This window comes from Corythoichthys intestinalis, chromosome 3 (genome assembly GCF_030265065.1).
Source record: "Corythoichthys intestinalis isolate RoL2023-P3 chromosome 3, ASM3026506v1, whole genome shotgun sequence".
Taxonomy (NCBI): Eukaryota; Metazoa; Chordata; class Actinopteri; order Syngnathiformes; family Syngnathidae; genus Corythoichthys; species Corythoichthys intestinalis.
In genome coordinates this window covers 56621429-57198144 of record NC_080397.1, presented here as the reverse complement: position 1 = coordinate 57198144, position 576716 = coordinate 56621429, and the positions used below count along the sequence as shown (strand labels likewise).

The 576716-nt window shown below is 39.3% G+C and overlaps 12 protein-coding genes across 20 annotated transcripts in view; 6 read left to right on the top strand and 6 right to left on the bottom strand.

Annotated features, from left to right (window-relative positions):
* Positions 1-52615: 52615 nt before the first annotated feature.
* mvk (mevalonate kinase) lies at positions 52616-81338 on the bottom strand. Of its 2 annotated transcripts, none has more exons than XM_057832818.1 (10): positions 81013-81338; positions 77642-77789; positions 77279-77423; positions 73462-73617; positions 69379-69482; positions 69181-69226; positions 68960-69014; positions 66360-66479; positions 62272-62425; positions 52616-59489 (listed from the first exon to the last, which is right to left on the bottom strand). In XM_057832818.1, exons 1-10 carry the CDS (start codon positions 81088-81090, stop codon positions 59338-59340), a joined length of 1158 nt encoding a protein of 385 aa, XP_057688801.1. In that variant the 5' UTR covers positions 81091-81338; the 3' UTR covers positions 52616-59337. The 2 variants fall into 2 exon arrangements, with proteins under 2 accessions (XP_057688801.1, XP_057688800.1); XM_057832817.1 differs by having other exon boundaries at positions 54196-59489; positions 68924-69014.
* A 588-nt stretch (positions 81339-81926) lies between these two features.
* Positions 81927-99164, top strand: mmab (metabolism of cobalamin associated B). The gene is made up of 9 exons (XM_057832283.1): positions 81927-82037; positions 82218-82276; positions 83091-83184; positions 85846-85903; positions 85990-86062; positions 86129-86226; positions 91481-91545; positions 91623-91682; positions 91773-99164. The coding sequence occupies exons 1-9, from the start codon at positions 81946-81948 to the stop codon at positions 91855-91857; spliced, it is 684 nt and encodes a 227-aa protein (XP_057688266.1). The 5' UTR covers positions 81927-81945; the 3' UTR covers positions 91858-99164.
* aldh3b4 (aldehyde dehydrogenase 3 family, member B4) lies at positions 91680-110773 on the bottom strand. Of its 3 annotated transcripts, XM_057832282.1 has the most exons (11): positions 110674-110773; positions 110478-110590; positions 109960-110155; positions 108212-108322; positions 107865-107985; positions 107715-107800; positions 105323-105404; positions 100117-100506; positions 99870-100036; positions 92425-92524; positions 91702-92328 (listed from the first exon to the last, which is right to left on the bottom strand). In XM_057832282.1, the coding sequence occupies exons 2-11, from the start codon at positions 110528-110530 to the stop codon at positions 92129-92131; spliced, it is 1506 nt and encodes a 501-aa protein (XP_057688265.1). In that variant the 5' UTR covers positions 110531-110590; positions 110674-110773; the 3' UTR covers positions 91702-92128. The 3 variants fall into 3 exon arrangements, with proteins under 3 accessions (XP_057688263.1, XP_057688265.1, XP_057688264.1); XM_057832280.1 differs by lacking the exons at positions 110478-110590; positions 110674-110773 and adding an exon at positions 110217-110338 and having other exon boundaries at positions 91680-92328; XM_057832281.1 differs by lacking the exon at positions 110674-110773 and having other exon boundaries at positions 91831-92328; positions 110478-110667.
* A 10328-nt stretch (positions 110774-121101) lies between these two features.
* On the bottom strand, positions 121102-157757 carry ube3b (ubiquitin protein ligase E3B). Of its 2 annotated transcripts, none has more exons than XM_057832331.1 (27): positions 157337-157757; positions 157081-157249; positions 156872-156986; positions 151532-151591; positions 151335-151439; positions 151160-151256; positions 150995-151080; positions 144092-144174; positions 143908-144013; positions 143717-143837; positions 143449-143626; positions 141302-141468; positions 141038-141205; positions 140791-140962; positions 140596-140714; positions 139457-139586; positions 139275-139374; positions 137414-137533; positions 137165-137341; positions 136979-137089; positions 136757-136894; positions 129132-129197; positions 128999-129057; positions 128742-128924; positions 125685-125796; positions 125524-125616; positions 121102-121419 (listed from the first exon to the last, which is right to left on the bottom strand). In XM_057832331.1, exons 2-27 carry the CDS (start codon positions 157239-157241, stop codon positions 121228-121230), a joined length of 3219 nt encoding a protein of 1072 aa, XP_057688314.1. In that variant the 5' UTR covers positions 157242-157249; positions 157337-157757; the 3' UTR covers positions 121102-121227. The 2 variants fall into 2 exon arrangements, with proteins under 2 accessions (XP_057688314.1, XP_057688315.1); XM_057832332.1 differs by having other exon boundaries at positions 139457-139571.
* Positions 157758-160554: 2797 nt separating this feature from the next.
* On the top strand, positions 160555-182235 carry kctd10 (potassium channel tetramerization domain containing 10). The gene is made up of 7 exons (XM_057832931.1): positions 160555-160675; positions 166321-166534; positions 166607-166776; positions 172909-172995; positions 176094-176146; positions 176229-176424; positions 181220-182235. The coding sequence occupies exons 1-7, from the start codon at positions 160673-160675 to the stop codon at positions 181436-181438; spliced, it is 942 nt and encodes a 313-aa protein (XP_057688914.1). The 5' UTR covers positions 160555-160672; the 3' UTR covers positions 181439-182235.
* Positions 182236-186244: 4009 nt separating this feature from the next.
* On the bottom strand, positions 186245-247202 carry myo1ha (myosin IHa). Its single transcript, XM_057832459.1, has 32 exons — positions 247057-247202; positions 226933-227067; positions 226737-226852; positions 226474-226672; positions 226301-226381; positions 216539-216718; positions 216363-216461; positions 216175-216291; positions 216026-216097; positions 215813-215932; positions 212364-212431; positions 203600-203705; positions 203439-203519; positions 203271-203362; positions 203030-203124; positions 199395-199441; positions 199193-199273; positions 198973-199078; positions 198751-198868; positions 196397-196510; positions 193844-193920; positions 191195-191263; positions 191025-191109; positions 190787-190949; positions 190612-190695; positions 190446-190539; positions 190032-190087; positions 189816-189951; positions 189653-189723; positions 186867-186964; positions 186685-186784; positions 186245-186598 (listed from the first exon to the last, which is right to left on the bottom strand). Exons 1-32 carry the CDS (start codon positions 247060-247062, stop codon positions 186572-186574), a joined length of 3093 nt encoding a protein of 1030 aa, XP_057688442.1. The 5' UTR covers positions 247063-247202; the 3' UTR covers positions 186245-186571.
* Positions 247203-262568: 15366 nt separating this feature from the next.
* On the top strand, positions 262569-316085 carry foxn4 (forkhead box N4). Its single transcript, XM_057831257.1, has 10 exons — positions 262569-263165; positions 264190-264288; positions 282058-282224; positions 286675-286787; positions 286861-286971; positions 299895-300022; positions 300089-300185; positions 300250-300457; positions 308042-308431; positions 315770-316085. The coding sequence occupies exons 2-10, from the start codon at positions 264209-264211 to the stop codon at positions 316015-316017; spliced, it is 1542 nt and encodes a 513-aa protein (XP_057687240.1). The 5' UTR covers positions 262569-263165; positions 264190-264208; the 3' UTR covers positions 316018-316085.
* On the bottom strand, positions 313423-415301 carry acacb (acetyl-CoA carboxylase beta). 3 transcript variants are annotated; one of them, XM_057831254.1, is made up of 54 exons: positions 415190-415301; positions 410091-410583; positions 402414-402546; positions 401992-402130; positions 400112-400221; positions 399944-400025; positions 399778-399876; positions 396496-396605; positions 396293-396403; positions 396009-396218; positions 394188-394358; positions 388597-388758; positions 388358-388521; positions 382450-382600; positions 382266-382369; positions 380555-380636; positions 380335-380480; positions 380105-380255; positions 378191-378325; positions 374322-374468; positions 374043-374231; positions 373827-373927; positions 369021-369109; positions 368805-368929; positions 368622-368735; positions 366832-366945; positions 366680-366769; positions 366475-366593; positions 359959-359982; positions 355583-355723; positions 353519-353618; positions 353342-353449; positions 353200-353256; positions 352990-353031; positions 352680-352895; positions 347919-348074; positions 347434-347637; positions 343770-343925; positions 343563-343685; positions 338994-339263; positions 335635-335732; positions 335431-335551; positions 333725-333835; positions 332123-332266; positions 331922-332042; positions 331739-331835; positions 331573-331669; positions 326767-326902; positions 326497-326674; positions 326317-326429; positions 326083-326237; positions 325703-325873; positions 325410-325546; positions 313423-317457 (listed from the first exon to the last, which is right to left on the bottom strand). In XM_057831254.1, the coding sequence occupies exons 2-54, from the start codon at positions 410561-410563 to the stop codon at positions 317331-317333; spliced, it is 7224 nt and encodes a 2407-aa protein (XP_057687237.1). In that variant the 5' UTR covers positions 410564-410583; positions 415190-415301; the 3' UTR covers positions 313423-317330. The 3 variants fall into 3 exon arrangements, with proteins under 3 accessions (XP_057687237.1, XP_057687238.1, XP_057687239.1); XM_057831255.1 differs by lacking the exon at positions 359959-359982; XM_057831256.1 differs by lacking the exons at positions 313423-317457; positions 325410-325546; positions 325703-325873; ... (19 more) ...; positions 353342-353449; positions 353519-353618 and having other exon boundaries at positions 355661-355723; positions 359922-359982.
* A 4090-nt stretch (positions 415302-419391) lies between these two features.
* LOC130913985 (DNA polymerase epsilon catalytic subunit A-like) lies at positions 419392-497194 on the top strand. Its single transcript, XM_057832996.1, has 48 exons — positions 419392-419637; positions 419714-419849; positions 423043-423123; positions 423238-423282; positions 423349-423441; positions 423515-423669; positions 426460-426604; positions 426698-426778; positions 426855-426962; positions 427038-427148; positions 427255-427340; positions 427435-427554; positions 430824-430956; positions 435731-435844; positions 435927-436139; positions 439065-439172; positions 439262-439390; positions 439476-439578; positions 439772-439918; positions 439993-440138; positions 441747-441895; positions 444910-445002; positions 445098-445400; positions 451389-451584; positions 454421-454635; positions 457929-458031; positions 458120-458200; positions 462374-462496; positions 464654-464863; positions 465982-466194; positions 467920-468063; positions 468131-468271; positions 471311-471464; positions 471551-471657; positions 471838-472014; positions 478111-478334; positions 479586-479806; positions 480017-480221; positions 484234-484407; positions 485804-485929; positions 487242-487374; positions 487453-487654; positions 489869-490000; positions 491753-491946; positions 492019-492219; positions 492296-492421; positions 496191-496280; positions 496356-497194. Exons 1-48 carry the CDS (start codon positions 419573-419575, stop codon positions 496476-496478), a joined length of 6879 nt encoding a protein of 2292 aa, XP_057688979.1. The 5' UTR covers positions 419392-419572; the 3' UTR covers positions 496479-497194.
* Positions 497195-507136: 9942 nt separating this feature from the next.
* On the bottom strand, positions 507137-525495 carry LOC130913642 (P2X purinoceptor 2-like). The gene is made up of 12 exons (XM_057832415.1): positions 525356-525495; positions 524933-525068; positions 524787-524858; positions 521058-521133; positions 520885-520981; positions 518512-518592; positions 518286-518439; positions 512240-512370; positions 512078-512168; positions 511102-511167; positions 510946-511023; positions 507137-507263 (listed from the first exon to the last, which is right to left on the bottom strand). Exons 1-12 carry the CDS (start codon positions 525493-525495, stop codon positions 507165-507167), a joined length of 1221 nt encoding a protein of 406 aa, XP_057688398.1. The 3' UTR covers positions 507137-507164.
* A 4365-nt stretch (positions 525496-529860) lies between these two features.
* LOC130913831 (pescadillo homolog) lies at positions 529861-559584 on the top strand. Its single transcript, XM_057832718.1, has 15 exons — positions 529861-530005; positions 530208-530287; positions 530372-530525; positions 530625-530734; positions 533552-533723; positions 533808-533897; positions 535943-536059; positions 536219-536296; positions 536382-536471; positions 548454-548584; positions 548688-548813; positions 553635-553819; positions 558734-558855; positions 558931-559089; positions 559314-559584. Exons 1-15 carry the CDS (start codon positions 529982-529984, stop codon positions 559386-559388), a joined length of 1713 nt encoding a protein of 570 aa, XP_057688701.1. The 5' UTR covers positions 529861-529981; the 3' UTR covers positions 559389-559584.
* Positions 559585-573879: 14295 nt separating this feature from the next.
* LOC130913567 (galactosylceramide sulfotransferase-like) overlaps positions 573880-576716 on the top strand; it is a 15670-nt gene continuing 12833 nt past the window's right edge. The window contains exon 1 of one of the 3 annotated variants that reach the window (XM_057832260.1): positions 573880-574306. The gene's annotated coding sequence lies outside the window, so the exon portion shown is untranslated. The remainder of the gene's footprint in view (positions 574307-576716) is intronic. The other 2 variants (XM_057832259.1, XM_057832258.1) reach the window with 2 other exon arrangements.

Here is a 576716-nt window from a genome sequence, read left to right as displayed (position 1 = left end):
ATTGGCAATTGTTTCTACAAAATGGATAAGCGACATGACTTTTGTCAGGGACTGTACAAGTATACAATGAAAGGAGAATTAGATTTTTATTTTAGGAAGCAAAAGTGGAGCTGCCAAGTGCCCTTGAACTGACTTCCTCCCCAGCCTCCATTTCTGATATCCACTCTAATACAGAAGTTGGCTGTCGCATCATCACCCGCCATTAAGTCATCGCATGTGCCTGACACTGGGGCGATGTGTGCGCTCTGGCCCACTCCCAGCCCTGAGCCTTTATCACCATACAACCTCTCAGTGACAGACAGGACTGATCTCCCCTGCAGCCACCCTCCACCGTGCCAGTAAAAGGACAGCAGTGGAAAAGGCCCCCCAGGGGCCACTGAGGATGGACTCATGAATCAAACATACGCCTAAAGCTTGCTTCTTATCACCCAGGTCAGGCCAAGCATTAATATGCCATGGCTCCAGGGAGCTACCTACTGTGACCTCCCCCAGTTTCCCTGAACAGTAGGGCACTGTCCTCGGGTGCCAAAGAGGGCCTGCCTCCAACATGATCACGTCACATTATGTCCACACAGTGAGAGACGGTGCTGCCAATAACGAATTAGAAGCGACGCAAACAACAACTTTAAAATAAAATTACATTTACATTAGGGCTGTCAAAATTATCGCGTTAACGGGCGTTAATTAATTTTTTAAATTAATCACGTTAAAATATTTGACGCAATTAACGCAGATGCCCCGCTCAGACAGATTTAAATGACAGTACAGTGAAAAGCTCACTTGTTGTGTTTTATGGAGTTTTGCCACCCTCTGCTGGCGCTTGAGTGCGACTGATTTTATAGGCTTCAGCACCCATGAGCATTGTGTAAGTAATTATTGACATCAACAATGGCGGGCTACTAGTTTATTTTTTGATTGAAAATTTTACAAATTTTATTAAAACGAAAACATTAAGAGGGGTTTTAATATAAAATTTCTATAACTTGTACTAACATTTTTATTTTAAGAACTACAAGTCCCTCTATCCATGGATCGCTTTAACAGAATGTTAATAATGTTAATGCCATCTTGTTGATTTATTGTTATAATAAGCAAATACAGTCCTTATGTACCATATGTTGAATGTATATATTCGTCTTGTGTCTTATCTTTCCATTCCAACAATAATTTACAGAAAAATATGGCATATTTTATAGATGGTTTGAATTGCGATTAATTATGATTAATTACGATTAATTAATTTTTAAGCTGTAATTAACTCCATTAAAAATTTTAATCGTTTGACAGCCCTAATTTATATTAGGGCTGTCAAATTTATCGCGTTAACAGGTGGTAGTTAATTTTTAAAATTAATCACGTTAAAATATTTGACGCAATTAACACATGCATGAATGACCCGTTCATGCACTGCCTCAAACAGTTTACAATGACGCCGTTTTAGCACATTGAGAGCGAAAAGGCAGAGAAATGCGAGTGGACACAGGTGTTCATTGGACCGCGCCTTTTATTGGGTAAAGCTTTGGCAACTCTTTCACAACAAATACCTATAAGTATTGTGGCGAACGTCGTGGGGAAGAATGACAGGATACGATCTTTTTCTTAACACGCTTAGTTGAACGCACCGCAGATCATACTGTATACCACTTGCAGCCATCATTGACAGTCATGGTTGCCCAACTTCCCATCATGCAATTGGACGTAAAAGTTAAGCTGCTACAGTGTTATCTAGTAATAGCACAACAAAAATAATATACCTATCTCTCGTGGGAGATGATCTTTTTCTAAACATGCTGAATTGAACACAACTCAGAACATACTGTATACCATTTGCAGCCACCACTGACAGTCATGATTGCCCAACTTCCCATCATGCATTTGGGCGGAACAGTTAAGTCGCTACAGTATCATTTAGTGAAAGCACAACAAAAATAATACTCCTATCTCTCAAAAAAATAATGTTCACAAAAAGAAAAGCGCTCAATGCAAAGAGAACTGGCATTCCCAATCAAAAAAGCTATGCGAAATACACATAAAACTTACCCAGACTTTGCCTTGGCTAGATCTCTAATTAATTACCAAACTCACCATTGACACCTTGTGGTGTATTTCAATCACTACCTTACGTAGTTGAAAACACTGTGGAAGAAGGGCAGGGAGCCCATGTGACGTCCCGCTTGGTGACATCACATGGCGGCTATTGGTTTATTTTTTGACTGAAAATTTTGCAAATTTTATTAAAGCAAAAACATTAAGAGGGGTTTTAGTATAAAATTACTATAACTTGTACTCAAATTTATCTTTCAAGACCTGCAAGTCTTTCTATCCGTGGATCCCTTTAACAGAAAGAATGTTAATCATGTTAATGCCATCTTGTGGCTTTATTGTTAAAATAAACAAATACAGTACTTATGTTCAGTATGTTGAATGTTTATGTCCATCTTGTGTCTTATCTTTCCATTCCAACAATAATTTACAGAAAAATATGACATATTTTAGAGATGGTTTGAATTGCGATTAATTACGATTAATTCATTTTTAAGCTGTGATTAACTCAATTGAAATTTTTAATCGTTTGACAGCCCTAGGAAAAATACTTAGATAAAAGGAATATCCTTTAAAAATATTGGAGAAGAGAGACAAAAACAATGATGACATTTTGCTGCTCTCTGTCGCATTTTCCTCGCTCTGAATCTTTCCAATTGGGCTAAATTCTAAATCAGCTGAAATCGTTACTCTGCCGATGTCATCACGCAGATGGAGGCGCTAGGCACTTTAATGACAGGCGGATTAAAATACTAATTTCTTGTCATATGTGCTTTGCCAAATTGTTGTACAGTGAGGCATATAAGTATTTAGTCAACCATTAATTGTGCAAGTTCTCCCACTGGAAAATATTAGAAAGGCCGGTAATCGTCAACATGGGTAAACCCCAACCATGAGAGACAGAATGTGGGGAAAAAAACAGATAATCACATTGTTTGATTTTTAAAGAATTTATTTGCAAATCATGGTGGAAAATAAGTATTTGGTCTATACCAAAAGTTTATCTCAATACTTTATTATGTACCCTTTGTTGGCAATAACGGAGGCCAAACGTTTTCTGTAACTCTTCACAAGCTTTTCCACATACTCTTGCTGGTATTTTGGCCCATTCCTCCATGCAGCTCTCCTCTAGAGCAGTGATGTTGTGGGGCTGTCGTTGGGCAACACGGACTTTCAACTCCTTCCTCACCCCGTGGGGTCAAAATGACAACAAGAACGGGGAGCAAAAATCCCAGAACCACACGGGGGGACCTAGTGAATGACCTACAGAGTGCTGGGACCACAGTAACATATTGCGCCGCCAGGGACTCAAATCCTGCACTGCCAGACATGTCCCCCTGCTGAAGAAAGTACACGTCCAGGCCCGTCTGCGGTTGGCTAGAGAGCATTTGGATGATCCAGAAAAGGAATGGAAGAATGTGTTATGGTCAGATGAAACCAAAATAGAACTTTTTGGAAGAAACACAGGTTCTCTTGTTTGGAGGAAAAAGAATACCGAATTGCACCATACCCACTGTGAAGCATGGGGGTGGAAACATCATGCTTTGGGGCTGTTTTTCTGCAAAGGGACCAGGACGACTGATCTGTGTAAAGGAAAGAATGAATGGGGCCATGTATCGAGAGATTTTGAGTGAAAATCTCCTTCCATCAGCAAGGGCATTGAAGATGAGACGTGGCTGGGTCTTTCAGCATGACAATGATTCAAAACACACAGCCAGGGCAACAAAGGAGTGGCTTCGTAAGAAGCATTTCAAGGTCCTGGAGTGGCCTAGCCAGTCTCCGGATCTTAACCTCATAAAAAATCTGTGGAGGGAGTTGAAAGTCCGTGTTGAACAACGACAGCCCCAAAACATCACCGCTCTAGAGGAGATCTGCATGGAGGAATGGGCCAAAATACCCGCAACAGTGTGTGAAAAGCTTGTGAAGAGTTACAGAAAATGTTTGGCCTCCGTTATTGCCAACAAAGGGTAGATAACAAAGTATTGAGATGAACTTTTGGAACAGACCAAATACTTATTTTCCACCATGATTTGCAAATAAATTATTTAAAAATCAAACAATGTGATTTTCTGTTGTTTTTTTTTTAACCATGTTGACAATTACAGGCCTCGCTAATATTCTCAAGTGGGAGCACTTGCACAATTAATGGTTGACTAAATACTTATTTGCCCCACTGACTATAGTCGAATTGTCTCAAAATATGATTTTTATTCACATGATGCCATTTAATATTTTTTTATGCTGTCACAGGCACTTTAAGAACTGCGGTCTGAACCTAGCCATAGTCTCTCTAGCGTGTCCTGGGTCGTACCCGGGGGCTCCCGCCAGTGGGACATGTCCGGAACACCTCTCCAGTTTTTGATTTTTGATAAACTGTAATATTCATAAGACACATAAAAATAGCATTGAAAAAAATCGGAAAAGTAATCATGTTAATTCAATATTATAGTACTTGGATTACATTACTAACTACTTTTTTTTATTTTTATAAGAGGTATAAATAGCTGTGTCGGAATACCATATTTTTAATGAGACCCCTGCTGAGCCTGCTTGTCTTTCTCATCAACGTTGAATGCCATCTTCTTAAAGAAACTCCTAGATCTCCTATCAAACAGTGACGGGGTGACACACAAACAAACAACGGCACGAAGATAAAACATAACCACTTTGAAGAGGGGGTACAAGTTGCAGCAATGGAGCATGAAGAATCAAATAGACTACAAAAAAGGAGGAGGGATGGAAAAACTAGATTCTTTGATGCAATGCTGGACCGCGTGAGTAAAATCGACTGTGTACAGGCTCTTCCCAAAACACCACCAATCTTCATTGGCCAGACGGGGTGTGATATATGTGACTGTCTTCTAGCGTAAATTAGGCAGTCCAGAACGCTGCGTGCTAAAGCATGACGGCTGCCGGACAGTGCACTAACTCAGCCGGCCCGGTGCCACGCACAGCAGCTTCTCTGTGCTGTGCCGTGCCATAAATCACCAGCTGGGGGAAATGAATCGCTGTCCGTCTGAGCTGGACGCACCAGCTGGCACCGCCATCACCTGGCCAGCAGGAGCCCACGTCCACGCCGGAGCAGAGTGAAATCAAGAAAAATGAGCCATGGAGGCAGACGGAGCCATTGCCCCGCACTCTCTCATTAGTCTCCTCTGGGCTTCTTCCTCACTGAGCTCGTCTGAAGTGAAAGGGCACACAAAATATATTTCAGAGTGTCACCTAGGGGGAGAAAAAAAGGGGAAAAATGATCACCCCCGGTTTCCTCACAAATCTATGTAGCACCATGCTGGCAGACAGCATTAGCGTTTCTATAGCCAGAACTCCGGGAGGCAACTGGATGGACTGCAGCTCAGGGAAAAGGCCGAGTTACTACGTTGTGTTATTTAATGGAGTTACAGTACAACTGTGATGTGAACAAAGGTATCCAGATACACACATTTTAATTGGTTAATTAATCATAGCTCATGTAATCAAGGGCGTAGGTTTGGTCTCAATATTGGTAGGGATGATATAACAGCATACAGTGGTATGAAAAAGTATCTGAGCCTTTTGGAATTTCTCACATTTCTGCATAAAATCACCATCAAATGGAATCTGATCTTTGTCAAAATCACACAGATGGAAAAACAGTGTCTGCTCATAGACATCAAGATACTTGACTGGTGAGCTGAACATTCTCTGCGCCACGCCTGCCTGTAGTGTGACTCAGCGTCATTTATTAGATATTGGTGGATGTGAAACTCTCACACATGCTTTTGAGCACAATGTCGGATCTACAGTGGGGCAAATAAGTATTTAGTCAACCACCAATTGTGCAATTTCTCCTACTTGAAAGGATTGAAAGAGAGGCCTGTAATTGTCAACATGGGTAAACCTCAACCATGACAGACAGAATGTGGAAAAAATAAAAACAGAAAATCACATTGTTTAATTTTTAAAGAATTTATTTCCAAATTAGAGTGGAAAATAAGTATTTGGTCACCTACAAACAAGCAAGATTTCTGGCTGTCAAAGAAGTCTAACTTCTTCTAACGAGGTCTAACGAGGCTCCACTCATTATCTGTATTATTGGCACCTGTTTTAACTCATTATTGGTATAAAAGACACCTGTCCACAAGCTCAGTCAGTCACACTCCGAACTCCACTATGGCCAAGACCAAAGAGCTGTCGAAGGACACCAGAGACAAAATTGTAGACCTGCACCAGACTGGGAAGACTGAGTCTGCAATAGGTAAAACACTTGGTGTAAAGAAATCGACTGTGGGAGCAAATATTAGAAAACGGAAGACATACAAGACCACTGGTAATCTCCCTCGATCTGGGGCTCCATGCAAGATCTCGCCACGTGGCGTCAAAATGATAACAAGAACAGTGAGAAAAATCCCAGAACCACACGGGGGCACCTAGTGAATGACCTACAGAGAACTGGGACCACAGTAACAAAGGCAGATCAGTAACACAATGCCAGGGACTCAAATCCTGCACCGCCAGACGTGTCCCCCTGCTGAAGAAAGTGCACGTCCAGGCCCGTCTGCAGTTCGCTAGAGAGCATTTGGATGATCCAGAAGAGGACTGGGAGAATGTGTTATGGTCAGATGAAACCAAAATAGAACTTTTTGGTAGTAACACAGATTCACGTGTTTGGAGGAGAAAGAATACTGAATTGCATCCGAAGAACACCATGCCCACTGTGAAGCATGGGGGTGGAAACATCATGCTTTGGGGCTGTTTTTCTGCAAAGGGACCAGGACGACTGATCCATGTAAAGGAAAGAATGAATGGGGCCATGTAGCGAGAAATTTTGAGTGAAAATCTCCTTCCGTCAGCAAGGGCATTGAAGATGAGACGTGGCTGGGTCTTTCAGCATGACAATGATCCCAAACACACAGCTTCGTAGGAAGCATTTCAAGGTCCTGGAGTGGCCTAGCCAGTCTCCAGATCTCAACCTCATAGAAAATCTGTGGAGGGAGTTGAAAATCCGTGTTGCCCAACGATAGCCCCAAAACATCACTGCTCTAGAGGAGATCTACATGGAGGAATGGGCCAAAATACCAGCAACTGTGTGTAAAAAGCTTGTGAAGAGTTACAGAAAATGTTTGGCCTCCGTTATTGCCAACAAAGGGTACATAACAAAGTATTGAGATTAACTTTTGGTATTGACCAACTACTTATTTTCCACCATGATTTGCAAATAAATTCTTTAAAAATCAAACAATGTGATAATGTTATAAATTGGTGGGGACAATTTGAGCATCCTTGAAAATTTGGTAGTGTTATGTCCCTACCGTCCCTATGCAAACCTGCACCATTGTCCGAATGGCCTTTTCTGCATTCCACTACACAAAACAATGCCCGAAAAGGCTCTTTCATTTCCATTGGTGTGACACTTTTTGTCCAACCATTTTATTTTTACTAAAAAGTAATAACCTAAACCAATTGAGGATTCTCCTCTACATCCTGAAGCCGTATTCAAAAAAGGTGTTGTTGAAAAGATTTATGATTTTCAATAATGCAGAGTTGCTGGTGGAGAGGCCACTTATATGCTGACCGCCGCGATTATGAGTAGATGCGTGGGTGTCCGAACTGAGGCACTCATCAAGAAAATGGCTTGAAATTACATCAATACAGCAATATGAAAAATCACAGAACTCTGAAATACTATGTGTTTTATCTGCTATTGTGGACAAAGGACTGCTATTTACACCCATTAGTCTGAACTGTGCATCAAAAACATTTTTGGGTTTAATCTTCCCTGGCCCATTAGAGAGCTACTTTCAGAAGAAAGCTATACATTATGCAGTGCCACACTGCATAAGCAAGTAACGCTCTGTGCATTGGGTCCCTAAAGGGCACCACAACAAACGATCTAATTTGCTTTAAAGGGAACCTCTGACTTAAAGACTCGTAGACTTTAATAAGCCACAATTGTTCTCTTTTATTAAAATATGGTATTAGAAACACATACATATTGCCATTGATTTAAAAATCTATAATATTTAGTACATGTTTTGACCTACGGAGGGCACCATGTTTTATGCTCGCAATGGATGCTTGGGGTGATAATGTAGTTGGCCTGGAGTGGGAGAATAGCTGTGCGAGCTAGCAAGCGAAGCTAGTATGACGACTGGCATGATTTTGTCACATTCTGCTGCTGGTCAGATCGTTTTGTTACAGAGCTGTGGGATGGGGTCCGAATGTCGTACCTGCATTCAATTCCAGCTCATCAGCAGTGTCTTTAAAACGATCCTAGGCAGGTTGCCGAGATACTGACTTGCTGCCATTGGACAGTTTGTATTCTCGATCCCTTCGTTGCTTGACTTGTTTTTTTTACGCGGCGAGACGTCCAATACATGCGCACATTGGATGAAAGCAGCGAGTATTTACGATTTGTGTTTTTATTGAGTCTTTTATTACCTTTTCATTGCCTCAAAATGCTTTTTGCATGTGTTTCCCTCTCATAATTTGAAGCATTATGTTCTCTTGTGGTAGCTTTAAAGCAGATTGTTGACCTGTTGACCAATTTCGTCACGTAGCATATTTAGACCACCCTTATTTGATATTACTACGTTTAAGAATTTTCATAAGGCATCTTTAATATGTTGTGCCTGTATCCATCTAGACAAAACAAGCTGAAAGCGCACGGTACTACCTTGGATGTCAAATTCGCCTCTTGTAGGACATTTTGCTGGTATAGCACATTTTGGCAGAACACTGGTTTTGTCCTACTCTCGTCTCGTCTGATCCCGTCTTTCCTTTTCATTTTGCTTTTGCTGCTCGTTTTGCGAAATATCGACAGTTCTGTCCTGCTCCTTAATGTTCCTCTGGGGTTCAAATTGAAAGGGCTGAACAGATGACATGTTTATGTCGCTAGTCATACTGTGGAAGCCCGATGGCATAGTCCAGTGATGTCAACGCCCTGCTACATCAACAACAATGGCGACCTACTAGTTAAACTTTACAAATTTTATATGAACAAAAACATCAGGAGGGGCTTCAATATCAAAATTATTTGAACTCATACTAATGTTTATCTTTTAAGACAACTTTCTATCCATGGTTTCGTTTAAAGAAGCTTATGTATCATGTACACAGTTTCTCAAATAGCCGGCTTTATCATTTTTGGATTATGAAGATGAGTCTATTTCCTTTAGTACTCATAGCACCCCTGGCGATTGCTCAGTGATGGCCACATTTGTATCATATATTGTTGCCAAAGACAATAATTAAAGAACTGTAATATTTGTAATACTTAAAATGTCGTTACATGTAAAAGGTATACAGTCCCTGAAAGTCTTGTCGCTTATCCATTTTGTAGAAACAATTGCTAATAACCTGACTTATAGTTGTTCAATTAGTTTCAGAAATGGCTCATATGAAAGCTAAGAGCCTCCCAAATGATGTTAAATGTACAAAAATATATTTGTTTCACTGAAAAAAGATTTATCATTTAATGAAGACATAAACGTCAAGTTTTGGCAAGACAAAAGTTTTGTCGTAGTGTGAAAATTGAACAAAAAATGTACTTCAAATACAAAAATATGTTACATAACATAAGCGAATTAAGTAGTGGTGCTGTGAGATTCAAATTTAATATTTTGTATGACTTCCATGGGCTTGAAGGACTGCATGCATGCGGTTTGGCAAGGATTCATAGAAATCATCAGGAACATCAAAGAAAGCAGTCTTGCATACCTCCCAGAGTTCATCAACATTCTTGGGTTTCGTCTTCCATGCTTCCTCTTTCATCCTACCCAGACATGCTCAATGATGTTCATGTCTAGTGACTGGGCTGGCCAGTCCTGGAGGATCTTGATCTTCTTTGCCTTGAGGAACTTTGAGGTAGACATTGAAGTACAGTCCCTGACAAAAGTCTTTACGCTTATCCATTTTGTAGAAACAATTGCTAATAACCTGACTTTTAATTATTCAATTGGTTTCAGAAATGGCTCATATGAAAGCTAAGACCCTCCCAAATGATGTTGAATGTACAAAAATATATTTGTTTCACTGAAAAAAGATTTATTACTTAATGAAGACATAATGGTCAAATTTTGGCAAGACAAAAGTTTTGTTGCCTACAGAAAGTAGTGTGAAAATTTAACAAAAAATAGACTTCAAATACAAAAATATGTTACATAACATAAACGAATTAAGTAGTGGTGCTGTGAGATCCAAATGTAATATTTTGTATGACTTCCATGGGCTTGAAGGACTGCATCCATGCACTTCGGCAAGGATTCATACATTTTATTGATGAAGTCGTCAGGAACATCAAAAAAAAGCAGCCTTGCATGCCTCCCAGAGTTCAGGGTTTCGTCTTCATCCTGTTCATGTCGGGTGACTGGGCTGCCCAGTCCTGGAGGATCTTGATCTTCTTTGCCTTGAGGAACTTTGAGGTAGAGACTGAAGTATGCGATGGAGCACCATCCTGCTACTGAATTTGTCCCTTTTTATGGTTAGGAATACTCGCGGCAGCTAAGATTTGTTGATATTTCAGACTATTTATGTTGCCTTCCACCCTGCAAATCTCTCGCACGCCCCTATACTGGATGTCACCCCAGATCATGATTTTCCCACTACCAATCTTCACTGTTTTCTGAGTGAATCTCGGATCCATGCAGGCTCCAGTAGGTCTCCTGCAATATGGTGGCGACTGTTGTGTAATTCAATGGAAGATTCATCTGAAAAATCCATCTTTTGCCACAAAACAGTGAAGTTTTGGTGGTGGCAAAATCATGGTCTGGGGTTACATCCAGTATGGGGGTGTGCGAGAGTTTTGCAGAGTGGAAGGTAACATAAATAGTCTAAAATATAAACAAATTTTAGCTGCCTCTTACATTCCTAAACATAAAAAGGGACAAATTCTGCAGCAGGATGGTGCTCCATCACATACTTCAATCTCTACCTCATAATTCCTCAAGGCAAAGATGATCAAGATCCTCCAGGACTGGCCAGCCCAGTCACCAGACATGGACAGGATGAAAGAGGAAGCATGGAAGACGAAACCCAAGAATGTTGATGTACTCTGGGAGGCACGCAAAACTGCTTTCTTTGATGTTCCTGACGACTTCATCAATAAATTGTATGAATCCTTGCCGAACCGCATGGATGCAGTCCTTCAAGCCCATGAAAGTCATACAAAATATCAAATTTGTATCTCACAGCACCACTACGTAATTCGCTTATGTTGTGTAACATATTTTTTAGGGCTGTCAAAATTATCGCGTTAACGGGCGGTAATTAATTTTTTTGAATTGATCACGTTAAAATATTTGACGCAATTAACGCACAAATGCTCCGCTCAGACAGATTTAAATGACAGTACAGTGAAATGCTTGTTAATTGTGTTTATGGAGTTTTGCCGCCCTCTTCCGGCGCTTGGGTGCGACTGATTTTATAGGCTTCAGCACCCATGAGCATTGTGTAAGTAATTATTGACATCAACAATGGCGGGCTACTAGTTTATTTTTTGATTGAAAATTTTACAAATTTCATTAAAACGAAAACATTAAGAGGGGTTTTAATATAAAGTTTCTATAACTTGTACTAACATTTTTCTTTTAAGAACTACAAGTCTTTCTATCCATGGATCGCTTTAACAGAATGTTATTAATGTTAATGCCATCTTGTTGATTTATTGTTATAATAAATAAATACATTCCTTATGTACCGTATGTTGAATGTATATATCCATCTTGTGTCTTATCTTTCCATTCCAACAATAATTTACAGAAAAATATGGCATATTTTATAGATGGTTTGAATTGCGATTAATTGCGATTAATTACGATTAATTAATTTTTAAGCTGTAATTAACTCGATTAAAAATTTTAATCGTTTGAAAGCCCTAATATTTTTGTATTTGAAGTACATTTTTTATTGAATTTTCACACTACTTTCTGTAGGCGACAAAACTTTTGTCTTGCCAAAATTTGACCTTTATGTCTTCATTAAATGATAAATCTTTTTTTCAGTGAAACAAATATATTTTTGTACATTCAACAACATTTGTGGGGGTCTTAGCTTTCATAAGAGCCATTTCTGAGACCAATTGAATAATTAAAAGTCAGGTTGTTAGCAATTGTTTCTACCAAATGGATAAGCGACAAGACTTTTGTCAGGGATTGTATTACGGTAGTGTGTTTCATGCAGTGATTAACAAAAAAAGTTAAAATGTTCTTTGAGACTTAGTGTGTAACATTTGGGTGGGGGGTACCATTTGACTTTTCAGCTGAAGGCACTCAACGTGGTTGCAGCGGCCCTGACAGTATGCATGCTAAAACTGGGGCGTTATAAATGAACAGATGTAGGCGAGATTGACGGGAAATTTGAAGCTTGGGGATCCTCCATTTGATTGGCAAAGGCAATTTCCTGCCAACCCTCACAGCGGGTCTCACCTAATTTTATTGGTCCTGCGGCAGTGCCGCACAGGTCCATCACTGCCTCTGATGTGGAGGATTAGCTCGTCTCTCCTGTTCATGCGAACCCGCCTGCCACGGAGCTGTGATGAATAGCAGGAAGGAAGAGAAAATGCACTGCCGACCCATTAGATCGGGGGGATGGGGGGTGGCAAGGTGAGGTCCAGCCTGGCAGTTGGCCTCAGGCTCATATCTCACCTCGCTGTCCTTTCTCCTCCCCGTGGCTGTGACCCCCCGCAGATGTCCAGGTGTACGTTCACATATCAGCAGCACACCAATCAGTTGTCTGGTCATTCAGTAATAGACTACAGTATCACTTTGACATCTGCTTTGACAGGGAATCCAATTCCATCAGTGTGTCTCAAGGTCCCTGGATGAAGCAGATAGTGTCCACTGAATCCCCTCCATTTATATGAAAAGGGCATGTATAAAGGTCAGGTATTTTAAAAGAGATGCAGGTGATGTGGAGGTGGATAACAATCTACAGCTTATTGAAACCAGCCAACTGCCTATATTTCAGGGGAAAATGGCAAACGGCTCGTTTTAATCATACCTCCCAATGTTTACACACCTCATTCGCTTGTAATTTGTATCGATATTCGTACATCTTGGCCTCAGTTCTAATTACATGTTGGTGTTTTATTCCTGCCTTTAAATTAATGCAGTAATGTGAAGTAATTTCATAACATGCCAAATAGGGTCCAACAAATAAAGCATGAAAAAAATAATTTATATGTTGTATATTTGACAAAATAATCGCGACTCCGAAGTTCGAGCCTGAAAGGGGACGAACCCGGAAGTGATACGTCACACCGGGAACGCGATGGCACCTCCATACATGCGGCCGCCATACAAAGCCCTTCAAACAATGATTCAAACAGCGATATAATCGATAGATCGAGCGCAAGGGAGGAGATCCAAGTTTTTGAAGAGCTGGAGGAAGAAGAGGAGGTTGGAATTTTATGTTGGACCTAACATGTATTAGCCAGACGTTAATCAGGATGCAAACAATGTGCCTAGACTACCTGACATGGAATGGAGATAAGACCCGTCGAGATTACAAGATTGGTAAAATATAGGCTGTTATTATTTTCATGATTTGAAGATGCAGGCATTTGCACATAATTTTATGTTTTTGTCTATCTGATGACATTGTTAAAAAAAAGTAATAATCAATGTTCATTTTGGCAGATCCGGCAACTCTCATGCATATAAAATAATAATATAAAAACGTTGGGGGGAAAGAAGGAGATGAGTCGTTGATGGCTTTCTCCACTTTATTGTGGGAACAATAAGAAAACAAAATAATAGCGGACTGCCGCCACATTCTACCGCTAAGTTTTGCTTCTCGCTGATCTCCTCCTCGCCTCCTACTACTCCAGCGTCTCTTAAACGGATCGTGCATAGTGTCTTGTTAAGAGCTTTTTGTTTAAAAATGTATCGAACACACGACGTGCTGACAACTTTGTTTCTTTATTAACACATGGAGCTAACAGTAAGAACACAGCTCGGCACAGCTCTCAGCAGGAAGTGGCGTCTAATGGCGTGAGGAAATGTAGTTTTTTCACACAAGCAAACAGATTACAAAGCACCACTTCAGTGTTGTCCCGAGACTACATTTCCCATGATTCACTGCGTGACTTGAGCCGCTCGCTGATTCCCTGCGAGATTGACTCAATGCCAACACGCTCAATTGTCACCTGTCAGCGGCTCTCGCGAAACACAAACTAGAAGGCTGTCAAGCGATCACCGTGAAAGAACTCCGAACCGTACAAATGCAATGCAATGCTTGAAGCATGAAGGTGGAAATACATAATACAAATACAAAAAAATGCACCGAGAAGCAATGCAACAAACAATACTGTTCTATGGTGGACTTCCCTCGCACTTCCCGGTGTGACGTAATTTCCGAAGATTGCCGAAGAAAAGCATTTTCGTTGTCAAGGGCGTTGCTATGGGTTAAACAAAGAATCTGGAAGGGTTGCGTGAAAAAAAAATAACGAAAATATGCTTACAACTGTTTAGCCATTCATATTATTCAAAAACATGGTTGGCCAACCTTACTTCACATTACTGCTTTAAATTTGAATGTTAATACAGTATCAGCATTTGAATGAACAGTATTGTGCAGAAAAATGTGAATTCATATTCATTTTTAACTCATTCACTCCCAGCCATTTTCACCGGAGCAACCCCCTTCGCTCCCGGCCGTTTTACTGGATTTTGACTGATTTTGCAAGGCTCACAGAAAATTATGTTCTATTGCTATATAAACATGGAACCAAAAGAAAGATTAGACTCTCTTCTTTCAGCAGGAAAAAAAGTTAGCTCATATCTTTTTCCGTTCTTTAGAAATCTGTTAGGTTTTGTGTTGGTTTTCTCCTAGTGTGACTTGTCCCTGTGATTGCCCATTGATTTCACCTGTTGTGACTCCTAGTGTATCCTCCAATCTGCATCCTCCTGTGCTCACCTGTTCCTCGTTGTGTCGTTACCCCTTGTGTGTGTGTGTGTGTGTGTGTGTGTGTGTGTATATATAAGCTCCCAGTTTCTTTTCACTCCTTGTTGCGTTGTCATTGTCTATGTCTGTGTCAAAGTCAAGATCCTGTCCAAGCCCTCGTGTTCTAAACCCTCCGGTAAAGTAAGTTTTGTTTGAACCTTGCCTTTTTGATCCCCAGTCCTTTTGGTTGTACTTTGTACTTTTTGTTAGTTATAATTAAAACCTTTTTTGAGTTCTCTGCCACCTGCCTTGCATTATTGATTCCCTGCATTTGGGTCCACACAACTTGCCTGCCCACGCATTTCCTGACAAAATCAGCATTAGAAAATAGCTTAGTATGAGCAATTTTCTAATTTCTGATGAAAAAACAGAGAAATTGAGCTTTTTGTAAAAGCATACATTTCAAACATAACTTTGAATTTAACACCACTATTTTTTGCTTTTGTGACATCCCAAACATCTGAATAATGTTTTCCTTCTACAAAATAACATAAACAGGATGACGAATTATGAATATTATCTTATGAACACCATCCCAACTGTGAAGCATGGGGTTGGTAGCATCATGTTTTGAGGGTGTTTTTCTGCTCATTGGACAGGATGAATGCATTGTTTTAAAGAGAGGATGACTGGGGCCCTGTATTGTGAGATTATGGGAAACAACCGCCTTCCTTCAGTCAGGAATGAGCCCAGAACTACACGACAGGAGTTGGTCAATGACCTAAAAAGAGCTGGGACCATCGTTTCCAAGGTTACTGTTGGTAACACACTAATACGTCATGGTTTGAAATCATGCGTGGCATGGAAGATTCCCCTGCTTAAACCAGCACATGTCAAGGCCCGTCTTAAATTTGCCTGTGACCATTTGGATGATGCTGAGGAGTCACGGGAGCAAGTTTTGTGGTCAAATGAGAGTAAAATAGAACTTTTTGATCATAGTTCCACTAACCATGTTTGGAAGAAGAAGAATGATGAGTTCTATCTCAACAACACCAGCCCTACTGCGAAGCATGGGGGTGGTAGCATCATTTTTTTCGGGTATTTTTCTGCGCATGGGACAGGACGAGTGCACTTTTTTTCTCAGGTGTTCAAATCCTTATTTGCCTCTGTATCACACCAATAAATCGTTAAAAAAAAATCATACATTGTGATTTCTGGATTTTTCTTTCTAGATTATCTCTCTCTAAGTGGACATGCACTTACGGTGAAAATTTCAGACCCCTCCATGATTTCTAAGTGGGAGAACATAGCAGGATGTTCAAATTAGAGATGTCCCGATCCGATATTTGGATCGGATCGGACGCCCATACGGGCAAAAAAAGGCGCATCGGTATCGGATCGGCCAACACGGAAAAATTCCGATCCTGTTTTTTTTAGAAGTCCGGTCCGCGTTTTCCAGCGCATCGACTTTTGCTTTTGCTCCAGTTTTTGCTTCGGTTTCCCTAAAATCCGGTCCACATTTTACAACACACCTTCAACACACTACATTACCGTCTCCCAATTTACCGAGAGACTTTATCAGTAAAAATGTCAGCTGTGTGGGAATTTTTTCACCTTAAAGGACGACAAAGACGAAGAGGCAGAGTGCAACATATGCTACAATTAAGTCAAGCGTAGTGATAAAGCTGTAAGAAGTTTTAATACAACCAACCTAATCAAGCATTTAGCAAAATACCACCACAAACGATATAAGGAGTATGTTAAAAAAAACCGAAGGCAAAAAGAAAGGTCCTACGCAACTAACACTGGCAGAAACTTTTGCTATGCGTGACAAACTGGCACTCGACAGTCCCAAAGCCCAGGGAATAGCAAGAGTCATTGCCGAAGACCTCATTCTGGATGACGAGCCATTATCTCTCGTGAGTAAAGACGCACCATCCAACACTTAGAACCATGGTACAACATGCCCAGCCGTCATTACATCCTTGAGCGATTCGGACGTGGAAGATTTGAGAACGATTCACAAACACCCAAATTCCGATTATTGAAATATGTCGAGTAAAGCGGAACTAATAAACAGCGCGGTCTTCGGGACGCAATGAGAAACGGACCGCATTGCGTCCCGAGAGTAAACCTCATGCTTGTCATAGACCCGGGTAATGCCAATGCTCAACTCACGGCTTTAGCCCAACTCATGCCGGTGGATAAAAAAAACACAAGAATACCTGACTGCTGCTGACAGCCGCTACAAACTACGTCAACGTCATTTTACTGTAGATAATAGATATCATATGTATATAGAACTAGATGCAAGATGACAGACTCGACTGCGTTAGCAACATTGAAGTATGGAAAACTAGATGCATTAGTAAACGTCCGCCATCTTAAAGCAGGAGACTTCCCTAGTAGGCTGTTGTGAACCTTCCAAGCGAACCTAATTAACTTTTTATCTAAAATACTCCTAAATCGGCAAAATCTTGACTTGAATCTATCTTCAAAACAGTTTTAAAACTTTCACGTCGAAAGTAGACAGAAGGGAAATTATGGAATAACGGGAGCAATTTTAACAACTTTAACAGTTGATTCGCAAAATTAAATGAATTGAATGTAGTTTAAAGCTGCTGATACAGAATGGGGACGAGTATTTTATTTACTGTTTTAAAATGTTAACTTGATACTGAAATAGTCGTTTATTTAAACCTGAGAGGCTTTTTATACAATTATTGTAACTAATGCACGAAACATTAAAAGCATCTAATAGCTTGGGGGGGGGGGGTTTGTGGGATTTTCCACTGAGGTTGTTTGTGTATTTTTCTTTTTTAAGACAGTTTACAATATTATTTGCACGTTTTGCTGACTGACTATGCCATTTCTGTTTGTTATGTATAATGTTTTGTGTTTGTCACTGAATAAACAGGTCAGTTTCTTGTTACCAACCGTCGTGTGTTATTCAAACTCCAGGAGTTTTTGGAGTTTAACCTTGCCAGCATGGAGGGTCTTAAGGATAGGGGATACCCAGGACTTGAACTGTAACTAGCAATTGTATCATATTGCCTCTGTAAAGCCCTTTGAGACTTCTGTTGTGATTGAGGGCTATACAAATAAAATTGAATTGAAGTGAATTCAAACTCACCTAATTCAGCTGGCTAGTTGTTTTCAAGAGTACTAAAACTCTTTTCAACATGAGTCTGACAACTAAGTAAGGAGGCTAAATAACGTCAACCCTTTAACACCTAAGCCTATTTTGGCCGAATTTGCATGCATTTAATGTTGCCTTTATGTTTCAAAGAAAAAATTGTTCACAATGGCCAAGTTGGGTCCCTTTTTTAAGGACACCTTGAACTTCATGTCCAAACTATTGTTTTCTTCACTGACCAATTATAATCCACATTTTGGACCCGAAAAGAAAGGCAAGGCAAGGCAAGGCAAATTTATTTATATAGCACAATTCAACACAAGGCAATTCAAAGTGCTTTACATCACATGAAAACCATAAAAATCACATTTAAATCAACACAACGTAAAAACCAAGACAAAAGATCGCATTTAATCACAAATAGAATAAAAATAAATATATAAAAATAAAACAAAAATATAACAAAAACTACTAATAATAATAATAATTGAAATCAGCAATGGAGATAAGCAAAAGAGGAATAGAAAGCAGGTTGATTGAAATATATAGCCAGTTATGGATATGCAGTGCTAAACAAAAGCGTGTTTAGCCCTGATTTAAAGGAGCTAACAGTTTGAGCATACTTCAGACGTTCGGGTAACTTGTTCCAGAGGTGAGGAGCATAATAACTAAATGCTGCCTCACCCTGCTTGGTTCTTGTTCTTGGAACATGCAGAAGACCCGTTCCAGACGACCTTAGGGGTCTAGATGTCTCATAGGAATCTAACAAGTCAAGCATGTATTTTGGTCCAAGGCCATTAAGTGTTTTGTAGACGAGCAGTAGTATTTTATAGTCTATCCTTTGACTCACTGGAAGCCAGTGTAGCGATTTCAAAACCGGTGTAATGTGGTCCAGCTTCCTTGTATTTGTGAGGACTCTGGCTGCAGCATTCTGTACTAGCTGCAGCTTCCTGACTGATTTTTTATCAAGACCTGTAAATATACCGTTGCAGTAGTCCAATCTGCTGAAAACGAATGCATGCATAAGTTTTTCCATGTCTTGTTGAGTCAGAAGCCCTTTAATTCTGGTTATTGTTAGGTTTTGTGTTTGTTTTCTCCTAGTGTGACTTGTCCCTGTGATTGCCCATTGATTTCACCTGATGTGCCTTCTCCTAGACTATCCTCCTGGGCTCACCTGTTCCTTGTTGTCTCGTTACCCCTTGTCTGCTTGTGTGTATATAAGCTCCCATTTTCTGTTCACTCCTTTGTTGCGTCATTGTCAATGTCTGTCTGTCTCAAAGTCAAGACCTCTCCAAGCCTTCGTGTACCAGTCCCTCCGTTTAAGTAAGTTTTGTTTAGAACCTTGCCTTTTGATCCCCAGTCCTTTTGTTTGTACTTTGTGCTTTTGTTAGTTATAATTAAAACCATTTTTTGAGTTCTCTGCCACCTGCCTTGCGTTGTTGTTTCCTTGCATTTGGGTCCACACAACCTGCCTGCCCGTGCGCTCCCTGACAGGTTATATTTTTTAGGTGGTAATAAGCGGATTTAGTGACGGACTTTAGATGGCTATCAAATTTTAGGTCTTAGTCAATAATTACGCCAAGGTTTCTGACTTGATTTGTAGCTGTAAGTGACATTGTGCTAAGTTGGCTGCTTATCTTTGACCTTTTCTTTTTTGGCCCAAAAATGATCACCTCGGTTTTCTCCACATTTAACTGGAGAAAATTCTGGCACATCCATTCATTGATTTGATGAATGCATTTACTCAGGGAGACTAAGGGACTATAATCATGTGGGGACACAGAAATGTACAGTTGTGTGTCATCTGCATAGGCGTGATAGGAGATGTCATACTGTTCCATTATCTGAGCTAACGGAAGCATATAGATGTTAAATAAGAGTGGTCCAAGAATTGACCCTTGAGGGACTCCACAAGTGAATTTGGTTCGTTCTGACTGATAATTTCCGATTGACACAAAGAAATCCCTATCATGTAAATAGGATGTGAACCACTGAAGAATAGTGTCAGTAAGCCCTACCCACTGTTCCAATCTGCTGAGTAGTATGTTGTGAATAAAATCCCAAAATACTTTTTCAAAATTTGTAATGTTGATGTCCCATTGACAACCAAACATGCTCGACCAACAGTTTTGAAGCTTAATATAATAATATTTATACAACTTGTTAGGATAAACATTCAATAGAAAAAAAAGATTGCATAGTTTTATGTTTGACAATTCAACACAAACAGCAAGTATGGTCATAGGCGTTTTTGGCCTTTACACATACTAGGGTCAAAACAGGTTATATATAGTGCAAAATAGTGAGAAAAAAATATATATATACCAAATACCATCGAACACAAAAAGGATATCTCTTTGTGGAGTTAGGTATTATACCCATCACCTTATCTAAAGTATATACACGTACATGCAATCAAGCTTCTCGAACACTCATCTTTATGAAAATTGAAAAGATTATAGTGAAGAAAAAATATATATAACATTGAAAAAAAGTATTTTCAAAAATATTGACAAGTAGTTCAGTTCAGTTCAAATTTTTCTGGCATACGACCCAATAAAGTTTTTTTTTTTTTTTTTTTTTTGCACACTCAATAAAGCTTCTGCATGAACAGGTCACGGAGCTGCGTCACACACAACGTCACACAGCCTACTCTTTCGCCGTTTGCACACTTCTACTCGCCGAGGCGCCGACTCATCCCAGGAAAACAACGACAAATATAGCTCATTCTTCCTTGAGTTAATGAAATAATGCATTAGCTTGCGCTAAATTGTTTTAGATTCATTCAGCACGTTTCAAAGTCGCTCGCTCAATCCAACCGGCCGTTGCTTGCTTCGAATGCCTCCTTTTCCTTAGTTGGCGCCTCGCTCGGAAATTTATTAAAAATGTCCACATTCGGTTCGCCCTTCTTGACATCACAACGGCTCTTGGGATATGTAGTCTTTTGTGCTGCTTTCGGTTTTGAAAAAGGACATGAAATGATGGAAATATGGAGATAGATACATGGTCCATGCAGGGTTTTAATGCATATTTATGAGTGCAATAAAACTATAAAACACAAATGGCATTATCTCCTGTTTTTCTTGGTCTATTGACTTCAAATAAAAACTGGTGTGGACATCAACTTCCGCACTTTCAAATGAGACCAACCAGCGTAATTCCAGCGTGACGAAGCTTCAAAGACGACATGCGTAAACGCGTCGCTGCCGACACGTTCTGTGTTAAAGGGTTAAACTTTAACACATGCTCAGAAAGGCCAGTATCGGTATCGGCCGGTATCAGATCGGAAGTGCAAAACAATATCGGTATCGGATCGGAAGTGCAAAAACCTGGATCAGGACATCCCTAGTTCAAATACTTATTTTCTTCCCTGTAAGCTCTGTTTTGGCTGCCACTCCCACCTCTTTTTATCACCCCCAAATCTAGAAATAGCCTTCCCTCAACTCCTCCATTTTATCTGCAATCATGCAGCTATGCAAATGCTGAGTTCTGAGAGGTTCTTGTAGCATCCGTCAGGACATCAAGCCCAGCTGCCTGAGCCCTAAAAGTTGACCACCCAAGGGAGGCACACAAGGAAGTCATTTCTGCAGGCACAGCTCTCATACGGCCAAAGAGCCCCCGCCAACTCAGCGAGTCCTTGAGGACTATACTAAAACGTCCATTTTCAGTTGGAGGACATTTATAATGGCGAATAGAAATCAATCACACTAAGCCCTGCACACCCCTCCTGATTACGTCTGCTTATTTGGCTGCCTCAAACTGCACAGGAGGGTAAAAAGAAAGCCACCTCCTCAATCTGATGGAATATTCATAATTCATCATCTTCGATTCCTGACATCTGCCAGTGATTGTGCCATCGGGTCGGCTGGAATTAGCCACTCTTGGGAGCTGCGTTAATGTGCCGGTGGGCCGACACATGAACCCCAGCCGGGGGGGCTGGGGAAGAGGATGGAGGCCAGAGCGGCAGGAGCCTTTCACACTCCTAATGTGTAATTAGGAGCCAATTTGGAGTGTTGCCTTCCTCCGCTGAAATTAGCTGCCTTTTATTAATCGGGGCGACTAGTTCAATGGCACGATGGGTCTCGTGCTAATGTAACACAAAATGATCTTAATTACGGCCGAGAGAGAGGCTGCGGCTCGAAAAGTGGAACACGGGCACGGAGCCTTGACGGCAATGTTCTCTAGCCAATATCTAATCAACGTTTTGTTCTTTCAGCTCGATCACACCTTCTAAATGCGTTTTATATACTGTAGCTCTGACATCATATGGAGCATAGAGAGAGAGAAAAAAATTCTCGGCGCTACACATTTGCAATGGCTGAATGTCAGCACCACTTGAATAAAAGATCGTCCATATTATGTGATTACAAGCGCTGGTTGTGCTTTGGAGAGTTAAGTGGTGTGACCCACACTACGCTCGTGACTACATATGAGAATAAATACCGAAGTGTTCATCCTCATCCTGCTTGTTCTTTTTCCGTCCCTACCAACCAAGTGAAAACCATAACAATGATGAAAAGCCATACAAAGCTGGAACAAAAATACAAGTGATTTCTGGAAGTGGAATGATTAATCATTGAAGAAAGATTAAATGGAAAGCAGTGTTTTTACATGTTACTGACGATAAAACAAAAGGTAAGCAAAGAGAAGACCATGTTATAGACGTCCTGCTTGACATACAGTTGTGGTCAAAAGTTTACATACACTTGTGAAGAACATAATGTCATGGCTCTCTTGAGTTTCCAGTTATTTCTACAACTCTGATTTTTCTCCGATAGAGTGATTGGAACACATACTTCTTTGTCACAAAAAATATTCATGAAGTTTGGTTCTTTTATGACTTTATTATGGGTGAACAGAAAAAGTGATCAAATCTGCTGGGTCAAAAATATACATACCGTAATTTTCGGACTATAAGCTGCTACTTTTTTCTTTCATTTCGATACCTGTGGCTTATAGTCCAGTGCGGCTTATTTGTTGATTTTTTTTTAGGTAACACTTTATTTAACAGCAGTGTCATAAGACTGTCGTAAGATCATCAAAATTATGACATGACACTATCATGGACATAACTGAATGCTTATGTCATTAAGTGTCATTTGGCAAATTATGTCACTAACTCAATTTTTGTCCATCGTGGATCTTTTGTATCCATTCAAAAGTGACATCATTTGCCGGATAACACTTTATGACATCTGTTATAAGCATTCATGAATGCTCAGGACAGAGACATGTCATAATTATGATTGTGTAATGACAGTCTTACGGCACCACTGTCAAATAAAGTGTTCGCAAATACCATAACTAGCAATTGATGAAACAATTGGAACAGTAACTGAAGAAAGTTTAGCACAGAACATGATTTTAGATTGTTATTTACATCTGTAGCGCTGCAATGCATACTAAGAGGCATGTTAGATGACAACAGTCAACAGCAGGAGGCAGCAGAGGTTGACTGTCTCCCCCAAGTGAGCAGTGATGGCCAAATGAAGCTTCTTGACGCAATAAAGCTTTGCACTAATTAGTTCAAAGTTTAATGATGGTTCATTTGGTCTTATGACAGTCGGTCGTATGATGCCACTGTCAAATAAGGTTGTACCGGTTAATATCTTTTGGTGTAAATATCCCATGATACAGTGAGGACAGCTGCGGCTGATAGTCCAGTGCGGCATATCTATGAACAAATGCCGTTTTCGTGCCAAATTTGGTGGGCTGCGGCTTATAGTCAGGTGCGCCTTATAGTGCGAAAATTTGGGTACTTGGATCTGAAAAAGCGAATCATTGACTTGAACAAGTCAGGAAAGTCACTTATAGCCATTTCAAAGCAGCTGCAGGTCCCAAGAGCAGCAGTGCAAACAATTGTAAGTATAAAGTGCATAGCACTGTTTTGTCACTGCCACGATCAGGAAGAAAACGCAAGCTATCACCTGCTGCTGAGAGAAAATTGGTCAGGAGGGTGAAGATTCAACCGAGAATCACCAAAAAGCAGATCTGCCAAGAATTAGAAGCTGCTGGAACACAGGTGTCAGTGTCCACAGTCAAGCGTGTTTTGCATCTCCATGGACTGAGAGGCTGCCGTGCAAGAAGGAAGCCCTTGCTCCAAAAGCGGCACCTTAAGGCTCGACTAAAGTTTGCCGCTGATCACATGGACAAAGATAAGACCTTCTGGAGGTAAGTTCTGTGGTCAGACGAAACAAAAATCGAGCTGTTTGGCCACAATGCCCAGCAATATGTTTGGAGGGGAAAAGGTGAGGCCTTTAACCCCAAGTACACCATGCCTACAGTCAAGCACGGTGGTGGTAGTATTATGCTGTGGGGCTGTTTTGCTGCCAATGGAAGTGGTGCTTTACAGAGAGTAAATGGGATAATGAAGAAGGAGGATTACCTTCAAATTCTTCAAGATAACCTAACGTCCTCAGTCCGAAGATTGGGTCTTGGGCGCAGTTGGGTGTTCCAACAGGACAATGACCCCAAACACACATCAAAAGTGGTAATGGAATGGCTAAATCAGGCTAGAATTAAGGTTATCGAATGGCCTTCCCAAAGTCCTTACTTAAACCCCATTGAGAACTTGTGGACAATGCTGAAGAAACAAGTCCATGTCAGAAAGCCATCAAATTTAACTGAACCGCACCAATTCTGTCAAGAGGAGTGGTTCAAGATTCAACCAGAAGCTTGCCAGAAGCTTGTGGATGGCTACCAAAAGCGCCTAATTGAAGTGAAAATGGCCAAGGGACATGTTACCAAATATTAGCGCTGCTGTCTGTATATTTTGACCCAGCAGATTTGATCACTTTTTTCTGTTCACCCATAATAAAGTCATAAAAGAACCAATCACTCTATCAGAGAAAAATCAGAGTTGTAGAAATAATTGGAAACTCAAGAGAGCCGTGACATTATGTTCTTCACAAGTGTATGTAAACTTTTGACCACAACTGTACTAAACTAGCAGCACAATCGACATATTTACGTAAAAAAACTGCAAACTGCCCGTTTTTTTTTTTTTTTTGCTTTTGACCAAGAATCGAGACTGTTTTACATCCATATCTACAAAGAATTCAGGGATTTAAGCATATTTTCACAAGAATTTTCAACCCAAAAAGCTCTTTGATGTACTGAGGGGGCGACCACAGTGATTTAACTAGTAGCATATTCGACATATTTATGTAAAAAACCTGCTGCCTTTTTTTTTTTTTTTTTTTAATTCAGGGATTTAACTCATTTGCTCCCAAAAACTTATAAATACGCTCAATTTTTAATTGTTTCAGTGTCCCAAAGATGTATCTTTTACGTTTATTTTCACAAGAGACATCTCTAGGTTCTGATGCAACTCCGTTCCAAAGCACAATGCCGAAAATCCATTTTAAAGCAATAAACCTGCCACTGGAGGGAGTAGTGCATTTGGTAAGACCCGCAACCCGATTCAACGGAACGAACGGCCGGGCCACACAGCCGGCGGAAGACGACCAAATGGACGACCAGGACGCCTTGCGCGGAAAGTCCGAGCAGGACGACCAGGAGGCCGTCCAGGATGCCAGGCGGCGGACAACCGAGCAGAACAACCGGGAGGGCACCTAGGATGCCAGGTGCTGGATGACCGAGCAGAACAACCGGGATCACCGGTGCAGCGGATGATGCCGTTGAGTCCGTGCTGCTCGCCGAGCAGAGCCCGCGCTGCTGTGGTCGGCCGCTCGCATGCCCCGCACCCTCTAGTGTCCCACGACTCAGCCGGAAACGCGCACGGCCAAACCAGTTCCCCCCCAGGAACACAACATCCCTCACACAAGTTCCCCAGGCGAACTCCGCCACGAGGCAGTGGTCACCACAAAAGAAAAATTTTTAAAAAAAATCCATCTTGATGAGACAGGCGGCGATGAGGGAAAAGTTTACCCCGGCTTTCGCCGCCACAACAGCGTCATGTCTCAGTTCAATAGTTTAGTTATGTGTAAATAAATTGTTACTTTTCTATCAAAAGCTCTATTTGTCTTATTGTTTACGTTATTTTGTAGAAGGAAAACATTATTCAGATGTTTGGGATGTCACAAAAGCAAAAAATAGCTGTGTTAAAGTCAAGGTTATGTTTGAAATGTATGCTTTTACAAAAAGCTCAATTTCTGTTTCCTCATCAGAAATTGGAAAATTGTTCAAACTAAGCTATTTTCTAATGCTGATTTATAAAGACTGGAAAAAGATATGAACCAACTTTTTTTTTCTTGCTGAAAGAAGAGAGTCTAATCTTTCTTTTGGTGGGTTTCATGCTTACATAGCAATAGAACAGAATTTTCTGTGGGCCTCACAAAATCAGTCAAAATCCAGTAAAATGGCTGGGAGCGGAGGGGGTTGCACCGGGGAAAATGGCTGGGAGTGAATGAGTTAAGCATTTATTCACAAGAATTTTCCGCGGAAAAAGCTCTTTGTGTTTCCACTCGGTCAGCTATGACAACCACGCCAACAATGTGCTCCCCGCGGGCACCTGGTCCTACACTAACCCCTACACCAACAGCAACAAGCAGATCTTTGTCTACTTCAACCCCGTGCACCTTTGGAAGAATAGCAACAGCAGCTTCCACAACTACGGCTGTATGGTGCTGCCCAGGTGTCCTGGGGCTGAAGTAAGTGGCCAGCATTATTCACTTTATAATAAAGATAAATCAAAACACCTATCTTTCTAAAACAACATGTTTTTTAGCTTGAGAGGCCGGCTACAAGTTGACAAATGAAGGGAATAGTTGCCTTTCTCGCACACACCATTTAACTGCTTGCATTACTCCAACACACTTAATACAATCGATCAGGGAATAGTATCGTTTCTCAGATTTACTGGAGGATTGTTTGCATTACTCTAACACACTTAATATAAAATAAATAGCACTTATCGTATACAATAGTTTAATGAAAAGAAGCAGAATAGAGGGCATAAAAGATACACAACGCCATCTTATCACAAAAGCCCAATGTGTGCGTCACGAGCAAGACTGACACACCAACTCTCCCAATTAGTTCTCCCGGGCACTCCAGGACAAAGAGCATGGCGCTCTGTCCTAAAGCAAGTAGCATCGCCCAACCAGGATAACAAGTTGATAGCGGGCGCCTGGAACGTCAAGACCGCCGTCGGTCACCGTTGCAACCACGTCCCAGCCACAAAGGATGACGCACGAACTTCACCGCCCCAAACCTGCCACAGAGAGATGATCCCAGGACGACACCCAGCCACGCCTTCGGCCCAGTTCACTCCACTGCAGCTTTCAGAAGGAATGGACACTTAGATAACAAACTGTCGCTTCTCGGGGACATTCCCATGTGTCTGTTGTTTTGCGGACCTTGGATCTAACATTGCCTTTCCATTGTCTGTTTTGCCTTGTTTTTTGACCACTGTCAACGAATAAATTTGTCAACCAGTTTTTGGTGAGCCTTCTTCAGACTTTTGGAATATGGAGTCAGTACAAAGGGTTAACACAGGAGTGAACGCGTGGAATTTTGGCTCCTCCCGGTTGACTAACGGGAGTGATGCTAAGTGGAGCACCATTTCCATTCGGCTGTCGCTGTTTCCGCGGATTGGCCGGGGGATGGGGGCGAATTAAGGTGCTGGCGCGCTGTTCAATCGAGAAGCAGAGCATCGGGCTCATCATGGTGGTCGTCAACCCCAATACGGACGCCGAGCTGAGGCTCCTCGACATGACCACGGGCAAGCAGCAACACAGGCTGGAGATGTTCCAGAGAACAAGGGAGAGCTGGAGAAGAGCTGGGCGGTCCTCAAGCGGCCATCTCTCCCCGTGGCCCACATTGCGTCCTTTGGAATGTCACTCTGGGACGACCTGATGTGTAGGAAGCACAAGAGCACCTACTAGAGTTCCTGGCGGTCCCTCTTCAACTGTTTTGGTACGGACTTCTCCAAGGATGTGACTTCAGAAGCGAGGAAGAACAAGGCCTTGGAGTGGCCGACCGGCACGAAACGGAGCAGAGTCGACGAAGGCAGAAAGGAGACGGCGAAGAACAGGGACAAGTCGAGGAAAAAAACGCAAGGCATAGAAAAAACGCTATGTGATTGTTGAAAGACGAGGCTCATATCCTGGTAATACCAACTAGGGCTGCAGCTATGGAATATTTTAGTAATCGAGTAATCGACTGAAAATTCTATCGATTAATCGAGTAATCGGATAAAACAAATATATTTTTAGGTGAAGAGCAATTATAAATATACATGAGAAAAGACATTTCATCTAATTTTGAACCATTTTCAGTCAATCAATGTCTTTATTTTCGATGTATATTGTTGAAAACAGCCAACAATTGCATCTCAGATGTAACTAGAATTTTTTAAAAAAGTAATTCACTGCTTTCACTCAAAAAACCTTTAGATCTTATTTTTAAAAAATATATATATATACCGTATTGGCCCGAATATAAGACGACCCCGATTATAAGACGACCCCCTCTTTTTCAAGACTCAAGTTTGAAAAAAGACTTTTTGAACACCAAATTAATTTTTATACAGAAAATAATTACAATACATCTGAAACAAATGATTATAACAATATATTTGAGAGAAAAGGCATTTAATTTCGCATTCAAAACTTAATATCTGAACATTTAAACATTTAAATATGTAAACTAAAGTGCAATCAAATTCATAAATGAATGGCTGAAGTTTGCATCATAACTTCTCCTCAGCTGCCGGTTAACCTGGCCAATCTTCGACCCACTTTTCTCCAAATTGTCGCGAAGTTTCTCCATTTTCGGTTATCTCTTCTATTACCGGTATTTTCTTCTCTTTTCCTTCTTACCACTTTCTTCTTCGTGTCAGGGGTTCGCTTTGGCCGCCGGAGTCGCGTTCAGCATTCGATTCATTGATGACTGGCGCCATCCAGCGTCGTGAATGGGTATATGTCTAGGCCGCAGTTTTTTTTTTTTTTTTTAGGCCGCAGTTATAAGACGTCCCCCAGGTTTTCATTCTTACTTTAATGCAAAAAACACCGTCTTATATTCGGCCCAATACGGTATATCGACATATATATATACCTAAAAATGCCGTTACGCTTGATAACACACATCACTTAAAAGTTAGGATTTTTTCCCACGTGTTTCAATTGAATTTCTATTTGTGACAAGTCATTTTTAAGTTCTAGTTAAGTTTTAAGTTAGTCTAAACTGTAAGTCCTGATAGGATTTTGAGTTTTTGCAGTGTTCAAAATAAATGTATGATACAGGCTGTATTGGAGCACAATCAGGGACCAGTGCTACTTGGTGTTTTATCCAGCAATGACTACTGAGCTAAAATTGATAGTTAGCATTATTGAGTTTTTATTTTACACCCTCATCACTCCACATCGCTATGATATGTTAAGACACGTTAGCCACGCATCGACAGTGGTCATAATTAATAGAAACCTAGCCCTCCGCAGGGCTAACGTTACGTGATCTAGTAACAGTAACATTAATCTTATTTATTAGCGCTTAGTGCTCTTTATTAGCGCTTAGCGCTCTACTGCTTTAAGATGGCGGCTGTTTACTCACGCTACCCAGACGCGACCGAGGCTGTCATTTCGCATCTAGTTCAACATACATGCGATCTCTATAAGACTCATCAGACGCTACCTGCTACAAACGTAGCATCGTGCGGGCTATTATTTAGCAACATCGGCGTCGTTTTTAGCGGCTGTCGGCTGCAGTAAGTTGTTTTTTTTTTTTTTTGCTTCTTCCTCTACGCACGTGACATCAGCGCGTTGTCCCGCATTAAAAGTACTCTGAGCAAAACATGTTGCTTAGAGCTGTCAAAATAAACGATCACTCGAGGTGAATAAAATTACTCGGATCCGTCTTTAAACTCGAGTTACTCGAGTTGCTCGAGTATTCGTTTCAGCTCTAAATACCACATTGATTATTTGCACTGACTGAATTATAGGACTATCTTATACACATTGTACTCGTATATTTGTTTATTTAGATTTCATACTTTATAGTTGAAAGTCACTTTTGGGATTTTAACTTATCCTGCACTGTAAAAGGAGATGCTCCACATTTTCATTGTATCTACTTTTACTTACTGTAAGTATAAAAAAAAATTTTTTAAAGTGAGTACTTTATCCACCCATGGTGATATGAAACTCAAAAAATTGTTCTCCACTGTGGGAAACAATGTTTTGGCCTTATTGTTAACTTCATGTGCTTCCAAAGCAAAGATCTTTAAATACAATCATGGGCACGTTTGTGGTTCTGGTGTTTAACAAAGCTCGATTGCATATTTATGAATTTAGCTGAAGAGACAGATTTTCCTATAAATATCCTCTCAACAGGCCTTAATCTTCAAAATAGCCCCTTGAAAAAAAAAACCCTGCAGAACAAGCACCCCACCATCTGATTTAGAAATAGTCAACACGCTGTGAAAGTGCACATGAGCACTAATGACCGCCTCTCATCTCTGCGGCATGATGAGCTCACACTGAAGTCATCACGCTGTAAGGCCGGCTACACATTTAGTTTTCTAAATAAATACAAGCAGTGCATTCTGCTCAAGCATTATTGATGGACTAGTACAGGAAAAAAACTCTTATATACTTACTGTATGTGTGTTGGGGGGCTGTCAATGAGTGACCTATTGACCATTACTGTTCAATTTCAAAACGGTGTCCTTCTGTCACTAAGTTCACACATACTTTAGCCTGGACACAAGCTGTAGCTCTAAACTCAATTACAAATGCATACAGAAACATATATTAGCTGAAACAACTTACAGCCTTCTGTGGGCCAAATCAGAACGCAGCTGTCCTTTATCCATGTCAGACGAGTCTGCTCCTCAGTCAGAAAAGGCGATAGTCCAGCCAGAGCCAATGCTACAGTGCGGCTTATTTAATGATTTTTTTGGGGTTAATAGGTAACACTTTATTTGACAGCATTGTCATAAGACTGTCATAATTATGACATGACACTAGCATGGACAATTCTGAATGCTTTTAACAAATGTCACGAACTCAATTTCTGTCCATTTTGGATGTTTTAAATCCATTCAAAAGTGGGATAATTTGCCGGATAACACAAAATGACATCTGTTATGTCATAAATGCTCATGAGAGTGTCATATCACAATTATGATTGTCTAAGGACAGTCTTATGATGCCACTGTCAAATCAAGTGTTATCAAATACCACCAATTAATGAAACAACTCGAATAGTATCTAAAGAAATAGCACAGAACACGAATTTTGATTGTTATTTACAGTGCCTTGCAAAAGTATTCGGCCCCCTTGAACCTTGCAACCTTTCGCCACATTTCAGGCTTCAAACATAAAGCTATAAAATTTCAATTTTTTTGTCAAGAATCAACAACAAGTGGGACACAATCGTGAAGTGGAACAAAATTTATTGGATAATTTAAACTTTTTTAACAAATAAAAAACTGAAAAGTGGGGCGTGCAATATTATTCGGCCCCCTTGCGTTAATACTTTGTAGCGCAACCTTTTGCTCCAATTACAGCTGCAAGTCGCTTGGGGTATGTTTCTATCAGTTTTGCACATCGGGAGACTGACATTCTTGCCCATTCTTCCTTGCAAAACAGCTCGAGCTCAGTGAGGTTGGATGGAGAGTGTTTGTGAACAGCAGTCTTTAGCTCTTTCCACAGATTCTCGATTGGATTCAGGTCTGGACTTTGACTTGGCCATTCTAACACCTGGATACGTTTATTTTTTAACCATTCCATTGTAGATTTGGCTTTATGTTTTGGATCATTGTCCTGTTGGAAGATAAATCTCCGTCCCAGTCTCAGGTCTTGTGCAGATACCAACAGGTTTTCTTCCAGAATGTTCCTGTATTTGGCTGCAGCCATCTTCCCGTCAATTTTAACCATCTTCCCTGTCCCTGCTGAAGAAAAGCAGGCCCAAACCATGATGCTGCCACCACCATGTTTGACAGTGGGGATGGTGTGTTCAGGGTTATGAGCTGTGTTGCTTTTACGCCAAACATATCGTTTTGCATTTTGGCCAAAAAGTTCAATTTTGGTTTCATCTGACCAGAGCACCTTCTTCCACATGTTTGGTGTGTCTCCCAGGTGGCTTGTGGCAAACTTTAAACGAGACTTTTTATGGATCTTTGAGAAATGGCTTTCTTCTTGCCACTCTTCCATAAAGGCCAGATTTGTGCAGTGTATGACTGATTGTTGTCCTATGGACAGACTCTCCCACCTCAGCTGTAGATCTCTGCAGTTCATCCAGAGTGATCATGGGCCTCTTGGCTGCATCTCTGATCAGTCTTCTCCTTGTTTGAGAAGAAAGTTTGGAAGGACGGCCGGGTCTTGGTAGATTTGCAGCGGTCTGATGCTCCTTCCATTTCAATATGATGGCTTGCACAGTGCTCCTTGAGATGTTTAAAGCTTGGGAAATCTTTTTGTAACCAAATCCGGCTTTAAACCTCTCCACAACAGTATCTCGGACCTGCCTGGTGTGTTCCTTGGTTTTCATAATGCTCTCTGCACTTTAAACAGAACCCTGAGACTATCACAGAGCAGGTGCATTTATACGGAGACTTGATTACACACAGGTGGATTCTATTTATCATCATCGGTCATTTAGGACAACATTGGATCATTCAGAGATCCTCACTGAACTTCTGGAGTGAGTTTGCTGCACTGAAAGTAAAGGGGCCGAATAATATTGCACGCCCCACTTTTCAGTTTTTTGTTTGTTAAAAAAGTTTAAATTATACAATAATTGTTGTTCCACTTCATGATTGTGTCCCAGTTGTTGTTGATTCTTGACAAAAAAATTAAATTTCATATCTTTATGTTTGAAGCCTGAAATGTGGCGAAAGGTTGCAAGATTCAAGGGGGCCGAATACTTTTGCAAGGCACTGTACATCCGTAGCAATGCAATACATGCTAGGAGGCATGTTGGATGACAACAGTGATGACAGCAGGAGGCAGCAGAGGTTGACTGTCTCCCCTAAGAGAGCAGTGATGGCTAAATGAAGCCTCTTGAAGGTATGAAGCTTTGCAGCAAATCGGTTCAAAGCTTTACGGTAGTTCATTTGGTCTTCTGACAGTCTTATGGCGCCACTGTCAACTAAAGTGTTACCAAATACCATAACTAGCAATTAATGAAACAACTGGAACAGTAACTGAAGAAATAATTAGCACAGATCATGAATTTTGATTGTGATTTTCATCTGTAGCGCTGCCAATTGGTTGAATGATTCATCGTGGTTCATTTGGTCTTCTGACAGTCATATGGTGCAGCTGTCAAATAAAATGTTACCGGTTAATATCATTTGGTGTAGGTATCCCATAATACAGTGAGGACAGCTGCGGCTTATAGTCTAGTGTAGCTTATCTATGAATAAATGGCGTTTCTGTGCCAAATTTGGTGGGTGGCGGCTTATAGTCAGGTGCGCCTTATAGTGTGAAAATTAGGGTAATTTGTTTAAAAGTTTAAAATATCTTCGTGAATAATTTTTCAAAGTCGTTTTTTTTTTTTTTTTTTTTTTTAAGCAACATTCGACATCAATTAATGATTCTAAGCTAAAAATTAGATATTTTGAATAATAAATATCATTACTTACCTTCTTTTTATGGCTGGTTTGAAACAAAAGCGGTTGCGTGCCGTCTGTAAACGGGAGTTTTCAGGATAAAACGGACAAATTAAAAATAGTTCGGGGACTTAATGCGCGGTGAATCTGCTATGGCAGCATATAGACATATTGTTCTACCAAACACAACAGTTCTTTTGACTTAAAATACAGCAGTTTCTTTTTAAGAGGAGTGCAAGAGCAGAAACTGCTTTTTCAGTGTTGTCTGTGTTTTCCGCCATATATAAATATATATATATATATTTTTTTAAATTTAGAGAGAGAGAAGTCCGGCCCGACCTGACCCGAACGTAAATAATTGACATTTTGGGCCCAACCCAGTTGCGTTCGGCTTAAGATCTTACCTCTAGCATGAAGTAGCAAGGGATCAGTGTACTGCTATAATCAAATATTATTTGAACATTTTTTATTGACCCCCTTTTGGACACTGCGACTCCCCAAACATTTCCCTGGCTCGCCGAATGGACCGCACAGGTCTGAGTGTATCCTCCATCATTAAACAAAATACTTTTGGACTTTTTGGATAGTTATTTTGAGATTTAGGGGTACTTAAAGGGTTAATTCAGACTTGAGCGAAAATTCAGGTTATGTCAACAGCGTAGGAACTGAACTCATTCGTAAACCGGGGACTATCTGTAAACTATGATAGCCATTTTCAAAACATTAACCGTGCCTGTTTTATTTTGGTGAAGGTTTGAATTCTTTCAAATATTTTATACAGTACTGTGTAGGGTTGTTCCGATCATGTTTTTTGCTCCCGATCCGATCCCGATCGTTTTAGTTCGAGTATCTGCCGATCCCGATATTTCCCGATCCGATTGCTTTTTTTTTTTTGCTCCCGATTCAATTCCAATCATTCCCGATAATTTTTCCCGATCATATACATTTTGGCAATGCATTAAGAAAAAAAAAAAGAATAAAACTCGGACGAATATTTACATTCAACATACAGTACATAAGTACTGTATTTGTTTATTATGACAATAAATCCTCAAGATGGTATTTACATTATTAACATTCTTTCTGTGAGAGGGATCCACGGATAGAAAGACTTGTGACTTTGTATATTGTGACTAAATATTGCCATCTAGTGTATTTGTTGAGCTTTCAGTAAATGATACTGAAGGCCTAGCCCAAATGCATGATGGGAAGTGGAACCATGACTGTGCGTAGTGCTACCAATTGGTATATCTTCTCTGCGTTGGGAAATAACATAAGGTGTTAAGAAAAAGATCAATTGCTACCTTGCTTCCCATGATATTTCTAATTGTAGGGAGAGGGATTGTAAGGCTTTAGCCAATTAAAATAAGGCTCCAAAGGCTGCCAAAATTTACTCTACTCATTTTACGCTGCCTTTTAGCTCTCTATATAGGCAAAACGGCGCCATTACAGATGGAGCGTGACAATGCGTGAGTGGGTCGTGCAGCGCATGCATTAATTGCGTTAAATATTTTAACGTGATACTTTTTTTTTTTTATTAATTACCGCCGTTATTGGGATAAATTTGATAACCCTACCTTAAGCCTAAACTAAAGACTCTGGATAAGTGTAACATATTATGTCTGTAACGTTAAATACAATTAGAAAACGATTTAATTTAAAAATTAGGGCTGTCAAATGATTAAAATTTTTAATCGAGTCAATTACAGCTGAAAAATTAATTAATCGTAATTAATCGCAATTCAAACCATCTATAAAATATGCCATACTTTTCTGTAAATTATTGTTGGAATGGAAAGATAAGACACAAGATGGATATATACATTCAACATACGGTACATAAGGACTATTTGTTTATAATAACAATAAATCAACAAGATGGCGTTAACATTATTAACATTCTGTTAAAGCGATCCATGGATAGAAAGACTTGTAGTTCTTAAAAGAAAAATGTTAGTACAAGTTAGAGAAATTTTATATTAAAACCCCGTTTAATGTTTTTTTAATAAAATTTGTAAAATTTGCAATCAAAAAATAAACTAGTAGCCCGCCATTGTTGATGTCAATAATTACACCATCACCATGCTCATGGATGCTGAAGTCTATAAAATCAGTCTCACCCAAGCGCCAGCAGAGGGCGGCAAAACTCCATAAAACACAACAAGTGAGCGTTTCACTGTGTACTGTCATTTAAATCTCTCTGAACAGGGCATCTGCGTTAATTGCGTCAAATATTTTAACGTGATTAATTAAAAAAAATAATTAACGCCCGTCAACGCGATAATTTTGACAGCCCTATAAAAAATACATATATATTAAAAATAGGCATGGCCGATATTTTTTTGCCGATTCCGATACTTTGAAAATGACGTGATCGGGACATCTCTAGTACTGTGAATTATCTCTTTTTGGAAGTCAGCAAGCGTTGCTGAACAGAATTGGTTCAACTTTGGAGGTTTCACTGTATCTGAAATGCAGGGAGACAAAGTTCTGGCCCAATAGACATGGAATGAACTCCACAGGAGGAGTCCCAAGGGATCAAGATACGCTGAGCTTGAGAAGGGGGTATTGGACTGTAAGCCTACGGGGAGTAGAGCGGAGGTGACTGATGGTGCACTGAAGCCTGAGTGTGACACCTGGACTGCCTGTCACAGCCCCAAGTAGACAAAGTGACATTTGACACGATGGGAGTTGAGACTGCCACACCACAAGTCAGGCGTTTGGCTGACAGGAAGGATGAGAGGTGTGCAGTTAAACTCGATGATTCCCCCAACGCCTTTTCAATCTTGTCAGCCTCCTCTTTCCTCTCCTTTTCTTTGTCAGTGTCAGCATGACCCTTTAAATAAACCACGGTCCGGAGGAGGCTGAAGCTATCAATTAGAGTCATCTTGATGAGCCTGTGCGGATTAATCAGTAGGCATGTGACAGACCGGGAAGAGAGAACTCAGACCAGCGGGCTCTTGAATTTCCTGGTCTACATCACTAAACTAATCTGATATCCAATTACGCCCACTTCGTCGACAAGCTAACAGAGCAGCTGCGCGCTGAAGAGTCTTGCCGCCTCAGAACTGGCCAGGCGCGAGCTAGAGAAAGCCAAAACCTTGAAGGAGATGTCACAAGGAGGCTGGAGTCAGCCGCTTGAGTGAACGATGGTCCCCACGCTTGCCTGAAAGCATGACATTGCCAAAGGGGAAAAAACACCATTTTATCATTCAGTGCAATTCGTGCCCTCTCTCCCTGTCAAACATGCCATATGTCCCCGTCACAGGTCGTCTTGCTGGCTTATCGGGTGTGACAGGGCTATTCACACACTGCTCCCAATCAGACACCATCTCCTGCAGGAAAAAAAACACCATGGCTTGGTGACAAGCTGTCAGGCAGAGGGCAGCAACCTCCACAGGGCCTTGGCTGAGAGGCCGCCTATCTGGGGAAAGGGCATAGGCCAGGGGTTACTATGGGAGACGTGACGTAGACATCTACTTAAGTACAGGGGGAGGAAAAAGTATGTGAACACTTGGGTGTTTCTTAATTTTCTGAATAAATTGTTCAAAAAAATGAAGTCTAATCAGCTAAATCAAAGAGTGAACTAGTCTGCTTAAAGTAATACAGCACAACTATACACTATACTAGTCCGCGGTTTACGAACGAGTCCGCTAGCTTAAATGCTATGCAATGCTAATGTTTACATTAGTGCTGTCAAATTTATCGCATTAACAGGCAGTAATTGATTTTTGTAATTAATCACGTTAAAATACAGTGGGGCAAATAAGTATTTAGTCAACCACTAATTGTGCAAGTTCTCCCACTTGAAAATATTAGAGAGGCCTGTAATTGTCAACATGGGTAAAACTCACCCATGAGAGACAGAATGTGGAAAAAAAAAAAAGAAAGTCACATTGTTTGATTTTTAAAGAATTTATTTGCGAATCATGGTGGAAAATAACTATTTGGTCAATGCCAAAAGTTCATCTCAATATTTTGTTATGTACCCTTTGTTGGCAATAATGGAGGCCAAACGTTACTCTTCACAAGCTTTTCACATGCTGTTGCTGGCCCATTCCTCTATGCAGATCTCCTCTAGAGCAGTGATGTTTTGGGGCTGTCGTTGGGCAGCAAGACTTTCAACTCCCTCCACAGATTTTCTATGGGGTTGAGATCTGGAGACTGGCTAGGCCACTCCAGGACCTTGAAATGCTTCTTACGAAGCCACTCCTTTGTTGCCCTGGCTGTGTGTTTGGGATCAGTGTCATGCTGAAAGACCCAGCCACGTCTCATCTTCAATGCCCTTGCTGATGAAAGGATATTTTCACTCAAAATCTCTTGATACATGGCCTCATTCATTCCTTCCTTTAAACAGATCAGTCGTCCTGGTCCCTTTGCGGAAAAACAGCCCCAAAGCATGATGTTTCCACCCCCATGCTTCACAGTGGGTATGGTGTTCTTCGGACACAATTCAGTATTCTTTCTCCTCCAAACACAAGAACCTGTGTTTCTACCAAAGAATTCTATTTTGGTTTCATCTGACCATACCACATTCTCCCAGTCCTCTTCTGGATCATCCGAATGCTCTCTAGCGAACCGCAGACGGGCCTGGACGTGTACTTTCTTCAGCAGGGGGGACACGTCTGGCAGTGCAGGATTTGAATCCCTGGCGGGGTAGCCTTTGTTACTGTGGTCCCAGCTCTCTGTCGGTCATTCACTAGGTCCCCCCGTGTGGTTCTGGGATTTTTGCTCACCGCTCTTGTTATCATTTTGACGCCACGGGGTGAGATCTTGCATGGAGCCCCAGATCAAGGGAGATTATAAGTGGTCTTGTATGTCTTACATTTTGTAATAATTGCTCCCATAGTTGATTTCTTTACACCAAGTGTTTTACCTATTGCAGATTCAGTCTTCCCAGTCTGGTGCAGGTCTACAATTTTGTCTCTGGTGTCCTTCGACAGCTCTTTAGTCTTGGCCATAGTGGAGTTTGGAGTGTGACTGACTGAGATTGTGGATAGGTGTCTTTTATACCGATAATGAGTTAAAACAGGTGCCATTAATACAGGTAACGAGTGCAGCCTCGTTGGACCTCGTTAGAAGAAGTTATACCTCTTTGACAGCCAGAAATCTTGCTTGTTTGTAGGTGACCAAATACTTATTTTCCACTCTAATTTGGAAATAAATTGTTAAAAAATCAAACAATGTGACTTTCAGTTTTTTTTCCACATTCTGTCTCTCATGGTTGAAATTTACCCATGTTGACAATTACAGGCCTCTCTAATCTTTTCAAGTAGGAGAACTTGCACAATTGGTGGTTGACTAAATACTTATTTGCCCCATTGTATTTGACGCATTTAACGCATGCATGGAATTATTCACTCATGCATTGCCTCAAACAGATTATAATGACGCCATTTTTGCATATTGAGAGCTAAACGGCAGTGAAATGCGAGTGGATACAGACATTCATTGGACCGCAACTTTTATTGGCATAAGTTCTGGCAACTCGTTTACAACAAACATATCTTTTGTGGCGAGCGACGTGGGGAAGAAAGACAGGAGATGATCTATTTCTTAACACCCTTATTGAACAAAACGCAGAGAAGATATGCCATTTTCAGCCACCACTGACAGTCATGGTTTCCCAACTTCCCATCATGCACTTGGGCGGAACTGTTAGTCGCTAGTGACTCGCTACATTATCATTTAGTGAAAGCACAACATAAATAATGTTCCTCTCTCTCAAAAAAATAATGTTCACACAAAGAAAAGCGCTCAATGCACAAAGAGAACTGGCATTCCCAATCAAAATAGCTATGCAAAATACACATAAAACTTACTCAGACTTTGGCTTGGCTAGATCTCTAATTCATTTAAAACTCACCATTGACACCTTATGGTGTATTTCAATCACTTCCTTACGAAGTTAAAGACACTGTGGATGAACGGCAATGAGCCCATGTGACGTCCCGCTCGGCGACGTCAACAATGGTGAGCTATTAGTTTATTTTTTGATCGAAAATTTTACAAATTTTATTAAAATGAAAACATTAAGAGGTGTTTTGATATAACATTACCATAACTTGTACTCACATTTATCTTTTAAGAACTACAAGTCTTTCTATCAATGGATCGCTTTAACAGAATGTTAATAATATTAATGCCATCTTGTGGATTTATTGTTATATTAAACAAATACAGTACAAATGTACAGTATGTTGAATGTATATGTCCGTCTTGTGTCTTATCTTTCCATTCCAACAATAATTTACAGAAAAATATGGCATATTTTAGAGATTGTTTGAATTGCGATTAATTCCAATTAATTAATTTTCTAAGCTGTGATTAGCTCGATTAAAATTTTTAATCGTTTGACAGCCCTAGTTTAACTTAATTGGCTAACTTGCACAGCAAAATTCTGCTAGCTTAAATGCTACACAAGGCTAATGTTTACCAGATTGTTTCTGGTGCGCATCAGATTGTTTTATTAGCACACCAGATAGCCTCAATTTATTTTATTTCTGCCCGGACATGTCCACTTTTTACATCCTATCCAGGGCGTCCGGCGTGGTTTTATAAATTAATGAAAATGTCCAGTTTTCATTATTTTTCACGGGACCAATTAGCCTGAGTTGAAATTGACTGACACTTGTAACGGTCACCTCTGTAAATTGTGTTCCTCACGACATCGGCCACACGGTGGCACCTCTTTTTTATTATTAAATAGTTATGTTCTTGTGTTACTACTCACTTTTTGTTTGAGTTCATTGTGACCGCGTGTGCGCAGACCATTAAAATATTTTTAAAAATTCTCCCGGGGGGGGCATGCCCTCCGGACCCCACAAGAAGGTCTGTGCACAGCGATTCTTGTGGGCTGGGCTGAGTCAAACTCCAGGGCTGCTTTTGAGTCCCAGTCTGCCCCTGGGCGTTAGTAAACGGCCGCCATCTTAAAGCAGTACACTTCCCGGCAAGGCTGTTGTAGCGAACCTTCAAAGCGAACTTTTTATCTAAAATACTATAAAATATTGACTTGAATCTATCTTTAAAATAGTTTTAAAACTTTCACATGATACTCTTTCCCAGAGACACAGCTGGCGGCATTGGCGAATGAGAGGTAGCCTGTTGCGGGGTATCGAATTTCAAACTACGGAATGCCAGAAGGGCCACAATTTATCGCGCAACGCGGGTTGCGTGATGCCGTTAGTAAATAGTTTAACTGAAAACTTTGTTAAATATAGTTCCCGGTTCTCCCGATTAGTCACTCCGGGCCTGGTACTGTGCGATTGCCTGCTGTTGTGATGTTGATGCTAATGATGCTAACAGCGCACACGCACGAGGTGCAGTGCATCGTAAAAATTCTACGCGTCATCTTCGTTATGGATTTTAAAAAATAAATAACTTCGTCACGGATATAATTTAGGTTGCACTGAGCTGTTCTTGAAAATTAAAACCATGGTGAAAAAATTCCAGACTTACGACAGTTCATTTAATACTTTTAATACCTTTAATAATGGAAAACTAAATTCAATGCCTTTTTAATACTTTTAATAACCCGCAGGTACCCTGCTCTGGGTATTGCACACATTTCTTTTGGTGCCACGGCGCACCCTTTGACTCCGAAGCTCCTTGGCTCAACAGACAATAACACTGCAGCTGCTGAATGCATTTGCTAAGTGAGCAATCAGTCGCAAAGTGAGCTAAAAATCACACTTATCGCCCCATGATGATATGCAAAGGGAAATAAACGGGCTGAGAAATAGGAGCAGTGGGGTAAGGGGGAGAAGTGCTATTACCTGATCTGAGTTATCTTGCACAAAGAAGTGGGATGTGTCACCTCGACTCCTCTGAAAAGAGACACAATCCTCCGAGCACACATTTTACGAAACATTTTCTGTGAAATGATTGCTAATCTATGCAAAAAAGCAATCAGCGGCTCATTCATAATGCATGAGCGACGAGATACCAGTTTTGCAACGCTTTTGGATTATTAGATGTTATCTTGCATGCAGAAGCTGAAATATGAACACTCCTACCTGTCCTATTGTAATTACACCACTGCAGAGGTCTACTGACAAAGTGGAGGTGAGGGAAGAAAGATGCCGAAAGTGAGACGGACAAGCGAGAACCTCCGTATAATGTGACTGCAAATAACTCGAAATGGGAATATTTGTTTCTAACGGCTTTATAAATCCATTTGTGCCGTGATTTATCAGCGGATTTAAGTACATCTGCCTGTCTTTTTAATGGTCCATCAATCACACGCTGACATGTGATAACATTTTGAGATCCTCCTCCTCTTTCCCGAGCCCCTGATGGTGAAGGGAAAAGGAAGGAAAAAAAATCAATTGAATTGGCTGCAATCCCCGTGAAATGATGAGAACATATTTCCAAGTGAAAGCAAGTTCAAAGTATTAACGTTATGAAATGTTGATGCGGCTTCTCAAATTAATGCAAACCAATTTAAATTCAGGAGGTTTTTTGTTCAGTGGAGCTCCAATATATTTGGTGCCAATTTCTAAAAGCCATTTTCAAACCTGCATTAAAAAAAACGACAATGTGAGGATTATTGGATTCATATTATTAATGCAATCTCAGTAAAAAATGAGCACGAGAGCTTGAAATGTATGAGTTACAGAAATACGGAAAATTGTACAGTCCCTGACAAAAGTCTTGTCGCTTATCCATGTTGTAGAAACAATTGCTAATAACCTGACTTTTAACTATTTAATTGGTTTCAGAAATGGCTCATATAAAAGCTAAGACCCTCCCAAATGATGTTGAATGTACAAAAATATGTTTCACTGAATAAAGATTTATCATTTAATGAAGACATAAAAGTGAAATTTTGGCAAGACAAAAGTTTTGTCGCCTACATAAAGTAGTGTGAAAATTGAACAAAAAATGTTCTTCAAATACAAAAATATGTTAAATGACATAAGCGAATTAAGTAGTGGTGCTGTGAGATCCAAATTTAATATTTTATATGACTTCCATGGGCTTCGGCAAGGATTCATACAGTTTATTGATTAAGTCATCAGGAACATCAAAGAAAGCAGTCCTGCATGCCTCCCAGAGTTCATCAACATTCTTGGGTTTCGTCTTCCATGCTGCCTCTTTCATCCTACCCAAGTCTGGTGACTGGGCAGGCCAATCCCGGAGGATCTTGATCTTCTTTGCCTTGAGGAACTTTGAGGTAGAGATTGAAGTATGCGATGGAGCACCATCCTGCGAAAGAATTTGTCCCTTTTTATGTTTAGGAATGTAAGAGGTAGCTAAGATTTACTGATATTTCAAACTACAGTGATACCTCAGCTCACGAACAAAATTGGTTCCCAGAAAGTGTGTGTAAGGCGAAAAGTTCGTCTTCCGAACATTTATTTCCCATAAGAATCCATTAAAATGAGAATAATCCTTTCCCAGGTCGCCATAAAACATAATTTTCTACTAAGTAAGCCTTAAAACTACACAAAAATATACCTTATTTTCTTTAATGTCTTCTTAGGCTTAACACTAGCCTGTGGTGGGGTTTTTTTCGGTCTCATAATAGCAAAAGTACACTCAATATGGTCCAAAATGCCTATCAAACACAAACCACGTCCGCACTCAACGAAAGGGAGGGGACGAACTGGGACGCCGTGAGCGTGCGTCAGCTTCTCGTGGCGCTGTTCGACCACGTGGTTTGGTTCGTCCGCCGAAAACTAGTTCGTCAGCAGAGACTATATGCTCGCAAATTTAATGTTCTTGAGGCGAAAAGTTCGTAAGCTTAAGCGTTCGTGAGCTGAGGTATCACTGTATTTATGTTGCCTTCCACCCTGCAGATCTCTCGAACACCCCCATACTGTATGTAACCCCAGACCATGATTTTGCCACCACCAAACTTCACTTTTTTCTGAGTGAATCTCGGATCCATGTGGGCTCCAGTAGGTCTCCTGCAATATTTGCGGCGACTGTGGTGTAACTCAATGGAAGATTCATCTGAAAAATCCACCTTTTGCCACTTTTCCAGCGTCCATCCTTTTGACAGGCTGTGGGCCTTGGCAAATGCCGCACGTTTTTTTAATTGTCTGCACCCTGAGAGATAAATAGTCTGAAATATCAACAAATCTTAGCTGCCTCTTACATTCCTAACCATAAAAAGGGACAAATTCTGCAGCAGGATGGCGCTCCATCGCATACTTCAATCTCTACCTCAAAGTTCCTCAAGGCAAAGAAGATCAAGATCCTCCAGGACTGGCCAGCCCAGTCAAGCCCAGTCACCAGACATGAACATCTTTGAGCATGTCTGGGGTAGGATGAAAGAGGAAGCATGGAAGACGAAACCCAAGAATGTTGATGAACTCTGGGAGGCATGCAAGACTGCTTTCTTTGATGTTCCCGATGACTTCATCAATAAATTGTATGAATCCTTGCCAAAGCCCATTGAAGTCATACAAAATATTACATTTGGATCTCACAGCACCACTACTTAATTCGCTTATGTTATGTAACATATTTTTGAAGTAAATTTTTTGTTCAATTTTCACACTACTTTCTGTAGGCGACAAATCTTTTGTCTTGCCAAAATTTGACCTTTATGTCTTCATTAAGTAATAAATCTTTTTTCAGTGAAACAAATATATTTTTGTACGTTCAACATCATTTGGGAGGGTCATCGCTTTCATATGAGCCATTTGTGAAACCAATTGAATAATTAAAAGTCAGGTTATTAGTAGGGCTGTCAAAATTATGTTAACAAGCGGTAATTAATTTTTTAAAATTAATCACGTTTAAATATTTGACGCAATTAACGCACATGCCCGGCTCAAACATTAAAATGACAGCAAAGGGTCATGTGCACTTATTACTTGTGTTTTTTGGAGTTTTGTCGCCCTCTGCTAGCGCTTGGGTGCGACTGATTTTATGACCATGAAAATTGTGTAATTATTGACATCAACAATGGCGACCTACTAGTTTATTTTTTGATTGAAAATTGTACAAATTTTATTAAAACGAAAACATTAAGAGGGGTTTTAATATAAAATTTTTATAACTTGTACTAACATTTATCTTTTAAGAACTACAAGTCTTTCTATCCATGGATCGCTTTAACAGAATGTTAATGCCATCATGTTGATTTATTGTTATAATAAACAAATACAGTACTTATGTACAGTATGTTGAATGTATATATCCGTCTTGTGTCTTATCTTTCCATTCCAACAATAATTTACAGAAAAATATGGCAATTTTATAGATGGTTTGAATTGCGATTAATTACGATTAATTAATTTTTAAGCTGTGATTAACTCGATTAAACATTTTAATCGTTTGACAGCCCTAGTTATAAGCAATTGTTTCTACAAAATGGATAAACTTTGTCAGGGAATGTAGAATCCACCATGAATTCTGTCGTGTATCAGAGGGTGCTTGAGGAACATGTGAGATCATCCGTGAAAAAGTTCAAGCTGAAGCGAAACTGGACCCTGCAACATGACAATGACCCAAAACATCCCAGTAAATCCACCTAGAAATGAGGAAATGGAGAGTCCTGGAATGGCCGAGTCAAAGCCCAGATTTGAATCCCATTAAGATGCTGTGGGGTGACTTGAAACGGGCTGTACATGCAAGAAACCCCTCAAACATCTCACAGCTGAAAGCAAACGATCTTCAGACTGATGTCAAAGACTAACAGATGGATACAAAAAGTGTCTCACTGAAGTTATTTCAGCCAAAGGGGCTAACACTAGCTATTAGGTAGTAGAGTATCCTAACTTTTTCCTCAGTTAAAATATGCATTTCTTGTCGATATATTTGGTTTAATGGGTAAAACAATGTTAATTTTTGTTGTTTACCTGCAATTAAATCACTTTCTTTTCTAGAGGTAAAGAAAAAACAAGATCAGACATTGACATGTGAACATTTCTTAAAGTGATCCTCTAACTTAAATACATGTGGGCTCTAATAAACCATAATTGTTCTCTTGTACTAAAATATGTTGTTAGAAACACATAAAATGTTAAATCAATGGCAATATTTTATAATATTTAGTCCATATTTTGACCGTTAGTTGGCGCCATGGTTTGCGGGCTCGCCGTGATGACGTCATTGGTATCTTTCGTGTTCAACAATTGCTTATTGCTGCTTATACTCGCGAAGTAAAATGCCACAATTTGCTTTGGGATGCAATTTCCAGTCAAATGGAAACAAGGGGAGTGAAGTGAGTGGTCAAGGTGGAATTATTATTTTTATTGAATAAATGTGCATAAGTGGAAGCTTCTCCCCCTTTTTTGGTCCCTGTATGCACGCATCCTACCCACCACGCGTTACAACTAGCGCCCGAACATTTTTCCTGGATCCTCGGTCAAGTAAGTGATCCGTCTATTTTCTGGATCCGACGGTCCCACCGCGTCTGCAATATTGGTTTCGGATCTGTCCATTTTTTTGATTCTTCGGTCCCACAGCGGCTTTTCGGATCAGTCTATTTTGTGGAATCGACGGCCTAATCGCGGCTGCGACATTGCCATGGTATCAGTCTAATTCCTGGATCTTCAAGTGAGTAAAAAAACGTAGATTTGGATTACTATTGCTATCTTTTTTTGTTGACTATTCTTCGTGGGAGTTTTCCCCCAAATCATACTTAATAATTAAAGCACTATGGCACGCTACAGTCACGACAGTGACTCTGACGTGGAGCTTACAACAATGTTGGGAGTTCGTCAGGGAACGCGTGTTTGCGTACTGCTGAGCTCCCGAGTGAAGAATGGTAAAGTTGGAAATATTATTTTTTGTGAATAAATGTGCATAAGTGGAAGCTTCTCCCCTTTTTGTTACTTTTATACACGTAACCTAGCTACCACGCATTACAATGTACAAGACATGGATTACACAAGGTGTGCTCTTTGGCCTGTACTGTAAGCTAACAACAGCTCTGGATGCTAACAATCTACATAATTATATTGGGATAAGTTTGAAAACGCAATATGCTTACCTTGAATATCTGCTAATAAAACCGGACAGCATACACTCTCGCTCCCAACCGGCCTTCCCAACAGGACTCTCGCATCACCAGTTTTGCCCAACTTTTGTCTTATCAGGTATTTGCTGCACGCATTTTTCCCTGAAGCTCGTCTTGTGAACGACCGAAATTGCTGTCCTGCTCTTCACTTTTCAGATCTGGTTCAAATAGGAAGGGTAGAACTGACGATATGTTGGGAAAGCTAACGAGTGACACGCTGGAATTTCCGCAACGGGACCAGTGACGTCACGCACTGCGACGTAACAAGAATGGCGACCTATCACTTAAAATAATTTTACAAACTTTATTAAAACAATAACATTAAGAGGGGTTTTTATATCAAATTATTATTAACTCATACTAACATGTATCTTTTATGAATGACTTGTCTTAAAAACAGAGGATCCCTTTAATAAAGAACTGAATATTTAATGGGGCGTCCTATATTTTTTCCACATGACTGTAGTATACACTACATTCAAGAAAAATAAATTGTCATGTCCACGATTGAGGTTAAGGTTCAGTTAAGGTGCAGACATGTTCTGTACTCCACATCTACCCAGCTACAAGACAAAAAGATTTTCCCATACAAGCCACAGCAAGGATGAAGGGTGCCTTAAAAAATCAATGAGTCTTTTCAAAGGCAACAAAGAAAGAAAGGTGCTTTTGTCTTCAATTAAACAAGTGTGCCAGTAGCGTTGAAGAATGACCGTGTGTTGCAGGTACCTGCATCAGAGAATCAATTTCTAGATCAATACAATGACATGATACAATTCTGTGATGGAGGATGGGGAAAGGGAACAGGGGCTGGAGGTCCAAGTTAAGGGTTGCAGATGTTTACAACATAAACAGTCAAGAGGGACGATCCACAGAAGGCCCAGATGGGGAAAGCAATGTGTCGGACATCCAACCAATTAAATGGTTGCAACCTTGGAAGAAAAATGTGCATTGGAAGGGGTCAGACATCCTGAGATGATTAACAGGTCAGGAGGAAGAGAGTAAGTCTCTTGTGCATTAATATTTGATAAACCTTGTCAGAAGCATTTTTTTAAAGAGGTCTGATTTGGACTTGAAGAAAATCTGTCTTTACCATTACTTGACAAACCAAGTACCAGTTACTGTAGTGGTCCACATTAGTGATGTCCCCGATTATACACTGCTAGCCAAAAGTATTGGCACCCCTGCAATTCTGTCAGATAATGCTCAATTTCTCAAAGAAAATGATTGCAATTACAAATGCTTCAAAGCATCAAAACAAATTACACATGCTAGCTTAGCTGCATGTCATTCCAGAGTGATCATATTTTGATTTCCAAAAGAAGGTCACAAAAAACATTAATAATCCCCGTTTAGTCTTATACTCCAAGTTTATATGGACTGATAGAACACATACACACACATACGAGCCTTGACGTGTGTGCGTGGGTGTGTCAGTTTGCCCCGATTCGGCCATGTGCGCAATAATGAAATATTGCTCATTCGGCGCACAGAATGAAAATCGAAAATTGTATGGCTTATTCTTTTCTTTATTTTATTTTTTTATGACTGCGGTCAAGCCCGCTTTGTGCTTAAAAGCAGAGTTCAAGCTAGGCGCTAATGCCTACATGGCTGCCGTCCTCCGTGCCTCTTGTTCTTTGTTTGCTGACGTCACTGCTGCATGAATTCCGATTTGGGAGTCTTCACAGTTCAGACAGCCAGTCACGTTTGGAAAAAATGTGGCCCAGATCGGATTTGAACCACATATGAAAGTGACTCAGATCACATTTCAAATGGTCCACTTCTCTTCAACTTGTCCCGTTCAGACCGTCAAGTTAATGCTTCACTTGAGTCTGAAAATCACGAAAAATTCGGATTCGTGCATTAAGACCTGTAGTATGAACCTAGCCTTAAAGTGCATGTGACACGAAAAAGCATGTTTATTTCATAATACACGCGGTATTTTATGCTCCTGAATGATATGGACCGCTTGGATGTGTGTGGAAGCGATCGCCATATTTATTTAGTTTTTTGAATCCCGCGCCATGAAAATGAGTGACTTCCTGCTTCGGTCTTGCATTGAGGAGGAGGGCGCTGTGACGTGTACGGTAGAAGGCGTCCTCTTCACTATACAGCGTACTGTTGTGTATGAGGACGAAGGATTCAGCTGATTTTGCAGATTAATACGTTTATTTTTCGCATCACGCCACCCAAACGGCTGCAAAAAAATCATTCTGTATGAGGGAGAGGCGTATGCGCCTTTTTGGAGTTTCAAAAGGTTCCCATTCACCGTGGATATTGGCTAAACAAGCCCGACTACTGTGGGACCATTGGACTTATGAGGAAGTGAGTAAACATCTTGTTTAGTATTATGTCAAATATTAATACAGCTATTACAAAGTAAACACTACAAACTTTCTTTAAATAAAGGACTACTTACGTTTGATCATTGATAGGCATGTAAAAAGCTCTCCTCGTGCACATTAGCAGCATGTTAGCTGCACAACAACTGCAGCCGCCCTCCTTTGGGGAACGAACTGTAAATTGCTCTCCACCGCGCGGTTTGCCGATCCGCGAAGACAATCGACAACCCATTCGTCATGTCAATAAATCCAGGCTAGTTATGTGTGATTTTCCGCTTCGAAGACTTTGAAACATTACTCGGTTCGGGTTAGCATGTCGGCTAGCTGTCACGCCTTTTGGTTTGTTTACATTCTCCGAAGCCAGGGAAGGGAAATGACATATGTCCGATTTAGGTGTCATAAAATATCATTCGGGAGGTGCGACAGTAAAGGTGAAATCGACAGTTTTGACCATTATGGAGTAATTTTTCCATGTCGTCCTGAATAAATGCATTTTTATTATTTCATATTCCATTTAGCACAACACTGTTATTTTTCATGACCATGCCATTTATTTAGCAATTGGGGAAAATACTTGGAGAGACTGAAACAATGACATTTTGCGGCTCTCTTCGTCGCGTTTTCCTCGTTCTGAATAATTCCCCCACAATGGGCTGAAAAGGAAAACCGATGAGCCCAGGCTACCGCTGACGTCATCCACCTGTTGGGGACGGTAAAGCCCTATAATGGTAGGCGTGGTTAACCGGCAGATTAAAAGACTAATTTCTCGTCATCTGCGCTTTGCTAAATTGCTGTATATAGTCGAATCGTCTCAAAATATGATTCTAATTCACATAATAATGCCATTTAAGACTTTTTTTCTCCTGTCGTATGCTCTTTAAGGTCTGCTGCTGGTTTCGATTTAAGGTGTATGGCAGGGTACATCCACAATTGCGCTTTGTAACTGGTCGGTGATCTAAAACATTCCACTTCCACCCATATATACAGTGGGGCAAATAAGTATTTAGTCAACCACCAATTGTGCAAGTTCTACTTGAAAAGATTAGCGAGGCCTGTAATTGTAAACATGGGTAAACCTCAACCATGAGAGACAGAATGTGGAAAAAAAAACAGAAAATCACATTGTTTGATTTTTAAAGAATTTATTTTCAAATTAGAGTGGAAAATAAGTATTTGGTCACCTACAAACAAGATTTCTGGCTGTCAAAGAGGTCTAACTTCTTCTAACGAGGTCTAACAAGGCTCCACTCGTTACCTGTATTAATGGCACCTGTTTTAACTCATTATCGGTATAAAAGACCTGTCTACAACCTCAATCAGTCACACTCCAAACTCCACAATGGCCACGACCAAAGAGCTGTCGAAGGACACCAGAGACAAAAAAATTGTAGACCTGCACCAGGCTGGGAAGACTGAATCTGCAATAGGTAAAACGCTTGGTGTAAAGAAATCAACTGTGGGAGGAATTATTAGAAAATGCAAGACATACAAGACCACTGATAATCTCCCTCGATCTGGGGCTCCATGCAAGATCTCACCCCGTAGCGTCAAAATGATAACAAGAACGGTGAGCAAAAATCCCAGAACCAGACTAGGGGGACCTAGTGAATGACCTACAGAGAGCTGGGACCACAGTAACAAAGGCTAACATCACCAACACAATGCAGCGTCAGGTACTCAAATCCTGCACTGCCAGATGTGTCCCCCTGCTGAACACGTCCAGGCCCGCCGGCGGTACCCTAGAGAGCATTTGGGTGATCCAGAAGAAGACTGGGAGTATGTGTTATGGTCAGATGAAACCAAAATAGAACTTTTTGGCAGAAACACAGGTTCTCGTGTTTGGAGGAGAAAGAATACTGAATTATCCGAAGAACAACATACCAATGTGAAGCATGGGGGTGGAAACATCATGCTTTGGGGCTGTTTTTCTGCAAAGAGACCAGGAGGACTGATCTGTGTATAGGAAAGAATGAATGGGGCCATGTATCTAGAGATTTTGAGTGAAAATCTCCTTCCATCAGCAAGAGTATTGGAGATGAGACGTGGCTGGGTCTTTCAGCATGACAATGATCCCAAACACACAGCCAGTGCAACAAAGGAGTGGCTTCGTATGAAGCATTTCAGGGTCCTGGAGTGGCGTAGCCACGCTCCAGATCTCAACCCCATAGAAAATCTGTGGCGGGAGTTGAAAGTCTGTGTTGCCCAACGACAGCCCCAAAACATCACTGCTCTAGAGGAGATCTGCATGGAGGAATGGTCCAAAATACCAGAAACAGTGTTTGAAAAGCTTGTCAAGAGTTACAGAAAACATTTGGCCTCCGTTATTGCCAATAAAAGGTACATAACAAAGTATTGAAATGAACTTTTGGTTTTGACCAAATACTTATTTTCCATCATGATTTGCAAATAAATTCTTAAAAATTAAACAATGTGATTTTCTGTTTTTTTTTTTCTACATTCTGTCTCTCATGGTTGAGATTTACCCATGTTGACAATTACAGGCCTCTAATATTTTCAAGTGGGAGAACTTGCACTATTAGTGGTTGACTAAATACTTATTTGCCCCACTGTATATGCGCTTCCAGGAGTTGACAGAACCGTGCACAGCACAGAAAGTCCCGGAGTCTCATCTACGTTGTGCTGAATCCATTTTTGGAGATTGTGTGGGTTCTTCTGGATTGATTTTGAGTTTAACTTTGTCTACACAGTGCTTACTTCAGCCGCACTTCATGTTGTTCTGTCTAAACCCGAAGTCCATAGCAGAAAATGTCAAAGATGGCGCCGTCCAATTTTCGCTCAGGAAACTTTTTTGTCTTAAGTTTAGTGAGGTAGCTGCGGTACCACTTCAAAACTTTTGTCGAGAATTCCTGTTTTCATGGTCAACCTGCTCTTGTAACAAGACTACCATTGTTCACAGCTGCTAGACAGGCTAAAGTGTCAGGGAGGAAATTGCTTTGTTTTAAAAGGTCACACATTCCAAATGTATGTTTATGCATGTAATATATGTACGCAATCCCAGATAGTGGGTGCAAACAGAAAAAGAAAGCCGATTACGTAGCCTGCAAATGAATTATTTTTTACGAGGGGGAGGGCAATCAAGACCATACATAATTTACCCCTTCAACTAAATGGACTCAGTTCCTTTACACTGCACTAAACCTCCCGGCCCGCTCACCCAAAGACTAAACACCCCTGGGAAGATCATGCACAACATCATGATGTTGATGTTTCTTGTCTCTATACGCAGTGGGGAAAGTGGACCCCGCCGAGCTCATTTCTATGGCCCGCTCTGGCACAACTACTGTAAATGTGTAACATTAAATTCTTGTCTCGGATAATATGAGCTGACAATACAATGTGAAGCCAGTGAGTCCACAGTCGCACATGTAAACAGTCTCTGCAGGAAGTCATTGAAGACCCTGTTAGTAAAACCGGCGGTCATCAGCAACATGACATGTTGTCAGTCAGCTCCAGTTGTGTATTCAAACTTAATGGCTCCTGACAAGCTCTCCAGCCGCACACTGGGGGTCCAAAGAGAGAGAGCGCCCCTGGGGAGTATGACCACTCAGCAAATTCACATTTAACATTTCAGTGTCCTATTCAGCTTGGATAAAATGATTGAAAAATCTTTAAAGTGCCTGTGACACGAAAAAGCACGTTTATTTCATAATACACGTGGTATTTTATGCTCCTGAATGAAATGGACCGCTAAAGATGTCCCGATCGATCCGGTCCGATCACGTCATTTTCAAAGTATCGGAATCGGCAAAAAAATATCGGACATGCCTTTTTTTTTAATATATATATATATATATATAGTTTTTATTTAAATCGTTTTCTAATTGTATTTACCGTTACAGACAAAATGTCTTACACTCATCCAGAGTAGTTTTGGCTTAAAGTAGGGCTATCAAGTTTATTGGGTTAACGGCGGTAATTAATTTTTTTTAATTGTTCACGTTAAATAATTAACGCATGCGCTGCACGACCCACTCACGCATTGTCGCGTTCGATCTATAAAGACGCCGTTTTACCTATAGATAGCGCTAAAAGGCAGCGTATAATGAGTAGAGAGAATTTTGACAGCCTTTGGAGCCATTTTTTATGTGGCTAAAGCCTTACAATACCTCTCTCAGCAATTAAAAATAACGTGGGAGGCAATGTGGGGAAGAAAGGTAGTAGTTGATCTTTTTCTTAACACCCTATGTTCTTTCCCAACGCAGAGAAGATATATCAATTGGTGCCTCTACGCACAGTCATGGTTGCACTTCCCATCATGCATTTGGGCAGAAGTTAAATGGCTGCAGTATCATTTACTGAAAGCTCAACAAATACACTAGATGGCAATATTTAGTCACAATGTACAAAGTCACATTTATCCTTTAAGAATTACAAGTCTTTCTATCCGTGGATCCATCTCACAGAAAGAATGTTAATAATGAAAATGCCATCTTGAGGATTTATTGTCATGATAAACAAATACAGTACTTACGTATGTACTGTTTGTTGAATGTATATATTCGTTTTATTCCTTTTTTTCTTAAGGCATTGCCAAAATGTATATGATCGGGAAAAATTATCGGGAATGATTGGAATTGAATCGGGAGCAAAAAAAAAAAAAAGCAATCGGATCGGGAAATATCGGGATCGGCAGATACTCAAACTAAAACGATCGGGATCGGATCGGGAGCAAAAAAACATGATCGGAACAACCCTATGGACCACTTGAATGTGTGTGGAAGCGATCGCTATATTTATTTAGTTTTTTTAATCCCGCACCATGAAAATGAGCGATTTCCGGCAACTGTCTTGAGTTGAGAAAGAGGGCGCTGTGACATAAACAGAAGAAGGAGTCCTCTTCACTATACAGCCGTACCGTTGTATGACAAGCAGTGTTGACACAGATTACTTGAAAAAGTAATTTAAATACTGATTACTGATTACGCCTCAAAAAAGTAATCTAGTTACTTTACTGATTACTTCTTTATCAAAGTAACTAAGTTACTTTAAAAGTAATCCATCGTTACTTTTTACCCATTTTTCTCCCTTTGCCGCCTCAAAATAAGAATGACAACAGAAAAATGTCATCACATGTAATTGACTTTCCGATGATTGAATTTAAAGGGGAATATCAGAATTTCGCGCGAGCTTAGCCACTCCGGAGCCCTGAAACTAACAAATATCAGACAAACTGCTTGGAATTTTTTAAAATCAACTCCACCGACCAATTAAACCCCGCTGACTCTAAGATTAAGCCTAAAGTCAAAACATCTGAATTTCGGGTTATGATTAACAGCATATCAGTGCCAATGTAAAACAATGCAAACCGACGGCACAATAATCAACAACACACAAGTGGATTGTACAGTGCAATAAACACAAAGGTGGTGGCGGGCGCGGATGCGCGTGCAGCCGTGCACATTAACAACCCGGAAGTACTCCTCTCAACACACGCGGTCAATTTGGCCACAAATCGTGGCGGCAACTAAGCATTTTACACTCAGTCGGACTTACAAAACATCCCACAGATGCTAAACGAACACATCACCTCACGGCATGAATGTGCAACACGCATATGATGTAAACAAAGCTTGCTAACTTGGAGCGATGACTGCCTGTCGTTGCTACGGCAAAGCTACGAAACGGCCGCGCATGTAAGGGGTCCAACCTTTTGCTGATACCCTCCAGAATGAAGGAAAAATACTCACCTTCATTCATGGATATCCACAGATCAACATTCCCTCACAACGTCTCAATACTCGGCGCGAATGTCCACCCACCTCAGTCCCACAACACGTGACGCGAGACCAAAACAGGAAATGGCTAAGAGGTTGTCATGGAAACACGTACCGGGAACCTTTTATTTTAGCATTTTCTATTCAAAATGCTCTTCGTACATGACTACAATATTCTTCATTCTACATAAGTTATGAGGCAATGAAAAATAGTAACGCAGAGACACTAAGGAAATTAACTTTAATCAGATTACTGGTGTAGAAAAATGAACGCATTAGATTACTCGTTACTGAAAAAAGTAATCAGATTACAGTAACGCGTTACTGACAACACTGACGACAAGGACTAAGGATTCAGCAGATTTTGCGGATTAATACGTTTATTTTTCGCATCACGCCAGCCCAATGGCTGCAGAAAAATCTTGCTGTAGGAGGGAGAGGCATGTGCGCCTTTTTGGGGTTTCAAAAGGTTCCCATTCACCGGTGGATATTGGCCAAAACAAGCCCTGCTACTGTGGGACCATGGGACTTATGAGGAAGTGAGTAAACATCGTGTTTTGTATTATGGCAAGTACTGGGATCATTTTAATATGTAGGTGGCTTGCATTTTGTGACATGCTCCTTGTCCCTTCGGCCGACGAACGGCGGCTTGTCGCACATCCCCCCTGCCGGGAGAGCACTGCAAGTATACTCGGCTTATTCCCATCTTCAAGTGCCCGGTGTTCTGTCAAATTTTACGACCGATAAGAAATTGCAACTTTGGGTTAAAAAATAGTCGCGAATACAGTGATTACAAAGTAAACTTTCTTTAAATAAAGGACTACTTACGTTTGATCATGGATTGGCATGTAAATGTTCAGCGGTCATTGTCCAGCTGCTTCCTTGGCGAGCTCTCCTGTCCGTATTAGCAGGGGAACGAGCTGTAAATTGCTCTCCGCCGGGCGGTTTGCCGATCAGCGTAGAAAATCGACAACAACAATAACAATAGTTCCTATTGTTACTGACGTGTTGACAGCGATGAGCTCTCACGGATTTCCGACTTACGTTCTAACTTTCATTTTACCGTATCAATCCATGGAAGAAACATTTATTCATCATGATGAAACGAGCAAGTTATACAATAGCCTTTAAAAGAAAAGTCACATCTGTTTTGTTTTCTCCTAGATTCTGGTAAGTTGGAGAAGTTGTCATAATATTACCGTAAATATTGTCCGTTTATGGTAATGTTTTGAACTACCAATGTGCCATGCTTGTGCTGTGTTTCACCAGTCAGTAAAATGACATTTCTGTATCTGTACATGAGCACTGTTTTCTTATATTCTTCTATTTATTGGTGCTAAAATTAGGGTGCGCGTTATAAACAGGTACAATAATTTCCCCTCAATTTTACAAGTAAATTTGGGGTGTGTGTGTGTGGCTAGGGACTCGGGTGAAAAGCTATTTATCAAAATGGATACAATATGTTAAGATGGACGAGAACATATCTGGCACACTTCACATTAGCTGTGGTGTCCCTCAAGGGTCTGTGTTGGGACCAAAACTTTTCATTGTGTATATGAACGATATCTTCCACGTATCCAGTGCATTTAAAACTTATTTTATTTGCTGACGACACCAACATATTCTATAGTAGTGATAATTATAGCGAGCTAGTAACTACCGTGAATAAGGAACTAAAAGCCATAAAGAAGTGGATGGATATAAATAAATAATCCCTCAATATTAAGAAAACAAAGGCAATATTATTTGGTAATCAAATAGCTAATTCAGAGTTGAAAATAATAATTGAAGGTCTACCAATTGAAAATGTAAATGAAACTAAATTTCTTGGTGTTACAACTGATAATAAGCTGTCATGGAGACCCCACATCAGATTAAACGAAAAACAAAATCTCCAAATGTCTGTCAATCATAAATAAAGAAAAACAATACCTTGATGTAAATGCACTTTGGATTTTATACTGCACTTTGGTACTCCCATACTTTTCATATTGTGTCGAAGTATGGGGGAACACTTAACAAAGTGCATTATATCCATTAGTTACAGAAGTAGCAATTCGGATTATACACAAAGTGGGTTTTTTAGATCACGCTCATGATTTACTCAATCAAAACTGTTAAAATGTAATGATCTTGTAAAATACAACACATCAATATTTTTATTTAAAGCATTTCATAAGTTATTACCCCTCAATTTACAATGTCTTTTTACAGTGCAAGAGCAATCTCATAATTTGAGAAGATTTGCCAACTTTTCACGACCAAAATTTCGTACTACTCTTAAAGGATTCTGGGTGTCTGTATGTGGGGTAAAACTCTGGAACAGTTTGGGATTACATTATAAGCAGTGTCAAATTGCTGTATAAACATCAGGTCTGGTCACGATATACAGAAAGAGGTCTTTAAATGTCTTGGGTATATGTAGAAATATTACATGTTTTATGTATAATATTTAGTACATATGTAATAGTTACTCATATGTATTATTAGTGATGTGTGTGTGCGTGTGTGTATATATATATATATACACCAGAGGTTGCGCTAGACATTTTCGTTGTCTGTCATTTTGACTGACAGGGTCATAAAAATCCGGTCATAGTCTATTTTTACCCGTCACTTAAATTTTTTAAATGATAATGATGACATATTCAATAGTATTTAGTTTTCATTCATTTTTAATTAATATTGTAACACTTGCTTGGCGGCGAAAAATTAGACACGGAAGTCGTGGTATTTTTCTCCCTTTTTACTCTGCTTACCAACAACTCCGCCCCCAAAGAAAAAGAGGCAACGATATAGACCCCAATCACCAACGTCACACAATGATCTTAATTGTGGTTGTCAGCCCAAAATCTTCTAAATATATATTAAATGCATCTTACCAGATATAAAAAGACTACTACATAGTCTGTGGTGATCGTTTGGTGCCCAGACTTCTTGTCGAATTACAGCAGTCCATCTCGCTCTCATCTTCACCATTTTGATTATTAATATTAACGAGCAGAAAAACACGCCGTAATAGGAGGCATGTACGTAGCGGTAATGTGTAAATATCACGAGCTGACACACAATATGGCGGCTCCGGTCAGGGGGGCGGAGTTGTGACGTCATGTGATTGGGTGATTGGATGACGCGCTGGCACACCGCGCGTTGATGTGTCAATCACGGTGCCGCCGCCGGACCCCGGTGACGCTACAATATTCTGACAGAAGAGCCAACGACGTCATGCATTAAGAGAGACAATAGCTAATATGCTGACTCGCCACCCTGTGGTCTGGGGTGTGAATTGCAACCTGTCAAAATGACGGACGGATTTCAGTTTTTTCCGTCACCGTTTTAAAAAAACGGTCAACGACGGAAAATATCCGGTTAACGCGACCCCTGATATATACATATACATATATACACTGCAACTATTGTTATTATTATTGATGTAATCATTATGATTAGTACAGTTGTTGTAGGGAAGTGACTGCATTTCCATGGAATTTTTGAAGTGAAATGGGGGTGGGACACAAAAAAGCTCGGCTTCTTCCCACTCCTTTTCGAGCTACACGTGTATGTATTGTTATTATTTTTGTTACAATCATCATTACTGTTTTATTTTTATTTTATTTTTTATTCCATACTTGTTTTTTGTTGTTGTTATTGCTCGAAATAAAAATCAATCAATCAAAAGACTTTTTTTCTCGTGTCGTATGCACTTTAATTCGGATCTGTCCGCACAAAACTGCATTTTTCTCCTCTCTTCTTGGCTCATTTTGCTCAATTTCCTGTTAACTGAAATAATGTTCTAGCTTTCTTAGATTCTATTGATCAAAGCAAAAATAAGCAAGCGCTGACATTGATTAAAAAAAAAAAAAAAATCGGTGGCTCATTGAAGAAAAAAAAAAATGATTGAGAATTAAAGCGTAAAGAGAGAGGCGCTTCAAATGAAACAGTCTCTGTTGTCTCGTTCTTGCCCCCTCTCTCTTGTCAATGCCGCTTCAATTGAAAAGCGCAGTGGTAATTAAATTCCAGCAGGGGTTAGGGGCAACTGTGCAGTGTGCTGCCAAGGGGAGGCGGGGCGTAAGATTAGGGGCGGTGATGCTCGCTGAACATAAAGATGACACAATCCAAGGGGACAGAAGGGGCGCCAGGCGCAAAGAGAGGGAGGGTGACAAATGTCGTTTATTCACGTGTGCCGCGCTACTTAATCTTCATGACATTTAAGGGGGGTGGAAAATCAAAAACTCGTAAATCCCGGCACGACCTTTTTTCCCCAAATCTGGAATACTGCAAACAGATCCATCTTCCCAATGTGCAGCTTTTGCATTATAATTGTAATGTTTTTGATACTAAGAGATGTTAGGAAAACAGGTGTTTGCACACAAGGTTCACAATAAGTACTATTAAAATTTTGGGTTTTGGCTAACTCTGAAAATGTTTAACTCATCTAGTCGTCACATACATGATCAGTTGAGTAGTGTAAAATCAAAGAGTGCAATACTGTACTTCAGCAAACATTAGTCAAGAACTCTCCATTATAAAGAATGTGTAGAACTCTATCGCCATCTGGCGGACAAAGTTTACTACACGTGTTTATCATTGAACGAGATGCACGATTAACACTGGTCCAGTTACTTGATGTGAAAATGTCCCTTGGCTTATTTCCCCAGATGAGCACATACTGCATACCTGAAATCATGATGAATGTAAAAAGTCTTCATTTGCATATCCATGGCCTCAGGGGCGTCTCAAAAACGGTTTAAAGTCCCTAAAATGTCCTCCTTTAGAGAGCGGGGAGAATGTATTTGGACACCAGGACCACCAATACTTGTTTCCCAGCAATCAAAGTTGCAGTCATTCAAGTCCTGAATTGTACTCTGGATTACTGCGGTGTCCGTTTCTACAAAGAAAGGCAAGTCGTGATTGAAGGTACTGTTAGAGGGAACATAAAAATTAAATGAGAACTTGCTGAAGAGTACAGTGAAACCCCATTTATCACATTGAATATATTTTTCATGTAGTTTTTCCCGGTTCTGCCCTATAGAACCCACAAGGGTCCAAATTAAATAAAAACAACATTTTGACATAAATACCCTTTGATAAATAACAGACAAAGTTGTGTAAAATAGGTTTTAAATTGTAAAATAAGGTAATATTATTATGAAAAAGATTTGACAAGAGGCGTTTTTCACAAAGTGTATTTTTCTAAATTTCATTAAACTTTTTAACCACAATTGGCTTTTTATTTCATAATGTTGTTTTTCAGCGCAGCGATTTTACAAGATTAAAAGCGTTTTTCACTAAGTCATTTTTTTCATGTCTTTTCCCACAACGGCCTTTTTATTTCATAATGTCCTTTTTCTGCACAATGAAGCGTGTGTTGTAGTGCTGCAACGATTAATCGATTAACTCGAGTAAATCGATTAGAAAAAGGAGTCGAGTTAAATTTAGCTGCTTCGAGTATTCGTTCAGTAAAGTGGCGTTGTGATGGTTTGTTTTGAAAGTGTTTGCATTTAGTTTTATTGATTTGGGTGGATACACTGCCCTCTAGTGGGAACAGTGAATTTAAATTTAGCTGCTTAGAGTATTCGTTTCGTTAAAGTGGCGTTGTAATGGTTTGTTTTGAAAGTGTTTGCATTTAGTTTTATTGATTTGTGTGGATGCACTCCCCTCTAGTGGCAATATTGAATATGACATAACTCATTTCACATGGCTGAACCCAACTGTTGAGACCAACATAAGCTAAGTTTTTGTTTGAGCTAATGTTTTTTAATGCATTTGTAATTTAGTTTATAGGGACAGTATATTTAGCTGATTTTTGTGAGAATATTTGTTTGAACCATTAGTTAGGAGAATTTTAAATAGAAAAAAAAGTTAGCATTTTATAGCCTTTAAGCTAGTGGACTTTTGCTACGTAATTTAGCCAATTGTTCTTTTGTTGTACTTAGATCCTCATTTTTAGCTCATTTTTAGCGTGTACGCAGTATTTTTGAACCAAACAAGAGCACACAGCAAAGAGCACTAGGGATATGAAGAGCTAAGACGAGGAAATATGACGAAACATATGTAGCGTATGGCTTTGACTTTTAGAGGGAGACATGGAAAGACCAGTCTGTTTACTGTGTCTAATAATGTTTGCAGGGGACAGCAGGAAGCCAAAACGTCACTTAAAGGCGTTAGACCCCAATCACGTTGATAAATCGCCTGATTTTTTTTTTTTCAGCGAAAAACATGCCGAATATTGCCAACAATTGTCCTGCTTTATCAGTAAACCGGCAAGCACTGTTAGCATCATATAAGGCGGCATACCAAGTTGCTCAGTACAAAATAACCCCACACAATAGCAAAGGAGCTGATACTGCTTGCAGCAAAAATTAAAAACTGTTCAATAACAGTCATTTGTGTTTTATTAATTTTTGTTTATTCTGTCAAATTGTTAAGCAATTTGTCCTCACAAGTTAATGTTGCTAATCAATTTGAAGTTGTTATTATTTATTGATTTTATTACATTTTATTTTTCAGTATTAAATGATCAAAAAATGTTCTCTGAGTGTATTTTTAGTTTGGATGTGATTTTTTTTTTTTTTTTTTTTTTTATTCAGCCGAATTGATGAGTCTTTTCTGTTACAAACAAAACTATGTCAAAGTTATACTTTATTATTAGGGCTGTCAAACGATTAAAATTTTTAATCGAGTTAATTACAGCTTAAAAATTAATTAATCGTAATTAATCGCAATTCAAACCATCTATAAAATATGCCATATTTTTCTGTAAATTATTTTGGGAATGGAAAGACAAGATGGATATATACATTCAACATACGGTACATAGGGACTGTATTTGTTTATTATAACAGTAAATCAACAAGATGGCATTAACATTATTAACATTCTGTTAAAGCGATCCATGGATAGAAACACTTGTAGTTCTTAAAAGAAAAATTTTAGTACAATTTATAGAAATTTTATATTAAAACCCCTCTTAATGTTTTCGTTTTAATGAAATTTGTAAAATTTTCAATCAGTCAAAAAATAAACTAGTAGCCCGCCATTGTTGATGTCAATAATTACTTACACAATGCTCATGGGTGGCTGAAGCCTATAAAATCAATCGCCCCCAAGCGCCAGCAGAGGGCGGCAAAACTCCATAAAACACAATTAACAAGTGGTGTTTCACTGTACCGTCATTTATATCTGTCTGAGTGGGTAATCTGCGTTAATTGCGTCAAATATTTTAACGTGATTAATTTAAAAAATTAATTAACGCCCGTTAACGCGATAATTTTGACAGCCCTATTTATTATACATCGATTTATATTACTTTTTTTCTTTAATGTTTAAAAGGACAGTGTCATGCAGAAGTGGACTGATGGGTGTAACAGAAAATAATTGAGAAGCACTGCTTGTATTAGTGAAGTACTGTGCCATTAGCTAATCTGTGTGCGAGTGTTTGAGTGTGAGCTGTGTTTGACAGCTGACAACTTTGGTGTGGGTGACTTATTCACATTTATGTGCTTTATTATTTATCAGTTAATAAACTGCGGAAAATTACATTGGTGACTGTGGCGCTCCTTTCTTACATGGAAGGACATTATAGTAAGTTGTGGGGGAACACTGTACATCCTTTAGCAAATGATACAAAATGTCTGGAAATTTCCAGACAACTACTACTAACAACCTACCTGGTCTCAGAAGAGTGATGCCACAGCCCCCTCCACCTGCGCCTGTTAGCTTGCTGTGTAGACCCCTCGCGAGCGTGACCCGACACAGAGTATCCAGGGCAGGATGTCCCACCCCCATTACATTCAGATGATGTTGGTTGATATCAATGAGCTCCTTTAAGTCCAATAAAAAAAAGAAAAGATGACACTTCTGATCTGGTGTTACTGATAAAGTTATGAGATGCTTCAGTTCATATAAATATACTGTTAATCAGTGTTGTTTTATGCAGCTTTTGGACGGTAATGCTTATTAATTAGTCTTAGTCATATGTCGGTCATCTCAAAATGTGTTTGTCTCGGTAAAGTTTTCGTCGACGTTTACTAAAAATGTTTTCGTCTGTAAAATTTAAAAAAAGGTACTCCAAATATAAAGGTTTCCAACTATTTTGAATGAGCATTGACAGACAAGCACATATTGTAGCTTCTATCTACAAGGACAACGCCAACTTGGTGATAATACACACTCAGCAGGAAAACAGAACATGATTATTAATTAATTATAACCACCTGGAAGCCACAAATTGTAAGTAAAAAAAAAAGCTGTCTGAGGGTTTAAGAGGACGCTTGCCGTTAGCATTAGCCTAATGTAGGGCTGCAGCTATCGAATATTTTAGTAATCGAGTATTCGACTGAAAAATCCATCGATTAATCGAGTAATCAGATAATAACATTTTTTTAAGGTAAAGAGCATTTATAAATATACATGAGAAAACAAAACATTTCACCTAATATTGAACCATTTTCAATCAATCATTGTCTTTATTTTCGATGTACATTGTTGAAAACAGCCAACAATTGCATCTCAGATGTGACTAAGAAACACAAAAAGAAAACAAATTCACTTCTCTCACTCAAAAAAAACTTCTAGATTTTATATTAAAAAAAAAAAATCTTATTTCTTACCTAAAAATGTCATTACGCTTGATGACTAGAGGCGTGCAAAATTTCCGATTCTTAGATTATTCGCGATTCGGCCGTGGAAGATTCAAGAACGATTCACAAACATCCAAATTCCGATTATTGAACTATACCAGCGCGGTCTTCGGGACGCAATGAGGAATGGACCGAGAGTAAATATCATGTGCAGCTAATGCCGCTAGGTAAAAAAAAAACAATAATACCTGACTGCGGCCGTCAGCCGCTACAAACAGCACCCAGTTGCTAGTTGCTACAAACATACGGCAACATACGGCTATGGTAGATATCACATATATCTAGACTAGATGTTAAATGACAGACTTTCCCGCGCTAGTAAACAGGCGCCATCTTAAAGCAGTAGACTTCTCTAGAAGGCTCTGTTGTAGAGAACCTAATTACTTTTTATCTAAAATACCCCTAAATCGGGGAATTTTGACTTGAATCTATCTTTAAATGATGAAACAGTTTTAAAACTCATGTCACATGTCGAAAGTAGACATGAGGAAAATTATGGAATAACGGGCACAATTTTAACAACTTTAACGTTTGATTCACAACATTAAATTAATTGAATGTAGTTTAAAGCTGCTGATACAGAATGGGGACTTGAGTATTTTATTTACTGTTTTTAACCAGTAACTTGATACTAAAATAGTAGTTTGGTTTATTTAGCCTGAGAGGATTTTTGGACAATTTTGTAACAAATATACAAAACATTAAAAAAAAAAAAAAAAAAAAAATGGGGGTAGGGGGGCATCAATAATCGATTCATAATCGAATCGGAGTCTCTGAATCGTAATCGAATCGTTAGGTGCCCAAAGATTCCCACCTCTATTGATGACACACATCACGTAAAAGTTAGGTGTTTTTCCCCACGTGTTTCCATTGAATTTCCATTTGTGTCAAGCTATTTTTAAGTTCCAGGGAAGTTTTAAGTTTTAAGTCCTGTTAGGATTTTGAGTTTTTTTTTTGCAGTGTTCAAAATAAATTTATGATACCTTTTGTACAGTCCCTGACAAAAGTTTTATTTTTTAAAAACAATTGCTAATAACCTGACTTTTAATTATTCAATTGGTTTCAGAAATGGCTCATATGAAAGCTAAGACCCTCCCAAATGATGTTGAATGTACAAAAATATATTTGTTTCACTGAAAAAAGATTTATCATTTAATGAAGACATAAAGGTCAAATTTTGGCAAAACAAAAGTTTTGTCGCTTACAGAAAGTGGTGTGAAAATTGAACAAAAAATGTACTTCAAATACAAAAATATGTTACATAACATAAGCAAATTAAGTAGTGGTGTTGTGAGATCCAAATTTAATATTTTGCATGACTTCCATGGGCTTCGGCAAGGATTCATACAATTTGGTGAAGAAGTCATCAAGAACATCATAGAAAGCAATCTTGCACGCCTTCCAGAGTTCATCAACATTCTTGGGTTTCGTCTTCCATGCTTCATCTTTCATCCTGTTCATGTCTGGTGACTGGGCAGGTTTTGATCTTCTTTGCCTTGACGAACTTTGAGGTAGAGATTGAAGTATGCGATAGAGCACCATCCTGCTGCAGAATTTGTCCCTTTTTATGGTTAGGAATGTAAGAGGCAGCTAAGTTTTGTTGATATTTCAGACTATTTATCTCTCAGGGTGCTGACAATTGAAAACCATGTGGCATTTTCCAAGGCCCACAGCCTGTCAAAAAGATGGACGCTGGAAAAGTGGCAAAAGGGGGATTTTCCAGATGAATCTTCAATTGAATTACACCACAGTCACCACAAATATTGCAGGAGACCTACTGGAGCCCGCATGGATCCGAGATTCACTCAGAAAACTGAAGTTTGGTGGTTACATCATTACCAAAATCATGGTCTGGGGTTACATCCAGTATGGGGGTGTGCGAGAGATCTGCAGGGTGGAAAGCAACATAAATAGTCTGAAATATCAACAAATCTTAGCTGCCTCTTACATTCTTAACCATAAAAAGGGACAAATTCTGCAGCAGGATGGTGCTCCATCCCACACTTCAATCTCTACCTCAAAGTTCCTCAAGGCAAAGAAGATCAAGATCCTCCAAGACTGGCCAGCCCAGTCACCAGACATGAACATCATTGGGCATGAGCCCGGAAGACGAAACCCAAGAATGTTGATGAACTGATGAGGTATGCAATCCACCACTATTTTTTTTAACCTCCAGGTGTTCAAAAAGTCAGGTTATACATTTAAAAAAATATGCATTTATTATCGGTTATCGATATCGGTATCGGCTTTGAGGATCAGGAAGTTATCGACATCGGTTTCAAAAAATGGGTATCATGCACCCCTACCATTTATCACAGTGAATATATATTTTACATGTAGTTTTTCCGGTTCTGCAATATAGAACCCCAAAAGGGTCAAAATTAAATAAAAACAACATTTTGAAATAAGCACCCTTTCATAAATAACAGACAAATTGTGTAAAACAGGTCTTAAATTGTGAAATAAGTAATATTACAGTATGGGCCCTAATATAAGCCTGTGTTTTTTTGCAGTGAAATAATACAGAAAAAGTGGGGGTCGTCTTATATTCGCGGTCTAGACATTATACCCATTCACGACGCTAGATGGCGCCAGATATCATTGAAGCAAATGTTGAACTTGAGGAGTAATGTTCTGTCATGACAGATCTCAGCTACTCTCAAGTTTAATCAGTTTGCATTATTTTATTGCAATGTTTTTCCTTATTCAGATTTGTTTCAAGACTACAGTTACAGTTAGACCTCACTTTAATGGTTAATGCAGTTATTGCAATTTTGTTGTTTTATCACAATAGATTGGTTTATTGACATTTCAAAAGCCAGAAGCCATTCATTTACGAATGTGATTGCACTTTAGTTTACATATTTAAAGGTTCAGATATTAAGATTTGAAAGAGGCTAAATAACATTTTTTTCTCTCAAATATATTGTTATAATGTTTTTTCAGATGTACTGTAATTATTTTCTGTATAAAAATTAATTTGGTGTTCAAAAACAAACGAGTCTTGAAAAAGAGGGGGTCGTCTTATAATCAAGGCCATGTTATATTCGGGCCAATACGGTAGTTTGTATGGAGGGGAAACTTTCAAAAAAATACAAAGATGTTGAAGAGCGTACCTCTAAAACATTGTAGTGCTCTCCTGTGATTGGCTCACATGTCATCTCTAGGAGTATTTTCTCACAAGTGCAGGAAATGGCATCAACAGAGTCGAGCACAGAGGTCATAATTGTGGGAAACTAATGGGAGGGATAAACGCTTTTGAACATTCACTTTAACAAAACTCTTGCACATTGTTTTTTTTTTTTTAAAGTGATCCTCTACCTTAAATACATGTAGGCTCTAATAAACCACAATTGTTCTCTTGTACTAAAATATGTTGTTAGAAACACATAAAATGTTAAATCAATGGCAATATTTTATAATATTTACTACATATTTTGACCGTTAGTTGGCGCCATGGTTTGCGGGCTCGCAGTGATGACGTCATTGGGATCTTTCCAAATGTGTAGCGTGTTCAACAATTGCTTATTGCTGCCTAAACTCGCGAAGTAAAATGCCACGATGTGCCGCTTTTGGATGCAATTTCCAGTCAAATAGAAACAAGGGGAGTGAAGTGAGTGGTCAAGGCGGAATTGTTATTTTTAGTGATTAAATGTGCATGAGTGGAAGCTTCTCCCCCTTTTTGGTCCCTGTATGCACGTATCCTATCAACCACGTTTTACAACTGGCGCCCGAACATTTTTCCTGGATCCTCAGTCAAGTAAGGGATCAGTCTATTTTCTGGATCTGACGGTCCCACCACGTCTGCAATATTGGTTTCGGATCTGTCCATTTTTTTGATTCGTCGGTCCCACAGCGGCTTTTCGGATCAGTCTATTTTGTGGAATCGACGGCCTGGTCACGGCTGCAACATTGCCATGGGATCAGTCTAATTCCTGGATCTTCGAGTGATTAAAAAAACGCAGATTTGGATTACTATTGCTATCTTTTTGTTGACTATTCTTCGTGGGAGTTTTCCCCAAATAATCAAAGCACTACGGCACACTACAGTGACGACAGTGACTCTGACATGGACCTTACAACAATGTTGGAGCTCGTCAGGGAACACGTGTTTGCGTACTGCTGAGCTCCCGAGTGAAGAGTGGTCAAGGTGGAAATACTATTTTTTGTGTATAAAATTTGCATAGGTGGAAGCTTCTCCCCTTTTTTTTGGTACTTTTATACACGTATCCTAACTACCACGCGTTACAATGTACAAGACATGGATTACACAAGGTGTGCTCTTTGGCCTGTACTGTATGTAAAGCACACGACAGCTCTGGATGCTAACAATCTATATATTTATATTGGGATAAGTTTGAAAACGCAATATGCTTACCTTGAATATCTGCTAATAAAACCGGAGTTGCCAACAGCATACGCTCTCTCGCTCTGTTGTCATTAGCCACGTTTACATGCTGACTTTTATTCATACCGATTCAAATCATTCCGAATGGAAATTTCACATCAGCTGTTTACATGTCACTTCATCTATTCCGATCCAGCGTTTACATGTGTCTGCCTTTAATCCGAAAGGACGTTTGACAACTGCCGTCTGACATGCGCAGATTAATCAAAACAAAGCGTCACGTTGCAAAACATGGAGATCGATCGTCAGATCAGCTGCTGTTTTAACTTTTCGAGTGGAAACAAAACTTCAGAATGACACGCCGTTCATTTAAAAAGTTGTGTGGGTGCGCTGTGCGTGTGCTTGGAAGCCATGTTGCAAGTGACGTTACTTACGTCACAAAGTCACGTCACCACGTCAGTACAGAGCATGCGCAGAAAGAACGCAACCAGACACCATTCCGCTTCCCTGTTTACATGATATAATTTTACTTCTAATCGGTTTGGGAAAAGGAATATTCCACCCCTGTGAATCGGAATGAAATTCCATTCGGTTTGAGCCTGTTCATTCCGAATGAGGTGTTTATATGGAAGACATTTATTCGGTTTGAACAAATATTCCGATTGTAATTGGAATATTTGGCTCCATGTAAACGTGGCAATTGAGACTTTTGCCCAACTTTTGCCTTATCAGGTATTTGCTGGACGCATTTTTCCCTGAAGCTCGTCTTGTGAACGACTGACAGTGCTGTCCTGCTCCTCACTTTTCAGATGTGGTTCAAATAGGAGGGGTAGAACCGATGACATGTTGGGAAAGCTAATGAGTGACACGCTAGAATTTCGGCAACGGGCCCGGTGACGTCACGCACTGCGACGTAACAAGACTTATCACTTAAAATAATTTTACAAACTTAATTAAAACAAAAACATTAAGAAGGGTTTTAATATCAAATTATTATAACTCATACTAACATTTATATTTTAAGAACTACTTGTCTTAAAAATAGAGGATCCCTTTAAATATAGTATAATATATTATGCATTATTTGACAAAACAAAACAGCTGGGTCAAATGCACTCGCCTGATCAACAATAACATGTAGGTTAAAGTCTGCACACCTGCTGCTGTCGCCAAGGCAACAGCACACAAGGGTACTGGCTATGAGTTAATTTCAATATTTTATAACAGCACTCAACATCAGACGCTGGAGTATGTGCCATACAAAGGAAATGTCTGTGATATTAATTATAACACCAGCAGGTAACAGACAGGGAAGGAGAAAACATTTAGTACCTTGTTAATTTTGTCCTTCACCCTGGCGACAAGTACCTTTGTGCTACGTGGCACTTTAGTGTTAGTGAGGAGGATTCTTAATAATGGCACCCTGGAAAGGAAAGAAAAAAAGAAAACAAAAAGCACGTTGAACCAAATTTGTTCGGCGTGTATCCTGCTTAAGCGACAATTTATACCCATTGACATTAATTCTGTGAAGAAAAATATGTGCTGTGATTTTATGAACCCACTCTGCGGAGTTTAATCAGTGGCGCTACCTGCTCAGTGGTATTATCCTCCCGGCCAAGAACCTCAGCATGCCTCCTGCACAGAAACAAATCAGTCATTAAAAAGATAATCATCTGATGATAATGAACACTGGTGCTGCACATAGTACCCCAGTGATTCTATTAAAAGAGTCCATGAAGACACAAAGGTGTCACGCAATAAGCACTATACCATATGCCAGGCCTCACCCCATGTCCCTACAGCGTTGTCTACTCCGGAAGGATTACCATGGATGATCATCTCGCCTTGGAAGGCCCAGCTGTTGATCAGCTCTAGGTCCTCCTGACACCACCTGCAAGATTATTCTCCTTATTTTCTAAGATAATTTGCCTCGGGAATGACAGGGAGATACTGAATAAATGGTTGATTTGTGAAGAATAATTAGATAATACTGTATTATAATTGCATGTCACTGAAAATCTGTATATACGGAGCCCCTACAGCCAGATTGTTTCTACTGCGCACCAGAAACTACAGTGTATCACAAAAGTGAGTACACCCCTCGCATTTCTGCAGATATTTAAGTATATCTTTTCATTGGACAACACTGACAAAATGACACTTTGACACAATGAAAAGTAGTCTGTGTGCAGCTTATATGATAAAGTTAACTCATTTTCCCCTCAAAATAACTCAAAATAAAGCCATTAATATCTAAACCCCTGGCAACAAAAGTGAGTACACCGCATAGAAACTACGTACATCCCTAAATGTCCAAATTGAGTACTGCTTGTCATTTTCCCTCCAAAATGTCATGTGACTCGTTACAGGAGTGCTGTCAGCATTGCTGCAGATTGAAAAGGTGGGGGGTCAGCCTGTTAGACTCAGACCATACGCCGCACTCTACATCAAATTGGTGTGCATGGCTGTCACACCAGGAGGAAGCCTCTTCTGAAGACGGTACACAAGACAGCCTGTCCGTCTGATCAGACCATAGGACATGGTTCCAGTATTCCATGTGCTTTGTTGACATGTCTCCAGCAAACTGTTTGCGGGCTTTCTTTCGCTGCGATTTATTGCCTCGTGTGCACGTGCGTGCGCGCGTGCGGCAGACGTGCTGTTAAAAGTTCGGATTCCTTGTTACCAACTCCGCAAAATGCATCTTCGTTCCAGGTCCGGCAAAAAATAGCTCCAGAGCCAATCGTTCCCATTATATCCTATTGTTCAACGTATACCGGCCTCGTCAGTGCTCTGGATTGACTGCGGACCATCTCCGGCGTGCCGGTGTTGTTGACGTGTGGGTGCTCCCGTCAGGGATGACATTTCACGCGGGGCAGCTATTTTTCAGCACAACACCGGATATTTGGGTGGCAAATTAAGAGCGCTGTGCTTCAAACTCGTCCAGTTTATGAAAGTCGATTGTCATAAGCTGGTGTTGTGTACTATTGAGCAGACGTGACATCAGCGGCATTTGCTAACTTTTGCGCGCACACAGTAGATATCATGAAACAGCAAACTAGATGTGCTACGTCCCATGCCATTGGCTACGTGAGCCCAGAGTGATTATGGGAAACGTAATCCATATACTACATCGATGAATTCTAAACTGTCATGACTGAATAGAAGTTAAGAAGGCCAAATCAATCCATACCAGTGACTATAGATAATGTTGCAAATATTGTTAATTCAGTACGTGACACAGATGGATTCGGACCACAAATAGGACGTCTTGCTCATGTAGTAAACCTCGCTGCTAAGAGAGCTGTAGCAATCAACAGTGTCCCCCACCTCACTTTACAAACAGTAAAGATTGTTCTCAGCACTTTTATACATTTTTTTTTAGATCAGTAAGAAACAAGCACATAAATATTATGCACTAAAATGCATGTTTATACGATGGCAATTTAATTTTTGCTCGTTAGCAAAAAAAACAAAAAACAAAAAACAAACCAAAAACATATATATATTTTTTTCAGAGCATTAAATGTATTGAATCGGATCGGAAATCGTGTCCCCCGTATCAAAAATCGTACCAAACCGTGGCTTAACTGTATCGTTGCATCCTTATGGAACACCATTGCAGAAGCTATGACGGGAAAAGTTTTCATTTGCCTAAATGCTTAAGTTATTAAGTGCATTTTTTTTTTTCCTTGAAAAACACATTTTATTTATGCTGTGTTTCGGTGCTGTATTAATATTGTTGTCTTTTACTTAAGAGGCATGGCCTATTGTTCTTAGTTGTGATTTCTTAAAAAGTATTTTTGAATTTAAGAGTAAATATTTATCGGGTTTATATGGGTGTACTTGTTCTATTGATATACAGTGGTACCTCTACATACGAAGTTAATCCGTTCCAGGACCTTGTTTGTAAGTTGAAATGGTCGTATGTCGAGCAGGATTTTTCAATAGGGATACATTATAATTCCATTAATTCGTTCCACAGCTCAAAAACCTACATTAAATCCCTAATAAATACTGCTAGTACTATTACAAATTGCAATTACACATAGCAAAACAAATAAATTCCTGTATTAATGTAATGAATCGGGTTATAATGTGGCGGACGTTTTATGTGCTACCTGAACGCACCGCGGGGCTGACGTGCCAGAGACAGAGAGCGGTGAGCTTGAGAGTTTCACTTTCACTTTTAATGTTTTCTTGAGAACACCATCAATTGCAGCACACAGTAGGTGTTTTGTCTTGAATAAGTTTTGAAATAAATGATAAAAACGTGGCGAATCTGGCAATTTATATGGAGATGTTACCACAATAAGAATTGTCAGCTTAATTTATAAAGACTGGCGAACGATGGTCGGAGGAGGACTGTGGAGATTTATTGTTTAGCCATTTCACGGATGCCCAGCCCACGCTCATATTTTTCAATCATTTGCATTTTCATTTAGAAGGTAAGCGTCAACTTTTTCCTTGTTTCACCACCTGTACCAACCTTTTTTTGAAACCTGTGTCGATTTGTCACACAAGAAAATCCGTCGTGCATTCGTCTGCGGTGCTGCCATGTCGTCGTATTTCGAGCTTTTCGTCGGATGTAGAAACAAATGGCGAGTCAAATTTTACGTCGGATGTCGAAAAGATCGTGTGTCGAAGCGATCGTATGTCGAGGTACCACTGTATACTGTATTCTCACTATGTTATTGTAAATTGGTTTTTTTAAAAATTGGGGTGGCGCAATAATATCGTATATCGCAATAATTTATGAGATAAATTATCGCACACTAAAATTTGTGATCGCGACAGGCCTAGGGTCAGCCTGTTAGACTCAGACCATACACCGCACTCTACATCAAATTGGTGTGCATGGATGTCACACCAGGACAAAGCCTCTTCTGAAGACGGTACACAAGAAAGCAAGAAAGCCCGCCCGTCTGATCAGACCATAGAACATGGAATTATGTGCCTGTTAAGACCAACAAAAGCTATGTTTTTGTTTGAGGTAATGTTTTTTAATGCATTCGTAACTTAGTTTATAGGTGTATTGCCAGACCTATTTGTTAATAGCATTGTAAAAAAAAAAAAAAAAAAAAAAAAAAAAAAAAACCTTAGCATTTTATAGCATTTAAGCTAGCTGACTTTTGCTATGTAAGTTAGCCAACTGTTCTTTTGTTGTACTTAGATCCTTATTTATTAATTTTTTATACCGTTTAAGTCTCAGCTCAGGTATTTAAATGTTTTATGTTCCTTATCCAATTACTCGATTATGCGAACGAACTAGTTCATCGATTAATCGACTACTAAAATAATCGATAGCTGCAGCCCTAGTGCAATGTTTTGAATTTTGTTCATTTTTAATTTTGTGCAATGTTCCTCATATTTGTGAAATGCTGTGTAGTAGTTTGTCACAATTCATGCATCTTTGCTCTGGCACTAAAGATTAGTTAAAGCAGCATCTGGTTTTCACTCAGGGCCAAAAATCAAGACTTCAAATTTGAAAGAAAAAAATTATCGTGGTGATAATTCATTTCGACTGATAAGAAAACTTTTATCGCGATAGCAATTTTTGTCATATCGCTCAGGCTTCATATTGGCATTTAGATGGAAAACGTGTCTCTACTTACAGAATTTTCAAGTTAAGAAACTACTTCTAGAACCAATTAATTACGTAAGTAGATGTACCAGTGTACCAATGCCCTTCATTGTTTTTCTTTGATTTGCAGTATATTTTAAAATATGTATAGCATTATGTTACTTTGTCTCATCACTGCCCCATACTGTAGTAATAATAATAAAGAACGATATTGTCATGTATTCACTATTTCAGTTCAAAGCATATCAAGTATTTCATCCAAAGGTGGTATGTGGTATAATGTCAATACCTGGCAGTGTGGTCCCACTCTTTGAGAGGACTGGAAATGGCTCCACTAGCACAAAGCAGAGCTGCAGCTAAACACACCGAGTAGGCGGCACTCGAGCCCAGTCCCGCACCCGTCGGCAGCTCTGACCACACTGAAATTGTCAAGCTTGGCAGCTCCCTGAAAGCAGAAAAAAAGAGAATTGCTGCTGTGAATAAATGACATTAGCTGAAATGCCGCATACAGCTCTGCCAGCACATCAATTTATTCTGCTTGACATTGATGTCTTCTACCCAAAAAGAAAAGAGAAATTAAAGAACTTTTGACTCAAGGAAAAGAATCAACAAATAAAAATAGCACATTGAACGTCTCATGGCCTCATGCCAGACATTCAATTTCATTGTATCTGAAGCCATCACGTTTGGCAAACACGCCAACGCCAATTAAAGCTCCTAATTATACGAAACACAAAAGATCCAGAGCATCTACATTTCTATCTTCTTGGCATTTCTAATGTAGCAGACAGACATTTTTCAAGTGCAGTAAAAGTTGAAAAAACAAAACTGCCTCCAGGAAATAGGACACTTGTTATTTTGTCGACCTCTACAGGCGCCCACAATGTTAACAGCTTTTAGAGAGCGCAAACAAGAACTATTCAATTTTCCTATAGGCTGTTTTACGGTGCCTGTAAAATACAGGATTATTACCCACTTTATTTCTAAGTCACTTGTACATAACTATCAATGACAAAAATTCAGGGGTCAGTAACTGCCAAAATTCAGGATTAGGTATCAGAACTGTATTAGTGAGTATCGCTGTTAAAAATACAGTGGGGAAAATAAGTATTTAGTCAACCACTAATTCTGCAAGTTCTCTCACTTGAAAATATTAGAGGCCTGTAATTGTCAACATGGGTAAACCTCAAACATGAGAGACAGAATGTGGGGGAAAAAACTAGAAAAACACATTGTTTGATTTTTAAAGAATTTATTTGCAAATCATGGTGGAAAGTAAGTAATTGGTCAATACCAAAAGTTCTTCTCAATACTTTGTTATGTACCCTTTGTTGGCAATAACGGAGGCCAAACGTTTTCTGTAACTCTTCACAAGCTTTTCACACACTGTTGCTGGTATTTTGGCCCATTCCTCCATGCAGATCTGCTCTAGAGCAGTGATGTTTTCGGGCTGTCGTTGGGCAACACGGACTTTCAACTCCCTCCACTGATTTTCTATGGGGTTGAGATCTGGAGACTGGCTAGTACACTCCAGGACGTTGAAATGCTACTTACGAAGCCACTCCTTTGCTGCCCTGGCTGTATGTTTGGGATCATTGTCATGCTGAAAGACCCAGCCACGTCTCATCTTCAATGCCCTTGCTGATGGAAGGATATTTTCACTCAAAATCTCTCGAAACATGGCCTCATTCATTCTTTCCTTTACACCACAGGTGTCAAACCAATTCCAGAAAGGGCCAAGTGGGTGCAGGTTTTCTTTCCAACCAATGAAGAGGACACCTTTTCACCAATTAGATCTTTTACATGTGTAATCAGTTAAACTTTGTCAGGTGCTGCTTGTTTCAGCAGGAAGTTCATTGGTTAAACTCTCTGCGTTGTATCGGCTGGAACAAAATCCAGCACCCACTCGGCCCTTTCTGGAATCAGTTTGACACCTGTGCTTTACACGGATAAGTCATCCTGGTGCCTTTGCAGAAAAACAGCCCCAAAGCAGGATGTTTCCACCCCCATACTTCACAGTGGGTGTGGTGTTCTTCGGATGCAATTCAGTGTTTCTCCTCCAAACAGGGGAACCTGTGTTTCTACCAGAAAGTTCTATTTTGATTTCATCTACCATAACACATTCCTCCAGTCCTCTTCTGGATCATCCAAATGCTCTCTAGCAAACCGCAGGCGGGCCTGGACGCGTACTTTCTTCAGAAGGGGGACACCTCTGGCAGTGCAGGATTTGAGTCCCTGGCGGCGCATTGTGTTACTGATAGTAGCCTTTGTTACTGTGGTCCCAGCTCTCTGTAGGTCATTCACTAGGTCCCCCCGTGTGGTTGCGGGATTTTTGCTCACAGTTCTTGTTATCATTTTGACGCCACGGGGTGAGATCTTGCATGGAGCCCCAGATCGAGGGAGCTTATCAGTGGTCTTGTATGTCTTCCATTTTCCAATAATTGCTCCCACAGTTGATTTCTTTCTGAAGCTTTTGAAAGCCTTGGTTTGAAAAAAATTCTAAATATCCATCCTTAGCTGTCGTTTTTGCTAAGCAAGGCAAAGGACCGTCTCTAAGGTGCTTGTTACACGATCTGTTCGAAAAATAATTTTGACCCATTATGAAATACTTACTACGGTAGGATTCTTGTTCATTACATTCATTTTTATTGTTTGTTTTATTGCTTTAAAACTTTTCTAGACAATATTTTAAAGGCTAGGTCTTTATATTAAAGGGGAAGTTGACATTAGGCTTAATGTTTGAGTTGGCAGGGGTATAATTAGTTGTTGGAGTTGATTTGAACAAATTCCGTGCAGTTTTTCCAGTTATTTCTTAGTTTAAGGGCTCCAGAGTGGCTAAGCTAGCGCTAGTCAATGACGGTTAAAATCAACTCTATCGACTAATTAAACCCCAGCTAACTCGAGGATTAGGCCTTATGTGAAAAATTCTGATCTTCTCCTTTAAAAAGTTAATTAGGTTCGCTTGGAAGGTTCACAACAGCCTACTAGGGAAGTCTTCTGCTTTAAGATGGCGGCTGTTTACTAACGCATCTGGTTTTCAATACTTCAATGTTGCTAACGCAGTCAAGTCTGTCGTGTAGCATCTGGTTCTATATACATATGATATCTATTATCTCCAGTAAAACGACGTTGACGTAGTTTGTTGCGGCTGTCAGCAGAAGTCAGGTATTCTTGCGTTTTTTTATCCAGCGGCATGAGTTGAGCTAAAGCCGTGAGTTGAGCATTGGCATTACCCGGGTCTAAGACAAGTTATGTTTACTTTCGGGACGCAATGCGGTCAGTTTCTCATTGCGTCCCAAAGACCGCGCTGTGTATTAGTTCCGCTTTACTTGACATATTTCAATAATCGGAATTTGGATGTTTGTGAATCGTTCTCGAATCTTCAGCGGCCGAATCGCGTGTTGGATGGTGCGTCTTTACTCACGTGAGATAATGGCTCGTCATCCAGAATGAATTCTTCGGCAATGACTCTTGTTATTCCCTGGGCTTTGGGACTGTCGAGTGCCAGTTTGTCACGCATAGCAAAGGTTTCTGCCAGTGTTAGTTGCGTAGGACCTTTGTTTTTGTCTTCGGTTTTCTTAACATATTCCTCATATTGTTTGTGGTGGTATTTCACTAAATGTTTGATTAGGTTGGTTGCATTAAAACTTCTTACAGCTTTACCACTACGCTTGACTTTATTGTGGCATATGTTGCTCTCTGCCTCTTCGTCTTTGTCGTCCTTTAAGGTGAAATGATCCCACACAGCTGACATTTTTACCGATAAAGTCTCTCGGTAAATTGGGAGACGGTAATGTAAATGTAGTGTGCTGAAGGTGTGCCGTAAAATGCGGACCGGATTTTAGGGAAACCGCAGCAAAAACTGGAATGGATTATGTAAATCGTTGCGCTGAAAAACCCGGACCGGACTTTTAAAAAAAAACTGGATCGGAAGTCTGGATCGGAATTTTTCCCGTGTTCCGATCCGATACCGATGCGCATTTTTTTGCCCATAACGGCGTCCGATCCGAGACATCTCTAGTACAGAAACTCAGTTAGTCCTAGTCAGAGCAAAAGAGATCTAGTTCTGGTACATAAAAAGTCGGATAAACACAAACGTTTCTCACCCTTTTCCAAACAGACAAAGGTAGCTGTAGAGGAACGCCAAGGTGGCCATATTGCTTGTATCCAAGTTTCCATCTGCAACACCGACAAATTCACGAAGTCTCTTCACAAGTTCGGCATCAAGACGTTTTACGTCCTCCTGCTTCCCTGTTAAAAAAAAGAAAGAAATCCAAAATCAATAGTAAAATACCATAGTGTTTATTAAGTGATTATAATAAGACATACAGTCAATAGCTTGCCCTATAAGAAATGTTTACCAGTGGACGGCATGTTGATATGAAATGTTAGTAGTTTCATAAAATTTACCTGGCAACAGGTAAATAAAGCAAAAATAGATATTTAGTCTACTTGTGAGCATTCCTTACCACATGAATGTTGTATAAGCTGCTTCAATTCAGAAGCATCCCAGCAGAGAAAGGTGTCAATGTTTGGGAGGTTAATGCTAACTTTACCAGTGTTGGTGGCTCTCAACTTCAAATATGTTCTCAGATTCAGACTAACAGCAAGTGCAACCTGTAATATATGAAAAAAGAAAGCAAATTGTTGATTCACACACAATTTCTAAGAATTATTCTAGAGAACGGCGTATTTAAAGCAACAGTTGGTAACTTTTCAGTTTTGGTCGATTTTAGCAAGGCCGGTGGACAAAAGCGGTAGTGTTTTGCCTTAACCCTTTAACACCGAACGTGTCGGCAGCGACGCGTTTACCCATGTCGTCTTTGAAGCTTCGTCACGCTGTAATTACGTCACCCATGTGCCGCTGGTTGGTCTCATTTGAAAGTACGGAAGTTGATGTCCACACCAGTTTTTATTTGAAGTCAATCGACGAAGAAAAACGGGAGATATTGTCATTTGAGTTTTATAGTTTTATTGCACTCATAAATATGCATTAAAACGCTGCATGGACCATGTATCTATCTCCATATTTCCATCATTTCTTGTCCTTTTTCAAAACCAAAAGAAGCACAAAAGACTACATATCCCAAGAGTCGTTGTAATGTCAAGAAGGACGAACCGAATGTGGACATTTGTTGAAAAAAAAAATTAAATGCATTTCCGAGCGAGGCGCCAACTAAGGAAAAGGAGGCATGCTGAAGCATACAACGGCCAGTTTGAGCGAGCGACTTTGAAACGTGCAGAATGAATCTAAAACTAAATTTAGCGCAAGCTAATGCATTATTTCATTAACTCAAGGAAGAAGATGAGCCGTATTTGCCGTTGTTTTCCTGGGATGAGTCGGCGTTTCTATGCGTAGAAGTGACAGGCTGACAGCAGCGCGCAAACGGGACGGAGTAGGCTGTGTGACGTTGTGTGTGACGCAGCTCCGTGACCTGTTCATGCAGAAGCTTTATTGAGCTCGCAAAAAAAAAAAAAAAAAAAAAAAAAAAAAAACTTTATTGGGTCGTATGCCAGAAAAATATGAATTGAACTGAACTACTTGTCAATATTTTTTTAAATACTTTTTTTCAATGTTATATACATTTTTCTTCAAGAAAATTTTATAAAGATGAGTGTTCGAGAAGCTTGGTTGCATGTACGTAAATACTTTAGATAAGGTGATGGGTATAATACCTAACTTCACAAAGAGATATCCTCCAAACCCTTTTTGTGTTAGATGATATATATATATTTTTTTTTTTCTCACTATTTTGCACTGTATATAACCCGTTTTGACCATAGTATGTGTAAAGGCCAAAAGCGCCTATGACCATACTTGCTGTTTGTGTTGAATTGTCAGACATAAAACTATTCAATCTTATTTTTTTCTATTGAATGTTTATCCTAACAAGTAGAATAAATATTATCAAGCTTCAAAATGTTTGGTCGAGCATGTTTGGTTGTCAATGGGCCATCAACATTACAAATTTTGAAAAAATATTTTGGGATTTTTTTGTTTTTTTGGGTCCAAAATGTGGATTATAATTGGTCAGTGAAGAAAACAACAGTTTGGACATGAAGTTCAAGGTGTCCTTAAAAAAGGGACCCAACTTGGCCATTGTGAACAATTTTTTCTTTGAAATATAAAGGCAACATCAAATGCATGCAAATTCGGCCAAAATAGGCTTAGGTGTCAAAGGGTTAAGCAGGACTGCGTTTCCCATGAGGAGCAGCGCACACCCGTACAGTGTTGTAAAATCATCAATCAATCAAAAATTAATCTCCCGTTCGCCTGCAGATGGATTGAACAACATTTCTGTTTCCAGCGACTGTGTGAAGAATGAATTGTAATAAGGAAATGAATAGAGGTGGGAATCTTTGCGCACCTGAAGATTCGATTACGATTCAGAGGCTCAGATTCGATTATAAATCAATTATTGATGCAACCCCCCCCCACACCACCCCGCTTTTAATGTTTTGCACATTAGTTCCAAAATTGTTTAAAAATCCTCTCAGGCTAAACCAAACTAGTATTTCAGTATCAAGTTAACAGTTAATAACAGTAAATAAAATACTCAAGTCCCCATTCTGTATCAGCAGCTTTAAACTACATTCAATTAATTTAATGTTGCGAATCAACCGCTAAAGTTGTTAAAATTGCTCTTATTATTCCATAATTTCCCTTCTCTCTACTTTCGACATGTGAAAGTTTTAAAACTGTTTCGTCATTTAAAGATAGATTCAAGTCAAGATTTTGCCGATTTAGGAGTATTTTAGATAAAAACTTATTTAGGTTCGCTACAACAGAGCCTTCCATAGAAGTCTACTGCTTTAAGATGGTGGTTGTTTACTAATGCCGGCAAGTCTGTCATTTCGCCTCTAGTTGTCTAATACATGTTCTAAAGCCGCCGTCGTCTGTCATTTCCCATGTAGTTCTACATATATGTGGTATCTACCGAAGCCGAATGTGGCTGTATGTTTGTAGCAATTAGCAACTGGGCGTTGTTTGTAGCGGTTGTCAGCCGCAGTCAGGTATGATTGTTTTTTTTATCTAACGGCATGAGTTGAACATGATTTTTACTCTCAGTCCATTACTCATTGCGTCCCGAAGACCGCGCAGACTGTTTTATTTCCACTTTACCTGGTATAATTCAATAATCGGAATTTGGATGTTTGTGAATCGTTCTCGAATCTTCCACGGCCAAATCACGAATAATCTAAGAATCGGAAATTTTGCACGCCTCTAGTAATGAATCCAGTTGAGGCTAAACAATAGCATATGACAGTTAGCAACTGAGTGGCTTAGTGTAGATAAACCTCCCACCCCACCCCGAACTCGTTGGGGGATCACTCCAGCGAGTGAAAGCCAAGGCAATGTTTACTCTGTATGTCCTTGTAAGCTGCCTTTTTTTCCTCCTCTGACAAAACTTTTTGTCTCTTTTGTTGCTCTGCCATCTTTGCAGAATTCGCGCGAAAGCGTTCGCATCGACTTCCGTCTTTATAATGAATGGGGAAAGGGGGAAGTAACGAATGCCGCACATTTGTCGTGTTTTGTGTGTGTGGGGGGCAGGATTCTTGCTACCCTCTCCAAAGTTAATTAGTTCCGGTGGAAGCATTACAGATCCCCTCAAGATATAAAAGAGGTGTCATTCAACTAGTTATCACAAATTTTATTTATTTATTTATTTTTTAATTGTAAAGGTTGAAAAGTTACCTAGTGTTGCTTTAAAACTATGGAATGAATGAGAAATTCAGTTTCAATTTTGTTTTTCCAAATGAATTGAACACAATCTAATTTGAAGAAAACCACCAAATAGTTTAATTTTGCCTTGAATGGCCCGATTCGTTGAAAACTTACCTTTCCGTGTACAACTGCGTGCTCTCCGTGAAGAATAGCCTTTCCAGGAGCAGACACGATACATTCCTTCACATACATATTTCCACTAATACTGTCTAAAAACACAGAGGAAAAACAGTAAAACTAAGCACTAGCTATCATAGCCATTTACAGCTAATTCCAACCCCCTTGGAATCGAAGGGGCTAGCAATCTGAGTCCAAACAAAGACTCATAGAAGTATGGTTAATCCACCCATGTGAATTAAAAGGCAAAGATTAGCCAAATTGGACTTCAGTGGTCCGAAATGACGCAGCCCGCTTACATCTTGTTTAGTCAGCTGACATGACGGAGGGCAGCCCAAGACATGCTCGGCAAATTTTAACCAATCATAATACACCAGTTCTTGGTTTCTTATATTTTTAACCAATCACCATTCGTGTTTCCTCCGCTTTTCTGGTGAGTTGTCCAATCGTACGATCGAATGAAACGCCCACGTACAGCTACGGAAAGTGTGAAAAGACATATTACCATACGCATCAATATATCTATTGCTAGATGCGTAGCTCGTGCTGTGAGCCATTATCAATTGTCGGCCATTTTGTCTCAGTACCATTCAGAGGGAAGCACGTTACAGTCAACGGTGCGTGTACTTTGAAATAGCTATAAATTGCTCGATTTTCAAACTGCTTGGAGTATTCCTCAACACCAGAGGTACAGTAAATTAACTGCATACATGAAAATATAAATCATTTAAATCATAGCGGCGTTAGTACGGTTTGTTATTAACCTAACTGTTGGAAAATCTGACAAGAGTATTTTAGGGGAGAAAATAACACAATTTGGGTCCACTGTAGAGCGCCTTACTGTTCTAAAATGGCCACCCGTTACTACCTCCGCCGACCTACATATGTGATATCTATGCATCTTATTCCAACGTTGTTCTCTCAACAAATATGGCTGCCTTTGTTGTCAAACCTTCAATTCTGTGCTGTATTTTAAAGACTGCCAGAAAGTCGAGCGAGCGGCAGGCGTTCTTTTGGCGAAGGTTGTAGAGCTTACACTTGTGACTTAATCGTGTACTTTTGAATGCCATTCACATAACCTTCATTTTCATAATCAGGTATAAATGTAGTAGATGTATAAGCTACCTTCATTAAGATGCATTATTATTTACTGAAAGCTATTTGAAGAACACGGTGCCTTAAAACTCTGGTTTTCATTACAGTTACGCCACTGATAGAGACGACAGAGTGCCCAAAATCTACACCAAAACAGGCGACAAAGGTTATTGTTTTTTGTTTGTTTGTTTGTTTTTTTAATTTTATTTCTACTTGACAAAAATGATGCTCGACTGATTTTAAAGGGGAAGTTCAGAATTTTTGACAGTAGGCTCAATCTTCGAGTTAGCGGGGGTTTAATTAGTCGGAGTTGATTTCAACAAATTCCGTACAGTTTGTCATTTGTTATTTTCATAGCTCCAAGTGGCTAAGCTAGCACGAGTCAATGGCGCATGCTAATAATAATAATTTAAAAAAAAAACGATAATAACAGATCTAAATAAATTCAAAATGAAAATCATTGTTTGAAACACCCATGCGGCCAAGATAACGTCACACCAAACTGCCGTAATTCAGATTTATTCTGCGGGACTATTTTTTTAGATTGGTAAAAAAAAAAAAAAAAAAGTCTGCCGGGGAGTGTCTTTCGTTCACACAAAATAAAAATCAGCGGTGAAAAAAAACGTGATATCATTCCGACCTGCTCGGCCTGTTCCCTGCAGAGCTGCTGTATTACAAATGTTGTGATTCATATTACAATTATTGACATGCAATGGTAAGTTTAAAACTTTATACTGAAAATATAGCCAACACTTTATTGCATGGGTCATCGGTGATTCTCATGTGTGCATATGTTGTTTTTTATTTGTAATGCTAAGCAGGCACCTTGACTTGTGCTAGCTTAGCCACTGTGGAGCCCTGAAACTAACAAATAACTCACAAACTGGATGGAATTTGTTGAAATTAACTCCACCGGCTAATTAAACCCTCGCTAACCTGAACATTCCCCTTTAAGACTGACACCATATGGTTTAACCTAGGCTTCTCAAGCACATTTACTGGAGAAAGAAGACCGAAGGAAGATCATATATTTGAAGCCCTGGGAAACACAGATGAACTCTCATCATCTATTGGGTAAGAATCGGAATACAGTACAGGTAGTCCCATGTTACAGAGTACTCGCCTTTAGCGATTCCGACTTTATGAAGGCGTTTTGTCCACCATTTTGTCTCCAGTCTTTTTTTTTTGTCGCACAAACCGTACCTTATTGTACCTCATAGTATCTTACTTTTACTTTCCATTAATAATGTCTTATGTCCTCACTAAAAGTGAAGTTGTTCATCTTTGCAGACATCAAACAATTGTGCTTTTTGAAGCTTTTTACTTCCTTCACTTTTGACAATTTGTAAAGCTGTAACACACATATGTACACGTCTGTTCAAAACGACACACGTTTTAATAAAACACTCGTCACAAAACGATTTGTGTTCAAATGTCCATCTAGTCTGGTCACTATGTAAATTTACATAGGACGAGCACTCACTCAGACATTTTATCATGTAGCACAAACTCAGATAAAAAGCTTGAAAAATAATGAATTAGATCAATGCAATTCATGCAGCCCCATATAATCAAGGACTGGGGGAATTTTGATGTATTCTTTGGGTAGTCATCTTTGTAAATCTCACTGGAACAGCACCAAACAAAAGTTCCAGCATCATCAACTTGTCCAATGCCGATTCTTGACTCTTGACACCTTGTCCAATGCAGATTCTTGACTCTTGACAAGGTGATGATGCTGGAACTTTGGTTTGGTGCTGTTCCATTGAGATTTACAAAGATGATTGCCTGAAGAAAATATCAAAATTCCGTCAGTCCTTGATGATATGGGGCTGCATGTCAGGCAAAGGCACTGGGGAGATGGCTGTGGTTAAATCTTCAATAAAAGCACAAGTTAACATTGAAATTTTAGACCGCTTTCTTATCCCTTCAATTGAAAATATCTTGTTTTCCAAGATGACAAAGCATCACGCCACAGAGCTAAAACTGTTAAAGCATTCCTTGGCAAGACTCATCCAGTCAATGGCATGCCCTGCAAATAGCCCAGATCTCAACCCTATTGAATACCTGTGGTGGAAATTGAAAAAAATGGTCCACAGCAAGGCTCTGACCTGCAAGGATGATCCGGCAACTGCAGTCAAAGAGAGTTGGCACCAAATTGATGAAGAATACTCATCAAGTTTATGCCTCAGAGACTGCAAGCTGTCATAAAAGCCAGGGGTGGTGCTACTAAATACTAGAGATGTGTTTTGTTATTTCTTTGTTTGTTTCTAATGATTCCATATTTTTTTCCTCAGAATGGAGTGATTCCATATATATTTCCCTGCACTGGCTCTATAAAAGTAACATTTAATGACCAGTAGGGCTGCACCTATTGATTATTTCAGTAGTCGATTAATCGATGAACTAGTTAGTTCGATTAATTGAGTAATCGAATAAGGAACATGAAAAGTTAAAATACCTGGGATGAGCCTCAAACGGTATAAAACAAATAAATAAGGAACTAAGTACAACAAAAGAACAATTGGCTAACTTACATAGTAAAAGTCTGCTAGCTTAAATGCTACAAAATGCTAACGTGTTTTTTTTTTTTTTTTTAACAATTCTCTTAAATGGTTCGGAGTAGACTCAAATTCCCGCAAAAAAAAAAAAAAAAAAAACGGCTAAATATACAGTACCTATAAACTAAATTACGGATGCATTAAAAAACATTAGCCCTTTTTTAACAATGCTCTTAACAAATGGTTCAGACTCATATTCCCACAAAAAAAAAAAAAAAAAAAACGGCTAAATATACAGTACCGATAAACTAAATTACGGATGCATTAAAAAACATTAGCCCAAACAAAAACTTAGCTTATGTTGGTCTTAACAGGGAGCAGTTGGATTCAGCCATGTGAAATGAGGCAGACCATAGGGCGGTGTATCCACCCTACTCAATCAAACTAAATGTAAACACTTTCAAAATAAACCATTAAAACGCCACGTTAATGAAATGCCTACTCGAAGCAACAAAATTTAATTCGAATATTTTTTTTCCTAATCGAATACTCGAGTTAATCGATTAATCGTTGCAGCACTAATGACCAGTGACCACCACAATGTTTTTTATTCATTTCTTAGTGTTTCTGAATGCTTAAGATTTGCACTTTTGAACTAATTAGTTATGTTTTTCAAGCTTTTTGCGTGAGTGCTCGTCCGAGACTGGTGATTCCATACTTTTTGCTAGGGCTTGTAGTAGATTAAATTAGCCTACTTTGTGTCACAATAGTCCACTATCTTAAATGCGACGAATGCTAATGTGTTTACAATTCTCATAGCAAATCGCTCTCACGTAACTCCACAAACTGTAGCTCCAAACTTAATTTCAAATGCATACACAAACATATTAGCTGAAACTACTTACAGCCTTATGAGGGCCAAAGCAGAGCGGAGCTATCCTTTATTCATGTGAGACGTCTGAGTGCTCCTGTATGGAAGCATTATTGAACGCCAGTCCAACCAGACCCAATGCTGCCACCAGAGGGCAGTGTATCCTCCAAGATTAAACAATACATTTGGACTTTTTGAATAGTTATTTTATGTTTTTAAAGGCTTAATTCGGATTTACGCGGAAATTCGGGTTACGTTGCCAGTGTAGGAACGGAACTCGTTCGTAACCCATGGACTACCTGTATTCTATTCAAACGTTACTGTGCAAATTTGCCTACTAAACTAGTGATACTAACTTTTCAGCTTGGCTAGAGAATATTGCCTTGAAAAAGGACACACATTCACATACCAGCTAGAAAAGGTATGTCTTTTTTCTTTTCTTTTTTTTTTTTTTTTTTTAAATTCAGATGAGACCAATAATTCTCTCCCCCTGCTTCAACCCACCAGATACAATGTATTTTGCAAGATGTTGGCTCCAATATCGCCACGCCTCAATCATCTGCAAGAGAAAGTCATATAAGTAAGTGTAAGTGTTTGCCGTTCATTTAAAGCTGCATTCCATTCTAAAAATATTTTCTGTTTTTAGATCGGACTCAATTTACTGGAGCACCAATAACAGACTTGGAAAGTTGGATCGATACGTTCACAGATGAACTCCCACCTCTAACCAACTTCATTTTACCTGTAAGACCAATTATGGACTTTTAAAGGGCAGGTGAAGAGCTTTTCGGATTTACGTGTAATTTTACGAATATAAAGTTTGTACGATTTCGGCGAAACCACCATGTCATTTCTAACGCGTAACTGCGAGGATAATTTAATACGTTTTGCATAGCAGCAGCAACGATATCAGTGTCATTTCCACCGAAAGTAACCATTCAGGATCGCTCTTTTGTGACGCTAACGATGGCAAAGGCTCCCAAAAAGATTATCAACAATAAATCCCGACACGTTTGAACCAGAGGCATCAGATGATTTACTCGGCACAGCAGACGTTGGTGATGATCCCGGTTGGCAGCTAAACAATTCATGAAAGGAAGAGTTGTAGGCCTATGCTTAGCATCGTGATTTCTCTCTGAACCTTTCTTTCACCAGTCATTCTGTGATATAATTATTCGGGTTGTTCCGATCATGTTTTTTTGCTCTCGATCCGATCCCAATCGTTTTAGTTTGAGTATCGGCCGATCCCGATATTTCCCGATCCGATTGCTTTTTTTTTTGCTCCCGATTCAATTCCAATCATTCCCGATAATTTTTCCCGATCATATACATTTTGGCGACGCATTAAGAAAAAAATGAATAAAACTCGGACGAATATATACATTCAACATACAGTACATAAGTACTGTATTTGTTTATTATGACAATAAATCCTCAAGATGACATTTACATTATTAACATTCTTTCTGTGAGAGGGATCCACGGATAGAAAGACTTGTAGTTCTTAAAGGATAAATGACTTTGTATATTGTGACTAAATATTCCCATTTAGTGTATTTGTTGAGCTTTCAGTAAATGATACTGTAGCCATTTAACTGTTCTGCCAAATGCATGATGGGAAGTGCAACCATGACTGTGCGTAGTGACACCAATTGATATATCTTCTCTGCGTTGGGAAGTAACATAGGGTGTTAAGAAAAAGATCAACGACTACCTTTCTTCCCCACGTTGCTTCCCACGGTATTCTAATTGTTGAGAGAGGGATTGTAAGGCTTTAGCCAATTAAAAGAAGGCTCCAAAGACTGCCAAAATTCACTCTACTCATTTTACGCTGCCTTTTAGCTCGATATATAGGTAAAACGGCTCCATTATAGATTGAACGCGACAATACGTGAGTGGGTCGTGCAGCGCATGCGTGAATTGCGTTAAATATTTTAATGTGATTAATTTTTTAAAAAATTAATTACCGCCGTTAATGCGATAAATTTGATAGCCCTTCCTTAAGCCAAAACTAAAGACTCTGGATGAGTGTAAGACATTTTGTCTGTAACGTTAAATACAATTAGAAAACGATTTAATTAAAAAATATATATATATTTAAAAAAGGCATGTCCGATATTCTTTTGCCAATTCCGATACTTTGAAAATGACTTGATCGGACCCGATCGATCGGCATCCTGATTGATCGGCACATCTTTAATAATTATCAGTAATTGCAAAAACAGACGAGTAGTTATATAGATCTAGTATTAAATATATTAAATTGACATTAGTAGACAAAGTCTTATGACAGGCAAGCAATAATGACATAAAAACAGGTTTCGATCAAGTAATAAACGTATCAAATTGACATGAATAGACAACCTGTCACCTGTCTTATGACAGGCAAGCAACAAAACAAAAAAACTGGTCACACTTCAACGAACAGGTAGTTTGTTTTGCCCTCCCATATCAACAAAATTGCATCAAATTTTAGAATTAGAAAAGCCAGTAAGGGTCTACTTACGTTTTTTGAAAAACCAAGGTTGTATCCTCCTAGACTTTCAAAGCTGTCGTCGCTGAAATGTTGAAAACAAAGATGCGATCGAGGAGCCAGGGGAGAAGTTCTTTAGCTTGACTCTCACAAAATATGTCCAAATCCTTGCAGAAGGTTTTTTTTTTGGGCCACTCAGGCCACGTCTATTTTCTACACGTAGTAGGGTATTTGGCAACAAGAACTTTTTCTACAGTTTGGCCTATCATCCACATGCTCAGTTAAACGGGGGTTATTAAAACCTCCGTCCAGAGTGAAGATGTGCGAATTCTGCGTTTGTGGCGCGATCGTGTGGACACAGATGACCAAAGATTTAACTGTGGAAACATCTCTGACTGCGACAATGACTTATGACAAAATTATTTTTCGCGCATTGTGAATGACTACTAAAATGAATAAATGCGGTTGGCTGCGGAAGCTTTTACTTGAGAAAATCATGCAGAATCAATTATATAGATTACTAATAAATTCTATATACAATCACAACTTTTACAGAATAGAATAGCGCTTTGTCATTATACAGTTGCAATGAAATTGTGGAGCATTTCCCTTTGCATTGCATGATAAGTTAAAATCTCAAAAGTGACTTGCAAGTATAAAATCTAAATAAATATAAAATGCGTATATGAGATAGCCCCATGTTCAGGCAGTGCAAATAATCGGAGTGAAGTAGCAGCATTTTGAAAGTTAAGGTTTTGAATTTTGCAGGTGAGTAAGTATTGCACATAGAATATTGCATTTAAATGAAGATATGGATGTATTTATGTTACATAAATATGGCGAATTTGCGGCTCGTCTTTAAGTTCACTGTGGCGCCGCCTTACATCTTCACAGCAAAGAGCGTTTTACGTTGAAATTCTTGTGAATAAATGCTTAAATCCCTGAACTCTTTATAGATATGGACTTAAACGGTCTCGATTTTTGGTTAAAAGCAAAAAAAAAAAAAAAAAAAAAAGGGCAGTTTGAATTGACTTAAATGTGTGGAAGAATTATGCTAGTCTGTTAGCTCTTCGTTATGATAAGGGGGCTACCACAATGGTTTTATTCCATTCAAAATTCTTGTGAATGCTTAAATCACTGAATTCTTTATAGACATGCACATAAAACCGTCTCGATTCTTTGTTAAAAGAGCACAAAACCAGGCCTTTAGGCATCTATTTTATGTATATATGCCGAAGAATAATGCCAATGCCGTAGCGGTTCCCATTCTCCCATTGATTTTTTTTCAAGTTTCAAAATGTATGCATGGTACGAAAAATAAAATATTTACCTTGAATCCTCGAACAAATCACTCCTGAGACAATCGTTCCTGTTTGTATCCGGTACAGCTTTCGTAGTTCTTCCAAAAATCCAAGCTTAAATTTGGCTTGGAAAGAGCGTGTGCAGTCTTCGGTTGACTATTACTAAATGAAGCTTCAAGCTCGGCCCCCCCAATGGTAAGGCGTGACGTAAAGAACGACGAAGTGTCATGTCAATAGGTAACGAAGTCTGTGGCTACACATCAAGATGGCATGATGAATCTTATGCATAAAACCCAGAAAATGCTTGCTACAGTGCCTTGCAAAAGTATTCGGCCCCCTTGAACCTTGCAACCTTTCGCCACATTTCAGGCTTCAAACAAAGATATAAAATTTTAATTTTTTGTCAGGAATCAACAACAAGTGGGACACAATCGTGAAGTGGAACAAAATTTATTGGATAATTTAAACTTTTAACAAATAAAAAACAAAAGTGGAGCGTGCAATATTATTCGGCCCCCTTGCGTTAATACTTTGTAGCGCCACCTTTTGCTCCAATTACAGCTGCAAGTCGCTTGGGGTATGTTTCTATCAGTTTTGCACATCGAGAGACTGACATTCTTGCCCATTTTTCCTTGCAAAACAGCTCGAGCTCAGTGAGGTTGGATGGAGAGTGTTTGTGAACAGCAGTCTTCAGCTCTTTCCACAGATTCTCGATTGGATTCAGGTCTGGACTTTGACTTGGCCATTCTAACACCTGGATACGTTTATTTTTGAACCATTCCATTGTAGATTTGGCTTTATGTTTTGGATCATTGTCTTGTTGGAAGACAAATCTCCGTCCCAGTCTCAGGTCTTGTGCAGATACCAACAGGGTTTCTTCCAGAATGTTCCTGTATTTGGCTGCATCCATCTTCCCGTCAATTTTAACCATCTTCCCTGTCCCTGCTGAAGAAAAGCAGGCCCAAACCATGATGCTGCCACCACCATGTTTGACAGTCGGGATGGTGTGTTCAGGGTGATGAGCTGTGTTGCTTTTACGCCAAACATATCGTTTTGCATTGTGGCCAAAAAGTTCAATTTTGGTTTCATCTGACCAGAGCACCTTCTTCCACATGTTTGGTGTGTCTCCCAGGTGGCTTGTGGCAAACTTTAAACGAGACCTTTTATGGATATCTTTGAGAAATGGCTTTCTTCTTGCCACTCTTCCATAAAGGCCAGATTTGTGCAGTGTACGACTGATTGTTGTCCTATGGACAGACTCTCCCACCTCAGCTGTAGATCTCTGCAGTTCATCCAGAGTGATCATGGGCCTCTTGGCTGCATCTCTGATCAGTTTTCTCCTTGTTTGAGAAGAAAGTTTGGAAGGACGGCCGGGTCTTAGTAGATTTGCAGTGGTCTGATGCTCCTTCCATTTCAATATGATGGCTTGCACAGTGCTCCTTGAGATGTTTAAAGCTTGGGAAATCTTTTTGTATCCAAATCTGGCTTTAAACCTCTCCACAACAGTATCTCGGACCTGCCTGGTGTGTTCCTTGGTTTTCATAATGGTCTCTGCACTTTAAACAGAACCCTGAGACTATCACAGAGCAGGTGCATTTATACGGAGACTTGATTACACACAGGTGGATTCTATTTATCATCATCGGTCATTTAGGACAACATTGGATCATTCAGAGATCCTCACTGAACTTCTGGAGTGAGTTTGCTGCACTGAAAGTAAAGGGGCCGAATAATATTGCATGCCCCACTTTTCAGTTTTTTATTTGTTAAAAAAAGTTTAAATTATCCAATAAATGTTGTTCCACTTCTCGATTGTGTCCCACTTGTTGTTGATTCTTGACAAAAAAAATCAATTTCATATCTTTATGTTTGAAGCCTGAAATGTGGCGAAAGGTTGCAAGATTCAAGGGGGCCGAATACTTTTGCAAGGCACTATATATATGGCGAGGATAGCGTGGTGTTACACCTTTGTATTGGAGTGCTGGCGAAGTCTTCGGGTAATTACGTCATCAGGTAGCGGCCTGCAGCAAGGCGCATCCCTTGTTGCTAAGGTGTTGCCATGGCAGTAACTCAAAAACTACATGGTCACTTGAAAAACATTTTTGGTAATGTGAGTTTTGAGACAGCGAATGATGCATTCAATACAATTTAAAAGAGTAAAAAGCTCATGAATTGAAGTGTTCACCTGCCCTTTAACACTCTTTTGACTTGTGCATTACAACAGTCTGGGGGAAAGAGCAGCGCGGCCTTACACGTAGCTCGAACTATCTGTCGCAGAGCCGAACGCAGGTCAGTTAAAGCATGACTTTGTCACAGACATAAACCAAAAAAATTCTGTCTGTCATTGTTATGTGTTCTTATTACAGTGTTGCTCCAATAGTGCGCTCCGGAGAGGCTGATCCAGAGATTGGCAGGTTTTTGAATAGGTAATTATCATAGTTATCTATTCTCGAAAACAATACAGCATGCATTATTCGAGCATAAACCTGATTATCGCGTCAATGTATTCCACACAGACTAAGCGACTACCTTTTCACAGTGGCCAGATACGCTGCCCTCAAAGAAAACAACAAGGAAATCATCTACAAAAGACCTGAGTAATACCTGATTCATCCATATATTTTGTAATTAAACATGCTCAAAACATTTATGTGGGCGACTCTTTATATGAACCTTTCAGTGAAAATATACGATTTCTCAAAATCAACATCCACTTACATTGTTATAAGACAATTATGTAATGAAATACATCACATTTGAGCTGTCTTCTTGGCATTCAAGGTCAGATAATCAATGTTCCTCCACATTTCAAAGGATGTGTGCTTAATTTTGGGGCATTGTTACATTAAACTGAATAGAAATTCAGCTCAAGTCATAGGATTTGACACCAGCCTTGGCTCTTCCAGGAAAGACTGCTGGCCCACGTCATGAGAGACAGATTGCGGTCATCGTAGGGGGGATAGCGCAGGGAGGTGATACACTCCAAGTGTGTGGTTCTTAGCAGGCATGACTTTCTATGAGAGAACGTATCAAAGCTGTATCGCCCATGATAGGAACCAAATCCACTAGCACCTGTGCCGACCAAAAACAAGCAAACAAATTAGTTCTGATATATTGTTACATCATCATGATAAACATGTTTAAAGTATACTCTGTGTAGTAACTTACCAACTCCTCCAAAAGGCAGAGTCACTATCAGACTCTGCAGGACGCTGTCGTTGGAACAGAAGCTTCCACTTGATGTTTCAGTCATGATTCTTGAAATCACCTGGGTTATCAGCAGTGTTGTTAATCTTACTTTTAAAAAAATATCCCGTAATTTTCGCACTATAAGGCGTACCTGACTATAAGTCGCCACTAGGGTTGTTCCGACCATGTTTTTTTGCTCCCGATCCGATCCCGATCGTTTCAGTTTGAGTACCAATCCCGATATTTCCCGATACGATTTTTTTTTTTTTTTTTTTTTTGCTCCCGATTCAATTCCAATCATTCCCGATAATTTTTCCCGATCATATACATTTTGGCAATGCATTAAGAAAAAAATGAATAAAACTCTGACGAATATATACATCAGTGTTGTTAATCTTACTGAAAAAAAGTAATTAATTATAGTTACAAATTACTTCTCCCAAAAAGTAATTGCGTTAGTAACTCAATTACCTGAATGTAAGAGTAATTAGTTACTTGGCAAAGTAATTGGTGATAATTACTTCTTTTTTTTTTTTTCCTCAAAAAAAAAAAAAAAACATTGGCCACACTATGTGAAGTTTTTTGTGAAGGTTTTTGGTACAATTGGCCAGAGCCCAATTCTTTACCCTAATTTACCCTTTACCCTGAATCAGCTGTTAAAAGTTGTTAAAATTGCTCCCATTATTGCATTACTTCCCTTCTCTCTACTTTCGACATATGAAAGTTTTAAAACTGTTTCATCATTTAAAAATAGATTCAAGTCAAGATTTTGCCGATTTAGAAGTATTTTAGATAAAAAGTTACTTAGGTTCGCTAGGAAGGTTCTCTACAACAGAGCCGTCCTAAAAAGTACTGCTTTAAGATGGCGGCTGTCTACTAACTCATTTAGTGCCATGTCTGTCATTTTGCATCTAGTTATATCTATGTACAGTACATGTGATATCTATCATGTCTACCATATCTACCATAACATGCGCGCGTAGTTTGTACTAGCTATCGGCTACAACATGTATTATTGGAGCTACCTAGTATCGCGTTTGCTCGGCGTCACAACTTTCTTGCCTCCTCCATACTCCTGCTCTGTCGTCTCGGTGAGTCCGTCTCCCTCAGACTTTTCGACCAATATAGTAACGCATAGTAACGCATGCCTTTCCGTCTTCAGTAACGGTAACGGCGTTGCCAAGATGAGAAAAGTAATTAATTAGATTACCCACTACTGAAAAAAATAACGCCGTTAGTAACGCCGTTATATTGTAACGCCGTTATTAACAACACTGATATACATTCAACATACAGTACTGTATTTGTTTATTATGACAATAAATCCTCAAGATGGCATTATTAACATTCTTTCTGTGAGAGGGATCCACGGATAGAAAGACTTGTGACTTTGTATATTGACAAAATATTGCCATCTAGTGTATTTGTTGAGCTTTCAGTAAATGATACTGCAGCCATGCCCCAATGCATGATGGGAAGTGGAACCATGATGGGAAGTAAAACCATGACTGTGCGTTGTGCTACCAATGGATATATATTCTCTGCTTTGGGAAATAACTTAAGGTGTTAAGACAAAGATCAATTGCCACCTTGCTTCCCTACATTACTTCCCATTATATTTCTAATCATAGGACGAGGGATTGCAAGATTTTAGCTAATTGAAGAAATGCTCCAAAGGCTGCCAAAATTCACTCAGTTTGAGCTGCCTTTTATCTCTCTACATAGGTAAAACAGCGTCATTACAGATTGAGCGTGACAATGAGTGAGAGGGTCACGTAGCGCATAAATTAATAGTGTTAAATATTTTAATGTGACACATTTTTAAATAAATTAATTGCCGCTGTTATCGGGATATTTTTGATAACCCTACCTTAAGCCCAATCTAAAGACTCTGGATGAGTGTAACATATTACGTCTGTAATGTTAAATACAATTAGAAAACGATTTAATTAAAATATAATATATATATAAAAAAGGCATGGCCGATATTTTTTTGCCGATTCCGATACTTTGAAAATTACGTGATCGGACCAAATCGATCAGGACATCTCTAGCCGCCACCCACCAAATTTGGCATGAAAACTGCATTTTTTTCATAGATAGCCGCACCGGACTATAAACCGCAGCTGTCTTCACTGTATTATGGGATATTTACACCAAAAGATATTAACCGATAACACTTTATTCGACAGTGGCATCATAAGACTGTCATAAGACCAAATGAACCACCATGAAGCTTTAATACAATTGGCTGCAAAGCTTTATTGCTTCAAGAAGCTTCATTTGGCCATCACTGCTCCCATGGTGGAGACAGTCAACTTCTGCTGCCACCTGCTGTCAACACTGTTGTTGTCCAACATGCCTCCTGGCATTCATTGCAGCGCTACGGATGTAAATAACAATCAAAATTCATGATCTGTGGTACCGCATTGGCCCAAATATAAGACTGTGTTTTTTGCATTGAATAAGACTGAAAAAGTGGGGGTCGACTTATATTCGCGGTCTAGACATTATACCCATTCACAACGCTAGATGGCGCCAGATTATCATTGAAGCGATGTTCTGTCATGACCGATCTCAGCTACTCAAGTTTAACCAGTTTGCATTATTTTATTGCAATGTTTTTCCTTATTCAGATTTGTTTCAAGACTACAGTTAGACTTCACTTTGATGGTTAATGCAGTTATTGCAATTTTGTTGTTTTATCACAATAGATTGGTTTACTTACATTTCAAAACCAGAAGCCATTCATTTACGAATGTGATTGCACTTTAGTTTACATATTTAAATGTTCAGATATTAAGATTTGAATGGGGCAAAATAACATGCTTTTTCTCTCAAATATATTGTTACAATCATTTGTTTAGAGCTGAAACGAATACTCGAGCAACTCGAGTTTAAAAACTAATCCGAGTAATTTTATTCACCTCGAGGAATCGTTTAATTTTGCCAGCTCTAAGCATCACAATTTGCCCGGACTACTTTTAATGCGGGACAACGCGCTGATGTCACGTGCGTAGAGGAAGAAGCAATAAAAAAATATAGAAAACCTTTCTGCACCCGACAGCCGCTACAAACTACGTTGTCGTTGCTAAAAACTAGCCCGCATGATGCAGCGGTAGCAGGTAGCATCTGATGAGTCTCATAGATATCACATGTATGTTGAACTAGATGCGAAATGACAGAGTCAGCAGTGTTAGTAAACAGCCGCCATCTTAAAGCAGTACACTTGTCAGCGCTAATAAATAAGATTAACGTTACTGTCACTCACTCACATACGCAACGTTAGCCCTGCGGAGGTTTCTATTAAGACCACTGTTGATGCGTGGCTAACGTGTCTTACATAAGGCTTTATTTAATCTGTGAAAACATAGCGCTGTAGAGTGATGAGGGTGTAAAATAAAAACTTATTCATGCTAACTGTCAATTTTAGCTCAGTAGTCATTGCTGGATAAAACAGGTAGCACTGGCCCCCAATCTGCTCCAATACAGCAGGTATCATACTGTAACATTGAAAGAGAGTCACCTGCTTCGTTACGTTGCAATTAGTTCTTTTTTGGGAACTTGTGGAACGACAGCAACGACAAGAAGGCACGTCTCTCGCTCTCCCCACCTCCCTCACCCCTGCACGTCACGCGGTGCATTCAGGAACGCATGCAAATATCCCCGCCATATTATAACCTGATATGTTACAATACATTTATTTTGAACACTGCAAAAACTCAAAATCCTATCAGGACTTACAGTTTAGACTAACTTAAATAGAACTTAAAAACGGTTTGACACAAATGGAAATTCAATTCAAACACGTGGGGAAAAACACCTAACTTTTAAGTGATGTGTGTTATCAAGCGTAATGGCATTTTTAGGTAAGAAATATATATATATATATTTTTTTTTTATAAGATCTAAAAAATTTTGAAGTGAAAGCAGTTAATTGCTGTTTTTTTATTCTAGTCACATCTGAGTGGCAATTGTTGGCTGTTTTCAACAATGTACATCGAAAACAAAGACATTGATTGACTGAAAATGGTTCAATATTAGATGAAATGTCTTTTTTTCCTCATGTATATTTATAATTGCTTTTTACCTAAAAAATATGTTTTATCCGATTACTCGATTACTAAAATATTCGATAGCTGCAGCCCTACATTTGTTTCAAATGTACTGTAATTATTTTCTGTATAAAAATTAATTTGGTGTTCAAAAAGTATTTTTTCCCCAAACTTGAGTCTTGAAAAAGAGGGGGTCGTCTTATAATTAGGGCCGTCTTATATTCGGGCCAGTACGGTAATTATTTCTTCAGTTTCTCTTCCGGTTGATTCATTAATTACTACTTATGATATTTGGTAACACTTTATTGAGGCTGCTGTCAGTAACACTACGGTGCAATGGTTTAAAATCATGCATTGCTCAAAAGGTTCCCCTGTTAAAGCTAGTACACGTGAAGGCCCGTCTGAAGTTTGCCAGGGACCATCTCAATGATTCAGAGGGGTCATGTGGTCAGATGAGCCCAAAATAGAACTTTTTGGTGCAAACTTTACTTGCCGTGTGCGGAGGAAAAAGAAGGATGACTACCAATGCCAAGAACACCATCCCCACTGTGAAGTATGGAGGTGGAAACCTCATTCTATGGGGCTGATTTTCAGCAAAGGGGACAGGATAACTGGTGGAATGTATCGTCAGATTTTGAGCCACAACCTCCTTCCCTCAGTCAAAGACTTGAAGATGAGTTGTGGCTGGAGCTTCCAACATGACAATGATCCGAAGCAGACAGCCAAGCTGACCAAGAAGTGGCTGTGTAAAAAGCATATCAAGGATCTGGAGTGGCCTAGCCATTCTCTAGGCCTCAATCCAATAGAATTTTTTTGGGATGGAGCTGAAACTTTCTCAAGGACGGCCCCAAAACCTGACAGATGTAGAGAAGATTTGTGTGGAGGAATGGGCCAAAATTCCCGTTTACCTATGTGAAAACCTAGTGAAGAACTACAGAAAGCATTTGACCTCTGTAATTGCAAACAAAGGCTTCTGCACTAATAATTAGCGCTGATTTTCTCAGGGGTACAAATAGTTATGAACCCCACCAAATTAAAAATAAATTATTGAAAAAAAAAAAAAAAAAAAAAAACACACAATGCGAATTCCGGATATTTTAGTCAGATATGTCTGTATAAGTGGAAATTCATCTATGATTAAAATTATCGAAACTGTTGTGTTCGAACAGATCCAGGTTTTTATGATGCAAAACAATCTTTTTAACTCATTTCAGTCTGGATTTCGGCCACAACACAGCACCAAGACCGTGCTTATCAAAGTCCTAAATGATATTCGTCGGAATACCGATGCAGGCAAATCATCTGTTTTGCTACTATTGGATCTCAGCGCCCCATTCGACACGGTTGATCACAATATACTACTCAGCAGATTGGAACAGTGGGTAGGGCTTACTGACACTGTTCTTCAGTGGTTCACATCCTATTTACATGATTGGGATTTCTTTGTGTCAATAGGAAACCATCAGAACAAAACAAATTCATGTGTGGAGTCCCTCAAGGGTCAATTCTTGGACCACTCTTATTTAACATCTATATGCTTCCGTTAGCTCAGATAATGGAACAGTATGACATCTCCTATCACGCCTATGCAGATGACACACAACTGTACATTTCTGTGTCCCCACATGATTATAGTCCCTTTGTCTCCCTCAGTAAACGCATTCATCAAATCAGTGAATGGATGTGCCAGAATTTTCTCCTGTTAAATGTGGTATGAAAAGGTTGTCTGAAACCGGGCTCCTGCATGTTCCAAGAATAAGAACCAAGCAGGGTGAGGCAGCATTTAGTTATTATGCTCCTCACCTCTGGAAGAAGTTACCTGAAGGTCTGAAGTATGCTCAAACCGTTAGCTCCTTTAAATCAGGGCTAAAACGCTTTTGTTTAGCACTGCATATCCATAACTGTCTATATATTTCAATCTTCTTGCTTTCTATTCCTCTTGTGCCTCCCTCCATTGCTGATTTTAATTATTATTAGTAGTTGTAGCTTTTCTTTTATTTATTTTTATTCTATTCGTGATTAAATGCGATTTTTATGTATAATTTTATTTCCTATTTTGATCGTCTTTGTTTTTATGTTCTATTGATTTAAATATGATTTTTATGGTCTTCATGTAATGTAAAGCACTTTGAATTGCCTTGTGTTGAATTGGGATATATAAATAAATTTGCCTTGCCTATGATTGTAATTTCAGAATTCTATCTATTTTCTAAGTGGGTGACCTTGCAAAATCAGGGGTGCAGATAATTCTGCTCCTCACTTATGGCAATGTCAAAAGTCACAAAAAAGTCTGTACTGCCAGCATAGAGCATTAAAACAGTTTTCAAATGCACTAAAGATGTCCCGATCGATCGGGGTGCCGATTGCCGATCTCGTCATTTTCAAAGTATCGGAATCGCCAAAAAAATATCGCACATGCCTTTTTTATATATATATATATAATTTTTTTTTAATCGTTTTCTAATTGTATACAACATTACAGACAAAATGTCTTACACTCACCCAGAGTAGTTTTGGCTTAAAGTACGGCTATCAAATTTATTGCGTTAACGGCGGTAATTATTTTTTCTTAATTAATCACGTTAAATAATTAACTCATGCGCTGCACGACCCACTCACGCATTGTCGCGTTCAATCTTTAAAGGCGCCGTTTTACCAATATGTAGAGCTAAACGCAGCATATAATTAGTAGAGAGAATTTTGACAGCCTTTGGAGCCTTTTTTTATTAGGCTAAAGCCTTACATTTCCTCTCTCAGCAATTTAAATTAACGTGGGAGGCAATGTGGGGAAGAAGGTAGTAGTTGATCATTTTCTTAACACAATGTTCTTTCCCAACGCAGAGAAGATAGCTCAATTGGTGCCCCTACGCACAGTCATGGTTGCACTTCCCATCATGCATTTGGGCAGAACAGTTAAATGGCTACAGTATCATTTACTGAAAGCTCAACAAATACACTAGATGGCAATATTTAGTCACAATATACAAAGTCATATTTATCCTTTAAGAATTACAAGTCTTTCTATCCGTGGATCCCTTTCACAGAAAGAATAATGTAAATGCCATCTTGAGGATTTATTGTCATAATAAACAAATACAGTACTGTATGTTGAATGTATATATTCGTCCGAGTTTTATTCATTTTTTTCTGAATGCATTGCCAAAATGTATATGATCGGGAAAAATTATCGGGAATGATAGGAATTGAATCGGGAGCACACACAAAAAAAAAAAAAGCAATCGGATCGGGAAATATCAGTATCGGCAGATACTCAAACTAAAACGATCAGGATCAGATCGGGAGCAAAAAAACATGATCAGAACAACCCTAAAATGCACAGTGTTATTATACTCTACTTCTGTCTCATACCTTGCTGTTGTTGGAATAAACGTACACGCACAGGGGTTTCTCTTGTTTGTTGATGAAGGCAATCGTCTCGTCCACGTCGTTTACAGAGAGAACCGGAAGAACCGGGCCAAAAATATCTTGTTGCATGATGGGGTCCGATGCGTCCACCTCTGTCAGTATGGTTGGAGCTTTGGACAGAAAAAAAAAGACAGTTTTCTCAAATATTTTTTTGAATATAATTCAATTTTATTTTTGCGTTGTCTCTTACCAATATACCTCTCTGCCTCTGTCACCTGTCCACCCAAGGCCACTTTGCCAGATCTCCACAACAAGTCTTTTGCACGGTTAAAGATATCCACGTTAACCATGCGGCCGAAACTGGTGGATTCTCTGGGATCAGAACCGTAGAAGCGCATCAAGCAGCATTTCAGCGCCTGGACCAGACGGGTTTTTACTTCCGAATGGCACAGGATGTAATCAGGGGCTACCATGCTCTGCCCGGAATTATGGAAGCGGGCCCAGGCAATTCGCTGTGCAGTGATGGTAACATCACAATATTGATCTACGTAGCACGGGTTCTTCCCACTCAGAATAAGGGTGATGGGTGTCAGACACTGAGCTGCGGCTTGTGAAATTCGAATTCCTTCCTCTCGGGTTCCTGGATAATAACATAAGCCATCAAGTAAATATTCCATTGATAAGTTTATGTTAGGATGTGTCAGACTTCACCATCAGTTGACTAGACAGCTCCTACAGACATTGCGCCACGCCTTCAATTAAGGGGCAGCGTGTTGTGCAGCTTTCACTGCTATAAACTCAAACACGCTGCGTTCAAATGCCGGATTTAGGTGGAAAAGGATGAAAGTTTTACTACATTCAAGCGGCAAGTGTCTCAAGAGTCATTTGTTCGAGGATTCAAAGGTAATTATAAAATAGCACCATGCATTCACTTTGAAATGTTGATGAATAGGGAAAACATTTGTGTTACTTTAGCTTGAAATATTTACGCAAAATGAATGATAACTGCGCGTTTTTCTTTTTTTTTTGCTTTTAACCAATAATTTGGACTGTTTTACGTTCATATTAGGGCTGTCCCTAACGACTAATTTCCTCCCGATTAGTCAGCCGACTATTTTTACGATTAGTCGACTAATCTAATAATTTTTTTTTTTTTTTTTTTACTAATTTAATAATGACATTTTTGTTAAAGCTTATTAATTCACAAAAAACATTTTGGAGCACCTAAATTCTTTATTAACGTATAAATAAATAACATAAATATCAATAATAAATCACAAGCAATGATGTCAAATGCTGCTGGCATTAACTGGTGCAAAAAAATGTAAGCGGAAACACTGTGACTTCACCTTTTTAACAGGAGTTAAAACAATTCTTACTCTTTTTGCGGTATGTCATTGTCTATATTGTTCTAAAGGTTAAAATGAATTGCAATGTCCCGGACAATAATTTCCAGAACACTTTGTGTGAGTTCAGATGCTCTTTCCTGTGTGCAGCCCGCATTTTTTGGGGAGGGGAAAAACCTTTGTTTGTTTTAACCTAAAGATAATGCAGAGGGCACACTGAAATATTACCACAATTATTTTGAATGAAAGGCACACATACCCACAGTAACAAAAATCAAGTATATAGTATTAGTTTTATAGTATACTACTATATGTAAAACTTTATAATATTAAATAACTAACATTAGTGCAGTCATGGATTACAGTAAGCAGGCCAGTGGTGTTTCCATATATATTTTTTATTATGTATGTACAGGATATATGTATATATTTTCCCTAAGTGGGCGCTTCCATGATCCTAATAAATTTAATAATAATTTAAAAAAATATACAGTGTTGGGCACGTTACTTTAAAAAAGTAATTAGTTACATTACTCACTACTTCTTCCAAAAAGTAACTGAGTTAGTAACTGAATTACTCTATAGTAAAAGTAACTAGTTACCAGGGAAAGTAACTATTTCCGTTACTTTAAAAAGAACTTGTTGTATGTCAAAGAATTTGAAATTTTCTGAGCAGTATTCGAGTCAGTGGAATAGAGAAGAACAGACAGGTAGTTAACTTGTTAGGTGCTTCAGCAGATTTGAATTGCTTACCATAGATGTCGACAAAAGCTTTGCCCCGGGACATAAATTACACATTACATGCAGGTTCTTTCCTTTAATTTTGACAAACTTAAAGGACAATTTTTCTTTTGAATGCTCTGTTATCCCGACCCTGTGCATCTGTTTTGCTTGTGTGTTTGCCGCACGCGTTGTTCCGGTTTGCTTGTGAAATCACCGGCTCTGATTGGCTTACAACGACACATGACTAACCCTCAGCCAATCACAAGCACTTCCATCGCATCTCTCGAGGGGCTGCATTTAGGGAGGCTCGTTTCCTGACAATTCACGTCACCTTCAAAGCGTCTGCTGTCCTCAAGATGGAAGCAGAATTATTGCTGGCTGACAGTGGGAGATGGGAACGAGGCTAGCATTAGGTGTAGCAAATAGAGAAACGTTACCAAACTTTGGAAAGCATTGTCTAATTGAATGAGCAGGGACAAACAGCTTGGTGTCAGAAGTACGTGCGCTATTCTCGAACCTGAACGCACCCCAAGTCTTGGATTATAAATCAACAGAGTAGAGAGCCGACTCGACACGGCTTGTAGTTTCTTCAATTTATTCAGAGTAAGTAACGCACCGCTTTTGACCGTCAGTAACGGTAACGGCGTTGTAACGGCGGAAAAAGTAATTAGATTACCCCGTTACTGAAAAAATAATGCCGTTACGTAACGGCGTTACTCCCAACACTGCTATATAATTCAATAAAAATGCGCTTTGATACGACGCACATAAAGGCAACTTCCATTTAAAAAATCGTTAGAGAGTTGTATGGACTTACAATCCGCGAGCTTGTTGTTTCTTGTTGTCTTCGAAAATTACTGTATACTTGGGTGACGACGCTTCAAGTGTTCGTTTATAGCCGACGTGCTACTGTGGTATGCGAGCTCAGTTTAGCAAAGAGTACACACAGTGGCACCCTCCATATTTTCCTTGATATAATTCCAGGCTCTGGCTATTCTGGTCCGCTTTTTTGGCTTTATGCCGCTTTCACGTGTTACAATCTCTGCCCTTTTTTGGAAATTGGCGGTGTTTTCAACCCCTCGCCGGTGATTCACTTGGCTCGTTGTCGTCGGTTCGTCTGGGTTCGTCCGATTTCTTCCTCGGGAAGGCGGCGGCGTGCATAAAAACACCGAGAGGCGTCGGATGGCTCTTTAAGGATACTTTTATTGACCAAAACAAAAACGTGGGGGATGAAGCCACTCAACTCGGCGCTACCTGCGCACTTTTCCAACTCGCAGATCTCGCTCCCTCTCTCTCGCTCGCTCACTTTCTTCCTCTTTGCTCAATCTCACAACGCCGGTCACATTGAAATAACAGCGGCCCCCTTGGGGGTGCCAGTAACAACCGCTTGTATCGCGAGCACCAGCCATTCTAAACTTTATCCTCTATTTTTTTTAACCCGTCATTACCCGTCGACGGTATGTTTTGCCCGTCGACGCATTTACGTCATCGATGACGTCGACTAGTCGGGACAGCTCTAGTTCATATCTAACTTTACATTCAAATGATCAGGTAATTTTTGGCCCACTGCCCGTTTTTTGCCCAAAAATTATTTACACATTTCTGTGTCCATACAAAGAAAAAAACGCATTTTACGCATTTTATTTTATCTAACATTTTAATCGAAAAACGACGGCCAGATAACCTGCGAGACATGCTGAGGCAATAGTAACATCAGAATTAAATAGGGCTGTCAAAATTATCGCGTTAACGGGCGTTAATTCATTTTTTAAATTAATCACGTTAAAATATTTGACGCAATTAACGCAGATGCCCCGCTCAGACAGATTTAAATGACAGTATAGTGAAACGCTCACTTGTTGTGTTTTATGGAGTTTTGCTGCCCTCTGCTGGCGCTTGGATGCGACTGATTTTATAGGCTTCAGCACCCATGAGCATTGTGTAAGTAATTATTGACATCAATCATGGCGGGCTACTAGTTTATTTTTTGATTGAAAATTTTACAAATTTTAGTAAAACGAAAACATTAAGAGGGGTTTTAATAAAAATTTTCTATAACTTGTACAAACATTTTTCTTTTCAGAACTACAAGTCTTTCTATCCATGGATCCCTTTAACAGAATGTTAATAATGTTAATGCCATCTTGTTGATTTATTGTTATTATAAACAAATACAGTACTTATGTACCGTATGTTGAATGTATATATCCATCTTGTGTCTTATCTTTCCATTCCAACAATAATTTACAGAAAAATATGGCATATTTTATAGATGGTTTGAATTGCGATTAATTAATTTTTAAGCTGTAATTAACTCGATTAAAAATTTTAATCGTTTGACAGCCCTAGAATTAAACCTAAATAATTTGTGATCGCATATAGAAAAATGCAAAGTTTGCTACTGTTGAGTAAAATTAAGATGATTCTGCATGCTTTCCTCAAGTTTCTGATGTGAAAATTGAGTGATTTATTAACTGTTGAAAACTTACAAAATTAGAACAAAACAAAAAAAACTAAGTCGGGCAAAAAAATTCTATGACATGTTAAATATAATAATATATACAGTGGTATAAAAAAGTATCTGAACCTTTTGAAATTCCTCACATTTCTGCATAAAATCACCATGAAATGTGATCTGATCTTTGTCAAAATCACACTGATGAAAAAAACTGCTTTAACTAAAACCACCCAAACATTTATAGGTTTCCATATTTCAATGAGGATAGCATGCAAGCAATGACAGAAAGGGGGGAAATAAGTGAACCCTCTGCATAAGGAGACTTAAAGAGCAGGACATTTTAAATCAAAATCTGTTGCCCTTTGCCTGAAAGCTGAAGATGGGTCGTCACTGGGTCTTTCAGCAAGACAATGACCCTAAACATATGGCCAAATCTACACAGAAATGGTTCACCAGACACAAAATCAAGCTTCTCCCATGGCCATCTCAGTCCCCAGACCTTGTTTTGTTGGCAAAAGGGGGTTGTACAAAGTATTAACACCAGGGGTGCTAATAATTAATGGATTTTTCTCTTTTTTCCATTAAGGTCCCATATTATTTGAATTAAAAAAAAATTATTAGAAGCTAAAAAACATCTTAACCAGGGGTGCCAATAATTATGGAGGGCACTGTATATCATAATTAATCGGGATTTTATTAGGGAACGACTTTGATTGTTTTTTTTTTTTTTATGTTGCTTCTCATGGAGACTCATATATGCCTAAAGGAGGTGCCCGTTTTTGTTTTAGGTCGCTAGTGGCTTTGGTTTTGAAAATATTTGAATTTTAAGTTTTTGAAAATAGGCCCCCTATGGATCGGCCTCGAGCCCTGTACCCCATCAACTGATAGTGGAGTCTGTGAATGTGTTGTACGGCTGTACTTGGTATTACCAGAAAAGAATACATGATCAAATTTAAGTTCCACAATATCTGCTAGGTCATTGATGCCTGCAAGAATTACATGGAAGCATTCCTAGAGGAAACCAAGAATTGCAGATCATTACATTTTCATCATGATCTCGGAATCATTTCAATCCTGAAAAAAAAAAAAAAAATGGAGAACAAGTGTTTGATACACTGCCGATTTTGCTGGTTTTCCCACTTACAAGCCATGTAGAGGTCTGTAATTTGTATCATAAGTTCTCTTCAACTAGTAAATATTTCGGCTCTTAGTTCTTTTTTAAGAACCCCTCCTGTTCTCCACTCATTACCGGAAGTAACTGCACCTGTTTGAACTTGTTACCTGTATAAAAGACACCTGTTCACATGCTCAAACAAACAAACTCCAACCACTCCACAATGGCCAAGACCAAAGAGCTGTGTAAGGACATCAGGGATAAAATAATAGACCTACACAAGGCTGGGATGGGCTACAGGAAAATAAGCAAGTAGCTTGGTGAGAAGGTAACAACTGTTGGAGCGATTATTAGAAAATGGAAGAAGTTCAAGTTGACGGTCAATCTGCCTCGTTCTGGGGTTCCATGCAAGATCTCACCTCGTGGAGCATCACTGATCATGAGGAAGGTGAGGGATCAGCCCAGAACTACACGGCAGGACCTGGTCAATGACCTGAAGAGAGCTGGAACCACAGTCTCTAAGAAAACCATCGGAAACACATTATGCCGTCATGGATTAAAATCCTACAGCGCACGCAAGGTCCCGCTGCTGAAGCCAGTGCATGTCCAGACACGTCTGAAGTTTGCCACTGACCATCTGGATCATTCAGAGGAGCAATGGGAGAAGGTCATGTGGTCGGATAAGCCCGAAATTGAACTTTTTGGTCTAAACTCAGCTCGTCGTGTTTGGAGGAAAATGAAGGATTAGTACAACCCCAAGAACACCATCCCAAACGTGAAACATGGATGAGGAAACATTTTTTGGGGCTGCTTCTCTGCTAATGGTACAGGACGACTGCACCGTATTGAGGGGAGGATGGATGGGGCTATGTGTCGCCAGATCTTGGCTGACAACCTCCTTCCTTCAATGAGAGCCCTGAAGAGGGGCCATGGCTGGGTCTTCCAGCATGACAACGACCCAAAGCACACAGCCAAGGCAACTAAAGAGTGGCTCCGTAAGAAGCATCTTAAGGTCCTGGAGTGGCCTAGCCAGTCACCAGATCTGAACCCGATAGAAAATCTATGGAGGGAGCTGAGAGTCCGTGTTGCCCGGCAGCAGCCCCGAAACCTGAAGGCTCTGGAGAAGATCTGCATAGAGGAGTGGGCCAAAATCCCTGCTGCAGTGTGTGCAAACCTTGTCAAGGACTACAGGAAACATTTGGTATCTGTAATAGCAAATGTCAAGTTCAAAAATAGACCCTTAGGTAGACATTTGTAAAATTACCCAAAAATAAGGAGAGAAGACACTCAGTTATCTTGGCCAAGGAGAGCAAAAGAGTGACTAGACAGAGGAATGCTAGATTACGCTGTATAGTCACCAAAATTGATCTAAGGAAAAACCCTCCTTGGTATTTTTATTTAGGGGTTTGTCCTAACACAGAAGGGTGCCGCCCTGAGGGAGGGGGGAGCAAGCTGGAGACACCCATGTGATTTTGGTTGGCTATGTGTGAGCATGTAGGTGGAACTAACTAAGTACACGTGTGTAAGCAAAGGCACATGAAAACAACGGTCAAAATGACCCAGACACTTCAGTTATGCAACGCTGCGGCCATGGAAGATGTCATCGAATGGAAAATTGTCCTCGAAGGTCTAGACGAAAGTCCAGACGCCAGGTGCTGAAGATGTCTCGGAAAGTCTAGTTACGCAATAATGCGGCCATGAAGCAAGGCAGTTGTCATCCCGACCCTCTTTACTCTTTGTAACACTTAAACATTATACTACAACCTAGTATAGCAAGCAGAAATCATTTACTGGTTATATCAATAAGAGAAAAATATGGCAATATGTATTATTTATGGTATCTATGAGCAGAAGCAAATATTCAATCAATCAAGCAAATATTTAATCAATCAACCCTCGATAATTACCTCAACAGCAAACAAAGGTTTCTGTACCAAATATTAAGTTCGATTTTTGTGATGTATCAAATACTTATTTCATGCAATTAAATGCAAATTTATTATTTTAAACTCATACAACGTGATTTTCTGGATTTTTGTATTAGATTCCGTCCCTCACAGTTGAAGAGAACTTATGATACGAGTTACAGACCTCTACATACTTTGCAAGTGGGAAAACCAGTAAAATCGGCAGTGTATCAAATACTTGTTCTCCCCACTGTAATTTTCTTGAAATTGCTGGCTATTAAAATAAATACTAGTACACACATTGTCCAAATAGGAGGGGATGAGTCGATGAAGAAGCGCTGCCGTGTAAGCAGTGCTCACAGAAGGACTGATGATGGCACAGTTTCCTATCAAACAAATAAATCATGAGTGTCTGTAAAATACACTTGAATATGTGTAGGATGGCTGTACCTGCTGCAATGGCCCCTACCAGTGCCACCAGGCACATTTGGACAGGACTGCACCAGGTCCCCACAATCAACACAACACCCAGGGGCTCGTTTACTACCAGACACTCATCCAAAGTGGCGGACTGAGCAAAGTAGACACGCTTAAAGTCAACTCACTGAAACTCATGAGGCAACGAGTTGATCACTTGACACAAGGGCGAAAACACTGTTTACGATTTCAACTCTGCTAATCTTCTTTAACAAAAGAATGCACTTCTTTGTAGCAAAGGAATGTTCCCTACTGTAAGACTGTGCGTGTAAATCATGAGTAATCTCAATCATGTTTTTTCTTTTACAAAACAGTCTCACCAGGTTTCTTTCCACATGCTGCGGCTGCATCCACTTCTTGAAGTTGCCTATCGCATGCAGAGCCTCGTTTTTAACCGGAATCAACTCTGACACGATAGTCTCAAATCGTGGCTGTTTCAAGACAGGAAATATTTGAAATTATCATTTTCAAAAAATCAGAATTTGTACTGCAACGATTAATCGATTAACTTGAGTATTCGATTAGAAATAAAACATTCGAATTTTGTTTCTTCGAGTATTCGTTCAAAGTGGCATTTTAATGGTTTATTATGAAAGTACATTTTGTTTTATTGGTTAGGGTGGATACACTGCCCAAAGGTCTGCCTCATTTCATGAATCCAGCTGCTCCCTGTTAAGACCAACGTAAGCTAAGTTTTTGTTTGAGTGTTTGAATGTTTTTTAATGCATTCGTAATTTAGTTTATACAGTGCCCTCCATAATTATTGGCACCCCTGGTTAAGATGTGTTTTTTAGCTTCAAATACTCTTTTTTTTTTTTTTTTATTCAAATAATATGGGACCTTAATGGAAAAAAAGAAAAATCCAACCTTCAATACAAGTGCATTTATTCAGTGGGGGAAAAAAATCCCACATAAAGAAATAATTATTTAACATCAAATCATGTGTGTCACAATTATTAGCACCCCTGTGTTAATACTTTGTACAACCCCCTTTTGCCAACAAAACAAGGTCTGGGCACTGAGATGGCCATAGGAGGAGCTTGATTTTGTGTCTGGTGAACCATTTCTGTGTAGATTTGGCCATTTGGCCACAGTCCCAGTTGAAGCCTCGGTCCCAGGCTTCAACTGGGACCGTGTGCTTTGGTCAGATGAGACCAAGATTGAGCTTTTTGGACATAAACACTCTAAGTGGGTCTGGCGTGCCACGAAAGATGCGCATGCTGAAAAGCACCTCATACCCACTGTGAAGTATGGGGGTGGGTCAGTGATGTTGTGGGGCTGTTTCGCTTCCAAAGGCCCTGGGAACCTTGTTAGGGTGCATGGCATCATGAATGCTTTCAAATACCAGGACATTTTAAATCAAAATCTGTTGCCCTCCGCCCGAAAGCTGAAGATGGGTCGTCACTGGGACTTTCAGCAAGACAATGACCCTAAACATATGGCCAAAACTACACAGAAATGGTTCACCAGACACAAAATCAAGCTCCTCCCATGGCCATCTCAGTCCCCAGACCTTGTTTTGTTGGCAAAAGGGGGTTGTACAAAGTATTAACACCAGGGGTGCTAATAATTGTGACACACATTACTTGATGTCAAATAATTATTTCTTTATGTGGGATTTTTGCCCCACTGAATAAATGCACTTGTATTGAAGGTTGGATTTTTCTCTTTATTTCCCATTAAGGTCCCATTGTATTTGAATTAAAAAAAAAAAAAAAAAATCAAAAGCTAAAAACACATCTTTTTCAGGGGTGCCAATAATTATGGAGGGCACTGAAGGTATATTGCCTGAACCATTTGTTAAGAGCATTGTTTAAGAAAAAAAAAAAAAAAGTATTAGCATTTTATAGCATTTAATCTAGCAGACTTGTGTAATGCAAGTTAGCCAATTGTTCTTTTGTTGTACGAAGATCCTTATTTATTAATTTTTTTTTTACCGTTTGAGGCTCAGCTCAGGTATTTAAAATTTTTATGTTCCTTATCCGATTACTCGATTATTCGAACTAGTTCATCGATTAATCGACTACTAGAATAATCGATAGCTGCAGCCCTAATCAGAATATCTCACCTTGTGAAGATCCCTCCCGAGAGCGTCTACAAAGTCACACTCATGTTCCTCCAACATTCGCACCACGGCCTCTAGCTGGGCTAGCCTGAAGTTCTCCTTGATGCTCCGCTTGGCTTGGAATGACACCCGAGCTCTCTTGAGCAGATCCTCGTACTGTAGAGGGTATGTCTTCAAGCACGGCTCACCTAGCCTGGTCCTACAACATCCAAAATTCAGTTAACATCTAACACTACCTTAAAAGACACTACCTTCACTACCTTCTGCATGTTAAACGGCCATTCCTTTGACATACAGAGCAAGCCTTTCCCTTTGTAGTCATTTCTGTTCTAGCAAGCTCTCCAGCGCTGGATTTCCTCATTGTAACCGTTAAGCTTGTGAAGTAAAAGCCCCGCTAGCATTAGGCATAGTGAAAATCCCAAGAAAGCTCCCCCGCTAGCTAGTCAGGTGATGGTCTGCATCAGCCACAGTCATCTTACTCACCAACCACCAAATCCGCAGAGGAATTCAATGAAACTCACCTACGTAGTGATTTGAACCATCTGCCAGGAGAAGGGCTTGGCGGGCTGTTCATGGCTTTACTGCAGTTCAGAGCTCTTTGGGCCTCTTGTGAAAGGTGCCACACTGTAAGGGACTGAGGAGGATGTGTGCTTTTACGGCATAATCCACATTATACAGGAAAAGCACCCAATGTGGTCGCTCAGGAGTCATTCTCACCTAAACAGCTTCCTGTATTAGATGCTGTGTTGCCTTCTCACACAGCAGGTGCTTGTAATCAGACACAATTGACTTTAGAAAGTGAGGGAAAAAAACACTGACATTGGCGCAAAATGTGTATGTAACACCAATGTGTAAGAGTTTACATGACACGAAATGTATTTACACAAGAATCTCTTCGTACACTTAGTCCAGTCAGCTGAAAAGACTGACAATTAGAAGAACAGGGGACAATGAGTTTAGATGTACTTGCATTGTTTATATTCTTCTGTTGACATTTTAAATCAATGACCAGATGTGGGTAGAGTAGCAAATTTTTTACTCAAGAGTAGCGTTACATCAAAATATTTTTTTTCAAATAAAAAAGTATTTGGTGAAAAGAATACTCAAACTAGAAATTGCAATTTCTGGAGAAATTACTATTGGGGCTTCTTAGCCCCGCCCAGGTTGATACGGGGACATTTCGGGGGACAATATTTGGGGACACGGGTTTTTTTTGCCATTAGAAATGAATGGAAAATTTGGACATCCATGGCAGTCAATGACATCGACTTACATATGCGTCAATGGAATCCAAGTACATTGGCATCAATAGAATCGACATACATGGCATTAATGCAATTTAAATGCCATTGGAAATGAATGGGAAATTTGGACATCCATGGCCGTCAATAGCATTGCCTTACATATGTGTCAATGGAATCCAAGTACATTGGCATCAATAGAATTGACATACATGGCCGTCAATGGCATCAATGCAATGTATATGCCATTGGAAATGAATGGGAAATTTGGACGTCCTTGGCCGTCAATGGTATCGACTTACATATGCGTCAATGAAGTCGAAGTATATTGGCGTCAATAGAATCGACATACATGGCCGTCAATGGCATTGACGTACATGGCCCTCATTGGCACTTGTGTGATTGTGCGTCAATGCAATGTAAATGACATTGGAAATGAATGGGAAATTTGGACGTCCATGGCCGTCAATGGCATCGACTTACATATGCGTCAATGGAATCCAAGTACATTGGCATCAATAGAATCGACATACATGGCATTAATGCAATTTAAATGCCATTGGAAATGAATGGGAAATTTGGACATCCGTGGCCGTCAATAGCATTGCCTTACATATGCATCAATGGAATCCAAGTACATTGGCATCAATAGAATTGACATACATGGCCGTCAATGACATCAATGCAATGTATATGCCATTGGAAATGAATGGGAAATTTGGACGTCCTTGGCCGTCAATGGTATCGACTTACTTATGCGTCAATGAAGTCGAAGTATATTGGCGTCAATAGAATCGACATACATGGCCGTCAATGGCATTGACGTACATGGCCCTCATTGGCACTTGTGTGATTGTGCGTCAATGCAATGTGAATGACATTGGAAATGAATGGGAAATTTGGACGTCCATGGCCGTCAATGGCATCGACTTACATATGCGTCAATGGAATCCAAGTACATTGGCATCAATAGAATCGACATACATGGCATTAATGCAATTTAAATGCCATTGGAAATGAATGGGAAATTTGGACATCCGTGGCCGTCAATGGCATCGACTTACATGTGCGTCAATGGAGTCCGAGTATATTGGCATCAATAGAATCGACATACAGTTGGGAGAACAAGTATTTGATACACTGCCAATGGGTTTTCCCATTGGCAGTGTATCAAATACTTGTTCTCTCCCCACTCTACATGGCAGTCAATGGCATCAATGCAATGTACCGCCCTTTTTAGCAGTATAAGTGTCCATCTTCTATTGTACAGCTTCGTACTTTCTGGCTGATCTCATCTCCTAGCTGTGTCATCATTTTGTACCAGTGATATATCATGTTATATAAAAGTCTTCGAAGTAGGCAATCCTTGGCTGTCTGATTCATTATTCTCATTTTGTTATCTGTTGATACTTGTCTCGGAGTTCAAATTTGAGCTTCTCTGACAGAGCCAACTGAGGTGGCTCGCGCATCCGGTTCGGATGCCTCCTGGACACCTCCCCGGAGAGGTGTTTCGGGCATGTCCCACCGACGGGAGGCCCCAGGGACGACCCAGGACACGCTGGAGAGACTATGTCTCTTGGCTGGCCTGGGAACGCCTTGGGATCCCGCCGGAGGAGCTGGTTGAAGTGGCTGGGGAGAGGAAAGTCTGGGCTTCCCTGTTAAAGCTGCTGGCCCCGCGACCCGACCAAGCGGAAGATGATGGATGGATTATAATGACTTGTCTTTGACTACTTTATATCATGTCCAAAAATGTTTTTACAGGGGTGTGTAGACATTCATACCAACTGCAAATTATCATGAAAATGTTAAGGAGCATAAACGAGTTCTGTGAACCAACTTTTTCTTTATAGAATTGTAGCCTTTTAATCCTGTGTTGTTTTCACACACGCGATTGAACTGTTCATGTGTTTTGTGGTAGGTCATGACAATTTATTTTAGAAGGGAATATTGACAGATTTGGTTGAAATTTTATGCTTGCTGTTACATTTCTCTGAAAGCTGCCATTCTATTTCTGGTCAATTCTGGACTAATGACACTTTTAGCCCAAAATGTTACCCATCAGCAGAAACGCTTCCATGACTTTACGAAGGAACGTGAAGCAGAAGTTCAATTAGGCTGGTGATCCAGTCTGTGACATCATGTATGGAGGCTTGATAAAACGTATAATTCTACACAACATGGCTTCGAAAGTCCTTAGAGAGCACTGTCACAGCCTCTAGACTCCGTTATAGTTTTATACAGGTAGCCCCGGGTTACGAACGAGTTCCGTTCCAACGCTGGCGACGTAACTCGAATTTCAGCGCAAGTTGGAATTAACTCTTTAAAAATCAAACTACCCAAAAAGTCCAAAAGTATTGTATTTTGTTTAATAATGGAGGATACTCTGCCCTCTGGTGGCAGCGTTGGGTCTGGCTGGAATTTGAATGACTCAGGAGCAGACTCAGATATCTGACATGGATAAAGGATAGCTGCACTCTGGTTTGGCCCACATAAGGCTGGAAGTTGTTTCAGCTAATATGTGTTTGTGTAATATGTATGGATTTGTAATTAAGTTTACAGTTACAATTTTAGAGTTATGTGTGAGCAATTTGCTATGAGAATTGTAAATTCGTTAGCATTTGTAGCATTTATGCTAGCTGACTTTTGTTTGGCAAATTAGGCTACCGTAATTTTCGCACTATAAGACGCTACCCACCAAATTTGGCACGAAAACAGCATTTGCTCATAGATAAGCCGCACTGGACTATTAGCCGCAGCTGTCCTCACTGTGTAATGGGATATTTACACCAAAAGATAATAACCGGTAACACATTATTTGACAGCAGCATCATACGACTGTCATAAGATCAAATGAACCAGCATGAAGCTTTGCAGCTAATTGGTTCAAAGCTTCATTTCTTCAAGAAGGTTCATTTGGCCATCACTGCTCCCTTGGGGGAGACAGTCAACCTCTGCTGCTACCTGCTGTCAACACTGTTGTCGTCCAACATGCCTCCTAGCATGCATTGCAGCACTACAAATGTAAATAGCAATCAAAATTCATGCTCTGTGCTAATTATTTCTTCAGTTACTGTTCCACTTGTTTCATTAATTGCTAGTTATGGTATTTGGTCACACTTGTTTGACAGTGGCACCTTATGACTGTCATTATACAATCATTATTATGACATAACATTGTCATGAGCATTTATGAATGATTATAACAAATGTCAGTTAGTGTTATGTGGCAAATTATCTCACTTTTGAATGGATGTAAAAGATCCTAGCTTGACATAAATGCCGGATAATTTGCCGGATGACACTTAATGACATAAGCATTCAGTAACGCCCATGATAGTGTCATTCAGAGGTCGCGTTAACCGGAAATTTTCCGTCGTTGACCGGTTTTTTAAAACGGTGACGGAAAAAACTGAAGTCCGTCAGTCATTTTGACAGGTTGCAATTCACACCCCAGACCACAGGGTGGCGAGTTAGCATATTAATTAGCTATTGTCTCTCTTAATCCATGACGTCGTTAGCTATTCTGTCAGAATATTGTAGCGTAACCGGGGTCTGGCGGCGGCACCGTGATTGACACATCAACGCGAGGTTCTTATTGGTGCACCCGGTGTGCCAGCGCGTCATCCAATTGATGGACAAGATTGCCGCCTGTGTATAGACCCCAATCACATGACGTCACAACTCCGCCCCCCTGACCGGAGCCGCCATATTGTGTGTCAGCCCGTCATTTTTATACATTACCGCTACGTACATGCCTCCTATTACGGCGTGTTTTTCTGCTCGTCAATATTAATAATCAAAATGGTGAAGGCGTGTGTGGCGGTTGGTTGCTGTAACAGAGAAGATAGACGGAGAGACTTGAAGTTCTACCGTATTCTGAGAGACGCGAAGATGAGAGCGAGATGGACTGCTGTAATTCGACAAGAAATCTGGGCACCAAACAATCACCACAGACTATGTAGTAGTCTTTTTATATCTGGTAAGATGCATTTAATATATATTTAGAAGATTTTGGGCTGACAACCACAATTAAGATCATTGTGTGACGTTGGTGATTGGGGTCTATATCGTTGCCTCCTTTTCTTTGGGGGCGGAGTTGTTGGCGGTAAGCAGAGTAAAAAGGGAGAAAAATACCACGACTTCCGTGTCTAATTTTTCGCCGCCAAGCAAGCGTTACAATATTAAAAATGAATGAAAACTAAATACTATTGAATATGTCATCATTATCATTTTAAAAATTTAAGTGACGGGTAAAAATAGACTATGACCGGATTTTTATGACCCTGTCAGTCAAAATGACAGACAACGAAAATGTCTAGCGCAACCTCTGGTGTCATTTCATAATTATCACAGTCTTATGATGCCGCTGTCCAATAAAGTGTTACCTATTAACCCCCCCCCAAAAAAATCAACAAATAAGCCGCACTTGACTATAAGCCGCAGGATTCAAAATGAAGGAAAAAAGTAGCGGCTTATAGTCCAAAAATTACGGTAATTTGATCGACTAAATTTACATATTGATCAGACTAGATGGACTTTTGAACAATTGTTTTGTGTCAAATGTTAAAATGCGTGTCGTTTTGAACATATGTGTGCATATTTGTGTTACAGCTTTACAAATTGTCAAAAATGAAGTAAAAAGCTTTGAATAGCACAGTTGCTTTGTTTGCTGCCTGTAAAGCTGAACAACTTAAAGTAAAAAATAAGATGATGTGAGGTAAAATAAGGTACTGTTTATGCGACTTAAAAAAAAAAAAAAAAAAAAAACGACTGGAGGCAAAACGGTGGACGAGACTCTGGCGTCGTAAAGTCAAAATTGCATGAGTCGAGCACGTCGTCACTCGGGGACTACCTGTAGTAGTATTACGGTGGTTAGGTTTCAAAGAATAAGCCCAGCCGCCGGTTGTATGGCTTTTTTTCCCCCAACAGACATTATTGATTTTACATGTAATAGGATAGTAAGGGGAGGATAGCAATACAGTGATCCCTCGTTTTTCGTGGTTAATAAGGACCAATACACGCCGCGATAAGTGCAAAACCACAAAGTAGCCCCCCCCCCCCGAAAAAAAGATTGTTTTTGTGTGTGTGTGTGCTTCATGTATCTATTCAGATTTAGCATTAGAAAACAATACATACAAGACATTTTTTCACTTTTTCACAAAGTATAATTAAAAATATATACAGTGCCCTCCATAATTATTGGATTTATAATAATTTTGTGTTTTTTAGCTTCTAATAATTTTTTTAAATTAAAATAATACGGGACCTTAATGGAAAAAAAGAGAAAAATCCAACCTTCAATACAAGTGCATTCATTCAGTGGGGAAAAAAATCTTAAAGAAAAAATTATTTGACAGCAAATAATGTGCGTCACAATTATTAGCACCCCTGGTGTTAATACTTTGTACAACCCCCTTTTGCCAACAAAACAAGGTCTGGGGACTGAGATGTACATGGGAGGAGCTTGATTTTGTGTCTGGTGAACCATTTTCTGTGTAGATTTGGCCATATGTTTAGGGTCATTGTCTTGCTGAAAGACCCAGTGACGACCCATCTTCAGCTTGCGGGCAGAGGGCAACAGATTTTGATTTAAAATGTCCTGGTATTTCAAAGAATTCATACGGAGCCCCCCCGGTGCCAGGATAGAAAAAATAAAAAAATCATAGTTGTTGTTTGGCGGGGACTCTATAGTTACCTTTTAAAACCCCTTCGTTCGCCAAGGGCAAAAGGTGCAGGTGCTTGCTCGGTCGGTCCCTTGGCGTTTGGAGTCCCCACCAAACATTGGTGACTACAGTTTCCGGGTCATTGCTAAACTGTGGGTACAGATTAGTAATCTATGGGTACAGTTTACTAATCTGTGGGTACAGATTAGTAAACTGTGGGTACAGTTTAGTAATCTGTGGGAACAGATTAGTAAACTGTGGGTACAGTTTAGTAACAGGTGGGTACAGATTAGTAAACTGTGGGTTCAGATTGCTAAACTGTGGGTACAGTTTAGTAATCTGTGGGTACAGATTAGCTATGATTTTTTAATTTTTTTCTACCCTGGCACCCGGGGGGCTCCGTACATTCATGATGCCATGCACCCTAACAAGGTTCCCAGGGCCTTTGGAAGCGAAAAAGCCCCACAGCATCACTGACCCACCCCCATACTTCACAGTGGGTATGAGGTGCTTTTCAGCATGCGCATTTTTCATGGCACGTCAGACCCACTTAGAGTGTTTGTTGCCAAAAAGCTCAATCTGGGTCTCATCTGACCAAAGCACACGGTCCCAGTTGAAGCCCCAATACCGCTTGGCGAACTCCAGACGTTTGCGTTTATGATTGTGAGTGAGGAAAGGTTTTTTCCGTGCATGCCTCCCAAACAGCTTGTTGGTGTGTAGACAGCACCTCATACCCACTGTGAAGTATGGGGGTGGGTCAGTGATGCTGTGGGGCTGTTTCGCTTCCAAAGGCCCTGGGAACCTTGTTAGGGTGCATGGCATCATGAATGCTTTGAAATACCAGGACATTTTAAATCAAAATCTATTGCCCTCTGCCCGAAAGCTGAAGATGGGTCGTCACTAGAGGCGTGCAAAATTTCCAATTCTTAGATTATTCGCGATTCGGCCGTGGGAGATTCGAGAACGATTCACTAACATCCAAATTCCGATTATTGAATTATACCAGGTAAAGCGGAAATAAAACAGTCTTCGGGATGCAATGAGGAACGGACCGAGAGTAAATATGTGCAGCTAATGCCGCTAGGTAAAAAAAACACAATAATACCTGTCAGCCGCTACAAACAGCGCCCAGTTGCTAGTTGCTACAAACATACGGCAACATACGGCTATGGTAGATATCACATATGTCTAGACTAGATATGAAATGAGAGACTTTCCCGCACTAGTAAACAGGCGCCATCTTAAAGCAGTAGACTTCTCTAGAAGTCTCTGTTGTAAAGAACCTAATTACTTTTTATCTAAAATACCCCTAAATCGACAAAATCTTGACTTGAATCTATCTTTAAATGATAAAACAGTTTTAAAACTTTCACATGTCGAAAGTAGACATGAGGGAAATTATGGAATAACGGGCGCAATTTTAACAACTTTAACGGTTGATTCACAACATTAAATTAATTAAATGTAGTTTAAAGCTGCTGATACAGAATGGGACTTGAGTATTTTATTTACTGTTTTTAACCGGTAATTTGATACTAAAATAGTAGTTTGGTTTATTTAGGCTGAGAGGATATTTGAACAATTTTGGAACAAATATACAAAACATTAAAAAAAAAAAAAAAAAAGGGGGGGGGCATCAATAATCGATTTATAATCGAATTGGAGTCTCTGAATCGTAATCGTAATCAAATCGTTAGGTGCCCAAAGATTCCCACCTCTAGTCGTCACTGGGTCTTTCATCAAGACAATGACCCTAAACATATGGCCAAATCTACACAGAAATGGTTCACCAGACACAAAATCAAGCTCCTCCCATGGCCATCTCAGTCCCCAGACCTTGTTTTGTTGGCAAAAGGGGTTGTACAAAGTATTAACACCAGGGGTGCTAATAATTGTGACACACATTATTTAATGTCAAATATTTTTTTCTTTATGTGGGATTTTTTCCCCACTGAATTAATGCACTTGTATTGAAGGTTGGATTTTTCCTCTTTTTTTCCCATTAAGGTCCCATATTATTTGAATTAAAAAATATATATATATATATATATATATATATATATATTAGAAGCTAAAAACACATCTTTTTCAGGGGTGCCAATAATTATGGAGGGCACTGTACATACTTATATGGAGGAAAACACAGACAAGACTGAAAAAGCAGTTTCTGCCAGTGCACTCCTCTTTAAAATAAACTGCTTTATTTGAAGCCATAAGAACTGTTGTTTTTGAACAGTTCAAAACAAGGTGATGATGGTGGAACTTTTGTTTGGTGCTGTTCCAGTGAGATTTACAAAGATGACTTCCTGAAGAAGACATCAAAATTCCCTCAGTCCTTGATGATATGGGGCTGCATGTCAGGCAAAGGCACCGGGGAGATGGCTGTGGTTAAATCTTCAATAAATGCACAAGTTTACGTTGAAATTTTAGACCGCTTTCTTATTCCTTCAATTGAAAATATGTTTGTTATTTTCCAAGATGACAATGCATCATGCCACAGAGCTAAAACTGTTAAAGCATTCCTTGGAGAAAGACTCATCCAGTCAATGTCATGGCCTGCAAATAGCCCAGATCTCAACCCTATTGAAAACCTGTGGTGGAAATGGAAAAAAATGGTCCACAGTAAGGCTCTGACCTGCAAGAATGATCTGGCAACTGCAATCAGAGAGTTGGCACCAAATTGATGAAGAATACTCATCAAGTCCATGCCTCAGAGACTGCAAGCTGTCATAAAAGCCAGAGGTGGTGCTACTAAATACTAGAGATGTTTTGTTATTTCTTTGTTTCTAATGATTCCATACTTTTTTCCTCAGAATGGAGTGATTCTATATGCACTTGCTCTATAAAATTAACATTTACCGACCATTTACCAATGTTTTTATTCATTTCTTTTAGTGTTTCTGAATGCTAATGCTGTTGCACTTTTGAACTAATTCATTATTTTTTTTCAAGCTTTTTATCGGAGTTTGTCCTACATGATAAAATGTCTGAGTGAGTGCTCGTCCTGGCGATTCCATACTTTTTGCTAGGGGTTGTACATTAATAAACGGTTATTAAGCACTTAAAATGTAATAATTATGATTACTTATAACATGTGGCGTTTATTGCCACGAACACAACATGTCCGGCTGCCTCGAACGTGGCCACACACACACACACACACACACACAAACACATTCAATTCCAGCGCGCGCTTCCTTGTTTCCCCATCCGCTCACTGCGCACAGAGCACTTCATTGAGTGAGTCTACTCAAATCGTCTCACTTAGAGACAATGAGCTGCCACAGCGAGTGTTTAACAAGTTAAACGATGATTGACACATGCGGGACTTTTGAAGCCTGTGACTCTGGCAAGGTCAAACACAAACTTCTGGGGAGCGAGAGTGAGACAAAGCAATTGGCTCGAGGGAGACCTCATCTGTATTATTATTATTATTTTTTTTTTTTTAATTGCAGAAAAAAATCTGCGATTGACTGAATGTTTGAAACGCAAAGTAGCGAGGGATCACTGTACATGAGGCACTCAGCATTGTTTAAAAGGAGTAGTGAGCAGATTTCTGGTTTTCTAGCATGAAATACAAAAAAATCCATTTGAGATGCGACATTTCCAAGCATATTTGTCAAAAGATGCAAAAGCAGACATCAGTTTTGAATATAAAAAACAAAAAAAATCAATCACCTTTCACCTGGAGAAATGTTGGTGCCCCACCACAATTGAAGCATACTTTAGATCTTTTAATACATAACATTTTGGTTAAACAATTAAAAACTCGAGAGTCTATGTCTTTGATGGGGAGAAATTGAATGAGATCATAAGATGGGGAGAAGTCCTCTCCACTGGAGCCTGAAGACACAGATTTGTCTTCTGGTTGGACAAATGTACATCTACGCATCAGAAGCAATCTTCTGACGCTCCCTTCACGATGCTTGAATACTAACGTTCAAAATTGTAAGTCTATCGCCAATGCATCGTCATTCCCACGCCTCCAATGGCTTGCATTGCATCTGTATTGCTTTCCAGTTCTCGCATGGTGGGAGTGTTCAATCCAAGAAAAATAATGTTAAGCCTGAGAAACTGAGATTGAGCAACTATAAATGTGGGTTTAATAGAGTTAAATACTATATCATGAGCTTGGATTTCATGTGTGGCAAGGGAAGATGCCTATTGGATTGTGCTGCAAAAACAGCCACCCTCTGTCGCTGAAGGGAGTTTTAAAGTAATCCTGCAGGTGTTTCTTGTCCTTCATAACTCCTCTATTTTGTAAAAAAAAAAAAAAATGTCCTCAGACCTGACTGCTTCCCATCCACTTAAAACCTTTTAGCCTTGATCAGGCTGCTTCGTCCTGTGTTGACGGTCCTTCTGCGACATTATGAAAGCTCAAAGCCGGTGTTCATACTGATGGCGTAGCGTAGCTTGTCACGCAAAATGCTCTTCTTGCTGTAATTGGGCAGCTTAAGCAGGTTGAAGCATGTGGATGAAGTAGGCAGTCTACCACCAGGCTCCTTTTTACGGATGGTGAAAAAACCTCTGAGGACGCTGCCAAGGGTGTCGCCAGTGTCCTAAGTTACAGGAAAGAAACATAGGATTTACTCTCCAAAGACAGAAAGAAATACAGTGTATCACAAAAAGTGAGTACACCCCTCGCATTTCTGCAGATATTTAACTCATTCACTCACAGCCATTTTCACCGGCGCAACCCCCGTTTTACTGGATTTTGACTGATTCTGCAAGGCCCACAGAAAATTCTGTTCTATTGCTATATAAACATGGAACCTATAAGATAAGCTTGTTTTTGTATGCCAAATATATTATGCCAGTTTGCTCTCCCACAGCTATTATACGCGCACTCCCAAGCTATTATGAAGAATACAGTTTTAGCCCATAATCATGTGCTTACATTTTTATTTCGGGCAATTGCTCATATTCTGCTGATTGATACACACACATATGTTGATTCATCACACAACGTCTCAGTACTTTTCCACCAAGCTACAGTACTTTGAGTGCAAATGTGTGTTCAAAACAAAGATATTTTGCCCGCTCAACAGTGTGACTGTTAATTCAATCAAGAGTGTGACTGTTAAAACAATGACTAGAACAAGGAACTTGCCCGATCGAAACTACCACGTTGGACAACAGTGTTGTAACTATATTCTGCCCACCAACAAGCCCCCAATAAAAGTTAGCAGCGCGGGGGAGCTCGAAGAGAGACTTCAATGAGACAGCATTGATCGCGGAACTCTGTCTCCTGGCTCTCCCAACCTGCAGATTGAGAAACGTCAACTCTCTGACTCTGCCTGACTTCGTGCCCTGCCTTTTGTCAGCTTGCCTTGGGTAAATAACTAAGTTAAAGAACAAGCAAATGCTTCATCCTACTCCTTTTTGGACACAATGAATAAATTCTAATATTTATTATTATTATTGTCTTAAATATTATTGCTGTTATCTCAAGCATTATAATTGGTTTGTCTATTTTTTTTTGTTTTGTTTTGTTTGTTTATTATTTTCTCATGTCCAAAATAAAGCATTCTCATTCTCATTTATTCTCATTCTCAACAAGTTTTAGACCCAACAGAACCCAAACAAGGAGCAGACTCTCTTCTTTCAGCAGGAAAAACAAGTTAGCTCATATCTTTTTCCATTCTTTAGAAATCAGCATTAGAAAATAGCTTAGTTTGAACAATTTTCCAATTTCTGATTAAAAAAACAGAGAAATGGAGCTTTTTGTAAAAGCATACATTTCAAAAATAACTGACTTTAACACAGCTGTTTTTTTGCTTTTGTGACATCCCAAACATCTGAATAATTTTTTCCTTCAACAAAATAACAAACAACAAGACAAGTAGAGCTTTTGACAGCAAAGTAACAATTTATTTACACATAACTAAACTAGTGAACCGAGAGATGACGCTGTTGTGCCCGCGGCTGTCTCGGCAGACGGGGTAAATTTTTCCCTCATCACCGTCTGTCTCATCAAGATATATATTTTTTTATCTTTCTTTGATGATTGCATCATTTTCTTTCCAAAACAATCCTCAAGTGTTGTTTGCCTTTTGTTTTCCATCGTCCTCCACATTTTTCTCACGCTTCTTACTTCTTCCAACTTCCGTTTCCTAACTATTTTTCTTCATTTCACTTCCTTTCATGGTCCTATATGAGTTCTTACCAAATGCGCAACTGCCCTCCAGTGGCCGGTTTTATTGCTTTAAAATGGGTTTTGAGGATTGTGCATTGTAGCGAAGTTGCATCAGAACCTAGAGATGCCTCTTGTAAAAAAAAAAAATTTAAAAAAAACCGTAAAAGATGTATAAATACGTTTTTTGGGACACTGAAACAATTAAAAATAGAACGTATTCACACGTTTTTGGGAGCAAATGAGTTAAGTATATCTCTTAATGGGACAACACTGACAAAATAACACTTTGACAAGACTGCTGTTGTGCTAGAGCGCCATAATGACAGGCGGATCTAAACGGCAGATTAAAAGACAAATTTCTTGTCATCTACGCTTTGCCAAATTGTTGTATATAGTCGAATCGTCTCAAAATATGATTGTAATTCACATAATAATGCTGTTTAAGATGTTTTTATGCTGTCACAGGCAATTTAAGACACGCCTCAATGGGAAACTATTGCCTCTTGCTAAGCAAAAAATGTCAGAATACTTGTAGTAAACTTGTAGCTATTCTGCCAAGATGCTATTACCTAGCATTCCTAGCATCCAATTGGCTAAGAGGGACCGCTAACACAACTCTGATTTTATGTTTATTGTGCAACAATCTAAATGTAACTAAAAATTGTTACATTTTTTTATGCATTTTTATGCATTATAAAAGATTTAAGTCTGAATTTTGGGGGGCGTGGAACAGATCAGGGCATTAACATGGAAAATGCATGAGTTTTCAAGTTAAGAAACTAACCCTAACCCTAACCAATTAATTTCATAAGCAGAGGTACCACTATACAGTTGTGGTCAAACGTTTACATACACTTGTGAAGAACATAATGTCATGGCTCTCTTGAGTTACCAGTTATTTCTACAACTCTGATTTTTCTCTGATAGAGTGATCGGAACAGATACTTCTTTGTCGCAAAAAACATTCATGAAGTTTGGTTCTTTTATGACTTTATTATGGGTGAACAGAAAAAAGTGATCAAATCTGCTGGGTCAAAAATATATATACAGCAGCGCTAATATTTGGTAACATGTCTCTTGGCCATTTTCACTTCAATTAGGCGCTTTTGGTAGCCATCCACAAGCTTCTGGTTGAATGTTTGACCACTCCTCTTGACAGAATTGGTGCAGTTTAGTTAAATTTGATGGCTTTCTGACATGGACTTGTTTCTTCAACATTGTCCACAAGTTTAAGTCAGGACTTTGGGAAGGCCATTCAAAAATCTTAATTCTAGCCTGATTTAGCCATTCCATTACCACTTTTGATGTGTGTTTGGGGTCATTGTCCTGTTGGAACACCCAACTGCGCCCAAGACCCAATCTTCGGGCTGATGACTTTCGGTTATCTTGAAGAATTTGAAGGTAATCCTCCTTCTTCATTATCCCATTTACTCTCAGTAAAGCACCAGTTCCATTGGCAGCAAAACAGCCCCACAGCATAATACTACCACCACCGTGCTTGACGGTAGGCATAGTGTACTTGGGGTTAAAGGCCTCACCTTTTCTCCTCCAAACATATTGCTGGGCATCGTGGCCAAACAGCTCGATTTTTGTTTCGTCTGACCACAGAACTTTCCTCCAGAAGGTCTTATCTTTGTCCATGTGATCAGCAGCAAACTTCAGTCGAGCCTTAAGGTGCCGCTTTTGGAGCAAGGGCTTCCTTCTTGCACGGCAGCCTCTCAGTCCATGGAGATGCAAAACACGCTTGACTGTGGACACTGACACCTGTGTTCCAGCAGCTTCTAATTCTTGGCAGATCTGCTTTTTGGTGATTCTCGGTTGAATCTTCACCCTCCTGACCAATTTTCTCTCAGCAGCAGGTGATGGCTTGCGTTTTCTTCCTGATCGTGGCAGTGACAAAACAGTGCCATGCACTTTATACTTACAAACAATTGTTTGCACTGTTGCTCTTGGGCCCTGCAGCTGCTTTGAAATTGCTCCAAGTGACTTTCCTGACTTGTTCAAGTCAATGATTGTTCAAGTCAATAATAGCTCACAAGAAATTGCTAATTCATGTTGCTGTATGTATATTTTTGACCCAGCAGATTTGATCACTTTTTCTGTTAACCCATAATAAAGAATGTTTTTTGTGACAAAGAAGTATCTGTTCCAATCACTCTATCGGAGAAAAATCTGAGTTGTGGAAATAACTGGAAACTCAAGAGAGCCATGACATTATGTTCTTCACAAGTGTATGTAAACTTTTGACCACAACTGTATATTTATTTTTAAACCTTACATGGCACTCATTTAACTCAAAGGCTGCCATTGAAAAATACTAATATGCCAAAATTACTGTATTTTTCGCACGATAAGGCACACCTTCAATGAATGGCCTACTTTAAAACTCTAGGGCAATCCGCATTATAAGGTGCAGCAGCAGTAGTTGTATAGTAGTAGTAGTAGTAGTGGGGTTTGCGTTATACATCCATTAGATCAGTGCCCCCCCCCCCGCCCCCCCGAAAGACTTAAACATTTTGCAGTTCACCTGATCATCTGACACCTCCACACAACGGATTGAAAAGGGTGGCTTGAGGTAGGCAAAACCTAGGAGAGGTGGTCTTGAGCAGCTGGTAACAAACTAAATAAGAACAAATGAGTTTAAGAAAACAGGGTGATACAAATAAAAAAGACGAGAAATGAGCATACTTTGAGGAACATTGCCCTTTCCTCCGCTGTGAAGTCGCTGGACAAGATGTCCCACAGCCATATGATGACACGATGGCTGCTATGAAAACCTCCATAATAGACTGTGTGCTTCCTATATCATATAAAGAGTGTAGCATCAATTTTGATAAGGTTTTTTTTTACAATGATGACCGAACATTTGAGAACAGGGGTGTCCAAAGTGTAGCCCGCTCCCCAATTCCCCGCTCCACACCAGGACTAGCTAGAGAGTAGTGGTGCAACGATTAATTGATTAACTCGAGTAATGGTTTGTTTTGAAACTGTTTGCATTTAGTTTTATTGATTTAGCCGGATACACTGCCCTCTAGTAGCAACAGTGAATATGACATAACATGACATTTCACTTGGCTGAATCCAGCTGCTCCCTGTTAAGACCAACATAAGTTTTTGTTTGAGCAAATACGTTTTTTATGCATTTGTAATTTTGTTTATGGGTCCATTTAACCGTTTTTTGTGGGAATATGTGTTTGAACAATTTGTTCAGAGCATTATAAAAAAAAAAAAAATGTTAGCATTTTGGCTAGCGGACCTTTGCTACGCAAGTTAGCCAATTGTTCTTTTGTTGTACTTAGATCATTTTTTATACTGTTTGAGGCTAAGCACAGCTATTTTAATTTATTTTTAAATGAAACACTCGAGTTTTATTTTGTTTTCGCATTTAATGCTCTTTTGAAACTGCAATCTTTGCAAGCCATTGTTTTACATCTCCTAAAATGTATTCTGCAACACATTAAATATTCCTAATCTGATTACTCAATTATTCATTCACTCATTATTCAAATATTCACCCTACTGGAGAGAATCACTTAAACAGTGCTTCCCCGTAAGCTCAGTGGTCAAACTTGACAAGATCAGGAAATTAATGTAGGGTTAGGTTTTAGGCTGTAAAAATTCAGTGTTTGACATAAATAAATTCATATATATTTAAAAACAATCCACTGTGATTTTCTTGACCTTTCCAATCTATTGTGATAAAACAAAAAAATTTAAATAACTGCATTAACCGTCAAAGTGAAGTCTAACTGTAACTGTAGTATTGAAACAAATCTGAATAAGGAAAACATTGCAATAAAATAATGCAAACTGGTTAAACTTGAGAGTAGCTGAGCTCTATTGTGACAGAACATCACTTCAATGATAATCTGGCGCCATCTAGCGTCGTGAATAGGTATAATGTCTAGACTGCGATTATAAGACGACCCCCACTTTTTCAGTCTTATTTCAATGCAAAAAACGCTGTCTGATATTTGGGCCAATACTATATAATCCGATATAAATTTATATACAGGTAGTCCCCGGGTTACAAACGAGTTCCGTTGCTACGCTGGCAACGTAACCTGAATTTCCGTGAAAGTCGTAATCAACCCTTAAATTCCCCAAAATAACTATTCAAAAAGTCCAAAAGTATTCAATTTTGTTTAATGACGGAGGATACAATGCCCTGTGGTGGCAGTATTGGGTGTGGCTGGACTGTCGCCTTGGCTTCTATGACTGAGTAGCAGACTTATCTGACATGGATCTAGAACAGCTGCCCTCTTGTTTAGCCCACATAAGGCTGTACGTTTCTGCAGCTAATATATGTTTGTGTATGCATTTGTAATTAAGTTTAGAGCTACAGTTTGTTGAGTAATGTGTGAGGAATTTGCTCTGAAAATTGTAAAGATTTTAGCATTCGTAGCATTTAAGCTAACAGAGTTTTGCTAGGCAAATTAGGCTAGTTTAATCTACCAAATTCACATTTTGATCAGACGAGATGGATGTTTGAACACCAGTTGTTTTGTGTCAGGTGTTTTATTGTTAAAATGTGTGTCGTTTTGAACATAAGTGTACATGTGTGCTACAGCTTTAAAAATTGTCAAAAGTGAAGGAAGGAAAAAGCTTCAAAAACCGTAATTGCCTTGTTTGCTGTCTGTTAAGATGAACAATTTAACATTTAGTGAGGACAGAACACGTCAAGTTAATAAAGTTAAACATAATGTGTGGTACAATACGGTACTGTCTACGCTGCGGGCGCCTAATGATTCGATTACGATTCAGAGGTGCCGATTAGATTATAAATCGATTATTGATGTTACCAGAAATTCCACAATTGTTCAAAAATCCTCTCAGGCTAAACCAAACTAATATTTCAGTATTAAGGTAACAGTTGAAAACTGTCAATAAAATACTCAAGTCCCCATTCTGTATCAGCAGCTTTAAATTACATTCAATCAGTTTAATGATGTGAATCAACCGTTTAAGTTGTTAAAATTGCTCCCATTATTCCAGAATTTGCCTTCTGTCTACTTTTGACACGTCAAAGTTTTAAAATTGTTCAATCATTTAAAGATCGATTCAAGTCAAGATTTTGCCGATTTAGAAGTATTTTAGATGAAAAGTTAATTAGGTTTCTCTATAAAAGACCCTTCTAAAGAAGTCTACTGCTTCAAGATGGCGGCAGTTTACAACGCGGCAACTACTAAACAGCAAGTCTGTCATTTCGCATCTAGTTTTCTTTACATGTTATAACTCCTCCGTCCTCTGTCATTTCGCATGTAGTTCTACATATATGTGATATCTATCTACCATAGCCATATGTGGCCGTATGTTTGTAGCAACTTGGAAATGGGCGTTGTTTGAAGCAGCTGTCGGCCGCAGTCAGGTATTACTGTTTTTTTCTCGTGGCATGAGTTTAACATCATAATCACTCTCTGTCCGTTCCTCATTGCATCCTGAAGACCGCGCTGTGTTTTAGTTCTGCTTTACCTGGTATAATTCAATAATCGGAATTTGGATGTCAGTGAATCATTCTAGAATCTTCCACGGCCGAATTGCGAATAATCTAAGAATCGGAAATTTCGCACGCCTCGTGCTGCCAAGCAATTAAATTTCTTAATTGTGATTAATCGCATAAGCTCTGTAATTAACTTGCAGTTGTTGCATTAGATTTTTCTGAAAGCAGCCCTCAGAGAAAAGAGTTAGAACACCCCTGTTGAAACACTCCAGAATGAAAGAGGGTAAAAGATGGTAAGCACATACTTGAGGTCATCCAAGTCAATCTCGGCATTGTCTCCCGAGACTAGACGCTGAACCTCGGGTGTCGAAAACATGTGCAACCATTCCGGGTGGATAATGCTGCGAAAGCCTCGGATGAAAGCTGCGGTTTGCTCCTTGATCTGAGTGTGCATCCGGAAGTGAGCCATGAGGTGGATGTAGCTGAACCTGCGCAGTTAAGCAGTCAAATGAGAATCACATCAAGACATTACATTTGAAAACCTGAATAATGACTGACATACTTATTTTCATTGGTGACTGGCATTGTCTTCCCTCCAGGTATCAATTCATGACAAACTAGCTGTATGAAAATATGCAGTCAATCAACATCAGAATTATATGTATTTATATTTCTTTCTGTCCCCCAATTCTTACCTGTCCCATTACATCTTCATCATAGGATAATGAAAGTCCAAGGTCCCCTACATCTCCATCATAACGCTGTAAAACATGCACACAGAAGTAGGGGTGTGACAAAATATCGAAATGGTGAAATATTGTGATACTTTGTATCCCAAAAGGTTATCGATATGCGCCTGCCAAGAATCGAGATATCGTTTTAAAAAGGTGTCAATGTCTAAAAAAATAAAAAGAAACCAACAAGTTGCTACCAAAATTTTCCACCGTAATAGTGTCTCAGTTAACTCTAAGGATGCATTGCCGGTGCTCAACGCCCAATCCATTTAGACTGGGAACATTCGTTCATTTGAAACCAGAGCATTCACAGTCATTCTGTCCGATTTTCGGGGCATTTACAGGTCACTTGATGTTCATTTAAGGGCATTTTCATGTCATTTCCTGTTGAGTTTGAGTCACTTCCTATTTATTTGGGTGATTCCCAGGTCACTTCCTGTTCTGTAACTCAAAATAAACAGGAAGTGACCCATAAAATACCCCAAAATCAACAGGAAGTAACTGAAAATCAACAGGTAAATGACCTTAAATGGCCCAAAATTACCTCATTGCCTGGTAAAGTGTGGATTTGACGTCTACTAGTGATGAACTCATTCCAATTCACAGCAGAAGCTTGTTTTTCTGTTTATTAGTTGTTTGTAAAATATCCAAGAATGATTTCCTGACCAATGTATTGATAATCGTTGTATCGCCATATCGTCAGATTATCGTTATCGTGAGTTTTGTATTGCAAATCGTATCGTATCGTGAGGTACCAAGAGGTTCCCACTCCTACACAGAAGATATCCTGCTCAAACTAATCTACAGCATCTGAGGGGATAATAATGTGGCGAACTGCAATCAACCCCTAGTCAGTGGTCTCAAACCGGTCCTCAAAGGGCCGCAGGGGGTACTGGATTTCATTCCAACCAAACGAGACAAATACCTTTTCACCAATCTGGTTTCTTACAAGTGTAATCAGTTGATTGCAATCAGGTGCTGCTTATGTTAGTAGAAACCTCATTGGTTGAACTGTTTGTGCTGGATCTGTTGGAACAAAAACCAGGACCCACTGCGGCCCTTTGTGGAGTCGGTTTGAGACCGCTGCCCTAGATGCTGAATTTACATTTAACTAATTCACTTGACGGCGACAGACGTCCATTCCAATTTGACTAGGGGTGTGGGGTTGGATTAACTACTTTGAAATATATGTGCAACAAAATATTGGAAAATCAAAAACAAAACAAAAAAAATAAAATTGAATGAAATTAAAAAAAAAAAAAAATCAAATTTAAAACAACAAATTTAAAAAATATATTTTTTTAAAAATATGAAATAAAAATGACTGAATTTATTTTTCCGATTATCATTTAAAAAATATTAATTGTATATCTTTAATACATTTTCTATATTTTTATTTATTATTATGTATTTATATTTTTTAAAGATTTTTTAAAATTTTATTTTAGGATGTTCTTATTTTCAGCTGTATTTTCAAATGTAATTTTCTGTATTTCACATTTTTTCTTTACTAGTGTAAATAGACTTAAAGCAACACTTGGTAACTTTTCAGTTTTAATCGATTTTAGCGACGCCGGTGGACAAAAGCGGTAGTGTTTTGCCTTAAGGAAGACTGCGTTTCCCATGAGGACCAGCACGAACCCGCTTAGTGTTGTAAAATCATGACTGTCGCCTGCAGATGGATTAAAAAATATTTGTGTTTCCAGTGGCTGTGTGAGGGATGAAAAGTAATAAGGTAATGAACCCAGCTGTGGCTAAACAATAGCATACAGAAGTATAAAAAAGTAGGTGAACCTTTTGGAATTTCTCACATTTCTGTATAAAATCAACATCAAATGTGATCTATCTTTGTCAAAATCACACAGACGAAAAAACAGTGTCTGCTTTAACTAAAACCACCCAAACATTTATAGGTTTTCATATTTTAATGAGGATCGTATGCAAACAATGATAGAAGGGGGGGAAATAAGTAAGTGAACCATCACATTGAATATTTTGTGCCCCCCCGTTTGGCAGCAATAACTTCAACCAGACGTTTACTGTAGCTGCAGATCGTTCTGGCAAATCGATCTGGACTAATCTTGGCCCATTCTTTTCTACAAAACTGCTGTAGTTCAGTCAGATTCCTAGGTTGACTGGCATGAATCGCTGTCTTCAGGTCATGCCACAGCACTCAATGGGGTTCAAGTCTGGACTTTGACTTAGCCATTCCACAACGTGTACAGTGGTACCTCTACATACGAATTTAATTCGTTCCAGGACCTTGTTTGTAAGTCGAAATGGTCGTATGTCGAGCAGGATTTTCCCATAGGAATACATTATAATTCCATTAATTCGTTCCAAAGCCTAAAAACATACACTAAATTCTTAATAAATACTGCTGGCACTGTTACAAATGGCAATTAAACATAGAAAAACAAATAAGTTATAAATAAATAAGTCAGAATAATATAATAATAAGAAGAAGAATTAATAATTATTCCTGTAAATAATGTAACGAATTGGATTCTAATATGGCGGACACTTTTTACTGTCCCTGAACGCACCGCGAAGCTGACGTCACGGTGAGATAGGTCAGTGCGGTAGAGATAATACTTTCGTTTTCTTGAGAGCAGTCAACTGCTTAAGACAATGGGCGTTTTGTGTTGGATAAGTTCTTAAATAAATGATAAAAACGTGACGAAGCTGGCGATTTCCTTGGCAATGTTACCACAATAATAATTGTCACCTTAACTTATAAATAGTGGCGAACGGTGGTCGGAAGAGGACCATGGAGCTGTATTGTTGAGCCAGTTCAGGGACGCGCACACCAAGCTCATATTTTTCTATAACTTGCATCTTCATTTCAAAGGTAAGCATCACTTTTTTCCTTGTTTCTCCAACTGTATCAACTTTTTTTGAAAACTGTGTTGATTTCTCACACAAGAAAATCCACCGTGCGTTCGTTTGCAGTGCTGTCATGTCGTCGTATTTCGAGCAACTCGTCGGATGTAGAAACAAATGGCGGCTCAAATTTTACGTCGGATGTCGAAAAGATCGTGTGTCGAAGTGATCGTATGTAGAGGTACCACTGTATTTTGTTCTTCTGAAACCATTCTGAAGTTGATTTACTTCTGTATTTTGGATTATTGTCTTGTTGCAGCATCCATCCTCTTTTTAGCTTCAACTGTCCGACAGATGGCTTCAGGTTTTCCTGCAAAACATCCTGATAAACCTTTGAATTCATTCTTCCATTAATGATTGCAAGTTGTCCAGTCCCTGAGTCAGCGAAACAGCCCCAAATCATGTTGCTCCCTCCACCATGCTTCAAGGTGAGATGAGGTGTTGATGTTGGTGAGCTATTCCATTATTCCTCCACACGTGATGTTGTGTGTTACTCCCAAACAATTCAACTTTGGTTTCATTAGTCGACAAAATATTTTGCCAAAACTTCTGTGGAGTGTCCATGTGCCTTTTTGCTAACATTAAACGAGCAAGAATGTTTTTTCTTAGACAGCCGTGGCTTTTTCCATGGAGTCCTCCCATGAACACCGTTTTACATATAGTTGATGTGTGCACAGAGATATTGGACTGTGCCAGTGATTTCTGTAAGTCTTTGGCAGACATTCTAGGCTTCTTTTTTAACTCTCCAAGTATTCTGCACTGAACTCTTGGCATCTTTGGTGGACGGCCACTCCTTTAGAAAGAAGAAACAGTGCCAAACTCTCTCCATTTGTATACAACTTCTCTGACTGTCGATGAACATCCAGACTTTATTAGATGGTTTTGTATCCATTCCCAGCTTTATACAGATCAACAATCCTTGATCGCAGATCTTCAGACAGCTCTTTTGACTGAGCCATGATGCACATCAGACAATGCTTCTCATCAAGACATTTCTTACCAGGTGTGTGTTTTATAGTGGGCAGGGTAGCTTTAAACCACTCATCAGTGATTGGACATACACCTGACTTAACTTTTTAGGTAAAAATTGGTTTCAATTGCTCTTTAGGCAGAGGGTTCACTTACTTATTTTCCCCCCTTCTGTCATTGTCTGCATGCTATCCTCATAAAAATATGAAAACATATTAATGTTTAGGTGGTTTTAGTTAAAGCAGACACTGTATTTTCATCTGTGTGATTTTGACAAAGATCAGATCACATTTGATGGTGATTTTATGCTGAAATGTGAGAAATTCCAAAAGCTTCACACACCTTTTCATACCACTGTAAAAGAGTTGTCATTCAACTAGTTGTCAGTCGACATATCATCACAAAACTTATGAAAGGTTGAAAAGTTAGCTAGTGTTGCTTTAAATCTTTTAAATGGCTAGCCCTTATGTCTGAAAGCAATTTCCTAGGTCGACAGACACGCAGATGACACGTTTTTTTTACCAAGTCCGGGACGCTGCAAGTTTTAAAGCAGGCATTTATTTTCAGGGTCACAGCACGAAGGCTGATGACGTAAATATCATGGCGGGCCGATCGAAATTTCCTCTTTCTTCGCGGTAAGACGAAAAGCGGTAAACAAACATTGCAATTATCAACATGGCAAACTGGAAATAACAAAATTAAACAGGAAACATAACGAAATTAAACTGCTACTGGAGCGTAGAGCCGAGGAAGAGACAGTCCATCGTCCATCTTTAAAGGGTATTATAATACTAAGGGGCTGTGAGATATCAATAGAACCGTTATGTGGCAAGATAACAAATATTAATAAAGTTAACAAAAAAATACATCACATTCATGAGCAATTATTGAAAATAGATAGAAAATTACCAACATTTCCGAAAGTATTCCGGAAACAGCCGAATGGGGCGGAGACGTCACAACAAAGAAACAAAAGATCGAGGCAAGTGCCATCGTTGTTTATCGACAAGAGTGAGTTGCGTTCGTGTTTTATCAAAAAAAAAATCGCTAAAATGGTTCAAACCCGTCATGCTATGTGACGGCCCCTGGCCGTTTAATAGTTAATTTTCTGAGACTCTTCCAGTCAGCTGATCGTCGCCTCCACCAGCTGGCTGCTTCCCTTCCCACTATGACGAAAGCTGATCGACGTAGCACGGACTGACGACTTCGCCGCCGCTGATTGGCCAAGAAAAAGGCGCCAAGCTTCATAAACCTGCCGCTGTCAACGCTCTATGAGGTCGCATTTGACAGCATTCTGCCGCGGTCCTCCTCGCCAGCTGTTTGCTCGCCATTCACTCTCGTTTGCATTTGATCGCTACTTTGATACACTCCCGCTTTTTCGGTGAGGTCGTTTGTGTTTATTCGTTATTGGATCCTTTTTCTTTCACCACTGTATATAAGAGCACTGAAGCAAATAGGGGTAAGTCGCCATTTTTGTTCAACCCGTTTTCTCCTGTTTTGTATAGCGTAGGAAGCTAGGTTAGTGGCTGTCTTTTCTTTGTTCTTTTTCATGATCAGGGTTTAGTTAGCGGGTGGGGTCTAAGTGTAGATTCCTTTTGTTTGTTGTTTTGGCCTGGGCTTACCCTGAAGCCGCGCTTCATCCACATTTTGTACATATTCATTGCGTGTTTGATTGTTGTGTAAATAAATTTGTGTCCACTTGTGAATTTGTGTGGCTCGTTTTATGTTACGCCCTTCGCGAGCCGTACTTGGGACGTAACATGCTATGTGGTGTACAAATAGCAAATTTTGTCACACTGTAGTACTCACGAGTTCCCGAACGCGAGAAAAAGAGCTAGACTACGCACACAATGAGTAAAGTTTGTCCGTGCTAAGAGGGCTAATTTTGCAGACCCAGCCTCCGGCACGGTTTTGTATGGTGCGCATTTTACACCTGAAAGCTATTCGAACTAAATGAAATCAGGTTTTGCTAAGAAATTGCTGCTGAAAGTAGATGCGGTGCCCACCATACATGTGTAGCTACCTAAATGTCCCGAGATATCAAGAAAAAGGACGATGACTGGCTCTGATGAGACCACCCCACCACCCCAGGCAAAGCAAAGGAGGGAAATGGCCAGAGTGAGTTCTCTTTTATAATTAAAAAATATATAACGCATTGGCTATAGGACTGGACACATGTATAAATTATCGTTCGTAAAATATATAGAACAAATCCTCTAATCCCATTCATATTTGTGTCTGTTGGCAGAGCAAAAACATATGATAGCACAATAAATGATAATTATTCTATACATTACTTTATTTTGCGGTCACGGTGTATCAGCTTCACAAAAAGAAATGCAAAACAAACCATTCGGTGTTTCCCACACGATCTGTTGCCGGAGTTTCATCAGTGTGATTGCTCCCCTCAATGATTCTTTCATTAGGCTGCATTGGCTTTCGTTTGGTCTCAAATTGATAAGCCAAAACACCAAAGAAAGGTTCATAACTCTCCTCGTCACCATTAGAAGAACTTTCGTTATGTCGGATTCGTCGGTGCAACTAGAAACAAAATTGTCCGCCATCATCACCGCCATTCAGTACTAAGCACTGAGCCGGTTGTTTCCTTGTTGTGTCGTCACGCACACAATATGGCTACGTTCATACTACAGGTCTAAATGCACGAATCCGATTTTTTGTCATATCTGTTTTTTTGGCGTGCCCGTTCAGACTGCCTTTGTCCATTGAGACCATTCAAGTATTAAGCATGCGCAATAATTCGCAGTCCGACAAGCGCTGAGCAAGACGACCCGCATGCGCAAAAGCATCAAAACAAATGACCGCACATGCTGGCTGTCATCCGTCATTCCAGGGATATCATATTTTCCTTTTTAAAAAGAGGACACAAATAACAGACATAAATAATCCGAGTTTAGGCTTATATTCAAAGTATATGGATCAATAACATGCACGCACCGTCCGTGCATGTCACACACACATATGCGCAGTTTGCCCCGACTCTCGGCCGTGTAATGTTGAAATACTGCTTATATGGAGCTGACAGAAAACCGATCATTCTCAGGCTTATCCTCAACCCATTTTTTTTTTTTTTTAATGACTGTTGTCAAGTCCGACTCTTCCTAAAAAGCCGTGTTCAAGGCAAGCTTGGCGCTAATAACGCACAGCTGCGACGCTACCGTGGCGTATCTCTCGCTTTTTGATGACGTAATTGCTGCTTGAATTCTGATTTGAGAGACTGGACAGTTCAGAGCGCTGCGAAAGTCTGGAAAGATGTGGCCCAGATCGGTTTTGAACCACATACGAAAGAGACGCAGATCGGATTTGAAATGGTCCAGTTCTATGCGACTTGTCACGTTCAGACCATCAAGTTAATGCCTCACTCGAGTCGGAAAAACACGAAAAAATCGGATTCGTGCAGTAAGACCTGTAGTATGAACGTAGCCTATGCTAGATTTCCGGGATTTCGGGCACCGGTCGTTTTAGCTTGACAATCGATCCAAATTTCTATCATTTTCTTGGTGTTGCGATGTAATTACACGAAGTGGCATGATATGAATCCGAAAGGCATGCGTTTATGGATTAATGATGGAATATTAGCATTCCCCAGGTGTTGTAATACCCTTTAAATATGTGGGGGGGGTTTTGTCGTCGTTGTCGACTAAAAATGACGTTATCTCCGCGTCACCTTACACGGTAATTCACCGGAATATAAATCTGAAAGAGCTTTAGTAAACCTTGATGGATGTGAGGTTCTTGTAAAACTCAGAATCCAGCGATGGCAGCTCATCAATGGAGCTATAGAAAGTGCTGTGATGATGACCCAAAACTTGACTTAGGAAAAAGGAGGCAAAAGGGACATCCACCACAATGCCCTATAAAAACAAGCACAAAAATATTCCTGATGTTCCAGCATGAGCACAAATTCTTGGGATAATTTCTCCAAAGGCTTCAAATACCTCATATATGGCTTTCCCCAACATCTTCCCCACAAACTCAAAAAGCTGCAAATGGTTCTCATGGATGTAGGAAGTAGGTGAAGGATAAAGCCTCTCATCTCCACTTGTGGTCTAAGAATACAAAACAAACACAGAATCAGCTTGACAACAAGAATGGATTATTTTCTTCACTCACGAATATGTTACCTTGAATAGGTTGAGAGCAGGGTTGAACACTTTTTTAATGATCTCTTCTAGAAACTCTTTAAAAACACCGTCTTGGTCGATACCGGCTTCATCCACTCCCAGGTCGTTCACAAACTTCACACGAATGACACCTTTTATGGAATTGACAGGTAGCCGGCGGAGCTGATCATAACCATCCTGACAGTGGAGACGGTCATTATTACGAAAAGCAATGTCATTTCCCATCATCCATCTGATTTGTGTTCGTACTTCTAACATGCGTGAACGGCGAATGGTTATATGGGTGACGTGTGGCGAGGCAGAGCTGGTTTCTATCAAGCCGAGACTCTCTTTTTCCTTGGTGACAATGTTCCGAAACAGCAGCACTCGCTGAAATGACAAGTCAGAAAAAACATTGTACAACTTCATAGAAACAAGGCTCCTGCATATGAAGGGGTGCCGAAACCGGTCTTCAAGGGCCGCTGTGGGTCCTGATTTTTGTTCATTCCGATCGAGCACATGCAGTGGGGCAAATAAATATTTAGTCGACCACCAATTGTGCAAGTTCTCCTACTTGAAAAGATTAGACAGGCCTGTAATTGTCAACATGGGTAAACCTCAACCATGAGAGACAGAATGTGGAAAAAAATTGTAAAATCACATTGCTTGATTTTTAAAGAATTTATTTCGAAATTAGAGTGGAAAATAAGTATTTGGTCACCTACAAACAAGCAAGATTTCTGGCCGTCAAAGAGGTTAACTTCTTCTAACGAGGTCTAACGAGGTTCCACTCGTTACCTGTATTAAGGGCACCTGTTTTAACTCATTATCGGTATAAAAGACACCTGTCCACAACCTCAGTCAGTCACACTCCAAACTCCACTATGGCCAAGACCAAAGAGCTGTCCAAGGACACCAGAGACAAAATTTTAGACCTGCACCAGGCTGGGAAGACTGAATCTGCAATAGGTAAAAAGCTTGGTGTAAAGAAATCAACTGTGGGAGCAATTATTAGAAAATGGAAGACATACAAAACCACTGATAATCTTCCTCCATCTGGGGCTCCATGCAAGATCTCATCCAGTGGCGTCAAAATGATAATAAGAACGGTGAGCAAAAATTCCAGAACCACAACGGGGGGAACGAGTGAATGACCTACAGGGAGCTGGGACCACAGTAACACAGGCTACTATCAGTAACACAATGCGCCGCCAGGGACTCAAATCCTGCACTGCCAGACGTGTCCAGGCCCCCCTGCGGTTCGCTAGACAGCATTTGGATGATCCAGAAGAGGACTGGGAGATGGTCAGATTAAACCAAAATAGAAGTTTTTGGTAGAAACACAGGTTCTCGTGTATGGAGGAGAAAGACTGCTGAATTGCATCCAAAGAACACCATACCCACTATGAAGCATGTGGGTGGAAACATCATGCTTTGGGGCTGTTTTTCTGCAAAGGGACCAGGATGACTGATCTGTGTAAAGGAAAGAATGAATGGGGCCATGTATCAAGATATTTTGAGTGAAAATCTCCTTCCATCAGCAAGGGCATTGAAGATGAGACGTGGCTGGGTCTTTCAGCATGACAATGATCCCAAACACACAGCCAGGGCAACAAAGGACTGGCTTCGTAAGAAGCATTTCAAGGTCCTGTAGTGGCCTAGCCAGTCTCCAGATCTCAACCCCATAGAAAATCTGTGTAGGGAGTTGAAAGTCCGTGTTGCCCAACGACAGCCCCAAAACATCACTGCTTTAGAGCAGATCTGCATGGACGAATGGGCCAAAATACCAGCAACAGTGTGTGAAAAGCTTGTGAAGAGTTACAGAAAACGTTTGGCCTCCGTTATTGCCAACAAAGGGTACATAAAAAAGTAATGAGATGAACATTTGGTATTGACCAAATACTTATTTTCCACCATGATTTGCAAATAAATTCTTTAAAAATCAAACAATGTGATTTTCTGTTTTTTTTCCACATTCTGTCTCTCATGGTTGAGGTTTACCCATGTTGACAATTACAGGCCTCTGTAATATTTTCAAGTGGGAGAACTTGCACAAATAGTGGTTGACTAAATACTTATTTGCCCCACTGTAAATGTATACAATAGCCATAAAAATGACATAGTAACTCACATTTTTATGAGGAATAACATGCGGGATGTATTGCAGTAACAGCTGGGCCCTTTTCTTGCCTTTCTCAAGCTCTTGGAACAACAAGCTTGGTTTTAAGTCCCTGAATGCAACAGGTGAAAGATTAGTTACAGTATTTCCTTATAGGTTTTTGACATTGAGACACATTTAGAGTTTGTATTCACTTGCGTAACCAGTGGTCATCAAGGGTAAATCTTCTCCTGCAGTCTCGTTCATAAAGCACCATCAACCAGCCATGAACACTGTGGAACAACTCCAGTTTCTCCCCCTTGGCATTCTCTGTTAGGCACACAACTTTTTGATACATTATCGCAACAGCGGTTTAATATAACACTGAACGACAACTAGGCATGTGCTGGTTCCCGGCTTCAAGGTTTACCGTGGTATGAAAACGTCACGGTTTCAAACCCACAAAAATTTTCGTCATACCGTAGTACGCAGCTATTTTTGATGTCCCAAAAAATGAAGCGAGAAATCCGTGGCTTAGAACGGCCATGCTCACCCCTCCAGTTGTTGCTTTGTCTTGCGTCACTACGCTGTAGAATAGACACAATGGCTGAAGGTGTTGAAACTACACCTGAGATTTTCCCCCCTCAAAAATAGACAAAGTCGCTAGTATGGGAGTACTTCGGCTACTGAAAAGAAACAGATGGCCGCGGCTTAGAAGAGGAAGGACAGCAGGACCTCCAACATGATTTCACATTTACGTGACCATCATCCGTCACTTTACACAAAATTTAAGGTAAGTAAACACCGTCATGATCGTTTCCCACCAGCTACGAGAATTCACTCCAGCTGGTTTAGTGTGTCTACCGATGGTAAAACTAATACTATAACGTAAGCTTGTTAACAAGGCAGATAACGTGGCTAGTTAGCACGCCAAGACATCTGTTCATGATAAAATTTTCATTATACAGCCTTTGGTGTTTTTTCTCGCTGGCAATTTTCTGTGGTGAGGGTGTGTGTGTGTGTGTGTGTGTGTGTGTAAATAATGATACGAATCATACACACGCGCTCTGTCTCTTGCTGTCGCTCTCCATTAATATTAAACTAATTACTATTAGTAGTAGTACATGTTTTACATGAAATCAATTTGATCACATTTGCAAATATGTTGTGAAATTTTTTTTTAAATCTGTTCAATGGGGGGAACAAAATTTGAACCCAAAAATAAGCATTTTAGAGCTGTAATTGTGATACTGTGAAACAGAGGTATTTTTGCTTAAAGTTATCATACCATCAAAATCTCCAGCACATGCCTAACGACAACATTCTTATATCACTGCTAAGCCCAAAAACTGACCTAGAATACCATCCCATATCATTTTGTACACAAATGTGTTAAGAAATGAAGAGATAGTGATGAGCTCCTCTATCTTGAAGGAGGTTTGTTCTTCATAGACTTCAATGTCATCCAGGATTCTAAAACACATCAAAAACAATTTATGAACATCTCCAATTCAAAGCCACCCATATTCAAGAAAGCAACCAAAATTACGTGATGAGGTGACGCGAACAATCGCAGAAGAGCATGAGCATGGCGAGAAGCTGTTTGGACTCCTCTGTATCATTGTTGAGACACTCCATGAAAAGTTTGAGGCCTCCCTGTGGACCAAGCTCGCAAATAAAAGCCCACAATTTGGGCAAAAGGTCATCGAGGTGCGTCAGTCCTGCAAACAGGTTACACAATACGATAACTGTGCCTCAACACATTTTAAACTAATAGTTCCTGGCTGTGTACTAACCAGTGAGAATCTGAAGGCGTATTTGCGTCAATGTGGACAGAGCAGTCTGGTAAAGCACGCAAATGCTGCACACCTTCTGAACTTCAGCAGAGTCCACTCTCTTCCCTCCAACCGGCTTCAAAATGTTTCGTACCGAGGCAGACTTTTGAAACGCTCGCTTAAAGAGGCCTATCAGAAGACGACAGCAATTGATTCTTGCGTGCATTATCTTTACTGGCAAAACAGCCATTAAACAACACACACAGATTTGGATTCACAACCCACTTTTAACTGGCAGGTTATTTTGCGACGTGCTAGGTTGTGCAGGTAAAGGAGTGGGCTCTTGACTTTCTAGCTTCTTCGAGAGGACGTCATTGAAGAGAGTCCGGATGACAGGCACACCCCACAGATACTGCAGCTGCTTGATGACCAGCGGCATTGATTCGTTAAGACTAAAAAATTAAATATAATTTATGACATTTAGAGGAAAGTCAGACACATACACTCAATGGGTACAACGATTGGTATAACTGCTAATCGAATAGAATACTTTACATGTAGAGAAAATGCCATTACTGGTAGTTCCCGGATTACGACATATCAAGACTTACGTGATTTCGACTTTACGACGCTGGAGTCTCGTCGGCCTTTTTTTTTTTTTTTTTTTTCTTTTTTGCGTAAGCAGTACCTCATTGTACTTCACTGTTTATTTTTTTTTTTACTTTACTTTATGAATATGACGTGTTCTGTCCTCACTAAACGTGAAGTTGATCAGCTTTACAGACAGCAAACAAGACAGTTGTACTTTTTGAAGCTTTTACTTCCCTCACTTTTAAAAATTTGTAAAGCTGTACCACACATATGTACACTTATGTTCAAGACGACACACATTTTAACAATAAAACGCTTGACACATAACAATTGGTGTTCAAAGGTCCATCTCGTCTGATCAATATGCAAATTTAGAAGATTAAATTAGCCTAATTTGCCTAACAAAAGTCCGCTATCTTTGATTGATTGAACACGTTTATTTTGAATACTTAATACATAGGTACCAATAATCGGTGACAATAATGAAAAAAAAGAAAAACAAAATTTGAGTATTCGAAAAGGAGTGAGAAGAAGTAAAAACCTATTTACTCCCACCCCTTGTCCTTAAGTCCAGACATATCAGTTCCATTCCTTACATTTAAATATATACATTCTTGTTTAACACATATACAATCTCACCATATAACCCTGCATATTATCCATACACAAATGTTGCAAAAGCCTAGTCCATTAATCAGCCCAGAAAACATAAATAAATGAATAAATGACCGCAATGTCCCATATCCCCATAACCACAACACCCTAGTTGTTATCCATATCTCCCTCATCCTTATATTTTTTGAAAATCATATCTTTATACAGTTTCTTAAATTGTCCAATATTTATACATTGTTTTTAAATCCACACGAAATTTCTTCAGTTGTCTCACCCCACATACTGATATGCAAAAACTTTTCCTTGTCGTCCGAAATCTGGGTTTTTTGAAGTCCCAATATCCCCGTAAATTGTAACTTTTTTCGTAGTTTGTAAACAACTGCTGAATATTCTGAGGTAATAAATTTCTTATAACTTTGAACATTATTTGTGCTATTTGGTATTGTACGATATCCGAAAGCTTGAGCAATTTTGACTTATGAAAGAGTGTGTTTGTATGATTTTGATATCCAGCTTTTTGTATGATCCGTAATGCCCTTTTCTGCAGTACATTTACTGAATATAGCGAGGTTTTGTAATTATTGCCCCATACTTCGGCACTGTATTGCCGAAGTATGGGGCAATAATTACAAAACCTCGCTATATTCATAAATGCTACAAATGCTAACGTATTTACAATTCTAATAGCAAATCCCTCACACGTAACTCCACAGACTGTAGCTCTAAACTTAATTACAAAATCATACACAAATATACAGTATTAGCTGAAACAACTTGCAGGCTTACATTTGCCAAATCAGAGCGCAGCTATCCTTTATCCATATGAGACGTCTGAGTGCTCCTCTGTGGAAGCATTATTGAACGACAGTCCAGTCAGAACCAACGCTGTCACTAGAGGGCAGTGTATCCTCCACCATTAAACAACATGCCATCCTTTCGGACTTTTAGGATAGTTATTTCGAAATTTTAAAGGCTTAACTCCGCGTAAATTGAGTCGTAACACGGGGACTATCTGTAAATCTAAATGAATGATTTTTTTTTTTTTTTTAACTTGGCTCAAAATTCCTAGTCAATGTGTAAAGTTTGGAACACTAAAATGAAAAGTGTTGCAGTTTATTCTGTTTCCTTTTGATTTTTAAAAATGTGTAAAAATAAATAAATAAATAAAATCCAAATAAAGGGGAAAAAAAGACAAATGACCTACCTAGAACGTCTCTATTACTCACCCATAATCTACAGTTTGGGAGAACCAGCCCAAAACTGGATGCCAGTGAGTAAGGTTAGACTTCTTTTGAGACACATATCTCTGACAATAGGCTAACATGTCAGTCAGGTCCTTCACAAAGCGATTGGTCTCCTCTTCTATGATCCGCTCATTGAGGAAACCCAGGTGAATCAGGTTGCCTGAATTAACACAGGGTAAATGAATATAATCATTTTCTTCCCAGTAAAGCATGAGGTATATATCGAAGCACAATGTTTCAAATACTGTACCAAGCAAGCAGAGTGTGTGGCTTCCCTCAAGACACACACAGATATCGGAACACTGCTCCTCACGGCTGAGAAACACGATAAACTTCTTTAAAAGGCCATGTGTCTGAATTGAAGTAACACACTGCAGCAAGAGAGGCAACATTAGAAGCAGCAACTTTAAGCATGTTAATTATTCATTGCTGGCTTCGTACCTCTGGAGTGAGCGTACATAGGTGGGACGTAACAGCTGGAACTGACATGATGTGAATGAGGAATGATCTGAGCAGGTTTTCTGAGTAGTGAGCAGCGACGACTGGTCTGATGCATTTAACAAAAGTAGAATGGAATAATCTATCAATCTGTCACTCCTTCAAACAGTAATTTGAACCTCCCCACCTTAGTGACAATGTAAAGATAGCTGTTAAAGTGCCTTTAGAGAGAGCTGGTTTCGAACGAGCCAGGCCACTGGTCAGCAAGATCTGAGAACGAGAGGAAAACCAGCACATGCTAAAGTGAAAACCTATGTGTGACATATGTTGATTTGCTGACACTTAATAATTATAAAACTACATTGGTTGATTTGCAGTATTTGTCTACATTTTGTATAGGGCGGAAAACACTCAGGTGACTTGAAGTTCCGATCTGAGACCCCCAATTTGGCTAAATTTCTAAATTGTCCTATATGCATGTGTGATACAGGGCATTTAAAAAAATGTAAACAGCAAAACCCTATCTGGAGTTGAGAGCACGCGAGAGCGTAATTAAAGACGCCATGATTTTAATGAGATATCGCGTACTTACCTCTTTTCGATCCAAAAATGTATCACCGAGTGTCAAGACACAGCTGTGAATGGCCACAGCTGGATTTTTGGTGAATTTTATGGGTGAAACATGGTAATATAGTAAGGGTCGCGATGCAGAAATCGCAGACATAAAGGAGTAATTGAGATTTCATTTTCATGTATTTACCCTTTTAAACGTTTTTTTTTTTCAATTTTTCTTTGTTTGGATCGATTATTTATCATCTAAAATATTGGGGAAAATGCGACGGTAATGAAAAAAATACAATTAAGCGATAGTTATGAGGTAGATATCTGACTTTTTTCCAGACGCCAATTTTTTCATTGTGATATAATTTGTTTAAGTTTAAAATATGCGCGCGAATAATTTTTTAAAGTCGTTTTTTAACTGAATATTACACATCAATTAATGATGCTAAGCTAAAAATGACAGACATTTCGAATAATAAATATGATTACTTGCCTTCTTTTTATGGCTAGGTTAAAACAAAAGCGGTTGCGCGACGTCTGTAAATGGGGGTTTCCAGGGTAAAACGGACAAATTAAAAATAGTTTGGGGGCTTATTGCGCCATGAATCTGCTATGGCAGCATATGTACAGTGGGGCAAATAAGTATTTAGTCAACCACTAATTGTGCAAGTTCTCCCACTTGAAAATATTACAGAGGCCTGTAATTGTCATCATGGGTAAACCTCAACCATGTGAGACAGAATATGTAAAAGAAAAACAGAAAATCACATTGTTTGATTTTTAAAGAATTTATTTACAAATCATGGTGGAAAATAAGTATTTGGTCAATACCAAAAGTTCATCTCAATACTTTGTTATGTACCCTTTGTTGGCAATAACGGAGGCCAAACGTTTTTTTGTAACTCTTCACAAGCTTTTCACACACTGTTGCTGGTATTTTGGCCCATTCCTCCATGCAGATCTCCTCTAGAGCAGTTTTGGGGCTGTCGTTGGGCAACACGGACTTTCAACTCCCTCCTCACCCGGTGGCATCAATATGATTACAAGAACAGTGAGCAAAAATCCCAGAACCACACGGGGGGAACGAGTGAATGACCTACAGAGAGCTGGGACCACAGTAACAAAGGCTACTATCAGTAACACAATGCGCCACCAGGGACTCAAATCCTGCACTGCCAGACATGTCCCCCTGCTGAAGAAAGTACACGTCCAGGCCCGTCTGCGGTTCGATAGAGAGCATTTGGATGACCCAAAAGAGGACTGGGAGAATATGTTATGGTCAGATGAAAACAAAATACAACTTTTTGGTAGAAACACAGGTTCTCGTGTTTGGAGGAGAAAGAATACTGAATTGCACCATGCCCACTGGGAAGCATGGGGGTGGAAACATCATGCTTTGGGGCTGTTTTTCTGCAAAGGGACCAGGACGACTGATCTGTGTAAAGGAAAGAATTAATTGGGCCATGTATCGAGAGATTTTAAGTGAAAATCTCCTTCCATCAGCAAGGGCATTGAAGATGAGACGTGGCTGGGTATTTCAGCATGACAATGATCCCAAACACACAGCGAGGGCAACAAAGAAGTGGCTTCGTACGAAGCATTTCAAGGTCCTGGAGTGGCCTAGCCAGTCTCCAGATCTCAACCCCATAGAAAATCTGTGGAGGGAGTTGAAAGTCTGTGTTGCCCAACGACAGCCCCAAAACATAACTGCTCTGGAGGAGATCTGCATGGAGGAATGGGCCAAAATACCAGCAACAGTGTGTGAAAAGTTTGTGAAGGGTTACAGAAAACGTTTGGCCTCCGTTATTGCCAACAAAGGGTACATAACAAAGTATTGAGATGAACTTTTGGTATAGACCAAATACTTATTTTCCACCATGATTTGCAAATAAATTCTTTAAAAATCAAACAATGTGATTTTCTGTTTTTTCCCCCCACATTCTGTCTCTCATGGTTGAGGTTTACCCATGTTGACAATTACAGGCCTCTCTAATATTTTCAAGTGGGAGAACTTGCACAATTAGTGGCTGACTAAAGACTTATTTGCCCCACTGTCCATATTGTTCTATCAAACACAATAGTTCGTTTGGCTTAAAATACAGCAGTTTATTTTAAAGGGGTGCAGAAACTGTTTTCAGCCTTGTTTGTGTTTTCCGCCATAGACAAAAGCAGGGGTGCTGGAAGTCACACACAGCACGGGGTGCTGAGGGGTGTTTTTCCCATCCAAAAACAGCCGTTTCGGTCCAAATTTGTCAAATTTGTGCTTTAAGATGGGGCTGTTTACTAACGCCGGCGAGTCTATCATTTAGCATATAGGTGTTTATACATGAGCTAATACTGCTGTGTCTGTCATTTCGCATCTAGTTCTATATACATGTGATATCAAGCATCATACCATAGCATCATGTGGGCGTAGTTTGTAGGCTATCGGCTACAGTCAGGTATTATTGGAGCCACCTAGAATCGCGTTTGCAACCGCGACACAACTTCCTTCCCTCCTCCCCACTCCTGCTCTGCTCTCTCATCTCCGTGAGTCCGTGTCTCTGACTTTTCTCGCGTCATTCAACCAACGTAGTAACGCACAACGTCAGTAACGGTAACGGTGTTGCCAACATGAGAAAAGTAATTAATTAGATTACTCACTACTGAAAAAAATAACGTCAGTAACACCGTTATTCTCTAACGCCGTTATTAACAACACTGGGTGTGTGCGTATGTGTAAATAATGATACGAGTCATACACACGCGCTATCTCTTGCTCTCGCTCTCCATTAATATTCAAATAATTAATAGTTGTAGTGGTATGTGTTCCACATAAACTTTTGATCATATGTGTTATGTCTAATTCTATATTACTAATGGTTCTTGTTCTAATGTTGAGCAACTTGAGCTGTGGCTGTGGGTTTAGTCAATACTTTCTATTTATTTCAATTCTATTCAAAATATTTCAGTTTTTTTTTTGGTGTTATTTTAACGTGTTCATGTTGATGTTCCAATTTAAATAAACAAAAAAAAATCCTGTTTTTTTTTAACCCATACATGCCAAAATAACACATTGTAGAGCTATAACTGCAATACCACGAAACCACGGTATTTCTGCTTAAGGTTATCATGCCGTCAAAATCTCATATCAGCATATGCCTATTCTCTAATTTCTTTACGGCCTAAATCTGTAGTAGAGCATGGCGGTAAACCGAAAATTTACTGTTTCTGAAATTCTTCATGATGACCGACGTAATTTTGACCATGTCGGTAAATTCGGTAATTTAATAAAACAAGAAAATATAGTCTTTTCATCCCGCTTTGACTCTGTGTTGTTCGGCTATGTTCATTCCCCTTTAAGAAAGCAGTCAGTGTGCTTACGTATGGAGTCACCTGGTTATCAGGAAGCCAAACAAACAGAAGCCCGGTAAGCTAAAGCTAGCGGCTAACGCTACAAGCAAACGTGATGGAGTGTGGCTTAAGGGAGGTTCGCCAAACTTTCACCCGACATTAAGTAGACTCTTGGCGGCATCCAGACGGGCTTTCACCCGCCTTCCTCCTTTATTTTCAAAATTTCCAGAGAGGGTGCTTTCAGTGCTTTCTACTGGTAGCCAGGCCACAGGCTAACACTAGCGGTTAACGCTACAAATGAACGTGATGGGAGTCGGATAACGGCTCTAACCTTGTCGAAACGGCTGAACTTAATGAGTGGATTGGGCACAAACTGCATCTAGCAATTAGTATGTCGCGTTATTTTGTATCTCTGTCTGTGTCTGATTTCTCTGATAGCTTTTGTGATGGTAAAGCATTCAGCATAAAGTACAATCCAACAGTGAACATTGTGATATGACCGTTTAATGGCCCCAGCTATTTTTCTGTATGTGCTTAATTCTGTGTCATTACTGCCATCGTAAAATCTTAAATGTTTCATTTGCAGAAGATCAATATAGCTATAGTGTGTGTGTGTGTGGGGGGGGGTCGCGTGTGCTTGCATGTATTAAAAAAATGCACTGGGGGGAAAAAAAAACCCATAAAACCTTGAAGTAAACACTTGTGTTGAGTAATTATGTCACAGCAGCCATTAACAATAAGTTGTCTTTTTGAAATGTACTGTTCAAGCTCTAAGTCATTTGTGTTACAATGACATGTTTGCAAAGGCATATTGATTTTGAAGCCATACAAGCTGTTATAAATGTTCATACTTGAATTCTTATTGTTTACAAAAAAATATATATATATACTTAATGTTCAGACTGTGTGTACAATTGTTAAATATATTAAATAGAAAGCTGGTAAATAAATCGACAAGAAACGGTTAATGTGTATTTCATGCATTGACTCAGATTTTCTAATTATATAACAGTCCGCTTGGGCGAATTTATCGTCATTTATCGTTATCCAGGTAAAGCTGCTCAATTTACCGTAATGCGTGCTTAAGGCCATATCGCCCAGCCCTAATCTGTAGCTAAATTTTCCTCGCTGGGCACTCATCATTTTCAACCTCAAATTGAATTTTAGAAAATTTTGCTATTTTTGTAAAAAAAATAATCATTGGTTTTTGCACTATGTTAAATGCCTCCTCTGTCGACAGTTGACTTTTCTGTTCCAAAAGTGCTTTATCCAACGTGACCTGGTGGCAAGCAAAGTGTGAAGTGGTGAAAAGGTTATTAACAGAAAAACATTTTTCACCATATATATGTAATCCTCAAAGATAAATACGCTATTGTTTCAATTTTTTTTATATACAGAATTATTTTTAACCCCGAAAAAGGAAAGTATCCAAAACTTTTTTTCTTTCCAACACCAGGGGGTGCTGCAACACCCCACTTCCCGCGCCACTGGACGAAAGACGCAGTCGACAGTTTTCATATAAGAACAGCAGACGAAATAGTGATGCGACTAGGCCTGTGGCGATAACAAATTTTGGTGTGCGATAATTATTCTCATAAATTATTGCGATATACGATATTATTGTGCCCCCCCCCCCAATTTTTTTAAACCAATTTACAATAACACAGTGAGAATACAGTACATCAAGTACACCCATTTAAACGCGATATTTACTCTTAAATTCAAAAATACTTTTAAGAAATCACAACTAAAAACAATAGACCATACCTCTTAACAATAGACCATGCCTCTTAAGTAATAGACAACAATATTGATACCGCACAGAAACACAGAATAAATAAAATGTGTTAAAAAAAAAAAAAAAATTGCACTTGATAACTTAAGCATTTAGGCAAATGAAAACTTTCCCGTCATAGCTTCTGCAATGGTGTTCTATAGGGATGCAACGATGCAGTTAAGTCACGGTTCGGTACGATTTTTGATACGGGGGACACGATTTTTGATCCGATTCAATACATTTAATGCTCTGTAAAAAAATATATTTTTTGTTTTGTTTTGTTTTGTTGTTGTTTTTTTGCTAACGAGCAAAAATTACATTGTCATCATATAAACATGCATTTTAGTGCATAATATTGATGTGCTTACTTCTTACTGACCTGAAAAATGTTTGTATGAAGTGTTGAGAACAATTTTTACTGTTTATAAAGTGAGGCAGGGCACACTGTTGATTGCTACAGCTCTCTTAGCAGCTAGGTTTACGGCATGAGCAAGACATCCTATTTGTGGTCCGAATCCATCTGTGTCACGTACTGAATTAACAATATTTGCAACATTATCTATAGTCACTGGTATGGATTGATTTGGCCTTCTTAACTTCCATTCAGTCATGACAGTTTAGAATTTATCGATGTAGTATCTGGACTACGTGTCCCATAATCATTCTGGTCTCACGTAGCCAATGGCATGGAACGTACATCTAGTTTGCTATTTCATCATATCTAGTGTGTGCGCGCATTAAAAAAGTTAGCAAGCGCCGCTGAAGTCACGTCTGCTCATTACTACACGACACCAGCATATGACAATCGACTTTCATAAACAGGACGAGTTTGAAGCACAGCGCTCTTAATTTCATTCTGCTCTTCGTTGTCAAAGCGAGGTTGTTCGTAGCAGCCAAGTCGGTAACAATGTTTTGGCAGACTTCGTTGTAAATATCCAGTGTTGTGCCGAAAAATAGCCGCCCCTCGTGAAATGTCACTCCTGACGGGAGCGCCCACACCTCAACAACACCGGCGCGCCGTAGATGGTCCGCAGTCAGTCCGGAACACTGACGCGGCTGGTATACGTTGAACAATAGGATATAATGGGATCGATTGCCTCCGGCGCTAGTTTTTGCCGGACCTGGAACGATTGCCTCCGGCGCTAGTTTTTGCCGGACCTGGAACGAAGATGCATTTTGCGCAGTTGGTAACGAGGAATCCTAACTTTTAATGGCACGTCTGCCGCACGCGCACGTGAGGCAATAAATCGCAGCGGAAAAATTACCACCTTCTTTTTTATTTATCGTGCGATAAATGGAATTATTGCATATTGCGACAGGCTTAGATACGACTTTTAGTATTTTGGTAATTTTGCAACTTTTAGCATACAAAAAAATTATTTCAAGTTTTGTGCAGCTGTCCAAAATGATCTTGCCAACCTGTAGTGTTGAATAGAATCCCTTTTGATTGAGATAACCCATGATATTCTCACAGATTCTTGTCAAAGCAGGTCGGAGCGCTTCTCCTAAAACAAAGAAGGGGAACAATATATGTTATGCGCAACAATATCAAATGAATTAACACACTTGTGGTTTTAAACCTACCCTTCCCCCTGACAATCCGCCATGTTGATGTGTCTGTAAATGTGACCAGCATGGTAAGGTACAACGTGACCAATTTATTATCCTGCAGTATATCAGGCTGGAAATCAAAAACAAATTCATCATGTGACCAAACACCTTGAATATTGTGCTTACTGATCTTCGAGCCTTAACTAACCTTGAGGTTTTTCAATAGTTGACAGCAGGTCCATAGCACATCTTTAATCTGTTTCAACCAAGGGATTGTGAGATCTTTGGACAGTGCCAAAGATACATACCAGACCTGAGAGCCAAGTGTGAAGGTAAAAAAAAAAATCAATATGACATAACTCACACATGAAGTAGTTTTAAAGAAATGAACATAGAAACACTCACTTTAGGCTCATTTTCAACTTCCATGCTGGCAAGAATAGCCCTACACAGCTGTTCAAACCTCTGCCAAAAAATAGTAAAGATTAAAAAATCTCCCAAAACAATTATGCAACCAGTAAAGGTGCAACAATTAATCATTTAATCGACAACTAATCTATTCGCAAATTCATAATCAACTGTTTTGATAACCATTTAATTGTTTGGAACCTTCTTCACCTTAAACTTGTCTAAATTATTGAAATTATATATGGTGGAAAACACAGACAAGACTGAAAAAGCAGTTTCTGCTCTTGCACTCCTCTTTAAAAGAAACTGCAGTATTTTAAGCCAAAACAACTGTTGTGTTTGATAGAACAATATGTCTATATGCTGCCATAGCAGATTCATGGCGCATTAAGCCCCCAAACTATTTTTAATTTGTCCGTTTTACCCTGAAAACCCCCGTTTACAGACGTTGCACAACCGCTTTTGTTTCAACCTTGCCATAAAAAGAAGGTAAGTATTTGTATTTATTATTCAAAATGTCATTTTTAGCTTAGAATCATTCATTGATGTGTAATATTTAGTTTAAAAAAAGAAAACGACTTTTAAAAATTATTCACTCGCATATTTTAAACTTTTGAACAAATTACGTCACAATGAAAAATTTGGCGTCTGTAAAAAAGTCACGGATATCTACCTCATTACTATCGCTAAATTGTATTTCTTTTGTTACTGTCGCATTTTCCCTAATATTTTAGATAAATAATCGATCCAAACAAAGAAAATTTGAAAATTAACGTTTAAAAGGGTAACTATATGAAAAAGAAAATCTCAACCACTCCTTGTTGTCTGCGATTTCGGCATCACGACCCTTGTTATATCACCATGTTTCACCCATAAAATCACCCAAAAATCCGGTTGTGGCCATTCACACCTGTGTCTTGACACTCGGTAAAAGGTAAGTAGGCGATAATATCTCGTTAAAATCGTGGCGTCTTTAATTCTGCTCTCGCGTGCTCTCGCCTCCAGTTAGAGTTTTGGTGTTTACATTTATTTATTTATTTATTTTTAAATGCCCTCCTGTTCAAAAATTTTCTTCCCCCCCAAAAAATTGAGATTTTAAGCTTTCCAATGATGTATCACAAGTGCAAATCAGACAATTTTAAAATTTGGACAAATTGGGGGTCTCTGAGCGGAACTTCAAGTCACCTAAGCGTTTTCCGCCATATACAACTTCTCAGATGTATATATCAGATTTCTTCATTATATTTTTGTTATGTCCAGTGTTGTTAATAACGGCGTTACAATATAACGGCGTTACTAACGGCGTTATTTTTTTCAGTAATGAGTAATCTAATTAATTACTTTTCTCATCTTGGCAACGCCGTTACCGTTACTGAGGCGGGAAAGGCGTGCGTTACTATGCGTTACTAAGTTGGTTGAATAAAAAAAAAGTCTGAGAGAAAAGGACTCACGGGGACGAGAGCAGAGCAGGAGTGGGGAAGACGCCGTTGCAACCGCGATGCTAGGTGGCTTCAATAATACCTGACTGCAGCCATAGCCGACAAACTACGCCCACATGACACGGTAGATATCATATTATAGAACTAGATGCAAATGACAGACACTGCTGCATTGCCAACATGTTTTAAGGACTACATGCGTTTGTAAACAGCCGCCATCTTAAAGCAGTAGACCTCTCAGGAACTTAGGAAGGCCCTGATGTAGAGATCCTTCCTAGCGAACCTAAGTAATTTTTAAAAATCTAGAATGCTCCTAAATCGGCAAAATCTTAACTTAAATCTATCTTTAAATGATGAAACAGTTTTAAAACTTACACATGTTTAAAGTAGACAGAAGGGAACTAATGCAATAACGGGAGAAATTTTAACAACTTTAACGATTGATTCACAACTTTAAATGACTTCCACACATAGCAAAGGTTACTAGCTAGTTATCGCAATACCCTTGTGTCTAGTTAAGTGGAGGGTAAAGAATTGGGCTAGGGCCAATTGTCCCCCAAACCCTTTAAGCTTCACATTGTGTGACCTGTGTTTTTTTTTTTTTTTTTTTTTTTTTTTTTGAGAAAAAAAAATAAAAAATCACTAGTTACTTTGCCAAGTAACTAATTACTCTTACATTCAGGTAACTGAGTTACTAACGCAATTACTTTTTGGGAGAAGTAATTTGTAACTGTAATTACTTTTTAAAAGTAAAATTAACAACACTGCATGGCACTAAATGCGTTAGTAGACAGCCGCCATCTTAAAGCAGTAGACTTTTTAGGACGGCTCTGTTGTAGAGAACCTTCCTAGCGAACCTAAGTAACTTTTTATCTAAACTACTTCTAAATCGGCAAAATCTTGACTTGAATCTATCTTTAAATGATGAAACAGTTTTAAAACTTTCATATGTCGAAAGTAGAGAGAAGGGAACAAATGCAATAATGGCAGCAATTTTAACAACTTTTAACAGTTGATTCAGGGTAAAGGGTAAATTTGGGTCAAGAATTGGGCTCGGGCCAATTGTACCAAAAACCTTCACAAAAAACTTCACATAGTGTGGCCAATTTTTTTTTTTTTTTTTTTTTGAGGGGAAAAAAAAAAGAAGTAATTATCACCAATTACTTTGCCAAGTAACTAATTACTCTTACATTCAGGTAATTGAGTTACTAACGCAATTACTTTTTGGGAGAAGTAATTTGTAACTATAATTAATTACTTTTTTTCAGGAAGATTAACAACACTGGTTATGTCAAAGTAAGACATGAACAAAAATCTGCTTTTACTTTGGAAAACAACAATTCCTATTTTTATCAATTTTCGGACTCTTAACAATCTAAACTAGCTTCTTAATAAGGCTGCAACAAGTAAATCGATTAGTACATTATTTGCCAACAAATTTGATAATCGAAATTGCCGGCAGCTATGAGCAGTCCCATTTGGGTCCTTGTTTGTGTGAAAGGTGCGCGCTAAGGATGCAACAATACTCGGTTTTATATTGAACCGTTCGATGCGCCCTCTTTGATTCAATACGCAAAAACATTTGATCCAAAATAATTATAAGCTCCCAAAATGTATTTTCCGAATTTATTTCTGTCGTCTTGCTCGCTAAAATGTCCAGCTCACCTTTGCATTGAAAAAACAAACTCTGTCGCTAGCCCCCCCCCCCTTCCCCTCACTGCATGGAAGGTGTGGCGCATGAGGATCATTTCTTGTGAGGAAAGACAGAAACTTAAGGAGGCGGCTTGCCGGCTTCAAAATTGTACAGATCCGTTGTTTGGCAGCATTTTGGGTGAGCTGATATGCATTTCCCACTCTTATATATCAAACAAAGACTGTCTTTACGGATACGTACAACAAAGTCCGCCAATATATTGTTGCCGACTTGGCTGCTATGAATAACCTTGCTTTGACAAGGAGTCTTGATCTTCCCACCTCCATTGTTTACAATGCCGATATTTGGATCTGATCGGACGGCGATATGGGCAAAAAAATTCGCATCGATATCGGATCGGAATACGGAAAAATTTCGATCTAGACTTCCGATCCAGTTTTTCAAGTCCGGTCCGGGTTTTCCAGCACACAGATTTCCATAATCCATTCCAGTGTTTGCTTCGGTTTCCCTAAGAACCCGTCCGCATTTTACGGCACACCTTCAACACACTACATTTACATTACCGTCTCCCAATTTACCGAGACTTTATCGGTAAAAATGTCAGCTGTGTGGGATCATTTCACCTTAAAGGACGACAAAGACGAAGAGGGAGAGTGCAACATATGCCACAATATAGTCAAGCGTAGTGGTAAAACTGTAAGACGTTTTAATACAACCAACCTAATCAAGCACTTAGCGAAATACCACCACAAACAATATGAGGAGTATGTTAAGAAAACCGAAGACAAAAAGAAAGGTCCTACACAACTAACACTGCCAGAAACTTTTGCTATGCTTGCTAAACTGGCACTCGACAGTCCCAAAGCCCAGGGAAAAACAAGAGTCATTGCCGAAGAATTCATTCTGGATGACGAGCCATTATCTCTCGTGAGTAAAGACGCACCATCCAACACTTAGAACCACGCCCAACATGCCCAGCCGTCATTACATACTTGAGCGATTTGGTCGTGGAAGATTCGAGAAACACAAACACAAACATCCAAATTCCGATTATTGAAATATGTCAAGTAAAGCGGGACTAATACACAGCGCGGTCTTCGGGACGCAATGAGAAATTGACCGCATTGCGTCCCGAAAGTAAACATAATGCTTGTCATAGACCCGGGTAATGCCAATGCTCAACTCACAGCTTTAGCTCAACTGATGCCGCTGGATAAAAAACACAAGAATACCTGACTGCTGCTGACAGCCGCTACAAACTACGTCAACATCGTTTTGCTGAAGCTAATAGATATCATATGCATATAGAACTTGATGCTACACGACAGACTCGACTGCGTTAGCAACATTGAAGTATTGAAAACCAGATGCGTTAGTAAACAGCCGCCATCTTAAAGCAGAAAACTTCCCTAGTAGGCTGTTGTGAACCTTCCAAGCGAACCTAATTAACTTTTTATCGAAAATACTCCTAAATCGGCAAAATCTTGACTTGAATCTATATTCAAAACAGTTTTAAAACTTTCACATGTCGAAAGTAGACAGAAGGGAAATTATGGAATAACGGGAGCAATTTTAACAACTTTAACAGTTGATTCGCAAAATTAAATGAATTGAATGTAGTTTAAAGCTGCTGATACAGAATGGGACTTGAGAATTTTATTTACCGTTTTAAAATGTTAACTTGATACTGAAATAGTCCTTTATTTTAACCTGAGAGGCTTTTTACACAATTTTTGTAACTAATGCACGAAACATAAAAAGTATCTAATAGCTTGGGGGATTTGTGGGATTTTCCACTGAGGTTGTTGGTGTGTTTTGCTTTTTTAAGACAGTTTACAATATTATTTGCACGTTTTACTGACTGACTATGCCATTTCTGTTTGTTATTTATAATGTTTTGTGTTTGTCACTGAATAAACAGCTCAATTTCTTGTTACCAACCGTTGTCTGTTATTCAAACTCACCTAATTCAGCTGGCTAGTTGTTATCAAGAGTACTAAAACCTTTTTCAACATGAGTCTGACAACTAAGTAAGGAGGCTAAATAACTTTAAACTTTAACACATGCTCAGATAGGTCGCTATCGGCCAGTATCGGTAACGGATCGGAAGTGCAAAAACCTCGATCGGGACATCCCTATTCTAGAATGCAAAGTAACACGATATAACACCATTTCGTTATTTTGCCACACCCCTAACCCAACTGTTCTAAACCTGACTGGTCAATGTTTGTTGGTTTAACTCACCGCTTTATCCTCTGAATGGAAAATGAATAGTAATTTACGAGCAATTTTAAAAATTGAAAGTGCATTTCTTTTTGATGTTGCAGCAGAAGACTGAAAATAGTCATCAACATCTTTCCTGTAGAAACAAACAAAAAATACAAATATGATTTAATTGTAAGATATATCCTGGAGAAGTGTTTGTTTTACAATTAAGACAAAATAAGTATAACCTTATTTGCTTCTGGAGTCTGCAGCGACATAGAAATCGTCTGACCAGGGCTTGGATGAGGATTGCTGCTCTCTCCTTCTCCTTCTGACCTTTCCTCTCCTCTCTAGCCTGCCTGGCTTTATCCAGGAATTCAGACTTGGAGCTTTGAGGAGCACTAAACATCGTGCACCCTGAGAAATAGGACGTTCATCTCTTGACAAAATTGTTTATCACATCACAATGAAACGTTGTCTATGTTATCTTCTCACAGTACTTACCTGCGCTGCTCAAGTTCTCTTGTTAAGATGTTATCTGGGCCTGAAGGCTCATCTGGTGCTATAACACCACAGTCATGTCGCCGTTTTGGGGTCTCAGAGCAGCAGTAAAAGCTGTTAATAGTGTTGACTAACTCGTCATCTCTGGATAAACGAGCGACACATTGATAACCGAGCTGATACAGTTAGCATCCACGGCTACTTCGAGGCAAATCTGCATGAATATCGTCTCGCAGTCGAGTCTCTCACATGGTTTTGTTCATATTTTCCATCAATTCAAGATTAAGGATAATCCTTTTCGGTTGACAGTGTCAGAAACAAGAAGTGAATATCATTTTAAGATGTAAACAATGAGAGGCAAATTGAAGCCGACCTGAAACATTAATCTGAAGGTGTCGCATTGAAATGCTTCCGGGTAGCATTACTTCTCCACAGTGTAAACGACACTGACTATATAATTTTACTTGCATCATAAATATGGAGGTATATTTGTACGGAAGCGTATTGCATTCACTTGGAAAAAAAAAATGGGGGGCAGGTTTTTGTATAAAATTTTTTTCAAACGTCCGTTTTTCTGAGTGATTTATTTTGGAGGTCGTTTTTTAATTATTTTTTTCCCCTAACATCGTTTTTCTAAATAATTTATTTTTAGGGCCCGAGCACTAGGCGTTCGAAGGCACTATTGTAATGCAAAGGATTATTATTATTATTATTTATTTTTCATTTATTTTTCTCGTCAAATGAAACTGGCCAATTTGGAGGCCTGAACATGCTTAAAAACTCACCAAAATTTTCACATACGTGCGGCAAAATTTAAATTTCGATAATTTTGCAACGTTGCAAAAAAAAAAAAATGCAACAAAATGGCTCAGTGGCGCCCCCTTGAAATTTTAAAATTGGCCTACAACATTAGGGTTTTTCAGCATAGAGTGATGAAATTTGGGGAGTCTATACCTTGTCCAAAACTGCTCCAAAAAAGCATTGGCACCCATATTCCAAACCCAATAGGAAATCGGTAATTTTGGATCGAATGTGAATTTTTTATCGATTTACAGGGTGCACATTTTAGACCGTTTCGCTGAGGGAGTTAGCTGGATCATCTTCAAAATTGGTGAGACTGTTCAGAAGACATATGAGATCTCAAGTTTTCAAAATGGTGCGTTTTAATTCATGTGTCTGACCTGGGCGCAGTGCGCCAAAGTCGCCATTTTTTAGGGCGAAACGACAAATTCAGTAAATGACTAATAACTCCATGATACAAGGTTCAATCATTTTCATATCTGGCATGTATGTGAAGTATCTCAGCCTGAACACGACTGCATTGAAATATTCCCCATTAGGTCTGGCGCCCCACGCTGGGAACAGGAAATGCCCTTTTTTACTAGACAGGCTCATCCTCCAAGGGTAAAAAAATCAATTGACCTTAAACCTACATCAGGGGAGTCATAAGACATGTGTTCAGGTGCCTGATGAAAAAAATTGAGGTTTCGTTGAAGCGGAGGGTTTCAAACAGGACACTAGCCATTTGTCTCACCAAAAGTTTTAACCATTCATAACTTGGCAGATATACAACATACAGTGCCCTCCATAATTATTGGCACCCCTGAAAAAGATGTGTTTTTTAGCTTATAATATATATATTTTTTAATTCAAATAATATGGGACCTTAATGGAAAAAAAGAGACAAATCCAACCTTCAATACAAGTGCATTCATTCAGTGGGGAAAAAAATCCCACATAAAGAAAAAAATATTTGACATCAAATAATGTGTGTCACAATTATGAGCACCCCTGGTGTTAATACTTTGTACAACCCCCTTTTGCCAACAAAACAAGATCTGGGGACTGAGATGGCCATGGGAGGAGCTTGATTTTGTGTCTGGTGAACCATTTCTGTGTAGATTTGGCCATATGTTTAGGGTCATTGTCTTGCTGAAAGACCCAGTGACGACCTATCTTCAGCTTTCGGGCAGAGGGCAACAGATTTTGATTTAAAATGTCCTGGTATTTCAAAGCATTCATGATGCCATACACCCTAACAAGGTTCCCAGGGCCTTTGGAAGCGAAACAGCCCCACACCATCACTGACCCACCCCCATACTTCACAGTGGGTATGAGGTGCTTTTCAGCATGCTCATCTTTCGTGGCACGCCAGTCCCACTTAGAGTGTTTTTTGCCAAAAAGCTCAATCTTGGTCTCACACAAAAATACACACAGTCCCAGGCTTCAACTGGGACCGTGAGCTTTGGTCAGATGAGACCAAGATTGAGCTTTAAGCTTCAAACAAAAAAAAAACATATATTTTCGAAAGAAAAATCACTTCAATCAAAAATAAAAATAAAAATTCAATTGTAGAAAAAAAGTTTTTGGTGGCTTAGTGGTTAGCACATCTGCCTCACAGTTCTGAGGTCAAGAGTTCAATCCCGGGCTTCGGCCTTCCTGTGTGGATTTTGCATGTTCTCCCCGTGCCTGCGTGGGTTTCCTCCGGGAACTCCGGTTTCCTCCCACATCCCAAAAACATGCATGGTAGGCTGATTGAACACTCTAAATTGTCCGTAGGTATGAGTGTGTGCGTGAATGGTTGTTTGTCTACTTGTGCCCTGCGACTGGCTGGCAACCAGTTCAGGGTGTCCCCTGCCTAGTGCCCGTAGTTGGCTGGGATAGGCTCCAGCACCTCCGCGACCCTCGTGAGGAAAAGCGGCATGGAAAATGAAAGAATATATATATATATATATATATATATATATATATATATATATATATATATATATTTCAAACAAATTTGATTGAATAATAAAGACACAAATGTCCTAGCCAAAATGTGGTCCAAACGCAAAACTACATTACTTCAAAAAAAGTTGTTTCAATCAAAAAAAAACTTGACTTAAATAAAAAAATAAAATAAATAAATAAATTTTTTAAAAAATTGTTTTCAATTTCTTTTTTTTTTTAGTTTCAATTTTATTTATACATTCAAACACATTTTTTTGATTGAAGTGACTTTTTTTTCGATTGAAAATGTATATTTTTATTGAAGCAACTTTTTTTGATTGAAACAAAAAAATTTTTGATTTAATAATAAAGACACAAATCTACCTCCATACATAAATAGTAAGAATTCAATGCAACTGGTAAAATATGTCGTAATTACGGTATTCAATTTTTTTACAAAATTAAAATCTTACCGACATTCCGACCGAAAATAATGCAGCTGTGCCTTTAAGGAGTAAAAAGGAATGTGTGACGTCATTCCCAACTGCGTAGCCATGAACCGGAAGGAAGTGGCTAATCGCTGACGTACGTTAGCAAGCTACCATTTCCGAGTCTGTTGTGGCTTCTATGGTAAATATAACTCGAATTTCATTCACAAGCTTCTAAAAGCGCCAACAATACGTTAATTTAGGGGACGTTGTATCTATTCTTTTGTTGTGAAGGATTTTTGGTGCTTGTTTTAGCTAACAAATAGCATTTAAATAGCTCGTAGGTTGCGCCTTCGTCTTCCCTTCTGGAATCAAATTAATTTGTTCATTATTCAATTGCTGGTCAAAGAAAGATGACCATCCCAGTGAACGTTTCGGTTCTCTAAAAACAATATGGGATGATGTCCCTATCACATATTTTTGCATGTGAGTCCCCTGATTTTGCGGATCTGCCGATAATGAATACTGATCTTAATACCTCGGAAATGTATAAAGGGAGGAGCACTCACTCAGACATTTTATTATGTAGAATAAACTCAGATAAAAAGCTTGTAAAAATAATGAATTAGTTCAAAAGTGCAACTCCTTGGCATTCAGAAACACTAAAAGAAATAATAAAAAACATTGTGGTGGTCAGTAAATGTTACATTTATAGAGTAAGTGCAGGGAAATAAATATAGAATCACCCAAACGAGTAAAGATTAAAAATCCCTCAAAGCAATTATTCAACCAGTAAATGTGCAACAATTAATCAATTAATTGACAACGAATCTATTCGCAAATTAATCAAAACTATTTTGATCACTATTTAATTGTTTAGGACCTTCTTCACCTTAAACTTGTCTAAATTATTGAAATTATAACATATATACAACTTCTCAGATTTAAATATCAGATTTCTTCATTATATTTTTGTGATGTCCAAGTAGGACATGAACAAAAATCCGCTTTTACTTTGGAAAACAACAATTCACATGTTTATCAATTTTTGGACTCTTAACAATTTAAACTAGCTTCTTAATAAGGCTGCAACAACTAAATCGATTAGTAAATTGTTTGCCAACAAATTTAATAATCGATTTTTGCCGGCAGCTATGAGCAGTCCCATTTGGGTCCTTGTTTGTGGGAAAGGGTGCGCGCGCACCAGTGATTAGAGCAAGAGAGAGAGTTCCCTGCTACACTTGGGTTGGACTGCCGAATCAATAGTATAACGAAGTATCGAAAATTAGATTGTCTTGTGTGATGTTCGATCCAGTGTGCCTCTGTCAGAGGTGAGTAAATGAAGCCAATTGTATTGTTTGTGTTCTTCGTTGATGAGACGTTACTACAACCCCTAGCAAAAAGTATGATATCACCAGTCTCGGACAAACACTCACTTAGACATTTTATTATGTAGAACAAACTCCGATAAAAAGCTTGAAAAAATTTAGAGCTGTCCCGACTAGTCGACATCTTCGACGTCATCGATGACGTAAATCCGTCGACGAGCACAACATCCCGTCGACGGTTAATGAAGGGTTAAAAAAATATATGCGTGGAAAGTTAGAATGTCGGATGCTCTGTTTGCAAGCGGGGAAAGCGGCACAAAGCCAAAAAAAAGCGCACCAGAGTGTCCAAAACATTGTCTTATTTCAAAGAAACAAAGGAGAGTACACTCTTCTGTCCTGTCTCTTCAATGCCAAGCTTGGCTGCACGTCGGCTGTGAATAAACACCTCAAGCGCACTTCACGCAGTTTGTAATTTTTTTTTCTTTTCATTTTTTGTACACCAGAGGGTGCTGTCGCCTTACTAAATGATAATGTTTAATTAACAATGGGCCTATAAGTGCTATTAGTATTGTTCTTAATGCTAATTGAAAGGTTTATTTCATGTTATGGTTTATTTTATGGTATAAAAAATTATATAAGGTTAAAAGGTCATAAATATACTCAGTATATACAGTGATTGCACTCAAGGGAGAGATTGTCAATGATAAGATAATAAATTAAGGTAAAGGCAATTCATTGATATATAAATAAGGTTTAAAAGGAAAAAGGTGAAAAGTTTTTGTTAATTTCTAGTTGTGTTGCTTTATTTGTGTGCACCGTAGCTCTTACAGTGTGTTTACATCAAGGATGGAATAAAAGTTGTAAACCATCAGTTTAAGAGACCATCTTTTCAATCGGGATGCTACACTAGTTAATTCTATCAGCATTTGAACTCATTGTTTATTTGTGATTTATTATTGTTATTTACGTATTTATTTGTACTTTAATAAATAATTTGACTGTTCCAATATGTTTTTTGTGAATTGATAAGCGTCAACAAACATTTCATTGCTAAATTAGTAAAAAAAAAAAAAAAAAAAATTTTTAAATTATTAGATTAGTCGACTAATCGTAAAAATAGTCGGCTGACTAATCGGGAGAAAATTAGTCGTTTGGGACAGCCCTAAAAAAATTATGAATTAGTTCAAAAGTTCAACCCCTTGGCATTCAGAAAACACTAAAAGAAATGAATGAAAAACATTGTGGTAGTCAGTATATGTTGCTTTTATAGAGCAGGGAAATAAATATAGAATCACTCCATTCTGAAGGAAAAAATATGGAATCACTCCATTTTGAGGAGAAAATACAGACACACCCAGTCAATTTCCTTTCCCTAATTGGGCCCCTGCCTCAGATTAGATCTGCTCGTTAGTCAGCAGTTAAAAACAGTGCAGTTATCACACCTTCGATGGCTGATGGACCAAGTGGATTCACAAGAATCATAGCCAATGTCTGCCAATGTCGGTCCTTGAGGGCCCCTGTCCAGCTTGTTTTTGTGAGGAGCAGCATTTAGTGTGTACGCTACTTCATATGCTGGTAGCAGAAACTGCTGACCAATTTATTAAGTCTGTGTGTGTAAGTCTTATTTATTTTATGACAGAGGCTGGGGGCCGGATGAAATTTGACCATGGGCCGCATCTGGCCCCCGGGCCGGACTTTGGGCATGTCTGGCCTAAAGGAAATGGGATTTTCATACAGGAAAGCTAAAAGGAAACCATCATTGACACTTAAACAGAAAAGAACAAGACTGCAATGGGCTAGGGTGAGGCAGTCATGGACTGTGAATGACTGGATGAAGGTTATTTTCACTGATGAGTCAAGAATCTGCATTTGACAAGGTGATGATGCTGGAACTTTTGTTTGGTGCCGTTCCAGCGAGATTTACAAAGATGACTGCTTGAAGAAAACATCCAAGATTTCCTCAGTCCTTGATGATATGGGGCTGCATGTCAGGCAAAGTCACTGGGGAGATGGCTGTGGTTAAACCCTCAATAAATGCACAAGTTTACATTGAAATTTGACTGCTTTCTTATCCCTTCAATTGAAAATATTTTTGGAGATAATGAAATCATTTTCCAAGATGACAATGAATCATGCCACAGAGCTTAAACTGTTAAAGCATTCTTTGGAGAAAGACTCATCCAGTCAATGTCATGGCCTGCAAATAGCTCTGATCTCAACCCTATTGAAAACCTGTGGTGGAAATTGAATAAAATGGTCCACAGCAACGCTCCGACCTGCAAGGATGATCTGACAGCTGCAATCAAAGAAAGTTGGCATCAAATTGATGAAGAATACTGTTTGTCACTCATCAAGTCAATGTCTCAGAGACTGCAAGCTGTCATAAAAGCCAGAGGTGCAACAAAATACTAGAGATGTGTTTTGATTGGTATTTCTTTGTTTGTTTCTCATGATTCCATATATTTTTCTTCAGAATGGAGTGATTCTATATTTCCCTGTACTTGCTTTATAAAAGTAATATTTACTTACCACCACAAAGTTTTTGATTCATTTCTTTTAGTGTTTCTGAATTCCAAGGAGTTGCACTTTTGAACTAATTCATTATTTTTTCAAGGTTTTTATCTGAGTTTTTTCTACATATTGAAATGTCTGCGCGAGTGCTCGGTGCAACAGGTGATTCCAAACTTATTGCTAGGGGTTGTATATACGCATGTTGACACTGTTCGTATTCAATCCTCAGTTCAACCTCAGTTGTTGTTGGTAGCTTTTGAAGGCTTAGGTTTAAAGAAATTCTAAATATCCATATTGCCTCCTCAAGTGTATTTTTAGCTAAGCAAAGCAAAGGTTTCTAAGGTGCTAGTCACATCATCTGTTCGAAAAGTAATTTGAACCCATTTTGAAATACTTGAAACCCCGTTTTATTGCTTTTATAGACAGCATTTTAACGGCGGAGTCTTTATTTTAAAGGGGAAGTTCAGACTTTTTGACATTAGGTTTAATCTTTGAGTTAGCAGGGGTTTAATTCGTCGGAGTTGATTTGAACAAATTTCGCGTAGTTTGTGAGTTATTTGTTAGTTTTAGGGATTTGGAGTGGCTAAGCTAGCGTGAGACAATGGTGGTTAAAATAAACTCCATCGACTAATTAAATCCCAACTAACTCGAAGACTAATGTGAAAAATTCAATTACTTACGACGACATTTTTCTTATGTCATTCTTATGTTGAGGCAGCTAAGGGAGAAAAATTGGTAAAACGTAACTGATAAATTACTTTTAAAGTAACATACCGTATTTGCCCGAATATATGACAGTGCTTTTTGCATTGAAATAAGACTGAAAAAGTGGGGCTCGTCTTACAGTGGGGCAAATAAGTATTTAGTCAACCACTAATTGTGCAAGTTCTCCCACTTTAAAATATTAGAGAGGCCTGTAATTGTCAACATGGGTAAACCTCAACCATGAGCGACAGAATGTGGGAAAAAAAAAACCAACAGAAAATCGCATTGTTTGATTTTTAAAGAATTTATTTGCAAATCATGGTGGAAAATAAGTATTTGGTCAATACAAAAGTTCATCTCAATACTTTGTAATGTACCCTTTGTTGGCAATAACGGAGGCCAAACGTTTTCTGTAACTCTTCACAAGCTTTTCACACACTGTTGCTGGTATTTTGGCCCATTCCTCCATGCAGATCTCCTCTAGCGCAGTGATGTTTTGGGGCTGTCGTTGGGCAACACAGTCTTTCTGCATGCAAATTTGCAAATGAATTATTTAAAAATCAAACAATGTGATTTTCTGTTTTTTTTTCCACATTCTGTCTCTCATGGTTGAGGTTTAACCATGTTGACAATTACAGGCCTCTCTAATATTTTCAAGTGGGAGAACTTGCACAATTAGTGGTTGACTGAATATTTATTTGCCCCACTGTATTTTTGCGGTCTAGACAGTATACCCATTCACGACGCTAGATGGCGCCATATATCATTGAAACGATGTTCTGTCTTGACAGATCTCAGCTACTCTCAAGTTTAACCAGTTTGCATTATTTTATTGCAATGTTTTTCCTTATTCAGATTTGTTTCAAGACTACAGTTACAGTTAGACTTCACTTTGATGGTTAATGCAGTAATTGCAATTTTGTTGTTTTATCACAATAGATTGGATTATTTACATTTCAAAAACCAGAAGCCATTCATTTACGAATGTGATTGCACTTTAGTTTACATATTTAAATGTTCAGACATTAAGATTTGAATGAGGCAAAATAACATGCTTTTTCCCTCAAATATATTGTTAAAATAATTTGTTTCAGATGTACTGTGATTATTTTCTGTATAAAAAATAATTTGGTGTTCAAAAAGTCTTTTTTCAAACTTGAGTCTTGAAAAAGAGGGGGTCATCTTATAATCAGGGCCGTCTTATATTCAGGCCAATACGGTATTTTGTCATCATTGAGGATAAAAAAGACAACCACCCACACAAGTTGCCGTGTCATGATTTTTCTGTCCGGTTGCTTTCCAGGAAGAGATGTCAGGAGAGAGTGCCGTGAGTTCGGCGGTGCCGGCAGCTACGACTCGGACCACATCCTTTAAAGGATCCAGCCCCAGCTCAAAATATGTCAAGTTAAATGTGGGTGGGGCCCTGTACTACACAACAATGCAGACTCTGACAAAGCAGGACACCATGCTCAAAGCTATGTTCAGTGGCAGGATGGAGGTCCTCACTGACAGTGAAGGTAGGTTCCTACAGGTGCATCGCAGTAAATTTGAATGCCAACTTTTCATGTGGGTTTTATTGCTCTTTAAAGGTTGGATTTTGATTGATCGCTGTGGCAAACATTTTGGAACCATCCTGAACTACCTGAGAGACGGAGCGGTGCCGTTGCCGGACAGCCGGCGGGAAACAGAAGAGCTGCTTGCAGAAGCCAAGTATTATCTTGTCCAAGGCCTTGCTGATGAATGCACAGCTGCTCTCCAGGTACTTTCTTTTATGGTGAATTTGACAGTAGACGGTACATGTTGTTTACTTAGTCAGATTATTTTTTGTTGGTGCCTATAAAGTAGCAGTGCAACGGTTTGCGGTTCAAAGCCGAACCGTACGGTTCGCCCTGTATGGTTCAATACGCCTTAATTCACCGCGCCTTTTCGGTTTTGCAATTAATTTATTCCGAACGCTTGTGGAATGAATTGGTCGAGCTCTGCGTGCCTGTGTGTAACGTGAAGCACAGCTGTGGAGAAATTCCCGCCGCACCGCAAGTAAATGTCCGATCGCTGTCAAGCACCTGTGTAATAGAAGCAGAGAAACGCCCTCTCTCGCTTACGAGCGAAGTGAAAGTGAAACAAGAACGAAAACAAAATGCTATGGCGAGCAGAGGAGTGGAGAGACCGAATTTTGAGGAAGCACCGGCCTCTTTCAAATCTGCGGTGTGGCAACATTTCGGGTTCCCCGTGAACTACAATGCGGAGGGAGAGAAAATATTGAAGAAAAAAAAATTAAACCATTTTCAAGCATTGCTCAGCGCTTGTTCTCTATGCTAATGGCAACACTTATTACAGCCGGCCAGCATCACAACAGATACAGTGGGGAGAACAAGTATTTGATACACTGCCGATTTTGGTGGTTTTCCCACTTGCAAAGCATGTAGAGGTCTGTAATTTGTATCATAAGTTCTCTTCAACTGTGAGGGATGGAATCTAATACAAAAATCCAGAAAATCAAATTGTATAATTTTTACATAATAAATTTGTATTTAACTGCATGAAATAAGTATTTGATACATTACCAACTAGTAAATATTTGGGCTCTTAGTTCTTTTTTAAGAACCCCTCCTGTTCTCCACTCATTACTGGAAGTAACTGCACCTGTTTGAACTTGTTACCTGTATAAAAGACACCTGTTCACATGCTCAAACAAACGAACTCCAACCTCTCCACAATGGCCAAGACCAAAGAGCTGTGTAAGGACATCAGGGATAAAATAATAGACCTGCAAAAGGCTGGGATGGGCTACAGGAAAATAAGCAGGCAGCTTGGTGAGAAGACAACAATTGTTGGAGCGATTATTAGAAAATGGAAGAAGTTCAAGTTGACGGTCAATCTGCCTCGTTCTGGGGCTCCATGCAAGATCTCACTTCGTGGGGCATCACTGATCATGAGGAAGGTGAGGGATCAGCCCAGAACTACACAGCAGGACCGGGTCAATGACCTGAAGGGAGCTGGAACCACAGTCTCGAAGAAAACCATCGGAAACCCATTACGCCGTCATGGATTAAAGTCCTACAGCGCACGCAAGGTCCCGCTGCTGAAGCCAGTGCATGTCCAGACATGTCTGAAGTTTGCCACTGACCATCTGGATGATCCAGAGGAGCAATGGGAGAAGGTCATGTGGTCGGATGAGACCGAACTTGAACTTTTTGGTCTAAACTCGCCTCGTCGTGTTTGGAGGAAAAAGAAGGATGACTACAACCCCAAGAACACCATCCCAACCGTGAAACATGGAGGAGGAAACCTCATTTTTTGGGGGCTGCTTCTCTGCCAAGGGTATAGGACGACTGCACCGTATTGAGGGGAGGTTGGATGGGGCTATTTATCACCAGATCTTGGCTAACAACCTCCTTCCTTCAGTGAGAGCCCTGAAGATGGGTCGTGGCTGGGTCTTCCAGCATGACAACGACCCAAAGCACACAGCCAAGGCAACCAAAGAGTGACTCCGTAAGAAGCATCTTAAGGTCCTGGAGTGGCCTAGCCAATCACCAGATCTGAACCCGATAGAAAATCTATGGAGGGAGCTGAAAGTCCGTGTTGCCCGGCAGCAGCCCCGAAACCTGAAGGCTCTGGAGAAGATCTGCATGGAGGATTGGGCCAAAATCCCTGCTGCAGTGTGTGCAAACCTTGTCAAGGACTACAGGAAACGTTTGGTATCTGTAATAGCAGACAAAGGTTTCTGTACCAAATATTAAGTTCGATTTTTGTGATGTATCAAATACTATTTCATGCAATTAAATGCAAATCTATTATTTAAAAATCGTACAACGTGATTATCTGGATTTTCGTATTAGATTCTGTCCCTCACAGTTGAAGAGAACTTATGATACAAATTACAGACTTCTACATGCTTTGCAAGTGGGAAAACCAGCAAAATCGGCAGTGTATCAAATACTTGTTCTCCCCACTGTATCACTTTCTCAGAGCAGGACTACTCCTGAAGAGGACACCAGTGAAAACACACGGCGGGCTTCGTTAATTTATTTGCAACGCTTGACCCGCGTTACATTGTTCCCTTGCGGACATATTTCTCCAACAACGTAATCCCCGACATTTATGAAATGGCACGCAGAGACATCGAAGATGATTTCGCTAAAGCACATAGTTTCGCCCTGACCACTGATAGTTGGACGTCCTGTGCTACAGAGTGCTACTACCTAACTGTGACGGTCCACTATAATTCATACCTGTCAAGTTGTACGGTCTTGGCGTAATTTGTACAAGTGAACACTGATTTTTAAATGTGTACTTTGTTCGTGCATTACGTTTTTTTTTCCCCTCCGTTCGGATTTTGTCACCCTTTTCGGCAACGAGACAATGTGCGTTAATAGGTTGGTTGAATGACGCCAGAAAAGTCAGAGACATGGAGAGGGAAGAGTGTTTGTTGTGACGCTGTACCAAACGCGATGCTAGGCTCGGTGGCTCCAATAATTCCTGACTGTAGCCGACAGCCTACAATCTACGCCTAGATATCTCATGCATATAGAACTACATACGAAATGACAGACTCGGTAGCGTTAGTAAACAGCCACCATTTTAGAGCAGTAAACTTCTCAGAAAGGCTCTGTTGTAGTGAACATTCCTAGCAAACCTAAGTAACTTTTTATCTAAAACCTCTAAATTGCCAAAACTTTACCTAAATCTATCTCTAAGTGATGAAAAAGTTTTTAAACTTACACATGTCGAAAGTAGACAGAAGGGAACTAATGCAAAAACGGGAGCAATTTTATCTACTTTAACGGTTGATTCTAGAGCTGAAACGAATACTCGAGCAACTCGAGTAACTCGAGTTTAAAAACGGATCCGAGTAATTTTATTCACCTCGAGTAATCGTTTATTGTGACAGCTCTAAGCATCACGTTTTGCTCGGACTACTTTTAATGCGGGACAACGCGCTGATGTCACGTGCGTAGAGGAAGAAGGAAAAAAAAAAAAAAACTTACTGCAGCCGACAACCGCTACAAACGACGCGGACGTTGCTAAATACTAGCCCGTACATGCTACGTTAGTTGCAGGTAGCATCTGAAGAGTCTTATAGAGATCACATGTATGTTGAACTAGATGCACACGACAGACTAGGCTGCGTCTGGGCAGCGTTAGCAAACAGCCGCCATCTTAAAGCAGTAGAGCGCTAAGCGCTAATAAAGAGCGCTAAACGCTAATCTCTAAGATTAACGTTACTGTCACTACTTGCTCACCTTACGTTAGCCCTGCGGAGGGCTAGGTTTCAATTAATTAAGACCACTTTCGATGCGTGGCTAACGTGTCTTACATACAGGCTTTAATAGCGTTGTGGAGTGATGAAGGTGTCAAATAAAAACTCAATAATGCTATCAATTTTAGCTTAGTAGTCATTGCTGGATAAAACACCAAGTAGCACTAGTCCCTAATGTGCTCCAATACAGCCTGTATCATACATTTATTTTGAACAGTGCAAAAACTCAAAATCCTATCAGGACTTACAGTTTAGACTAACTTAAAACTTAACTAGAACTTAAAAATGGCTTGACACAAATAGAAATTCAATTGAAACACGTGGGAAAAAATCCTAACTTTTAATATATATATATATATATATATATATATATATATATATATATATATATATATATTAGAGCTGAAACGAATACTCGAGCAACTCGAGTAACTCGAGTTTAAAAACTGATCCGAGTAATTTTATTCACCTTGAGTAATCGTTTATTTTGACAGCTCTACGCATCACGTTTCGCTCGGACTACTTTTAATGCGGGACAACGCGCTGACGTCACGTGCGTAGAGGAAGAAGCAATAAAAAAATATAAAAAACATTTCCGCAGCCGACAGCCGCTCCAAACTACGCTGACGTTGCTAAAAACTAGCCCGCATGATGTTAAGTTGGTAGCTAGCAGGTAGCATCTGATGAGTATGTTGAACTAGATGCGAAATGACAGACTCGGCCGCGTCTGGGTAGCGTTAATAAACAGCCGCCATCTTAAAGCAGTAGAGCGCTAAGCGCTAATAAAGAGCGCTAAGTGCTAATAAATAAGATTAAAGTTACTGTCTGAGTCACGAGGTCATGTAACGTTAGCCCTGCGGAGGGCTAGGTTTCTATTATTTATGACCACTTTCAATGCGTGGCTAACGTGTCTTACATACATGCTTTAACATAACATAGCTTTGTGGAGTGATGAGGGTGTAAAATAAAAACTCAATAATGCTAACTATCAATTTTAGCTTAGTAGTCATTGCTGGATAAAACACCAAGTAGCACTGGTCACTAATGTGCTCCAATACAGCCTGTATCATACATTTATTTTGAACACTGCAAAAACTCAAAATCCTATCAGGACTTACAGTTTAGAGTAGCATAAAACTTAACTAGAACTTAAAAATGGCTTGACACAAATAGAAATTCAATTGAAACACGTGGGAAAAACACCTACCGGTAACTTTTAAGTAATGTGTGTTATCAAGCGTAATGGCATTTTTAGGTATATATATACAGTGGGGAGAACAAGTATTTGATACACTGCCTATGGGTTTTCCCATTGGCAGTGTATCAAATACTTGTTCTCCCCACTGTATATATATATATATATATATATGTATATATATTTTTTTTTTTAATAAGATCTAAAGGTTTTTTGAGTGAAAGCAGTGAATTTGTCTTTTTTTAAAATTCTAGTTACATCTGAGATGCAATTGTTGGCTGTTTTCAACAATATACATCGAAAATAAAGACATTGATTGACTTAAAATGGTTCAAGATTAGATGAAATGTCTTGTTTTCTCATGTATATTTATAATTGCTCTTCACCCTAAAAATATATTTGTTTTATCCGATTACTCGATTAATCGATAGAATTTTCAGTCGATTACTCGATTACTAAAATATTCGATAGCCGCAGCCCTAATATATATATATATATATATATATATATTATACTTTTTTAAAATAAGATCTAAAGGTTTTTTGAGTGAAAGCAGTGAATTAGTCTTTTTTTTTTTTAAATTCTAGTTACATCTGAGATGCAATTGTTGGCTGTTTTCAACAATATACATCAAAAATAAAGACATTGATTGACTGAAAATGATAAAATGTCTTGTTTTCTCATGTATATCTATAATTGCTCTTCACCTAAAAATATATTTGTTTTATCCGATTACTCGATTAATCGATAGAATTTTCAGTCGATTACTCGATTACTAAAATATTCGATAGCTGCAGCCCTAGTTGATTCACAACATTAAGTGACCTCCAAACATAGCAAAGTTTACTTTTGTTTAGTTTTTTTTTTTGTGTGTGTGAAAAAAACATGAAAGGTAACACCAGTTACTTTGCCAAGTAACGTTTTTACTACTGTGTGTGTATTTCAGTAGTTAGTCACTACACTAGCCAAAGAGCTAAGAGGCATTTTAACAGTCGAAAATGTTTACATTTTAAGTGTTTATTTCACTTTCTTAAAAGCAAAATAAAGGCAGTTTTTTATTTAAAAAAAAACAAAAAAACAAAAAAAAACCGAAACCGTGATCCCAAAACCGAGGTTCAAACCGAACCGTGGGCTAACTGAACCGTTGCACCCCTTCTATAAAGTGACACCAACATGGGCCTGGGTAATTTTATGGTGTCGATCGTAGATCAGGAAAAATCATACTAGAGAAAACCTGTTTTTAAAAAATCATGAAAATAATCAAGATCAGTTGATATGGAAACTGAAATTTAAAAAACTGACTTTTAGGGGTGGGCTTACATTGATTGCCCTGCTTTGCATATTGGCTCTTCAGGTCCACCAGGTGGCACTCTTACCTTGTGCTGCTCGATGTCTTTGTTTATAATGAAAACTTTTTACAATTTCTTTTCCTACAGAACAAAGAAACATATGAACCTCTGTGTAAAGTGCCTCTGATGACCTCATCCAAGGAGGAGCAGAAGCTTATTGCAACTTCAAATAAGGTATTTAAGTCTAATTTTGTGTTTCAAAGAAAGAGCATTTTGCCATTTGCAAGGAAAGGCAAGGCAAATTTATAGCACAATTGAACACAAGGCATTTCAAAGAAGAGGTCGACCGATATGGGACTTATAAATGCTGATACTGGTATCGAAATTTTTTTTCAGACAATTGCCGATATCCAAAGCCAATTTTTTACGATATACTTTTTTTTTTTGTAAAGCATGTACATTATGAAAGGCAATTTGTAAAAAAATTGCTTCAACAGCTTCAGCTTTACCTGATGACCTGAGATTTAAAGGATTAATTCGGTCTCGTGAGACCAAACCAACAAACTCAGCACTTCTTTTTATGATTATACACACTCAGCAAGAACAGTACATTAGTTTCAAATAATTAAACCCACCAGGATGTCACAAGAAGATGGAAACAAGTGAGAGTTTGAGGATGATTGCCATTCTAAAGCTAACGCGAATGCTACGATTTACATTTAGAGTGTAAAGATTACTTGGTGAACACCTTAAAAGGCTAAAGCAACATTGCATATCATCATCATCATCACACAAGATAAAGAAAAATTGTGCAAAACAGGCAAGCCTGATGCTTCCCGTAGCAGCCTGCCTTCAAGCTGCTGCAGGGTCCTACCGGGTTCCTACCGTTAGTCAGCGGCGGCCACAGTTGCCCACACAGATGCCTGATCAAAATATTATTTTCTTTGTTATCTGTCAACGGCAGATGTTGGAAAAAAGTCCATGTATCGGCCCAATATGTCGTCCGGCCGATACATAGGTCGACGTTTAATTCAAAGTGCTTTACATCACATGAAGATCCACAGAGATAAAATGTTACATCAAATAGAAAGTTAAAAACAAAGACAATTGAAACAGGAAATTGTAGTACATAGAAATCACCAAGAGAATTAGAAAATAATTGGAAATCGGAAATAGAAATAAAACCAAAAAATGAATTTAGCATGAAATTTTAAATATATAGACAGTTATGAATATGCTGTGGTAAACAATAGCGTTTTTTTAGCCCTGTTTTATAGGAGCTCACAGTTTGAGCACACTTCAGACCTTCAGATAGTGATGGCCAATGAAGCTTTTGGGAAGCTTCAAACCACTTGGGTAAATTGCTTTGAAAATAGGCTAAATACATGAAGCTTCATTAATGTCTGATCTTGTTTTTCTTTATCTCTGGAAAAGAAAGTGATTTAAATGCAGGTAAACAACATAAATTAACATGGTTTTACTCATGAAACCAAATATGTCAACAAAAATGCATATTCTAAGTGAGGAAAAAGTTTGGACACCCTACCACCTAAAAGCTAGTGTTAACCCCTTTGGCTGAAATAACTTCAGAGAGACACATTTTGTAGTCAACTACCAGTCTTTGACATCGTCTGAAGAAGGTTTGCCCCACTCCTCAACGCAGAATACTCTCAGCTGTGAGATGTTTGAGTGGTTTCTTGCATGTACAGCCCGTTTCAAGTCACTCCACTTTGACTTGGCCATTCCAGGACTCGCCATTTTTTCCTTTTCAGCCAGTCCTTTGTGGATTTACTGGTTTGTTTTGGGTCATTGTCATGTTCCAGGGTCCATTTTCGCTTCAGCTTTAATTTTTTCACAGATGATCTCACATGTTCCTCAAGCACCCTCTGATACACAATAGGGTGGATTCTATGATGGTGAGCTGGCCAGGTCTTGCTGTAGCAAAGCATCACCAAACCATGACACTTCCACCTCCATACTTCACAGTTGGTATGAGGTTCTTTTCCTGTAATGCTGTATTGTGTTTACACTAGAGGTGCACGATAATTCCCGGTCAGATAATAGGGATTATGAATAAATCCGATAACATAATATATTATCGGCACTATTAATAATATTTTTGGCATGGTGTCGGATTGGGATGTGTGCGTTTGTTTCCACTCCTGTTTTTCCAGTATGCAAAGCTTTGTTACTTCTTTGTTTTGTTCATTATAATAATGTTCATGTCATCATGAAAATTCTGGTATGCTGAATCAACCACTAGTATTTTTGTCCTACAGTTGTTCAAAAACTCAGGTGAATATACATTGAAAAATTATATATATATTATCGATTATGGTATCGGTATCGGCCTTGAGGAGCAGGAAGTTATCAATATCGGTTTGAAAAAATGGATATCGTGCACCCCTAGTTTACACCAAACATGCGCTCTGTTCTGGTGTCCAAATAATTCAATTTTAGATTAGTCTGTCTAAAGAACATTGTTCCAGAAGTCCTGGTCTTTGTCTACATTCACTCTGGCAAACTTCAGTCCGGCCTTCATGTTCCTCTTGGAGATGAAAGTTTTCCTCCTTGCCCATCTCCCATGAAGGGTAAACTTGTGAAGTCTCTTTCTGATTGTAGAGGCATGCAGTTACACATCAACAGTAGCAACAGCCTGCTGTAGGTCGCATCGTGACATTTTAGGGTTTTTGGAGACTTCTTTTAGCATCTTGCGGTCTGCTCTCTGGGTGCTTGGACGGCCCAACGTGGGCATGTCAGCAATTATTGCCCTCCCCTGCCCTCCACTTGTAAACTATTTTGCCGATAGTGGGATGGCTGATTATATTCTTTTGAAATCCCTTACCAGACTCGTAAGCATCTACAATCTTCTTTCTGAAGGCCTTAGACAGCTCCTTTGATCTCACCACGGTGTTTTCTCTCATTTCAACAGTCAGGGGCACACCAAACTAAATGTGAGGTTTAAATAAAGCAAGCCTCTTTCTAAATACTGGGTAATGATGTTCTAATCATGTGCACCTGATGTGATACCCCTGTGTGTGATTTTAGCTATTTTAAGTGGGATTGAAATTCCAATTATTTAAAATGACATTTTACTGAGTTATTAAAAAAAATGTTTTTATTGTTTAGTTCTATTAGATGAATCTCTCAAGATTGTTAAATTTGATATTAAATATCCATATGACCAAATATGTTAGAAAACACACAGGCTCCCATAGGGTGTCCTAATTTTTTCACATGACTGTAAGCATTTTCATCCAAAAGACTAAGACAAAAATAAAAAGGGCTGCCAAAAGCAACACTGTTCTAAAGACATGTTTTTGTCTTCGCAGCCTACAGTCAAACTGCTCTACAATAGAAGCAATAACAAATATTCCTACACCAGGTATGTCCTCCTACGATGTAAAGTTCTGATGCGGACAAAGGCGCATGTTCAAGTTTGCTATGCCGTTTTATTTCTCAATAAGCAATTCCGATGACAACATGCTGAAAAATATCGAGCTTTTCGACAAGCTGTCGTTGCGGTTCAACGGCCGCGTACTCTTCATTAAAGACGTGATCGGGGATGAGATCTGCTGCTGGTCCTTCTACGGGCAGGGTCGCAAGATAGCTGAAGTATGCTGCACCTCCATTGTCTATGCCACCGAAAAGAAGCAGACAAAGGTGGGTAGATCTTTTTTCCACGATGTCCCACATTCTTTCTTACGAAAAGTATATTCTCACATATAATCGTACTCGGGCTGCAGCTAGGCCTGTCGCGATAACAAATTTTAGTGTGCAATAATTATTCCCATAAATTATTGCGATATGCGATATTATTGCCCCCCCCCCCCCCATTTTTTAAAACCTATTTACAATAACAAAGTGAGAATAGATCAAGTACACCCATTTAAACGCGATAAATATTTACTCTTTAAAATTTAAAATAGTTTTTAAGAAAGCACAACTAAAAAACCATTGACCATGCCTCTTAAGTAAAAAAAAAAAAAATGCCATCATATAAAAATGCATTTTAGTGCATAATATTTATGTGCTTACTTCTTACTGATCTAAAAAAAAAAATTGGATAAAAGTGCTGAGAACAATCTTTACTGTTTGTAAAGTGAGGCGGGGCACACTGTTGATTGCTATTACTCTCTAAGCAGCTAGGTTTACTACATGAGCAAGACATCCTATTTGTGGTCCGAATCCATCTGTGTCACGTACTGAATTTACAATATTCGCAACATTATAGTCACTGGTATGGATTGATTGGCCTTCCATTCAGTCATGACCAGTGTTGTTAATAACGGCGTTACAATATAACGGCGTTACTAACGGCGTTATTTTTTTCAGTAGTGGGTAATCTAATTAATTACTTTTCTCATCTTGGCAACGCCGTTACCGTTACTGAGGACGGAAAGGCATGCGTTACTATGCGTTACTATATTGGTCGAAAAGTCTGAGGGAGACGGACTCACCAAGACGACAGAGCAGGAGTATGGAGGAGGCAAGAAAGTTGTGACGCCGAGCAAACGCGATGCTAGGTAGCTCCAATAATACATGTTGTAGCCGATAGCTAGTACAAACTACGCGCGCATGTTATGGTAGATATGGTAGACATGATAGATATCACATGTACTGTACATAGATATAACTAGATGCAAAATGACAGACATGGGGCTAAATGAGATAGTAGACAGCCGCCATCTTAAAGCAGTACTTTTTAGGACGGCTCTGTTGTAGAGAACCTTCCTAGCGAACCTAAGTAACTTTTTATCTAAAATACTTCTAAATCGGCAAAATCTTGACTTGAATCTATCTTTAAATGATGAAACAGTTTTAAAACTTTCATATGTCGAAAGTAGAGAGAAGGGAACTAATGCAATAATGGGAGCAATTTTAACAACTTTTAACAGCTGATTCAGGGTAAAGGGTAAATTAGGGTAAAGAATTGGGCTCGGGCCAATTGTACCAAAAACCTTCACAAAAAACTTCACATAGTGTGGCCAATGTTTTTTTTTTTTTTTTTGGAGGAAAAAAAAAAAGTAATTATCACCAATTACTTTGCCAAGTAACTAATTACTCTTACATTCAGGTAATTGAGTTACTAACGCAATTACTTTTTGGGAGAAGTAATTTGTAACTATAATTAATTACTTTTTTTCAGTAAGATTAACAACACTGGTCATGACAGTTTAGAATTCATCGATGTAGTATATGGACTACGTGTCCCATAATCACCTTGGGCTCACGTAGCCAATGGCATGGAACGTAGCACATCTAGTTTGCCATTTCATGATATCTAGTGTGTACGCGCATTAAAAAAGTTAGCAAAGTTAGCCGCTGAAGTCACGTCTGCTCATTACTACACAACACCAGCATATGACAATCGACTTTCATAAACAGGACGAGTTTGAAGCACAGCGCTCTTAATTTCATTTAATATTATATCATTATAATTAAGCGCAATTATAAATATACATGAAAAAACAAGACATTTCACCTAATATTGAACCATTTTTAGACAATGTCTTTATTTTTTTTGATTGACTGATTGAATTTATTTTGAAAACATGCATCACATTGTGGGTATACAAGAATACAAACAAAACATAAGACTCGAAAAGGAGTAGGAAGAAGTAAAAAACCTATATGAATCCTACCCCTTTGTCCGCTACATAATCATCAGCATGAATCAGACAAAACAAGTACAATTTTCAATGTACATTGTTGAAAACCGCCAACAATTGCATCTCAGATGTGACTAGGAAAGAAAAATCAAGCAAATTCACTGCTTTCACTCAAAAAAAACTTGATCTTTTGAAAAAAATTCTTATTTCTCACCTAAAAATCTATTACGCTTGATAGCACACATCACTTGAAAGGTGTTTTTCCCCACGTGTTTCAATTGAATTTCCATTTGTGTCAAGGTATTTTTAAGTTCTAGTTACAGTGCCTTGCAAAAGTATTCGGCCTCCTTGAACCTTGCAACCTTTCACCACATTTCAGGCTTCAAACATAAAGATATTAAATTTTAATTTTTTGTCAAGAATCAACAACAAGCGGGACACAATCGTGAAGTGGAACAAAATTTATTGGATAATTTAAACTTTTTTAACAAATAAAAAACTGAAAAGTGGAGCGTGCAATATTATTCGGCCCCCTTGCGTTAATACTTTGTAGCGCCACCTTTTTCTCCAATTACAGCTGCAAGTCGCTTGGGGTATGTTTCTATCAGTTTTGCACATTGAGAGACTGACATTCTTGCCCATTCTTCCTTGCAAAACAGCTCGAGCTCAGTGAGGTTGGATGGAGAGTGTTTGTGAACAGCAGTCTTCAGCTCTTTCCACAGATTCTCTATTGGATTCAGGTCTGGACTTTAACTTGGCCATTCTAACACCTGGATACGTTTATTTTTGAACCATTCCATTGTAGATTTGGCTTTATGTTTTGGATCATTGTCCTGTTGGAAGATAAATCTCCCACCCAGTCTCAGGTCTTGTGCAGATACCAACAGGTTTTCTTCCAGAATGTTTCTGTATTTGGCTGCATCCATCTTCCCGTCAATTTTAACCATCTTCCTTGTCCCTGCTGAAGAAAAGCAGGCCCAAACCATGATGCTGCCACCACCATGTTTGACAGTGGGGATGGTGTGTTCAGGGTGATGAGCTGTGTTGCTTTTACGCCAAACATATCGTTTTGCATTGTGGCCAAAAAGTTCAATTTTGGTTTCATCTGACCAGAGCACCTTCTTCCACATGTTTGGTGTGTCTCCCAGGTGGCTTGTGGCAAACTTTAAACGAGACTTTTTATGGATATCTTTGAGAAATGGCTTTCTTCTTGCCACTCTTCAATAAAGGCCAGATTTGTGCAGTGTACGACTGATTGTTGTCCTATGGACAGACTCTCCCAACTCAGCGGTAGATCTCTGCAGTTCATCCAGAGTGATCATGGGCCTCTTGGCTGCATCTCTGATCAGTTTTCGCCTTGTTTGAGAAGAAAGCTTGGAAGGACGGCCGGGTCTTGGTAGATTTGCAGTGGTCTGATGCTCCTTCCATTTCAATATGATGGCTTGCACAGTGCTCCTTGAGATTTTTAAAGCTTGGGAAATCTTTTTGTATCCAAATCCGGCTTTAAACTTCTCCACAATAGTATCTCGGACCTGCCTGGTGTGTTCCTTGGTTTTCATAATGCTCTCTGCACTTTAAACAGAACCCTGAGACTATCACAGAGCAGGTGCATTTATACGGAGACTTGATTACACACAGGTGGATTCTGTTTATCATCATCGGTCATTTAGGACAACATTGGATCATTCAGAGATCCTCACTGAACTTCTGGAGTGAGTTTGCTGCGCTGAAAGTAAAGGGGCCGAATAATACTGCACGCCCCACTTTTCAGTTTTTTATTTGTTAAAAAAGTTGAAATTATCCAATAAATGTTGTTCCACTTCACGATTGTGTCCCACTTGTTGTTGATTCTTGACAAAAAAATTAAATTTCATATCTTTATGTTTGAAGCCTGAAATGTGGCGAAAGGTTGCAAGATTCAAGGGGGCCGAATACTTTTGCAAGGCACTGTAAGTTTTAACTCTAAATTGTAAGTCCTGATAGCATTTTGAGTTTTTGCAGTGTTTAAAATAAATGTATGATACCTGCTGTATTGGTGCACATTAGGCACCAGTGCGTTATCCATCAGTGACTACCGAGCAAAAATTGACAGTTAGCTTTATCATGTTTTTATTTTACACCCTCATCACTCTAAAGAGTTGTGTTTTTACAGATTAAATAAAGCCTGTATGAAAGACATGTTAGCCATGCATCGACAGTAGTCATACTTAATAAAAAACCTAACCCTCCGCAGGGACTCACGTTACGTTAGAGAGGTACAATAACGGTAATCTTATTAATTAACGCTACGTTAACTTAATTTTACCTTCTCCCGAGTATTGCTCCTCTGCTCTCGGAGTGAACAGGGTGCCTTTGGTGGACCGGGGGCTAGGTGGGCGGTGGCTCCCGTTCCAGGTTTCGGGGCAGTCATCGGTCACGGGGTCCAGCCGTGGGTGCGGAAGCGTCGCGGGGCTGCGGGTAGCCAGGGCCTGGTGGGAGTAGTGTTATGCAAGCACTGTCTTACAGTGAATACATGAAACAGTATTTGCCTTGGTCTCCAGCTTGAAATGCTCCCACACTTTTGACATTTTCTGCTTTTTCTTGGTATCTTTCTTTTCGCTCTCCTAAGCTTCTTTGTTTTTACCTCAATATTCATGCATGGTTGAAATCAAATGTATTTGCCACCTCTCTCTTCTTCCTGTACGCACGTGACGTCAGCGCGTTCTGCCGCATTAAAAGTAGTCCGGGCAAAATGTAATGCTTAGAACTGGCAAAATTAGACAATTCCTCGATCAATTTTTAAAATCGAGTTACTCAAATTATTCGAGTAATCAGCTCTATTTCGTACCTCTTCTTGTGTAAACTAGGTGGAGTTCCCCGAAGCTCGCATCTATGAAGAAACTCTCAATATCCTCCTGTACGAATCCCACGATGGGAGGGGACCGGATAACGCTCTGCTGGAGGCAACAGGGGGCGCTGCCGGGCGATCCCATCATCTGGACGAAGACGACGAGCGAGAACGAATAGAGAGAGTTCGTCGGATCCACATTAAACGACCCGATGATCGCACGCACCACCACCAGTAACCTCACACTTGTCTTAGCCGAGGCCTTGCACCGCACCCGTGCCTTATGCCTTTCCTCAACAGCGCCTCTCTTACATCAATTACCAGAAGACTGTATTAGTGGTTAGCTGTGCAGTTATAGTGTCCACCGTGTCTTTTTTTTTTGTCGTGTTCTGACTGACTGCGATGTTTGTTCACTTGTATCAATCTTCTCCACTGGAGTGCAGAAGCTAATAATCATAGATTGTTGTTCACTATAGTTTCAGTTAAATTTATTATCATTTTATTATGTTATTGTCACAAGTGGTCCTAACATTACATCCAGGAGATGAAGAAATAGACAATGTATGCTCGAGAACTTTGAGTTAAGCATTCAGTGAATGACTCAAGTGTGAACAGCCTGCGAGATGGCACTGTTTGTTTGTTTTTATGTACTGTAATTGTAATACACAGTTGGATATCATATTTCAAAGTAAAACCCTATACTTTGGTTCACACCTTTTCGGTTTATACTTGCGACACTTTTTTTGTTTTTTTGGTGGGGACAGGAAGCTGAGGTGTTACATGTACTTCATGATGGCTATATGCTGAGGTTGGAGTGAATGAGTAACCAGAGAACTCCCTGGCAGGAACACAGTCCTGTCAACATGCATTTTAACAAGAAGAGAAATTACAGCTGGCCTTCAGCAGTGCATTTATTGTGGAATGTTCAGTTTTGCACACAATTACAAATTGATAATCACTCGTAGCTCTATTGTACAAAAGTGAACAAATATGTATGTTTTATATTTATACACCAAATAAATTTCTATAAATGTATTTATTGGTTGTTTTGTCTGTGATTGCAAGAAATCTGCAAATCTACTGTAAGTGTACTCCAATTGAAATTTAATCGTTGCAGCACTACTTTTTTTCTTTAATTGATTAAGTCGAGTAATTTGATTAGAAAGGTGTTTAATTAAAGTACCGTTGTAATGGTTTGTTTTGAAAATTTGCATTTGTATTGATTTGGGTGGATACACTCTAGTAGCAACAGTCAATATGACATAACTCATTTAACATGGCTTAATCCAGCAGCTCCATGTTAAGACCAACATAAGTGAAGTTTTTGTTTGAGCTAAAATGTTTTATTGATGCATTCATAGTTTATAGACCCTACTCAACAACGTCACAGAATGACGTGTTGCTGTATCCGGCCGTCATTGTTTATCCGTATTCTCAATGGTTTCAATTTATAGTGCAATTCATGGAAGCCCCGGTGCTTTCAGACGCTGTAAACTCATTGGATGCGTTGCATAAAAGGCGTTATGTGGAAAAGCTTCAGTCTATCCATTCGCCAGATCCATATTTGATGCCTAAATCGATATTTTTCGACCCGCTGTCTTCGTCTTCTCTGCCTGACATCTGCTACCCTGATATCTACAACTATCTTGTCCACAGAAACTCAGCCTATTCTCGCGAAAATTTGAAAAACTTTAAGAGCAGCACTCTAAGCAACATTACCCCGTGTGACCCTTCCAATTTTCTAAAATGGCGACAATAAAAAAAAAGTTGACTGCAATGGCCGACGCTTCAAGGATAGGTGGATATTGGACTATTTCTTCAATAAAACACGCAACAACTGTGTCTGCCTCATTTGCAAAGAGACAGTCGCTGTTTTCAAAGAGTTCGATGTGACGCGATAATGATATTACCGAACAAGACACGCTGACATGTACGACAACATTACAGGGAAGATACGCAGCGAGAAATTATAGCAACTTGAAGCTAGTTTAATTTCACAGAAGCAGTATTTCGCAAGAGCCCGAGTGTCGAAAGACAACGCCACAAAGACGAGATTGTTGAAATTATGAATTAAAAAAAAAAAAAATGAAGCAAATGGGACACACAGAAGGGCTTGCTAAAATTTGTTTAAATATATTGTTCTACGTAAATCAGCCAAGGTAGCCCCCCGCATTTTTACCACACCAAATCTGGCCCCCTTTGCAAAAGGTTTGGACACACCTGTTTAACTGATGATCCGTAGACGAGGCCAGCTTCTTTCACTTGTTACCAGCTAAATATTATTCAAAATATAATGATGGTGGAAGAAATAAGCATCTTGAATTTCAAACTATGTTGTCGGCGAATAGCCTCGCAATGATCTTAATTGTGGTTGTCAGGCCAAAACCCTCTATATATTAAATGCATCTTACCAGATATAAAATGACTACTACATAATCTGTGGTAGTCGTTCCGAGCCCAGTTTTCTCGTCGAATTGCAGCAGTCCATCTCGCTCTCCTCTCCGGGTCTCTCGGAATACGGTAGAACTTCAAGTCTCTCCGTCTATCTTCTCTGTTACTGCAACCATCCGCCACTCACGCCTTCACCATTTTGATTATTAATTTTATCGAGCAGAAAAACACGCCATAATAGGAGGAATTTACGTAGCGGTAATGCGTAAACACGACGAGCTGACAGACAATATGGCGCGGAGGCGTGGTTGTGACGTCATGTGAGTGGGGTCTGTAGGAACTTTTAGTTTTCAAATGTGTTTGTGTATCATTGTGCTGTCTAGCTGCGGTGATTTGCATTATGATATACGGGCACTTGTATTTCCAATACAGAAACTACACAGTAGGTGAAATAGAACGCTGTCTTGTAGTAGCCTAGCAGTAAGACGTAAACTATCCAGCACCCGTGGATTGTGCACACTTTGTATGGAGAAAAGGCGCGAGCATGACAAAGCGGTAATGCGTAAACACGACGACCTGACGGACAATATGGCGCGGAGGCGTGGTTGTGACGTCATGTGAGTAGGGTCAATAGGTATATGTAGCCGTTTTTTATGGGAATATGTCTTTGTCCATTTGATTTGTTAAGAGCATTGGGAAAAAAAAAAAGCATTTAAGCTAGCGAACTTCTGCTACGCAAGTTAGCTAATTGTTCTGTTGTACGTAGATCTTTTTTTTTTATACCATTTGAGGCTAAGCTCAGGTATTTTAATTTCTAAATGAAAGTGCAATTCTTCATAGTTTGAAGAAGCACTCTGGAATTGTATTTTTTTATTCACATCTAATGCTCTTTTGAAAGTGCAATCTTAGCAAGCCTTTGTTTTACATCTCCTAAAATTTATTCTGCAACGCATTAAATGTTCTGATTCCGATTACTCGATTATTCGAACTAACTCATTGATTAATCGACTACTAAAATAATCGATAGCTGCAGCCGTAGTTGTTACACGTTACATTTACTTGAGTAACTTTTTGAAAAAAATACTTCTTAGAGTAGTTTTACCATGCAATACTTTTTACCTTTACATGATTAGATTTGTGAAAATGAAACTACTCTGACTCCGCTACTTAGGGCTGCACTACAGTCATTATATTTTTCATCTTTATTCTACATATTGAGTTTATTTTTGCCAGAGAGGAGTTGTTGTTTGAGCTAATATGTTTTTTTAATTCATTTGTAATTTAGTTTGTAGGAATATTTAGCCTTATTTTTGTGGGAACGTGTTTGAGCGATTTGTTAAGAGCATTGTAAAACATTAGCATTTTATAGCATTTAAGCTAGCGGACTTTTGCTGTACAAGTTAGCCACTTGTTCTTTTGTTGTACTTAGATCCTCATTTATTTTTTTACGCCGTTTGAAGGTAAGCTCAAGTATTTCGATTTATTTTTAAATTAAGGTGCAGTTCTGGATAGTTTGACGAAATACCTGGGGAATTTTATTTTGTATTTGCATTTAATGTCCTTTTGAAAGTGCAATCTTAGCAAGCCTTTTTTTTTAACATCTCTTAAAATTTATTCTGCAACTCGATTATTCAAAATAACTACCATAATTTCCCCTCTATAAGCCGCTACTTTTTTCCTTCATTTTGAATTCTGCAGTTTATAGTCCAGTGCGGATTATTTGTTGATTTATTTTGGTTAATATGTAACACTTTATTTGACGGCGGCATCATAAGACCGTCATAATTATGACATGACACTATCATGGGCATTACTGAATGCTTATGACAGATGTCATTAAGTTTCATCCGGCAAATTATGTCACTCACCCTATTTATGTCCAGCTCGGACATCCATTCAAAAGTGTGATCATTTACCGAATAACACTAAATGATATATGTTATAAGCATTCATTGATGCTCATGACAGTGTCATATCATAATTATGATTGTCTAATGATAGTCTTATGGAGCCAAAGTGTTACCAAATACCATAACTAGCAATTAATGAAACAACTGGAACAGTAACTGAATAATTAGCACAGAACATGAATTTTTATTGTTATTTACATTTGTAGCGCTGCAATTCATGCTAGGAGGCATGTTGGACAACAACAATGTTAGCCGGTGAGGTTGACTGTCTCCCCAAAGGGAGCAGTGATGGCCAAATGAAGCTTTTTGAAGCAATGAAATTTTGCAGCCAATTGATTGAAAGCTTCATGGTTGTTCATTTGGTCTTATGACAGCTGGATGATGCCGCTGTCAAATAAAGTGTTACCGGTTAATATCTTTTTTTGTAAATATCCAATAATACAGTAAGGACAGGCTTATACTCCAGTGCGGCTTATACATTAACAAGTGTCGTTTTTGTGTCAAATTTGGTGTGTGGTGGCTTATAGTTAGGTGTGCCCTATAGTGTGAAAATTACAGTAGTTCATAGATTATTCGACTACTAAAATAGTCAATAGCTGCAGCCCTAAAAAAAAACAATAAGTCTAATGCTAATGAAAACGCGAATACTATGCTAACGCTCCGAGCCACCTAGCTAATCATCATCACGTTTGCAACGGCGTCACCACCCCATTCCTTCCTCCCGCTATGACATCTCACAGGCAGCTGTGATTAAAAACCAGACAACTCTCGCTTCAGTCAGCCAAATTGTAGTAATGCGCCCCTTCACATCCTCAGTAACGGTAACAGCATTGCAAAGATGGGAAAAGTAATAAATTAGATTACTCACTACTGGAAAAAATTAACATCGTTAGAAATGCAGTTATACTCTTACGCCGTAATTAACAACACTGATCTCTCGTGTGAATATAAATTTATTAAGTGCATCAGACAGGCCCATCTTAAAGTGCATATGTCAGTGTTGGTGTATCCTGAGGCTATGTTGATCCAGCTTGGGGTCATTCTGATGAAAAATGGAGAGGTCTCTTGTGTTACCTCGGCCTAGCCCGAGTGGCAACCTGAAATCAAGTATTTCGCTTGGCTTAATCTATTAAGCATGGTCACATTATGCGTCAATTAAATTGCTATATCACAGTGAACGTACCACCATGAGGTGTCCATTCTTGGCCTTGTACACCATCGGCTCCGGCCCTATGCTGAATTCGACGACGCTCTCTTTCCCAGGTTGAAATTCTATCTTGATGCTGCACATCATTACAAACATAAATGTTTTGTTTAATGCACACTTATAGTATCAATCTGAATCCACGCTATCTTCTGATTTACCTCCCCTGAACCACCCTGACCACATTCTGTTTGTCAGCAATGATACCAAGTTTGGTCACCAGCTCATACAAGTGGCTGCACTGCAGTACAAGATCTCCCTGAAACAATGACAATCATTCATCATGGACATAGGTGGAGTTTGACTTTTGGGGCAGGGGGGCCACAACATGTTGATGACCCCGAAACATAGTGTCAGCAATAAAATTAACTTACAAGGATACAGTGGGGCAAATAAGTATTTCGTCAACCACCAATTGTGCAAGTTCTCCTACTTGAAAAGATTAGAGAGGCCTGTAATTGTCAACATGGGTAAACCTCAACCATAAGAGGCAGAATGTGGGGAAAAAAACAGAAAATCACATTGTTTGATTTTTAAAGAATTTATTTCCAAATTAGAGTGGAAAATAAGTATTTGGTCACCTACAAACAAGCAAGATTTCTGGCTGTCAAAGAGGTCTAACTTCTTCTAACGAGGTCTAACGAGGCTCCACTCGTTACCTGTATTAATGGCACCTGTTTTAACTCCTTATCGGTATAAAAGACACCTGTCCACAACCTCAGTCAGTCACACTCCAAACTCCACTATGGCCAAGACCAAAGAAATGTCGAAGGACACCAGAGACAAAATTGTAGACCTGCACCAGGCTGGGAAGACTGAATCTGCAATAGGTAAAACGCTTGGTGTAAAGAAATCAACTGATGGAGCAGTTATTAGAAAATGGAAGACATACAAGACCACTGATAATCTCCCTCGATCTGGGGCTCCATGCAAGATCTCACTCCGTGGCGTCAAAATGATAACAAAAACGGTGCTTCACAGTGGGTATGGTGTTCTTCGGATGCAATTCAGTATTCTTTTTCCTCCAAATAAGAGAACCTGTGTTTCTACCAAAAAGTTTTATTTTGGTTTCATCTGACCGTAACACATTCTCCCAGCCCTCTTCTGGATCATCCAAATGCTCTCTAGCAAACCGCAGGCGGGCCTGGACGTGTACTGGCTTCAGCAGGGGGACACGTCTGGCAGTGCAGGATTTGAGTCCCTGGCCGCGCATTGTGTTACTGATAGTAACCTTTGTTACTGTGGTCCCAGCTCTCTGTAGGTCATTCATTAGGTCCCCCTGTGTGGTTCTGGGATTTTTGCTCATCTTTCTTGTTATCATTTTGACGCCACGGGGTAAGATCTTGCATGGAGCCCCAGATCGAGGGAGATTATCAGTGGTCTTGTATGTCTTCCATTTTCTAATAATTGCTCCCACAGTTGATTTCTTTACACCAAGCGTTTTACCTATTGCAGAGTCAGTCTTCCCAGCCTGGTGCAGGTCTACAATTTTGTCTCTGGTGTCCTTCGACATTTCTTTGGTCTTGGCCATAGTGGAGTTTGGAGTGTGACTGACTGAAGTTGTGGACAGGTGTCTTTTGTACCGATAATGAGTTAAAACAGGTGCCATTAACACAGGTAACGAGTGGAGCCTCGTTAGACCTCTTTGACAGCCAGAAATCTTGCTTGTTTTTAGGTGACCAAATACTTATTTTCCACCATGATTTGCAAATATATTCTTTAAAAATCAAACAATGTGATTTTCTGGGTTTTTTCCCCACATTCTGTAGCTCATGGTTGAGGTTAACCCATGTTGACAATTACAGGCCTCTCTAATATTTTCAAGTGGGAGAACTTGCACAATTAGTGGTTGACAAAATACTTATTTGCCCCACTGTATTTAAAATAATAAGTTAAGTGTTTTTTGTTTCCCATCATTCTTGAGGGGAATTCTAAATCAGGCTGCTTAGGCAATACTTTTTGCCAAGATCGTCATCCATTGAATATGGTATGCCCGCCGGTGTCATGCCAATGTAGTTACCCCAGTCAAAAATTGTACCCCCTGGACAGAGCCATATGGAGGTAGATGTGTGTCTTTAGTATTCAATTAAAAAAAAGCTGCTTCAATAAATAAAAAAAAAAGTTGCTTTAATCAAAATATATATTTTCAATCAAAAAAATCACTTCAATCAAAAAAAAAAAAAAAAAAAAAGTGTTTGGATGCAAAAATAAATTTGAAACTCAAAAAAGTCCAAAAAAATGCACGTGAAAGCTATTTTTCTTTGATTTTTTAAGTTTTTTATTTATTTATTTATTTTGATTGAACTAATGTTGATTTTTGTTTGGGCCACATTTCGGCTAGGACATTTTTGTCTTTATTATTCAATCAAAAAATCAGTTGCTTCAAAAATATATATAATCAAAAAGAAAAATCACTTCAATACAAAAAAGAAAAATTTCAATCATGGAAAAAGTTTTTCAATGCGAAAAAATATTTGAGATGAAAAATTTGCATTTGAACACTTAATTTTTAACCGAAAAAGTTTATTGTGTTTGGGCAGTATTATGGGAAAGACATTTGTGTCTAAATCATTCAATCCCCAAAAAAGTTGCTTCAATCCAAAAAAATATTTTCAATCCAAGAAACAAAAAATCATTTGAAAAATAAAATTGCCCTCCCCTACTTTTTTTTTTTTTTTGGAAAGTTATATGCAAAGCAAATGGCCGTCTAAGGTGCTAGTCACATGATCTACTCGAAAAATAATTTTGACCCATTATAAAAATATATTTTTTGTTCATTTCATTCATTGTGGTAGCAGTTTTTAATTGTCAATTACATGTAATGACACTTTTCGGCCACCAGGGTGCCTGGCCCCCCTGCCCCACCTTAAAATCCGCTTATGATCTTGGATTGTTTTTTATTGTAAATATGAAGCTTTTGTGAAATTAACAATGTAGTTGTGTGTACCTTCTCTTTGGGGTCTTCACAAGTGACGTGTAACACAATGATGCTGTCTGTCAAATTACTGACAGAAATCCCTGCATTGGGAAATAGTGCATAAACCTAAGAATTAAACAGAGGATCTTAATTCGTGTTGGTTTCAAGAATTTAAATAGCGCTACATGTTGACCTTTGAGGGCGATGTAAGCAATCCTTTGTTTGATCCTTGTGTCCTCAACCATATAGGCTGCCGTCCGCGTGAGAATGAGCTGTCTGGGCCTGGTTTTGAAACCATTCCTGTCGTATTTAATCATCGGAACGCTGTACTGCAAAAAGGCAAGTCACGGCAAAAGTGGGATTGAATGATTCATTTGGGGATTTAAAGAAAAAAAACACCTTTGTTTACCTTGATTTGCTCATTACGAATCATTTGCAGGACCCTCACATTAATGTCTTCATCGCCTAAAAGGATAAAAAGGTCTTGTTCAAAAGAGTCTGGAATTGTGTTTTCATTTTCTAAATCACTTGTTCTAGAACATTTTACAGCAAGTACCACTTGTGGATATGGATAAAATCGAAAGGATGTTTTTGTATTGTTTTGTCTAAACGAATGATGTACAGTAGACTTATTTGCAGGGGCCCACATTGTCGCGGACAGCAAGATGGCTGCTGGCTATAATTCTGAGCAGTTCTTGAATGAGAGTGAATTGTGCAAAAGTGAATGTTGATTAATAAGTGCACTGTGACTGATAGGGTGGTGCAAGAATTTTCCTCAAGGTACATTATGTTAGCAGGACATATCTACAAGTATTTCACTCACTGATTCTTGTGTCCGCAAAAGGTTGGGCGACACTTTGAGGATAACTTTCCTTTTTCCCTTTGAAAATCGAGCTGGCAATATACTTCATTTGAAGCTAAAAGAAGAGGGAAATGCAAAATGTAAAGATTTTTTTTAATCAGGGAAATTGTTTGACTGGCGTTGTTACCTGTGTTTTTCTCTGGGGTGTGATTCCTCTTACGTATTTCCGCACCATGAGACGGTAGTGCAGTTTACGAAGTATTTCTGATGTCTGTGTAACGGGACCAACATGCAAAGATGTTAAATAAATGTGCATATTCAGAAAGCGTGCATTCAATTAGTTCAACAATGTTTTTGCCTACCTCAGCTAACACGTGTGGTGGAGATAGCCACGTGGTTTTATCCAAAACGTTCTTTGGCAAGTTTTCTTTGAGCCTGTTGAGGTAATTCTGTCTCACGAAGGCCAAATATTCCGAGTTATCCGTGACTTTTGCTTGCCCCCTGGTCATGTAACCTTTGATAAATCTGAAAATAAAATGGTTTACAGATACAAGTTTAACATTTGTTTGAAGTGAGGTGGTTCTCAGTGATTTTTCTTACTGCTTAATGACTTTGACTGCCCATGCTCTCTTGTCTCGCTCCTTTCTTGCCTGCACTCCTCTCCAGCAGGTCTCAATCTTTGTTGCTGCCGGCATCAAACATAAAATTGGAAACAATTACCTTAGCTCTAAATGTGAATAACTCATTACTTCGATGAGCTTTTTATATACCAGCCTCCTTCTGTTTTCTGAACTCGCCCTTTGCCCGGTAGCCTTTGTATTTGGCCTGGAGTCTTGATGCTGAAATGTCAAGAAACAATTTAAAGAGGTCTGGTGTTAGCATCATATCAAAATAATGAATGTGAACAGTGAATGTAGTGGTTTGAAGGGAGATAGTGTGCGATTTTTTCTTATAGATGGTTTATAGTTAAAACAATGCGGTTTAATAAACTACAAAAACACATTAAGAGGTGAAGGGAATAGTATGTTTTCGCGTATTTACTGTTTGACTGTTTGTATTACTCAAACACACTTAATAAAATCAATCATGGAATAGTATCTTTTGTTATATTTACTGTTTGACTGTTTGTATTACTCCAACCCACCAAAAAACATTTATATCATATTTTAAGAAAAATAAGCAGAATATATTTGATATTCTGAACAGTTGGGCTTGGAATGATTAGAACTGGCAGCGCCAAGACAACAGGCAGATAAGGACAGAAAGATACAGGACGCCTTTTGACCACGAAGCCCAGCGCTAGCATCATGAAGCTGACTAAGCAAGACTGATGCTGACAACCAGGTGATAGGCAAGACATCTACAGGCCTGCATCTGCACCACCAAATCCCGCGATCAGCTCTTCCGGACAGTCCAGAACAAATGGCGGGACATCTTGTCTTGCCACAAGGAACATCTGATACAGAGGAACCCGCGACCGAGAAGTGAACACTCAGCACTCACGTGACACTAAGGATGGCAAAATCCTCAACTGTCGTTGCCCCGACAACAGTAACACCCGAAACTTTCCCGCCCAACCCACAACAGTGTTAGGTTTTGTGTTGATTCCCTCCTAGTGTGTCCTTGTAATTGCCATTGATTTCACCTGGTGTACCGCTCCTTGTGTATCCTCCAATCTGCGTCCACCTGTGTCACCCATCTGTTCCTCATTGTCTCGTCTTTGTCTTTGTCTGCATGTGTATATAAGCTCCCAGTTTCTTTTCAGTCCTTGTTGCGTCATTGTCAATGTCAGTGTCTTGTCAATGTAGATGTCGAAGTCCTGTCCAAGCCCTCGTGTATTAGTCCCTCCGGTAAAGTAAGTTTTGTTTGAACCTTGCCTTTGTGATCCCCAGTCCTTTTGTTTGTACTTTGTGCTTTTGTTAGTTATAATTAAAACCTTTTTTTGAGTTCTCTGCCACCTGCCTTGCATTATTGTTTCTCTGCATTTGGGTCCACACAACCTGCCTGCCCGCGCACTCCCTGACAAAAAGAGAATAATCCTAAACAACACCCAAACACACACTTCTTCCAGATCACAGCCAGCACAACCAGAGCCTTCAAAAGACTGAATGTGTAAGTAATCGTTGTCATTTTTCTCGGGAACCTTTGGTTGACTTGTGATATGGTGACCCTGGATCCAGTTTGCCTCCTCGCCTGGGTCTCTTTGCCGTTTTGCCTTGCCGTTTGATCGCTGTCGACCTGAATAAATTGTCAACTTGTGTTCGGAAGCCGTTTTCCAGCTTTCAAAATGTAGTCAGTACAAGGGGTAAGACAAAGGAGAAAGTGCAGAGTTTTTCCTTTTGGCCGGGTTGTTGGAATTGCACTACCGCAGCTCCAGCGGTTTGGCTGGCGTAATTCCGGCAATCTGGCTAAAAGGTCAGATTCCTTCAGAGATTTGTAAATGTTGACTATATATCTGTATGTTATTCAGCCACGCTCATTCTACTGGAGATTCTCTTTTGTCCCCCCCCCCCCCCCCCCCAAAAAAAAAAAAAATCAGCGGTGGGAAAAAAATGATGTGATATCACGCGATCCAGCTTGCCTAGAAAGCCTGTTCCCTGCAGAGCTGCTGGATTACAAATGTTGCTGTTCATACTACAATTATTGACATACAATGGTAACTTTGAATAACTTTATCCTGAAAACATAGCCAACACTATTGTTTGCATGGGTAATAAGTGATTCTCATGCGTGCATGTTTTTTTTTTTTTTTTATTGGTATCCTAAGCAGGTACAATTGCCTTGCGCTAGCTTAGCCACTTCAGAGTCCTGAAACTAACAAAGAACTAACAAACTCCACGGAATTTGTTGAAATCAACTCCACCTCTAACTCGAAGATGAAGCTTTATGTCAAAAATTCTCAACTTCCCCTTTAAGTTAATTTATAGGAAAGTCAATTAAATGCAATCACATTTTTAGGCCACCGGGGGAAGAAACAGAAACAAACTATGCTGCCCAAAAAAGTATTTGATTTGATCTTCTAACAGGAGACCTTGTAGTAGTCAACACATCTGAAACAAGTAGTCACAAGTAGAGTTTTCCACACTTTCTTTATTATTTCTGCAATATTTTATTAATGTTTGTGATGCTAAATTAATATTCCCTTGGACATATTTATTGTTGTGCACCTTCAACTGGTTTGATAGTGTTAATAAATGTTAACATAAATAATATAAGTAAATGTAAATAAATGTTTTGGTTATTGGGTTGTGCTAAGTATGCTTCATGCGCTATATTTTGTGGGTCAACTGTTGTTTTTTTTTTTTTTGTTGTTTTTTTACGGTAAGGGGGCAAAGCGTCTTGTCGCCCAGGGCACTACAGGTATGTAGGGAAGGAACGCCACTGGGTCTAAGTGTCAATAATTGTGGCTTTGCACTCACCTAGTTGATGTTTACACTTTTCAAAAGCATCCTCAGTAGCATATAGGGTTCTCGGATGGCGGATGAATATTTTGGTCCTTTTAAAAAAAGAGAGAGATACAGAGAAACAGACAGAGAGACAGAGTGTTAAACATATTCCCCAGTTTAGTTTAAACTCTTAAGGTGGTTCATTACGCATGATAACATAAAAATGATACAGTGCAGTGGGGCAAAATAATACAGTGGGGTAAATAAGTATTTAGTCAACCTCTAATTGTGCAATTTCTCCCACTTGAAAATATTAGAGAGGCCTGTAATTGTCAACATGGGTAAACCTCAACCATGAGAGACAGAATGTGAGAAAAAAAAACAGAAACTCACATTGTTTGATTTTTAAATAATTTATTTGCAAATCATGGTGGAAAAAATAAGTATTTGGTCAATAACAAAAGTTCATCTCAATACTTTGTTATGTACCCTTTATTGGCAAAAACGGAGGCCAAACGTTTTCTGTAACTCTTGACAAGCTTTTCACACACTGTTGTTGGTATTTTGGCCCATTCCTCCATGCAGATCTCCTCTAGAGCAGTGATGTTTTGGGGCTGCTCTTTGGGCAACACGGACTTTCAACTTCCTCCACAGATTTTCTATAGGGTTGAGATCTGGAGACTGGCTAGGCCACTCCAGGACCTTGAAATGTTTCTTACAAAGCAACTCCTTTGTTGCCCTGGCTGTGTGTTTGGGATCATTGTCAGACTGAAAGACCCAGCCACGTCTCATCTTCAATGCCCTTGCTGATGGAAGGAGATTTTCACTCAAAATCTCTCGATACATGGCCCCATTCATTCTTTCCTTTACACAGATCAGTCGTCCTGGTCCCTTTGCAGAAAAAAAGCCCCAAAGCATGATGTTTCCACCCCCATGCTTCACAGTGGGTATGGTGTTCTTCGGATGCAATTCAGTATTCTTTTTCCTCCAAATAAGAGAACCTGTGTTTCTACCAAAAAGTTTTATTTTGGTTTCATCTGACCGTAACACATTCTCCCAGCCCTCTTCTGGATCATCCAAATGCTCTCTAGCAAACCGCAGGCGGGCCTGGACGTGTACTGGCTTCAGCAGGGGGACACGTCTGGCAGTGCAGGATTTGAGTCCCTGGCCGCGCATTGTGTTACTGATAGTAACCTTTGTTACTGTGGTCCCAGCTCTCTGTAGGTCATTCACTAGGTCCCCCTGTGTGGTTCTGGGATTTTTGCTCATCTTTCTTGTTTTCATTTTGACGCCACGGGGTAAGATCTTGCATGGAGCCCCAGATCGAGGGAGATTATCAGTGGTCTTGTATGTCTTCCATTTTCTAATAATTGCTCCCACAGTTGATTTCTTTACACCAAGCGTTTTACCTATTGCAGAGTCAGTCTTCCCAGCCTGGTGCAGGTCTACAATTTTGTCTCTGGTGTCCTTCGACATTTCTTTGGTCTTGGCCATAGTGGAGTTTGGAGTGTGACTGACTGAAGTTGTGGACAGGTGTCTTTTGTACCGATAATGAGTTAAAACAGGTGCCATTAACACAGGTAACGAGTGGAGCCTCGTTAGACCTCTTTGACAGCCAGAAACCTTGCTTGTTTTTAGGTGACCAAATACTTGTTTTCCACTCTAATTTGGAAATAAATTTAAAAATCAAACAAATCAAAACTGTTTTTTTTCCCACATTCTGTCTCTCATGGTTGAGGTTTACCCATGTTGACAATTACAGGCCTCTCTAATCTTTTCAAGTAGGAGAACTTGCAGAATTGGTGGTTGACGAAATACTTATTTGCCCCACTGTATATAGTCAGCCACCAATTGTGCAAGTTCTCCCACTTAAAAAGATGAGAGAGGCCTGTAATTGTCATCATAAGTATACCTCAACTATCGGAGACAGAATGAGAAAAAAAAAATCCAAAAAAGCACTGTCCCATTTTTAAAAGAATATATTTGCAGATTATAGTGGAAAATAGGTATTTGGTCAGCTACAAACAAGCAAGATTTCTGGCTTTCACGGAGCTGTAGATTTTTAAGAGGCTCCTCTGCCCTCTCCACTCGTTACCTGTATTAATGGCATGTGTTATTCTCTGTATAAAAGACATCTGTCCACAATCTCAAACAGTCACACTCGAAACTCAACTATGGCCAAGACCAAAAAGCTGTCAAAGGACAGCTTTTTGGTCTTGGCCATAGAGACCAAGAGACCAAGAGCAAGGGCATTGAAGATGAAATGTGGCTGGGTCTTTCAGCATGACAATGATCCCAAACACACAGCCTGGGAAACAAATACGTGGCTTCGTAAGAAGCATATCAAGGTCCTGGAGTGGCCTCGTCATCTCCAGATCTCAACCCCATAGAAAATCTTTGGAGTGAGTTGAAAGTCCGTGCTGCCCAACAACAGTCCTAAAACATCACTGCTCTCGAGGAGATACGCATGGAGGAATGGACCAAAATACCAGCAACAGTGTGTGAAAAACTTGTGAAGACTTACAGAAAAGGTTTTGGTCATAAAAGTCTTTGGCATTTGTCAAGATAATTTGCCATTTTTCTCACCTTCCCATTTTGTACTCATTTGGAAAATAGCCCAGATGTTGAACCAGCACCAACACTCCGTCAGCAGGTTCTCCTCTCCAATGCGGCCAAGTGGCTGGGCACAGAGCTTTATATCTGAGTAACAAATAATGTTTGTCAGCATACTGCATGCTATACAAGGAACTATAGATTTGTTATACAGTCCCTGACAAAAGTCTTGTCGCTTATCCATTTTGTAGAAACAATTGCTAATAACCTGACTTTTAGTTATTCAATTGGTTTCAGAAATGGCTCATGAAAGCTAAGACCCTCCCAAATGATGTTGAATGTACAAAAATATATGTTACACTGAAAAAAGATTTATCATTTAATGAAGGCATAAAGGTCAAATTTTAGCAAGACGTGCGGATCCATGCGAGCTCCAGTAGGTCTCCTGCAATTTTTGCGGCGACTGTGGTGTAATTCAATGGAAGATTCATCTGAAATCACTCAGAAAACAGTGAAGTTTGGTGTTGGCAAGATCATGGTCTGGGGTTATATCCAGTATGGGGGTGTGCGAGAGATCTGCAGGGTGGAAGGCAACATAAATAGTCTGAAAAATCAACAAATGTTAGCTGCCTCTTACATTCCTAACCATAAAAAGGGACAAATTCTGCAGCAGGATGGTGCTCCATCGCATACTTCAATCTCTACCTCAAAGTTCCTCAAGGCAAAGAAGATCAAGATCCTCCAGGACTGGCCAGCTCCGTCACCAGACATGAACATCATTGAGCATGTCTGGGCTAGGATGAAAGCGGAAGCATGGAAGACGAAACCCAAGAATGTTGATGAACTCTGGGAGGCAGGCAAGACTGTTTTCTTTGGTGCTCCTGATGATTTCATCAATAAATTGTGTGAATCCTTGCCGAACCGCATGGATGCAGTTCTTCAAGCCCATGGAAGTCGTACAAAATATTAAATTTGGATCTCACATAACCACTACTTAATTCGCTTATGTTATGTAACATATTTTTGTATTTGAAGTACATTTTTTGTTCAATTTTCACACTACTTTTTGTAGGCGACAAAACTTTTTTCTTGCCAAAATTTGGCCTTTATGTCTTCATGAAATGATAAATCTTTTTTCAGTGAAACAAATATATTTTTGTTAGGGCTGTCAAACGATTAAAATTTTTAATCGAGTTAATTACAGCTTAGAAATTAATTAATCGTAATTAATCGCAATTAATCGCAATTCAAACCATCTCTAAAATATGCCATATTTTTCTGTAAATTATTGTTGGAATGGAAAGATAAGACACACGACGGATATATACATACAACATACTGTACATAAGTACTGTATTTGTTTATTGTAACAATAAATCCACAAATGGCATTATTAACATTCTTTCTGTTAAAGTGATCCACGGATAGAAAGACTTGTAGTTCTTGAACGATAAATGTTATAATTACAAGTTATAATAATTTTATATTAAAACCCCTCTTCATGTTTTCGTTTTATAAAATTTGTAAAATTTTCAATCAAAAGTAGAGTTAATATAATAAGAAGAATAAAAATAACAATAATAAAAATAGAGTGACCAAAGTCTAAGTTTTACGTGTATTTTGCATAGCTATTTTGATATGGAATGCCAGTTCATTTTGCATTGTTGTTTAACTGTGTGTCAGAATAGGGCCTCATTACTATAGACTGAAGTGCTTTTCTTTTTGTGAACATTATTTTTTTTGGAGAGATAGGAATATTATTTTTGTTGTGCTTTCACTAAACGATACTTAGGTTTGTTGTGAAGGAGTTGCCAAAGTTTATGCCAGTGTCCACTCGTTACTGTATAACATATATCTGTACATATCTTACCCAAAATACAACAAGAGACACATAATTGCCACTAAAAGAAAGAAAACTTACCGAAATATGTGTGGAACACAAATAGCAATTTGCATTGCATTGTGAATACAGCATAAACGTCTCACAACTAATAATTCTCCAACGTTTAGAAGAAACAACATGAGTATGGAACGGCGCTGCCCTCAAGCGGCCGGTGGCATTCTCTTCACTCTTAATGTCCATAAACGGCCTCATTGTAATCTGTTTGAGGCAATATGCGAGCAGGTCATTCAGTGCATGCGTTAATTGCGTCAAATATTTTAACGTAATTAATTTTAAAAAATAATTAACGCCCGTTAACGCAATAATTTTGACAGCCCTAATTTTTGTACATTCATCATTTGGGAGGGTCTTAGCTTTCATATGAGCCATTTCTGAAACCAATTGAATAATTAAAAGTCAGGTTATTCGCAATTGTTTCCACAAAATGGCTAAGCGACAAAACTTTTGTCAGGGACTGTATTCATGCTTGTCCAAGTCTTCATACCGCTGTAAAAAGACATCGTACTTCCGTCTATAAGCAAAACCAGCACGTCTGACTCGCAAATGCTGCATCAGGCCCAAATATTTAATCTGGTGTTTGATCAGAGCTTCATCAAACTGTCCTGGTTCAGAGCAGTAGGTTAAGCATAAACAATAAAAAACAACATTTTCTGTTGAATAGCTTTTAAACATCAGATAATAAAACAAAGTTTTTTACTAAAAGTACCTGGTTTCCTGGACTCATTGGATTTAAGGCAACGAATGTACCATGCTTCTTTGGCTACGAGGATCTCTGTCAGCTTCAGCAGGCTGCTCTTAAATTGGGTGGCCACCTACACACAGAATGTGGCTCACAATTCAACGGTTCATCTGTCAGGTGCACGTGGCTTGAAGATGACACACTGCCAATGCCAGTAGTTACTGTTGGGGAATATGGAGGAACTCACTGTTTCTGGTCTCCGCCTGCTGTCTGGGTCTGTGCACGAGAAGCACTGTCTGACAATGGTGTTTTTTGATTGACTTATCAGCTGGGAGATGGTAGGAGAACACAATTTGTTGCGTTATCAAAAAATGCTTGTTCAAATTCTAAACGATAGTTTAGCTTCATGAGTTTCAAATTATTTGAGAAATGAAGTTTCTTATACTTACATCTTTAATATTTTTATATAGGAGGTCGTTATTTTTGTCCAAAAATCCTTTAAAATTAATGACAGGTTATACATGTTAGGCAGTTTGTGGAAAATGCAATTAACCCTTTATAGAGCATTCAGTTAAATACTAGGAAACAAAAAAAATCAACAACCTTTGTTACCGTATTGGCCCGAATATAAGACGGTGGTTTTTTCCATTGAAATTAGACTGAAAAAGAGGGGGTCGTCTTATATTCGCGGTCTAGACATTATACCTATTCACGACGCTAGATGGCGCCAGATACAGTGCCTTGCAAAAGTATTCGGCCCCCTTGAACCTTGCAACCTTTCGCCACATTTCAGGCTTCAAACATAAAGATATAAAATTTTAATTTTTTGTCAAGAGTCAACAAAAAGTGGGACACGAAGTGGAACAAAATTTATTGGATAATTTAAACTTTTTTAACAAATAAAAAACTGAAAAGTGGGGCGTGCAATATTATTTGGCCCCCTTGCGTTAATACTTTGTAGCGCCACCTTTTGCTCCAATTACAGCTGCAAGTCGCTTGGGGTATGTTTCTATCAGTTTTGCACATCGAGAGACTGACATTCTTGCCCATTCTTCTTTGCAAAACAGCTCGAGCTCAGTGAGGTTGGATGGAGAGTGTTTGTGAACAGCAGTCTTCAGCTCTTTCCACAGATTCTCGATTGGATTCAGGTCTGGACTTTGACTTGGCCATTCTAACACCTGGATACGTTTATTTTTGAACCATTCCATTGTAGATTTGGCTTTATGTTTTGGATCATTGTCCTGTTGGAAGATAAATCTCCGTCCCAGTCTCAGGTCTTGTGCAGATACCAACAGGTTTTCTTCCAGAGTGTTCCTGTATTTGGCTGCATCCATCTTCCCGTCAATTTTAACCATCTTCCCTGTCTCTGCTGAAGAAAAGCAGGCCCAAACCATGATGCTGCCACCACCATGTTTGACAGTGGGGATGGTGTGTTCAGGGTGATGAGCTGTATTGCTTTTACGCCAAACATATCGTTTTGCATTGTGGCCAAAAAGTTCAATTTTGGTTTCATCTGACCAGAACACCTTCTTCCACATGTTTGGTGTGTCTCCCAGGTGGCTTGTGGCAAACTTTAAACGAGACTTTTTATGGATATCTTTGAGAAATGGCTTTCTTCTTGCCACTCTTCCATAAAGGCCAGATTTGTGCAGTGTACGACTGATTGTTGTCCTATGGACAGACTCTCCCACCTCAGCTGTAGATCTCTGCAGTTCATCCAGAGTGATCATGGGCCTCTTGGCTGCATCTCTGATCAGTTTTCTCCTTGTTTGAGAAGAAAGTTTGGAAGGACGGCCGGGTCTTGGTAGATTTGCAGTGGTCTGATGCTCCTTCCATTTCAATATGATGGCTTGCACAGTGCTCCTTGAGATGTTTAAAGCTTGGGAAATCTTTTTGTATCCAAATCCGGCTTTAAACTTCTCCACAACAGTATCTCGGACCTGCCTGGTGTGTTCCTTGGTTTTCATAATGCTTTCTGCACTTTAAACAGAACCCTGAGACTATCACAGAGCAGGTGCATTTATACGGAGACTTGATTACACACAGGTGGATTCTATTTATCATCATTGGTCATTTAGGACAACATTGGATCATTCAGAGATCCTCACTGAACTTCTGGAGTGAGTTTGCTGCACTGAAAGTAAAGGGGCCAAATAATATTGCACGCCCCACTTTTCAGTTTTTTATTTGTTAAAAAAGTTTAAATTATCCAATAAATGTTGTTCCATTTCACGATTGTGTCCCAGTTGTTGTTGATTCTTGACAAAAAAATTAAATTTCATATCTTTATGTTTGAAGCCTGAAATGTGGTGAAAGGTTGCAAGATTCAAGGGGGCCGAATACTTTTGCAAGGCACTGTATCATTGAAGCGATGTTCTGTCATGACAGATCTCAGCTACTCTTAGGTTTAACCAGTTTGCATTATTTTATTATAATGTTTTTCCTTATTCAGATTTGTTTCAAGACTACAGTTTCAGTTAGACTTCACTTTGATGGTTAATGCAGTTATTGCAATTTTGTTGTTTTATCACAATAGATTGGTTTATTTATATTTCAAAAACCACAAGCCATTCATTTACGAATGTGATTGCACTTTAGTTTACATATTTAAAGGTTCAGATATTAACATTTGAATGGGGCAAAATAACATGCTTTTCCTCTGAAATATATTGTTATAATCATTTGTTTCGGATGTACTGTAATTATTTTCTGTATAAAAATTAATTTGGTGTTCAAAAAGTCTTTTGTCAAACTTGAGTCTTGAAAAAGAGGGGGCCGTCTTATAATCAGGGCCGTCTTATATTCGGGCCAATACGGTATTTATTGGGGGTCATAACCAGAGTACCGTAATTTTCGGACTATTAGGCGCACCTGACTATAAGCTGCCAACCACCAAATTTGATATAAACACATCATTTGTTCTTAGGTAAGCCGCACTGGACTATAAGCCGTAGCTGTCCATACTGTATTATGGGATATTTACAAGAAAATATATTAACCGGTAGCACTTCATTTGACAGCGGCATCATAAGACTGTCATAAGACCAAATGGACCATTATGAAACTTTGAATTAATTGGCTGCAAAGGTTTATTTGGCCATCATTGCTCAATGTAATCTCTCCCTTCCCTTTGGAGAGACAGACAACCTCTGCTGCCACCTGCTGTCAACAATGTTGTCTAACATGCCTCCTGGCATGCATTGCAGCGCTACAGATGTAAATAACAATCAAAATTCATGTTCTGTGCTAATTATTTCTTCAGTTACTGTTCCAGTTGTTTCATCAATTGCTAGTTATGGTATTTAGTAACACTATTTGACAGTGAGCATAAATGAATGACAGATGTCATTTTGTATCATGCGGAAAATTAGCTCACGTTTGAATGGATGTAAAACATCTGAGCTGGACATAAATGGAGTTAGTGACATAATTTGCCAGATGACGCTTAATGACATCTGTCATAAGCATTCATTAATGCCCATGATCGTGTCATGTCATATTTATGGCGGCCTTCTGGCAGTGTTATGACGCCACTGTCAAATAAAGTGTTGCCTATTAACCCAAATAAATTAACAATTAATCCGCAGTAGACTATAGGCCGCATGATTCAAATTGAGGGGAAAAAAGTAGCGGCTTATAGTCCGAAAATTACGGTTTATTTCTGTATTTATATATATATATATATTTTTTTTGTAACTAACATTTTAATAATAATTTTCATAAAGTATTATATATAAGAATAGTATAACAGAATATATGACGAAAAATGTGATATTCACGTATGTAGATACCGGGTCTTTATCTACAGACAATTATCTACACATTATTTACTTCATATATATATTTTTTTGTAACTAACATTTTAATAATAATTTTCATAAAGTATTATATATAAGAATAGTATAACAGAATATATGACGAAAAATGTGATATTCACGTATGTAGATACCGGGTCTTTATCTACAGACAATTATCTACACATTATTTACTTCACATGATTTATATTTAATGTGATGTTATTTGTAAATTACTTGCCCTTTAAAGGGTTAAAATGGTTTGAGAGGTAGGTTGTGCTTTAATTTACCCACAACACAATAGGTGACCTCTCCAGCATAATGCAGTAGACGAAAATCTCCTCTCTCCAGCGTCCTTCGTGTTTTTTTGTCTGCCAGCTTGTGACTGCACACAAAGAGAAAGTCAACAAAAACAAAGAGTTTCAGTCATCTCAATCGATAAAGTTTGAATTGTAAATTTGAAACGATGAAACTACACATCCATCAAGACAGATTAATGAAACACTGATCAGATAATAAGTGTAAACTCACGAGACAAAATGAGGGTGATTCCCCATTTTGTCCTCCAGTCTCTCCAAGAAGGTGAGGTCTGTAGCTTCTCCTGGCCTGAGGCACTCCTCATCCTGCCGAGTCAGAATCACTAGTCAGGTAATTATCCCCTATAAAATTTAGGATTTTATCTTTATTCAAGCAAAGTACCAGGATTGATATAATTCCCCTGTGTCTCTCCTCCACGAGGTCACAGATAATCTTGTTATTGAAGAACTGCACCGGTTCCCACTGAGCAAAACAATGTGAAAATGAAATTCCATTCAACAGCAAATCAAAGTAAACGCACGTTACACTTCCAGTCTTATTACTTCAATATCCTCCGCCTCGTATTCTTCCTGCTCTGCCTTGAGTGTGAGCTGGATGAAAAGTTGTTGCAGCTTCTCATTGCAGTAGTTTATGCAGAATTGCTCAAAACTGAGAAGAAAAAAGAAGCAAAACCCAACATTACATGGTCATACTTGAAATTATCAACATGTGTGAAGAGAGTTCACCAGTTTCAACAATAATACAGTGATCCCTGGCTATATTGCGCTTCAGACTTTGCGCCCTTAGTCCGTCGTGGATTTTCTTTCAATTGAAAGAAATAAATTTCTCACATTTCTGCATAAAATCACCATCAAATGTGAAATCAAATCATGATGTCAAATCTTTGTCAAAATCACACAGATGAAAAAAGTGTTTACTTTAACTCAAACCAATCAAACGTTTATAGCAGGAGTCCCCAAACATTTTCCTGTGAGGGCCAGATAACTTTTCCCTTCTCTGATGAGGGGCCGGGGTCAGTTTGTAACAGGAAAAAGTGTGACGATTGCAGCAATGCCTAAATGTAAAAATGTATTGTTTTTCAGAAAGCCACAATCAAATAACCCTTTCTGGATTCTTCACGGAACAAAAGTAAATAAAACAAAAATAATAATTAGGGCTGTCAAACGATTAAAATTTTTAATCGAGTTAATTACAGCTTAAAAATTAATTAATCGTAATTAATCGCAATTCAAACCATCTATAAAATATGCCATATTTTTCTGTGAATTATATATATGTTCTGTAAAATAAATTGTTGGAATGGAAAGATAAGACACAGGATGGATATATACAATCAACATACGGTACATAAGGACTGTAGTGGGCATTTCACTATACTGTCATTTAAATCTGTCTATGCTGTCCTCACTCCGAAGCATCTACTTTTTCCAAAGCTAGACAGCTAGTGAACGACGCCTTAATAATCAGACTTCTTCCTTTTTCATCTGATTTATTAATAAAATGGCCTCAAACCATTGTCCTCTTTAGACCGTTTACGTAAAACTACAAAAAAAAAAGTAAACAAGCATTGCATTAGCAACAACGTTAGCTTAGCACGCTATACAGGTTGACTAAACATAAACAAAAAACGTCTCATACAAAAAATATAACATTTCGCTTATTAACATAATATGTACATTCTTTACAACAACCATACTTACGGACAAATCTTTTCCAAGGATCATATAAGCACAACAGAGACGTCATGCAGCCATATTGAACTGGCAAGAAAAAAATAAACCATGTCGCAAAGCGACCACAAGAGTTCACTGTTAGACAGCACAAAACGCCTTCCTGTAAAACTTACCAAAAGGCAGAACACTGTCTGAGAGGGACATGTGCGTTAATTGCATCAAATATTTTAACGTGATTAATTTAAAAAATTAATTACCGCGCGTTAACGCGTTAATTTTGACAGCCCTAATAATAATATGATATAATGATAATAACTAGGCCTGCAAGCAGGACTGAACGGGCCCTCGCAATCTAGCGCAACTCGGACAGTGTGCAGGTCAGGGTGGTGGCAGATCGCCCTCTCTAATCATCTCATTAGAACCTAACATGCTCGAAAGTCGCTTCTTTACATTCACACACCTAAGAGATAAAAACCCCTATTGGACAGAGTACTACAAAAAAGGAGCGAATAAAGGGTCGTCACGGCAACAGACAGAGACATGTGGACATGGGCCGTAAAATAAGTATTTCAAAAGGTCTTGAAACTACAATGACCAACCTGAAAAGAACTGGACATATATTAGAAAAATGAGTGACTTTCTATTGCCACTAGTTGGCGCTATAGGGTTGATGCAAATGACCCCTACAGGACCCTTCAGAGTATGACTCAACAAGCACGAGATGTTTGGCGCAGATATGTTGTAGAAGTTAAGACTGTTCAAAACTTGTGGTGAGACGAAATGGCTTCAGTCATTTTCACTTCTCCTGTTGGACTCTTCTGCTTCAACCAAACCTCAGTATTTTTCATCAGGCACCTGAACTTATGGCTCCCCTGATGCAGGTTTCAGGTTAATATTTTTTTTTTCCTTGGAGGAGGAGCCTGTTTAATAAAAAAAAGGCATCTCCTGTTCCCAACAGGGTGCGCTCGGCCTAATGGGTAATGTTTCAATGCACTCGTGTTAAGGGTGGGATCCCGCACGTACATGCCAGATATGAAAAAGATTGAACGTTGTGTCAAGGAGCTATTAGTCTTTTACTGAATTCAGTCATTTTGCCGAAAAAATGGCCGACTTAGGTCCACGCCCAGGTCAGACCCGTGAATGAAAACGCACCATTTTGAAAATTTTAGATCTCCTATGTCTCCTGAATAGTCTCACCAATTTTGAAGATGATCCAACTAACTCCCTCTGTGACAAGGTCTCAAATGTGCACCCTTTTAATAGATAAAAATTTCACATTCGATAAAAATACCCAATTTCCTGTTGGGTTTGGAATATGGGTTCAAGAGACTTTTTGGAGCAGTTTTGCACAAGGTATCGACTCCCCAAATTTCGTTTCTCTATGTTAAAAAAACCTAATAGGAAACGCCTTTTTGAAAAATTCAAGGGGGCGCCACTGAGCCCTTTTGTTACATTTTTTGGTAACGTCGCAAGATTATCGAAATCCACGCAAAGCCGCATGTATGTGCATAATTTGGTGAGTTTTCGTGCATGTTCAGGCCTCCAAATGTAAACTTTACTACAAATGGATAAAAATTTCACATTCGATCCATAATACCCGATTTTCTGTTGGATTTGGAAAATGGGTGCAAGAGACTATTTGGAGCAGTTTTGCATAAGGTATGGACTCCCCAAATTTCATTGCTCTACGTTGAAAAAACCCAATAGACCCTACTCACGTGACGTCACAGCCACGCCCCCGCGCCATGATGTCCGGATACTCGTCATAGAAATGCATTAGCGCTTCGTAAATTCCTCCTATTATTGCACGTTTTACTGCTCGTCAACATTAATACTCAAAATGGTGAAGTCGTGTGTGGCGGTCGGTTGCAAAAACAGAGAAGATAGACGGAGAGACTTGAATTTTTACCGTATTCCGAGAGACCCGAAGAGGAGGCCGCGATTGACTGCTGCAATTCGACGAGAAAACTGGGCTCCAAACGACTACCACAGATGATGTAGTAGTCATTTTATATCTGGTAAGATGCATTTAATATATATTTAGAGGGTTTTGGGCTGACAACCACAATTAAGATCATTGCTAGGCTAATCGCCGACAACATACACGTATGTATGTAGTGAGTGCTATCGCTAAACCATATAAACATTAAAAGCCCTAGCTCCATTGACAAATGACATGAAATACATTAGACTTGACAGTGGATGTTACCAAGAACAAAAGATTTTGAATTGAAAATTTCGTAACTCACCTTCCGAGCACAAGATTCCTGCCGAATTTTCGTGTACGAGGACGTGTTTCACCCAACCAGCAACGTAGCATTTATAAGCCTCCAAGCTCTTAAAGTTTTTCAAACTTTCGTGAGAATAGGCTGATTTTGTGTGGACAAGATAGTTGTAAATATCAGGATATCAGATGTCAGGCGAAGCCAGCGGGTTGAAAAACATCGATTTAGGCATCAAATACGGATCTGGCGAATGGATAAACTGAAGCTTTTCCACGTAACGCCTTTTATGCAACGGATCCAATGAGTTTACAGCGTCAGATAACACCGGGGCTTCCATGAATTGCTCTATAACTTGCTCGACTAATTGAAAACAATGAGAATAGGTCTGAAAAAGAGGTACAGTATGGCGGCCGGAAACAGCGACACGCCCATTTTGTGACGTAGGTGAGTAGGGTCTATAGGAAAGGCCTTTTTTAAAACTTTCTGTCGCCACTAGTTGGCACTGTAGAGTTGATGCAAATGACCCCTACAAGACCCTTCAGGGTATGATTATCAACAAGCACGGGAAGTTTGGCGCAGATATGTTGTATATCTGCTGAGTTATGACTGTCCAAAGTTTTTTGCGAGACAAATTGTTGACGGTAGTTTTCACCTTCCTGTTTGGACCCCTCCGCTTCAACAAAACCTCAATATTTTTCATCAGGCACCTGAACACAGGTCTTAAGGCTTCCCTGATGCAGGTTTGATGTCAACAGATTTTTTTCCCTTGGAGGAGGACCCTGTCTCGTAAAAAAAGGCATTTCCTGTTCTCACTAGGGGGCGCTAGGCCTAATGGGTAATATTTCAATACACTCGTGTTAAGGGTGGGATACCGCACATACATGCCAGATATGAAAAAGATTGAACGTTGTGTCAAGGAACTATTAGTCATTTACTGAATTTGTCATTTTGCCGAAAAAATGGCCGATTTTGGCACCACGCCCAGGTCAGACCGGTGAATGAAAATGCACCATTTTAAAAACTTAAGATCTCATATGTCTCCTGAACAGTCTCACCAATTTTGAAGATCCAACTTACTCCCTCGGCGAAAAGGTCTCAAATGTGCACCCTGTAAATCAATAAAAATTTCATATTCGATCCAAAATAACCGATTTCCTGTTGGGTTTGGAATATGGGTGTAAACGCTTTTTTTGGAGCAGTTTTGGACAAGGTATAGACTTCCAAAATTTCATCGCTCTATGCTGACAGATCCTAATGTTATAGGCCAATTTTAAAATTTCAAGGGGGTACCACTGAGCCATTTTGTTACATTTTTTTGCAACATTGCAAAATTATCAAAATTTACAATTTTCCGCACATATGTGCAAATTTTGTTGACTTTTCGTGCATGTTCAGGCCTCCAAAATAGCAGTTTTCATTTGCCCTGAGAAAAAAAATAAAATAATAATAATAATAATAATCCTTTGCAAAACAATAGGGCCTTTGCACGCTTAGTGCTCGGGCCCTAATAATTAGGGTTGTTCCCATCATGTTTTTTTGCTCCCAATCCGATCCCGATCGTTTTGGTTTGAGTATCTGCCGATCCCGATATTTCCCGATCCGATTGCTTTTTTTTGCTCCCGATTCAATTCCAATCATTGCCGATAATTTTTCCCAATCATATACATTTTGGCAAAGCATTAAGAAAAAAATGAATAAAACTCGGACGGATATATGCATTCAACATACAGTACATAAGTACTGTATTTGTTTATTATGACAATAAATCCTCAAGATGGCATTTACATTATTAACATTCTTTCTGTGAGGGATCCACGAAAAGAAAGACTTGTGACTTTGTATATTGTGACTAAATATTGCCATCTAGTGTATTTGTTGAGCTTTCAGTAAATGATACTGTAGCCATGCCCCAATGCATGATGGGAAGTGGAACCATGACTGTGCGTAGTGCTACCAATTGATATATCTTCTCTGTGTTGGGAAATAACTTAGGGTGTTAAGACAAAGATAAATTGCCACTTTGCTTCCCATGATATTTCTAATCATAGGGAGAGGGATTGCATGGCTTTAGCCAATTAAGAAAAGGCTGCAAGAATTCACTTTACTCATTGAGCGCTACCTTTTTATCTCTCTATATAGACCCTACCCACTGACGTCACAAAATCACGTGCTCGCTGTATGGTTCCGCCCACTTGTCCGTCATTTTGTGTCTGTATTATCAATGGTCTCAATTGATCGAGCAATTTATACTGCATTTCATGGAAGACCCGGTGCTTTCGGATGCCCTAAACTCACTTGATGCGTTGCATAAAAGGCGTTATGTGGAAAAGCTTCAGTTTATCCATTCGCCAGATCCATATTTGATGCCTAAATCGATGTTTTTCGACCCGCTGTCTCCGCCGTATTTGCCTGACACCTGCTAGCTACCCTGAACTGTACAACTATCTTGTCCACACAATATATATATATATATATATATATATATATATATATATATCAGAGGTTGCGCTAGACTTTTTCGCTGTCTGTCATTTTGACTGACAGTGTCATAAAAATGATGTCATAATCTATTTTTACCAGTCACTTACATTTTTAAAATGATAATAATGACATATTCTATAGTATTTAGTTTTCATTCATTTTTAATTAATATTCTGTCCGAATAACCTTAATGTAGTGGAGAAAACTGGATTCTCGCTGATTCAGGTTGATTTTAGCTGTGTTCACGTCAGTGTGTTGGCCAAACACCACTTAAGGCCCACTCAAAGTAGAGGCAATCACGGCACTTGGACAGGTGGCTGGATTTCTCCTTTTTCTTTAATGCAAATCCTCTTAAATCAACTTTATACAGTCCATTCATCCCAACTGTCCATGTAGATGTTGGTTATATAAATGGTTATATTCTTGAGTAGGTGTTTGTGGGTAAATATGTGTGTATCTGTGTGTGTGGTTTATCTGTACAAAAGACATGAAAAGAAACAATAAATAAATATACATTGCTTAAATTCAACTTAATTACATTTAAACATGTAGATGGAATATTCGAAGTTAAGCTTGAACTATTTTCTACGCTCCAGCTAAGCACCTCCGGTATCGGGCACTTATTGTGAAGGCGGATTCACTCCACTTCCGGTGCGCTATGCCGCAACTTGTCGCTATTTCAGAATCGCAGCATAGCAACACGCTAACGGACTACCACGCAAAACAATCGGACGAACTATCATAACAACAGCAAAAGGTAATCATAACAAATTGTCTACGTAAATATGAATGCTGCTTGTGATACTCACTTTGCATTTACGCACAGCAATGAACAAACACACAATTAGACGCACGCTCATGTCGTGCATCCACCCGTGACTTTCTTACTATTGACATCCGCATTCTGGTACGGTGCATGCGCAATCCAACTTTTCACCTATTTACGTCAGCCAAATGTGGGAATCAAATGATGCTGAAGGCATTGAACGAGCAACTGTGAACATCTTAAGCAAACAATCACATAACTTTGTAGCCTTTTCTACACTTAACAAGAGGCAAACAGACAGCGGAGTTCACCAATCAGCGACGGGCAGAGGTGCCGCTAGCAAAGCGACAAGGGCAGGACGAGGGACTTGCGCGCGGAAGTAAACATACGAGGAGAACGGAGTTTATTCAACATGGCTAGCGAGAGACAGACTTGTCAATGACTCTTTGTGTTTTAGCTTATTTAAAACTGAATTACCGCGGATTGGAACATATTCTCGGCCCTCCCGTTCGCCATCCGTGTTGTTCTAGAGACGACTTTCGGCGCGCAAGAGTGACGTTGCTCGTGAAGAACACGTCACGCAAATAAACAAATCTGATTTGTCGATTGATTTTGTACCTTCTCGAGAGGCTGTGTCCCAGACTTTTCTCTCAGTGTTTGAAAAATACAGGGAAAACAGTCTGGCCGTGCCAGGCAAACACTCAGTTGCCTTAACATTTTTCCGAGTAAGGCCAACGACGTCATGCATCAAGAGAGACAATAGCTAATTAATATGCTCACTTGCCACCCTGTGGGTGTGAATTGCAACCTGTCAAAATGACGGATGGACTTCAGTTTTTTCCGTCACCGTTTTAAAAAACCGGTCAACGACGGAAAATATTCGGTTAACGCGACCCCTGATATATGAACTTCCGGTATCGATATTGGATCGGGATCGCAATATTTGGCCTTGGTATTACTTGGTATCGGATCGAATCCAAAATCGCTGGTATCGGCCATCACTAGCCCCCAGAGGGCCACCAGATTTAGCACACGCAGCTTTACTGCACTGTCGCAGCGACAAGTGTAGAGTGTTTCAATACCATCGAATCATTTGGCAGATTATCTAACGATTCTAATATCAAAGTCCAATCAGCTATTAATACCACATGATTGTTTGAAGAGTGACTCCCCAAGTACTCTCTGGAAAGTCCTTGCTGAGTTGTTTTACGTTGATCTTCACAGGCCACCTCATTATTCATGTGACTACTTAAATAAATGGTGATTTTTTTCCCAAAAAGTCTATTAATGGGTCTATCATATTCGTTGTCGAATACTCTATAAGAAAAATATAACATCTATGCATCTAAAATAATCTTAAACAATTTTATCAGCAAATTTAATACTCATTTCGGTCAGTAGTCCACCAATCAGTGGTTTTTACGGAATAATTTGAATTTGGTGGGTCGTAGGGCCAATCTGACTACTGATTTCACACAAAGGTATATACCGCCGCATCCGATGGTGGTATTTTTCTGTTGCTACTCTTTCTTCTATTGCTCCAAGTCCAACTGTCCCCCTTACTTGCACATGCTCGAAGGGCGCCAGGTTGCTTGTTGCCTGGGGCCCCTTGTCTCTGATTGGGCACACACCTGACTTAAAATTTTTGGTAAAAATTGGTTTCAATTGCTCTTTAAAGTCTCCTTAGGCAGAGGGTTCACCTACCCATTTCCCCCCCTTCTCTCATTGTTTGCATGCTATCCTCATTAAAATATGAAAACCTATATATGTTTGGGTTGTTTTAGTTAAAGCAGACACTGTTTGTACATCTGTGTGATTTTGACAGAACTCAAATCACATTTGATGGTGATTTTACGTAGAAATGTGAGAAATTCCAAAAGGTTCAGATACTTTTTCATACCACTGAATTTAAAAATGTTAAGATACATGCATGTATATATTTGTCATAAGCCTGGCCCTTTCCCAATAATGGGGTAATATTCCACACCTAAGCTCATCTTCCAATCACACCTAATTACCACCACCTGCGACCAGTTAACAGCTGTGCATTTAAAGCACAGCCTCCAAACATTCAGTGTCAGATCGTCAACGATTCAGCACACGCCTGCTCGTTGGGTCTGTGTACTATCTACAATGCATAAGAAAGGCAAAAGTCGTATACCTGTTGATATTGAAAACCTCAAAACCATAGATGTCTAAAAGTCCAATGACTGTTTTCCTGGAAGGATCCTGGAATTAAACAACAATAAAAATAAACTGTTGAATGTTGTTCTACTGTTTGCTAAAGGGAACCTCGGACTTGAAGACTTGTAAGTTCTAATCAGTCACAACTGTTCTCTTTTACTAAAATATGTCATTAGAATCACATAAATTATTGCCATTGATTTAAAAATCTATATTATTTAGTCCATGTTTTGACCTACGGAAGGGCGCCATGTTTTACACGTGCAATGCACTCTGTGGGGGATGACGTGGTTTGGCTGGACTGGGACAATGGCTGTGCTAGCAAGCAAGCGAAGCTAGTATGACGATTTGCCGACGATTTGTCACATTCTGCTGCTGGTCAGTTCTGTTACAGACTTGTCAGTAACACGTGAGTTAGTAACGCGTTACTGTAATCTGATTAGTTTTTTCAGTAACGAGTAATCTAACGCGTTCATTTTTCTACACCAGTAATCTGATTAAAGTTACCTGAATCACCTGAATCAGCAACCTGAATCATAAAGGTTGCTGAGGACATAATCATTTGATTCAGGTGTGTTAGAGGAGAGAGACGTGGAAAACACGACAGGAAAAGTGGCACCGAGGTCCGGATTTAGTGAACCCTGTTTATTAGTTTTAGTCATACTTTAGTCATCTCAAAATGTGTTTGTCTTCGTTTATTTTTTGTTGACGAAAACTCAAGACTAATTTCCTCTAGTTTTAGTCGACGTTTAATAAAAATGTTCTCGTCTGTAAAATGAAAAAAAAATTAAATATACCCACAAGGACGCCCCGAACTGTATGTAAAAAAAGAAGCTGTCTGAGAGATTAAGAGGATGCTCGCCATTAGCAATAGCCTGATGATAACGTGAATGCTATGCTAACCCCATAGCAAAAATTTGCTACTCATCTGTTGCTTAATCTCGTCTCGTGAGACGAATTTGATCATCTCAAACTTATCTCATTCTCTGCTTATTTGTTTCTGAGTTTGTGCTCCTAAGGGTACCGTTAGGAGCAAGTGATGAGTCAAATTGAGCAAAGACATCATTGAGACAAAGGAGGTTGATTTGAGAAAGCCAGGTTTGAGCAATATTTGAGAAGAGAAATTCTCTTAATTAAAAAAGGAGTTAGACTTGTACAGCACCGTTCGGGCACTCAAAGCACTTTGACACTATAATCCTTATCTACCTGCATGTGACACAACAACGTGGGTTCAGTGTCTTCCTCAAGGAGTTGAACTCACAACCTCTGGGTTGGGGAACGGCTTCTCCACCACTGAGCCACGCACGGGCTCAGATGCACTGTGCTCGATGTGACGTGGCACATAAATGGAAAGCAACTTTAGAAACAGCGTGTAGCAGCGATGAAGAAAATTTATTATATTTTGGTTCATTTAATAATTTATATTTCTTTCATATTCCAAAAAAACCCTTCCAAATCGCAGACATGTTGCCTGTGAGCCAGTAGTTTTAGCGAGACTTTGTCAGCCAGCGTGTTGCCTGTTTTGATGATGTCATCAAAAAGAGGACTAAGGTTCTTCACACTATTTTGTGCTAAACTTTCAGTCTTCGAAATAAAAAACCGATAACGCATTTGTAGCAGCTGATCGTTTTCGGCGCCGAATTTTTAGTCACATCTCTAATTTTTACATTGAACAAGATGAACCAGATGTTATTTAATTATTTGACCAATTATAATATTTTCTCAGATTTTGGCATGAGATGAATTAAGATGTGATTGGACATGTGAGAGCAGACACTACTCTTTCTTACAATGAAAGAATCTTGAAAACCCAAAATGAGCAATTGCTGACTAAAAGATCAAATTGAGAAATATTTGTGACTGGCACAATATAAGGTTGATCCGCGAGATCAGTAAAAGAGGCAGCTTTGAGCTAAGTTGAAGAAATATAATATTTTGCTTATCCATATCTTTTACTGAGACATTACTGAGATCGTGACTCCAATTAAGAGATAAAATTGAGACGCATTTGAGATCGACAAAAGTACTCATAGTTGTCTCTTGGTGAGATCTTGAAAGGAGACAACTGTGAGACTTCATTGAAAGGAGACAACTGTGAGACTTCATTGAAAAATCGTGCCAGTAGAACTATTCTCAAGACCTTCTCATGTAATGCTCATATGAGACTTATTTCTCGTGAGACAAAGTTGCAAAACTGAGAAAACCACACTGTCTCGATTATTGCTGATTCATTTCCCAGAGATGTAAATGAGACATGATCAAGATCTCATCTTCAATTTTGCTTTGCCATGGGATATTTTTATATTTTCTCGGAATTTTGCACAAGATGAATTCAGGTGTGATTGCACATGTTAGAGCAGATATTACGCTTTTACAATGAAAGAATCTCAAGAAATTGAAATCAGCAATTACAGTCTGGAAGGAGTTCAAATTGAGAAATATTTGTAACTGGCATATGTCTATTAAGGGCCGCTTGGCATGATCAGGAAAGGAGGCAGCTTTGAGACAAGTTTAAGAAATAAAATACTTTGCTCATCCATATCTTTCACTGAGAGATGACTGAGATCCTGAGTACAAGTAAGGGAGATCAAATTGAGACGCGTTTGTGATCAACACAAAAGCTCATAGTTGTCTCTTGGTGAGATCTTGAAAGGAGACAGCTGTAAGAAATTATTGAGAAATCGTGCCACTGGAATTATTTCTCAAAACCTTCTCACGCAATGCTCACTGTGAGACTTATTTCTCATGAGACAAATTTGAGAAAACTGAGAAAACCACTCTGGTCTCAATCGTTGCTCGATTGATACTGATTCACTTCTCGGAGATGTAATGAGACATGAACGAGATCTCATCGTCAATTTTGGTTTGCTATGGGAACGCTACGAGTTAGATTTAGTGTGTGATGATCACTCAGCACAGAGAGTTTAAGAGGACGCTTGCCGTTAGCAATGGCTTGATGTTAACACGAACGTGAATGCTATGCTAACGCTACGAGTTACAGTTAATGTGTGATGATCACTTGGCACAGACCTTTAAAGGATAAAGCAACATTGCATATTCTCTCTTCTTGCCAAATAAAAAAGACTCATCTTAACTGGAGAGGACACTAGCAGGTGAACTGGGGGGGGGGGGTGTAGCACGTCACATGAGTGACACAACCAGACACACATTGTGAACATGTGACAAAAACTGGGGCATTTACGTCTCATTCTGGACGAAAACTTGCATTCGTGTCGTTATGTTTTAGTCTCCTAATAAACGTTTTTAGTTCGTTTCGTCATCGTCATAAAAAAATTGTTCATTGATGAAATATTTTCGTTATCGTTGACGAAAGCAACACCGCAACTCATACAAATATTTATCTTTTAAGAACTACAAGTCTTTCTGTCAGTGGTTCCCTTTAATGTTCCGTTTTTACTAGCTCACAGTGTTCTCCATGGACTCATTTATCCTGTTAACCAGCCAGGTGAAGGTATGTCCATATATAGCCTTGGCCAAGGCATCCCTCACATAGATGGCGTGATCCAAGGTAAATGGACTGAGCACCTTAAGGGGAAGGCACATGTTAATGAGCCAATGCCATGTTTGCGTTATGCAACAATTTGTTGAGGAATTGATTTGAAAAGTCCTGGTACACACCTGGTCTGTTTTAGCTTCAATCTTCCTGTATGTTAGACCTTCTTGTAGACTGTGAGCATCAACTGCAAGAAGCTGTAATAATAGGAAGTTAGATTTTCTGTTTTTGTCACCAGGCTTGAAATCGTGATCATTTTCTATTTATTTCTTACATTTGAGACCCAGCGCAACTCTGCATTTTTGTTGTTAAGTGTGGCATGACCTTTACTGTCAGGCTCAAACTTAATATTGCCCAGGTGAAGAACGCTCGCAACAATCCCAAACAAGTGCTGCACACAATTTACAAGACTGTGAAAGCGATTACTTGAAATCAAAGCATCAGTGAGATTGCTTAACTTACACTAGTGTTGATCGCATCGATGTCAATTATTTGAAGTGCATTTTTGACTGTCTTCCAGTCATTTTTGTCATTGATGGAAGGCACAACAGCACACTCTCCCTGTTGGAGAACAGGCAACGACAATTTGCAAAGGTGCGGTTACAGGACGCCAATGTAGACGATTTTATTGCACATACCTGTGTCAGGTAGCTGTAATGCTGGCAGTCTCTCTCCAGGCCCAGCTGCTGCAGCAGGTCCTCTTCTCCCCCCTCCAGAAGCTGGTAGAAAATGTGAAAGTTTCTCTCTCCATGGTTCTGATGCACCACCCTTGACTTCTCAAGCAGGTAGTTCAGGATGTGGCCACCCACTGCATCACCCTATTGTACATGAAAAATAGCATTTCCACTTCTTTCGCAAGTAACAAACTACATCATAGGTGAACAATTCTGTAACCCTCTCAGTTGTCTCATTTAAGGATAATAATGATGGCACTGACAAGTTTTGTATTATTATTTGTATTATTAGTTTCAGTTCCAGCTTGATGACTGTAATTGACACTATTGCCCCGATTAAGACAAAAACTTTGTCAAGAAAGAAGAGATCACCCTGGAGAAATGCCACACTAGCTTTAAAACAAAAGCAAGATTGTAGACGAGCAGAACGCAGATGGCGAAAAAACAAACTCCTAGTTTTTTATATCTACAAAGAGAGTCTTCGCAAATACAACCAGGAACTGAAAAATGCTAGGCAGTCATATTTTTCAGAGATCATTAGTAGAAACACCAACAACACTCGCACACTATTTTCTGTTGTTGACAAACTGACAAACCCACAAGCATCAATACCTCAGGAATTGGCATCTGAGGTGTCCTGTAATGATTTTACAGCATTCTTTACACACAAAGTACTAAAGATTAGACAGACAGTGTGCAACTCCAGATTACCAATTGTTACACTAAATGCCTCCCAAAATGTCCCCCACGTCAATCTTAGACAGTTTAGCCTCTTGGACTATGCCACTTTAACAGAAATTGTGTCAAAATTAAAGCCCACAACATGCTGCCTTGACATCCTTCCTTCAAACTTTTTCAAAACTGTTTTTCATTGCATAGCCCCAGACATACGTACTTCAGATTATAAATACTTCTCTCCAAACAGGAGAGTTTCCACAGACTTTAAAAACTGCAGTAATAAAACCTCTCCTAAAAAAACCTAATCTGGATGCCTCAACCATTAGTAATTACAGGCCAATATCAAATCTGACATTCCTGGGGGAAATTATCGAAAGGGTTGTGTTCGAACAGATCCAGACTTTTATGATGCAAAACAATCTTTTTAACTCATTTCAGTCTGGATTTCAGCCACAACACAGCACCGAGACAGTGCTTATCAAAGTCCTAAATGATATTCGTCGGAATACCGATGCAGGCAAATCATCTGTTCTGCTACTATTGGATCTCAGCGCCGCATTCGACACTGTTGATCACAACATACTACTCAGCAGATTGGAACAGTGGGTAGGGCTAACTGACACTATTCTTCAGTGGTTCACATCCTATTTACATGATTGGGATTTCTTTGTATCAATCGGAAACCATCAGTCAGAACGAACCAAATTCACGTGTGGAGTCCCTCAAGGGTCAATTCTTGGACCGCTCTTATTTAACATCTATATGCTTCCCTTAGCTCAGATTATGGAACAGTATGACATCTCCTATCACACCAATGCAGATGACACACAACTGTACATTTCTGTGTCCCCACATGATTATAGTCCCTTAGTCTCCCTGAGTAAATGCATTCATCAAATCAATGAATGGATGTGCCAGAATTTTCTCCAGTTAAATGTGGAGAAGACAGAAGTGATCATTTTTGGGCCGAAAAAGGAAAGGTCAAGGATAACCAGGCACCTTAGCACAATGTCACTTACAGCTAAAAATCAAGTCAGAAACCTTGGCGTAATTATTGACTCAGACCTCAAATCTGATAGCCATCTAAAGTCCGTCACTAAATCTGCTTATTACAACCTAAAAAAATATAGCCAGAATTAAGGAGCTTCCGACTCAACAAGACATGGAAAAACTTATGCATGCATTCATTTTCAGCAGATTGGACTATTGCAATGGTATATTTACGGGTCTTGATAAAAAAAATCATTCAGGAAGCTGCAGCTAGTACAGAATGCTGCAGCCAGAGTCCTCACAAATACAAGGAAGTTGGACCACATTACACCGGTTTTGAAATCGCTACACTGGCTTCCAGTGAGTCAAAGGATAGACTATAAAATACTACTGGTCGTCTACAAAACACTTAATGGCCTTGGACCAAAATACATGCTTAATTTGTTAGATTCCTATGAGACATCTAGACCCCTAAGGTTGTCTGGAACCAGTCTCCTGCATGTTCCAAGAACAAGAACCAAAGATAAGACCTTCTGGAGGAAAGTTCTGTGGTCAGACGAAACAAAAATCGAGCTGTTTGGCCACAATGCCCAGCAATTGGAGGAGAAAAGGTGAGGCCTTTAACCCCAAGTACACCATGCCTACCGTCACGCACGGTGGTGGTAGTATTATGCTGTGGGGCTGTTTTGCTGCCATTGGAACTGGTGCTTTACAGAGAGTAAATGGGATAATGAAGAAGGAGGTTTACCTTCAAATTCTTCAAGATAACCTAACGTCATCAGCCCGAAGATTGGGTCTTGGGCACAGTTGGGTGTTCCAACAGGACAATGACCCCAAACACACATCAAAAGTGGTAATGGAATGGCTAAATCTTTTTCTTTTTCTTACTTTTCTTGCTGCTTCGCTACTGTGCAGACGTCTCTCTGCTTTGCTCCTGCTTCTCAAGCTTCAATCATCTTTTTAATCATTTTTAAACACCTCTAAATTACTCAGGAGGTCTTGGAATTATCTTTTAATCATGTTTATATTCAAACAAAGGCTTTTTGAGCATTTTTGAGCCTTTTAAAGTGCTTTTTTGTCGTTACTGGAACACAAGTCTGCCTTATCGGAGCTGAGGAATTCGGCTAACGAAAGCTAAGTAGCTGCAACATGCCTCCCCTGTCAATGGATGATTACCACAAACTGCTCCAGAAGATAGCAGTACTGGAAACAAAAATCTACCGGCTTGAAGTGAATATGGAGGTAAACGGACAGCTCGGGAATGAAACCACTCTGCCGATCTCCCAAAACAGCGAGTGGGAGCGGACCCATAGAATGCAAACAAACACCATCGAGACTCAACGGGACCCTGGCAGAACCCAGCACTGGCAGATTTACGATGAAAAGGAATGGCCACCTCTGCAGAAGAATGCGTCATCTACTCCGGCACCAGAAGGAAAATTATCACAGATCAAGGCAACAACAAAGGCTCAAAGCAAAGTGCCTCAAGCTGCTGGAATTCTACTGGAAAATAGATTTACGCCACTCTCCGAGACTCCTGACCCAGGGAAAGTTGGAACACCCAGCTCGAAAGAGAGGTACGATGCTAATGCATGTGCTAGCAGGCGACAGAGAAAGCGACCCAATGGGCCCCGCACTCTGATAGTGGGCGACTTTGCTGTGAATGGGATGAAACACTTTTGTAGCAACAATACCAGAGTATGTTGTTTAAACAAAGCTACGGTGTCTGTTATCTCTGAACGTATCCTGAGCATTGCTGCTCAGCATCCAACAGCCACTAGTCTGATAATACACACAGGAGCCCTCGATATTGCGAAGCAAAAATCAGAGCTTTTAAAGCAAGACTTCACTGAACTGATAAACAAAGTCGGAACTTTAAATACTGAGGTGTTTTTCAGTGGACCCATACCCGCGCCCAGGCTGGGGGATGAAAGTTTCAGCAGAGTGATGATGCTTAACAAATGGCTCAAAGCAACATGCGCTGGACAATCGATGTACTTCATTGACAATTTCAACATATTTTCAGGGCGCAGGCACCTCTTTAAGAATGATGGCCTTCACCTAAATAAGTCAGGAGTGCGGTTACTAAGCAGCAGCATGTTTTATCTCTTGAGGCACAGACAGTCTGCTTATCTCGAGGAAAGGAGGCAAGCTGTCCCAAAACATCGGATAAACATGATGGCTGGGATGAGTGCTGAATCAGACAGTGTGCACGCAGGATCAATCTCTCCTCCAAAAATGGAGCCGATAGTCGCTGAAGGGGAAGTGACTAAGCTAGCCCCGCCAGGCTGTGACCAACCCTCCTCTGCTGAGGCTCCACTGCCTCAACGGAAGGAGACCCTGGTAGCAGGTGATCGACCCCCTTCAGACGAGACTCAAGAAGTGGCTCCATCAGCTCAACAGGAGGAGAACGACCCGACCGTGCAATCCTCTGCTGTCGAGGCCCCATCCAGCACCAAATCCTCGCACTCCAAGACGCCACCATGCCGCCGACTCCAGGCTAAGGCCCCATCCAGCCCCAAATCCTCACACTCCAAGACGCCACCACGCCGCAGACTCCAGGATAAGGCCCCATCCAGCACCAAATCCTCACACTCCAAGACGCCACCACTCCTCCGACTCAGTCAGGCTAAGGCCTCATCAAGGCCTAAATCCCCACAGTCCCGGAAGCCACCCCGCCGACGACTTAGTTTGGATGGAATAATGAGTCAACCTGATTGGGACTCCATGGGTCTAGATAGCAAGGTTAACCAGTCTCTTGATCTCCTCAAGTTCATGTCTTCGTTTCCACCCTGTACCTGCCACACCCGACAGGTGCCAGGGGAAGATGGCAACAAACCAACCAGCCTCCACTGGAATTCTCTCGGGGCAAAGCCAAAGCACTACAACTCTGGAACTACACGGTATTATCCTTCTATGGAGGGAGCCATGTTTGCGACACCAATATGATGTGCACCGGGTCCAGGCTGTGAAAACATTACAAAGACTTTTCTGTCCCAGCAAAAGCCGGGGCCTTATGGAGTACAGTATGTATGCTCAACAATCCCAGTGGTGATAAACAACAAAAAAAGGGCTAGACTGGTGAGAAATAAAAAACGTTCAATAAATTCTGCCAACCTGTTAAACATAGTGTGTCATTCCCAAAGCTCACCAGTGAATCCAGTCTGGCATCTCCAATTGGCTCTGCTAAATATTAGATCTTTAGCTGACAAATCTTTCTTAATTAATGATTTTATCTGCAAACATAACCTTGACATGTTGTTCCTAACAGAAACTTGGTTAGATCAAGATAAGAGTTCGACAGTTCTGATCGAGGCAACCCCCGCAAACTTCAATTTCTTTAGTGCGCCAAGAACCCATAAGAAAGGAGGTGGGGTTGCCAGTCTGATCAGGGACAGTTTTCAATGCACGAATATTTCATGTGGTCAGTTTGATTCCTTTGAGTATATTGTCATTCAGCTAAAAAGCCCTTGCAGAGCTGCCTTGGTAACAATTTACAGACCACCGAAGTATAACACAATGTTTTTTGATGACTTTACCAAAATACTGTCTTCCGTGTGCATGGACTTTGATTGTGTTGTTTTAGTGGGTGACTTTAACATTCATGTTGATAATCCTGAAGAAGGATGTGCTAGAGAGCTTTTAAATATTTTGGATACATTTGGTTTATCTCAGCATGTCACAGTTCCAACACATAACAGAGGGCACATACTGGACTTAATAATATCCAAAGGTCTTAACATCTCTGAGGTCACAGTGAATGATGTTGCTCTGTCTGATCACTACTGCATTATGTTTAAAATGACCACCCCTGTCCATCCTCTGAAAAGGGAAACAGAGTTTATTAGGAAGCGTTACATAAGTGATAACACATGTGCGTTATTCACACAGGCCTATGCCTCATTATTAACCCCTACAATAGCTCCAGTGGAAGAACTTGTAAATAGTTTCAGTTCCGGTGTGATGACTGTAATGGACACTATTGCCCCGATTAAGACAAAAACCTTGTCAAGAAAGAAGAGGTCACCCTGGAGAAATGCCATACTAGCTATAAAACAAAAGCAAGTTTGTAGACGAGCAGAACGCAGATGGCGAAAAAACAAACTCCTAGTTTTTTATGATATCTACAAAGAGAGTCTTCGCAAATACAACCAGGAACTGAAAAATGCTAGACAATCATATTTTTCAGAGATCATTAGTAGAAACACCCACAATACTCGCACACTATTTTCTGTTGTTGACAAACTGACAAACCCACAAGCATCAATACCTCAGGAATTGGCATCTGAGGTGTCCTGTAATAATTTCGCAGCATTTTTTACACACAAAGTACTAATGATTAGACAGACTGTGTGCAACTCCGGATTAACAAATGTTACACTAAATCAGTACTTCTCAAATAGTGGGGCGCGCCCCCCCAGGGGGGCGCAGAGCGATGCCAGGGGGGGCGCATGTGACCTCGGGGAACATGCTTTTTTTTTTTTTTACTACTGGTACTGGAATAAAGTGTACTTGCACATCCACTCAGTGGGTGGCAGTGGCGCTCTCATTTTCAGAGTGCGCGCAGTATTTTTGAACTAAGGAAGAGCACTCAGAACGCACAGAAAACAGATATGAAGAGCAGTGCGCCGCCGCCGTTCTCGAAAGCCGTTTTCCGACCGGACTCACGCAGCGACCCACTGTCTTGTCCGGCCGGTTCTCACGTCGCCGCCCGAGAAGTGCCATTTTTGGCTTGGGATCGTCACGACGACCGCCCTCACCTACGGTTCTACCTCGGCCGCCGGGAATGCCCTTTTTTCGTGCCGTTTGACTTTTAGCTTTGACTTTTAATACAGTGGGTAATGAGGAAAGACCACTGTTTACTGTGTCTAAAAATAATTATAGCGGACAGCCAGACGCCAAAACAATTAAGACGCCACTTAAAGACATTAGACCCCAATCTCATTGATAAGCTTGATTGTTTTTCAGCGAAAACGCCCGAATATTTCCAACAATCGTCCTGTTTTGTCAGTGTAATATCAGTAAACCAATTAGCATTGTTAGCATGCTCATTGCAAGATAACTCCACACCATTGCAAAGGAGGTACAAAAATAAAAACTGTCCTTCTGTCCAAGGACACTTTTTTTTTCTTTTTCTTTTATTCAGTTTTGTTTTTCCGATCAAATTTTTTGGCATATTGTCCTCATGAGTGAATGTTTCTAATCAATTTTAATTTGTTATTATTTGCTGATTTTATTACATTTTATTTTTCTTTATCAAATGGTCAAAAATGTAACTTGAGTGTATTTTTTAGTTTGGATGGGACTTTTTTTTTTTTTTTAATTCAGGCAAATTGATGCGTCTTCTGTTACAAACAAAACAATGTTAATAAAGTTCTACTTTATTATAAGTTGATCTGTTACTTTTTTTCGTTATTAGGAAAAAAAAGGACACAATGTTAGGCAGATGCGTATTTATAATAGTAATTTTATAGACAAATGATACTATTTACAGTGGTGGCAGAGAGTTTGGGGGGGCGCGAAACATTTACGTCTTCCTTGGGGGGGCGTAACAGAAAATAATTGAGAAGCACTGCACTAAATGCCTCCCAACATGTCCCCCACGTCAATCTTAGACAGTTTAGCCTCTTGGACTATGCCACTTTAACAGAAATTGTGTCGAAACTAAAGCCCACAACATGCTGCCTTGACATCCTTCCTTCAAACTTTTTCAAAACTGTTTTTCATTGCATAGCCCCAGACATACTTCAGATTATAAATACTTCCCTCCAAACAGGAGAGTTTCCTCAGACTTTAAAAACTGCAGTAATAAAACCTCTCCTAAAAAAACCTAATCTGGATGCCTCAACCATTAGTAATTACAGGCCAATATCAAATCTGACATTCCTGGGGAAAATTATCGAAAGGGTTGTGTTTGAACAGATCCAGACTTTTATGATCCAAAACAATCTTTTTGACTCATTTCAGTCTGGATTTCGGCCACAACACAGCACCGAGACCGTGCTTATCAAAGTCCTAAATGATATTCGTCGGAATACCGATGCAGGCAAATCATCTGTTCTGCTACTATTGGATCTCAGCGCCGCATTTGACACGGTTGATCACAACATACTACTCAGCAGATTGGAACAGTGGGTAGGGCTTACTGACACTATTCTTCAGTGGTTCACATCCTATTTACATGATAGGGATTTCTTTGTGTCAATCGGAAATTATCAGTCAGAACGAACCAAATTCACGTGTGGAGTCCCTCAAGGGTCAATTCTTGGACCACTCTTATTTAACATCTATATGCTTCCGTTAGCTCAGATAATGGAACAGTATGACATCTCCTATCACGCCTATGCAGATGACACACAACTGTACATTTCTGTGTCCCCACATGATTATAGTCCCTTAGTCTCCCTGAGTAAATGCATTCATCAAATCAATGAATGGATGTGCCAGAATTTTCTCCAGTTAAATGTGGAGAAAACAGAGGTGATCATTTTTGGGCCAAAAAAGGAAAGGTCAAAGATAAGCAGCCAACTTAGCACAATGTCACTTACAGCTACAAATCAAGTCAGAAACCTTGGCGTAATTATTGACTCAGACCTAAAATTTGATAGCCATCTAAAGTCCGTCACTAAATCCGCTTATTACCACCTAAAAAATATAACCAGAATTAAGGGGCTTCTGACTCAACAAGACATGGAAAAACTTATGCATGCATTCGTTTTCAGCAGATTGGACTACTGCAACGGTATATTTACAGGTCTTGATAAAAAATCAGTCAGGAAGCTGCAGCTAGTACAGAATGCTGCAGCCAGAGTCCTCACAAATACAAGGAAGCTGGACCACATTACACCGGTTTTGAAATCGCTACACTGGCTTCCAGTGAGTCAAAGGATAGACTATAAAATACTACTGCTCGTCTACAAAACACTTAATGGCCTTGGACCAAAATACATGCTTGACTTGTTAGATTCCTATGAGACATCTAGACCCTTAAGGTCGTCTGGAACGGGTCTTCTGCATGTTCCAAGAACAAGAACCAAGCAGGGTGAGGCAGCATTTAGTTATTATGCTCCTCACCTCTGGAACAAGTTACCCGAAGGTCTGAAGTATGCTCAAACCGTTAGCTCATTTAAATCAGGGCTAAAAACGCTTTTGTTTAGCACTACATATCCATAACTGTCTATATATTTCAATCTACCTGCCTTCTATTCCTCTTGTGCTTATCTCCATTGCTGATTTCAATGATTGTTATTAGTAGTAGTTTTTGCTTTATTTCTATTTTTGTTTTATTTTTATTTATTTATTTTTATTCTGTGATTAAATGCAATCTTTTGTCTTGGTTTTTACGTTGTGTTGATTTAAATGTGATTTTTATGGTTTTCATGTGATGTAAAGCACTTTGAATTGCCTTGTGTTGAATTGTGCTATATAAATAAATTTGCCTTGCCTTGCCTTGCCTAAATCAGGCTAGAATTAAGGTTTTCGAATGGCCTTCCCAAAGTCCTGACTTAAACCCCATTGAGAACTTGTGGACAATGCTGAAGAAACAAGTCCATGTCAGAAAGCCATCAAATTTAACTGAACTGCACCAATTTCTTCAAGATGAGTGGTTAAAGATTCAACCGGAAGCTTGCCAGAAGCTTGTGGATGGCTACCAAAAGCGCCTAATTGAAGTGAAAATGGCCAAGGGACATGTTACCAAATATTAGCGCAGCTGTATGTATATTTCTGACCCAGCAGATTTGATCACTTTTTTCTGTTCACCCATAATAAAGTCATAAAAGAACCAAACTTCATGAATGTTTTTTGTGACAAAGAAGTATCTGTTCCAATCACTCTATCGGAGAAAAATCTGAGTTGTAATAACTGGAAACGCAAGAGAGCCATGACATTATGTTAAACTTTTGACCACAACTGTATGTGTTTGGTCTTATTAGTGTCCCGTCCCCAGCAAAAAGTGTACATGCAGGTTACTCTGTTACAGCTTATCATCCCTACCAGTGTTGAGACCAAACCTACACCCTTGCTTTGTAATATCTTTAATCTTTGAACTCCTCTCACCTCACTATCAAACTGAATGTCCATATACTTCCCAAAGCGACTTGAGTTGTCATTTTTCAGTGTTTTGGCATTTCCAAAAGCCTGCAGAGAGAGACAATTACATCAGATATGCAAGCCTGACCTGTTTTGTGGAATTTCATCACAGCATAACACAGTATCAAGTTAAATAAGACCTCCAGGACAGGGTTGGACATGAGCATCTTGTCCCTGACAGTGTTTAGTAGAGCAGTACTTGGACAGCTGACTGCATAATATTGTAGAATCTTTTTGGAGGCTTCCGTCTTCCCCGCACCGCTCTCTCCTGAGATGAGGATGAAGTGATTGCTGAACTCAGTCAGCATGGTGTGGTAGGCGTTGTCGGCAAGAGCGTAGCTGCAGTAGTTACAATGTTAGGTGAAGCATAAACTGCATTTATTATACTGTCGTTCACACTCACATGTGAGGTGGAAGCTCAAAAAAGTTCACTCCCATGTATACATCCATCTGTTTCTTAGTGTAGATATCCAACTCCTTATAGGGGTTTACAGATACCAGTAAAGTACCAATGTAGGTCTAAAAGAGGCAGTCAAAGTTGCAGAACAGTAAGTTGAATTAAAAAAAAAAAAAAAACTTGCAGTCAATATCCCACTCACATAAATGAGATCCTTGCTGAAGCGTTTCTTAAGATTGTTGAGGAATGCCAATTCCGAGGTCTCATCCAGGAGAACAAAGTCTTGAATACCTACCTGCTCCCTAGCATTAAGGGCGCCCTCCATGTCCATCTCCACCTGTGCAACACAGAAAACTTTATTGCCAAGAGTGATAGTGTCTCTAATCCACCTTGTACAGTTAATGTCACACAATCTTGTACCAAATGAACAATAATACAAGCACTCCAGCAAGTACTGGAAATATAACTACCGTAATTTCTGGACTATAAGGCGCACCTGACTATAAGCCGCCACCCACCAAATTTGACATGAAAACGGCATTTGTTCATAGATAAGCTGCACTGGACTATAAGCCGCAGCTGTCCTCAATTGTATTATGGGATATTTACACCAAAAAATATTAACTGGTACAGTGCCTTGCAAAAGTATTCGGCCCCCTTGAATCTTGCAACCTTTCGCCACATTTCAGGCTTCAAACATAAAGAGATGAAACTTAATTTTTTTGTCAAGAATCAACAACAAGTGGGACACAATAGTGAAGTGGAACAACATTTATTGGATAATTTAAACTTTTTTAACAAATAAAAAACTGAAAAGTGGGGCGTGCAATATTATTCGGCCCCTTTACTTTCAGTGCAGCAAACTCACTCCAGAAGTTCAGTGAGGATCTCTGAATGATCCAATGTTGTCCTAAATGACCGATGATGATAAATAGAATCCACCTGTGTGTAATCAAGTCCCCGTATAAACGCACCTGCTCTGTGATAGTCTCAGGGTTCTGTTTAAAGTGCAGAGAGCATTATGAAAACCAAGGAACACACCAGGCAGGTCCGAGATACTGTTGTGGAGAAGTTTAAAGCCGGATTTGGATACAAAAAGATTTCCCAAGCTTTAAACATCTCAAGGAGCACTGTGCAAGCCATCATATTGAAATGGAAGGAGCATCAGACCACTGCAAATCTACCAAGACCCGGCCGTCCTTCCAAACTTTCTTCTCAAACAAGGAGAAAACTGATCAGAGATGCAGCCAAGAGGCCCATGATCACTCTGGATGAACTGCAGAGATCTACAGCTGAGGTGGGAGAGTCTGTCCATAGGACAACAATCAGTCGTACACTGCACAAATCTGGCCTTTATGGAAGAGTGGCAAGAAGAAAGCCATTTCTCAAAGATATCCATAAAAAGTCTTGTTTAAAGTTTGCCACATGCTACCTGGGAGACACACCAAACATGTGGAAGAAGGTGCTCTGGTCAGATGAAACCAAAATTGAACTTTTTGGCCAAAATGCAAAACGATATGTTTGGCGTAAAAGCAACACAGCTCATCACCCTGAACACACCATCCCCACTGTCAAACATGGTGGTGGCAGCATCATGGTTTGGGCCTGCTTTTCTTCAGCGGGGACAGGGAAGATGGTTAAAATTGACGGAAAGATGGATGCAGCCAAATACAGGAACATTCTGGAAGAAAACCTGTTGGTATCTGCACAAGACCTGAGACTGGGACGGAGATTTATCTTCCAACAGGACAATGATCCAAAACATAAAGCCAAATCTACAATGGAATGGTTAAAAAATAAACGTATCCAGGTGTTAGAATGGCCAAGTCGAAGTCCAGACCTGAATCCAATCGAGAATCTGTGGAAAGAGCTGAAGACTGCTGTTCACAAACACTCTCCATCCAACCTCACTGAGCTCGAGCTGTTTTGCAAGGAAGAATGGGCAAGAATGTCAGTCTCTCGATGTGCAAAACTGATAGAAACATACCCCAAGCGACTTGCAGCTGTCATTGGAGCAAAAGGTGGCGCTACAAAGTAATAACGCAAGGGGGCCAAATAATATTGCACGCCCCACTTTTCAGTTTTTTATTTGTTAAAAAAGTTTAAATTATCCAATAAATTTTGTTCCACTTCACAATTGTGTCCCACTTGTTGTTGATTCTTGACAAAAAAATTAAATTTTATATCTTTATGTTTGAAGCCTGAAATGTGGCGAAAGGTTGCAAGGTTCAAGGGGGCCGAATACGTTTGCAAGGCACTGTAACACTTCATTTGACAATGACATCATAAGACTGTCCTGAGACCAAATGAACCACCATTAAGCTTTGAACCAATTGGGTGCAAAGCATTATTGTTTGTAAAAGCTTCATTTGGCCATCACTGCTCCCTTGGGGGAGACAGTCAACCTCTGCTGCCACCTGCTTTCAACACTGTTGTCATCCAACATTCCTCCTAGCATGCATTGAGGCGCTACAGTTTCATTAATTGCTAGTTATGGTATTTGGTAACATTTTCTTGGATAGTGGTGCCATAATACTGTCATATGACAGTCATAATTATTACATGAGAATGTCATAAGCATTAATGAGTTCTTATAATAGAGGTCTGTTAGTGTCATCCAGCAAATTATCTCACTTTTGAATGGCCGTAAAAGATCTGAGCTGGACATAAATGGAGCTAGTGAAATAATATGCCACATGACACATATTGACATATCTGTCATAAGCATTCAGTAACGCCCATGACAGTGTCATGTCATAATTATGATGTTCTTATGACAGTCTTATGATGCCGCTGTCAAATAAAGTGTTACCTATTAACCCAAATAAATCAACAAATAAGCCGCACTGGACTATAAGCCGCAGGATTCAAAACGAGGGGAAAAAGTAGCGGCTTATAGTCCGAAAATTAGGGTAGTTTTAAAAAGTGGTAATGTGTCTGTCTGTCTGTCAAGCCATCCATCCATCTCAAGTGCAAACTGAGACAGACTAGGAAAAATTAAAGGGGTAAAGTGAACCAATGAGAGAAACAGATTCAGTTACTTTTTCCATCCCAATATGAAAAATCAGTATAGCAAGTGTTGTGAAACAGGTGGCTTGACAATGAGGCAGTTTACAACGAATGTCAGAATAGTAACAGTATCCTCGGGTTTCATCGATTAAACACATTTTTTAAACACTTCACCACAACTAAAAAATCTACTACACTATAATAGAATATCATATCAATGGCACCATCAATCATTAGTTAACTGAAATATTACACAATAAACCAAAGTATATCAGTAGGCGTGTCCTGAAGTCTTTCTGACAGTTTTCTACTGGCTTGTTTACTACAACAGCATAATAAAAACCTGAAATTGTGGCAATTTGTTTTGGTGTTCCACCGCAAGATTTTAAGTGACCCCATTTGCCCCCACTGTGAAAATGTGCGTTTCGGAGGGGAAAAAATGGACCTGCACATTCAGCAAGTGAAAAGATGTATATGTAAATCCAAATAGAATGAAAATAATTCACTTAATAACGGTGGGGTCAATTACAACAATTAAAACATATGAGAAGACAATATAAATGACCTATATAACTGAAGTCATTACATAACGCAAATAAGGTTAATTTGTTAAAAGTTGGTGGGGATAATTTAAGCATCCTGAACAGTTAGTAGTGTTTTGTCCCAACCGTCCCTATGCAAACCTACGCCCTTGTTTCCACCATATATAATAATACAGTATTTACTTATATTACATTTTTTCATCGGGAGAAAATACTTTTTACTTGTAAATTTTAAAGCAAGTACTTTGTACTTTTAATGAAGTTTTTCTTGATCCTTTAAAATTACTAAAGTAATTTTTTGCGCCTGTATCTACTTTTACTGAAGTAAATAAAAAGGGAGTACTTTATTCTCTATTCTAAATCAATGAATTTAAAGGGCAACTGAAGAGCTTTTCGGATTTCGCTCGAGTGTTTAACTCAGTTGAATTGTATTAAACGCATCATTCGCTGTCTCAAAAAGTCACATAAAAAAAAAAGATAATAATTGACCGCGTAGTTTTTGAGTTATGGCCATAGCAACACCATAGCAACGAGGGACGCGCCGTCCTGCCGACCGCTACCTCATGACGTAACTTCCAGGAAGCCTCGCCACCACTCTGAACACGGAAATATAGCACCACGCTATTCTCGCCATATATTGCAAACATTTTCTGGGTTTCACTCTCGGGATTCGTCATGCCATCTCGATGTGTAGCGATGAATTGCTCACAGGAAGACTCGAGACTCTAGGAGTGGTCCAAAAAAACTTCTCCTGCAAAGGTTTGGACCGTTTTTGTTTAGCATGCATGCAGGTCCCCAATCGGCTCATTGTTTTCATTATTTCAGCGACAACAGCTTTGAAAACCTACAACAATGCAACCTTGGTTTTACAAATACGTAAGTAGAGATCCTTCATGGCTTTTATGATTCTAAAATGTAATGCACTTCTGTTGATAAAAGAGGGGGACTCCTACTGCCTGTTTGTTGAAGGGCGACCTTTTTTCATTTTTATTTTTTGTGGCTGTTGCCCTGTCATAAGTAGATAGGTTTGCTGACAGGTCTACTCATGTGATTTTATGACTATATCAATAGGTATTATGTAAATTCAAATGTTCCCAGCACCAAATAGGTCCTTGGCTCATTGTTTTTTGGCCTGTCACAGGGTAAATATAAAGCCTTTATATTAAACAATCCTCTGCCAGGCCCTAATGTATCAAATACATCTCAATAAAACAATAACTATTATACTTCAACATCAAGGTCTTCCTATTTGAAGAGGGAACAATAGCATCAAATAGATGCTGCTTTGACTGGGGCATTATTATTTGATCACCAAGAAATTATTATTTAATTAAAATTAGGATTCATCCAATATTTTCATGCTGCTGTGATTTTTTTTTTTTTTTCTCCAGGAAGCCAAACATAAAAAATTAAGCGGCAGAAACCCTCAACACGATGAAAAAAGCGTTGCAAGTCAGTCGCCACCCAGTTTCCCAAAATCAAGAGAGAGTGGGTCGAGTCATATGATGACCCAAGTGATGCGGTGTCCAGGGATGACGACTGAAGAGATCCTATGAAGCCTGCCAGATGCTGAATTTCTTCCGTCTGCGACATCAGATGATGATGACTTAGAAATAAATGTAGCAAATTTTGATGAGATGAAATCATAAAATAGTCATATATACAGTACACATTTTTAAAAGAAAAATCTACCTTCACATTTTAATGATAATGCATTATCTTTGTATAGAGAACACTTAATGCTACAGAAAAGAGTAAATACATATTTCCCACTGCCACTTTCATTTTTCAATGTTGCGCTAGTCCGTTGCTATCCTAACTTTGTGTTGCCTACTAAATTTATGTTCTTTGATGTGTGCCATTGTGTGTTTGGTAGAACTTATGTGTTGTGTCACAATCTGACAGCAAAAGCTGACGCTGATTCAACATAAATCTGGTATCATTTATTATTGTGGCCTATTGAATTTTTTTCAAAATGTAATATAATGACAATATATTATATACCAATAGAATACATTAAACAGTCAACAAAATGTGTCAATGTTGTTTACAATTTATGGTTTTATTTTTTTAAATGTAATTCATGCCCCTGTCAGTGCTTTAGCCTCCTCAAGTTTGGCTCTCACGTCTGGGATCTCCTGACGACACAGGTATACTCTTGGAAGGGTAATTACTTGACGGTTTACAGCAACACCTGGAAAATAAAATCGTTTTGTCATTTATTTTGAAAAATCAATAACATATCATTCATTTAGCCACATTTGGGCTAGCTTTACCATATTTAGATCAGTAGGAGCTGTCCCATTACCTAATATCCAATTTTAGCTATGTGGAGAGGGTGGAAAAATATACAACCATGTAATCGCATTCTCTCTAATAAAAAAATTACGATGCTGGATTTAGGCTTACCACTCTCTCCCGTTCGTGAAGTGTCGAGCTGTCAATTGGCGTCATGACGCCATCTGCTGTGTTAAGTAAATCGCCGTCATCTGACGCCTCAGGTTAAAACATGTAGGGATTAATTGTTGTTCATCTTTCCTGGGAGCCTTTGCCATCGGTAGCGTCACGAAAGAGCGATCCTGAATGGTTACCTTTGGTGGAAATATCACTGACATCGTTGTTGCTGCTATGCTAGCTATGGGTAGTCTTCTGTTGCCTACGTCACACTTCCGGGTTTGCGAAGGGACCATTAACGGAGTGCAAAAAAACAAAACAAAAAACGCAAATTATCCTTGCAATTACGTGTTGATAATGTCATGGTTGTTTTGACGAACTCGTCCAAAGTTTATATTCGTAAAATTACACCAAAACCCGGAAAGGTCTTCAGTTGCCTTTTAAAGCTGTAGTGTGAACTAATTTCTTCACATGCCAAATAGGGTCACAACTAAAGTAATTAAACATTGTCCACCAAATAAAGCATGAAAAAATAATTTATATGTTGTATATTTGTCAAAATAATCGCGTTTCCGAAGTTCGAGCCTGAAAGGGGACGAACCCGGAAGTGATACGTCACACCGGGAACAGCGTTGGCAGCTCCATACATACGACCGCCAAACAAAGTCCTTCAAACAATGATTCAAACAGCGATATAAGCGATAGACCAAGCGCAAGGGAGGAGATCCAAGTTTTTGAAGAGTTGGAGGAAGAAGAGGAGCTTGGAATTTTATGTTGGATCTAACATGTATTAGCCAGACGCTAATCAGAATGCAAACAATGTACCTAGACTACCTGACATGGAATGGATACAAGACCCATCGAGATTACAACATTGGTAAGATATAGGCTGTTATTATTTTTATGATTTGAAGATGCAGGCATTTGCACATAATGTTATGTTTTTGTCTATCTGATGACATTGTTAAAAAAAAAAATCAGATTTCATGTTCATTTTGGCAGATCCGGCAGCTCTCGTGCATATAAAATAATAATATAAAAACGTTGGGGGGAAAGAAGGAGATGAGTCTTCGATGGCTTTCTCCACTTTATTGTGGCAACAATAAGAAAACAAAATAATAGCGGACTGCCGCCACATTCGACCGCGAAGTTTTGCTTCTCGCCGATCTCCTCCTCGCCTCCCACTCCAGCGTCTCTTAAACAGATTGTGCATAGTGTCTTGTTAGGAGCTTTTTGTTTACAAATGTATCGAACACACGACGCGCTGACAACCTTGTCTCTTTATTAACGCATGGAGCAGTTCTTATGGAAAAGTTAGAACAGAGCTCGGCACAGCTCTCGGCAGGAATTGGCATCTAATGGCGTGAGGAAATGTATTTTTTTCACACAAGCGAACAGATTACAAAGCACCACTTCAGTGTTGTCCCGAGACTACATTTCCCATGATTCACTGCGTGACCTGTGCGCTCGCTGATTCGCTGTGAGATTGACTCAATGGCTACGCTAAACCAACACGCTATTTTTCAGCTGTCACCTGTCAGCGGCTCTCATAGCTTATACTGTTCAATTCCACAACAGTAGGCAGCTATGCTTTGACAAAGTCATCAGTCATCTATCCAAAAATCACACTTACTTTTTGGCAAATCCTTGATCATAAGCAGACCGGTTAAGGAAGCAGGCATCTTCGAAGTGTTTGCAGCAGAGAACACTACTCGATGATGGCGTGAAATTCATTCGCTTCGTGCGAACGAAAGATGTCCATTTACGTGCCCTGCTATCCTTTGGCCACTCATAGAACTTTTCGTTTGAGCGAGAACAAAACATCGCCACACACCGCTATGGCATCTTACCGAGAAGCAATGCAACAAACAATACTGTTCTATGGTGGACTTCCCTCGCACGTCTAGGTGTGACGTGATTTCCGAAGATTGCCGAAGAAAAGCATTTTCGTTGTCAAGGGCGTTGCTATGGGTTAACCCTTGAGAGTCAAAGGACGCGCCGGCGCGTCCTCAGCGCACGTCGTCTTTGAAGCGCCCTCACGTTTTAATTACATCACCCACATGCCGTTGGTTGGTCTCGTTTTAAAGTGCGGAAGTTGCGGTTTACTCTCGTTATTATTTGAAGTCAATCGACCAACTAGAACGTGAGATATTGTCATTTAAGTTTTATAGTTTTATTGTCCTCTCAAAAAAACATTAAAACGCTGCATGGATCATTTGTTTATGTCTATATTTCCATCATTTCTAGTCCTTTTTCAAAACGGAAGCTCCATGAAAAAAACACAAATCAAACGAACCCTTTCGAAGTCACAGTGGAAGCACAAAATGTGTTTGTTTTTTTTTTTTTTAATAAATATAACTGCGGTGCGAGGTTCAACCGAACGAGAGGGAGGAGTGTTCTGAAGCAGCGAGGTGGCGAGCGACAGCCAGTTGGATACTCCTGGATCGAGCAGCGACTTTGTGTGACTTTGACAATGAACGGAAAACTAAATTTAGCGCAAGCAATTGTGCTTCTGATCAACTTGAGGAAGAGGATGGTCCAAATTCGTCATCATCGTCTTCTTCGGAAGAGTCCTCGAGTGAAGATAGTGACGGATTTGAACACGTGGGTGACGCCATCGACGAGCAGAGGTAAACCAACTCACTCTTTTTTTTCATGCTGAAAACGTTTCTTTTGAAAGTTTCTTTTGATATTGCAAGACAAAGTTAATTTTGATGCAATATAAGTGTGTGTTTGTGTATATAATAATAAAATGTGCATATCAGATCAAAGTCGTACGTGCACTGTGGATACCCCAGGCAGGAATTTATCATTTTTGGTGTTCTTCTTTCTATATGAAGATTAGGGATGTAGCACATATTCAGCTATGGTATTCTTTCTATTGTCATACATATAGATTTCCATTATTATTTATTGCTGTATATATTTTTATTTTATACTTTATTATTTTCATAAATACTGACTTATTTTCATGTACATTTATAGTGACAATGAAAGTAAATTGAAATGAAAATGGAAGGGTGGAAAGAGGACCGACACCCCATGGAAGTGTGAGCTGTGTGATGTAGCCGTGTCTAATTCCAGGACGAAACTGCTTTTCGGAGTGGCATGACTGAAAAAAATTTAACTTGTTTATTGTAAATATTTTTGAAAATGCTTTTTTTCCCCCAATGTTATATATATATTTTTTTCCCACATCAATCTTCTCAATTTGTGTATATAAATGTGTGTTCAAGAAGCTTGATTGTGTGTACATAGTTTTCATCAGGCGATGGGCCGCAATACCTAAACTCATAAAGAGATGGCCTCTAAACACTTTTTGTGTTAGATGGTATATATTTTTTCACTGTTCTTCACTGTTAGGTCTGCTGTATATAACCTGTTTTGACTGGAGCATGTATAAAGGCAAAAAACGCCTATGGCTATACCTGTTGTTTATGTTGAATTGTCAACTATAAGACTATTTATTCTAAATTTTTTTGGTTGAATGTTCATCCTAACATGTTGAATAAATATTACAAAGTTTCAAAACGGTTCGTTACGCATGTTTGGTTGTCAATTGGACATCAATATTAAAATTTTTGACAAAACGATTTTGGAATTTTTGGTCTTTTTGGGCCCAAAATGATGATTTATAATTGATCAGTGAAGGAAACAACAATTTGGACATGAAGTTCAAGGTGTCACAAAAAAAGGGACCAAACCAGGCCATCGTAAACAATTCTTTCTTTGAAATATAAAGGCAACTTCAAAGGCATGCAAAATCAGACAAAATAGGCCCAGACCTTAAAGGGTTAAACAAAGAATCTGGAAGGGTTGCGTTAAAAAAAACAATGAAAATATGCTTATAATTGTTTAGCCATTGATATTATTCAAAAACATGGTTGGCCAACCTTACTTCAAAGTTCCCCTTTAAACTCGAGTTGCTCGAGTATTCGTTTCAGCTCTACTTTATTCTCTATTCTAAATCAATGAATTTAAGATTTTCATTTCAACAGCAAGCGTCACAAACTTCAGCAAGCCAACAATGCAAACTTCTCTCTATATTTGTAACTCGTATGTTTGAATGGCTTCGTAGGGCAGAACGGAGCTATGCAAGAAAGCTGAAAAAGAACAAACATGTCAGTTCTATTGAGTTCACAAGTCCAGAGGTCTGATGTGGCTTTAAGTCAGAAAGAAGCTATCACTATATAGTGATTGGTCACCTCACATTTCCGCAGGGCTGAAGCACCGAGCAAACACATCGAACTGTGGAAACGGGACTAAAGGGACCCCCCCTAACAAAAAAAAAAAAGAAAACAGAGGCACTTTCAATACGCATAGTGGGAAGAATTCCACCAATCTGTTTTGCATTCTCAACGCCAACACGCCGACCAAAGGTTTTCACAGCTTTTGTTGGTTTTGTATTTTCTCCTTCTCTCTTTTGGAAGCAGAAGTCCTTTGATTCTCAATTCTCCCTGTAAAAACATTTTAAAAAAAGATAATCCATTGGATCTAATTGACACAAAGCCCTTCACCCCCTCCCATCCTTCGCCTATGGCCCTCATTTCTTCTGAGAAAGGCCGAGTGTTTTTGTCCTGTAAATACCACGAAGCAGAGACAAAAAAGATGTCTTTAAAATGCAGTCTACAATCCATTACACATATTCCCCCTGCATATCCATTCAGTAATTATTCATTAGAAAACATTTAACGTCACAATGAATTTCACACTAGGCAGTCGAAACACAATGAAGGAGATTTGGCCTATTTTGGGCTAAGGACTTGGGGAGGGGGACTGGCTGTACAGAGGAAGGGTGAAGGCGAAGGCTGGGGAAAATAGTGTGGGGGGGGGGTGCAGTATTTGTCTGATGTGAGAAGCTCTGAAACAGGGCCGTGTTGAGACAACGGGGCAGACTAAATAGTGCAGTAACGGTCTGTGCCCTGCTGCTTGCTGTGACACTCATTTAGTGCGCCCTGAGGGGGAACAATGGAGGCTTGTTCTTAGTTATCCTGTGCTGTAATTTGGACTTCATTACGTTGCTTGGGGGCCCCACTAGTAGGAGAGAGGAGGCTAGTCAGATGTTTTTTTTTTCTTCTCCACGTCACCCTCTGCACCCTTATATGCTCTTGCCCATTCCCCTGGACAATACCGCTGAAACGCCCCCCCTGTGTCCCCGCCATTAACCCTTACCCGCCCCACCCCACCCACTTTAAGCCAATGAGACAGGTGAACAATATCATTGAAGGAAGCCTTTTTGGGACGTCAGAATCAATCTGCTGATGTGATGGGTGGCAATGCCGGTGTCTGGTATCTTTGACACCCCCCTTTCTTCGTGGGAAGAAACTTCTCTCGGGGCTGTACGAACGGACAATGCGGTGGGACAGCGTGACTTAGGGGTCTGCCATACAGTATTACAAGTTATAACATGGACAGATAAGCTCCTGTCAAGAGGGCGATTCATGAATTCAATGGTCATAATCATGCTAATGTTCGGGGTTTTCATTTAGGGTTTAAGAGAGATCCGTGTTTTCTTGGCCTTCGCGATGCCGTCTTCTGAGGGAATTTCAATGCATCTTGAAGAAAGACAGACCAGATTTGATTTGTCATTAGCTCGTAAATACAGTGGAGCTTCAAAAGTCAAATGAAATCTGTTGTGTGGTGGACTTCCAACCTCTTCTAAACTAGAATGCGAAAACCCGTCTAAAGCAGGGGTCCCCATCTGCCGGGCCGCGGACGCATTTGCTACCGGGCCGCACAGAAATAATAATTTAATAACGACCGCATTCTGGCCGGATTAACCCTGTGCCCCTGCTTAACACACCAATATCTCTGTCTACTCTAGATATAATGCTATGGGATAGATTACAATGATGTCATAGAAGTCAATTGATTGGACTGCTAGCAGTACATCTTGTTTGTGTATACAGTGCCTTGCAAAAGTATTCGGCCCCCTTAAATCTTGCAACCTTTCGCCACATTTCAGGCTTCAAACATAAAGATATGAAATTTAATTTTTTTGTCAAGAATCAACAACAAGTGGGACACAATCGTGAAGTGGAACAACATTTATTGGATAATTTAAACTTTTTTAGCAAACAAAAAACTGAAAAGTGGGGCGTGCAATATTATTCGGCCCCTTTACTTTCAGTGCAGCAAACTCACTCCAGAAGTTCAGTGAGGATCTCTGAATGATCCAATGTTGTCCTAAATGACCGATGATGATAAATAGAATCCACCTGTGTGTAATCAAGTCTCCGTATAAATGCATCTGCTCTGTGATAGTCTCAGCGTTCTGTTTAAAGTGCAGAGAGCATTATGAAAACCAAGGAACACACCAGGCAGGTCCGAGATACTGTTGTGGAGAAGTTTAAAGCTGGATTTGGATACAAAAAGATTTCCCAAGCTTTAAACATCTCAAGGAGCACTGTGCAAGCCATCATATTGAAATGGAAGGAGCATCAGACCACTGCAAATCTACCAAGACCCAGCCGTCCTTCCAAACTTTCTTCTCAAACAAGGAGAAAACTTATCAGAGATGCAGCCAAGAGGCCCATGATCACTCTGGATGAACTGCAGAGATCTACAGCTGAGGTGGGAGAGTCTGTCCATAGGACAACAATCAGTCGTACATTGCACAAATCTGGCCGTTATGGAAGAGTGGCAAGAAGAAAGCCATTTCTCAAAAGTATCCATAAAAAGTCTTGTTTAAAGTTTGCCACAAGCCACCTGGGAGACACACCAAACATGTGGAAGAAGGTGCTCTGGTCAGATGAAACCAAAATTGAACTTTTTGGCCACAATGCAAAACGATATGTTTGGCGTAAAAGCAACACAGCTCATCACCCTGAACACACCATCCCCACTGTCAAATATGGTGGTGGCAGCATCATGGTTTGGGCCTGCTTTTCTTCAGCAGGGACAGGGAAGATGGTTAAAATTGACGGTAAGATAGATGCAGCCAAATACAGGAACATTCTGGAAGAAAACCTGTTGGTATCTGCACAAGACCTGAGACTGGGACGGAGATTTATCTTCCAACAGGACAATGATCCAAAACATAAAGCCAAATCTACAATGGAATGGTTAAAAAATAAACGTATCCAGGTGTTAAAATGGCCAAGTCAAAATCCAGACCTGAATCCAATCGAGAATCTGTGGAAAGAGCTGAAGACTGCTGTTCACAAACACTCTCCATCCAACCTCACTGAGCTCGAGCTGTTTTGCAAGGAAGAATGGGCAAGAATGTCAGTCTCTCGATGTGCCAAACTGATAGAAACATACCCCAAGCGACTTGCAGCTGTAATTGGAGCAAAAGGTGGCGCTACAAAGTATTAACGCAAGGGGGCCGAATAATATTGCACGCCCCACTTTTCAATTTTTTATTTGTTAAAAAAGTTTAAATTATCCAATAAATGTTGTTCCACTTCACGATTGTGTCACACTGGTTGTTGATTCTTGACAAAAAATTAAAATTTTATATCTTTATGTTTGAAGCCTGAAATGTGGCGAAAGGTTCAAGGGGGCCAAATACTTTTGCAAGGCACTGTATAGTATTTCTATGTGCGCTTGTCCTCGATAATAACGTATATAATAATATCTAGGCCGCGGGCGCAGCACATTTGTTCCCGGAAATAATTAGCCCCCACACGAGCGAAGATAACTGGAAAACAGACGTCTTTGGAGATATTTTACGGCGAAAAGGATATTTTTACGGCGAAAAGGGCACCTGACGAGCCTACAATCTCGAAGACCCACGAACTGCGAAGGAGTGGATTCGTGACCCGTTTGTGAATAAACAGAGAGATCGCAAATGACGGCGACCTTATTAAACGTACATTTGAGACAACAACTCTACAGAGGTTCTGGATTAAAGTCATTCTGGAATATCCTGACATCGCGACAAGAGCATTGAAAATCTTGCTACAATTTCCAACATCTTATCTTTGCGAAGCGGGCTCCTTAAATAATGTTTAACGACAAGGCGAAGTTGTTAATTGTGAGCGCGGTGTGCATTTTTTGTGTGCAGCTTACATGGCAGGATGAATCTGAGGAGAACTTTTCTACAAGTCCTTCCATGATCAAAAGTAAGTTAATATTCCTTTCTTTCAAGAAAGTTTGTAGTGTTTACTTTGGAATCGCTGCATTTGCGCATTTTGCGGCTATGTTTAACGTTACATGCATGCGCAGAACCGCATCGTTTCAATTTTTGATGGGTTGCAAAATTTGTCAGAACACCGGTCCGTGGAAAAAAAAGACCTAAATAACACCGGTCCGTGGTGCAAAAAAAGTTGGGGACCCCTGCTCTAAAGGCTGAGTTATGCTTGTCCTGCAGACCTACGCCGTCAAGGCAGACCTGATTTACGACCCTCCGCCGTAGCCTGACGTGCAGCTCCACAAAATTCTGACTGCAAATGGACTACGATTGGTCCGCTCAGAATGTTGTTTCCGGTTCAGCGTGAAATCACCGCCATTTACAAACATTCTTGTGGTAGACTCAAAAATGGATCAAGCCGACAAGAGGATCGTCAAAGAGGTCCGCAAGTAGGACCACCTGTACAATGTTCAGTCAAGGTATTAAGATTGCCAAATGGCAAGCAATTCGTGGAAGGAGATAGCTGAAAATATGGGGCTGAAAAATGGAAGAATCTCCAAGACAAATACAGTGGGGCAAATAAGTATTTAGTCAACCACCAATTGTGCAAGTTCTCCTACAACTTGTCAACATGGGTAAACCTCAACCATGAGAGACAGAATGTGGAAAAAAACCCAGAAAATCACATTATTTGATTTTTAAAGAATTTATTTGCAAATTACAGTGGAATATAAGTATTTAGTCACCTACAAACAAGCAAGATTTCTGGCTGTCAAAGAGGTCTAACTTTTTCTAACAAGGTCTAATGAGCCTCGTTACCTGTATTAATGGCACCTGTTTTAACTCATTATCGGTATAAAAGACACCTGTCCACAATCTCAGTCAGCCACACTCCAAACTCCACTATGGCCAAGACCAAAGAGCTGCCGCAGGACAGCAGAGACAACATTGTAGACCTGCACCAGGCTGGGAAGAAATAAACTGTGGGAGCAATTATTAGAAAATGGAAGACATACAGGAACACTGATAATCTCCCTCGATCTGGGGCTCCATGCAAGATCTCACCCCGTGGTGTCAAAATGATAACAAGAACGGTGAGCAAAAATCCCAGAACTAGTGATGGGCGATACCAGTGATTTTGGATTCGATCCGATACCAAGTAATACCAAGGCCAAATATTGTGATCCCGATCCGATATCGATACCGGAAGTTCATATTTTATATACAACACATATATATTTATATACACAACCCTGCAGAGTTCTCAGCCATTCTGATGATATCTAATGTACAACTACAGCAAGCACTCAAAAACTGTTAAAAGTCTCTTTGTGTCAAATATGCATTGCAATGGAAAAACTGCTGCTTTTAATAACTAGCAAAGCAGTTTCCCTACAAACTCACAAACCAATCCATCAACAACAAAATCTGATTAGTCAGTCTCACTCTTTAAACATGACCCTTAAATTCATATGCACGGAAAATTTCCCTGCTACACGTTGTATTTGATCAAATTTTAATCTACCTAAGTTAAATATTTTGAATCTAATTAAAGAAAGAATTAATAGTAGCATGTTACCGCCCTCCAGTGATAGATCATTACAAACAAATCCAATAAACAATAATCACTTGCAATTAAAAAAAAAAAAAAAAAAGGAATAATAGCTAATGTTAGAAATACAGTAAGGGGAGATGTGTGTATTTAAAATGTTAAGTAATAATTCATATATTTTTTTATACCCAACTTGCTTGCTTGTAGTTCACTTGACTATTCTATGGAATGTGATGTGGGCTGATTTGTCCTCATTGTATATCAAAAACTAATAAAATGGAGACTCACATTTAGGTTACAGTAATACTTCACTGTTGAATATGTCACAATGGTCATTTTACTTTTTTTATATAATGCGGTATGAACTTTGCTTTTCACAAACAAGATGTAGCTATAACTTTCCATTACAAAGCATATTCAATAGTGCTGCAAAGTTCTTTTGATGTGAGATGACAAAAACGCCATATTTATCGTTTCATATTGCACTTCAGCCACTAATGCTTATATTGTCTCTGATTATCTATGAGCACCTGCGTTACCTGGATAAGTCCTGCCTTTCGCAATCGCCCCTTCTAAAGTACTTTGCTTTGCTTCGGCGGCGTGCTCTTGTCTTTTCTCATGTCCTCCTCGGCTTGAGCGGCATGTTTTTCATTTAATTTGTCGTGTGCTTCGGGATGCATGTTTCTTAAGTGTTTCGTGAGGCTTTTGGTATAACCAGAATACCTGACAGTTTCGGCACAAACTGTGCACTTAGCCTCGTTGCTATTTATTGAAATGAAATATGTCCAAACCAGACTTCTTTTACGTTCCGTCGTCAATGCCGCAGACATATGCTACCAGCCTACCAGCTTCCAAATGTTTGTTGTGGCTGTGTTGGTGCCTCGTGAGAGGGGCAGAGGAAAAGCATGCTGATCGATACACACGATAGGGACGTAAATGGGGGCGGGAGCAGAAGCCGGTGCACTGCTTATGTGCGTGTAGAACGCGAAAGGGAAAAGTAGTACATAAAGTGTGCACAAAAATATAGCCAAAAAATAAACAAAGAAAATAATAATAATGTATATTAATTCCAAATATCGATACTTTTGCTTGGGGATCGCTACCCAAAACTTAACGCGCTGGATCGAAATATCGATATTTTGGTATCGATCCGCCCATCATTACCCAGAACCACATGGGGGGGACCTAGTGAATGACCTACAGAGAGCTGGGACCACAGTAACAAAGGCTACTATCAGTAACACAATGCGCCGCCAGGGACTCAAATCCTGCACTGCTAGACGTTTCCCCCTGCTGAAGAAAGTACACGTCCAGGCCCGTCTGCGGTTCGCTAGAGAGCATTTGGATGATCCAGAAGAGGACTGGAGAATGTGTTATGGTCAGATGAAACCAAAATAGAACTTTTTGGTAGAAATGCAGATTCTCGTGTTTGGAGGAGAAAGAATACTGAATTGCATCCAAAGAACACCATACCCACTGTGAAGCTTGGGAGTGGAAACATCATGCTTTGGGGCTGTTTTTCTGCAAAGGGACCAGGACGACTGATCTGTGTAAAGGAAAGAATGAATGGGGCCAAGGATCGAGAGATTTTAAGTGAAAATCTTCCATCAGCAAGGGCATTGAAGATGAGATGTGGCTGGGTCTTTCAGCATGACAATGATCCCAAACACACAGCCAGGACAACAAAGGAGTGGCTTTGTAAGAAACATTTCAAGGTCCTGGAGTGGCCTTGCCAGTCTCCAGATCTCAACCCCATAGAAAATCTGCGGAGGGAGTTGAAAGAAACATCACTGCTCTAGAGGAGATCTGCATGGAGGAATGGGCCAAAATACCAGCAACAGTGTGTGAAAAGCTTGTGAAGAGTTACAGAAAAGGTTTGGCCTACAAAGGGTACATAACAAAGTATTGAGATGAACTTTTGGTAATGACCAAAGATTTATTTTCCACCATGACTGCAAATAAATTCTTTAAAAATCAAACAATATGATTTTCTGGGTTTTTTCCCCACATTCTGTCTCTCATGGTTGAGGTTTACCCATGTTGACAATTACAGGCCTCTCTAATATTTTCAAGTGGGAGAACTTGCACAATTAGTGGTTGACTAAATACTTATTTGCCCCACTGTATGTGTGTGTTCGGAAGCGAATGGCAACACGAAGCGTTGACCCAGCCGGCCAAAAACTACCAATGTAACCGGTCTGCATGGAGTCGCGCCACATGGTTTGACCTCCTCGTCCAGGTCAGGACTTGTACCCGCGCCGCACGACATGTCCAGCACGGAAGGCGAGCGCACTGACAACTCAGCCAAAAGCTGTTAGCTGCTTTTGGCTAACAGCTTTAGCTGCCAGGATGCCCTCTTGAAGGCATCGGGAGGGAGGTTTCGATGCACTGCACACAACAGTCCTGTGTGCACCCGTTACTCCCCAAAACCCTCCCTGCCAAACCGGGTCATGACACCAATGTAAACGGTCTGCATGGAGACATGCCACACAACGCGATTCATCTTAGTTACAGGTCAGGACTCGTACTCATGCCACAAGACGCATCCAGCACGGCAGGCAACCACGCCCAGGCTAGCATCTTTAGCTTCCAGTGCGCCCTCTTGAAGCCATCAGTGGGGAAGGTACTATGCACCGTACACAATGGTCCGCACGCACCCATCACACTCACTCCCCGAAACCTTCACTGTCAATCCGGGTCATGGCACCAATGGAACCGGTCTGCATGGAGCCACGCCACACAATGCGTCCTCCTCATCCAGGTCAGGACTCGTACCTGTGCCGCACGATGCGTCCAGCATGGCTGGCAAGCGTGCTAACCACTAAGCCAAAAGCCCAGGCTAGAAGGCTATAGACCCTACCCACCGACATCACAAAATCACGTGATCGCTGTATTGTTCCGCCCCCTTGTCCGTCATTTTGTGTCTGTATTATCAATGGTCTCAATTGATCAAGCAATTTATAATGCATTTCATGGAAGACCCGGTGCTTTCGGATGCCGTAAACTCACTTGATGCGTTGCATAAAAGGCGTTATGTGGAAAAGCTTCAGTTTATCCATTCGCCAGATCCATATTTGATGCCTAAATCGATGTTTTTCGACCCGCTGTCTCCGCCGTATTTGCCTGACATCTGCTAGCTACCCTGATATGTACAACTATCTTGTCCACACAAAATCAGCCTATTCTCACGAAAGTTTGAAAAACTTTAAGAGCTTGGAGGCTTATAAATACTTCGTTGCTGGTTGGGTGAAACAGGTCCTCGTCCACGAAAATTCGGCAGGAATCTATCTTGTGCTTGGAAAGGTGAGTTACGAAATTTTCAATTCAAAATCTTTTGTTCTTGCTAACATCCACTGTCAAGTCTAATGTATTTCATGTCATTTGTCAATGGAGCTAGGGCTTTTAATGTTTATATGGTTTAGCGATAGCACTCTCACTACATACATATGTGTATGTTGTCGGCGATTAGCCTAGCAATGATCTTAACTGTGGTTGTCAGCCCAAAACCCTCTAAATATATATTAAATGCATCTTACCAGATATAAAATGACTACTACATAATCTGTGGTAATCGTTTGGAGCCCAGTTTTCTCGTCGAATTGCAGCAGCCCATCTCGCTCTCTCCTCTCCGGGTCTCTCGGAATCCGGTAGAACTTCAAGTCTCTCCGTCTATCTTCTCTGTTATTGCAACCGACCGCCACACACGCCTTCACCATTTTGATTATTAATGTTAACGAGCAGAAAAACACGCCGTAAATAGGAGGAATGTACGTAGCCGTAACAGGTAAACACGATGTGTTGACGGACAATTGGGCGGCACCAGTCTGGAGGGCGGAGTTGTGACGTCACGTGGGTAGGGTCTATAGCTGCCACCGCGCCCTATTGTAGGCATTAAGAGGGAAGTGTCTATGCATCGCACACAACGGTCCCTGTGCACCTGTTACACTCACTCCCCCGAAACCTTCACTGCCAATCCAGGTCACGGCACCAATGTAAGGGGTTTGCATCTAGCCACGCCGCACGACGCGATTCATCCTCCTTGTCCAGGTCAGGACTGGTACCCACGCCGCACGACGCGTCCAGCAAGCCTGGGAAGCGTGCTAACCACTAAGCCAAAAGCCCATGCTAGGAGCTGTAGCTGCCAGCGCGTCCTCTTTAAGGCATCGGGAGCGAAGTTTCCATGCACCGCACACAACGGACCTGCGTGAACGCGTTAAATCTGCACCGCTTATCCTCAGGAGCGACACGGGGATGCTGGAGACACTGGAGCCCATAGACATCCAATTCATTTTAACTGGGAAGATTGGGAGTGACTGAAAAGTTAATTACATTTGCTCGCTACATAATCAAGAATGTGCGTATAGACAAAAAAATCAATCACCTTGAAAATGTCAAAGTCAAGGCACTCGTATCTAAGACACAACTGTAATCTATAGTGATAATCAAATATTTGCGAGCCCAATCTGGTGAGCAGTGGAATGAACGATCATCCGGTGGGCCTTCTTTCAGCTCATGTCCTTTCTCCATCAGTGCAGCACAGCCCGTTGTATTGTAATTAAGATATTATCCCTCGTCTCGTGTGTCACTGTTTTTCTGAGACTGTGTGACCTCATCCATCCAAAGGGGAGGAAGCTGCTAGCAAGTATGCAAATATCCAGATAGTAATGTCATCCACTTGAATAAAATAAATCAGCAGTTCCATAGAATCTGTACAGCATAATAAGCACATCTGTGAATGTCAATAAAACATCAAACCTGCATCTCCAAAGTTGTACTTTTTGCGTTGTCAATCAGGATCCAAACTTGCAAACACGCCCTTTTACAGAATAGGATATCCTCCTGGGGCCAGTTGCATAGAGCCAACCTGTCAAACGGTTAACTCCAAATGCTTATGAATCGCCGTACGCCATACACTGTAGCGGTTCAGGTGTTGCTGTGTGGAGGCCTATGCACACATCCGCCCTATCCTGACCCACACTTAGGCCACAGTGCACCGGGTGCTTAATCATTCATGTCATGGGAGGTGGAGAGACCAAGATATCTTATTCAGTTCTTACCTGAGTGTCTACTTCTAGGCTGAGTGTAGCGTAACCAACCAGAAACAAGATCCAAACCACTCAGTTTCAACCCCCCAACTTTTCTTCATCTTGTTCCTCACATTTTCTTTGAGTGAGGTATGCTCCATTCCAAATATTCCTCTCCCTGTTCCAAGACCCAGGTATGGTTACTGATCTTTGATTAGGTGGATACATAACAGGATATACTTGGATTTTCTTATAAGACAAACACCGTTGGAGTCAAAAGTGATCAGATTTAACTATCTTTAAATCGTATTCATACAAAATGCTAGACAGGGTTGTGACATTGATACTTATCAATCTGAGAGGTTGACAAAATGTTGTCATTCAGTTAAGCTGTTACAAGGAAGCAAGCCAGGAAGAATTAACCCTCGACTACTGTTACCTGGTAACGACCATTAAGTACACACATACACACACACCCAAGGAAACAGGTGTCCACTTACTTTGTTCTAATGACTCACATACAGTAGAAGGAACTCTATTTCACCTGTTAATTGATTGATGAACTATTGGAAAGCTTTCAAGATGATTGAGCAGTCGGGTTTTATTTGAAGGGTCCGGTCTAGAGAAGTTGTCAAGGTTACCTCGGTTTGCCCCACCTCTCCCCCGACTGAGCGGTCCAGCAATGCTTGTCCAATCTTAACAAGCTTTGCGCTACCCACTGGGCTCTGATTCAGCACGAGACCCGGCAAATCCAATTACACAGGAGTCAGAGAGGTTGATTTTCCCATTATAGATTCCATGCTGGGAATGAGAGCTGATGATAACACTCACATGGCACCGCGGCTGCCCCTGCACTCTTCTCTCACTTTGTCCCCTCGTTTTTGTTCTCCGGCTCTTCCTATCTCATTCTTCTCTCAAATGCCTCCTTTCTTCTCTTGTCTTCCTTTTCACCGCTGCTACTTTCATAGTCTATTATTCAAATTTTTAAGAGGTCCGTAACAAATGTTTGGCCCTGTCATTATCTCAGTTCTAAAGTGTTGGGTCAAAGGGGTTATTTGATGAAGTTGAACCAGCAAAGAGAAGAATGGTAATGTATCATTTATCAATTTTTATGTTTAAAATCAAAGTTTCAAATCCAAAGTATCTGACAAAGCAACCACTGGGTGCCACCTTAAGAGACACCATGTGCCAGCTGTTTCTCAGAAGTTAACACGAGCCCTTTTAGAGATGCGGCTATTTTCCACTAAGCCAGTACTAAGACTAAGACTTTTGCTCCAGCAGCAGTGAACCAGATTGACCCTGCCTGAGGTCAAAGGTCAGCCAAAGGTTCACAATTAACTGGCCCAAGAACACTGGACAGAAAAGAAGCCTTTCTGTGATCTTTTAGGCCAAGAAGATCAATGATTGGCTGACTGACCCTGCTCATCGATTAGCTAAGTGGCTGTAAACATCTTTCACCTTGGCACCTACATACTCATTCATGCCTCCGGGGAGAGTCGGGGCCGGCTTCCCCATGAATTTAATGCATGACACACCAAGGTTGTGGGATGGATTGGACTTGTTGTGGGGGGGTGACATCAAAGTTGCCTCCTCACGGCACTTCCCGCACCTCTTTTAATGCACCACATACATCATACATCACGGGGGGGCTTCGGCGATGGGCGGTGGGACGGGCGGCTGGGAAGAACTTACATGCAGCGGTCCCACTGCCCTAAACTGGGCTCTCCTATTTTAATGATGCACTGCACTACCCTCCCCACACAATCTGATCGCGGTGCTGGCTGCCAGCCGGGGACTTGGCAGCCACAGTAATAGGGCGATAGGTGGATCCCACACTTTTTTTCCCCCTATGGCATGGCTCTCAGGACGTGGCCTCCTCTCTGCCTGGACTGCCGACCGCGGGCGGCTTCTCAACCAACGCTCTCCTGCTTCCGCCTTCCCCTCTCTTTTCTGCATGGGTATCCTCCCTGTGCTCCGGCGCGGGTCGCTGGCTGGGTGCCGGTGGGTCAGCTGGGTATAGCCACTTTCGCACTGTAGTATCTATTCGCTGTTCCTACAACCTTTTGGGGCACGATGACAACATTTTGCACGTTTGCACATTTAGGAACTAGGGACAAGGAATTCGAGTTCAGAGAACCATTTTAGTTCCTACTCTGACCTAGGGACCTTCAGTGGGGTCGTAAGAACTCTATTACGTTGGTGTCCGGTGATTCGCTGATATCAGCAGCTACACCCCTTCCATACTCACACATCTCGAGCAGCCGCCATATTTTATAAAACTGCCCTGTATGCTGGCCTGCTCACTGATGGAAACTATTTCCTTCAAACATGCAAGAAATGCTGCTGTGTCCTAGACGTTCTCCATTACATTGTTTTCCGTTCAGCTTAGTTTTTGCAGTTTTACTTTGCCATAGGTGGGTGTAGCGAGTAAATGATGCATCACTGGCACAGACTACAACGTCACAGCAGTTCGTATCAGGACCACTACTCATGTGCGAACACGACTGCCTGGCGGAGGATAGTTCCTATAACTACTGGAGAGGCTTATAGTGCTAGGAACTAAGTACTGTAGTCAGGTTCCGACAGTCCGAAAGCAGCTATAAGCTAGGCTTGGTGGGCTGTCGGGTTCCCGCGGTGGGCCCTGTTGGTTGGGGGGCTGTGGCGGTGGCTACTGGGCTACTGGCGGGGGTGAGCGTAGGGGGTGGCGGTGCGTCCCTGAAGGCCGGTTGAGCGGGGCGCGAGTGGCCCAAGGAACCACCCTGGATCCCAGGGGGATGACGGCAACTCCCTTGCTGGGCTGCCCTAGGCCGGCTCCCGCGCGGCATTTTCACTCGTCTGCAAGACTATCACATGTCTGATAGGATTCACACATAAGTGCAATTGGACACACTCAAGTAGAAAAACTCGATGTCAAGATTAGTGATAAGGCAGCATAGAATATGATGCCAACATACACTCACAAGGGGTACACACAAATACAGGGTTCTACACACACATGGCTGATTTGTGTACACACCACGCCTCCCAATCACTTATCTTCCTGACCCCCACCCCTCCTCTTTCTCCTGGGTCATCAAGCCCCCTACATGGTGTCAACTTGAACTCCTCCTGTCTCTCTCTCCTCTCTTTTCTTCTGTCCCCCAATAACTCCTTCCTATTCGCTGCTTCCTCCTAATAAACAAGGCACCTTGAATGATCACAAAGGGAGAATGTCATACTCCCATGTGATTTTAAAAAAAATTCCTTAACAAAAGTAGTTATCCACAACATGGAAGCATTTGCATGGTTGAGCACCAACGTGTTATTCCACAACGGCTTGACGGTTCCTGAGATCGAGGATGTGGAAGATCTTGCGGCGGAGGTGGGCCTCCATGACTCCCTTGGCTATTCCTTCCTACACAAATCTGACAACCACCCTAATCGATGAACTCACACTGATCGACAACATTACCTAAGTGCTATGGCAAATTAACAACTTTTGGGAAGAAAATTCATGTGGAAGAAAAAAAAAAAAAAAACAACAAGCTCATGTAATGTAATGTATGCAACTCTACCATGTTTGATTGTGCGTCCTTGGCTGCAGGGGGACGGGTCTTGATAAGCATATGCTTCTCCCGTCAGCCCTTGTCTTTCTTCGGGTTAATCACATCACTTCTTGCAAATGTCAATGATAATGGCAATAAATGAATAAATAAAATAATAATACATTAAAACTGTTCAGACCAATCGGACACTCAGATGTCCATTTTCCGTGTCAATCACCTGAACAGGACAGGTGAAAAAAAAAGACGCTAAGTAGCTGCTTGTATGATCGATCAACTTTAGTCTGTTTCGTATGTCAGTTGCATCTCGCATTATTTATTGTTCATCTGATCACCGACTCATGACTTATTTCCTCATGTCCCAGGTCCTGCTTTTGAGCGCCTCGTCGGATTGTACGGCTGCCACCGAGCTGCATCACTTCACACCGGCTCAACTACCCAGAGTGGAAAGCCCCTCTATCCTGGCCTTGTTACAAATAGTTTTGTTCTTTATTACATTGTGCTTGAGTCTGTTCAGGGATCGTTTCTATTCTGCGAATCTTAACAGTACAATTAGGGTCGTTCCGATCATGTTTTTTTGCTCCCGATCCCATCCCGATCGTTTTAGTATCTGCCGATCCCGATATGATTGCTTTTTTTTTTGGTCCCGATTCAATTCCAATCATTCCCAATAATATACATTTTGGCATTGCATTAAGAAAAAAAATGAATAAAACTCGGACGAATATATACATTCAACATACAGTACATAAGTACTGTATTTGTTTATTATGACAATAAATCCTCAAGATGGCATTTACATTATTAACATTCTTTCTGTGAGAGGGATCCACGGATAGAAAGACTTGTAATTCTTAAAGGATAAATGTGACTTTGTATATTGTGACTAAATAGTGCCATCTAGTGTATTTGTTGAGCTTTCAGTAAATGATACTGTAGCCATTTAACTGTTCTGCCCAAATGCATGATGGGAAGTGCAACCATGACTGTGCGTAGTGGCACCAATTGATATACTGTATCTTCTCCACGTTGGGAAATAACATAGGGTGTTAAGAAAAAGATCAACTAATACCTTTCTTCCCCACATTGCTTCCCACGATATTTCTAATTGTTGAGAGAGGGATTGTAAGGCTTTAGCCAATTGAAAAAAGGCTCCGAAGGCTGCCAAAATTCTCTACTCATACTACGTTGCCTTTTAGCTCTCTCTAATATATACATACATATATACATATATATATACATATATATATACATACATACATATATACATACATACATATATATATACATATATACATATATATACATACATACATATATACATACATACATACATATATACATACATACATATATATATACATATATACATACATACATATATATACACATATACATACATACATACATATACATACATACATATATACATACATACATATATATACACATACATACACATATATACACATACATACACATATATATATACACATACATACACACATATATACATATATATATACATATATACACATATATATATATATGCACACATATATATTTATACACACATATATATACACACACATATATATATATACACACATATATATATACACACATATATATATACATATATATATATATATATATACACATACATATATACATACATACATACATACATACATACATACATACATATATATATATACACATATATATATATATTAGGGCTGTCAAACAATTAACATTTTTAAAGTTTGAAAAAAAAAATAATGACTTTAAAAAAAAAAAAATATATATATATATATATATATATATATATATATATATATATATATATATATATATATATATATATATATATATAATGCAGACCCACAGAAATGTAGTCCAGTCAATACACATACACACAGTAGGCTATGTGCCAACTAAACATTTTTATAAATTACTATCACGACAATTGTCCTTCACAAATTGTTATTCCCATTCAATTGATGTTCTCATTCAATGTTCTAGATTGCACACAAACAAAAACCGAAATAAACTGACAAACTATTCAATCAGCATGTTTCCAAACGTAGCAGTTCAAAACTACGTTTCCCATAATGCCTTGCGCGGTTTAGCTTACTGATAGCTAGCTGAGGCAAAAATCAAACTTTTCTATAAAAGTTTACAATCATCGGCAGCGCGCCGATGCGACACCAAACGGGATTTTACAGTCAAAGCTCTGACAGAAGTCAACAGTTGCCATTATATACGTATTTTATCATTAAAAAAAAAAAAAAAAAAACTTCAGGCATTGTGGCCAAATCGTCAACCCAGTAGATGGCGGTAATGCCTCATGATAGGGGTAAACTCCCAACAAAAACAAGAAGAACTACCATTTCCCTCCATTCTCGTAGGAGCCATGTCAACTGCTGCCACCCAGTGGTCGGAGAGATTGTCTTCAAATTGGTCCTGTGAAAAATCATAAAAACCGGACATTTTTATGAATTTATAAAACCCGCCCGGACCACGAGGACACTACGTGAAAGTAGGACTTGTCCGGGCAAAAGAGGACGTTTGGTCACCCTGGTCTAGGCTGTCCTCACTCCAAAGCGTCTACTTTTTCCCAAAGCTAGACAGCTAGTGAATGACGCCTTAATAATCAGACTTCTTCCTTTTTCATCGGATTTATTAATAAAATAGCCTCAAACCATTGTCCTCTTTAGACCGTCATAAAACTACAAAAAAAAGTACACAAGCATTGCATTAGCAACAACGTTAGCTTAGCACGCTATACAGGTTCACTAAACAAACAAAAAGCGTCTCATACAAAAAAATATAACAATTCGCTTACTAACATAATATGTACATTCTTTACAACAACCATACTTACGGACAAATCTTGTCCAAGGATCATATAAGCACAACATTACAACATAGGCGTCAGCCCGAGATGTCGTGCAGCCATATTGAACTGGCAAGAAAACAATAAACCATGTCGCAAAGCAACCACAAGAGTTCGCTGTTAGACAGCACAAAAAGCCTTGCTGTAACTTACCAAAAGGCAGAATACTGTCTGAGCGGGACATGTGCGTTAATTGCGTCAAATATTTTAACGTGATTAATTCTAAAAATTACTGCGCGTTGACGCGATAATTTTGACAGCCCTAATATATATATGTAAAACTGCGCCATTATAGATTGAACGCAACAATGCGTGAGTGGGTCGTGCAGCGCCTGCGTTAAATATTTTAACGTTATTACCGCGGTTAACGCGATAAATTTGATAGCCCTACTTTAAGCCAAAACTAAACACTCTGGATGAGTGTAAGACATTTTGTCTGTAACATTAAATACAATTAGAAAATATTTAATTAAAAAAAAATATATATATATATATCAAAAAAAGGCATGTCCGATTTTTTGCCAATTCTGATACTTTGAAAGTGACGCGATCGGGACGCCAATCGATCGGGACATGTTTAAGTACAATGCATACTGACTAACTCAATGCCTAACTGACTGACCAATTAAATATAGTCACACACTGACCAACTGACTGAGTGAATGACCGACTAACCAACGAACTCACCGACTGATTAGAAGACAAACCTTTGCTTGAATGTCTGAAAGAATTGATTGATCAAGCCTGACTCAGTGACCAACTGACCCACCAACTCAGCGGTTGGATGACCAGCTTTCGTGTTGAAAGACTGTTCACTGGCCGATTGGCGCAAAAGATATTTGTGGCATTTCAGAAACCTTTAGCTGAACACTTACACTGAGTTCCAGCTAAGCATGGTTGACAGCAGCTTATCCCGGGTGGCCAGAGGGTCACACTGGGTGATGTGCTGCTTTTTGGAGGCGGAGGGGTCTCTGCCCAGAGAAGAGATTAGAGTGGTGGGTTGACCTCATTCTCAGAGGTGCTGGTGTGTTTTGAATAAACACTCGGTGCAAGACAAAAACATAGGCTACAAACACGAGCCAGCCCTCAGGCGGTGATCCCATTGTTTCCCCATTAGTCCTAAACAGGCATGAGAAGGGAAAGCTGTCACTCTTGTCACTGAGCTGCAGGAAGTCCTCATGCTCTCATGCACTAGTGGCCCTCACTGTATCATAGTCAGATCAGAGGTGCTCTAAACGTTACTGATGAAGTCACATCGACAGTGCAGTGTTGTTTTCGTCAACGATGACGATAACAAAAATAGTTTGTGAACGAACACTTTTTATGTTGAGACTGTTTTCCTGCTGAGTGTATACAGTGGTCTGTCACTACTTTGCACTTCAAACTTCGTGCTCTCGGTCCATCGCGGATTGTTTTTCAATTAAAAGAAAAAAAAAAAGACTACAGATGAGCTGTCCCGAGCCGATCACGTAGTCCCACTCTCCCTGCTCTTTGTTGGTCAGGTAGTGAGTTCACTGGATTTGCTTATTAAAGTGAAGATGACTGACAGATGTAGACGATTGAACTTGCCAGAGAAGCGAACATCAAAGTGCCGCATGCGTCAATCATCGTATTACTTGTTAAACAGGTGCTGTGGTAACTCATTGTGTGTAAGTGAGCAGCTTGAGTGGATTTGAGTGGACTCACTCAATGAAGCATTTAGTAAAGACAAGCATTTTTCTACGTTACTGTTTTTAAAAAATTCGTTGGGACAATAACATGTTTAAAACTTATCATAACCTTTGGAGTGCTTAAAAACCATTAATGATATATTTATTAGGGCTGTCAAAATTATCGCGTTAACGGGCGGTAATTAATTTTTTAAATTAATCACGTTAAAATATTTGACGCAATTAACGCACATGCCCCGCACAAACAGATTAAAATGACAGCACAGTGCAATGCCAACTTGTTATTTGTGTTTTTTGGAGTTTGGTCGCCCTCTTCTGGTGCTTGGGTGCGACTGATTTTATGGGCTTAAGCATCGATGAGCATTGTGTAATTATTGACATCAACAACGGCAGGCTACTAGTTTATTTTTTGATTGAAAATTTTACAAATTTTATCAAAACGAAAACATTAAGAGGGGTTTTAATATAAAATTTCTATAACTTGTACTAACATTTATTTGTTAAGAACTACAAGTCTTTGGATCGCTTTAACAGAATGTTAATAATGTTAACGTTGATTTATAGTTATAATAAACAAATACAGTACTTATGTACCATATGTTGAAATTTTGAACAGGAGGGCATTTACTTTTTTTTTTTTTTCTTTAAACAGCGAAACCCTAACTGGAGGCGAGAGCAGAATTAAAGAAGCCATGATTTAAATTTTAATTTATTTTATTGCATACCTACCTTGTTTCGGTCCAAAAACTCCATGTAGCATGTATCATCGAGTGTCAAGACACAGATGTGAATGGCCGCAGCCGGATTTTTTAGGGATTTTATGGGTGAAACATGGTAATATAACAAGGGTCGCGATGCAGAAATCGCAGACTTCAAGGAGTAATCGAGATTTTCATTTTTCATATATTTATCCTTTTAAACTTTTTTTTTTTCCAATTTTTCTTTATTTAGATCAATTATTTATCATCTAACATATTGGGGAAAATGCGCCAGTAACAAAAAAATACAATTAATCAGTAGTTATGAAGTACATATCTGTGACTTTTTTACAAACGCCATTTTTTCATTATGATGTAATTTGTTTATAAGTTTAAAATATGCGAGTGAATATTTTTTAATTAATTAATTTAACTATTAATTAATTTCATAAAAATAAATTAATTAATTTTGAAAGAAATATTAGACATCTATTCTAAGCTAAAAATGACAGACATTCCGAATAATAATTAATTACCTTCTTTTTATGGCTGGGTTGAAAAAAAGTGGTTGCGTGACGTCTGTAAACGGGGGTTTCCAGGGTAAAACGGACAAATTAAAAATAGTTCGGGAGCTTAATGCGCCAATCTGCTATTGCAGCATATAGACATATTGTTCTATCAAACACAACAGTTCTTTTGGCTTAAAATACAGCAGTTTATTTTTAAAAAGAGGGGTGCAAGAGCAGAAACTGCTTTTTCAGCCTTGTCCGTGTTTTCCGCCATATATAAATTACATTGGCTTTTTCCATTTAAAACGGCGAAGCAGAAAACCTAAATACTCATACATTATATGGGAGATTGCAAACTTAACCCTTTGTTGCCAGATGTATTACATTTGATACACCTAAAATTTCATGATTTTGAGACTAATTCAGAATTTTGACATCTCTTATTGAAAAAATAAAATAAAATAATGGATCTAAGTCAACACATGCATCTGCAGGTTCCATGAGAAAAACAAATAGGATTTAGCAAGGGTTATAGATATCAGAGCGCTTATTACACATATTCATTTTGACTTTTTTTTTCACAAATTTGAAAAAAAAAGGTTTCATTTGGACTAGAGATGTCCCAATCGATCGGGTCCGAACACGTCATTTTCAAAGTATCGGAAAAAAATATATCGGACATGCCTTTTTTTAATATGTATATATATATATTTTTTAATTAAATCATTTTCTAATTGTATTTAACGTTACAGACATAATATGTTACACTCATCCAGAGTCCTTAGTTTAGGTTTAAGGTAGGGTTATCAAATTTATCCCGATAACGGCGGTAATTAATTTTTTTTAAAAATGTATCACGTTAAAATTTTTAACGCAATTAATGCATGCGCTGTACGACCCACTCACGCATTGTCGCGCTCAATCTGTAATGGCGCCGTTTTACCTATATAGAGAGCTAAAAGGTAGCATATAATGAGTAGAGTGAATTTTGGCAGCCTTTGGAGCCTTTTTTTAATTGGCTAAAGCCTTACAATATCTCTCCCTATGATTAGAAATATCATGGGGAAGCATTGTGGGGAAGCAAGGTAGTAATTAATCTTTTTCTTAACACCCTACGTTATTTCCCAACGCAGAAAAGATATATTAATTGGTAGCACTACGCACAGTCATGGATGCAATTCCCATCATGCATTTGGGCATGGCTACAGTATCATTTACTGAAGCTCAACAAATACACTAGATGGCAATATTTAGTCACAATATACAAAGTCACATTTATCCTTTAAGTATTACAAGTCTTTCTATCCGTGGATCCCTCTCACAGAAAGAATGTTAATAATGTAAATGCCATCTTGAGGATTTATTGTCATAATGAACAAATACAGTACTTATGTACTGTATGTTGAATGTATATATATTCGTCCGAGTTTTATTCATTTTTTTCTTAATGCATTGCCAAAATGTATATGATCGGGAAAAATTATCGGGAATGATTGGAATTGAATCTGGAGCAAAAAAAAAAGCAATATCGGAAATATAAGGATCGGCAGATTTTCAAATTTTGGGATTCTCTGATAATTGCTTCATGTTGCAGGTATTTAAGGGTGAATTAACCTGAGTTCTGTATCAGCATTTATGTCCCAAATGTTATACATTTTGTGCCTTGGTTCAAAATAATTTGTGAAACACTGATGTGCTACACCTTCACATCCAGCGGGCTCTAGGACCTTGAAAATGTGCTCAGCGAGGTCCTATTTTTGTCCGTTACGTTCATGCAAGTAATCATTGATTGTTCCTTTGTGACAGCGATTCGCCATCTGTGTGCTCTCCTGGGGATGCTCACATCCTGTCACTGCAGACTTTGAAGAATCCCCTTTCAAATCAGACAGCACATTACACCTTGGCCTCACCTTTCATTGAAGTCCTTCCGTTTGTTTGACATTGACGCCGTTTGACGTCCAGTGAATTTGAATAGGCAGCAGTGTTGTTAATCTTACTTTAACAATGTAATTAATTACTGTTACAAATTTCTTCTCCCAAAAAGTAATTGTGTTAGTAACTCAGTTACCTGAATGTAAGAGTAATTAGTTACTTGGCAAAGTAACTGGTGATAATTTTTGTGTTTTTTTTTCTCAAAAAAAAAAAAAAAAAAAAAAAAAAAAAAACAGGTCAAACAATGTAAAGTTTAAAGGGTTTTTAGGACAATTGGCCCAAGCGGACACTGCTATAACTAGTTAGTAACCTTTGCTATTTGTGGAAGTCATTTAATGTTGTGAATCAACCGTTAAAGTTGTTAAAATTGCTCCCGTTATTGCGGTAGTTCACTTCTGTCTACTTTCAACATGTGTAAGTTTAAAAACTTTTTCATCGTTTAGAGATAGATTTAAGTTATGTTTTGCCAATTTAGAAGCATTTTAGATAAAAAGTTGCTTAGGTTCGCGAGGAAGGTTCTCTACAACAGAGCCTTCCTGAGAAGTCTACTGCTTTAAGATGGCGGCTATTTACTAACGCATCTAGTTCTTTATACATGTTGCTAATGCCGCCGTGTCTGTCATTTGAATCTCGCTCTGTATATGACAGAAAACACTCAGGCGACTTGAAGTTCTGTTCTGAGACCCCCAATTTGGCCAACTTTCAAAAATGTCTGATATGCGTGTGTCATACATCATTGTAAAGCTTAAAATTTCAATTTTCTGGGGGAAGAAAATTTTTGAATAGGAGGGCACTTTTTGAAAAAAAAAAAAAAAAATTTTTAAACAGCAAAACCCTATCTGGAGGTGAGAGCACACGAGAGCAGAATTACAGACACCATGACTTTAAGGCAGACATGGTCAAAGTCCGGCCCGGGGGCCAAATGCGGCCCGTGGTCAAATTTCATCCAGCCCCTGGCCTCTATCATAAAAATCAATAAAGTCTGGCCCGCACACAGACTTAATAAATTGGTCAGCAGTAACATGCTGCTTGGAGGTTTTGGATCAAAACAAGGTAAGTACATGACAATATCTCCTTAAAGCAGGGGTGTCCAAACTTTTTGCAAAGGGGGCCATAAATATATACATATATATGGCCATACGTGCCGCCATACATATATACATGTATATGGCGGAAAACACTCAGGTGACTTGAAGTTCTGCTCTGACACCCCCAATTTGGCGAAATTTCAAAATTGTCCGATATGCATGTGTAATACACCATTGGAAAGCTTAAAATCTCTATTTTCTGGGGGAAGACAAAAATTGAACAGGAGGGCATTTTTTGGGAAAAAAAAAAAAAAAAGGTTTTTAAACAGCAAAACCCTATCTGGAAGCGAGAGCAGGTGAGAGCAGAATTACAGACGCCATGACTTTAACGAGATATTATCGCGTACTTACCTTGTTTCGATCCAAAAACTTAATGTAGCATGTATCACTGAGTGTCAAGACACAGTTGTGAATGCTGGATTTTTGGGGGATTTTATGGGTGAAACACGGTAATATTAACAAGGGTCGCGATGCAGAAATCGCAGGCATCAAGGAGTGGTCGAGATTTTGTTTTTCATATATTTACCCCTTTAAACGTTTTTTTTTTTTTCCTCAATTTTTCTGTGTTTCTATCGATTATTTATCATCTAACATGTCGAAGAAAATGCGACAGTAACAAAAAAAATACAATTAAGCGATAGTTATGAGGTAGATATCCGTGACTTTTTTACAGACGCCATTTTTTTCATTGTTACGTCATTTGTTTAAAAGTTTAAAATATGCGAGTGAATAATTTTGTATTAAAGTTGTTTTTTTGTTTTTTTTCAAAATGTTAGACATCAATTAATGAATGTAAGCTAAAAATGACATTTTGAATGATAAATATAATTAATTACCTAAGTTTTATGGCTGGTTTAAAACAAAAGCGGTTACGCGACGTCTGTAAACAGGGGTTTTCAGGGTAAAAGGGACAAATTAAAAATAGTTCGGGGGCTTAATGTGCCATAAATCTGCTATGGCAGCATATAGACATATTGTTCTATCAAACACAACAGTTGTTTTGGCTTATATACTGTATATACTTGTTAGCTGTTTGTGAAGTTTTGTGCTTGTACACTACGTTCAAATACATCCTGTGTAACTCCTGGGGGCTAAAGCCCCCCCCCCCCCCCCCCCCCGTTTTGAAAACCTAGTGACGCCCCTGATTGTATATTTATGATAATCTGTTTCGTTCAAGAATTAATCAACACTTTTTTCTTTTTTCTTTTTTTTTTAAGTGAGGATTTATCATGTTTTTTGTCGTTTAAAAAACAAATTCTACCTGTAAAAAAAAAGCCAATTGTCTGAACCAAGGGCGTAGGCTTGCATAGGGACGGTAGGGACAGAACACCACCAACTTTTAGGGATGCTCAAGTTGTCCCCACCAACCTTTAAGCAACCTTATTTGCATTATATAATGAGTTCAGTTATATAGGTAATTTAGATTGCCTTCCAATAAGTTGTAAGGATAGAATTGACCATTTACCCCCTTTCACTTGCTGAATGTGCTGGTCCATTTTTCCCCTTCAAATGCACGTTTGATTGGCTAATGACTAGAACCCCCATATTCACACAATCCCAACAGAAATACATGTCGACATGCCGCCTCCTCCGCCCGCTTTGAAGAGGAGGGATATTAGAAGGGTTTTTCAGCCAGCAGCAGCCACTTCAACTAATGTAAAAAGTAGGGCTGTCAAAAATTATCGCGTTAACGGGCGCTAATTAATTTTTTAAAATTAATCACGTTAAAATATTTGACGCAATTAACGCACATGGCCCGCTCAGACGGATTTAAATGGCAGTACAGCCACTTGCCCACTTGTTAATTGTGTTTTATGGAGTTTTGCCGCCCTCTGCTGGTGCTTGGGTGCGACTGATTTTATAGGCTTCAGCACTCATGAGCATTGTGTAAGTAATTATTGACATCAACAATTGCGGGCTACTAGTTTATTTTTTAAATGAAATTTTTACAAATTTTATTAAAACGAAAACATTAAGAGGGGTTTTAATATAAAATTTCTATAACTTGTACTAACATTTTTCTTTTAAGAACTACAAGTCTTTCTATCCATGGATCGCTTTAACAGAATGTTAATAATGTTTATTATAACAATAAATCTTGTTGATTTGTTGTTATAATAAACAAATAGTCCTTATGTACCGTATGTTGAATGTATATAACCATCTTGTGTCTTATCTTTCCATTCCAACAATTTACAGAAAAATATGGCGTATTTTATAGATGATTTGAATTGCGATTAATTGTGATTAATTACGACTAATTAATTTTTAAGCTGTAATTAACTCGATTAAAAATTTTTATCGTTTGACAGCCCTAGTAAAAAGACATTGTTGCTTCAATGTTATGACGGCAGGGAACACACCACTAATTTTGCAACTGAAAGTCCAACCTGCATCAGAGTTAGCATAACATTAAACCGTGTGAACTTGCTAACCTGAAAAACTTGAGTAGAAAGCTGTTTAGTGACGTGTCTTCCTGTACTTTTTTCTACTGTTAACGTTAATCCAGCTGTGCATTTTGTGCATTTATTCCCTAATTAAAATCTTAAAATGTATGTATTTTCTATCTCTTATCATTTAAAAAAAATAGTTTTATTTGCAGCCGATGGACATTTGTCCCCCCCCCCAAAAAAAAAAAAAACACACAAAAAAACAATAACTGTAAAGTTTCTTTATATCAAGCCAGCATTTTGAAAAGTGACTTTATCCCATGAAAATAATTTTATTGTAACCTTTTTTCATTTAATGCAGGTTATGCTGTTATACACCCTTGGTCTGAACTCTGAACTCCACATTGAACTATTTTTTTGAAGTGAACCTACTCATCCTCCTCCTCTTTTCTCCTTTACGCGCCTCCCCGTCTCATTTCCCCCCAACTGAGGAGAGCACGACGCGGCCAGAACGGCGGGAGGCGATCATCCTCAAGCACTTCCCTAAAAAAAAAAAAAAAAGTTCACCATCTTATACACAGACGCTACCACAAGTAGAGAATCACATCGTCTTCGACCTCCCGTGGTAATGGAATGACCTAACAGGAGGATATTGGCGCAAATATGGATATTTCATCCTGAATAAGAATTCCTTTTTCTCTTCAGATATATACAAAAGATTGGCGTACTAGAATCATACGATGAAATACAGCATGTTTGCATTTGACTAGACGCAAAAAAAAATGACTGCTTTAGTTAAATAGTACAACGCAAATTTTGACGCATTTCGCAAAAGTGCGCAAATCTGCAAAGCGTCTTTCCCGGGCGATATTGAAGTAGTCAATGGAAGTGTTGGGAGCAGCTGTCAAAGTCATGGGATCCTTCTGCCGGTGGGCCGCCTGGGAGCCCCGCACAGATCTCCACTGCGCATGAGCGCGCCTCGGACAGCTCCAGAGAGGGAAATTTAAAAACGGTTTTTTTTTGAGGGGGCGCATCAAGTGCTGCACGGTGGAATACAGTAGATGGTCTCCCGGACGACCCTTTCACACAATCTTCCATATCATCCAAAACAGGTAAAAAGCAATAATGTTCGATGAGCTTTATTGGTATGATTTGTTTGATGAGGAAACTGACATTTGAATGCCTTGTTGTTACTGTCTTTGTTGTCATGCTCAATGAGAAGACATTTAAATCGCTGAAGTAATCTTTGAGTCTAGATTTAAGTATAAAAGTTGTTTTTTCTCTCTCTCCAAAAACAGGATTTTCATTGTATCTTTACAATTAACAACACTGTAAAAAAACAATCTATAGAATTGACTCAATAAAATTGAGGTAACAATTTACACTCAGTTTGATAGTGTAAATTTTACCCAATTTACTTTAAAAAAAAATTTGGGTCAAATTTACACTATCCAACAGTGTAAATAAAAACATTTTAAAAAAAATAATAATATTAATTTTAAAAATTAAAAAATAAAATAAAAACATTTTAACCCAATTTTTTAAAGTAAATTGGGTAAAAACAATTTTTTATTTTATTTTATTTTTAATTTTTAAAAAAATATTTTTATTATTTTTATTTTATTTTATTTATTTTTTTTTTTTGGTAATTGAGGTAACAATTTACACTGTTTGATCATGTAAATTTGACCCAATTTTATAAAGTAAATTGGGTAAAAAAAATTATTTTATTTTATTTTTTAATTTTAAAAAAAATATTTTTATTTATTTATTTTTATTTTTTATTTTTTATTTTATTTTATTTTTTTAATTGGGTAAAATGTACACAATCAAACAATGTAATTTTTACCCAATTTACTTTTTAAAAATTGGGTAAAATTTACATTATCGAACAGTGTAAATTGTTACCTCAATTTTATTGAGTAAATTCTATAGGTTGTTTTTTACAGTGAACAAAAAAAATTACACTATCATTTATCCCTATTTTTATTTTATTAATTAATTAATATGCCAGTTTGTATTTTCTTCATTGAAATATTTGCTTTTAAAAATCCATTTGACTATATTCTAAGCAACACTTTTCTGGTTCGAACTTATTTTTTAGTAAAAGTATGTTTTATTTGTGCCACTATTGAGGTACTACATATCCCAGGAAATGATAGAAGGTGGAATTACATCCAGGATGTCAGGAATAATTGAGGATGCTGGTCATCATCCATCACCGCAAGATTATAGGTAAGACAAACTGTTTTGTGCTAAACTATTGAAATCTTGCAGCAATAAGCATCGATTTGGAGGTTTTTTACAACTTTGCTCTTCATCAGTAATGGATTTCGGAGCAAAATACCCACTAAATTCAATCCACGTGTAGATTACAGATAGCTCTTTTTGACAAATGGAGGGGGATGCGTTGAAAAGAAAGGAAAAAAATCGAAAAGAATAAATGATTTTCGGTTTGAATGGATCTGTCAGAAACCATCAGCTCTGTTTACACTCCTGCTGTCGGCACACGGGGAGCTGGAACCTCTCGGGCCGTCGGCTCAGGGGGAGATGGGGCGCGCTGGGTCAACCGCATGCACAAGTGGCTCCCAATTAGACAAGGACGAGAAGGGGAGGGCAAGGAAGGGAGGGGGAAGGCGGGTTTGGGGTTCAATATTTGGTGTTGTTGAAACTCCGGGAAGACTTGGATGATGAACGGAGACACCAGCTCAACATGTTATGCATCACTGAGTTTTTTTTTTGTGCTAGCTGGTGGCACAAAAGAGGAGGTGGTGAGCCCCAAAATGTTTCAAATTCGTGTTTTGGGCATGTAGGAACGTGTTGGATTTTGCTCATTTCTGCTTGTATATTCAGTGGTGTGTCTGGTCAATTTTGGGGGGTATTTAAACTAGGGCTGCAGCTATGGATTATTTTAGTAGTCGATTAATCGATTAAATCAAGGGCGTAGGTTTGCATAGGGACGGTAGGGAGACAACACAACCAACTTTTCAAGATGCTTAAATTGTCCCCACCAACTTTTAAGCAACTTATTTGCAATACTGTATATAATGAATTCAATTACATAGGGAATTTAGCCATTCCATAGGTTGTAAGGACAGAATTGACTAGGGTTGTTCCGATCATGTTTTTTTGCTCCCGATCCGATCCCGATCGTTTTAGTTTGAGTATCTGCCGATCCCGATATTTCCCGATCCGATTGGTTTTTTTTTGCTCCTGATTCAATTCCAATCATTCCCGATAATTTTTCCCGATCATGTACATTTTGGCAAAGCATTAAGAGAAAAATGAATAAAACTCGGATGAATATATACATTCAACATACACTACATAAACACTGTATTTGTTTTTTATGACAATAAATCCTCAAGATGGCATTTACATTATTAACATTCTTTCTGTGAGAGGGATCCACCGATAGAAAGATTTGTAATTCTTAAAGGATAAATGTGACTTTGTATATTGTGACTAAATATTGCCATCTAGTGTATTTGTTGAGCTTTCAGTAAATGATACTGTAGCCATTTAACTGTTCCCAAATGCATGATGGGAAGTGCAACCATGACTGTGCGTAGTGGCACCAATTGATATATCTTCTCTGCGTTGGGAAGTTACATAGGGTGTTAAGGAAAAGATCAACCACTACCTTTCTTCCCCACATTGCTTGCCACAATTATTCTAATCGTTGGGAGAGGGATTGTAAGGCTTTAGCCATTTTAAAAAAAGGTTTCAAAGGCTGCCAAAATTCTCTCTACTCATTTTACGCTGCCTTTTAGCTCCATATACTGTATGGGTAAAATGGCGCCATTATAAATTGAATGCGACAATGCGTGAGTGGGTCGTGCAGCGCATGCGTTAATTGCGTTAAATATTGTAACGTGATAAATGTAATAAATATTAAGTCCGCCGTTAACGCGACAAATTTGATAACCCTAACTAAAGACCCTGGAAGAGTGTAACACATTATGTCTGTAAGGTTAAATACAATTAGAAAACAATTTAATTAAAATATATATATACATATATATTTAAAAAAGGCATGTCCGATTTTTTTTTTCCCGATTCCGATACTTTGAAAATGACGTGATCGGACCCGATCGGGACCGATCGATCGGGACATCTCTGGAATTGACCCTACCATTATTAAGTTAATTACTTTTATTTATTTCAGACTTAAATTTACCCTTTCACTTGCTGAATGTGTCAGTCCATTTTTTTCTCCTCAAACACGTTTGACTGGCTGATGACTTGACCCCCCCACCCTCAGCACCACCACACACACACGGAATCACAGCCTCGACATACAGTGGGGCAAATAAGTATTTAGTCAACCACTAATTGTGCAAATTCTCCCACTTGAAAATATTAGAGAGTCCTGTAATTGGCAACGTGGGTAAACCTCAACCATGAGAGACAGAATGTGGGGAAAAAAATCAAAGTCACATTGTTTGATTTTTAAAGAATTCATTTGCAAATCATGGTGGAAAATAAGTATTTTGTCAATACCAAAATTTCATCTCAATACTTTGTTATGTACCCTTTGCTGGCAATAACGGAGGCCAAACATTTTCTGTAACTCTTCACAAGCTTTTCACACACTGTTGCTGGTATTTTGGCCCATTCCTCCATGCAGATCTCCTCTAGAGCAGTGATGTTTTGGGGCTGTCGTTGGGCAAGATGGACTTTCAACTCCCTCCACAGATTTTCTATGGGGTTGAGATCTGGAGACTGGCTAGGCCACTCCAGGACCTTGAAATGCTTCTTACGAAGCCACTCCTTTGTTGCCCTGGTTGTGTGTTTGGGATCATTGTCATGCTGAAAGACCCAGCCACATCTCATCTTCAATGCCCTTGCTGATGGAAGGATATTTTCACTCAAAATCTCTTGATACATGGCCCCATTCATTCTTTCCTTTACGCAGATCAGTCGTTCTGGTCCATTTGCAGAAAAATAGCCCCAAAGCATGATGTTTCCACCCCCATGCTTCACAGTGGGTATGTTGTTCTTTGGATGCAATTCAGTATTTTTTCCCACCAAACACGAGAACCTGTGTTTCTACCAAAAAGTTGTATTTTGCTTTCATCTGACCATAACACATTCTCCCAGTCCTCTTCTGAATCATCCAAATGCTCTCTAGCGAACCGCAGACGGGCCTGGACGTGTACTTTCTTGAGCAGGGGGACACGTATGGCAGTGCAGGATTTGAGTCCCTGGCGGCGCGTTGTGTTACTGATAGTAGCCTTTGTTACTGTGGTCCCAGCTCTCTGTCGGTCATTCACTAGGTCCCCCCGCGTGGTTCTGGGATTTTTGCTGTTATCATTTTGACGCCATGGGGTGAGATCTTGCATTGAGCCCCAGATCGAGCGAGATTATCAGTGGTCTTGGATGTCTTTCATTTTCTAATAATTTCACCCACAGGTGATTTCTTTACACCAAGCGTTTTACCAATTGCAGATTCAGTCTTCGCAGCCTGGTGCAGGTCTACAATTTTGTCTCTTGTGTTCTTCGACAGCTCTTGTGTCTTGGCCATAGTGGAGTTTGGAGTGTGACTGACTGACTTTGTGGACAGATGTCTTTTATACCGATATTGAGTTAAAACAGGTGCCGTTAATACAGGTAACGAGTGGATCCTCGTTAGAAGAAGTTAGACCTCTTTGACAGCCAGAAATCTTGCTTGTTGGTAGGTGACCAAATACTTGTTTTCCACTCTAATTTGGAAATAAATTCTTTAAAAATCAAACAATGTGATTTTCTTTTCTTCGCATTTTGTTCGCATAAAATTAATCTGTGTGAATTTCCCAAACTCGAGTAGGAAGCTGCTTTGAGAGAAATATCCTCCTTTATGTGTTTTCTACTGTTAACGTTCATTAAACTGTTAGAAATGTAGTGAACCAAGGTTTACCCCCTTCTCCCCAGTTTTTATTTTAACATTCAAAACTATCCGGAGAAAATTATTCGACTAGATTTAAGAAAAATGATCAGATTAAGACATTATAAATTTGCAGTGTGGAAGTTAGTATAAATCAATACAGATTTATTTTGCATTGATCATTTAGCCTATCAATTCATTGGATTCATATTAGTGAGAAATGTAGCCCTGAACCCATTTCAACCAATCTGTTTGGTCTTATTCATGTCCCGTTCCCACCAAAAAGTGTACTTGCAGTTCATGCTGTTATTTTGTCCCTACCAGTATTGAGACTAAACCTTCGCTCTTGGATTAAATACAGTAGTTTGTTCGAATAATCGAGTAATCGGATAAGGAATATAAAACATTTAAATATTTATGCTTAGCCTCAAACAGTATGAATAAATAAATGAGAATACAAGTACAACAACATGAACAATTGGCTAACTTACATAGCAAAAGTCAACTAGCTTAAATGCTAACTTTTTTTTAAAAATCCTCTTAAATGGTTCAAACACATATTCCCACAAAAAACTAAATAACGAATGCATTGAAAAACATTAGCTCAAACTTGGCTTATGTTTGTCTTAACAGGGAGCAGCTGGATTCAGCCATGTGAAATAAGTTAGGTCAGGCTATCGGATCATGGGGATGCTGTATTTTCTCACATTGTAAAAATTAGACTGACAATCTGTGGATCATTTGGGTCCTTTGAAAACACTTGGAACCCTTTTTTGTCATATATTAGAAGCACATATTGTTATTTTGATGTGGGGTTTTGAATTTTTGGTTGCTTTCTTTTTTCCCCCGGTTTGGTTGTTTTGTTTGGTTTGATATAAAAAATAAATAAATTAATTAATTAAAAAAGCGTAAATGCTGTAACCTCATTTGCTTGTACCGCATGGATTAATAAACAAAGTTAAAAAAAAAAAAAAACTTAGCTTATGTTTGTCTTAACAGGGAGCAGCTGGATTCAGCCATATGAAATGAGTGATTTCATATTCACTTTTGCCACTAGAGGGCAGTGTATCCACCCAAATCAATCAAATTAAACGCAAACACTTTAGAAACATACCATAACAACCCCACTTTAATGAAATGAATACTCAAAGCAGCAAAATGTATTCCGAATCTTTTTTCTAACCGAATTACTCGATTAATCGCTGAAGCACTAATTTAAACACCCTAAAATGTATTCCCAGCACCCATGAAATTTGAATTTTAAAAATAGCATAATGTACTTTTAACCTTTTATCGTGCACTCATTTCACTCATTGGCTGCCATTGACAGGGCTAGACGTCCAATCCATTTTGGCTGGGAGATCAGTTGCTGCCAAGCCTCCCAATCAAAATGGATTGGACGCATATAGTGTCATCAATGGAACTAAAAATGAAGTGAATGATAAGAAGTGCAGAGCCCTATTTTGAATGCTGACTGAATCAAGGCAAAGTGGCGTTTTAGACCAGGTTTTGGACTGGTTTGCCCTCAATTTACAGCCTTTATTCCATTTCTTTCAACTGCTAGCCCTCTATCTAATGGGAGGAGAAATTGGTTTGCTCAGTGGAAGGTTGACTGGCATTTAGTATGAGAAAGAATAACAGACCTACAATGTGAACTGCATAATAAAAATTTAAAAAAGCTTCATTTTACGCCATGAAAATAGGATGTGATGCAAGGATGCGACAATGAAATGAGAATGTAGACATGAAAACAGAAAAACGAACCGTATGAAATGAGTTTATTTTCCAATGTGAAAATCAACAGCCAAAGTTGAAATTATTTGTCGTAAATTCGAAATCTGGAAGAAATTACACTAATTCACTTACATGTTAGCATGCTCGATTTTAATTCGTTTAAGAAATGGCTTAATAATGAAATTCCAAAGGGTTTGGTGAATGCAACTCTGAAACTCGTGGGGTTCAGCACCTTTAGCAAGGTTAAGAACCACTGCTTTCGAGTGTTTTTGGAGGCTGTAAAAAAGTGTACTTTTGGTTTAACTCATTGCAATTCATTATTTATTTCAATCACTTTTGTATTAATTTAATAAATTAATTTATTCATGAAAATATGGCGCCCCTAAAGGGAAATAAGATAAATTCAATCTATCTGGTGCGCACTAGAAACTATCTGGTAAACATTAGCATTATATAGCGTTTTAGCTAGCTGACTTTTGCTATGCAACTTAGCCAATTGTTCTTTTATAAGATCTTCATTCATTTGTTTATTTATTTATTTTATATCGTTTGGGCTAAGCTCAGGCACGCATCGGACACCAGCAGTTTCGGTGTGCTAAAAATGATAATACAAGAATTAGTTGAGCTTTACTTCGAAAGAACGACTAGCTAACTTGCATAGCAAATATCAACTAGTTTAAATGCTATATAATGCTAATGTTTGGCGGACAGTTACTACTGCGCACCAGATAGTTTAAATTTATTTTATTTCTGTCGATGTACCTTTAGGGGCTCTGTATGAAAAAGATATACAATATATACAATAATGATTAGTAATACAAAAACTTCTGATTTTAGGGCATGTAGGTCACACATGTATAACAAATGCTAATATTGTGGCCTATACATGATATAAAATGTGATGTCCATGTACAGTCCCTGACAAAAGTCTTGTCGCTTATCCATTTTGTAGAAACAATTGCTAATAACCTGACTTTTAATTATTCAATTGGTTTCAGAAATGGCTCATCTGAAAGCTAAGACCCTCCCAAATGATGTTGAATGAACAAAAATATATTTGTTTTGCTGAAAAAAGATTTACAATTTATTGAAGACATAAAGGTCAAATTTTGGCAAGACAAAAGTTTTGTTGCCTACAGAAAGTAGTGTGAAAACTGAACAAAAAATGTGCTACAAATACAAAAATATGTTACATAACATAAGCGAATTAAGTAGTGATGCTGTGAGATCCAAATTTAATATTTTGTATGTCTTCCATGGGCTTCGGCTAGGATTCATACAATTTATTGATGAAGTCATCAGGAACATCAAAGAAAGCAGTCTTGCATGCCTCCCAGAGTTCATCAATATTCTTGGGTTTCGTCTTCCATGCTTCCTCTTTCATCCTACCCCAGACATGCTCAATGATGTTCATGTCTGGTGACTGGGCTGGCATGTCCTGGAGGATCTTGATTGAAGTATGCGATGGAGCACCATACTGCTGCAGAATTTGTCCCTTTTTATGGTTAGGAATGTAAGAGGCAGCTAAGATTTGTTGATATTTCAGACTATTGATGTTGCCTTCCACCCTGCAGATCTCTCGCACACTCCCATACTGGATGTAACCCCAGACCATGATTTTGCCACCACCAAACTTCACTGTTTTGTGGCAAAAAGTGGATTTTTCAGATGAATCTTCCATTGAATTACACCACAGTCGCCGCAAATATTGCAGGAGACCTACTGGAGCTCGCATGGATCCGAGATTCACTCTGGAAAACAGTGAAGTTTGGTGTTTGGTCGACTAAAACTAGACGAAATTAGTCTTGAGTTTTCGTCAACAAAACTAGACAAACACATTTCAAGATGACTAAAATATGACCAAAACTAATCAGTACAACCCCTAGCAAAAAGTATGGAATCACCGGTATCGGACTGGCACTAACATTTAATTATGTAGAACAGACTCAGATAACTCTGATAAAAAGCTTGAAAAAATAATGAATGAGTTCAAAAGTGCAACTCTTTAGCATTCAGAGACACTAAAAGAAATCAATAAAAAACATTGTAAATGTCTGTAAATGTTACATTTTTAGAGCAAGTGCAGGGAAATAAATATAAAATCGCTCCATTCTGAGGAAAAATATATGGAATCATGAGAAACAAACAAAGAAATAACAATCAAAACACATCTCTAGTATTTAGTTTATGACAGCTTGCAGTCTTTGAGTATTTTTCATCAATTTGGTGTCAACCAGGCCCGGAGTGACTAATCGGGAGCTTCTGGACGATTCCCGATGGGCTGGCCGGCTAGATGGGCCGGTCCAGGTTTTATTAAAAAAAAAAATTACACAGTTATAATTTATTGTTTGGTATTTATTTATGACAGTGTCAGTGAGTATAACTTACATTCTGTTACCGCTGTCCCTGTGGGCCGTCTTTAAAAAAAGGAAAAAATATATATATATATATAAATATATATATATATACATACTATATATATATATATATATATATATATTTTTTTTTTTTTTTTTCCCCAGACGCATCCTGGGACAACAATTAAAAAGAGAAAAGCACTCATGAAAGAATCGGCAAAATACGCAAAAATAGCTAATTTTTTTCATGCAACGACCTCGCTGCCTCAAACTACAGAGGATTACAACAAAAGTGGTAAGGCCAGATGGCGAATAAAATGCCACTTGCACCGTGTGATACGACAATATGTAATTGTGGAAACTTTGGCTTCTTGTAGCACCTCACAAAGGATATGTAGCAACAAGCATTAGCCGTAATGAACACACCACAGGTGCAGAGCTGGAAGGTAGGATTGCCATGTTGTTCAGTGAGTGAAAATTAGAATTAATATAATCAATTACTTGGCGTTTTTAAAGTGGAAATGGAAAATGGATAATAGTATCATTAGAAGTTGTTTCAATGTGCAATCGTTATTCTTTATTTTTCATATTGTTATGTTGCTATGTTTGTTTTATCTGTAAGCAATCATTTTGTTAATATTTGACGTTGCAGAAAAGGTCTTATTTATTAATTTATTTTTCAAATGTATCATTTAACATAGTTTTTTTTAAAATCCATTTTTAAATTTGTTCAAAATGATGTTGTGTTGCACTTGTTAAAATAAGCAACCTTGTTAAACAACAACTACCTGCACTGAATTGGAATACACAGAATTACAGTACACGGCTTTAGAGAACACTGAACTTAACGTGTATGCATAATGAAATTATTTTAAATAAGTGGGCCGGTCTGAGGCATGAAATTCCAGGGCCGAAAATGAGTCCCACTCCGGCCCTGGTGTCAACTCTCTTTGATTGCAGTTGCCAGATCATCCTTGCTGGTCGGAGCCTTGCTGTGGACCTTTTTTTTTCAATTTCCACCACAGGTTTTCAATGGGGTTGAGATCTGGGCTATATACAGGCCATGACATTGACTGGATGAGCCTTTCTCCCAGGAATGCTTGAATAGTTTTAGCTTTGTGGCATGATGCATTGACATCTTGGAAAATGATTTAATTATCCCCAAACATATTTTCAATTGAAGGGATAACAAAGCTGTCTAAAATTTCAATGTAAACTTGCGCATTTATTGAAAATTTAACCACAGCCATCTCCCCAGTGCCTTTGCCTGACATGCAGCCCCATATCATCAAGGACTGAGGGAATTTTGATGTTTTCTTTAGACAGTCATCTTTGTAAATCTCACTGGAACGGCACCAAACAAAAGTTCCAGCATCATCACCTTGTCCAATGCAGATTCTTGACTCATCACTGAAAATAACCTTCATCCAGTCATTCACAGTCCGTGATTGCCCATCCTTATCTCATTGCAGTTGTTCTTTTCTGTTTAAGTGTCAATGATGGTTTCCTTATGCTTTCCTGTATGAAAATCCCATTTCCTTTAGACGATTTTGCACAGTTCTGTCACATACCTCGACTCCAGCTTCCTCCCATTTCTTCTTCATTTGCCTTGTTGTACATTTTCTGTTTTCAAGACATATGGCCTTTAGTTGTTTGTCATGAAGTCTGGATGTGTTCGTCGGTCTACCAGTACGCTTAACTTTAACAACTTTGCCATGCTTTTTGTATTTGGTCCAGATTTTTTGATACAACTGACTGTGAACAGCCCACATCTTTGGCAACCATGCGTGTAGCGTTACCTTTTTCAAGAAGTTTGATAATCCTCTCCTTGGTCTCAAGAGATATCTCTCTTGTTGGAGCCATGATTCTTGTGAATCCACTTGGTCCAGCAGCCCTCCAAGTTGTCATAACTGCATTGTTTTTAACTGCTGACTAACAAGCAGATCTAATCTGAGGCAGGGGCCCAATTAACGAAAGGAAATTGACTGGGTGTGTCTGTATTTTCTACTCAAAATGGAGTGATTCCATATTTTTTTTCTTCAGAATGGAGTGATCTATATTTGTTTCCCTGCACTTGCTCTATAAAAGTAACGTTTACTGACCCCCACAATGTTTTTTAATTCATTTCTTTTAGTGTTTCTGAACGCCAAGGAATTGCACTTTTGAACTAATTCATTATTTTTTCAAGCTTTTTATCTGAGTTTGTTCTACCTAATAAAATGTCTGAGTGAGTGCTTGTCCGAGACTGGCGATTCCGTACTATTTGCTAGTGGTTGTATTATCATCCAAAAGACAAAAATGCCAAAAAAAACACTGCTTCAAACTGAATTTGCACTTATTTGATTATCTTATGTTGGATGAAACCTAGTCGGTGTATGTATAGTGTAGATATGGGGTGTTGGGGCGTGGTTTTGGTAAGGCTGGAGGCTGGAAAGGGACAGGGAAGCAGATGGTATCCTATTTGTCCCTCTAATGTGAGGCCTGTCATTCCGGCAGATTAATGCAAGGGCCCGAGGCAAAGAAAAGAAACGACAGAAACAATCAAGGAAGGGTCTGGCGAAGACAATAGAGCCACGTGCCACTGGGCAGATTTGTCGTTTGGGACACAATAGGTGATCATTTTTCAATAGACGGGGCCAACTGTTGCAGGCAACATGTGCTGCTGTGACGTCTTTCAAACGATCTCATGTGTTGTTTACTTATGATTCAGCCAATGGTGAGCACCGGGCTGCGGTCACCTGACACACTTGATTTTTTTAATAGATTTGGTGTGTGTGTGGGGGGGGTGGTCCTGCGCTATCCCCACATAGTGAATGGTATATGTCGTCATGGCGACCCTTGTTACAAGACCCCTAACACGAAGTGTGTGTGCACAGGGGAGATTGAAAAGGATTCCTCTCTATTCGTTCTTTCTCGCAAGGTGGTAAAAAGACATCATGAGTGCAAGTAGTCCACTGCTTTAGCTGACCTATATCACTTAAGTAAAAAAAAAACTTGAGAAATCGTAAATTAATTACATTTTTTAACCCTTTGCTCCAAATATGTCTTATAGAACAAGTGAAAATAAAGTACAAAAAATATATACCAATTTTCGGACTATAAGCCGCTACTTTTTTCTGTCATTTTGAATCCTGTGCCTTATAGTCCAGTGCGGCTTATTTGTTGATTTATTTGGGTTAATAGGTAACACTTTATTTGACAGCGACGTCATAAGACTGTCATAAGAACATCATAATTATGACATGACACTGTCATGGGCATTATTGAATGCTTATGACAGATGTCAATATGTGTCATGTGGCATATTATTTCACTAACTCCATTTACAGTGGGGAGAACAAGTATTTGGTACACTGCCAATGGGTTTTCCAATTGGCAGTGTATCAAATACTTGTTCTCCCCATTATATGTCCAGCTCAGATCTTTTACTGCCATTCAAAAGTAAGATTATTTGCTGGGTGACACTCACCGACCTCTATTATAAGCATTCATGTCATAATGCTTATGACATTGTCATGTAATAATTATGACTGTCATATGACAGTATTATGGCACCACTATCCAAGAAAATGTTACCAAATACCATAACTAGCAATTAAGGAAACAACTGGAACAGTAACTGAAGAAATAATTGGCACAGAACATGATTGTGATTTACGTCTGTAGCATCGCAATGCATGCTAGGAGGACTGTTGGATGACAACAGTGTTGAAAGCAGGTGGCAGCAGAGGTTGACTGTCTCCCCCAAGAGAGCGGTGATGGCCAAATGAAGCTTTTAGAAACGATAAGGCTTTGCACCCAATTGGTTCAAAGCCTAATGGTGGTTCATTTGGTCTCATGACAATCTTATGATGCCATTATCAAATGAAGTGTTACCACTTAATATCTTTTGGTGTAAATATCCCATAATACAATGGGGACAACTGCGATTTATAGTCCAGTGCGGCTTATCTATGAACAAATGCCGTTTTCATGTCAAATTTGGTGGGTGGCGGCTTATAGTCAGGGGCGCCTTATAGTCCAGAAATTACGGTATGTACGTATTTGGTTGCATTTTTATCAAAATAAAATTCCTATTCATTATTTTAACACTTTCAGGGAAAGGGGTATTCATCAAATCAATGAATGGATGTGCCAGAATTTTCTCCAGTTAAATGTGGAGAAGACAGAGGTGATCATTTTTGGGCCAAAAAAGGAAAGGTCAAAGATAAGCAGGCAACTTAGCACAATGTCACTTACAGCTACAAATCAAGTCAGAAACCTCGGCGTAATTATTGACTCAGACCTAAAATTTGATAGCCATCTAAAGTCCGTCACTAAATCCGCTTATTACCACCTAAAAAAATATAACCAGAATTAAGGGGCTTCTGACTCAACAAGACATGGAAAAACTTATGCATGCATTCATTTTCAGCAGATTGGACTATTGCAACGGTATATTTACGGGTCTTGATAAAAAATCAGTCAGGAAGCTGCAGCTAGTACAGAATGCTGCAGCCAGAGTCCTCACAAATACAAGGAAGCTGGACCACATTACACCGGTTTTGAAATCGCTACACTGGCTTCCAGTGAGTCAAAGGATAGACTATAAAATACTACTGCTCGTCTACAAAACACTTAATGGCCTTGGACCAAAATATATGCTTGACTTGTTAGATTCCTATGAGACATCTAGACCCCTTAGGTCGTCTGGAACGGGTCTTCTGCATATTCCAAGAACAAGAACCAAGCAGGGTGAGGCAGCATTTAGTTATTATGCTCCTCACCTCTGGAACAAGTTACCTGAACATCTGAAGTATGCTCAAACTGTTAGCTCTTTTAAATCAGGGCTAAAAACGCTTTTGTTTAGCACTGCATATCCATAACTGGCTATATATTTCAATCTACCTGCTTTCTATTCCTCTTTTGCTTATCTCCATTGCTGATTTCAATTATTATTATTAGTAGTAGTTTTTGTTATATTTTTGTTTTATTTTTATATATTTATTTTTATTCTATTTGTGATTAAATGCGATCTTTTGTCTTGGTTTTTACGTTGCATTGATTTAAATGTGATTTTTATGATCTTCATGTGATGTAAAGCACTTTGAATTGCCTTGTGTTGAATTGTGCTATATAAATAAATTTGCCTTGCCTTGCCTAGTGGTCACTACAAAGGACCGCTATTAGAAAATTATCATTAACTCATTCACTGCCAAGCAGTGTTGTCAGTAACGCTGACGCGTTTCTGTGATCTGATTACTTTCTTCAGTAACGAGTAATCTAACGCGTTCATTTTTCCAAGACAGTAATCCGATTAAAGTTAGTTTCCCTAGTGCCTCTGCGTTACTACTTTGTTTTTGCCTCATAATGTATGTAGCATGAAGAATACTGTAGTCATGTACGAAGAGCATTTCTCATCGGGGGGGGGGGGGTCACGTGTATTACGGTGCTGTTTGAGGCTGTCTGCCACAGCGGTCAACAATATAGCATTCTCACCAGGCAGCGAGGCTAACAGTGAAAGGCAGGATATATATACCGCAAATGGATGCCTTGGCTCACTGGAAATACAGCCATTACTTCACATTTCTGTCCAGTAAAAATGACAAAAATATCTCCGTGCATTGCAAACTTTACACTGGCTGAAAATGACTGTCGGTCGCTAAATCAACAAAGAAGCACTTGGAATTAGAGTACAACGCGACAAAACTCGAAACAGCCTACAGGTACCAAGACAGCAAGCACTTCTACAGTTTGTAACCACCCTTTATGCACATTTTATTGTCAGTGTTTGTAACCATAGGCGGAGTTTTACTTTTGTGGGGCTGGGGGTAAAGCATGTTGATGACAAACAAAAGTCAAAAGTTTGGACACACCTAAACATTTTTACGTTTTATATATTTTCACTACAATTGGAAATCCTCTCTGAATACATCAAAACTATGAATGAACATGTGGAATGGCCAAAAAAAGTGAAATAACTGAAAACAGGTTTTATATTCTACATTCTTCAAAGTATCCACCTTTGAGGTGTCGCCAAACTTTTGGCCAATACTGTATATATACATATATATAAAACTGTTTAAGCTCAGTTGTTGTTGGTTGCGTTTGAAAGCTTAGGTTGACAGAAATTCTAAATATCCATCTTGCCTCCACAGGTGTAGTTTTGGCTTAGCAAAGCAAAAGCTAGTGTCTTAGGTGCTAGTCAAATGATCTGCTCGAAAAATGATTTTGACCCATTATGAAATACGTTGTAGGATTCTTGTTCATTTCATTAATTTTTGTTGTTTGTTTTATTGCTTTACAACTTTTATAGACAAAATTTTAACAGCTAGGTCTTTATTTTAAAGGGGAAGTTCAGAATTTTTGACATTAGGGTTTATCTTGGAGTTAGCAGGGGTTTATTTAGTCGTTGGAGTTGATTTGAACAAATTCCGTGCAGTTTGTCAGTTATTTGTTAGTTTCAGGGCTCCGGGGTGGCTAACCTAGTGCGAGTCAATGGTGGTTGAAATCACCTCCATCGACTAATTAAACCCCCGCTAACTCAAAGATTAAGCCTTATGTGAAAAATTCAATTACATGTGATGACATTTTTTTGTAGTCATTTTTATGTTGAGGTAGCGAAAGGAGAAAAATTGGTAAAAAGTAAAGTTCGAAATGGAGCTGCTTGACTGGACGCTGAGCACTGGACAGAATTTTCTCAACAATGCGACTACACCTAACCAACGGCACCCTACTCAATGAACCTACACAAATCGACCATGGCAATCAATGACTTTTGGGAAGATAATATAAGTGAAAAAAGGAAAAAGAAAAAAAAAAAAACGAGAGAAAAAAAAAAAAAAACTCATGTAATGTGATGTATGCAACCCTACCATGTTAGACTGTGCGTCCCTGGCTGTAGGGGGACGGGTATTGATAAGCATATGCTTCTCCCGTCTGCCTTTGTCTTTCTTCTTTTTTTTTTTTTGATCTTCGGGCAAATCATATCACATTTTGTATCTGTCAATGATACCGATGATGATGACAATAAACATTTCATAATAATCATAATAATAATTAGACATTCAATCCATTGCTTGTCTGTTTCCGTTAATGGCAGAACAAAGATTTAAGTTATGTCAGGTCACAAAATACAATAGAGCAAAATACACACAGGGCACATTTATTTAAAGTGATGTCTTTTTGTCCCCAATTTATTACAATTTGTTTTAATTTAGTCCTTGAAGTGTTTTTTAAATTTCATTTTAATTAAATTTCTACTTTTTTTTGATTACTCATGTATCTCTAATTGGCGTTTTTATAAATTCTTTTTAATGTACAGTGTGCTCCATAATTATTGGCACCCCTGAAAAAGATGTGTTTTTTAGCTTCTAATATATATATTTTTTTAATTCAAATAATATGGGACCTTAAGGGGGAAAAAAGAGAAAAATCCAACCTTCAATATGAGTGCATTCATTCAGTGGGGAAAAATCCCACATAAAGAAATAATTATTTGACATCAAATAATGTGTGTCACAATTATTAGCACCCCTGGTGTTAATACTTTGTACAACCCCCTTTTGCCAACAAAACAAGGTCTGGGGACTGAGATGGCCATGGGAGGAGCTTGATTTTGTGTCTGGTGAACAATTTTTGTGTAGATTTGGCCATATGTTTAGGGTCGTTGTCTTGCTGAAAGACCCAGTGACGACCCATCTTCAGCTTTCGGGCAGAGGGCAACAGATTTTGATTTAAAATGTCCTGGTATTTCAAAGCATTCATGATGCCATGCACCCTAACAAGGTTCCCAGGGCCTTTGGAAGCGAAACAGCCCCACAGCATCACTGACCCACCCCCATACTTCACAGTGGGTATGAGGTGCTTTTCAATTCAATTCAATTCAATTTTATTTGTAAAGCCCTGGATCACAACGACGTTGTCTCAAAGGGCTTTGCAGAGGCAATATGATACACAATCAGAAACAGCAAATGAAGCAACAAAGATGAATAAATAAATTCAAGTCCTGGGTATCCCCTATCCTTAGACCCTCCATGTCGGCAAGGAAAAACTCCAAAAACTCCAGTCTTTGGGAGAAAATGAGAAACCTTGGGGAGTACCACAGTCAGGAGCAATCCACTCCCAGGACGGATAGACAGGAAGCCCCAGGACTGCTAATGGGAATTAGCAGGTGAAGTTACAGTCCGTAAAGATGCAGTGGAGTAAAGAAACAAGAAGAGGTCCATCTAGCCAGATGAGACGGGGGTAGCAACGAGGACATCCATCCAGCCAGGGGTCCGGACAGTCAGGAGGCTGCAGCTGAAAAATAGCCCCTCCCCAGAGGGGATGGGGGAAAGGGGACACCGGGTGACTAGTGATGAAGAGACTAAACAACTAGATATTAACATTGGAAAATAGAAATAAAGTAAGATAAGTGGTAGGTAGAGTGAGAAAAAGGAGATAGAATCAGTGGCTGTACTTCCCCCAGCTTTATAGCTTCTAGTGCAGCTTAGACTAAACTTTGAGTCTACTCCGACTTCAACTAGCCTGACCATAAGCTTTGTTGAATAGGAACGTTTTTAATCTCATTTTAAATGTGCAGACTGTCTCGGCTTCTTTAATATTAGCTGGAAGCTGATTCCATAAAACAGGGGCTTGGTGGCTAAAGGCTCTAGCTCCGACAGTACTTTTAGAAACCCTGGGAACTACCAGTAGACCTGCATTCTCAGAGCGGAGTGTTCTGTTGGGGCGGTATGGAACCCGAGCATCGGTGAGATAAGATGGCCCCAACCCATTAATGGTCTTAAATGTAAGAAGGAGGATTTTAAATTTAATTCTAAACTTGACTGGAAGCCAGTGAAGGGCCTGGAGCACAGGAGTGATGTGCTCTCTTCTATTGGCTCCTGTTAAAAGTCTTGCTGCTGCATTTTGGACAAGCTGAAGACCTTTTAGAGAACTTTTAGGACAAGCTGCAAGTAGGGCGTTACAGTAATCCAATCTCGATGTAACGAACTCGTGAATGAATTTTTCTGCATCGCTTTCAGATAAAATATTTCTAATTTTGGCTATGTTACGCAGGTGAAAGAAGGCCGTTCTGCAGGTTTGTGTAATGTGAGCTTCAAACGATAAGTCAGGGTCGAACAAAACTCCTAGGTTTTTAACTGTGGTGCTGGAGGCTACACTTACATTATCCAGAGTTACTATCTGGGCAGCTAAAGAGTCTCTCACACTTTTCGGGCCTATTATAAGGACTTCTATCTTTTCAGCGTTAAGTAGAAGATAGTTAGTGCTCATCCAGGTATTTTTCAACATACACATCTTTCGTGGCACGCCAGACCCACTTAGAGTTTTTGGTTCCAAAAAGCTCAATCTTGGTCTCATCTGACCAAAGCACACCCCAGTTGAAGCCTGAGATGAGACCTTTTTGGCAACAAACACTCTAAGTGGGTCTGGCGTGCCACGAAAGATCTGCACGAAAGAAGAATTTATAAAAACGGCAATTAAAAAAACATTACGCTAGTAATACAAAAAAAAATGTGTGGGCAACATAACCTTATATGTTTCTCACACATAATTAACTATGTATTTTAATTTTTCTCTTTTTTTTCTGAACCGCCTGTTAAGGTAGCTCGTGGGAAGTTGTCTTCTTGAAATGTAGGTCTTGGAGCCAAAAAAATTTGCTAGAAAAAACAATTTGTGCATGAAAGGGTTTTTTTAAAAAAAATAAAATTAAAAAAAAGATTTTTTTCTTTGACAACAAAATTCCCGGTTGCTACTCCTTCAACCATAAAACAGATTATTTACTACTCTGAATGGGATTTGTTAAACTCCCTCATTGTTGATTAAAACAGTCCCTGATAAATTAACACCAGCCGCTAATCTTCTTATATGCTAAATCCTAGGTGGCGCAGCTAATACACTTACACTCGAACCCTGCTTCAAGAGCAGCTGACTTAGGGAGATAAAATTGTTCTCGTTGGACTCCACATGAAAATGCCACCTGTGCTCTTTGAGCTGGATCTGACAGCCATGTCGGCCCCTCCCCGTCCTTTCCCCCTTAACGCTCCCTCTTCTATCCCTCCAAAGGCTTCTGACCACGGACCCCTCCCAGCTGAGGGAGGAGGACCTCCCTGGGGACCTGCAGTCTCTATCGTGGCTCACCTCGGTGGATGTGCCGCGACTGCAGCAGATGGTGGATGGCCGTGGCCACAGTAATGGGCCCTCCCAGGGCAGCTTGTTGGAGCAACAGACAGGTGAGGTGACAAAATGTATTTTCAGGAAAAAAAAACATTGAATAAATGTTCACATCTCTGGAGCATCTGGATTCTGGTGTTGTAACATCATTAACTCTCAAACTAGTGGAAATTGTAAGACAGAACTTTTGGTAAAAATCCAGTTCTTGGCCTTTAGTTTTGTGTCATAAATCGAGAAGTTGCTACATCGCACGACAAAGTCTGTTGGTGGTGTTAATTTCACAGACACATACATTTGATAGGTGGTTTGCGTTGTTGTGGGTGTTGGCCTTGACGACTCCATTCACTACTATTCAAAAACAGTCATTACATCCACTTTAGAAGGAAAGACAACACATTTATCCAGTGCAACCTAGTGGAGAGAATATTAATTGTTAAACTGAATAACATAAAAAAAATTTCTGATGTGCAATAGTGGGGAAAATTATAAATACATGCAGTGGAGCAAATAAGTATTTTAGTCAACCACTAATTGTGCAAGTTCTCCCACTTAAAAATATTAGAGAGGCCTGTAATTGTCAACATGGGTAAACCTCAACCATGAGAGACAGAATGTGGATTAAAAAAAAAAAAAACTGAAAATCACATTGTTTGATTTTAAAAGAATTTATCTACAAATCATGGTAGAAAATAAGTATTTGGTCAGTACCAAAAGTTCATCTTGAAGGGAAAAGGTACAGTTCTCGCACACAACATATAATTGTTTGCATTAGTATAACACATTCATTTAACTATGGTTTAGGCAGACTCCACTCAGTGGCCTTGAACACAGTAATGTGAATCACCTTATCGGCGCTCATGAGGGGGAAAAGGAAAAATGGTACCGTTTCTCGTAGGCACCGTCTAACTGTTTGCATTACTTGAACACACGTAATACAATCAATCGGGGAATAGTATCATTTCTCATATTCACTGTAGGACTACACTACTCTAACACACCTAATAAAAAAGCACACCATAGTTTAAAGAAACAGAATAGATACACAACGCCATCTTATCACAGAAGCCCAAAACGCGTGCACTAGATTGATGCACCAACTCTGGCAATCAGTCCTCTCGACAAATGAACAAGGACAAAGACCAGCGCGCTTTGTCCTAAAACAAGTAGTGCCAGCCAAGATAACAAAGTTGATAGCAGGCGCTTGTGATGTCAAGACTAGCGTCAGTCACTGTGGCAACCACATCCCATCCACGCACGAACCTAAACAGCCCGAAACCGGCCAGAGAGGGATGATCCCAAAGCAACGCCTGGACGCACCTTCGGCCGGCCCACGGACTTAAAAAACACTGGACACTGAGATAAGACAGATTTTGCTGCTCGGAAACATGTAGCCTTGTTTTTGATCCAGAATCATCCCTCCGTCGGCTGTTTTTGCCTTGTTTTTGACCATTGTTGACGAATAAATTGTCAACCGGCTTTCGGCGGGTCTTTTTCAAACTTTTGGAACATGGAGTCAGTACAAAGGGTTAATATCAGAGATGAACGCGCGAAGTTCCGCCTTCCCAGTTGGCGGGCGCGGAGGCAGCATCGGCAGAGCGGCACTTTGTCCAGCTGTCGCCGTTTCCGTGCGGCTTGTCTGAGGAGGCGAATTTCAACAGTCTCAATACTTTGTTATGTACTCTTTGTTGGCAATAACGGAGGCCAAACGTTTTCTGTAACTTCACAAGCTTTTCACACACTGTTGCTGGCATTTTGGCCCATTCCTCCATGCAAATCTCCTCTAGAGCAGTGATGTTTTGGGGCTGTCGTTGCTGTCAATGCTGTATTGTGAGACGCTGACCCGGGTGACGTCACATTCGCATTCGTCCTAAACCCAAGACTGGAGCCGGAAGTAACTCATTTTCATGGCGCGCGATTCAAAAATAGGAATTCATAAAACGATTGCTTCCACACACATCCAAGCGGTCCATTTCATTCAGGAGCATAGAACAACGCGTGAAATATGAAATTAACATGCTTTTTGGTGTCATACGCACTTTAACACCCACTTTTCACAACCCTCAAATAAATTGCAAACGCATATCTAACAGCGTTCTGCACGGCGGCAGCTCAACAGCAACAACAAACAATAATATGGCTACAATGCAAACTATTTGACAATCTCCACGGTCTAAATCTGAGGCTAACTTTTCCTCGCTGGGCACTATTAAAAGCTATGAAAATCAGCTTCATTTTTGACGTCGAATTGAATTTCAGAAAAGTCACTGTTTTTGTAAAGGAAAAAAATCGATAATTCGATTTTGGCCTATGCTAACGACTCCTCTGTAAACAACTTTTCGGTTTCAATAGCACCTTATCCAACATGACCTGTTAGCAAGCAAAGTGTCAGGTGGTGACTAGGGTTGTTCCAATCATGTTTTTTTTTGCTCCCGATCCGATCGTTTTAGTTTGAGTATCTGCCGATCCCGATATTTCCCGATCCGATTGCTTTTTTTGCTCCCGATTCAATTCCAATCATTCCCGATAATTTTTCCCGATAGTATACATTTTGGCAATGCATTAAGAAAAAAATGAATAAAACTCGGAGGAATATATACATTCAACATACAGTACATAAGTACTGTATTTGTTTATTATGACAATAAATCCAACAGATGGCATTTACATTATTAACATTCTTTCTGTGAGAGAGATCCACGGATAGAAAGACTTGTGACTTTGTATATTGTGACTAAATATTGCCATCTAGTGTATTTGTTGAGCTTTCAGTAAATGATATTGTAGCCATGGCCAAATGCATGATGGGAAGTGGAACCATGACTGTGCGTAGTGCCACCAATTTATATATCTTCTCTGCATTGGGTAACATAAGGCAGGGGTTTTCAACCCAGTCCTCAAGGCACACTGTGGGTCCTGGTTTTTGTTCCAGCCGATCCAGCAGAGACAGTTGAACCAATGAGGCTTCTGCTAAAACAAGCCACACCTGACTGCAATCAACTGATTGCACTTGTAAAACACCAGATTGGGGAAAAAGTGTTGTCATCTTGTTTGGTAAGAATGAAATCCTGCACCCACAGTGTGCCTTAGTGGAATAGGTTGGGGACCCCTGACATAAGGTGTTGAGAAAAAGATCAATTGCTACCTTGCTTCCCCACATTGCTTCCCATGATATTTCTAATCGTAGGGAGAGGGATTGTAAGGCTTTAGCCAATTAAAAAAAGGCTCCAAAGCAGGGGTCGCGTTAACCGAATATTTTCCGTCATTGACCGGTTTTTTAAAACGGTGATGGAAAAAACTGAAGTCCATCCGTCATTTTGACAGGTTGCAATTCACATCCCAGACCACAGGGTGGCGAGTGAACATATTAATTAGCTATTGTCTCTCTTGATGCATGACGTCGTTGGCCTTACTCGGAAATATGTCAAGGCAACTGAGTGTTTGCCTGGCACAGCCAGACTGTTCTCCCTGTATTTTTCAAACACTGAGAGAAAAGTCTGGGACACAGCCTCTCGAGTAGGTACAAAACCAATCGACAAATCAGATTTGTTTATTTGCGTGACGTGTTCTTCACGAGCAACGTCACTCTTGCGCGCCGAAAGTCGTCTCTACAACAACACGGATGGCAAACGGGAAAGCCGGAAATATGTTCCAATCCGCGGTAAATTCAGTTTTAAATGAGCTAAAACACATCGACACGAGGCATTGACAACAGTCTGTCTCGCGCTAGCCATGTTGAATAAACTCCGTTCTCCTCGTATGTTTACTTCCGCGCGCAAGTCCCTCGTCCTGCCCTCGTCGCTTTGCTAACGGCACGTCTGCCCGTCGCTGATTGGTGCACTCCGCTGTCTGTTTGCCTCTTGTTAAGCTTGTTCGGACAGAATATTAATTAAAAATGAATGAAAACTAAATACTATTGAATATGTCGTTATCATCATTTTTAAAATGTGACGGGTAAAAATAGATTATGACCGGATTTTTATGACACTGTCAGTCAAAATGACAGACAACGAAAAAGTCTAGCGCAACCTCTGCTCCAAAGGCTGCCAAAATTCACTCTACTCATTTGACGCTGCCTTTTATCTCTCTATATAAGTAAAACGGCGCCATTACAGATTGAGCGCGACAATGCGTGGGTGGGTCGTGCAGCGCATGCATTAATTGCGTTAAATATTATAACCTGTTACATTTTTTAAAAAATCAATTACCGCCGTTATCGGGATAAATTTGATAACCCTACCTTAAGCCTACACTGAAGACTCGGAATGAGTGTAACATATTATGTTTGTAACGTTAAATACAATTAGAAAACGATTTAATTAAAAAATATACGGTATATAAAGGCATGGCCGATATTTTTTTCCGATTCCGATACTTTGAAAATGACGTGATCGGACCCGATCGATCGGCATCTCTAGTGGTGACCATGTATTAACGAAAAAAAACTTTTTCTTATGAAAGATTTTGATGCCATCTTTAATTTAAACGTAACTGTCATTTTCCTCCGTGAAGCCCAATTGAGCAGCATGGCCATGACAGGAGGTCAGTCCTCCATGCTCCACCTGCAAAGTAACATGCAGCCCAGCCCACTAGGAATCAGTATCATCAACACCCACAGTGGAACAGTGAGTTGAACAGCACCACTTGAATGAACACGCTACGACGTTAAGAGCTTCATCATATGCTTCTGTCTCACAGATGTCTCCCTTCTCCATGTCTGGAATGCCCTCACCAGGGTACCAATGTCCTACTTCAGTGTACCAGTCAGCACCACAGCAGGTGTACTCACTAACCCAAACTGGACAGCAGGTAACACAATCATAAAACTCATTGAAATACTTGAAAATTCTCAAACAGCTATGAATTTTAATAAAATGTTTCATTTCTGGCTAGGCTATAATTAAGAAAAATAATGATTACAATTATAGGATTTAGCAATTGAAGCAACACAAGGTAACTTTTCAAGCTCTATACAATATTTTCATAATATTTGTGATGATATTTCAACTAACAATGAGTTGAATGACACCCCTTTGAATTTTCAGGGGGTCTATATCGCTTTCATCGGCACAAATTAACATTGAGGAGGGTGGCAGGAAACCGGCCACACAAAAAACTACAAATGTGCTGACTGCTTTATGGCATATGTCACTTCCACCTTTCCCCATTCGTTATAAAGACGGAAGACTTTCGCGCAAATTCTGCAAAGGTGGCAGAGCAACAAAAAAATTAAAGAAAAAGGGAGGCTACCAGGTTAAACACTCAAAAACAGGGGTCCCCAAACTTTTTCCTGTGAAGGCCACATAACTTTTCCCTTCTCTAATGGGGGGCCGGGGTCAGTTTGTAACAGAAAAGGTGTGACGATTGCAGGAGTGCCTAAATGTAAAAATTAGGGCTGTCAAATGACAAAATTTTTTAATCGAGTTAATTACAGCTTAAAAATTAATTAATCGTAATAAATCGCAATTCAAACCGTCTCTTAAATATGCAATATTTTTCTGTAAATTATTGCTGGAATGGAAAGATAAAACACAAGATGGATATATACATTCAACATACGGTACATAAGTACTGTATTTGTTTATTATAACAATAAATCAACAAGATGGCATTAACATTATTAACATTCTGTCAAAGCAATCCATGGATAAAAAGACTTATAGTTCTTAAAAGATAAATGTTCGTACAAGTTATAGAAATTTTATATTAAAACCCCTCTTAAGGTTTTTGTTTTAATAAAATTTGTAAAATTTTCATTTCAATGAAAAAATATACTAGTAGCCCGCCATTTGGGGGCCCTAAGTAAAATAATGCAAAGGGGCCCATATTTTTGGCCCACCATTTCGTCACAGTGTACTGTGAAACCCATACATGCAATCCAAGCCTACGTCCATATTTTGTATATTAATCAGATTGTGTTGCACGGCATACTTCAAACTTCTCACCCCAAATGATTGTCAGTACTTACAGTAGATAGCGCCAAACCTTTTTCTAAAAGAGGAAAGAAAGAAGTTAAGGACGAACTTATATTTTTTAAGCTTGTAATCAAGTATCAAAACTCACAACAGTCATATAAAGCAAACTGTAGTAAACAAAATAGAATATAAATTAAACAATTGCCAGATTGGGGGCCCCATAGTGGTCAGGGGCCCTAAACAACTGCACAGTCTGCGTATAGGCTGGGCCGGCCCTGCTGCCATTGTTGATGTCAATAATTACACAATGCACATGGGTGCTTAAGCCAATAAAATCAGTCGCACCCAAGCGCCAGCAGAGGGCGACAAAACTCCAAAAAACAAAAGTAGCAAGTTGACATTGCACTGTGCTGTCATTTTAATCTGTTTGAGCCGGGCATGTGCGTTAATTGCGTCAAATACTTTAAAGTGATTAATTAAAAAAATTAATTACCACCCGTTAACGCGATAATTTTGACAGCCCGAGTAAAAATGTATTGTTTTTCAGAAAGCCATAATCGAATAACCCTTTCTGAATTCTTCACGGAACAAAAGTAAATAAAATAAAAATAATAATATAGTATAATATAATGATAAATAATAATAACACTATTAATTAAATAGATAATAACACAATAACGATGGGTTCTTCACAGAAAAAAGCTAGGAAATAAATAACACTATTGGAAAAAAAAAAATTATTTTCTTTTGTGTGTTCAGTGGCCGGACTAAATGTGGCCGCAGGCCGAACATAGTTTGGGGACCCCTGCTCAAGAATATTGACCCTACTTTCACTCACCACCTACATATTAAAATGATCCCAGTATTTGACATAATACAAAACACGATGTTTATTCACTTCCTCGGAAGTCCCATGGTCCCACAGTAGTAGGGCTTGTTTTGGCCAGTATCCACCGGTGAATGGGAACCTTTTGAAACCCCAAAAAGGCGCACACGCCTCTCCCTCGTACAGCAAGATTTTTCTGCATCCGTTTGGCTGGCGTAATGCAAAAAATAAATGTATTAATCCGAAAAATCAGCTGAATCCTTAGTCCTTCTCATACAACAGTACGGATGTATAATGAAGAGGATTCCTTCCGTTCATGTCACAGCGCCACTCGAGACTGTTGCCGGAAGCCACTCAGTTTCATGGCGCGGGATTCAAAAACGAAATAAATATAGCGATCGCTTCCACACACATCCAAGCGGTCCATTTCATTCAGGAGCATTAAATACCGCGTGTATTATGAAATAAACTAGGGTTGGGAATCTCTGGCATGAAGCAGATTCGATATGTATCTAGATTAGGGGTGTCCAAACTTTTTGCGAAGGGGGCCAGATTTGGTGTGGTAAAAATGTGGGGGGCCGACCTTGGCTGACGTCCTTTACGTAGAACAATATATTGAAGCAAATTTTAGCATTCTGTGTGTTACATTTGCTTTATTATTTTTTTAAATAAATAATTTCAACAATCTCACAACTAGCCTTTGTGGCATACTCTTTCGAATCTTGGGCTCTTGCGAAATACTGCTGCTGTGAAATTAAACTAGCTTCAAGTTGCTTCAATTTCTCGCTGCCTATCTTCCCTGTAATCTTGCCGTACATTTCAGCGTATCTTGTTTGGTAATATCGCCTCACATTGAACTCTTTCACCCTTAAAGACCTGCAACATTTATCAGAGAATCCCAAAATTTGAAAAATAAGGTCCTAATGAAACCTTTTTTCAAATTTGTAAAAAGAAATGTCAAAATGAATGTGTAATAAGCACTCTAATATCTATAACCCTAGCTAAATCCTGTTTTTTTTTTTCCCTCATGGAATCTGCAGATGCACGTGTTGCATCCATCTTTTTTTTTTTTCCCCAAAAAGAAATGTCAAAATTCTGAATTACTCTCTAAATCATGAAATTTTAGGTGTATCAAATGTAATACATTTGGCAATAAAGGGTTAAAAACAGCGACTGTCTTTTTGCAAATGAGGCAGACACAGTTGTTGGATATTTTACTGAAGAAATTGTGCAATTTCCACCTATTCTTGAAGCCAACTTTTTTTTTTGTGTTGATTATCACCATTTTAGAAAATTGGAAGTAAAGGGTCACACGGGGTAATATTGCTTAGAGTGCTGCTGCCTTTTAGTGGGTAAATGAGGAGCAGCATTTAGTGTGTAAGCTACTTCATATGTTGGTAGCAGTACTGCTGACCAATTTATTAAGTCTGTGTGCGGGCCAGACGTTATTGATTTTATGACAGAGGCTGGGGGCCGGATGAAATTTGACCACGGGCCGCATTTGGCCCCCGGGCCTGACTTTGGACAGGTCTGATCTAGATACACATGTTACGATTCGATTAAAAAAACGATAAATTTTTTCGGCCGAGCGATTCGATACAGTTTAAAAACAATACGGTTCGATACAGAGTGAAAACGATACGATAGTAAACATTTGTTGTGTGTGTTCGTACAGTATTTTAAAAAAATATTTTAAAAAGACCACATTTTTTAATAGCAAAATTAAACAACAAAATTTCATACCAATGTTATGTTTTATTTTTTTATGACGAAAAAAATAAGGTTTACTATATGACCGTCATTTTGTTGGATGAGATTGATAATACAATAAAACTCCAGTGACAGACAACAATAAAGTGCAGTAATTTAATTACTGTATTTCCTGGTGTTTTCAACACAATACGTAATTTAAGTGCAAACTTTCAACGTAAACATCTTATAAGCAAAAAATATTATATGCAGCAGCTCTTGAAAAAAAGATTTAAACCTGTTAGTGTTGTCATAAATAAATAATAAATTATGCTTTACCACTGGTATAACTGGGGGAGTAAAAACATGGCATTTTAGACAGGCAGGTCTATAATCATCACTTTCACCTTATCAGCAAAGTCATTCACTTATGCCTGTGCTTCCACATTTTTTATTCCTCATCACTGTCTATATCTCTTTTGAAGGGCAGATTTTTCTTGAGGAATATCAACTGATCCACATGTTCATGTTTAAGTAGACTGCGTTTCGTGGAAACAATATCTCCAGCAGATCATGCTGCCCTTTCCACCATTATAGTGGGTTATTTTTCAGGGTTAAAAACTCACGATCTCTGTAACGCTTCACACTAGTTCTGTCCCATGCGAACAGATCTGGCTGCCTTCGTCACTTCAAAATCAGACTTTTGTTTTCCTGGGTGCGTTGAAAATCAATCGCTGCACGTCACTGGCGTGGTGCGCAAACTGTCCATTGTTTTAGCATGTTACTTCGTTGCCTCTACTAATTTCTAGGGTTGTTCCGATCATGTTTTTTTGCTCCCGATCCGATCCCGATCGTTTTAGTTTGAGTATCTGCCGATCCCGATATTTCCCAATCCGATTGCTTTTTTTTGCTCCCGATTCAATTTCAATCATTCCCGATAATTTTTCCTGATCATACACATTTTGGCAATGCATTAAGAAAAAAATGAATAAAATTCGGACGAATATATACATTCAACATACACTACATAAGTACTGTATTTGTTTATTATGGCAATAAATCCTCAAGATGGCATTTACATTATTAACATTCTTTCTGTGAGAGGGATCCACGGATAGAAAGACTTGTGACTTTGTATATTGTGACTAAATATTGCTATCTAGTGTATTTGTTGAGCTTTCAGTAAATGATACTGAAGGCCATGCCCAAATGCATGATGGGAAGTGGAACCATGACTGTGCGTAGTGCTACCAATTCATATATCTTCTCTGTGCTGGGAAATAACATAAGGTGTTAAGATCAATTGCTACCTTGCTTCCCCACATTGCTTCCCATGATATTTCTAATCGTTGGGAGAGGGATTGTAAGGCTTTAGCCAATTAAAAAAAGGCTCCAAAGGCTGCTAAAATTCACTCTACTCATTTTACGCTGCCTTTTATCTCTCTATATAGGTAAAAGGGTGCCATTACAGATTGAGCGCGACATTGCGAGAGTGGATCGTGCGGTGCATGCATTAATTGCGTTAAAGATTTTAACGTGATACATTTTTTTTTTTTTTTTTTTAAACCTGTCCTGTTCAGCTGTTTGACACAGAGAATGGAAGTCTAAGTGCCCGGATTCTGAACAGTTTTAATGTTTCACATTGAGAGTCTGACATACTCCCATTGTGATCATTCAAAATACCTTTTTATTATGACAAAGCTGTCAGGAATGAACGGGCAGTCAGGCAGGTTGTTATGGACCCAAATGCAGGGAAAACGAAAAAGGCAGCGAGGCAGGTGGCAGAGAACTCAAAAGGGCTTTAATGATAACTAACAAAAGGCACAAAGTACAAAACAAAGGCTGTGGTGATCAAAAAACTATCAACAAATAACTTAGGTCACTAACAAAGGCTGAATATCAAAAACTTACTGAGACGAACACGAGGGCTAGGACTGGACTTCAACTTTGACGCAGGCACAGACATTGACATAGACATAGACAATGACGCAGCAAGGAGTGAACAGAAAATGGGAGCATATATACACAAGCAGACAAGGGATAACGAGACAAGGAACAGCTGGGTAACACAGGTGGATGCAGATTGCCGAATACACTGGGAAAACACACACAGGTGAGAGTAATGGGTAATCACAGGACAAGTCACACAAGGAGAAACCAAACACAAAACCTAACAGTACCCCCCCCTCAAGGGACGGATCCCAGACGTCCCGAGGAAACAAAAAGTCAGAAGGTTGCTCGGAGGAGGGAGCAACACCAGCCCGTCACGGCCAGTCAGGCGGGCGTCCAGGACGCCAGACGTGGGCCGATCGCACGGGTCGATCGGGAGGGCGCCCGGGGCGCCAGACATTGGGCGACCGCACAGGCAGATCAGGCGGGCGTCCCCGACGAGGTAGTGCTCGGTTGTCCATACCGCCACGTTTTGGCAGGAAACGGGGAGCAGCATCATCGGGGCGAGGGTCCGGAACAGAGTCGGAGTCGTCGTGCGGACCAGGAACGGAGTCGGAGTCGTCGTGCGGACCAGGAACAGAGTCGGAGTCGGAGTCGTCGTGCGGACCAGGAACAGAGTCGGAGTCGGAGTCGTCGTGCGGACCAGGAACAGAGTCGGAGTCGGAGTCGTCGTGCGGACCAGGAACGGAGTCGGAGTCGTCGTGCGGACCAGGAACGGAGTCGGAGTCGTCGTGCGGACCAGGAACGGAGTCGGAGTCGTCGTGCGGACCAGGAACGGAGTCGGAGTCGTCGTGCGGACCAGGAACGGAGTCGGAGTCGTCGTGCGGACCAGGAACGGAGTCGGAGTCGGAGTCGGAGTCGTCGTCGGTGTCGTCTGCTGGCGGGACAGCAGCGGTGTCGTCTGCTGGCGGGACAGCAGCGGTGTCGTCTGCTGGCGGGACAGCAGCGGTGTCGTCTGCTGGCGGGACAGCAGCGGTGTCGTCTGCTGGCGGGACAGCAGCGGTGTCGTCTGCTGGCGGGACAGCAGCGGTGTCGTCTGCTGGCGGGACAGCAGCGGAGTCGCAGGAGTCTGCTGGCGGAACAGCAGCGGAGTCGCAGGAGTCTGCTGGCGGAACAGCAGCGGAGTCGTCGGGCACTGGAACGAAGGTCAGACGGCGAGGCGCCGGGACAGGGACTAGGCGACGAGGCGCCGGGACGGGCACCTCGGGCAGCTTGGACTTTGGCGCGGGCACTGGACTGCGTGGAATCAGCGCAGGCACTGGAACGGAGGCCAGACGGCGAGGTGCCGGGACAAGGACTAGGCGACGAGGCGCCGGGACGGGCAGCTTGGGCGCCGGGACGGGCACTGGACTGCGGGGAGCCGGCGCGGGAGGAGCTGGACTGCGGGGAGCCGGCGCGGGAGGAACTGGACTGCGGGGAGCCGGCGCGGGAGGAACTGGACTGCGGGGAGCCGGCGCGGGAGGAACTTGACTGCGGGGAGCCGGCGCGGGAGGAACTTGACTGCGGGGAGCCGGCGCGGGAGGAACTTGACTGCGGGGAGCCGGCGCGGGAGGAACTTGACTGCGGGGAGCCGGCGCGGGAGGAACTTGACTGCGGGGAGCCGGCGCGGGAGGAACTTGACTGCGGGGAGCCGGCGCGGGAGGAACTTGACTGCGGGGAGCCGGCGCGGGAGGAACTTGACTGCGGGGAGCCGGCGCGGGAGGAACTTGACTGCGGGGAGCCGGCGCGGGAGGAACTTGACTGCGTGGAGCCGGCGCGGGAGGAACTTGACTGCGTGGAGCCGGCGCGGGAGGAACTTGACTGCGTGGAGCCGGCGCGGGAGGAACTTGACTGCGTGGAGCCGGCGCGGGAGGAACTTGACTGCGTGGAGCCGGCGCGGGAGGAACTTGACTGCGTGGAGCCGGCGCGGGAGGAACTTGACTGCGTGGAGCCGGCGTTGGCGGAACTTGACTGCGGGGAGCCGGCGTTGGCGGAACTTGACTGCGGGGAGCCGGCGTTGGCGGAACTTGACTGCGGGGAGCCGGCGTTGGCGGAACTTGACTGCGGGGAGCCGGCGCGGGAGCTTCGGGAACCCACGACGTCAGCACCGCCGCCCGCCGTCGGCGTTGACGGCCAAGCCGAGGCTTTTGCTGAGGGCCTTCAGGTGGCAGGGGCGGCAGAATAGCCCCATTAGGCCGCAGTGAGCCTGGGCGTCCCCGCAGACCACCCCGGGGGGGTCCCCGATAGATGGCCCACCGGGATCCCAGGTAGGAGTCTTTGGCCAAGATTTCAGAACGGGATATAAAGTGCGACGGGTGGAAAGAAAAATTACCAGGGGAAACGGAGGGCGTGAAATCAAAATCCAGGTCGGAGTCGGAATCAGAATGGAAATCATATGAATCGTGATCTTCAAAATCAGAAAAATCTGAATCTAAAAAAACGTGGCGAGGCAGAATATAATCGGGGGAACATGCGGATGGTCGTCGGCGTGTACGCCGGTGCTGGATTTTTCCCGCTGGGTCCACTAGTGGCTGCGTCATTCTGTCAGGAATGAACGGGCAGTCAGGCAGGTTGTTATGGACCCAAATGCAGGGAAAACGAAAAAGGCAGCGAGGCAGGTGGCAGAGAACTCAAAAGGGCTTTAATGATAACTAACAAAAGGCACAAAGTACAAAACAAAGGCTGTGGTGATCAAAAAACTATCAACAAATAACTTAGGTCACTAACAAAGGCTGAATATCAAAAACTTACTGAGACGAACACGAGGGCTAGGACTGGACTTCAACTTTGACGCAGGCACAGACATTGACATAGACATAGACAATGACGCAGCAAGGAGTGAACAGAAAATGGGAGCATATATACACAAGCAGACAAGGGATAACGAGACAAGGAACAGCTGGGTAACACAGGTGGATGCAGATTGCCGAATACACTGGGAAAACACACACAGGTGAGAGTAATGGGTAATCACAGGACAAGTCACACAAGGAGAAACCAAACACAAAACCTAACAAAAGCAGCGAACAGGAAGGGATTATGGGGTGACAGAAGAAAAGAAATACAAGAGAAGAAAGAAAAGAAACACATACACAAACAACAACAAGAAATACATTGAACATCTAAACTAGTTACTAATATGCTGGTGCTATCGTCAGCGAGATGTATTTCCGGTTTACACCATGTGGGGGCCTATTGGCCAGTGAAAGAGGAGAATGGGGGTGGGGGTGTCTATAAGACTATAAGCTAAGTGATTGAAAGGGGTAGAGTGTACACAAATCAGTTCTGTGATCTAGAACCCAGTAATCGTGTGAATCTCTTATGAGTGTAAGCCCGTTGGCGACCAACCCTACGCCGCCGCATCGCCAATCCCGGCACCGGAACCCCCAACCAGAGCATGCCCTACCACATCCAGCAGCACGCAAGCCCCACCCGGCACGCGACAGCCACGCAGACGGGCGGAGAACCCAGGGCCACGGCCCCCACCCAGCCAGCCCGGGGAGGGAGGGCGGCCGGCCGGCCTCCTCCCGCCACCCAGCAAAGGAGCCACCGTCCCCCCCCCCGGGACCCAGGGTGGTCCCCTGGGCCACCCGCGCGCCCATCAACCGGCCTTCGGGGATGGCAGGAGGGGACGCATCACCAACCCCACGCCTACACCCACCCCCGCCCGCCCACCCGGGCCACGAGCCACAGCCACAGCCCCCCAACCGGCACGGCACGCCACGGGACCCCCAGCGGCCCACCAAGCCCCAGGCAAGGCAGGGTCCCCCGCCGGTGCAGGCGACACCCCGCTGATACACCGGCGCCCAGCCAGCGACCCGCGACGGGGCGCAGGGCGGATGCCCAGCCAGAGAAGAGAGGGGAAGGCGGAGGCAGGAGAACGCCCAGGAACTGCCACGGGGCGATGCAAGATCGGAGACCCGACCCCCCAACCCACTCCCGCGGCCGGCAGCCGAGGCAGAGGGGAGGCCACACCCCGGGACCCACGCCATATAGAAAAAGTGTGGGACCCACCTACCACCCTATTACTGTGGCTGCCAGGTTCCCGACTGGCAGCCATCACCCAGCACCGTGATGGGGGTGTGAGGGGAGGGTAGTGCAATGTATGCATTAAAATAGGAGAGCTTGGCTTGGGGCAGTGGGACCGCAGCATGGAGTTTCTGTCCAGCCGCCCGTCCCACCGCCCTTTGCCGGAGCTCTCCTGTGGAGTATGATGTGTGTGGTGCATTTAAAAAAGGTGCAGGGATGGCGGGGCCTGTGGTGAGGAGGCAGCCGCGAGGCCCCCCCCCCCCCCCCAACAGGTCCCAACCATCCCACAACCTTGGTGTGTGGTGCATTAAAAACAGGGGGGAGTCGGGCTGGGACTGTAAAGCCCCGTCCCAACTCTCCCCGGAGAAATGTATGAGCATGTAAGTGCCAGGGTGAAAAATATTTACAGTGCCGAAGTGAGAAGTGCGTGAGTTAAGAGGCAGGCTCCCGCGGGCGTGGCCCCGTCCACCAGAACCACCGGCCCCAGGGCGGAAGAAGCGTCAGGGCCCCGATCAATCCCCGCCCCAGACAACCCACGGCGCCTCCGCATCCGCCCACCCCCCTCCCACCCACCGAGCACCCACCCCGCACCCCGAGCAGGCGCCACACCAAGCACCGGCGACCAGGGGGCGTCCACCCCACCGGCAAGGGACAGCAAGCCTCACCTTAGGCCCCGCGGGCCCCAAGAGGCCCCGCCAACGACCCCGCCGGCCGGTGATACATTTTTTAAAAAATTAATTACCGCCGTTATCGGGATAAATTTGATAACCCTGCCTTAAGCCTAAACTAAAGACTCTGGATAAGTGTAACATATTATGTCTGGAATGTTAAATACAATTAGAAAACGATTCAATTAAAAAAATATATATATATTTAAAAAGGCATGGCCGATATTATTTTGCCGATTCCGATACTTTGAAAATGACGTGATCGGACCCGATCATCCAATCGATCGGGAAATCTCTACTAGTTTCGTTTTGGGTTGTGAAGAAAACGCTACGGAGCGTGCGTTACAGTGGTTTTGATACTGTAGCTCTCGAGTTATTATGACACGCCCGTGACGATCGGGTAATTACAGCGACTACTAGTGGTTTTGCCGAAATGAATGGGAAGTTGAGGCAATCACGACGGCGGCCACAATCTAAGTGCACTGTGTGGTGAATGACACAAGCGCAGCATGTGACGTAAAAGCTAAATTATTATCATATTAAGCAATGGATTGAACTAGGCATTAGAAGCCGATTCTTGTGCTCGCGATAGCCGAATTCTAGCTCTACTATCGGTTCATTGAATATTTAATGGCTAATTACTGTCGAATGGTAACTTTAATATCGATACAGATGTATCTCTCACCTGTAAAACTGGATATCCGGTCGTATCGGTTTATCGTTCTCAAGCTTAAAATAAACATGCTTTTTCGTGTCACAGGCACTAGTGACGGGATCTGTCGTTCACTTGAGTAAACGAATCCATTCCGGTTCGTTCAGTAAAAAGATTCGTTCAAACAAATCGCTCAACGAATCGTTCGCCCCCCTCATCTCCCTCCCCGCCCAAATGAATCGTTCGGTTCGTGAACGGGAAGTGACGTTGCCGAACGAATCACCAAAGACCGCTTCGCAGGATAACTGAACGGGAAGTGACATTGCCTAGTCCCTCCCTCTCTTCCACACAGGCTCCTCATTGACCACTCGTCGTAGTTTCAGAAATGAGTGACAGGCGATATCATTCTGCTTTCACAGACAGCCTCGTCTCCCTCCCGCTGCTGCAAAAGTGAGGGAGAACTTCCGCGTCGTCTGTCCTAAATGGGATCAAAGTCATGGCTCGTGCTTCCATTTCGATTTCGGACACGGTTAAAAATTTTCCTTTTGTGGGGGGAGTGGGGGTTTGGGGTCGGGGGCGCACGGACTTTCTTTAGCATGATCTCAATCACATATACAATGCTGCTGCTACCAGCCAACGCGGCATGCTTGCTGTCACGAAAAAAAAAAAAAATCGAAAGTTTAATTTCTAAATATGGAACGGCCAACACATCATATTTACATCTCGCTCTGTTGTATTTTTGTTTTTATGCTCATCACTATTATTTTTGCTCACTATTGTTAAAACTAAAGTGTAAATAGCTAGTTGTCCAATGTGCTGCTCTGAAATAAAAACAATACTACATTTTGATATTTGACAGTTTAATTGCAAATGCACTGGTATTAACAAATAAAATAATCCGGTCAGCTCCCCTGTCGTCCCCTCATCTCAGATCGTCAAATGCTGACGAGAAATAATTGTTTGCTCTTTACGAAGTTGCCTTTCTACTCTCATTAGTCTGTTAAGAAAAATGTAGACATATTGTGACATCTCCCGTGTCCGCGTGCGTTGTTTTTGGGCGCTTGAGTAGCACATGATGGACGGATGGACATAATTTGTCAAACCAACCAACACCCGACACGCTCTGACACGAAAAAAAAAATAAAACAGTCGGAAAAAATTGACATGTATATACAGTTTCATTGCAAATCAGTATTATGGTGATCATACTAAATATTCTTTTTTTCTGTGCACATATGAGGTAAATATCGCTGCCATGAAGCCTCCATATAGTGACAGTTCTCTGCCCCCTTCACTGCCGTCACGCGACCGCAGCTCACTTTTGCTTGCCTCGTAGCTACCCGTGTTTTAAACTACTGTAAATTTGATAGTATGTCGTCATAGGTAGCCCCGAGTCTGTTGAGAAAAGTAGTACACTAAACCATGCTCGCTAGATTTGTGTGGTGTTTTTGTCTGTTTGAGCAGCATTTGATAGGCTCCACATTAACAAATATGTGACAAAGTCATTTCCTTTCATTTTTTGACTCGTTCACCGCATTACTGCAAAGTCAAGTTAGCAGCAAGCTTGCCCTCCTGCCTGCACGCTGGCTGCTTACTGGCTACAAGCAGAAGTGAGTGACAGACGCCGTGATTCTGTTTCCGCTCCCTCCCCTGCCTGCCATGAGGCTGGCGTCTGATTGGTCGTGTGCGATGTCGGAAGACGCTGCCGCTTGCTCAACGCCCTCCCACGCAACGAACAAGCCCCAACTTCATAGAACGAATCAGTGCAGATGGTGATTAGTTCGGTCTCGTTCACCCGAACAATTCGTTCAAAAAGAACAAATCGTTCGCGACCGATACTACACTAACAGGCACTTTAAGGCAAAACACTACCGCTTTTGCCCACCGACGTCGCTAAAATCAACCAAAACAGAAAAATTACATTGTGTTGCTTTAAATTAATTGTAGTACAATGACTGACCTTAACAAAATCAATATTCTGATTCAAGATTCAGATTCAATCCTAAATACTCCTTTTCCTTTAGTGCTCAACAGGTGGGCTGTACAGCAATGTCTCTTTCAACAACCAAAGTCTATTTTCACAACCTCACCTGGCTCCACAAGAACAGGACCTGCAGCCAAAATGTTTCCCAAAACCCATCTACTCCTACAGGTGAGCTCCTGTGTACCACTCATGATCTCCCAAGCTGACCGCTGTTTTTGCAACTGATCTCTTTAGCTGTTTGATTGCCATGGCTTTGAAGAACAGCAAAACTGGCAGCCTTCCAGTCAGTGAGATCTATAGCTTTATGAAGGAACATTTTCCTTATTTCAAGGTGAGCGCATTTGCTGAACTGTAATCAGATATTATGGACCGCACTCACTAATCTTTCCCTGCAGACAGCGCCAGACGGATGGAAGAATTCAGTCAGACACAACCTGTCTTTAAATAAGTGCTTTGAAAAAGTTGAGAACAAGACAAGCAGCTCCTCAAGGAAGGGCTGCCTGTGGGCACTAAATCCAGCTAAGATCGACAAGATGGAGGAAGAGATGCAGAAGTGGAAGCGCAAGGATCTCCCAGCAATCCGCCGCAGCATGGCTAATCCAGGTCAGGGACTAACCAAGTTCAAATTCAATTGCTCACGATACGCATCGGGAGTTAGTCACTGGTCCTCTTTCTTCAGGGTTTCTACAGTTATCAGCAAATCTTATTTAATGCTTTTTAATAACGTTTTTAAGCCCACTTTAAACTAATTTAATGTACATGCCCAACTGCATGGTTTCACACACACAAATTGTTAAGTCGAGTTGTCTGATAACTAGTTTTTAACAGATAACCAATATCGCAAGAATGTCCAACTCCAAAAATCTGACATCAAACCGATACTGATATATGCGGTCATGGATTTAACACCAGCCCGATCAACTAACTTGATTTGCAAGCCCAAACCCGAAAAAATACCCCGAAATTTTGTTTTATTTGTTAGGACTCTGGAGGAGTAGGAAATGCGGGGATGCGATGCGTGATTGCGTTGTGTGTGATCACATTTGCGACGATGCCTGTCCATAAAGATAACAAATTTAAGCCTGTATTTTGTAAGAAATTCTCCCAGTGAAACAATAAACATTTATATCTTTTATATTTGTGCGTCCATTCTATCAGGCGGATAGTGGATTTGACATTTATTTCAATCTCTTCAAGTTATTTTCTCATTGTTTAAAGAGCATACGACATGAGAAAAAAAGTCTTAAATGGCATTATTGTGTGAATTAGAATCATATTTTGAGACGATTCGACTATATACAACAATTTAGCAAAGCGCAGATGACGAGAATTTAACTAATTTAACTTTTAATCTGTCGGTTAGCCACGCCTACCATTATAGGGCTTTAGCGTCCCCAACAGGTGGATGACGTCAGCGGTAGACTGGTCTCATCGGTTTTACTATTCAGCCCATTGAGGGGGAATTACTCAGAACGAGGAAAACGCGATGAAGAGAGCCGCAAAATGTCATTGTTTCAGTCTCTCTACTCCAATAGTTTTAAAGGATATTCTTTTTATCCAAGTATTTTGCTCCAATAGCTATATAAATGGCTTGAGAAGGACCAGTCAGCCCGTCGAGGGGGAACTATTCACAACAAGGAAAACGCGACGAAGAGAGCTGCAAAATGTCATTGCTTCTGTCTCTTTACTTCAATATTTTTACAGGATATTCTTTTTATCCAAGTATTTTCCCCAATTGCTAAATAAATGGCATGATCATGACAAATAACCATGCTAAATGGAATATGAAATAATAAAAATGCATTTATTCAGGACGACATGGCAAAAAACTCCATAATGGTCAAAACTGTCGACTTCACCTTTACTGTCGCACCTCCCGAACGATATTTTATGACACCTAAATCGGACATATGTCATTTCCCTTCCCCGGCTTCGGAGAATGTAAACAAACCAAAAGGCGTGACAGCTAGCCGACATGCTAACCCGAACCAAGTGATGTTTCAAAGTCTTCGAAGCGGAAAATCACACATAACTAGCCTCAATTTTTTGACATGACGACTGGGTTGTCGGTTGTCTTCGCGGATCGGCAAACCACCCGGCGGAGAGCAATTTACAGTTCGTTCCCGGGAGGAGGGTGGCTGCAGTTGTTGTGCAGCTAACGTGCTGCTAATGTGCATGAGGAGGGCTTTTTACATGCCTATCAATGATCAAACGTAAGTAGTCCTTTATTTAAAGAAAGTTTGTAGTGTTTACTTTGTAATCGCTGTATTCATATTTGACATAATACAAAACAAGATGTTTACTCACTTCCTCGTAAGTCCAATGGTCCCACAGTAAATATCCACGGTGAATGGGAACCTTTTGAAACTCCAAAAAGGCGCATACGCCTCTCGCTCATACAGAATGATTTTTCTGCAGCCGTTTGGCTGGCGTGATTAGAAAACTAAACGTATTAATCCGCAAAATCAGCTGAATCCTTCGTCCTCATACACAACAGTACGCTGTATAGTGAAGAGGACGTCTTCTACATTACACGTCACAGCGCCCTCCTCCTCAATGCAAGACCGAAGCTGGTGTACAACAGGTGTTGTGCCGAAAAATAGCCGCCCCGCGTGAAATGTCCCCCCTGACGGGAATGCTTATGTATTACGCTTTATTGAGGTGAAAAGGCTCCGTCCTGGGACCGAAACTATTCATCCTATACATAAATGACTTGCATCAAGCATCTAAACTACTAAAAATGGTACATTTTTCGGATGACACCAATATCTTTTGTTCTGGAAAAGACCCACAGAGTCTATCTATACAAATAAATGCAGAATTAGCTAAACTGCAAAAATGGTTCGATGCAAATAAATTATCTCTGAACCTCGAGAAAACTAAATACATTGTATTTGGAAGAAAAGGTCTGAATAAGAACCTAAACCTACAAATAAATAATGTTGTGATACAAAGAGTACAACAACACAAAGTATTGGGTATAGTTATTGATCACCGCCTAACTTGGAAGCCACATGTAGAGAAACTGCGCAACAAAATCGCTAGGAGCATCTCGATTCTCTTTAGAGTTCAAAACATGCTAGATACGAGGGCTCTCCAAACCCTGTACTGCGCACTCGTTCTGCCGCACCTCAATTACTGCCTAGAGATCTGGGGAAGTACTTATGCAACTCACCTAAGCCCACTCTTTATCCTTCAAAAAAAAGCCATAAGAATTATTCATGGAGCACCGTTCAGAGCATATACCAATGAACTTTTTATCAAGTCCAAGCTATTAAAATTTCACGACCTGGTTAATTACAAAATAGCTCAAATGATGTTTAAGGCCAACGCAAACAGTCTCCCGACTAACCTGCAAACATTGTTCCAACTAAGAGAATCCTCCTACGATCTGAGAGGAAGCAGAATGTTTTCCTATCACACCATTAGGACTACAATGAAATCGTTCTCGATTGTAAACACTGGGGCTCGCCTATGGAATACATGTGATGCAGCGCTAACGAATATAAAATCATTAAGTTACTTCAAAAAAATGTATAAACAAAATATAATAAAACAGTACATTGACCTAACTCAACCGTAAAACGCACACACATCACAGATAAGATGTTCTCGCAGCAAAGGATAATTAAATGTCAGGGTCAGAGAATAAGACATAACACTTGCTCTTAGGACATGCCCTTCAGCAAAATCACACTACTGAACCGCCATTGCAACGTGCGTGCAGAGCTTAAACCTGAGACAAAATGGAACTCGTAGATTGGGCAATGAGTTCCATGGATAAAATATTGTCTACGATGAGACCGACATCAAACCAACGCCCATGTCCAGCTACCACCTTCACGTCTGGTTATGCGGAGGATGCCTGGGGTAAATGGAGGCCGTTATGCCTGACGTCCCTCCAGATAGAGGACGCAGAGGACCTGTATATCTTCGGCGCTCTGATGGCTCTCGCCTTCCTGTTGCTTCTTGGTGCCCTCTGGGTTCGCCGATTCTCGATGAGGATGAAGAACCAACTCCACGAGATACTGGAGGTTGCTCGTCACAACGGCGACAAATTGGCACAGGTGATGAAGGAGCAAGCAACACTAAGTGACGCCCCCGCACGACTGGTCACAAAAATCGACGCGGAGCTGCGTGATCATGAGAGACACGCTAGTCTAAACCGGGCAAGGGATGATGATGACTAACCTCCTGAAACGGATACTGCACACGCGAGCCTCCATAGCACCCCAGGCTTTCCCTCCCTTCATCTACTTGGACTTCAACTGATACAATGAACTCAAATTGACAATATGCGAAATTTCCATGGCAATCAATGACTTTTGAACGAAATGCGTTAGACAATGACTGGATTGATACACAATATGCTGTTTGTGCGACCCGGGCTGATGGGGGACGGGTTTCCGATAAGCATTTGCTTTTCCCGTCTTCCTTGTCTGTCTTCATCTTCCACACTCTGAAACTGTTAATGATTTGATAATGACTTTTGATTTTGATGATTTGATGATGATGATGACAATGACAATAAATTCATTCATTCATTCATTCATTCAGAAAACATCAAATGTTTTCATGGACACATTACAGTAATGGATTCACGACTGTAAAATCAGTTTTAAATAAATAAGACACAATACTAGTACTTTATTTTAGTAACAAATCGTGGACTGGGCCACATAACCATCTTTGAACAGAAATGTATTAAACTACAGGTTTTCACGAACATATCTCAATGACAATCACACAGGTATGACATTTATTAGTTCAAGCAGAGTAAAAAAAATACATACAGTGCCTTGCAAAAGTATACGGCCCCCTTGAACCTTGCAACCTTTCGCCACATTTCAGGCTTCAAACATAAAGATATGAAATTTTAAATTTTTTTGTCAAGAATCAACAACAAGTGGGACACAATCGTGAAGTGGAACAACATTTATTGGATAATTTAAACTTTTTTAACAAATAAAAAACTGAAAAGTGGGGCGTGCAATATTATTCGGCCCCCTTGCGTTAATACTTGGTAGCGCCACCTTTTGCTCCAATTACAGCTGCAAGTCGCTTGGGGTATGTTTCTATCAATTTTGCACATCGAGAGACTGACATTCTTGCCCATTCTTCCTTGCAAAACAGCTCGAGCTCAGTGAGGTTGGATGGAGAGTGTTTGTGAACAGTAGTCTTCAGCTCTTTCCACAGATTCTCGATTGGATTCAGGTCTGGACTTTGACTTGGCCATTCTAACACCTGGATACGTTTATTTTTGAACCATTCCATTGTAGATTTGGCTTTATGTTTTGGATCGTTGTCCTGTTGGAAGATAAATCTCTGTCCCAGTCTCAGGTCTTGTGCAGATACCAACAGGTTTTCTTCCAGAATGTTCCTGTATTTGGCTGCATCCATCTTCCCGTCAATTTTAACCATCTTCCCTGTCCCTGCTGAAGAAAAGCAGGCCCAAACCATGATGCTGCCACCACCATGTTTGACAGTGGGGATGGTGTGTTCAGGGTGATGAGCTGTGTTGCTTTTACGCCAAACATTTCGTTTTGCATTGTGGCCAAAAAGTTCAATTTTGGTTTCATCTGACCAGAGCACCTTCTTCCACATGTTTGGTGTGTCTCCCAGGTGGCTTGTGGCAAACTTTAAACAAGACTTTTTATGGATATCTTTGAGAAATGGCTTTCTTCTTGCCACTCTTCCATAAAGGCCAGATTTGTGCAGTGTACGACTGATTGTTGTCTTATGGACAGACTCTCCCACCTCAGCTGTAGATCTCTGCAGTTCATCCAGAGTGATCATGGGCCTCTCGGCTGCATCTCTGATCAGTTTTCTCCTTGTTTGAGAAGAAAGTTTGGAAGGACGGCCGGGTCTTGGTAGATTTGCAATGGTCTGATGCTACTTCCATTTCAATATGATGGCTTGCACAGTGCTCCTTGAGATGTTTAAAGCTTGGGAAATCTTTTTGTACCCAAATCCGGCTTTAAACTTCTCCACAACAGTATCTCGGACCTGCCTGGTGTGTTCCTTGGTTTTCATAATGCTCTCTGCACTTTAAACAGAACCCTGAGACTATCACAGAGCAGGTGCATTTATACGGAGACTTGATTACACACAGGTGGATTCTATTTATCATCATCGGTCATTTAGGACAACATTGGATCATTTAGAGATCCTCACTGAACTTCTGGAGTGAGTTTGCTGCACTGAAAGTAAAGGGGCCGAATAATATTGCACGCCCCACTTTTCAGTTTTTTATTTGTTAAAAAAGTTTAAATTCTCCAATAAATGTTGTTCCACTTCACGATTGTGTCCCACTTGTTGTTGATTCTTGACAAAAAAATTAAATTTCATATCTTTATGTTTGAAGCCTGAAATCTGGCGAAAGGTTGCAAGATTCAAGGGGGCCGAATACTTTTGCAAGGCACTGTATATTCATGGTACAAAAAATCGTTTCCATGTCCATCGATTGGTATGAAAAAGCTGTACGAGTGACGTGTGGGCGCTCAATAGTAAAATAAGTAAACAAACAAATCAAATAAACGCTCAATAAAGCGTTATAAATAAGCGTTCCCGTCAGCGGGGACATTTCACGCGGGGCGGCTATTTTTCGGCACAACACCGGAAGTCACTCAGGCGGTATTTTATGCTTCTGAATGATATGGACCGCTTGGATGTGTGTGGAAGCGATCGCTATATTTATTTAGTTTTTTTTATCCCGTGCCATGAAAATGAGCGACTTCTGACAACAGTCTCGAGTTGAAAAAGAGGGCGCTGTGACGTGTACGGAGGAAGGAGTCCTACTGTTGTATGAGAAGGACTAAGGATTCAGCTGATTTTGCGGATTAATCCATTTATTTTTCGCATCACGCCAGCCAAACGACTGCAAAAAATCATTCTGTACGAGGGAGAGGCGTGTGCGCCTTTTTGGGGTTTCAAAAGGTTGCCATTCACCGGTGGATATTGGCTAAAACAAGCCCTATTACTGTGGGACCATGGGACTTACGAGGACGTGAGTAAACATCGTGTTGTTTATTATGTCAAATACTGGGATCATTTTAATATGTAGGTGGCTTGCATTTTGGGACATGCTCCTTGTCCCCTCGGCCGACGACCGGCGGCTTGTCGCACATCCCCCCGCCGGGAGAGCAATACTATATACCCGGCTCATTCCCCTCTTCATTCTTCGAAGACTTTGAAACATCACTTGGTTCGGGTTAGCATGTCGGCTAGCTGTTAAGCCTCTTGGTTTGTTTACATTCTCCGAAGCCGGGGAAGGGAAATGACATAAGCCCGATTTAGGTGGCATAAAATATCGTTCGGGAAGTGCGACAGTAAAGGTGAATCGACAGTTTTGACCATTATGGAGTAATTTTCCCATGTCGTCTTGAATAAATGGATTTTTATATTTCATATTCCCTTTAGCACAAGACTTATTTGTCATGACCATGCCATTTATTTAGCTATTGGGGAAAAATACTTGGATAAAAAATATCCTGTAAAAATATTGGAGTAGAGATACTGAAACAATGACATTTTTGCGGCTCTCTTCGTCGCGTTTTCCTCGTTGTGAATAAGTCCCCCTCAATGGGCTGCATACTAAATCAGATGAAATCGTGACTCCGCTGACATCATCCACCTGTTGGGGACGCTAGAGCCCTATAATGGTAGGCGTGGCTAACCGGCAGATTAAACGACTAATTTCTCGTCTGCGCTTTGCTAAATTGTATACAGTCAAATCGTCTCAAAATATGATTCCAATTCACATAATAATCCTATTTCAGACTTTTTTTTTCTCGTGTCATATGCACTTTAAATAGTCTATATATTTTTATGATCATTATAAATGCATTTAGACGAAATAACGCTGGAAAAGTTTGTTAAATGTATTTCTCGTATGAGAGCGAAGCGTTACATTCGTTTACATTCAGCAAAGTCGACACAGGTTTCTGCACCTTCAACAATCAATTTGAAGCCTTTCCATGCCCCACTCTCCTTTTTTATATTCCTTAGTTTAACATCCATACATCATTTTAGTGTACATATATACAGTAAATATAGATTTAGTAAAAAAAAAAAAAAAAAAAAAGCGAGAGAGAAGCCCGGCCTGACCCAAACAAAAATAATTTTGACAAATTCCATTTCCTGACTTTTAATGCTTTTTAATGACCTGCGTAAACCCTGTTCTTGCAGATGAGCTGGACAAGCTGATTACAGACCGCCCAGAAAACTGCAGACGGAAGGTCATAGAACCAGTCATGACACGGCTGCCGAGCTGCCCAACAGGTCTCTCGTTGACGGCGCAGATGCAGCGACCCCAGCCCATTGTGACCCTCTCCCTGCCGTGTATACCAATGCACCAGCACCATCAGATCCAAGCCCAGCTCCAGGCCCAAGCTCGCTTGGCGCCAATGTCCCCGGCTCCAGCCCAAACACCCCCACTCCACACGGTGCCCGACCTCTCTCGGAGTCCGCTAAGCCAGCAACCCAGCAAGCCTCCTGAAGACTTTTACAGCGTACAAGTTGATAGCCACACAGAGGTGGATGCGTTGGACCCCAGCATCATGGATTTTGCCCTTCAAGGTAGGCTAGATCATTGCGCCGTTGCCTTATACACCATTCAGAAATTACCATTGCCACTACCAAACCTAGATATTTACTGAAGAGCTCAACAGATAACCGTTTTGTGCTAAGGCCAAAGCATTAAACAAATTAGTTAGAGCCACATTTGCTGAAATTTCACTGAAGAGAACAGTCACAAAAAGAGTAAAAGACTGCCGTGTTGCAGTCTTGCGGGAAAACAATGGAATTGCTAAGACGCTGCATACGTTGTCGTATTTCCAGCATATCGTCGGATGTAGAAACAAACGGCGAGTCAAATTGTACATCGGATGTTGTTTTTCCTTATGGCGTGGCTCCTGGGGTGTGGCCTCCCCTCTGCCTGGGCTCCCGGCCGCGGGAGTGGGGAGGGGGGTCGGGGCTCTGATTTGCATCGCCCCGTGGCAGTTACTCGGCGTTCTCCTGCCTCCGCCTTCCCCTCTTCTCTGACTGGACATCCGTCCTGCGCTCCGTCGCGGGTCGCTGGCTGGGCGCCGGTGTATCAGCGGGGTGTTGCCTGCACCGGCGGGGGGCTCTGCCCTGCCTTGGGCTTGGTGGGCCGCTAGGGGTCCTGTGGCGTGCCGTGCCGGTTGGGGGGCTGCGGCTGTGGCTCGTGGCCGGGGGTGGGGGTAGACGTGGGGTTGGTGGTGCATCCCCTCCTGCCATCCCTGAAGGCCGGTTGATGGGTGCGCGGGTGGCCCAGGGGACCACCCTGGATCCCGGGAGGGGGACGATGGCTCCTTTGCTGGGCTGCGGGAGGAGGGATGGGCTGCGCTTGACCCACCCAAACCCCCGCCCGCCCACCCTCCATCTCTCCCCCCCCCGGGCTGGCCGGGTGGGGGCCGCGGCCCTGGGTTGGCGCCTGCGCGGCTTCTCCGCCCGTCTGCGTGGCTGTCGCGCGTCCGGTGGGGCTCGCGTGCTGCTGGATGCGGTAGGGTATGCTCGGGTTGGGGGTCCTGGTGCCGAGGTTGGCGATGAACCGGCGTAGGGTTGGTCGCCAACGGGCTTACATTCATAAGAGATTCACATGATTACTGGGTTCGAGATCATAGAACTTATTTGTGTACACTCTACCTCTTTCAATCACTTAGCTTATAGACACCCCCACCCCCGTCCCCCTCTTTCACTGGCCAATAGGCCCCCACATGGTGTAAACCGGAAATACATCTCGCTGACGATGGCACCAGCATATTAATAATTAGTCTAGATGTTCTATGTATTTCTTGTTGTTGTTTGTGTATGTGTTTCTTTTCTTTCTTCTCTTGTGTTGCTTTTCTTCTGTCCCCCCATAATCCCTTCCTGTTCGCTGCTTTGTCATAATAAAAAGGTATTTTGAATGATGACAGTGGGAGTATATCAGACTCTCAATGTGAAACATTAAAACTGTTCAGACAACCCGGGCACTTAGACTTCCATTCTCTGTGTCAAACAGCTGAACAGGACAAGTTAAAATAAAAAAAAAAAAAGTAAAAGACTGCCGTGTTGCAGTCTTGCGGGAAAACAATGAAATTGCTACGACACTGCATACATCGTCGTATTTCCAGCATATCGTCGGATGTAGAAACAAACGGCGAGTCAAATTTTACATTGGATGTCAAAGCGATCGTATGTTGAGGTGAAGTGGTATTAAAAAAGTATATTGAACCCTTTGTAATTTCTCACATTTCTGCATAAAATCACCATCAAATGTGATCTGATCTTAGTCAAAATCACACAGATAAAAAAAAAAAAAAAACAGTTTTAATTAAAACCACTCAAACATTTATAGGTTCGGATAATTTTTTCATACCACTGGAAGTTGTGGGTTACAAGTGATGCTATTTGAAGGGACAGACAACACCTAGATTGTTAAAAAAATTGTTTTAAATGTAAAATGTTTTGATGGAAAAAAAAAAAGTTAAAACTCAACATTTTAAGTAAACTGGGCTTCAGTTAGGCTAAATACAGTGGTACAGAGGTATGAAAAAGTATCTGAATCCTTTGGAATTTCCCATATTCCTGCATAAAATCACCATCAAATGTGCTCTGATCATAGTCAAAATCACACAGATAAAAAACAGTGTCTGCTTTAACCAAAACCAGCCAAACATTTATAGGCGGTCATATTTTAACGAGGATAGTATGCAAACAATGACAGAAGTGGGGAAAATGAGTAAGTGAACCCTCTGCCTAAGGAGACTTAAAGAGCAATTGAAACCAAGTTTTACCAAACAATTCAAACCAGGTGTGAGCCCATTATCTGATGAGTGGTTTAAAGCTGCCCTGCCCACTATAAAACACACACCTGGTAAGAACTATCTTGATGAGAAGCACTGTCTGATGTGCATCATGGCTAGGTCAAAAAAGCAGTTTGAAGACCTGCGATCAAGGATTGTTGATTTGTATGAAGCTGGGAAAGGATACAAAACCATCTCTAAGAGTCTGGATGTAAGTCTGGATGTTCATCAATCGACAGTCAGATAAGTTGTATACAAGTGAAGAGATTTTGGCACTGTTGCTTCTCTCCCAAGGAGTGGCCGATCACCAAAGATGATGCCAAGAGTTCAGTGATTTTCCGGGATTTTCGGCCGGGGCTTGTCCGGTTGCGTCTGGCTGTGCGGGGGGTCCCGTCGGGCGCGCGCTGGTGTCGTGGGCGGGTGGGGGGGCCGTGCGGGTGCCGGTCCGGGGCCGCGGCCCTTCCCCGGCCGGCCGGGTTGGGGTTGGGGTTGGGGTGGGGGCCGGGGGGTGTATGCGGCAGCCATGGTTCCCTCCCAGGTCCGCCCGGCCGGAGCCGCGTCTCCCTGTACCGGGTGCCGGGGAGGTGCCCTCTGGTGCCATACCGCGCGCCCCTCTTGGCCCGGGGGTGGGTTGTGGGGGGTGCGCTTCTCTCCCCTTGGTCTGTTTCCGGCCCTGTCTGCCTCCCTGGGCCGCGGCGGCCGCGGCTGCCCCCCGGCCGGCGGGGTCGTTAGCGGGGCCTCTTGGGGCCCGCGGGGCCTAGGGTGAGGCTTGTTGTCCCTTGCCGGTGGGGTGGACGCCCCCTGGTCGCCGGCGCTTGGTGTGGCGCCTGCTCGGGGTGCGGGGTGGGTGGGTGCTCGGTGGGTGGGAGGGGGGTGGGCGGTCGCGGAGGCGCCGTGGGTGTTCTGGGGCGGGGGTTGATCGGGGCCCTGACGCTTCTTCCGCCCTGGGGCCGGTGGTTCTGGTGGACGGGGCCACGCCCGCGGGAGCCTGCCTCTTAACTCACGCACTTCTCACTTCGGCACTGTAAATATTTTTCACCCTGGCACTTACATGCTCATACATTTCTCCGGGGAGAGTTGGGACGGGGCTTTACAGTCCCAGCCCGACTCCCCCCTGTTTTTAATGCACCACACACCAAGGTTGTGGGATGGTTGGGACCTGCTGGGGGGGGGGGGGGGGGGGGGGCCTCACGGCTGCCTCCTCACCACAGGCCCCGCCATCCCTGCACCTTTTTTAAATGCACCACACACATCATACTCCACAGGAGAGCTCTGGCAAAGGGCGGTGGGACGGGCGGCTGGACAGAAACTCCATGCTGCGGTCCCACTGCCCCAAGCCAAGCTCTCCTATTTTAATGCATACATTGCACTACCCTCCCCTCACACCCCCATCACGGTGCTGGGTGATGGCTGCCAGTCGGGAACCTGGCAGCCACAGTAATAGGGTGGTAGGTGGGTCCCACACTTTTTCTATATGGTGTGGCTCCCGGGGTGTGGCCTCCCCTCTGCCTCGGCTGCCGGCCGCGGGAGTGGGTTGGGGGGTCGGGTCTCCGATCTTGCGTCGCCCCATGGCAGTCCCTGGGCGTTCTCCTGCCTCCGCCTTCCCCTCTCTTCTCTGGCTGGGCGTCCGCCCTGCGCTCCGTCGCGGGTCGCTGGCTGGGCGCCGGTGTATCAGCGGGGTGTCGCCTGCACCGGCGGGGGGCCCTGCCTTGCCTGGGGCTTGGTGGGCCGCTGGGGGTCCCGTGGCGTGCCGTGCCGGTTGGGGGGCTGTGGCTCGTGGTCCGGGTGGGCGGGCGGGGGTGGGTGTAGGCGTGGGGGTTGGTGATGCGTCCCCTCCTGCCATCCCTGAAGGCCGGTTGATGGGCGCGCGGGTGGCCCGGGGGACCACCCTGGGTCCCGGGGGGGGGTGACGGTGGCTCCTTTGCTGGGCGGTTGGAGGAGGGATGGGCTGCGCATGGATCCCCCCGCCCCCCCGCCCGCCCTCCCTCCCCGGGCTGGCTGGGTGTGGGCCGTGGCCCTGGGTTGGTGCCCGCGCGGTCTCTCCGCCCGTCTGCGTGGCTGTCGCGCGCCCGGTGGGGCTTGCGTGCTGCTGGATGTGGTAGGGCATGCTCGGGTTGGGGGTTCCGGTGCCGGGATTGGCGATGCGGCGGCGTAGGGTTGGTCGCCAACGGGCTTTCACTCATAAGAGATTCACACGATTACTGGGTTCTAGATCACAGAACTGATTTGTGTACACTCTACCCCTTTCAATCACTTAGTCTATAGTCTTATAGACACCCCCACCCCCATTCTCCTCTTTCACTGGCCAATAGGCCCCCACATGGTGTAAACCGGAAATACATCTCGCTGACGATAGCACCAGCATATTAGTAACTAGTTTAGATGTTCAATGTATTTCTTGTTGTTGTTTGTGTATGTGTTTCTTTTCTTTCTTCTCTTGTATTTCTTTTCTTCTGTCCCCCCATAATCCCTTCCTGTTCGCTGCTTTGTCATAATAAAAAGGTATTTTGAATGATCACAATGGGAGTATGTCAGACTCTCAATGTGAAACATTAAAACTGTTCAGAATCCGGGCACTTAGACTTCCATTCTCTGTGTCAAACAGCTGAACAGGACAGGTTTAAAAAAAAAAAAAAAAAAAAAAAAAAAAAGAGTTCAGTGCAGTATACTCAGAGAGGTAGAAAAGAACCCTAAAGTGTCTGCCAAAGACTAACAGAAATCTCTGGCACAGTCCAACATCGATGTGCACACATCAACTATATGTAAAACTATGGCCAAGGATGGTGTTCATGGGAGGACTCCACGGAGGAAGCCACTGCTGTCAAAAAAAACAAAACAAAAAAAAACATAGTTGCTCGTTTAATGTTCACAAAAAGGCACTCGGACACTCCACAGAAGTTTTGGCAAAATATTTTGTGGACTGATGAAACCAAAGTTGTTGTTTGGAAGTAACACACAATGATGTCTGGAAGAAAAATGGAACAGCTCAACAACATCAACACCTCATCCCCACCTAGAAGCATGGTGGAGGGAGGATCATGATTTGGGGCTGTTTTGCTACCTCACGGCCTGGACAACTTGCAATAATTAATGGAAGAATGAATTCAAAAGTTTTGCAGGAAAACCTGAGGCTGTCTATCAGACAGTTGAAGCTGAAAAGAGGATGGATGCTGCAACAAGACAATGATCAACAACACGGAAGTAAATCAATTTCAGAATGGTTTCAGAAGAACGAAATACAGGTTCTGGAGTGGCCAAGTCAAAGTCCAGATTGGAACCCTATTGAGATGCTGTGGCATGACTTAAAGACATGCATTTCATGCCAGACAACCCAAGAATCTGACTGAACTACAGCAGTTTTGTAGAGAATAATGGGCCAAGATTAGTCCTGATCGATGTGCGAGACTGATCTGCAGCTACAGGAAGCAACTGGTTGAAGTTATTTCTGCCAAATGGGGGACCACAAAATATTAAATGTGATAGTTCAGTTACCTTTGTTTTCCCCTTCTGTCATTGTTTGCATACTATCCTCATTAAAATATGAAAACCTATAAATGTTTGGGTGGTTTTAGTTAAAACAGACACTGTTGTTTCATCTGGGATTTTGACAAAGATCAGATCAAATTTGATGGTGATTTTATGCAGAAATGTGAGAAATTCCATAGGGTTCAAAAACTTTTTCATACCACTTTAGGTGTCAATGTTGGAAAATGCTGTATTGAGCAAGTTACATCAACAAAAATAAAGTTAAGATTGCTGAACTAAGCCTGAACGATATATCGTTTAAACATCGCCATCACGATGTGCGCATGCGCGATAGTCCCATCGCAGGGACGTGCGATAGTTACTTTTTTTCCAATCCACGAACCTTTGTTCTGTTTCATTCGCTCGCACAGCCTCTCTCACCCCCTTTCCCAGCTTTGTCACTGCGGCACTTGCTTATTAAAGTTAACGATGGCTTTGATCTGGCCAAAGAAGCTGGACAGCAATCTGTCAATCATCGTTTAACTTATTAAACAGTTTCTGCAAGGAAGCGCGGGCTGGAATGAATGTGTGTGTCTGTGGGGGGAGAATGTGGAGACTTTCGAGCAGGGCCGGCCCAGGCCATTTGGGGGCCCTAAGCAAAATAATGCAAAGAGGCCCATATTTTTGGCCCACCATTACGTCAGTGTACTGTGAAACCCATACATGCAATCCAACCCATACGTCCATAATTTGTATATTAATCAGATTTTGTTGCACTGCATACTTCAAACTTCTCACCCCAAATGATTGTCAGAACTTACAGTAGATAGCGCCAAACCTTTTTCTAAAAGAGAAAATAAAGAAGTTAAGGAAGGACTTTTATTTTTTTAAGCTTGTAATCAAGTATCAAAAGTCACACAAGTCAAATAAAGCAAACTGTAGTAAACAAAATAGAATATAAATTAAACAATTGCAAAATTGGGGGCCCCCTAGTGGTCAGGGGCCCTAAGCAGCTACATAGTCTGCGTATAGGCTGGGCTGGCCCTGCTTTCGAGACATATAAAATAAACGCCACAAGTGATTATGAGGAGTTTGTAATTTCAACATGTCACTCCAAGAGTCACAGCCATGTTAGCATGTAAGCATTTAATAAAGCCAAGCATTTTTCTACTACAGTACTTTATTCTTATTTAAAAATGATTCCGTGGGACAGTTATGTTTAAAACTGATCATAATTATTACATCTGAAGTGCTTAAAAAGCATTTATTTTTATATACATATATTAAAATCATACTTTGGTGGGAAAAAAGTGAGAAAAAAACATGTCTTTATGGATCTCTTTCCAGTGCCCGATCTGAATAAATACATTGAGCACACACACACACACACACACACAAAAAAATGGGGGGGTTATGCGCTGCTTCGCGGTTTTTCACTTATCGCGGTGGGTTCTGGTCCCTATTGACCGTGAAAAATGATGGTATACTGTACACTGTGGTTCCCCCCCAATTTTTTTTTTAAATATCGCAATATAATATCGCAATATATCGCAAACCCCAAAAAAAATCGCAGCAATAGTTTTTTCCAATATCGTTCAGGCCTAGTGTAAACCCTGAATTTATTCTATCAATCTTACTTCAGGTAACCTGTGGGAGGAAATGAAGGACGACAGCTTTAACTTGGATGCATTGGGCACATTCACTAACTCCCCACTGCGACTATCGGACTGTGATTTGGGGAGCAGCCTCCCGCCTGCCTCCAGCGGAGCAAGCCTGCCGCTGTCAGACGTACAGGTGACGGGTTTGTACACTTCATACACGTCACAGGATTCCCTGTCCTCACAATACATGAGCTCACCAGCCAGCAGCAAGCCCATCGTCTTGCTTTAAAGCAACACTATTCTTTTTGAGGATATCTTGTCCAAGACACCAAGTGAAGGCATTTTTTTTGTACAAATCAGCCGGGAACTATCAAAATGGAGAGTTCATCAAGACATTTTTTTTTTTTTTAAAGACGTGGCAGAAAAGCATTTAAAGACATTATAATATCAAGCTTTGCCAAGCAAAGCCTCCGAAATGCTTGTGTAAGTACAAACAAAAGCTTAAGGAAATGTAATTTTTTAAAATCCCTAATCTGTTTGAAAAGCCTTCTATATTGTAGTTCTGTCTTTTGTATGATGTACTGTGATAGACATTATCTCTGTGTTGTTTTATTTATATTTATAAAAAAGGCAGCTAGGAAAGTTGACAATTTCCGTCAACCTTTTGCTGTATATATTTGAATGTTCAAATGGCTATTACCACAGAAAATCTTTCTCTCGACTCTTTTACCCAACTTCATTCCAAAATGTCAACATGTACCACTGTGTTTTTCAGTTCTTTTTTTTTTTTTTTTTTTTTTTTACAACAGCTTACATTTGTGATTAACATGTTGATTGGAATATTAAATGCATATTAATGTTCCATCAAAAAATGAATGGGTAAATAAAATGTTTCTTTTGCCAAAAATAAACCAGTGATATTTATTCCCACATTTGTCAAAAATAACAGCTTATATACATTCACGTGAAATGTTATATTTGTAGCTGAAAGGTCAAACAAAAATTCTCAGTATTAAATAGTATATTTGGTGTCTTAGTTCATAGCACCATAAAATTTCTGAAATATGTTACTTTCATTCATGTTAGATGGTATGTTGTATGCTTACAAATCAATGAAAATGATCAGGACCCTTGTACTACATACGCTGCAATACTAATTGTGCATAGCGCTAAATATTAGCACCGCGACTTAGATCTTTACACAATTATCGGTGTATGTGAGACTGTTTTGCACAACCATCTCCTCCACTATAAATACAAAGCTGTGTGTGTGCATATAAGGCTAAAGTAACACCAGTGTCATGTATATAGAAAAGCAGAAGTGCAATGTGCATTACAGTGACAGTTTTTAAATCAAACATAGCATCCTAGACTGAAATGGTCTTCCATGATCCGACAGCAACATCCTTGTGTGATTATTGAACTGTAGTGGGTATTGTAAGTTGACATTTTACATTCTACTTTTAGACTGCCTCAATACTATTTCATACAAAGTGGTTCATTAGGAGTTCTTTACCATGGTACTTTTAAAAGTTCATTTGAATGTGGAAAAGTATCCAGAACTCTTTTATGATAATACAAGCCTTAAAACTGTTCCGCAGTTTAGCTGGTGTTGCTGTTGTCCATTGTAGCAAGAAGATGAGAGAGCTTGGCCCTTTGTGATGCAGTAATGTTCTGGCTCATGTGGATGATGCAGTCCATGGCGACATCCGGGTTGGTCTCAACCAGACTTGGGCACAAGAGCAGAGAAAATTAGTTAGGGAATGGTAAATCTAATGAACAATCATCATAAGAGTCCACCATCAGTTGACAAGACAACTCCCACAGAATTTGCGCCATGCCTTCCCATAGGCCAGGGGTCGGGAACCTATGGCTCGCGAGCCAGGTATGGCTCTTTTGACCGCTACATCCGGCTCGCAGACAAATTTTCAATTATTATCAACTAGGGCTGTCAAAATTATCGCGGTAACGGGCGTTAATTAATTTTTTTAATTAATCACGTTAAAATTAGGGCTGTCAAACGATTAAAATTTTTAATCAAGTTAATTACAGCTTAAAAATTAATTAATCGTAATTAATCGCAATTAATCGCAATTCAAACCATTTATAAAATATGCCATATTTTTCTGTAAATTATTGTTGGAATGGAAAGATAAGACACAAGATGGATAAAACATTCAACATACGGTACATAAGGAGTATTTGTTTATTATAACAATAAATCAACAAGATGGCATTAACATTATTAACATTCTGTTAAAGCGATCCATGGATAGAAAGACTTGTAGTTCTTAAAAGAAAACTGTTAGTACAAGTTAGATAAATTTTATATTAAAACCCCTCTTAATGTTTTCGTTTTAATAAAATTTGTAAAATTTTCAATCAAAAAATAAACTAGTATCCCGCCATTGTTGATGTCAATAATGACTTACACAATGCTCATGGATGCTGAAGCCTATAAAATCAGTCGCACCCAAGCGCCAGCAGAGGGCGGCAAAACTCCATAAAACACAACAAGTGAGCGTTTCACTGTGTACTGTCATTTAAATCTCTCTGAGCGGGGCATCTGCGTTAGTTGCGTCAAATATTTTAACGTCATTAATTTAAAAAAATAGCACCCATTAACGCGATAATTTTGACAGCCCTAGTTAAAATATTTGACGCAATTAACGCATGCAATGAATGACCCGCTGGCATATTGCCTCAAGCAGATTACAATGAGGCCGTTTATGGACATTAAGAGTGAAGAGAATGCCACCGGCCGCTTGGGGGCAGCGCCGTTCCATACTCATGTTATTTCTTCTATACGTGGGAGAATTAGTAGTTGTGAGACGTTTATGCTGTATTCACAATGCAATGCAAATTGCTATTTGTGCTCCTCACATATTTCGGTAAGTTTTCTTTCTTTTAGTGGCAATTATGTGTCTCTTGTTGTATTTTGGGTAAGATATGTACAGATACGTATATGTTATACAGTAAAGGCGAGTGGACACAGGCGTTCTTTGGACCGCGCCGTTTATTGGCATAAGCTTCGGCAACTCCTTCATAACAAACAAGTATCGTTTAGTGAAAGCACAACAAAAATAATATTCCTATCCCTCAAAAAAAAAAAAAAATAATGTTCACAAAAGGAAAAGCACTTCAGTCTATAGTAATGAGGCCCTATTCTGACACACAGTTAAACAACAATGCAAAATGAACTGGCATTCCAAATCAAAATAGCTATGCAAAATACACGTAAAACTTTTCACTCTATTTTTATTATTGTTATTTTTATTCTTATTATTATTATATTAACTCTACTTTTGATTGAAAATTTTACAAATTTTATTAAAACGCCAATGGGAAAACCCATGGGTTTTCCCAGTGTATCAAATACTTGTTCTCCCCACTGTATATATCCGTCATGAGTTTTATCTTTCCATTCCAACAATAATTTACATAAAAATATGGCATATTTTAGAGATGGTTTGAATTGCGATTAATTACGATTAATTAATTTTTAAGCTGTAATTAACTCAATTAAAAATTTTAATCGTTTGACAGCCCTATTATCAACTCATTTGCTCCCAAAAACGTATAAATATGTTCTATTTTGAAATGTTTCAGTGTCCCAAAAACATATTTATACGTCTTTTACATTTTTTTTTTCACAAGAGACATCTCTAGGTTCTGATGCAAGTTCGCTCCAAAGCACAACGCTCAAAATCCATTTTAAAGCAATAAAACTGGCCCCTGGAGGGCAGTCACGCATTTGGTAAGAACTCATATCGGATCATGAAAGGAAATGAAGAGAAATAGGAAGCGTGAGAAAAATGATGTAAAACACTTGGCACATGCCCTACAGAAGTTCCGTAGGTGAATTTTGTAATGACGTAGTGGTCACGACAAAAGAAAGATTAAAATGAGGGAAAAGTTTACCCCGGCTGTCGCGGCCACAACAGTGTCATCTCTCAGTTCAATAGTTTAGTTATGTGTAAATAAATTGTTACTTTGCTATCAAAAGCTCTATTTGTCTTGTTGTTTATGTTATTTTGTAGAAGGAAAACATTATTCAGATGTTTGGGATGTCACAAAAGCAAAAAATAGCTGTGTTCAAGTCAAAGTTATGTTTGAAATGTATGCTTTTACAAAAAGCTCAATTTGTTTTTTCATCAGAAATTGAAAATTGCTCTAACTAAGCTTATTTTCTAATGCTGATATCTAAAGAATGGAAAAAGATATGAACTAGAGATGTTCCCATCCGATATTTGGATCGGATCGGACGCCGATATGGGCAAAAAAATGCGCATCGGTATCGGATCGGAACACAGGAAAAATTCCGATCCAGACTTCCGTTCCAGTTTTTTTTTAAAGTCCGGTCTGGGTTTTCCAGCGCACCGATTTACATAATCCATTCCAGTTTTTGCTTCGGTGTCCCTAAATTCCGGTCCGCATTTTATGGCACACCTTCAACACACTACATTTACATTACCGTCTCCCAATTTACCGAGAGACTTTATCGGTAAAAATGTCAGCTGTGTGGGATCATTTCACCTTAAAGGACGACAAAGACGAAGAGGCTGAGAGCAACATATGCCACAATAAAGTCAAGCGTAGAGGTAAAGCTGTAAGAAGTTTTAATGCAACCGACCTAATCAAGCATTTAGCGAAATACCAACACAAACAATATGAGGAGTATGTTAAGAAAACCGAAGACAAAAAGAAAGGTCCTACGCAACTAACACTGGCAGAAACTTTTGCTATGTGTGACAAACTGGCACTCGACAGTCCCAAAGCCCAGGGAATAACAAGAGTCATTGCCGAAGAATTCATTCTGGATGACGAGCCATTATCTCACGTGAGTAAAGACGCACCATCCAACACGCGATTCGGCCGCTGAAGATTCGAGAACGATTCGCAAACATCCAAATTCCGATTATTGAAATATGTCAAGTAAAGCGGAACTAATACACAGCGCGGTCTTCGGGACGCAATGAGAAACTGACCGCATTGTGTCCCGAAAGTAAACATAACTTGTCTTAGACCCGGGTAATGCCAATGCTCAACTCACGGCTTTAGCTCAACTCATGCCGCTGGATAAAAAACACAAGAATACCTGACTGCTTCTGAAAGCCGCAACAAACTACGTCAACGTCGTTTTACTGGAGATAATAGATATCATATGTATATAGAACCAGATGCTACACGACAGACTCGACTGCGTTAGCAACATTGAAGTATTGAAAACCAGATGCGTTAGTAAACAGCCACCATCTTAAAGCAGAAGACTTCCCTAGTAGGCTGTTGTGAACCTTCCAAGCGAACCTAATTAACTTTTCATCTAAAATACTCCTAAATCGGCAAAATCTTGACTTGAATCTATCTTCAAAACAGTTTTAAAACTTTCACATGTCGAAAGTAGACAGAAGGGAAATTATGGAATAACGGGAGCAATTTTAACAACTTGAACAGTTAATTCACAAAATTAAATGAATTGAATGTAGTTTAAAGCTGCTGATACAGAATGGGGACTTGAGTATTTTATTTACCGTTTTAAAATGTTAACTTGATACTGAAATAGTCGTTTATTTAAACCTGAGGGGCTTTTTATACAATTTTTGTAACTAATGCACGAAACATTGAAAGCATCTAATAGCTTGAGGGATTTGTGGGATTTTCCACTGAGGTTGTTGGTGTGTTTTGATTTTTCAAGACAGTTTACAATATTATTTGCACGTTTTACTGACTGACTAGGCCATTTCTGTTTGTTATTTATAATGTTTTGTGTTTGTCACTGAATAAACAGGTCAGTTTCTTGTTACCAACCGTTGTGTGTTATTCAAACTCACCTAATTCAGCTGGCTAGTTGTTATCAAGGGTACTAAAACCTTTTTTAACATGAGTCTGACAACTGAGGAAGGAGGCCAAATAACTTTAAACTTTACACATGCTCAGATAGGTCGGTATCGGCCAGTATCGGTATTGGATCGGAAGTGCAAAAACCTGGATCGGGACATCCCTAATAGGAACTAACGTTTTTTTTTTTCCTGCTGAAAGAAGAGAGTCTAATATTTCTTATCCATGTTTAAATGGCAATAGAACAGAATTTTCTGTGGGCCTTGCAAAATCCAGTAAAACGGGGGGAGCGGAGGAGGTTGCTCTGGTGAAAATGGCTGGGAGTGAATGAAAAAAAAATAATAATAAAGTTTTATTAAGTAATTGGAAGGGCGCTAGGACCTCGGGAAAAACCTGGCAGGCGCAAGGGCCACAGGGGAAGCGTTAAAAAGAGCAACCAGTAAGGGGCGCTCACATATTTTCCATTGGCAACATTCAGGACACTAGGACAGGTGCGGCAGTGGAGAACGTCTGACAAATTTGATGATGCGTGTGGCAGTCGGCTGAAATAATAGCGATGCATCTGGTGCGGTACGGTGGTGCGGACAGAGATTAAATGCTTCAATCTGTTGCTACACACTTAATTTTGTTTTATTTTAATTTTTCCTGTACAGCTGAAACAAGAAAAAAAACAACGTCCATCTCGCATTGCTGCACACAGACGGCTCATTTCTTATATGCTCTAAAATGTGAATTCTTATATAATTATATCAATAAACAAATACACATTTTTGTGACAAAACATTTAACTTCTGGATTTTAGACACTACTAGAAGTCACTCGTCGTCCGCTCGCCATTACGAACACATCTAGTCATACATAAACATTAGGGGTGTCAAACGATTAAAATTTTTAATCGAGTTAATTACAGCTTAAAAATTAATCGTAATTAATCGCAATTCAAACCATCTATAAAATATGCCATATTTTTCTGTAAATTATTGTTGGAATGGAAAGATAAGACACAAGATGGATATATACATTTAACATACGGTACATAAGTACTGTATTTATTTATTATAACAATAAATCAACAAACCGGCATTAACATTCTGTTAAAGCGATCCATGGATAGAAAGACTTGTAGTTCTTAAAAGGTAAATGTTAGTCCAAGTTATAGAAATTTTATATTTAAACCCCTCTTCATGTTATCGTTTTAATAAAATTTGTAAAAATTTCAATCAAAAAATAAACTAGTAACTCGGCATTGTTGCTGTCAATAATTACTTACACAATCCTCATGGGTGCTGAAACCTATAAAAGCAGTCACACCCAAGCGCCAGCAGAGGGCGGCAAAACTCCGAAAAACACAACAAGTACAGCTTTGACTTTGCTGTCATTTTAATCTGTTTGAGCGGGGCATTTGTGCGTTAATTGTGTCAAAGATTTTAACGTGATTAATTTAAAAAATGAATTACCGCCCATTAACGCGATAATTTTGACAGCCCTAATAAACATACTTAACGATTAACATATTTCTGAACTATATTAACACACAGTACACATCACAATCATCCTAAAATAAAACATTCTGCTAATAAACACAGTCAAATGATACTTTTTCCCACCTAACACAAGAAAAAAATGTTGTTCTCTATTGCATTTTTATTTTAAATTGCCTTTCAAAATGACATATCTGTTCTATTTGTTAGATTTCATCAAGTAAATTTCCCCCCAAAAATGCGACTTATACTCCGGTGCGACTTACCGTAATTTTTGCACTATAAGGCGTGCCTGATTATGAGCCGCTACCCACCAAATTTGGCACGAAAATGGCATTTGTTCATAGATAAGCCGCACTGGACTGTAAGCCGCAGCTGTCCTCATTGTATTATGGGATACAGCACTTCTTTTGACAGTGGCATCATACGACTGTCATAAGACCAAATGAACCACGACCATAAAGCTTTACAGCCAATTGGTTCATTGCTTCAAGAAGCTTCATTTGGTCATCACTGCTCCCTTGGGGTAGACAGCCCACCTCTGCTGCCACCTGCAGTTAGCACTGTTGTCTTCCAACATTCCTCTTAGCATGCACTGCAGTGCTACAGATGTACATAACAATCAAAATTCATGTTCTGTGCTAATTATTTCTTCCTGTTCCAGTTGCTTCATTATTTGCTAGTTATGGTATTTGGTAACACTTTATTTGACAGTGGAGCCATCAGAATGTCATTAGACAATCATAATTATGACATAACACTGTCATGAGCATTTATGAAGGCTTATAACAGATGTCATTTAGTGTTAACCGGCAAATTATCTCACTTTTGCATGGATGTAAAAGATCCAAGCTGGACATAAATGGTGTTAGCGACATAATTTGCTGGATGACACTTAATAACATAAGCATTCAGTAACGCCCATGATAGAGTCATGTCATTATTATTACCGTCTTATGATAATGTTATGAAACCGCTGTCAAATAAAGTGTTACCTATTAACCCAAATAAATCAACAAATAGGCCGCACTTGACTATAGACCCTACTCACCTACGTCACAAAATAACGTGTCGCTGTATCCGGCCGCCATATTGTCCGGCATTTTTTTTAGCCCTATTCTCAATGGTTTCAATTAGTCGTGCAATTTATGGAGCAATTCATGGAAGCCCCAGTGTTATCTGACGCTGTAAACTCATTGGATGCGTTGCATAAAAGGCGTTATGTGGAAAAGCTTCAGTTTATCCATTCGCCAGATCCATATTTGATGCCTAACTCGATGTTTTTCGACCCGCTGTCTTCACCGTCTCTGCCTGACATCTGCTACCCTGATATTTACAACTATCTTGTCCACACAAAATCAGCCTATTCTCACGAAAGTTTGAAAAACTTTAAGAGCTTGGAGGCTTATAAATACTTCGTTGCTGGATGGGTGAAACAAGTCCTCGTCCATGAAAATTCGGCAGGAATCGATCTTGGTGGGTGAGTTACAAAATTTTCAATGCAAAATCTTTTGTTCTTGCTAATATCCACTGTCAAGTCTAATGTATTTCATGTCATTTGTCAATGGAGCTAGGGCTTTTAATGTTTATATGGTTTAGCGATAGCACTCTCACTACATACATATATAATATTTAATAAATATGAAGTGTGATAGCACTACTCCAGATTGTCCCTAGTTGAATTTATTTTTTGGCTTTTGAACTCAATAGTGAAATTGTAAATTAATTGTATGACAACTGTCTTATTATCCCCTTATAATTATATATTTTCAGGTAGTTCATTCACAACGTCTGAGTGTATGTTGTCGGCGATTAGCCTAGCAATGATCTTAATTGTGGTTGTCAGCCCAAAACCCTCTAAATATATATCAAATGCATCTTAACAGATATAAAATGACTACTACATAATCTGTGGTAATCGTTTGGAGCCCAGTTTTCTCGTCGAATTGCAGCAGCCCATCTCGCTCTCCTCTCCGGGTCTCTCGGAATCCGGTAGAACTTCAAGTCTCTCCGTCTATCTTCTCTGTTATTGCAACCGACCGCCACACACGCCTTTACCATTTTGATAATTAATGTTAATGAGCAGAAAAACACGCCATAATAGGAGGAATTTACGTAGCGGTAATGCATCAACAGTGACGAGTTGACAGACAATATGGCGCGGGGGCAGTGGTTGTGATGTCATGTGAGTAGGGTCTATAAGCCTCAGGATTCAAAATAAAGGAAAAAAGTAGCGGCTTATAGTCCAAAAATTACGGTATTTTTTTTTTTCTCTCTCTTCATTGCACATTTTTGGGCTGGTGCGACTTCTGGTCCGAAAAATACGGTAATCTGTAAAAAATTGTAGTGGTCTTGTACATACCTGCGGATATGTTTCAAGGCATTTTCCCTTTTTAGGTACTTGATATTCTCTCGGATGGCGGATCGAATGCCATCTTCTTTGGACCAGTGTCTTTCAAGCCACTCAACTACTGCTTGGTTGTTATCCCACAGATATGCCTGGAGGGGGAATCAAAAGCTTAACATGGTTGAGGATTTTTACTAGGCAAGACTAAAAAAAATGAGTAAAAACATGTTTTATGTCAGGATTACATACAGTTCTGTTTGATGGAACGTGGTTTTTAAAAAAGTGTCATGCTTGCTGAATCCACAAACCTTGACTGTTCCCTCAGTTTCAACAAACCAACGACGCAGCATGGACTGCATGTGTCCGTCACTGAGGTCTTTGTTGGCCTTGAGAATTTCGTACTTCACCACCTGCTCCAAAAGGAGTCGACGGAGACGCCAGTAGAAAAAGGGCCGTGCGTTTTTCCAGTCTAAAATATCCTACAAGAGTGCATTAAAAAAAAAAAAAAAATCATTTCGCACTAGCACACCTCATCAGGTACACTATATATTACTTTGTTTCATTAAAAAAAAAAAAAAAAAAAAAAAACTGCTGTAGACTGTGCAGGTACAACTAAGAAAGTTGAGTGAAATTAATTCACAATTGTGGCCTTTCATTAAATACAGTGTGTAATGTAGTGCACACTCACAGTGATAACACCTTTCTCCTGCATTCTGCCAGGGGTATCGTGAAGATCCACAAACTGCACTGCCACCTGGTGGTAGATGGGCAAAAGGAATTCTTCCCTTGCTTTGAGCTTTGCCTCCAGCTCTCTACATTGTTTCTCAGGAAGATCTAAAGAAGCTAAAGAGTACGGAATTCATCAAGGAAATGGGGAGAGAATGTATTCTCATTTGTGTGACATTAAAAAAGGATCACTTACCAAGCTTCTCAACCAGACCAGCATAGACGGAGTCTAGTCTTCTCATGGTTTTTAGCAGGTCCTTTTTCCTGAATTTGATCTCCACTGTTCCCTCAGCTTCTAGAACACCACCTCTGGATGGAAACAAGGACATTTAATGTGCGACAGGATGATGACTTAACATCCAAATCCTTCTCACACCTGCTCTCTCTGTCAGCATAGAGCTCCATACACAGAGGGTTAATAGTAGGGTCAATAACAACCCAGGACCCCCCTCTCAGTTCAGCATGTGGTGGAATGTACACCAGCACAGGCTGGTGGAAGCCATGAAGTGCATCCACAATGTAAGCTCCAAACTTTAATACCTGGTCATACATATCTGGGGGACAAAATAACAGAAGCATTAAATCATTGACTATTTGAACCATGCTTTTCACATTATACAATGTCTTTGTAACGTCCATCCTTCACCTTTCATTCCACCAGAAAAGCCCCTCCAGTTGGCAAACACCATGAGCGGCAGTCGCTCACGGTTGAAGTCGCAAATCGCCTGGGCTGTTTTAAAGGCTGAATCTGGAAACCACACTTGTCCAGCCTGTTGCAGAACCTTGAATAAAACACATACATATCATCATCAAATGGACATCCTGTATGTGAAGTTGGTGGCGCGGAATGTCTGCAGCGGCCCGATGCTCACTCATTGAATGGAATTTCGTTGTCATCTTGTGAGAGCTGGTGTCAATGACAAATAAATCTCTAAATCTGAATCTATACTCCATATTCCTCAATCCCATATAATTTTTTTTTTATCCACATGGAGATTGCAAGTGTATGATCGCCAGTCTCACAATCAAATGACTCCTGGATGCCATGAATGCAGCACGCAGTGACATCACAGCAGATGCCTGCAGAGGCTGGGTAAGGCATTGAAGAAGATTCTCTCCACGCTGTATAGCAGTTGTCTCCAAACTATTCCACATAGGGGCGCAGTGGGTGCAGGATTTTACTCCAATAAAACAAGATTACACATTTTCTCCAATCTGGTGTTTTATAAGTGTAATCAGCAGTGTTGTTAATAACGGCGTTACTAACGGCGTTATTCTTTTCAATAGTGGGTATTCTAATTAATTACTTTTCTCATCTTAGCAACGCAGTTACCGTTACTGAGGACGGAAAGGCATGCGTTACTATGCGTTACTTTATTGGTCGAAAAGTCTGAGGGAGACGGACTCACCGATACGACAGAGCAGAGCAGGAGTGGGGAGGAGGCTAGAAAGTTGTGACGCCGAGCAAACGCGATGCTAGGTAGCTCCAATAATACATGTTGTAGCCGATAGCCTACAAACTACGCCCGCATGTTATGGTAGATATGGTAGACATGGTAGATATCACATGTACTGTATATAGATATAACTAGATGCAAAATGACAGACATGGCACTAAATGCGTTAGTAGACAGCCGCCATCTTAAAGCCACTGTTGTGCATGAACGCGTTCAATGAACGATCGTTCATGAACACGTTCATATTTTGGGCGAACGTGAATTGAACGCATCATATTTCTGTCTCATGAACGTTACTGTGAACGCGCTCATTCTAGCGGTTGTGAACGGTGCTCATAACTTCGTTCATGAGTTCATCACATTTAGAGCCTTACCGACAAAACTGCATATAAAGCCATAGGCTAAAAACACACAATAAATTTTTTTACCTTAATAGCGGAACATTATCCAACATGGCAACCCAAGCTGCCTGTCACGGCCGTATTGTTTAAGCAAATACGTCATCATAACAAGAGCAGCATGGACACAGAAGCTGGCAGCTCTCGAAACCCGGCCCGCTCAGAGCAGCTTTCTACACAGTACCAGCATTTAAAAGAGTTTTACAAAAAAGTCAGTACCGACCCGGATGGCAAAAATATAACGTTTACTTGTAAACTTCGTCCACCTGGATTGAAGAAGAAAGTCCGTACGTCGGTAATGTCTTTAGCCAACCTTAAACGGCACGTCGATATAAAGCATGCGACAAACCTAGCTAGGTATCTGCGACTGCGAGCATGTGCAATTAAGAAAGAGACGGCAACGGTTGGCCAGAGCAGTACCTCTGCCACCCAAATACCGCTAACAGCATACCAGAGTGGCCCCGTTTTCTGTCTCTCCCAGCCGCAGCTAGACAACCTAGTTCTGCAGTATACAGCAAGGTTTTGCTTATGCTTATGAAAATATACTGTAGATAAAAGCTGTAGAGCTGCTAATGTGTGGACTGAATGAGTGGCAGCAAAGCATTATGGAAATCCCAGTAGTCTGAAGGCTGCCCCCTCACTGCTAGTGTAAACCCTGGTTGGACAAGGATTTGAAATTGAATATGAAGATGAATCTGACACATAGTTTCAGTGTTAAAAAGGATACATGAATTGCTGTCTGTGGTTCTATATGGACACTGCCAATAATAGCTTGCAACAATTTTTGGCGAACAAAAAGAACTGAACTACAAAAGTTCATTTTTTGGAATCATGAACCTTAGTTCAAAATTTTGAATTATGAACTATGAACTGAACAGTTCATTTTAAAATTTGTGAACTGCAATATGAACTAGTTCATGTAGAAAATGAACTTTCCCAACACTGCTTAAAGCAGTAGACTTTTTAGGACGGCTCTGTTGTAGAGAACCTTCCTAGCGAACCTAAGTGACTTTTTATCTAAAATACTTCTAAATTGGCAAAATCTTGACTTGAATCTATCTTTAAATGATGAAACAGTTTTAAAACGTTCATATGTCAAAAGTAGAGAGAAGGGAACCAATGCAATAATGGGATCAATTTTAACAACTTTTAACAGTTGATTCAGGGTAAAGGGTAAATTAGGGTAAATAATTGGGCTCGGGCCAGTTGTACCAAATACCTTCACAAAAACCTTCACATAGTGTGGCCAATGTTTTTTTTTTTTTTTTTTTTTTTTTTGGAGGGGAAAAAAAAAAAAGTATCACCAATTACTTTGCCAAATAATTAATTACTCTTACATTCAGGTAATCGAGTTACTAACGCAATTACTTTTGGGGAGAAGTAATTTGTAACTATAATTAATTACTTTTTTTCAGTAAGATTAACAACACTGGTAATCAGTTGATTGCAATCAGGTGCTGCTTGTTTTAGTAAAAACTAGGGCTGTCAAACGATTAAAATTTTTAATCAAGTTAATCACAGCTTAAAAATTAATTAATCGCAATTCAAACCATTGATAAAATATGCCATATTTTTCTGTAAATTGTTGTTGGAATGGATAGATAAGACACAAGATGGGTATATACATTCAACATACGGTACATAAGTACTGTATTTGTTTATTATAACAATAAATCAACAAGATGGCATTAACATTAACATTCTGTTAAAGCGATCCATGGATAGAATGACTTGTAGTTCTTAAAAGATAAATGTTAGTACAAGTTATAGAAATTTTATATTAAAACCCCTCTTAATGTTTTCGTTTTAATAAAATTTGTAAAAATGTTAAATCAAAAAATAAACTAGCAGCTCGCCATTGTTGATGTCAATAATTACACAATGCTCATGGTGCTTAAACCCATAAAATCAGTCGCACCCAAGCACCAGCAGAGGGAGACAAAACACCAAAAAAAACAAGTAAAAAGTGGACATGACACTGTGCTGTCATTTTAACCTGTTTGAGCGGGGCATGTGCGTTAATTGTGTCAAATATTTTAACGTGATTCATTTAAAAAATTAATTACCGCCCGTTAACGCGATAATTTTGACAGCCCTAGTAGAAACCACATTGGTTAAAAGGTCTGTGCTTGATCGGTATGAACAAAAACCAGGGCCCACAGCAGCCCTGGAGGACCGGTTTGGAGACCCCTACTGTATAGAAAGAGAGGACATCTGTTGTGACGTGGATGAAAATTTGTGGCCAAACAGAGAGGAACTTCAAGATGTGTAGAAAGAATAGGTGAATAATCCTGACAGCATTTGAAGTTTAGTTGCGCCAATTGTCTTATGTTCACATTTCTTATTTTGCTTTTATTTCATATTCTTTGTGATAATCAGTGCTGTCTTTTGCTTTTTGTATTGCAATGCCGTGGTCTGTAAAGGTTGTGAAAACAGTAAACGTGTAAACTGAATCCTGTCAAGTCTCTTGCAATCAATCTCCCACACAAAGATGTAACTTGCAATTTCATTCAAAAGACATTCTGACAGCACTTTGATGTTCATTGACACAGAAATTTAATTTTGAGCGATAGATGAAGTATTTTGCACAGAAAACTGGCTTTTGCAGGTAATCTATGTTGTTTTGCTACTTGTGTGACATGTTCTGAGGATTGAACAAGTACCGTACTTTTGAGAATTTCAATTCTGATCTAAGAAACGTACCAATGCAATTGAGAAAAACATTGAAAATATAAAAAAAAACAAAAAAAAATTAAATTCTGTATTCCTCAGTCTTTTGTTGAGTACTACAGAAACTGTATTTAAATCTAATTTTAGCCAAAAAAATATTAAGTCCATGCACATGATTTTATTTTGTAGGCGACACAAAATGACTTTATCTAATCTGCCACCTGTGACACAGATAATTAATAGTACAGTACAGTTATCCCTCGTTTTTCGCAGTTAATAGGGACCAGATTCCGCCGCGATAGGTGAAAAACGGCAAAGTAAAATTGTTTTAGTTTTTTCTTGTGTGTGTTAATGTATTTAGTCAGATATAGCATTGGAAAGAAGATACATATAAGACATGTGTTTACACTTTTCTCCCCAAGTATAATTAAAAAAAAATCTTATGTATATACATATAATGTTTTTTAAGCACTAAGTTTTAAACATGTTACTGTCCCACCTAATTATTTTCAAACAAGAATAAAGAAGAAAAATGCTTGTCTATTAAATGCTTCATTGTGTGAGTCCACTCAAATCCGCTCAAGTGGCTCACTTACAATGAGTTGCCACAGCAACTGTTTAACAAGTTAAACGATGATTGACGCATGCGGCCCTTTGAAATTTCGGCTTCCAAGCATCTCTGGCAAGATCATATCATCTGTCAATCATCGTTAACTTTAATAAGCAACTCCAGTGCACTGCCTGACCAAGAAAAGCAGCAAAGGGAGTGAGACTACGTGATCGGGGCAGCTCATCTTTATTTATTTATTTTTAGTTTTTAAAAAATCAGCGATGGACTGAGAGCGCGACGTTTGAAGCGCAAAGTGGCAAGGGATTACTGTAATGCTGTGATTGGTGAGTGTACATGTTCTATAGATGGATACTCACTTTTGATTCTGAATCTAAGTTGGCAGGATCAGCTGGGATGGTTAACTCAACAGTCCGTGTTTCTACAGCAATTACACCAAGAGGGATCCCTCCTAATCTGTATGATTTCAGCCAGTAATTAAATTATGATGGTACAGTATTTCATGCATTACCACAAGATATTTACCGAGCTCTGCCTACTACAACTGTCTGAGCCCAGGAGCCCATGATCTCCATGAAGGAGCCGTGGTCGAAGAATCCACTCTGCCAGGAACCTCTCACTGCTACGAATAGTTTAGACAAAGACGGATATATGTATATCATTAACCAATAACCAGGGGTTGTTTTACTTCATATCTATAGTACTCACTGGGGTGGGGTCTCCCAACCAGCATCCAACGGGGGTCATATGGTGCTTTGGTAGGAGTGAACTCGATCTCTCTATCAACTGGATCTGATGTTGGTACAACGGGCACAGGGGAGTGTTTGCTCTGTCAGAAGAAATAATCCTTTATTAGTAACAAAAGAAAAATACTGTAGAAATGAAAGCCCCTGTACCACCTAGTCGAACCTTTGGCATGTAGGAAAGCCACTGGAGAATGGTGAAGACCCCTTCAAAATCATCTGGCACAGTAGTGTGTGTGACTCCATTGTTGTGCATGATCTGGATGCCACCCAGCTGGTTGTTGGAGGTATAGACCTCTCTGCCCAGAACCTGCAAATAACAGGGCCAAATGATTCTCAAACATTCTACAGCAAGTACCACCTCTGAAAATACTTGACTATAAGAGTCCTATGATTAGGGCCATCATCAAAGCTCCCATTGAAGGCGTTAGACATCCAATCCACTTAGACTCACTGGCAGCAAATGATCGCTCCCAGTTGAAATGAACTGGACATCTAGTACAAACAATTGCAGCCAATGAGATTAAAAAAAAAAAAAAAATCTAGAAAATGCTATTTCTGCAGAAATTGCGATGGTAGGTTTGCTTTTGCAGGCCCCTCGGGTCACTTCCTGTTGATTAGGGGACATTTCCGGGTCACTTCCTGTTGATATCAAGTAACTTCCTATTGATTTGGAGACATCATATGGTCACTTCCTCTTGATAGCAGCTCATTTCCTCTTGATATTTTGACGTACATGGCCACCAATGGCATCGTCTTACATATGCGTCAATGGAATCCAAAAACATCAAACTTCAAACAACACATTTCATCAATGTAATCGACATATATGGGCGTCAATTGCAATGACGTACATGGCCATCAAAAGCATGGACATACATGCTAGTCAATGGCATGGACGTACATTAGTGGCTGTCAAAATTATCGCGTTAACGGGCTGTAATTAATTCTTTTAATTAATCATGTTAAAAAATTTGATGCAATTAACGCACATGCCCCGCTCAAACAGATTAAAATGACAGCAGTGTCATGTCCACTTGTTACTTGTGTTTTTTGTCTCCCTCTGCTGGCACTTTGATGCGACTGATTTTATGCACCATGAGCATTGTGTAATTATTGACATCAACAATGGCGAGCTACTAGTTTATTTTTTGATTGAAAATTTTACAAATTTTATCAAAATGAAAACATTAAGAGGGGTTTTAATATAAAATTTCTATAACTTGTACTAACATTTATCTTTTAAGAACTACAAGTCTTTCTATCCATGGATCGCTTTAACAGAATGTTAATGTTAATGCCATCTTGTTGATTTATTGTTATAATAAACAAATACAGTACCTATGTACAGTATGTTGAATGTATATATCAGTCTTGTGTCTTATCTTTCCATTCCAACAATAACTTACAGAAAAATATGGCATATTTTATAGATGGTTTGAATTGCGATTCATTACGATTAATTAATTTTAAAGATGTGATTAACTCGATTAAAAATTTCAATCGTTTGACAGCCCTAATTTTTTTATGTTTCTTATCAGATTACTCGATTATTCGTACTAACTAGTTCATCGATTAATCGACTAGTAAAATAATCGATAGCTGCAGCCCTAGAATTAACTAAACTGTGCAAAAGCCCAGCAAAATGCATCTTGGGAAGTGTCATTGCATTTCATGTTCTCATGCGTTGAAGACAGATTACATTAATTAATATTTAAAAAAAAAAAAAAAAAAAAAAAAAGAGAAAAAAAAAGCATGCTTAACAAACCTTGTTCAACGCACTTGCCCCTGTCAGGATGATGTGCGAGTTCTCCACTTGGATCACTCTCTGGCCCAATCGTACTAAATATGCCCCAATTCCGATAGCACGACAGGTCACCTAGAACAGCACAAACGTATCAAAAACGGGTTAAGCGAAATGTTGTTGACATCACAGTTAAAGGGATCCTCTATTTCTAAGACAAGTAATTCTTAAAAGATAAATTTTAGTATAAGTTATAATAATTTGATATTAAAACCCCTCTTAATATTTTTGTTTTAATAAAGTTTGTAAAATTATTTTAAGTTATAGGTCGCCATTCTTGATACGTCACAGTGCGGGACGTCACCCGGCCCGTTGCCGAAATTCCAGCGTGTCATTCGTTAGCTTTCCCAACATGTCGTCAGTTCTACCCTTCCTATTTGAACCAGATCTGAAAAATGAAGAGCAAGACAGCACTGTCGGTCGTTCAGGGAAAAATGCGTGCACCAAATACCTAATAAGACAAAAGTTGGGCAAACTGGTGATGCGAGAGAGTGCTGTTGTTGGGAACTCCGGTTGGGAGCGAGAGTGTATGCTGTCCGGTTTTATTAGCAGATATTCAAGGTAAGCATATTGCATTTTCAAACTTTCCCCAATATAATTATGTAGATTGTTAGCATCCAGAGCTGCCGTGTGCTTTACATACAGTACAGGCCAAAGAGCACACCTTGTGTAATCCATGTCTTGTACATTGTAACGCGTGGTAGCTAGGATACGTGTATAAAAGTAACAAAAAGGGTAAAAGCTTCCACTTATGAACATTTATTCACAAAAAAATTATATTTCCACCTTGACCACTCTTCACTCGGGAGCTCAGCAGTACGCAAACACGCATTCCCTGATGAACTCCAACATTGTTGTAAAGGTCCACGTCAGAGTCACTGTCGTCACTGTAGCGTGCCATAGTGCTTTAATTATTTAGTATGATTTGGGGAAAACTCCCACGAAGAATAGTCGACAAAAAAGATAGCAATACTAATCCAAATCCGTGTTTTTTACTCACTCCAAGATCCAGGAATTAGACCGATCCCATGGCAATGTCGTAGCTGCAATCAGGCCGTCGATTCCACAAAATAGACTGATCCGAAATGCCGCTGTGGGACCGACGAATCAAAAAAAAAAAATGGACAGATCGGAAACCAATATTGCAGACGCGGTGGGACCGTCGGATCCAGAAAATAGACGAATCTCTTACTTGACTGAGGATCCAGGAAAAATGTTCGGGCGCCAGTTGTAACGTGTGGTGGGTAGGATACTACATACAGGGACCAAAAAGGGGTAGAAGCTTCCACTTATGCACATTTATTCACTAAAAATAATAATTCCACCTTGAACACTCACTTCAGTCCCCTTGTTTCAATTTGACTGGAAATTGCATCCAAAAGCAGCGCATCGTGGCATTTTACTTCGCGAGTTTAGGCAGCAATAAGCAATTGTTGAACACGCTACACATTTGGAAAGATCCCAATGACGTCATCACTGCGAGCCCGCAAACCATAGCGCCAACTAACGGTCAAAATTTGGACTAAATATTATAAAATATAGCCATTGATTTAACATTTTATGTGTTTCTAACAACATATTTTAGTACAAGAGAACAATTGGGGTTTATTAGAGCCTACATGTATTTAAGTTAGAGGATCACTTTAAAGATGTCAGCCATGACAACTTACCATACTAATGGTAATGATTTCTTCATACGCCTGAGAAGATTCTCCAGCAATAGTGCCTGAACCTCGCAAGTTCTCAACCCCGAGACCTTCATCCTTTCCGATGATGTCAGTAATTATGTACCTGGTAGTTGTGACAATGACATGAGCCACCAAAATTATAGAAAGATAACGAGCACTACAAATTACTCATTTTGTTTGTTATACCTGGATTCCCCTCCTTCTTCCACGTGGTGGCAGTGCACCGAATTGGTGGCACTGATACGCGTGTAGTCATGTGGTGTCAGGTAAAGATACTTAAAACCCTAAAAAGAGACATACACAATAGAAAATATTTGATTATGAAAAAAAAAATGGATTAAATTAGGTTCTCCCAGGTCGTAATCCCCCCGCCCCCCCACTCAAAAAAATGAATCAGGCAGGTTGTAAAGTTTACTAAAAGACAGTGTGCATTTTCAGCAAGAAACCATCATGTTTCCAAGGTGAGCATGATTGAATCATGCAGTCTGTACATAAACATGAACAGTGAATGAGGAGCTTGATTAGACATTGTTGATGCAACATAATGTTAATGTGTCTTTCCAACTACTCGCAATAGTGTCGTGATTTCTCGCGAGATTTAAAAGTAGGATTGCCAACTCCCTGAAAAAGTAATGGACACCTCATTGGTACTGTCACCATTTAATTGTTATTTTGTTTGTGAAAAGTGTTTTTTTTTTTTTTTTTTTTTTTTTTTTTAAATTAGATGGGGCTTTGCAAGGCACAGGCCCAGCTAGTAAAATTCCTCAACTTTACTTTTATTTCTTTCTTTCTTTCATAATCTTATTATCCACATTTTTTCGGCGCACTGGAGACTCCAAACCGTTTGACCGACCAGCACCGTTTGAATATCAAAATGACCAGAATTCCATTCATTTTTAATGGCAAACATTTTCCCTTCATTTTCAAAAACAGGAAAAAATAGGTGGTTGTGATTTTTGACCACTTACCATTACAGCCCATTGACATTGAAGTGGCGCCTAAGTAAGTCAGTACCACTGACAGCTATGTAACGTCCATGCCATTGACTATCATGAATGTCGCCACTATTGATGCCAATGTACTGGATTCCAGTGAGGCATATATAAATTGATGCCATTGCCATTTACGTTAAAATTAGGGGCTGTCAAACGATTACAATTTTTAATCGAGTTAATCACATCTTAGAAATTAATTCATCGTAATTAATCGCAGTTCAAACCATCTCTAAAATATGCCATATTTTTCTGTAAATTATTGTTGGAATGGAAAGATAAGACAATACGGATATACACATTCAACATACTGTACATAAGTACTGTATTTGTTTATTATAACAATAAATCCACATGATGGCATTAACATTATTAACATTCTTCCTGTGAAAGGGATCCACGGATAGATTGTTGAAGGATAGATGTGAGTTTGTATATTGTGACTAAATATTGCCTCGTAGTGTATTTGTTGAGCTTTCAGTAAGAGTGACAAAACGGTTCTGCCCAAATGCATGATGGGAAGTGGGTAATCATGACTGTGTGTAGCGGCTGCAAATACTATATTATGTACAATGTAGTGCAGACATGTCCAAAGTCTGGCCCAGGGGCCAAATGTGGCCCATGGTCAAATTTCATCTGGCCCCCAGCCTCTGTCATAAAATCAATTACGTCTGGCCCGCACACCGTATTGGCCAGAATTTAAGACGGTGTTTTTTGCATTGAAATAAGACTGAAAGAGAGGGGGTCTTCTTATGTTCGCGGTCTAGACATTATACCCATTTACGACGCTAGATGGCACCAGATATCATTGAAGCGATGTTCTGTCATGACAGATCTCAGCTACTTTCAAGTTTAACCAGTTTGCATTATTTTATTACAATGTTTTTCCTTATTCAGATTTGTTTTAAGACTACAGTTACAGTTAGACTTCACTTTGATGGTTAATGCAGTTATTGCAATTTTGTTGTTTTATCACAATAGATTGGTTTATTTACATTTCAAAAACCAGAAGCAATTCATTTACAAATGTGATTGCACTTTAGTTTACACATTTAAATGTTCAGATATTAAGATTTGAATGACACAAAATAACATGCTTTTTCTCTCAAATATATTGTTATAATCATTTGTTTCAGATGTACTGTAATTATTTTCTGAATAAAAATTAATTTGGCGTTTTTTTTCAAACTTGAGTCTTGAAAAAGAGGGGGTCGTCTTGTAATCAGGGCCGTCTTATATTCGGGCCAATACGGTAAATTGGTCAGCAGTGCTGCTACCAGCATATGAAGTAGCTTACACACTAAATGCTGCTCCTCATTTACCCACTAAAAGGCAGCAGCACTCTAAGCAACATTACCCCGTGTGACCCTTCCAATTTTCTAAAATGGCGACAATCAACAACAAAAAAAAAAGTTGACTGCGACACTGACGCTTCAAGGATAGGTGGAAATTGGACTATTTCTTAACTAATATATGCAACAACTTGGTGTGCCTCATTTGCAAAGAGACAGTAGCTGTTTTTTATAAGTTCAATGTGAGGCAATAATACCAAACAAGACACGCTGACATGTACGACGAGATTATAGGGAAGATACGCAGCGAGAAATTGAAGCAACTTGAAGCTAGTTAATTTCACAGCAGCAGTATTTCGCAAGAGCCCGAGAGTCAAAAGAGAACGCCACAAAGGCTAGTTGCGAGATTATTGAAATTATTAATTTAAAAAAATAAATAAAGAAAATGTGACACACAGAATGGCTTGCTAAAATTTGCTTAAATATATTGTTCTACGTAAAGGACGTCATCCAAGGTCGGCCCCCCACATTTTTACCACACCAAATCTGGCCCCCTTTGCAAAAAGTTTGGACACCCCTGATGTAGGGTGTTAAGAAAAAGAGCAATTCCTGTTAGTCTTCCCCACGTTGCTCGCCTCAATAGTTAGTATTGTTGTGGAAGACATGTCAACGCTCTAGATAAATAAAAGCATGGTCCAAATGAATGCCTGCAACCACTCCACTCACCGGTCACTGCCTCTTAACTCTATATATGCGTAGAACGGCGCCATTGTAGTCTGTTTGCGGCAATGCATGAGTGGGTTGCTCCGTGCATGGGTTAAATATTTTAACATGATTAATTAAAAAATGTGATTACAGCCCGTCAACGCGATAAATTTGACAGCTCTAGTTGTGCCTTATGTTGGTTCAACATGTGTGTGTTATGTTAAAAGAACACAATTGCTTAATATTGAAGGAAAGCAATTTAATCAGGTGCAAACTATGTATTTCTTTAATGTCGGTTCAACATGTACTTTGGGGCGAACATGAGTGCCTTATGGTGGCTCAAGAAGAGTGCGTTATGTACGCCCAACATAAGTGCCTAATGTTGGCGAGACATGTGTGCTTTATGTTAAAAGGACACAATTGCTAAATGCTCAAGGAAAGCAATATTATCAGGTGCAAATTCTTTCCATAATTTTTTTACGTCAGTTCAACACCCCATTTTTTTGAGTGTATAAGGAAAAATCAATAAATCGTTTCCTAACCAGCGGGCCCTCACCTTGTATGGATCAGAGGGGTCAATCCATGCGACCTGGAACATGTGTCGGATCTCCTCAGCAAGACCAATGCGCGCGCCGCTATTGGCAGCAATGTAAATGCGAGGGATTCCCTCAGCTCTCGCCAACTCGGAAGCCCTGAGGAACAACTCATCTTCCTGCGGTCCAAAAGACCCAATCATGTGGGTGATGTCATTGCAGATCACAACAATGTCTCGACCGTCTGGATATTCTGGAGTTTTCATCTTCATCTTGAACGCAACTATTCCGACCTGATAAAGAGGCGTAAGTTAAAGTAATGACACGGGCAAGCAGTAATAAATACAATATTACAAATGGGTCATTCCTGAATTGGAGGACATTTTACATCCAATATATAATCCACATACAAACATGCAGTTTCTTAGTAAATTTACTTTTCCTAAAGGAAAAGAACAGTGCCGCAAGTAGTGGGTGCTGCAGCACCCCAAGGTGTTGGGGAGGGGAAAAAAAGGGGTTTTGGTAGATATGTACATTTTTTTTTGTGTTAAAAAGATATAATAAAACATTTAAACAAAATAAATAAACTAGGGCTGTCAAACAATTAAAATTTTTAATCGAGTTAATTACAGCTTAAAAATTAAGTAATCGTAATTAATCGCAATTCAAACCATCTATAAAATATGCCATATTTTTCTGTAAATTATTGTTGGAATGGAAAGATAAAACACAAGAAGGATATATACATTCAACACACAGTACATAAGGACTGTATTTGTTTATTATAACAATAAATCAACAAGATGGCATTAACGTTATTAACATTCTGTTAAAGCGATCCGAATAGAAAGACTTGAAGTTCTTAAAAGAAAAATGTTAGTACAAGTTATAGAAATTTTATATTAAAATGTTTTCGTTTTAATAAAATTTGTAAAATTTTCAATCAAAAAATAAACCCGCCAATGTTGATGTCAGTAATTACTTACACAATGCTCATGGGTGCTGAAGCCTATAAAATCAGTCGCAGCCAAGCACCAGCAGAGGGCAGAAAAACTCCATAAAACACAACAAGTGAGCGTTTCACTGTACTGTCATTTAAATCTGTCCGAACGGGGCATCTGCGTTAATTGCGTCAAATATTTTAACGTGATTAATTTTAAAAATTAATTAACGCCCGTTAACGCGATAATTTTGACAGCCCTAAAATAAATAAAACATATTGAGACAGTAGCGTACTTAACTTTGAGGATTAAAGCCATAAACTTAGCAAAAAGTATGGAATCACCAGTCTCAGACGAGCACTCACTCAGACATTTTATTATGTAGAACAAACTCAGATAAAAATCTTGAAAAAATAATGAATTACTTCAAAAGTGCAACTCCTTGGCATTCAGAAACATTGTGGTGGTCAGTAAATGCTACTTTTATAGAGCAAAAGCAGGGAAATAAATATGGAATCACTCCATTTTAAATAGAAAATACAGACACGCCCATTCAATTTCCTTTCCTTAATTGGGCCCCTGCCTCAGATTAGATCTGCTAGTTAGTCAGCAGTTAAAAACAGTGCAGTTATCATACCTTAGAGGGCTTCTGGACCAAGTGGATTCACAAGAATCATGGCTCCAACAAGAGAGATGTCTCTTGAGACCAAGGAGAGGATTATCAAACGTCTTGAAGAAGGTAACGTTACACGTACAAGATTTGGGCTGTTCAAAGTCAGCTGGACCAAGTACAAACAGCATGGCAAGGTTGTTAAAGTTAAGGGTACTGGTAGACCGAGGAAGACATCCAAACGTCATGACAAACAACTAAAAGCCATGTCTTGAAAACAGAAGATGTACAACAAGACAAATGAAGAAATAGGAGGAGGAAGATGGAGCCAAGGTATGTGACAGACCTGTGCAAAATCGCAAAAAGGAAATGGGATTTTCATACAGGAAAGCTAAAAGGAAACCATCATTGACACTTAAACAGAAAAGAACAAGACTGCAATGGGCTAAGGAGAGGCAACCATGGACTGTGAATGACTGGATGAAGGTTATTTTCAGTGATGAGTCAAGGATCTGCATTGGACAAGGTGATGATGCTGGAACTTTTGTTTGGTGCCGTTCCAGTGAGATTTACAAAGATGACTTCCTAAAGAAAACATAAAAATTCCCTCAGTCCTTGATGATATGGTGCTGCATGTCAGGCAAAGGCACCGGGGAGATGGCTGTGGTTAAATCTTCAATAAATGCACAAGTTTACATTGAAATTTTAGACAGCTTTCTCATCCCTTCAATTGAAAATATGTTTGTCATTTTCCAAGATGACAATGCATCATGCCACAGAACTAAAACTGTTAAAGCATTCATTGGAGAAAGACTCATCCAGTCGATATCATGGCCTGCAAATAGCCCAGATCTCAACCCTATTGAAAACCTGTGGTCGAAATTGAAAAAATGGTCCACAGCAAGGCTCCGGCCTGCAAGGATGATCTGGCAACTGAAATCAAAGAGAGTTTGCACCAAATTGATGAAGAATACTCATCAAGTCCATGCCTCAGAGACTGCAAGCTGTCATGAAAGCCAGAGGTGGTGCTACTAAATACTAGAGATGTGTTTTAGCGGTTATTTCGTTGTTTGTTTCTCAGAATGGAGTGATTCCATATATATTTCCCTGCACTTGCTCTATAAAAGTAACATTTACTGACCACCCCAAAGTTTTTATTCATTTCTTTTAGTGTTTCTGAATGCGAAAGAGTTGCACTTTTGAACTAATTCATTATTTTTTCAAGCTTTTTATCAGAGTTTGTTCTACATGATAAAATGTCTGAGTGAGTGCTCGTCCCAGACTGGTGATACCATACTTTTTGCTAGGGGTTGTAATACATGGGCGCTTTCATTTCCAATACAAAAACGCCGACACACACTGTAGGTGAAATTGAATGCTGTCTTTGTAGTAGCCTATTAGTTGTACGTAAACTATCTAGTGATTATAGACCCCACTCACATGACGTCACAACCAAGCCTCCGCGCCATATTGTCCGTCAATTGTCAATATTGTCGTGTTTATGCATGACCGCTACGTAAATTCCTCCTATTATGGCGTGTTTTTCTGCTCGTTAACATTAATAATCAAAATGGTGAAGGTGTGTGTGGCGGCTGGTTGCTGTAACAGAGAAGATAGACGGAGAGACTTGAAGTTCTACCGTATTCCGAGAGACCCGGAGAGGAGAGCGAGATGGACTGCTGCAATTCGACGAGAAAACTGGGCACCAAACGATCACCACAGACTATGTAGTAGTCATTTTATACCTGGTAAGATGCATTTAATATATATTTAGAGGGTTTTCGGCTGACAACCACAATTAAGATCATTGCGAGGCTAATCGCCGACAACATACAGTTTCAAATTCAAGATCTTTATTTCTTCCGCCATCGTTATTTTTTTAATAATATTTAGCTGGTACCAAGTGAAAGAAGCTGGCCTCGTCTACGGATCATCAGTTAAACAGGGGTTTCCAAGTTTTTTGAAAAGGGGGCCAGATTTGGTGTGGTAAAAATGTGGGGGGGGCTACCTTGGCTGATTTACGTAGACCAATATATTTAAACAAATTTTAGCAAGCCCCTCTGTGTGTCACATTTGCTTTATTATTATTATTTTTAATTCATAATATTCAACAATCTCGCCTTTGTGGCGTTCTCTTTCGACACTCGGGCTCTTGCTAAATACTGCTGCTGTGAAATTAAACTAGCTTCAAGTTGCTATAATTTCTCGCTGCGTAACTTCCCTGTAATGTGTCGTACATGTCAGCGTGTCTTGTTTGGTAATATCGCGTCACATCGAACTCTTTGAAAACAGCGACTGTCTCTTTGCAAATGAGGCAGACACAGTTGTTGTGTGTTTTCTTGAAGAAATAGTCCAATATCCACCTATCCTTGAAGCGTCGGCCATCGCAACTTTTTTTTTTTTTATTGTCGCCATTTTAGAAAATTAGAAGTAAAGGGTCACACGTGGTAATGTTGCTTGGAGTGCTCTTTAAAGTTTTTCAAACTTTCGTGAGAATAGGCTGATTTTGTGTGGACAAGATAGTTGAAGATATCAGGGTAGCAGATGTCAGGCAGAGACTGCGAAGACAGCGGGTCGAAAAATATCGATTTAGGCATCAAATATGGATCTGGCAAATGGATAGACTGAAGCTTTTCCACATAACGCCTTTTATGCAACGCATCCAATGAGTTTACAGCATCTGAAAGCACCGGGGCTTCCACAAATTGCACTATAAATTGCACAGCAAATTGAAACCATTGAGAATACGGATAAACAATGACGGACAATATGGTGGCCGGATAAAGCAACACGTCATTGTGTGACGTTGGTGAGTGGGGTCTATACCAGAAATGGTAAATATCATATAAATCATGTAACAAAAATGTAACCATCAATCTTTAAGATGAGCTAATAGAGTCTCTGATAATTTATGACCTCTTATTGATGACAAAGTAGCAGAAAACCCAGAAAAAAATTTTTTACAAGAATTTTGAAGCCAAAATGTTCTCCATTTCTGGAATGACTTAAATTTCGTGTATTCCGCCAGTTGTGTATCTTACATCATTGTCCCCAGGCAAGCGGTTCAGCTGCACCAGTCGACCTTGTGGGTCCAAAACCAGCTCGGTGCACATCAGCATATCTTTCGGGTATTTATCCCCAGAACCCCATTGCTTAAACAGAGCCTATGAAAAGATTTTTTTTATGTGAGAGGGAACGTGAATAAGGAATGACAGGATTAACGTTCAACAATAGTGTGGTAAAAGGACCTGCTTGAACATCTCTGGGAAGTCATAGACGTATGTTGTGCCTTGAGTTTGAGCCTGAAAACGCTTCGCTTGCAGCAAGTCCTTGGTGACATAGGGAGTGTTGATCAACATGCCTTGCAGGGGTCCCTGTTTGTCACCATATGACTGGAACATAATCTAGAAGGTAAATGACACTGATTGAATGAAGTTGAGATTTAATCAACTATTAAACCCAAAACTAAAAGGATCATATTTTCCACACCATAAAGCACATCAGAGTATAAGGCGCACCTTCAATGGCTGGCCAATTTTAAAACTGTTTTCATATACTAGTATAGGGTGCACCGCATAATAGGGCGCAGTAGTAGTAACAACTTACAATAAAGTACAGTAAAACTTTATTAACATGGTTTTGTTTGTAACAAAAAAGACTTAAAGTGCATCAATTTGCCTGAATTAAAAAAATACATTCAAGCTACATTTTTTTTACAATTTGATACAGAAAAATAAAATGTAATTAAATCAATTAAAAAAAAAAAAAAAAAATTCAAACTGATTAGCAACATTAACTCATGAGGACAATATGCCAAACAATTTGACCGAAAAAAAAAAAAAAAAAAAAAAACTAATAGAACAAAAACGACAGTGATATTGGACAGAGGGACAGTTTTTATTTTTGCTGGAGGCAGTATCAGCTCCTTTGCTATGGTGTGCTTTCGGTACATCCCAAGTACCGTAGTTTTCGGACTATAAATCGCTGTTTGTTTTTTTTAATAGTTTGGCAGAGGGTGCGTCTTATGCTCTGGAGCGACTTATGTGTGATTATTTACGGTCGGGTCGGGCCGACTTCTCTCTCGCCAACTTAAAAAAAAAAAAATATATATATATATATATATATATATATATATATATATATTCATATATTTATTAGGGCTGTCAAACGATTAAAATTTTTAATCGAGTTAATTACAGCTTAAAAATTAATCGTAATTAATCGCAATTCAAACCATCTATAAAATATGCCATATTTTTCTGTAAATTATATATATTCTGTAAAATAAATTGTTGGAATGGAAAGATAAGACACAAGATGGATATATACATTCAACATACGGTACATAAGGACTGTAGTGGGCATTTCACTCTACTGTCATTTAAATCTGTCTATGCTGTCCTCACTCCGAAGCGTCTACTTTTTCCAAAGCTAGACAGCTAGTGAACGACGCCTTTATAATCAGACTTCTTCCTTTTTCATCTGATTTATTAATAGAATGGCCTCAAACCATTGTCCTCTTTAGACCGTAGTGAAACTACAAAAAAAAGTACACAAGCATTGCATTAGCAACAACGTTAGCTTAACACGCTATACAGGTTCACAAAACATAAACAAAAAGCGTCTCATACAAAAAATATAACATTTCGCTTACTAACATAATTTGTACATTCTTTACAACAACCATACTTACGGACAAATTTTGTCCAAGGATCATATAAGCACAACATTACAACGTAGGCGTCAGCCCGAGATGTCGTGCAGCCATATTGAACTGGCAAGAAAGCAATAAACCATGTCGCAAAGCGACCACAAGAGTTCGCTGTTAGACAGCACAAAAAACCTTGCTGTAAAACTTACCAAAAGGCAGAATACTGTCTGAGCGGGACATGTGCGTTAATTGCGTCAAATATTTTAACGTGATTAATTAAAAAAATTAATTACTGCGCGTTAATGCGATAATTTTGACAGCCCTAATATTTATACTAAAACAATGTATGGATAATAAATAAAATAAATATTCTGTATGAAACGGAGAAGGTGCTGTGCATGCCTGCTGATGGAAAAAATATTATGTGACCCGAAGTGAATTAGCACATTATGCCTTATGATAAATTCAATCCGGGTCAAAGGGCGGAATGATGGGGGAAAATATTACATTATGCCTTTGTGATGTATGATTGCTTCTGTGACATAGATTGTAACAACATCTATTGTTTTTCACCTTCTTCCCATAGTTAGGAGACGCACTTGAGTAGGGAATCTCACGAGATAACTTGTTTTGTACCATAGTACGCGCCTGAGTTCCATAGCTAGGAGGGAATCTCACGAGATAACTTGTTTTGCACCCATAATATTTACCATTTGTTGCATCTGTTGCAGCATAGCTCATTTGTCCCATGTGAAAATTCCTTTTTCAAGGGGGCTGAACCAAAAGTAGCTTTAATGTTTGTCATTGGACGGGGCCGCGCTGCTCGGGGGCGGAAGTTGGCCTCTCCGCCTCCGAGGGGTGCGTCCTTACAAAAGCAGACGTTGCCGGGCGACCCGTGAAGTCCGCTGGTGGATTAAGCGTACGGATCGCCCAGCTTTGTCCTTTTGCCGCTTTACTGAAGTGTTGCTGGCTTCCCACTCATTTGTCACGGTAAGCGATTTTCATTGCTAAGGGGACAACTAGTTGTGCTGTAACGATAACGCGGGGATTCCGGGATTGACAAACTCAAATATAGCGTCACGTTACCATTGTTTTTGCTTGTTTTTGATACTTGTTGCTTGCTCTTTGGGGACTGTAATCAATAAATCTCATTTATTCTGCATTTTCTAATCAATAAACATCTTCTATTGAGCAAAAGTGTGCCTGTTACTGATTCACCGCGAACCTGTAAATTTCGGAAAACACCTGCGCACGTGAACACCGCGCTCTTTTCAATCTTCCCCTCCCGCCCTGGCGCCTTACGCGAGCATCCTGGTATCTCCTTTTCGATATGGAGCAGAAAGGAGTGAAAAACAAACTAAAGACAGGGGAATTGAAAAGCAAACAACTGTGGCTGGAGTGGGATATGAAAAGGATTCAAATTGATTGTTGAAGATGCTATACAGAAACCTGTGTCAGCTTCACTGAATGTAAACGAATGGCGCTTTGGTCTCATACGAAAAATATATTTAACAAACTTTTCCAGGGTTATTTTGTTGTGTAAATGCATTTATAATGATCCTAAAAATATGTAGACTATTTAAACATTGAGAAAACTTTGTAGAAAACTCTGAAGACGGTACACAAGAAAGCCCGCCCGTCTCATCAGATCATAGGACATGGTTCCAGTAATCCATGTGCTTTGTTGACTTGTCTTCAGCAAACTGTTTGCGGGCTTTCTTGTGTACCGTCTTCAGAAGAGGCTTCCTCCTGGGGTGACAGCCATGCACACCAATTTGATGTAGAGTGCGGCATATGGTCTGAGCACTAACAGACTGACCCACCACCTCTTCAATCTCTGCAGTAATGCCGACAGCGCTCCTGTAACAATTCACATGACATTTTGGAGGGAAAATGACAAGCAGTACTCAATTTGGACATTTAGGAATGTACGTAGTTTCCAAGGGGTGTACTCACTTTTGTTGCCAGGAGTCTAGATATTAATGGCTATATTTTGAGTTATTTTGAGGGAAAAATAAATTAACTCTATTGTATAAGCTGCACACAGACTACTTTTCATTGTGTCAAAGTGTCATTTTGTCAGCGTTGTCCCATGAAAAGATAATACCTAAATATCTGCAGAAATGCGAGGGGTGTACTCACTTTTTGTGACACATTGTATAAGGCTAACTGTCGTATTTGAGAAAACGGAACCCTTTTAGGTTTGCCTTATTGTGTGGAAATCAACAAACAAAACAGACAAAAAGTTCAAATGTTCTCACTTGTCCAGAACTTGGATCGGTCACCTCCTTATACAGACTGATGTCCAAGTAATAGCCAGACTCATTCGTCAAAAAAAGACGAATCGGAATGGCGTGTCCAGTGGGAGTCAGACGAATGTTGATTTTCAGCTCGGCTTGCAGGACTCGCAGCTTCCAAAGACGGCTTCCATAGCGCATCACCATGGATCGGACAGATTCCTCAATCTGTGAGACAAAACCACACACAGAAAAGAGTCTCAACAACACCACCATCAGAAAGAAAAAAAGTTAACCGAGACTGGCTGGCAACCAGTTTAGGTTGTACGCAGCCTCCTGCCCGTGGTTAGCTGGCATCCGCTCCAGCACCCACGTGACCCTCGTGAGAACAAGCGGTTCCGAAGATGAATGATTTAACAGTTAACTGAATAAAGTAATAACGAATCGGACATGTATACCGAAAAAAGGTTGTGCAACATTGGTGACTCGTGCATCAGTGATGTACTCACTTTAGATGGGTCCATAATGACCGTAGGGACAAAATTAAGGAAGATGTGGTTGCAGTCTGTGCGCACATTTGTGTTACTGAAGGCCACCTCCAATTCATCCATGGCCTCCAGCAGAAGACGTTCTCCCTCATTCTGAAGATACTCAAAAGATGCTTCCTGATTGCACACAAAGACATTATACAATATACATACCACATATTACTAACACACATAGTACAAATTAGTGGAAATGCTTTAAGTACAGTAATTTTCACACTATAAGGTACACCAGACGAAAAGCTGCCACCCACCAAATTTGACCCGAAAACAGCATTTGTTATTAGATAAGCCCAGTGTTGGGCATGTTACTTTAAAAAAGTAATTAGTTATAGTTACTCACTACTTCTTCCAAAAAAGTAACTGAGTTAGTAACTGAATTACCCTATAGTAAAAGTAACTAGTTACCAGGGAAAGTAACTATTTCCGTTACTTTAAAAAGAAGTTGTTGTATGTCAAAGAATTTGAAATTTTCTGAGCAGTATTCGAGTCAGTTGAATAGAGAAGAACCGACAGGTAGTTGTGTTATAGAACCTTGTAATATTCATTGTACCTCACCAGAAACAGATTTATCTTACAATTGAAGTGCAACAAAAATAAACAGATTTGAATTACCGTCAGTAACGGTAACGGCGTTGTAACAGCGGGGAAAAAAATTAGTTCGATTACCCCATTACTGAAAAAATAACGGCGTTATTCCCAACACTGGATAAGCCGCACTGGACTATAAGCCCCAGCTGTCTTCGCTTTATTATGAGATATTTACACCAAAATATATCATCCAGTAACACTTTATTTGACAGTGGCATCATAAGACTGTCATAAGACCAAATAAACCTCCATGAAGCTTTGAACCAACTGGCTTCAAAAAGCTTCAATTTGGCCATCACTGTTGTCTTGAGGGAGACAGTCAACCTCTGCTGCCACCTGCTGTCAACACTGTTGTCGTCCAACATGCCTCCTAGCATGTATTGCAGCGCTACAGATGTAAATAACAAATCAAAATTCATGTTCTGTGCTAATTATTTCTTCAGTTACTGTTCTAGTTGTTTCATTCATTGCTAGTTATGGAATCTGGTAACACTATTTGAAAGTGGCGCCATCAGACTGTCATAAGAACTATATTAAAACCATCATATTTATGTCATGACACTGCCATGAGCATGAGTGTGCGTAATGTAAACATGGTATGAGTCATACACACGTGTTTTTTATGGAAAATAATTCGGGGTTTTTTTGTTCTGATGACAACAATATTAAGCTGTCGCTGTGGGTTTACCCTCACCTGAAGGACTGCATTTATTTGAATTTTATTTAGAATATTTGTTAATTATTTTAACTTAACATTATACTTATGTTCCAATTTACTAGTATGTTTTCAAAAATAAAAGTCCTGTTCAAAGCAAAAAGTTTTTTTTTTTAACCCAGGTATCTCCAAGTAACACATTTTAGACCTGTAATTGCGACCCTGTGATAGCGTGAAGCCGTGATATTTTTGCTTAAGGTTATCATACCGTCACAAACTCATGCCGGCACATGCCTACTTGCATACCAAATGTTAATATTGGGACCTACATTTCCCAAAATTTGATGTTCACATATCTGGATTACTGGAATTTATTATTATTATTATTTTTTTTAGGGGGTTGGTTTTTGATTACCGAGGATAGTCACTTTTTAAACAAACTTACCGTATTTTTGAGACTCTAAGTCGCAGTTTTTTTTTCATAGTTTGGCTGTGGATGCGACTTATACTCTGGAGCGACTTATGTGTGATTATTTACGGTCGGGTCGGGCTTCTCCCTCGCCAACTTTTTTTCAAATAAATACATACACATATATTTATACTAAAACGATGTATGGATGTTAAATAAAATAAATAATTTAGATAAAACAGAGGGCGCTGTGCATGCCTGCGCACGTGAACGCCATGGCCCTGCTCTCTTTTCAATCTTCCCCTCCCGCCCTGGCGCCCTCTGCGAGTCGAATCCTGGTCTTTCCTTTTCGATATGGAACAGCTACAGTTGTGGTCAAAAGTTGACATACACTTGTGAAGAACATAATGTCATGGCTCTCTTGAGTTTCCAGTTATTTCTACAACTCTGATTTTTCTCCGATAGAGTGATTGGAACAGATACTTTGTCACAAAAAACATTCATGAAGTTTGGTTCTTTTATGACTTTTTTATGGGTTAACAGAAAAAGTGATCAAATCTGCTGGGTCAAAAATATACATACATGGATCTGAAAAAGCGAACCATTGACTTGAACAAGTCAGGAAAGTCACTTGGAGCCATTTCAAAGCAGCTGCAGGTCCCAAGAGCAACAGTGCAAATAATTGTAGTATAAAGTGCATGGCACTGTTTTGTCACTGCCACGATCAGGAAGAAAACGCAAGCTATCACCTGCTGCTGAGAGAAAATTGGTCAGGAGGGTGAAGATTCAACCGAGAATCACCAAAAAGCAGATCTGCCAAGAATTAGAAGCTGCTGGAACACAGGTGTCAGTGTCCACAGTCAAGCGTGTTTTGCATCTCCATGGACTGAGAGGCTGCCGTGCAAGAAGGAAGCCCTTGCTCCAAAAGCGGCACCTTAAGGCTCGACTGAAGTTTGCTGCTGATCACATGGACAAAGATAAGACCTTCTGGAGGAAAGTTCTGTGGTCAGACGAAACAAAAATCGAGCTGTTTGGCCACAATGCCCAGCAATATGTTTGGAGGAGAAAAAGTGAGGCCTTTAACCCCAAGTACACCATGCCTACCGTCAAGCACGGTGGTGGTAGTATTATGCTGTGGGGCTGTTTTGCTGCCAATGGAACTGCTGCTTTACAGAGAGTAAATGGGATAATGAAGATGGAGGATTACCTTCAAATTCTTCAAGATAACCGAACGTCATCAGCCCGAAGATTGAGTCTTGGGCGCAGTTGGGTCAATGACCCCAAACACACATCAAAAGTGGTAATGGAATGGCTAAATCAGGCTAGAATTAAGGTTTTCGAATGGCCTTCCCAAAGTCCTGACTTAAACCCCATTGAGAACTTGTGGACAGTGCTGAAGAAACAAGTCCATGTCAGAAAGCCATCAAATTTAACTGAACTGCACCAATTCTGTCAAGAGGAGTGATCAAATATTCAACCAGAAGCTTGCCAGAAGCTTGTGGATGGCTACCAAAAGCACCTAATTGAAGTGAAAATGGCCAAGGGACATGTTACCAAATATTAGCGCTGCTGTATGTATATTTTTGACCCAGCAGATTTGATCACTTTTTTCTGTTCAACCATAATAAAGTCATAAAAGAACCAAACTTCATGAATGCTTTTTGTGACAAAGAAGTATCTGTTCCAATCACTATCAGAGAAAAATCAGAGTTGTAGAAATTACTGGAAACTCAAGAGAGCCATGACATTGTGTTCTTCACAAGTGTATGTACAATTTTGACCAAAACTGTATTTATAATATAATGATGTATGGATGTTAAAGTAAAATAAATAATTTAGATAAAACAGAGAAGGCGCTGTGTATGCCTGCACACGTGAACGCCGTGGCCCTGCTCTCTTTTCAATTTCCAATCCCGCCCTGGCGCCCTCCGCGAGTCCCATCCTGGTATTTCCTTTTCGATATGGAACAGCTAGGAAAACAAACAAACTAAAGACAAGGGAATTGAAAAGAAAACAACTGCGGCAGGAGTGGTGTATGGAAAGTATTCAAATTGATTGTTGAAGATGCTATTCAGAAACCTGTGTCGGCTTCGCTGAATGTAAGCGAATGTGGCGCTTTGGTCTTATACGAGAAATATATTTAACAAACTTTTCCAGCGTTATTTCGTTGTGTAAATGCATTAATAATGATCATAAAAATATGTAGACTATTTAAACATTGAAAAAACTCAACAACATTGAAAAAAATGTCAAATCCACTAGCCGCCTCTTAGAACAGACACAAATATATAAGATATAAATGTTAATTGAATATCCATCTTACAGTCTTGTTTAACTGAGAGAATTCGTTATAAACGACAGGCTTTAATTTGTTATCATTATGCATATATGCACAGGCATCTTCACAAATGTGATCACACAAAACACAACCACGCATCGCATCCCCGCGTTTCCTCCTTCTCCTGAGTCCTCACAAATAAAACAGAATTTCGGAGGCGTTTTTTTCGGGCTCATGCCTACAAATAAAACATAAAATTTTGTGTTTTTTCAGGCTCGGGCCAGCAAATCAAGTTAATTGATCGGGCTAGGGCTGGGTTGGGCTTTAATACCTGCGCACCGGCCGGGTCGGGCTGTATTTTTTAGGCCCGATCCAACTTCAAGCGTCATGTAATGTTAGCATACCGTACACCTTTTCAGCCTGTTGTTCTCTATTTAATTTCAACTAGTGAAATATGCATTTAAAAAGCAGCATCGAGCAGCCGAAAGAAAGTTTGGAGTTAGCAAGAAACTTGTAAGGGACTGGCGAAATAAGGTTACTCTTACTGAAATAAAGAAAACAAAAAAAGCTAATCGTGGGCTAAGAGCTAGGTAGCCTTTCAAGATGACATGTCTCTTCAAATAAATTTTCTCCAAAAATGTGACTTATACTCCGGTGCGACTCATATATGTTTTATTCCTCTCCATTGCGCATTTTTTGGCTGGTACGACTTATACTCAGGTGCGACTTATAGTCCGAAAAATACGTTAATAAACTTATTATTAAACTTATAAAGGGTTAACAGTCTCTTGCCTTTGTAATCAGATCAGAGTGGCGAATAATAGCTCGAATGAAGAATCTGTAATCTGTAACTTCAGCACCCTCCTGTACACGAGCAGCTCCCAGGTAAAGGTGCATTTTGTGGTTTGCACAGGGAACGGCAGTCAGGTCAAAGTTCCTCATGCGATTCAATTCGAGCTGAAAGGCTAAAGCTGGCTCCAGGTTACGGTAGATCCGATCTTCCTGGAACTGTGGAAAATAATAGAGTTCAAAAAACTACTCAGCAGGACAATTAAAATTACATTCATTTTGAAAATTAATACAATAATATGAATAAAAATACCCCATCTCTTGCTCTGAAAGTGAAGAACTTGGGAAACTCCCTCTGTTGGGGATAAAAAGTAAAATCATGAACAAGTATGTGCTGCACAGAACGGAACTTCTACGAAAGGCATCTGAACAAATAATATAAATGCTTCGTGAATAAAACAATTCAATATGCAGTTAGACATTTTATATATCAACAAGCAAAAGCTGTGATGGACAAAATTACCTTCTGTGCAACCAAAAATGTGATTCTTCTGATGCCATATTCAAAAAGGGATGATCTCTACGGCCAAAAAAAACAGTATAATAACTAATTTTGTACACATTTAAAATTACAGTAGAACAGCCACTAGAGTATGTGAGCTTACCTTAGACTGGGCGAAGGATGTGAAGGCGGTCACCAAGTCGTCATCATCCTCAGTGTCTGCCGTTTTTATTGACACGTTAATGATGTGGATTGGATTCTCCCTTGTGTTCTGTGAGGAAGAGGAAGCTGAATCTCCAAAGAACCAGTAAAACAAATGACAACAAGAGCATTCACTCACCTTGAAGTTCTCATCTTCGTAAAAACTGGAGCAGGACTCTAAAAACGGCTGGCTCTCCAGCAGAGGCTCTGCAAAGCTGCAGAGAACTTCGTCAAAGTTCCTACAAAAACCAAAACATTTAAAATCAGAGATCTTAGTGTGCTTTCACACGAGACCAAAAGAACCAGGGTCCGGTTGGAGAGCTACCTCGCAGCAACACTTGCAAATGAGTTGTTGAAAAGTTGAGCATTTACACTGCACCAACAAAATTTTTCCGAGTAGCATCACGTGGACGAAAGGTGCACTCATAGCATTATTTTTGCATGTTAAACATATATAGGTTATTCATATTTATTGTACTATTATAATCAGTGTATTTTATGTTTAACTTTTATCTGTATGTGTCAATTTTTGTCAATGGACTGTTTTGTGAAGCAGACGTTTTGATGCAAGTTTGAAAAAAAACCCCAAAAAAACGCAATGTAGCATACCTGATCCTTCCCAACTCAATGCCAAGCAAACTGCAGTATATTAAAAAAATGCGCAGGGGAAAATTAAACCACAAAAGGGACCCCAAGTCACACAGGCGTGCAATCGCTCTCACTTTCGTGACTTTTTGGACTGTCAAATGGCTTACTGCACGCAGGCTATTTTTAGACCGTGACGTCGCATCGTAAAGCGGAAGTAAAGCCGAAGTGGGACATTATAGACCCGCCCTCGCATAGACACAACGTAATTTGTGCTACTTTTCTCCAGTAATCTTTCAAAAACGAACATGCCGATCACGCATTGCTTTTTTGGAACTTGTAGAAACGACTCTAGACATTATGACACATGAAGGATGTTTTCTTTATACGTTTCCGGAAACCAAAAACTCGGGAGGAAAAAATGTGAATACCGAATCAACTTGCGCGGACTTTAATACCAGCTCGGCGAATCCATTCACATTTCATATGCAGTAAACATTATGTTGGGTTGGCATGGTCTTTCAGAGGACCAAGAGGTAAGCCATTTTTATATTTTTAACTTATTTTTTAGCGTAACGTTGTGCCGTACCGCTTCTGTCTGACAATGAATGACCTGAAAAGAATTACTATGGTATCTGACTGCCACTGTTACCGTTTCTGTTATATATATGTATATATATATATATATAAACTACTTTAGTAAGGGGGAAGTGTAAATAAATTATAGAATTAAGATATGTTATCAATGAAAAAATTAAAAGTGTTCGTTGGCTGTCACTGAGTAGCAATTGCGATCGCTACACAAAGCTAACTAAATTACCCCCAAGAACGGTAAGAGACGTAGGACAACCAGAGGATACAGTGAGGAGAACAAGTATTTGATACACTGACAATGGGAAAACCCATTGGCAGTGTATCAAATACTTGTTCTCCCCACTGTATATAAGAAAGACAGGGCTGATGGTAAAGGATAGCTTTTTGAAAAAGGAGAATGTCATTGTCAGTCGCGTCGATAAAAAAGCTAAAGCTATGCTTAGGTCGGCTCGTTTTTTTTCATCTTTTTCAGCCTTCGACACGAAAGCCATCTCTTCAACTGAACATTTATATGTTCTTCCACATCTTTGCCAATCAATTTGGCACCAGGCACATCATTTTCAGAGAGAATTGGTAGGTTTAGCTCTGTAATCATCTCCTTCGTACACAATTTCCATTCATTTCCTATTAGGGACAAACGGTGGCTTGTCCCTACTTAGCAATAGTAGCTAATGTCATGAATATTAATGATGATTAATGTCGCCACTTCCATTGTCGCCTTCGCCTGTCTCAGCCAGTCACTCTCACACGGTATGTTCAGCAACAGCATGCAAAACACAATCGCCACATTAGAACCTGATTCTTTGTATAAAATACAACTGCTTATCGCAGCACGACAACATTTGGCCATGGCTAATCGTCTGTCATCTTGCCATTGATTTTGAATAGCGTCCGCACTGTTCTTTCGCTTCCAAGGATGCCCTGCATGTACTGTCACAGCTCCAAACTACAGTTCGGATGTCAAAATTTCTGAACTTTTCCCGTTAAGCCATCATAAAGAGTAGAAAATGAATCAAAGGTGGACCTTTTGAAATCATCAAAACACTGGAACGCCACCATAGCGCCCATTCGTTGACATGGTGGAGATAGAGCTCCTTCCAAGAAAAGATCACTGCTCTGCCGCCGCATCTTTAATTGGCCTGAAGAATTCAGTGGGACAGGAAGCCTGAAAGAATAAAGACGAATATATTGTAGAGATGTGTGCTCTGTCAAAAACAAATACAAAAACAAATAAGCACGTGAACAGCTCAGAGTATTTAAGGCAATTGTTGTTGTAATTTTGCATTTTAAATATAAATCATCATCATAAATCGTGTGGATTTAGAATTATATTTTAACTTCATTGTTTCATTAAAAGAATTATGATTTCTTACCAAGATCAAAACTGTAGTTCACAATCCGAGGACAATGAATATCTCAGTCATGAGATTTTTAAAGCAACACTAGGGGTCTCTAAAAGTACAGTAGGAGCTAGCGCCTTTAGTTACCTAGCTCCTGTCTTATGGAATCAGCTTCCAGCTAATATTAAAGAGGACGACACAGTCTCTACATTTAAGATTAGACTAAAAACGTTCCTATTTGACAACGCTTATGGTCAGGCTAGTTGAAAACAGATTGGACTCACAGTTCAGTCTGAGCTGCACTAGAAGCTATAATGTGGGGGAAGTACAGCCACTGAGTCCTATCCCCTGTTTTTCATTCTACCTACCACTTGTCTTTACTTTATTTCTCTTTACTAATTCTAATATCTAGTTGACTAGTCTCTTCATCACTTGTCACCCGGTGTCACGTGCGCGCGTGCGGCAGACGTGCTGTTAAAAGTTCGGATTCCTTGTTACCAACTGCGCAAAATGCATCTTCGTTCCAGGTCCGGCAAAAAATAGCGCCGGAGCCAGTCGTTCCCATTAGGGTTGTTCCGATCATGTTTTTTTGCTCCTGATCGTTTTAGTTTGAGTATCTGCCGATCCCGATATTTCCCGATCCGATTGCTTTTTTTAGCTCCCGACTCAATTCCAATCATTCCCGATAATTTTTCATATACATTTTGGCAATGCATTAAGAAAAAATTGAATAAAACTTAGATGAATATATACATTCAACATACAGTACATAAGTACTGTATTTGTTTATTATGACAATAAATCCTCAAGATGGCATTTACATTATTAACATTCTTTCTGTGAGAGGGATCCACGATAGAAAGACTTGTGACTTTGTGTACTGTGAGTAAATACAGTGGTACCTCTACATACGAAGTTAATTCGTTCCAGGACCTTGTTTGTAAGTCGAAATGGTCGTATGTCGAGCAGGATTTTCTCATAGGAATACATTATAAGTCCATTAATTCGTTCCACAGCCCAAAAACCTACAGTAAATCCTTAATAATTACTGCTGGTACTATTAAAAATGGCAATTAAACATAGCAAAACAAATAAATTATGAATAAAAATCGGAATAATATAATAATAATAATAATAATTAATAATCATTCCTGTAAATAATGTAACGAATCGGATTCTAATGTGGCGGACACTTTTTTGCTGTACCTGATCGCACCGCGGGGCTGACGTCACAGTGAGATAGGTCAGTGCGGTAGAGATAATACTTTCGTTTTCTCAAGAGCACAGTCAACCGCGGAGGGAAATGGACGTTTTGTGTTGAATAAGTTCTTAAATAAATGATAAAAACGTGACAAAGCTGGCGATTTCCTAGGCGACGTTACCACAATAATAGTCACCTTAACTTAGAAAGACTGGCGAACGGTGGTCGGAAGAGGACCGTGGAGCTGTATTGTTGAGCCAGCTCATGGATGCGCACCCCAGCGCTCATATTTTTATATAATTTGCATTTTCATTTCAAAGGTAAGCATCACTTTTTTCCTTGTTTGACATACTGTACCAACGTTTTGAAAATCTGTGTTGATTTCTCACACATGAAAATCCGCCATGCGTTCGTTTGCGGTGTTGTCATGTCGTCGTATTTGGAGCATGTCGTCGGATGTAGAAACAAATGGCGAGTCAAATTTTACGTCGGATGTCGAAAAGATCGGTTGTCGAAGCGATCGTATGTCGAGGTACCACTGTATTGCCATCTAGTGTATTTGTTGAGCTTTCAGTAAATGATTCTGCAGGCATGCCCCAATGCATGATGGGAAGTAAAACCATGACTGTGCGTCATGCTACCAATGGATATACTGTATCTTCTCTGCTTTGGGAAATAACTTAAGGTGTTAAGACAAAGATCTATTGCCACCTTGCTTCCCCGCATTGCTTCCCATGATATTTCTAATCATAGGGAGAGGCATTGCAAGGTATTAGCCAATTGAAGAATGCTTCAAAGGCTGCATAAGTTCTCTCTACTCATGTTGTGCTGCCTTTTATCTCTCTATAAAGGTAAAACGGTGTCAATACAGATTGAGCGCGACGAGTGAGAGGATCGTGCAGCGTATATTTTAATAGTGTTAAATATTTCAAGGTAACACATTTTTTATTAAATTACTTGCTGCCGTTATCGGGATATTTTTGATAACCCTACGTTAAGCCTAAACTAAAGGCTCTGGATGAGTGTAATTTATTATGTCTGTAAAGTTAAATACAATAACAAACGATTTAATTAAAATATACAGTATATATATATTAAAAAAAGGCATGGCTGATATTTTTTTGCCGATTCTGATACTTTGAAAATGACGTGATCGGACCCGATCGATCGGAATGCCGATCGATCAGGACATCTCTAGTTCCCATTATATCCTATTGTTCAATGTATACCGGCCGCGCCAGTGCACCGAATTGACTGCGGACCATCTCCTGCGTGCCGGTGTTGTTGACGTGTGGCGCGCTCCCGTCAGGGGTGACATTTCACACGGAGCGGCTATTTTTCGGCAGAACACCGGATATTTGAGTGGCTAATTAAGAGCGCTGTGCTTCAAACTCGTCCTGTTTATGAAAGTCGATTGTCATATGCTGGTGTTGTGCAGTAATGAGCAGATGTGACTTCTGTGGCATGCGCCAACTTTTTAAATGCGCGGACACACTAGATATCATGAAATAGCAAACTAGATGTGCCACGTCCCATGCCATTGGCTACGTGAGCCCAGAGTGATTATGGGACACGTAGTCCATATACTGCATCGATGAATTATAAACCGCCATGACTGAATGGAAGTTAAGAAGGCCAAATCAATCCATACCAGTGACTATAGATAATGCTGCAAATATTGTTAATTCAGTACGTGACACAGATGGATTCGGACCACAAATAGGATGTCTTGGTCATGTAGTAAACCTAGCTTCTAAGAGAGCTGTAGCAATCAACAGTGTGCCCCGCCTCACTTTACAAACAGTAATATATATACACTAAATTTCTTCAGATCAGTAAGAAGTAAGCACATAGATATTATGCACTAAAATGCATGTTTATATGATGGAAATTTAATTTTTGCACGTTTGCAAAAAAAAAAAAAAAAAAAAAAAAAAGAAACAAAAAATAAAGTTTTTTTTTTTTTTTTTCCCCCCAGAGCTTTAAATTTATTGAATCAGATCGAAAATCGTGTCCCCAGCATCGAAAATCGTACCGAACAGTGACTTAACTGCAAGGTTGCATCCCTATGGAACACCATTGCAGAAGCTATGAGGAGAAACGTTTTCATTTGCCTAAATGCTTAAGTTATTAACCGCAATTGTATTTTTTTTTTCTTGAAAAACACATTTTATTTATTCCGTGTTTCTTTGCGGTATTAATATTGTTGTCTTTTACTTAAGATGCATGGTCTACTTTTTTTAGTTGTGATTTCTTATCGCGTTTAAATGGGTGTGCTTGATCTATTAATATATACAGTATTCTCACTGTGTTATTGTAAATTGGTCTTAAAAAAATTGGGGGGGGGCAATAATATCGCATATCGCAATAATTTATGAGATAAATTATCGCACGCTAAAATTTGTTAGCGCGACAGGCCTAGGTGGCGTATTCTGTAAAGCAGTCAGAACATTTGTAGTTTTTCTGTGTGACAGGGTTCCTGCTACCCTCCTCAAAGTTAATTAGTGCTGGTGAAAGCGATACAGACCCCCTCAAGATATAAAAAAGCTGTTATTCAACTAGTTGTCAGTCGACATATCATCACAAATTTTATGAAAATATTTTACAAAGGTTGAAAAAATACCTAGTGTTGCTTTAAGAGAAACAAGCAAAAGTGAATTATCTGCTGGATGAACCTAACAGAAATATGGAGATCAGCTCATAAATGTGAATTAGGAAGGACTTGTTGTAATAGTCCTTGAGGATAAACACTTCTGGACTGAGAGGAGGGGAGAAAATGCAATACAATACAACTGGCATGCTTTACTGTGAGACATACACACCATCAGGTGTAGTTGGCTGGGAGGAGCTTTACTCTACCTGTTCAGAGTAGGGCTGCTCCCTCTGAAATAAGATGATTGACAGTGGAATATTAGCAGTGGAGGACCAACAACCTCCTCTACCCCTAAGCATGATGACATACACTTCACATTCCTGTTCAGTGAGTAGAACTATTCTACAAAGACATTGGTTAGGAATTAAAACATGATACAAAATGTTATCTGCTTTGATGCCATTGAAATAAAACTATATGCTGCTTATGTTCTTGTTCCAAAGCTGCCTCAGAGGAAGTCCACCATCTGTTCTATACACTCTATTCATGACATAATAGCATTTGTGGCATATGGTATAGGATAGGAGTCGGCAACCTTCAACACTCTTAGAGCCATTTTGATCCAGTTTCGGCAAAATAGTCATCACTGGGAGCTGCAAGCACATATTTACTTTTGAACTGATTGCGTCAGGTCGATTGTGTATGTGTGTACCGTAATTTTCAGACTATAAACAGCTACCTTTTTCCCTCATTTTGAATCCTGAGGCTTATAGTCCAGTGCGGCTTATTTGTTGATTTATTTGGGTTAATACTTAAAGTGTTATTTGACAGTAGCGTCCTAAGACTGTCATAGGACCGTCATAATTATGACATGACACTATCATGGGCATGACTGAATGCTTATGACAGACGTCATTAAGTGTCATCTGGCAAATTATGTGGTTAACTCCATTAATGTCCAGCTCAGATCTTTTACATCCATTCAAAAGTGGGAAAATTTGCCAGATGACACTAAATAACATCTGTTATACAGCCGGGCGGTATACAAAAAATTTACCGTTACTGAAATTGTTCATGTTGACCAACGTAATTTTGACCATGTCTGGTAAATTCGGTAATTTAATAAAACAAGAAAATATAGTCTTTTCATCCCGCTTTGACTGTGTTGTTCGGCTATGTTTATTCCCCTTTAAGAAAGCAGTCTGTGTGCTTAGTATGAAGTCACGTGGTTATCAGGAACTCAAACAAACAGAAGCCCGGTAGGCTAACACTAGCGGCTAACGCTAGCGACTATCGCTACAAGAAAATGTGATGGAGTCAGGCTTACGGGAACTTCGCCAAACTTTCACTCAAAATTAAGTAGACTCTTGGCGGCCTCCAAACGGGCTTTCACGAGCTTTCCTCCCTGGTTCTCACGATTTGTACTGGTAGCCATGCCACAGCCTAACGCTAGCGGCTAATAAAATGAGCGTGATGGATTTGGATAGCGGCTCTAACCTTGTCAAAACGCCTGAACTTAATGAGTGGCTTGGGCAAGGACTGCATCTAGCAATTAGTGTGTCGCGTTATTTTGCATCTGTGTGCGTGTGTGTGATTTCTTTGATATCTTTTATGAGGGTAAAGTATTAAGCACAAATTATAATGTAACAGTGAAGCCTCTAATATGACCGTTTAATGGCCACAGCTATTTTTCTGTATGTGCTTGCTTCATGCTGTGTCATTACTGCCATGACAAAATCTTAAATGTTTCATTGGCAAAAGAGCAATATAACCTTAAAGTGTGTGTGTGTGTGTGTGTGTGTGTGTGTGTGTGTGTGTGTGTGTGTGTGTGTGTGTGTGTGTGTTTGTGGGGGGGTGTATGTGTGCATGCATGTATTAAAAAATGCTCTGGGGAAAAATACCTGTAAGTAAACACTTGTGTTGAATAATTATGTCACAGCAGCCATTAACAATAAGTTGTCCGTTTGAAGTGTTTTGTTCAAAGTGTAAGCCATTTGTGTTATAATGACATGTTTGCACAGTCATGATATTGACTCTTATAATGTTGTACATTGTTCAAGTCATACAAGCTGTTATAAATGTTCATACTTGAATTGTTATGATTTACAAGAAATTTTTATAAACTTAATGTTTAGATTGCATGTACAGTTGTTTAAATATGTTAAATTGAAATCTGGTAAATAAATCAACAAGAAACAGTTCATTTGTATTTCACGCATTGATTCAGATTTTCAAATTATATAACAGTCCGCTTGGGCGAATTTATTGTCATTTATTGTTATCGAGGTAAATCCGCTCAATTTCCCGTGATACGTACTTCAGGCCATATCACCCAGCCCTAATCTGTTATACACATTCATTAATGCTCATGACAGTGACATGTCATAATTATGATTTGTGTTCTGTTCATTTCTCAGTGAGTATTCAAATGGAAAAAAATGTATAATTACAGCCTCTTTTGATTGTGGTTTATCATAAATCATACCATGTTTTCTTTGTGCTTCAGGCAGTCTCCTGCTTTTTCTGGTTCTACATTAAGACCTGGACAGTACTGTGAATTTCTCAGTGAGTATTCCAGTTAAAATGTATAATAATGCGATGTGTAGTTCTTCATAGCCGCTTCATTTTTCTCTCAAAGTGCACAAAATCGATGCATTTTACAATAAAATGTAAAAAACAAATTCTCCCGGGGCGGCATGCCCCCAGACTCCCCTAGAGAGTCTGTGTTTCCCTTCATACAGCGATTCTTGTGGGCTGGGCTGAGTCAAAGTCCAGGGCTGCTTTTTAGTCCCAGTCCGCCCCTGGATTACTGAATGCTTATGACAAATGTCATTAAGTGTCATCCAGCAAATTATGTCACTAACTCTATTTATGTCCAGCTCACATCGTTTACATCCATTCAAAAGTGAGATAATTTGCCAGATAACACTAAATTACATTTGTTATAAGCATTCATTAATGCTCATAACAGTGCCATTTCATCACTATGATTGTCTCATGACAGTCTTATGGCGCCACTGTCAAATAAAGTGTTAACAAATACAATAATAAGCAATTAATTAATGAAACAAGTGGAACAGTAACTGAACGAATAATTAGCACAGAACATGAATTTTGATTGTTCTTTACATCTGTGGCGCTGACATGCATGATAGGAGGCATGCTGGACAACAAAAGTGTTGACAGCAGGAGGAAGCAAAGGTTAACTGTCTCCCCCAAAGGAGCAGTGATGGCCAAATGAAGCTTCTTGAAGCAATGAAGCTTTGCAGCCAATTGGTTCAAAGCTTCATGGTGGTTCATTTGATGCCGCTGTCAAATAAAGTGTTACCGGTCAATATCTTTTGGTGTAAATATCCCATAATACAGTGAGGACGACTGCTGCTAGTTGTCCAGTGCAGCTTATAAAAAAATGTCATTTTTCGTGTCAAATTTGGTGAGTGGCGGCTTGTAGTCAGGTGTGCCCTTATAGACCGAAAATTACGGTATACATATTGATATATATTGTGGTGCATATTTGACATAACAAAAGATTTTAGCCTCCTTTAACCATTTGGTATTTCATTAAGTCTTTGCGCATGTGAATAGAGCAAAGAATTGTGTGTACACCTTCCCATTTACAGCCGTGACTTTACATAGTTGGTGAATTAATGACTTGCGTGAGTCTTCTTTTAAGATACAATGCAGTGATCCTGATGATCTGCCTATTACCGTAATTATCGGGAGGATAATTATTTCTGCCAGCTAGGGCTGCCAAAAAACGATAATTCGATAGTTCAACAACTAATCGGAACGAATCGACCACCGTTTTGATAGATGGCAAATGGTTCCAAAACACTGACCTTAAATTTGTCCATATCAACTATTTTTAGCCTATTAATGGCAAATATTTTCTTGTTTCTTTTTCATTATTATTTTTTCATTTCAATCTTTTTTAAAAAGGGAGAAAACGGTATTTATTAACTTTTAGTTTTTCATTTTTTAACATATACAGGTAGTCCCCAGGTTATGACGGAACCTACTTACGACATGGCTGTGGAGTGACAGAGGTGACAGCCTGCGCACACATTTGTCGCTTGTGAAGCATCCAGAGGTGACGGCTGAATATAACCCCATCTGTACTCTTTATTATGCGTTTTCAATTGTGGTCGAATAATTGGGGCGAGTTTATGTGATTGTTTTTGATGATGTGCGGACGCTAATTGATACATGCTAATCACTTATTATCGCTGTATCATCAGCTACTTGTGAACGCAAATATGAATTGCTATTATTGAAGATGAGACTGATTTAATTTCATTTTATTTTAGTTTCATTTTTCAAGTGTTGATGTCATGAGCAGCTGAATAAACTCAAAAAAACCATGCAGATGTCTAACATCGTCATTTCAGAGCTTAGCTCCAACATCTTGGCAAGGACAGTACAATGACATGTAATACATGTTTTTGGATAGGTTTTTTTTTTCAATTTATAGGGGGTTTTGACAAATTTAAAGGGTTAATTCAGACTCAGGGTTACATCGCCAGCGCAGGAACGGAACTCGCTCATAAACTGGGGACGACCTGTATATATTTTCATTTCATACAGTGGGGCAAATAAATATTTAGTCAACCACTAATTGTGCAAGTTCTCCCACTTGAAAATATTAGAGAGGCCTGTAATTGTCAACATGGGTAAACCTCAACCATTAGAGACACAATGTGGGAAAAAAACCAGAAAATCACATTGTTTGATTTTTAAATAATTTATTTGCAAATCATGGTGGAAAATAAGTATTTGGTCAATACTAAAAGTTCATCTCAATACTTTGTTACGTACCCTTTGTTGGCAATAACGGAGGCCAAACGTTTTCTGTAACTCTTCACAAGCTTTTCACACAGTGTTGCTGGCATTTTGGCCCATTCCTCCATGCAGAGCTCCTCTAGAGCAGTGATGTTTTGGGGCTGTCATTGGGCAACACGGACTTTCAACTCCCTCCACAGATGTTCTATGGGGTTGAGATCTGGAGACGGGCTAGGCCATTCCAGGACCTTGAAATGCTTCTCACGAAGCCACTCCTTTGTTGCCCTGGCTGTGTGTTTGGGATCATTGTCACGCTGAAAGACCCAGCCACGTCTCATCTTCAATGCCCTTGCTGATGGAAGGAGATTTACACTCAAAATCTCTCGATACATGGCCCCATTCATTCTTTCCTTTACACAGATCAGTCGTCCTGGTCCCTTTGCAGAAAAACAGCCCCAAAGCATGATGTTTCCACCCCCATGCTTCACAGTGGGTATGGTGTTCTTCAGATGCAATTCAGTATTCTTTCTCCTCCAAACACGAGAACCTGTGTTTCTACCAAAAAGTTCTATTTTGGTTTCATCTGACCATAACACATTCTCCCAGTCCTCTTCTGGATCATTCAAATGCTCTCTAGCGAACCGCAGGCGGGCCTGGACATGTATTTTCTTCAACAGGGGGACACGTCTGGCAGTGCAGGATTTGAGTCCCTGGCGGCGCATTGTGTTACTGATAGTAGCCCTTGTTACTGTGGTCCCAGCTCTCAGTAAGTCATTCACTAGGTCCCACCGTGTGTTTCTGAGATTTTTGCTCACCGTTCTTGTTATTATTTTGACGCCACGGGGTGAGATCTTGCATGGGGCCCCAGATCGAGGGAGATTATAAGTGGTCTTGTATGTCTTCCATTTTGTAATAATTGCTCCAACAGTTGATTTCTTTACACCAAGCGTTTTACCTATTGCAGATTCAGTCTTCCCAGCCTGGTGCAGGTCTACAATTTTGTCTCTGGTGTCCTTCGACAGCTCTTTGGTCTTGGCCATAGTGGAGTTTGGAGTGTCTATCTATTAGTCTATTTTATACTTATATAGCGCTTTTTCACCTTTCAAGGCGCTTAAAGCGCTTTACACTATCTCTCCATCTACCTACTGGTGACGCAGCACCAGGAGCAACGTGGTGTTCAGTATCTTGCGCAAAAAAAAATTTCTGGCAAATTGATGCGCGTTGTCTTTTCTGTTACAAACAAAACAATGTTAATAAAGTTATACTTTATCAGTTGATCTCTTTTATTTTCTCTAATGGAAAAAAAGGATACAATGTGAGTGTGACTGAAGTTGTGGACAGGTGTCTTTTATACCGATAATGAGTTAAAACAGGTGCCACTAATACAGGTAACGAGTTGAGCCTGGTTAGACCTCATTAGAAGAAGTTAGACCTCTTTGACAGCCAGAAATCTTGCTTGTTTGTAGGTGACTAAATACTTATTTTCCACTCTAATTTGGAAATAAATTCTTTAAAAATCAAACTGTGATTTTCTGTTTTTTTTCCCACATTCTGTTTCTCATGGTTGAGGTTTACCCATGTTGATAATTACAGGCCTCTCTAATCTTTTCAAGTAGGAGAACTTGCAGAATTGGTGGTTGACTAAATACTTATTTGCCCCACTGTGAATAAATAAATAAATGGGAGTAAAACGATAAATATGCTCTTTCACAATATGCTTTTAAATAATAGTAACTTCTCTTTTTTTAAATGATAAAAAAAATATTTCTTAAAAAAAAGTAAATATCTGATTTCTATAGTCCTTGATATTTTATTGAGAATAACACAAATTTTATTTGGCCAAAAAACATGAAGTCTATACATCATGACAAAATGATGTGGCGGGCCAGATATGGCTGCAAGGCTGCAGGTTTGACACCTTTAGTGTAGGATATTCAATCTGGCTACAGGTCGCCATTCATCGAGAGGAATTTAAAAACTTTTGGCAAAGGCCAAAATGTTACCTGTTGGGATGTGATGATGGCAGCATGAATTGAAAATCTACAGCGCACGTTCCATCCTTCAGCTTGTGATGTTGGATACTGTTGAGCTCATAGGCGATGTAAGCTCTGCGCACATACACCTGGAAAAAAAAAAACACAAAAAAAACCCATGTCATTATTACTAAACTACAAAATAAATAAGCTAGAGTGAAATCAATACGTGTACCTCCAGTGCTGCCATACACACAACTTGATTGGAGTGGTAGAAGAAATTTGGCAACACATCAAATATTGACGTTTCAGAGAGGATGAGTTTCTGGTGGAAATAGAAGATCAGAAATGATTTGATGCCAAAGCTGTCGAAATTTTAGTGATTACCTTCAGGTTCTCAGGGCAGAACTGATGGCCATACATGTCAATAGCAGAGAGGAAGATGGATTCTACTTGGTTGTGTCTCAGTTCATAAGACGGCAAATGAGAGGCGATCAGTACCTACGCCAAAATATTAAACAGAAAACGTATGTATATCAGTAAAGTACCGTAATTTTCAAACTATAAGACGCTACTTTTTTCCTTCACTTTGAATCCCGCTGTTTATAGTCCAGTGCGGCTTATACAGTGCCTTCAATAATTATTGGCACCCCTGGTTAAGATGTGTTTTTTAGCTTCTAATATATATTTTTTTAATTCAAATAATATGGGACCTTAAGGGAAAAAAAGAGAAAAATCCAACCTTCAATACAAGTGCATTTGGTGGGTGGCGGCTTTTTGTCAGGTGCGCCTTATAGTGCAAAAATTACAGTACTACACATTCAACTTAAATGTGTTGTACTTTAGTACATGTCAAGCAGTGTTGTTTAACAGCGTTTCTAATGGCGTGATTCTGTTTCAGTAGTGAGTAGCAACCCTGTTACAGTTACTAAGGATGTGAAGGGGCGTGTTACTAAAATTTGGTTGAATGAGGCGCAAGTTGTCTGATTTCATCACGTGATAATGATTGGCAATGCGGCTCGGAGTGTTAGCATAGCATTCAGGTTCTTGTTAGCATTAGCATTTAGCGTAGCGAACGTCATCTTTAACTTTCGGACAACTCTTTTTATTTCATTTTTTTTAACAAACAGTTCGTGGCGTCCAGGTGGGTACAATTAATTAAAAATAATACATTATCATTAGCAAGTTGGCGTTGTCCCTGTAGACACTACAATATATATATTTTTTAAATTACCAAAAATAGTCACTCGGCCTAAATGGTTCTTGAATGACATATCCATGAACCTTGTGTGATGTTTTTTAATTTAAAAAAAACAAACAAACAACGTGATCCTAACTATGCTATCCTCATTAAAATATGAAAAACTATAAATGTTTGGGTGGTTTTAGTTAAAGTAGACACTGTATTTTCATCCGTGTGATTTTGACAAAAATCAGATCATATTTGATGGTGATTTATGCAGAAACGTGAGAAATTCCAAAAGGTTCAGATACTTTTTCCCTACCGTTACAGTTATATAGGTGAAATTTTTAAATTCAATCAGTTAATAAAAACATCTTTTATGTAAAAGATGTTATAGAATGTATTATGGCTGCAGCTATCGATTATTGTAGTAGTCAAAAAGCAAAAGCCCGCTAGCTTAAATGCTAGAAAATGCTCACTTTTTTTTTTTTAAAGCTCTTAATAAATCGTTCAAACACATATTCCCATGAAAAAAATTGCTGGATACACCTATAAACTAAATTCCGAATGCTTAAAAACATTAGCTCAAACAAAAACTTACATAATGTTGGTCTTAACAGGCAGCAGCTGGATTCAGCCACGTAAAATGAGATAGGTCATATTCACTGTTGCCACAAGATGGCAGTCTATCCACCCAAATCAGTAAAACTAAAAGCAAACATTTTCAAAACAAACCATCATAACGCCACTAATTTAACAAATACTCGAAGCAGCAAAATTTGATTCGAAGCTTTTTTCTAATCGAATTACTCAAGTAACATGTAGAACATGAAAAGTGACATCAGTTACTTTGCTGAGTAACTAATTACTCTTACTACGAGAAAGCTGAGTTACTAACTGAATTACTTTTTGGAAGAAGTAATTTCTAACTGTAACTAATTACGAGACTGAAATTACACAATATTGTTTTGATATGCACTGCACAAGGCCTTACCTGTCTGGCTCTTAAGGCTACCTTTGAATTCTCCATCTTACTGAGCTGAGTTAGTTCATTAAGAATCACCATCAACTCATCTGCCAAAGTCGGATCCCTTCCACACAGTTGATCCTATAGAAATTCAAATATATTCTAAGTTGCATTGAAATTCTGCTGCGATGAATATAATGAATGCCTTACGATGAGCATTGTGACCAGGATGTTCTTTTTGGAGACCTGGGCATGAGAAAAAATGCATTCCAGTACAGGACTCATGTCAGGCTTGTACTGTTCCCTCAAGTTGATAACACACTTGTCGTAGTGAGCTGCTTGTGGAAAAAGATGATATCACACACTGTTTAGTTACCATAGGAAAAATTACTGATCCAGAAAATATCTATAAAGTATAACTGTTACCTTGCTGAAACTCGATCTCTACTTGAAGGTATCGCTTGAGCAGGTCCAGAACAACAGACTTCATGTAACCACGTATGCCACTGCGGTACCTGGAAGACACGTCATAGAACTTAAGTTCAGCCGTCATTACTGAAATACATTTTAAAGGTAACCTCGGACTGAAAGACTTGCAGGCTCTAATAAGCCACAATTGTTCTCTTTTACTTATTAGAAACACATATACAACCCCAAGCAAAAAGTATGGAATCACCAGTCTCGGACGAGCACTCAATCAGATATTTTATTACGTAGAACAAACTCGGATGAAAAAAGCTTGTTAAAATTAGTTCCAAAGTGCAACTCCTTGGCATTCAGAAACACTAAATGAATAAAAAACATTGTGATGGTCAGTAAATGTTACTTTTATAGAGCAAGTGCAAGGAAATATATATAGAATCACTCCATTCTGAAGAAAATGGTGAATCACTCCATTTTGATTAGAAAATACAGACACCCCCAGTCAATTTCCTTTCCTTAATTGGGCCCCTGCCTCAAAATAGATCTGCTCGTTAGTCAGCAGTTAAAAGGCTGGACCAAGTGGATTCAGAAGAATCGTGGCTCCAACAAGAGAGATATCTCTTGAGACCAAGAAGAGGATTATCAAACTTCTTGAAGAAGGTAACGCTACACGTATGGTTGCCAAAGTGGGCTGTTCCCACTCAGCTGGATCAAAAAATCTGGACCAAGTACAAACAGCATGGCAAGGTTGTTAAAGTTAAGCGTACTGGTAGACCGAAGAAGACATCCTAACATTATGACAAACAACTAAAGGCCATATGTCTTGAAAACAGAAGATGTACAACAAGACAAATGAAGAAATGAGAGGAAGCTGGAGTCAAGGTACGTGACAACTGTGCAAAATCGCCTAAAGGAAATGGGATTTTCATACAGGAAAGCTATAAGGAAACTATCATTGACACTTAAACAGAAAAGAACAAGACTGCAATGGGCTAAGGAGATGCAATCATGGACTGTGAATGACTGGATGAAGGTTATTTTCAGTGGCGAGTCAAGAATCTGCATTGGACAAGATGATGCTGGAACTTTTGTTTGGTGCCGTTCCAGTGAGATTTACAAAGATGACTGCTTGAAGAAAACATCAAAATTCCCTCAGTCCTTGATGATATGGTGCTGCATGTCAGCCAAAGGCACTGGGTAGATGGCTGTGGTTAAATCTTCAAAAAATGCACAAGTTTACATTGAAATTTTAGACAGTTTCCCCCTCCCTTCTATTGAAAAAATGTTTTTCATTTTCCAAGATGACAATGCATCATGCCACAGAGCTGAAACTGTTAAAGCATTCCTTGGAGAAAGACTCATCCAGTCAATATCATGGCCTGCAAATAGCCCAGATCTCAACCCTATTGAAAACCTGAGGTGGAAGTTGAAAAAAAATGGTCCACAGCAAAGCTCCAACCTGCAAGGATGATCTGGCAACTGCAATCAAAGAGAGTTGGCACCAAATTGATGAAGAATACTCATCAAGTCCATGCCTCAGAGACTGCAAGTTGTCATAAAAGCCAGAGGTGGTGGCAAAATCGCCTAAAGGAAATGGGATTTTCATACAGGAAAGCTAAAAGGAAACTATCATTGACACGTAAACAGAAAAGAACAAGACTGCAATGGGCTAAGGAGATGCAATCATGGACTGTGAATGATTGGATGAAGGTTATTTTCAGTGGTGAGTCAAGAATCTGCATTGGACAAGGTGATGATGCTGGAACTTTTGTTTGGTGCCGTTCCAGTGAGATTTATAAAGATGACTGCCTGAAGAAAACATCAAAATTCCCCCAGTCCTTGATGATATGGGGCTGCATGTCAGGCAAAGGCACTGGGGGCTATGGTTAAATCGTCGATAAATGCGCAAGTTTACAGTGACATTTTAGACAGCTTGCTTATCCCTTCAATTGAAAATATGTTTGGGGATAATGAAATCATTTTCCAAGATGACAATGCATCATGCCACGGAGCTAAAACTGTTAAAGCATTCCTTGGAGAAAGACTCATCCAGTCAATGTCATGGCCTACAAATAGTCAGATCTCAACCCTATTGAAAACCTGTGGTCGAAATTGAAAAAAAAAAAAAGGTCCACAGCAAGGCTCCGACCTGCAAGGATGATCTGGCAACTACAATCAAAGAGAGTTGACATCAAATTGATGAAGAATACTCATCAAGCCAATGCCTTAGAGACTACAAGCTGTCATAAAAGCCAGAGGTGGTGCAACTAAATACTAGAGATGTGTTTTGTTATTTCTTTGTTTGTTTCTCATGATTCCATATATTTTTCCTAAGAATAGAGTGATTCTATATTTCCGTGCACATGCTCTATGAAAGTAACATTTACTGACCACCACAATGTTTTTATTCATTTCTTTTATTGTTTCTGAATGCCAAAGAGTTGCACTTTTGAACTAATTCATTACCTTTTCAAGCTTTTTATCGGAGTTTGTTCTACGTAATAAAATGTCTGAGTGAGTGCCCGTCCGAGACTGGTGATTCCATACTTTTTGCTAGGGGTTGTATTATAACCATTGATTTAAAAATCTATAACACTTTCTGCATTTTGACCTACGTAGGTCGCAATGTTTTTAGGGGGGCAATGCACGCTGGGGGGCTATGGTTGGGCTGGCCTGGGAGAATACCTGTGCTAGCTAGCAAGCGAAGCTAGTATGACGACATGCATGATTTTGTTAAATTCTGCTGCTGGTCAGATTGTTTTGTTGCAGAGATGTGGGATGAGTTCCCAACGTCGTACCTGCATCCGAGCAGTGTCCTTAAACCGATCTTAGGCGGCTTGCCGAGATATTGATTAGCTGCATTTTGAGTTTTTTTTTACCCATGTCTTGTGTTAAAAATCTGCCCATATTTTTGCTATTGAATTAAATTTGATCGGTAAATTAACTTGGCCTGAAAATACTAAACCTTTGCAGTATATTGTATTGATTTTTGCATACAAAATTTTGAAAACTGGTCAATTCTGACCCAAACACAAAACGAGGGGTATTCCTTCGTTGCTAGTTGCATCATTGCATTGTTTTTTTCGTTTGTCTCTCACTGCAGTTTTCCCTTTTCGCGATCGCGTTGTTTTTTTGTGTGTTCAATAAACCATTTTACGCAATCCCGATTCTTGTTTGCTTGCTGTCTAAATTTAACCATGTTTTCTAAGTCCGTGGTCAAGCCAGACACAATTTCTTATCAGTTGCGTTTCCCTTTCAGGTTTTACCGCAAAGACAGACAACACATGTGGGTAGCGATTGCTTTATAGGGAAAATCATGAATCCAACGTCACGAGAAAGAATAATCCCGTGGTCTTCGTGCTCGTCTATCGCACGGGAAACTTTTTGTGAAATATCAACAGTGCCGCTCATTATTTTTCCGCTCGCGTTAGAGCAGGGCGGTAAACCGAAAATTTACCGTTACCGAAATTCTTTCACGATGACCGACGTAATTTTGACCATGTCGGTAAATTCGGTAATTTAATACAACAAGAAAATATAGTCTTTTCATCCCGCTTTGACTCTGTGTTGTTCGGCTATGTTCATTCCCCTTTAAGAAAGCAGTCAGTGTGCTTACGTATGGAGTCACGTGGTTTTCAGGAAGCCAAACAAACAGAAGCCCGGTAGGCTAACGCTAGCGGCTAACGCTACAAGCAAACGTGATGGAGCCGGTCTTAAGGGAGCTTTGCCAAACTTTCACCCGACATTAAGTAAACTCTTGGCGGGTTCCAGACGGGCTTTCACCAGCTGTCCTCCCTGGTTCTCACGATTTTAGGAGAGGAGGCTTTCATTGCTTTCTTCTGGTAGCCAAGCCACAGGCTAACGCTAGCGGCTAACAACGGCTACAAATGAACGTGAAAGAGTCGGATAGCGGCTCTAAGCCTCTAACCTTGTCGAAACGGCTGAAATTAATGATTCTTAAATAAATAAATCTTAAATGTTTCATTGGCATCAGAGCAATACAGCTTTAATCTGGTTGTGTCTGTGTGGGGGGTGCATGTATTAAAAAATGTTCTGGAAAAAAAAAAAACCTGAAACCTTGACGTACACACTCGTGTCGAATAATTATGTCACAGCAGCCATTACAAATAAGTTGTCTGAAGTGTACTGTTAAAGCTGCAAGTCATTTGTGTTACAATGACATGTTTGCACAGTTGTTAGATTGATTTTTATAATGTACATTTTTCAAGTCATAAAAGCTGTTATAAATATTCACATGAGAATTCTTATTGTTTACAATTTTTTTCTTTTTTTTATATACATACTTAATGTTTAGACTGCGTGCGCAATTGTTAAATTGAAAGCTGGTTAATAAAATAATGAGAAACGGTTAATTTGTATTCCATGCATTCATTCAAATTTTCAAATTATATATAACAGCCCGCTTGGGCGAATTTATCGTCAGTTATCGTTATCGAGGTAAATCTGCTCAAAATACCGTGATACGTACTTAAGGCCATATCGCCCAGCCCTAGCTCGCGTTCAAACTGGAAGAGCAGAATCAACGACATGTTATGTAGCTCAAGAATGACACAATGGAAGTTTGGAAGCGCTGCCCAGTGACGTCACCTCCCGGAGTGCATTGTGTCGTCAACAACAATGGCGACCTACTAGTTAAATACATTTTTTTAATTTTATAAAAACGAAAACATTAAGAGGGTTTTGAATATCAAATTCTTACAAATACTACCAACATTTATCTTTTAAGAGCCTCAAGTCTTTGTGCCCGTGCGTCCCTTTAATCATAATGAGCAATATGAGGAAGCTAACCTCTGTACCAATTGAACAATACTCTGAGTGTTGATAAAGAACACTTCTCGATCCGCCTTTCTCTGTAGAGTAGCAGCATGGCTGTCGAGAATATTTGCAATCTGGATTGAAAAAGAACAATGTTCAGAACTATCTAGTGAAATAATTAGTTTGTACAAAATACAAGATTAGGGAGTATTCCCATTTAAACTAAACATATTTTTATTCGGTTTGTACCCTTTGGCTTGGAAACTGGCACAAAACAGAGGTGATGTTGCTGGCATATTGGGCCATGACTTTACGGATATCTTTCTCAACACCCGTTGGGATCCGGCCCGCCACACTAGTCATGATCTCTTGCAGCTCCAGCAGTGGAAGAGAGGGATCCCTCAGAGTCTTCATGAGGGTTGCTACCCACTGTTTCAACTGCAAAAAGGAAACAACACAATTTTACACTCAGTATGATCAATTGATATTGATCAAAATCCCGTAGCAGGTAAAGTTGCTGAAATTTACCTTGGTGCTAAAGTAGGGCTCTTCGAGGCAGTAGCCATCCATTACTTTGACTAAGTTTTCGAGGATGCTGTGGAACACCTGGTGGAGCTTTTCTCCAACTATGGGCAATGGGTGCTGAGGCGGTAGCGTGGCAGTATTGAGCTCAACCTAAGTGATGACAGAACAACGCAATAAAACTTAAAAGGAACTTCGGACTTAAAGACGTTTAGGCTCTAATAAGCCACAATTGTCTTTTACTAAAATATGTTATTGGAAACACATATAATATTGCCATTGATTTAAAAATCTATGTTATTTAGTACATGTTTTGACCTACGGAGGGCGCCATGTTTTACGCGCGCAAAAAACGCTCTGGGTGATGATGCAGTTTGTCACCGTAACTAGAGGTACACTACCGGTGTTCTGCAATTCCTTCTACGCGGCAAGACGTCAAATTCATGTGCACATTGGTTAAAAGCGCCAAGTACTTACCATTTGTGTTTTTATTGAGTCTTTTATTACCTTTTCATTGCCTCACAGTACTTTTTGCATGTGTTTCCCTCTCATACTTTTAAGCATTGTTTTCTTTCTACGTTTAAGTATTTTCTTAAGGCATCTTTAGTGTGTTCTAGGGCTGCAGCTATCGAATGTTTTAGTAATCGAGTAATCGACTGAAAATTCTATCGATTAATCGAGTAATCGGATATAACAAATATATTTTTAGGTGAAGAGCAATTATAAATATACATGAAAAAACAAGACATTTCATCTAATCTTGAACCATTTTCAGTCAATCAATGTCTTTATTTTCTATGTATATTGTTGAAAACAGCCAACAATTGCATCTCAGATGTAACTACAATAAAAAAAAAAAGACTAATTCACTGCTTTCACTCAAAAAACCTTTAGACCTTATTAATATATATATATATATATATATATATATATATATATATACACACACCTAAAAATGCCTTTACCCTTGATAACACACATCACTTAAAAGTTTGAGTTTTTGCAGTGTTCAAAATAAATGTATGATACAGGCTGTATTGGAGCACATTAGGGACCAGTGCTACTTGGTGTTTTATCCAGCAATGACTACTGAGCTAAAATTGATAGTTAGCATTATTGAGTTTTTATTTTACACCCTCATCACTCCACAACGCTATGTTATGTTAAAGCCTGTATGTAAGACACGTTAGCAACGCATCGAAAGTGGTCATAATTAATAGAAACCTAGCCCTCCGCAGGGCTAACGTTACATTAGCAAGGCACAGTAACGTTAATCTTTTTTATTTGCGCTTAGCGCTCTTTATTAGCGCTTAGCGCTCTACTGCTTTAAGATGGCGGCTGTTTACTAACGCTGCCCAGACGCGGCCGAGTCTGTCATTTCGCATCTAGTTCAACATACATGTGATCTCTATGAGACTCATCAGACGCTACCTGCTGCCAACGTAGCATCGTGCGGGCTAGTATTTAGCAACGTCGGCGTCGTTTGTAGCGGCTGTCGGTTGCAGTAAGTTTTTTTTTTTTCTTCTTCCTCTACGCACGTGACATCAGCGCGTTGTCCCGCATTAAAAGTAGTCCGAGCAAAACGTGATGCTTAGAGCTGGCAAAATAAACGATTACTCGAGGTGAATTAAATTACTCGGATCAGTTTTTAAACTCGAGTTGCTCGAGTATTCGTTTCAGCTCTAGTGTGTTCTATCTGTAGGCATCTAAACAAAACAAGCTGAAAGCACATGGTATCACTTTAGGTGTCAAAGTCGCCTCTTGTAGCACGTTTCGCCGGTATAGCACATTTTGGCAGAACACCGGTTTTGTTATACTCTCGTCTCGTCTCATCCCGTCCTTCCTGTTATTTTGCTTTTGCTGCTCGTTTTGTGAAATATCAACAGTTTTGTCATGTCATTAATGTTCCTCTCGGGTTCAAATTGAAAGGGTTGAACAGATGACATGTTTATGTCGCTAGTCATACTCTGGAAGCCCGACAGCGTCGTCTACAACAATGGCGACATACTAGTTAACCTAATTTTACAAATTGTATAAAAACGAAAACATCAAGAGGGGCTTTGATATCAAATTATTTGAACTCATAATGTTTATCTTGTAAGAACTACAAGTCTTTCTATCCGTGGATCCCTTTAAGGTGATTAAGGTGCAAAGAACTTAGGAGTCAAACAACTAGTACAATATTGGGTAGTTATTTGAACACCCAGAGGGAGGTCGTAAGTTCTTGCTCAGTTTGTTCTTGCTCTTCTTCTTGGTGAGGACACCAGTTAACCACTCCACTATTTTTTATGGATGTATCCAAATGACATTTGGTCGGTAGATTCTAGGGATGCATATATATTAGAGATACACCAATAAGAGTTTTTCAGGACCGATACCAATTATTTGTAGTTAGAGGTACCAAAAAATGATTTTTGGAACCGATATTCATTTGCAGTAAAAGTGTAAAAATTGGTGTGAAACAATTGAATAATGCAAACACTGAACTTCATTGAAATGCCTGAAGTGTGTTTCTTGAATCACACAAATAAAAAAAAAAAATAGCTCCAGAAGTGCCTGAATTTCCTAGACCCAGAAACGTCTCTTATGAAGTTCAATAAAAGGTTAAATAAATAGCTCTCCAGAAAAAAAAACCTAGAGGTGTGCTAAAGTTACGATTCTTAGATTATTCGCGATTTGGCCATGGAAGACTCGAGAACGATTCACAAACATCCAAATTCCGATTATTGAAATATGACAAGTAAAGCAGAACTAAAACACCGTCAGCACGGTTTTTGGGACGCAATGAGGAATGGACCGAGAGTAAACATCATGCCGCTAAAAAAAAAAAAAAATACCTGACTGCGGCTGACAGCCGCTACAAACTACGCCCACATAACGCTACGGTAGATATCACATGTATACATAATTAGATGCGAAATGACGGACTCGGCGGCGTTAGCACATGTATTGAAAACTAGATGCGAAATAATAAACAATTTATAATCGAATTGTAGCCTCTGAATTGTGATCTAACCGTTAGGTGCCCCAAGATTCCACCTCTAGTTGTCCCCCTCCCCAAAAAAATAAAGTTTTAAACATGTTACTGTCCCGCCCTGCCACCTTCATAATGTGATTTTTAAACAAGAATAACGTAGAAAAATGCTTGTCTTTACTAAATGCTTCATTAAGTGAGTCCAGTCAAATTCGCTCACGGCTGAGAACAGCCGCCCGCACACACACAATGAGTTGCCACAGCGCGCAAGTGTTTAACAAGCTAAACGAAGATTGACACATTCGCCGTCTTTGAAGGTAGCGCTGGCAAGCTTGTCTGGCAAGATCAAAGCTTCAACGGCTGTCAATCACCGTTAACATTAACAAGCCAAACTCGCAGAGCACTGTTGACCAAGAAAACTGCTGTACGAGGATGAAGCAGAACATAAATATATATTTTTTTAAAAATTAAAAACCCAATCCTTTTCACCAGATTCCGATCTTCTGAAAAATAGCGTGTCCTTATCCCTAGTTTTAAATGGACTTTTTCCTATCAGCCGGTCGGATTAAAATACGGCCGATACCGATATACGTCAAATTTCCAAATATCAGCCAATATTTCGGCCTATCTCCATCATGTATCGATTCTTGGAACCCAATTTTTACATTTTTTGTCTCAGCGCTGCTTAATTACATTAATTAATTGCAGACTTATTGTTGCCTGTAGGTTTCGAGTTAGCCAGTAAAGGCTATGCATGCTCTTCGGTTGTGCTTTTGATTTTGCAGGGCTGTTCATGAGATGTTTAAGGAGTGAGCCAGGCAGACGTACTTCATTTTGAACTTTTTCTTTTTAAAATACGACAGTGTATAGATATTTGCAAGGGTTATACAGGTTCACTTGCCCGATGTATGCTGCTGGGGTCATCCAAGTTCATATGGGCCATCACACAGCCGGACTCCAGCACTGCACCAGGTCTCTTAATAAAATGTATATGTCCTGCCTGCTCCACAGTCAGAGTCATCACCATCTTCATCACCTGAATCCATAACACAAACAGCAGTTTAAGTAGTGTGGTTAGTTTGACAAAGATTAAGGGAGAGAACCATAGACACCACCATCAGTTGACCAGACAGCTCCCACAGACATTGCGCCACGCCTTCCCATAGGTGGCCGACCCAGGCAGAGCTTATACGGCTTTTCTTGTGATAAACTCAAACACACGCTGCGTTCTAACACCGGATTTAGGTGGAAGCAGGACGAAGGTTTTACTGCTTACAAGCTAGAGCTGGGCGGCAAACCGAAAATTTACAGTTACCCAAATTCTTCACGATGACCGACGTAATTTTGACCATGTCTGTAAATTCGGTAATTTAAAAAAACTAGAAAATATTGTCTTTTCATCCCGCTTTGTGTTGTTCGGCCACGTTCATTCCCCTTCAAGAAAGCAGTCAGTGTGCTTACGTATGAAGTCACGTGGTTATCAGGAAATCAAAAGAAGCCTGGGAGGCTAACGCTAGCGGCTAACGCTACAGGCAAATGCGATGGAGTAGGGCTTACGGGAGCTTCGCGAAACTTTCACCCGACATTAAGTAGACTCTTGGAGGCTTCCAGACAGGCTTTCACCCGCTGTCCTCCCTGGTTCTCACGATTTCAGGACAGTGTGCTTTCAGCCACTGACAGCCAGGCCACAGGCTAACGCTAGTGGCTAACGCTACAAATGAACGTGATGGAGTCGTACAGTGGCTCTAACCTTATCGAAACAGCTGAAATGAATGAGTGGACTGGGCACGGACTGCATCTAGCAATCATTATGTCGCGTCATTTTGTATTTCTGTGTGTGTGTGTGATTTCTCTGATAGCTTTTATGATGGTAAAGCACTCAGCATGTTGTATAATCCAACAGTGAAGCCTATATATGACCGTCTAAAGGGCCACAGCTATTTTTCTGTATGTGCTTGCTTTATTCTGCCATCATAAAATCTTAAATATGTCATTGGCATAAGAGCAATATACCATATATACTGTACATACACAATATAATAAATATAGCTTTTCTTTACAAGAATTTTCAAATTAAAAAGCTCTTTTGTGACAGCTGCCATAAAAAAATAATAAGTTGCTTTTTTGGGCAAAAAATTATATGTTTAATGTTGCTATTGATCCTGAAAATATAGGTGATTATCTTTGTATTTGGTGATTTTTGTGCTTCTAGCATAAAATCTGAGAATTTTAGTTAAAGTTTTGCTATACTTCTATAAAAAATATTTAACCCTTTATTGCCAAATGTATCACATTTGATACACCTAAAATTTCATGATTTTGAGACGAATTCAGAATTTTGATATTTCTTTTGGGAAAAAAAAATGATGAATGCAAGTCAACACATGCATCTGCAAGTTCCATGAGAAAAAAAAAAAACAGGATTTAGCAAGGGTTATAGATATTAGAGCGCTTATTTCACCTATTCATTTTGACTTTTCTTTTTACAAATTTGAAAAAAAGGTTTCATTAGGACCTTATTTTTCAAATTTTGGGATTCTCTGATAATTGCTTCATGTAGCAGGTATTTATTAGTTCATCAGGATTTTATTATGGAACGATTTTGAATTTTTTGATGCCGCTGCTCATGGAGACTCATATATGTCTAAGGGAGTTGCCTGTTTTAGTTTTATGTCGCTAGTGGCTTTGGTTTTGAAAATATTTTAATTTTAAGTTTTTTAAAAAGGCTCCCTACCGATCGGCCCTGAGCCCCGTGTCCCGTCAACTGATAGTGAAGCCTATGAGGGAACAAAATGCATTTCTTGCCATTTCTGACCTCGATCTCTGCGTAGGTCTCTCCTGTGCAAATATGAACACCATCTTCAACCACATACTGAAGCAGTTTACCAGCTGAAGGCGATCTCAGAACAGTGGGATCCTTTTCTTTGTCAAATACGCAAGTCTTGTTCCCAACAGTGATGCGGTAGCTGCAGAATTAATGTAGAATAAAGTTGTTGTTTTTTAAATGTGAATGATTTTGAGTCTTTGAAGGAAGAGAACTCTTACCTGTCAAGCTCCTCTTTCATATAGGTGGTATGGCTGCTGCCATCATAAGAGAGAAGAAGGCCACCATCACTGAGGCCGTGGACATCTATTTCAATATTTGAGTCATTCATTATGATGACATACGTTGTTGGGGACTGGCGAGCCACCTGAAGTGGACAATAGAGGTCATGAATTGATAATGAAAATGGGAAGTATAGTACGAAATAGGAGTGAAAGATACCTTCAAGCAGAACTTGACTCCTTCATATATAAGATCTACACTTACAGAGTTGAGCAGGCTAGCAGCAGGCAGGACTTGACCTCTGACAGTGTACAAGAGTACGGATTTGCAATTATTACAGCGGTATGAAAAGGTATCTGAACCTTTTGGAATTTCTCACATTTCTGCATAAAATCACCATCAAATGAAAACTGATCTTTGTCAAAATAACACAGATGAATAAACAGTGTCTGCTTTAAATAAAACCACCCAAACGTTTATCGGTTTTCATATTTTAAGGTGGATGGTATGCAAAAAAGGACAGAAGGGAGAAAAATAAATAAGTGAACCATCACATTTAATATTTTGTGCCCCCATGCCAGCAAAAGCTTCAACCAGACGCTTCCTGTAGCTGCAGATTAGTCTGGCACATCGATCAGGACTAATCTTGGCCCACTCTTCTCTACTGAAATGCTGTAGTTCAGTCAGATTCCTTGGATATCTGGCATGAATCGCTGTATTTAGGTCATGCCATAGCATCTCAATGGGGTTCAAGTCTGGTCTTTGACTTGGCCACTCCAGAACGTGTATTTTGTTCTTCTGATTGTTACAGTAGCTTAAACTGTGACAGACGGCCTCAGGTTTTCCTGCAAAATATCCTGATTAACTTTTGAATTCATTCTTCCATTAATGAATGCTAGTTGTCCAGACCCTGAGGCAGCAAAACAGCCCCAAATCATGATGCTCCCTCCACCATGTTTCACGGTGGGGATGAGGTGTTGATGTTGGTGACCTGTTCCATTTTTCCTCCACCCATGACGTTGTGTGTTACTCCCAAACAATTCAACTTTGGTTTCATCAGTCCACAAAATATTTTGCCAAACGTCTGTGGAGTGTCCATGTGACTTTTTGCAAACATTAAATGAGCAACAATGTTGTTGTTTTTTTTAGACAGCAGTGGCTTCCTCCGTGGAGTCCTCCCATGAACACCATTCTTGGCTATCGTTTTACATATAGTTGCTGTGTGCACATAGACATTGAACTTTGCCAGTGATTTCTTTAAGTCTTTAGCAGACACTCTAGGGTTCTTTTTTACCTCTCTGAGTATTCTGCGCTGAACTCTTGGCATCATTTTTGGTGGACGGACACTCCTTGGGAGGGAAGCAACAGTGTCAAAGTCTCTCCATTTGTATACAATTTCTCTGACTGGCGACTGATGGACATCCAGACTTTTAGAGATGGTTTTGTATCCTTTCCCAGCTTTATACAAATAAACAATCCTTGATTTCAGGTCTTCAGACAGCTCTTTTGACAGAGCCATGATGCACATAAGGCAATGCTTCTCATCAAGACAATTCTTACCAGTTGTGTGTTTTAAATTGGGCAGGGCAGCTTTTAACCACTTATCAGTGACTGGGCACACACCTCACTTAAATTGTTTGGTAAAAATTGGTTTCAATTGCTCTTTGAGTCTTCTTAGGCAGAGGGTTCACTTACTTATTTTCCCCCTTCTGTCATCGTTTGCAGGCTATCCTCAGTAAAATATAAAAACCTACGAATGTTCGGGTGGTTTTAGTTAAAGCAGACAGTTTTTTTTCATCTGTGTGATTTTGACAGAGATCAGCTCAAATTTGATGGTGATTTTATGTAGAAATGTGAGAAATTCCAAAAGGTTCAGATTCTTTTTCATACCACTGTATATTAGTTATGGCAGCATGGTTTTCTTACTGACCTTTCTAATGAGTGTAGAAAGTCTGACATGCTCTTTCTGAAGTTTGCATCTGCAACATGCAAAGCCCCGCACACAATTCCCAACATTGTGTCTGGTCGCTCTGCCTGCAGAAAGGACACATAGCCTTCCGTCACAAAATTTGCCAGATTAACATGTTGAAAAATAGCTAAAATATTACTCCCACCTGCACTTTCTCTGCAATGAGGTGATCCAGCCAGCTAGTGTCTATGTCATTGTTTCGGAAGCTCTCAGTTTCAAGTAGCTTAATGAGGTATTCAACAGTGGTCCTGAAGTCACCTCTGATTGACAGTTCCTTCATAGCCACCACCATGTTCCTGAACAAATAGCAATATAATGCTGACACCAGATCGAAGAAGGGGCACCGTAGAGAAGAGTTCATTGTTTTGTATTATCCGTTTGTCTGTGTCTGTCTTGTCTTATACTGTGAACTATGAGGAGTCTTGCTTCTTAACAGATTGTTTCTCCTTTCGATTCTAAACTTTACCACACAAAATTGAACATTCACTAATTGTAGGGTATCTCGATTGAGCTATAGCAGTGGGCCTTCAAGCTTTGCTACCATTTCTAACTTCTAGAAATGCAAAACTTGGTATATTTGTGCCTAATCACATTTTATTTTATGAAATAAGGTTTGCCACAAGCACACCTGTTGCTGCGGGTAAGCCAGAGAGCTCTTTGTCTGCCCAACAACATGCTTGGCACTAAAATCTCTTCATATTTGTATTTGGTGATTTTCGTGAGAGTTTTATAGCCATTTTAAATTGTGTTATATAAAAAAAGGGCTGTCAAACGATTAAAATTTTTAATCGCGTTAATTACAGCTTAAAAATTAATTAATCGTAATTAATCGCAATTCAAACCATCTATAAAATATGCCATATTTTTCTGTAAATTATTGTTGGAATGGAAAGACACAAGATGGATATATACATTCAACATACGGTACATAAGGACCTTATTTGTTTATTATAACAATAAATCAACAAGATGACATTAACATTATTAACATTCTGTTAAAGCGATCCATGGATAGAAAGGCTTGTAGTTTGTTAGTACAAGTTATAGAAATTTTATATTAAAACCCCTCTTAATGTTTTCGTTTTAATAAAATTTGTAAAATTTTCAATAAAAAAATAAACTAGTAGCCCGCCATTGTTGATGTCAATAATTACTTACAAAATGCTCATGGGTGCTAAAGCCTTGCCTGGCTCTGCCAGACTGTTCTCCCTGTATTTTTCAAACAGTGAGAGAAATAGTCTGGGAACCATCCCATTAACGGCCTCTCGAGCAGGTACAAAATCAATCGACAAATCAGATTCGTTTATTTGCGTGACGTGTTCTTAACGAGCAACGTCACTCTTGCGCGTCGGAAGTCGTCTCCACAACAAAGGTGAACAGGAGAGCCGAGAATATGTTCCAATCCACGGTAAAATCAGTTTTAAATTACGAAAAACACATCGTCACGAGTCATTGACAACAGTCTGTCTCGCGCTAGCCATGTTGAATAAACTCCGCTCTCCTCGTATGTTTACTTCCGCTCGCAAGTCCCTCGTCCTGCCCTCGTCGTTTTACTAATGTCACGTCTGCCCTGCCCGTCGCTGATTGGTCCACTCCGCTGTCTGTTTGCTGTGGCTTGCTCCGCCCTGGAAATTGTATCCGCGTGAATGGTTGCCAGACTCAACAGCTGGAACGGCGGTGAGTCTGGTGTACCAGGCAAGCTAAAGCCTATAAAATCAGTCGCACCCAAGTGCCAGCAGAGGGCAGCAAAATTCCATAAAACACAATTAACAAGTGGGCATTTCACTGTACTGTCATTTAAATCTGTCTGAGCGGGGAATGTGCGTTAATTGCGTCAAATATTTTAACGTGATTAATTAAAACCAATTAATTACTGCCCGTTAACACGATAATTTTGACAGCCCAAATATAAAAAATTATTAATCAGGATTCTATAAGGGAGCGACTTTGAATTTTTTGATGCCGCTGCTCATGGAGACACATATATGGCTGAGGTAGGTGCCTGTTTTGGTTTAATGTTGGTAGCAGCTTTGGTTTTGGAAATATTTGAATTTGAAGTTTTTTAAAATAGGGCCTCTACGATTCGACCCCGTTTCCTGTGTCATGTAAATAGGTTATGAAGTCTATGGTAATAATCTAAATAAGCTGTGGCTGTGGATTTAGGCTCACCTAAAGGACTGCATTAATTTAAATTTTATTTAGAATATTTCAATTATTTTTAAAATTTTAATTTAACGTAACAAATAAGGAATAATATTAATCATAATAATTATAACTCAACATTATACTTATCTTCCAATTTGCTCATATGTTTTCAAAAATAAAAATCCTGTTCAATGGGGGAAAAAAATGTTTTTTTAGGGCTGTCAAAATTATCGCGTTAACGGGCGGTAATTAAATTTTTAAATTAATCACGTTAAAATATTTAACGCAATTAACGGATGCGCGGAACGACCCACTCACGCATTGCCGCGAACAGACTACAATTGCGCTGTTTTAAGTATATTGAGAGCTAAGAGGCAGAGACAAGCAAGTGGAGTGGACACAGGCATTCATTGGAACCGTGCTATATATTGGTATTAGCCACAACAAATATAACTATTGTGGCGAGCGACGTGAGGAAGAATGATAGGAGAGGATCTTTTTCTTAACACCCTATATTGTACACAACGCAGAGAAGATATACCATTTGCAGCCACCACTGACAGTCATGGTTGCCAATCTTCCCAACAATTATAACTAGTATGGCGAACGACGTGGGGAAGATTGACAGGAAGTGATCTTTTTCTTAACACCCTGTATTGTATACAACGCAGAGAAGATATACCATTTGCAGCCACCACTGACAGTCATGGTTGCCCAACATCCCATCATGCATTTGGGCAGTTAAGATAAGTTACTCATATTCAAACATTTCGTTTAGCTCAACAAATACACTAGAATGCAATATTTAGTCACAATATACAAACTATCAATTATCATAACTTGTACTCACATTTATCTTTAAAGAATTACAAGTCTTTCTAACCGTGGATCCTTTTCACAGAAAGAATGTTCATAATGTTAATGGCATCTTGTGGATTTATGGTTATAATAAACAAATACAGTACTTATGTACAGTATGTTGAATGAATAAATCCATCTTGTCCTATCTTTCCATTCCAACAATAATTTACAGAAAAATATGGCATATTTTAGAGATGGTTTGAATTGCGATTAATTACGATTAATTAATTATTCAGCTGTGATTAACTCGATTAAAAATTGTAATCGTTTGACAGCTCTAGTTTTTTTAAAACCCAGATATCTCAAAGTAACACATTTGAGACCTGTAATTGCACTACCGTGATACCGTGAAACGGTGTTATTTTTGCTTAAGATCATCATACCGTCAGAATCTCATGCAAACACATGCTTACTACTTCCTCATCTACCTGCTGGTGACGCAGCACCAGGAGCAACGTGGGGTTTAGTATCTTGCTCAAGGATACTTAGACGAGATTATCAAGGCGGAGAATCGAACCCACAGCCTCTGGGTTGGGGAATGACTACTCAACCATGCCACACCCTTTTATTAGCTATTATTTTCTATTTGTGCGATTAAATAAACATGCTTTAGGCATTTCAATGAAGTTCAGTGTTTGCATTAGAGATGTCCGATCACGTCATTTTCAAAGTATCGGAATCGGCAAAAAAAATATCGGACATGCCTTTTTTTTATATACTGTATATATATATTTTTTAATGAAATCGTTATCTAATTGTATTTTACGTTACAGACAAAATGTCTTACACTCATCCAGAGTCTTTAGCTTTGGCTTAAAGTAGGGCTATCAAATTTATCGTGTTAACGGCAGTAATAACTTTTAAATATTTAACGCAATTAATGCATGCGCTGCACTACCCACTCACGCATTGTCGCGTTCAATCTATAATGGCACCGTTTTACGTATACATAGAGTTAAAAGGCAACGTTAAACGAGTAGAGAGAATTTTGGCAGCCTTTGAAGCTTTTTTTTTAATTAGCTAAAGCCTTACAATCCCTATCAACAATTAGAGATATCGTGGGAAGTAACGTAGGGAAGAAAGGTAGTAGTTGATTTTTTTCTTAACACCCTATTTTATTTCCCAACGCAGAGAAGATATATCAATTGGTACCACTACGCACAGTCATGGTTGCACTTCCCATCATGCATTTGGGCAGAAGTTAAATGGCTACAGTATCATTTACTGAAAGCTTAACAAATACACTAGATGGCAATATTTACTCACAATATACAAGGTCACATTTATCCTTTAAGAATTACAAGTCTTTCTATCCGTGGATCCCTCTCACAGAAAGAATGTTAATAATGTAAATGCCATCTTGAGGATTTATTGTCATAATAAATAAATACACTACTTATGTACTGTATGTTGAATGTATATGGCGGAAAACACAGACAGGACTGAAAAAGCAGTTTCTCCTAAACTGTTGTATTTTCAGCCAAAACAACTGCTGTGTTTGATAGAACAATATGTCTATATGCTGCCATAGCAGATTCATGGCTCATTAAGCTCCCAAACTATTTTTAATTTGCCCGTTTTACCCTGAAAAACCCCGTTTACAGATGTCGCGCAACCGTTTTTGTTTCAACCTAGCCATAAAAAGAAGTAATTATATTTATTATTCAAAATGTCTGTCGTTTAGAATCATCAATTGATTTCTAATATTTAGTTTAAAAAAAGAAAACGACTTTAAAAAATTATTCACTCGCATATTTTGGACTTTTAAACAAATTACGTCACAATGAAAAATTCTGTAAAAAAAGTCACGGATATCTACCTCATAACTATCGCTTAATTGTATTTTTCTTGTTCCTGTCGCATTTCCGCCGATATATTCGATGATAAATTATCGATCCAAACTAAGGAAATTTGAAAAATAACATTTAAAAGGGTAACTATATGAAAAAGAAAATTTCAACCACTCCTTGTTGTATGCGATTTCTGCATCGCTATCCTTGGTATATCTCCATGTTTCACCCATAAAATCCCTAAAAAAATCTGGCTGTGGCCATTCATAGCTGTGTCTTGACACTCAGTGATACATGCTACATGGAGTTGTTGGATCGAAACAAGGTAAGTTCGTGATAATATGTCTTTAAAACAGTGGCGTCTTTAATTCTGCTCTCGCATGCTCTCGCCTCCAGTTATGGGTTTGCTGTTTAAAAAATGTTTTTTTTTTTCAAAAATGCCCTCCTGTTCAAATTTTTTCTTCCCCCAGAAAATTGAGATTTTAAGCTTTCCAATGATGTATCACACATGCATATTGGACAATTTTGAAATCTGGCCAAATTGGGGGTCTCAAAGCGGAACTTCAAGTCACCTGAGTGTTTTCCGCCATATATTCGTCCAAGTTTTATTCATTTTTTCTTAACGCATTGCCAAAATGTATATGATCGGGAAAAATTATCGGGAATGATTGGAATTGAATCGGGAGAGGGAAAAAAAGCAATCGGATCGGGAAATATCGGGATCGGTAGATACTCAAACTAAAACGATCGGGAGCAAAAAAACATGATCGGAACAACCCTAGTTTGCATTATTCATTTTTTACGCCAATTTTGACACTTTCACTGCAAATAAATATCAGCTCCAAAAATCGGTTACCAGCCCCTCCAACTACTAATAATCGGCATCGGTCCTGAAGAACTGGTCTTCAAAGGCCGCAGTGGGTTCTGTAACAACAGATCCAGCATTGGCAGTTCAGCCAATGAGGGGTCCAGGGCAACAAGAAGCACCTGACTGCAATCAAGTGATTGCACTTGTAAAACACAAGATTGGTCAAAAAAATTGTTCTCTTGATGTGTTGCAACGAAAAACCACACCCACAACGGCCTTTTGTGGAATAGTTTGCCCACCCCTGTTCTAGGACAACAATATAGAACTGGGGTCCCTCTGATTTTATATGCCCGCTAAACACTAAAGTTTGGTGACAGGTCAAGACACAACATCAAGACAGGGACTGATTACTTCAAAATAAATACATTCATCAATTAAAAGACTCTTACGATATGGCTTCTTCTCGGTTTTCACCCCAGGAGAAACAGTGTCCAAACTGTGAGTCAGCAAATTCATGCAGACCCCCAGTTGCGCCGACACTAAAGTAACCCCAGACATTTTTACTGCTACGGAAGTTCAGCTCCTGAACAGTGCCTGAGCTGGGTTTGAACCCCTGTAAACAACAAGGCAAGAATTATCTTTAAGAAAATTAATGGAAGATTCATAGCACCGGTGAGACAATATCTACCTCATCGGGGTTCTCACTGGTGATCCGAGCAGCTATGACGTGTCCTCTTGGACTAGGTGGGCATTCTGGAGTGTCGAAGTTAATAATGCTGTCACCCCATGCAGTTTCTCCATAGAGCAAACGAATATCTTTGATTCTGTAAAGTGGGATGCCCATGGCAATCTGCAAAGGGCAATACAAAAAGTGTGACAACTTTTAAGTATGTGGCCAAATTCTGTAAATTGTGAGAAAACATAAAATGAGGACAATCGTATTTGAAAAAAACTTATTTAAAGCAACACTAGGTAACTTTTCAACCTTTATATTAAATATTTTCATAACATTTGTGATAATATTTCGACTGATGACTAGTTGAATTACACCTCTTTTATATCTTGGGGGGGTCTGTATCGATTTCATCGGCACTAATTAACTTTGAGGAGGGTAGCAGGAATATTGCCACACAAAAAAATACTACAAATATACTGACTGCTTTACAACATACGACTTACACCTTTCCCATTCATTATAAAGATGGAAGTCGATGCCAAAGGTTTTCGCGCAAATTCTGCAAAGATGGCACAGCAACAGAAGAGACAAAAAGTTTTGTCTGAGGAGGAAAAAAAAGGCAGGCTATCAGGGTGTACAGAATAAACATTGGGTAGGCTTTCCTTCGCTGGCGTGACGCCCCCCCCCCCCCCCCCCCATCCCACCTGAACTCATCAGCGCTGACGAGTTTGGGTGGGGTGGGGTGGATGAGCCTTATTACTTATTACCTACTAGAGCTGAAACGAGTACTCGAGCAACTCGAGTAACTCGAGTTTAAAAACTGATCCGAGTAATTTTATTCATCTCGATTAATCGTTTATTTTGACAGCTCTAAGCATCACGTTTTGCTCGGACTACTTTTAATGCGGGACAACGGGCTGTCACGTGCGGAGAGGAAGAAGTTTAAAAAAAAAAAAAAAAAACTTACTGCAGCCGACAGCCACCACAAACGACGCCGACGTTGCTAAATACTAGCCCGCACGATGCTACGTTGGTACAGGTAGCGTCTGATGCGTCTCATAGAGATCACATGTATGTTGAACTAGATGCGAAATGACAGACTCGGCCGCGTCTGGGCAGCGTTAGTAAACAGCCGCCATCTTAAAGCAGTAGAGCGCTAAGCGCTAATAAAGAGCGCTAAAGGCTCAAACATACCAGCAACGTGAACATAGCGTCAACGATCTCGCCGCGATTACGCTTCGAAACGCGCCCGTTAAAGTCAATCAGCCAATGCACAACAGTCGTAGTGCGTCCGCGTGTTAGACGCGTCCCAGAAGCGCTAAACGCGACGCATGCGAAAAGAACAGCAGAGTTTGTTTTTTGACGCGAGACGCGGCCCCCCTGCGTCAATACTACTAGGTGGGATCGGGCAGGCCGGAAGTCACTAGTTTAAAAATACGGTGGATCCGGTCGATTTTCAAAATAATATGCAATCGTAACTTACTATATAAATAAAATAAACTGAAATGAGCTAAAACACCTGCAATTAATACAAATAATACACAAATCCTGCTACACAATTAAATTAATTCCTGCGTGGTGCTTTAACTTGAGAAAAAAACATCAATAAAGCTTAGAAAAATGTTCATAAGAAAAAAAATGTTAAAATCTTTGTCATTGGGATTGCTTTTTGCTTTAGCACATGACTTCTTTTTTCTTCTTTCTTTCAAAAAGAAAGCTGGCCAATACGCAGGGTCTGAAAGGCAAAGTGTTGTTATTTTATTAACTTTTAATACCCGCTATTCTCGCGCGATCTTGCAATCCTCGCGTCAACCGATCGAGCCGCTCCACAGATGCGCTGCTCGTGAAACGCGTCCTATGGAAATTGACGCCGAGCGTCACTGGTGCGTTATCGCGGCGGGATCGTTGACGCGACGTTGACGTTTCTAGTGTGTTTGAGCCTAAAGCGCTAATAAATAAGATTAACGTTACTGTCGCTACTAGCTCACGTAACGTTAGCCCTGCGGAAGGCTAGGTTTCAATTAATTATGACCACTGTCAAGCGTGGCTAACGTGTCTTACATACAGACTTTAACATAACATAGCATTGTGGAGTGATGAGGGTGTAAAATAAAAACTTAATCATGCTATCTATCAATTTTAGCTCAGTAGTCATTGCTGGATAAAACACCAAGTAGCACTGGTCCCTAATGTGCTCCAATACAGCCTGTATCGTACATTTATTTTGAACACTGCAAAAACTCAAAATCCTATCAGGACTTACAGTTTAGACTAACTTAAAACTTAACTAGAACTTAAAAATGGCTTGACACAAAGAGAAATTCAATTGAAACACGTGGGAAAAAATCCTAACTTTTAAGTGACGTGTGTTATCAAGCGTAACGGCATTAGGTAAGATATATATATATATATATATATATATATATATATTTTTTTTTTAAATAAGATCTAAAAGTTTTTTGAGTGAAAGCAGTTAATTAGTTTTTTTTTTTAATTCTAGTTACATCTGAGATGCAATTGTTGGCTGTTTTCAACAATATACATCGAAAATAAAGACATTGACTGAAAATGGTTCAAGATTAGATGAAATGTCTTGTTTTCTCATGTATATTTCTAATCGCTCTTCACCGAAAAATATATTTGTTTTATCCGATTACTCGATTAATCGATAGAATTTTCAGTCGATTACTCGATTACTAAAATATTCGATAGCTGCAGCCCTATTAACTACCTTACTTACCTGATTACTATTTATCCATTCACACAACCAGTGGAAACAGAATTGTTTAAAGGTCAACTGAAGAGCCTTTCGGATTTTGTTCTTGAGCGTTTTACTCAGTTAAATTGTATTAAATGCATCATTCGCCGTCTCAAAACTCATATTTAAAAACAATTGACCACGTAGTTTTTGAGTTACTGCCATAGCAACACCTTAACAATGAGAGACGCGCCTCACTGCCAACCGCTACCTGATGATATCAATTCCTGAGGACCCCGCAGGCACTTTAATACGAAAGAATAGCACCATGCTATTCTCGCCAGCTATTGCAAACATTTACTGGGTTTTTACTCAAAATCAAAATCACGATGCTGGATATAGGCTACCGTTTGTGAATGTCGAGCTGTCAATCGGCGTCATCACCAACATCTGATGCGCCGAGTAATTCGTCATCTGATGCCTTAGGTTCAAATATGTAGGCATTAATTGTAGATCATCTTTCCTGGGAGCCCTTGCCATCGTGAGCGTCACTAAAGAGCAATCCTGAATGGCTACTTTCTGTGGAAATAGCTACTGCTGCTATGGGACAATTAACAGAGTACAAAAAAACTAAAGAAACAAAAACTAGGGCTGTCAAACGATTAAAATTTTTAATCGAGTTATTTACAGCTTAAAAATTAATTAATCGTAATTAATCGCAATTAATCGCAATTCAAACCATCTATAAAACATGCCATATTTTTCTGTAAATTATATATATATTCTGTAAAATAAATTGTTGGAATGGAAAGATAAGACACAAGATGGATATATACATTCAACATACAGTACACAAGGACTGTAGTGGGCATTTCACTCTACTGTCATTTAAATCTGTCTATGCTGTCCTCACTCTGAAGCGTCTACTTTTTCCAAAGCTAGACAGCTAGTGAACGACGCCTTAATAATCAGACTTCTTCCTTTTTCATCTGATTTATTAATAAAATGGCCTCAAACCACTGTCCTCTTTAGACCGTAGTGAAACTACAAAAAAAAGTACACAAGCATTGCATTAGCAACAACGTTAGCTTAGCACGCTATACAGGTTCACTAAACATAAACAAAAAGCGTCTCATACAAAAAATAGAACATTTCGCTTACTAACATAATATGTACATTCTTTACAACAACCATACTTACGGACAAATCTTGTCCAAGGATCATATAAGCACAACATTACAACGTAGGCGTCAGCCCGAGACGTCGTGCAGCCATATTGAACTGGCAAGAAAGCAATAAACCATGTCGCAAAGCGACCACAAGAGTTCGCTGTTAGACAGCACAAAAAACCTTGCTGTAAAACTTACCAAAAGGCAGAATACTGTCTGAGCGGGACATGTTGCGTCAAATATTTTAACGTGATTAATTAAAAAAATTAATTACCGCGCGTTAACGCGATAATTTTGACAGCCCTAAAAAAAAAAAACACACAAATTATTTTCGCAGTTGCGTGTTAAAAATGGGATGGTTGTTTTAAAGAACTCGTCTAGAGTCTATATTCATAAAATTACCGTAATTTCCCGAATATAAGGCGCACCCGTGTATAATGCGCACCCCAAATTTACTTGTAAAATCTAGGGAAAATTATTGTACCTGTTTATAACGCGCACCCTAATTTTAGCACCAATAAATAGAAGAATACAAGAAAACACAGCTCGTGTACAGATACAGAAATGTCATTTTACTGACTGGTGAAACACAGCACAAGCATAGCACATTGGTAGTTTAAAACATTACCATAAACTGACAATATTTACGGTAATAATATGATTTGACAACTTCTCCAACTTACCAGAATCTAGGAGAAGACAAAACAGAAGTGACTTTTTTTTAAAGGCTGCTGTATAACTTGCTCGTTTCATCATGATGAATAAATGTTTCTTCCATGGATTGATACGGTAAAATGAAAGTGAGAACGTAAGTCGGAAATCCGTGAGAGCTCATCGCTGTCAACACGACAGTAACAATAGGAACTATTGTTATTTGGGTTTGAGTTTCCCGTGGGACAGATATAGTTGACGGACACAGCAAGTCTGTGTGCTTACGTTTGTTATGGTCGAGAGGGGTCCGAGTTGGGGAGCTGCAGTAAACATTGACTCAAATGAGTTCAAGAAACTAAATTCTGCGCTTTAGGAAGAGTGAAAAAAGCAGAATTTAACACAGACGAAATCATTCGACCGATTAGAGTGAAGTATTACCAAGACAAAATGGTGACGTCACGTAGCGTAATGGTTGGCAACAGGTCGCCGCATATGTTTCTTCAACACAACGTGGTGGTGTCAATTAAAAAAAAAATCGGTTTATATATATATATATATATGTAATATGTATATATTTCTGTCTCCATCCATGTACCCGTTTATAATGCGCACCATGATTTTACAAGTTGATTTTGGGGAAAAAAAAGTGCGTTATATTCGGGAAATTACAGTACACCGAAATTGGAAAAGCTCTTCAGCTGACCTTTAATTCATCTGCAAGCGAGCGGGAGTTTGATTTTTGATTGACTGATGATTTTACGACACTGTACGGGAGTGCCCTGGTCCTCATGGGAAACGCAGTCTTCGTTACGGCAAAACACTACCGCTTATGTCCACCGGCGTCACTAAAATCGACCAGAACTGAAAAGTTACCAAGTGTTGCTCTAAACTAGTTTCAAATGCCTAATTCCTGCAGAACATTTGATTTTCAGTTTCTCCATTTTTTTCCAATTAAAGCTGTGGTATAAACAAAATGCATCATTTATTTTAATGTCACTTTTCTGTAAGTGTAATAGCTAGTTGTTCAAATAATTTAGCCTCTATTGTGTCGTGTGAGAGCATTCTTTGTTCACTGAGGGTTTTACCTGAAGTTGGGCTGCTGGAAGGTTTACATCTGCAATCATCTCTGTACAGGGATGTTCTACCTGTAGACGAGGATTCAGCTCCAAAAAATGAAAACTTCCGTCTTCAGAGAAAAGATATTCCACAGTTCCAGCACTGACATAGCCCACCATTTTGGCTAGTCTAACAGCATACTAGGTCAGAAAGAGGAGACAAAACATCATTTGCAGTCTTGTTTTTGTCAGTCTGCCCCATGGCAGCTGTGGTTACAATAAGAGCTTAGCGCCACCTATTGTGGAGTGAATGAATAATGGAATGTAAAGTATTTTAAATTGCCAGCAATGACAGCAAAAAGCATGTTTATTTCATATTTCACACAGTATTTTATGCTCCTAAATGAAATGGACCACTTAGACCTATTCAGTTTTTTTTAATCTCACGCCATGAAAATTGGATTGAGGAAGAAGGCGAATGTGACGTCAGCGGACTAATCATCTTCACAGTATAGCCATTACAATATTATGAATAAGGACTGCGGTTTCCACTGATTTTGTGGATACATTCGTTTGTTTTTCGAATCACGCCAGCCAAATGTGCTGCAGGCTTTTGTTGCTGCACTAGGGAGAGGCGTGTGAGCCTTTTCGTGTTTCAAAAAGGTCCTGTTCACCGCAGAGAATGGGCAAAACAAGTCTGACTACTGTGGGACCACTGGACAGACAAGGGAGTGAGTAAGCTACGTGTTTTATATTAGTATTTATTTATTTATATTAGTCACACACCATGGTTGCCGGCCAATAACGTCCGCGCTCTGCCAGCTACGCGCTCTCGTCTACGGTTACCGATTGTGTAGAGACTTCCACCACTCTCGGCCCTCTTCATGCACCCGCCAAGCAAGCACTATCCTCGGCTTGGGTAGCCAAGCGCTCCAACGTAAGCCGGTTTGTCCACCGAGAATGCGCCCTTTTCGGCGTTCAACGACAAGCTGAAACTTGCTCGCCACCATTGGCTGGCTGATCGGTGAAGGCTATCACCCCTGCCGCCGTGTGTGACATGAGTCGGGGTAGTTTTGTGTGATTTTTAGTTTTCGAAAAGCGAGGAAGACTTAGAAGAGCAGCTCTGTTCAGGTTAGCATGTAGCATAGCTCTCACACTTTTGTTTACACTCTTTCCTTGTCTCCGAGTCCCCGCAGGGAAATGACATGAGCCGACTAACTCCGGTGGCGTAAAATACCGTTCGGAAGGTTTATGAAGTTTGCAGTTTTGACCATTATGCAGTAATTTAGCCCTTTCATAGTGAATAAATGCATTTTTAATATTTCATATTCTGCTTTGCACAAGACAATTTTTTTGTCACGACCATACAATTTTTAACAATTGGGGGAAAATTCTTAGATAAAAAGACTATCCTGTAAAAATATTCCTGCTCTCTCTTGCATTTTCCTCGTTCTGAATCTTCCTCCTCCATTGGTCTGAATTCTAAATCAGCTGAAATCGTTACTCTGCCAACATCATCACCCAGATGGCGGCGCCAGAGCGCTATAATGACAGGAGTTGCTAAACGGCAGATTGAAAGACTCATTTCTCGTCATCTGCGCTTTGCGAAATTGTACTTTGTAGTCGAATTGTCTCAAAATATGATTTTAATTTAAATAATAATGCGACTTAATATCTTTTATGGTGTCACAGGCACTTTAAATGTCCTGAAAGGCGCTACATAAATCAAAAGTTAAGAATGTAACTACGGTTCTATGAATCTGGCGGTCAGCAGGGATGAAATAGAACTAATCCAACATAACTTATTATTGTTATTGAATGAAATATACATGCAGATATAAGTTAACTAACCTGCTCCATATGCTCAAATGTCAAGGATGCAGCTACAGTTGCGGGGGCTTCCTCGATAATCTTCTGGTGCCTTCTTTGAATGGAGCAATCTCGACCAAATAGAGAGATAGCGTTACCATATTCATCAGCCAGTATCTGAACCTCCAGGTGTCTTGCATGCTGGGCTAGCTGCATGATGAAAATGGGCGAGCCAGGAACTTCTGTCTGAACCTACAAGTAAAAGGTTGGTATAACACTCAGAGCATTGGAAAAGTGGAGCTGTATAAAGAAAGGAATCCACGTACCTGCCTAAATGAGGTTGGAAAACTATCCGCACTTTCTACTTTCCGAATACCTTTTCCTCCACCACCCTCTGATGCTTTGATGACAACAGGATAACCAATTCTCTCAGCTCTCTAGCACAGTAACGTATGGGATACAACTTAAGAATTACAACTCCTCCTGAGACAAATTTTGAGTTCCAGATAGTATTGTTGAACATGCATACCGCCAGACCATCATCCACATCCAAAACACAGCCCTGTGTGTAGATCTCAGGAGGAACACTGATTACATTGCCGGGTACTTGGTCATTCTCTGTCCAGTCCACTCTCAGACCTAAAAGAGAACCAGAAGAGGTGAGAATTTTCTTGGTTAATAAACACAAACTAGGGCAGCACAGTGGTCTAGTGCAGTGTTTTTCAACCGGTGTGCCGCGGACGTTTGTAGGACTCTTGTGTAGAAGTGGGTAGTAAAGCGTTACAAGTACTCTGTTACATTTACTTGAGTAACTTTTTGAGAAAAATGTATTTCTAAAGGCCAAGTTATGCTTCCGCGGCAGAGCTGCACCGTCAAGGAAGACACGATTTGCGACCCTCCGCCATAGCCCCTCTTGTTCCTTCACAACAGCGTGTGACGTGGTGGACTGTGATTGGTCCGCTCATACTTTTTTCCGGTTCTGCACGAAATCACCACAGGGTACCCGCTGGTTATTAAAAGTATTAAAAAAGCATTGAATTTAGTTTTCCATTGCATGCATATATATGTGCGTGCCTGTGCTGCATGCACTCAGCACACATGCTTGTTGATTACATATGAGACTCCAGTAGCTTTAACAAATGTTTATTGGCCATCAACACGCTGTGGAATTAAAATTCAGATATACAAAATAAGGAAACACTTCTATATTTAACATTGTAAAATGTTAGCACTGCTACATTGAGGCTAATGGAAAAAAAGACAATGTATGGAGGTAGATTTGTGTCTTTATTATTCAATCCAAAAAAAAGTTGCTTCAATCAAATAAAAAGTTGCTTCAATCAAAATATACATTTTCAATAGAAGAAAACGTCACTTCAATCAAAAAAATGTGTTTGAATGCAAAAATAAATTTGAAACTCCCAAAAATATATTTGAAAACTATTTTTCTTTGATTGAAATTTTTTTTTTTTGATTTAAGTCAAGTTTTTTTTTTTTTTTATTGAAACACCATTTTTGATTGAAGTCATGTAATTTTGCGTTGGGACCACATTTTGGCTAGGACATTTGTGTCCTTATTATTCAATCAAAAATTAAGTTGCTTCAAACAAAAAATATATATTTTCAAGAGAAAAATCACTTCAATCAAAATTTTATTTTAAAAATATTCCATCGTAGAAAAAAAGGTTTGAATGTGAAAAAATATTTGAGACTCAGAAATTCGCATTTGAACACTTTATTTTTCATTCAAACTGTTTTCTTTGAATATAGGGCACCGGTACGGGGGTGTGACATCGGCATTTCACCGGAGTACCCGCAACGGTACGTTGCCCTGTCGTGGCACACTGGTCGGACCCCGATATCACCCCCCAGGCGGGGAGGCCGGCTGTCGAGTGGACGGCCCGCGAATGACACGGCACTCATTCAAAGCTGAAGCGATGGGGCTGCCGGCGTGGACGCCAGCGACTCGCCGGTAGTCCACTCGCTTACTGGGCAGGCTAGTGTCGGGCCACTCGCCGACCACTCCCGTACCGGTGCCCTATATTCGGCTTAGAGTCCAGCAGACTCCGATGGCTGGATGGAGCCCTGGTGGCCTGGTGGTGCTTGCTTCATACTTTTATATCATTGGCGTAGCCACCTGCCACTTAAACACACCGGAACTAGCGTTGAAGTTGAATCTTTGTGTCAAAATGATTCAATCGAAAAAAAGTGCCTTCAAAACTTTTTCCACTTCAAAAAAAAAAAAAAAGTGTGTTCAAAACTTTTTCCACTTTGAAAGAAAAAGAGTTTAAAACTTTTTGCTTTTCAAAAAAAGTGACACTTCAATAAAAAAATATATATATTTCAAATTAAAAAATATATTTTCAAAAAATATATATTTTTGCAAATGATTTTTTTCTTTGATTAAATAAATTTTTTTGATTAAAGCAACTTTTATTGCGATTGAATGATTTTGACACAAATGTCCTACCCCTTATATGGTTCAAACACAAAAAGGATTGCTTCAATCAAAGAAAACAGTTTGAATGAAAAATAAAGTGTTCAAATGCGAATTTCTGAGTCTCAAATATTTTTTCACATTCAAACCTTTTTTTCTACGATGGAATATTTTTAAAATTTTTGATTGAAGTGATTTTTCTCTTGAAAATATATATTTTTTGTTTGAAGCAACTTAATTTTTGATTGAATAATAAAGACACAAATGTCCTAGCCAAAATGTGGTCCCAACGCAAAATTACATGACTTCAATCAAAAATGGTGTTTCAATAAAAAAAAAAAAACTTGACTTAAATTAAAAAAAAAATTTTTCAATCAAAGAAAAATAGTTTTCAAATATATTTTTGGGAGTTTCAAATTTATTTTTGCATTCAAACACATTTTTTTTGATTGAAGTGACGTTTTCTTCTATTGAAAATATATATTTTGATTGAAGCAACTTTTTATTTGATTGAAGCAACTTTTTTTTGGATTGAATAATAAAGACACAACTCCATAACAATGTACTAACCACTTTAGTCTGCTGTAAAACATTGACAGTCTTCTGGACATCGCAAAATTGCGGTTAAAAGGTGAAACATCAAACATGAAAACTCGGATGATAGTGAAGATCTGCAAACATTTTTTTACATCACTCTCCTGCTTCTTCACTAGCGAACTTGACACATGTAAGCTACTCCTCTCGTCTCATTTTTGATATTCATTTTGCTTTTGCTGCTCGTTTTGTGAAATATCGACAGGGCTATCCTTCCTATTAATATTACGTTCGGGTTCAAACTGAAAGGGAAGAACCGACGACGTTTATGAAGTTCCCAAGTGACACCGTGGAATTGTGGCAGCAAGCCCATGTGACGTCACCACCCTGTGACGTCAACAACAATAATGGTGACGTACGAGTTAAAATAATTTTACAAATTTTATTAAAACTAAAATAATTAAGAGGGCTTTTAATATCAAATTAGTATAACTCGTAATTTATGTTCTAAGAATTACATGTCTTTCTATCCTTGGATGCCTTTAAAATGACTCATTATGCATTGTGTGTGTTTTTAATATTTATAATTGTCAATTAGTTTGTGTTTTATTTAAGAATAACAATTCATTGCATTTCAATAGGTGATTTATTAAGATGTATTGTCACTATATTCGTGGTTGAATAGGTTAAAAAAAAAAAAAAAACAGGCAATAATATTGCATATCGCAATAACTTATGAGACAATATATTGCCTACTAAAATTTGTTATCGCAACAGGACTATGTGTACTTATCAGTAATGTCGATTTTGTGTAATGAGACAAGGGAAAAGAGGTCAAACCTGAGCCACTCCACGGTAATGTGGGAATATCTGCACTCTGGGCCACAATTGAGGAAGCCACCTTATCTCCAAGAGCCCACATAGCTTTACTGGATGGCCCTAAATTAAACACACAACTGAAAACAAGCACTAACAAGAAAAATATTTATCCCAAATTTAGTTTTACCCAAAAATGAAATTCCTGCTTTATTCAACAACTCGGGTAGTTTGGGATTTTCTGAGGCGTGGCCCCAGCCGGCCCACACTGCCTGTGAATTGGCATACAGTATCTTGAGTTAGCCCACCCCACTCATTTTTTTTTTTGTTAAATAATGAATTCAACAGTAATATTTACCTGCACTGGGATTCTTTTGGCAATGTCCACTATCAACTCTACATTGGCATAATTGTTATTGTTTGGCCCACCAGGCACCGGCACGTAGTGGTCTGCCATTTTGATATATTCTGAAAACAGCGACAGTTTCATTTAAAGGTATATTGATAAAGTAAAGTGTATCGCAAAAGTGAGTACACCACTCGTATTTCTGCAGATATTTATCTTTTCATGGGACCACACTCACAAAATGACACTTTGACACAATGAAAAGTAGTCTATGTGCAGCTTATATAATAAAGTTATTTTCCCCTCAAATTAACTCAAAATATAGCCATTAATATCTAAACCCCAGGCAACAAAAGTGAGTACACCCCTTAGAAACTACTAGAGCTGGGAATCTTTGGGCACCTAACGATTCGATTACGATTACGATTCAGAGGCTCAGATTCGATTATAAAACGATTATTGATGCACCTACCTCCTTTTTTTGTTTTTTTGTTTTTTTTACATAAATGTTTTGTACATTAGTTCCAAAATTGTTCAAAAAATCTCTCAGGCTAAACCAAACTACTATTTTAGTATCAAGTTAGCATATAACAGTAAACAAATATACAAAATTAACAGTACATAAAATACTCCAGTCCCCATTCTGTATCAGCAGCTTTAAACTACATTCAATTAATTTAATGTTGTGAATCAACTGTTAACAGTTGTTAAAATTGCTCCCGTTATTCCATAATTTCCCTTCAGTGTACTCTTGTCAAAGTTTAAAAACTATTTCATCATTTAAAGATAGATTCAAGACAAGATTCTGCCGATTTAGGAGTATTTTAGATCAAAAGTTAATTAGGTTCGCTACAACAGAACCTTCTAGAGAAGTCACTGCTTTAGTACTGCTTTAAGATGGCGGCTGTTTACTAACGCCGGAAAGTCTGTCATTTTGCATCTCGGTTCAATAATACAAGTTCTAACACCGCAATCGTCTGTCATTTTGCATCTAGTTCTACATATAATACAAGTTCTAACACCGCGATCGTCTGTCATTTTGCATCTAGTTCTACATATATATGATATCTACTGTAGCCGCAGTCAGGTATGATTTTTTTTTTTTATCTAGCGGCATGAGTTGAACATGATATTTACTCTCGGTCCGTTCCTCATTGCGTCCTAAAGACCGCGCTGACTGTGTTTTACTTCCACTTTACCTGGTATAATTCAATAATCGGAATTTGGATGCTTGTGAATCGTTCTCGAATCTTCCACGGCCGAATCGCGAATAATCTAAGAATCGGAAATTTCGCACGCCTCTATAAACTACATCCCTAAATGTCCAAATTGAGTACTGCTTCTCATTTTCCCTCCAAAATGTCATGTGACTCGTTACAGGAGTGCTGTCAGAATTGCTGCAGAGATTGAAGAGGTGGCGGGTCAGCCTGTTAGTGCTCAGACCATACGCCGCACTCTACATCAAATTGGTGTGCAAGGCTGTCACCCAGGAGGAAGCCTCTTCTGGAGACGGTACACAAGAAAGCCTGCAAACAGTTTGCTGAAGACATGTCAACAAAACACATGGATTACTGGAACCATGTCCTATGGTCTGATGAGACGGGCGGGACAAGCAGTACTCAATTTGGACATTTAGGGATGTACGTAGTTTCTAAGGGGTGTACTCACTTTTGTTGCCAGGGGTTTAGATATTCATGGCTATATTTTGAGTTATTTTGAGGGGAAAATAAATTAACTCTATTATATAAGCTGCACAGACTACTTTTCATTGTGTCAAAGTGATATTTGTCAGTGTTGTCCCATGAAAATATATACTTAAATATCTGCAGAAATGCGAGGGTTGTACTCACTTTTGTGATTCACTGTACTTAATAAGAACTGCAATGTAGTACCTGCATTAGCTTTTAAATCTTCAGGAGTTACCATCACCACAAAGCGGATGGTCCTCTCATTTCGGAACATCTCGTAAGACCAGCGTCGAATAGACCGCATGCATTTGACTGCAGCTATGCCGTTGTTAGCGATAAGCACCTGTAAAATAAACCACAAAGGGCTAACTATAAAACACTAAGGCACAGATTTAGACAGCAGAAAAAAAACAACAGCAACAATTCACCATCAGTCAACTGCAAAAGAACTCAATGTTACAATGGAGAGATTGTCGTAAACACTAAAAGGAGATAAAGCCTAATCCAGAACCATCTTTCCCTATATATTTTGAATTCTTCATTAATCCATGTTCAACCATTCTACAAAATTTAGAAATACAAATAGTCAATGAAAACATCAAAGGTAGTTCAGGAAGAATACTTACTTTATCGATGACACGGTTTCCACCAAAGCGGGTGACAAACTCTGCAGGTGAAGCCACAGTGAAGTCTCTCGGAAGATCCATCTTTCTGTGTTCGCGTCCTTTTTTAACCAAGTGAAGACCAGACATGCTGGGCCTAGAGCAAGAAAATTTTGAAATATTTGTCTGAGCAAAAAAACTGTTTGAGACTGAACCATTCCTTAATGTCAATGACAGATAGCTGAAAAGAGCCAAGAGTTCTATTCAACCACACCGGTAAACAACTGAAGAACAGAATGAAGAAAGTGAGCTGTTGAAATCAAAAGCCAAAGTCAAAGTCAAAGTTCAGTTTCTGCGATGGAGCAGCCCAATCTACAGTACTTTATGTCCTTATCTTGTTTTCTGCTGTTCTAAGTAAATGGTGTTTATGCAGACAGCATTTTTCACAGTAATAACTCGCAAAGTGCTTTACATGATTGCAACTGCTGTTCTAAATATAACTTAAATGTAACCGAGATATGGCAGGATTCAAATAAAACATATACTGTATTTCAATACCTAATGTCTTTCTTTAATACAGCAGTAGAAAAAATATCTGAACCTTTTGGAATTTCTCACATTTCTGCATAATATCACCATGAAATGTGATCTGATCTTTGTAAAAATCACACAGATGAAAAAACAGTGTCTGCTTTAACTAAAACCACCCAAACACTGAAAGGTTTTCATATTTTAATGAGAATATTATGCAAACAATGACAGAAAAACGAAAACATTAGGAGGGGTTTGAATATCAAACTATTTTAACTCATACTAACATTTATCTTTTAAGGAACTACAAGTATTTCTGTCCATGGTTCCCTTTAATAAAATCCATCAGAAATAGAGGTCAACCGATATGGGATTTTCAAATGCCGATATCTAAAAAAATTTCAGCTGATTGCCGATATCGAAAACAGATTTTGTCAGCAGATATGAGGCCGATATCCCTTATTTTAAATATAGCACGTAGATTATGAAAGGCAGTTTTAAAAAAAATGCTTCAACTGTTTCAAATTTACAATGATGACCTGAGACTTAAAGGGTTAATTTGGTCTAGTGCTACCAAACTAACGAACGCAGTACATCTTTTTATGATTATACACACTCAGTGCATTTGTACAACAGTACATTATTTTTCAAACAATTAAACCTTCTAGGACGTCACGATAAGATGTAAAAAAGTGAGAGTGAGAGTTTAAGACGATGCTCGCCATACTAAAGCTAATGCTAACGCAAATGCTACGCTACGAGTTACATTCATAGCGTAATGATCACTCAGTAAACACCTTAAAAGGCTAAACACTGCATATTCTCTAAATCAAGACAAAAAAAATCTTACAACATTTCCAAAACAGACAAGCCTGATGCTTCTTGTAGCAGCCTGTCTTCAAGCTGCTGCATGGTCCTTCCGGGGTTCGACTGTCAGTGAGAAGCTACCACACTAGCACACACAGATGCCTGATCAAAAATATTTTTTATCGGTTTATTCTTTTTGTTAATCGGCCGATGACAAATGTTGGAAAAAAAAAAGTCCATATATCAGCCAGCTATGCCGGCCGATATACAGTGACAGGAGACAGTACACAAGAAAGCCCGGAAACAGTTTGCTGAAGACATGTCAACAAAGCACATGGATTACTGGAACCATGTCCTATGGTCTGATGAGACGGGCGGGCTTTCTTGTGGACCATCTTCAGAAGAGGCTTCCTCCTGGGATGACAGCCATGCACACCAATTTGATGTACAGTGCGGCGCATGGTCTGAGCACTAACAGGCTGACCCCCCCACCTCTTTAATCTCTGCAGCAATGCTGACAGCACTCCTGTAACAAGTCACATGACCTTGTGGAGGGAAAATGACAAGCAGTACTCAATTTGGACACTTAGGGATGTACGTAGTTTCTAAGGGGTGTACTCTTGTTGCCGGGGGTTTGATATTAATGGCTATATTTTGAGTTATTTTGAGGGGAAATAAATTAACTATTATATAAGCTGCACACACACTACTTTTCATCGTTTCAAAGTGTCATTTTGTGTTGCAGTGTTGTCCCATGAAAAGGTATACTGAAATACCTGCAGAAATGCGAGGGGTGTACTCACTTTTGTGATACACTGTATCAGTCAACCTCTAATCAGAAACAAAAAAAGGACAGAACAGATTTTAAACGGTGTGAAAATTAATGGTGGTAAGATATGATTTATGGGCTTTTATGAAAAATATATTCTATGCCTTCACTGGCCACAACCAACACAGGCCCTCTATTAGGAATGCCTTACCCCCCCTAAAAGAAATCAATTTCCAGCACAGTCCAGCACTGTTCATTCCAAAGCCTCACTGGCGTGAAACCCTGAATGACTAACCTTTGTTGAAACACTTACCCATGTTTGGAAGTAAAATGTTTGCTCTGAGATTCAGTTGATATCAGCAATAAATACAGTATAAAGGCTGCACTTAAACTTAAAAGTACACAAGATTGAATTGAAGTACAATCTTCTGATCTCTTTTTTAAAGAAAGTCAGCACATACAGTACTTTATGTTAGTGGGTGTCCTTTATCCAACTAATAAAAGCCATGTAAAAATTTGGCTACAAAATTCAATGATGATGCCATAGCGTTAAACAAGTATCATTCCACTTCCCTTCTCTGAAGCGAGCATACACAAAACATGCGTGCACTAATCCAGTGCTTAAGCACTTACATAACTACAAGAGTACACAGCTAGGTGAGTAATTCTTCCTGTTGAAACTCATCTACAGCAGCATCTGTTTGAAACGGCTGCAACAATAAAGACTAGAAACAAAACGCGCACACTAGCTATGACCTCAAATGACAAAGCTTGAAAGTGGCCTACCTTGGAAAATAGAGGTACCAGGTAGGACTTTGAAAAGCATCTCCCTCCATTATGTATTGGCAAGATTCATAATGTCGTGCGTTTTGAGAGTGAAAGGAGCAACATAATAACACTTCCTGGCTTCCGATTCTCTCCTCCCACTTGTGCATCAGATAAAACAGAGTAAGCATTACAACAAGTCGCCATTTACAAATCGAAACAGCGCAGACCCAAGAGAAGCAAAGTGTTCCTTGAACAGCAGTCAGATTAACAACTCTCTATCCATAGAACTAAACATTCCAAATTAACACGTAGTGGTACTCCTGAGGTCAAACACAAATTGTTCCAGAAAAGTGGATTTTAAACAATTTTAAAAAATGTAAAAAAAATCATTAGGGTTGTTCCGATCATGTTTTTTTGCTCCCGATCCGATCCTGATCGTTTTAGTATGAGTATCTGCCGATGATTGCTTTTTTTTGCTCCCGATTCAATTCCAATCATTCCCGATAATTTTTCCCAATCATATACATTTTGGCAATGCATTAAGAAAAAAAATGAATAAAACTCTGACGAATATATACATTCAACATACAGTACATACAGTGAGGAGAACAAGTATTTGATACACTGCCGATTTTACTGGTTTTCCCACTTGCAAGCCATGTAGAGGTCTGTAATTTGTATCATAAATTCTCTTCAACTGTGAGGGACGGAATCTAATACAAAAATCCAGAAAATCACATTGTATAATTTTTAAATAATAAATTTGTATTTAACTGCATGAAATAAGTATTTGATACATTACCAACTAGTAAATATTTCGGCTCTCATTTCTTTTTTAAGAACCCCTCCTGTTCTCCACTCATTACCGGAAGTAACTGCACCTGTTTGAACTTGTTACCTGTATAAAAGACACCTGTTCACATGCTCAAACAAACAAACTCCAACCTCTCCACAATGGCCAAGACCAAAGAGCTGTGTAAGGACATCAGGGATAAAATAATAGACCTGCACAAGACTGGGATGGGCTACAGGAAAATAAGCAAGCAGCTTGGTGAGAAGGTAACAACTGTTGGAGCGATTATTACAAAATGGAAGAAGTCCAAGTTGACGGTCAATCTGCCTCATTCTGGGGCTCCATGCAAAATCTCACCTCATGGGGCATCACTGATCATGAGGAAGGTGAGGGATCAGCCCAGAACTATACGGCAGGACCTGGTCAATGACCTGAAGTGAGCTGGAACCACAGTCTCAAAAAAAACCATCGGAAACACATTACGCCGTCATGGATTAAAATCCTACAGCGCACGCAAGGTCCCGCTGCTGAAGCCAGTGCATGTCCAGACACGTCTGAAGTTTGCCACTGACCATCTGGATGATCCAGAGGAGCAATGGGAGAAGGTCATGTGGTCGGATGAGAGCCAAATTGAACTTTTTGGTCTAAACTCGGCTCGTCGTGTTTGGAGGAAAAAGAAGGATGAGTACAACCCTAAGAGCACCATCCCAACCGTGAAACATGGAGGAGGAAACATTTTTTGGGGCTGCTTCTCTGCCAAAGGTACAGGACGACTGCACCGTATTGAGGGGAGGATGGATGGGGCTATGTATCGCCAGATCTTGGATGACAACCTCCTTCCTTCAGTGAGAGCCCTGAAGATGGGTCTTCCAGCATGACAACGACCCAAAGCACACAGCCAAGGCAACTAAAGAGTGGCTCCGTAAGAAGCATCTTAAGGTCCTGGAGTGGCCTAGCCAGTCACCAGATCTGAACCTGATAGAAAATCTATGGAGGGAGCTGAAAGTCCGTGTTGCCCGGCAGCAGCCCCAAAACCTGAAGGCTCTGGAGAAGATCTGCATGGAGGAGTGGGCCAAAATCCCTGCTGCAGTGTGTGCAAACCTTGTCAAGGACTACAGGAAACATTTGGTATCTGTAATAGCAAACAAAGGTTTCTGTACCAAATATTAAGTTCGATTTTTGTGATGTATCAAATACTTATTTCATGCAATTAAATGCAAATGTATTATTTAAAAATCATACAACGTGATTTTCTGGTTTTTTGTATTAGATTCCGTCCCTCACAGTTGAAGAGAACTTATGATACAAATTACAGACCCCTACATGCTTTGCAAGTGGGAAAACCGGCAAAATCGGCAGTATATCAAATACTTGTTCTCCCCACTGTAAGTACTGTATTTGTTTATTATGACAATAAATCCTCAAGATGGCATTTACATTATTAACATTCTTTCTGTGAGAGGGATCCACGGATAGAAAGACTTGTAAATCTTAAAGGACAAATGTGACTTTGTATATTGTGACTAAATATTGCCATCTAGTGGATTTTTATGAGCTTGCAGTAAATGATAATTCAGCCATTTAACTTCTGCCCAAACGCATGATGGGAAGTGCAACCATGACTGTGCGTAATGGTACCAATTGATATATCTTTTCAGCGTTGGGAAATTAAATAGGGTGTTAAGAAAAAGATCCACTGCTATCTTTCTTCCCCACATTGCTTCCCACAATATCTCTGATCGATGAGAGAGGGATTGTTTAGCCAATTAAAAAAGGGCTTCAAAGGCTGCCAAAATTCTCTCTACTCATTTTACATTGCCTTTTAGTTCTATGTATACGTAAAACGGTGCCATTATAGATTGAACGCGACAACGCGTGAGTGGGTAGTGCAGCGCATACATTAACTGCGTTAAATATTTTAATGTTATTACCGCCGTTGACGCGATAAATTTGACGGCCCCACTTTAAGCCAAAACTAAAGACTCTGGATGAGTGTAAGACAGTTTGTCTGTAACGTTAAATACAATTAGAAAACGATTTAATTAAAAAAAAAAATATATATATATATATATATATATATATATATATATTAAAAAAGGCATGTCCGATATTTTTTTGCCTATTCCGATACTTTGAAAATGACGTGATCGGACCCGATCGATCGGGATCGATCGGGACGCCAATCGATCAGGACATCTCTAAAAATCATCATAAAAACTTTGTCAAAATTGTTTAAGCAATATTTTTTATATAACTGTCATACAAGTCATCTACAAGAAATATAAACACTTAAAAAAATATATATTGTTAGGGACTGCCTTCAGATGGAAGAAAACCAGTCTTTTACTTGCAGTTTACTGCTGCTATTGACGCTGATGGGCATCCATCCGTGTCAATGCGTTGATATTCAACTGTAAGGTATATTTTAGGGCTGCAGCTATCGAATATTTTAGTAGTCGATTAATCGATGGACTAGTTAGTTCGAATAATCGAGTAATCGGATAAGGAACATGAAAAATTAAAATACCTGAGCTGAGCCTCAAACGGTATAATTTTTTTTTTCCTAAATGAGGATCTATGTACAACAAAAAAACAATTGGCTAACTTACATAGAAAAAGTCCACTAGCTTAAGTGCTATAAAATTCAAAAGTTTGTTTTACAATGCTCTTAACAAATGGTTCAGACACATATTCCCACAAAAAAACGACTAAATATACCTATAAACTCAATTCTGAATGCATTAAAAAACATTAGCTCAAACAAAAACTTAGCTTAGGTTGGTCTTAACAGGGAGCAGTTGGATTCAGCCATGTGAAAAGAGGCAGACCAGAGGGTAGTGTATCCACCCTAATCAATAAAACTAGATGCCATCACTTTCAAAATATACCATCACAACGGCACTTTAATTAAACGAATACTCGAAGCACTAGTATATTTTGTCCTTTTTTTTAATGTACATTTGCCGAACTATTGTTTCTGCTAAGGGTGCACGATATCCGTTTTTTGAAACCGATACCGATATTGATAACTTCCTGCTCCTCAAGCCCGATAGCGATACGATAACCGATAATATATATATAATTTTTCAATGTATATTCACACCGAGTTTATGAACACCTGTAGGTCAAAAATACTAGTGGTTGATTAAGCATAGATTTGCCTTTGACCAGACCAGAATTTTCATGACACCAAATGACACTTAATGACATACGCATTCAGTAATATCCATGATAGTGTCATGTCATAATTTTGATGATCTAATTACAGTCTTATGACACCGCTGTCAAATAAAGTGTTACCTAAAAAAAAATCAACAAATAAGCCACAGGTATCAAAATGAAGGAAAAAAGTAGCGGCTTATAGTCCGAAAATTACAGTATTTCATGCAGTTAAATACAAATTTATTATTTAAAAATTATACAATGTGATTTTCTGGATTTTTGTATTAAGATTCCGTCCCTCACAGTTGAAGAGAACTTATGATACAAATTACAGAGACAAATTATGACACCGACGGGCATACCATATTCAATGGATGACGATCTTGGCGAAAAGTTTAGCTGTCCTAAACAGCCTGATTTAGAATTCCCCTCAAGAATGATGATAAATTTTATTTCTGACACTGCGTTTTGGGGTCATCAACATGTTGTGCCCCCCCCCCGGCCCAAAAGTCAAACTCCGCCTATGGCTGCAGCGCTAATTTTTTTTTTTTTTTTTTTAAATCACTTTAGAAGGGAGGTGGTTAGCCCCGCTATTGACCTGGAGTCACAGCCCAAATTTCAACGTCACTCTTGATCCAATAATAGAGCAAAGAGGGTGTGAATGATACAACAATAGCATAGGTCAGCTTGTTTCAGTCACATGATGTAGCATAATATAGGACAGGGCACCTTGTGCACCTAACACTGCCTAACACATAAACAGGAAAAACAACTGTGATTGATGTTTCAATGAGCATCTGTCAGGGTGTCATTCACGAACATGATGCATATACAGTACTTTATGTCACCACATTCAATAGCGCAATCTTACTTCATGCCCGAGTTGAGCTGTGGCACTTCAGTGGACGTCTGATGACGAGAAGACTTGGCAGCAGAGGTTGACGGCTGTGGAGGACCACTTGGCGGTTTGGCAGCTAAAGGCTCCTCGTCTGAAGAATTGTCCTCCGAGGCTCCCAGAATAAACTTGAGACGCTCCCTCGCCCTGAGCCCGGATCGGAGCATTGGCACATTGGTTGTTGAAGGTTCTTGTGCAGTGAGGGGCTGTTGTTGCTCTTTCACATCAAGTCCCTCAGCTTGGAGTCTGTGCTCCTCAGGCTGCGTTGAGATACACTGTTGGCCTGGATGAGAGGAGTGGGCAGCAGGCACATCCTCTTGAAGTGCAGGGGGGCTGTCACCCACTGGTGATTCCTTTCCTTTCTCGGGCATCTCAATTCGGCTGTTATTAATCTTTCGCAGTTGAAAAAAAATCCATAGGATGAATCCAAACAATGCAAACCAGAGCATTAGCAGACATTCTCCTGGCACTGTTGAAAAAAAAAAGTGGGAAAATTCAATACATTTTTAACATTTTTAAAATTCAAAATGGGCTTTTAGCTACTATTAACACATTTATGCTATAATAAATAAATACATTTTAATTTACACTTATTGGCCTGAAGATAAGACGTTTATTTTTGCTTTGAAACAAGACTGAAAAAGAGGGGGTCGTCTTATATTCGCGGTCTAGACATTATACCCATTCCCGACGCTAGATGGCGCCAGACATTATTGAAGCGATGTTCTGTCATGACAGATCTCAGCGGTCTAGACATTATACCCATTTACGACGCTAGATAGCACCAGATATCATTGAAGCGATGTTCTGCCATGACCGATCTCAGCTACTCTCAAGTTTAACCAGTTTGCATTATTTTATTGCAATGTTTTTCCCTTATTCAGATTCGTTTCAAGACTACAGTGACATTTAGACTTCACTTTGATGGTTAATGCAGTTATTGGAATTTTGTTGTTTTATCACAATAGATTAGTTTATTTACATTTCAAAAACCAGAAGCCATTCATTTACAAATGTGATTCCACTTTAGTTTACATATTTAAATGTTCATGTGTTATGATTTGAATGAGGCAAAATAACATGGTTTTTCTCTCAAATATATTGTTATAATCATTTGTTTCGGATGTACTGTAATTATTTTCTGTATAAAAATTCATTTGGTGTTAAAAAAAAAAAATAAAAATATTTGTACTTTTCTTTGTATATTTAACCAATAAAACTTATGACCTTCAACATAGAGTGTATTAAAGATGTCCTGATCGATCCCAGAATTGGCATCCCGATCGATCGGGTTCGATCACATCATTATCGGAATCGGCAAAAAAATATCAGACATGCCTTTTTTAATATAAATATATTTTTTTAATTAAATCGTTTTCTAATTGTATTTAACTTTACAGACAAAATGTCTTACACTCATCCAGAGTCTTTAGTTTTGGCTTAAAGTAGGGCTGTCAAATTTATCGCGTTAATGACGGTAATAACATTTAAATATTTAACACAATTAACGCATGCACTGCACTACCCACTCACGCATTGTCGCGTTCAATCTATGAGGGCACCGTATTACGTATATATAGAGCTAAAAGGCAACCTAAAATGAGTAGAGAGAATTTTGGCAACCTTTGAAGCCTTTTTTAATTAGCTAAAGCCTTGCAATCCCTCTCTCAAAGATTAGAAATTTCATGGGAAGCAATGGTAGTTGTTGATCTTTTTCTTAACACCCTATTTTATTTCCCAACGCTGAGAAGATATATCAATTGGTACCATTACGCACAGTCATGGTTGCACTTCCCATCATGCATTTGGGCAGAAGTTAAATGGCTGCAGTATCATTTACTGAAAGCTCATAAAAATCCACTAGATGGCAATCTTTAGTCACAATATACAAAGTCACATTTGTCCTTTAAGAACTACAAGTCTTTCTATCCGTGGATCCCTCTCACAGAAAGAATGTTAATAACGTAAATGCCATCTTGAGGATTTATTGTCATAATAAACAAATACAGTACTTATTTACTGTATGTTGAATGTATATATTCGTCCGAGTTTTATTCATTTTTTTTCTTAATGCATTGCCAAAATGTATATGATCGGGAAAAATTATCGGGAATGATTGGAATTGAATCGGGAGCAAAAAAAAAAAAGCAATCGGATCGGGAAATATCGGGATCGGCAGATACTCAAACTAAAACGATCGGGAGCAAAAAAAACATGATCGGAACAACCCTAGAGTTTATATAGTTTATTAAGATCCATCAAGTAGCATGGGCATTTAGAATGATGTCAACCATATTGGAACACCCTGTAAATGCTTAACAAACAAACTGTTAACAAATACTTCAAAAATCAACAATAAATCATTTATCAACAGTTTAGTAATGATCTATTAACTAGTAGTAGTAGTTTTTTTTTAAATAATGAATTATTATGTCCATTTCTAATCTTACAACAACAAAAATGTATAGTACTTATTTGCAATCACACACAATTTTTCATTGTGACGTGATTTGTTTAAAAGTTAAAAATATGCGAGTGAATAATTTTTTTAAAGTATTTTTTTTTTTAAACTAAATATTAGACATCAATTAATGATTCTAGGCCAGGGGTGTCCAAACTTTTTGCAAAGGGGGCCAGATTTGCTGTGGTAAAAATGTGAGGGGCCGACCTTGGCTGACGTCCTTTACGTAGAACAATATTCATTCATTCATTTTCCATGCCGCTTATTCCTCACGAGGGTCGCGGAGGTGCTGGAGCCTATCCCAGCTAACTTCGGGCAGTAGGCAGGGGACACCCTGAATTGGTTACGTAGAACAATATATTTTAGCAAATTTTAGCAAGCCATTCTGTGTGTCACATTTGCTTTATTACCATATTGGCCCGAATATAAGACGGCCCTGATTATAAGACGGCCCCCTCTTTAACAAGACTCAAGTTTGAAAAAAGACTTTTTGAACACCAAATTAATTTTTATACAAAAAATAATTACAGTACATCTAAAACAAATGATTATAACAATATATTTGAGAGAAAAAGCATGTTATTTTGCTTCATCCAAATCTTAATATCTGAACATTTAAATATGTATAACACCATTACCATTACCATGTAAACTTAAGTGCAATCACATTCGTAAATGAATGGCTTCTGGTTTTTGAAATGTAAATAAACCAATCTATTGTGATAAAACAACAAAATAGCAATAACTGCATTAACCATCAAAGTGAAGTCTAACTGTAACTGTAGTCTTGAAACAAATCTGAATCAGGAAAAACATTGCAATAAACTAATGCTAACTGGTTGAACTTGAGAGTAGCTGAGATCTATCAGGACAGAACATCGCTTCAATGATATCTGGCGCCATCTGGGGTCGTGAATGGGGCGAGTAGCTGAGATCTGTCATGACAGAACATCGCTTCAATGATATCTGGCGCCATCTAGCGTCATGAATGGGTATAATGTCTAGACGGCGAATATAAGATGACCCCCTCTTTTTCAGTCTTATTTCAATGCAAAAAAAACTGTCTTATATTCGGGCCAATACGGTATTTTTTTTTTTTTATTAATAATTTCAACAATCTTGCAACTAGCCTTTGTGGCGTTCTCTTTCGACGGTCGGGCTCTTGTGAAATACTGCTGCTGTAAAATTAAACTAGCTTCAATTTCTCGCTACGTACCTTCCCCTGTAATCTTGTCTTCGTGTCTTGTTTGGTAATATCGCCTCACATTGAACTCTTTAAAAACAGCGACTGTCTCTTTGCAAATGAGGCAGACACATTTGTTGCGTATTTTACTGACGTAATCATTTAATTTCTACCTATCCTTTAAGCGTCGGCCGTCGAAGTCAACTTTTTTATTGTTAATTGTCGCCATTTTAGAAAATTGGGAGTAACGGGTCACACGGGGTACTGTTGCTTAGAGTGCTGCTGCCTTTCAGTGGGTAAATGAGGAGCAGCATTTAGTGTGTAAGCTACTTCATGTGCTGGTAGCAGGACTGCTGACCAATTTATTAAGTCTGTGTGCGGGCTAGACGTTATTGATTTTATGACAGAGGCTGGGGGCCAGATGAAATTTGACCACGGGCCGCATTTGGCCCCCGGGCCGGACTTTGGACATGTCTGATATAAATATTACATTTTTGCATCGGGAGAAGATACTTTTACTTTTTACATGTAAAGTACATTTTAAAGCAAGTATTTTTGTACTTTTATTTGAGGATATTTTCCTTAGATACTTGTACTTAATTAATTTTTTGCACCTGTATCTGCACTTTTACTGAAGTTGAAAAAAAAAAAAAAAAAGTGATTACTTCATCCACCAATGAAAAACAGCACGTTGTAGCTTCCTGCACAAATAACGTTCATACCGTCCCTGAGTAAGAGTGCATGCAACATTTTCCAAGCAGGGTCTGGTAAACAAAACAACAGCCCTGCAACAGCTGACATCAGATCTAAGAGTGGCTACTTGGCTTCCAATGGTGCCAAGGTCAGTACTGTACCGAGGTCCTTAGAGCTGACAATAGATGAGCTGCAATTATCAACAGCAGGCACCCAAACACCGAAAGAGCACGAAAATTGAATAAAGATAGCAATCTGTCGTTTAAAGTTTTGGTATTTTCCGTTTTAAAGAGTTTTCTGGGCTTTATTTGGTGTCCTTCATCTGATAGTCCACAGCAATACAAAGTTAATTTGCCCTGTCAACATCAAACAAAGTATATTTAACGCTCCTTTAACAGGCTTAATCGCTGTACATACACGTTATGCTTTAATCTTCAATGACATGAGAAAGGAAGGGGAAAAAGTTGCATTTGTTTATTTATTTATTTTTTCATTATTTTGAGAATTTGCCTTACACACTAACACGGATCTTCTATTTTACACGATTCAATTAATTGCAAGTATATTGAATATTCACGAGTGAGCGATAACGATGAGTTATTGACGCTAGCAAGCTAATAGTCAACAAAACTTTGCAATCGTCAACGAAACCGTGGACGAACGTGTCAGAGGACAAGTAATTGTGCTATTTGTTGAGTCGCTTCTTGTTAAATGTAACCTTCTGTCAGTTGTACCTACCTTCAAGTGCCAACCATTCACTCCTAAGGTTAGCACCCCTCCCCCTACCCTAGTAAACATGTGCGTGGTGGTTAAGCTCCTCCCACACAAGCGGAAGTTCCCTCAAAGATTGCCTCGATCAATGAGAGTAAAGATTCTCACGTGGAATATGGAATACAGAATAATACAGTACAGTGATCCCTCGCTACTTCGCGCTTCAATTTTTTTTCAATTAAAAAATAAATAACTGCAGTATTTTATTTAAAAATCTTGAGATATATTCATGTATTCATGTACAAATCATTGTTTTCTTATATATACATACAGTGCGGCAAATAAGTATTTAGTCAACCACTAATTGTGCAAGTTCTCCCACTTGAAAAATATTAACCAGGCCTGTAATTGTCAACATGGGTAAACCTCAACCATGAGAGACAGAATGTGGGGGAAAAAAACAGAAAATCACATTGTTTGATTTTTAAAGAATTTATTTGCAAATCATTGTGGAAAATAAGTATTTGGTCAATACCAAAAGTTCATCTCAATACTTTGTTATGTACCCTTTGTTGGCAATAACGGAAGCCAAACGTTTTCTGTAACTCTTAACAAGCTTTTCACACATTGTTGCTGGTATTTTGGCCCATTCGTCCATGCAGATCTTCTCTAGAGCAGTGATGGTTTGGGGCTGTCGTTGGGCAACACGGACTTTCAACTCCCTCCACAGATTTTCTATGGAGATGAGATCTGGAGACTGGCTAGGCCACTCCAGGAGCTTGAAATGCTTCTTATGAAGCCACTCCTTTGTTGCCCTGGGTGTGTGTTTGGGATCATTGTCATGCTGAAAGACCCAGCACCGTCTCATTTTCAATGTCCTTGCTGATGGAAGGAGATTTTCTCTCAAAATCTCTCGATACATGGCCCCATTCATTCTTTCCTTTACACAGATCAGTCGTCCTTGTCCCTTTGCAGAAAAACAGCCCCAAAGCATGATGTTTCCACCCACATGCTTCACAGTGGGTATGGTGTTCTTCGGATGCAATTCAGTATTCTTTCTCCTCCAAACACCAGAACCTGTATTTCTACCAAAAAGTTCTATTTTGGTTTCATCTGACCATAACACATTCTCCCAGTCCTCTTCTGGATCATCCAAATGCTCTCTAGCGAACCGCGGACGGGCCTGGATGTGTACATTCTTCAGCAGGGGGACACGTCTGGCAGTGCAGGATTAGAGTCCCTGGCCACGCATTGTGTTACTGATAGTAGCCTTTGTTACTGTGGTCCCAGCTCTCTGTAGGGCATTCCCCCGTGTGGTTCTGGGATTTTTTGCTCCTCACCGTTCTTGTTGTTATTTTGACGCCACGGGGTGAGATCTTGCATGGAGCCCCAGATCGAGGGAGATTATCATTGTTCTTGTATGTCTTCCATTTTCTAATAATTGCTCCCACAGTTGATTTCTTTACAACAAGCGTTTTACCTATTGCAGATCCAGTCTTCCCAGCCTGGTGCAGGCTTACAAATTTGCATCTGGTGTCCTTCGACAGCTCTTTGGTCTTGGCCATAGTGGAGTTTGGAGTGTGACTGACTGAGGTTGTGGACAGGTGTCTTTTATACCAATAATGAGGTAAAACAGGTGCCATTAATACAGGTAACGAGTGGAGCCTCATTAGACCTCGTTAGAAGAAGTTAGACCTCTTTGACAGCCAGAAATCTTGGTTGTTTGTAGGTGACCAAATACTTATTTTCCACTCTAATTTGGAAATAAATTCTTTAAAGATCAAACAATGTGATTTTCGTTTTTTTTTCCCCACATTCTGTCTCTCATGGTTGAGATTTACCCATGTTGACAATTACAGGCCTCTCTAATCTTTTCAAGTAGGAGAACTTGTACAATTGGTGTTTGACTAAATTCTTATTTGCCCCACTGTATATATACAGACATAAACTGCTGTATTTTAAGCCAAAAGAACTGTTGTGTTTGATAGAACAATATGTCTATATGCTGCCATTGCAAATTCATGGCGCCTTAAGTCCCCGAACTATTTCTAATTTGTTTGTTACCCTGGAAACCCCCGTTTACAGACTTCGCGCAACCACTTTTGTTTCAATCTAGCCATAAAAAGAAGGTAAGTAATCATATTGATTATTCAAAATGTCTGTCATTTTTAGCTTAGAATCATTAATTGATGTCTAATATTTAGTTATTTAATTAGCGTCTGTAAAAAAATCACGGATATCTACCTCATAACTATCCCTTAATTGTATTTTTTCTCTACTGTCGCATTTCCCCCAATATTTTAGATGATAAATAATTGATCCAAACAAAGAAACATTGAAAAAAAAAATGTTTGAAAGGGGACATATATTAAAAAGAACATCTCGACCACTCCTTGATGTCTGCGGGTTCTGCGTCGTGACCCTTGTTATAAAACCATGTTAAACCCATAATATCCCCAAAAATCCGTCTGTGGCCATTCAGAGCGCTGTCTTGACACTCGGTGCCACATGCTTCATGGAGTTTTTTGATCGAAAAGAGGCAAGTACGCGATAATATCTCATTAAAATCATGGCGTCTTTAATTATGCTGTCGCGTGCTCTCACCGTTAGTTAGGGTTTTGCTGTTATTTTTTTTTCCCTAAATGCCCTCCTGTTCAAAAATTTTCTCCCCCCAGAAAATTGAGGTTTTAAGCTTTCCAATGACGTATCATATCATGCATATTGGACAATTTTGAAATTTGGCCAAATTGGGGGTCTCAGAGCGGAACTTCAAGTGACCTGAATGTTTATATATATATATATATATATATATATATATATATATATATATATATATATATATATATATATATATATATATATATATATATATATATATATATACACAACTTTTTTTTTTTTTTTTTTTTACAAAAAAATGTTGACACTTCATTTATATAATGTCAGGTGTGCAAACGTGTAGACCTTTCTTTTTTCCCCTCTCATCATCCACCAATTTGTTGTTTTTTCTCTTATTTTTTTTATTTTGTATTTTTTAGCTTGAAATAAGACAGTGCTGATCACAAGCGTACATTTCATTTATACTTCCACTTTCTCCTCTTTTGCTAGCTTGTAAGAAAAATTGTTTTGTACATTTGTGTAGTAAGTAATTAATTAAAAAAAAAATCTTCATTAATTTAATTCGGTTTCAACAATATAATAATTGATACAATGTAAAAAGAAAATCAAAATAATGACACCATTTTTTAATTTTTTAAAATCTTTTCTCTAATGTATTTATTCAAAATAGTAATAATATAAACTAGGGCTGTCAAAATTATCGCGTTAACGGGCGTTAATTAATTTTTTAAATTAATCACGTTAAAATATTTGACGCAATTAACGCACTCCCCCACTCAGACAGATTTAAATGACAGTACAGTGAACTGCTTGTTAATTGTGTTTTATGGAGTTTTGCCGCCCTCTGCTGGCACTTGGGTGCGACTGATTTTATGGGCTTCAGCACCCATGAGCATTGTGTAAGTAATTATTGACATCAACAATGGCGGGCTACTAGTTTATTTTTTGACTGAAAATGTTACAAATTTTATTAAAACGAAAACATTAAGAGGGGTTTTAATATAAAATTTCTATAACTTGTACTAACATTTTTCTTTTAAGAACTACAAGTCTTTCTATCCATGGATCGCTTTAACAGAATGTTAATAATGTTAATGCCATCTTGTTGATTTATTGTTATAATAAACAAATACAGTCCTTATGTACCGTATGTTGAATGCATAAATCCGTCTTGTGTCTTATCTTTCCATTCCAACAATAATTTACAGAAAAATATGGCATATTTTATAGATGGTTTGAATTGCGATTAATTGCGATTAATTACGATTAATTAATTTTAAAGCTGTAATTAACTCGATTAAAAATCTTAATCGTTTGACAGCCCTAATATAAACACATTTAAACTCTGGAATTGGGAAAATTAATTAATTTTGATTAAATGAATTATACAGTAGACCGAATTTTTATCAACTATGAATAAGATGGCGCCTTCTTCCGTGGTTGTGACACTTTTAAGTGTCATAACTATGTTATGGCTATACAAATTTATTTTTTTAAAAATAATACGAATTTTAAAAAAATATATCTACATCTGGTTAGTCGGGCGATTTCAGAAATGACTGTGTTTAAAATAAGCGATCTTTGTGACAACTATTCGAGGAGCGGATCTCGCGGGATCCAGAAGAACGCGCCAAACTAAGAAAAGACAAGGCTTGTCACTGAAAGAGAAACAAACGACGCAAGTCACAAATAACTCCAAATTATTACCAGATGAAGAATCTGTTCCAGACATAACAATAAATCCGAGCAGGTAACCACTTTTTCTGGTCGGTTGTCAGCCAACTATACAAAATGGTGTTGCAAAATAGTGGAAGATACAAATCGGATCGGGGTCAAAGTGGCGAGCAGGAGAACCAGTAAGTAGTCCCTAGCTAGCTCCGTCTTTTACGACTTTAGATGAGTGAATAATGGAGATGCGTTTGTGCAAACTAGGGACGATGGTTCCTCGATGTCAGCCCTCAAGAGGCTGGAGCGAAGCCAGTTCACGGATGAGATGGACAATCGATTCGGGTTCGAGAGAATGAAGGAACCCGGGGAGAAAACAGGCTGGTTGATCAACATGCATCCAGTAGGTCAACATTCAATCGCCGTGTTTGTCTTTTGGGCAAGGGCGTAGGTTTGCATATGGACGGTAGGGACAAAACACTATCAACTTTTCAGGATGCTCAAATTGTCCCCACCAACTTTTAAGTAACCTTATTTGAATTATATAACGTGTTCAGTCATATTGGTCATTTACATTGTCTTCCTATTAGGGCTGTCAAAATTATCGTGTTAACGGGCGGTAATTAATTACATGAAAATATTTGACGCATTTAACGCTCAAACAGATTAAAACGACAGCACAGTGTAATGTCCACTTGTTACTTGTGTGTTTTGCAGTGTTGGGCACGTTACTTTAAAAAAGTAATTAGTTACTCACTACTTCTTCCAAAAAGTAACTGAGTTAGTAACTGAATTACTCTATTGTAAAAGTAACTAGTTACCAGGGAAAGTAACTATTTCCGTTACTTTAAAAAGAACTTGTTGTATGTCAAAGAATTTGAAATTTTTTGAGCAGTATTCGAGTCAGTGGAATAGAGAAGAACAGACAGGTAGTTAACTTGTTCGGTACTTCAGCAGATTTGAATTGCTTACCACAGATGTCGACAAAAGCTTTGCCCCGGGACATAAATTACACATTACATGCAGGTTCTTTCCTTTAATTTCGACAAACTTGAAATAGTGTCTATATCTCCACCTCTTAAAGGACATTTTTTCTTCTGAATTTTCTGCCATCCCGACCCTGTGCATCTGTTTTGTGTGTGTGTGTTTGTGGCACGCGCTGTTCCGGTTTGCTTGTGAAATCATCGGCTCTGATTGGCTTACCACGACACATGACTCTAACCCTCAGCCAATCACAATCACTTCCATCGCATTTCTCGAGGGGCTGCATTCAGGTAGGCTGGTTTCCCGACAATTCACGTCACCTTCAAAGCGTTTGCCGTCCTCAAAATGGAAGCAGAATTATTGCTGGCTGACAGTGAGAGATGGGAACGAGGCTAGCATCAGGTGTAGCAAACACAGAAACGTTACCAAACTTTAGAAAGCATTGTCTAATTGAATGAGCAGAGACGAACAGCTTGGAGTCAGAAGTACGTGCGCTATGCTCGAACCTGAACGCACCCCAAGTCTTGGATGACAAATCAACAGAGCAGAGAGTCGACTCGACACGGCTGGTAGTTTCTTCAATTTATTCAGAGTAAGTAACGCACCCCTTTGACCGTCAGTAACGGTAACGGCGTTGTAACGGCGGAAAAAGTAATTAGTTAGATTACCCCGTTACTGAAAAAATAACGCCGTTACGTAACGGCGTTATTTATAACGGCGTTACTCCCAACACTGGTGTTTTGGTGTTTTTTCGCCCTCTGCTGGTGCTTGGGTGCGACTGATTTTATGGGTTTTAGCACCATAATTATTATTGACATCAACAATGGCGAGCTAGTAGTTTATTTTTAGATTGAAAATTTTACAAATGTCATTAAAACAAAAACACTAAGAGGGGTTTTAATATAAAATTTCTATAACTTTTACTAACATTCATCTTTTAAGAACTACAAGTCTTTCTATCCATGGATCGCTTTAACAGAATGTTAATAATGTTAATGCCATCTTGTTTATTTATTGTTATGATTAACAAATACAGTACTTATCTACCGTATGTTGAATGTATATATCCGTCTTGTGTCTTCTCTTTCCATTCCAACAATAATTTACAGAAAAATATGGCATATTTTAGAGATGGTTTGAATTGCGATTAATTACGATTAATTCATTTTTAAGCAGTAATCAACGCGATTAAAAAATTTAATCGTTTGACAGCCCTACTTCCTATATGTTATAACAATAGAATTGACCCTACCATTATTAAGTGAATTATTTTCAGACTTACATTTACCCCCCTTATCACTTGCTGAATGAGCCAGTCCATGTTTTTTTCAGCAAACGCACGTTTGATTGGCTGATGACTTTGGCTGTGCTTGTGGACAAGAGTAGTGTTTTTCCTGAAGGAAGGCTGTATTTTTATTTATCTTTTGTTATTCGCTGACTAAGGCGTTTTTTTTTTTTTTTTGTTATATATAATTTATTTAGACCAGGGGTGGCCATTACGTCGATCGCGATCGACCAGTCGATCGCAACGCTAGTGTGGGTAGCTCGCAGCATCAAAAAAAAAAAAAAAAAAAAAAAAAAAAAAAATTTTTTTTTTTTTTTTTTTTTTTTTTTTAATGTACATAGTTAATTATGTTATGTGAGCAAACATAATTTACCGTCCTTTTTTTATTTATATTTTTTTAAACGTACACAGTTATTTGTGTTTTGTGAGCAACATAACATCATATGTTGCTCTTAAGGTAGATCGCGGGAGGTTGTCTCATTTAAAAGTAGATCTTGGAGCGAAAAACTTTGAGCACCCCTGATTTAGACAGACAATTTTGATTGGTATTAAAACAAATGTTTTTTTGTTGTTGTTTTTTTTTGCATTCCTGGATAGTGAAGAGATGATTAACAATTTCACTTAGTATGTTAGGACAAACATTTGAGTTCAAATATTGCAATTTAAATTTGCTAATAAAATCCAGACATTTATTCTGGAAGTTTTCAAAATGTTTCTTTCGTAATTTTTGAAAAGAAAGGTTTGAATCGAAAGGTGTATCACCTGAACCTATACATATGCACTGCAAAAACTCTTTCCTTAAAACTGAAAAAAAGAAAACTTAAATTCCCTTGTTTTCAGTGTAAATCTACTAGAAATAATTGAAATTATCTGCCAGTGCTTCAAGTACATTTTACTCAGATTTCTTGAAATAAGAAAAATACCTAGCTGAAAATAAGAAACTTATTTTAAGCAAAAAACTTAGATATTTAATCTTAAAAAAAATTTTTTTTTTGTCAGAAATGTTTTTCATTCAAAAATAGATATTGATGAAAACATTATTTGACAGCAGTTTTTTCTTGATTTGATGAAAAATGACCTACTTTTAGATTTTTGGGCTAAGTAAGAACAAATGGAAAGTAAAAGTAATTGGAAGAATCTGACACATTCATCTGTTAACTAGCCTTTAAAACTCAAAACAAAATGTTTGTTCTTCGTAATGTCCTGTCCCCAGCAAAAAGTGTACATGCAGGTTGTGCTGTTATATCGTCCCTACCAATATTGAGACCAAACCTACGCCCTTGCTATTGGGCCATAGCAGAATACTGTATATATTGTGTACTTGCAGGCTGAGATCCTAGATGAAGACAAAAGGTTGATCAGTGTTGTGGATTATTATTTTATTCAGGAGGATGGACGCAGGTTTAAGGTAAGATATGTAAGGTTTAATCCGTACATATTCAAACAATTTTGGTTACCTGTGCCCAGAAAATAACTGCTAATGTGCAATATTTAATCTACATGTCGTGTATTCTATCTGTAGGTTGCACTCCCTTTCAAACCGTATTTTTATGTCGCCACAAAAAAGGTAAGATCTCTTAATATCATGTGTTGGATACCACAGCACAACGCGTAAGAAAACTTTTTATTACAGAACTGTGAAAGAGAAGTTATTTCCTATTTGTCAAGAAAGTTCCAAGGAAAAGTGTCCAAACTTGAAATTCTCTCAAAAGAGGATCTGGATCTGGTGAGTGATATGAGAATGAATAGAAACAAGTCTTTGGCACTAAATGAGTTACTAAATGAGTTTTGTCACCCAGGCAAACCACCTGGTTGGACTGAAGCGAGGCTACATTAAGCTATCGTTCAACACAGTGGACGACCTCATCAAAGTCAAGCGAGAGATTTCGCCAGCAGTCCGGAAAAACCGAGAAAAAGAACAGTCAAATGATGTCTACACGTCAATGTTATCAAGGTATGTTTTGTTGATTACAACTAGGGCTGCAGCTATCGAATATTTTAGTCATCGAGCATTCTACTAATAATTCCAACGATTAATCGAGTAATCAGATAAAACATTTTTTTTAGGTAAAGAAGTATGAAGGTAGATTTGTGTCTTTTATTATTCAATCAAAAAAAAAGTTGCTTCAGTCAAATAAAAAGTTGCTTCAATTAAATATATATTTTCGAAAAAGTCACTTCAATCAAAAAAAATGTTTGAATGCAAAAATAAATTTGAATCTCAAAAAAATATATTTGAAAACTTTTTCTTTGATTTTTTAAAAATTTTATTTAATTCAAGTTTTTTTTTTTCTGATTGAAATCATGTAATTTTACGTTTGGACCGCATTTTGGCTACGACATTTGTGTCTTTATTATACATTCAACAAATAAGTTGCTTCAAACAAAAACCAATATTTTCAAAAGAAAAATAATGTCAATCAAAAATTTTAAAAAATTTAATTGTAGAAAAAAAGGTTTGAATGTGAAAAAATATTTGAGACTCAGAAATTCGCATTTGAACACTTATTTTTCATTCAAACTGTTTTCTTTGTGAAGCAATCCTTTTTGTGTTTGAGCCATATTAGGGGTAGGACATTTGTGTCTAAATCATTCAATCGAAATAAAAGTTGCTTTAATCAAAAAAACTAGTTTTAATCAAAGAAAAAAAATCATTTGCTAAAATATATTTTTATTGAAAATATATTATTTGAAATATATATTTTTTTATTGAAGTGTCACTTTTTTTGAAATGCAAAAACTCGTTTTTTTTTTTTTAAGTGGAAAAAGTTTTGAACACACTTTTTTTTTGAAGTGGAAACAGTTTTGAAGGCACTTTTTTTTTTTTTTTCGATTGAATCACTTTGACACAAAGATTCAACTTCAACGCTAAGTTCTGTGTGTTTGAGTGGCAGCTGATTACGCCAATGGCATAAAAGTATGAAGCAAGCATAATGGCCACCAGGGCTCCATCCAGCCATCGGAGTCTGTTGGAGTCCAAGCCGAATATAGGGCACCGGTACGGGGGTGTGACATCGACATTTCACCGGAGTACCCGCAACGGTACGTTGCTCTGTCGCGGCACACTGGTCAGACCTGGATATCACCCCCCAGGCACGGAGGCCGTCTGTCGAGTGGATGGCCTGCGAATGACACGACACTCATTCAAAGCTGATTGATGGGGCTCCCGGCGTGGACACCGGCGACTCGCCGGTAGTCCACTCGCTTACTGGGCAGGCTAGTGTCGGGCCACTCGCCGACCACTCCCGTACCGGCGCGTCGCGGACACTCCGGTTGGAACCAATTGCCAACCGTCAGGTCAAGGCAGTGGGTGAAGTTCGCCGTGTTGAATCACATTAAGCAGCAGGGCATCGTACTCCGACCCCAACCCGAGCATGCCCTACCACATCCAGGAGCACGCGAGCCCCACCGGGCGCGCGACAGGCACGCAGACGGGCGGAGAAGCCGCGGGGGCGCCAACCCAGGGCCACGGCCCCCACCCAGCCAGCCCAGGGAGGGAGGGCGGGCGGGGGGGGTTGGGGGGGTCAAGCACACCCCATCCCTCCTCCCGCAGCCCAGCAAAGGAGCCAGGTGTCCTGCCTAAAACTTTTGCACAGTACTGTATATATATTTTTTTTTATAAGATCTAAAGGTTTCTGGAGTGAAAGCAGTGGATTGGTCTTTTTTAAATTCTAGTTATATCTGAGATGCAATTGTTGGCTGTTTTCAACAATGTACATGAAAATAAAGACATTGATTGACTGAAAATGGTTCAATATTGGATTAAATTTCTTTTTTTCACATGTATATTTATAATTGCTCTTGTCCTAAAAAAAAAAAAGAAAAATGTTTTATGCGATTACTCGATTAATCGATTGAATTTTCAGTCGGTTACTAAAATATTCGATAGCTGCAGCCCTAGTCAGATTATTCCCTTTACTTGAAGTAAATGTTACTATTTATTCCTAAGCTTATACATCTAAAAAGTAGTCATTTTTCACCTGAATCAAGACAAATTTGCTGTCAAATAATGTTTTGCACCATATCTATTCTTAAATAAAGAACATTTCTGACAAAAAAGATTTTTTTTTTTTTTGGAACAAATGTAATTATTGCTTTAAAAAAGTCTGTCAAGCTTATTTTCAGCTCGCTAATTTTGTTATTTCAAGAAATCTAAGTGAGTGAAATTTACTTGAAATGCCGGCAAATAATTTCACTTATTTCCAACAGATTTACACTGAAAACAAGGGAATTTAACTACCGTAGTTTTATGGAGATGTGTTCTTGCAGCGTAGTAACGTTATACATTATATGTTAGGAATGGTTTCTTTTAAAGGAATTTTTGTGCAACTTAGGTATTTACTCTGTCAGTAATTGTTGGCAAAAGCTTACCATTGCACAATATCAGACAGTCTGTCATTGTTTATGTCTGGGAATCTACTACTTGTTCACATTTGACGTGGAAAAAAAACAAAATTGTATTTTTTCACAGTAACATTTGCTCTTGTGTGCACTTTAAAATTTTACATATATCTTTTAATAGAATTATCGGCTTGACATTATCTGTTATCTGCTGGAAGGGGGAGGAAATTATCAGTTATTGGTATTGGTTGAAAAATGTATTATCATGCATCACTAACTGAAAGGTATTTCATTGTGTTTTCATGTGTGCAATTCCTTATTCACAGTTTTTGATATATCAACAGTAATGACAATTAAAACAATGCTGTTCAACTATTAGATTTTTATGTTTCTGGCTTTGCAGTGCTCTATCGGGCGGGAACGTGACTTCAGCAGAAGAAGATGGGATGTCCAAGAATATTTCTGACCAATTAGACAATATTGTGGACATGAGGGAATATGATGTGCCCTACCACGTTCGCGTGTCTATTGACCTCAAGATCCACGTGGTGAATACAAATGATTACTTTTGGATAAAATGTATACTTAAGAGTGTATCGTGTATCTGCTCTCCTTGTAATATTCTTTTTATTATTTTTCAGGCTCACTGGTATAATGTTCGGTACAGAGGCAGTGCTTACCCACCAGAGATTGTTCGTAGGGACGATCTCGTAGAACGACCTGTATGACTTTTTAAATTTATTTTATTGTTGAATCTCTTGTCTTTTGCATAAAAAAATAACTTTTCTCACTTTTTAGGACCCTGTCGTTTTGGCCTTTGACATAGAGACCACAAAACTTCCACTAAAATTCCCAGATGCCGAGACCGATCAGATTATGATGATCTCATACATGATAGATGGACAGGTGTATTTTGTTCCCCTCCATTTTAATTTGTTTCTGTAGTGCTTATGTTATTAACTTTTTTCTTTTGCTCGATAGGGGTTTCTCATCACAAACAGAGAGATTGTCTCTGAGAACATTGAAGACTTTGAGTTCACACCTAAACCGGAATATGAAGGTCCTTTCACCGTTTTTAATGAGGATGATGAGGTACATGTAATACCAGATTACCTACTAAATTTACTGTGGTTATGTAAATGTGACTGTGTTATAGTAGTTAGTAGATGTGTCATAACATGTTATTTTAATATAACAGGTCGCACTTATTCAGAGGTTCTTTGATCATATTCAAGAGACAAAGCCCAACATCTTTGTCACCTACAATGGGGATTTCTTTGACTGGTGAGCAATTTTGCATATTTGTGTCTTCTTTCGTCATGTACAATAGATTTGGTCAACATCTTTAAATTTTTTTTTTTTTTTTTTAAATCTCTAGGCCCTTTGTTGAGACACGAGCTTCCGTGCATGGACTGAGCATGTACAGAGAAATTGGTTTCCAGAAGGATAGCCAGGGAGAGTACAAGTCCAGTCAAGCCATTCACATGGACAGTTTTAGGTTTGTTATTGATGCATGTCATGCTGTATTTCGAAAAAATATATCCAGGGGTGCACATATTTTTTTTGCCCAGGTTCTCAGAGGAGGACCTGGAGATGTGACTTGGTCCTCATTGAGCTTGAGAGCCGACCCGCCTGATGCGATAAATTTATGACAAGCTTTACTTAGAGCCAATTAACTTTAATTAATTATATTAACAATTAATGCTTGATTAACATTAACTGGCACAACAAAATTGCCATTACTTTGAAGTGAAATGTAAAGAAATAAAAAGCACCAATTCAAAATAAAGGGCATTATGCGGCTCCCACATTAACTCCAACCCTTTTTAAAAGTGGGATGTCCTCCTCATAAGACCTTATTGAACGTGCATGTTTAGCTTTGTAAAATGCGAGCAAAAACACGTTTGTCAGTGCATGTCGCTGTTCATTACCTTTATTCCGCCACTTGTCCATAGGGCGAGCGGGGTTCTGTTTGACATCGATAGTTTGCTTAATTGCCACATACTCTGTTTTTTTCGTGCTTTTCAAAGTTTGGATGGCTGAAATTATTTGACCCTACATAAAATGCGCTGCTCTTATCGGCGACATTGGGATTCTCACAGCACATTTTGTACCGCATTTCTGTGCGAGCATCATTTGCTTCTAGCCATGGTACCTCCTACTTTTCAGCAAAAGTCCTTTTTTTCGGTAGCTCCGGTGACGTCTCTGTCGTCTGTCTGTCTTTTGACGGGGGTGGGGGAACACAGAAGTAATTACTCAGTGTGGCCTGCCTCTTTGACATTTTGAGAAGTTATTTTCTCGTGTCCGCCGCAAATACGGTGGTCAGCCATCGGTACGCAAAAGCGTATGGAAGTCGTTGAGGGCCAGCGCGTTTGTCTACGTCCGGTATGCATGCGCGCATGCGGACCACTTATGTGCACCCCTAAATATATCTGAAAGCACAAGACTGTAATGACAAGTAGATGAATATTGAGTGATCTGATCAGTGGCGCAGGAAGTGAGGTGCTGAGGGTGCTGCAGCTCCCCCTGGTGTTGGGGGTTATAATACACGGACGCTTTTATTTTCAATACAAAAACTCCCAAAACACACTGTAGGTGAAATAGAGCGCTGTCTTTGTAGTAGCTTAGTAGTAGTGCGTCAACTGTCCAGTAGGGGTGTGACAAAATATCGAAATGGTGATATATTGGTATATGGTGATACTTTGTATCCCAAAAGGTTATCGATATGCTCCTGCCAAAAATCGAGATATCATTTTAAAAAGGTGTCCATGTTTTTAAAAAAAAAAAAAAAAAAAACTGCTACCAAAATCTTCCACCTTAACCCTTTAATGCCTGCAATATGAAGCAAGTGTCAGAGAATCACAAAATTTGAAAAATAAGGTCTTAATGAAACCTTTTTTCAAATTTGTAAAAAAGAATAAAAATATACAGTACTGTGCAAAGGTTTTAGGCAGGACACCTGCCTAAAACTTTTTGCACAGTACTGTATATTTTTATTATATTATGTATATTCAGGATATACTGTATGTATATATTTTCCCCAAGTGGAAGCTTCCATGATCCTAATAAATTTAATAATTAAAACAATTTATATACAGTACTGTGCAAAAGTTTTAGGCAGGTGTCTTGCCTAAAACTTTTGCACAGTACTGTATGTGTAATAAGCGCTCTAATATCTGTAACCCTTGCTAAATCCTGTTTTTTTTTTCTCATGGAACCTGCAGATGCATGAGTTGACACACATCCATTATTTTTTTTGAGGAAAGATATTTCAAAATTCAGAATTAGTCTCAAAATCATGGAATTCTAAGTATCAAATGTGATACATTTGCCAAGAAAGGGAGAATAATGTCTCAATTAACTCTAATGCTGTATTGATGGTGCTCGACGCTTCGTTTAGACTGGGAATGTTTGTTCATTCGAAACCAGAGCATTCTCAGTCATTCTGTCCGATTTTCAGGGCATTTACAGGTCACTTGCTGTTCATTTTAGGGCATTTTCAGGTCATTTCCTGTTGAGTTTGAGTCACTGCCTATTCATTTGGGTGATTCCCAGGTCACTTCCTGTTCTGTAACTCAAAACGAACAGGAAGTAACTGAAAATCAACAGGTAAATTACCTTAAATGGCCCAAAAACCTCATTGCCTGGCATTGGCTCTCACTCGTTCATTCGCTGCCATCCCTCCCACTTCAAATGGATTGGACTTCTACTAGTGATAAACTCATTCCAATTCACAGCAGAAGCTTGTTTTTCTGTTTATTAGTTGTTTGTAGAATATCCTAGAATGATTTCCTGACGAATGTATCGATAATCGTTGTATCGTCAGATCATCGTTATCGTGAGCTTTGTATCGCATATCGTATCGTGAGGTAACAAGAGGTTCCCACTGCTACTGTCCAGCATGCGTGTGTACTGCCATTCTGCACGCCTTGCATGGAGAAAATACACAAGCATGACAAATTTGGAACGAAACGGGCGTTTTTGGATGGGAAAAACTAAAAAAAAAAGATCCTCAGCACTAGGGCTGCAGCTATCGATTATTATAGTAGTCGATTAATCGATGACCTAGTTAGTTCGAATAATCGCATAAGGAAAATAAAAAATTAAAATACCTGAGCTGACCCCCAAATGGCATATAAATAAATAAATAAATGAGGATCTATGTACAAGCAACAAAAAAACAACATAGCAAAAGTCCGCTAGCTTAAATGCTAGAAATACTAAAGTTTTTTTTTTTTTTTTTTTTTTTTTTTTTTTTAAATAAAATGCTGTTAACAAATGGTTCAGACACATATTCCCACAAAAATTGGCTAAATATACTTTTAAACTAAATTACGAATGCACCGAAAAATATTAGCTCAAACAAAAACTTAGCTTATGTTGGTCTAAACAAGGAGCAGCTGGATTCAGCTATGTGAAATACGGCAGACTAGAGGGAAGTGTATCCATCCAAATCAATAAAACTAAATGCAAACACTTTGAAAACAAACCATTACAACGCCCATTTAATTAAACAAATACTCGAAGCAGCAAAATTTAATTCAAATCTTTTTTTCTAATCGAATACTCGAGTTAATCGATTAATCGTTGCAGCACTACTCAGCAACCCCTGCTGTAAGTGACTTTCAGCACCCCTGGATCTGACGTACTTTTTGGTGTAATGTTTAAGAAGTTTTGCATAATAGTAGAGTAATTTGTCGTAACAATGCATAATACTTAATATGTATTGCTTGATTGATTTCTATTTTTTTTATTTGTATGTACAAGGTGGGTCAAGAGAGACAGCTACCTGCCAGTGGGTAGCCATAATCTGAAAGCTGCAGCAAAGGCTAAATTGGGCTATGACCCTGTTGAGTTGGACCCGGAGGAGATGTGCCGCATGGCAACAGAGGAACCTCAGGTATGAACTAGGCCTGTCACGATAACAAATTTCAGTAGACGATATATTTTCTCATAAATTATTGCCGATATGCGATATTGTTGTCAAATTTTTTTACCAATTCAACCACTAATGTAGAGACAATACACCCTAATACAGGGTACCCGCGGGTTATAGACCCTACTCACATGACGTCACAACCACGCCTCCGCGCCATATTGTCCGTCTACCCGTCGATTTGACGCATTACCGCTACATAAATTCCTCCTATTATGGCATGTTTCTCTGCTCGTTAACATTAATAATCAAAATGGTGAAGGCGTGTGTGGCGGTTGGTTGCAATAACAGAGAAGATAGACGGAGAGACTTGAAGTTCTACCGTATTCCGAGAGACCCGGAGAGGAGAGCGAGATGGACTGCTGCAATTCGACGAGAAAACTGGGCTCCAAACGATTACCACGGATTATGTAGTAGTCATTTTATATCTGGTAAGATGCATTTAATATATATTTAGAGGGTTTTGGGCTGACAACCACAATTAAGATCATTGCGAGGCTAATCGCCGACAACATACTGTTTCAAATTCAAGATGCTTATTTCTTCCACCATCATTACATTTTGAATAATATTTAGCTGGTACCAAGTGAAAGAAGCTGGCCTCGTCTACAGATCATCAGTTAAACAGGTGTGTCCAAACCTTTTTCAAAGGGGGCCAGATTTGGTGTGGTAAAAATGCGGGGGGCTACCTTGGCTGATTTACATTGAACAATATATTTAAAGAAATGTTAGCAAGCCCTTCTGTGTGTCACATTTGCTTTATTATTTTTTTAAATTCATAATTTCAACAGTCTCGTCTTTGTGGCGTTCTTTCGACACTCGGGCTCTTGTGAAATACTGCTGCTTTGAAATGAAACTAGGTTCAAGTTGCTATAACTTCTCGCTGCGTATCTTCCCTGTAATGTTGTACATGTCAGCGTGTCTTGTTCGGGAATATTATCGTGTCACATCGAACTATTTGAAAACAGCTGAAAACTGTCTCTTTGCAAATGAGGCAGACACAGTTGTTGCGTGTTTTATTGAAGAAATAGTCCAATATCCACCTATCCTTGAAGCGTCGGCCATCGCAGTCAACTTTTTTTTTTTTTTTTTTGTGATTGTCGCCATTTTAGAAATCACACAGGGTAATGTTGCTTAGAGTGCTGCTCTTAATGTTTTTCAAAGTTTCGTGAGATTAGGTCGAGTTTCTGTGGAAAAGCTAGTTGTAGATATCAGAGTAGCAGATGTCAAGCAGAGAGGGCGAAGACAGCGGGTGGAAAAATATCGATTTAGGCATCAAATATGGATCTGGCGAATGGATAGACTGAAGCTTTTCCATATAACGCCTTTTATGCAACGCATCCAATGAGTTTACAGCGTCTGAAAGCACTGGGGCTTCCATTAATTGCTCTATAAACTGAACGACTAATTGAAACCATTGAGAATAGGGCTAAACAGAGACGGACAATATGGCGGCCGGATACAGCGACGCGTCATTCTGTGACGTCGGTGAGTAGGGTCTATTAAAAGTATTAAAAAAGCATTGAATTTAGTTTTCCATTATTCAAGGTATTGAACGTATTAAATTAGCTGTCGTAAGTCTGGAATTTTTTCACCGTGGTTTTAATTTTAACATCTCAGTGCAACCTAAATTCTATCCATGACAAAGTTTTTTTTATTTTTTTTAATCCATAACGAAGATGACGCATAGAATTTTTACGATGCACTGCTCCTCGTGCATGCGCGCCGTTAGCATCATTAGCATGAACATCACAACAGCAGGCAATCGCACAGTACTCTGTGTGCTAACGCAAGGAACTGCTCAGATGCCTTAGTTGTTATGTTCGACGAAAGCTTCAACAAGACAACCAAGTCCAAACAGTTGGACCAGCATGTGAGGTATTGGATCGGCGACCAAGTCGCATCCAGATTCTTTGGGTCGCAGTTTATGGGTCATGCGAAGGCAGTGGACCTGCTTACCATTTCAAAGTAAGTTGCCATTTTCTCCAATTAAAATGTGTTAGATGCAATAATGTATTTCTGCACGGTTTGCCTTTGGAATGAATGTGAATTTTGCAGTTTTAACTCAAGAGTTAGCCATGTTCAATGGGGTATTGGCAGGTGCACTAGCCTTAGCATGGATAAACTCGAGTCGTAGATTCACCATCACTCTCAGATACACAACACGGTTGACACTGTCTATTATTGGAACGAGTGCGGGGTAACGTTGATCTGAATAACATGGCATGGCGATAGGCAAATTATAATGTAGGTGATAGTAAAACACCTCCTGATATATTTAAATGTTTTTCTTGATTAAATAAGAGTATGGATTTTCTCTATCTGATTAAAAGAAATGTCTTCAATAGCTAACAAAGGATTAACATGTGTTTTGTATACTTCTTGTAATGTGATTAGAAAAAAAAACAATTACCAAGGGAAATGGTCATGTGTAGCTTTTTTATTTTGTAGTAATTAATGGTAAACTACTGCCATTTAGTGGCTGTTTTTTAAACTTTCACTGCCAATTGCAAGATTTTCCCAAGTACTTTACAGTTAAGGTGACCAACCTGACAATCACCAACCTACCACCTTGACTAGGTCCTCTTAAAACGGAAACCTGTTGTATTGCAAATGTAATTTCTGAAGTCGCTTTACAAAAATAGTGCAAAATCCATTTTATCCTGGGGAAAAAATCTGAAAGACCTTATATTTAAATGTGTTTTAATTGTATCTTAAGTAAATGGGCATTCTTTTGTCAAAGACACTTAGTAATTGAGGTTAAATTTGATGTTCAGTGCTTTATTTTTTTTAATGATTCAATATTATCTAAATAATGGGTGCGAGAAAAGTATTAATTTTCAGTTGAAATGGCATTAAAAAAGGTATTAAAAGTCTTGAATTTAGATTTATCAATCCTGGGGGGGACCGTGTAATATATCACCCATTCAAATGCAATAAATTGTTATTCTTAAATAAAACAAAAACTGTATTAAAGCAACACTCGGTAACTTTTCAGTCTTTTTTGCACATTTGGAGTTTTTTGTGTGGCAGGTTTCCTGCCACCCTCCTCAAAGTTAATTAGTGCTGGTGAAAGAGATACAGGCCCCCTCAAAATATAAAAGAGGTGTCATTCAACTAGTTGTCAGTCGACGTATCATCACAAATGTTATGAAAATACTTCACAAAGGTCAAAAAGTTACCTAGTGCTGCTTTAAAATATGTATATGAAAAAAAACCATACAATGCATAATGAGTCTTTTGAAAGCTAGCTAAGTGCAGAATACGAAATAGGTGAGAAATCCCAATGCCATTTCTGTTCTCTGCCAATTAGTCCATCAAAAGTGTCTATTTGATCCAAAACGACTGTCATCTTGTCCTGCAAAGTGCACATTAGCAAATTCAAAGCCAAATTATTCATTGACGGATTTCTCATTCAGATTTTTCATAATGAGTGTCTTTTTAAAACTATTCTTAGTGAAGAATCTGAATAATGTGCGATTAACTTCAGAAATCTTTAGTTACATATTGAACATGTCATGCTTTCATTTGGAAATATTCACCGACGTATGTTCGCTAAGCCGCTAACTGTACGCTTTACACTCCGTAAAAAAAAGTGCACTTCTCTTCGTCATGCATGTGGTGTCAGTAATAGATTTTTTTTTTCTTACAAATTGCATATGCTATAAACATACGATTTTTATTTAATGTGTCACCCTTTAACCTCTCTTTTGTGTTTTGGAAAAGACTGCCAATGTTTCAAAGCAGGCTAAAGTAGTTAGTACATTGTCTTTTTTCCATTAGCCTCAATGTAGCAATGCTAACGTTTTAGAATGTTTAATATAGATTAGAGCTGTTAAAATTATCATGTTAACGGGTGGTAATTAATTTTTCAAATTAATCACGTTAAAATATTTGACGCAATTAACGCACATGCCCCGCACAAAGAGATTACCGGTAAAATGACAGCACAAGTCATAGCCACTTGTTACTTGTGTTTTTTTGGAGTTTTGTCACCCTTTGCTGGCGCTTGGGTGCGACTGATTTTATGGGCATTGTGTAATTATTGTCATCAACAATGGCTAGCTAGTAGTTTATTTTTTGATTGAAAATTTGACAAATTTTATTAAAACGAAAACATTAAGAAGGGTTTTAATATAAAATTTCTATAACTTGTACTAACATTTATCTTTTAAGAACTACAAGTCTTTCTATCCATGGATCGCTTTAACAGAATGTTAATGTTAATGCCATCTTGTTGATTTATTGTTATAATAAACAAATACAGTACTTATGTACCGTATGTTGAATATATATATCCATCTTGTGTCTTATCTTTCCATTCCAACAATAATTTACAGAAAAATATGGCATATTTTATAGATGGTTTGAATTGTGATGAATTACGATTAATTAAGTTTTAAGCTGTGATTAACTCGATTCAAAATTTTAATCGTTTGACAGCCCTAATATAGATGTGTCTTCTCTGGACGTTAATTCTATGACGTGTTGATGACCAATAAGCATCTGTGAAAAGAACTGGATTCTAATATGCAGTCAACACGCCTGTGTGCACACAGCCCACGCAATCACACACACGTGGCGATAAATCGCAGCTGGGAAAATTACCTCTCATTTTTATTTACCGTGCGAGAAATTGATTCGTGAAAGGCTTTCTTTGAACTTAAAAAAACAACAACTTTTTTTTAGTACCGTTTCTTTACTGTTTAGTACTGTCTTTTTCCCCCCTTTTTTGTAGACATTAGCCACCTACTCTGTGTCAGATGCTGTGGCCACATACTACCTCTACATGAAGTATGTTCACCCCTTCATCTTTGCTCTGTGCACTATCATTCCAATGGAGCCTGATGAGGTTTGTTCAAAGTGCATGATAATGCTAAATCTTAGGGTGACTGTTTAGATACCGCTTCTACTGTATATTCCTCTCAAAACAGGTGTTGCGTAAAGGCTCTGGTACTCTATGCGAAGCTCTGCTCATGGTGCAGGCCTTCCATGCCAATATTGTCTTCCCCAACAAACAAGAGCAAGTCTTCAATAAGCTGACAGACGACGGCCACGTTTTGGACTCTGAGACTTATGTCGGCGGTCACGTCGAGGCACTTGAGTCCGGGGTGTTTCGAAGTGACATTCCCTGCCGTTTCAAAATGGTAACATCCACCTTGGTACTCCTATGTATGCTTACATAGCAGTGCGAATGACAGAATCTGCTTCTGTAGTTGATGCCGTTAAATCATTAGTTGCCATTGACGACAATAGAGGTGCAATTCATTTGAGCTAGGAGGGTTGGCAGTGAATTATTAATGACGGCCATTGAGTTTAATGGGGGCTCTCAGACTAGCAACGGGTCAATTCCCAAGGAGGCATGTGCCGGTATGAGATTTTGACGGGATGATAACATTAAGCAAAAATACAGCAGTTTCACGGTATCACGGTATTCCAATTATAGCTCTAAAATGTGTTATTTTGAGATGTACAGGTTTTTAAAAAATTCTATGAAACAGGATTTTTTATCTTTCTGATCATATTTGCAAATTGGAACATCAACATGAATATAATGGTAAAATAAATAAATAACTGAAATATTTTTGAAATAAAATGGGAAATAAATAGAATTAATAGACTAAACCCAAAGCCACTGCTCCACACAGTTGCTCAACATTAGAACAAGAAAAGAATAGGAAATAGACTTAAACATATGATCAAATGGATTTTATTTAAAACACATACTACTACAACTATTAATATTAATTAGTTGAATATTACTGGAGAGCGAGAGCAAGAGACGTGTGTATGACTTGTATCATTATTTACACGTGACATTATACACCCCCCCCCCCCAACACACACACACACTCTCTCTCTCAACACAGAAAGTCACCAGAGAGAAAAAAACACCACATGCTGTATTATGAAAATGTTATTTTGAACAGATGTTTACAATGGCAGAAGACTTTACAAAAGTAGGCTAATGGTAGAGAGGAAACTAGTTAGCTGTCTCCGTGCTAGCTAGCCACGTTATCAACCTCGTTCTAGTATTTGTTTTACCATCGCTACACAAACTAAACACGCTGGAGTGAACTCTCGTAGCTGGTGGGAAACATTCATGGCACCATTTACTTACCTTAAATTTTGTGTAAAGTGACAGATGACGGTTACGTAAATGTAAAATCATGTTGAAGGTCCTGCTGTCCTTCCTTCACGAAGCCGCGGCCGTGTTTCTTTTCAGTAGCCAAAGTTACTAAAGGTCCTGTACTAGCGACTTTGTCTTTTTCGAGGGGTGGGGGGGCTCAGGTGTAGTTTGACCACCTTCAGCCATTGTGTCTACTCTAAGCACAGTGACAAAGTCGTGTCACCGACAAACACAGGACAGAGCAACAACTGGAGGGGCAGGGATGAGAGATGCCACTCCAAGCCATGGATTTCTCGCTGCATTTTTGTGACATAAAAATTGCTAATACCGTAATGCAGTATGATGGGAAAATGTAGTGGTTTTGAAACCATGACGATTTCATAAACCGGTGACCGGCATATGCCTATTCCCAAGTTAATTGAACCTTCTGCCATCTACAGTCCCTGACAAAAGTCTTGTTGCTTAACCATTTTATAGAAACAATTGCTAATAACTTGACTTTTAATTATTCAATTGGTTTCAGAAATGGCTCATATGAAAGCCAAGAGCCTCCCAAATGATGTTGAATGTACAAAAATATATTTGTTTCACTGAAAAACGATTTATCATTTAATGAAGACATAAAGGTCAAATTTTGGCAAGACAAAAGTTTTGTCGCCTTCACAAAGTAGTGTGAAAATTAAACAAAAAATGTACTTCAAATACAAAAATATGTTACATAACATAAGCGAATTAAGTAGTGCTGTGAGATCCAAATTTAATATTTTGCATGACTTCCATGGGCTTGAAGGACTGCATTCATACGGTTTGGCAAGGATTCATACAATTTATTGATGAAGTCAACACGAACATCAAAGAAAGTAGTCTTGCATGCCTCCCAGAGTTCATCAACATTCTTGGGTTTTGTCTTCCATGCTTCTTCTTTCATCCTATCCCAGACATGCTTAATGATGTTCATGTCTGGTGACTGGGCTGGCCAGTCCTGGAGGATCTTGTTCTTTTTCCACTGCAGCAACGAGACCTGGTCACCTGAAGTCCCTGTGTCAACCAGAACAGTCTGTCGAATTCTGTCTAGAAATGGCCTCCATGGTCGAATCAGTGCCCAGAAACCAGCATTAAACAAAAAAACAATTAAAAAACCGTGTGGCATTTAACCCCTAATCCTAACCCTAACAAGATGAAAGGGGAAGCATGGAAGACGAAACCCAAGAATGTTGATGAATTCTGGGAGGCATGCAAGACTGCTTTCTTTGATGTTCCTGATGACTTCGTCAATAAATTGTATGAATCCTTGCCGAAGCCCATGGAAGTCATACAAAATATTAAGTTTGGATCTCACAGCACTTAATTCGCTTATGTTATGTAACATATTTTTGTATTTGAAGTAGGGCTGGGCGATATGGCCTTAAACGTGTATCACGATAAATTGAGCAGATTTATCTCGATAACGATAAATGAAGATAAATTTGCCCAAGCGGACTGTTATATAATTTGAAAATCTGAATCAATGCATGAAATACAGATTAACTATTTCTTGTTGATTTATTTACCAGCATTCAATTTGATATACTGTATTTAACAATTGTACATACAGTCTAAACATTAGGTTTATAAAATGTATTGTAAGCAATAAGAATTCAAGTATGAACATTTATAACAGCGTGTATGACTTGAACAATGTACATTGTCAAAATCAATATGCCTGTGCAAACATGTCATTGTACCACAAAGGACTTGCAGCTTGAACAGTACACTTCATAAAGACAACTTATTGTTAATGGCTGCTGTGACATAATTATTAAATACAAGCGTTTACTTTATGGTTTAAATTATCTTTTTCATAGCCGTTAGGTGAAACTGGATCATTTGTCATGGCTGAAAAAGTGAAATCTGCAGTCGTTGGAAATCGCTGCCTCATATTATTATTTGATTATGTTGACAGAACCCAGCTGCTTTTGACTTCCTGCACCAACGAGTTGAGCAGACAATGCGTCATGCCATTGAGGAAGAGGAGAAAATCCCCCTGGAGCAAGTCACTAACTTCAATGAAGTATATAGATTTTCCGAACCCCCCAGCATTATTGATTTATTTTTATCCGTAATGGTAAAGAACACCTTTTTTTTTTTTTTTTTTTTTAGGTTTGTGAGGATATCAAAAAGAAGCTGACTTCCCTTAAAGAGGTTCCAAACAGGATTGAGTGTCCCCTCATATACCATCTTGATGTTGGAGCAATGTACCCCAACATCATCCTCACCAACCGTCTACAGGTTAAACACAAAACAAAAATTTATAACATAGTAGAGATAATCTTGAAAATCAATTTATTAAAGATTTTCTTTTATTCTCATTCAGCCATCTGCAATGGTAGATGAAGCCACTTGTGCTGCCTGCGACTTCAATAAACCAGGCGCCACTTGTCAAAGGAGGATGGCTTGGCATTGGAGAGGGGAAATCAGTCAGTTTGTTTCACATCTTGTGTTTTTAACATACTCAACTGTAACCAGCAAGTCAGTGGTGGATAAAGTACTCAATTTCTTATTTAAGTAAAAGTAAAGATACTTTTACTTTGTTACATTCCACCACTGCCGCAAGCAAATGGAGACATCTCAATTAGTGTGTAACTCCCACCTTAATCTCGTCCCCCTCAGTGCCCGCCAGCCGTAGTGAGTTCCACCGAATCCAGCAGCAACTAGAGTCCGAGAAGTTTCCCCCATTCTTCCCTAATGGTCCACCTCGGGCTTTCCACACACTCAACAGGGAGGAACAAGCAAAGCATGAGAAAAAGCGTCTTGCAGGTATCCTATTGTCACAAACGAATTTGGTTTGGTCCTCTGTCAAGAGCAGTTCTGATGCTTTTTGTGTGTGTTAGACTACTGCAAGAAAGCCTATAAGAAGACACACGTTACCAAACTGGAGGAGCGAGTTACCACCATCTGTCAGAGAGAAAACTCCTTCTACGTGGATACTGTTCGAGCTTTCAGGGATCGGCGATATGAGTTCAAAGGCCTACACAAGGTACCTGCCTCGCAACAAGGAAGCGAAAACAATAACTCATGTAATCTTCCCAAGAAGCGGTGTTGTTTTCTGGCAGCCCTTTTCATTTTCGTCTTAGTCTTTTGGACGAAAATACTTATTAGTCTTAGGCTACGTCTACACTAGGATGGATAATAGCCTAAAACGTGTAATTAGTTGGACTATACGGCATGTCGACTTATTTTCCACCATGATTTGCTAATAAATTCTTTAAAAATCAAACAATGTTATTTTCTTTTTTTTTTTCTTCACATTTTGTCTCTTATAGTTGAGGTTTACCCATGTTGATGATTACAGGCCTCTCTAATATTTTCAAGTGGGAGAACTTGCACAATTAGTGGTTGACTAAACTTATTTGCCCCACTGTAGAATAAGAAAATATCACACATTGTGAATTTATGACAGAAACTATGGCGAATTTTCATCTCGTTCTCATATCGTCAGATGACAACTGGCATTCATCTCGTTGTGTTTTAGTCTCCCAACTCCCAAAACACGTTTTGAGCCCGTGATCGTCATGAAAAAATTGTTCTCTGACTAATATTTTTGACGAAAACAACACTGTTTGGACGTTAATACTTTTTAGTCTTAGCCATATATTTTAGTCAATTCAAAATGTGTTTGTCTTTGTCTAGTTTTTGTTGACGAAAACTATTAATTTCATTTAGTTTTAGTCGATGTTTACTCAATATTATCGTCTGTAAAATGCGAAAGTTTCACTCCAAAAATAAATGAAAAAAAGGTTTCTAACTATTTAGAATGAACATTGACAGATGAGGACATATTGTATCATCTACATCCATCATGTGATAACACTCAGCAGGAAAACAGTACATTATTTTCAATTAATTATACCCACCTGAGTTTAAGAGGATGCTCGCCGTTAGCAATAGCTTAATGCTAACGCAAATGTGAATGCTATGCTAACGCTACGAGTTACATTTAGTGTGTGATGATCGCTCAGCAAAGACCTTTAAAGGCGAAAGGAAGATTGCATATTCTCTTTGGCTAAGATAAGAAAACAAATCTTACCGTGTGTGCTTGGAGAGTGGAGAGGACACTGCACTGTTGAGTAGGGTTGGGGGCGCAGCACGTCACATGAGTGACACAACCAGACACTGCTTTGATGCAGGCTAACTACACAAAATGTCTGACACATTGTGAACATGTAACGGAAAGATGGTATATTTTCGTCTCGTCAAACAAAAACTGGGATTCGTCTCGTTATGTTTCCCAAGACACATTTTTAGTTCGTTATCGTCTCGCACTTGTCATGAAAAAATTGTTCATCGACGAAATATTTTCGTTATAGTCATCGTTGAAGAAAACACAGCCAAGAAGTTGGACTTATTGTTAGTTGGATTGGTCAATCTCTACATATATTTCACTGGTTGTATTTTTTTTTTTTTTTTCATTATTAAGCATTAGTAAAAGAAAATTCATTTTTTGTCTTCTAATAATTCGCTTTTTTTTTTTTTTTTTTTTTTTTTTTTTTTTTTGCGGGGTACACATTATAAAGGTGCTGTCTGTCCCATTAATTTAATATTGCACTCGATTAATTTAACACTTTTTTGTGTCGTGTTCCTGAAGGTATGGAAGAAGAAACTGTCCGCGGCTCAGGACTGCGGAGACGCTGCTGAGGTCAAGCGCTGCAAGAACATGGAGATTCTTTACGAGTCTCTTCAACTGGCTCACAAGTGTATCCTGAACTCATTTTACGGCTACGTCATGAGAAAAGGGTAAGGGTTAACTCCTATTTTTCCCAGACTAAGTTAGGCATGTGGCTGTATGATATGCCGACGGTATGATAACCTTAAACCAAAATATCGCGGTATTGCAATTGCAGCTCTAAAATGTGTTACTTTGAGGTACCTGGGTTTAAAAAGGAAACAAACAAAAAAATTCCATTGAACAGCATTTTTATTTTTCAAAACATTAGCAAATTGAAACATACAGTAAGTATAATGTGGCTGTAAATTAATTTATACATATATATATATATATATATATATATATATATATATATATATATATTTATTAGGGCTGTCAAACGATTAAAGTTTTTAATCGAGTTAATTACAGCTTAAAAATTAATTAATCGTAATTAATCGCAATTAATCACAATTCAAACCATCTATAAAATATGCCATATTTTTCTGTAAATTATTGTTGGAATGGATAAATAAGACACAAGATGGATATATACATTCAACATACGGTACATACAGTAAGTACTGTATTTGTTTATTATAACAATAAATCAACAAGATGGCATTAACATTATTAACATTCTGTTAAAGCGATCCATGGATAGAAAGACTTGTAGTTCTTAAAAGAAAAATGTTAGTACAAGTTATAGAAATTTTATATTAAAACCCCTCTTAATGTTTTCGTTTTAATAACATTTGTAAAATTTTCAATCAAAAAAAAAAAACTAGTAGCCCGCCATTGTTGATGTCAATAATTGCTTACACAATGCTCCTGGGAGCTGAAGCCTATAAAATCAGTCGCACCCAAGCGCCAGCAGAGGGCAGCAAAACTCCGCAAAACACAATTAAGAAGTGGGCCTTTCACTCTACTGTCACTTAAATCTTTCTGAGCAGGGCAAGTGCGTTAATTGCATCAAAAATTTTAACGTGATTAATTAAAAAAATTAATTACCACCCGTTAACGCGATCATTTTGACAGCCCAAATATATATATATATATATATGTCGATAATTTTGACAGCCCTAATATATATATATATGTGTGTGGGGGGGGGTGTGGGGGTGTATGTATATATATATATATATATATATATATATATATTATAAAATCTAAAAAAATTTTTGAAAATGCAGTCCTTTAGGCGAGCCTAAACCCACAGCCACAGCTCAACATTATTGCCATCAGAACAAAAATAATTGAATTATTTTCCATAAAAAGCACGTGTATGACTCGTATCATGTTTATATTATAGACACTCTCCTTCTCAATGTAGACAGTTGCCAGAGAGAAGAAAACACCACGTTTTACCACCGCTAGACACAGTAAACACACTGGCGTTAACTCTTGTAGCTGCTGGGAAACATTCATGACAGTGTTTACTAACCTTTAATTTTGTAGCCACCCTCCGCAAACATGTTTACAAGTCGGTTGGCCTTCCTCCTCTAAGCCGTTGCCGTCTGTAACTTTTCTGTAGCCGAAGTAGAGCTGGGTGGTATATCGAAAATTTACCGTTACCAAAATTCGTCATGATGACCGACGTAATTTTGACCATGTCGGTAAATTCGGTAATTCAACAAAACAAGAAAATATAGTCTTGTTGTTATCCCACTTTGACTGTGTTGTTTGGCTATGTTCATTCATTGTTCAGTATGAAGTCTTGTGGTCATCAGGAACTCAAACAAACAGAAGCCCGGGAGGCTAACGGTAGCGGCTATCGCTACAATCAAATGAGATGGAGTCGGGCTTAATGGAGCTTCGCCAATCTTTCACCCGACATTAAGTAGACTCTTGGCTGCCTCCAAACGGGCTTTCACCCGCTTTCCTCCCAGGTTCTCATGAATTTAGGAGAGGGTGCTTTCTATTGGTAGCCAGGCCACAGGCTAACGTTAGCGGTTAACGCCACAAATGAACGTGATGGGAGTCAGATAGCGGCTCTGACCTTGTCAAAATGGGTGACCTTAATGAGTGGATTGGGCACGGACTGACCCTAGCAATCATTATGCCGCGTTATTTTGTATCTGTGTGTGATAATACAATCCAATAGTGAAGCCTATAATATGACCGTTTAATGGCCACAGCTCTTTTTCTGTATGTGCTTGCTTTGTTCTGTGTCATTACTGCCATCATAAAATCTTAAATGTTTCATTGGCAAAAGAGCAATATAGTGTGTGTGTAATATGTGTGTGGGTCTGTGTGGGAGGTGCATGTGTCCGGGCATGCTTTAAAAATGCTCTGGGAAAAAAACCCTGAAATCTTGAAGTAAAGACTTGTGTTGAGTAATTATGTCACAGCAGCCATTAACAATAAGTTATCTGTTTGAAGTGTACTGTTCAAGCTGTAAGTCATTTGTGTTACAATGACATGTTTGCACAGTCGTCATTTTGATTTTTTTATAATGTTGTACATTGTTCAAGTCATACAAGCTGTTATAAATGTTCATACTTGAATTGTTATTGTTATTTACAACAATGTTTTATATACTTAATGTTCACTGACTGCTTGTACAATTCTTAAATATGTTAAATTGAAAGCAATGAGAAACAGGTAATTTGTATTTCATGCTTTGATTCGGATTTTCAAATTATGTAACAGTCCACTTGGGCGAATTTATCGTCATTTATCGTTATCGAGGTAAATCTGCTCAACTTACCGTGATATTTACTTAAGGCCATATCGCCCAGCCCTAAGCCGAAGTATTCCCATACCTGCGATTTCGTTTTCTTCAATGGGGGAAAAGTTTAGGCGTTTCACCTCCTCCAGCCATCGTGTAGCACAGCTGACTCACTGACACTGATCAACAACCGGTGGGGAAATGTTTAGTCTTGCAGCTGCAAGCAAGGGATTTCTCCCTGCATTTATGGTACATAAAAAAATAGCTAATTCCTTAGAGACGGTATGGCGGAAGATTTTTGCGGTGTTGAAACCTTGACGTTTTCTTACCACGGTATACCTTGAAATACTCGGGACATGTCTAGACTAAATCCAGTGTCCTGTAAAAAACCCTTTACAATCCGTGTCGCTAAACTGCTGCATTGTTTACTAGAGCTCGCTGGTACTCAATGGAAATGGCCGGCATTGTGTGCTACACTGGTGCCAACATAATCACTCAAGCAAGGGAGCTAATTGAACAAATAGGGTGAGTAACGTACGAAAACTGCAATAATAGACATGAAACTGAGTGGTCAATTTCCACATGCAAATGCATTTTTTGTCTATTTTCCTGTGATTTAGGAGACCGCTTGAGTTGGATACTGATGGTATCTGGTGTGTCCTCCCAAACACCTTCCCGGAGAATTTTGTAGTCAAAACTAGTAACGAGAAGAAGCCCAAAGTGACCATCTCCTACCCTGGTGCCATGCTGAACATCCTGGTCAAGGAAGGCTTTACAAACGACCAGTATCATGAGCTGGTAGACCCTGCATCACTCACATACAATATCAGAGCAGAGAACAGCATTTTCTTCGAAGTGGATGGGCCATATCTAGCCATGATTCTTCCTGCTTCTAAAGAAGAAGGAAAGAAACTAAAGAAAAGGTACGGCCAAATATTGTATTTATCATTTTATTTACAGTATTGACCGCATTTATAATAAAAGGATGGGCTCCAATTAGTAATAAGCACTCATTAGCTAGGTTCATACCACAGGTCTTAATGCACAATTCCGATTTTTTTTGTCATATCTGTTTTTTTGCCGTGCTCGTTCAGACTGCCTTTGTCCATTGAGCCTGTTCAAGTATCAAGCATTCGCACTAATTCGCAGTCCAAGATGCGTTGAGCAAACTGACCCGTATGCGCCAGAGCATCAAAACAAATATTGGCTCAACGTCATTCTAGGGTGATCATTATTTTTATTTCCAAAAGAGGACACAAATACCAGACAAAAATAATCCCCGTTTAGTCTTATCTTCAAAGTTTATATGGATTGATAGAATGCACTGTGCGTTAGGGAGGCAACTAGGGGTGCAACGGATCACAAAACTCACGGATCAGATCGTTCCTCGGATCAAGAGTCACGGATCGGATCATTTTTCGGATCAGCGAAAAGCAAAAAAAAAAAAAAAAAAAGTAAATATAATTTTTGTTTATTGAAAACTGAAATTATTAAATTAGAATAAATAAAAGTAGTGCACAAGGCATAATATCTTCCTTTTAACAAAATTATAACAACTTAAAGTGCAACAGCAACATAGAAATGCACATCTTCTCCTTTTAATATTGGTTCCAATGACCACTAGTAAAATAGAAGGAGATGGTCCATTTTATTGACTGAGACTCCCTTTTGTGATGCCAAATTCACTACATGTGCAAAGCACCCTATTTGTGGACCCAGTCCTGCTTCCTTCACTGCATTTATTTGATTTTTTTTTTTTCCCATTATCAGTTGTTACTGGGATATTAATACTGGGCCTCCGTATCTTCCATTCTTCCACTGCTTGTGTCAGTACCTGCGCAAGATGAGTGCCTGTGTGACTCTCATAGAGGGGGCGTGTCTGCAGCACTGGACTTTTCATCTCCCACTCTAGTGTGATAAAGTGAGCGGTTATCGACACATAAACTCTCCCTTCCACTGGACGTCCACCCGTCCGTCGTGAGCGCAACAGTTGACGCCCGGGATAGTTCATTCACAACGTTTTTCTTTTCTCCCTCGTAGAGATTTGGCACAATCTTTTCACTAAAGTGTGTGCGCGATGGGATGTCGTAGCGTGACTCAAGCACTTTCAACATGTATTTAAAGCCCTCGTTTTGAACAACTGAATATGGTCTCATGTCTGCAGCTAGAAACACACCGATAGCTTTAGTGATGGCTTTAGCACGGTTGGATTGTGCAGGAAGAGGCTGCTTAAATGGTCGGTGATGAGCGGTTGTTTGCCAGGTTTTCTTCGGTCAGTAAAACACCCGGGTGATGTCGCTTCTAATGCGTGAACATACCGGATGTGTTTCCGCTGTCATATGGCTTCTTATGTCACAATGCGCACACACTGTCGCGGTTTTGTCCACTGAACTTTTTCCTTTGTCATCATACTTGATCATTTTACTTGACAGGGAAACCAAAATGCGCCCATACAGGGGATTTAAGTGTAGCAGGGGCGTTCAAGCTCCTCCTTTCTTCCACTTGCCATGTCTGCATTGTGCACTCTGCTCCCCTCTTTCTCCGCTCTACACAAGTTTGTGCGCACGGAGCACATTTTTTTTCTCAGAAATCAATCCGCGGATCACATGTGTGCCGAACCGATGACGTTGATCCGAACGGATCTCGGACCAATCATGATCCGTTGCACCACTAGAGGCAACGATACAGTTAAGTCACGGTTCGGTACGATTTTTGATAGGAGGCACACGATATTCGATTCAATACATTTAATGCTCTGAAATAAAAAAAATATAATTGTTTTTTTTTTTCCCGATGTTTTTTTTATTTCGCCAAAAAGCAAAAATAACATTGCCATCATACAAAAATGCATTTTAGTGCAAAATATTTATGTGCTTACTTCTTACTGATCTGAAGAAATTTTGTATAAAAGTGCTGAGAACAATCTTTACTGTTTGTAAAGTGAAGCAGGGCACACTGTTGATTGCTACTGCGCCCTTATTTACCACATGAGCAAAGCATCCTATTTGTGGTCCGAGTCCATCTGTGTTACATACTGATTTAACAATATTTGCAGCATTATCTATAGTCACTGGTAAGGATTGATTTGGCCTGCTTAACTTCCATTCAGTAATGGCGGTTTTTAATTCATCGAAGTAGTACAGTCCCTGACAAAAGTCTTGTCGCTTATCCATTTTGTAGAAACAATTGCTAATAACCTGACTTTTAATTATTCAATTGGTTTCAGAAATGGCTAATATGAAAGCTAAGACCCTCCAAAATGATGTTGAATGTGCGAATGGAGTTTGAATGAAGTGTGTATGTTCTTTGCCTTGAGGAACTTTGAGGTAGAGATTGAAGTATGCGATGGAGCACCATCCTGCCGAAGAATTTGTCCCTTTTTATGGTCAGGAATGCAAGAGGCAGCTAAGATCTGGTTGATATTTCAGACTATTTACTTTGCCATCCACCCTGCGGATGTCTTGCACACCCCCATACTAGATGTAACCCCAGACCATGATTTTGCCACCACCAAACTTCACTGTTTTCTGAGTGAATCTCAAATCCATTCGGGCTCCAGTAGGTCTCCTGCAATATTTGCGGCGACTGTGGCGTAATTCAATTGAAGATTCATCTGAAAAATCCACCTTTTGCCACTTTTCCAGCGTCCATCCTTTTGACAGGCCGTGGGCCTTGGCAAATGCCACACGTTTTTTTCCTCTAGGACTGGCCAGCCCAGTGACCAGACATGAACATCATTGAGCATGTCTAGGGTAGGATGACAGAGGAAGCATGGAAGACAAAACCCAAGTATATATATATATATATATAAGTATACTGGACTGTCTCAGGAAATTAGAATACACAATATTCTAATTTTTTGAGACAGTCCTGTGTATATATACAGGACTGTCTCAGGAAATTAGAATACACAATATTCTAATTTCCTGACTGTCTCAGGAAATTAGAATATTGTGTATTCTAATTTCCTGAGACAGTCCTGTATATATACACAGGACTGTCTCAAAAAATTAGAATATTGTGTATTCTAATTTTCTGAGACAGTCCAGTATATTTTTTTGATCAATCAAATATTTCTGTGTAACAGAATACGGAAGCCTGCGGCTTATAGTCAAGTATGGCATGTATGCGGATTACTTCAAATTTTTTTGTTAAATATGGCCTGTGCAGCTTACAGTCCCTGACAAAAGTCTTGTCTAACGTAGCACATCTAGGTTGCTATTTGATGATATCTAGTGTGTGCACGCGCGAGTGTTGTAGGGCATTAAAAAAAGTTAACAAACGCCACAGAAGTCACGTCTGATCATTACTGCACAACACCAGCATTTGTCACTCAGTGTCCAGGGGTGTCCAGCTGTCTATTGTCAAAGCAAGGCTGTTCGTAGCAGCCAAGTCAGCAACAATATATTGGCGGACTTTGTTGTATGTATCCGTAAAGACAGTCTTTGTTAAATATTTATGAGTGGTGAAAGCATATCAGCTCACCCAAAATGCTGCCAAACAGCAGATCTGTACGACATTGAAGCCGGCAAGCCGCCTCCTCAAGTTTGTCTTTCTTCACGAGCAATGATTCTCGTTCACCAAACCTCCCACCTTTCAGGCAGCTTGGGGGAGGAGTGGGCCTTCTAGCTGCAGTGTATTTTTTTTTTCAAGGCAAAGCTGCGCCGGACATTTTAGCGAGAGAGATGACAAAAATAAATTCGGAAAATACATCTTGGGAGCTTTTCATTTGGATCAAATGTTTTTGCGTATTGAATCGAAGAGGGCGTATTGAGCGGTTTAATATAAAACCGAGTATTGTTGCATCCTTAACAACACTGCCTTTGGCACATTGAGTATTCCAATGCTGTACATCTTTATAAACTTGAAAACAATCGTTGAATTTGGGGAAAAAATGACTTTACCGTTACAAGAAAAAAAAACTGGTCTTGCTTAAAGCAGAGGTTTTTGACATTAGGCTTAATCTTCGAGTTAGCGGGGGTTCAAGACTTGCGCTAGCTTAGCCACTCCAGAGCCCTGAAACTAACAAATGATTGACAAACTGCACAGAATTTGTTAAAATCATTTCCACTGACTAATTATGTAAAAATTCTGAACTTACCCTTTAAGAGAATAAATATTACAAGACAGTTTTTAGAGTGGATTAATTCATTGAGCGACCAATATAACAAAGTGGTGTCCAATGAAAGGTGGACAAACGGAGAGTGATACATTTTCCTAATCCCTTCATCATACTGTATGAGGGCAAGACATTTTTTCATTAGTTGTTTTTTAAATTTATTCTTTTAATTAAACTTCTTCAAAATTTCGCAGTTTTTGATGTGAATTGTTACATCAGTGCCACTGATTGTTTCCATCAAAACTGAGAATTCTGTACTGAGCATTTCCATCAAATTATATTCCCATTATTAAACCTGTCGCAATTTGCAATAATTCCATTTATCGCACGATAAATAAAAATGAAGGTGGTAATTTTTACGCTGCAATTTATCGCCTCGAGTGTGCGTGTGCAGCAGACATGCTGTTAAAAGTTCGGATTCCTTGTTACCAACTCTGCAAAATGCATCTTTGTTCCAGGTCCGGCAAAAAATAGCGCAGGAGCCAATCGTTCCCGTGATATCCTATTGTTCAACATATAACCTACCGGCCGCGTCAGTGCTTCGGTTTGACTGCGGACCATCTGCGGCACGCCGGTGTTGTTGACGTGTGGGCGCTTCCGTCAGGGGTGACATTTCACGTGGGGCGGCTATTTTTCGGCACAACACCGGATATTTACAACGAAGTCCGCCAAAACATTGTTGATTGTCCTGTTTCTGAAAGTCGATTGTCATATGCTGGTGTTGTGCAGTAATGAGCAGACGTGACTTTTGTGGCGTTTGCTAACTTTTTTAATGCGTGCACACACACTAGATATCATGAAATGGTAAACTAGATGTGCTACGTCCCATGCCATTGGCTACGTGAGCCCAGAGTGATTATGGGACACGTAGTCCATATACTACATCGATTAATTATAAACCTTCATGACTGAATGGAAGTTAAGAAGGCCAAATTAATCCATACCAGTTACGAAAGATAATGCTGCAAATATTGTTAATTCAGTACGTGACACAGATGGATTCGGACCACAAATAGGTCTTGCTCATGTTGTAAACCTAGCTGCTAAGAGAGCTGTAGCAATCAACAGTGTGCCCCGCCTCACTTTACAAACAGTAAAGATTGTTCTCAGCACTTTTATACAAAATTTCTTCAGATCAGTAAGACGTAAGCACATAAATATTATGCTCTAAAATGCATGTTTATATGATGGCAATTTAAAAAAAAAAAAAAACCAAAAAAATACTATTGTTATTTTTTTTTCAGAGCATTAAATGTATTGAATCGGATTGAAAATTGTGTCCCCCGTATGGAAAATCGTACTGAACCGTGACTTAACTATAAACGTTGCATCCCTATGGAACCCCATTGCAGAAGCTATGAAGGCAAAAATTTTTCATTTGCCTAAGTGCAATTTTATTTTTTTTTTCTTGAAAAACACATTTTATTTATTCTGTTTCTGTGCGGTATTAATATTGTTGTCTATTACTTAAGAGGCATGGTCTATTGTTTTCAGTTGTGATTCCTTATAGTATTCAAGTATTTTTGAATTTAAGAGTAAATATTTATCGTGTTAAAATGGGTGTACTTGATCTATTAATATACTGGTATACTGTATTCTTACTGTGTCATTGTAAATTGGTTTAAAAAAAAAAATTGGGGGGGGGGGGCGCAATAATATCGCATATCGCAATAATTTATGAGATAAATTATCGCACACTAAAATTTGTTATCGCGACAGGCCTGCCCATTATAATACATGGCCTAATAATATTAATGATAGTCAATAACTTGAAATCGGCCTTTAACTTTAGGTATGCTGTGTTCAACGAGGATGGCTCACTTGCTGAGCTGAAAGGTTTTGAAGTGAAGAGAAGAGGAGAGCTGCAGCTCATTAAGATCTTCCAGTCGTCTGTCTTCGAGGCTTTCCTTAAAGGTACCACGCTGGAGGAGGTCTACGCCTCTGTTGCCAAAGTGGCTGACTACTGGCTGGATGTCCTATACAGCAAGGTACAATTTGAAAACAAAAAAAGCTTTGAATCAAATTTTGCTGCTTTGAGGATTTGTTTAGCTCGAGTAGCGTTGTAATGGTTTGTTTGAAAGTATTTGAATTTGGTTTTATTAATTTCATTGGATACACTGCCTTCTAGTGGCAACAGTTAATATGACATAACTCATTTAACATGAATTATTCCAGATGCTCCCTGTTAGGACCAACATAAAGTAAGTTTTGAGTTAATGTTTTGTTTTTTTGCATTCGGAATTTAGTTCATAGGTATTTTTATTTTTTTTGTGGGGATTTGCGTTTGAATGATTTCTTAACTCATTTGCTCCCGGAAACGTATAAATAAGTTTTATTTTTAAATGCTTCACTGTCCCAAAAACGTATTTTGACGTCTTTTGCGTTCTTTTTAATAAGAAGCATATATACCTTCCACTGTATCTGAGAAACAAAGAACAACACTCCAAACCCATTTTAAAGCAATAAAACTGGCCACTGGAGGGCAGTAGCGCAAGACCAGGCAACCCGATTCAACAGCAGTGAACGGCCAGGCAGCATGGTCGCAGCGCTGGCGGCACGATGCCAGGCGGTGCTCCGACCGAACAAAACAACGATAGGACGCCTGGAAGGCCAGGCGTTGGACGACTGCGCAAAACAAGTGAGACCCTCAGTAAAGCGGCTCGCCAAGCAGACCCCGCAGAAATGCAAAAATAATCCATCTTTGTGAGACAGACAACAATGAGGGAAAAGTTTACACGGCTGACGTGGTGACAACGGCGTCATCTCGGCGACAAACCGTCATCTCTCAGTAGTCATGTGTGAATAAATTGCTACTTTGCTATCAAAAGCTCTATTTGGCTGGTTGTTCATGTTATTTTGTAAAAGGAAAACATTATTCAGATGTTTGGGATGTCACTGAAGCAAAAAATAGCAGTGTTAAAGTCAAACTTATGTTTGAAATGTATGCGTTTACAAAAAGCTCATTTTCTCCGTTTTTTCATCAGAAATTGGAAAATTGCTCAAACTAAGCTATTTTCTAATGCTGATTTCTAAAGAATTGAAAAAGATATGAACTTACTTTTTTTTCTGCTGAAAGAAGAGAGTCTAATCTTTCTTTTTGTGGGTTCCATGTTTATATAGCAATGGAACAGAATTTTCTGTGGGCCTTGCAAAATCAGTCAAAATCCGGAAAAAACGGCCGGGAGCGAAGGGCCTTGCTCTGGTGAAAATGGCTGGGAGTGAATGAGTTAAGAGCATTGTTTAAAAAAAAAAAAAAGTTAGCATTTTATAGCATTTAAGCTAGTGGCTTCTTTATATGCAAGTTGGCCAGTTGTTCTTTTGTTGTACTTCGATCCTCATTTATTTAAATTTTTTTTTTATATACCGTTTGAGGCTAAGATCAGGTAGTTTAATTTGTGTGTAAATGAAAGTGCAATTCTACATAGTTTGAAGAAACACTCGGGGAATTTTGTATTCACACATATAATGCGCTTTTTAAAGTGCAGTCCTAGCAAGCCTTTGCTGTACATATCCTAAAATATATTCTGCAATGCATTAAATGTTCCTAACTACCGTACTGGCCCGAATATAAGACAGCCTTGATTATAAGACGACCCCCTCTTTTTCAAGACTCAAGTTTGAAAAAAGACTTTTTGAACCCCAAATTATTTTTTATACAGAAAATAATTACAGTACATCCGAAACAAATGATTATAACAATATATTTGAGAGAAAAAGCATGTTATTTTGCCTCATTCAAATCTTAATATCTGAACATTTAAATATGTAAACTTAAGTGGAATCACATTTGTAAATGAATGACTTCGGGTTTTTGAAATGTAAATAAACAAATCTATTGTGATAAAACAACAAAATTGCAATAACTGCATTAACCATTAAAGTGAAGTCTAACTGTAACTGTAGTCTTGAAACAAATCTGAATAAGGAAAAACATTGCAAAAAAATGCATGAAACAAATCTGAATAAGGAAAAACATTGCAAAAAAATGCAAACTGGTTAAACTTGAGCGTAGCTGAGATCTGTCATGACAGAACATCGCTTCAATGATATCTGGCGCCATCTAGCGTCGTGAATGGGTATAATGTCTAGACAGGTAATATAAGACGATCCCCACTATTTTTTTGTCTTATTTCAATGCAAAAAACACTGTTTTATATTCGGGCCAATATGGTAGTTGATGGACTAATCGATTACTAAAATAATCTATAGCTGCAGCCCTGGAATTATGTTTAGAGCTGCAGCTATCGATTATTTTAGTAGTCGATTAATCGATGAACAAGTTAGTTCGAATAATAGAGTAATCGGATAAGGAACATAAAAAAAGTATCTGAGCTGAGCCTCAAATGGTAGAAAAAAATTAATAAATAAGGATCTAAGTACAAGAAAAGAACAATTGGCTAACTTGCATAACACAAGTCCGCTAGCTTAAATGCTATAAAATGCTAATTTTTTTTTTTTTTTAAATGCTCTTAACAAATGGTTAGGCAATATGCCTATAAACTAAATTATGAATACATTAAAAAACATTCACTCAAACAAAAATTTAGTTTACGTTGGTCTTAACAGGGAGCAGCTAGAGTCAACTATGTGAAATGAGGCAGACCTTTGGGCAGTGAATCCACCCTAATCAATAAAACAAAATGCAAACACTTTCAAAATAAACCATTAAAATGACACTTTAAACGAATACTCGTAGCAACAAAATTTAATTCGAATATTTTTTTCTAATCGAATACTCGAGTTAATCGATTAATCGTTGCAGCACTAATTATGTTTCTTTCGCAAGAAAATGAAGTTAGGATGTTTATTTCATTGGTCTTTCAGGCTGCCAACATGCCGGACGCGGAATTGTTTGACCTGATATCTGAGAATCGCTCCATGTCTAAAAAGTTGGAGGACTATGGAGAGCAAAAGTCCACTTCCATTAGCACAGCCAAGAGGTTGGCAGAGTTCCTGGGAGACCAAATGGTAAAGGATGCTGGACTGAGCTGTCGTTATGTTATCTCACGAAAGCCAGAAGGATCTCCTGTCACAGAGAGGTAGGACATGATCACATGTAGCCAGAGATGGGTAGTAACGTGTTACATTTACTTAAGTAACTTTTTAAGAAAAATGTACTTTACGTCTAAGAGTAGATTTACTAAGCCATACTTTTTACTAGGGCTGTCAAAATATCGCGTTAACGGGCGGTATTTAAGTTTTTAAATTAATCACGTTAAAATATTTGACGCATTTAACGCACATGCCCTGCTCAAACAGATTAAAATGACAGCACAGTGTAATGTCCACTTGTTACTTGTGTGTTTTGGTGTTTTTTCGCCCTCTGCTGGTGCTTGGATGTGACCGATTTTATGGGTTTTCAACACCACATGAGCATTGTGTGTAATTAATGACATCAGCAATGGCGAGCTACTAGTTTAATTTTTGATTGAACATTTTACAAATTTTATTAAAACGAAAACATTAAGAGGGGTTTTATTATAAAATTTCTATAACTTGTATTAACATTTATCTTTTAAGAACTACAAGTCTTTCTATCCATGAATCGCTTTAACAGAATGTTAATAATGTTAATGCCATCTTGTTGATTTGTTGTTATAATAAACAAATACAGTACTTACTGTATGTACCATATGTTCAATGTATATATCCGTCTTGTGTCTTATCTTTGCATTCCAACAATAATTTACAGAAAAATATAGCATATTTTAGAGATGGTTTGAATTGCGATTAATTACGATTAATTAATTTTTAAGCTGTAATTAACTCGATTAAAAGTTTTAATCGTTTGACAGCCCTACTTTTTACTTGAGTAGATTTATGAAGAAGAAACGATACTCTTACTCCGTTACTTATGGCTACGCTAGTCTTTATGTTTTCCCTCTTTACTCTTTATTTTTTTTCCCCCAGAAACACCAAGAATGGCTCTCCCAGTTTTACCAATTAGACGTCGCAGCAATTATCGCATGACTCCATTATACCAATCAGACTCAAGCTTGCTGTTCTATGATCACGCTGGCCTGTTCAATCATGTGGCGTCTTTAAAGCACCATAAAAAATGAAGTGCCGTAGTACCTCGACATACGATCGCTTCGACACACGATCTTTTCGACATCTTACGTCAAATTTGAGAAGCCATTTGTTTCTACTTCCGACGACCTGCTCGAAATACGACGATTTGTGACAGCGCCGCAGTTTCTTTGTTTTCCCGCAAGACGGACGTAGCAATCAACTAATCGACATGGGTTCCAAGAATGTTAGTGCAGACTTACCATTGAAATGAAGATGGAAATGATAGAAAAAGATCAGCGTGGTGTGCGCGTCCGTGAACTGGCTCGACAGTATGGCCTTAGAATGTCTACGATCTTGACGGTCCTCCTCCAACGTCCGTTCGCCAATCTTTGCTGGTTTAGGTAACAATTATTATTATGATTGTAACATTGCTAAAAAAAAAATTGCCAGCTTCGTCAGGTTTTTAATCATTTTATTTCAGAACTTGTGCAACAGAACATGCCTACTGTCCGCCGCAGCTGGACATAAAAGAAGTGAAAGTGAAAAGTTCTCTTTCACTTTCTCTATCCCTCTCGTTTTCGGGCTGTGGAACGGAATTAACTGAACTAATAATGTATTCTTATGGGAAACTCCTGCTTGACATTCGACCATTTCCATCTTAGAAAGAAGGTCCTGGAACGAATTTACTTCGTATTTAGAGGTACCAGGTATTTGACGTAGAGCGCTGCCGTCAACATGAGTCCAATGCGTGGATTTTAATCTCTCACCAAGCTTTAATTTGGCAATAATTGACCACGGAAAACCGGAGTTATGATCCTTTTAGTTTCATACGAGGAAATGTTTTCTCCACTAGATGGCACTCATGGTCTTTGGCCGAATAATGCTTAATTTCTGTAGATTTTTTTTTCTTTCGCCGGAATTCGATGTTTTTTTTTTTTTTTTTTTTTTTTAATTTTATTTTATTCATCTTAATGTGGTTATGTAATATTTCATAGTACAGTATAATAATAACAACAGTTCATATTAGAGATGCCTGATCAATCGGGATGCAGATCGATCGGGTCCGATCACGTTATTTCGATCACATCGGAATCGGCAAAATAATATCGGACATGCCTTTTTTTAATATATATATTTTTTTAAATGAAATCGCTTTCTAATTGTATGTAATGTTACAGACAAAATGTCTTACACTCATCCAGAGTCTTTAATTTTGGCTTAAAGTAGGGCTATCAAATTTATCGAGTTAACGGTGGTAATAACATTTAAATATTAAACGCAATTTACGCATGCATTGCACTACCCACTCACGCATTGTCACGTTCAATCTTTAATGGCACCGTTTTCGTATACATAGAGTTAAAAGGCAACGTAAAATGAGTAGAGAGAATTTTGGCAGCCTTTGAAGCCTTTTTTTAATTGGCTAAGGCCTTACAATCCCTCTCTCAACAATTAGAAATATCGTGGGAAGCAGTGTGGGGAAGAAAGGTAGTAGTTGATCTTTTTCTTAACACCCTATGTTATTTTCCAACGCAGAGAAGATATATCAATTGGTACCACTACGCACAGTCATGGTTGCACTTCCCATCATGCATTTGGGCAGAAGTTAAATGGCAGCAGTATCATTGACTGAAAGCTCAACAATTACACTAGATGGCAATATTTAGTCACAATATACAAAGTCACATTTATCCTTTAAGAATTACAAGTCTTTCTATCCATGGATCCCTCTCACAGAAAGAATGTTAATAATGTAAATGCCATCTTGAGGATTTATTGTCATAATAAACAAATACAGTACTTATGTACTGTATGTTGAATGTATATATTCGTCCGAGGTTTATTCATTTTTTTCTTAATGCATTGCCAAAATGTATATGATCAGGAAAAATTATCGGGAATGATTGGAATTGAATCGGGAACAAAAAAAAAAAGCAATCGGATCGGGAAATATCGGGATCAGCAGATACTCAAACTCGAACGATTGGGATCGGATAAGGAGCAAAAAAACATGATCGGAACAACCCTAGTTCATATAGATAACTTCGGGCTGGGATAAAAAAAATACCATTGTTTGGAAAAAAAAAATCAAACATTTTAGCAGGTACTCACAATGTTACTCATTACTTGAGTATTCTTTTCACCAAATACTTTTTTACCTATACTTGAGTACATTTTTTCGATGACTACTTTTACGTGAATAGTATTATTAATTTTTGGCTACTCTACCCACCTATGCATGTATCTCGTAAGGGCTAAATAGATTATGGAAGATTGCAATTGCAAAATTTCCTTGACTCACTCATCTCTCCCCTTTCAGAGCCATTCCTTTGGCCATCTTCCAAGCCGAGCCAAGCGTGACCAAACATTTTCTGCGGAAATGGCTGAAGATGCCTAGCCTGCATGACTTTGACATCCGCTCAGTAAGGGTTTCGATCGAAAACCATCGTGGATTTTATTTTCAATGTTGCCTTTTTTTCCCCCCAACACTCTTGTCTTGTCTCATTACAGATCCTTGATTGGAATTACTACATTGAAAGGCTAGGGAGCGCAATCCAGAAAATCATTACCATCCCAGCAGCGCTGCAACAGGTTAATTTAAGAAAAAAAGAGTTTATTTTTAATTTTGATTTATAATTTAAATAATTTAGGGGGGGAAAAAAACGTTAGAAGATAGATAGATAGATAGATAGATAGATAGATAGATAGATAGATAGATAGATAGATAGATAGATAGATAGATAGATAGATAGATAGATAGATAGATAGATAGATAGATAGATAGATAGATAGATAGATAGATAGATACTTTTTCATACCACTGTATGTATCTGAACCTTTTGGAATTTCTCACATTTCTGCATAAAATCACCATCAAATGTGATCTGATATTTGTCAAAATCACACAGATGAAAAACAGTGTCTGCTTTGACTAAAACCACCCAAACATTTATAGGTTTTCATATTTTAATGAGGATAGCATGCAATGACTGAAGGGGGAAAAATAAGTAAGTGAACCCTCTGCCTAAGGAGACTTAAAGAGCAATTGAAACCAATTTTTACCAAACAATTTAAGTCAGATGTGTGCCCAATCACTGATGAGTGGTTGAAAGCTGCCCTGCCCACTATAATCAGGCATGAAAATCTCTCACCTTTCGGCGAAATTCGCCGTTTTGAAGTCAAAAAGGATGACCTACGTGAATCGTGCAGATCCGAGGAGAAAACTTTTAAGGGGGGTGGGGGGGTTCGGGTGTAGGCATGTGCCGGTTACCTTCACGGTTTACCATGCTATGAAAACGTGGCGGTTACAAAACCACTAAAATTTTCCGTCATACAGTAGTACGTATTCGTTATTTTTCATGTGTCGAAAATGCAGCCAGAAGTGGCTTGGCGCGGCAGCACTTACCCCTTCCTCTGTTTGATGGTGCGAGCGTAAGTGACGCTATTCCAGCAAACCCAAAAAGAAACACTCCAAACGCAAGGCGTAAATTCTTCAATTTATTGATCTCTCAAATCGTGGTAACTGAAATATACCAAATGAATATATTTAAAACGTTGTACAATCGTATTTTTCCACGTGTGAGTCGCTTCAACAGTTTAGCTTCATGAAAAAGTTCGCCAAAAACAAAACACACATTTTCCTTTCAAATTCAATTCACAAAGTTACTAAAAACTTACAAAGACGAATGATAGGCAAGGCTTAGTTAGGAGAGCAACTTCATTGAGGTTAATCGCTGAGAGAGAATCAAGTTTGTATGTGGGGAGGAGAAAAAGAGCGTCAAAGATCGCTAATTGCGACAGATGATCTTGTCCTAAGAACAAATTCACGTTCGCTGGACGAGGTGAGGTCTCACTCCCAATTTTTTTTTTTTTTAGATGAATGCATTCGCCAGCATATTGAATTTGGTGAGTAATGGTTTGAATCGTTTTCATATTTTGCGGTATGACAAAGTTACTGCCGTTTGTCGCAGCTTGCGTTGAACACTGCCAGAGCGTCCGGTGAAAAAATAGCTCCCGTTAAGGTAGCGTCAAGCTTGTGTATTTAACGGTAATATAAAAGCAGTGTTGTCAGTAACGCGTTATGTGAGTAATGCGTAACTGTAATCTGATTACTTTCTTTCAGTAAAGAACAATCTAACGCGTTCATTTTTCTAAATCAGCAATCTGAGTAAAATTACTTTCCTTGATGCCTGTGCGTTACTATTTTGTTATTGCCCCATAATGTATGTAGAATGAAGAATACTGTAGTCATAGGAGTGACATCACATGTCACATTTTCTAATCAAGGATGGAAAAAAAAGGGTCACGTGTATTATCATGATGCGTGAGCCGTGAGCGCTGGGAGTTTGCGGCCAAAACAACACAGCCTTGCTTCCCCTCCAGGATGCAATGAAATAGGCAGGAGATATACTACAAACGGCTGCATTTGCACACTGGAAACACAGCTATTACGTCACATTTTTGTCCAGTAAAGATGACAAAAATATTTCCGTGCGCTGCAAACTTTGCGCTGGCTCAAAAAGACTGTCGACCGCTATAAGCATCCAATTCAAGCACCACTTGGAATTACAGCACAACAGGTAACACGAAAGCCAGGACTTTTTGATACTGCTAATGCTCAATCCTCGGTTCAAGCTCAGTTGTTGTTGAAGGTTTTGAAAGCTTAGGTTTAAAGAAATTCTAAATATCCATCTTGCCTCCTCAGCTGTAGTTTTGGCTAAGCACTGCAAACGGCTGTCTCTAAGGTGCTATCGTCACATGATCTGTTCGAAAAATAATTTGGACCCATTATGAAATAGTTTGAAGGATTCTTGTTCATTTCATTCATTTTTGTTGTTTATTTTATTGCTCTAAAACTTTTATAGACAACATTTTAATGGCCATATTCAATGGTCTTTATTTTAAAGGGGAAGCAGAATTTTTTACATTAGGCTTAATCTTTGAGTTAGCCGGGGTTTAATTAGTCGTTGGAGTTGATTTGAACAAATTCTGTGCAGTTTGCCAGTTATTTGTTAGTTTCAGGGGTCCGGAGTGGCTAAGCTAGTGCGAGTCAATGGTGGTTGAAATCAACTCCTTCAACCAATTAAACCCCCGCTCGAATATTAAGCCTTATGTGAAAAATTAAAATGGTCAAATTCGCCACATGTAGGACGTTTCGCCGACAGAGGACATTTTGGCAGAACGCCGGAACATATTTCCTCCACACCTTTCTCACCTTTTTAACCCCTGACCCATTTTCATGCCTGTATAATACACACACCTGGTAAGAATTGTCTTGATGAGAAGCATTGTCTGATGTGCATCATGGCTTGGTCAAAAGAAGTGTCTGAAGACCTGCAGTCAAGGATTGTTGATTTGTATAAAGCTGAGAAAGGATACAAAACCATCTCTAAAAGCCTGGATGTTCATCAATCGACAGTCAGAGAAGTTGTCCACAAATGGAGAGAGTTTGGCACTGTTGCTTTTCTTCCAAGGAGTGGCCGTCCACCAAAGATGATGCCAAGAGTTCAGCGCAGAATACTCAGAGAGGTAAACAAAGAACCCTAGATTGTCTGCTAAATATTTACAGAAATCACTGGCACAGTCCAATATCTCTGCACACATCAGCTATATGTAAAACTATGACCAGGAATGGTGTTCATGGGAGGACTCCATGGAGGAAGCCACTTCTTTCTAAAAAACAAAAAAAAAAAACATTGTTGCTTGTGTAATGTTCGCAAGAAGGCACTTGGACACTCCACAGAAGTTTTGGCAAAATATGTGGACTGATGAAACCAAAGTTGAGTTGTTTGGGAGTAACACACAACGTCATGTGTGGAGGAAAAATGAAACAGCTCACCAACATTAACACCACATCCCCACCGTGAAGCATGGTGGAAGAAGCATCGTGATTTGGGGCCATTTTCCTGCCTCGAGGCCTGGACAACTTGCCATCATTAATAGAAGAATGAATTCAAAAGTTTATCAGGATGTTTCGCAGGAAAACCTGAGGCCGTCTGTCGGACAGTTGAAGCCAAAAGGAGGATGGATACTGCAACAAGACAATAATCCAAAACACAGAAGTAAATCAACTTCAGAATGGTTTCAGAAGAACAAAATACACATTCTGGAGTGGCCAAGTCAAAGTCCAGACTTGAACCCCATTGAGATGCTGTGGCATGCCCTAAAAACAGCGATTCATGACAGACATCCAAGGAATCTGACTGAACTACAGCAGTTTTGTAGAGAAGAATGCGCCCAAATTAGTCCTGATCGATGTGCCAGACTGATCTGCAGCTACAGGAAGCATCTGGTTGAAGCTATTGCTGCCAAAGGGGCGGGGGTGGAGGGGGGCACAAAATATTAAATGTGATTGTTAACTTATTTTTCCTCCCTTTTTATTGTTTGCATACTATCCTTATTAAAATATGACACCTATAAATGTTTGGGAGTTTTCACTTAAAGCAGACAGTTTCTCATCGGTGTTATTTTGACAAAGGTCAAATCATATTTGATGGTGACTTTATGCAGAAATGTAAGAAATTCCAAAAGGTTCCGATATTTTTTCATACCACTATAGATAGATAGATAGATTATTCCTTAACTGGTGGGTGCATTGTCTGAGAGGTAGTCGTTATAGATTATATTGTATGAGTATTATTACACCAGTTTGTGCTTAACAGCATCATACTAGGATGTCTTATATGTTTTGGTATGGTAATGGTCAACAGTTTTGCTTACTATACAGTATATGATGTAGCAGTTTTAACCTCTTTTAATTTTAAGGTGAAGAATCCAGTCCCTCGAGTGCGACATCCTGACTGGCTCCACAAGAAACTTCTTGAGAAAAATGATATCTACAAGCAAAAGAAAATCAGCGAGATGTTCACCAGTGAGGGCAAGCGGCAGGTAGGTTAAATAAACAGACAAAATGTTCATATTGGGTGAATAATAATCAATTTGTCAATTCATGGATCTTGTTGTTAGATGCGAATCCTGATTAAGAATGTGTAATTTCTGGCCTGTTGTGTCACAAGTTGTCGGTTAAGTCACAGGTGTCAAATCAAGGCCTGAGGGCCGAATCTGGTTTGGCACCTGATTTTGTGTGGCCCGTGAAAGCTAAACATTGACTTCTCGCTAAAAAGCTAAATTTTTAGTTGTCAGTTTTGCAAGCATTTTTCTACTCTTTTAAAATTCTTAGTTGAACAGAACATTTTAATATCAAAACCGGATGAGTGAAAAAAATACATTAATTACAAAGAAATTAAGATAAAAAATTTTGAATTAAAAACTTAAATGGTTATCATGTCTCCAGACTGTTTATAAATGGGGTAAATTTTTCATCTACTCCATTCATCTTTATTTATTTATTTATTTTGCTGACAATCTTCTGCTCTACACTTAAATCCCATTGTTGGGGATAATCCTACACTTAAAATTTCAGGTTAAGTTCCACAGTGCTCAAAGTGAAAAAACACAAGCAACATCAACAAGCACAAGCTTTAATGAGCTAAACGTGCATTCACCTATTGATTTTGGACCCTTCAAACGTACGTCGCAATAATATGCTTCAATTCATTGCCCAATGGTGGTCCTTCCGTCGTAGATTGTATGGAGATGAGCGTGACAGACCGCGCCTCGCGTGTTTCCGCTCAGCCAGCAATGGGACTGGCCCCTCCCAACTCAATGCCGAGTGAACAGGAGTATATCAAAAATGCGTTGGGGCATAGACTTCATAATTTATTGACAGGGCGTGGGGCCCATGAATAGGGGCCTGCATTGTTGGCGAGGCCGTCAAAGCTGACAGAGTGCAATCGCAGACAAAGACCTTTTTTTTCGTTGAAAATTCTGGTGAATAAATGCTTAAGTCCCTGAATTCTTTATAGATATGGATGTAAAACAGTCTCGATTCTTGGTTAAAAGCAAATAACCGTGCAGTTAGCATTTATTTTACGTAAATATGTCGAAGTACAATGCTAGTCTGTTAGTGTATGTAGCTAGCGGCCGCCTTATGTAAACAAAGCTTTTCCGGTGAGAATTCTTTATAGGTATGGACGTAAAACAGTATCGATTCTTGGTTAAAAGCACAAAAAAACATGCAGTTAGAATTTATTTTACGTAAATATGTCGAACTACAATGCTAGTCTGTTAGTATATGTAGCTAGTGGCCGCCTAATGTAAACAGAGCTTTTCCGGTGAGAATTCTTTATAGATGTGGACGTAAAACAGCCTGGATTGTTGGTTACAAGCAAAAAAAAAAAAAAGTGCAGTTAGTATTTATTTTACGTAAATATGTCAAAGTACAATGCTAGTGTGTTCGTGTATGTAACTAGCGGCCGCCTGATGTAAACAGAGCATTTCCGGGGAAAATTCTTGTGAATAAATACTTAAATCCCCGAATTCTTAATAGAAATGGACGTAAAACAGTCTCGATTCTTGGTTGAAAGAAAAAAAAAACAACCAAAAAACGAGCAGTTATCATTTATTTTACGTAAATATGTCAAAGTACAATGGTAGTCTTAGTGAATGTAGCTAGCGGCCGCCTTATGTAAAAAGAGCTTTTCCCGTGAAACTTCTTGTGAATAAATGCCTAGGTCCCTGAATCCTTCATAGATATGGACGTAAAACATTCTCAGTCAAAAAGGTTCCTGACCCCTCACCTACTGCGTTACTACAGGCGGCTGAAGGCTGTGATGAAAAGTGTGCATGCCCTCTACTGGCTAACTCCTAACCTCAAGGCAATATAGTGTTTGCAATTGATTAATCAGTCCTGATGCAAAAAAATAAATACATAAAAATCAGCCCCTGTGGATCAATGCATATACATGCCTAGAATGTACCTACCAATTTTCATTTTGATCCGTCCACGAATAACGGAGGAATATATTTTGAAAAATCATAATGTAGACACACCCAGCAGCAACAACAACATGAGCTGTTTGATCATTTGACCCAAGACAAAGATGAGTTTGGTATCCCTTAATCATTAAGTTATCCACACTGCCATTTCTGTCACCTGTATTGCAATGCTTTAAGTGGACATGGAATATTTCTATTCCTCTTCAGGTGGCTCATCAGTTCGCTGGGGGCTATCCAGTTCCGGATATGGAGGACTTTGGTATGACAGCCAAGCCTCTACAGCCAGCCATTCCCATCAGCACCAAGAGGAAGAGAGCTTCTCAAGGGGAGGACAGCCAGGTAGAGTCTCAGGATATTGAGCTCACCCAGTCATGGAGAGAAGTCTTGGGACCGCCACCAGCAATGGGCAAGACGAAGGTAATCAATTGACTGGTTGCCTTGTCAAAGTTCACAAGATTGGGAAGGACGATGCAGACAAAATACACAAATTCCCTACTTGTTAATTCTAACTAGCTGGGTTGTTAATGTAAGAGTAATTAGTTACTTGGCAAAGTAACTGGTGATAATTTTCATGCCCCCCCCCCCCCCAAAAAAAAAAAAAAAAAAAAAAAAAAAAAAAAACAGGTCACACAATGTGAAGTTTAAAGGGTTTTTTGGGACAATTGGCCCTAGCCCAATTCTTTACCCTAAACTTAACTAGACACAGGGGTATTGGGGATATTGCGATACCTAGATTGTAACCTTTGCTTTGTGTGGAATTCATTTAATGTTGTGAATCAACCGTTAAAGTTGTTAAAATTGCTCCTGTTATTGCATTAGTTCCCTTCTGTCTACTTTTGACATGTGTAAGTTTAACAACTATTTCATCGTTTAAAGATGGATTTAAGTCAAGATTTTGCCGATTTAGGACCTTCTTAGAAAAAAAGGTTCAGGAACAGAGCCTTCATGAGAAGGCTACTGCTTTAAGATGGCGGCTGTTTACTAACGCATCTAGTTCTTTATTATACTTGTTGCTAATGCCGCCGTGTCTGTCAGTTGCATCTAGTTCTGTATATACAGTATGTGATATCTACTCAAGCATCATGTGGGCGTAGTTTGTAGGCTATCGGCTAGAGTCAGGTATTATTGGAGCCACCTAGCATAGTAGCATCGCGTTTGCAACGGTGTCACCTTCCCTTGCCACCTCCCAACTCCTGCTCTGCTCTCTCGTCTCCGTGAGTCCGTCTTTCTCAGACTTTTCTCGTGTCAGTCAACCAACATAGTAACGCACGCCTATCCCGCCTCAGTAACAGTAACGGCGTTGCCAAGATGAGAAAAGTAATTAATTAGATTACTCACTACTGAAGAAAATAACACCGTCCGTAATGCCGTTACAGTATATTCTAACACCGTTATTAACAACACTGCAAACAAGTCTATGAATTTTTATGAAAATTTGACTCTTTCACAAATAGTGCTGTGGTCACACCGATCAGGTGTGGAATTACAAAACCATTTTTTAAGGCATCTTTTATTTAAATTCTGTCTCTGTACAGGAGGAGCGTCTTGTGTGGTTGCGTTACCATAAGAAAAAGTGGGAACTGCAGATGAGGCAGAGGAAGGAAAGAAAGAAGAAAAGAAGACTGCTGGATGGAGAAGCTCAGCCTGTAGGCGGAGGCGTGATCAGAGATGGCCCCACCACAGGTCTAGGAAGTTTCCTTCGAAAAACTGCTCGCAGCATCCTGGACATGCCCTGGCAAATTGTGCAGGTGGGCATGTAGTACCTCACCCACACCACCTTCTTATTCTTTTTTTAGATGGTATTCCCCAAATTTTCTGAAGAAGTGCAGTGGGGTAAATAAGTATTTAGTCAACCACTAATTGTGCAAGTTCTCCCACTTGAAAATACTAGACAGGCCTGTTATTCTCAACATGGGTAAACTTCAACCATGAGAGACAGAATGTGGGGAAAAAAACACAGAAAATCACATTGTTTGATTTTTAAAAAAAAACATTTGCAAATCATGGTGGAAAATAAGTATTTGGTCAATACCAAAAGTTCATCTCAATACTTTGTTATGTACCCTTTGTTGTCAATAACTGAGGCCAAATGTTTTTTGTAATTCTTCACAAGCTTTTCACACACTGTTCCTGGTATTTTGGCCCATTCCTCCATGCAGATCTCCTTTAGAGCAGTGATGTTTTGGGGCTTTCGTTGGGCAACACGGACTTTCAACTCCCTCCACAGATTTTCTATGGGGTTGAGATCTGGAGACTGGCTAGGCCACTATAGGACCTTGAAATGCTTTTTACGAAGCCACTCCTTTGTTGCCCTGGCTGTGTGTTTGGGATCATTGTCATGCTGAAAGACCCAGCCACGTCTCATCTTCAATGCCCTTGCTGATGGAAGGAGATTTTCACTCAAAATCTCTCAAATCATGGCCCCATTCATTCTTTCCTTTACACAGATCAGTTGTCCTGGTCCATTTGCAGAAAAATAGCCCCAAAGCATGATGTTTCCACCCCCATGCTTCACAGTGGGTATGGTGTTCTTCGGATGCAATTCAGTATTCTTTCTCCTCCAAACACGAGAACCTGTGTTTCTACCAAAAAGTTCTATTTTGGTTTCATCTGACAATAACACGTTCTCCCAGTCCTCTTCTGGATAATCCAAATGCTCTCTAGCGAACCACAGACGGGCCTGGGCGTGTACTAGCTTCAGCAGGCAGACACGTCTGGCAGTGCAGGATTTGAGTCCCTGGCAACGCATTGTGTTACTGATAGTAGCCTTTGTTACTGTGGTCCCCGCTTTCTGTAGGTTATTCACTAGGTCCCCCCATGTGGTTCTGGGATTTTTACTTTCCGTTCTTGTTATCATTTTGACGCCACGGGGTGACATCTTGCATGGAACCCCAGATCGAGGCAGATTATCAGTGGTCTTGTATATCTTCCATTTTCTAATAATTGCTCCCACAGTTGATTTCTTTACACCAAGCATTTTACCTATTGCAGATTCAGTCTTCCCAGCCTGGTGCAGGTCTACAATTTTGTCTCTGGTGTCCTTCGACAGCTCTTTGGTCTTGGCCATAGTGGAGTTTGGAGTGTGACTGATTGAGTTGTGGACAGGTGTGTTTTATACTGATAATGAGTTAAAACAGGTGCCATTAATACAGGTAACGAGTGGAGCCTCATTCGAAGAAGTTAGACCTCTTTGACAGCCAGAAATCTTGTTTGTTGGAGACCAAATACTTATTTTCCACTCTAATTTGGAAATAAATTCTTTAAAAATCAAACAATGTGATTTTCTGTTTTTTTTTTCCCACATTCTCTCTCTCATGGTTGAGGTTTACCCATGTTGACAATTACAGGCCTCTCTAATCTTTTCAAGTAGGAGAACTTGTACAATTGGTGGTTGACTAAATACTTATTTGCCCCACTGTAAATTAGTCGTAGACAAATGTATTATTTGAAGTTATTTATCCGATACTTTGTAGATTGCAGAAACCAGCCACCCTGGACTTTACAAGTTATGGGCTGTGATTGGAAACGACCTCCATTGCATGAAGCTCACTATTCCTCGCATCTTCTATGTCAACCAGAAAGTCCCAAAACAGGAAGAGGGACCCACATACAAAAAGGTAAATAAACCGATGTAATTTCATTGACGTTATCTAATGAACATGCTTTACTTGTGTGTTGCATCAGGTGAACCGTATGCTCCCTCGTTCCAACATTGCATACTACCTCTATGAGTACTGTGTACCTGAGGACATGTACCAGGAGCACATAAACGAGATCAACGCTGACCTCTCGGCCCCAGACATTGAAGGGGTCTATGAAACACAGGTATTGCATAAAGACAATGTACAGTGATCCCTCGTTACTTCGCGCTTCAAACTTCATGCCCTCAGTTCATCGCGTTTTTTTTTCCAATTACAAATATAAATAAATAAATACAGATGAGCTCTCCTGAGCGATCGCGTAGTCTCACTCTCCCTCCCTCTCCCTGCTCTTTGTTGGTCAGGCAGTGCACTGGAGTTGCTTGTTAAACTTAACGGTGATTGACAGACGTTTGGGTTTGATCTTGCCAGAGACGTGAACTTCAAAGCGTCGCATGCGTCAGTCATCGTTGAACTTGTTAAACAGTTGCTGGGGCAACTCATTGTGTGTAAGTGAGCAGCTTGAGCGGATTTGAGTGGACCCAATAAAGTGAAGCATTTAATAAAGCTAAGCATTTTTCTGCATTATACTTGTTTAGAAATAATTCAGTGGGACAGTTACATGTTTAAAACTTATAATGATTATTACATTTGAAGTGCTTAAAACCATTTATTAAAAAATATTCAGTATATCCATAAAAGTGTTTTTAAAGTATACTTTAGGGGGGAAAAAAGTGGGAAAAAACACGTTTTATATGTATCTCTTTCCAATGCTAAATCTGAATAAATACATTGAACACACCAGGGTACACGCGGGTTATTAAAAGCATTAAAAAAGCAATGAATTTAGTTTTCCATTATTAAAAGTATTAAAAGCATTAAATTAGCTGTCGTAAGTCTGGAATTTTTTCACCGTGGTTTTAATTTTCAAGAACATCTCAGTGCAACCTAAATTATATCCGTGACAAAGGTTTTTTTTTTTTTTTTTTTAAATCCATAACGAAGATGACGCGTAGAATTTTTACGATGAGCTGCACCTCGTGCGTCAGCGCCGTTAGCATCAACATTACAACAGCAGGCAATCGCACAGTACTGTGTGTTAACGCAAGGAACTGCTCAGATGCCTTAGTTATGTTCGACAAAACCCTCAACAAGACAACCAAGTCCAAACAGTTGGACCAGCATGTGAGGTATTGGATCGGCGACCAAGTCGCATCCAGATACTTTGGGTCGCAGTTTATGGATCATGCGAAGGCAGTGGACCTGCTTAACATTTCAAAGTAAGTTGCCAATTTCTCCTATTAAAATGTGTTACATGCAATAATGTATTTCTGCACGGTTTGCCTTTCGAATGAATGTGAATTTCGCAGTTTTAACTCAAGAGTTAGCCATGTTCAATGGGGTATTGGCAGGTGCACTAGCCTTAGCATGGATAAACCGGAGTCGTAGATTCACCATCACTCTCAGATACACAACACGGTTGACACTGTCTATTATTGGAACGAGTGCGGGGTAACGTACTAACGTTGATCTGAATAACATGGCATGGTGATAGGCAAATTATAATGTAGGTGATAGTAAAACACCTCCTGGTATATTTAAGTGTTTTTCTTGATTAAATAAGACTATGGATTTTCTCTATCTGATTAAAAGAAATGTCTTCAATAGCTAACAAAGGATTAACATCGGTTTTTTATACTTCTTGTAATGTGATTAGAAAAAAAACAATTACCAAGGGAAATGTTCGTGTGTAGCTTTTTTATTTTGTGGAAATTAATGGTAAACTACTGCCATTTAGTGGCTGTTTTTTAAACTTTCACTGCCAATTGCAAGCACTTTACAGTTAAGGTGGCCAACTTGACAATCACCTACCTACTACCTTGACTAGGTCGTCTTAAACGGGAAACCTGTTATATTGCAAATGTAATTTCTGAAGTTGCTTTACAATTATAGTGTAAAATCCATTTTATCCTGGGGAAAAAAATTCTGAAAGACCTTATATTTAAATGTGTTTTAATTGTATCTTCAATAAATGTGCATTCTTTTGTCAAACACACTTAGTAATTGAGGTTAAATTTGATGTTCAGTGCTTTATTTTTTTTAATATGATTCAATATTATCTAAATAATGGGTGCGAGAAAAGTATTAATTTTCAGTTGAAAAGGCATTAAAAAAGGTCTTAAAAGTCTTGAATTTAGATTTAGCAATCCTGGAGGGACCCTGCACACACACACACACACAAAAAATGTAGGGGAAGGGGCGCTACTTCGCGGTTTTTCACTTATCAAGGCGGTTTCAGGTCTCCAATAAACACAAAAAACCGAGGGATCACTGTACTTTGAGATCTGGATTTTATAAAAAACCAAACAACCTTTTTCCATTGAACAGGATTTTTATTTTTCAAAACATATTAGCAAATTAGAATAAGCAAAAACATAAAAAAACTGAAATATTCTGAATAAAATCAATGCAGTTGTTTCGGTGAGCCTGCCCTAAACACACAGACACCGCTCATCATTATTACATCCAGAGTAAAATAATTGGATTATTTTCCATAAAAACCACGTGTGGATTACTTGCACCATGTTTACATTATACACACACTCTTTCTTAACACAGACAGTTGCCAGAGAAAAAAACCCACATTTTACCACCGCTAGACACACTAAACATGCTGGAGTTAACTCTTGTAGCTGGTGGGAAACGTTTATGACAGTGTTTACTAACCTTTAATTTTGTATAAATGCGAAATTATTTTGGAGGTATTGCCTCCTCGGCAGCCTAACGTGTTTTACATATCGGTTGGCCCGCCTCCTCTAAGCCACAACCGTCTCTAACTTTTCTATAGCCTAAGTATTCCCATACCATCGATTTTATTTTCTTCGATGGGGAAAAAAAGTTCAGGAGTTTCACCTCCTCCAGCTATCGTGTAGCACAGCTGACTCACTGACACTGAGCAACAACCGGTGGGGGAGGGTTGAGCCTTGCAGCTAGCTGCAAGCGAGGGGTTTCTCCCTGCATTTTTGAGACATAAAAAATAGCTAATACCTTAGGGACGGTATGACGGGAAATATTTGCAGTTTTGAAATTGCGACGTTTTCATACCACGGAAGACCTGGAAACCGGTCATCGGCACATGTCTGGTCCCATGTAACCACTTTTAAATAGTGTAGATGTTAAGATGACGTTATAAAACACTCATGAGCTTTGCTCATCCACCTTTTAGGTGCCACTACTGTTTCGTGCACTAGTGCAGCTTGGATGTCTTTGTATGGTCAATAAGCGTGTTGGAAGGGATGTGGCTGGAAGAGAGGCTGACACTTTCGACTTGGAGCATCTAGATATGAGGTCTCTGGCCCAGTTTAGCTACTTGGAACCAGGTTTGACTATTTTTTACCGCAATACATGTTGGTGTGATTTATTAATTGATTTTACAGGAGTCTGGTAATGTCTTTATTTCTTCTAGGGAGTGTTCGTCATATGTACCTTTACCATCACAGTCAGGGGCACAAGGCCATCTTTGGCCTTTTTATCCCTTCTCAGCGCAAAGCCAACATCTTCGTACTGGACACTGTAAGAATAATGCAATGCTATTTTCATTTTGTCACCATTTTTCTGTAAGCACTCAAGATATATTATGAAAATGCTGTAAAGTCCGTATAATATGTGATTGGTTTAATACAATTTAACGCTACCTGATTTTTAGGAGTGTCATCAATCAAATTTTCAGCTTTGTCTTTATTTTCCATATAGGTGCGAAGTAACCAGATGCCTAATCTTAATAACGTCTACAATGCTGAGCGCACTGCGCTACTGGAAAAAACAACAGAGGACCTGCTGCCACCAGATAAACACAATTTTGAGGTTCGGGCTGAAAATGACGTGAAGGCTATCTACCGTGCACTGCAACGCATACTGCTAAGCTACAAGGTAAAACAAATAATAATATTTAATAAATAAAAGATTAGACTCTGTTTTGATCTTTTATGTTTTAAAAAAAGTTTCTTTAAAAGGTTATTCATAATCGCATTTGTCTTTGTTGATGACTGATTCTTTCCCAATGCGGTAGTACAGAGTGTTCACTAGCTCAAAATCATTATTATTTTTATTAATTGCTCGTTCTATGCACAGTTACATTTGTGAAGTGTGATGATTTATCACACACACCCCTAATTTGTTGGTGTAGGAGCATCTAGTGGCCATTCTGCATCATTGATTTAAAAATTAAAAGCACTGTAAAGTACAATATTTTTATGATATTCCGTATTGGCCCGAATATACGTAAGACAGTGTTTTTAGCATTGAAATAAGACTGAAAAAGTGGGGGTCGTCTTATATTCGCTGTCTAGACATTATACCCATTCACGACGCTAGATGGCGCCAGATATCATTGAAGCGTTGTTCTGTTATGACAGATCTCAGCTACTCTCAAGTTTAACTAGTTTGCATTATTTTATTGCAACGTTTTTCTTAAGATTTGTTTCAAGACTACAGTTACAGTTAGACCTCACTTTGATGGTTATTGCAGTTATTGCAGTTTTGTTGTTTTATCACAATAGATTGGTTTATCTACATTTCAAAAACCAGAAGCCATTCATTTACAGATGTGATTGCACTTTAGTTCAGATATTAAGATTTGAATGAGGCAAAATAACATGCTTTCTCTCTCAAATATATTGTTATAATCATTTTTTCAGATGTACTGTAATTATTTTCTGTATAAAAATTAATTTGGTGTTCAAAAAGTCTTTTTTTCAAACTTGAGTCTTGAAAAAGAGGGGGTCGTGTTATAATCAGGGCCATCTCATATTCGAGCCAATACGGTAATATTAAAATCGACGATAGTGACAATTGAAAACATTTGTGACAACAATACATATCGTTTTAGCTATACGTATCATCATATTGCCTAGATCAGACGTGTCCAAAGTCCGGCCCGGGGGGCAAATGCGGCCCGTGGTCAAATTTCATCCGGCCCCCAGCATCTGTCATAAAATCAATTCGTCTGGCCCACACGCAGACTTAATAAATTGGTCAGCAGTACTTCTACCAGCATATGAAGTATCTTACACACTAAATGCTGCTCCTCATTTACCCACAAAAAGGCAGCAGCACTCTAAGCAACATTACCCCATGTGGCCCTTTACTCCAAATTTTCTAAAATGGCGACAATCAACAAAAAAAAAGAAAGTTGACTGCGACGGCCGACGGTTCAAGGATAGGTGGAAATTGACTATTTCTTCACTAAAATATACAACAACTGTCTGCCTCATTTGCAAAAAGACAGTCGCTGTCTTTAAGAGTTCAATGTGAGGCGATGTTACCGAACAAGACACGCTGACATGTACGATGAGATTACAGGCAAGATACGTAGCGAGAAATTGAAGCAACTTGAAGCTAGTTTAATTTTACAACAGCAGTATTTTGCAAGAGCCCGAGAGTCGAAAGAGAACGCCACAGAGGTTAGTTGCGAGATTGTTGAAATTATTAATTAAAAAAATAATAAAGCAAATGTGACACACAGAATGGCTTTGCTAAAATGTGCTTAAATATATTGGTCTAGGTAAAAGACATCAGCCAAGGTCGGCCTCCCAAATTTTTACCACACCAAATCTGGCCCCCTTTGCAAAAAGTTTGGACACCCCTGGCCTAGATCAAGGGTCAGCAACCCGCGGCTGTAGCGCTGTCCTAGTGGCTCCTTGGAGCTTTTTCAAAAATGTTTGAAAATGGAAAAATATTTTTTGTCTTAATATAGTTTCTGTAGGAGGACAAACATGACACAAACTATAAGCCGCTACTTTTTTACTTCATTTTGAAACCTGCGGCGTATAGTCCAGTGTGGCTTATTTGTTGATTTAATTGGGTTGATAGGACCCATCATAAGACCGTCATATTTATGACATGACACTATAATGGGAATTACTGAATGCTTATGACCAGCGTTGTTAATCTTACTGAAAAAAAGTAATTAATTATAGTTACAAATTACTTCTCCCAAAAAGTAATTGTGTTAGTAACTCAATTACCTGAATGTAAGAGTAATTAGTTACTTGGCAAAGTAATTGGTGATAATTACTTTTTTTTTTTTTTTTTTTTTCCTCCAAAAAAAAAAAAAAACATTGGCCACACGATGGGAAATTTTTTGTGAAGGTTTTTGGTACAATTGACCCGAGCCCAATTCTTTACCCTAATTTACCCTTTACCCTGAATCAACTGTTAAAAGTTGTTAAAATTGCTCCCATTATTGCATTAGTTCCCTTCTCTCTACTGTCGACATATGAAAGTTTTAAAACTGTTTCATCATTTAAAGATAGATTCAAGTGAAGATTTTGCCGATTTAGAAGTATTTTAGATTAAAAGTTACTTAGGTTCGCTAGGAAGGTTCTCTACAACAGAGCCGTCCTAAAAAGTCTACTGCTTTAAGATGGCGGCTGTCTACTAACTCATTTAGTGCCATGTCTGTCATTTGCATCTAGTTATATCCAGTGTTGTTAATAACGGCGTTACAATATAACGGCGTTACTAACGGCGTTATTTTTTTCAGTAATGAGTAATCTAATTAATTACTTTTCTCATCTTGGCAACGCCGTTACCGTTACTGAGGCGGGAAAGGCGTGCGTTACTATGCGTTACTAAGTTGGTTGAATTAAAAAAAGTCTGAGAGAAACGGACTCACGGGGACGAGAGCAGAGCAGGAGTGGGGAAGACGCCGTTGCAACTGCGATGCTAGGTGGCTCCAATAATACCTGACTGCAGCCATAGCCGACAAACTACACCCACATGACACGGTAGATATCATATTATAGAACTAGATGCAAATGACAGACACTGCTGCATTGCCAACATGTTTTAAGGACTACATGCGTTTGTAAACAGCCGCCATCTTAAAGCAGTAGACCTCTCAGGAAGGCCCTGATGTAGAGATCCTTCCTAGCGAACCTAAGTAATTTTTTTTTCATCTAAAATGCTCCTAAATCGGCAAAATCTTAACTTAAATCTATCTTTAAATGATGAAACAGTTTTAAAACTTACACATGTTTAAAGTAGACAGAAGGGAACTAATGCAATAACGGGAGAAATTTTAACAACTTTAATGATTGATTCACAACTTTAAATGACTTCCACACATAGCAAAGGTTACTAGCTAGTTATCGCAATACCCTTGTGTCTAGTTAAGTGGAGGGTAAAGAATTGGGCTAGGGCCAATTGTCCCCCAAATCCTTTAAACTTCACATTGTGTGACCTGTTTTTTTGTTTTTGTTTTTGTTGTTGTTGTTTTTTTTTTTTCAGGTAACTGAGTTACTAACGCAATTACTTTTTGGGAGAAGTAATTTGTAACTGTAATTAATTACCTTTTTAAAGTAAAATTAACAACACTGCATGGCACTAAATGCGTTAGTAGACAGCCGCCATCTTAAAGCAGTAGACTTTTTAGGACGGCTCTGTTGTAAAGAACCTTCCTAGCGAACCTAAGTAACTTTTTATCTAAAATACTTCTAAATCGGCAAAATCTTGACTTGAATCTATCTTTAAATGATGAAACAGTTTTAAAACTTTCATATGTCGAAAGTAGAGAGAAGGGAACAAATGCAATAATGGGAGCAATTTTAACAACTTTTAACAGTTGATTCAGGGTAAAGGGTAAATTAGGGTAAAGAATTGGGCTCGGGCCAATTGTACCAAAAACCTTCACAAAAAACTTCACATAGTGTGGCCAATGTTTTTTTTTTTTTTTTTGAGGGAAAAAAAAAAGTAATTATCACCAATTACTTTGCCAAGTAACTAATTACTCTTACATTCAGGTAATTGAGTTACTAACGCAATTACTTTTTGGGAGAAGTAATTTGTAACTATAATTAATTACTTTTTTTCAGTAAGATTAACAACACTGGTTATATCTATGTACAGTACATGTGATATCTACCATGTCTACCATATCTACCATAACATGCGGGCGTAGTTTGTAGGCTATCGGTACAACATGTATTATTGGAGCTACCTAGCATCGCGTTTGCTCGGCGTCACAACTTTCTTGCCTCCTCCCTACTCCTGCTCTGCTCTGTCGTCTCGGTGAGTCCGTCTCCCTCAGACTTTTCGACCAATATAGTAACGCATGCCTTTCCGTCCTCAGTAACGGTAACGGCGTTGCCAAGATGAGAAAAGTAATTAATTAGATTACCCACTACTGAAAAAAAACGCCGTTAGTAACGCCGTTATATTGTAACGCCGTTATTAACAACACTGCTTATGACAGATGTCATCCGGCAAATTATGTCACTAACTCCATTTATGTCCATTCAAAAGCGAGATAATTTGTTGGATAACACTAAATGACATCTGTCATAAGCATTCATTAGTGCTCATGACAGTGTCACGTCAAAATTATGATTGTCAAATGACAGTCTTATGGCGCCACTGTCAAATAAAGTGTGGCCAGATACCATAAAAAGCAATTAATGGAGCAGTAACTGAAGAAATAATTAGCACAGAACATGAATTTTGATTATTATTTACATCTGTAGCACTGCAATTCATGCTAGGAGGCTTGTTGGACAACAACAGTGTTGACAGCAGGTGGCAGCAGAGTTTGTCTCCCCCAGGGGAGCAGTGATGGCCAAATGAAACTTTTTGCCAATTGGTTCTAGCTTCATGGTGGTTCATTTGGTCTTATGACAGTCGTATGATGCCGCTGTTCAGTAAAGTCTTGCCGGTTCATATCTTTTTGATGAAATATCCCCCATTATACATTGAGGACACGTGCGGCTTATCTATAAACAAATGTCGTTTTCGTGTCAAATTTGGTGGGTGGCCCCTTATAATCCAAAAATTACAGTAATTCATTAATATTGTAAAGAGGTTAAACTTGAGGCCGCATCATACAACAGAGTAGACACGTGGTGCGTCATTCTCTATGGGATGCACTGCAGATAAAATAAAAATTTAATCATGAAGGCTCATTATGTATTTGTAGTAGGCATGTGCCGGTATGAGATTTTGACGGTATGATAACCTTAAGCAAAAATACCGCAGTTGCAATTATATTGCAATTATAGCTATAAATTGTGTTATTTTGAGATGTATGGGTTAAAACAAAGTTTTCCATTGAATATGATTTATTTTTCACAATATATATGCAAATTGGCAGATGTTTACAATGGCTCGAGACTTTACAAAAGTAGGCTAAAGGTAGAGAGGAAACTAGTTAGCCGTCTTGGCATGCTAACTACCCACGTTGTCTGCCTTGTTAACAAGCTTACGGTATAATATTTGTTTTACCATCGCTAGAGACACTAAACCAGCTTGAATGAACTCTCGTAGCTGGTGGGAGACGTTCAAGACAGAGTTTACTTATCTTAAATTTTGTGTAGAGTGACGGATGACGATCACGTAAATGTGAAATCATGTTGGAGGTGCTGCCTGCACGTTGGCTGACATTCCTCCTCTAAGCCGCGGCCGTCTGTTTCTTTTCAGTAGCCGAAGTACTCCCATGCTAGCGACTTTGCCTATTTTTGAGGGGGGAAAATGCTCAGATGTAGTTTCAAAACCTTCAGCCTTTATGTCTGTTCTACAGCACAGTGACAGACACAGGACATGGCAACAACTGTAGGGGGAGGGGTGAGCGCTGCTTTTCCAAGCCACGGATTTCTCGCTACGTTTTTGGGACCTCAAAAATAGCTAATACTGTAACTACGGTATGACGGAAAATTTTAGTGGTTTTGTAACCGTGACGTTTTCATACCGCGGTAAACCTTGAAACCGGTAACCGGCACATGCCTAATTTGTAGCCAACTTAGTCATTTTGATAGTAGGCTAATATACTGTAGCTAATCTAGAAACATACAGCATGTTTTGCGTTCATCATAAGTTTTATAGACTTTATGCGGCTCCATACATATTTGGTGTTTTTTTGGTCCAATATGGCTCTTTCAACATTTTGGGTTGCCAACCCCTGGCCTAGATCTCTTACAAATAATGTTAGTAGTCTTCTTAAGTGCTTCTATTGTTTTGTTTTGTTTTTTTCTTTAGGAAGAGCGCCGTGGGCCAACTCTCATTGCAGTGCAATCCAACTGGGATTTGCACAGATTAGCCGCAGGGATGCCAGTCCTGGAGGAATTCCCAGTTGTGCCAGTGCATGTTATTGATGAGATCAATTACAATGTGCTGGACTGGCAGCGGCATGGTGCCCGGCGTATGATACGCCACTATCTGAACCTCGACAGCTGTCTGTCACAGGCTTTTGACATGGCTCGGTAGGTGACAGAAAATGCCACTATTGTTCAAACTCAACTGTTGGATTACCGGGTTTCACAGTATCGTGGTATTGCAATTATAACGAAAAATGTGTTATTATGAGATATATGGGTTGAAAAAAAAACAAAAAACTTTTTTCCATTGAACATGATTTTTATTTTTCTCAACAATTTGCAAATTGGAACATTAACATGAACATAATGTTAAAATAGATCAAATAACCAAAAATAAATAACTGAAATATCTTAAATAAAATCGAAATAAATACAATTCATAGACTTAACTCACAGCTCAAATTGCTCAACATTGAACAAGACCAAAAAAAAATAAAAAGAATCGGACTTCAACAATAAATGATCACATTGATTTTATGTAAAACACATACCACTCTTGGTTTTAATTTGTTGAATATTAATGGGGAGCAAGAGACAGAGCGCATGTGTACGATTCGTATCATTATTTACACATTATACACACACACACACTCTCTCTCTCTCAACACAGAAAGTCACCAGAAAGAAAAAACACCACAGGCTGTCTTATGAAAATGTTATTTTGAACAGATGTTTACAATAGTGGAAGACTTTAGTAAAGTAGGCGAATGGGAGAGCGGCAACTAGTTAGCTGTCTTGGCATGCTAACTAGCCATTTGATCTGCCTCGTTAACAAGCTTACGTTATAGTACTTGTTTTACCATCGCTAGAAACACTAAAAACGCTGGAGTGAACTCTCGTAGCTGGTGGAAAACGTTCATGACAGCGTTTACTTACCTTAAATTTTGTGTAAAGTGACTGATGATGGTCACGTAAATGTGAAATCATGTTGGAAGTGTTGCTTCCCCTGGCAACCACCCTCTGCAAGCATGTCGGCTGTCCTTCCTCCTCTAAGCTGCGGCAGTCTGTTTCTTTTCAGTAGCCGAAGTACTCCCATACTAACGACTTTCTTTTTTGATGGGGGAAAAAGCACAGGTGTAGTGTCACCAACAGACACATTACAGAGCAAAAACCGAAGGGGGAAGAGTGAGCGCTGCTGCTGCAGGCCACGGATTTCCCACTGCATTTTTGGGACATAAAAAGTAGCTAATGCCATACTTGGGAATGACGAAAAAAAAAATGTTGTTTTAAAACCGTGATTTTTTTTCATACTATGGTAAACCTTGAAACCGGTAACCAGTACATGTCTAGCCATAAGAAATGTCAATTTCATGTAGATTTTATGTAATATTCATGAAAACTGTCATCACTCTTCAGATATTACCACTTACCTGTGGGAAACCTGCCCAAGGATGTGTCCATCTTTGGGTCTGACTTATTCCTTGCCAGACATTTGCGGAAACACAACCACCTGCTATGGCTTTCTCCCACGGCAAGGCCAGATCTTGGGGGTAAAGAAGCTGATGATAGCCGGCTAGTAATGGAAAGTGATGAGCGGGGCTCTGTTGAGATTAATGCCCAGGGTTGCTACTCCACAGGTACTTAAATACATGCATTAAGCTATCTAGAAATGTATGATTGGAAGGAACCACACTGCCTGCCTGCCTGACGTAATTCTGTCAGGCCCGTGACATAATTAACAATTTCAAAATTACAATTTGCACACAAAAATACCACAAAAAAAGTTTGTACAAAGTTGAACTCGTTGTGAGGAGTAAATATTAATTTCCAAATGCTCCAACCTACAGTGTGTGTTGAGCTGGACCTTCAGAGCTTGGCTGTGAATACAATCCTCCAGTCACAGCATGTCAACGACATGGAGGGAGGATCCAGTCTGGGTGTGAGTTTTGATGTGATCCAGCAGGCGTCTTTGGAGGACATGATGTCAGGACACCAAGGAGCTAGCTCACTAGCCAGCTATGATGAGACCGCCCTCTGCTCAAACACATTCAGGTGAGCAGTTTTGTTTTTGGCAGCCCTTTGAATTTTCGTTTTAATCTTAGCCTTTTGGACGAAAATACTTATTAGTCTTAGTCATATTTTAGTCATTTCAAAATGTGTTCTTTAGAGGTGCAACAATTAATTGACAACCAATGAATTAGCAAAATAATTGACACCTATTTTGATAACTAATTATTCGTTTAAGACCTTCTTCACCTTAAACTTATCTAAACTCTTGAAATGATAACGTATATACTAGGGCTGTCAAAATTATCGCGTTAACGGGCGTTAATTAATTTTTTTAATTAATCACGTTAAAATATTTGATGCAATTAACGCAGATGCCCCACTCAGAGAGATTTAAATGACAGTACACAGTGAAACGCTCGCTTGTTGTGTTTTATGGAGTTTTGCCGCCCTCTGCTGGCGCTTGGGAGCGACTGATTTTATAGGATTCAGCATCCATGAGCGTTGTGTAAGTAATTATTGACATCAACAATGGCAGGCTACTAGTTTATTTTTTGATTGAAAATTTTACAAATTTTATTAAAAAGAAAACATTAAGAGGGGTTTTAATATAAAATTTCTCTAACTTGTACTAACATTTTTCTTTTAAGAACTACAAGGCTTTCTATCCATGGATCGCTTTAACAGAATGTTAATAATGTTAATGCCATCTTGTTGATTTATTGTTTTAATAATCAAATAGCCCTTATGTACCGTATGTTGAATGTATATATCCATCTTGTGTCTTATCTTTCCATTCCAACAATAATTTACAGAAAAATATGGCATATTTTATAGATGGTTTGAATTGCGATTAATTACGATTAATTAATTCTTAACCTGTAATTAACTCGATTAAAAAATTTAATCGTTTGACAGCCCTAGTATATACACCTTCTCAGTTGTAAATATTAGATTTCTTCACTATATTTTTGTTAAGTCAAAGTAGGACATGAACAAAAGTCTTTTACTTTCGAAAACAACAATTCACATTTTTGCCAATTTTAGGACCTCTTAGTCTAAACTAGCTTTTAATAAAGCTGCAACAACTAATCAATTAAATCGATTAATAAATTAGTTGCCAACAAATTTAATAACGGATTTTTGCTGGCAGCTATGAGCAGTCCCGTTTGGGTCCTTGTTTGTGTGCAATGTGAGGGTGCGCACACGCGCCAGTGATTAGAACAAGAGAGAGAGAGTTCCCTGCTACACTCAGGATGGGCTGCTGAATCATTAATATTACGAAGTATCGAGGGTAAGATTGTCTTGTGTGTTGTTGGATCAAATGTGCCTCCAGAGGGCGTGAGTAAATGAAACCAATTGTATTGTTTGTATTCTTTGTTGATGAGACGTTACTACAGTAATTTCTGGACTATAAAGCGTACCTGATTATACAGTCGCTGACAAAAGTCTTGTCGCTTATCCATTTTGTAGAAACAATTGCTAATAACCCGATTTTAATTATTCAATTGGTTTCAGAAATGGCTCGTATGAAAGCTAAGACCCTCCTAAATGATGTTGAATGTCCAAAAATATATTTGTTTCACTGAAAAACTATTTATCATTTAATGAAGACATAAAGGTCAAATTTTGGCAAGACAAAAGTTTTGTCGCCTACAGAAAGTAGTGTGAAAATTAAACAAAAAATGTACTTCAAATACAAAAATGTTACATTACAAGCAAATTAAGTAGTCGTGCTGTGAAATCTAAATTCAATATTTTGTATGACTTCCATGGGCTTCGGCAAGGATTCATACAATTTATTGATGAAGTCATCAGGAACATCAAAGAAAGCAGACTTGCATGCCTCCCAGAGTTCATCAACATTCTTGGGTTTCATCTTCCATGCTTCCTCTTTCAACCTACCCCAGACATGCTCAATGATCTTCATGTCTGGTGATTGGGCTGGCCAGTCTTGGAGGATCTTGATCTTCTTTGCCTTGAGGAACTTTGTATGCGATGGAGCACCATGCTGCTGCAGAATTTGTCCCTTTTTATGGTTAGGAATGTAAGAGGCAGCTTTGTTTTGTTGATATTTCAGACTATTTATGTTGCCTTCCACCCTGCAGATCTCTCGCACACACCCATACTGGATGTAACCCCAGACCATGATTTTGCCACCACCAAACTTCACTGTTTTCTGAGTGAATCTCGGATCCATGCGGGCTCCAGTAGGTCTCCTTTTTGCACCAAAACAGTGAAGTTTGGTGGTGACAAAATCGTGGTCTGGGGTTACATCCAGTATGCAAATAAAGACCTCATCAGTGGAAAAAAGAGAAGACTTGTTAGCACTAGCCTGAGCATTGCAACTAGAGGTCCTCAGATTTGGAATGAGCTTGACGAAAATCTAAAAGTGTTGAAATCCATCTCCACCTTTAAAATGATGCTAAAAAGCATTCTGATCAGTAAATACAACAACTCCAACATACGTAGGTTATAAATTCTTTTCTAGGGAAGTATTTCTTTTCATTTATTATTATTATTATTATTATTTTTTTTTTTTTTTTAAATATTTTTATTTCTTTTTCTGTATGTGTGTGGGTAAATGAGAACACTGTAAAATACGACAACTCACCCTTCTGCTCATCTGATCATTTTTTTTCTTCATTGCCTTGATGTACGCAGGCTCCTGACTATAAGCTTTTAGTAGCTTCTTAAGGAGACCTGACTCACACATAATCTTGGTTCAGCACTATGATATGATGTACAATTTGTAAATATGAATGTGTGTGAATAAATTGAATTGAATTGAAATGAATTGAAATAACTGTCTTGTGCTAAATGGAATATGAAATGATAAACATGCACTCATTCAGGACGACATGGCAAAATTACTTCATAATGGTCAAAACTGTCGACTTCACCTTTACTGTCGCACCTCCCGAACGATATTTTATGACACCTGAATCGGACATATGTCATTTCCCTTCCCCGGCTTCGGCGAATGTAAACAAACCAAGAGACGTGACAGCTAGCCGACATGCTAACCCGAACCGAGTGATGTTTCAAAGTCTTCGAAGCGCAAAATCACACATAACTAGCCCGGATTATTTGACACGACGACTGGGTTGTCGATTGTCTTCGCGGATCGGCAAACTGCCCGGCGGAGAGCAATTTACAGCTCGTTCCCCGGAGGAGGGTGGCTGCAGTTGTTGTGCAGCTAACATGCAGCTAATTTGCATGATGAGAGCTTTTTACCTGCCTATCAATGATCAATCGTAAGTAGTCCTTTATTTAAGGAAAGTTTATAGTGTTTACTTTGTAATCACTGTATTCGTATTTGACATAATACAAAACAAGATGTTTACTCACTTCCTCGTAAGTCCAATGGTCCCACAGTAGTAGGGCTTGCTTTGGCCAGTATCCACAGTGAATTGGAACCTTTTGAAACTCCAAAAAGGCGCACACACCTCTCCCTCATAGCGCAAGATTCTTCTGCAGCCATTTGGCTGGCGTGATGCGAAAAATAAACGTAATAATCCGCAAAATCAGCTGAATCCTTAGTCCTCATACACAGTACGACCGTATAGTGAAGAGGACGCCTTCACCCGTACACATCACAGCGCCCTCCTCCTCAATGCAAGACCGAAGCCGGAAGTCACTCATTTTCATGGCGTGGGATTCAAAAAACTAAATAAATATAGCGATCGCTTCCACACACATCCAGGCGGTCCATATCATTCAGGAGCATAAAATACCGCGTGTATTATGAAATAAACATGCTTTTTCATGTCACATGCACTTTAAGTGTCCATATGTATCGTGTTTTGGAGAAGCATATTAGCAATTGAGTTATTGTTAGATTGAAGTTATCTCATTTCTTTCACCGGTAATAAGGAAACCACAAAATATAAACCCATTCATATAACAGCTTTTAGATTCTCCTTTCAACACAACTTCCATTCAAACTGTAATTTGTTGACGAAAACGCTGCAGGTGAGTGTACACAGTACACATTTTGTTTGTTGTTTTTTTTAATCTGCCCAATGAGTCAATGATTCATTTTTTACACAAACAGGATCCTTAAGAGCATGGTGGTGGGCTGGGTCCGAGAGATCACACAGTATCACAATGTGTACGCAGACAACCAGGTGATGCACTTCTACCGCTGGCTGCACTCTCCCAACTCGTTGCTCTACGACCCTGCTCTACACCGCACTCTGCATAACATGATGAAGAAGGTCTTTCTACAGTGAGTGATGTACATCTTCTATTATTATATTTTTTAACCTATGCAAGTGAAGGGGAAAAGATATCGTCATCGCACACACCATATAATTGTTTGCATTAGTATAACACATATATAGTCTAACACATACATATGGTACAGGCACCGTCTAACTGTTTGCATTACTCTAACACACGTAATATAATTAATCAGGAAATAGTATCATTTTCATATTTACGGTAGGACTGCACTACTAATATAAAATAAATAGCACACCATAGTTTAATGAGAAGAAATAGAAGAGATACACAATGCCGTCTTATCACAGAAGCCCAACGCGTGCGTCACGAACAAGATTGACGCACCAACTCTTGCAATCAGCTCTCCCAGCATACTCCAAGAATAAAGCGCTTTGTCCTAAAACAAGTAGAGATAGCCCGGACAACAAAGTTGATAGCGGGCGTCCCATCCGCGCACGAACCTAAGCCTAACTTTTGGAACATGGAGTCAGTACAAAGGGTTAATGTCAGAGAGAACGCGCGAAGTTCTGCCTTCCCGGTTGGCGCGCGCGGGGGCAGCGTCAGCCGAGCGGCACTTGTTTTGGCTGTCGCTGTTCCCGAGTGCGTCTTGGCCGGGAAGGCAGAACTTTGCGCGTTCTCTCTGAAATGTTCCAAAAGTTTGAAAAAGACTCGCCGAAAGCAGGTTGACAATTTATTCGTCGACAATGGTAAAAACAAGGCAAAAACAGACGACGGACGGACAATTCTGGATCCAAAACAAGGCTACATGTTTCCGAGCAGCAAAAATCTGTGTTATCTCAGTGTCCAGTCTTTTTAAAGTCTTTGCTGAAGCGGGCCGGGTCAAAGGTGTGTCTGGGCGTTGCTTTTGGGTCTTCCCCTTTGTGGCCGGTTTTGGGCGGCTTAGGTTCGTGCGCGGATGGGACGCCCGCTATCAACTTTGTTGTCTGGGCTGGCTTGTACTTGTTTTAGGACAAAGCGCTTTGTCCTTGGACGTTGCTGGGAGAGCTGATTGCAAGAGTTGGTGCGTCAATCTTGTTCGTGTCGCACGCGTTGGGCTTCTGTGATAAGACGGCATTGTGTATCTCTTCTATTTCTTCTCATTAAACTATGGTGTGCTATTTATTTTATATTAGTAGTGCAGTCCTACCGTAAACATGAAAATGATACTATTTCCTGATTAATTATATTGCGTGTGTTAGAGTAACGCAAACAGTTAGACGGTGCCTACGAGAATCTGTACCATATGTATGTGTTAGACTATATACTGTATGTGTTAGACTAATGCAAACAATTATATGGTGTGTGCGATGACGATATCTTTTCCCCTTCACAAGTCAGCGTTTGATTCATGGCCAAAAGTTTAACTGACTGGCCTCAACACTAGAAATGTTGTTGGACAGGTTGATTGCAGAGTTCAAGCGTCTTGGCTCCACTGTGGTGTACGGAAATTTCAATAGGATCATCTTGTGTACTAAAAAACGCAGGATAGACGACGCCATTGGATATGTGGAATACATCACAAAAAGGTTTGATTTTTTTGCCTATGTAAACCATGCCTTATGACAAACAAGATTGCTTGTGCCATGTCACCTTGTTAAGAAATTGGGGCACTCGGAGCCGCTCCGATCGGATCCAGACATTTGACATTTTTTCATCATCGGTCTACCTTTGGAGCAATGTAATAGTTTTTTGTATCGTTGTTGGTGTGGTGATTCCACACTGTGGATTAAAAAAGTTTAGAACATGCCTCTAAAAAAAACAACTATCTTGTAGTAATCAATTATTTATCCACCCGCGGTGTTGTTTTTCAGCCATTTTAATTTTATTTGTTTGTCTTAGTCTTTTGGACAATAATACTTACCGTACTAGTCTTAGTCGTATTTTAGTCATCTCAAAATGTGTTTATCTTTGTCTAATTTTTGTTGACGAGATGACGACTTGACTAATTTCGTCTCGTTTTCAGGCATGAAAATCTCTCACCTTTTGGCGAAATTCGCCGTTTTGAAATCAAAAAGGTTGACCTACATGAATTGTGTAGATCCGAGGAAAAAAATTCAAAGGGCGGTGGAGGGGTTGGGAGATTTTTTTTAATGTCGGACGCTTGGTATGCAAGCGGGGAAAGCGGCACAAAGCCAAAAAAGCGCACCAGAGTGGGAGGAAGCCTATTCTGAAGATGTTACACAAGGAAGCCCGCCCATCTCATCAGACCATAGGACATGGTTCCAGTAATCTATGTGCTTTGTTGACATGTCTTCAGCAAACTGTTTGCGAGCTTTTTTGTGTACCGTCTTGAGAAGAGGCTTTCTCCTGGGATGACAGCCATCCACACCAATTTGATGGAGAACGCGGCGTATAGTCTGAGCACTAACAGGCTGACCCCCCCACCTCTTTTATCTCTGCAGCAATGCTGACAACACTCCTGTAATGAGTCACATGACATTTTGGAGGGAAAATGACAAGCAGTACTCAATTTGGACATTTAGGGATGTAGTTTCTAAGGGGTGTACTCAATTTTGATTTCAAGAGGTTTAGATATTAATTGCTATATTTTGATTTAATTTGAGGGGAAAATAAATAAACTCTATTATATAAGATGCACACAGACTACTTTTCATTGTGTCAAAGTGTCATTTTGTTAGTGTTGTCCCATGAAAAGATGGACTTAAATATCTGCAGAAATGCGACAGTCAAAAACAGCTGTCGGACCTTAAATACAGCAAAAATGATGTTACCTAGTATTATTAATGCTTGTAACATGCTTATGGGCCAAAATTTCCATCTGTCACTGTGTCACATCAGATGCTTGCGTGGTAACATTCCACATACTTTGTCTTGTAGCATACATTCCAAAGAAATTTTCCATTCTTTGTCCATCTCCTTCTCCCGTTGTTGGGAGTTTCTACTCTGGATGGACCCGGCTAACAGCGGCGGCGTAAAAGGCAAACTTCCCTCCAGCATTCTGTACGGCGAGGTAGTTCAACCTTATTTTTTAATGATTACAATTTACCATGCCTGCAGCTTATTGCTTATGTGGGTTGGTGTCATTTAGGATGGCGCCAAACCAAAGGAAAACACGGAGGCAGATGAGGATGCCAGCGAGGATGAAGAGGAGAATGAAGCTAATGCTCTGGAAAATGAGGAAGATGTTGTGGCGGATGAGGTGGAGGACTTGATTGAAAGCAATTGGAATATCATGCAGTATCTACCGCAAAGTGCCTCCTGCCAAAACTACTTCCTTATGATTGTGTCTGGTGAGTCCATAATGAAAATACAGTGAACACTGCGTGATGCTGTTTTTGTGCTCAGGCAAAAGCTGGAGAATTATTTGAATAACCAAATAATGTATTGAATGTTTGAACTCATTATATGCCATTGACGGAGGTAGACATCCAATTCATTAAAGTGATCCTCTACCTTAAATACATGTAGGCTCTAATAAACCACAATTGTTCTCTTGTACTAAAATATGTTGTTAGAAACACATAAAATGTTAAATCAATGGCAATATTTTATAATATTTACCTGGCCTGAACGATATTGGAAAAAACTATTGCTGCGATTTTTGGGGGGTTTGCGATATTATATTGCGATATGAAATTTAAAAAAAATTTTTTTTTTAAAGAGATTTTCACCAGATGACTTGAATAGCTGTTTGGAAAGACTTTGGATGAGTCACAATGACCAGTGTACAGTGATCCCTCGTTTTTCGCGGTTAAAGGGGACCAGAACCTGCCGCGATAAGTGAAAAACTGCTAAGTTGCACACCCCGCCCCCCAATTTTTTTTTATTCACCTCGAGTAATCGTTTATTTTGACAGCTCTAAGCATCACGTTTTGCTCGGACTACTTTTAATGCGGGACAATGCGCTGATGTGCGATGTGCTCACGTGCGTAGAGGAAGAAGCAAAAAAAAAAAAAAAAACTTACTGCCGCCGACAGCCGCTACAAACAACGCCGATGTTGCTAAATACTAGTCTGCACGATGCTACGTTGGTAGCAGGTAGCGTCTGATGAGTCTCATGGAGATCACATGTATGTTGAACTAGATGCAAAATGACAGACTCGGCCGCGTCTGGGCTAGTAAACAGCCGCCATCTTAAAGCAGTAGAGCGCTAAGTGCTAATAAAGAGCGCTAAGCGCTAATGAATAAGATTAACGTTACTGTCACAAGCTCAAGTAACGTTAGCCCTGCAGAGGGCTAGGTTTCTATGAATTATGACTACTTTTGATGCGTGGCTAACGTGTCTTACATACAGGCTTTAACATAACATCGCGGAGTGATGAGGGTGTAAAATAAAAACTCAATCATGCTAACTATCAATTTTAGCCTAATAGTCATTTCTGGATAAAACACCAAGTAGCACTGGTCCCTAATGTGCTCCAATACAGCCTGTATCATACATTTATTTTGAACACTGCAAAAACCCAAAATCCTATCAGGACTTAAACAGTTTAGACTAACTTAAAACTTAACTAGAACTTAAAAATGGCTTGACACAAATAGAAACACGTGGGAAAAAATCCTAACTTTTAAGTGATGTGTTTTATCAAGCGTAACGGCATATTTAGGTGTATGTATACATACATATATATATATATATATGTGTGTGTGTAGGTATATATATTTTTAATAAGATCTAAAGGTTTTTTGAGTGAAAGCAGTGAATTAGTCTTTTTTTATTCTAGTTACATCTGAGATGCAATTGTTGGCTGTTTTCAACAATATAGATCGAAAATAAAGACATTGATTGACTGAAAATGGTTCAAGATTAGATGAAATGTCTTGTTTTCTCATATATATTTATAATTGCTCTTCACCCTAAAAATATATTTGTTTTATCCGATTACTCGATTAATCGATAGAATTTTCAGTCGATTACTCGATTACTAAAATATTCGATAGCTGCAGCCCTAATAAATACAATTACTTACCTTCTTTTTATGGCTAGGTTGAAACAAAAGCGGTTGGGTGACGTCTGTAAACGAGGATTTCCAGGGTTTTAAAAAAGACAAATTAAAAATAGTTCGAGGACTTAATGCGCCACGAATCTGCTATGGCAGCATATAGACATATTGTTCTATCAAAACAGCAGTTCTTTTGGCTTAAAATACAGCAGTTTAGTTTAAAGAGCAGAGCAGAGCAAAGGTGCAAGAGCAGAAACTGCTTTTTCAGCCTTGTCTGTGTTTTCCGCCATTTGTTCATTGTGATCAATTTACTGGTTTCATCCTAAACATATCAGAAAAGAGGCGAAATGTCATTTTTTTCTTGAGTAAAAGCAGATTTTTGAAATTGAAGATGATAATATGCAGATAATACTGTGCTTTTATTTTTTTGTGCAAGGCTATCAGCAAATTGCATTAGCACAGAGGTGTCCAAACCGGTCACAGCTGTGGTAACATTAAATACTGTCTTTGCATTGCTTTGTATTAATACACTACTTCTCATCCTTTTTACGTTCTACCTAGCTTACATTGCAGCAGTTTACCAGAGCATGAAAGACGAGCTGAGACGTAACACACCTGGTGCAACGCCAATCAAGAGACGAGGCGGAAGTCAGATTTCCCAGCAGGCAGTGGGGGATTTGAGCGCCCTTCCCGGTAAGGCTGCAACAACTAATCGATTAACAAATTAGTTGCCAACTAGGGCTGCAGCTATCGATTATTTAAGCATATCGATTAATCTATCAATTAGTTAGTTCGAATAATCGAGTGATCGGAGTAGGAAAATTTAATGCATTGCAGAATAAATTTTAGGAGATTTAAAAAAAAAAAGCTTGCTAATATTGCATTTTCAAAAGAGCATTAAATGCGAATACAAAATAAAATTTCCAAGTGTTTCTTCAAATTATGCACAATTGCAATTTCATTTCACAAGAGCAACAAATACACAATAATAAATTAAATACATGAGCTTAGCCTCCAATGGTATGAAAAAAAATGAGGATCAAAGTACAACAAAACAACAATTGACTAACTTCCATAGCAAAAGTCAGCTTGCTTAAATGCTATAAAATGCCAATCTTTTTTTTTTTTGTTTCCTATGCTCTTAACAAATAGTTCAAACACATATTCCCACAAAAAAACCTGCTAAATATTGTAAGCATTCATTAATGCTCATGACCGTGTCATGTCATAACTATGAAAGTCTAATGACAGTCTTATGGCGCCACAGTCAAAGTGTTACCAAACACCATAACAAGCAATTAATGAAACAACTGGAACAGCAACTGAAGAAAAAAAACAGCACAAAACATGAATTTTGATTGACTTTAACATCTGTACCGCTGCAGTGAATGGTAGGAGGCATGTTGGATAACAACAGTGTTGACAGCAGGTGGCCGAAGAGGTTGACTTGTCTCCCTCGAGGGAGCAGTGATGGCCAAATAAAGCTTCTTGAAGCAATGAAGATTGGCAGCCAATTGGTTCAAAGGTTCATTGTGGTTCATATGGTCTTATGACAGTCATATGATGCCGCTGTCAAATAAAGTGTTACCGGTTAATATCTTTGGGTGTAAATATCTCCTAATACAGTGAGGACCGCTGCGGCTTATAGTCTAGTGCGGCTTATCTATAAACAAATGTCGTTTTGGTGTCAAATTTGGTGGGTGGCGACTTATACTCAGGTGCGGCTTATAGTGCGAAAATTACGGTAAGCTTTTTGTGAAAGCATACATTTCCAACATAACTTTGACTTTAACACAGCTATTTTTTGCTTTAGTTACATCCCAAGCATCTGAATAATGTTTTCCTTTTACAAAATAATGTAAACAACAAGACAAATAGAGCTTTTGATTGCAAAGTAACAATTTATTTACACATAACTAACTGAGATGTTTTGGCCGCGACAGCCGGGTTAACTTTTCCCCTCATCGCCGCCTGTCTCATAAAGATGGATTTTTTTGAGTCTCTACGGGGTCTGCTTGGCGAGCAGCACGGACTCAACGACACCGTCCACTGCAGTGGTGGTCCCGGTCGTTCTGCTCGGTCATCCAGCGCCTAGCATCCAAGGCGTCCTCTCAGTTGTTCTGCTCGGTCGTGCGCGCCTGGCATCCTTCCGCCGACCCGCCGGCCGTTCGTTGCCGTTGAATTGGGTCTTACCAAATGCGCTACTGCCCTCCAGTGGCCAGTTTTATTGCTTTAAAATGGATTTTCAGCTTTGTGCTTTGGAGCTCAGTTGAATGAGAACCCAGAGATGTCTCATATGAAAAAAAAAAACGTAAAAGACGTATAAATACGTCTTTGGGACACTGAAACAATTAAAAATAGAACTTATTCATAGGTTTTTGGGAGCAAACGAGTTCAAGATGAATCTTATGTTTAGATTTCACATATTTGAAATCTCTTCCACAGGAATGATCGCTTTCTCCCAGGAGTATGTGTCTAGCGAGCTAATGCAGAACATTTTTACGATTACACAAAAAATCCAGAAGAAGGTGACTGGTACCAGGAATGTGAACCAGCCTTCAGAAATGTTCCCAGTCTTGCCAGGTTCACACTTGCCACTCAACAACCCAGCTCTGGAGTTTATCAAATATGTCTGCCAGGTAAAAAAAAAAAAAAAAAAATTAAATGTACTGATTGTACTTCCTTTTTATCATACTTTTTTGTCTATTCAGGTCCTCTCACTAGATGGCAACATTGTCAACCAGGTGAACAAGCTAAAGCGGGACCTACTACGCCTTGTGGATGTGGGGGAGTTCTCCGAGGAAGCCCAATTTCGCGACCCTTGCAATTCATACATACTGCCTGAAGTTATATGTCACAACTGCAATTTCTGCCGTGATCTCGACCTCTGCAAAGACCCGTCTGTGGCACAAGTAAGCCTACGCTAGCTCCTTTATTAGTCGTACTAATTTGATTAAATTTCAATCATCTTTTTTTCTTGACTGTCAGGACGGCGCCGTCTTGGCACAGTGGTTTTGCTCTAATTGCCAGGCCCAATATGAAACGGAGTCTATTGAGATGGCGTTGGTGGAGGCCCTGCAGAAGAAACTGATGAGCTACACATTGCAGGATCTGGTAAGTTGAAAATAGGTTAGCGGCCGCCTGACGTAAACAGAGCTTTTCTGGTGAAAATTCTTGTGAATAAATGCCTAAATCCCCGAATTCTTCATATATATGGACGTAAAACAGTCTCGATTCTTGGTTAAAAGTTAAAAAAAACAAAAAAACATGCATTTAGCGTTTATTTGACGTAAATATGTCGAAGTACAATGCTACTCTGTTAGCGATTGAGGCTAGCGGCCGCCTGATGTAAACAGAGCTTTTCTGGTGAAAACTCTTGTGAATAAATGCCTAAATCCCCGAATTCTTCATATCTATGGACGTAAAACAGTCTCGATTCTTGGTTAAAAGCACAAAAAAAAAAAACATGCATTTAGCGTTTATTTGACGTAAATATGTTGAAGTACAATGCTACTCTGTCAGCGAGTGAGGCTAGCGGCCGCCTGATGTAAACAGAGCTTTTCTGGTGAAAACTCTTGTGAATAAATGCCTAAATCCCCGAATTCTTCATATCTATGGACGTAAAACAGTCTCGATTCTTGGTTAAAAGCACAAAAAAAAACAACATGCATTTAGCGTTTATTTGACGTAAATATGTCGAAGTACAATGCTACTCTGTCAGCGAGTGAGGCTAGCGGCCGCCTGATGTAAACAGAGCTTTTCTGGTGAAAACTCTTGTGAATAAATGCCTAAATCCCCGAATTCTTCATAAATATGGACGTAAAACAGTCTTGATTCTTGGTTAAAAGCAAAAAAAAAAAAAAAAAAAAACGCGTGCATTTAGCGTTTATTTGACGTAAATATGTCGGAGTACAATGCTACTCTGTTAGCGAGTGAGGCTAGCGGCCGCCTGATGTAAACAGAGCTTTTCTGGTGAAAACTCTTGTGACTAAATGCCTAAATCCCCGAATTCTTCATATCTATGGACGTAAAACTGTCTCGATTCTTGGTTAAAAGCACCAAAAAAAAAAAAAAAAACATGCATTTAGCGTTTATTTGACGTAAATATGTCGAAGTACAATGCTACTCTGTTAGCGAGTGAGGCTAGAGGCCGCCTGATGTAAACAGAGCTTTTCTGGTGAAAATTCTTGTGAATAAATGCCTAAATCCCCGAATTCTTCATAAATATGGACGTAAAACAGTCTCGATTCTTGGTTAAAAGCAAAAAAAAAACGTGCATTTAGAGTTTATTTTACGTAAATATGGCGAAGTACAATGCTACTCTGTTAGCGAGTGAGGCTAGCGGCTGCCTGATGTAAACAGAGCTTTTCTGGTGAAAATTCTTGTGAATAAATGCCTAAATCCCCGAATTCTTCATAAATATGGACGTAAAACAGTCTCCATTCTAGGTTAAAAGCAAAGAAACCGTGCAGTTAGCGTTTATTTTACCGTATTGGCCCGAATATAAGACAGTGTTTTTTTGCATTGAAATAAGACTGAAAAAGTGGGGGTCGTCTTATATTCGCGGTCTAGACGTTATACCCATTTACGCTAGATGGCGCCAGATATCATTGAAGCGATGTTCTGTCATGACAGATCTCAGCTTCTCTCAAGTTTAACCAGTTTGCATTATTTTATTGTAATATTTTTCCTTATTCCAATTTGTTTCAAGACTACATTTACAGTTAGACTTCACTTTAATGGTTAATGCAGTTATTGCAATTTTGTTGTTTTAGCACAATAGATTGGTTTATTTACATTTCAAAAACCAGAAGCCATTCATTTACGAATGTGATTGCACTTTAGTTTACATGTTTAAAGGTTCAGATATTAAGATTTGAATGAGGCAAAATAACATGCTTTTTTTCTCAAATATATTGTTATTAGAGCTGTTGGGTCCGATCACGTCATTTTCAGTGTATCGGAATCGGCAAAAAAATATCGGATATGCCTTTTTAATTAATTTTTTTTTTTAAATTAAATCATTTTCTAATTGTATTTAACATTACAGACATAATGTGTTACACTCTTCCAGAGTCTTTAGTTTAAGCTTAAGGTAGGGTTATCAAATTCATCGCGTTAACGGCGAGAATTAATATTTTTCACATTTATCACGTTACAATATTTAACTCAATTAACGCATGCGCTGCACAACCCACTCACGCATTGTTGCGTTCAATCTATAATGGCGCCGTTTTACCCATACAGTATATAGAGCTAAAAGGCAGCGTAAAATGAGTAGAGTGAATTTTGGCAGCTTTTGGAGCCTTTTTTTAAAGCCTTACAACCCCTCTCCCAACGATTAGAGTAATCGTGGGAAGCAATGTGGGGAAGAAAGGTAGTAGTTGATCTTTTTTTTCACACCCTATATTATTTCCCAACGCAGAGAAGATATATCAATTGGTACCACGACACACAGTCATGGTTGCACTTCCCATCATGCATTTGGGCAGAAGTTAAATGGCTACAGTATCATTTACTGAAAGCTCAACAAATACACTAGATGGCAATATTTAGTCACAATACAAAGTCACATTTATCCTTTAAGAATTACAAGTCTTTCTATCCGTGGATCCCTCTCACAGAAAGAATGTTAATAATGTAAATGCCATCTTGAGGATTTATTATCATAATAAACAAATACAGTACTTATATACTATATGTAGAATGTATATATTCGTCCGAGTTTTATTCATTTTTTTCTGAATGCATTGCCAAAATGTATATGATTGGGAAAAATTATCGGGAATGATTGGAATTGAATCGGGAGCAAAAAAAAAAAGCAATCTGTTTGGGAAATATCGGGATCGGCAGATACTCAAACTAAAACGATCGGGATCGGATCGGGAGCAAAAAAACATGATCGGAACAACCCTACTTACAACCTTATGTTGGTGTTAACAGGGAGCAGCTGGATCCAGCCATGTTAGATGAGTTATGTCATATTCACTGTTGCCACTAGAGGACAGTGTATCCTCCCAAATCAATAAGAATTAAATGCAAAAACGTTCAAAACAAACCATTACAATGCCAATCTAATTAAACAAATCCTCGAAGCAGCAAAATTTGATTCGAAGCTTATTTTTTCTATCGAATTACACAAGTTAATCGATTAATCGTTGACGCACTAATATATAGTTATTAGTAGAGTTAATTATAGTTAACGTGCACTTTTTTTCTGTCAAATTTGAATCCTACTGACACCAAACGATTAAAAGATTAATCGCATGCAGTCCATAGTTACTTCATGATTAATCACATTTTTAATTTTTTTCAATGCAAAAATGATTATAGATTTTAAGTTTTAAATACATCTATTAGCACAGCTAATACTCTTGGCCTTAAATCCCACTTGGACATGAGCGTGTGCAGTCTTCGAATGACTATTACTAAATGAAGCTCAGCCCCCTATGGTAAGGCGTGACGCAAAGAATGATGAAGTGTCAGATCAATAGTTATGAAATCTATATAATTACCAAAATTAAATGAAAATTAATATACTGTACTTACCATCAATGCTGAGAGGTGGTGGACGACACACTGTTATGTGACTTAAACAAAAAACAAAAAAAAAACGACCAGAGAAAAAACGAGATACGCGTCGTAAAGTTAAAATCATTTAAGTCAGGTACGTCGTAACCCTGGGACTACCTGGACTTTAATGAAATATATCATTGTAATCAATAAAATTACATAACAGTGTGGAAACATCTGATTAAATGATTAAACTCACCAAAACGCTTGTCTTCCATAGCATTTATGAAAAATGATATAAAATCTTGACAAGGGGGGATCAAGTTTCTTAGTTTGTATCAGCGCCCACACATCATTTTGTGATCTTTAGGTGTGTACCAAATGTAAAGGAGTGAAGGAAGCAAACATGCCTCTCTACTGCAAGTGTGCAGGAGACTTTGAGCTCACTTTCCCAGCTAAGGTACTGAATGTTCTTTTGTATTCTGCTAATTTGTCTTTTTTACCAATTTGTTTGTACTTCTCTTTCCTTTTCAAGAATTTCTCAGAGCAGGTCAAAGTGTTTCGGAACATTGCGTCCCACTACAACATGAACTTTCTTGAAGAGACGATTGACTGGTTGATGGAGATGAGTCCACACGCAAACCAGAGTGCTCCTTAAAGGCACAGCTGGGGTTTACTAAATCATCACTTTTGGGGTTTGTTGCCCAAATATGCAATGAGCTTAAGTGTCCGTACATTGTGCGCAGCGAGGATGTGGGTTGTAAATATGCTTGTACCGTACTCTCGTCAAGAGATTTGAAAGTATACATAAAGGTTTAGATTATTGACTGTCAATAAATATTTCTTACAACGTAATATATTCCACGTAGTTGTCTGGTCTATATAAAAGTATTGTTACATTTTGTGTCGTCATCATCTCTGAGAACAACCATCACTGTCACTCGGGAGCACAACGGTCCACGCAAACGCGGTCACAATGAACTCCCAAAAAAAATGCGTAGTAACAGAAAAAGAAAACATATAAATAAAATGGTGCCACCTTGTGGTTGATTTCATGAGGAACACTATTTACAGAGGTGACCGTTACAAACTAATAGACCCTACTCACCTACGTCACAAAATGGGCGTGTCGCTGTTTCCGGCCGCCATATTGTACCTATTTTTTAGACCTATTCTCATTGTTTTCAATTAGTCGAGCAAGTTATAGAGCAATTCATGGAAGCCCCGGTGTTATCTGACGCTGTAAACTCATTGGATGCGTTGCATAAAAGGCGTTACGTGGAAAAGCTTCAGTTTATCCATTCGCCAGATCCGTATTTGATGCCTAAATCGATGTTTTTCGACCCGCTGGCTTCGCCTGACATCTGATATCCTGATATTTACAACTATCTTGTCCACACAAAATCAGCTTATTCTCACGAAAGTTTGAAAAACTTCAAGAGCTTGGAGGCTTATAAATGCTACGTTGCTGGTTGGGTGAAACAGGTCCTCGTACACGAAAATTCGTCAGGAATCTTGTGCTCGGAAGGTGAGTTACGAAATTTTCAATTCAAAATCTTTTGTTCTTGCTAACATCTATAGACCCTACTCACGTGACGTCACAGCCACGCCCCCGCGCCATGTTGTCCGTATACTCGTCATGTTAATGCATTAGCGCTTCGTAAATTCCTCCTATTATGGCGTGTTTTTCTGCTCGTTAACATTAATAATCAAAATGGTGAAGTCGTGTGTGGCGGTTGGTTGCAAAAACAGAGAAGATAGACGGAGAGACTTGAATTTTTACCGTATTCCGAGAGACCCGAAGAGGAGACCGAGATTGACTGCTGCAATTCGACGAGAAAACTGGGCTCCAAACGACTACCACAGATTATGTAGTAGTCATTTTATATCTGGTAAGATGCATTTAATATATATTTAGAGGGTTTTGGGCTGACAACCACAATTAAGATCATTGCTAGGCTAATCGCCGACAACATACACGTATGTATGTAGTTAGTGCTATCGCTAAACCATATAAACATTAAAAGCCCTAGCTCCATTGACAAATGACATGAAATACATTAGACTTAACAGTGGATGTTAGCAAGAACAAAAGATTTTCAATTGAAAATTTCGTAACTCACCTTCCGAGCACAAGATTCCTGCCGAATTTTCGTGTACGAGGACGTGTTTCACCTAACCAGCAACGTAGCATTTATAAGCCTCCAAGCTCTTAAAGTTTTTCAAACTTTCGTGAGAATAGGCTGATTTTGTGTGGGTATCAGATGTCAGGCGAAGCCAGCGGGTCGAAAAACATCGATTTAGGCATGAAATACGGATCTGGCGAATGGATAAACTGAAGCTTTTCCACGTAACGCCTTTTATGCAACGGATCCAATGAGTTTACAGCGTCAGATAACACCGGGGCTTCCATGAATTGCTCTATAACTTGCTCGACTAATAGAAAACAATGAGAATAGGTCTGAAAAAGAGGTACAATATGGCGGCCGGAAACAGCGACACGCCCATTTTGTGACGTAGGTGAGTAGGGTCTATAGTACAGGTAGTCCCCAGGTTACGATGTACTTGACTTACGCGATTTCGACTTAACAACACCAGAGCCTCGTCTGCGATTTTGTCTCCTGTCGTTTTTTTTTTTTTTTTTTTTTTTTTTTTTTTTTTTTTTTTTTAAGTCTTATAAACAGTACTTTATTGTACCTCACAGTAACTTATTTTTTACTTTATTAATATGAAGTTTTCTGTCTTTACTAAAAGTTGTTCAGCTTTACAAACCGCAAACAAGGCAATTGTGCTTTTTGAAGCGTTTTACTTCCTTCAGTTTTGACAACTTGTAAAGTTGTACCACACATACAGTATGTACACTTATGTTCAAAACGACACACATTCTAACAATACAACACTTGACACAAAACAACTGGTGTTCAAACGTCCATCTAGTCTGATCATTATGTACATTTACTAGATGAAATTAGCCTAATTTGCCTAACAAAAGTCCGCTAGCTTAAATGCTACGAATGCTAAATCATTTACAATTCTCATTGCAAATCACTCACACGTAACTCCACAAACCGTCGCCGTAAACTTAAATACAAATGCATACACAAACTTATATTAGCTGAAACAACTTACAGACTTATGTTGGCCAAACCAGGGCGCATTTATCCTTTATCCATGTCAGACATCTGAGTCTTTTGTCTTACAAAGCGACAGTCCAGCCAGACCCAACGCTGCCACCAGAGGATGGTGTATCCTTCATCATGAAACAAAATACTTATAATAAAACTTTTGGAATTTTTGGATAGTTATTTTGGGGTAGTTAAAGGGTTAATTTAGACTTAAGCGGAAATTCTGATTACATAGCCAGCGTAGGAACGGAATTTGTTTGTAACCCGGGGACTACCTGTATGGTAGTACAAAAACGATATGAAAATTTGAAGCAGTATGTACTTGGTTTACCTTCAATAGTTGTATTTTGTTGTAAATATACAGTCCCTGAAAAAAGTTGTCACTTATCCATTTTGAAGAAACAATTGCTGATAACCTTGGTTTCAGAAACGGCTCATATGAAAGCTAAGACCCTCCCAAATGATGTTGAATGTACAAAAATATATTTGTTTTAATGAAAAATGATTTATCATTCAATAAAGACATAAAGGTCAAATTTTGGCAAGACAAAAGTTTTGTTGCCTACAGTAAGTAGTGTGAAAATTGAACAAAAAAATTCACTTCAAATACAAAAATGTAACATAACATAAGCGAAAATGGATAAGCGACAAGACTTGTCAGGGACTGTAGACTCTCCATATTAACACATGATTCCTCACTTTCTTACGATTTCTAACATAATTGTAATAAAACAATAAACTTGCTGTTGCTGCAATTTATGCACAGTTAGGTCTATGTAAGCCTATTCACATATTCCTTCATTTTTATGTACCGTATTGGCCCAAATATTAGACGGTGTTTTTTGCATTGAAATAAGACTTAAAAAAGAGGGGGTCGTTTTAGGTGCTGTTCACATGATGACTCTCCGAGAATACGAAAAATTTCAAATTTGCATTTGCGTCTCCATTTGAACAATGTCGCAATTCCGCATGAAAACGATGTAGTATTCATGCCAGGCCCTAGGGGGCAGTGCAGATTTACAGGGCGCCAGAGAATGATGCACTTTGACCCCACCAAGCTCCCTAAGCCCAGAAAAAAATATGCCCGCCCACTCGAAGCAATGTAATTTTTCTTTCGTTCAAAAAGGCGCAAAAATTGAATTATTTAATATATTTAATTTGAAAATATTATTAAAGCAGTAAATTAAAGCCGACATTCCGCCATATTTGCTGTTTTTAATGTTTAGTAGCACCGCTCCGCAGGCCCAATCTGACATGTACGAGTGCTGACGTTAACGGCGCGGAGCCTTGGATATGCATGCCGAGGAAGCCCCCCTCAACTCCCCGCAATTGGATTCTTCCACTTTGGAGGCAGGATTCTGAATTTTTCGTCTTCGCCGACACCATATGCACGCGAGGCGAGTCCGCTACTCAGTCTTTTCGTCTTTGTGTCGCAGAGTCTCCATGTAAACTGCCCCTTATATTCACGGTCTAGACATAATACCCATTCACGACGCTAGATGGCGCCAAATATCATTGAAGCGATGTTCTGTCATGACAGATCAGGCTACTCTTTTTAGTTTAACCCAGTGCTTCTCAATTATTTTCTGTAATGCCCCCCCAATGGCAGACGTCAATGATTTGCGCCCCCCCAAGTCTCTGCCTCCACTGTAAATGTATCATTTGTTTATAAGATTATTATTATAATCAGTACACCTCTGAATAACATTGTGTCCTTTTTAATATGAAAGAAAAAAATTTAATATAGATCAACTTACAATAAAATACAATATGACTTTACTAACATTGTTTTGTTTTTAACAGAAAAGACTTCAAGCACATCAATTTGCCGAAATTAAAAAACAAACAAAAACACTTCCAAATTGTGAAAAATACACTCAAGGGTTGACCGTTTTTACTGAAAAATAAAATTTAATAAAATCAAAAAATTATTATAAATTCAAATTGATTAGCAACATTAACTCTTGAGGACTAAATCCCAAACAATTTGACCGGAAAAAAACAAAAATTAATAGAACAAACACGATATTGTCATTGAGCAGAGGGAGAGTTTTTATTTTTGCTGTAAATTTACATATAATTATTGATAATGAATCATCCATATATGTGTTTTTTTAATATAGATTTTTAAAAAATGACTAAGATTACAACAAGAAATTAGAAAATGAAAAAATTTTAAGATTTAAAAAATAAAAAAAATATTGTAAATGGACAAAAAAAGGGGAATCATTAAAAATAAAAATGGAATTTATTCTTTTTAAAAATTCTTTAAATTTTTCAAGTTTTTTATTTTAATTTTTTAATGTCCAATTTCCTTGAGTTTTTTTTTTTACATCTCATACCTGTTTTTTGTTTTTGTTTTTTTATTTAGACTTTTTTTTTTTTTTTTAATTGGACAACTTTCATCCATAATAATTCCTGATTCATATTCATTTTTTTTTCCATTTAATTTTATTTTGAATCAAATTGAGATGTCTAATGTCTTTATGTGACTTTTTAATTGATTTGGCATCCTGCTGTCTGCTGCGAACATTTTTAGACACTGTAAACAGACTGGTCTTTCCTGGTCTCCCACTGTGCTAAAAGTCAAAGCCAAACGCTACATAGGCTTCGTCATATTTCCTCGTCTTAGCTTTCCATATCTCCAGTGTCCAGAGCGCCACTGGCACCCACTGAGTGGATGTCCAATTACACTTTATTGTAGTACAGCAAAAAACGTATGTTCCCCAAGGTCACATGCGCCACCCCCCGCCCGCCCCACCATTTGAGAAGTACTGGTTTAACCAGTTTGCATTATTTTATTGCAATGTTTTCCCTTATTCAGATTTGTTTCAAGACTACAGTTACAGTTAGACTTCCCTTTGATGGTTAATGCAGTTATTGCAATTTTGTTGTTCCATCACGATAGATTGGTTTATTTACATTTCAAAAACCAGAAGCCATTCATTTATGAATGTGATTGCACTTTACATATTTAAATGTTCAGATATTAAGATTTGAATGTGGCAAAATAACATGCTTTTTCTCTCAAATATACTGTTATAATCATTTGTTTCGGGTGTACTGTATTTTCTGTACAAAAATGAATTTGGTGTTCAAAAAGTCTTTTTTCAAACTTGAGTCTTGAAAAAGGGGGGGTCGTCTTATATTCGGGCCAATACGGTATATACTGCAAAGATAGCTGTATTTTTTTCCAAACCTAACCTTTGCTGATTATGCCAGAAAAGGATCCATTAGTGGTTGGTATACAGCACCGCCGCTCTATTCCTCCGAAGCTTCCAAATGAGTTTAAACATCCTCATAATCTTGTTCACGAGGCCTTTTATGGGAAGTGACTCATTTATCTGATTATAGTTCATTGCTCTTCTAGTACATCCTTTCCTGTTGGATGCTCTCTTTGCACATCAGGTTAAAAGACGATGCAGTGCTATATGGGGGAGTTTTATTTTTCAAAGACCATGTGAAATGTTTCAGAGTGCAAATTTGGTGTTGTGTATTAGTCGATAAAGGCATTTATTGTTCCTTCAGCTTTCATGTATTTCTTTTAGTGGCGATTTTTAGCTATGTGTACTAGGGATGTCCCGATCCAGGTTTTTGCACTTCTGATCCGACACCGATATTGGCCGATACCGATACCGGCCTATCTGAGCATGTGTTAAAGTTTAATGTTATTTAGCCTCCTTACTTAGTTGTCAGACTCATGTTGAAAAGGGTTTTAGTACTCTTGATATCAACTAGCCAGCTGAATTAGGTGAGTTTGAATAACACACAACGGTTGGTAACAAGAAACTGACCTGTTTATTCAGTGACAAACACAAAACATTATAAATAACAAACAGAAATGGCATAGTCAGTCAGTAAAACGTGCAAATAATATTGTAAACTAGAGGTGTGCAAAATTTCCGATTCTTAGATTATTCGCGATTCGGCCGTGGAAGATTCGAGAACGATTCAAGAACATCCGAATTCCGATTATTAAAATATGCGAAATAAAGCGCACACTCAGCGCGCCGCGCGGTCTTCGGGACGGAACGGAGCGAGAGTAGCAAAACATCATGCTTCCCACTACCCGGCCCCTCGGGTAATGCCAATGCTCAACTCACGGCTCTAGCTCAACTCATGCAACGAGGTAAAAAAACACAACAACATACCTGACTGCTGCCGAAAAGCTGCTACAAAGTACATTCATATAATGTTACGGTGGATATCATTTATATAGGACTAGATGCAATATCGATTTGGTAGTGTTAGCAGCACATCTACAAAAAACTAGATGCGGGCGTTATAAACGGCCGCCATCTTAAAGCAGTACACTTCCCTGCAAGGCTGTTGTAGCGAACCTTCCAAGCAAACCTAATTAACTTTTTATCTAAAATACTCCTAAATCGGTAAAATATTGACTTCAATCTATCTTTAAAATAGTTTGAAAACTTTCACATGTCGAAAGTAGACAAAAGGGAAATTATGGAATAACGGGAGCAATTTTGACAAATTTAACGGTTGATTCACAACATTAAATTAATTGAATGTAGTTTAAAGCTGCTGATACAGAATGGGGACTGGAGGTTTTTTATTTAATGTTATTTTTGTATATTTGTTTACTGCTATATGTTAACTTGATACTGAAATAGTAGTGTGGTTTAGCCTGAGAGTATTTTTGAACAATTTTGGAACTAATGTACAAAACATTAAAAAAAAAAAAAAAAAAAGGAGGGGGGTGCATCAATAATCGTTTTATAATCGAATCGGAGCCTCTGAATTGTAATCGAATCGTTAGATGCCCAAAGATTCCCAGCTCTATTGTAAACTGTCTTAAAAAAGCAAAACACACAAACAACCTCAGTGGAAAATCCCACAAACCCCCCAAGCTATTAGATGCTTTTAATGTTTCGTGCATTAGTTACAATAATTGTATAAAAAGGCTCTCAGGTTTAAATGAACGACTATTTCAGTATCAAGTTAACATTTTAAAACAGTAAATATAATACTCAAGTCCCCATTCAGATTCAGATTCAGAATATTTATTGTCATTGTTGCAAAAAAAAGCACAACGAAACTTTGTTTGGAGCATCCATCCAGCTCATACAGCTAAGTTGGTAAAGTGCAAACCCATAAAATAAATACTCATCAGTACCAAGTGTAAACATTGACACAGTTTTGGACATATGTACAGCAAAGATTCAACAGCAGCATGAGGTCGTGTCAGTGCTAAAGTGCAGAGCAAAAATATACCAGTTGAAAACAGGCAAAAATCAGTGCAAAACCCAGATAAGTTAATCAAGTATAATCAAGTACAGCCTACTGGTTGTCAACCAATGGGTAAGTGTATGGGAGGAGGAAATAGTGGATAGTGACATACTGCAACAATGCAAACCAGCTCAGAGTTATTGTTGTTGGTGGATGTGGATTATTGTCCGTAACAGGGGGGGCAGAGAGGGGAGAGGGGCAGAGTTCAGTAGCCTCACAGCCTGTGGGTACAGACTGTTGGACAGTCGTGATGTTCTGGCCAGTATGGACCTGTACCTTCTCCCTGAGGGCAGCAGGTGGAAAAGACTGTGAGCAGGATGGTGCTGGTCTCGCAGGATGTTGTGCACTCTTCTCAAACAGCGAGTGGAGTAGATGGTGCTGATCTCAGGGAGAGTCATGCCTATGATTCTCCCGGCAGCTTTCACCACGCGCTGGAGCGCCTGCTGGTCTGCCTTAGTGCAGCTGGAAAACCACACTAAAAATCCGTATGTCAGAACACTGCTGATGGCACAGTTGTAAAAGTTCACCATCAGTGGTCTGGGGATGTTAGTGCTCTTCAGCTTCCTCAGGTAATAGAGGCGTTGTTGTGCCTTGCCCACCGCTGTGGAGATGTGGTCCCCCCAGGACAGGTCCTCAGTCACTGTTACCCCCAGGAATTTGAAGCTTCTCACCTTCTCCACCACATCGCTGCCGATAGTAAGAGGCTGATGGATGATGCGACTCCCCTTACGGAAATCCACCACGATCTCCTTGGTTTTCTTTGTGTTTAGAGCCAAGTTGTTTTTGTGACACCATGACTCCAGATGTTGCACCTCTCTTCTGTAGTCCGTTTCATTGTCGTTGGAGATGAGTCCGAGCACTGTGGTGTCGTCGGCAAACTTGACAATGAGGTTGGATGCAGAGGAGGCGGAGCAATCATGAGTGTACAGGGTGTAAAGCAGAGGGCTCAGAACACACCCTTGAGGGGCCCCGGTGTTGATGGTGAGAGTGGAGGAGGTGTTTTTGCCCACTGTGACACTCTGTGTGCGATTAGTCAAAAAGTCCACAGTCCAATTGCACAGGGCGGTGTTGAGGCCCAGTTGGTGAAGTTTGGACCGGAGTTTGAACGGCCGGATGGTATTAAAAGCAGAACTGTAGTCCACAAAGAGGAGCCGTGCATAGGTGTTTTTATGCTCCAGGTGCACTAGAAGTGTGTGCAGCACTGTGGCGACGGCGTCCTCAGTTGAACGGTTCCCTCTGTATGCAAATTGGTGTGGGTCAAGTGAAGGCAGTATTGCAGCTTTAATGTGCTTGATGACCAGTCTCTCCAGGCATTTGGCGGGGATGGGGGTGAGAGCCACAGGTCTGTAGTCATTGAGACATGTGACGTTGGACTGTTTTGTACTCAAGTTCCCATTCTGTATCAGCAGCTTTAAACTACATTCAATTCATTAAATTTTGCGAATCAACTGTTAAAGTTGTTAAAATTGCTCCCATTATTCCATAATTTCCCTTCTGTCTACTTTCGACATGTGACAGTTTTAAAACTGTTTTGAAGATAGATTCAAGTGAAGATTTTGCCGATTTAGGAGTATTTTAGATAAAAAGTTAATTAGGTTCGCTTGGAAGGTTCACAACAGCCTACTAGGGAAGTCTCCTGCTTTAAGATGGCGGCTGTTTACGAACGCATCATGTTTTCCATACTTCAATGTTGCTAACACAGTCGAGTCTGTTGTTTTGCATCTGGCTCTATATACATATGATATCTATTATCTACAGTAAAACAATGTTGACGTAGTTTGTAGCGACTGTCAGCAGCAGTCAGGTATTCTTGTGTTTTTTATCCAGCGGCATGAGTTGAGATAAAGCCGTGAGTTGAGCATTGGCATTACCTGGGTCTATGACAAGCATTATGTTTACTTTCGGGACGCAATGCGATCAGTTTCTCATTGTGTCCCGAAGACCGCGCTGTGAATTAGTTCCGCTTTACTTGACATATTTCAATAATCGGAATTTGGATGTGAATCGTTCTTGAATCTTCCATGGCCGAATCGCTCAAGGATGTAATGACGGCTGGGCATGTTGTACCGTGGTTCTAAGTGTTGGATGGTGCGTCTTTACTCACAAGAGATAATGGCTCGTCATCAGAATAAATTCTTTGGCAATGACTCGTTATTCCCTGGGCTTTGGGACTGTCGAGTGCCAGTTTGTCACGCATAGCAAAAGTTTCTGCCAGTGTTAATTGCGTAGGACCTTTCTTTTTGTCTTCGGTTTTCTTAACATACTCCTCATATTGTTTGTGGTGGTATTTCGCTAAATGCTTGATTAGGTTGCTTGTATTAAAACAGCTTTACCACCACGCTTGACTTTATTGTGGCATATGTTGCACTCTGCCTCTTCTTCTTTGTCGTCCTTTAAGGTGAAATGATCCCACACAGCTGACATTTTTACCGATAAAGTCTCTCGGTAAATTGGGAGACGGTAATGTAAATGTAGTGTGTTGAAGGTGTGCCGTAAAATGCGGACCGGATTTTAGGGAAACCGAAGCAAAAAGTGGAATGGATTATATAAATCGGCGCGCTGAAAAACCCGGACCGGACTTTTTTAAAAAATGGATTGGAAGTCTGGATCGGAATTTTCCGTGTTGGCCGATCCGATACCGATGCGCATTTTTTTGCCCATATCGGCGTCGATCCGATCCAAATATTGGATCGGGACATCTCTATTTCAGAGTGCAAATTTGGTGTTGTGTATGAGTCAATAAAGGCATTTATTGTTCCTTCAGCATTCATTTATTTCTTTTTGTGAAATTGTTTTACCAACGTGTACTGAGTATAGTGACCCGTTAATTATACTGTATGTGGTATATTTGTCTTGAACTATACAGAGCTTTAGACAAAATAAGTGAATCCCAGAGAGAACCTGGTTGTTGCCACAGACCACAGAAAATGTTGACGTAGTGTCCACACGCTGAGGCAACTATAACGATGACATCATAGCGGCACACCATCCGACAAGTCTGACTGGTATGAGCTGAAGCTGGTGATGTAAAGTAGTTGCGGAGGAATGAACTCTGTGGGTTCATCAATAACCTGTGGAGGAAAATTCAAATCACAGCTACATCTTACTCATGCAAAGCAACAAACTACAGAGGTACCGCTACATAAGAATTTAAGTCGTTCCAGGACCTTGTTTGTAAGTCAAAATGGTTGTATGTCGAGCAAGATTTTCCCATAAGAATACATTAATAAGTCTATAAATTCCTCCGACAGCCCAAAAACCTCCACTAAATCCTTAATGAATACTGCTGGTACCATTACAAATGGCAATTTCACATAGCAAAACAAATTATTAACCCTTAAATACCTGCAGCATGAAGCAATTATCAGAGAATCCCAAAATTTGAAAAATAAGGTCCTAATGAAACCTTTTTTCAAATTTGTAAAAAAAAGTCAAAATGAATATGTGTAATAAGCGCTCTATTATCTATAACCCCTGCTAAATTCTGTGTTTTTTTCTCATGGAACCTGCAGATGCATGTTTTGACTTGCATCTAGGGATCATGTTTTTTTGCTCCCGAGCCGATCCCGATCGTTTTAGTTAGTAATTATTTCTACAAAATGGATAGGCGACAAGACTTTTTTCAGGGACTGTATGACAGACGTCATGAAGTGTCATCCGGCAAATTATGTCACTAACTCTATGTCCAGCTCAAATCGTTTACATCCATTCAAAAGTGAGATAATTTGCCAGATGGCACAAAATGACATGTTATAACCATTCATTAATGCTCATGGCGGTGTCATGTCATAGGTATGATTGTCTTTTTGACAGTCTTATGGCACCACTGTCAAATAAAGTGTTACCAAATAGCATAACTAGCAATTAATGAAACAACTGGAACAGTAACTGAAGACATAATAAGCACGGAACATGAATTACAGTGCCTTGCAAAAGTATTCGGCCCCCTTGAACCGTGCAACCTTTCGCCACATTTCAGGCTTCAAACATAAAGATATAAAATTTTAATTTTTTGTCAAGAATCAACAACAAGTGGGACACAATCGTGAAGTGGAACAAAACTTATTGGATAATTTAAACTTTTTTAACAAATAAAAAACTGAAAAGTGGGGCGTGCAATATTATTGCGTTAATACTTTGTAGCGCCACCTTTTGCTCCAATTACAGCTGCAAGTCGCTTGGGGTATGTTTCTATCAGTTTTGCACACCGAGAGACTGACATTCTTGCCCATTCTTCCTTGCAAAACAGCTCGAGCTCAGTGAGGTTGGATGGAGAGTGTTTGTGAACAGCAGTCTTCAGCTCTTTCCACAGAGTCTCCATTGGATTCAGGTCTGGACTTTGGCTTGGCCATTCTAACACCTGCATACGTTTATTTTTGAACCATTCCATTGTAGATTTGGCTTTATGTTTTGGATCATTGTCCTGTTGGAAGATAAATCTCCGTCCCAGTCTCAGGTCTTGTGCAGATACCAACAGGTTTTCTTCCAGAATGTTCCTGTATTTGGCTGCATCCATCTTCCCGTCAATTTTAACCATCTTCCCTGTCCCTGCTGAAGAAAAGTAGGCCCAAACCATGATGCTGCCACCACCATGTTTGACAGTGGGGATGGTGTGTTCAGGGTGATGAGCTGTGTTGCTTTTACGCCAAAAATATCGTTTTGCATTGTGGCCAAAAAGTTCAATTTTGGTTTCATCTGACCAGAGCACCTTCTTCCACATGTTTGGTGTGTCTCCCAGGTGGCTTGTGGCAAACTTTAAACGAGACTTTTTATGGATATCTTTGAGAAATGGCTTTCTTCTTGCCACTCTTCCATAAAGGCCAGATTTGTGCAGTGTACGACTGATTGTTGTCCTATGGACAGACTCTCCCACCTCAGCTGTAGATCTCTGCAGTTCATCCAGAGTGATCATGGGCCTCTTGGCTGCATCTCTGATCAGTTTTCTCCTTGTTTGAGAAGAAAGTTTGGAAGGACGGCCGGGTCTTGGTAGATTTGCAGTGGTCTGATGCTCCTTCCATTTCAATATGATGGCTTGCACAGTGCTCCTTGAGATGTTTAAAGCTTGGGAAATCTTTTTGTATCCAAATCCGGCTTTAAACTTCTCCACAACAGTATCTCGGACCTGCCTGGTGTGTTCCTTGGTTTTCATAATGTTCTCTGCACTTTAAACAGAACCCTGAGACTATCACAGAGCAGGTGCATTTATACGGAGACTTGATTACACACAGGTGGATTCTATTTATCATTATCGGTCATTTAGGACAACATTGGATCATTCAGAGATCCTCACTGAACTTCTGGAGTGAGTTTGCTGCACTGAAAGTAAAGGGGCCGAATAATATTGCACGCCCCACTTTTTCAGTTTTTTATTTGTTAAAAAAGTTTAAATTATCCAATAAATGTTGTTCCACTTCACGATTGTGTCCCACTTGTTGTTGATTCTTGACAAAAAAATTAAATTTCATATCTCTTTGTTTGAAGCCTGAAATGTGGCGAAAGGTTGCAAGATTCAAGGGGGCCGAATACTTTTGCAAGGCACTGTATGATTGTTATTTACATATGTAGCACTGCAACGCATGCTAGGAAGTAGGGTTGTTTCGATCATGTTTTTTTGCTCCCGATCGTTTTAGTTTGAGTATCTGCCGATCCCGATATTTCCCGATCTGATTGCTTTTTTTTTTTGCTCCCGAGTCAATTCCAGTCATTCCCGATAATATTTCCCGATCATATACATTTTGGCAATGCATTAAGAAAAAAATTAATAAAACTCGGACGAATATATACATTCAACATACAGTACATATGTACTGTATTTGTTTATCATGACAATAAATCCTCAAGATGGCATTTACATTATTAACATTCTTTCTGTGAGAGGGATCCATGGATAGAAAGACTTGTAATTCTTAAAGGATAAATGTGACTTTGTATATTGTGACTAAATATTGGCATCTAGTGTATATGTTGAGCTTTCAGTAAATGACACTGTAGCCATTTAACTGTTCTGCCCAAATGCATGATGGGAAGTGCAACCATGACCGTGCGTAGTGGCACCAATTGATATATCTTCTCTTCGTTGGGAAGTAACATAGGGTTTTAAGGAAAAAATCAACCACTCGTTCTTCCCCACATTGCTTCCCACGATATTTCTAATTGTTGAGAGAGGGATTTTAAGGCTTTAGCCAATTAAAAAGAGGCGCCAAAGACTGCCAAAATTCTCTCTACTCATTTTACGCAGCCTGTTAGCTCTATATATAGGTAAAACGGCGCCATTATAGATTGAACGCGACAATGCGTGAGTGGGTCGTGCAGCGCATGCGTTAATTGCATTAAATATTTTAACGTGATTAATTTTTAAAAAGTTAATTACTGCCGTTTACGCGATAAATTTGATAGCCCTACTTTAAGCCAAAACTAAAGACTCTGGATGAATGTAAGACATTTTGTATGTAACGTTAAATACAATTAGAAAACGATTTAATTAAAAAAAATATATATATATATATATTAAAAAAAAGGCATGTCCGATATTTTTTTTGCCGATTCCGATACTTTGAAAATGACGTGATCGGACATCTTTACTAGGAAGCATGTTAGACGACAACTGTTGACAGCAGGTCCGGTGCAGCTTATCCATGAACAAATGCCGTTTTCGTGTCAAATTTGGTGGGTTGCGGCTTATAGTTCGAAAATCACGGTATATGATTTTTTTAAACTAGCAGGTCAGCAGATGTTCCAGATGCTTTTACTTACTTCATCAAACTTGCTCTCGCTGTAGACGTCATCCTTGTCAAGAAATGTCAGCATGATCCAGTCACAAATAATGGTACACTAAAGATAGGAATCAGTTCAGAGGGGAAATGTTTCAGAAAATAAACTGGATAAAATAGGGAAGATGGCATAACTCACAATTCCAACTGAAGTCAATGCAGTCACTGTGCTGATGATGGTTGGGATCGGGCTAAATTTACCTGCCTGTGAAAAGAATTAACATTGTAACATTATTTTGTTACTGCAGTAACTCAAAAATAACTGTTTACCGTAATTTTTGGACTATAAGCCGCTATTTTTTTCCTCCATTTTAAGTCCTGTGGTTTATAGTCCAGTGCGGCTTATTTGTTGATTTATTTGGGTTAATAGGTAACACTTTATTTGACAGCGGCGTCATAACACTGTCATAAGACAGTCATAATTATTACATGACAATATGGGCATTACTGAATGCCTGTGTCATTAAATGTAATCCGGCAAATTATGTCACAAACTCCATTTATATCCAGTTTGGATCTTTTACATCCATTCAAAGTGAGATAATTTGCTGGATAACACTAAATTACATGTTATAAGTATTCAGTGTCATGTCATAATTATGATTGTCTAATGACAGTCAAAAGGCGACACTGTCAAATAAAGAGTTACCAAATATCATAACTAGCAATGAATGAAACAACTGGAACAGTAAATGAAGAAATAATTAGCAAAGAACATGAATTTTGATTGTTATTTACATCTGTGGTGCTGCAGTGCATGCTAGGGGGCATGTTGGACAACAACAGTGTTGACAGCAGGTGGCAGCAGAGGTTGACTGTCTTCCCCAAAGGAGCAGTGATGGCCAAATGAAGCTTCATGAACCATGAATCAATACACGGTGGTTCATTTGGTCTTACGACAGTCGTATGATGCCACTGTCAAATAAAGTCTTACCAGTTAATATCTTTTGGTGAAAGTATCCCATAATACAGTGAGGACAGCTGCGGCTTACAGTCCAATGCGGCTTATCTATGAACAAATGATGTTTTCGTGCCAAATTTGGTGGGTAGCGGCTTATAGTCAGGTGCGCCTAATAGTGCAAAAATTACGGTATTTTGGCTGAGCCTCTGCTTACTTGTCCATGAACGATGACATCCAAACGTATACCATAGGCCTTGATGAGTGTCCTAGACTCTACCCCGTCCTTTTGGTAGTATTTGGAGAATCTAGTCATGAACATTGTTGCGATTAAAATTGACAATAAACTCACTTAAGGGTTAAATTCTGTGAAATTCACCTGCAATAATAACCAGAATTGGCTTGATCTTTTCTGACATCCAGACGCCTAAAAGAATATTTGGGTTTACAGCGGGAAAGATCCAGGTCCAAGTCACAGTCCCAATGAATGAACACACCAATCACCCCTCCCTGAAAAGTCAGTTTTCATTAAATAGTGTGATGTTTTGTAACACTGCTTAGTGTTTATTTGTGTTCGGATCAAAAGGCAAATATTTACAATAGGGTAAATAAGTATTTAGTCAACCACTAATTGTTGCCCCACTTGAAAATATTAGAAAGGCCTGTAATTGTCAACATGGGTAAACCTCAACCATGAGAGACAGAATGTGGGGACAAAAAAGAAACAAGAAAATCACATTGTTTGATTTTTAAAGAATTTATTTGCAAATCATGGTGGAAAATAAGTATTTGGTCAATACCAAAAGTTGATCTCAATACTTTGTTATGTACCCTTTGTTGGCAATAACGGAGGCCAAATGTTTTTTGTAACTCTTCACAAGCTTTCCACACGCTGTTGCTGGTATTTTGGCCCATTCCTCCGTGCAGATCTTCTCAAGAGCAGTGATGTTTTGGGGCTGTCGTTGGGCAACACGGACTTTCAACTCCCTCCGCAGATTTTCTATGGGGTTGAGATCTGGAGACTGGCTGGGCCACTCCAGGACCTTGAAATGCTTCTTACGAAGCCACTCCTTTGTTGCCCTGGCTGTGTGTTTGGGATCATTGTCATGCTGAAAGACCCAGCCACGTCTCATCTTCAATGCCCTTGCTGATGGAAGGAGATTTTCACTCAAAATCTCTCCATACATGGCTCCATTCATTCTTTCCTTTTAGGGCTGCGGCTATCGATTATTTTAGTAGTCGATTAGTCAGAACAATGGCTAACTTACATAGCAAAAGTCAGCTAGCTTAAATGCTATAAAACGTTAACTTTTTTAAAATTGTTATTATTTTTTACAATGTTCTAAACAAATGGTTCGGACATTTATTCCCACAAAAAAAAAACAACAGCTAAATATACCTATAAACTAAATTACGAATGCATTAAAAAAAACATTAGCTCATACAAAAACTTGGCTTATGTTGGTCTTAACATGGAACAGCTGGATTCAGCCATGTGAAATGAGGCAGACTAGAGGGTAGTCTATCCACCCAAATCAATAAAACTAAAGGCAAACACTTTTAAAAAAAAACCATTACAGTGGCACTTTAATTCAACGAATACTCGAAGGAGCAAAATTTAATTCAAATCTTTTTTTCTAATCGAATACTCGAGTTAATCGATTAATTGTTGCAGCACTATTTCCTTTACACAGATCAGTTGTCCTGGTCCCTTTGCAGAAAAACAGCCCCAAAGCATGATGTTTCCACCCCCATGCTTCACAGTGGGTATGGTGTTCTGCGGATGCAATTCAGTATTCTTTCTTTTCCAAACACGAGAACCTGTTTTTCTACCAAAAAGTTCAATTTTGGTTTGAATGAATGAATGAAATGTTTATTCTCACCATCATCGGTATCATTGACAGTTGAAAATGTGATATGATTAGCCCGAAGAAAGAAAGAACCAAAGAAAGACAAGGGCAGACGGGAGAAGCATATGCTTATCAAGACCCGTCCCCCTGCAGCCAAGGGCGCACAATCAAACATGGTAGAGTTGCATACATCAAATTACATGAGCTTTTCTTTTTTGTTTTTTTCCACATGAATTTTCTTCCCAAAAGTTATTGATTGCCATAGCACTTCAGCAATGTTGTCGATTAGTGTGAGTTCATTGATTAGGGTGATTGTCAGATTCGTGTAGGGAGGGATAGCCTCCCTACACAAGGGATAGGGAGGTTTCATCTGACCATAACACATTCTCCCAGTCCTCTTCTGGATCATCCAAATGCTCTCTAGCGAAAAGCAGACGGGCCTGGACGTGTCCTGGCTTCAGCAGGGGGACACGTCTGGCAGTGCAGGATTTGAGTCCCTGGCGGCGCATTGTGTTACTGATAGTAGCCTTTGCTACTGTGGTCCCAGCTCTCTGTAGGTCATTCACTCGGTCCCTCCGTGTGGTTCTGGGATTTTTGCTCACCGTTCTTGTTATCATTTTGACGCCTGGGGGTGAGAGCTTGCATGGAGCCAGAGGCGTAGCGTCCATTAGGCAAACCAGGCAATTGCCTAGGGCCCCTAGCCTGCAGGGGCCAACAGATTTAGCACGCGCAGCTTAACTGCACAGTTGCAGCGTCAAGCATAGAGGGTGTTTCATTCCATGGAATCATTTGGCAGATTTTTCTAACGATTCTATTATCAATCCCAATCAGCGCTAACCATGTCACATAGATTATACATGTTTAAGAAAGTCCAATCAGCTATTCATACCACGATTGCTTAAAGAGTGACTCAGCAAGTACTCTCTGGAAAGGCTTTGCCGAGTTGTTCTCCATTGATTTTCACAGGCCACCTCGATAATCATGTGACTACTTAAAGAAATGATGATTTTTCCCAAAAAGTCTATTAATGGGTCTATCGTCGAATACTCTATAAGAAAAATATAACATATATGCATCTAATATAATCCTAAACAATTTTATTGACAAATTCTATACTCATTTCGGTCGGTAGTCCACCAAGCAGTGGTTTTTACAGAATAATTTGAATTTTGTGGTTTGTAGGGCCAATCTGACTACTGATTTCACACAAAGGTACATACCTCCGCATCTGATGGTGGTAATTTTGTGTTGCTACTCTTTCTTCTATTGCTCCAAGTCCAACTGTCCCCCTTATTTGCAAACGCTCGAAGGGCCCCATGTTGCTTGTTGTCTGGGGCTCCTGGGGACCCTTGCTACACCTCTGCATGGAGCCCCAGATCGAGGGAGATTATCAGTGGTCTTTTATGTCTTCCATTTTCTAATAATTGCTCCCACAGTTGATTTCTTTACACCAAGCGTTTTACCTATTGCAGATTCAGTCTTCCCAGCCTGGTGCAGGTCAACAATTTTGTCTCTGGTGTCCTTCGACAGCTCTTTGGTCTTGGCCATAGTGGAGTTTGGAGTGTGACTGACTGAGATTGTGGACAGGTGTCTTTTATACCGATAGTGAGTTAAAACAGGTGCCATTAATACAGGTAACGAGTGGAGCCTCGTTAGACCTCGTTCGAAGAAGTTAGACTTCTTTGACAGCCAGAAATCTTGCTTGTTTGTTTGTTGTTCCGATCATGTTTTTTTGCTCCCGATCCGACCCCAATCGTTTTAGTTTGAGTATCTGCCGATCCCGATATTTCCCGATCTGATGGTTTTTTTTTTGCTCCCGATTCGATTCCAATGATTCCCGATAATTTTTCCCGATCATATACATTTTGGTAATGCATTAAGAAAAAAATGAATAAAACTCGGATGAATATAATACATTCAACGTACAGTACATAAGTACTGTATTTGTTTATTATGATGACAAATCCTCAAGATGGCATTTACATTATGAACATTCTTTCTGTGAGAGGGATCCACGGATAGGAAGACTTGTAATTCTTAAAGGATAAATGTGACTTTGTATATTGTGACTAAATATTGCCATCTAGTGTATTTGTTGAGCTTTCAGTAAATGATACTGTAACCATTTAACTTCTGCCCAAATGCATGATGGGAAGTGCAACCATGACTGTGCATCGTGGTACCAATTGATATATCTTCTCTGCGTTGAGAAGTAACGTAGGGTGTTAAGAATAAGATCAACTACTACCTTTCTTCCCCACATTGCTTCCCACGATATGTCTAATCTTTGTGAGAGGGATTGTAATGTTTTAGCTAATTAAAGAAAGGCTTCAGAGGCTGCCAAAATTCTCTCTACTCATTTTACGTTGTCTTTTAGCTCTATGTATACGTAAAACGGTACCATATAGATTGAACGCGACAATGCGTGACTGCATAGTACAGCGCATGCATTAATTGCGTTAAATATTTTAATGTTATTACCGCCATTAACGTGATAAATTTGATAGCCCTACTTTAAGCCAAAACTAGACTCTGGATGACTGTAAGACTTTTTGTCTGTAACGTTAAATACAATTAGAAAACAATATAATTATAAAAATATATATATACTAAAAAAAAGGCATGTCCGATATTCTTTTACCGATTCCGATACTTTGAAAATGACTTTTCTCTTCTCGCCCCAAGTCCTGACTTTGCGCGCCCCTATCGGATCCCACGCCTGCCTTCCTTCCGAGCTTCCACACCCCGCGTCGGCTCAGCTACACCGAGCAGAACAACTTACGCCCGCCACGTTATTATTTGTGCTCGCCAATAAAATATTATTCGCCACAACCCCTGCTTGTCTGCATTTGGATCCCCTCTCGTCGCACACCCGAACACTGTTTTTTCCCACATTCTGTCTCTCATGGTTGAGGTTTACCCATGTTGACAATTACAGGCCTCTCTTATCTTTTCAAGAAGGAGAACTTGCACAATTGGTGGTTGACTAAATACTTATGTGCCGCACTGTATTCTATCAAGCTTATAATGTACAGTTGTGGTCAAAAGTTTACATACACGTGTAAAGAACATAATGTCATGGCTCTCTTGAGTTTCCAGTTATTTCTACAACTCTGATTTTTCTCTGATAGACTGATTGGAACAGATACTTCTTTGTCACAAAAAACATTCATGAAGTTTGGTTCTTTTATGACTTTATTATGGGTGAACAGAAAAAAGTGATCAAATCTGCTGGGTCAAAAATATACATACAGCAGCGCTAATATTTGGTAACGTGTCCCTCGGCCATTTTGACTTCAATTAGGCGCTTTTGGTAGCCATCCACAAGCTTCTGGTTGAATCTTTGACCACTCCTCTTGACAGAATTGGTGCAGTTCAGTTAAATTTGATGGCTTTCTGACATGGACTTGTTTCTTCAGCATTGTCCACAACTTCTCAATGGGGTTTAAGTCAGGACTTTGGGAAGGCCATTCGAAAACCTTAATTCTAGCCTGATTTAGCCGTTCCATTACTACTTTGGATGTGTGTTTGGGGTCATTGTCCTGTTGGAACACCCATCTGCGCCCAAGACCCAATCTTCGGGCTGATGACGTTAGGTTATCTTGACGAATTTGAAGGTAATCCTCCTTCTTCATTATCCCATTTACTCTCTGTAAAGCACCAGTTCCATTGGCAGCAAAAACAGCCCCACAGCATAATACTACCACCACCGTGTTTGACGGTAGGCATGGTGTACTTGGGGTTAAAGGCCTCACCTTTTCTCCTCCAAACATATTGCTGGGCATTGTGGCCAAACAGCTCGATTTTTGTTTCGTCTGACCACAGAACCTTCCTCCAGAAGGTCTTATCTTTGTCCATGTGATCAGCAGCAAACTTCAGTCGAGCCTTAAGGTGCCGCTTTTGGAGCAAGGCACGGCAGCCTCTCAGTCCATGTAGATGCAAAACACGCTTGATTGTGGACACTGACACCTGTGTTCCAGCAGCTTCTAATTCTTGGCAGATCTGCTTTTTGGTGATTCTCGGTTGAATCTTCACCCTCCAGACCAATTTTCTCTCAGCAGCAGGTGATAGCTTGCCTTTTCTTCCTGATCGTGGCAGTGACAAAACAGTGCCATGCACTTTATACTTACAAACAATTGTTTGCACTGTTGCTCTTGGGACCTGCAGCTGCTTAGAAATGGCTCCAAGTGACTTTCCTGACTTGTTCAAGTCAATGATTCGCTTTTTCAGATCCATGTATATATATTTTTTCACCCAGCAAATTTGATCACTTTTTCTGTTAACCCATCATAAAGTCATAAAAGAACCAAACTTCATGAATGTTTTTTGTGACAAAGAAGTATCTGTTCCAATCACTCTATCGGAGAAAAATCTGAGTTGTAGAAATAACTGGAAACTCAAGAGAGCCATGACATTATGTTCTTCACAAGTGTATGTAAACTTTTGACCACAACTGTATTTGGCCATGTATTGGTTCAAACAAAAATGATGTCATGTCTGTAAAATACAAATATCCTTTTTGCTTCTTTATGATTCAAGATTATAAATAAGGTATGAATAACACATAGTACTAACCGTCCTGCAGAGCTCAGTAAAGTTCTCCCGGGCTTGATGTGCAATGTAGCCCAGTCGGAAGTTTGGACAGTAGGGTTCCTTCTCCTCATCGTACAGGCATTTGTTCAGGTATTTGTGCATGGTACGTCTGTTTGATGCATCCTTGATATTACCCCTGCAAGACAAGACCAAGCAAAAGTTGAGACTTTATTTTACATGTGTGTGAGTAAAGGGAAATGTACAGTACCTCAGTGCTCCAAACTTTGGGAAATATATGGAGTTTCTGATGAATAAAGTGAAATTGATGGCCTCCACCAATGATGGCTCTCTAAAAAACATTAGACAGTGGTTCATTTTCACTCCAAAACAACATATTATGACACACTTTTAGTTTTTTTTTCCCATATAGGTTCTGTTTACTGCCGCACAGCTTCCAAACTTGATTACTGTACTCAACTATTAGTTTTTTTGTTTGTTTTTGTTTTAAACCTTCTTTCTTTGCCTATTATTGGACACGGAGAGTCAGAGGGAAACTACAGGAAAAATTAAAAATGGGTACTTTGTAAAGGGTTTACAATCTTGAAGGGTAAAAATCAGTCGTGGAATGTAACAAAGTCAAAATACTTTGTTACTTAAGTATATTTTTGTGTAGCTATACTTTACTTGAGTACAAATATGAAGAGTAAAGGGAATAGTATCCACCCCATATTTACTGTTTGCATTACTCTAATATACCTATTATAAAATAAATAGCATTCATATCACATTTTAAGAAAAACAAAGCAGAATACATTTGATATTATGGACAAGGAATGATGGAAATTGCAGCGCCAAGACAAGGCAGATAAGGGCATAACAGATACAGGATGCCTTCTGGCCAGGGAAGCCCAACGCGCGTCATGCAGCTGACCAGGGCCGGCCCAGCCTATACACAGACTATGCAGCTGCTTAGGGCCCCTGACCACTAGGGGGCCCCCAATCTGGCAATTGTTTTATTTTTATTCTATTTTTTTTACTACAGTTTGCTTTATTTGACTTTTATGAGTTTTGATACTTGATAACAAGCTTAAAAAAATAAAAATTCTTCCTTAACTTCTCTCTCTCCACTTTTAGAAAAAGGTTTGGCGCTATCTACTGTAACTACTGACAATCATTTGGGGTGAGAAGTTTGAAGTATGCAGTGCAACAAAATCTGATTAATATACAAAATATGGACATATGGGTTGGATTGCATGTATGGGTTTCACAGTACACTGTGACGAAATGGTGGGCCAAAAACATGTGCCCCTTTGCATTATTTTGCTTAGGGCCCCCAAATGGCCTGCAGCTGACTGAGCGAGATTGACGCTGACAAGCAGGTGATGGGCAAGCCATATACAAGTCCACTTCTGCACCACCAAATCCCGTAATCAGCTCTTTTGGACAGTCCAGAACAAATGGCGGGACATCCTGTTTTGCCTGGGCTGAGAATTTGAACATACAGCGCTGAGGCAGACAAAATCTCCAACTTTGGTTGCCTTGGCAACAGTGAGGCACTGACTCATCGGGGCAACCTGCAACGGAAAATTACCCTAAACAGCAACCAAACACACCCTTCTCCTAGACAGACCCGGCGGCATGGGCGGGCATTAGGGGGCAGGGCCCGCCCTGAGAGACTGCTGTGCCCGCCCTAGCTCGATTAGACTGTACTTTGTAATTTTTGGAATCTTCCACAAATCACACTGTCATTAGACACACAGACACACGGAGAGGACGAACCCTCTATTCATCCTATCATGATCTGTCGTCATTCAATTCAACCAATCTGAGCTGCGAACGAAGGCAATTTCTAGCCAATCACAGATAAGGGGGGTGGGCCGAGTCGCCGGCCATTGGATGCTCATGTTCATCAGTGCATATGTTATGTTTACCCTGAAGCAATTTAGTTGAATAAATGCACACAGAACTGCACCATTATTTTTCTCATACCTGTCAAGTTGCATGCAAAGCATGATGCTACCACCCCCATGCTTCACAGTAGGGATGGTGTTCTTGGAATGGTACTCATCATTCTTCTTCCTCCAAACACGATTAGTGGACTAAGACCAAAAAGTTCCATTTTGATCTTATATGACCATTTAAGATTTAGATTTAAGATTGATATTTTTTTAATTTAATTAAATATTTAGTTCTGGATTTGAATATTCAGGTCAAATACTTATTATTTATATTTATATATAAATATTTAAGTTGCTAAAGAATGTTGTGAATGTGCAAAAAAAAATAAAATAAATAAAAGTGACGCTATAATTTTTAAAACACATTTTAAACACTGTGTAGCGCTAAATGTGAGAAAATGATTTAGTAAATTTCAGCAAACGGCGCCCCATAGGGGAATTGTAGCAAAACTTTCGAAAGTAGTCATAAAGCTAGAAAGCAACCACAATGTATCCTGTTGCCTCCCCCACCCCTGCCTCCTTTAATTGTTTATTATTGGTTATGTTGTTAAACAATATATACAATATTTCAAAGAAAAGAACAACAATAAAAAGGAAAGACCTGTCCAACTCAAAAGAAAAAAAATGAGAAACAAGATCACCTTTAATGACGATGAATGCATGTGGAAAAAAAAAAGTCATACCTCTTGACTGCATAATCTTCGATGGGACACCAGGTTTGGATCTCACAGGTTTTGAAGGTGTGGTTGTAGTATTGAATACATCTGCCAGTCCTCCTGCCTGTCAAACAAATTGATACGCAGAGTAACTAATAATGAATAACTTTAGGATTATTGCTTCGAAGTCGAAATCAGACCATTGCCATTGAAGTCAACCTCTCCTTTGATGCAGTCTGAGTCGCTTGTGCAGTTGGCATTTGTGACGCCAAAGTACTACACACAAATAAGAATGACAATCAATGAATATTTACTTCAAGTGATAGTGACTGTATACTTACAGTGGTATGGAAAAGTATCTAAACCTTTTGGAATTTCTCACATTTCTGCATAAAATCCCCATCAAATGTGATGATCACACAGATGTAAAAACCTAACTAAAACCACCCATACATTTATATGTTTTCATATTTTAATAAGGATAGCATGCAAACAATGACAGAAGGCGAAAAATAAGTCAGTGAACCCTCTGCCTACGGAGACTTAAAGAGCAACTGAAACCAAACAATTTGTCAGTTGTGTGCCCAATCACTGATGAGTGGTTAAAAGCTGCCCTGCCCACTATAAAACACACACCTGGTAAAAATTGTTTTGATGAGAAGCATTGTCTTATGTGCATCATGGCTAGGTCAAAAGCACTCTCTGAAGACCTGCCATCAAGGATTGTTGATTTGTACAAAGCTGAGAAATGATACAAAACCATCTCTAAAAGTCTGTATGTTCATCAATTGACAGTCAGAGAAGTTGTCTACAAATAGAGAGAGTTTGGCACTGTTTCTTCTCTCCTAAGGAGTTCAGCGCAGAATACTCAGAGAGGTAAAAAAGAACCCTAGAATGTCTGCTAAAGACTTACAGAAATCATTGGCACAGTCCAATATCTCTGTGTACACATCAATTATATGTAAAACTATGGCCAAGAATGGTGTTCATGGGAGGACTCAACGGAGGAAGCCGCTGCTGTCTAAAAAAAAACATTGTTGCTCGTTTAATGTTCGCAAAAGGCACTTGGACGCTACACAGAAGTTTTGGCAAAATATTTTGTGGACTAATGAAATCAAAGTTGAATTGTTTGGGAGTAACACACAACGTAATGTGTGGAGGAAAAATGGAACAGCATACCAACATCAACACCTTATCCCCACCGTGAAGCATGGTGGATGGAGCATCATGATTTAGGGCTGTTTTGCTGCCTCAGGGCCTGGACAACTTGCAATCATTCATGGAAGAATGAATTCAAAAGTTTTGCAGGAAAACCTGAGGTCGTCTGTCAGACAGTTGAAGCTACAAAGAGGATGGATGCTGCAACAAGACAATGATCCAAAACACAGAAGTAAATAAACTTCAGAATGGTTTCAGAAGAACAAAATACACTTTCTGGAGTGGCCAAGTCCAGACTTGAACCCCGTTGAGATGCTGTGACATGACCTAAAGACAGCGATTCATGCCAGACATCCCAGGAATCTGGCTGAAATTCAGCAGTTTTGTAGAGAAGAATGGGCTGAGTTTAGTCCTGATCAATGAGCCAGACTGATCTGCGCATCAGGAAGCGTGTGGTTAAAGTTATTTCTGCCAAAGGGGGGGGGCACAAAATATTATATGTGATGGTTCACTTACTTATTTTTCCCCCTTCTGTCATTGTTTTTGTTGGGTCTAAAATGCCTTCTTCAATTTAGCTGTTGACCCAGAGCGAGGTGACAAAGGCAGGACACAAGGAGGCAGGAGTCAGAGAGTAGACTTTGACCAAGCTGCAGTTTGGGGAGAGGTCTGAGATCGGGGAACGTGACTAAGAGCGTCTCATCGAAGTCTCTCTCAGAGCTCCCCGCGCTGCTGACTTTTATTGAGGGTTTGTTGCTGGGCAGAATATAGTTACAACACTGTTGTCCAACGTGGCAGTTTTGATCGGGCAAGTTCCTTATTCTAGTCATTGATTAAATTAACAGTCACACTCATTGATTAAATTAACAGTCACACTCTTGAGCGAGCAAGATAACTTTGTTTTGAACATACATTTGCACTCGAAGTAGCTTGGGGGAAAAGTACTGACACCTTGTGTGAATAATCAACATGTGTGTGTATCTATTTATCAGCAGAATGTCAGCAATTGCCAGTAATAAAAATGTAAGCATATGATTATGGGCTAAAACTGTATTCTTCATAATAGCTTGGGAGAGCGCGTATAATAGCTGTGGGAGAGCAAACTTGTATAACCTGCAGCGTATAATGGTCATACAATCAAGCATATCTTACAGTTTGCATACTATCATCAATTACAGTTGTGGTCAAAAGTTTACATACACATGTGAAGAACATAATGTCATGGCTCTCTTGAGTTTCCAGTTATTTCTACAACTCAGATTTTTCTCTGATAGAGTGATTGGAACAGATACTTCTTTGTCACAAAAAACATTCATGAAGTTTGGTTCTTTTATGACTTTATTATGGGTGAACAGAAAAAAGTGATCAAATCTGCTGGGTCAAAAATATACATACAGCAGCGCTAATATTTGGTAACGTGTCCCTCGGCCATTTTGACTTCAATTAGGCGCTTTTGGTAGCCATCCACAAGCTTCTGGCAAGCTTCTGGTTGAATCTTTGACCACTCCTCTTGACAGAATTGGTGCAGTTCAGTTAAGTTTGATGGCTTTCTGACATGGACTTGTTTCTTCAGCATTGTCCACAAGTTCAAGTCAGGACTTTGGGAAGGCCATTCGAAAACCTTAATTCAAGCCTGATTTAGCCATTCCATTACCACTTTTGATGTGTGTTTGGGGTCATTGTCCTGTTGGAACACCCAACTGCGCCCAAGACCCAATCTTCGGGCTGATGACGTTAGGTTATCTTGAAGAATTTGAAGGTAATCCTCCTTCTTCATTATCCCATTTACTCTCTGTAAAGCACCAGTTCCATTGGTAGCAAAACAGCCCCACAGCATAATACTACCACCACCGTGCTTGATGGTAGGCATGGTGTACTTGGGGTTAAAGGCCTCACCTTTTCTCCTCCAAACATATTGCTGGGCATTGTGGCCAAACAGCTCGATTTTTGTTTCGTCTGACCACAGAACTTTCCTCCAGAAGGTCTTATCTTTGTCCATGTGATCAGCAGCAAACTTCAGTCGAGCCTTAAGGTGCCGCTTTTGGAGCAAGGGCTTCCTTCTTGCACGGCAGCCTCTCAGTCCATGGAGATGCAAAAGACGCTTGACTGTGGACACTGACACCTGTGTTCCAGCAGCTTCTAATTCTTGGCAGATCTGCTTTTTGGTGATTCTCGGTTGAATCTTCACCCTCCTGACCAATTTTCTCTCAGCAGCAGGTGATAGCTTGCGTTTTCTTCCTGATCGTGGCGGTGACAAAACAGTGCCATGCACTTTATACTTACAAACAATTGTTTGCACTGTTGCTCTTGGGACCTGCAGCTGCTTTGAAATGGCTCCAAGTGACTTTCCTGACTTGTTCAAGTCAATGATTCGCTTTTTCAGATCCATGTATGTATATTTTTGACCAGCAGATTTGATCACTTTTTCTGTTAACCCATAATAAAGTCATAAAAGAACCAACTTCATGAATGTTTTTTGTGACAAAGAAGTATCTGTTCCAATCACTCTATCAGAGAAAAATCAGAGTTGTAGAAATAACTGGAAACTCAAGAGAGCCATGACATTATGTTCTTCACAAGTGTATGTAAGCTTTTGACCACAACAGTAAATATGAAAACCAATAAATGTTTGGGGTTTAGTTAAAGCAGAGACTATTTTTTCATCTGTGTGATTTTGACAAATATCAAATCACATTTCATGGGGATTTTATTCAGAAATTTGAGAAATTCCAAAAGGTTCAGATACTTTTTCATACCCCTGTAAGGTCATTCACCTCAGCACAGGTCCCTTGCTTCTGGCCGTCTGTGACTTCTCGTCTCAGTATTGCACTAATGACATCCCCACCCTGCGCGAGGCCACGGTAATTAAATAATCTTTACTTCCATTAAGTAGCAATGCAAAATTTGTGAGCTTTTTCACCTCAGAGGGTCGAACATATTCCACCGTGTCCAAGATTTCATCTCCACGGACTGCTGAGCCTTTCATGCGAGTGTAAACTGAGCTCTGAGGACGTGTTTCACTTTCTTGGTACGCCTTCTGACTGATAAAGACGTACCTTGAAGCGCACACACACAAAAAAAAAAAAAACACTGATGATGAGGATGCAAATCCAAAAATTGGTGCTGAAATGCATTCCCCTATGCCTAATAAATATTTGTATATACAATTTTTAAACTTACATCCAGACCATTTCCCAAAAATGAAATATATCAAAAAATTTAAATGTCAATAAGAAGATCTCTATAATTTACATTTTGACTTGTAGATGTTATTTAGCTAAATTCTCACTGTCACATGCATTTGAAAAATTACAAACATAGAAATATACAAAGACAAGCTTACCAGACAAAGTAGGTGATGACAATAAACTGAACTACCCTGTATATGACTCCAAGAGTCATATTTTTAACCACCATGATTTTGGGGGTTTCATAGTCCCAAAAACCAAGGAAATAGTCTTTTAAACATGAAGTGAATCCCATGGTTTTAAGGTATTTTTCCAGAATTTAGCTCACACCAACCAGCTTTAAATTTCCGTTAATATTCTCTTTGTTCTCATCCTCTCCGCCTGATTCTCGTGAGCATCTTAATGCATTACTGCACTTTCACTGACCAGAGCAGACAAGAGGGTGGGGTTGAGATTTGTGTTTTTTTTTTCCTGTAAACCACATGGGCTCCACATGTTTATGACAACTGATGAAATATGTTCAGACTGTTAGCTAGATTTTAACATCCATGAAAATTACGTGACCGATAATTCAGTTTTTCAGTTAGTCTTAGATCATATTATTCTTGTCTTTGTTATGCGAAAATATATATTTTTACAAGGGCTGTCAAAATTATCACGTTAATGGGCATTAATTATTTTTTTAAATTAATCATGTTAAAATATTTGACGCAATTAACGCACATGCTCCGCTCAAACAGATTAAAATGACAGCCATGTAATATCCGCTTGTTACTTGTTTTTGGTGTTTGGCGCCCTCTGCTGGCGCTTGGGTCCAAATGATTTTATGGGTTTAAGCACAATGAGTGAGCATGGTGTAATTATTGACATCAACAATGGCAAAAACATTAAGAGGGGTTTTAATATAACATTTCTTTAATTTCTACTAACATTTGTCTTTTAAGAACTACAAGTCTTTCTATCCATGGATCACTTTAAGATAATGTTAATAATGTTAATGCCATCTTGTTGATTGATTGTTATAATAAACAAATACAGTACTTATGTACCGTATGTTGAATGTATATATCCGATATAAAAAAAAATATATGTATATATACATGTATATATATATATATATATATAATGTATATATCCATCTTGTGTCTTATCTTTCCATTCCAACAATAATTTACAGAAAAAAAAATTAATCGTTTGACAGCCCTAATTTTTACAGTTACTCAATCAGCATTATCCAATTATAGATATAAACGATCGATATAGAAATAGACAATACTAAATATAAGTAGAAACTGCAATTCCTGGAGAAATTACTATGGGGCTTTGCTGTGAAGAGATACAGATCTTAGCCCCGCCTAAGTTGATTTAGGGACATTTCGGGGACAATATTTGGGGGCACAGTTTTTTTTGCCATTAGAAACGAATGGGAAATTTGGACGTCCATGGTCGTCAATGGCATCGACTTTCATATGTGTCAAAGGAATCCAAATTCATTGTCATTCATAGAATCGACATACATGGCCGTCAATGGCATCAATGCAATGTAAATGCCTTTGGAAATAAATGGGAAATTTGGACATCTATGGCCGTCAACGGCATCGACTTCCATATGCGTCAATGGAATCGGGGACATTTGGGGGACATGTCCTGCTGATATCTGGTCATTTCCTGTTGATTTGGGGATATTGTTTTGTGCCATTGAAAATGAATGGGAAATTTGGACATCCATGGCAGTCCATGGCATCGACTTACATAGGCATCAATGGAATCCGAGTACATTGGCAACAATACATGGCCGACAATGGCGTCAATGCAATGCAAATGCAATTGGAAATGAATGGGAAATTTGGACGTCCATGGCCATCAAAGGCATTAAGTTCCATATGCGTCAGTGGAATCGGGGACATTTGGGAGACATGTCCTGTTTGCATCTGGTCATTTCCTGTTGATTTGGGGATATTGTTTTTTGCCATTTGAAATTAATGGGGAAATTTGGACGTCCATGGCCGTCAATGGCATTAAGTTCCATATGCGTCAATGGAATCGGGGACATTTGGGGGACACATCCTGTTGATATCTGGTTATTACCTGTTGATTTGGGGATATAGTTTTTTATGCCATTGAAAATGAATGGGAAATTTGGACGTCCATGGCCGTCAATGGCATCGACTTGCATATGCATCAATGAAATCCAAGTACATTGGCATCAATAGAATCACCATACATGGCCGTTAATGGCATTAACCAAAGTAAATGTCATTGGAAATGTATGGGAAATTTTGACGTCCATGGCCGTCAATGGCATTGAAATTTGGTCAAAATTTGTAGGACTAGATACATTTAGAAATTTTTATTTTTATTTTTTTTTTAAATTCCAATCCTCACCTGATCTACCTCATAGAAAGCACTATAAACACTTCTCTTTTTCATATGTGCAATATCTTGGTGCAATATAAATATTGACGTATGCTTGCACTTATGTAACCCTACTGGTTGTGCCGTTTGCATCTGTATTTATTTATTTTATTAGCACTGTTTATTTTAGTTACATTTTTCAGTTATTTTTGTATGTCTTTTAACTCATTGCTATAAATCTCACTGTGGTGTTTTTTTGTGCACAATGACAATAAAGGAAATTCTGAACATGAAATTTCAAGCGGCACATACATCAATCATTGTTTAACTTGTTAAACAGTTGCAATGGCAACTCATTGTGTGTAAATGAGCAGTTTGAACGGATTTGAGTGGACTCACTCAATGAAGCATTTAATAAAGACAAGCATTTTTCTACTTTATTCTTGTTTTAAAATAATTCGGTGGGACAGTAACATGTTTAAAACATCATAGTTGTTACTTTTGAAGTGCTTAAAAACATTAAGTAAAATAGATACTGTATATACATAAAATGTATTTATTTATTTATATATGGCGGAAAAAACTCAGGTGAAGTTCTGCTCTGAGAACCCCAATTTGGCCAGATTTCAAACATTGTGTGAAACATCATTGGAAAGCTTAAAATCTCAATTTTTGGGGGGAAGAAAAATTCTGAACAGGAGGGCATTTAAAAAAAAATTGAAACATCAAAACACTAACTGGAGGTTAGAGCACACGTAAGCATAATTAAAGACGCCATGATTTTCTTTTCAGATGTTCTTTTCATCGTCGATCGATCGGGTCCGATCACGTCATTTTCAAAGTATTGTAATCGGCAAAAAAATATCGGCCATGCCTTTTTTTAATATATATATTTTTTTTAATTAAATCGTTTTCTAATTTTATTTAACGTTACAAACATAATATGTTACACTCATCCAGAGTCTTTATTTTAGGCTTAAGGTAGGGTTATCAAATATATCCCGATGATGGCGGTAATTAATTTTTTTAAAAATGTATCACGTTAAAATATTTAACGCAATTAATGCATACGCTGCATGAACCACCCACGCATTGTCGCGCTCAATCTGTAATGGCGCCGTTTTATCTGTATAGAGAGATAAAAGGCATTGTAAAATGAGTAGAGTGAATTTTGGCAGCCTTTGGAGCCTTTTTTTAATCGGCTAAAGCCTTACAATCTCTCTCCCTACGATTAGAAATATCATGGGAAGCAATGTGGGGAAGCAAGAAATGATCTTTTTCCTAACACCTTATATTATTTCCCAACGCAGAGAAGATATATCAATTGGGAGCACTACGCACAGTCATGGTTCCACTTCCCATCATGCATTTGGGTATGGCTACAGTATCATTTACTGAAAGCTCAACAAATACACTAGAAGGCAATATTTAGTCACAATATACAAAGTCACAAGTCTTTCTATCCGTGGATCCTTCTCACAGAAAGAATGTTAGTAATGTAAATGCCACCTTCAGGATTTATTGTCATAATAAACACATACAGTACTTATGTACTGTATGTTGAATGTATATATTTGTCCGAGTTTTATTCATTTTTTTCTTAATGCATTGCCAAAATGTATATGATCGGGAAAAATTATCGGGAATGATTGGAATTGAATCGGGAGCAAAAAAAAGCAATCGGATCGGGAAATATCGGGATCGGCAGATACTCAAACTAAAACGATCGGGATCGGATCAGGAGCAAAAAAACATGATCGGAACAACCCTATTATTTACAGATGCTAATTTTTTTATTATGATGTAATTTGTTTAAAAGTTTAAAATCTGCGAGTGACTAATTTTTCAAAGTCTTTTTTTTTTTTTTTTTTTTTTTTTTTTTTAAACAAAATGTTAGACGTCAATTAATGATTCCAAGCTAAAAATGACAGACATTTTGATGAATAAATATTCTTACTTACCTTCTTTTTATGGCTGGGTTGAAACAAAAGCGGTTGCGCAACGTCTGTAAACAGGGGTTTCCAGGGTAAAACAGACAAATAAAAATAGTTCGGGGGCTTAATGCGCCATGAATCTGCTATGGCAGCATATAGACATATTGTTCTATTAAACACAACAGTTGTTTTGGCTTAAAATACAGCAGTTTATTTTAAAGAGGGGCGCAAGACCAGAAACTGCTTTTTCAGTATTGTCTGTGTTTTCCGCCCTATATAAATAAATTTGCCTTGCCTATTATTTATTTATTTTATTTATTCATTTTGTGCAGGCAGAGAAGCAGCCAACCCGGGGTCCTTATTTCTCCTCCGCGCAATCGCGCATGTCAAATTACACGTGCCGTAGGTTTGGTGTGTCCTCGTGTTCATCATCCTCGGAAACACATATACAGCCAATACATCATCGTAAACTTTGGGTATCACAGATTGTAAATGGGAGGCTTACAAAAGAAAAAGGTAAATCTCGTTAATGCATTATCGTCAAACTGATAATGTGGGCTACGTGTGCACGAGCAGCTAGCTAGCTAGCTAGCATTACAGCTAACACCGTAGTTTGTTTTTATTCGCTGGTGGTTAAAATGATGTGGTCTAACTGTGATATTTCAAATTGTATAGTAGGCATGTAACGCGTAATGGAGTGTTTGGGTTTGTTTTACAGTTTGAGAGTGGCTCTGCCACAAACTATATCACCAGAAACAAAGCTCGCAAGAAGTTGCAGCTAAGCCTCCCAGATTTCAGGTAAATTTATATATTTGTATTTCATTCTCGGTAGCGGTAACGTCAAACATCGGCCCTCCACTACAACTTCTCTTGTTTTTTCAGGCGACTCTGCATTCTGAAAGGCATTTACCCTCACGAACCAAAGCACAAGAAGAAAGTGAACAAGGGGTCCACTGCTCCTAGAACCTTTTACCTTCTCAAAGACATTCGCTTCCTTCTGCATGAGCCAATCGTTGGGAAATTCAGAGAGTATAAGGTACTGATCATTATTAGAGACATTTTAAAAGAGCTTTAAATTGTAGACAAGTCATACGTTCCATTCCCGTCTTTGACTGTACTTTCTTTCTTTGTAAAGATATTTGTCCGCAAACTTAAAAAAGCTTATGGAAAAACAGAATATTCTGCTGTGCAAAGACTCAAGGAGAACAAGCCAACATATAAATTGGACCACATTGTCAAAGAGAGGTAAGAAGCGGGACTTTAGCAGTGTTGTTTTCGTCAACGATGACGATTACGAAAATATTTCGTCAACAATTTTTTCATGATGATGACTTGACGATGATGACCTATAGAGGTGTGCATCTGTACTGCCCTCACGATTCGATTATGATTCGGAGGGCCACGATTCGATTCGTTTCAGAGGGTCACGATTCGATTTGGTTTGAGTCGGCAATGCATCGCAATGCCTTAAAGCCTGGGATACATTAAAATTCTAAAGCAAAGCATATTTTTCGTGAATCATGAGGCAACACAAGCGGTCAGACATTAAACAACTTTTTAATGGCTCTTGTGTCACTCCTGGTTGAAGTCAAATGAAAATACTTTCAGACATATATATTTAAAAAAAACGGATCACAGCATTTAATTGGTGCTTTGAATGAGACCAGGGCTTTCTTTTTTTTCTTAAACACATTAGCAGCTTTTCACACAGTGCAACATCTGAACTCCTGTGCAAAATCAGTAATAAGTCACTGTATTTTAGTCACGACCCATCAATAAAAATATTCAAGCAAATATTAAATAAACAAAAACAACAAAGAAAATATTGTAGTGCAGCAGCATCTTTATCGCAGTATCAATCCAGGGATCAGTTCAGTCGCAAACAAAACATCAACTAAATTGCAATGTAGAACAAAAGTAAAATGTACGCCTAGCCCACTATATATGTGCAATCAACTTAGAAATGCAATCAGTAACTACCACATAACAATAAAAAAAAAAAAGAATTAAAATGAAGCACAGCAGCGTTTTAGCAGCCATAACAATCTGTTTCAACATGAGGAAATATCAGTATTTTGCAATCGAGAGAGCAGAGAGATAGTAGAGGTTAGATCGGCCTAAAAAATCCAGCCCGACCCGGCCCGCTGGTATTGAAGTCCGACCCGGCTTGGAGTGACGCGAAAAAACAACGCAGCAGCAGCAAATTATTTTCATCGAGTTGGCAGAAAAAAACGGAAGTTTTCTTAATGCTTAAATAGTCTACATAGTTTTATGATCATTATAAAAGCATTTATGCAACGAAATAACGCTGGGAAAGTTTTTAAAAAAAAAACATGCGATTTTGCAGACACACAGAAGATTCAAAAGGATCACATTTATGTTGCCTTTGTGTACATAAATAAGTGTCTTTCGTAACGAATCGCAAGCGCCACAGCGGAGGAGGAGAAGAAAAAGCGGGCGGCGCCACTGCTTCATGTGCGTGCACAAGCAAATGCACAATACAGAGAGCCTGCACTCTGTTTTATCCTTTTTATGTTTTGTACATTAGTTCCAAAATTGTTCAAAAATCCTCTCAGGCTAAACCAAACCACTATTTCAGTATCAAGTTAACATTTAACAGTAAACAAATATACGAAAATAACAGTAAATAAAAAAACTCCAGTCCCCATTCTGTATCAGCAGCTTTAAACTACATTCAATTTAATGTTGTGAATCAACTGTTGTTAAAATTGCTCCCGTTATTCCATAATTTCCCTTCTGTTTACTTTTGTCAAAGTTTTAAAACTATTTCATCATTTAAAGATGGATTCAAGACAAGATTCTGCCGATTTAGGAGTATTTTAGATAAAAAGGTAATTAGGTTCGCTACAACAGGGCCTTCTAGAGAGGTCTACTGCTTTAAGATGGCGGCTTTTTACTTACGCCAGAAAGTCTGTCATTTCGCATCTCTGTTCAATAATACAAGTTCTAACACCAATGTCGTCTGTCATTTTGCATCTAGTTCTACATTTATATGATATCTACTCTAGCTGTATGTTTGTAGCAACTAGCAACTGGGCGTTGTTTGTAGCGGCTGTCAGCCGAAGTCATGTATGATTTTTTATTTTTATTTTTTATTTTTTTATCTAGCGGCATGAGTTGAACATATTTACTCTCGGTCCGTTCCTCATTGCGTCCCAAAGACCGCGCTGGCTGCGTTTTACTTCCGCTTTACCTGGTATAATTCAATAATCGGAATTTGTATATTTGTGAATCGTTCTCGAATCTTCCACGGCCGAATCGCGAATAACCTAAGAATCGGAAATTTCGTACACCTATAGTAAACAGGGTGCCTTCGGCAGAGCTGCCGCATTGAAGACGTGCTGTAGTGGTATCCAAGGGCTGTTTTAGAGTGAATACATGAAAGTGTTGGCCTTGGTGTCCAGTTTGAAATGCTCCCACAATTTTGACATTTTCAGGGTTTTTTTTGGTGACTTTCTCTTCGCTTTTGTTGGCTTAGTCATTACCTCTATTCATGCATGGTTGAAGTCAAATATATCCGCCGTATCCGTCATTTTTCTGTACGCAAAGTAGTCAGGGCAAAAACGTCATGCTTAGAGCTGGCAAAATTCAACGATTCCTCGAGACGGACAACATTCTTCGTTTCACCTCGAAAATAATTTACTGTTTTCCTGCTGAGTGTGTATTATCATAGAGATGGTGATGTACTTGTAGACTCTAAAATTATGTATTCGTCTGTCAATGTTCATTCGGAATTTGTTGGAAACCTTTTTTTTTTTTTTTTTTTTCCATGGACTAAAACTTTCGAAGTTTTATAGACAAAGATTTTGTGTAATTGCCAACTAAAACTAGACTAAATTTGTCAGGGGTATCATTGACTAAAACCATACAAAACACATTTTCAAATGACTAAAATATGACTATTTTTGTCCAAAAAACGAAGACGAAAATTAAAATGGTTGCCAAAAACAACACTGCACTTTAGCGTACTAATGTTATGAATTTGAAACCAAAATAAAACTATTTATATCCAACATTTTTTTCCTCACTATTATCTCATAGGTATCCTACGTTCATTGATGCTCTCCGGGATATTGAAGATGCACTCTGTATGTGCTTCCTCTTCTCCACATTTGCTCGAACAGGAAAATGTCACGTGCAAACCATACAGCTTTGTCGTCGCCTTACTGTGGAGTGGATGAACTTCATCATAACCTCTCGTGCCCTTAGAAAGGTCTCGGCTTTTGTTCGAATTTTAGAAAGGTATATTTTTGTCTAAAAGATAAAATTGTTAATGTATTTGTTCTGTTTGACGCAGGTTTTCATCTCTATCAAGGGAATATATTACCAGGCCGAGGTGATGGGGCAGTTAATTACATGGCTAGTGCCATATCAATTCTCCCATGACGTAAGTGCACGTTAATGTAAGGTAGCATATTACTGGTGTCAGATGGAAACCTTACATCTCCAAAACATTCACATCTCAAGAAACTAAGATAAAAAATTCTTTGTTAACCAGTTAAAAGTGCATTTTTAAAGATGTAAAGGCTTTTTAAACCTTGAACTCTTTTATCCCCATTAACCCTTTAACACCTAAGCCTGTTTTGGCCGAATTTGCATGCATTTGATGTTGCCTTTATATTTCAAAGAAAAAATTGTTCACAATGGCCAAGTTGGGTCCCTTTTTTAAGGACACCTTGAACTTCATGTCCAAACTGTTGTTTTCTTCACTGACCAATTATAATCCACATTTTGGACCCAAACAGACAAAAAAAATCCCAAAATATTTTTTCAAAATTTGTGATGTTGATGTCCCATTGACAATCAAACATGCTCGACCAACCGTTTTGAAGCTTGATAATATTTATTCAACTTGTTAGGATAAACATTCAATAGAAAAAAATAAGATTGAATAGTTTTATGTTTGACAATTCATCACAAACAGCAAGTATGGTCATAGGCGTTTTTGGCCTTTACACATATTATGGTCAAAACAGGTTATATACAGTACAAAATAGTGAGAAAAAAAAATATATCATCTAACACAAAAAGGGTTTGGAGGATATCTCTTTGTGAAGTTAGGTATTATACCCATCACCTTATCTAAAGTATATACGTACATGCAATCAAGCTTCTCGAATACTCATCTTTATAAAAATTGAAAAGATTATAGTGAAGAAAAAATTTATATAACATTGAAAAAAAGTATTTTCAAAAACATTGTCAAGTAGTTCAGTTCAATTTAAAATTTTCTGGCATACGACCCAATAAAGTTTTTTTTTTTTTTTGCTCACTCAATAAAGCTTCTGCATGAACAGGTCACGGAGCTGCGTCACACACAACGTCACACAGGCTACTCTTTAGCGCGCTGCTGTCACTTCTACTCGCCGAGACGCCGACTCATCCCAGGAAAACAACGATAAATACGGCTCATCTTCCTTGAGTTAATGAAATAATGCATTAGCTTATGCTAAATTTAGTTTTAGATTCATTCTGCACGTTTCAAAGTCGCTCGCTCAATCGAACCGGTGCACAACACCGGCTGTTGCTTGCTTTGCATGCCTCCTTTTCCTTAGTTGGCGCCTCGCTCGGAAATTTATTAAAAATGTCCACTTTCGGTTCGTCCGTCTTGACATCACAATGGTCTTGGGATCTGTAGTTTTTTTTGTGCTGCTTTCGGTTTTGAAAAATGACAAGAAATGATGAAAATATGGAGATAGATACATGGTCCATGCAGCGTTTTAATGCATATTTATGAGTGCAATAAAACTATAAAACTCAAATGAAATTATCTCCCGTTTTTCTCGGTCGATTGACTTCAAATAAAAACTGGTGTGGACATCAACTTCCGCACGTTCAAATGAGACCAACCAGCGGCACGTGGGTGACGTAATTACAGCGTGACGAAGCTTCAAAGACGGCATGCGTAAACGCGTCGCTGCCGACACGCTCGGTGTTAAAGGGTTAATGATGAGATATCCATTCTTGTGGCTCTGTTCATTCTTCTGCTGTGAATTCAAATGAGTCACTAGTAGTCATCCAATCCATTTGAACTGGGAAGCTGGTACGAACATTTGTTCATTCACCGCCTGCCCTCACATTTCAAAGGTATTGGATGTCTATCACTGTCAATGGCAGCAAGTGAGTAAAGATTACTATGGTTGTTGTTTTTTTAATACAGTGGTACGTCTACATACGAAGTTAATTCGTTCCAGGACCTTGTTTGTACAGTGGGGCAAATAAGTATTTAGTCAACCACTAATTGTGCAAGTTCTCCCACTTGAAAATATTAAAGAGGCCTGTAATTGTCAACATAGGTGTTTTTGCCTGAAAGTTTTCGGCGCGGCGTTTTCGGTCACATCTTGTTTATATATATTCAATTTTTACAAATTAAGGCACTGTTTGATTCATTTTGCCGTAAACACTTAGATCTCATTTGTTCTGCTCTTTTAGCACCCTACCGACGTTGACTACAGAGTCATGGCAACTTTCACAGAGTTCTACACAACTCTCATGGGCTTCATCAACTTCCGTCTCTACCATTCCCTCAATCTGGTTTACCCACCAAAGGTATAATGAAATTTCAGACTCAATAATGCATCATATTTTTTTTATGTCTCTAGAGTTGGTACTGGTAAAATGTAGCATTAATACAAATCCAACAACAATGTTGTATTGTTTTAAATAAAGAATAGAAAATCCCACTTTTTATTCTTTTTTTAAAATTAGATTGACAGTAAAGCAGAGCAGGAGCTAAAGGACAAAAATGAGGAGGACTATGCTTTGGATTCAGAAAGCTATTTGGAGGTAAAAATCATTATTAACTTTATCAACTCCACCTTTGAATATGTGCCTCTAAATGACATTTGATCATGGGTGCTCTTCTATACAGAAACTCTCTGCCTTGAGTGCAAGTTTGGCCCGGGTCGTTTCTTCTACAGAGGAAGAAGAAGCTCAATTGGACCACTTTCCTGTTGACGAGGTAAAAAAAAAAAAACTCAAAACATGAGACTGCTAATTAGGGCTGCAGCTATAAATTATTTTAGTAGCAGATTAATCTATCAACTAGTTAGTTCGAAATACCGAGTAATCGGATTAGGAACATCTAATGCGTTGCAGAATAAATTGTAGGAGATGTAAAACAAAGGCTTGGTAAGATTGCACTTTCAAAAGAGCGTTAAATGCAAACACAAAATAAAATTCCCAAGTGTTTCTTCAAACTATGCAGAATTGCACATCATTAAAAAAATAAAAATACATGAGCTCAACCTCAAACGTTATTGAAAAAATAAATGAGGGTCTAAGTACAACAAAATAATTGGATAACTTGCATAGCAAAAGTCTGCTAGGTTAAATGCTATAAAATGCTAACTTTTAACAATACTCTTAAAGCAGTAATGTGAAGTAATTTCTTCACATGCCCAGTAGGGTCACAAGTGAAGTAATTAAACATTGTCCAACAAATAAAGCATGAAAAAATAATTTATATGTTGTATATTTGACAAAATAATCGCGTTTCCGAAGTTCGAGCCTGAAAGGGGACGAACCCGGAAGTGATACGTCACACCGGGAACAGCATTGGCAGCTCCATACATACGGCCGCCATACAAAACCCTTCAAACAATGATTCAAACAGCGATATAAGCGATAGATTGAGCGCAAGGGAGGAGATCCATGTTTTTGAAGAGTTGGTGGAAGAAGAGGAGCTTGGAACTTTATGTTGGACCTAACATGTATTAGCCAGACGCTAATCAGGATGCAAACAATGTGCCTAGACTACCTGACATGGAATGGATACAAGACCCATCGAGATTACAACATTGGTAAGATATAGGCTGTTATTATTTTAATGATTTGAGGATGCAGGCATTTGCACATAATTTTATGTTTTTGTCTATCTGATGACATTGTTAAAAAAAATAATAATCAGACTTCATGTTTATTTTGGCAGATCCGGCAGCTCTCGTGCATATAAACTAATAACATAAAAACGTTGGGGTGAAAGAAGGAGATGAGTCGTCGATGGCTTTCTCCACTTTATTGTGGCAACAATAAGAAAACAAAATAATAGTGGTCTGCCGCCACATTCGACCGCGAAGTTTTGCTTCTGGCCGATCTCCTCGCCTCCTACTCCAGCGTCTCTTAAACGGATCGTGCATAGTGTCTTGTTATGAGCTTTTTGTTTACAAATGTATCGAACACACGACGTGCTGACAACCGTGTCTCTTTACTAGCACATGGAGCAGTTCTTATGGAAAAGTTAGAACACAGCTCGGCACAGCTCTCGGCAGGATGTGGCGTCTAATGGCGTGAGGAAATGTAGTTTTTTCACACAAGCGAACAGATTACAAAGCACCACTTCAGTGTTGTCCCGAGACTACATTTCCCATGATTCACTGCGTGACCTGCGCGCTCGCTGATTCGATGCGAGATTGACTCAATGCCTACACGCTAAATTGTCACCTGTCAGCGGCTCTCGAACTAGAAACAACAAACTAGAAGGCTATCAAGCGGGTGGGGTTCAAGTGCAGATTCCTTTTGTTTGTTGTTTTGGCCTGGGCTTACCCTGAAGCCGCGCTTCATCCACATTTTGTACATATTCATTGCGAGTTTGATTGTTGTGTAAATAAATTTGTGCCACTTGTGAAATTGTGTGGCTCGTTTTATGTTACGCCCTTCGCGAGCCGTCCTTGGGACGTAACACTAGCGAACACAACAACAACTATGCCACGACTATTGCCACGAGTTGGCTTTCGGCTAACGTCGCTAGCTTCTACTGTACATTCCACAACAGTTGGCAGCTCTGCTTTGACAAAGTCATCAGTCATCTATCCAAAAATCACACTTTTTGCAAATACTTGATCATAAGAAGACCGGTTAAGGAAGCAGGCATCTTCGAAGTGTTTGCAGCAGAGAAGACTACTCCATGATGGCGTGGAATTCATTCGCTTCGTGAGAACGAAAGATGTCCATTTACGTGCCTTGCTATCCTTTGGCCACTCATACAACTTTTCGTTTGAGTGAGAACAAAACATCGCCACACACCACCGTGGCATCTTACCGAGAAGCAATGCAACAAACAATACTCTTCTATGGCGGACTTCCCTCGCTCTTCCTGGTGTGACGTAATTTCCGAAGATTGCCGAAGAAAAGCATTTTCGTTGTCAAGGGCGTTGCTATGGGTTAAACAAAGAATCTGGAAGGGTTGCGTTAAAAAAAAAAAATGAAGATATGGTTATTGTTTAGCCATTGATATTATTCAAAAACATGATTGGCCAACCTTAGTTCACATTTCCCCTTTAACAAATGGTTCAAACACATGTTCACACAAAAAGGGCTAAATATACCTATAAAATGTGAATGCATAAGAAACATACAGTGGTACCTCTATATACGAAGTTAATTTGTTCCAGGACATTGTTGGTGAGTCGAAATGGTCGTATGTCGAGCAGGATTTTGCCATAAGAATAAATTATAATTCCATTAATTGGTTCCACAGCCCGAAAACCTACACCAGGGTTCACTCAATCAGGACCTCGGTGCCACTTTTCCTGTCGTGTTTTCCACGTCTCTCTCCCCTAAAACACCTGAATCAAATGATTGTGTCATCAGCAACTTCTTCAGAAGCCTGATAATGATCCTGACAGTGGTGCCTCCAGAAATTTTTCATAGGGGTGGCCAGATGAGGCCACTTAAAGAGCAAATGTGAAGTAAGGTTGGCCAACCATGTTTTTGAATAATATCAATGGCTATCAATTTTTTTAACGCAACCCTTCCAGATTCTTTATTTTACCCATAGCAACGCCCTTGACAACAAAAATGCTTTTCTTCGACAATCTTCGGAAATCTTCGGAAATGACGTCACAGAGAACTGCGAGGGAAGTCCGCCATAGAACAGTATTGTTGCATTGCTTTTCGGTAAGATGCCACGGTGGTGTGTGGCGATGTATTGTTTTCAATTTAAAGAGGGTTTTATGAGTGGCCAAAGGATAGCAGGGCACGTAAATTGACATCTTTCGTTCGCACGAAGCGAATGAATTTCACGCCATCATCGAGTATTGTTCTCTGCTACAAACACGTCGAAGATGCCTGCTTCCTCAACCGGTCTGCTTATGATCAAGGATTTGCAAAAAAGTGTGATTTTTGGATAGATGACTGATGACTTTGTCAAAGCAGAGCTGCCAACTGTTGTGGAATGAACAGTAGAAGGTAGCGACGTCAGCCGAATGGTAACTCGAGGCAAAAAACCCGATCATGTTGTGAAATGAACAGTAGAAGCTAACTCGTGGCAATCCTCGATCATAGTTGTATTGAGTTCATTTTGCCTACACTTATAAATTCGTCAAAACTTTTCTTTTATCCCAGGCAATAGTAGGTGATTTATTTACCTGACATGTTTCGGTGAACACTTCCGGCTTTGTCAGAGGGTCCGAAGGCGGAAGTGTTCGCCGGAACATGTCAGGTAAATAAAAGCTAACGTCGCTAGCTTCTACTGTTCATTCCACAACATGATCGGGGATTCATCAAAACTTGTTCTTTTATCCCAGGCAATAGTAGGTGGTTTATTTACCTGACATGCTTCAAATCATGAAAAAAATAACAGCCTACCAATCTTGTAATCTCGATGGGTCTTGTCTCCATTCCATGTCAGGTAGTCTGGGCACATTGTTTGCATCCTAAATAGCGTTCTGGCTAATACATGTACGGTCCAACATAAAATTCCAAGCTCCCCTTCTTCCTCCAACTCTTCAAAGACTTGGATCTCCTCACTTTCGCTCGATCTATCGCTTAAATCGCTGTTTGAATCATTGTTTGAAGGGCTTTGTATGGCGGCCGCATGGAGCGCTGCCATCGCTGTTCTCGGTGTGACGTGTCTTTTCCGGGTTCGTTCCCTTTCAGGCTCGAACTTCGGAAACGCAATTATTTTGTCAAATATACAACATATAAATTTTTCATGCTTTATTTGTTGGACAATGTTTAATTACTTTGTGATCCTATCTGGCATTTTATGAAATTACTTTACATTTGGTCTTTAAAGTCTTGGGGTGGCACACCATAACTAAAAACCATAATTTCAGGTTTTCATTATATTGTTGCAGTAAAAAGGTCAGGGGAAAACTATCAGAAAGACTGAAGGACACAGCTACTAATATACTTTGGTGTATTGTGTAATATTTGATGTTACTAATGATTTAATGTGCATAGTCCATAACTGTCAAGTAAACATTTTGAGTTCTACAACAATTCTGTTTATTGTGGTATGTATATATTAAGCATAAGGTGTACATTCAACAATACAAAATAAATGCATTCATTTGGGATAAAATGCAAAACTGATGCTACAACAATCTAACGATATACTGGCAAGTGGGGTGGCCAACAAATTTATAGCGGGGGCCGTGGCCACCCCCTGGTGGCGCCACTGGATCCTGATTATTTTGATTCAGGTGTGTTGGAGGAGGGAGACATGGAAAACACGACAGGAAAAGTGGCACCGAGGTCCAGATTTAGTGAACCCTGACCTACACTAAGTCCTTAATAAATAGTGCTGTTACTATTGCAAAAAGCAATTACAAAGAGCAAAACAAATACATTATGAATAAGAATCGGAATAATAATAATACCTGTAATAATGTAACGCACCCGGGGGCTAACGGCAGAGAGAGAGAGAGAGGGAGAGTGCAGTTGAGATATTACTTCCAGTTTTAACCTCCTGTTGTTTCGGGCACTTGGCCTGTTGTATTGCACAAGTTCTGAAATGAATGATTAAAAACCTGACGAAGCTGGCGATCTCTTTGGCGATCGTTGTCACCTTTACTTAAAAAAACATGCTATTCAAGGTTTGCCCAAAATGACGCTTCTACCCATTTTAGGTATGCAAAGTTCACTTTTTAATCAGACGTGCACATATTTTGATCACCACACACAGTACAGCCTTTTAAGCCAGCGCTGTCATCGGTACCACCTTTACTGTACATTTGAGTAATGAGTGCGTACATAAAATAATTGGTCTCTAAAGGCAGAAGTAACATATCATGCCATAGCTTTAGAAGGTGTGAAACTGGGGAATACAGATGTGTTCGGTTGCCTGGGATGAGGTGAGAACTTCACGCTCAGCTGTTCCAGTTAATATTTTGCTTTCCCTTTGTTTAACCTAGTACAGTGGGTGCCACAAAAATCCTTTTTCACATCGCTTCCGGTCCTCTGCATGTTTTGTAACTCCAGCCATTGAATATTTCCTAATCAGTTCACTTTGTCTCTTACCTTGCCAATCCATTTACAGCATCCTTCTATAGATATATCGCTCCTCTGGTCATATCCAAAATATCTCCAAACCTTTCAGTCAATGTTTTTCCAATTAGGTCATTCCTGATCGTGCCCATTCTTGTCACATCAAAAAAAGATTCCCAGCATCTCTATTTCTGCCACGTCTAGCTCTGCCTATGGTTTTTCCTGGCCTTGCTGGCTGCGTTTACACGTGGGCAGTGTTGTTGATCTTACTTTTAAAAAAGTAATTAGTTAGTTACAAATTACAAATTCTCCCAAAAAGTAATTGATTCGGTTACCTCATTGTAAGAGTAATTAGCTACTCAGCAAACTTTTTTTTTTTTCATGTTACACACATGATTACATTATACATTCTAGAATCTTTCACATTAAAAATGTTTATGTTAGCTGATTGAATTATAATTTCCCCGAATATAAGGCGCACCCGTGTATAACACGCACCCCAAATTAACTTGTAAAATTTAGGGAATTATTCTACCCGTGTATAACGCGCACCCTAATTTTAGCACCAATAAATAGAAGAATACAAGAAAACAGCTCGTGTACAGATATAGAAATGTCATTTTACTGACTGGTGAAACACAGCACAAGCATAGCACATTGGTAGTTGAAAACATTACAGTAAACCAGTACTTCTCAAATAGTGGGGCGCGCCCCCCTGGGGGGGCGCAGAGCGATGCCAGGGGGGGCGCGTGTGACCTCGGGGAACATGTTTTTTTTTTTTTTTTTCTGCCGTACTGGAATAAAGTGTACTTGCGCATCCACTCAGTGGGTGGCAGTGGCGCTCTCATTTTCAGAGTGCGTGCAGTATTTTTGAACTAAGGAAGAGCACTCATCACACAGAAAACAAATATGAAGAGCAGTGCGCCGCCGCCGTTTTCGAAAGCCGTTTTCCGACCGGACTCACTCACGCAGCGACCCACTGTCTTGTCCGGTTCTCACGCCGCCACCTGATAAGTGCCATTTTCGGCTTGGGATCGTCACGACGACCGCCCTCACCTACGGTTCTACCTCGGCCGCCGAGAATGCGCTTTGTTCGTGCCGTTTGCCTTTTAGCTTTGACTTTTAATACTGTGGGTGATGAGGAAAGACTGTTTACTGTGTCTAAAAATAATTATAGCGGACCGCCAGAAGCCAAATCAATTAAGACGCCACTTAAAGACATTCGACCCCAATCTCATTGATAAGCCGCTTGATTGTTTTTCAGCGAAAACGTGCCGAATATTGCCAACAATTGTCCTGCTTTGTCAGTGTTATATCAGTAAACCAGTGAGCATTGTTAGCATGTTCATTGCAAAATGACTCCACACCATTGCAAAGGAGGTAATACTGAGTGTGAGCAGCAAAAATAAAAACTGTCCTTCTGTCCAAGGACAATCTTTTTTTCCTTTATTCATTTTTGTTTTTTCGGTCAAATTTTTTGGCATATTGTCCTCATGAGTGAATGTTTCTAATCAATTTGAATTTGTTATTATTTACTGATTTTATTACATTTTATTTTTCTGTATCAAATGGTCAAAAATGTACCTTGAGTGTATTTTTACAGTTTGAATGTGATTTTTTTTTTTTTTTTTTTTTTTAATTCAGGCAAATTGATGCACGTCAAGTCTTCTCTGTTACAAACAAAACAATGTTAATAAAGTTATACTTTATTATAAGTTGATCTGTTACTTTTTTTCTTTATTAGAAAAAAAGGACACAATATTAGGCAGATGCGTATTTATAATAGTAATTTTATAGACAAATAATACTATTTACAGTGGCGGCAGAGAGTTTGGGGGGGCGCGAAACATTTACGTCTTGCTTGGGGGGGCGTAGCAGAAAATAATTGAGAAGCACTGCAGTAAACTGACAATATGTACGGCAATATGATCTGTTAACTTCTTGAACTTACCAGAATCCAGGAGAAAACAAAACAGATGAGACTTTTTTTTTAAAGGCAGCTGTATAACTTGCTCGTTTCATCATGATGAAGAAATGTTTCCTCCATGGATTGATGCGGTAAAATGAAAGGGAGTACGTAAGTCGGAAATCCGAGAGAGCTCATCGCTGTCGACACGACAGTAACAATAGGAACTATTGTTATTTGGGTTTGAGTTTCCCGAGGGACAGATATAACTGACGGACACAGGAAGTCTGTGCTGTGTTATGTTTGTTATGGTCCCAGTTGCGGAGCTGACGTTGACTCAAGTCAGTTCAAGAAACTAAATTTTGTGCTGTATGAAGAGTGGGAAAAAAAACAGATTTTAACACAGACTAAATCATTCGGGCGATCAGAATGAAGTATTACCGAAACAAAATAGTGACGTCACATACCGTAATGGTCGGCAACGGATCGCCGTATACATTTCTTCAACACAACATGGTCGTGTCAATAAAAAAAAAAAATTGGTTTTTATTAGGGCTGTCAAAATTATCGCGTTAACGGGCGTTAATTAATTTTTTAAATTAATCACGTTAAAATATTTGACGCAATTAACGCAGATGTCCCGCTCAGACAGATTTAAATGACAGTACAGTAAAATGCTCACTTGTGTTTTATGGAGTTTTGCTGCCCTCTGCTGGCGCTTGGGTGTGACTGATTTTATAGGCTTCAGCACCCATTACATTGTGTAAGTAATTATTGACATCAACAATGGCGGGCTACTAGTTTATTTTTTGATTGAAAATTTTACAAATTTTATTGAAACGAAAACATTAAAAGGGGTTTTAATATAAAATTTCTACAACTTGTACTAACATTTTTCTTTTAAGAACTACAAGTCCCTCTATCCATGGATTGCTTTAACAGAATGTTAATAATGTTAATGCCATCTTGTTGATTTATTGTTATAATAAACAAATACAGTCCTTATTAGAGGTGTGCAAAATTTCCGATTCTTAGATTATTCGTGATTCGGCCGTGGAAGATTCGAGAACGATTCACAAACATCCAAATTCCGATTATTGAAATATGCCAAGTAAAGCGGAAGTACAACATACTCAGCGCGCCGCGCGGTCAATGAGGAACTGAGCGAGAGTAGCTAAACATCATGCTTCTCATTACCCGGCCCATCGGGTAATGCCAATGCTCAACTCACGGCTCTAGCTCAACTCATGCCACAAGATGATAAAAAACACAGCAACATACCTGACTGCTGCCGAAAAGCTGCTACAAAGTACATCCACATAATGTTTCGGTAGATATCATTTATATAGGACTAGATGCAATATAGATTCGGTAGCGTTAGCGGCACTCCTACAAAAAGCTAGATGCAGTACACTTCCCTGCAAGGCTGTTGTAGCGAACCTTCCAAGCAAACCTAATTAACTTTTTATCTAAAATACTCCTAAATCTGTAAAATATTGACTTGAATTTATCTTTAAAATAGTTTTACAACTTTCACATGCCGAAAGTAGACAAAAGGGAAATTATGGAATAACGGGAGCAATTTTAACAACTTTAACGGTTGATTCACAACATTAAATTAATTGAATGTAGTTTAAAGCTGCTGATACAGAATGGGGACTGGAGTTTTTTATTTACTGTTATTTTTGTATATTTGTTTACTGCTATATGTTAACTTGATACTGAAATAGTAGTTTGGTTTAGCCTGAGTGTATTTTTGAACAATTTTGGAACTAATGTACAAAACATTAAAAAAAAAAAAATTAAAAAAAATGGGAGGGGGGGGGCATCAATAATCGTTTACTAATCGAATCGGAGCCTCTGAATCGTAATCGAATCGTTAGGTGCCCAAAGATTCCCAGCTCTAGTCCTTATGTACCGTATGTTGAATGTATATATCTAGGGCTGTCCCAAACGACTAATTTTCTCCCGATTAGTCAGCCGACTATTTTTACGATTAGTCGACTAATCTAATAATTTAAAAAAAACATTTTTTTTTTTTTTTTGTTTTTTTGTTTACTAATTTAGCAATGACATTTTTGTTGACGCTTATCAATTCACAAAAAACATATTGGAACACTTAAATTATTTATTAAAGTACAAATAAACACGTAAATAACAATAATAAATCACAAATAAAAAATGAGTTCAAATGCTGATAGAATTAACTAGTGTAGCATCCCGATTGAAAAGATGGTCTCTTAAACTGATGGTTTACAACTTTTATTCCATCCTTGATGTAATCACACCGTAAGAGCTACGGTGCACACAAATAAAACAACACAATTAGAAAGTAATGAAAACTTTTCACCTTTTTCCTTTTAAAACCTATTTATATATCAATGAATTGCCTATATGAATTGCCTTTACCTTAATTTATTACCTTATCATTGACAATGTCTCCCTTGAGTGCAATCACTGTATATACTGTATATATTTATGACCTTTTAACCTTATATAATTTTCTATACCATAAAATAAACCATAACATGAAATAAACCTTTCAGTTAGCATTAAGAACAATACTAATAGCACTTATAGGCCCATTGTCAATGAAACATTATTATTTAGTAAGGCGACAGCACCCTATGGTGTACAAAAAAAGAAAAAAAAATTTTTTTACAAACGGTGACGGCGCTTGTGGTGTTTATTCACGGCCGACGTGCAGCCAAGCTTGGCATTGAAGAGACAGGACAGACGAGTACCCTCCTTTGTTTCTTTGAAATAAGTCAATGCTTTTGACACTCTGGTGCGCTTTTTAGGCTTTGTGCCGCTTTCCCCGCTTGCATACAGAGCATCCGACATTCTGAACTTTCCGCGCATATATTTTTTTAACCCTTCATTAACCGTCGACGGGATGTTGTGCTCGTCGACGGATTTACGTAATCGATGACGTCGACTATGTCGACTAGTCGGGACAGCTCTATATATATCCATCTTGTGTCTTATCTTTCCATTGCAACAATAATTTACAGAAAAATATGGCATATTTTAGAGATGGTTTGAATTGCGATTAATTACGATTAATTAATTTTTAAGCTGTAATTAACTCGATTAAAAATTTTAATCGTTTGACAGCCCTAGTTTTTATATATGTATAATACTGTATATATTTGTGTCTCCATCCATGTAGCCGTGTATGATGCGCACCATGATTTTACAAGTTGATTTCTGGGGAAAAAAGTACACGTTATATTCAGGAAATTACGGTTAACTGATTTTTTTCATTTAAAAAAAAAAAAAAAACGGTCAATTTTTACATTAAAAATCACCTCTATAAATAAGAGTGTAATGGTATAAGAAACTTTCAAATACTGAGAAGGGAAAAAAGCCTTTTTGTTTTTCCCGTTGTGCTGAACCCGCACCACACCGCGACACCTGTTCCGGGGTACGTATTAAACTGTGACTATATATCGTCACATCCCTAATATATATAAATATATTTTTCAATATGCAGGTGAGGCGGCACGGTGGCTGAGTGGTTAGCACGTCTGCCTCACAGTTCTGAGATCAAGGGTTCAATCCCAGGCTTCGGCCTTCCTGTGTGGAGTTTGCATGTTCTCCCCGTGCCTGCGTGGATTTCCTCCGGGAACTCCGGTTTCCTCCCACATCCCAAAAACATGCATGGTAGGCTGATTGAACACTCTAAATTGTCCGTAGGTGTGAGTGTGTGCGTGAATGGTTGTGTGTCTCCTTGTGCCCTGCGATTGGCTGGCAACCAATTCAGGGTGTCCCCTGCCTACTGCCCGAAGTTAGCTGGGATAGGCTCCAGCACCTCCGCGACCCTCGTGAGGAATAAGCGGCATGGAAAATGAATGAATGAATGAATATGCAGGTGAAGCTCTGCATCAGTGCATCTCCTGCATCTTTGGTCTTTGCTGTAGTTGTTTTGATTACAAAAAAAAAAAAAAAGTACATGACACAAGGTTCACGGATACGTTAGTCAAGAAAAGTTTAGGGCAAGTGACTTTTTGGTTACAAAAAATGTATATACCGTAATTTTCTGACAAAAATTATGACATGACACTATCATGGGCATTATTGAATGGTTATGACAGATGTCATTAAGCGTCATCTGGCAAATTGTCATTAACTCCATTTATGTCCAGTTTGGATCTTTTACATCCATTAAAAAGTTAGATCATTTCCTGTATGACACTAAATGGCATATGTTGTAAGCAATCATTCATGGTGATGACCGTGTCATGTCATAATTATGATTGGCCGCTGTGAAATAAAGTGTTACCAAATACAATAACTGACAATTAATAAAACTGCAACAGTAACTGAAGAAATATTTAGCACAGAACACGAATTTCATCTGTAGTGCTGCAATACATGCTAGGAGACCTGTTGGACAACAACAGTGTTGACAGCAGATGGCAGCAGAGGGTGATTGGTTCCCCCAAGGGAGCAGTGATGACCAAATGAAGCTTCTGGAACGCGAATGCTATGCTAACGCTCCGAGCCACCTAGCCAATCATCATGGCTCTTTTCAATGGCGTCACCATCCCCTCCTGCTCTGCTTACTCCAAATCACTTGAACTTGAACTCCTGCACCTTCGCCACTTCTGCTTGTAACCTCAGCATTCCGCCGGCCTCTCTGAATAATACATGAACGTCACAATGAAATATTGATGTTAAATGATTAACTTCCCACTCTTTAATATTACTGAGGTGAATTGAGTTCATGTAAGAACACTTTATGTGTAATTAAACTGCTTTAAGAACTACATTTATTTTGTTACACCACTGAATTTAAATGAAATATATCAATGCTTCCTTTAGGAAGACATGGAACAGATGGAAGAAAGAGAAAAAGAGCAGAAGCAACAGGAAGCCCACAAAAAGATATTTGAGGGCTTGAAGTTTTTCCTCAACAGAGAAGTACCCAGAGAGTCTCTGGCATTTGTCATCAGGTGAGTCGGAACGACAGCATGGACACTCAAGTCACAATAAAAGCTAACTAACGCACTCCTATTGCAATGATGCGACTTTCATGACTGGTTTCAATATTTGCAGGTGTTTTGGTGGTGTGGTGTCCTGGGACAGCTCTGTATGCATTGGAAGCACATATGATGTGACTGACGAGACTATCACACATCAGATTGTTGACAGACCAAGTGTTGCCACGCAGTACATCAACAGGTAAAGCATATGCAGGTGTTCTCACAGCAGGGATTTATTTTATTTTATTTATTTATTTTTTTTTAACTTGTTCCACCATCCGAAACCGGCCGTTTCGGTCTAAATTTGTCAGGCTCGCATGTTTTCTCCATACAATCGGTTCACAATGACAGCACACACACATGCTGGATCGCGTATGTACTAGAGCTGTCCCGACTAGTCGACGTTAGCGATGACTTAAATGCGTCGACTGTTAATGAAGGGTTAAAAAAATATATGCGTGGAAAGTTGAGAATGGTGGGTACTCGGTATGCAAGCTGGGAAAGCGGCAAAAATAAAAAAAAATAAAAAAGCGCACCAGAGTGGCTAAAACACAACTTATTTCAACGAAACAAAGGAGGGTACACTGTTGTCTCCTGTCTCTTCGATGCGAAGCTTGCATACCAGGCTGCACGTCGGCCGTGAATGAACACCTAAAGCGCCTTCACTCAGTTTTAATTTTGGAAGATGACAGGAGACAACAAACTGGCAGATCGTGAAGTCCAATTAACTAAAGAACGACATTTTTTTATTGAAGTTGCTAAGCCTGTCGCGATATGCAATAAGTCCATTTATCGCATGTTAAATAAAAATGAGGACGGTAATTTTCACGGCTGCGTTTTATCATCGCGTGCGTGTACACGTGCATGTTGATGGCACATGAGTTCCTTTCACAGATGGTTATTGGTCATCAACATGCTGTAGAATTAGTTCAGTGCGGTTAAAAGTAGTGATGCACGATAATGCATTTTTCAACAGATACCGATAACCGATAATTTCCTCCTCATTCCAACCGATAACCGATAATGTCAAGCCGATAATTCTATTAAAAGATTTATGTAAAATTTTAAAGTATACACAAATGAAAATATTACTGTGCAAAAATATAATTTATTGCTCTTTTTTTTTTCAACACAATGTATGAACAAGTCGTCAATTCAAACATCTAAATAATGACAGATTGTCTGACATTGTGTAATGGTAAACCTTTGGCAACAATTACTTAAATACCTAAGTTGCACAAAAATGCGTTTAAAAGTAAGCCATTCCTAACATATATAACATTAATCCGCTGCAAAACACACCTCCTTAAAACTAGTCAGTTTTAAGTGTAAATCTATTGGCAATAAGTGAAATTATCTGCCATCGCTTCAAGTGTATTTCTCTCAGATTTCTTAGAAGAAAAATAGCTAGCTGAAAATAATAACAGCCTTGTTTTAAGCAATACATTATTATACTTAATCCTAAAAAAAAAAAAAAAAAACTTGAAGGAAAGATTTTGAATAATATTTGTGGCTACAGAATATTGATTTAAGAATTTGATTATCTACTGTGACTGTAATTGAGCAAAGAAATAAGTTAAATAATTTGAAAAGTGATTGCTAATGTTATATGCTTTGTTGCACACTGTGAAAATGATTACCTCAAAAGAGCGAGATGTCATGTACCCATTCTGCAGCGCTTTGTTTACATTTGCGGCTTTCACGACATTTGCGTTACAGCAGCTAAACTGCTACACGGCAGTACTATTTGGACGGAGTTTGCGCTCGCATCCGTGTGCGTGTTGTTTTGTGCCTGAGTTTTATTAAGCCGAAAATAAAGGCAGCGTTACAAAGTCATCTGACCGCTCGTCATTTCACATTCTGAATGCATTATTGACTGGCTGACTTCATTTTCTCTGTTTAAATTATCTTATAACCACTGTGCCGTCATGATAAGCTTGCTTACCGGACATCACTTTTTCATGAAGAATGGTGGTCGTATAAACTGCATTATTTCTTTTATCCAGGGCTTTGGTTCTCGTGTCATTAAGGTAAAAAAAAAAAAAAAAACTGTGTCTCGTCTCGGCGGCAGCTACATTCGTACCGGATAATCCGCCCGCCCGCCCCGGCCGGTTCGCCGCGGCGTATTCGGGTCCTGGCTCTGCTCGCACGCCGTGGGGGAACGCTCGAGAAACCGGGGTGTTCGCCGGAGGTCCAGAGGCCGGGGAACCGGGCTCGGCCCGCCCCGCCTATGGCGAGGCGGCGGCGGCCTGCCGGACTGGCCAAAGCGGCGGGCTCCGTCGGAATTTACCACCCGCCTTGGGCTGCATTCCCAAACAGCCCGACTCTGTATCGTCACAAGCCCTGTAGTTTAGCTTAGTGTTTACAATAGCTTTAGCATTCCTGCTAGCAGCAGCCTCGTATATGTTCCCAAATTCTTTGTGATGCAGTTTTAAATGGCTGCTGGGTTAGTGGTTTTGAATGAGGACGCGTTCTTTCTGCCTCGTGGAACTTGTAGGGTACATGTTTCGCAGATGGCGAGAGCGTCGTTTTTTTAGTAACAGCCGCCATAATATTCAACTACTTCTTGTCTTGTAACTCCGCCTCCTCAACCCCTCCTCCCTCAGGGGCTTCAGAGAGGGGAGGGGTTGAGGAGGCGGCGTGCTGAATTCTTCGGTTGAGCACATTTGGAGGCAAAATCAAGTATATAATTATCGGATTGCATTATCGGTTGAATTTTTTTATTATCTGGATCATCTGTGTGACGTCATAATTGCCATTATCGGCCGATAATTATCGGTGACCGATATTATCGTGTATCTTTAGTTAAAAGGTGACATTTGAAACATGAAAAATTGCTGGTTAGCAGCATTTGCAAACGAAAAAAATTAATGAAAATGGATTACTGACACCACATGCAATTACAGAAAGAGCTTTTTTTGCGGCGTGTAAAGCTTACAATTAGCGGTTTAGCGAACGTACTTCCAGTGAACATTTCGAAATAAAATAATGTCATGTTCAACATATAAGTAACGATTTCTGGAGATAATCTCACATACTTCAAAATTTAGATTCTACACTAAGAATAGCTTTAAAATTACCCCCTTTATGAAAAATCTGATTGGCAATGAATAATTATAATTATTATAATACTATAATATTAATGCTAGTTTTTTTTTGTTTAAGAATTGTTTTGAATCATGTTGGAAATGCGAGGTCAGTGTTCTGAATCTGTTTACATTATTCTTTTGCACTCAATGAAATATTTCTCATCATCATCGGTATCATTGACAATTACAAAATATGATTTGCCCGAAGGAAGGAACCTATCAGCATTTGACCTCATTGTTTATTTGTGATTTATTTTATTTATGTGTTTATTTGTACTTTAATAAAGAATTTAAGTATTCCAAAATGTTTTTGCGAATTGATAATTGCCAACAAAAATTTAATTACAACATCAGGAAAAAATAGAGTAAATTGACTATTCAATTAATCATTAAAAATAGTTAGGGGTGTGCCATCTCAGGCACCCCACGATTTTACGACGTTATTGAACGATGATCGCGGTTATCATGATTGTCGATGCATCCTACATTACTAATTAATAAAGTAGCCAAACAAATTTATGTCCATAATTTATTTAAAATACTCTAATGATTCAACCGGAACGATGGAAACATGCCCATATGACACAAAAAGCTGCCCTGTTTTTTAAAAATCTTTTATTTATTTATTTTTTACAAGAAAGTGCAAAAACATTAAGCATTTTAAAGGGAGTACTTATTTCTTTCAACAATACAATATAATTTACACAGGTGGAATGAATTCCACATTTTCTGGAAACAAAGTGTCTTTAGAAATAAGACTTCTTTTAACCAATGTACTTTGTTTTCACAGATTTCTGTACTATTTTGCATGTTTGTAGTCTTACCACTGTACTTAATCATGGTTTTACATGTTCTCCATATGAAATACACGTTAGCGAATTAGCTAATTAGCTTAGCGCTCGGCGCTAACTATTAACATCTCAAAAACAACAACAATAAAGGCTAAACAGTACAAGAGGGTTCGTCTACTCACCTCTTATAGACGCACACGGGTCTATGCAACACACTCAGGACATTTTTCAATTGACATGACTTGAAACTACTGCTGGACACCTGAAAGACAAGAAGCAACTCTCTCTCTCTCTTCCCCTCTCGCTCTTAAAAATAACAGAAGCGTGACCGCCTGGTCCCTGCGTGTCTCATACACAAATGTTTTTTCCAGTCTTTTGAAAAGGAGTAAATCTCTCGCTCACTAACTGGCAGCATCCATCATAACATTGTGCGTCCATTAAAGGTGTCCGAGGGGCAGACGTGTCTTAAATTTCCTTCCGCTACGAGCGGATGTTATAAAGTTATTAGGGAAAATCATCGTTTTTGAACCTTTATGAATCGTAATCGAATTGTCACGTGTCGAAACGCGATGCATCTTGTAATTTACTTTTTGGAACTCCCTTAAAAAAAAACCTGCTGACTAATCGGGAGAAAAATTGTTTGGGACAGGCCTAGTCCATACTACTACTAGGCTACTACAAAGACAGCATCCTATTTCACCTACAGTTCATGTTTTTGTATTGGAAATAAAAGCGGCCATGTATTAAAATGCAAATCCCCGCAACTAGAAGGCGCAATGACACTCAGAACACATTTGAAAAATAAAAGGGCCAATAAACCTAGGTTTAGCACCCCCTTTTCACAACACTAAAATAAATGGCACATGAATATCCAACAGCGCTCTGGACGGCGGCAGCTCAACGGCAACAACAACACAAAAATATGGCTACAATGCAAGCCTTACGTAACTTTGTTTACACACTGCTTACTTCAACCGCACTTCATGTTGTTCTGTCTAAACGGGAAGTCCGTAGCAGAAAATGTCAAAGAGGGCGCTGCCCATGTTTCGCTCAGGAAACTTGTCTATTAGCATTTTTGTGAATGCACAAGCAGAAGAAGTCTTCAACACTGCCTGACATTTCAATACCGTGCCATTTCAGGTACTACATCCAGCCCCAGTGGGTGTACGACTGTGTCAATGCCAAAATACTCCTTCCTGTGGAGGACTATTTCATGGGAGTCACTCTTCCACCTCACCTATCTCCATTTGTGGTGGAGCAGGAGGGAGACTATGTGCCTCCAGAAAAACTTAAGATAATGGCGTTGCAAAGGGGAGAGAATCTTGGTAAGGCGTGTGCTATTTGTTGTTTGAAGGCTAAAACTATGAACTGTTATTTTCGGACTATAACCCTCTACTTTTTCCCCTTATTTTTAATCCTGCTGCTAAATGTCCAGTGCGGCTTATTTGTTGATTTATTTGGGTTAATAGGTAACACTTTATTTGACAGCGGTGTCACAAGACAATCATAATTATGACCAGTGTTTTCACGGATTACTTAAAAAAGTAATTTAATTACTGATTACACCTCAAAAAAGTAATCTAGTTACTTTACTGATTATTATCAAAGTAACTAAGTTACTTTAAAAGTAACTTATCAGTTACTTTTTACCAATTTTTCTCCTTTTGCTCCCTCAACATAAAAAAATCAGGAAAAATGTCATCGCGAGTTTTTCACATAAGGCTTAATCTTTGAGTTAGCGGGGGTTTAATTAGTCGATGGAGTTGATTTTAACCACCATTGACCATTCCGGAGCCCTACAACTAACAAATAACTGACAAACTGCACGAAATTTGTTTAAATAAAGTCCAACGACTAATTAACCCCCTCCCTAACTCCAAGATTAAACCTAATGTGAAAAATTCTGAACTTCCCCTTTGAAATAAAGACCTAGCTGTTAAAATGTTGTCTATAAAAGTTGTAAAGCAATAAAACGACAAAAATTGATGAAATGAACAAAAATCCTACAAGGTGCAGTTTTCATAATGGGTCAAAATCATTTTTCGAACAGATGATGTGACTAGCACCTTGGAGACTATCCTTTGCTTAGCCAAAACTACACCAGAGGAGTCAAGATGGATATTTAGAATTTCTTTAAACTTAAGCTTTCAAACACTACCAACAACTTGAACAGTTGATTGAACTCGAACAGTATCAAGGTGTGTGTGTGTGTGTGTGTGTGTGTGTGTGTGTGTGTGTGTGTGTGTGTGTGTGTGTGTGTGTGTATATATATGGCGGAAAACACAGACAAGACTGAAAAAGCAGTTTCTGCTCTTGCACTCCTCTTTAAAAGAAACTGCTGTATTTTAAGCTAAAACAACTGTTGTGTTTGATAAAACAATATGTCTATATGCTGCCATAGCAGATTCATGGCACATTAAGCCCCCGAACTATTTTTAATTTGTCAGTTTTACCCTAAAAACCCCCGTTTACAGACGTCGCGCAACCGCTTTTGTTTCAACCCAGCCATAAAACAAAGGTAATTAATTATATTTATTATTCAAAATGTCTGTCGTTTTTAGCTTAAAATCATTCATTGATGTCTCATATTTCGTTTAAAAAAAAAAAAAAAAAAAGACTTTAAAAAATTATTCACTCACATATTTTAAACTTTTAAACAAATTATGTCACAATGAAAAAAATGGCGTCTGTAAAAAAGTCACGGATATCTACCTCATAACTATGGCTTAATTGTATTTTTTTGCTACTGTCGCATTTTCTCCAATATGTTAGATGATAAATGATCCCAAAAAAAAAAAAGTTGAAAAAAAAAAAGTTTAAAAGGGTAAATATATGAAAAAGAAAATCTCGACCACTCCTTGATGTCTGCGATTTCTGCATCGTGACCCTTGTTATATTACCATGTTTCACCCATAAAATCCCCCAAAAATCCAGCTGTGACCATTCACAGCTGTCTTGACACTTAGTGATACATGCTACATGGAGTTTTTGGATCGAAACAAAGTAGGTACGCGATAATATCTCTTTAAAGTCATGGCGTCTGTAATTCTGTTCTCACGTGCTCTCACCTCCAGATAGGGTTTTGCTGTTTAAAAAATATATTTAAAAAAAAAAAAAATGTCCTCCTGCTCAAAATTTCTCTTCCCCCAGAAATTTGAGATTTTAAGCTTTCCAATGATGCATATCGGACAATTTTGAAAGTTGGCTAAATTGGGGGTCCCAGAGCGGAACTTCAAGTCACCTGAGTGTTTTCTGCCATACATATATATATATATATATATATATATATATACAGTATTGGCCAAAAGTTTGGAGACACCTCAAAGGTGGATACTTTGAAGAATGTAGAATACTAAACCTGTTTTCAGTTTTCACTTTTTTTGCCATTCCACATATTTGTTCATAGTTATGTCTTCAGTGAGAATTTACAATAGTAGTGAAAATATATAAAACGCAAACATTATGACTTGTGTCGAAACTTTTGACTTTTGTTTCAGTCTTCAACATGCTTCTCTACCCAGTCCCACAAATGTAAAACTCCGCCTATGATTACAAACTCTAACTATAAAATGTACATAATTACATATAATATAAAGGCTGGTTACAAACTGGAGAAGTGCTGGCTGTCTCGTAACCTGTCGGCTTTGTTTCTAGTTTTTTTTCGCGACGCATTGTGCTGTAATTCCAAGTACTTCCTTGTTGAATTGGATATTGAGTATATAGCGGTCGACAGTCTTTCTGAGCCAGCGCATAGTTTGCAACGCACGGAGATATTTTTATCATCTTTACTGGATGGATATGTGAAGTAATAGCTGTATCTCCAGTGAGCAAATTCAGCCGTTTGTTGTATCTCTCCGGCTCCTTTACTGTTAGCATCCAGGCTATGTGGCAGACTGCGCCCACACAGCATGGTAATACACGTGACCCGTTTTTTTCCCGATGAGAAAACGTGAGATATGATGTCACTCCCAAACTCAAGAGAAGTATTTTCTATTCAAATGTTCTTCGTACATGACTACAGTATTCTTCATTCTACATACAGTATGAAGCAACAACAAAATAGTAACTAGAGCTGTCCCGACTAGTCGACATAATCGATGACGTAAATCCGTCGACGAGCACAACATCCCGTCGACGGTTAATTTAGGGTTAAAAAAATATATGCTTGGAAAGTTCAGAATGTCGGACGCTTGGTATGCAAAGCGGCACAAAGCCAAAAAAGCACACCAGAAAGTCCAAAACATTGACTTATTTTTAAAGAAACAAAGGAGGGTACACTGTTTTGTTCGGTCTCTTCAATGCCAAGCTTGGCTGCACGTCGGCCGTGAATGATAACGACAGGAGATTGTAAGTCCATTTAACTAACTAATGACATGTTTTATTAAAGTTGCTAAGCCTGTCGCGATATGCAATGAGTCCATTTATCGCATGGTAAATGAAAATGAGGGCAGTCATTTTCACGGCTTTGTTTTATCGCTGCGAGCGCGTGCGTTCATTTGTACGTGCGTCCTGATGGCATATGAGACTCAAGTTCTTTTCGCTCATCAACACGCTGTTGAATTAAAGTTCAGACATACAAAATAAGAAAACACATCTATATTAAACACTATTTACATTAGCATTGCTACATTGAGGTGAATGGGGAAAAAAGACGACCTACTTTAGGCGGCTATAAAACAGGCAGCCTTCTCCAAAACTTGCAGTTAAAAGGTGACACTTCAAACATGAAAAATCGCTGGTTAACAGCATTTGCAAAAGGAAAAAAATCTATTACTGACACCACATGCAATCACTAAAAGTGCTTTTCTGCAGAGTGTAAAGCTTAAATTAGCGGTTTAGCGAATGTACTTCTGGTGAACATTTCAAAATAAAAGCACGTCATGTTCGTCATATAAATAACGATTTCTGGAGTTAATCCCACATACTTCAGATTCTACACTAAGTACCTTTAAAATGACACCCTTTATGAAAAGTCTGATTGGCAATGAATAATTATTATAATACTATTATATATAGTATTACAGTACATTTATAATGCTAGGTATTTTTTTAAGAATTGTTTTGAATCATGTTAGAAAGGTGAAGTCAGTGTTCTGAATCTGTTTACATTCCATTCTTTAGCACAAGTTAATTCTATCAGCATTTGAAGTCATTGTTTATTTGTGATTTATTTTTGTTATTTATCTGTTTATTTGTACTTCAATAAAGAATTTAAGTGTTCCAAAATGTTTTTGTGAATTGATGAGCGGCAACAAAAATTTAATTGCTAAATTAGTAAAAACAACCCCAAAAAAAAAATTTTTTTTTTTTTTAAATTATAAGATTAGTCGACTAATCGTAAAAATAGTTGGCTGACTAATTGGGAGAAAATTAGTCGTTTGGGACAGCCCTAATAGTAACGCACAGGCACTGAGGAAACTAATCAGATGACTGGCTTGGAAAAATGAACGCGATAGATTGCTCGTTATTGAAAGAAAGTAATCAGATTACAGTTACTGACAGCACTGATTATGACATGGCACTATCATGGGCATTACTGAATTCTTGACAGAAGTCATTCAGTTTCATACGGCAAATCATGTCACTACCTCCATTTATGTCCAGCTCGACTCTTTCATATCCATTCAAAAGTGAGATAATTTGCCAGATAAACACTAAATGACATTTGTTATCAGCATTCATTTAATGCTCATGGCGGTTTCATGTCATAATTATGATGGTCTTATCACAGTCTTATGGTGTCGACGTCAAATAAAGTGTTACCAAAGACCATAACTAGCAATTAATGATACAACTGAAACAATAACTGAAGAAATAGTTTGCACAGAACATGAATTTTGATTATTTACATCTGTAGCGCTGCAATGCATGCTAAGAGGCATGTTGGACAACAACAGTATTGACAGTAGGTGGCAGCAGAGGTTGACTGCCTCCCCCAAGGGAGCAGTGATGACAAATGAAGCTTCTGGAAACATTGAAGCTTTGCAGCCAATTGGTGGTTCATTTAGTCCTATAACAGTCGTATGATACCGCTGTCAAATACAGTGTTACCAATGAATATCTTTTGTTTTAAATATCTCATAATACAGTGAGGAAAGGTGTGGCTTATCTTTGAACAAATGTCGTTTTCCTGTCAAATTTGGTGGGTGCGGCTTAGGTGCGCCTTGTAGTGTGAAAATTATGGTAATTACGATTAGTAGTACTTGTGCCTCAATATTTTTTTTTTTCTCCTCCAATAGCCCAACAGAATGAGGAAGAGGAGAGTGAAGAAGACGAGGATGAAGAAGAGGAAGCTGAGGAGGAAGACAAGGTAGAAGAAAATAAACTGAAGAAGATGGAGCAGCAAAGATCCCATCCCAAGGTTTGTGACATCTGTTAAAATCGCCTCTCACCTGCCGTTTAAGAAGTAATTAAAGATCAAATTCACATTAAAAAGGTCAAAGTGACCCCTGGAAAGTTGAAAGTGGAAGATCCAGTTCAGCGAGAGCAACAGCAGAAAGCAGAGGAGAAGCGACTGGCCATCATGATGATGAAGAAGAAAGACAAGTATCTCTACGACAAGATCATGTTCGGAAAGAAGAGAAAAGTCCGAGAGGTTCGTTCCATTTCGATTCGGTTTAGATTTCTGTCACGCTACGTCTGTTTGCTCTGATAAGTCTCACATTTCTAACATACAATGCATTATTTACAGTGCCAGCCCTCTTATCATTATCGTGCGGGAATGTTAAACACTTTAAGTGCAGGTCTTTCTTAAAGAATGTTAAGGCCATGCGACCTCTGAGTCTTTGTGCTCATTGGGCATTTTTGTCCTTTTTACAGGCTAACAAGCTGGCTGCCAAGAGGAAAGCTCACGATGACATTGAAAAGGCAAAGAAGAAAAAGCCCCGAAAATGAAATGTAATAATTCAAGATTTCAGGTGCCATGCACTGACATGCAATCGGTTCACTGTGAGCAAGTCACGTGACTGTGGATGTGTCAGTGTGATTATTGTACATGTGATTATTCAAATACTTTTACACTCAACACTGAACAATGCAAAATCGTTGTAATTACCAGGCAAGATCTAATTCAATAAAATTTAGTATTCGAGGTGCTTCTATTTGTTTCTTCACACAAAACTTTAGTACGACATTAGGGGTGTGCAGTCTTATGCACCCCACGATTCGATTCGATTGATTTAGGGTGCTACGATTCGATTTTTGAACGATTTTGGTATTGACGATGATCACGGTTATCGCAATTATCGATGCATCGTACATTACTGATTAATAAAGTAGCAAAACATTTATGTCCATTATTTATTTAAAATATCCTAATGATTCAACAGGAACGATGGAAACATGCCCATACAACAAAAGCTGCCCTTAAGCTGTTTTTTAATTTATTTTTTACAAGAAAGTGCAAAAGCATTAACCATTTTAACTAGAGATGTCCCGATCCGATATTTGGATCGGATCGGACGCCGATATGGGCAAAAAAATGCGTATCGGAACACAGGAAAAATTCCGATCCAGACCTCCGATCCAGTTTATTTTTTTTTTTCAGTCCGGTCCTGGTTTTCCAGCGCCCCAATTTACATAATCCATTCCAGTTTTTGCTTCGGTTTCCCTAAAATCTGGTCCGCATTTTATGGCACACCTTCAACACACTACATTTACATTACCGTCTCCCAATTTACCGAGAGACTTTATCGGTAAAAATGTCTGCTGTGTGGGATCATTTCACCTTAAAGGACGACAAAGACGAAGAGGCAGAGAGCAACATATGCCACAATAAAGTCAAGCGTAGTGTAGTAAGTAGTAAGCTGTAAGAAGTTTTAATACAACCAACCTAATCAAGCATTTAGCGAAATACCACCACAAACAATATGAGGAGTATGTTAGGAAAACCGAAGACAAAAACAAAAGGTCCTACGCAACTAACACTGGCAGAAACTTGCTATGCGTGACCAACTGGCGCTCGACAGTCCCAAAGCCCAGGGAATAACAAGAGTCATTGCCGAAGAATTCATTCTGGATGACGAGCCATTATCTCTCAGGAGTAAAGACGCACCTTCCAACACTTTTGCTGCATTCCAGAGAAGTGGGAAGTCTGATTTATCCCACTCGGATGGTACCAGTTCCGACCTCAAAGCGTTCCAAGCAAATGTAAACAACAAAGATGGCTGATCGCGACGAGGTTTTTTTTATTTTGGCCATCCAAAGACATTTTGACCTCCAGCGAACTTGCCTTCCTATAAGCGATCAAATAGTAGAGGAAAAACCACGGCTGCGTTATAGCCCACACTGTAAACTGCCTTTTTTTAGTTACATCCTTTGCTGATCGTCAATATCAAAACATAGCACAAGAAAGATAACTCACTGTATGAGAAAAAAATACATGGCGTCTCAAATAAACTTGATTTACTTCATTATTGTGTTATCATTCCATACGTTTTCTTGAGCGCCATTTTGTCCAGTGACGTCAGATTGAAACAACTTGGAAGTCAGGGTAGTTATTTTTTCTCCGGCTTCGCGACTTGGACCTCCCAGTTCGAGTGGCGTTCCAATGATATTTTCCGAGTCGGAGGTCGGAAAAGTTCGACATCCCACTTTTCTGGAACGCAGCATTAGAACCACGGTACAACATGCCCAGACGTCGTCATATCCTTGAGCGATTCGGCCGTGGACGATTCGAGAACGATTCACAAACATCCAAATTCCAACGTTAGCAACACATGCATTGAAAACGAGGTGCGTTAGTAAACAGCCGCCATCTTAAAGCAGGAGACTTCCCTTGTAACCTGTTGTGGTGAACCTTCCAAGCGAACCTAATTAACTTTTTATCTAAAATACTCCTAAATCGGCAAAATCTTGACTTGAATGTATCTTCAAAACAGTTTTAAAACTTTCACATGTCAAAAGTAGACAGAAGGGAAATTATGGAATAACGGGAGCAATTTTAACAACTTTAACAGTTGATTTGCAAAATTAAATTAATAGAATGTAGTTTAAAGCTGCTGATACAGAATGGGGACTTGAGTATTTTATTTACTGTTTTAAAATGTTAATTTGATACTGAAACAGTCGATTACTTAGACCTGAGAGGCTTTTTATACAATTTTTGTAACTAATGCACGAAACATTAAAAGCATCTAATAGCTTGGGGGTGTGTGGGATTTTCCACTGACAGTTTACAATATTATTTGCACGTTTTACTGACTGACTATGCCATTTCTGTTTGTTATTTAGAATGTTTTGTGTTTGTCACTGAATACACAGGTCAGTTTCTTGTTACCAACCATTGTGTGTTATTCAAACTCACCTAATTCAGCTGGCTGGTTGTTATCAAGAGTACTAAAACCCTTTTCAACATGAGTCTGACAACTAAGAACTAAGTAAGGAGGCTAAATAACTTTAAACTTGAACACATGCTCAGATAGGCCGGTATCGGTATCGGATCGGAAGTGCAAAACAATATCGGTATCGGATCGGAAGTGCAAAAACCTGGATCGGGACATCCCTAATTACTATCAAAGCATTTGTAATTGCAATCATTTTCCGGGAGAAATTGAGCATTATCTGACAGAATTGCAGGGGTGCCAATACTTTTGGCCAGCACTGTATATCAAGCAGTGCTTTGTTGTGTATGTCCAAGGAAATGCGTGCTGTCTGACCCAATCATTGTGTGTAAACATTCTGTCCCGAATTGTGTGAAGACGCACTACTGGCGCTACACTACTTCTTTTGTTGAGAACCCAACGTGCTCCTTCAGGCACCCATAGTGCCAGGCTGAGACCCGAACTGGGTGGGCATGGGTGGAATGCAGATCAGGGTCAAGGGGATGCACTTGCAACTGAATGAGGATATTGATGGCACAGGGTGGGATGAGCCCACCAGGACCGTGACAGAAGAATCTCAAGAAGAGGGAAGTGCGCCTTACAGCACCTTCGCAAATGTAAACCGCACCATTGAAACATTGGTTTTGTGTTCTGCTGCACTCTAATCCTCTTTTAGACTGTCATATAGAGAAGTTCCAAAAAATCTATTTCTACATGCAATTCGGCACGTGACGATTTGATTACGATTCATAAAGGTTCAAAAACCATTATTTTCCCTCATAACTTTTTGACAGCCGCTAGTAGCGGAACGAAATTCAAGACACGTCTGCCTGCTATATGTTCTCTGCGTTGGGTACACTACAGGGTGTTCAGAAAAAGATCAACTCTTGTCATTCTTCCCCACATCGCTTCCCACAATATTTATACTCTCTGTGGGAGAGATGACAAAGCTTTTGCCAATTGAAAGCACGGCCCCAATGAATGCTTGTATCGACTTGACTCTGCCTCCTATCTCTGTATATAAGTAAAACGGCGCCATTGTAGGCTGTTTGCGGCGATGCGTAAATGAGTCGTACAAAGTCGTAAAAAATTAATTACCGCCCGTTAACGCGATAAATTTGACAGCCCTACATTTAACAAAAAAAAAAAAAAACATGTATTCATTTGGGATGAAATGCATAACTGATGCTACAACTATCTAACGTTAACCTGGCAAGTGGGGTGGCCAACCAATTTATAGGGGTGGCCGTGGCCACCCCCTGGCTGCGCCACTGGAAGGACACCAGAGACAAAATTGTAGACCTGCACTAGGCTGGGAAGACTGGAGAGGTTGCTGATGACATAATGATTCGATTCAGGTGTGTTAGGGGAGAGAGACGTGGAAAACACGAAAAGTTGCTCCGAGGTCCGGATTTAGTGAACCCTGAACTAGTACAAGCACATGTAAGTATCATTGCCCTTTTTTTTTTTTCCTGTTTGTCTGCCTCTCACCGCGGATTTCCCTCAGTTTTGTTGTTTTTTAAAAAATAATTGATCCCGACCTACTGTCACGGACCTTTTTTCTCTCAGTTTTCGCGATCGCGTGTTTTTTGTGTTTTCAACAAACCCTTATACGCCATTCCTGTTATTTTTGTCGGCTTGGTGTCTGAAGTAAGCTGCGTTTTTTAATTCCGTGGTCAAGCCAGCCGCACTTTTCAGTTGCTTTTCCCTTTCAGATTTTGTTGGATTCTACCGTATTTTTCGGACTATAAGTCTGTTTTTTTCCATCGTTTGGCTGGGGGTGCGACGTACACTCTGGAGCGACTTACAGTGGGGCAAATAAGTATTTAGTCAACCACCAACTGTGCAAGTTCTACTTGAAAAGATTAGAAGGGCCTGTAATTGTCAACATGGGTAAACCTCAACCATGAGAGAATGTGGGAAAAAAACAAAACACATTGTTTGATTTTTGAAGAATTTATTTCCAAATTAGTGGAAAATAAGTATTTGGTCACCTACAAACAAGCAAGATTTCTGGCTTTCAAAGAGGTCTAGCTTCTAACGAGGCTCCACTCGTTACCTGTATTAATGGCACCGGTTTTAACTCATCGGTATAAAAGACACCTGTCCACAACTTCAGTCAGTCACACTCCAAACTCTACTATGGCCAAGACCAAAGAGCTGTCGGAGGACACCCACCAGAGACAAAATTGTAGACCTGCACCAGGCTGGGAAGACTGAATCTGCAATAGGTAAAACGCATGGTGTAAAGAAATCAACTGTGGGATCAATTATTAGAATATGGAAGACACACAAGACCACTGATAATCTCCCTCGATCTGGGGCTCCATGCAAGATATCACCCCGTGGCGTAAAATGATTACAAGAACGGTGAGCAAAAATCCCAGAACCACACGGGGGGACCAAGTGAATGACCTACAGAGAGCTGGGACCACAGAGGCTACTATCAGTAACACAATGCGCCGCCAGGGACTCAAATCCTGCACTGCCAGACGTGTCCCCCTGCTGAAGCCAGTACACGTCCAGGTCCGTCTGCGGTTCGCTAGAGAGCATTTGGATGATCCAGAAGAGGACTGGGAGAATGTGTTATGGTCAGATTAAACCAAAATAGAACTTTGTAGAAACACAGGTTCTCTTGTTTGGAGGAAAAAGAATACTGAATTGCACTATACCCCCTGTGAAGCATGGGGGTGGAAACATCATGCTTTGGGGTTGTTTTTCTGCAAAGGGACCAGTACGACTGATCCATGTAAAGGAAAGAATGAATGGGGCCATGTATCGAGAGATTTTGAGTGAAAAGAGCCTTCCATCACCAAGGGCATTGAAGATGAGACTTGGCTGGGTCTTTCACCATGACAATGATCCCAAACACACAGCCAGGGCAACAAAGGAGTGGCTTCGTAAGAAGCATTTCAAGGTCCTGGAGTGGCCTAGCCAGTCTCCAGATCTCAACCCCATGGATAATCTGTGGAGGGAGTTGAAAGTCCATGTTGCCCAACGACAGCCCCAAAACATCACTGCTCTAGAGGAGATCTGCATGGAGGAATGGGCCAAAATACCAGCAACAGTGTGTGAAAAGTTAGTGAAGAGTTACAGAAAATGTTATGCCAACAAAGTATTCAGATGAACTTTTGGTATTGACCCAAATACTTATTTTCCACCATGATTTGCAAATAAATTCTTTAAAAATCAAACAATGTGATTTTCTGTTTTTTTTCCCCCACATTGTCTCTCATGGTTGAGGTTTACCCATGTTGACAATTACAGGCCTCTCTAATATTTTGAAGTGGGAGAACTTGCACAATTAGTACTTGACTAAATACTTATTTGCCCCACTGTATGTGTGTATTCCGGAGTCCTTTTCATTCACACCTCGTGTTCCGACAGCTTTACATAAGGGTATTAACTTTTCTTTATTCTTGTTTTTTTATATATGGCGGAAAACACTCAGGTGACTCGAAGTTCCGCTCCTAGACCCCCAATTTAGCCAACGTTCAAAATTGTCCGATATGCATGTGTGATATGTTATTGGAAAGCTTAAAATCTCAATTTTCCGGGGGAATAAAAATTTTGAACAGGAGGGCATTTTAGGAAAAAAAAAGTTTTTTAAACAGCAAAACCCCATCTGGCGGCGAGAGCACGCGAAAGCAGAATTACAGACGCCATGACTTTAACGAGATATTATCGAGTGCTTACCTTGTTTTGATCCAAAAACTCCCAAGTATCACTGAGTGTCAAGACACAGCTGTGAATGGCCACAGCTGGATTTTTGGGGGATTTTTTGGGTGAAACATGGTAATTTAACAGGGGTCGCGATGCAGAAATCGCAGACATCAAGGAGTGGTCGAGAGTTTCTTTGTCATATATTTACCCTTTAAAACTTTTTTTCAATTTTTTCTTGTTTAGGTTGATTATCATCTAAAATATTGGAGAAAATGCGACAGTAGCAAAAATAATACAATTAAGCGACAGTTATGAGGTAGATATCCGTGACTTTTTTACAGACGCCATTTTTTTTCATTGTGACAATTTGTTTAAAAGTTAGAAATATGCGAGTGAAAAATTTTTTAAAGTCGTTTTTTTGTTTTTTAAACGAAATATGAGATCAATTATTGATTATAAGCTAAAAACGACAGACATTTTGAATAATAAATATCATTAATTACCTTTGTGTTACGGCTGGGTTGAAACAAAAGCGGTTGCGCGACGTCTGTAAACGGGTTTTCAGGGTAAAACGGACAAATTAAAAATAGTTCGCAGGCTTCATGCGCCATGAATCTGCTATGGCAGCATATAGACATGTTGTTCTATCAGACACAACGGTTGTTTTGGCTTCAAATGCAGCAGTTTCTTTTAGAGAGGAGTGCAAGAGCAGAAACTGCTTTTTCAGTCTTGTCAGTGTTTTCCTCCATATATATCTGTTATGCACAACTCAGATTGTATGTTTAATGTGCAATAATCTAACCGTAACATGTATTTGTTACACGTTTTAAGGCATTTTTTATGCACTAAAAGATTTATGCCTGAATTTTGAGGGGCTTGGAACAGATTAGGGCATTTACATGGAATATGGGTCTCTACTTACAGAATTTCAAGTTAAGAAACTACTTCTAGAACCAATTAATTTTGTAAATAAGAGGTACCACTGTATAATTGAACAAATTTGACCACCCCACCTGCATTGAAAAATCCATGTTAGATTCTAAGAAGTCTGTGCACGTGATAAGGGAATACAAAGTGCATTTAGGGTGTGTCGTTTCAATTGCCCTGCCGTAAGCAGTGTCTTTGTGTGTGTGATTGAAGAATAGCACAGATAAGTGCTCAGCAAACTTTCTACGCCTTGTACCATCTGGAAAAAAAGAATGACCATTTTGATGACCGTTAAATGTACTTGCGTAATCTGATTTGAAATACGGCAGAATTGAAAGTAGTGCCTGTCTTTTGAGCTACTCTATTAATCGCCAGGACTGCAAGAAATTTGGTTGCTTTACTCACAGGTGCTAAAATGTATTTTCAGTAATGACATTGAAGTTCTGTAGTAAAAGACAACCTTTAACTGGATAATTTCCTTGTGTATTCCAATTAGTTCCCAAAATTTAAAGGGATCCCCAGACTTGAAGACTTGTAGGCTCTAATAAGCCACAGTTGTTCTTTTACGAAAATTAGAAGCACATATACTAGTATTATTGCCATTGATTTAAAAATCTATAATATTCAGTACATGTTTTGAGCTACGGAGAGCGCAATGTTTTACGCGAGAGATGCACGCTGGGGTAATGATGCGGTTGGCCTGGACTGGGAGAATAGCTGTGCTAGCTAGCAAGCGGAGCTAGTATGACGACTGGCATGATTTTGTTACATTCTGCTGCTGGTCAGATTGTTTTGTTAAAGAGATGTGGGATGCAGAGGTTGCACTAGACTTTTTCGTTGTCTGTCATTTTTACTGACAGGGTCATAAAAATCCGGTCATAATCTATTTTTACCCGTCACTTAAATTTTTAAAATGATGGTAATGACATTATGGTGACCCTTTGTTTGGCATAATTCACCTTCCGTACTTGTGTGTCCATTTGGCCGAGCGCGTTACTGGCTACGACATAGTCACGTGACAGAGACACTTAAGAGCCGCACACGTTCCGGCTTGAATAGAGAGTTCACAGAGAGCAGCAGAGCTACAGCGACTGGACACAGCAATTCGAGCTAACAAGACCGTTAACAATGCATACCACTTCAACATATTCAATAGTATTTCGTTTTCATTCATTTTAAATTAATATTCTGTCCGAACAAGCTTAACAGAGAATCCACACCGTGCCATCACACATCAAGCAGATGAATATGTAACTTTTTCTCCGCAGTGACAAAAACAGCTGACTGTGGCCGCAGTAGGTACTAGGCTACATATGGAACAATGAAATTAACAGTTCACCTGCTGTGGCCTGAACGGAGTCTTACACCTTCCTCCTGGTGCGCATGGACTTGAATTGCGTGCCCGCTTGTGCAGTCCCTGTTTTTTCACCTCTTTTATCAACACCATCGTCGTTTTGGGGCTTTTTGAAGAACCTTCGGACACTCAGTTGCCTTGACATTTTTCAGAGTAAGGCCAACGACGTCATGCATCAAGAGAGCCAATAGCTAATTAATATGCTCACTTGCCACCCTGTGGTCTGGGGTGTGAATTGCAACCTGTCAAAATGACAGGTGGACTTCAGTTTTTTCCGTCACCGTTTTAAAAAATCAGTCAACGACGGAAAAGATTCGGTTAACGCGACCCCTGGTGGGATGACTTCCGAATGTCATACCCAGTGCTTAATTTGTAAATCAAAGTGCCGGAACGCAAAGTACATATGCCAGCGCAGGGATGACGAGACTGGCACAGGTCCCGAAATAAGCGCAGAAAATGGTGCTGAAAACAACACGCAAATGTCCACTTGCAATGCTGTGGGACTTACAAGCCTCAATTTCAGATAATATCCATGGTATAAATGTAATGACAATTTACAACTATTTAGGCTATATTCGGCACAGCACGGGCAATTGCCCACATAACCACCGGTGGGACTTACAGTAACGTACAGTCTTGTTAAACATATAAAAAAAAAAAGATCTGAGACAATAATAAATGACACAAACCCATTCTTTTGTGAATTTCATCCCCCCGTCTTCTCTGGCCCTAAAGTTCCCAAAGCCTTACAAATTGTGAAGCCCAATTTCCCATAAGGGTACTGGCCTGTTGCTCCGGCTGTTGGTGGTCCACCTGCCTGACTGCTGGCGCTGTAGCTGGCCCCCACTCCGGGTGGCCCTGCTGCCACGGTAGCAGCCTCCTGCCCCCGGCTTGGCTGTCAGCCCGTGAACCTGGCTAGCTGCTGCGGCGCGAGCCTCCTGCTGTTAGCATGCCTTCTCCGTTAGCATGATCGCTGCAGCTGCCCTCAACACCGGTTGTTGCTTTTCTGACTCGTTTTGAACCATCTTCCTTCTTTTTGAAAAAAAGACTGTAAATGCAACTGTCTTTTTAGCATGTTGAGATACCGTTTGGTCCTGGCTGCTTGCTCCCCAGATGCGGCGAAGTTTTTTTTCATATGTCGAGGGTGTGATTTGTTTGTCCAGCTTTTCAGTGCATCAACAAATCTCCGACTCCTTCAAATGAAGTTAAATTTTTATAAACAACATGCAGTTCTTGGGATTTGTTCTGTAAATAAATTTATGAATTTTGATTATTATTTTTTTTATACTGTAATGTCCGTAACTATGTACAGAAGTAAGAAGCTAAGGGGAAACTGCTGAGAAGCAAGTTAGCGGTCGAATGTGGTGGCAGTCCCTGTTATTTCGTTTGTTTTCTTATTGTTGCCACAATAAAGTGGAGAAAGCCATCAATGACTCCGCTCCTTCTTTCCCACCATTCGTGGCTATTACAATACATTTTTTGAGAACGTTTTTATATTATTTTTTTCGAGACACGAGAGGTGCCGGATCTGCCCAAATAAGTCCTGGAACACAGGGAGGCCAAAATCAAGAGGTGCCGGATCTTGTTCCGGCAGGATCCGGCACAAATTAACCCCTGGTCGTACCTGATCTAATTCCAGCTCCTCAGCAGTGTCTTTAAACCGATCCTAGGCGGCTTGCCGAGATATTGACTGGCTTCCGTTTGACAGTTTATATCTCTTCGTTGTTAGTTGTATGTAATGAACGGCAGCCGTTTAGGTGGATCTCAATCACAGACTCGGAGAACAGAAATAGCAAATAAGTTTGTATTTAATAAAAAGTAAAGTAAAGGAATCATGCCAAACAGTATGTGAATTTAGGAAAGTAGGATACTACCGGAGAAGCATGAAAAGGAGGGCACACGCAGCGGTAACATTGTTTGATTTTTAAAGAATTTATTACCAATTAGAGTGGAAAATAAGTATTTGGTCACCTACAAACAAGCAAGATTTCTTGCTGTCAAAGAGGTCTAACTTCTTCTAACGAGGTCTAACGAGGCTCCACTCGTGACCTGTATTAATGGCACCTGTTTTCACTCATCGGTATAAAAGACACCTGTCCACAGACTCAGTCAGTCACACTCCAAACTCCACTATGGGCAAGACAAAAGAGCTGTCGAAGGACACCAGAGACAAAATTGTAGACCTGCACCAGGCTGGGAAGACTGAATCTGCAATAGGTAAAACGCTTGGTGTAAAGAAATCAACTGTGGGAGCAATTATGAGAAAATGGAAGACATACAAGACCACTGATAATCTCCCTCGATCTGGGGCTCCATGCAAGATCTCACCCCGTGGCGTCAAAATGATAACAAGAACGGTGAGCAAAAATCCCAGAACCACAAGGGGGGACCTAGTGAATGACCTACAGAGAGCTGGGACCACAGTAACAGGCTACTATCAATAACACAATGCGCCGCCAGGGACTCAAATCCTGCACTGCCAGACGTGTCACCCTGCTGAAGCCAGTTCACGTCCAGGTCCGTCTGCGGTTCGCTCGAGAGCATTTGGATGATCCAGAAGACGACTGGGAGAATGTGTTACAGTCAGATGAAACCAAAATAGAACTTTTTGGTAGAAACACAAGTTCTCGTGTTTGGGGGAGAAAGAATACTGAATTGAATCCGAAGAACACCATACCCACTGTAAAGCATGGGGGTGGAAACATCATGCTTTGGGGCTGTTTTTCTGCAAAGGGACCAGGACGACTGATCTGTGTAAAGGAAAGAATGAATGGGGCCATGTATCGAGAGATTTTGAGTGAAAATGGGGCGGCCTTGGCGCAGTTGTCCTTGGACCGAAGAGTCAGTGGTTCGATTCCTGGCTACGACTGCCCACCGTCAAAGTGCCCGCGGGCAAGGCACTGAACCCTGATTTGCCTCCAATGGGTTGACAGCGCCTTGCATGGCAGCAGCCCCATTGGTGTGTGAATGTGTGGTGAACGGGTAAATGTGTGCTAATGTAAAGCGCTTTGGGCATGGTAACCATGCAGATAAATGCGCTATATAAGTACTGTCCATATACCATTTACCAAAATCTCCTTCTATCAGCAAGGGCATTGAAGATGAGACGTTGCAGGGTCTTTCAGCATGACAATGATCCCAAACACACAGCCAGGGCAACAAAGGAGTGGCTTCGTAAGAAGCATTTCAAGGTCCTGGAGTGGCGTAGCCAGTCTCCAAATCTCAACCCCATAGAAAATCTGTGGATGGAGTTGAAAGTCTGTGTTGCCCAACGACAGCCCCAAAACATCACTGCTCTACAGGAGATCTGCATGGAGGAATGGGCCAAAATACCAGCAACAGTGTGTAAAAAGCTTGTGAAGAGTTACAGAAAACGTTTGGCCTCCGTTATTACCAACAAAGGGTACAGAACAAAGTATTGAAATGAACTTTTGGTATTGACCAAATACTTATTTTCCAGCATGATTTGCAAATTCTTTAAAAATCAAACAATGTGATTTTCTGGGGGGTTTTCCACATTCTGTCTCTCATGGTTGAGGTTTACCCATGTTGACAATTACAGGCCTCTCTAATATTTTCAAGTGGGAGAACTTGCACAATTAGTGGTTGACTAAATAGTTATTTGCCCCACTGTATGTGTGTATCCCAGAGTCCTTTTCATTCACACCTCGTGTTCCGACAGCTTTACATAATGGTATTAACTTTTCTTCATTCTTGTTTTTTATATATACAGTATATATATAATATATATAGGGCTGTGAAACGATTAAAAATTTTAACCGAGTTAATTACAGCTTAAAAATTAATTAATCGTAATTAATCGCAATTAATCGCAATTCAATCCATCTATAAAATATGCCATATTTTTCTGTAAATTATTGTTGGAATGGAAAGATAAGACACAAGATGGATACATATATTCAACATGCGGTACATAAGTACTGTATTTGTTTGTTATAACAAATCAACAAGATGGCATTAACATTATTAACATTCTGTTAATGCGATCCATGGATAGAAAGACTTGTAGTTCTTAAAAGATAAATGCTAGTACAAGTTATAGAAATTTTATATTAAAACCCCTCTTCATGTTTTCGTTTTAATAAAATTTGTAAAATTTTGTATGTGTATCCCACTGTATGTGTGAAATTATTATGTTATGTTATGTTGTTATATGTTATTTTGGTGTTTTGGAGTCACACTGATGTTTTGTAAACTTGTTAGCATGTTCTTTATGCTATAGTTATCTGAATAAGTCTTAATACCTATGTTACGTTAACATACTGGCACGTTTGCATTGTTGTTGTTTATGCATTACGTTACATTACCATACTGTAAACTTATTCAGCATGTTGTTCTCCATTGTATTTTTATTTTAAATTGCCTTTCAAGATGACATATCTGTTGTATGTGTTGGATTTTATCTCGTAAATTTCCCCCAAAAATGTGATTTATACTCCGGTGCGACTTGTTTTTTTCCCTATTCGTTGGGCATTTTATGGCTGGTGCGACTTATACTCGGGTGCGACTTATAGTCTGAAAATTACGGTACATTATTTTTAACCTTTTCTAGTAAACAGAAATGACCAGACCTAGACAAAATGTGATTTCCTAATATTTACAACAGGGAAACCTTTACTAATTCCACGGTAAACTAATTATTTTTATCATTAACCTATGGTAACGCAACTGTAAATAAAGCAAGGGCGTAGGTTTGGTCTCAACATTGGTAGGGACGCTATAACAGTATAACTGCATGTACAATATTTGCTGGGGACGGGACATTAATAAGACCAAAGAGATTGGGTACATTTCTCAAAAACAGCTGGTTCCTGCGTAAAAATGGAAAAAAAAAGTTAAAATTATTTTCATGGGGGAAAAGTCATTTTTCAAAATGCTTACTTCATATAAAGGATATTTACAGTGGTTGTGTTTTTGTTTTTTTTGGGGGGGGGGGTAGAAAAATGAGCAAAAGCTACAAATAGAAATATATATTTTTTAAATGATGTAGAAAATACATTTTGATTCATGAATAAATGCACAAAATGCACAGTTGAATTAACGTTAACAGTAAAAAACATCCAGCAAGACACCTTTCTAAGCAGCTTTCTACTCGAGTTTGACAAGTTAGCAAGTTCACACAGTTTAATGTTATGCTAACTTTGATGCAAGTCAGACTTTCATTGGCAAAATTAGTGGCGTGTTCCCCACCTCCACAACATTGACGTATGTTTACATTACTTACAGTGGCTGCTGCTGCTAGCCAAAAAAACTTCTAATATCCTTCCTCTTTAAAGGGGGCGGAGAAGGCGGCATGTTGACATGCATTTCTGAGGGGGGATCTAGTCATCAGCCAATGAAAATGGACTTGCACATTCAGCAAGTGATAAGGGATAAAAGTATGTCTGGAGATAATGAAAGCAATTTACTCAATAATGTTCGGGTCATTTCTATCCTTACAACATATGGGAAGACAATCTGAATTACCTGTATAACTGAACTCATTTTATAATGCAAATAAGGTTGCTTAAAAGTTGATGGGGACAATTTAAGCATCCTGAAAAGTTGATAGCGTTATGTCCCTACGGTCCCTATGCTAACTTCCGCCCTTGAAATAAAGTATCGTGACTCTTTGTTTGAAAAACACTTCTAGACTATAAATAGAAATACTTAAAAAAAAAAAAAAAAAAGTTGAATGACCAGGCCGAAGCCATTCTAAACTGCATTGTTTACAGTATATACACTTCTTGTGTTTGTTTCTCATTAGACTTTAGTGCAGAAGTGCTGAGCCGAAACATCACTACTTAGCGGTAAGTCCAGAATATATGTATTTTTGCATGTGTAATTTATGTGTTCAGAAGAAACTATTGCAACTTCACGGCAAAGCTACTCTATGAATGCCCAGGCAATATGACAATCAACTCACTATTAACCATACATTCCACATGTAGCATGTATACAAGGCATTTTTCAAAGAACTGTGACATAAAGCAGTCTTGATCAAGTGGTACAATTAGTGCATTTGTTCTTTTTATGCTGATTTCCACCCCTCCGATCAGCTTGCAACTTGGACTCCGGTGTGAGAGCTCAATGGCCCTCTGTACGGAGAACACAGAATAGTGACTATACAAGCCTCGCCTCCCTCGCTCCATCACTTGCCCTCCCCCGTTTTGTGTTACACTCTCCCTCTCTGACAAGTGCTTGTCCCCTGACAGACCCTGATGTCACAGGGACACGAGGGTCCCCGCAGTGCTTCATTCAGCAAAATGGCTCTCGGATTAGAAAGTTAAGAGGGGGAGGCGGCCTCAGGCATCAGGTGTGCCTGCAGCGGTGCTGTGAAACTGGAGAAGCCAGGGGAGATCTCTTATCTGCGGACATGTGATGAGTCTAGCATGAGATGCCTTTCGTCTGTATGTGTGTCAAGATCAGATGCAAGAGCCACCCCAGGAGCTAGATCAACTTGTTTTAGTCAAGTGGAATACAAAAGCAAAAGCTTCGCCGACGGGCAAGCATCACTTCCTTCCAAGTTGGATTTATAATGTATGAAGGTAAGCCTTTATTTTCTGATGATGTAAGCTCATTTTCACTGTTACCAGTAGGGGTGTGAAAATATATCGAAATGGTGATATATTGTGATACCAAGGGCGTAGGTTTGCATAGGGACGGTAGGGACAAAACTCTAGCAACTTCTCAGGATGCTCAAATTGTCCCCACCAACTTTTAAGCAACCTTATTTGAATTATACAGTGCCCTCCATAATTAGTGGATTTATCATAATTATGTGTTTTTAGCTTCTAATATTTTTTTCTCCTAAATAATATGGGACCTTGATGGAAAAAAAGAAAAATCCAACCTTCAATACAAGTGCATTTATTCAGTGGGGAAAAAATCTCACATAAAGAAAAAATTATTTGACATCAAATAATGTGTGTCACAATTATTAGCACCCCTGGTGTTAATACTTTGTACAACCCCCTTTTACCAACAAAACAGCACCTAATCTTCTCTTATAATGTTTCACAAGATGGGAAAAGACAGACAAAGGGATCTTCAGCCATTCCTCTTTGCAGAATCTCTAAATCATCCAGAGACCTGGGTCCTCTCCTCTTCAGCTCACCCCACAGGTTTTCAATGGGGTTGAGGTCTAGAGACTGAGATGGCCATGGGAGGAGCTTGATTTTGTGTCTGGTGAACCATTCCTGTGTAGATTTGGCCATATGTTTAGGGTCATTGTCTTGCTGAAAGACCCAGTGACGACCCATCTTCAGCTTTCAGGCAGAGGGGAACAGATTTTGATTTAAAATGTCCTGGTATTTTAAAGCATTCATGATGCCATGCACCCTAACAAGGTTCCCAGGGCCTTTAGAAGCGAAACAGCCCCACAGCATCACTGACCCACCCCCATACTTCACAGTGGGTATAAGGTGCTTTTTCAGCATGCGCATCTTTCGTGGCACGCCAGACCCACTTAGAGTGTTTGTTGCCAAAAAGCTCAATCTTGGTCTCATCTGACCAAAGCGCACGGTCCCAGTTGAAGCCCCAATACCGCGTGGCGAACTCCAGACGTTTGCGTGTATGATTGTGAGTGAGGAAAGGTTTTCTCCGTGCATGCCTCCCAAACAGCTTGTTGGCATGTAGACAGCACCTCATACCCACTGTGAAGTATGGGGGTGGGTCAGTGATGGTAGGGACGATATGCTAAACATTTTTGTTTTACTGTAGTTGGTAATATTTTTGTTTTGCATTCTCAGTAGTATTACATTATCACAAAAATCAGGCACGTGCAGGGGGGGGGGGGGGGGGTGGATTGTATCTTGAGCACCCGCGCCTTTGCCCCTACATGCCCATAGTCCCCCTTTTGACTGGGCTTTTTTTTTTTTTTTTGAGAGACAGTGAGAACCAAAAGTGGTATTTGCCATGTGGCAAAATGGATTTTGCCATGTGGCATTTTTTTTGCCATGTGGCAAAATGGATTTTGCCACGTGGCAAAAAAATTGGCAAAAATTTTTCTGCCATGTGGCAAATTTGTTTTTGCAATGTGGCAAAAAAAGATTCTGCCATGTGGCATTTTTTTTTTTGCAATGTGGCAAAATGGATTTTGTCATGTGGCATTTTTTGCTATGTGGCAAAATGAATTTTGCCATGTGGGAATTTTTTTTTTGCAATGTGGAAATTCTTTTTTTTTTTTTTTTTTTTGCAATTTGGGATTTTGCCATGCGGCATTTTTTTTTTGCCATGTGTCATTTTTTGCCATGTCGAATTTTTTTTTTTGCCATGTGGAAAAATTGATTTTGCCATGTGGCAATTTTTTTGCCATGTGGCAAAAAAATTTTTGCCTTGTGGCATTTTTTTTTTTTTGCCATGTGGAAAAACGGATTTTGTCATGTGGCACTTTTGGTTCTCAGCCCTGCTGTTTTTTGTTTTTTTTCTTGTGCGTCTGTGTGTGCTGGCCGACTGTCCACACACGCCACGGAGTACTTTACTTGAACACCGAAAACACTTAAAAAAAAAAAAATCAAACAAAAGAAAAACATCTGTGTGCCGCTAACCTGCCGCATAACCCCCCCACACCCTAGCACGTTATTCCTCTTTGACCTGAGAGTGTGGTGTGGAGTCCAAAGACATCTGGTGGTTGTAAACAAACGTTGTTACCTTTATAAACCGTGTTCGAGAAAGTAGTGAAAATTCTTACACCAGGTTTATTGTGGGGATTAAAAAAAAAAAAAAAAAAAAAAAAAGAAACGTAATTATCTCTTATATAGTACACATCTTTAACCCTTTAAACACCGAACGTGTCGGCAGCGACGCGTTTACGCATATCGTCTTTGAAGCTTCGTCACGCTGTAATTACATCACCCACGCGCTGCTGGTTGGTCTCGTTTGAAAGTGCGGAAGTTGATGTCCACACCAGTTTTTATTTGAAGTCAATCGGCCAAGAAAAACGGGAGATAATGTCAT

Coding starts and splice junctions, on each gene's coding strand:
- aldh3b4 (XM_057832280.1), bottom strand. CDS start 110,317: ATGAGGAAATCCAGCGCTGGAGAGCTTGCTAGAACAGAAATGACTACA. Junction 107,801..107,864: donor GGTAGGGGCCATTGCAGCAG/GTACAGCCATCC, acceptor TTTGTTTGATAG/GAAACTGTGCCATCATCAGT. Junction 92,525..99,869: donor TTTATTCCAACAACAGCAAG/GTATGAGACAGA, acceptor CTGATAACCCAG/GTGATTTCAAGAATCATGAC.
- kctd10 (XM_057832931.1), top strand. Junction 166,777..172,908: donor AATGCACAGCTGCTCTCCAG/GTACTTTCTTTT, acceptor CTTTTCCTACAG/AACAAAGAAACATATGAACC. Junction 172,996..176,093: donor TTATTGCAACTTCAAATAAG/GTATTTAAGTCT, acceptor TTGTCTTCGCAG/CCTACAGTCAAACTGCTCTA.
- acacb (XM_057831254.1), bottom strand. CDS start 410,563: ATGCTCTGGTTTGCATTGTTTGGATTCATCCTATGGATTTTTTTTCAA. Junction 374,469..378,190: donor ACCCCAGCAGCATACATCGG/GCAAGTGAACCT, acceptor GTCATCACTTAG/GTTGAGCTCAATACTGCCAC. Junction 347,638..347,918: donor TCATTATGGACCCATCTAAA/GTGAGTACATCA, acceptor TTTGTCTCACAG/ATTGAGGAATCTGTCCGATC.
- LOC130913831 (XM_057832718.1), top strand. CDS start 529,982: ATGGGAGGCTTACAAAAGAAAAAG. Junction 536,472..548,453: donor ACCACTTTCCTGTTGACGAG/GTAAAAAAAAAA, acceptor TGCTTCCTTTAG/GAAGACATGGAACAGATGGA. Junction 558,856..558,930: donor AGCAAAGATCCCATCCCAAG/GTTTGTGACATC, acceptor CACATTAAAAAG/GTCAAAGTGACCCCTGGAAA.
- ube3b (XM_057832331.1), bottom strand. CDS start 157,241: ATGTTTAGTGCTCCTCAAAGCTCCAAGTCTGAATTCCTGGATAAAGCC. Junction 141,469..143,448: donor TCCCAAACTGTAGATTATGG/GTGAGTAATAGA, acceptor TTAATTTTTTAG/TCTTAACGAATCAATGCCGC. Junction 140,963..141,037: donor ACGCCTTCAGATTCTCACTG/GTTAGTACACAG, acceptor ACCTGTTTGCAG/GACTGACGCACCTCGATGAC.
- LOC130913642 (XM_057832415.1), bottom strand. CDS start 525,495: ATGGGATTCACTTCATGTTTAAAAGACTATTTCCTTGGTTTTTGGGAC. Junction 521,134..524,786: donor AGCAAGGGACCTGTGCTGAG/GTGAATGACCTT, acceptor ATTTGTGTGTAG/TACTTTGGCGTCACAAATGC. Junction 520,982..521,057: donor GGTTGACTTCAATGGCAATG/GTCTGATTTCGA, acceptor TTTGTTTGACAG/GCAGGAGGACTGGCAGATGT.
- mvk (XM_057832817.1), bottom strand. CDS start 81,090: ATGTATGTGAAGGAATGTATCGTGTCTGCTCCTGGAAAGGCTATTCTT. Junction 69,227..69,378: donor CAACGCTGTAGGGACATGGG/GTGAGGCCTGGC, acceptor GTTTCTGTGCAG/GAGGCATGCTGAGGTTCTTG. Junction 66,480..68,923: donor TGAAGGACAAAATTAACAAG/GTACTAAATGTT, acceptor CCCTCCCATTAG/TTTCCCACAATTATGACCTC.
- LOC130913985 (XM_057832996.1), top strand. CDS start 419,573: ATGGTGTTGCAAAATAGTGGAAGATACAAATCGGATCGGGGTCAAAGT. Junction 436,140..439,064: donor TTCCCTGCCGTTTCAAAATG/GTAACATCCACC, acceptor TTATGTTGACAG/AACCCAGCTGCTTTTGACTT. Junction 468,272..471,310: donor AAGGGGTCTATGAAACACAG/GTATTGCATAAA, acceptor TCCACCTTTTAG/GTGCCACTACTGTTTCGTGC.
- mmab (XM_057832283.1), top strand. CDS start 81,946: ATGGCTGCCTTTGTTGTCAAACCTTCAATTCTGTGCTGTATTTTAAAG. Junction 86,063..86,128: donor TGCAAGAGAAAGTCATATAA/GTAAGTGTAAGT, acceptor TTCTGTTTTTAG/ATCGGACTCAATTTACTGGA. Junction 86,227..91,480: donor TAACCAACTTCATTTTACCT/GTAAGACCAATT, acceptor GCATTACAACAG/TCTGGGGGAAAGAGCAGCGC.
- myo1ha (XM_057832459.1), bottom strand. Junction 226,853..226,932: donor TCAGCAAGGATCTCATTTAT/GTGAGTGGGATA, acceptor TGCCTCTTTTAG/ACCTACATTGGTACTTTACT. Junction 190,540..190,611: donor CACCCCAGAGAAAAACACAG/GTAACAACGCCA, acceptor CTCTTCTTTTAG/CTTCAAATGAAGTATATTGC.
- foxn4 (XM_057831257.1), top strand. CDS start 264,209: ATGATAGAAGGTGGAATTACATCCAGGATGTCAGGAATAATTGAGGAT. Junction 264,289..282,057: donor CCATCACCGCAAGATTATAG/GTAAGACAAACT, acceptor ATCCCTCCAAAG/GCTTCTGACCACGGACCCCT. Junction 282,225..286,674: donor CTTGTTGGAGCAACAGACAG/GTGAGGTGACAA, acceptor TCCTCCGTGAAG/CCCAATTGAGCAGCATGGCC.